The sequence below is a fragment of the Manacus candei genome, unplaced genomic scaffold (assembly GCF_025592945.1).
Source record: "Manacus candei isolate 608988 ecotype Guabito, Panama unplaced genomic scaffold, ASM2559294v1 h1tg000014l, whole genome shotgun sequence".
In the NCBI taxonomy this organism is placed as follows: domain Eukaryota; kingdom Metazoa; phylum Chordata; class Aves; order Passeriformes; family Pipridae; genus Manacus; species Manacus candei.
In genome coordinates this window covers 76,303,389-76,880,104 of record NW_026138062.1, presented here as the reverse complement: position 1 = coordinate 76,880,104, position 576,716 = coordinate 76,303,389, and the positions used below count along the sequence as shown (strand labels likewise).

General features: G+C 37.7%; 2 protein-coding genes across 7 annotated transcripts; both read left to right on the top strand.

The window, feature by feature from the left end:
- Nucleotides 1-99,862: 99,862 nt before the first annotated feature.
- EPHA6 (EPH receptor A6) lies at nt 99,863-551,821 on the top strand. Of its 4 annotated transcripts, XM_051779388.1 has the most exons (19): nt 99,863-100,098; nt 132,929-132,993; nt 208,112-208,775; nt 325,664-325,819; nt 333,909-334,244; nt 402,435-402,559; nt 422,129-422,176; nt 422,601-422,763; nt 430,992-431,100; nt 435,127-435,197; nt 438,270-438,395; nt 446,551-446,736; nt 466,934-467,056; nt 481,913-481,974; nt 493,242-493,451; nt 527,626-527,775; nt 536,093-536,286; nt 538,263-538,412; nt 541,366-551,821. In XM_051779388.1, the coding sequence occupies exons 1-19, from the start codon at nt 99,993-99,995 to the stop codon at nt 541,478-541,480; spliced, it is 3,159 nt and encodes a 1,052-aa protein (XP_051635348.1). In that variant the 5' UTR covers nt 99,863-99,992; the 3' UTR covers nt 541,481-551,821. The 4 variants fall into 4 exon arrangements, with proteins under 4 accessions (XP_051635348.1, XP_051635349.1, XP_051635350.1 ...); XM_051779389.1 differs by lacking the exon at nt 422,129-422,176; XM_051779390.1 differs by lacking the exons at nt 422,129-422,176; nt 466,934-467,056.
- A 2,373-nt stretch (nt 551,822-554,194) lies between these two features.
- On the top strand, nt 554,195-571,928 carry ARL6 (ADP ribosylation factor like GTPase 6). 3 transcript variants are annotated; one of them, XM_051779461.1, is made up of 9 exons: nt 554,195-554,237; nt 554,615-554,732; nt 556,564-556,714; nt 559,205-559,266; nt 560,759-560,827; nt 563,260-563,354; nt 566,853-566,982; nt 568,360-568,415; nt 570,903-571,928. In XM_051779461.1, the coding sequence occupies exons 3-9, from the start codon at nt 556,592-556,594 to the stop codon at nt 570,926-570,928; spliced, it is 561 nt and encodes a 186-aa protein (XP_051635421.1). In that variant the 5' UTR covers nt 554,195-554,237; nt 554,615-554,732; nt 556,564-556,591; the 3' UTR covers nt 570,929-571,928. The 3 variants fall into 3 exon arrangements, with proteins under 3 accessions (XP_051635421.1, XP_051635420.1, XP_051635422.1); XM_051779460.1 differs by lacking the exon at nt 554,195-554,237 and adding an exon at nt 554,278-554,397; XM_051779462.1 differs by lacking the exon at nt 554,195-554,237 and adding an exon at nt 554,467-554,488.
- The last annotated feature ends 4,788 nt before the right edge of the window (nt 571,929-576,716 follow it).

Below are 576,716 nucleotides of genomic sequence, written 5' to 3'. Positions count from 1 at the left end.
AACCTAAACTTTTATACCCTGGTGTCCTATTTGTAATCCAAAGTCAGAGACCGGACACACCTACAATAACAGAGGAGGCTGGTTTTGAGGGGCAGTTTACCAGGCTCCTTTATCTGAATGTTTAATATACTTGTTTTGAGTTGTCTTTTTTTTTCTCTCCTGCTTTCCTTTTTTAGAAGAGGAAGGTACAATCCTTTTAGCAAGTTTTTTAGCTGCAGTGAAACCAGATCACAACCACCACCACAGCTTAAGCTTTTAAATGAAATCGATTACTACAGGTTTTTCTATGTTCTATTTTTCTTCAAACACATATCAACTCCTCCAAATCCAAGCTTTCTATTTTCAGACCATTTAAATCTATTACATGTTTGAATCACCATACTGTCATTAGTGGCCCAGCTGCCAGTCACATATTGCTGTACCATCCTGTCTGAAAGGCATAAGATTTCTAGTTAGCTTTCTGAAACCACCATTTTTTTGTTTGAAGGAAGTTTCTCAAACAACTGTGTGTAGTTGCAGTGTAAAAATAAACACAAGGAACTGCTGGAAATAAATTGCTGCAAAATACTGACAGTGAACAGGGCCTTTTGAAAAGAAGAAAAGAAATCTGGATATGGTAGTTACTGTCAGCATTATCCTTCCTTTATCAGAGGAATTCAAAAGCAGCCATTGACACAGTTACACCATTTAGAGCAAAACCTACTAGTCCATGAAATCAGGAGCTGTAAGAAAGGAATGGTTTTTTATTGTACTAAACCAGCAGAGAATAGAGCTTGGCTCTTGCAGCTCCTAGAGAGACTCGAAGCCTTGATTGAACCATGGATCTGCTTAATAAGCAGCTCTAATTTTGTGGTAAGTACAAACAAGAAGGCAAAAAACCTCTTTGGTTTGGAATTTCTTGACAATGCAAGAGCCTGAGCAACCTCCACCTGTGGTAGCTGCAAGCAGCTTGCTTGGAACAGATTTAGGCCTGCCTCTGTTTTCAATCTTCTGCTAAACAGGAAAATCAACCTTCAGCAGGAATTAAATGAAGGAAAGTCTATGACATGTAGGAGAAAGTCACATGTACCTTTTAATTTCATCTGCTTTAATTTTTTATACTACACTTACTCTCACAGAATGAGAACAGGGAAATGATAGAACCAAGCCACAGGAAATTCAAATCTCTCTTCCCACCTATTACAAACTAAAAAACCACTGCACTGTATTTATTTTTAATCAAATGAATAACAAGCAAAACTTAGTGTAAGATCCAGTCTTTGGAGATTACAATTTGAGGCAGAAATAGAGGCCTTGCACCTTAGAAGGTTTGTTCAATATTTAGCTCCCATGAGGTTAAGTTTCTGAAGCGGGAAGAAACAAATAAGTTGTTCTGAAGTTAAAAGTGCTGTCAATATTTTCACAGGCTCTTGAACAAAAAATCTGTTTATATTTAGATATGGAACAATACTTTATCTCATCAATATTTGCCCAGTGACTGGGGAAGGACTACCTTCTTTTAAATTGAAGGCTATATGGAATCTGAGCTTTTTCATTTTTCTCATCCTTATGGAAATGAATTTTAACTAGACTGAAAAAAAAAAGGAAAAAAGAAAGGAAGCTAAAGACCATATTATTAAAGAACATGGTCAAGCTGCTTTTTAACACATAGTATTAAAAACTTGCATGCTAAGACTAGTTTAATAGGATTGTAAATGAACCACTGGTCTTTGCAAGCTGTATTGTTCCCAAATTTCACAAGAGCAAGCGCGGAATAGTAAAACAAGTGCTATTTGAAATGCTCTTACCCAATTTGAGATAGTGAATAGAATTACATGAAAAATACATAAGATGATCTATTGCAGCTGCTCTCAGCTATATTTACTGTATTCTGCCTCCTTTAGAAATAAATTCTGGCTCTATGGTAGAGAAGATACTCAGAACCTAAATTTGTTTGAGGTAGGAAGAAATACTTCTAATAATCACTGCCTGTCAAAAATAGACTTCAACCTCGCATACCTTTCTTTATATGAATACATTAGTAAACCACCCAAAGTGTGAAAAGTACACATTGTCACATGTCCTTCATTTGAGAGTTGACTGTTTTCATATAGCTTAAAGAAATACCAGGTTAGATACAGATTTCCCTGATGCAAGTCACCTGGAAGACTATTTACTGGTACTTCACAGGCTGCAAAAAACCTGTTGTCTGTATTTTATCACCTAATACTATTAAATATCTGCTTTTATCACCTAATGCAATTTTTTAATGCAAATACTTTTCAATAGCTTTATAAGACACAAGCATGAGCTATTTTAGAAAAAAAGAGAATGAAATAAAAGATTCGTTAGCAGTAGAGAGGCATATTCTTTTTAAAACAGTGCATGTTAAAAATTATTGTACAACAAGAGGCAAAATAAATATGTTTTACTCTTCTCGTTGTAAATGGTGAACACCAAAGAGGCCCAGAAATCTGTTATTACTCATTAAAAGCTCATTGCATTTTACCAACTCTGCTTTGGGCTGCTTCTGGAGCTCTGAGATCTGCATGAGACCCACATGAATAAATCTCAACTCACAAAAATAGTTTGAAGCAGGGAGAACACTCTTAAGGACTGAGAATGTTTATCAAATTTTGATGACATATCAGGACTCAGAAGATTCGTTTGTGATCCATTAAGCCTCACTTAGTTTACAGAGCATTTTACAGGAATATAGTTTGCATATTGAAAGCTTTCTGTAAATATAAGCATTTATAATCATTAAATTAATTACTATTTGTAAAAACAAATTTATAATGGGTGATCAAATGCCTGTTCACAGACAAGAAAAACCTGGGGACCTGTCTTTGAAATTGGAAGAATATCATATTTGCACCCTGCTATACAGAAACGTGCGTGGATGAAGTACTGAAATGCAGTAAGACTAGACAGCTCTTTTTTTCCTTATTCTATGTAAAAAAATTGCATATTTAGTACATATTTGAGTTTTCCAGACTTATTGTTTAAAAGTTTGTAATTTTAATAAGAACGCTTTGTATAACTTTCAAGTAGAAAAAAAACCCCCTATTGTCTGGTGGAAATACTCTGCATTGGGTTCTTTGTGTGTTTTCTGTCCTTCTAGAACTACAACCTAAAGTATTACTTCATACATCCATAGCCACAACAAAAATTATGTCTAAAAACACACAAAGACTTTGAAGAATATATTTTAGAGAACAATTATCATCATCTTGCCAGATGAGTTTGGCAAGAGTGGTTTATAGTATCTTAAAAGAACAGCTGTTAATCAAGGTGACCTTTTCTATAGGAACATTCTTTTTTTACCCCCTGAAGGTGGGATTGAAGACCAGGATGAGAAATACCCTGTTCATGACACAGCCACTCGAGAAAAAAACCCTTTTCTTGTCCCTTGGTTAAAACTCTTACCCCCTCAGCATAAACACAAGTGTGGGGGTTTGCCACTTTAATAACAGGGGAATTTTTAGATGTGCGTGCTGTGGGGTTTTTTGTTAGATTTATATGGGATGGCGTTAATTTTCTTCCCAGTAGCTGATACAGGTCTGGGTTTTGGATTTGTGCTGCAAAGAGTGTTGATAATTCAGGGCTGGTTTTGTTCCTGCAGAGTGGAGCTCCCACAGAGCCAAGGCCTCGTCTGCTTCTCACTGCACTCCCCAGGCTGTGGGGCACAAGGAGCTGGGAGGGGACACAACCAGGACAGATGATCCCAACTGGCTGTGAGATATTCCAGGCTATATGGAACTGTGCTCAGCATATAAGGCTGGGAGAAGAAGGAAGAAGCAGGAGGAGGATGCTCAGAGTGATGGTGTTTGTCTTCCCCAGTCCCAGTTACACGGGATGGATCCCTGCTCTCCTGTGGATGGAACACCTGTCTGCCCATGGGAAGTGGGGAATGAATTCCGTGTTTCATTTTGCTTTTGTTTTATCTCAACACACAAGTTTTCTCACTTGTACCCTTCCACTTTGTACCCATCCCACTGGGGGCAAAGGGATGAACAGCTCCATGGGGCTAAACCACAACGGTGTGTCAGCAAATGCAGCTCTGTTTTGGAGTGGTTTATAAAAATAAACAGTTACTTGTTTGAGACAGTAAGTAGATTTGCCATCTTGAACAGCTCCTTCCCCAGGCAGAGTTTGAACAAAGTTCTGCACCAAAGACTGGATTTTGCTCCCATTCTCCATTCTATCTCAAGGCATAGTCCCAGTCCCCCTGGAGCAACAGCTGTCTTTTAGGTCTGAAGATTCTGACTTAGGTGCAAAAACAAATTTAAATCTGACATTTACATAAATTACTGAACACACATCCTGGTGCATTCGACCTTCTCCCCAGAAACTCTGCCCTCACCACAGCAGCTGCTGCTACTCTGAGGTGATGCCTGGCACTTTTGGAAGAAGATACAGGAATCTCAGGAACAAAGGAGAGGAAAAAAACAAACAGGGGGAGTGACTTTTAACCTGCTAACATTTGCAAAAAAGAATTCCAGTTGATCTGAAGGTAAAACAGAAACAAAACCTTTAAGATGGATTTTTCAGCATATGGCATTTTATGTGCAGGAAACTGTAAGCCTTTTATGCTGACAGCAATTTGATTAAATGAGAAGTTGGATGGTTTTGCTATTAGGCTGATTACTGAGTTCTGTACAAACCAGTGATAAGGAATCAAGACATTTTGTTCCTTCTCAATTTAGTGAGACATTGACATTTTGATCCCCCAGGCATCTCCAAAAGTCTCTGTTTTAATGCTCAGGTCTAGCACACACTTCAGAAATGCATTTCAACCTCTGGACCTGCTTTGCACTACAGGCACAATGCTAAGTCACCAGAAAAATAAAAAAGCTACTAATGTATTTCTCTATAGAACTTACTGAGTCACAGGAAAGAAAAAAACAACAGATATTGGTCCAATCTAACATGAAAGGGTTTTACAGCACACTGGCAGATTGGGCAAAGGAAGACAGTGGGAATATAATTTATCTGGATTTTAGCAGTATCTTTATCCCAGAACCACATAGAAATCTCAGAAAAACTGGCAAGGAAAGAACATACTATAAATAAGGGTGAGATGGTGATGGAAAGCAACACCAATTACTACAAATGATGTCACATAAGAAGATGGAAAGGTATCCTATGAAACTATATTCTCCTTGCTACCTAGGCCAGTATTATTCAATACGCCAACACAAGACCTGGGGGAATATTTCATCTCAGTAGCATTTTCAAGGCAGCAGGAGAAAGCTATAAAGTTGAGTGTGGATTTATTTTCCTTATCTTGTGTTTTTACTGAGAATTTTGTGAAATGCTGTCTAATAAAAATGGGGGGGAAAATAAGGTATCAGTTCAGAGTAAAGAGAGGAATTCAAAGATGATCACCATATGTCACTGTCTTTAGCCATAGGACTTCTGGTATACTTTTAAATAAAGGAAACACAGTCTTAGTGGTTGGTTGTTCATGGTAAACAAGTATGAGGTGACTATGCAGTAGAAACAGACCTGTGGAAGAATCATTTCTATCCCTGTTTACTAACTTATTGCCAGGGATTTTGCTGGTGTGCATTTTTTGGTTGGGGCGACCTTGGAGACAAACTCAACCTCCAAATACCAGACAATCCATCTTAACCAAGAACTACCCATCAACGTGCTAATAGCAACCAGACCCAATATAATTGAGTAATGAACCTAGCTACCCCAGGGATAACAGCGCAATCTCCTTCAAGAGCCCACATCGACAAGGAGGTTTACGACCTCGATGTTGGATCAGGACATCCTAGTGGTGCAACCGCTACCAAGGGTTCGTTTGTTCAACGATTAACAGTCCTACGTGATCTGAGTTCAGACCGGAGTAATCCAGGTCGGTTTCTATCTATGTTATAACTCCTTCTAGTACGAAAGGACCGAAGAAGTAAGGCCTATACCACAAGCACGCCTTCGCACCCAGTAATGAACCCAACTAAATCATCACTTCTGGCCCTCACCACAGAGAAAAAAGAGCATTTTCCAAAAATTCTTTGCCACGTTGTTCCTGTCTAGAAAGAGTGTGAACATTTCTCTTCACCCCGCCCTACAGTTTTCACTGCTGCATTCAGACTTCTTGTCAGTGTACAGTGGCACTTTGATCATATGCAACAACAAGCAAGAGGATGGAATGGGAGTTGGCTGGAACAGAGCTGATGGAACAGGATTGCACAGTTCATCTGTCATTCTCATCCCCCATGGAGCCAGAGCAGCAGCCACAAGAAATAGGATCACAGAGCTGGAACAACTCCCCTGTGCAAACAGGCTGAGACAGTTGGGGTCATTCAGCCTGAAGAAGAGAAGGCTCTGGGGGGACCTTAGAGCAGCCTCCCAGGACCTAAAGGGGGCTACAAGAAAGGTGACTTTTTACAAGATCATGTAGTGACAGAACAAGGAGAAAATAGCCTCAAGCTGAAGGAGGGCAAGTTTAGATTAGATATTAGGAAGAAATTCTTTACTGAGGGTGTTGAGGCTCTTGAACTGGTTGTCCACAAAGATGTGGCTGCCCCATTCCTGGAAGTGTCCAAGGCCAGGCTGGATGGGGCTTTGAGCAACCTGGACTGGTGGAAGGTGTCCCTGCCCATGGCAGGGGGGTTGGAACAAGATGATTTTTAAGGTGCCTTCCAACCCAAGCCATTCAATAAAATACTAACTCAACAAGCAGCTTATTAGCTGATGTATTTAGTAACTTTTTGCCGACACACAGAGATCATTTAGAGTTTGCAGTCAGATCAGTTTTGTAGATAACAATCTTAGCCCTGACCTGCACTTCAGGAGAGCAGCGTGGTGCATGCACACACAGCTAAGTTAACTTCAGAGTTAACAGTCTCACCCACTGAAGTTAAAAAAAATAGTTAGATGTCTTTAGAAGAAATAAAAATAAACAAAACAAAAATTAAACTTATGAAGATAAATGCTGCATGAAAATCTTATTTCTCAAATGAGGTCTGAACATACACACAGATTTACATCAACAGTGAAAATAATATCAAGTGTGGAAGAGGAGGCAAAAAAGCACCAGATACTGACACCAAAAAAATAATGAAATTATACTTCCTCCTCCCCAATATTCATATATTCTCATTGTACTGTGATCTTCAATACTAGAGAGGTAGAGGGAAGCTTCTAAGTGCCCAGTAAGTATCCAGTGCTCAGTAAGTATCCAGCTGTAAGGCTCTTAATTTACCACTATTTTAAAAGGGATTTATTATTAAAAAAAAATATAAACTGAGGAAACAGATTTCTTTGTAAATCTATTTTCTTGGCAAGCACTGGATGAAAAAAAGATAGTGTGGATGAAGGCAGAGAGCAAGGTCAAAGCTCAGGCATCCACTCCTCAGTAGTACCCAGTAAAGAGTTTCTCATTCTCCAACAAGAGTTACTCATTGCAAATTAGATGAACCTATTTTTATTAAACATGTTTTAAATAAGTCACCTACAACAAATGAAAAACAGACCTTTTATGCTTCTCTGGTCTTTTTTTCCTTTGTCTACTGCTGCCTCATATTTTATCATATACAGAAGTATTTTTGGTCAGCCTATAACAGAGTCTGAGGAGCACGTACACTTTTGTTTTGGGAAGTGGTGCCTCAATGAACATGATCTAGAGAATACCATCATCTTATACTTTAAAAATACTTTATAATACTTACCTGCTCTGAGAGATGGTTCATTTTTAGGCCTTAATGCTTTAGCCTGTTTAAAGGCAATAAAAATCCAAGAGGAAAAAATGTCAATAGCAGCAATTTTTATAAGTACTGTTTTTCAGAGTTTGAAAAGTGGAAAAACATCTTAACTATTAGGAAAACTATTTTGACAATCAGATTTATTAATTCACAACTCCTGCAGAATTTTAGTCAAGACTTCATCGAAAAGTGGAGAGGAAAGAAAAAGATAATGGCGGGAGAGAAGCATATCATAATGCACATGATTTTACGTATTTCCAGCAGAACTTTATGTTCTTGAGACTTTCCCAAGCCTTATGGATAGGTTAAAAAACCCCCCCACAAACTAAAGTTATTTATTTTCAGAATTCTATTTAAGGTAAATTCCCTTTCTATTCTGTTTTTAAATATTATATTGCATATAGAAAATTTAGAATATGTGACTGAGTTTCACTGCAAATGTATATCTTCCATAAAATGTGAATCAGAGTCTGAACCATGAACTTATGCTTACATCACATTTCTTGGAATATAATGAAGAGTTATCAGATCTTGAAACATCAGATTGGTGCCAGCAAACTGACTGATATGTCAGCAGACACAAAGACAATATTACTAAAATACTTACCAAAAAACCTCTGAAGAAATTATAGAAAAACAATTAAACAGGATACAAAGTAACACATTAAAAAAAAAAAAAAGGCATTAAAAAGTATGACATCTCCAAGATATATGGCTGATTTGATTTAAGGATGCTATTTAAATGTAAAATGAAGTAAGTCAGTGTTTATTTACCCTGAAAAGTTTCAAAAGCTCTGCTAGCCACTGAGATCCCTCTCACGGGACCATGATTTGATAAACATAAAAAACCTTTAGGATCATCTAATCTGATGATTTGGCTTTTGCCCATGATCTAATTTAAAGTATAAGAAATAGGTTAGACTTATGCATGACTTTTTTTCTTGTTGATACTTTCAATATTCCAATGAAGACCTCATTCTTATAGCCTATACATGCAGTAAGTACTTTTGAGTTTAATTAAGGTCAGATGTAGGACACTTAATTTTAATTTCAAGGTTTAATAACATAAACTTAACCACTGCCCACTGAGGTTTCTTGTAATTCTGTGTGAAATAGCCAAATTTAACAACATTGCATTTCTTTTAAAGATAGGAAGCTCTTCAACGTGTTGAATAGAACACATGTCTGCAGACTCATTATGAAAAGCTCATATCCCAGCTCTTTAAATGCAATGTTAGTTTATTTTAGTAGCTTGCCTTTTTACACGGCCCGGTATTTTCCCCCTGCCCATTGATTGTTAGCTTTTTCCTTCAAGACCTAGGGTGGATTAACCTCAATACAGATTTGGTCAATAGTGCTCAAACTTCTTTCTCACTTCTTTACTGGAAGATAATTAGCGATCACAGAATCAATTAGGTTGGAAAAGACCTCTGAGGTCATCAAGTCCAACCCAACACCATCTCGCCTACTGGACCACGGCACTCGATGCCACATCCAGTCTCTCCTTAAACACCTCCAGGACGGTGACTCCAGCACTTCCTGGGCAGCCCATTCCAGTGTCTGCTCACTCTCTCTGTAAAGAACTTCTCCTTAATGTCCAACATAAACATCCCCTGGCACAGCTCAAGATCATGCCCTCTTGTCCTACTGCTGGTTCCTGGGAGAGGAGACCAATCCTCACCTGGCTCCCCCCTCCTGTCAGGGAGTTGTAGAGAGTGAGGAGGTCTCCCCTGAGCATCCTCCTCTCCAGGCTAAACTCTACCAGCTGCTCCTCATAGGACTGGTGCTCCAGACCCCTCATCAACCTCCTTGCCCTTCTCTGGACCTGCTCCAGCCCCTCCATGTCCTTCCTGAACTGAGGGGCCCAGAACTGGACACAGCACTCCAGGGGTGGCTTCACCAACATTCAGTGCAGGGGCAGAATCACTTCCCTGGTCCTGCTGCCACGCTGTTCCTGATCCAGGCCAGGATTCATTGGCCTTCTTGGCCACGTGGGCACACTCTGGCTCATGTTCAGCCTCCTTTCAATCCAAACTCCCAGGTCCCTTCCTGCCTGGCTGCTCTCCAGCCACTCTGTCCCCAGCCAGGAGCTGCAGGGGGTTGTTGTGGCCAAAGTACAGGACCCGGCACTTGGCCTGGTTGATGCTTCAAACTTTCTGATTCAGCCACACATCTGTACAGGCCACATTCTGTGTTCTGAAATGCCTTAATATTGCCTTGTGTAAGCTTATAATGTACTGAGTTATGGGTGACAAACCCTGGAATTATATCCTGCTGGATAAGTGATCTGACTCACCCATCTTCATTGACAGCAGTACCACTGGCTCAGAATTTTTCCTGAAGTGGCCTCAGAGCTCTGGCTGTTGACACCACATGATTTACACCTATTTTTGACACTCGTCAGTTTTAAAGCTTGCAATCCAGGTAGTGTTTATTTTGCTTATTCTGCATAACAAAAACATTTGTTAAAAACAAAATGCAGTTGGACTAATTCAGCTTTCTTGTTTCAGCTCTACTGCATCAATAGATGCCTTTTTATCAGCCACATCTCTGGTTTTAATCAAAACTAGGTGTGTGATGAGTCTAAAATTCCTCATATTGAACCAAGTGTAGCAACACTACCACCTCCTTCAGAGTTCCCTTTTTTCACAAATTATTATTATATTTAACCACAAATAGTGAAACACACTTTCGATCTTCACATCACAGGAAGGAAGGTAGAAGATTAACACATCCAAGAGAAAACGTAACAGTTTTCTAATCTTCTGACAGCTCAACTGTTATTTTGCAAAGTCTCAAAATTCTGATTTATTTTTTAAACCACTTACTCCCCTGGGATCTCTGAGAAAATTAAACGGAGTTCTTTCTAGCAATGACTTGTCCACACCATGATAAGGAAAAACTTGGGCAGAGCAAAAAAAATTCCATTTAAGGAGAGTTTAGGGTGTTTTTTTTCTCCTCTCTCCCATTGACTTCATATGGAAAATACCTGATTATTTCAGAGAATTATACAAGAATCGAATTCAACACTTATTTTAATTCTGCTCCAGGCTAACCCTGTCAAAATTGTAAGTGATTATACAATATGCTCAGAACCAAAAATTCTGCTTTCAGTCTACAAATTAGGGCTCTTTTCAGCACACACAGCAGTTTTTTAAAAACCAGGAACAGTCATGCAAGTGCTTTTGTGCTCTCCAGCATATGATTAGTGAAATGATGAAATGGGGACTTTCAATGAATATTGGTATGTTTATATGAACTCTGCTTCTTGATTTTCCCCAAAACACCTCTCAGCACATAGCATAAAATGAAAGAATGAGAGAAATACCCTTAGTTTTTGCTTTATCTTTGAATTTTTTTCCTGCAGGAATATATTTTTAAAGCTTGAACAGGAAGCCTGCACACAGTTTGCTCCCTTTTCACTTTTACAATGTGATTCCATACACACATAACTGACTCCCTAATACTGGGGTTACTTACTTCTTGCTAATGGTAATACAGAAAAAACAGTGCATAATACATTCCAAGAATTTAGGAGAGATATCCATAGTGTTTTATGCAATTTCCATAACCAAAATCTTAGAGAAGCCCAAAGGCAAACATTCAACAAAACCCATTGTGCAATCTGTATTTCTCTTTCTGGACTATTGATTGACTTACATTGAATAAGATCCAATCTTAAAACTTATATTAAAGTATTTTTTTCTAATTTTGGTTTGTTTTTAAAAGCATTTCCCTCCAATCCAAGGTACAATGGACACAACTATCTCTGGTTCTCCATTATTATGCAGGAATGCAGGCTGTAATCTGACCTCAAGCTAATGAAATTCTACAAAGGCAAAAAAAATATGTACCCATGTAGGTTTGGGGTACAGGGGTACAACTAATTAGGAGAACATCTGAAAACTCTTATACATCGTCTGTAAGCAGTAGAGATATATCTCAGTAAAGACTTGTATTTCACTTGTGGTGATCAGATCACACCTTAAAGCACAGAGTATCTGCATTTTACAGATAGGAAGATGGAAATAATAAGACAGAATAATTTGATCAAAACTACCAATCAGACAAATGACAAACCTCGGGAACCACTGCTCCTTCCATGAAGAAATCCATCCTTCATAGGGGGTTCTCCTTTGGTTCATTGCCACAGAGTTCCCCTGCAGCCGATAGGGCTTCCCAGAGCAAGGTGGGCTTACCAAAACTGCACCCCAAAACCACACCTTATCTGCCCTACAGCCAGAGCTCCAGGCACCACAGCTTTTAAACAACCTTAGCCTTTTGTTTTCTCCCCACTGACTATTAAGAGTGAGTTCAAAGGTGAGGACTATTCAGGAAGCATTTTAGGAGCATCTTCTATCTTTACACCATTAGAACTTCACCTTAAACCCCTACAGTGACCTCACTTGGGGCAGTAGTGCAAAGATAAGGTCATGGAGAGAGGACTGAAAATTGTTATTTCTTCAGGAGAATACATATAGAGAGGGAAGACTTTATATAATACATAATTATCAAGCCAAACTGTTGTTGGGTCTCAGCCTCCAAATACCCACTACACCACTTCTTCATGATCAAGGGTGCCATATCTTGCAGCTTCACTAAGCATCATGTGTTAACCTTCACTGTTAAAGTTTCCCCACTCAGAGCCATTCTAAAGTCAAAATCAGAATAGTATTTTCATTAAAAAAATTAAAGGGCTGAAATAAAAGCAGCTAATTATAGTTTAAAAAATAGTCATAGATAAAGATCCCAGTTTTATAGCCTTGTTACATTTAAGATTAATATTGAGGACTAGCAGTGCTGGAACAGATAAGAAGTAAATTTCGGATGGACTTCTGTGCAAAATGGTCTGTACTGTTTTTGATTGAGATGGCAGGAAGTTTTATTTGAGCTGAACTGGCAGAAACAGTGCTAAAAGTTATCCTCCAAACAGCCAGATGTTCCTGCAATTAACTAACAGGGATGGGTGGATTATTGGATGACCCATGTATCCACAATACTGAGCCTCATTGCCAGCAAATACAGGAGTCCAGGGAGGCAGCAGGGACACAAAAATTGCATGGAAGGGAGTGTGGAGTGGACAACATCTCTGCAGAGCAAAGCTATTTGCATTCTAGACGTCAGCAATATCTTTCATGGCATTTATCTGGCTGAAAAAAAGTAATATTTTAATCTGTATTGATGTGCCCAGAGCAAGCCTTGCTTTATCCTGAATCGATCCCAGCTCAGAGCAACATTATCATTTATCAAGCTATAGACAGATGAAAGCTGTTTATGGACCCAAAGCCTGCTCACAGGCAACAGAAGGACTTTTCCCCACTGGTTCAGCACTCAGTAAAATTCTTATGATCCAAGATTTGTTATAAACACACATAGAGGGAGATTTGATTTATAAAATAAGTCACTGTAAGGGAAGTCTGCAATAACTTCAGAATGTTATGTATACAAAACCTTACAAGTCACTTTCCATTTTTTATCCCTTGTACATAAAAACCAATGAAAATACATGTTTTCAGAGGAAAACAAAGTCCTTTCCTCTGTTTTTCTGTAAAAGAGGTAAAGAATGTCTTACTGCCACTTTGGTAACATTTTTCAACCAAGCTTCTCAAAGTCTTCTCTAGAACAGCAGACCATTAATGACTCCTCACAAATGGAGAAACTGAGCTTTCATGTGCTGGAGATCTGAGGACTCCAAGTACAATTTAGAACAGGTCAGACAGAAGTTTTCTTAGCTATGATCATAGTGAGAGAACATTTGAACAGCACTTCCCCCTCTCTTCTTCTGTTATCTGTCAAATGATTTCAAAGACTCAAGCTATATAGTGTTTCAGAAGGGAAAAACAAAACCAAAAAAACTCCACTCCTCATAAGTTGTGGTGAAAGGGAGACAGAGGCTTTTACTCTTTAACAAACAGGAACAGAAGAGATTGGAGGAAGAACAGGACAGGGTGGAAAGGCAGGAGGGAAATGCTGTTGGCTTGTCTGAAGCATTAAAACTTGCTAAGGATTAGTTGGAAAGACTAAGAAACTATGGGAACTTAAAGTTTTGTCACCTGTGTTTTCTGTCAGAAAAAGCTTGCTAAGCCATGTGAGAACATTCAATTTATTCACCCTGTAACTCTCAGAAGATCCAGAGAAGAACATTGGTACCAAAGTTTGGTACCAGTTAATACCTGACTCCAGCTACTTTTAGTGGAAATCAAGCCCTTAGCCAGGGGCTTGATTTATATCCAACTACTCCAACGAATAAAACTTTCCCAAGAAACAAATATTGGTCAGACTAAATTCTCTAAGCTGGCCTTCATCCCTGGATGTAGCCAGAGTGCCCAGCAAATCTAAACCAGTTTAAAGTTCCAGTTTCACTGCTAAGACACAGTTGGGCAGCCCCTGCAAACTTGGGTGAAACGTTTGTGGAGAGATCTGCCCACAGCAGGGGCAGCTAAAGGGAAAGGAGCCAGGATTTTGAGCAGAGGGCCTCTTCTGTGGAAATGGAACCTCACAGGGCTCTTTCATGGGGAAATGTGTTTAAGAGGGGGCGATAAAAGCACTGACTGATCAAAACCTCCACGGAGCAACTGTTGGTGCATCATTACTCAAACATTTCTCCCTTACAAATGAAGGAGAAGTTTCCCTCCTACTTGTCAGCTTATAAGTGAGGGAGAATTTTCCCTCCCACTTGTCAGCTTCAAGTGTTCCTTCCCACTTCCAGCAGTCACTTGGAGCAGTACACACCACACAACTCTTACAGCAAGCTCGTGTTTCAAAATTCTCAGCAAGAGCTAATGGAAATAAATGCATTTTTAACACAACTCTTCCCAGTTTCAGCTTAATTTTGTTGTCTACATGACACTTCCAGTAAGTAAATAATTTCAAATGGAAAATCTGGGATGGATTAGAGTAAATTTATTGCTTGTCAAGGTAATAATTCTGAGACACAGAAATCTGAGACCTCTTGACCAGAAAGGAAATAGAAAATACATCTTAGAGAAGCAGGCTGTTATGAAAAGATAATTTAGAGGCTTCAGGGCAGTAAAGACAAGTTTAAGAGCAGTTACAATCCATTTTTAGATTATATTACCTCTCAGTCCTTTTTCCTGAAATAACCTGCTTCTCCACCTCTCTCTACTGCAATCTTCCTTCTTTCCTTGCCTTTCTTCAGAGCAGCAAGAGAATGAACATTATGAATTATTGATGTGAGAAATACAGAAATCTCATCAGGAGACTTCTTTTTTCCCCGTGAAAGCTCAGGAGAAAGTTTGGACAGGAGTAGAAAACCTACTCAGCACAGGAAGGCATGTGCATAACCATCTGTAGCAGCTCTACACTTCCCACTGCCTTTCAAAAAAACCAGAGACAAGTAGCATAAGCAGTCTTCTAGAATAGACAAATTTCACCAGAAAAACAAACAAACAAACTCCATAAACCAAAAAAATACATTCCCTACGCTCCCCACCCCAAAAAAACCCCTCAAACAATGAGCCCCCCCCGCAACTCACCACCACATCCAGAATATTCCTCACAGGCATTTGACTGGATGTTACACTGATCAAGACTCTTTGGGACCCAGCTGAGAGTGGCAGTGAAACAATCTCCATTCTTTCAAGTTACATATCAGCATCAGAAATATTCTTACCAATCTTTCTTTGGAGTTTCATATTAGCAGGGGAATCTGCTCCTTGTATTCTTACAAGAGGAAAGAGTTTTTGTTCACCTTTCTTTCCTTCAGTGACCCAGCCTGCATCAAACACCCAAGGCTCAGTACCTCAAGGCTTTCACATTTCTTTTCTGCCTCACAAAGTGACAGCTACAAATGGCCATGTATGTGAGCTGAGGCCATGGTTGTATCCAAAAGGACCTTCAGAAGGCCAGGATACTCAAGGGTGCAATGTAGAAGAGCTTGTTACACTAATATATGTGCCTGTCAAATACCTACAAACCTCTACAGATAGAAATTGGTTACTGCTCTGCACTGGAAGACCCCAGATCCACACTTTTCCTTTGATACTTTTGGGCAAGTACCTGAAAACAGACTGAAACAGGTTTGCTGTTATCTCTATCCCAGAATTCCTGTGCAGAGAATAAGACAGCACAAAATTCACTTAATATTTGGAGGCATAGGGTCAAATGTGTTGTCTGAGTACTATGTTTACTCTTTTGAATATACATTTCTGGGACAGCATTTTGGGGATTATCAGAAAAATGAGTCTCTTCAGTCTTTCTTAACTTTCCCCTTGCTCCACTAAAGGATCAATCATGTCAAAGGTTCACTGCCAAAGCAGGCACCAATAACCTACTTCTCACTTCACATCTACCTTTTACAGAAAAGAAAAAAAAAGCAAAAGGGATCAACTGTGCAAATCAAAGCCTGCAGACTGACTGCTCAAACTGCTCAAGCTGATTTGTTGTTATGGTTCCAATACCACTCAGTTTTCCCTCTCACTGTTCCAGACATGTCTGCCTTCACCAAATGTCTTTGCTTCCTTTCCCTAAACTAGTGAAAAATGCATCCTCATTTCTTACTTTTCTCTCCCTATCTGCTACGTCTTCCACTGATGTTTTTACGTAAGTTTATGATGTCAGGCTTAGTCTCCTTATCCTCAACAGTTGTTTAATCTCAAATTCTACTTTCATAAACTATGGGTAGAAACCCCTGGCTCTTGTCTGGAAGATCCATGGGTGGTTTCAAACTTAATTTTTACATATTCTGCTCTTGATGGTTATTTCTTCTCCATAACCGCTCTCTCATCTCAACAAAAAAACCCCTCTTCTCACCATCTCCTGTTCTCCTTTACTATACTGTTTTCTATTCCAAGACAATGTCTGTGTTTTGTTCTTAATTTTCAGGGCTGTTTAAGGGTAACTCCTACTTTCTATTTGTGAAGTGCTATGTGACTTTACAGCCATATCAGTTATTTTTAATGCTAAAATCAATTATTAGGATGCTCCATTTTACAAGGCTATAAACTGGTTTCCACTTAAAATGGAAATGAGTAAAATCTTCAACATATATCAATAGAACTTGTTTGTAAAGTTTCATGCTCTAGTAAGTTCCATCTTTATTGAGGCTGGAGAAGTCAGTCCCATGTGTCACATTTAGAGAAACACTGGCAGAAATGGCCCCGAAGACATAATAACCCACTAGCCCAAATAATTTGCACTTTAAATGTAAATTTCTATCTTTCAAACTCCTGAAGTTTCATCTCCCAAAAATATCTCTACAGGTTTATCATCTGTATTCAAACATAGATATTTTCCATAACTATTCTATTTATATATTGTCATTGCTTTAATGACAAACTAACTTTTACTAACTGATTACTTGACTTTCCAGTCCTACAAAGTTACTGCAGGAGCTCAGGTGACGTTATTTTTATAAATCCTATATATTGTATATTTATATTTAAAAGAGAGTATTCTATATAGCCTGTAAAATTCTACATGTTAGAAATGCAAAGCAGTATTGCACATGCAGTTTAGAGTCAGACAGAGTAATAGAGAGATCATTTGCATAATTAAGCAAACTCCTGAAAACTGCTAGTCAAGTATATTAAAACATACCTTACAAAGATTTCATGATCTGGGAGCTGTGAAAGAATACTTTGTTTTAAATAAATCAAAGAAGATGAAGCTTACTGTATAAAAACCTATTTTTTTTAAACAACATAACAAGCAAGACAGACTATGCATAGTTCACAAATGTTGTCTCAACTCGGAACTAATCCTTCCCTCAATCTCAGACTAGATTTGCAGAGATATATGAAGTCATCAAGGCACCTCAAGAGAAATGTTGATCTACCCCATTTCTGCTTCACATTTTGTCAGCAGCATGATTTAATCATCCTTCTCACCTGTCATTCAAGAAGACAGCACTTGATTTTTGGATCAAAATCTACTTTTAATTAAAGATGTATTGTTGTAACTTACTCTATGCAAAGCACAGAACAAACTCACATGGTTGTAAATATACCAGTGGCTACTGGGATGCAAGAATCAAAAAGCATTCTCCTGATGAAAGGAGGTTAAAAACACTGCTTCCTGCTGGATCAGACGAAGGTGGAATTGTCTTTTAAACACCAAGTTGCTACTGAACTACAAATCATTTCAAGCAGTGATTATTTCACCTATGCCTACAGAGCAGATATCTAAATTATTCCAACCTTCTTCATCGCACCCTAACTCTGGAATTGAAGAAGAAAATCTGGATGTTGTTGATATTAAAGCCTGTGGGGCTGGAACTGTAACACAGAGAAACTTCCCGTTGTAAGTAGACCTGTGGAAACAGGAAAAAAACTCCCACAAGTCAGATGCTAAACAAGGAAGTCATGGACATTAAGGAAGTGCACAAAAGATGTTGAAAAGCAAATTGCATTGGGAGAGTTTGAAATTGTGAGTGAATTGAAACACTACAAATTTGCACAGCTTTGATTATTTGAAATATTTAACAACCCAACGAATGAGCAAATAAAATGATTGTCTATATATACACACAGTGTATATGTAGTTTTCAAATGAAAAACCTTTAGCCTGTTACATTCTGTTCTCCTACATACCTGCTATTAAAGTTAACGGAAAATTAATGAAATTTTCAATAAAAGATGATCTAGCACAAAGACATTAGGAGTCTGACTTAGAATGTGAAACTTCCTATTCTCCCATCTGCACAATTTTCCCACTTAATTTATGTAACAAGTGAATTCCACTCACAGATTAAAATATTTCAGGCTCTCTGCTCTGACTGTATTTGGTCATGAAGAATTATCTAGTGCACTTACATTTTAGGAAAATCAGGTTTTTGTACCTTTCATAGGCTATTTCCTTTCATAATGTTTTAAAGTAAGAAATATTAACAAAATAACTATATATGCTCACAATGACTCATGGTCTGGAACTCAGGATCTAGGACAGAATTTTAAATAAAAAATTTTAAAAAAGCTAACTATATACTTCTGTTAGCACGACATCTACAGTTTTATGTAACTTAAAATATTAAGGCAGGTGATATTTCCACAGAGTTGAGGTCTCATTATGCAAAATGCCCAAAGGAGGGTGTAATTAGTATCAAAAATAGCTCCACTGATACTCAGAGTAGCATCTGTCTGTTCCAGATTATGCAAAGAAATCAAATTTAAAGCACAATCCGAACACTGCTTTCAACCACACAAGGAGTGCCTAATGAGAGTTTAATTCAGAGCAGCTCTCCTTGCAAGCAGAGTACATCACAAATAAAGGAAACTGTCTGCTAAATACACGTAAGCAAGGCAGGCACCACTCAACACCTCCCTTGCCTTAATATTTGCTGTTCAGAATATTTGAGAAAGTGTCATTATGTTCAATCATTTCATATTTATAACGGAATAGGTGAATTGTGAGGAAAAAGTGATAAAATAGTCCCCAAGCTGTCATGTATCTACAGAAAAATGAATTGTGAGATTGTTTTTTAGTCATGTTCTCTGTCTTATTCCTTTAATACAGTATATGGATTATGAAATCCAATAAGGAAGGGAAAGGGAAGATGAAACTCTGAGAAATAAACTGAAGAAGTTCTTTCAAGGGCCAAGTTTTGGCAAAATCCTGTCCATGTTATGCAGCAATGCTGAGGGATGCAGCCAAAAAAGAAAAACACACCTGTTATCACCAGGGTTTTGAAAAAGAAGGGTAAAGGTTTTAGTCAGGTGGAATGACATTTGGATCCAACAATCTTGGATATTCAGTCAAGCCACTTCCTTGAAATAAAAAAAAAAAAAGAGTTTACACAAGGTGCTGTAGAAGAGCAACTGCTGGCATCCTGCTGCAGGGCTGGCATTACGGGGATTTGGGTTTGTTCCTCTCTACTGCATGGGGTTTTTGTTTTGTTTTTAAAGAAGAGTTCCAGAAAGACCTGTTTTTACCAAAAAAATAGATATGTAAAAGAGCTGGAGCCATGGAACAATAGAAAGAAAAGAAGTCTTTCAAAAAGAAAGGAAGTCTTGCTCTACTGAAACAAAGCAGGTGCTGGAAAAGCAATATAATGTACTAACCTAAGCTAATTTCCTGATGTAAAACAGCAAGAAAAAAGTGTAATAGCAGTTTTCTGGAATCTGAGCAAGTATTACAGCAACAGTTGTATTTCTAAAGCAAGCTGAACTAATAGAGCCAGACTACTAAAACTGAAAAGCATGCTCTGCTTCTGACATTATCTTTTTTAAGACTGTTTTTTTTCCTCTGCTCTGCTAAAGGCTTGGTCATTCTGCTTGCCATGGGGGTAAAATAAGCACACAGAAAAGAAGATGGTGTGGATCTATGTCATAGCAGGTGAATAACTCTTGTCTCATAACCAGTATTAAGTGTCTTCCAGATGAACCAAAAAAAAATTATCTGGAACTAAAGTTCCTAGTAGAGCCTTAGCCTGATTCCAGATCGAACAGGGTGTAACCAAGAAGTTATTTTTCTTGTAGGATCAGTCTAAACTAAGCACATTCCTAAACAAACTCGCAACTCTCTTTTCTTGGGATTATTTCACATTATTCCACAGGAGAAGCTTAACACAGTCCTTATTCAGGCCTCTCTGTATTGTTTTTATTGTCAACTACAGCCTGATCATGAGCCTTGAAGGGGTTTCATGAGCCACCATCAGCTCACAGGCTCTCCCATCAGCACTTGGAATTTTCAGATACATTAAATATTAAGAATATTAAGTACCTTTATCAGGCTTGCAGTTTCAATAAGAAAAAAAGCACCATCACCTTCAGAAAAATAACTTATTAAAACCTTTCGTCATAGCAGGGAAATGAAACAAAAGCACTAAAATAAGCTCTTAAGGAGTTATATTGGGACACATTTCCACAGAACAGGAAAAAAAATATAGACTGCCAGTATAAAAGGTTCAACAGCAAGGAAAACAATAAAAGAGTACTTAGGCACAGAAAGTAAGGAACAAGTAATTAACTAAAAAAAAATAGCTGCTTAAAAAGCATTAAGTCATAAATACAGAAATACAAAGTTTCTGCTGCATTTTTTCAAGTCTGTCTTTGTAGAGACTGTTGTTACAAGGGTTCTCCAACTGAATGGGTAAATTTACAGGGACATCTGTAAATACAGAAGGCTGCAATGACAGGCTTATGCCAGCATTTGTAACCAGATGCTCTTCTGAGGAGCTTAATTGTTATTTAACATCATTTTTAGTTCATTGTCTGAAAAGGAGATTCATTTGATGCTACCACACCAACAAGGTGAGGAAAAAATGTCTGTGTTCTCAGTTACAGGCCCTGATATTTCAAAACCAGGTCTTAAATTAGGTGAGAGCTACAATGAAGGTGAGAAACCTGGGAAGAAGTCAGAGAATAACACCGTGGTCTTTTGATTAGAGGGGTCCCACACAGTCCCTGCACTTTTGTGCTGCACAGTGCGGTTGGACAATGTGGCAGAAACAGCCTCTCCTCTCTTTTATCCCAGCAAGTGTCTGCTGGCCAAAGTACCTGAAGATCAGTCAGACAACAGATGTTGGGGTGGTTTTCACTCACAGACATTGCAAACCTAGGGAAGCATATGATAAAGCTTTCCAGCTTTGTATGTGTTACCAAAACCAGGCTGGAAAACACAGCACAAGTCACTGGGACACCCTCAGCCAACTTGGTATGTCATGGCACAAAAAGTAGTCAGCACTTACATATGGTTGCAAGGAACTTAGAACCTTGTTTATACTTCACCCAAAGTAAAAAGGTTACTCTAGGCCACAGTTACATTTCACAGAAAACATCCTGTCTGTTAATATTGAGAAAAAGTGAAAGCAAGTTTAAAATTCCAAGTTATCAGGAGGCTCACTGCAATCCAGAATCCATCTTGAGCCAATCTTGTTCTGTCAAAGCCCATTGCCATCAACAAAAAAAGCAAGAAAACTTTAAGTGGCTAATCTTTTTCTTTCTCTTTAGATTAACTGTATTGCATTTCCCTGAAAAGATGCAGATTTCATGGTCTGATCCCTGATTTTGAAAGGCAAGAGCTGACACTACTACTGAAATCCCAGGGTGGGTTGGTGGCAGAATTATGCACATTCTATTCCTCCTACAAGAAAGTGGACAAAAAGTTTTGGCATGCATGTTTATGGTGTATTAACAGCAAGGAAAAGAAAAATGGAGGGGAAGTACATCAAGTTTGATGTTTAGTGCTTCACATTTACATATTCCCAGGAGAAGTCAGAATTTGCAAGTGTCTACCCAGAAGATTTATGTTTTAATACCACACCCAGGTTTAAACCTGACATTCAAGCAATCAAAAATAAGTCAAACATTTGTATGGTAAGTTTGGTAAGCTAAATTGTCACATCGAGAAAACTCCAGAATATGTGCAGGTTTATCAAGCCCGTCAAGTGTCAGCCAACGGAAGCATTTTTAAGCATAGCAAGGAAAATGCACATTACATAAGCAAGGATTGCAATCAGAATGTTAGGGTGAAAAAAAAAAAAAGTACACAATTTCTACAAAAAATCAGCATCATCTTAACAGAGTTTAGCAACCAAATCAGTTGTGTGCTGCTCATGCATTGCTTTCCAAAATAGCTACCTGAAAATGAAAGCCATGCTGAGTTGAAATGCATTTTTCCACACTCTTATTTTAGGAAAACAGTCATCACTGAATCACCACAGAGATATTCCAGAATGAAAACATGACTGACCAGACATTTCCACAGTTTTGAGGTTCTATTGCAGAAGAATTATATTTGAAGAGGGGCAATTGTTGAATGGAACTCTTGCATTTATAATAATTTGTAGCATAAATATAGTAGAACGTGTCTTCAGTCATGTCATTAAGCTGCATTATTTGCTTATGATTTCAGGATAATGACTGAGGGAAATAATGGAAACCTCTGAAATTTTCTGTACATTCAGTGCTTCTTTCCACAATCCATATCCTTTCATTCAGAGAGCTGGTAATTTTAGCTTCTAGCCATATTGCTGCATCAAATCAGAATGAGGCAGCAAGTGCTGGAGATCATTTCACAGAAAAAAGAAAAAAACACTTTTAAATCAGAGCTCAGACTTTAAAAAAACATCGTTGTCTGGCAGACTTGGGATGGTAAGACTGCTTAGTTGAAGAAGTTTCCATGTGTGATCCTCCTAGTTAGTTTTAATAGTTTTAAGTCAAGAACATGACATTTAAAATAGGAGGTATACTGATATTCTCTAATTTATGTCAAATCTTTAATGTGTTTTGCATGGAAATGCTACTACATAATTACTTGGCTCAGTGCCCAAGGTAATAACACTCCTTATCCTGCTGCCTTGACTTGCTGCCAAAACTGGCAAAGTAGGCATTTCCCTCAGACAACGCTGCTAATGAAAACTGTCAAAGTCCTTTCAACACTCCTTATTTTGTTACACTTAAAGTTGTCATCTCAATTGTGTGGCTTGCTAGACTTCTGCTCTCAACAATGTGTTTCTCAGGAATATGCCTGTGCCTTAACGCTGGATTGTTTCTCCTTCGTCGAAAACAGAGCTCTGAATAAAAAGAAGCTTCCTCTCTTTGGTTTTGAAAAAAAAATCATATAGAAACAACAAACAAAACCCCAAAACTGAAACTTGCCACGAAGATAATAATGAAAAACAATTCTTTCATTAACCTCAGAAGATGCAGGCAGATGAAATATCATCTCTCACCCAGAAAAAAAACGGGCTGGGAAGGCCGTGCCAAGGGAGTTCTAACACTTTTGTTATCAGGGACCTGGTTAACATGACATGGCCAGTCTTCTTCAGCCAGCACAAGATGCAGCAGCAGATTAAAATATCCCCATTTTCATTGCCTTATCAGAAATGGAGAGGCACAAAGGGAAGGTAAAACAAAACAAAAAAAAAAACAAAAATCAAGCTCACCAGCACACAGGTGTATTTTGCTGAGGTATTGATGGAAGCATAAATACAGTGATGAAGCAGCACACCCTCCTCCAGCCCCGTAGGATTGGAGGAACAAAGGGATCTCTGACTAATGCTGTTTGTGGACTCTGCTTAATACATGACACAGCTCTCCCTTTCCAGGGAAGAAGGTAAATTTTTCAGGTAATAACTTCTACACGTGCCCCTCTTAAGAGTGTGAGCTGCAACAGGAGGCTCTGGCACAGAACCCCTGGAAACAAATCTGTGAGGTGATGATGAGAGATGGTCAGCAAACACGAGGGGACATAACTCAGAGGATCCAAAAACTTTTGCTTCATTCTCTGTAAATTCTTCAGTCCTGCCTCCCTTAGAAGCTCGAGTTTGCATTCCTCTCTGTGTGGTTGAAAATACCTCCCCTCAGGTGGGAGCATTTCCTGAGGACCCCACAACGTGAATGGTGTAAAAGTTGCTCTCGTTCAAGGAACTATCTACAGCTTTTCCATGACAAGCTAGCATTTGGCCTTAGTTTGATTGCAAGTATTTCTGAAATAGCTAAAAGGAATATCAGATGACATCCGTAGCCTCTGCTTCCCTGGAGGAATGAGATATGGTACAATTCCAGTGCACTGTGAGGAAGTCATCACTTCTCCTGACATCTGGATAAAAAGACAACTCTGTTTACTAGAGCAACCAAGTGCACCACTCATACAAAGAGTGTTTGTCAGATTGTCTTGTGGAGAAAAAGCATTGCTGTGCTCATATTCAATCAAATTGGAGGCATGAAAGCCACAGGAGGATGGTGGCTAGAGGCTGAGCATCTGTCTCACACATAATCTGAACACTGAGGAAAAAAAGGAAGGGGGAAAAGAGAAGAAAAGCAAAAGAAAAACATCCTTCTGACTTGAAAGCTGTGTCAGAAATGGAGCACTACAATAATTTCCTCCCAATCCATCCTGTCACTAGCAAACATTATCATTCTGCCTTTTTTTGTCTGCAGAAAGAATCAAGTGCAGCTATTTCGTGCCACTCTTTGGTGCCCAAGGTTTTTACAAGCTCACATCTGCTAATGGGCACCAAAAAGAGGGGCAAGCATGAATCTGAGACACAATACATGAGAGCCTCCCTTCCAACTGCCCAGAGTTCCTTGTCAATTTTCTGCCAGTTTTCCAGACAGGAACTTCTGCCTGCAGAAGTTGATTGTATTGATAAATCAAAAAAAATTTCATTTTTTTAAAATAATCTGACTGATTTCAGAGCTACCCACTACATGAAAGAGGCCATGGCTGCCAAGAGGTATTTTAACTAAAAAAACATTTGGAACAGAATGTTCGAAAATAATAGTAAAACTCCTGGAACACATTCAGATCATCATTGGATTAGATTCTGATTTACATTTCATGTAAAACAGCACAGGAAAAAATAAAAATTAAGCATGCTGATGAATGTTTATTCATCATTTCCTTCCTATGGCTACACAGACTCTCACTGGAACATGACTTGAGAACATTTTATGTGCTTAAACCACAGAAAGTGATAAAGAGTGAATTGGGATAAGTTAAGAATCACACAATCTGATTTTGGTTTTATCCCATTAGAAAAATCAATACAGAGCAGGAACAGGTAACATTAAGAACTCCCACAAATTTTAGAAAGGCGCTGCACACAGAACTAGATCACATCAAATTAATTTATACAGACTGCCCAGTGAAACATGAATTGTCCTCCAACCCTCATCATATACCAAGGGTATGTTTTCAGAAGAAGCCAGTTAACTCTTTTCTCTATAAAAATAAAGTTAACACTGGAAAAAAATCTTATTTTGTCACCAGTGAGTGAAAGAAAGCAAGATGATGTAACCAAGGCAATCATTTGCATGTTACAGTGCTGCAGGTGGTATCACCACCTCAACCTACTCACCACATTTCATCACTTCACTTCCAAGTCCATGGTCTCGAAAAGAAATAACTATTATACATCACTATTTCTGTTTTTACACCAGTGAAGAAACATCAAATTATGGATCAATTTTTCCAGTATTTTTGTCAGGGGTGTCAAGGTGCACTCAGTTTTCCTGTTAATTTATGCTTTTTCTGTTTCTCTCTTCAGATGCACCCTAACACTCTGTTTGGGTGCAGTTTGCCAGTCTAAAAGGGGTGTTTGCATAGCCTGACACTGCTGAAAGTCTTGGATTTCACACTGGAAGAAAGGAAAAGCTCTCCAAGCACCCCAGAGTTGAAAGAGAAAAGGAATTCTGAACTAGTCCCTTTACTGCTTTTATATTCTTTTCAAAACCAAAAGGAAAATAAGAGAAACACAGGCTGCAATTTCCTATCTCTCAGTTTATACATTCCTTTACTTGTTACCCTCTCTCTGAAGAAAGAAGACAATTAAACTAATCTGAAAAATAAACAGAAGTACTAAGAGAATATCTGTATGAAGGACATTCAAAGAAATTTAATCAAGCAAGTGCAATATCCCTCCTTCCTTTAAAAATATTCCACATGAAGAAAGAGGCAAGTCTGTAAAAATTAGTACTTAAGTGAGCTGAAAAGATAACTTAAGCAACCCAAGCAACTTGATAGTTGACAAATATCAACTATTTGTTAAGAACAAAGTGCTGGCACAGTATAAAAAGTTTAGGGATCTTAACATTAGACACTCAGCTTTGGAAACTGCTTTGTTTTAGTAGCAAAAGAACCCCAATGTAATTTGCTTCCCCATTTAAGCCTAATTCTATCAGGATCTTATCAAAATTACCTGCTTTCTCTGTGTTATGCTGGCAAGATATTTGAATATTAAGAGAACATATTCCTACTCTTGTTGGCAAGCTGGTTATTAGCATTCAGCCCTTGAGTAGTCCAAACCTACGTAACCAGGAACAGTTAACAATAGCATTTTTAAATACACTTTAAATTAAAGCATATTGTATCTGTAGTGCACACATTTACACTCCCAAATATTGGCATATGTAGTTTTCCAGAAAGAGAATGTGGAGAACCCTACATTCCCTTGGTTCACATTTAGAAGGCTCTTATTTTCAATTCCATAAGCTGAACTTCAAACTTGTACTTGAGAAAAACCACTGGGAAAAAAAAAAATGTAAAGAATATTCACCGTGCCATACAAAAATTCTTTTTCCTTTTTATGTCCTCACTTCATTTCTAACTTCCTTCATTGGGTATTTATATATTTTTTGAAAATTCTTTGTTTAAAACCATCTCTTATAAACACCTTCACCTCTAAACTCAGAGTTCTTTCTGCAGCTTTCTTGGATACAACTTTTGTCCCATCCCAGAGATCACATCCACCTGGGAAGTCAAAAGCTTCAGACAGCAGTCACCTGAGATGGGGAATGTTCTGGCAGTGTGCTTCCATGTGTCAGCAATCTCAGTTAATTATCTTGTTTGAGCAGTTATCCTGACTGTCCCGTATTTACCTCGGGCTCAAATGACTGTAGAGAGGGAGAAGTGCTGATTGCAATCCGCAATTGGAAGAACCTTTCTCTGGATGAATAAAGTAAATTCGTATTGCAAGCAAGTTTCCCCCTCTAGTGCTTGCTTTTACCCAGTGATGTCTAGTTATTTATTTGAGTATCTGCCTTGGTGAGGTGATTTACTGCCATAAAGCTTGGGGGTGTTTCATGCTCTAATAGAGACCAACTGCTTCTAATTGAGACCTTTTTTAGTCATGCAGGGTGTTACCATGCAATCTGTATTTTCTAAGGCAATAAGAAGATGAAAAGCCCTTTAATATCCCCCTCTTTTAGCATCATCCTGTGTATAGCACATGGTAAAAGACTGTTAGTGGAAGTAAGAGGGAAAAATAGGTTCTCCAAGTAGTTATTCCACTACCATATGCATGTACCTTTTCGTGGTAAAGTCAATTATATGTAGGAGAACTTCTTTGGAGATCAGACCTTCGTCATAAGCACCAGAGGGGAGGAAGTTTATAGGAGTTTTCTTTAATCAGTAGTAACATTTGTAGAGAAGTTTTGGATTTGGGATGTTCCAAGGCTGTTGTGTATCAAAATTTCCTATTGTAGAAAGAAATGGAGAGCTGTTCTACAGGATATGATGACATGTGTCAGTTTAACTGGAAAGTTTTCTCTTTTAAAAGACAGAACTTTTTAAATTAAAATACACTTTAAATGTTTTACAGCTGCTCTAAACCTATACTTGCTACTTTCTTCTGGGTAGGTAACCTAAGAAGAACTTATTGTAGCTTTACAATTAGGTTTACATTCATGAGGAAATCATACCCTATTTTCTTTCTTGAACAGCTTTCAGTGCCCAAGCCTACTCCCAGCTTTCTCAGGGATACAGAAATATTCCTGTAATACATAAAAAAACTTTAGATGCTTCTTTATAGAAACCAACTAGAAATAAGTTATGAAATACATAACTTTTAATTTTATACCTGAAAATGGAGAAAATCTAAGAAATGTTTTAACCAAGTTCACACAGTTTTCTGAGTGTCTCAGATCTCAAAAGATTTTGTGATTTATACACCAGGGCACTAAAGTGAATTTTGAAAATGGAGTCTGGGTTGATGAAAAAAAAAAACAAACACTAAAAATCTGTCACATGTTGTTCTGCTTGAATTGCATCATCACATGTACTATTATCCCAAGAAACATTAAAGAACTTCTAGAAACCTTCTTATGTATGTTCTTTGTAATTTTTTTTACTTAATTGCCACTTTTAGCTTATGCATCAATTTATGCTTGAACATCCCTGTATAAGAATGGGATATAGTTCCCACTTTTCAGGATGACTGCAGCAAATAGAGAAAGCTCATCTATTACATTTTATGGTTGGTCAAGTGACAGCAATGGTTATTTAGAAAAAAAGGAAGCTTTTATTCTGCTCTTAAGATAGAACTGCTTCTAGAATAGGAGTGAGATTTTTTTCTTTCATACTTCAGTAAAAGTTAACTATCAATAATTTAGGAATGTAAGGTGAATTGTTTAGGATAATGCACTTTTCAGTGTTTTTTGAGTGATGACCCCAGAAAACTTGCACTGTGGCTTGGATTGTATAATTTCTTCTGTTGGTACGTCTTCAGAAAAGAATAGGAAGAATTTCTAATAATAAATAACAATTTGAAATGAAAAGAATACTTTTACTTTTATAGGTGTCACTGAAATACCATGTAATGGCATGTAAAACAGGACTATTTAATAATTACTATAAATTAGTATCAGAGTTATCTCCTACTTCTTACAGAGCTACTCAGGAGCATAACCTGGTTTTTACTGTAAACTAGTAGATGAATACAAACTTCTTAAACAGCTTTTTCTAAGTCTATACTCAAAACTGCAGAATGTTTAATGAAGGGGAGAGGAGAGAGTTTTGATCTCCACAAACCTTACCCAACTCACGTTGTGTGCAACTCCTATTGATTTCCAAAAGCATCATTAGCTTGGGCTGTGGACTTCAGCTGCTTCACAGACGATTGTGTGCTCACTTGAACTTTATGGCAGCTGGGAATTGTGGAGCTTCTAGTTCTGACTGACACAAGTTAATAGGCCCCAAATAGATAGGTTATGGCATCATAGTCACAAGGCCATTTAGCCCTGGGCAGCACAGAGCAGGGCCAGGGGCAGGCAGGGTCTGCCAGAGCACAGGCAGAGCAGGATTGAGGCTGCCTGCTAAATATCATGGTGACGTGGAAGCTGAATGGGAAACCAGCAAATTGCCTGCAAAGCAGAGCACACCTCCATGTCCTTATGTTCAGTTCTGGAGGAGAAAGGATGGCAGGAGTTTAATCTCATGTTGTCACAGGTGAGAGTGGAAGGCTTAGGACAAAATTTATTAAAAAAGCCCTGTTGACTCCTGAGGTGCGGAAAGGACTTCCTTGCTTTCTAAACCTCTTCTCAGAGAAGAGTCTGGGCACAGCTGAATCCAATCTTAGCCTGGGATTATGTCAACGACTTAAATCTAAGGAATTACAGAGGTATGATTGAACCACTTTTGTCCCACGGGTTTTAATTGTTTGCAAAGTGAGAATATTTATATAAAATGAATTATTTATTATTACAAATGATCAGATAAAAGATCTTATTCAGAATTACCTACTATACAGTGTAAAAGCTAAAAATCTACTAGTAGGGTATTATATAAGAAAGTAATACAGTGCACTATAACAAAACAATTATATTAAAGCAATTGTATTAAAGCTGGCAAAGGAAACAATAGTTAAGTAGAGATTGATATAACTCACCATAAGGGATAGCAGGCAGATCTCTCTCTTTCCCTTAAGAGTAACCATGAAGAGGTATCACTACTTCACGGGACAAGCTACACTTCAAGGAAGTATGTGGGAGAATCTGCCATATGGAAGTGTGGACTTATATTGTGTCTGCACAGTATATTCTTGGCAGGAAAGCCTCAGATTTTAGAAAGTCTATTAACCACACCGATCAGTTTTATTAGTTTCAGATTGATTCTGTGGATGAGATTAGATTCCATGAGCAAGTATCTCTGTGAAAAAAACCAAACTTTGCTCCTAAGCAAGTTAAAGGAGGAGCTACAGGTCTTGTATCAATGGTGATGGACCTAAACCAGGAACGTTCAAAAAATAAATTAGGAGTTAACTTGGGAGCAGTGCAGTGACTACTCAGTGTTGGGTGTGGAGTGAGGGGGTACACACTAGTTGTTGTTTTGGGGGGTTTTATGACACTCTTTAATGCAAGTTTGATGTTCAGCTTGCAGAATTGAAAATACCAGCCTTCTAAATGCAACCAGAGTGAACACAAGGGTCTCTCCGGGGAGTTTAGAGCAGCAGTAGAAAAGGAAGATACGACTTGACCTCGTTGTTTAAGCTTAACAATGGCAAGACAGTGGGCTTCCATTGCACACCAAGGCATAGGAATCATGCCCCTAAATGGCTTCTGGTTTTAATGTTAACTTGTTAACTAACATTAGTGGAATTTGGGAACATTGTATTGCAAAGTGAACCATGGTGTGTTCTCCCAGACAGCACCACTGGTCCTTTCCTGCATAGTAACTTATACCAGTCAGCACATTTGACCCCTGCGTTCTGAGATTAATGCCTTCCCACCAAAAAGTGCACTCTGCTTTATTAAATAATCAAAGCAATAAGTTAAACTGAGCTTTTTGATGCTCTATCTCATTCAGAAGCAATTTACCCAAAAGAATGAATCACCAACACTTAACTGTTCCTCCCCATTACACTTTTTTTAAGTAACAAAATGATTAAACACTTGTACAAAGGCCACCAAACTCAACTTCCAGCATAATGGCACAGTTCAAAAGGTTCACAATAAAGGACTTTCACTTTCGGGTTCTGCAAACCATGCCAAAGGGTACTGAAATATATGTGTTCATTTTGGCTTTAGCTGTCTGTAATGTATTATTTTTAACAGCAAATGCATTGAAATGAAGTAAATGAATAGCCACTCTTAAAGATGAGCTAATGAATAAACTACCTTCCCTATTGAATTTACCCACAAACCCTGAAGAATGCAGAGGCAAAAAATACTAAACAGTGCAAATTCCTTAAGATGCATACTAGTATCAAGAAACATATAATGAAAAATAAGATAGTATAAGCCCTTTCTAACTTCAAATGAGCAACTACTAATTTGGGAATATCACCCAGTAGGAGAGAGGATGGGTTTTGGTTTTGGGAACACTTTTAGGCCAGAACAATCAAGACTAAAAATTTTATACAAACTTTATTTAGCTCTATTTATGTCTATTAGCTATACAGTAGAAGCGCAGGGTATTAACATCCTGGACATGAAAAGCTCTTAGCCCATTAGCAGTCATCTCAGTACTTTAAATTACTCAATATAATAGTAATTTAAAATTCTGACATGGTTAAAAACCTTAGAAAATTATTTAGGTAATTCAATGCTAGTTCACCAGACCTGTCTCAGGCTCATTTCAAACACAGAGAGGAGGAAAGGGCTTCCTTTGAATCAGTCACCATCCTTTAAATCAATGCACAAAGACAACTCTTGAAACAGCATATACAAATTTTAGGGATTATGACATTATATTTTCATAACTAACTATAAATCTGATAAAATATTACTTTTGAGCTATCTTAGTTTAATCCAGTCAGCACAAATATTCTTTCTCTCCTGCTTTAAGACTGTTCCCATAGTAGATTCCATCCTTCTTGCTTTTCCCTTGTTGGTTGAACTGTTTAAAAGGAAATATAAGAAATAGACAACATCACACAGCATCTTCTGTAGGATTCTTCACTAAAACAAATATGATGGCCCACCCTCTAGTACTCTCTATACTAAAATGCAATTAGGTAAGTCACTATATATAGCTCACAAGATCATGACCAAGATTTTGTAGTCCTGGCATCCAATTTACCAAAAAGTAGAATAGATTAATATTGAATAGACGCAAAAAGTCCAGGTATGGTATTTTTTGCATGGAACACAGGGATTAGCCCTACACATGCTTAGATCCTGAACATTTAGAATTTAAAAGGATTTTTTTTTTCAGAAACAGCCCTTCTACCTCTCCATCCACACTTTCCAAAAAAACTAAACACAAAGACTAAGCTCCTGAAAAAACTGAGATACCATATTTTTTATTTTTTTTTTTATCAAATAAAGGCACAAACCTCAAACTTCAGGAAAACAAAACAGATTTCCTAAGGAATCTAGGACCCAGTTTTCCAGTCAAACTTTTGTGTCCAAAATACAGAGAAATTTAAGATGACTAGCAGTGTTTGCAAAGAGAACAAAGGATGTTTCAGACTCTCAATGTCAACTCTGTGTGCCTTGTATCTACCCAGGTCTGTCCAAGCTCATTTTCTGCAGAAGACAGAAGCAAGGAATCTGTTTCCCAGCTCAGATCTGCCTCAAAGTGTTGTCTCACAATGCTGCTTTCAAAATGACTAAAAGTACACCTGTGACAATTGTAAATATGACAAGTTAAAGGTGTCAAAAGACACAGGATCACAAGTTCTCCTTCTTTATTTCCCAAATCAACCAATTATTTTAACAAATTAAATTCAGAACTCAGCATTTCAAAGCCCATCCTAGACAGAGGTACCACTGAATGATTAAAGGAAATACAAATAAAAAGGCTACAGAACAGTTTAGTCTATTAGAACTAAAGGTTTTTAACTTAATGAACTTCACCTTTTTGGAGGTCATATGAAGACAGTGCCTCATTCTCAGTCAGAAGGTTAAAGCTGCATATAAAAACCAGTCAGTGTGATACTGTTTGTAGATTCCTTCTTTTGATTGTTGTGGTTTGGCTAAAATTCCCAATCTATGTTTCAATGAAAGAGCAGGCAAGGCATTCCTCCCAGCTGAGGATTATCTACCAGTGTCTCTTCAGCTGGAGAAATCAACTGCAACAATTATTTTGGAACAGTTTTATTTTGGTTTTCGATTCAAGCTCACATGGCCTTTAACAAAAAAAAAATTCCTTAATTTCTTCTCTCTGTCATTTTAAAAGAGGCTGAAGTTTTCCACTGTATGTTCTGAGGGGAATGATGTTAATGTATGCCTGGAATACCAGGCTGCTCAGATAAAAGCAGGGTATGAGATGAGCCTCTGTTTTATGCTTACACAGTGTTCCAGTTCAACAGTTCTTGATGGAAAGAACACTTTGTGTTTTGAGAACTCCAGGCTTGCACTGGAAGAGTACAAGCTAGATATTCTTTCACATTTGTCTTCCAATGCATCACCCAAAAAGAAAAATGCTGAATAGATCAAGAACTTGGTACGTGGCACAAGTAATTATGTGGAAGACAAAAGGGCTCAAATCCAGGCTGTCAGTCCTACATCAAATTTTTCCACAAAGTTCTTGAAGGACTTTTCAGAATGTCATGAAAATAGAACAGTCCCAGGAAGGTGCCATTTGGTACCACAGAGCATTCTCCTTCTATTTGCAAAGAAATATCACAGGAACAGCCTGTTCTCATAGTGGGCTGGGAACTGAACCTCTCCATAACATTTTCAGTGCCAAGCAGCCAGTCCCCCATCTGTCTGCCAGCAGGAGAGACAGAAAACAAATGAAAAACGGAAAGGAGAAGCAACCAGAATTTGGGCATAGGAGAGAAACATCTGCTAACGGAACAGAAAAAAAGAGGTGAAGATAATCAGGCAAAGAATCATAAAAGCAGGTAACACAACAAACCCATGTTCCCAAAAAAGAGAAAGAGAAGGGGGGGAAAAAGGTGGTGGGCATAAAAATAAAGGGAGCTTTTGGGGAAACATAATGCCAGATGTGCTGTAGGTAATTACGTGTATTAATAACAAGAGATTTGATGAACAGAGTGACTGAATAACAATGAGTTTTGATTTCTCTCACATATGGGTTTATTCATTGGTTTTGATCTTAGTTTTTCACCTTTTGAAATCCATGCCATAAAAAAACCCACAAGTTAAAGATCATTGTATGAAAGTTATTTTCCACATTGTGAGAGAAAAAAGAATCAACCACTTAAATGCAAACTTCCCGAGTTTTCTGATTATTCCAATACAAGCAGATGGGCATTCCTGTGTGCCTGGGTGAGAAATGTGAGTAAAATTTAGGAAAAAAATAATAAAAAGAATGAAATGGAGTTAAGTACAAAATTTTTAATCTTATTGTAGATACACACAAGTAGCTGCCACAGATGGGATGACCCAGCAAGAAGACATAATGAGAGTGGTATGATGTCAGTCCTGAACAATTCAGAATCAGAAACTGGGCTTTTTAGAATTACGATATTCCCTTTAAAACAGTCAGACATTAAAAATGTAGAGAACATCTGATTTTTTTTTTTTTTGAGACAGCTGCACTTTGACCATCTAAATGTCACTCTTTGCAGCGTTGTCTCTAATTTTTAACTATTTTTTTAATGTAACAAATATAAGGCTTTTCTTCTGTATACAAAGTCAGTAGATGGAAGTTCCATAAAAATCCTATGTGTGGTAAGGTGGGAAATTACTGTAACACACAAATTTGGTAAACAGGAGAGCAAGGAAGCTCTTGGAGCTGTTGTATGTCTGAAACCTTGTCTTGTCTTCCCTTTCAAGTGCGACTGGCACAGGAAGCATGAGCTTTCACAAGCAGTTTGGAGCTGCACATTACAGAAACGGGGGCTTCACTGTTCCTTGTCCAAAGATTCATAGGAAAAATAGGGACAGTTATTGCCCTCAACAGTCAGGATGCTCTCATTTGTCACCCAAAAGACAAGGCAGCTCCCAGACAGGTTCAGGTGTCTGAAGATTTTAAACCATCTCTCAGCAATGAGAAAAATGACCAGGACAGCTGTCTGGACACACATGATTCAAGAGGAAGTTCATGTTTGAATGTAATGTCTTCCGTGTCACTGCTCTGTCTGCTGCCCTTCAGTGATGGTGTATGTACAGTCCATCACCTCTGCCAACCAGGAAAATGGGGGTTTGGAACAGCTTTGCTGGCAGTTAAACCACATCTTTTTTGACTTTCTATCTCAGTGTTACTAAAACCAAAGCAACACAGCATGCTACTTCATGGTTACTTCATGCCTGTTGTCACAAGAATGATAAACCTGATGCCCTCCCAAGGCCTTGCAAAGGAAAAGCATCATTCAGCTGCTCTAGGTTCTCATTACTGAGACACAAACCTAAAAGACAACAGTCAAGAAATTAGATTATCATGTGGTATATTCCTACTAATACTCCTTATTCTGGGTAACTAATTTGCTGACTGTGTAAGTCTCACTCCTGGGAAGTGCTTATCTACTACAGCATTATTTTTTTGTTTGTTTCTATATTATTGAAATCCTAAACTCTTAATAAAACCCTAAGATGCAAAGGCAGCTCCTAGTGCTCTTAGCAGCTCCTGGTACTTCTTAGCAATTTCTCACAGCTGTTCATTTTAATATTAAAAGTGCTCCCAACTTTTCATCAGTCTTGGACAAGCGTAAATGGATCAAATGTTTAGAAAAGGAGAAGGAAAAAAATTAGATACAGATTTCCTTCTACACCTTGATCTTTCATGTTTTGTTGTCTCATGCTAATTATTTTACCTCTCAGTGATGCTTTCCTGGGGGTTTATCAGAGATAATTCACAGAAGGAAAATATTCTTGTCTGAAAATATAGCAAGAGCATTTCAAAAAATATCTCTATACATGTATAGCCTTTGATGTTTATTAGTCTCACTGCATACTTAAAATTCAAATCAAGGGATCAGAAAACCCTTGAGACAAATGCATAATTCATATTTTCTATTTAGTACACTCATGGTATGTATTACTTTAATTTTTCTTTATTTCTGTTCATGAAATATTTGCCAAAATAATACAATTCTCAATATTATTATGTATTCTAACCTTTTATCTCATGAATTTCTTCAGAGCTGACCTCTAAAAAGATGACATTAACGTCATTATTTATTCACCTTAATTTGTGATATAGTAGTTATTTTACAGAATATTAGATTACATAGGATTATGGGACTTTTACAATCACACATCAAAATATTTGCCCAATTTTTAAGGATGTCTTTCCTACTTGTTGTAAGTAAAGCTGACAATTTTTTCTTACTGAACCACAGCATCACATATCAATAGGAGATGGGTTTTTACCATTCACTTCTGCTCTAAGAAAATTGTTTAATGAAGAGCCAGATGACTTTAGCAATTTTACTGTGTTTTGGTTCTCTTCCATTTACCCCATATTCCCTTTTTACTTCCCTCTCATATTTTTAGTATTTAGGGGTTTTAGGTGTTTGATTTTAATGCTTGAAATATAGGAAGCTATTGTTATTGTAGATTTGTGTGTATGTTTTGTTCTCCTGTCATTGTCACTATTTGGTGTGGCACTTTCCATTTAGATGTTTCTACAGCTGATGAAAAAAATATTTAGCAAGACAATACTGTCAGCATGACTGAATCAGATACTCTGCACCTCTAACAGATTATACTGCATGTAGAGAGTGTTATAGGAAAATCAAATTGCAGATGATTTGAAAGGAGTAAAAAAGTGGACTAAAAAGGGAAGTCACATTGCAGAAAATCACATTTCTAAAGGTCTTCTCAGGGAAAAAAAATAAATCCATGTACAAACCTAGAAATAAGAAAAAAACTTCAACCTGTATCCACAGGACATTGACAAAATCTCTTCTGTGGTTCAAAGCCAGCATGACAGAGCTCACTTGCATTAGACTTATGGAGCTTTGGACTATACACTATTATAATAATAAAATTTTACTAATTATTAAGTAACCTTTACTTAATCAGATGAATAAAAAACTTAATACAAAGGCACCATTTTAGGAAGGCTGATGGAATTAGAATTGGGGTGTCAACCAAAATCTTCCTGCTTTTCCACTGGAAAATACATGAGAATCTGTTTTCAGACAAAATTTGGAATCTTAATTTCTGAAATTAATACAAGATCACAGTTTGAGTTTCTTATGCCCCCAATCCACTTCTGCCCTTGATTTTTGAGGTATGGCAATGCATTTTCTATTCCTATAAGAATTAGAGATAATTGTGAGTCATAACTCTGGTCTGATGGAAGAACGTGGCCTGTAGGAAGAAAAGTGAGATACATGAGCTGAAGAATGTGGACTTTCAGCTGAGTCGCGTAAATTTAAAGAAAAAAATCTAAAGAAAATGAAAATCATCTAAGAATAGGACACTTCTCAACCATCCTAACTATTAAATATGGTTTAAGTTATGCTTAAGCCAGTGTTTGCTGAGAGAACATTAGTCCAGGCAGCAGCAGCTACTCCTTATCTCTTGGGTTATAAGGATATTACTGCTGACCAGTTCCCAATTTTTGGGTTGTAGAGCATCTAAAAACTTAGAAAACCCTGAAGCATAACTATTTCCTATCATGAAAATAACAAAAAACAGTCTTTTCTTTTTCATGGCAGTGTATCTATATATACCTTTATATGGAAGGGAGAGAGGTGGAGGGAAACAGACCCTGTATTTTCAATGTTTTGAACTTAAGGGAAAACAATTTTGCAATGAGTTAACTCACAAGTAGAATGTACAATATGAAAAAAAATGAAGATTATAGAATCTATTTTTCTGTGGTATAACTTGATAGAAGATACTAGGCCTACTGGATACAGGATTTAAACTTAGTTCAGTCATAACTTCTGGAGTTAAGATGAAATGGAAGATAAAATGTAGTAAGATTTTCATATGATTTCAGCAATTCACAATAAAACTCCCCAGTCTTCTGTCAAATCAGTTCTCAAAAATGGCCACTGCAAGAAAATTTTAAGGAGTATCTAAGGAAAAAACTTCTTTGAACTGCACTTTTATACATTTGACCTTATACATGTATACATTTTATACTTTGACCTTATAACATCTGTTCTTTTAAGATGCAACCACGTGTTAGAGCAATTGATGATTTTAGCATTTCATGTTTAGGGAAACAAATATCCAGTGAAGAGTGAAGTGCTGGAGTTCAGTTTACATTGCACACCAAAAAATCAAATGGGTTTTTCTACTTGGTCTCTGCAAAGCAGCTTAACTGGGATTGTTTTTGTAGCTGCACTTGTCCAAAACCAGCTCAACGGGTCCAGCTCCGAGATCCAGCAGGGCAAACTAAGAGTCTTTTTGATGGAAGTCTCTGCCATGGTAAAGAGGAACATCAGTAAAAATTTTGTGCAGTTATCTTTATAGACTCTGTTTGCTGAGAGGCATGAGGATGTTATTTCCCTCATAAAATTCCTTATTACTAATGGTTTACTTGTCTTCTGCAAGCCATTCCCATCAATTTCCATACAAGCAACTGCAGGATTTTAGAAGACTTTAATTATATAATCTTGCCAATTTTTAAACAAGAGTATTTTCAGTGGACATAGATAAAATGGTAGTGTCTGTATTGACATAAATTTAGTCAAAAAGAAAAAAAAAAGCTCGTTTCAAATCTTAGCCAGCTTATTTATCACACTCAAGCTGCCAAGAATTGCTGTGCAAAATCTGTCAGTTTTTAAATTCTGGTTGCTGCATATTCAAAGCCTCTTCAAAGGATATTTCCTTGAGTTACATCACATGCAACCACTCACAGCTGCCCACGTCCTGCCTACACGTTCAAATAATTCAGGTAGCAGGGTGACATAAGAACATTAACCTATCACATCTGAACAGTTATTTAGGGTTTTTTTTAAAATTATTTTTTAAAGACAAGATTAGAACAAAAGACCTTTTCCTTTTTCAACATTAGCTTTCCAAATATCTATCTACTCTCTTGGAGACTACTTCCACTAATAATGAGTGCTGGCTGACAGGGGCCCTTTAGGTAATGACTTCTGCAGGAAGTCTTGGGGAACAAAAATTTCACTGAAATAAGTTAACAATGTCACCCACCAAAACTCCATGTTGTGAATTTTTGTACAGCATAATTCCAGCAAGGATTTCATTCTGCCACTTCAGCTCCATACAGCAGTACTTGGCTCAAGAGGAACAGCTCCCTGTAGTTGAAGGGATTTAGTTTAGGCAGGGAAGGATTATCCACCCTGAGTCAGAACGGCAGATTTTGGGCAGAGGAACCAGGACAGCCTTTGCAATGTCGAGCCAACACATTATTTTAAAACAGCCAGGAAATGGGTATTTCCTGAAACAAAAAGGGCTATAAAGAAAGAACAAACACAGCCTTAATTCGAGCAGGGATGCTGTTTTTAATTCATCTAATTGTGTTAAACTGCTAATAGGCTCATTTGAAGAGCCCGGCACATTGAAGAGGCTGGTATTTAATTAACGAAATCACGCTTCACAGGATGCCAGACAAGGGGTCAGTCCTTTAGTGAGGAGTTCCCTTGAGGGGGAGCAGCACGATTAACGCTGCAGAAATTCCTTGTTCGTTCTTCTGTTGCCGTCTGCCATTGATTGGGAAGGAGGCTATTGTTTCCTCCTCACTCTGTTTGGCATAGCTTTCCCTCTTTTCCTGTGCCAGCTTGTCTCTTTATCTGACCCCTGCATCCCCCCTCTAGTTTTGGACCTGGAGCTGGCTTTGTGCACTTGTGGTTATATTTATAGACTGGAGTGGGGCTGGACTCTGACAGTGTTATCCATGCAGACTTTGCCATGGTGGAGGGAGTTGCACTGATGCCATTTTAGTGTCCCTTTAGAAGTTCCAGCTCTGGCTTCTTCTGACTTTAAAAGATTTTACTTGTTCTTAATAATGCTGGGAAAACCTCATGGGATTCATACAAATGCCTCAAAAATCAATCACTTTCCCAGTCAACCTGAGCTTCAGGATAGCCTTGTAAGAGTTAATACCTCAATTCAGTTCTACTTCAAGGGCTTGCCCGGAATGAATAAGGTACAGAATCCAGCCCCCATTAGGACCCAAAACTTTAGCAGTGAAAAGCTACAGAGAATACTGATGAACAAGGAGGATTATTTCAACAAAAGACATTTTCACAAGCAAAGAGAGACTACTTGGTGAACATATTCAAGACTCCTGGCAGGTGTGATTACATGGGTAGAATTCAAAGGAATTTTCAGTCAGGTGGGTTTCTTTCTTGCTCCTTAAAGGAGGGCAGTTAAAATCTGAGTTTACTGTTGCTCAATGGAGGAAAAATTCAAAATATCTATATCTATAAAGAGCTATGAGGATCTTTAAAGGTAGTTTTTGCAGTGGCAGGATGCTTTCACTCCTTGCAATTAGAAATCTACACCTGGGGCTGTATCAAGGACAAGAGCCTTTCCTCAACAGTCACACCTCACAATTAGCAACAAGAGTTGCTTCTGGCTCAGTACTTCCAATAACTAATATTGTGCTTGTTATCCTCGAGTATTTTAAGTTAAATACTTTTAATACATTTGTGACCTTCTTTTATTTACTACATGGCAGTCATTTGGTGTTGACAAAGGCTTCAAAGAGCAAGTTTGTTTAAATGTATGTGAACATACATTCATAAACTTTAGAAGAAAATTTACATTTATATTACATGCAAAGACTGCAGCCTTCTCTTTCTGGCATTTCTAGTTCTAGTTTCAGTCTATGGACAATGTTGATGAATTATAAAGTACAACACTTTTCTATTTTAAAGAAAATGGCACATTTCCACAGCATATGCGAAATATATGATTCCTCCCTGCAATTCAATCTGTACACAATACTTGAGCAAAAGATCAAGTAAAACATTTTTTGAAAGAAATATAGTTAAGAACCAACTGAAAAAAAAATAGTGGGAAGGCAAAGGTGAATGTGTGGGCAGGCTCTGTTAATAATCTAAGGAAAAGGCAAATTACACTTACATTCTCTCAGCAAACAGGTTGATAAAAGATATTCATTGAACACAATCTAATTCCTTTTAGGTTTCAGTGACAACTAGCAATATGTTCTTCTCACTTCACAACCAAAATAACTGCTTTCATTACTTCACAGGTCTGGAAACCACTCCCTTGAAAAATGTCACTTCTGTTCTCTTTTGCCCATTCTATGTGCAGGATTCACCAGGAATGCTCAGCAGTTTTAGGCATAGTCAGAACTTTGGTTGAAGTGGTACAATTATAGAAAAAGCAGTTTTATGCTATATGATGGGGGGGGGCATTTTATTATGAATACAGGCATGATTTACCTTAGATACATCTATGAACTAACTGTGAGAACTGTGAAAATTCTTTACCCTCGTTTGGGAATTGTTCTGTCAGAATCAACCAGTAGAAATCAAATTCATTATTATGAGAATAACTTCATGTGGAATTTTCAGTTAATCATTTTAGAATATTCACATGCTCCCAAAATAAATCTTTTACAATCCTGTACACCCTTAATATATTTAAATACAATAAAGATTTGAATCAGAAGATAAATTCTTTTCTATAGGTGAGCAAGACCAAAGATTATTTATTTGACATTTCATTTTAAACTAAAATGAAGCCTTCCACATCTGTTCCACCCTCTGACAGTCCTTAAAGTCCATATTTCTCTATAAGAAAAAAAAAAGAGTAATTACACAAGCAAATAAAATACATGTTTTACTTTATTCCCTGGAGGAATATAGTCTTTCAAAACTCTATTTAGGCATTTAAATTTAAAGGCCATCTCGATTTTGTTTTAAATTTTTTTTTTAATGATGGTGATCAGTGAGCTCCAAATTCAGAATAAATGCCTCATATTTAAGGTCTGAAAATTTAGAAGACAACAGGCACAGAGATTTAGCTCCCAGGTTTAGCCTGGGCTGTGCAGTCCCACAATTTACACTGGAATTACCAGTGCTCAGCACCTTCCAAACCTGCAACTCCTTGTTTCTGCAATGAAAACTCACTGAAACTTTACAGTCAACAGGTTCTATGTGGAAATATCTTGGACCTTTCAATATACTTCTTGCCCCAATTTATCTTATTTGTCTATCATCTTGTTTTCTATGTGTAGCTACACGTGCAAGAGCTTCCTAATAATCTTCAAGTCCTAAATGTGTTGCTGTTCTTACACTTTTGCAGCCAGTCAATGGTCTCTGTTAAGTAATTCAGACAAAAATTTCCTTAGAGAGCGTGCTTGTGGTTCCTAACAAACTCTGGACCAAGCAGTGGGTGAAAACCATGATCACAGAGCGGGAAAAAAGTTCTTTTTATGAATCAGATTGTAGAGATTTTTGTTTAAGATAAGACCTACTGAATAAAAACCCAGAACTAGTGAAAACTAAAGAAATTAAGAATCTAAACTCACATCTGCTTCATTTGGAAGCATTTCAGAAGAAAACTTAGTTGGAAAAGAGAGAGAATGGGGCAAACTGAGGATTAGTTCCATATTAGTTACATTAGTTACTTTAAAAACATAGTCTGAAGTGACTAATCAGAATACTGAAAGAATTTTATGCAGTGTTTCATAAATAGAGATTTTTATTTTTTTAATTTGAATGTCCAAGGAATGACCCTTAATCAAAAAGGGAGAGTTGGTTTTTTGTTGTTTTTTTTTTGTTTTTTTTGCAAATCTCCCTTCATCTCCTTTTCCCTCCTCATAGTTTATTGTGCCTTCCAGAACAAACACCCCAGGGCAATTTCTCAGTAGCTTTTTTGCTGTTACAAAACCACAACAGCGTTTTTGTAGCAATCCTTACCAAACTGCAGGACAGAAATCTTGACCAAAAACATTTTGACCATTTAACACTTTGAAACTGCTTCAAATACTACAGTAACAAAACCAGAAAAAAAATTTTAAGATGAGACCCAAGTCATCAAGAGATTTGAGATGGATTTGTCTTGGGGTTTTTGCTCATATGTTGTATTTTGTAAAGAGTGACAAGTCTTTTAAACTCAGCAGCCAAGTTTGACTAGTTGTCATGGTTTGAGAGCCCCAAAATCCAATTCCCTAGTACAAGCCCCCTCCCACATCTGAACTCAGTGTGAGATGGGTTTTCCAGACACCACACGAGACTCAGAATGGAGGAAAGGGAATATATTACAATGACTGTACAAAATAAATACTACAATACATTATATACAATCTTAGCTATTTCTACCATGACATAAAAGTATTTACAATGGATCAAACCTCTTCTCCCCTCCAAATAAAAGTCCAGGAGGGAAGAAGGAAAGATCCTTTCCACTTTCAGAGCAGCATTCTCTTCAGAGTAGCAGTCTCTCTCTCTCTTCCATGCAGCAGCTGTAGCTGGATCTCTGCCAGTACACACGAGGGGTATCCAAGCTCCTCGGCCACTCGTCTTCAAGTGAGGGTCTTCTCTTCCGTGGGCTGCGTTTCCCAGGACAAGGGCACTTCACCCTGTCATATCAACGAAGCGCAGGGGTCTTCGTGACGGTCCTTATCTTCAGGGGATTCAAGTTCCCCTACAGAGCTCTTGGGCTCTGATCTCAGGCTGTCAGCTTAGCTTAGCAGCAGCAGCGAGGGGGGGCCAAGGTCACCCTCTCCACATTCCTTTGGCCATCCCGGTCTAGCTTTCCAGGACACCTGAGCTTTTCAGTTCCTCTCTGCAGTGCTACTGCATTTCACTCTTCCCTTCTAGGAGGGGTCTCCAAGGAGTTTGGGGGTTTTTGATTCAGTTCTTACCCCAGAACTCTGTCTCTGTAGTTTAGTCTTGCTCTCTCTGCTGCTGGCTCTCTTTCTGTTTCTCTCTCTCCTTCCAGGAGTTCTCTCTGTGTTGCTGCATGCCTGTTGTTGCTGCTGGGTCTTATCTCTTCAGGCTCTCTGCCACTTTCTCCGTCCACTGCTGTTCTGCTTTTCAGTATCTCTTGCTGTGGCTCACAGTGGAGAAACATCCCCCGGCTCAGCTACAGATGCTTAGCCCAGTCTTACACTGTTCCAAGTCCCTGTAGCCCAGAGCCGGGGGCTTGGGGGGGACCAGAGCCCCCCAGGGGGGCTTCTGCCCCTTCTCCTTGTGGCCTCAGAACATGGCCACCTCTCCAACAACAACCCCTACAACTACCTTCTCTTCCAGTCTGCTTGTGATATGTTTATATTTTGCAGAAACGCTCATTGGGTAAAACTTCAAGGGTCACCATCCCCTGGGGTTTTACCATTTTATAACTTCAGGGAGAAAACTATTTTCCCCCACCACACTAGTCTACAAGCTTTTATTTTTTTACTGAGTAAATTAAACTTATGTCATAGAAGAAAAATAGCTGTGTGATAATCTGAAAGAGGCAGTTTATCATTGGCCAAATCTAAAAAGAAAGGCACAAAGCCTGAAGTACTCTGGTTTAAATGAGACAGAACATTTGGCAGAGTATCTCTGGGGCTAATTCTTTTATGTACATAGGATATTGCAAGGGCAGGAGGACCAAGAGCATCACAGTCTTCTAAAACTACAGAAGAACAATTCTTCTGTATGTATTTGTGCTAAAGTTGTTAGACAAAAATAAAGTTGAGAGGACTCACATGTAGGATGTGAAATAGAAACACACAATATAGTGGAGGCATAATTGACTTTCAGGATTACAGGCAATGGCCTGAAGTATTGAGATACTCTTTAAATTAATTTGGTCACTTATTTGTAAGTAAGATTTGGCTTGCAAAGTAAGGTGGTCCAGCCCAAACTGTAGTACAGAGTTCTCCTTGAGCCAGTAATTTCATTTTATATACAATATTATAATTTTCAGGACCTTCATTCCTTTGCTTCTCTTGCCACTGACCCCAGTTAAGAGGACTGAATGTCCCTTAGATCTCTTGATCAGGTGCCAGAGGAGTGCTTCTCACCTGCCATGGTACCTGATAATGAGGCTGACAGAGAACTTCAGCACTCCAGCTCAGTGCAGGGGAGCTACACTTGTTTTTCCAATCCAGTATCCTCATCCTGAGCCTGCTAATGACCAATTTCATGTTTTCCATGCCAGCCTGTGAGTATAATACAGCAACCTCCATTGGAGGCTCACTATTTTTTCTGTAAGGAAGAAAGAAGGAATATTTTTGTAAGCACTTTCATGGCAAAGTCCTGCATTTTCTTGTTACAAAAACCTAGTGCCAAAATCTACTGTAAAGCTTAACCCTACATTCTATAAATCTAGGAAAATAAATACATTGGTCATGTCAATAACCTGAAACACTTCTATTTCTTTAATTCAGAATGATAGCACCTCGTGAATAGAGTAACAAAATGCTCTCACTGTTATCATGCACCACTTCTTTAAGTGTGAATAGTTTGGAATACAATTGTACTTTTAAATCACTGTAAGTCTTCCATGAGATGTAGAAGTTATAGTGCATTTAACTGATTTATATGTATGTTTCCAAATCTTCGTTCACCAAGACTGGCCATGATGATGTATGTTTAATATCATCTGTTTTCACTATTTCATGTAAACCTACTATTAAAATGTCTACTTTATCCCAAACTGGCATTTTTGGGTCATAAATATATTTTGCCCATAGTTAGGAATAATTCTTTTCCTGTAGTCACAGCAGCCCTGGTGCACACCACTTGGAAGGTTATCTGAAAAGAGAAAAAAAAGATTCAGTGGATTTTTGTAAGAACCAGTGTTTTCCAAATTCTTGATGAAGTGTAAAATTGGGGATTGGAGTAATAAACAAGATTCCTTAATTCAGCCTGAAATGAATGTATCCTGCATCCCTGCATTACCTTGCTAGAATATGTATGAATAGCTGTCATCTCAAAGGCATAGTTTGTTCCAGTTCTGCAAATTCTGTATAGCACACACAAAAAAATTAGTTCCTTGATGCATGCCACAGAATTGCATTTTTACCTCTGATTTTTGATATGCTTCAGGGTTTTTTTTCTCTGTTCAACAGAACCAGAGGCATAAAAGAGGCAGGTTTACGCTTTAAAAAGATATTGTATATATTTAGTTTCCTAAAAGTCCTGATACACAATGTTAAAACTTATTATTTCACGTAATTTCACATGACTTTCATTTTATTCCTTCTTTAGATGTTAGAACATCCTAAGAAAAAAAAAAGAAAATAAATATAAATATCCATAAGGAGATATGCATATGTGGGCAAACACACAAGTGCTAATTTTCATATATTGTGATTTAATTCAAAGGGCCATTAAATGCTGAGAAATTTAACGATTCTCAGCAGAGAGTTACAATTCAGATTATTACAGAAGTAATAAAGTCACTGAACTCTGGGGCTGTACTTCACGACCATAAACTCTCACATGTCAATTAACTGGTTGGCCTATGGAAATTAGTGACAACAGACCCACACTCTCCCTTTGCTTTTCTTGCCCTACTTTATCTCCAAATTTCTATTGCTGCTGTCAACATTTAAATATTATTTAAATAAAAATCTTTAAATAAAAACAAAATTACACTGCAAACCATCAGTATTCTTGTAATATGTTCCATTGTTGTCTAAACCATCAATAGATCAACTCTAATTAAAAGTTCACCAAAAAAACCCCACCAAAATCAAAGCCAAACCAATATCAAAAAATAGACTGAAAGACCTTAAAAAACCCAAGACATGATATATCTGTTAAAAAGAGTTTGTATATTAATATAAAATTAGATATTTTATTCATACACAACCATCTTGTTTGTAAATATTTTCAGCATATTAAAGATTTTAGCTACTTCCTCACAAAGAAAAGTCTCGTATTACAAACATACCCTTAATATAAAGAAAGGAAACTCATGTTGAGAGCTTTTTCTGCTTTGGTAGATCAGCTGGAGGCAAAGTATTTCAGCCCAAAAGAAAGCAAAAGCTTGGCTTTTTAGAAAAACGTCTCCTTCTATGTCCGGGTCAGAGCCCATGGAGTGTTCTCACTCCTACTCTTTATATTAGCAACCACGGGAGACAGGGAATTTAAACTGTAGCACTTAAGTTGCTCAGAGAAACTCCTCCATTGCCCAAAGATATGAGAGTTTTAGATACTCTTTTTCAGAAATACTTTGAGATTGGGCCTCTCATATATATAGTTTACTTTATTGCCTCCTTAGACAAAAGCAGATATTAAAATCATGACATCTGTTAACTGATCAGGATTCAATGGAAAACATTGGATCTAGATGACAAGGGGAGACCTGGAGCTTAGGAGGGTGCCAGTGGGGTGCTTTAGTATTTATGAGATGCAGCCACAACAGGTACCCAAGTGACAGAACTAAAACACAAATCACTGGTGGCTGTCGAGTGAATATTCTTCTGGCTTCAACCAGATTCATTAGTCAAAAAATACTTTTTTCCTTCTCTTCATTTCCTGTTCATGTAAATCTACTGATATTCTAATGAGGGACACTGGACATTAACAAATGAGTTTAGCAGGTCACAGTTATTCAGTATCTACACTTCTCACATTACTCGGAGCAAATCATAGCATCAACACAGGCATCAGAAACAATGATTTACTACACACTCAGCCTTAGACATAATTTCCCAACATCATCCTTACAGGCTCGGCAGTGCTTCCTGTGTCTTTAATGCCATCACTACTGTATTTGGGTTGTTTAAGGCTGCCTTTCAATACCCTATCAGAATCATTTCAGATTTTCAGTTGCCATCACTGCAATGAATTGAGGGGGTTTTAATTATTAGGTTCTCCAAAGCAAGAGGAATTAGTGAGCTCAGCAAACTACATGGGTTAGTGTGCCAAGTTCCCAGAAATGCAGACAAAATATGTCATCTGCCTATAAAAAAATTGGAACACAATTTTATGGGAGAAAATACTTCTCAGCATGGTGTCTCTGACACTGCAGGTGGATGAAAGTTCAGCAAAAACTTAACAGATAATAAACTTGGTTACCTCCTGTTTTGATGTCCAGTCAGCAGCACCTCCCAGAGCTTTGCATCTTTGTGGGGAATGGTTCCCATGACAGGGGTCGACAGCTGTGACAAAAAGATTTCTATTTAGATGGACAAGACATTCTTTCCTTGCAAGCTAATTCCAAGGAATCATAACGTAGGCGATGGGCTGTCCTGAGCAAAGGAGCAGTAATATTCCTCAGAGAGCTACATCTACTAATGTCTGGAACAAAAAAGGGCCTTGAAGAAAGCCTATAGTCATGTGCAAGGCTAAAAACAGTGGTCTAACTCTTAGATTCTGCTTGAAGCCCAAATTTTTAAGAATTGTTCCAGCTCCCTATTTTAACCCCATAATGCTCAATATTTAGCTTAGGATATAGAGTATTCTAGCCAAGGCTGGCACAATAGGGAAACTGGACCCCATTTGTAAACATTGTTTTTATTCTAGCCTTTGGAACACACACTTTGCCATCTCTAAATGGCATCTTTACCTTCCCTCTGCCGAAGCACTCATGAAAATTTACTTCCTCTGTTAATCTTGGGTGTTTTGGGACTAACTAAAGATAATATGCTTATACAGAAACAGATAAAGGAATAGCCAGAATCTCACAGAAGCCTCCTGACCCTGCATTTCATTTCTAAATAAGACACTCGGGACACTCAGGCCAGGAGAACAATTGGCAAGACTGTTTTCCAACCGAAGCAGGATGACATTCTGTAGCTGCACATGAAATCCTCATTCTGCTCAATCGAGACAATTGGGATGCATGGAAGTTGTTAAAAACTGGATTCAAATTAGTTGCCTTTGAGGGCAAGAGGTGAAAAGAGACTTTTCATGCATGTATTTTTTCCTGAGAAACACTGGGTATTGTGATACAAATTTGTGCAGGGGGGAGAAACTTAGTGTCTTTTTAACTCTCTTTATCCAAGACAGAAAGTAGATTGAGAAAGCTGGATGAAACCAAGAAGGGCTGGAAGCTGGAACTCTGCTATCAAAGCTCTAGCTCTGAAAAAAATATGCTTTCTTGCCAAGAACAATGAGCTTTGTGAGTACATGTTCAAGCAGGAGCATTCCACAGAAAATAGTGTCACCCAGAGAAAATTAAATATCCTAATGCACCACCTAACCAGTGACAACGACCTTTTTTTCTTTTTACTCCTTTTGGATAAATCTTTCATTTTGTTGTTTTCTCCAAAACATTATCATTATTCATAGTTATTCAAGCAGAGAGAAAAGCCAGTGATCTTGAATATCCAACTTCAAGTCACTGACTTTTGGTCTGCATTCAGCAGGAACTCCATCACATACAATTTTTTTAATCCTGTAGATGGAGAGAAGAGTTTAGGATTACCAATTCACAGCTCTTAATGCCTTTCATGAGAAGTGATTTAATGGACTGACCTTTTATGAGACACTCACCACAAAGTGATGAGAAAGAAAACAGCTTAGAAATTTCTCTATGAACCCAAGTCTTCCACAAGGCTTGTGAAATACTGACATCATTGAAATTGGTTTAAATACCATAAATTAATTTGTTTTCACTCTTCCAAAAGTGAATATCACTAGGAAAATTGTATGCAAACCATGCAAACTACATATAAAGGACAAATCATAAAATATCCAAACAGGTGCTGACTCAGAGTTTTCCAGTTACGGTTAAAATAAATATTGACTAGTGCTGGTAGGACAGTGAATTAGAGCTCTTTTTTTTTCTTAACATGCAAAACAGCTTCATCACCTGTGTGCTGTAAAGAAAAAAAAACAAACCAGCAGAAGAGTTTTTCCTCATGATCAGGTTTACAAATCAGTAGTTGCTTGCAAGTCCCACACTGGGCAGAGGGAAAAAAGGCAGCTTTATTGCTGGCTGCAAATGTGGTTGCAAAGGGTATGCAGGTTTAGCACCCACAAGATGACTGTCTGTGGTTGCTTCTGATCAGGCCTGGAACACTCTCAAGCAGAATGAAAAATCTGTTCTTTAACAAGGCTTTACAGCTGTGTTCCCACCTGGGAAGCTCTTCAGAGAATCCCCAAATCACCTCTTCTCCCTTCAGATGTTTCTTTCTTAGAATCTTCCTTTATGCCTGATGAGTCCCAAGAAAAGAAATCCTAAATTCCTCCCCAAAGTTTTGTGAGTTTCTTCTCTTCCTTTCTGCAAGTTTCTTTTTTTACCTAAACTATATCACTGTTAGAGATATCAAATATCTTTTTGGATTATCAAAAATTACACTATCCTATTTGAATTGCATATAAATATACAATTACATCTATGCACACTGTGTACACTGCAGGACTGAAGCCAAAAAGCACAAGTCGACAATAGAGAGACATAAACACTTTTCTAAACAATATTTTTATTCTCAAGCCACTTTCCCTCCGTTTTAAAGTAATACATACAGGAGGAGCCAATATTGTACTAAAATCTTTGTGCTTTTTATTGCAGTGGGTTCTTAGAACTGTTATTTGAAAGTCAACTGCCAAAATCTGGTACTGAGAGCTGTCATCTGCTGCCTGCCTACAAGCTGCCAATAGATTTTCATTCCTATTACCATGGAAACACAGGTTGGCACGAGTCAAAGAAAAAGAGAAAAAAAAAAAAAGTGTTTTAAGCAGTCAGAGTTTTCATACTTTGACCCAAGATGGAATTTGCCTTTCTTAGCCATGAAGGTCACACTGAGAGAGCCAGGCAGGAACAGTGTGTGGCACTGCCCCTTGTTCCCATCTCCCAGCTGTCAAAGCTGTGAACCTGGCTGGATTATACCATGGACACCTTCCCACCAAGGCACCTGCCTTCCCAGGGCAATCAGGAGTGGGAAGTGAATATCTGAGATTTGTCTCCCCTGGCAGCAGCACAGAGCTGATGAACAGGCCACGTGTGGGAACCTGCACAGGACTTGACAAGCACCACAGTCACTTCAGGCCCTACCTAAACACTCACATATTGCATCCAGAAAATACATTAAACTGTGTGAGCTGCATTTCACATAAAGCATTTCTGAACTGTCAGATTAAGCTCTTTCAATGTCTGTTATATATCTTTACACAATACTTCCATTACAGTATTGTAACAAAAGAATCATAGAACAGGAGTCAAAACTTACCCAGCCTTAAGGTGGAACATTCCCCACCCCAGATTTAACAGCCACCTCCTAAGTCTGTCAGGTACTGAAACACTCAAGTAGCTGCTTTTACTATACCTGACAGTGACAGCCTAGAAATGTAGCTGCTATAAACATTTGCCAGCTTTCTTTCATCCAGTTTTTCTCTCTGATATTTTGACTTCATTTGTCACCAGGTTTGTCATTAACTGTGGAAGTTATCCCAACTTTTCCACTTCTTTTTGCAATTATCATTATGGTTGTGAGCAAGCATTTAACTTTTAAAATTAGCACAAGCAAAACTACACCTTAATTTATTTTAATTAATTAATTAAATTTGAATGCACTATTGATAGCAGTTTAGTTAGCTGGTATATTTATGGACACTTTAGTAGCAGAATTTAGTGGTGTCTTGCTAGTGAGTGCTTGGCCCCTCTGTCCATTATAGCTCCATGTGCAGTTTTTCGCAGTCTTATCTGGTGTACTTCGGTTTTTTCCATTTCTTTACCACATATGAGTTTTATTTCTTGCTTTTTACTTGAAGAACACTAAGAGGGACCTGGTGGTGTATCTCCTTGATCAGGGAAGTGTCCCCTGTGCCCCCCTGCTAAGCCAGACTCTGTAAGCTAGAGGCTTAAACACGTGGAAGCTTCTCCAACACTCCTTTTCTTCAGTTAGTACATCATCTCCTGGGATCCCACAGAGGAAACAGATTCTGTGTGCAGGGATTGTGCCTGCATCCTCAAAAGATCTTAAAAGTCTACTGCCCTAAGCACAGACTGTCAGATAAAGTGGAAAATGGACAACAAGCATATTCTTTCGTCTCTTTCACTGTCACCAAAAGACTTGCAGAAACTTGGTTCTAACCCACAGCATCTTGCATTGTGCTGCTGCAAGGTAGTTTTAATTTGAGTTAGGAAAAAGAAACACTGTCCAGATGCTTGTCATAGTTTATTTTGTTCTTAAAAAATGTTTAAAAGTTGAAAAAATATGGTAAAATAGAGCATTGTAAGGACAAAAAAGGTGAGAGTCTTGCACTTCCATGACACAGGTATCCCTACACACCTACCTGATTCCTGCTTTAAAGAATTCAAGGACTAAAATCACAGATATTATAGTTTAACATGTTGCTTCCAGATCAATATGGTGGAGCACTAGCAATCAGGGTAAGCAAAAGATCATCACAGCTATTATTTCAGGGTTTTAGCAGCAGCTTTTCATAATAGTGAACATTTTGCTATTTCCATACTATCTTTTATTTTATTTTATTTTTAAAAGAAGTTTACTCTAGCCTATATCACAGCTGGATGAAAAGTCATGGTACTTAAAAATAAGTCTGATCTTAATTTGGTGTTTGGTATTAGAAACCTTAGGATTGTATTTCCATTCTTCTAATTATACATGTAAATGGTAGCAATGGCTTTCTGGAAATGAATGACACCAAGAGGTCACATAATCATGTCATCACTTACACATGGGAAATGAAAAGCAAAACAGGAAACAACACGACTCACAGGGAAGGACAAAAGCTGACAGGTGACAGTGTCACTACTCTGCCAGCTCACAGGACTTGGGGAAGCAATTGGGGTCTGATGACCTGCAGACAGTTACTCTGTCTTTATACCTCCTTTCAAAGTGAGCCTAAGAAAAGTTCTTTGAGATGAAACAGCTCCATTCTGCTTTGACAGTGTTCCTGAGCACCTCCTGTGACCAGGAAAAGGATCTCAAGCGGATTCAGGGACTCTGAGAAGACAAGAAAATTAAGGAAGGGAGGTCAGGAATGATGAAGGTGGAGACAGCAAACAGAGGCAAAGGCAGAAGTGACATTCAGAGAATTAAGGGACAGAAAAAAGCATTCAGGGTAAACAGAGGTGAAGAAAGTCTTTTGCCCAGTGGAAGCAACTGTGTTTAAAAAAATGTCAAGATACTGCTAAAAAGTGGGAACGAGGATGTAAAAAGGAAGTTTAAGGAAAAGAATGGATTCATGAAGCTGCCACACAAACACCCTTCATAAATTATAGGCTAAAATTTTGTCTTTGCACAGCTACTGCAGTGACTGAGATCCAAAACCATTGGCCCTTGCACTTTCATTAGATTATTTACTTGCAGTGGTTGTCAGGGCATCCTAAAGCCTAAGCCTGTCTTCTCTCTCAAATATAGTAAGTCATGTTTAGGGCTATTTATTTCAAAGATTATAATCTCAGATTTCTTTGGCAGCACTGATGTCTCTTGAAATACTAAGCATTAGCCAGTTTTCACTTTCTCAAGTTATTAGTTTCTATACTTTTACAGTACCTCTGAAAGTTTAAGTCTTCTTAAAAAAAAAAAAGAAAAAGAAAAAAAAACTTTAATTCCTACTTTTTAATTATTATTATTATTTAATGGTTTGGTCAAATATCAAGGTACGGGGGTTTTTTATTACAGTTATATTGAATGGGTTTTGAGCTGGACTGACTAGAGCAGCAGAGAGGGGCATCATAAAGGCATCATGACTGACACAATATCAGACAGGACATACACACACAGAGCAGGAATGGAGTGAAGCGTCATTTGATGCTCCTGACTGATTCATTTCTCAAGACCAAAGGTTCCAAACTCAGAAACCTACTGAAAAAAAGTATAAGGACATATTGAAACCTCTGCCTGACATACCTAGGAAAGTCAAAGCCTCAATATTTTTCTGAGCATTTCTGAAGGCCTTTTCTGCAACTCTGGATTCCAGTTCTGGGGAGTTCTTGCTGGACTTGAGTCTGTAGCTGAAGAGAACTCAGAAACCAGGCACTGTGAAAATCCACTGTGGACTCAGTGCACAGGACTTCTGGACCTGTCTCCAAACAGAATAACTGTTGACTAAGCTTTGCAATTCAGTAAGATTTTTTGGGGTTTTTTTCAGTTATTTCAAGGCTTGTCAGAGCTACTGGAAAACCTGTGGCTTCTCAAAGGCCTGATAAGCCCAGAAGCATACATTAACCTCCCTTCTCTGAGTCAAGCACTTCAAAATAATTCTCCCACTATTCTGTCAGTCTCTTTTCCTCTGAGCTTGCAGAGCCAGTTATATGAAGTGACAATTAGAGGGAGGAGTCATCTTTGGCAAGGGTTCCTGGAGTCACTTTGGCATGTCACGTGCTGGCAGGGAGATCACTCCATGTGCAGTTGTCCTCCCAGAACCCGACAGTTATTTATATTCTGTGCTTCTGCACAAAATGTGTCTGATTTCGTTATTACAGGCACCACTTATCCCAGAGAATTTTATCCCTGACTAACACCACAGGCACAAAACTTCTCTCAAAGATTTTTCAGAAACTACTTTGGTGCCAGCATGGTCACACCATACTTTGTATTTAGAGGTTGCTGAAGCATGACTGATTTTTGCTCCTTGGAGAATTCCACACATGGAATTGCTGCTTGACAAAGCCCGATGCAGCAGCATCTGTTCTCTAGTGAGCATCTCTTGGAGTGCCAGTGACAGTTCTCTCATCAGTGCTTTGTCTCAAAAGAAACATGTAACTAAACTTGACACATGTTAGGGGTTTTTTTGCCATGGTGAAAAGTGGGACAGAATTCTCCATTTAAAAGGAAAGGCAATTATTTTCTCAAGAGTAGTTAATTAAAAGAAAGAGGAATATTTTGCTCTAGCAAAGAGTTCAAACTAAATGGACTTGAGGGGAGTGTCACTGGCAAGAAGTAAAGAACAACAAACATCCTTCCACAGTGGTGAGTTTTGCAGTAGTGGTAATGGAAGTCAAGGATGATCCCAAAGGTATTGTTGAAAGTAGTATTAAGGCTTCCTTTTTGTATATTTGCCTATTTATCATTGGTGGTCTGCAAAACCACCCTAATTCCAGTCATGCGTTTTTATAAGCTGGAGTTTATAAGCGAAAAGTTTCTGATGAAAGATTAATAATTTTTAAAATATTATGCAATCATTTCTGTGGAACATTTATCAGACTAAAGAATATTTTATCTTTTTATTACAAAATATATAAATCAGTGTTTTCAACATACTGAGGAAACCCGGTAAGGGAACATAAAACATTTCCGTTCTCCAAAATCTATAGGCAACCAGGCAAACAAATGTTAGAAAGATAAGTGCATTAGCACTTAAAGTGCCCAGAACAAGAGAAGTCAAGGCAAAAATCTATGATATTAGACAGAAAATATTATCTTGCCAATGCTTTTACACAGAATTTTAATTGGCTGCATAGTGAGTGCAAATTACCATTTGTGATTTGTTGCCACGACTACAATGTTTCATTACAGTAGCTTTTGAAAAATAACAGAACAGATCTGCTTCATTTTCTATGTCCTAGTGCAGAAGCTCCATGACAAATAGTAATTGCTGCATCAGAAAGGTCTGGTGAATTCTCAGTGTTCCACATTCACGCTGATAGGCCACACTAAAAAATCAGTAAAGCAATTGTTTTACAGTATTGCATTGAAAAATAACAGATAAAGACCTTATTCTGATTTCTCACTGGTAGAGACAGGAGAAGTCCTATAGACAGATGGTCTCTTTTCCAAAAGCCTTACTTCTCCAACTTTCACAAAGCCATGTGGTCAGCAGTCTGGGTTCTTGGTTACTCCGTAGCAAGTACCACCCTAATTCTTCCTTGGTATCAACAGCAGCAGCTTAGCAAGGGATTTGAAACACATCAGTTGCAGACTGAGAAGGGAAATGTTTTATATTCTCATACCATTTCTTCAGTATGTTGAAACCATTAATTTATATAAGCTCTAATAGAGCTTATATAAGATAGATAAAATACTTTACACTTTTTTGTAAAGTACAAAAATTAAGATAGATAAAATACTCTTTATTCTGATAAATTTTCCACAGAAATGATTGCATAATATTTTAAAAATTATTAATCTTTCATCAGAAACTTTTCACGGTTTTTAACTTGATTGGCAGTCCAGCTTATAAAACATACATGACTGGAATTAGGGTGGTTTTGCAGACCACCAATGATAAATAGGCAAATATACAAAAAGAAAGCCTTAATACTTCTTCAACAATACCTTTGGGATCATCCTTGACTTTCATTACCACTACTGCAAAACTCACCACTGTGGAAGGATGTTTGTTGTTCTTTACTTCTTGCCAGTGACACTCCCCTCAAGTCCATTTAGTTTGAACCCTTTGCTAGAGCAAAATATTCCTCTTTCCTTTAATTAACCTTTGAAGTTGTGTATGGTCTACGACAGTCTTTCTAACACTTATTTGCCTGTTTGCCAAAATCTACTGGCGACCAAAGGGTCAGAGAGCCACAGAGTCTGTCCCAGAGGGAGCTTAGTCTGACTGTGCAGATTGCTTTGCCACAGAACACAAATAATGGTTAACGTGTCCCAAAAGATTGGTTCACGGGATGAGAGAAAGATTCTTTCAGTACATCTAGAACATACACACCTAATGTATCATTGTATCCACTTAAATAGTCCATAGAAAAGAGTAAACAAAAATATATCATTGTCTTAAGAATGTTGAGCTTCCAAACTGAATGGTATTGAGGGAAACAATCTATCTGAAAACAAAACCTTTCTTTTTCTAGCAGGTAAAAAAACGCACTGAAGCTTGCCTGCTTTGCCTAAAGCACTTTCAAACATCCCTTTGTACAGCATTCATGTACTTGAACCTTGCTATCCCCTCACCTCCCCCTGTTCATCATCATCCACCATTAAGCTCTTTGGAATTCTAAAGGTTAATTACAACCTAATTGTTCTCTTTACCGTGACAGATACGTGGACATATCTGCTTTTCCCTTTTTAGTAACAAATAAATAAGTAACTAAATACATTGAATTCAACTATTCCTATTTAGGATCTGTTGAGAAAGAACATATTTGAATATTGATAAGCAATTACTTTGCCAATAAACCCCAACCAGTAACTATAACATTTACATAAAGCAGTGGGGTGCATTGAAAAATGGGTTGAAAGGAATTGTGGGGAGGAAGATAAACTTTGTTACTCACACAAGAACACTCAGCTTTAATCTTGAGTGGAGTTACCACTCTGCATATCAGTCAGATATGGAAAAGTGCAAAGAAATTATAACAGAAACAGAAAAACACCCCCTTATGCCTGTCTTCAGGATTCCAGACTTTGGGTTTTGTTCTCTGGCTTTAGGTTTACTTTTCTAGCACAACACATGACAGATTCATAAGATTTTAGTAGATCAGCATTACAAACACATAGACCACTTTTTGGAGACAGACTAACCTTTATGTTTATATATAGTTTAAAATGTTAATTATTTCATTATAATATTTAGCAATTTTTTTATATTTGTGCTTTATTTTCATTATACTATTATATTCAATATAATATAGTATATTTTCATTCTCACAAAGGACCAATTTGACTTTTAGTCTAAACAGAGCCTGTTTTCTGACAAAAATGAGTTTTCTTACTGAGACACTGCATAATATTTATTCTCATTGGGCAATGAATATCTAAGAAGAAATCATTTTGAATCAGGTAAGTTTAATTTCATAGCTTTATAGTTTGGTTTAATAACAAAGTCAACTCGATAAATGCCAAACCCAAATATTTCTAATCTCAAGCTGGTGAGCATAAACTTTGTTTAGAGTTGTATTCTTCACTTGGTGACTGCACTCTAAAGCAAGGATTGAATGAACATGAGGGAGGATAGAGGAAGGAGAAGAAATCATTAGAAAGGTAGGGAAGCTTAAAATTCAACAGAAGAGGGAAAAAAAAGAAAGAGAAACAAGGATCTTCTAAGGAATCAGAAAACATCTGAAACCAAAGCAAGGGCAAAAAGAGAGATAAATATACAATGTTCATGCACAGTACTAGAAAGGCCGTGTGATAGGAGACTTGAAGAGTCTGGTGGACAACATCCAGTAAGATCAGATGATTAACATGACGGGGAGCAGGACTCATGCTTTGTATAGCCCAATATATATTCTTGGTCTCTTAAAATCAAGTAATCATATTAAAACAGAGTTTGAGATTCAATGGCAATGTGAACATGTAGTCAAAATCCATTGGTGGGAAAAAAGTGATGAGTATATGAGGCAGTGAGAACAAAATAAGTGTCACTGGTAAGTTAGTGGGAGACAGTATAAAGAGCTCCTGTGTATTAATCTGAGGTACTCCAATCTGAGTAGTCACTAGAGAGGGAATCGTTAGTGACAAATGAGAAGAAAGTGTGAATAATAACCCCCATTTTAGAGAATTTATGTGTATTCCACATGCAACAAGGGAAAATCTGATGATGGGAGGCACAAGAGTTTGACAAAGCAACGGGAAAGAGACAGGTGAGGGGAAAATGGAAGGCAGGAATGTGAGACATAAATGTGTGTAGTAGGCTGGAAAGAGAAAGAAGTGAAGGTCACAATACAAAGAAGCTGAACAACTGCACGGAAAAGAGACATCACAATGCAGAGCGAGATTGTTGAGAAAGGGGGGGGTGAGCACAGTACAGATAATGGGTGTAAAACATGTTGCCCCAAAGAAAAGGAATAAAAGAGACATCTCTTAAAGAAGTGGAGAGGGAAAAGGAGGGAGAGGTTTTGAGGAAAAAACGTTTGTATTGTCAGCAAACATTTTCATATTTGGTAAGTCTGAATTAGCTTAGATTCATTGGAACCAATTTTGGGGAGTTAAATTTCCATTGGAGATTCAAAATCTATGAAAATCTGGGTTTAAATAAATGGCATTTCCAAATATTTCTGTCCTGAAATACAGATTGTAACATATATCTGATTGGACATTAAGCTGGAATATTGTAAGCGTAACTGAATATTGCAGAAAACAACAAACTCTAAAAGACTGCACAATCCAAGAGAAAAGATAATTCAATTAAAAAAAAAATCTAGAAAACTACTGCCTCTTTAAAAAATTTAAAGAAAACTTTCGATTCCAAAGGCAGGTTTTGTTTTTCAGTTAATTTCTAAAATATTAAAGGAAGTTGCTTGTCCTTGCAATTCCTGAGCTCAATTGATGGATGAAGTTCAAGCTGTGAGTGTTTAGATTCAAGTTCATGGCACAGGTCAGATTTGTGTGCCCACAGTACTTTTGGAAAGACGTTCAAAAGTCTCACTAATGTTACAAAAGATGCAGGAAAATACAGACGAAAGCAAAAATAAAAATCATTCAGTTACAGGAAAGAAAAGAAATCAGAACGTATTGTTCCCACTCTCTTTTGAAGAGCCTTCATCAGTGGTATAATCATTTTCTCATTCACCTCTCAAATAGGAACAACTTTTGAGCAGCCATTTCATGCCATATATTTTAAGATCTGATGAAAGTAATGCTCCATTTCTTGAGAAAGCTTATCTTCATCTCTCAAACTGTTTTCAAAATAAGCATAAAGTTTGCTTCTGCAAAAGTCAGGCAGAAGTGTTCTGTGTTACATTGCCAAATCCAGCATATTGTTTGATTTAATTAATAAACAAGTTATCTTATTGGCATAACACTCCCTCAGGAATTTTAATAAACAATTTTGTTGGGTGTCTATTAAATCTTCCGACTGTTTACAATTATTTTCTCTTATGGCAATGTGTGTCAAGCATCAAAAATAAAAATATTACCTGTTTATTTCCCACATCAGTCTGGCCAGATGTGGAAATTTTCGTTTTCTGTTTACCCTCCCCAAGAAGAAAATACAAAGTAAGAGTGGTAGAGAAATTTAATGCTAATTGGTAACAAAACCAGCATCATCATTTAAAGTCACACCATGTCGTTAAACTCTGTTATGTAAACTACTGGTTTCATTTAGCTTGTAAATCATGTAGACCTTTCACATTAGATGAAGAAATGACAAAGGTAGAGTTCATGCAATCAGGTAGTAATACATAAAATTAACTAGTCACCAGCTGCTCCACCATAATTAATGGCAATGTGGAATACAGATTTCTTCTTGAGCAAAATAAGATTATACACTTGGGAATATGTTTAATCTCCCTAGGACAAGGTGGTACAATTAAAATAATAAAGTGGAAAATCCAAAAGGTACTTATAGGCAAGCATGGACATACACAATTTTCAAAAACCTACATTTCTTCCATCACCATTAGCATGTTTTATAAGATTTTCCTACATTAATTGAGAAATTCTCCGGGTTTCTTGCTAGGGACTTCTCTTCACAAAGGAGGGATATGAAAATTCAGTTCAAATCCCTATTCAGTTACCAGCTGCAATCAAACTCCCTACAAGTCATCCCACTTAAGCTAGAAAAAAGAACACACAACTGAACTTTTGATGGCTGGTGACAGACCACACAATGAGAGCTCAGAAAACAATGGCTTGTTATAACTGGGCATATACAGTCACCTCAGAAAAAAACAATTATTCAAAATACACAATTCAATAAACCAGCAACTCCTACCAACATTTCACTCCTCCATTTCATCTGGAACAGTTCAATATGTGCAAAAGCCATGGTCTGCAGCATTTACTAATGTTTCATTAAGGTATCTATGCAAATGAACAGCTTTTTCAGAAACATTAACAAACAGGTACAGATGCTTCACTACAGCTTTCTCATTATAACAAATGATTTTGCAGGGCTTCCTTTAGCACTACACAGATGTCCCAGTCACTGTGAGAGGGAATAAACACTCTGGTTCTTAAATGCACCTGAAAGGAAGCCAGCCCAAGAAGACCAGGAGAGCAATCTTAGTGACCTCACTACTAGTGATACTCTCCAATGGGTCAAACAAAAAGACATTCTGTAATAATGTTGGCACAGTGAATTTAGTTCAGTGACCGTTTCACTGCTTTTAGCACAAGCACTTTGAGAGCTACTGTGGGATCTCAGAACCATAATTGACTGTAAATGTTGATAAAACCATCCTCAGGTTCTGAGAACTACTAATGATTTTACAAAAGCAAGCTGCTATTTTCAAAAAAAGATCTGTCAGAGAGTAGTTATGTCCCACGAGAGTCAACAATGAAGCTGAACTCCACATAACAATGTTCCAGGTGAACTAAGAGCTTGCTGCCAGAAGTGTCAGGGCCCTGTTGACACTGGTTGGCTTTAATCTCACTGAGCCTGATCCTGAGCCTGCCCCAGCACAGGCTCAGAGGTGCCCAGGGCTGGAGCTGTCCCTGCCTTGCTCCCTGGCTGGGGGCAGTGGGGCAGGCCCTGGTTCTCTCCATGAGGGCCCTCACACCACTCCTGGCCCACGTGGAGCTGCTGGGCTTCCCTGCACACCAATAAGGAGATAACGTCTTTTTCTCCAACTCTCCCCTCTTCTGCCTGCACACAGGGAACATTGAAGTTCTGTGGTATGCTTACTCCAGCTTGATTTCTTGTTGCTAAAAAGACTTATCTATCAGATCCTGCAATCAGTATAATCAACATTACACTTATCACTTTCTAAGCACGTCTTGCAGTTGCAATTGTTAGGATAACAAACAGAAAAAAGGGACAGTAAACCCCTCTCCTTGTTGTTTTCAGTATTTATCCATTTCACTGCAGTATTTTTAGCTTGCTGCTTACTATGATTCCTTTATTCCCTGTCAAAGCTTTCAAGAACTGTGGGTGAAAAATTACTTTCAAGACCGTCAGCTGGGTACAACGACAACTATGGCTCAGCCTTTCTCTTGCAAAACACCTCTCAGGACAAGCACAATGCATTTGTAACAATTCAAACTGTTCTGTGCCATGCAGTAACTTGTTTTATTATTGTATGAAACATCATTTTCTGTACCCTTCAAAAAGACCACAAAATACAATTCACTACAATAATATTATTCACAATGTATCCATTCTTCTTTTTCATTTACATTTGAAAGTCCTGCTCCTAGACTTCACTACAGAACAGTATTCATAAGATTAAGTACTTCTGTCCATTGAAAGGATACCTTTGAGAATGTGAAAACTTGGTTCTAATTGAAGAGAACTTAATTTCTTCAACATACCCTGTTATCCGCCTTTATAAACTCTTCCTGACTGCCCTGATTAGTTACCTTTTTTATCTAGATTTTCTTTATTGAGTGATTACAGGACAAGTCACTCAGGAGATACATCATGTAGGAAAAAACCCAAAACATTTAGGCTTGGGAATAAGCGTCACTGTACAACTGCAGAGTTCAAAAAGAATGACAAAACCACTACGTTTAGAGACAAAAGAATGATGTGTGGAAGTTGGCTAAATCAATAACTAAATGTAAAGTATGCAGCCAATCCTAGAGCTGATCCAATAATTGAAATCTACGCTGGTCACCTGAGTCCTGTTTAGCAGGGTCAGCTCATAATTCAGGTGACTTTTGCACTTCTCATTGATTTTATTTAGGAGCTGATTTGTGGTTCAGATAAGACTATTTGTTTCCCAGCACTGATTCAGACTCAATGAGAGCAATTACACCTGATTAAATATGCTCGTATTTAATCTTTAAAAACTTGCAAATAGAAATGTTTTTTTGACAAGAAACAAACCTTTGTGCACATAAAACCTGCTAGTTTTGGTTTTGTCTTTAAGCTCACAACATTCATTTAAATTGTATTACAATCATAGAATACTCTGAATTGGAATATCTTAGTTATCAGACAGTTGGAGCATTAGGAGATGCAGGTAAAAACAGAAAATCTTTACGAATTAGAGAAGTTGTTTCAATTACAAAAGAAAAATTACTATCAACTTGCCTTTTTTTTAATCGAAAACAATCCTGTGTTCCTATAAATCAGAGCAGGAAACTTTTTCACAGCAGTTATGAATCTTCAGATTCTCTAGTGTATTCTTGTTTCCCATGCAGTACAAAAAGCATGAGACAGCTGGAATAACCCTGTCATATCTGTGGCTCAACCACATTTGGTCAACAGGCCTAAGTCAAGCTATGTGTCGGCTTAAGATAAACCTCAACAAGATGTGATCTCTCGGGGTCAGCCTTTATAGGCAAGTGTAGTCCCAGAATCGTGCACACTAGCAAACCAAAACTGTTAGTTTTGAAGTTTGTCATGCTGTTTCCTCACTGCAAAGAAATATGTTTACTCTCCTTTTAGCAAATTTGACAACTCTATTTTGTATTACATGAACTGAAGGGACAAAATAATAAGGGAGATACTGTCTTCAGGAGTCATCCTCACTGAACAGCAGAGGGACAGTAAATCTCTGCAGTGCTTCACTGTGGCTGATACAGAGACTGCGGGGAAAATTATTAACAAGATTTACATGCACTTTTGTACAAAAAATATATTTCACTTTTTGTTCTTATGATAAGAATGTATTTCAGTCTTGACTCAAGTGAAATAGTTCAGTAGTGTCACCTGATGATCCCTTTCTCTGTCCCTATACTTTTCATTTCCACACCTTCAGCTATTAAAGCTTTATTTCCTTTCAATTTTGGTTTTTGTCTGTCTGCACACACATGGCTTAGTTTGCCTAGTATAGTGTTGGACTTGACTCCTGTTTATAGCTATGTATCCCAGGAAAGGACAATGTCATGCCTGGGAATTCAGATACCATTGTTCAGTTTTGCACAGGGGTTCATGACACAATCTCAATTGCTTTTGCCATTTGAGCCGACATGGGAAAATAAATTCAACTCAGAGAGATATTATGATTGGTGTGAGTCTGTGGAGTGTCAGGTCTGATCCTTTCCCTATGTCCACATTAGAATTACTGTGTTTCACAGCTCACTCAAGCAACATTTAGCACCTGTGTTGTATATTCTCAAAGAACTACCAGGTACTCAGTCATTAAGTGGGGATACAGGAAAAAGCAGAAGTTGATCCTTCAGATGTGCAGACAATGTGTCTTCCAGCACAGGCAGGTTCTTTCTGCCTTTTTTTTCCTGGAGTCATCCAGAAAGGAGCCAATATCAAAGGAGCTGAGTGTGGAAACACCTGCAACAGCCACTGGGAGGTGAGGAACCAGGATGCTGAGGCACAGACAGCAAAGATCAGAGAAAGAAACAAAAAACTGGGTTCCAACTCCTGGGCTGCCAGAACTTCTCCTTGGGAGTCCTGGCAGTCCCACACAAGAAATAAAAACCAAAGTGGCAATAAAGTTGTAGTCTGACACAGAACCAAGCCAATCACCAGGAGAGATTACAGCAACAGAAAACTTCAGGCACCTTTTAGCCCTGTGGCATGTGCTGTTCAGGCAAATGAAAATATTTGAACCAAGCGTGGTTGTTTTTTTTTTTACCCTGCTCTAAAAACCTGTATAAATGTTCTGCTAGTATTTTGCTAGCATTTGCTACAGGTATTTTTTTGGTTTACTCTCCTCTCCATTATTTCAGGCTGAAGGTTTCTGTGACACTCTGATGCAGTTCCTCATTCACCACATAGAATGTGCAACAGAGGGAAAAGGAGAGGAATATCTACTAGTCCTGCTTGTTATAGACTTGTAGAAGCTTGTGGTGCCATTGTAAGCATTGTGGGTGATGGGTAACTAAGCAAATGATACCAAATTTGTAAGATTTTTGGTTTAGAAGTAACACTAAGCTGTCTGTCATTCTAAACAGTTGTTTGGCAAATGCTGGTTTAACACCTTCACTATTTAATTTCTAGCATGAATTTGTAGAGTATTTGCAGGAAAATGGAAGTATTTTGAGCAATCCATATTTTTGAGAAGCACTAGGCCTGCTTGACATAATTGTGTGTTTATAATTGAAAGTTGTAGGAAAACTAGAGATAAAGGGACAGCTGGAAAATCTTGGAAAGCCCCTAAAGGTGGATGGATAGGAGGGACTTTGGGTGGCACAAATGTTCTCTGACTGTGTGGACAGAGTATCAGAACCAAAGAACTGAAGGCATGAGATGCGTGCACAGACCGAGCCACCCAATCACCTTGTTGTAATCACGTACCCGGAAAAAACTAAACTGTATAAAATTTAAATAATCAATTGAACATCGTCTGATCGTATTGATTGTCTGCGTGTGTTCCGGAACTCCTGCTGGCCACATGAATTCATAGCCAACCTGATAAACTCGATCAACTTTTTAAATAAAAACCCTCAAGTATCAGGCTCTCTGTGTGTACTAAAAATATCGGAAGGAACTGAGAAAAATTTTGTTTTACAGGAACATAGTCACAGTTTTCTTTACAAATTCAGCAATTTATTTATGAGGAGATGCTTAAAGTAATATTTAGCCATCCCAGTTCTCTCATGTAAGTCAAGAATACCTTATTAAACCTTTTTTTCAATATTCCTTCATTTCTGGGACAAGAACTGAGGGATTTAAAAGACATCTGCTCTTAACCAGGAGTAAGCTGCAAAATACAGACCACTTCTCCACCATCTATTCTTTTTTTTTTCCCTTGGTTTCGTTTTGCTTTGAAGTCTTGCTTCAATTCCTGTCCATCCCAAATAACTTGGACCTTCCTGCTATTTTCTTGTCTACTTCTAACACAGATGAGGATGGATATTTTTTCCAATTTTTAAGTGGTAGGAATTTAGACAATTTATACAGAAGCCTTCCCTTAAGTCAATTTTTAACTGAATTGGCCCCTTCTGTGAATGAATCTGGAATAAACAATACACTACAATAATCATATATTAGTATCTTGCTTATTCACCTGAGAAAGTTATCACAGACAACCTGTTGTAGAGAACTCCAAGAACAGCACCATTTGTATTCTGTCTCATTTGAACCAAACAGAAAATCCATCCCTAGGCCTAAAGAAAAGTAGCTTCCTAGCTAATACAGAGAGCAGATTATGAAACCTAGTCCTATGTCCTGACTAGAAGCTGTGGAACAGGGGAAAAAAAAAGCCCAGATCTTTAATTCTCAAGTAAGCAGAACATTAAAACTAAAATAAATCCTATTTCTGTTGCATATAGTAGTTCTAACACAATTTCTATTCACACCAGCTGGGAAGTGCCCTTTGACTCCTGCCTAACACACAGTACAAAATTGCACTGTAACAGGTAAATTCCAGAGAACAGTTCAGAATTATGCTGAGCTAAAAGAAAAAAATGAGATACAAAAAAAAAAAAGCTCAGCAAGCTTTAGCATATTGCAGGCCTGCTGCCAAACCTCTGAGCTCTGCAAATATGAGAGGTTCAAGGCATTACTGTAGGAGGCACAAATCTTCCCTCCAAATAATTTGCAGAAAGTGTTGCACCTATGTAATCATGGTTAAATATGCCACTTTCCATGAATGCAAGATCTTTATTAAACTACATTTTGAGCTAAACAAACTGGGTTAATACCCTAGAATTGCTTTGCTTCAGGACTTTTAGGTCGAAGTCTGTCACAGTAATTGGTGCTAATAATAAATGACATTACAGCTGCATCTGTACAAATAACTTTACTTACTCTAAACCCCCAATAGATGTTTCAGAGTGGTTTGTTCCCATGAAGGAAGGCTCTTAGTTCACATAAAACTTAATTTCAGTGCTTAGACATTAACACCCTCTGGGCTATCACACTATGGAGCTGTGAAAATACCCAGGTCTCAAATCCTGAGTTGGGGAGCCTTTAGACCATGCTTTTCTACACGAAAAATCAGTCATGTCACTTCTGCAGTGACCTCTGCTTCTTCAAAACAGTTATTTTAAATACTTTTAATTTTCACCTTCCCCAGTCTGTACCTGAGACATAATGGTGGCACTTTCACAGAGTACCATTTCACAAGTGAAAAATCCTCCCTGTTTTGAGTAGTGCTTCAGAATAACTCTTTTTTTCCTAAGGAGTGTTACTTTAAAATAATTTTTACATTTACAGTCTCCTCTACTTCTGAAAGCATTTGAAAAGACCAGTAAAAAGGCTTATCAGCAATTTACTCTGGAGATAGAAGGAGCAGAAAAAGGTGATTGTTAATTTAGAAAATCCCCTGACATCTGGGCTTGCTTGATGAAACCACAGATGCAAGGCTTGGATGCAGATCTGTTGTACTTGATTTCATGCTAAGGCAAGAGCTTAGACTTGGAATATCAGCTAATACCCTGGTAATATTTTCTATCTGTCAAAATACTGTACAGAATTAACCATTATATATATTTTAAGTAAAAAAAAAACACACCTGAGAATATTTAACTGTCAGGCATTCAAACTCACTCTGCACACTTATTCTAAGTAAATCCAGTGTATCTCTATCACCAAATTATACCCCGAGTTACATCTAAGACATCTGATGTTTGAAAATGGTCTGCAGGCAAAACATGTTGCTTCATCTGTACTGTTCTCTTAACAGTCATGTGTGGAGGAAGAATCAGCCATACTTTTGTTTTAGCTTATCTTCTTAAGGATAAAAATCCTAAAAACAGGGCATGAAGGAAAACCTCATGTGTTTCTAAAAGCTTAACAAAAAATCTCTTATGACCAGACAAAAAAATGCTATGGAATTGCATTTAAGAACACAACAAGACACTTTTCACATTGTTTTGTGCGACTGTAGTTCGGGTGCTTGAAATTATTATGCAACAATTTGATGCTTTTCATTGTTAATCATGAAGATCTGATATGGAAGTTTTAATTAATGTTTTCAAGACTCAAACTGCATATAGATGGCTTTCTGATTTACCTGCAAGTTCCTATCAGAGTCTACAGAATATATCAAATGATGGTTCTACATTAACTATTTTCTACTTATCAATGGAATTACTTTTTCAAACTCCCAGGCTGCAATATACTTTCCTTAATATATTAAGACCATCCAGGCTGTTTTCTCTTACTTTTGATTTCTAAAAGTACAAATGCTAAAACTTAAAACAGAGGAGAAATATGTAGAACTCCCCCAGCATTTCAGGCAGTTGAGATGGCCAAATAAGGAAAAGTATTGCAATTACTAATCCTGTGAATCACTGAAGAACAAATGAATGGAAATTTTCTGTTTGCCGCTTGGACCCATTTTTCTACCAGCTTTGAGAGATTTCCTTTATAGGGCTGTTTATATTGAGAGTGGGTTTGGAGAAGAGTGATATAATTAAAAACAAAGTGTTAGTTAAATTGTATTGCAAACATCTGCAGTTTTCACCACATAGTCTTCATTAGCACAGCAACAGTCTTGGAAATACAGCTTAAGCTAAAAGCTCTTCTAAATTTTCTGTGACCTTTGAGTCTTTTCCTGTCTTGCAGTCTAATAGCTCAGCCTCTAAAGCTCCCATAACTTAGTCCTAGAGATGCAACTGAGTACTGAGAAACACTGCTGATACTACAGTGAGGAAACAAAATAATCAAATATTGAAGGCAAAAAAAGATTTTATACAAATTAAAAGCTATTTGTTTCAATTCCCAGCTAAGAATAAAAGATAACGATGCGTTTAGGCACTGCTGTGTTAATACCCCTAGTTAAATGACAACTTTACATGCCTTGAGAAGTGATGAAAACAAGATGGCATGTGACTTTAAATTCACCTTAGATGCTTCATTTAACAGTTCTAATCAACTCCTATGCAAGACTTATCTACAGAAGAAAGCAGAGATATTTTAAAGGATATTTTAAGGAAAGTTTATTAAGATGTTAAAGCATTAATGCAGAGTTCAGAAAAAAGCTTTTAAATAATGTAGGCATGAAGCAGTCAGATAATTAAAAACTACATATGAAATGCAAGAGAAATAAAACAAATGTGTATGCAGTTACATAATGATAGCAGCATTTTATCTCATTGGTGAAAAAAATGAACGATAATTATTATTAATACAATGTTATTTTGACTGATACCCTAAGGTTACAAAAAAGAATCATCTTGGCTCACCTTTTAAAAAATCACCTTTTAAAAAAACAACAATCAGAAGTCATGCTGCCAGGCATGGAACACGTTAGATGTAAATCCATGACCCTATTTAAGAGATGGTGCACAAGGCCAAAGGTGATAATGTTTGTAATTTGGTACCCGTGAAGTAGGAGCTTTAAAAAATAATTAAATATATCATGCATCACCACAGAGTTGTTTGCTCGTTCTAAACAAAACGAATTCCTCTAATTATTTATGTATGTCAGTGTATCGCTGATTTGCAGCTTATCTAATTTCAACTGTGCTTGGCATTGTGCCCTGGACTTGCTTCAGCTCTCTATCATTTGTCTTTGCTGTGGAGTAATTGTTTCTTTGGCAAAAGATGTGACACTTTACTGTGAGATACTAAGTAGCCAAGCAGTTGTTTCTTTAAAGACAGTGGGAAAGTATGCTTTGAATAAAGAAGCTTTTAAACTAAATAGAGTAAGTGTCAGGGGTTTAAGATGTATATTCCATTTCACTGAGGGCTGATATTGCACCATTTGTTTTCTGTGAATATGAAGCAGTACAAGAAGTTGTTTTTTCCCCACAGTACAATAATGAATACTTGTTGGGATTTAATCTACTAGATGACAGCAGGTCTGACAAGGAGACTAAACAAAAGAAGAGGGAAGAAAGAGTCTTGAAAAAAACCGAAGCTTTTAAAATAAAGGCCAGTGGGACAGCTTAATTAGGGACATCATAGATGATTATCAGTTACTGGTATTCTGAATTCAAGGCTGGTTGCCGTTTCTGAGAATATTCTCTTCCTAAACCAGAAGTCTTGCTACACAGAAAACCCACTGGTCTTCCTCACTGGTAACTGGATGAAATTCTACAGCTCTGGTGGTAAACCATGTTTTCATCAAAGAAAAAGCAATCAGATTTGAATAACTGCATTATGTGAGATTTCTGCAGAGATGTCTAGGGCATGTAGTAATGTATATAACAGGAATGTATATAATGTAATGTATATTTTCAAGTGTTGCCTAAACACTATGCTAGCCCAGTTCTTTTAGATACTTTGCTCTGAACTACTAGAAGTTTGAGGTTGTTATAGCTGAGCTCTGTTCCATGCACTTTAGCTATTTTAATTTGTCCACAACAGCCTTTTTACCCATATCTACCAGCAAGGTATTCCATGAATTATGCTTTATCCATGTTAGAGACAAACCCTAGAACTGCTGTAAACAATGGAAAAAAAAAAAAAAATGGAGCTTGCTTTCTAGTGCAAGACTGGAGTTTAGAGGCAGGAATAAACACATGAGCACAGAAATGACAGGCCAAACCTCAGATATTGAAAGCTGTGGGGCCTGTCTAACTCTAGACAAACTGTTACAAGTAGAAGAACTGCTAACCAGTCAGTTAAAAAAAATAGCCAGCATATTGTGTAGTATGATGCTTATTTCCAATACCTATCAAAGGAGACTTCAGGGAGAGAGCTGTTTGTGAAGGAAAGAGCTTGGCCTTGTCTGTGGCCTTCTCCTAAGAATAATAAGAGAAAAAGGGTAATTATTTCTTTGATATTCATTATCATTTATAAGTTATTATGATAAAAACAGCCAGTAATAATTTAATAAATAATTTTAAAACCATTATGCTGCTGTTAACAACAAAATACCATCACATATTTAAATACTTATTTGTCTTTTTATCTCTTTTTTGCTCCTTCCCTGTGGTGGCCAGAGGTTCCCTGAGGCGGCACCTGATGAGGAGCAGCAGGGTGGGCACCCAGACAGGCAGGCACCAAGACAAGCACCCAGGGGTGGCCTTTCCCAGGGTTGGGGTTAGTCCAGGACCCCATGTCAGCCCCTGGGGACTGTCAGCCCCTGAGGACTGCCAACCCCTCTCCCAGCAATGCCACAGAAGGTCTCTGGGTGCCCACATCCCAGGCCCCGTGCCCAGGGCGGTGCCCAATGCCTGGGGCTGGGGCTGCCCTGGTGCCAAGGTGCCAGGATATTCAAGCCTGGGCTGTGGCATTCAAGCCATTTAGTCTCTGGGCTTTGTGTTAAAACAACCTTCTCTACCAGTGCTTGAAATTTTAGTCAGAATTTAGGAGGTGCTTCTGGCACACGATAACCCTCAAAACACACATGGAATGCTGACATCTCCAAATCTGGTGTTTGCCCCTCCTCAGAGCTAATGCTAAACAGAGCTAATGCCAAACCGACCTAATGCCTCAATGATTTCAGGATAATTGTTGCTTGTGTGAACTTTAAGTTCAGGAGAAGGTGGTTCACTCTGTTTGCAGGTTCCCTTCACCATCAACATATGCAGGGGCAAGGCAGGCATTTCCCACAGCCTTGCTGGAGAGCTGGAAACCTCTCAGGGTCCTTGGTTCCCACTCCTTGTGCTAGCCCTGAGTCAGCACACAGGCACCAGAGGAGCTCCCAGTGCTTGGAGCTATCCAGTTTTTTGTGTAGCTCCTGGATGAAGAAATACAACTCTTACTCCCCCCTCCTCCCCAAGTAATTTGCACGCATAGACTGAGTGTCAAGATGAAAAAAACGGCACTTTAAATCATGTCACAGCCACAGTGAGGAGAATGAAACTACAGCTTAGCATTTTTCTTCACCACTAATTAGTCACTGTAAATGTATTCCAGCAATTGTGCTTCAGTGTGTAGAGAGTAAATGACTTTTTTTCTCATGGGAGCCATAGAGCTATGGAACAATTTTGTAGTGTGAGATAAACCTCTGACACACCAGTCATAGAAGGGGTTTTGACATTTAAGCACTTCCCTGGCTTCTGGGTATCATGTTAAATAGAATACATTTGCTGTCTTGAAACAGGCCTGTAAGACAGAAACATGTTGCAGGTTGTATAAACAGGAAGGATTAAGTTTTTCATGTTTGGCTGCCTTGTAAGAAGGGAGACATGTGACTGCCCAGACTCCTGTGGCACAGGCTGGGAGAAAACATCCAGACATTTTACCTTTTCTTCTCTAACTACTTCATTCCTATTGGTACATTGCATCTCACAAATCTGATCTTTTAAAATCTTTTACTTCAAGTGATTATAACTGCTTCCTTTTCCACACAGTCCATGTGGATGAGCAGCATCCAGACCTATGACAAAATTAATACTTGTTAATATTTACTAATATTTCCCTTTTTTGGGGGTTACAGATCACTCTGTAGTTAGTAAATACATACAACACTGTCCAAGAAGCAAAGCAAGAGTTTTGGGGAACTGTACTAAGATACTTGTTGGTTCTTTTGAAGTTCAGAATAGTGGAAGCCTAGACAAAAATCTTCAAATTGATATTCATTTATAATTTGATTATTTGACACTCAGCCCTCCACATTGGTTGCTCATAGGCATATACTGAATGACAATACATTAGTGTTACAAAATAACAAGTCCAGTGAATTCAAACCAGTGTACTAGTTGGGATTAACTAGTCTTGAAACCATCACAAGAATTAACAGGAGTAAAAAACCAACACCTTTCTGTAGCTAGTTTCTGGTTACATGTAAGCTTTCTTAGCTGTATTTGACAAAAGATACAGCACACATTTGAGAAATGGCAAGTTTCTTACACGTTAAAAAACACTAATTTATTTTTTTTAAATTTTCCAAGATATTTGTTGTGATCTACTTACAGAAACTTATTTCTACCACATGAGGAAAAATAATATTCTTGCTGAGAAGATATTTGTATTTCAGTTCTTTAGATCATGGTTCTTGCTCAACTTTTTGCTCAGCTCAAGTCACTTGTAATAAAACAGCCCATCATTTAAGCTTTGGTAAAGTGATTCCTGATTTGGAGTATCACTGCTGTCAGTCTGCACTAGAGGTGACACATCCTGGGCGCTGCAACCACTGGCCTGGTTCCTGGTGGTACATCTTTGGTACTGTGTATACTTGAAAGACCAATTCTGATTACAGAAGGATAAAAAAAAACCCCTACACTAAAGCTTTGCTGCAGTAAAAACATCTATCTTCATAGAAGAATTTGGCTTTTTTTTTAATTTTTTATTACTGTCATAACCATAAAGCCCTTAAAATACAAACATCTGCCTTAAGTGACATAAAGTTACATAGAAAAAATCCTCTTCCTGGAGCATCTTCTTGTAATCCAAATGTCCATCACTATCCTTATTTACTCCTGACAGTAGATATTAACCACATTAATCTCATAGGACCTTCTTCCAGACGTACTAGTTCCCCCCAGACATACAGAAGCATCACTTTTGAAAAGATGTGCATTTTGAGTTTCTCAAGCTGTGAGCTCCAGATGACTTCTCTCCTGTGGTCCTACTGAGTTTTTTATCTTGTCTTTCTCAATCCTCTTCCAGTAGTCCTAACCTAGTGACTAGTTTAACCCTTGTATTGCTATGAGGAGCTTTAAACCTACTTATATTCTTGGAAATGGTGGGCTGTAGCTTGGCAAATATGGCATATTAGTTCCAACAGCAGTAAATTGGTGAAAACAAGCCCTCAGTACCAATTCTAACCACGAACTCTTCCAGCACTGCTGCAGTAGAAGCAAAGGAGAACCACAAGCTGTGAAAAGGTGTGTGAGTTTAATACCTGTAGGTGCTAAACCTTCTTTGGTTTCAAAGCTCCCAGCCAGTATCTCAGTTTGAGAACACTGTATGGCTTGTTCACTGGAGGTATCAGGCATTGCTTTTACCTTTATTCTTTTTGTAGTTTCACCAGATTTGGCTGTCTTGGTTGTCATGAAAAGCTGCAATACTTTGCCTTAGTGAAAAAAATCAACTGGCAGCATGCAGCTGCAGAAAAATGTCACTTTGTGAAAGTAACAAAACAGCAAAGGTTTCACATTTCAGCTCCCACTCAATTTAAGCAGAAAAAAATATCTTTTTAAATGAAGTTATTAAAACTGAGTATTGGTATAAGCAAATGCTGAAATAAACTACTTTTGTGACCTCGATAAAAAAAAAAAATTCTCCCAATTGAAACACCACTGAATCAATTCAGGTCAATACTTATTCTAGTAAAAACATTGAAATTTATATTACAGTAATTAAAAATAGCCGCAGTGGAAATTTTCTGATCTTTCTACTGCTACCTTTGGGATAGAATTTCTGTAGAGACCATGTTCTTGCAGAGTGTCTAGGGAGTGTCTGCCCAAAACATTATGGCAGGCCTAAAAACTTGAAGTATTGCATCAGGAATGAATCTGGAATTGTGGACTTCGCCAAAATTTATTTTTTCCCCAGATTCACTTCTTGAATCACTGTTTTTACTGTGCAACTGTGCAAGATGCAACCATGCTCAACATTCTGAGAAAGCCTTTGGAGGAGGTTGGGTGTTTTCAGAAGCCTCTGTGCTACCAGTGGTGGTGGAGTTCACTACGTTCTGTCTGAGGTCCAGTTCTGCTCATGGGTGGATGGTGATGTTCCATTACAATCCTTCAGAACTTTTCAGGCAAAACAATATTAGCTTATTGAGATGCTGAGTTAATATCCAGCCTGTGGATCCTGAAGTCCTTGAAGCAGTTCCTACAAACAGTTTTCCTGACTTCCCAATTTGCTCCACTTTCACTTCAGCTGACTGTTTATGCTTTGCAACTGAGAAAAAATTGAACATATATCAGAACAATTTTAATATAGTCCCTTTCAACCCCATTTCTTTTAAAAATATGGAACATAGGCTGTGGAACAAAGAGATTTCTCTTAGATGGGTTTTAAATGAATAATAAAGATGAACTACTCAGCACCAGTTAAAACTCTTAAACAATAATTATATATCTGTTACTCAAGAGTCAACTAGACTGCAAAAGCAGAGAGTATCATTATTCTTGTAACCAAAAAAATCTTTCCTCATAGAAACAAAAGAGAAAACAACTTTCATCATGCAACATATTTTATATTAAGACAGGCCTTTTTAGAGGGTTTTTTCCCACTGCTTTTGCCAATAATTGCCCTGCATGGCACAGATAACTCTTTAGAAGCCATTTTGTATAATAAATGTTACTTGTTTTGTTTTTCTTTATTCCACTTAATTAATGCTAATTCTATTTTTTCTCCTGTTTTCTGTCAGTCTAATGCTTGTTTGTGATTTTCTGGAAAAAAATTTATTTGAATACCAGAAGTCCAAATGTAAGTTAAATTCCATGAGGATCCATCTACATCTATGGGAAGCAGACAGAAGGAAGCTGCTTCTTTAAATTTGATTTGGTATTGTAGAAGCTAACAATGTCCATCCAGATGGAATTGAGATTCTCTAAGGTTTTGTGTTATGACTTTTCTAGTCAGTCCTTTCAGAGAGATATATTATTGTGTGGAGTGGCACAACTTGAAGCTGTAGAAGAAAAAAGGTGATAAACTACTGCTATAAACTCAAAAGGGGATAAATGTTCTTAAAAGTTCTGTATAAATAAAATTTATTCTATCAATTTGGTGGTAACATTTGCAGGCATGTAGGTCTTGCTTCATGTACTGTCTGAAAAACAATTAAACAAGTTCTTAATTTGTGTTTCAAAGATTAGACACATTTCTCCTGAGACTTTTAATCTCTGCACATCTCCATTTTACTGAGGGTTAACATTTATTTATTGAGGTTCCTTTGCATGAAATTTAAGAAAAGGAACAAGTTTGCAGTTGACTAAATATGCAACATAACCATTGTAAAGTAAAACATACTTTAGAACAAGAATATGCATTAAGCCTGAACCTGTAATGAATTTTGAGAGACTTTTCAGCTACCTGACACAGATGCAGATAGAAATCTTTTATATTTTTGGGGGAGCATAAAATTTCATTAGGTCTCTTTTTTAGGAGTGTTCATGTAGGAAACCTTGATTTTTTTTTAAGAAAAAAGAATCTACTTTCCTTAGGGCAGAGGTAGGAAGAAAATGGAACTCTGTATTGCAGCGTGAGTCTGCCACAACCACAAACTCTCTTTGGAAGGCACACTATAAGAATGAAATTAACTGCTTTCTAGAAAAGTTTTCTCTTTGTTATGCAAAAAGATAAAGTATTACCAAATTTAATGATCTGTTCTGGTTTTTATCTGCTTATTTTTTCAATTCTTTCCTATATTGGATGAAGTCTTCTTCACATCACAGCGCTTTTAGTCGCTTTAACTTTCTCACGCTCATTTCCATCTTTGATGGGAAGTTAGAAAATAACTTTCCAACTTTCATCAAAGTTTCAGATCCTCCTATCCTACCCTTAAGGTGAACAGATTTATTAAAATGCATTAAATGGTTCTGTAGAAACTCTCAGCCTTTTAAAGGACTGTTGACAGGATGGGTGACGTCATTTATGGGGTGGATATTCTAGATATAATATTAAAGAAGGCTGAGGAGCCAGGGTTAGTTCCTCTAAGGCATTGAACGTCCTCAGTTGCATAAAGAAACTCAGTAATCAATAACTTTTGGTGTGCAATTTATAATATCTAACAATAGAGGAGACTGGAAACTGTTGAAAATGTCAGCAATTACCTATATAAAGGTTGAATTCTCCAGGGATGAAGTTAGAAAACAAAAGAGTTTACAACAGGGCATTGTCTTTATGGATTCTGATCATATTTTCCTATAACATCAGTGATACATGAGTGCTCTTAAAAATTATGTAGCTCAAGGAATAAGAACAGAATACAGAGGAATATTAAAATATAGCCCTTCAGCTGAATTTTGTAAGATGGATAATAGAATGATCCAGACAAAGAAAAAATGCTTATGCTTTTACTACACTTGCTCTTTCAATCTGATCTAAAGGTTCACAATAGGGGACTGATATTTTGTGTGTGTGTGTCATATTCTGAACTCATAAATGAGTTATTCCCAAAACTACCCCGTGTACATTGAACATTAGATGGGGGGCAGACGTTAGTTTTGAACACAGTTCAAAAGGTGTGGAGCTCCTTGTGAGACAAGGCCTCAATTCTTATAGAGCAAAGACGTAAGAAAATGTAATCCATATTTTATACAGAAGGGGAAACATGTCATAGTTGAGAGAATTGTTCAAGGGCACATAAAAAATTTTATATTGAAATCAGGTGCAAAAGTCAATTCTCCTTTCAGCCCAGTTTTTTAGTCATTTCTTCTTTCCTGGCCTTAAAATTAAGAAAAAGCTTGTGTAGCTAACAAGGTTGAACTAATTGCCTTATACATTTTAACATCATCATTAGAAGAATGCTGCTTTAATAAAATACCCTTCTGGCAGAGCTGCACTGTAGTGTAAAGGAAATGTGTAGATCAGGTACCATGAGAAATATATTCAACTGTACTGTTGTATTTGATAGAATAACAATCAAATCCATACCATGAGATATTGCAATAGGTGGGAACCCCCTTGAATTTAAGGGTCTTCCCTGGGTTTAGACTTCAAAAACATCCTAAAAATAGTTGGTTCTTTCAGACTTTGATAATTTTCTCAGTAGATATCTTGCCACAAGTAGCAATGTAATTTTAACAACATATCTTGTTTGATGTATCAAATTATTTTCTAAACACATAGAAAAAAAAAGAGAAAATCTTTCTGATTTGATATTTCAGTACTAAGACAAAGATTTCACAGAACAACCCCTGTGAATAAGCAGCATCAGGGGCTGGCCAAAGCTTTTCACTTTTGTGGTGCAGTGCTTTGTGGTATAATATAACGTGGTGGTGAGGAGAGGTGTAAACACAGGAGAAATGCATTGAACAGATACCTTTATTGTCATAAATGTCTGGAAAAAAATGTCAGCATAGGTGGGGTGAGAGACAGTGTATGAGACAAAAAAACAGCACTTGTTTTGTAATGATTGGGGGAGTTAAATGGGCCTTATGATGTGAGAGAAAGGATTCATCCTTTCTCACAAAGACAGCAACTGAAAATCTTTTATCATGGAAAGAGTTCAGGGTAACTTGGGCTCAGGAAAGTTAAGGAAGTACTAGAATGTGTATGTGGATATCTACAATAAGACATAGTGTCAATTAATAGTATGCACATTGCTATACTTAAGTACTTTTTCATACTTCTATTTTAAGAGGTTTCCCTGAAATATCTTCCCATGGTTTACCTTTGAAGACTCCAAATGGAAATACTGCAAACCCAAACTTCTCAGTCATCCCTAGCATTTGGTGTACTGCTGATTGTCTCCTTCTCCCTCCAGACCAAAATTATAGTTGAAAAAATGATAGATAGAGACCATCAGACAAAATAGAGCTTTCCCGTCTTTCCTGTTAAGTAAAAACTCTTCTTTTGGTGTCTTAGAAAAGGAAGTTCATCTGATCAAGTGCTGAAATTATATTCTGATCTTTTAATTTGCATAAAAACATTTCACAAAATTAGTGAATTTAGTCAGGATAAGTTTATTTTGTGTCTGCAGTTTGGGGGCATGAATCAATATCTGGAGAATAAATCACAATAAATTGGCTAAACTTGCATGAAAATATCTTTACTCAGACCTTTGTAATGCCATTTGCTGTTTGCTCTTGTTATTGTTCTCATCAAGAGATGGTGAAACCTGAGGGGTGCAATTGGGAGAATAGTGTTGTACAGATAATTCAAAGACTTTTAAACTTTGCTCCTTTCCAACTCACCTTTTTTTTTTTTCCTGGATGTCTGTTCATGACAGGCAAAGCTTAGGTACAATGGAATGGAGGAGATGCAGTGCAGTGAATGCTGGAAACTTGAAAATTTGGGAGTAGCCTGGTAAAAGTGGAGTACAGTGACTGCTTTTGTGAAGTAATGCCTGTGAGGTGAACAGCAGAATGGGTACTTCTAAATGGTAAATTATCTTCTTTAGATTTCATGCTTTTCCTCAATATGTTTTGGAAGATATCTTACCTGGTTTACGTGGGGTTTTTTCCTACTTTCATAGGTACTAGTACAAAATGATTGTTGAATGGACTGTGTTTAATGGTGACTGTAGTATACCAAGAATATTTGAATTCCTGTAAGGAATTGCTATCTTTCACTTCCTTTTTCTTTTTGAGACATGAACTGGTTTTTTTGTATTCATGAAGAAGCTGCATTCCACCTTTAGAGGATGGAAAATCCTCTGCTGTAATAATTCCCTGAATGATTTTACAAACTAGAAATGGATTTTCTTCCAGTTTTGCTGTGTAACTCAAGTCCTGGTTTTGTATGTTTTTACTTACATGAAAGGGTAGTAGTAAACACAGCCTATCGTTGGAAAGTGAACAACAACTCAGATTTGTGTGCTATGATTGAAAATTACCAGATGAAACAGTAACACAGGCGGTAACACAGAATTTCTGGGGAGATACAGAGCTGGCTTTGGTTTGCATCTTTTTGTTGTCTGTAAAAATACAACCATGAATTACACACAGATTTCTCCAGATCAGCCTCTTGTGCATTCCTTCTGCCCATCACCAAAACTCCTAGATTAAAAATCTATAGCTCATTAAACAAGCAGGGAGGAGTATATCATCTTAGAAATATTACAGTCTGTCAGGACTGCCTCGTCCCAGAGCGGAGACTTATCTGTAAAACCTGCACGCAATTACTTTTTAATGATTTTATCCTGGCTCATTAGGAGAGCAGCTACCACTGAGACTTAAGAGTAATCATGCAGTTGTACCAGTGATACAGCTCCCATGCATCTTGGAGAGGCACATCAACATTTACTGGATTAGCTTTAAAACCTAGAAATTAGATAGAAAAGAGATAACACAAAGTTTGCAAATGTCCAGGATATTGCACATGGTAACAACACCCATTTCCCTGATGGAATTTGGTTGCCATTTGCTCTGTACAATTTATTGAAGAAACGTGTTGGAGGCTGGTTAGAACAGTACACTTTTAAAACGTTGGATTTGAAGTGTATTGTAAGCTTGTGCTTGCTTTAAAAAGGATCATAATGAGTTACAGCTTTGCTGAATGTACCTGGAGTTCCATCTTGCTTTCATTTTATCCCACTCAGAACAAAAGATACACTTTTCCAATCACCCATGAAAATTTGGTTTCACACAGCTGGCCTGACCAAAGAGAAAATTTTGAAATTTCTGGTGACATAAGGCAATTGCATATATATAATTTATAACTAGGGATTTAAATTAATTCTCCCTCTGGTGATTGAGGACAAGGAGATGTTTTCCATTACCTGCCCTGTAGCTGGCAGGTGGCTAAATCTTACTCGGCCTTGCAGGGTCTTGCCAGACCCATAATCATGCTCTGTTTGAAGAGTTGTTGCATTTTGAGGTACCTTGAATCATCTCTGGCTGCAACAGAAGGAAACTTGTTACAAATTTCACCTTCTTAGAGAAAGTTAATTTACTATGTGAACTGTGTTTTGCAGTTCACATCAGTACAAGCTTCTGTAGGGACGTGAAAAACTCACACACACAGAAAACATTGAGAGCAATTTCACAAATAGGGAGAAGTGGAATGAAGGATATTACCCCATATATTAAAAAATCAAAGCCCAAATCCTTGGAAAGAAATTAAAGCTTCAAAGTGATCTTTTTTCCCACGATGCTGCATTTGGAACCTTTACTTTTAGATTTTGCTTGTCACTGGGAGGAGCAGAAGCATCTTTAAAAAGACTTTATTAAGTATTTTTGGAAGGAAAAACACCAATAAAGAATAAAAAAAATGCAAGAATGAAAAGATATTAACTAGTTTAAAAAATTATCTTGTTACTTTCTTTCTATTTAAAAAGAAAACAGTCATAATTTTGCCCTTAAGTGACTCAAACTGCAAATCAAAATGTTTTGAGGAAACCAATGCAATTATACTTGAAACTTTTCCTAAGCACACAATTAATCTGGTTCTACAACGTGTTAACTACACACTGAAAGATGGGGAAGTTTGAGACTGCTTTATACACTAAACACTAAATACTTGTAATGAATATTTCTCTTTAAAAAAGATGTTACAGATTTAAAACTATTAATACCTAAACCCCAGATGTTATATAAGCAAGAATGATAATTTGTTTCTGCTGTAATGAGATTACCAGACTAATGGATGGGGGAGGCAAAGGAGTTTTCCCTACAAGCAATTCATGTCTGTTCCTAACAGGGGAAGGAATACACTTAATGACTTCAGCTTTAAGTTCAACATTTAATTTGGTTGTTGTCTCTAACTCTTAATATTCAGTGCAACAGGAATGTGCTGTAGATGCAGTAGAAGCATGTTAGATCCTTGCTGAAAATCATTTTACAGACAGTTTGTTTTCCTTCTGCAAGTAAACCTTTAGCAGCAACAAACTCTTTCCTGTGACTTGAATGCCTATGGATAAATTTGATCAACTGAATAAAGTCATTCTTCTTAGATTTCCTAAATATGACTTACATTTAGGGAGGTGGTTGGTGGTGAACAAATGCATTCACCTTACTCCCCTGTCCTTTCAATCAAGTAGCAATGAAACCTTATGTTTGTTTTATTGGTACTTTATATATATTTATACGTGGCATTTTAAACACCATATAATACTATACTGTACTGTATCAAATGTTACAGAATGCTTCATTCTTAGACTGCTATTAGTAATACATTCAATGCAGAGTTTACTATTTCTCTGCCAAATCTTTGTACTGCTCATAATGTTAAAGTGGAACACAAATTAAGACAACCATAGCACTTTCCTGTAATTTGGTCCCCCATTGTTCATGTTTTTGTATATAGCATTAAGATTTAACTCAGCAAGCGTTACATTTTGATTTGAAAACGTTTAAAGTAATATTGATTTGAAAACAGTATTTAAAATTTCTCTTCACTCAGAGAACTGCACTTTGGACAGTAGCAACTACTCAGAACAATAGTGGACAATATATCCTAAACTGAGAGGTTACTGAAAAAGTTGTATCTGTCTTTCCACTGAGAGTGGTTTCTCACTGGCACTGCACAGCTCTGCTGACTCCACAGGGCTCCAGAGAGTCAGGTTATCTGCCTGCAGATATATCACTGCCCTGGTGGCTTCAACACCTCTCCAGGGTAGAATATCAGTTGTACAGAAGGTTTCAGTCCTTTTTTTCCATCTTATCTGTTAAAGAAGATCTGTCAAAAAAGATAATATATTTAGATAAAAAGATAGTGTCTGGCAACTAAGATATTCTTGGGGCCTTTATCTCCCTGTCCTCACAGACACAGCTTTTCCTACAATGCAACCCAATCTGCTTCTGGATTCTTACTTATTTAAATTTATGTTGTGTTTTTGTTTCATGTATCTGATGGACATTTTTGGCAACCACATTATGGCTTTGAGAATCTGTGTGGACCCAAATGCTCCCTTCAAATAATTTGTCTACATTGACTAGATCAAAAGGTATGGACCAGACAGAAAGAGGTCCACAAAATTCCCAGGACAGGGATTGAGCTGAGGCAGAAATGGACATGCAAGATCCACCACAGCCATGGGACTGAAGGCTGTGAGAGGAGATGGCTTGGTGCCAACTCTGGTTCTTCCAGGAGGCACAAATGCAGCTTTCCCAGGCTAAGCATTCCAGAAAACAGCCTGACAGCACACGGGTGTTACCAGCTCTGGTCATCCCTGTGTGGGGAGGGATTGAGATGTGCAAAATGCAAACCCAACATTGTATAATAGGATCATAGAATCACAGAATGGTTTGGATTGGAATGGACCTTAAAGATCATCCAGTTCCAAACTCCCTGCCCAGGGCAGGGACACCTACCACTAGCCCAGGCTGAGCAATCTCAGGTTGGTATCAGGAGAGTACAGACAACTCTATCAAAGTATCTCTCTCAAGCTGAACCCAAGAATATACTTCAAATGTTACAAAACTTAGATTTGTCCTTACAAATTTATCAGTCAAATGATGTGTTGCTTTATTCAATGTGCCACACTGCTGTGAAGACAGATTTTAAGGCAAGAAATTCCAGCGCACAGATGAACAAATTTTAGGAAAAGACATGAAGGAAATATTTCCTTCTCCAAAACACCATGGGAAAAAGAATCCATTAGGATTAAAAAAATCCTAAAGAAATGTATTAAAATAAAGGTCTAACTAGTAATAATTGGAGGCAGATAGCATTATCAGAGAGGGTGGAGCAGCTCTGAGGGAGGTGATAATGGCTCAACACTGCTTTAGTTGGCAATGCTTCCATTTGTGCCAGCGCTGGGACCTGATATAAGATAATCAGCTGGGTTCCAAATAGGCTCTAGAGACACACCTCACAATATCATTGATTTTAAAAATAGTCATTCAGAACTGAGCCTCATAATATCCAGCCTATCTAAAAGCAACAAAGAGGAAGATCAATTAAAATCTCTGGAGGCTATAAACAGATACATTTTTTTCCCAAATATAACACACAATAACCCCCACAATGTGTTAAAAGTCACAGTGGTAGAATACAAAAGAAAAAAGAGATTAAAATTCCAGTGGGAAAATTGAGAGTTTATGTATCTTTTGAAGAAGAGGAAATTTGTTTTCCAGAGAAAAATAATAATGATAAAAAAGAAAACACAAGCAAAAAAAAAAAAAAAAAAAAAAAAAACCAACACAAAGGGAAGGATAGACACTCCTTTTTATAAAAAAATGGTAGTTTACTATTTTTTATCTGAAAATAAACATTGCCTTTCAAATTTCAGAGTTTTGAAGTACTTGACACCCTTATTCCAGTTGACCTTGGTACATTTAAGAGCTTAATATGATACCTGAAACTAAGGTGCAGATTGTGTATTCAAAGTTAGGGAGGAACTGAGTTAACAGAGGTTCATGTCAAAGGACAGTTTATCTTGTCTTCTGTTTACTGTGACCACCAACCTGAGAAAATCCTCATGTTATGTAGGATCATAATATAATGATAAAATATCATAATCTCAAGACTTTGTTTCTTTAATGTGTGGTGAAAGGCTTCAAGTTCAAACACACCTCATAGAATGGCCTGTTCAAGGCCATATATACTTGAAATAACAGCTCTGTGTTTGGAGTCAAACACTTTCTTCCATGGAAAAAGACACAGAAAAACCTTGCCCTCTAGTGGCTGGAAAACCTGGAAGCATAAATCCTATTTTCACTAGTTGGTATCCACTTCAGATTTGCCTGTAGATTAAATAGTTTGGCTGGTTTGAAAATTGAAATTTTCCTTAGTTTCAGATCTGCAAGAAGAAAGACAACAACTAAGTCACTTAGTATTTGAACTCATTTTTCACTGAAAAGAAGAAAGAAGTGTCCATACAGTACTTGAAAGTAAATGGAAATCGAGGTTTAGAACAAGCTGAAGCTGGTTGCACTTTGAATAATAGGAATATCTTGCTGTAATGTGCAGCAGCTTTACTTTCCAAATTTTTTATTCTGGAAAGGCAGGATGTAGACATAATTTCATAGACAGCATAATCCACTTGGTAATTATTGAGGAATATCTGACTCTACCTGGTGTAAATCTATTGTCTTCCGTTTCAAACTAAATTACTTATTAAATAAAACAAAGCAGCATTAAGAGATAACCATTTAAAGAGCACTAGCCCAGCATTTACAGAAATAATTCATCTTCTTGGTATCCAACCTGTGAATATCAGGGTAGGAATTGCGATGTTCATTCCTGCTCATTACACTCCTGTAATCCCTTGGCTTTCCAGGTGGTTATTCTGCCTTGGCCCGGTTTAAATGGAGAATCAGGGCATGTCAGACATCTCTCAAACAGGAGAATTAAGTATTGAACCAAATATAAGATTGGGAGCAGCACAGTTAAGTGCATTCTAAAAAGTATGTCACAAAAACTCTTGCCTGTAAATTGTCTCCTTATTGAAATGGTCCAATACAATATTGACTTCAGAGCAGTTAAATTTTGTGTCCAAGAGGGGGTTTATCTTTGTGAGAACAAGGTTTTCACTTTTTTCCCCCATGGAATGGGTTGTTATGCCAGAACACCATCCCTGGCTGATACTGAACAGCCCATATGGGTGAGCAGGAGTCCAAGTTTGGATTGTTCTGGTGAACAGTCTGTTGGTTTATTTTTCCAGAGAATGCAGAATTATTGTTTCATTGACCAAATCTTATTTGCCTTACCCAGAAAATTTTGTTTCATAAAGTTTAATGGAACTAACCTTAATAAAGGAATACTTTCCATGTTTGATTGGAAAGCATCCAAGTTTTGTTTGTCATGGTTTCACAAAGACTGAAAAAGTGAAGAAAGATTACTGTTATTTTTTGCAACAGATCTTGAAAAAGCAATCACACATTCTCATTTTGGAATAGAATTCTTTATTAGCTCATGCAAATTGTACACTGATTTTCACAGGAGAGCTAACCACTGCGGTCAGTTACTGCTATGTAAATAAAATAGTCAATTAAATGACAATTGGTTTAGACCATAATTAAAATTTCTGACACATTATGACAAATCAAATGGTAAATATGCGAAGTGTTCTGGTTTTGGAATGCCAACGATTTCATTGTCTCAATTAAAAACCTCTTAGACCTGTTAACTTCCTGACTTTTTGCTCACTCCAATCTTTTCCTTTCTTATATTATAGTAGAATTCCTTTAGATCTTCCTCCAAGTCACTGGGGAATCTCATGTAACCAATAATATCAACGTTCAATAAATTGGATTATTTTCCCTGGATTGTAGGAAATTTGACAGAATATTCCAATTTACAATTTCAGGGTAAATAAATAATTCAAGGTAGAATGTTCAACTGACTTAAATAATTTACAGTCTGAAAATGGTGTAATAGGAAATCTCTAATGGAAAAAATAAAATATTGCAGGATATCTTGAATACTAAATTGTGGTGTATTTAAGAAATCAAAGTCTGTTATCAAACTGTGCTCTTACACGTTATTGTTTCAGCAATTGATTTTGTTTTTTAAAAGGTAATAAAGTCTAATAAACCAAGTGACTACAGTTTATCTTGAGAGAATTCTGCTTCTCAGAAATTAGGAAGTATATTTATTACAGAAGGAAATGGCAACTTTTCAAGTTAACATTAAGTCCTATTTAAATCATATAAAGTCTGCATGTGAAATATAACACTGAGAATATATGGCTGTATATTTTCATTACCTTTGAACCTCACAGTAGTTTTTGGGAAATTTTGAAGATATTTTATAAATTAGTATAAGGTAGTAATGCTAATAAAATAATGCATAAATGTAATTGTCCACATTTAAAACAAATGTGTTTAAAATAGGTGTGTTAGGGGAAAAAAATGTCTATATGCATGGCAGATGATAGATATTGACATGAAATGAATTGAGTGGAGTTTTAAGAAGGAATAATTTTGACTGATATCATATATACCACGTGTGTCTGTGGAAAAGTACATTGAGTTCCGTTGTGAGAAGATGTAATTAAAATTGAAAATTCTCATTGCAGGAGTTAAGCAACCTGTTCTCAAAGAAATGAAGCTTAACATGGTCCATTTTTAAGACACGAAAACGTGGATTTTTTTTTCCCTAAAGACTCTTTCAAGGCTCTTTAGTTACAAGCAGAAGTTCAAGGAGTTTCATAATGTTAATAATTCTGTTCCCTTCAGTTATATTGGCTTTTCCCATTGCCACACATGAGATGTTCTGGTTTACATTTGCAAACTTGGGAAATTGAAGAAAAATCTCAGCATTTGACATAGTTCTTGCAGATCAAAAGATATTCTCCAGTGTATCAGCTGCAAATAAACCCGTATTTTTCTTCGTAGAATTTCGTGTGCAACTTCTTAAAGAGACAAAACCTGATGTGGATGGTGGGAACAGCTAAAAGAAGAGACAAAATATTCTCCATATACGCCACCCCCTCTTAGACTCGATCCATAGGAATCAGAATACAACACAAACATCCAGGAATGGAAATTCCTTATTTAGATCATCTGAAAAAAACCAAACTAACAAAAACCCCAAACCACAACAACCCCCCCATCAAACAAAAACAAACAAAAAAATCCAAAGAAAAACCCAAACCAAAATAAAAAAACACCTTATGTTTTATACCACCTTCTGTTTTACATCAGCAGAAAAAAACCCCTCCCAACTCAACAAAAATAAAATCAAGGAAAATATGTTCCTTGTTCATTACACAATAAAGAAACAATGGGAATTATTCAAGAGACAAGCAACCCTTAATTACAGGCATAGGGAGCAGTTTTCTTACTTGCAAAGCAAAACACAAACCTTGCCCTGCCTTCCAACCCACTCCACAGACCTGTGGCATCAAGATTCTTAAATTCTAGCTGAAAAAAATGGCATTTTAGAAGTTAAGAATTTCTGATCATTTCCTCTTACTTCCTCAGACATCTCCTGGTGTGTTGCTTGTTCTGAATTCCATTCTAAAGCCTGTCATTATTCCTATATGCATTGGAGAAAATAGAAGTGTGTAAATCAAGACTAAACTCCACTACAGGATCCAGTCTCTAAAAGTTTTATGCTCAAATAGCAAAGTCATAACTCAGTGCTCAAGCTTCTGGATGTATTTTATGCTCTGGAATAAAAATTGGCTTCAGGAGCCGGTATTAACAGCAAATCATGTCTGTGATGTCACAGAGGAAGCAAATGAGGTGTGTAAAAGAGACTCTCTGGGGGTCAAAGTTGAAATGCTGTTGTGCCCCAGAGTTGTGATCACTGGATGTTTCCTGGAACAGCAGCAGCTGAGCAACATTCCAGGCAAGTGGTCCCCTGTGGCTTGGAAGGCTGGAGTTGATGTCTCTGTGTATCCCATGGAGGATTAATGATGGTTCTGTGTCTCTGTCTGTCCCTCACTTGACGGAGAATGTCTTGATAAGAGTTGCTAGACATGCCTCAAGGCACAGGGAACTCAAAAGTGTGGGAGTTTCCACAAAGGAAAAGTATAATGGCAGGAGTTCTCTGTCAAAAATGGCAGGATTGAATAAGTAGCTTGAACACTAAGAGCCCTAAAAAATGACATTTGTAACGTAAATCAATAAATTTCCTATTTATTGTCTATAAAACTGATGCTTGAGACTTAGGTCAAAAGATGGGAAGACACTGGAAAACACCCAACAACAGAATATTGGAGTAAGTCTTGGCAACATGTGAAAGGTGAAGACAGTGCAAACACAGTTCCATGTGACCTTTTGATATGCACTGACACATTACAGCAAATCAAATGCCAAATATGCAGTTTTCTGGTTTTGAAATGCCAATGATTTCATTGTCTCAATTAAAAATCTCTTAGACCTGTTAACTTCCTGACTTTTTTGCTTTTTCTTTTCTTATACTACAGTAGAGTTCCTTTAGTGCACTTTAGTGCACTGTACTGTAAAAGGAAAGATCCTTTCAAACAAATGTTTCTTCCAGATTTCATGTGTTTTTGTAAGAAGGATGCTATTCCAGGAATGCTTAGAAATATCCAATTTAATTTAAAAATTTATTCCCTCAATGGATGCTTGGTTGCTTTTGTATAGTAAGAGAGCTTTCATATTAACAACTCAGGGTCAGAAAAGTACTCAAAGATCTCAAGCAAAACTAGAGCTAATAAAGAATATATTTGGAAAGAGAAGGACATTTTTCACGTGGAGAATTAGCAAAGTAAATTAAAGTTTACTAACAGTGGAATGGTCATGCCACAAAAGACTTCAGAAAAGAGAATTTTGTTCAGAAAAGAGAATTTAGATTATGTAAGAGTCCCCTTATATTATTAGGTCAAAAAATTTTTATATTTTCTTAGCTGAAATCTTTCAACAACACCTTCAGAAGCCCGTGCCATCTATAAAATGCTCTTGGCAGGATTAGAGTTAAAATCTAAGGTCAAATCCTTATGGGGGCAAGTCATTTGGAACACAAATTCTGGTTTTAGAAATATCACTAGTAAAATTCTGAATAACCTGATTAAAACAGTGTAAAACTAATTTCTTTGCATTTGATCTGCAATTTTAATACATAATTTTTATTTATGTCCAAATAACTCTTTTCTTTTCTTTTTTTCTTTTCTTTTTTCTTTTCTTTTCTTTTCTTTTTTCTTTTCTTTTCTTTTCTTTTCTTTTCTTTTCTTTTCTTTTCTTTTCTTTTCTTTTCTTTTCTTTTCTTTTCTTTTCTTTTCTTTTCTTTTCTTTTCTTTTCTTTTCTTTTCTTTTCTTTTCTTTTCTTTTCTTTTCTTTTCTTTTCTTTTCTTTCTTTTCTTTTCTTTTCTTTTCTTTTCTTTTCTTTTCTTTTCTTTTCTTTTCTTTTCTTTTCTTTTCTTTTCTTTTCTTTTCTTTTCTTTTCTTTTCTTTTCTTTTCTTTTCTTTTCTTTTCTTTTCTTTTCTTTTCTTTATCATTCCAGGAATTACTGCACTGAATAACAAAAGAGCCCTTTAAGTGGCTTGAAAAGGAGCTTTTTATAGGGTAAGTTTTCCGAGGTAGAAAAGGAAAGAGGGAAAAGTGGTACATGGGGACACACACCATGACAGATGAGAGCAGTCTGATCAGCAGAGATCTGTTTGCTCTTTGAACTGCTGTTTCCTGGAAGATGAGCATGAGTTTAATAAACATTATTTAAACAGTACAGCATTACACACTTCTAATGCTTGCAGAACTTGGCTGCAAGCTTTCCCAGCATGGTTTTGGAATTTACAGTGCACAGCTGCTGAACATTAGAGCCACTTGGAATTATGTGGAATCTGAACACTTTTTCCCTGCACAGGATGCGTATGCACAGTCACTGCTTCTGTCTGCACTCCAAAATGTGCAGTAGATATTTTAAAAACATTCATTCTCTTCAAAAGAAACTATTTTTAATAAGTGATTTTTTAATATAATATTTTAATACAGTCCAGATTTAGTTAAGAAGTGAGTTTCTACTGATAGTATTCTATGCCAGGGCTTCTTATTTGGTTCATCCTTATCTGGTCACTCTCAAATGTCAGGATTTAGTTAAGATATAAGTTTGTATTGATAATATTCTTATGCCTGGTGTTCTCATTTAGTTCATCCTTACCTGGTCACTCTCAAATGATTGGTTTCATACTCTTTTTTGATTCTTATCATTAGATCCAAAACCAGAAAGTGTAATAGCATGGAAACATTACAAGACATGGTTGGTTTAAGTAACTTTTCAGGAATTACATATATCCCTCCTGCCTTGGAATGTTGACAAATATATATATATATATATTTAGACCAGTCATTTAATCCTCTTTTAGTAAATCCAGCTATTAGTAGCTAGAACAAGACAATATACAGAAGAATATATGATGACAGAGTAGTAGTTCAGTACATGTAAGCTGCTACTACAGGCTGTAAAGGCAACTTATCTTTCCAGGCTGAGTGTATGTTACACACTCGGGAAGTACACGAGATGCAAGTAAAGGAGTATGATAACCAAAAGGTGAGGAGAAACCACCTGAGTTCCCAGTAGCCAACAAATATATGTTTTTGCACTCATATTAGGGTACACAGTCATATCTGATCACAATATATTCATTAAGATATTTGGGGGGTTGATTGTGTGCCATGCCTGCATTCCTCTGTCCTTTAACCAGTTTTAATTGAGAGATTCCCGTTTCTATTTAGGATTTTCCTGCGCTTTCATTGGTACATCCCACAACACCCACGTCTCTAAAACTGCCCTGCCAGGGAAATGGTAGGGTAGTTACTGATTATAAATGTCTGTCTTCTTTGAAGTTTGGTTTTATAATCTCTGCATTCAAGTAATCACCACAGCACAGAACTTGCCATGTTTTGTGCTTCAGCAGAGGTGACTGGAATCTCCTTGAGGGAAAGCTTTACTTGTGCTGTTGATGTAATCAAAATGTTCTACATTTAGTTTGACGGGATTTTCTTTTTCATTGTTTTTGTTTTCATCGAGTATGATAAAGTGAGTAATCTTCTTTAATGGTCCGCTGTCGAATTTGCAGTTCTCCTTACAAGAATTAACAGAAAAGCCACACACACACACAAAACGTTTGATCTGTTCTTATGTATTTCATGGGCAAAAGATAATTTAAATAAAAATGGGGTAAAAAATATGGGGGGAAGATATCAATATAAAATCAAACTTTTAGTCAAACTAAAAGTATTCTGAGTTCTCTTGATCCATTTTAAGCAGCACATCCTTCTTAAGCTAATAATGTTTCGTAGATTGATTCTAATGTTTTCTCTACTGTAATATTTCTCTCCCCCACTAATATGAAAAAATATATCAAGTTTTTACCATTTGATTCAACCTGAAAATAAGAACATGTTCTCTAAAGACATTAGATGGCATGCATTTCTGTGCAATACTTTCAAATTTGAGTTGGAAAGTTTTAAAGGTGTTTCTTTTTCTGCCAAAGATATTTTTCTAGATATAATAAACACAGCTTGCATTACTAGAGAGGTAATAGAAACAGATAATGGTCCTTTCTGCTTTCAATTATATCCAACAATTTCAGGAGCATGAAATTATCATTATCTTAAATGCCTCAACTCATTTGTGTCTGGAATTTCAGAACAGTGATTTTAAAGTGTTAAATTTTGTAAGATCTAAAACTACAGTCAAATTTCAATTGATTATATCCCTTCAGTGACAAAAGGAAACAGCCACACTTCATTTTCTGCTCACTAATATGAATTGTCTGGAATAAATATGAATCCAACTCCCAATGTATTTTAACCACACTTCAAGTTTTACAGCAGGCAATCACACAAATATCTTTTTGTGATAGTTTGGTTACATACTTTCCTGTCAATTTATTTCATACTTATAGCAACACAGTGTTTCTCTTCTTGGAGTAATGTTGTATATTTTTCTAACTGAGATAGATGTGTAGAAAAACTTGAAAGGACAAAAGTACCTTTTTACTGCAGTTCAAATGTTCATTTTATAAATGCAGGGTGGAAAATCCCTTGTCCCGTTTTAGCAGCACACTTATGTGTTTCATATGAAGTTTTCACTATGAAAACTTCTTCTAAAAATTCATTTGGAAATCCTTCAATCCCTTCACCTCCTGCAATATTTATTGTCTGTATATATGAGGTTTCTCCCTGGACTATGCACTGTTTTACATCACATCATTTGCACAGAAACAAATGAACTCTTCCAATTGCACTAACCGAAATTTTAACCAAGGGGAGTGAAAATAACTTTAAAGGTCCTTAAATCACACTCAGAAATCAAAACAGTCTATTTTTAGCTATGTGACATAGATAAAGATGTTTTTTAGGATATCGATATTGCAAACAAAAAAAACTTAGGATGCTTTCAAGAAAAGGCAGAGATTGAAAGGCAGAGTTCTTTTTTAGGTGTGATTAAAAATATATTAGTATAACCACTTTTTATTAATACTTCCATTTTTGCTAATAAATTATCTGCAATTCTTTCTGATGCCCATGCACGTTACTCCTGACTGTACAAGTCCCTCTAGTGGCACCACTTATGTAACAGATAGCCATAAAAACTTTGTTCTGTTCCTCATTCTTTATCTACAAAATACTTAAAATCTTTCAGTTGAACAATTAGAACAATGTTAAGCTTTCAACTCATTTGATGGTCCCAGTAACAGTTCAAATTGTGTTCATGTTATTCACACTATGCATCCTGATGATTAACTTGTTTTCCTGGAAAATTAGCATTGTTGATATCAGTGGCCTTTCAGCCTTGGAAAACAATGTTTGGAGTAAGATATGTCAGGTTGGTTGTTAGTTATGCAATATTAAGAATTTCTATGTTCTCACCTGTTCTGTGGCTTCTGACTATAAAATAATTTAAAATGCTTTTGTATTCTGCATTTGGAAAATACTCTTCCTTGTTTAAAATAGCTATAAATGATACAATTTTTAAAGTCAGAGGCACTATTTTATTTGATCTTTCTCATCTGCATGAGAACAACATTTACCTTAATACTCCCTAGGACAAAAACCACTAAATTCTGCCTACTGTTTACCTACCATATAACATCAAGTAATCATTTCAGAATTACCAGCAATCCACCTTGAAAGGATGTTTTAGAAATTTAGGCTTAGATATTAACAATATCTGCACCAGGATATTTCAAATTCCCTCTTGACTTATGAGTGACTGATTACCCCACAATCAGGGGTTCAAACGGATTTGTTCTCTTTCAAAGGCTCTTTTTTTCTTGGAAATAGGTCCATTTCTAAATTGAAATGTCTAGTTACATATTTATTTAATGGCTGTTTATTGCTTTTTATGTCCAGTGACTATATATGTCTTTCAAAATCTGGAATTAAGCACCACAGATCAAAAGATGAAATGATTCATAACGTATAATGTTAAATAATAATGTTAGATTCAGGCTACTAATTCAGTTGCTAGGTTTCCAGATATACCACCTACCCTTTATTATTGTAGTTTTCTCCTATTACATCAGCAGTTGGTGACTACAACAAATATATTTAGTTCTGTGTATTTACAGAAATATCTTATTCTTCCAAAAAGTGATGGTGGTCTTTTAAAGTTATTTTTGGAGGTCATCATAATTTATATTCAGTCTTACATTATCTAATAATTATTAACAAAGCTGACAAAGTGTTTAAGGGGATCAAAATGAAGAGATTTCATGAATCAAAGTGGAACCTTTTTTGGTTTAAATGAGGTTTTTTGAGGGGGTGTTAATCATCTTTTAAAAATGAAAAGTGTAGTCTTAACTGACAGACTGTGGGTTTCCACTAATTTCACTGGACAGGATGACCCCAATAGGAGTCTTGGGGATTGGAGATCAAATATATGGAATAAAGTGTTGGCATTAAAGCCTTTAAAGAACATTATTAGTTTACCCTCAGTCCCTCTAAGCCTGGATGGGATTTTTTTAAACAGCCAATGCACGGTGGTGGTTTTCATATAACTTACACAGCACCACAATTATACTGTGAATAAACCCTGCTGAATAGAACCAACCATGCATCTAGAACGTAGGTGTTCAAATCCTGTTCCACATTATTAGAAAACACTGCAAGGATTAGTAAAAGGCAGACAGACAAAGTTGTGGCAGGAAAGGATCTGAGCTGGCAAAGTCAGGTAGAAGTTCTAGAGAAATATTGAATCACAGCAAAGACAGAGCAGAGACAACCACTGCAAGCAGAGAAAGTTTTCAAGTTTGAAGTAAGCCCTCCAAGGGGTTTGCCAAGTTTAATTATCAGGTTGTCTCAGCATTCCAAGGTGTCTTTTTCATCTTTAAGGGCAAAGCAAAAGTTGCCTGAGAGATCCAAATTTACTGAAGTCACTGTGCTTGGTTACTTCTATATGTCAGTGTGAGTGTGGGCTGAGGACAGATGTTTTCAGGCCTAGAATAGCCTGTTTGATGCTAACACTTATTCAATATTAGTTACAGTTATATCTTGTGTAGAATTTAAGACTAAATTCAGCAGATTTTTACTCATCATTTCCAGGAGTAGTTCAGATTATATCACCTATGTCTCACACATGACATACTTATTACATCCTATTGCTGGTTTTACATGGGAACAATTGCTTCTTGTAGAGGTTAACTCAACCTGATGTGCAGAAATGGATACATCACATCACACCAACTGCTAAAATAATGCAAACATGTATAGGAGTTCCTGCTCAAACAGAACATTAATCTGTGGTAATGGTAAACACGTCTGCTCCAGTGCCTGGAGCAATTTCTGCATTACACTGTGGTTGTAAAAGGGCAAAATGATACGTCTTTATAATAAGTCTGGTTGTTTGCCTTTACTATTATTTGTACTGAGCCAACCTCAATGTTTTCTCATTTTCATCTACAAGGCAGCAGCACCAAAAGGGAAAAACAATCAAAAAGATTCAAATCTTTACGTAGATACTGTGCTAGTTCAAGTAAAATGGGATATACCCACAGGGTTTGATTTCAGAAGCAATATATGCTAAAGCATGTGAAAATGTTTCCATTTTTCTCAAGTATTATAAATCTCAAGTAGAGTATTTAGATACAGACAGCTCCAATTTGTCCATTTGAAAGCAAAACTCCAGTTTTATCAAAACCTGCAATAGGAATGAATAATTCTGAACTTACTTTTGGTTTCACCATTTATATGGGTACAGTGTAAGACTTAAGTTCTTGCCTCCTCATAAAAGGGTCTAAATTTTAAATTAAGTATCTTTTAAAGTTGTAAATATGGATTTTTTTAAAGTTTCAGCAATAACATTTCAATGGCAATTTGAATGTAGGTCATTAAAACTGGGCATGTAATCTTTTTAATGTAACCCAGAATGTTTATAGCATTGCCATTTTACATTGTTATGGTTATATTTACTATTGGTTCTAATTGCTAAAGAAATATCCTCCTGCAATCATAAATTGGTTCTACATATTCTCAGAAAAGAACCTAAGATGATTTATGTGCTATTAAGGGTGGAAGTCTTCTAACCTGCAGGAGATAAACAGTTTAGACACAGCCTTGATAAATGGTCCCACTTCATCCCTCACAGTTATACCACGAGGACTATTTGGGTACTGTGACCAGAATTTGGTTCACTCTCTAGCAACTACAAGGCTTTTGCCTCTTTTTTTCAAAGCATTTTGTTTGGGAATGAAATTATTTTATCATGTTAAGACTCAACTCAATTTGTAATTAATTCAGCTGGAATTATTTAATTTACTGAGATGGATAAAACCCTCATTTAAAAGCTTACTTGTCTTGGACTCCAAAGTTTGATTAGTGTGTAATTCTGCTCTCTCTTGCATTTTAATTCAGATACTCTCCTAAATCACATTCACACTCACCTCTCTGACAATACTATGAGGAAAAGTTTGGCTCCTTCATTGCCAGTGAGGCCACAATATTTATTTTTTTGTGGTCTAGATGTTCCATTCCTCTCCTCTAGGATCTGTGATTTAATTAATTTTGCTGTTTTTATCTGGAATCCCTTTGCTCCTCTGCAGCCAGACTACACTCACTAAATTTAAATATTGAGAATGTTCACTGCCAACCAATTTGTTATTCTTGAAAGATTTCCGGGACAATTCTATTACTATTAAACCTTCTTGCAAAACATAAACATCTTAGACTGTATCTTCTACTTTGCCTATTAATCCAACTAATTCAATTTATTTGAAGAAACTGCAAGTGAAAAAACACAGTAACTAACCTTCCAGTATCACCACTTCAAAATTTGGATATTTTATTTATTTTATAAATTAATATGGAAAGGCAAAAGAAAATACTGGAAATTAAGAAAGATTTGGCATATGGGCTCTTCTGTAAACTTGAAAAATACTAACATTTTAAAATCTTGTACATCATTATAATCTTCTAACCATGATTCTGTACTTTAGTGAAAAAATAAATTGAAGCAAAAAAGTTTTTGCGTGTAACAGGATGGGGATGAAACCCATCAGTAATTTCCCTAAAACATTGCTTAGGTTCATTTTTACTTAATTAACTTGCACCTTCTTTCATAGTGCAGAAGATTAGAATTAGCATGCTCAGTAATAGGTCGGAATAGGTCCCTACCATACACAACCCAGCTGAAAAGAAAAATATAATCTAGTGACAAAACTTTCATAAATAACAGTCAGGATTTGGCAAATGCCTTTCCTGGATCCTGAAAGTGTAGGAATCATGGTCTATACCAAAGTGGAATCATTGCCTGTAGCAAAGGGTTCTGCAGGACAGTGAATTCCTGACTGAAGTGTTGAAGTTAGTTCCATAATTCCAATAATATTTTTAATGTCAGAATTCAATTACCTATTGAGCCTGCTGTTAGTACTCTTGTCTTTCTAGAAGATTTGTTTGAATATGCAGTTTTCTTTATGATTATTATCTTTTGTTATCTTTTCCCTGTATTTATAATAGAAAAGGTGATAAACCTGAGACCTCATAAAAGTACTTCCCCTCCCCGCCCCCCCTTAATGTGTGTGGAGCAGTGGTGTTTTTAAACACAGAAAATTTTCAAAATCTGCAAATACTTAAAAAACTTCATGTGAATTGCTGTACATGCCATAAGCATGTTTGGGGACTATGGTAAGAAGAAGTATCAGTAGTGATCTAATGTCAGCCTGTCATTAAATACACTAAAAATTAAAGATGTTGGTAAACTAAAAGACCTGTTCATTAAAAAAAAAAAAAAGGTGTACAATTCTACAGAAACAAGAATATAATGTATAACAAAGTGGAACTAATTTTTGATTTTATGCGAAAGATGTAATTTATAACCCTGAATAAGAGAGATATTATTAGAAGGTTCATTTCTGGTTATACTGCCAAATCAGCAGTGTATTCTTTTCACTAAAAAAGCTATTGCCTCAGACTTTAGGAGATCAATAATACATTGTGGTTTTCTTAGTATACATGTTGTAGTTAAGGTCAGTATGTGAGTGTTACCCTCCTAAAAAATGCGGGTGTCTTGCTCCAAACATTACAGTATTTTTAAGATTTGTGAATCCTGAGTGCTGCAGGAAAAGGTGTTTTAAGTTTATTGCAAATCTATTCTTGGTCAGTGTCTTAATTAAAGTGTTTGCTTTGATCACATTAAACAACATACAGTAGTGAATGATGGTTCAAAAAGCTAACATGTTAATGAAAAAGTAATGGCTTTTCTTTTTCTTTTGAAGGAAGTCACAGTTTTACTATAATTAACACTATCATGATACATTAAAGATAAATCATGTATAGGTAACTACACAAAGAAGAAAGGACAACCTATTTTGTGTAATTCTATTTCTATGCTATATTTCCTTTCTTGTTTGTTTTTTATTAACAGAAAGATGATCCCTTTATTTAAGAAAACAACAATAAAAGCAGAATAGATGTTTTTCTGTTCACAGGGAGGATCACATTGTGATTTGTTTTAAGAATGGGAATAAAAAGAATTCCTTACTTCTCCAAAAACACTCTCTCTAGAAATCTGAGTATGAAGGTACTCAAACTGTGTCTCCTTTTCTTTATCTGACCTGGTGCAATTATCCCTTTCAAAATTTATTAATTCAGTTTTTACTATACTAAGTGGCTTTATATTTCGGGGGAGGGGGAAAAGTGAGTATACAAATAGGACTCTACTTTTTATATTTAATATTTTTACCATCCTGTATTATGTTGAGCATGTTTGCATAAATCTGAAAAATTTAAGCACGGTGGTTAAGATTTTATTTGGAGTTCACTGTAATACACAAGCTTACAAAAATTTAATCTGCGTGTAGATGAACGAGCACTGTTTTTTCAAAGTTGTTCCCCTGGAAATTCTGCAGCCAATTAAAAGCTGGTGAAGGGACACTTCAGGTGGAATGTCACCCATCCTTTTTAGCAGTTTGGTTCCCTCACAGTTTCCTGTGGGTCGTGGAGTCCAAGGAGAGCAGGAGGCAAAGCTGTACTTTGCATGTGGGAGGAAACACAGATTTTGTCTGTACTCCTGTCACATCTCTCACTGCCTCCTCTTTGTATTCAGCTCTAGTCTGACAGGACATGTAAAAGCAACAGAAGTGTTAAGTCAGACCTTCCAAGCTCCTTGAGGAAGGCATTGGGTTTTGTTAATGGTAACTAAGGATGTACAACGTGCAGTGTGGCCACTTGATGTGTCATCTTAACCTGTGGGACCTTTATCTATGATGTCCTGCACTAGTATTTCATGTCAGGCAGGTTAGGAAGCATCTCACTACTGAACCAAGAGTTGGAGAAGAATTCAAGTCTGAATTCTCACCCATTACCCCAAAAATCTAACCTTGCAATTAGCGCTTCTTTCTTTTTCACTGTGTTAATTCCAAAACAGAACAGTACTGAGACTCATGGAATCAGAGTAGTTTGGGTTCTCTTTTTGTCTCCCCTGGAACTTAAGGCAAGATACTACTCACTATTTCACTATTTTGAAACATACCCTGAAGCTTTTCCTTATGACCTTCTTTTTGGATCAGTTTTCCTTGTAAGATGCTAATACAGCCAAAAAAGGGAAATATTGCAATGTTATAGGCTCTCTGTAATCTGAAAAGATCCTTCTAAATACCCCCAAATACTTACTTCTGTGTTGGCTTTGCTCGTTGAACAACTCCTTTGGAAAAAATCCTTAAATTAATAATTTTTAAAACAGTCTTTATTCTCACATTACAAAGTAGGTGTTTTCATACAAAGCCTTTCTGAACATCCATTTAGGAACCTCAGCGGGAACTCTGGTGTTCTCTGGTTCGGAATCTTGTAGCTGCACTACCCATTGACTTCAATGGGATTTTTGAACCCTGAGAAGCCATGGCAATCAGCTTTTTTTTTTTTTTTTTTTTTTCTCCTACGTGTGGATTTAGACACCTGATTTGAGGAATTCACATTGAGAAATACTGATATGAGTATGGGGTTTTTCTCTCTGTCTTTTTAGAAATCAAAAAATTGAAATGTTCGATGGATTAAAGAAAAACAACAACAACAACAAAACCAAAGAGGGCCGTGGCTGGGGTGTGCTGTGAGCGCGGCACTTCCACAGGTGCGACACCTGGCAGGGGGTGGGGTGGCAGAGGGCGGCAGATGTTACCAGCTCACACACCACACCCACGCCCCCGAGGAGGCGGCTTCCCTATCCTTACCCACGCTCCCGGTATCTGGTGAAGGAATTAATAATTAAAAAAAAAAAAAAAAAAAGAGAGAAGAAAAAAGAGTAAATGTTGCGAGGATGCCAGGACCGCCTCACTCCTGCTTGTCTCTTGTATCCCCTTGGTGTAACTTCAAGAAGCGATGCCAGCGGCATCCCAGTGGCCACCGGGGCGGCCCCCCTCTCCTGCGAGACGGAGGAGACGCGTTTAAAGGCTCGCACCCCCCTTAAACCGCGGCCCTTCCCGATCGGAGCGCACCCCTCGGGATGCGATTTTTCCCTTGCCTTGTCGACTAACCCCCTCTAGCGCCGAGCCCGCCGCACTCGCCCCGCGGGCCGCCGGCACCGGGCGAGGCGAGGGGGCGCTTCCCTCGCCCGCCTCACGCCCCGCGCCCCGCGCTCCCCTCGGGCGAGCGAGGAGGGGCGACCACTCCTTCGCTCTCCATCCCTCCCTCCATCCCTCCATCCCTCCCTCTCCCGCTGCCCCAGCTGGCTGGCGGGGCTCGGTGCCGGAGCGCCCCCGGCGCGGGGCCGCGCTGGCTCCCGGCGGACTCGGTGGACCCGGCCCCCGCCGCGCTGGGCGCAGCGGGGCGGCCCCGCGGCCGCGCCGGAGGAGGAGAGGAGGGGAAGACGACGAGAGCGCTCTCGCGGGCGGCAGCGGAGCGGCGGCACCAAAAAACTGCGGCACGCAAATCAGGAGGGAGCAGCGAGCATCACACCAGAGCCGCCCGGTTTCTGATTGCTCCGCGGCAGGAGCGGGGAGAGACACACACTCACTGAGAGAGAGGGGCGAGTGGCGGAGACGGGGGGGACGGCGGCGGAGAAGGTTTCGGCAATGCCGCCCTGCAAGTTTTGCTTGATGCGTTCGGGAGAGTGAAGGAGGTTCGCCGGCACTTCTCGCCCTCCTGCCCCGGGAGCTCGGCGGGGCGGGGGCGAGACACTCCGAGCCTGAGAAGCTGAAGCCCCTCGGCGCTGCCTCCGGCCGGGGATGCGGGGCACCGTGCAGCGCGGCCGGGGGAGGAGGCTGCTCCCGCCGACGAGGCTGCTGAGGCTGCCAGGGGCGCTCCTGCGGGGCTGAAGGTGCCACCGGGCAGAACCGCGGGAGGGAGCGGGGCGCGACCCCCGTGTCCTCGCCGCCACCGCCTCGAAGTTGCCGGAGCTCTCCCGGTTCCCAGGGCGGCTGCCGTGCTCCGGGACCCCGCCGGTGGATGCTCCCGCCCCGGCCCGGGCAACCCCCGGTGGCATCGCGGGCAGTGCGGGCAGCGCATCCCGTGTCCCCCCCGCGCCGGCCTGAAGGAGGACGGGCAGCCCCCGCGGGCCGAGGGCGAGGGGAGCACCAGCCATGGGGTGTTGTGAGATGAAGGGATTATTGCTCTGGAGAGTCGGCCTCTTCCTCCCCCTGGTGACAGCGCGCCCCGCCGCCGCCGGGCACGTCGCCAGCAACCACGGTAAGTGAGGACGGCCGAGGGGAGAGTGCGGGTCCGGGATCCCCGCAACTTTGCGGCAGGGTGCGGGGATGGAGGGAGTGGATCCCCCTCTGCTCGGTGCCCATCCTCTCCCGGCCCCTGATGGGGGCACAGGGATGCGGGACACGGCGCCGCCCGGAGACCACCGCTCCCTGCCGCCTGTGCCCCGCACAAGTTGGGTGTTTGGGGACAGCGGGGCTCTGCTGCCCATCCCACCCCGCCCGGGCGAGGTGCTGTCCCCGCTAAGCGGGATAACGCCCCGGAGCTCCCCACAGTCTGCCCGGTCATCGCCGGCCGCCGTGCTTTGGGAGGAGCAGCACGTCACTCGAAGTTGCCTCCCGGTGTGACGGAGCGGTAGCATCCTTTCACTTGAAGTGTGGTTTTAAGGTTTACCTTAAAAAGGTTTACCCTAGAAAGGTTTACCTTAGAAAGCTTTACCTTGCCCAACGCAGAGCACCTCCAGCATGGGTTTGGGAGAGCTCACCGAGCGTTAAGGGAAATCACTGCTCTTCCGAGAACTGCCCAAAGGCGTCTGACTGTCCTTAACACCCAATTTGTGCGTGCTACGGTCTGATTGTCCGGAAAAAAATCTCTGTAAGAGATACGTGCTCATCAGGTCTTGCCGAAGACGGTGTTTTAATTCGTGTTGTAAGGTGTGCGTGTAAGAAAAATGCCTCCGAATTAAGAAGGGAATCATTCTGTTTGTAAAAATGAAAATGCATAGTACACCCAGAGGATATAAAACATGATTTGGAAGGACTGAAGAAGCCCAGACCTGATTGTGAAACATGTTACATATTATCAAACACCTGGTAGAACAGAGTATTTCCTTAACTGCTTGGGTTTTGTACATCTCTCTATTGAAGTTATAGAGGATACACCTATTCCTAAATTTTGAGAGTCTTATTTACTTTTAATATTATTTTTGTACAGTTTTACTTTTTTGAGGTTTTAGTGTGATACGACTGAAATGTGGGAATTGAAGAGTATTGAATGAAGCAACTGAATGTTGCTTCTGCCACAAATTATTTTAGCTGCTGTACTGAAAGGAGTACTGAAAATGGTTGTGGTGGAAATGATGGTGAGAGAAAACAAACTGGGCTTAGCCATGGAGTGCTATCAAATATACAGTTAATGTATTTTCACATTTTTGTTCTACAGTCTATTTTCAGGGTTCATTTTATCCACCTGAGTAACAGTGAAAACAGAGAATAAAATACCTAGAAAAGAGGAAAGTACAATAGTATGGCCACAAATACCCTGTGCCATCAGCATGAGTTATGGCAGGGACATTGCAAGTTACTATTATTCCTTTACGTCTTCTATGCTAACTGTGATGAATAATTCCAGTTTATAATAGTATAGGATAGAGTCATATCAATGCTATATTAGATTTTGCCCTTTCCCATGGCTTAGGAGACATCAGACTCTCACAGTAATACAACACAGTTTTCCTTTTATGTCACAGACATTAGTGCATTCCCATATCTGCTACATTACCACAAGGCCTGACAAGACACACGAATACAGTTTGAAAAATAATCTATTCAAGGCATATGCATCAAAGGCAAAGAATTTTTAGCAAGTTAGGCTAGGTTTTAAACTAGTATTTGATGTTCTAGGATTAAATTTTAATTAGTGTTTTAAAAGGAAAGCAAAAAATGGGGAAAATAGTTGCCAAAACAATTTAGCCCAGAGAAAAGTCTGCCAAGGATGAAGTGGGTTTTTGATGTTGACATAACTTTCCCCAACAAGTTCTGCATAGAGTACTGGGGAGTTACCTGACTTCTGAATAACTTCCCTTTCTTGCTTCAAAACTTCAAATAAAAGGAGCAACCTCTTATCTTTGGTATGGTCGTAGTACCATACAAGTCAAACAATAAGTTTAACTCAAAAAAACCCAGATAAACTGAAAACTGACTGAATTAATACAGGTGCTTTAATGTGCACCACCCCACCTGATTAATAAAATTCTAGCAAGAAGAGTCTCCTTTTAATGATGACTTTCTCTAAATCCAGGAATTGAATGAAAGAATACTACAATAAAAAAGTTGCCTCATTGTTGAAGCACTTCAATGTGCAAGTTTAAAATGCTATTTACTAACATTTGGAATCTTGTCTGTAGAGGATTTTTTTAAATCTTGTGAGGAAATATAATCTCTTCAATTTTCATAAGGTGGTATTTTCATCATGCACCTCTTGGAAATGTTTGCAATAATTGCTGTTGGGTTTTCACTAGTAATTATAATATTGATATATTAACTTGGTTTTACTATCTAGTATATTTGGTCTTCTATTTTGTATTTAGAAACATATCAGCATTGATAATAAATTACAAAGGAATGTTTTGTTTGGGTTTCTTGATTGTTTGTGGGGAAAGGATGGAAGGGCAATAGGTTTATTAATCTGACTTGATAAACAGACAGCCCTTCCACTTCACTCTTACTGGTTTATTTCCTGTGATTAAGGAGGGATTTTCAAAAAATTAATATAATCCCATTTTATCAATTGGTATTATAACTATGTTGGGATTAATCTTTCTATTTTCATCAAACAGAAGGAAATATATACTTTGTTTTGTATAGTTCCAAGGCTCTTAGGTTGCCTTTCTTCACCCAGTAAGTCAATGTGTGGTGTCTTACAGTATCTGTAACAAGGCAGACACAAACAATACTATTGACAGGAAAGCAAACTTACTCATTCATCTTAATGGAGTGGTAAGTTCAAAAACAAATTATGACCATGCCAAGGGCAAGTTTTTACTGGTAAGAAAAACCCTGCAGGTGTTCTGTGTAACAAAACTGCCTGAAATATAAGGCTCAATTAGTGGAGTTAGTTGAGTGCTTGCATGTCCGGGTTAAATTTCCAGGAGTTGTCCGTGACATCCAGTATGAACAAGTTGCATTACTAGGCAAGGTTTCTGCCTATGTTGTAGCTTTGCTGTTTGATTGAAGAACACAATGAATTGGGCAATTGCTCTAAAACCTAAATTTACAGATAATAGCCTCTGTAGACCCGTGCAGTTCTTTGTGCAGGACATGTAGGAGGTTTTCAGATAAAGGTCACGTCAGGTAACAGCTCGATGGTACTCTGTGCTGTCTGTGCACACTTATATGTTTCTACTTATACAAACCAGAAGGAATTTTTGCACCATGGCTTCTTTCAGGTCCTATCTGCCATTATGTAGCACCACACAATTAATTTCTGAAGTAAACTATAGAATTTGCAGTTTATAACACATTATGCCTGTCAATGAACTGTAAAAGGAAACTGTTGCTTTTTCATTTACCAGGTACTGTTACATCTTGTCAGGTTATGCAAGGTTGGTCTCTTTACACATACCTCTAAAAGGCATCTACATTCATTCTCATCTTCTTACAAAAATGTGGAAGTAAGAAATAATGTCATCAAGTGTCACTTCTCAAATTCACATAGCCTTCATTTTCACAATTACACTTGATGTAAATTGGACAGCTCAAAGTAAAGTTATTTGATTCTGGTATTAAAATATCAGACAGATTACTAATGACCTTAAGTCATTCAGCAGTTGAAAGGAGTTCGCTTATTTTTATTCACATATTTATTTCTTTAGAAGTGCAATCCCCCACAGATAAGTGCTCTTTCTGAATACAGCTCTCAGAATTTTTCTGTAGGAACAAGGAGACCAAGGACTAAGTGTTTGGAGTGACTGAACTTTTCTCTGAATGAAACTGATGCTTTTCTGCTAGAGGATATCTCTCATTTTGAGGACTTAAAGCACTGTAAAGAAGGCTGTGCTGCTGCCTGTATTGTGTTCATCTTGCTGTTCAGTTGTCTAGCTAATATTTTTTATAAACAACCTTGCAGAAAAATTAGCAAATTAAATAAACAAAGCTTTTAGATGTCCCACATCATTATAGACTTGAGTACTGGTGAAGACTTTGGAACCTCTGCAGTTGTAGACATGCATGAAGTGACCTGTCATCAAAAGCCTTGATTTGTGTGCCATTAGATGAATAGATTTAAGATTCGTGCTTCTTGATATATTCCTGGTGTTGTGCTTGGCAGTACTGAGTGCTGTTTGGGTATTTTGCTAATTGGACAAATGAGAATGCTTGGTATGGAAATATTAAATATTAAAAAAAATGCATAGCTTAAGCAGACATAATTTAAAACCAAATCAGTACAGTAGTTTTTCATGTAATTTGTGGGTGTGGAAACACCACAGAGGAACTGAAGGGTTTCCTAAAGTCTACAACTTGGCCTTGTTGAGAAACGAGGCAAGTAAAACTTTATGCTAAATATCTTAAGGTTTGATACAGAATGACCATTCTTATCCTTCTACAAATTTAACTCCTTGGTCAGATAGCACTTTTTTTTTTTTTTCAAATGGTTTACAAAGGAAAAAGAGGGAAGGAAAGAACATGTAGTAAATTCAGTTTTTCTTAGGAAAATCTCCTCTTTGTTTCCAGATATATGTTTTTAGATCTGAACTCTACTTAAGGGTTTGTTTAGGATATCTGAGGTTGGACTTTTCACTTGAGAATTTTAGAAAAGTCTAAAAGTTCAGTAAATTTTTTGTCAGTGAGACAAAGAGCAAGTCTATATCAATTTTTTGGCTATTTTTTTAAATTAAAAATGTAACAGCTTTAAAATCTCCTTTTAATGATTAGAGATAGTTAGAAAATTATAAATATATGCAATAGGAGAAGCATTTTATTGTTATTATCTCAAAATACAACATAGCTATGTTAGGATATATTCTTGTTCCAGCTGTGCATATTTCCATTAGGATCCCTGGATTTCTCTACCTTGGCATTGGCACAAAGAAGAGATTGACCTTTTGCTTGATAAGCCTGTTAACATCTGGCCTCTGTGACAGAGAGAATGGTAAATAGTATGGGAACAGATAAGTAGGTAAATAAATTATTTGGCCAAAATCTATCCTGACCTCTGGGAACCACATTATCATGCAGAAGAGGCCAACAAAAAACTATCTATTGCAAATAAATACATCTTCAGAAGCTGTTTTTGAACCTGCAAATGATATGTCAAGGTGCTGGAACTGAGAATTACTACTGAAAAGATTTCTCTTACCTGATAAAAACATGAAACTCTGTGCAGGATTTCTTTCTGGACCTTACAAAAGCAGGACAAATTTAAGTGACGTTATCTTTAGCTGATTCATTTCCATTCTAATCCCCCTAGTTAGTCTTCCAGGCTAACACTTATGCCAGCTCTCCTTATACAAGTTCCAGGGATGCTTCCATTATCAATCTTGCACCACCTTTTGTGTAGGTAGGCTATTGATCATTCCCACATCTAAGAACAAGTCTGTTCAAAATAGTCATTAAAGAGAAGTCACTTCAATTAATTTGGCAGCCATTTGTAATCTGAGTACTAATTTTACTCTGTTACAGCACAAAGCTTAGAGGCCAATCTTGGCTTTAAATCAACTGCCTGTTGTACATGGATGTCTGAAACCAGCTAATCCATTTTATCAAAAACACCCAAACCAAATCAAAACTGTCCCGACAAAATTAAAAACAAAACCCCTCAAGATTTTCCTAGTCTGTAGGAAAGTTTTGCTGATTCAATTGTCTCACCCACGCAACATAATATTTCTTTCTGTTAGCATTTCTATCACTTGTTGTCTTGGATATCTGTGTTTGGACTAAATCCTATCATCCTATAAAAAAAATAAAATGTGCTGAACGAATTGCTAATGGTGTTAATTATTAATTAGAGATGAATTTTAATAAATGAAGGTATTTTGATAATGTTGTAGATACTTTTATAGATAATAAACAACCACTGACCAAACAATGCATGGATGGTTTTCTCCCCTTCAGTTTATGATACTGTACAAGTAGTTCTCTGCTCTTTAAACAATTATTTCAACCTTTAAGCGAGCACTCTCTACTACTTTCTTTAATTAATCTATTCCCATTTTAAACATATAAAACTTCGACAATTATTTCACGCTTTTAAAGAAAGTAGGGGTATTTTGATCTTTAAAGTAAGACTAGATTAAAAAATTGCTCTAAGATTGTTGACTGACATCTCTTTTGAGAGCTCAGTAGCCTTAGTTTTTTTAAATTCAAAAACATTTATTGTATGAGGAGATTATATCTAGATTGAAAATAAAGTTTCCTTTCTGTATTATAATCTGAAGATTTAAAATCTGTTTTGTCTCTAGGTAGAAACAGAAGTTCTTGGTTTGTGTTTAGGTAGATTTCTAAGAAACTGATAGATTATTTTTTTCCTCTTGAAAGGTGGTTTTATTTGTTCTGAGTTGACTGAGTTCCAGACACTCTTTGAAGGTGTCTGGTGTTTGCTGACAGGTTCTCCAAAAGAACAGTATCCAGTTAAGTACCCAGTGTTTGAAGGTTAACTGCACAGAAGCTCCTGAGAGGTCAGTGGAGCTTTGTGGGACAGGACAAGCAATACCTGTGTGAGAAGCACTAACGTAAGCAAAGCAGAGTGAACATTTTAATATACATTTTAATATGTTAACTGCTTTGGTAATGCAGCATTCCTTCATGCCAATGTGGTTTTGAAATTACACAGATTTTAGCTTAGAATAAAGTCAGTACTGTGTCACTTCTGTACAAAAGGAAAGGTGGGCAGGAGGCACCATCCGTACCAAAGCACTGAGGAGGAATGCACAGAAGGAGGACACAGTTAAAAGGTGTATTTACTGGGAGCTCTCCTGTCTCAATCCATTTAATGGCTTCTGCACCTAGAACAAAAGGGGAAAAGTCACATAGAGCAAACAGCATCATTGATGCATGTAATGAGTGATTTGTTTTGGCTGGGGACCCTTGGTTAGAGAGCACTTGCTGCTGTAATTTGTATTCTCTGACTGCTGGTTGCTTCTTAGCTTAAAATAAAGGAATAAAAGAATGAGTTAGAAAGCATTCCATAAAAAAACACACTGGCATTTTAATCTTGCTACAAGTGATTATCTTTCTGAATTTCCCCAGGCTAGTTTTCTCTTTGGGTTCCAGCCGCTGATTTAAAATCAAATTCTATCAAAAAAAAATCTACTAAAATTTAGAATTGTTCAATTATATTTTGGACATCTTAAAAAAAAATAAATCAAGGGAGATCTTGCAATTTTTTCCCTTAGTGCTTCCAGTATTTGTGGCTCAAAATCGATTTCATCAAAAGCATTTGGATGAAGGATTCAAAATATGGTTTGAATCCAGCAATTTCTGCTAAACCAAATGGGGCCATATAAAAATGCAAAGTCCTTCACACTCTGTTATGTGTGGCCACTGAAGACATTTGAAAAGGAAGGTGAGGGAAATGTAAAACCTTTATCTCTGTTAGGTTGCCTTTATTTGTATTGCAGAGTTTGCTAAACACATGCCAGAATGATACAGTAGAAACACCCACTTAGAGGGTTATTTTAGATTTAATCATTTAGTTTAGTGGACTTTATTTCTTAGAGGGACATTTAATTTAGGTAAATATGAATACTGTTAGTATTTAGGAATGAAGAAATATGATGGGAGAGCTGTGGCAAACAGGAGCTTCTCAGCCAAACTCTCTTTCAGGTGCAATGGAAACCCAAACTCTGTTTCTGCTGAGACAACGGTAAGAATATTTACCCTCTGATTTTGGTATACGATAAAAAAGTCATAATATTGCATATTTCCAGACCCAGAATTTCAGAAAGAATTTCCATTAATGGTTCCTCTTGATGCAGCTGAATATAATGATATTATCATAAACTCCATTTCTCTATAGAATACCTAGAGGGCATCTCATCTAGTGCAGCGAATGGATGGTGGTGGTTGAAAGGAATCCAGCACTTCTTGGGGCTGTTGTTTAATACCTGGCTCTGTGCAAACATTAGACTGCACACACAGTTATTTTTTTTGCTGTTGAATCTCTTCAGAAGTACTATTTTGCTCAATATTCTTTTGAGTAAACCTTGTGTGTCTTTACAGCCACTGTTCTGAGGAGAAGAGTTAAAGGCCAGTGCTTTTGGTTTAGGTGGACAGGTTGTGGCACCCAGTACATGTCCAAGGAATTAGGTTTTTTGTGCTCAGAGGTGGGTGGCAGGGTTGATACAGCACCTTGGTTTTCAGTGTAGTCTTCAGTGAAACTTAGGGTTCTTTTTTTTTCCTGTGCATAACTATGTTGTTCTCTGCTAGGAACATTGTCTTCCTATTTTAAAAATTCATAATACATCAAAACTCAGTTTGTAAAAATGCTGACTGCAGATGAAGTGGATTTGTACCACACAAATGAAAGAACTAAAGCCTTTTTTGCCGTTTTGTGTACCTGGTCTCTAAACAGCCTTCCTGAAGCCAAAGCCTCAACCTCCCAGCAGAAACCTTGGCCAGCTGGTCCTGGGAGCTGTTTTATTCCCACTGCCATGAGAACCAGCTATCTTTGATGTAGCTTGTGAGCCATTGGGACTTCAGTTCTGGTAGTCCCTGACTTCTAAGTGTGGGATTTGCTAATCCCAACAGTGTGAAAATGTAGGTAATATGAACTTTCCTTTCCAACTGCAGATTTTATATTTTAAAAAGTTCATTTTTTTCTTTCCCTCTTCACATATCATTCACATAGGGTACTTTATTTAGATTCAGAGTGTAAACCTCCACTAAATCATCTGAATTCCTTAACACAGGAGAGATGCCATCTTCCATGGGGTAAGCATTAGATGGTAATGAAGGCATGCACCTTGCCAGGAGATTACGTTAAGCAGCAGTGGAATTTTGAAACTTGCATTTGAAATAGGCTCATTTTCAGGTAACACACCAGATTTGTCCTCTCTACCTTAACAGCCATAAGGATTGTGATCTCCCATTCTGTGTCTCTGTCACTTCATTTGGTCTTGCCTTTCTTTCCTCTTTTTACTTTTCTTAACCTTACTCTTCTACTAGCTGTTTTCTGCCCGTCAGTGCCCACAATTTCCTTTTTATTTCTGTTTTTCACAGCTCTGTTCCTCAGTTTGTTGCATTTGATTTTTGGATGTTTCTCTTCCTTGTCCTTTCACTCTCTGAGTGCTGAATGAGATGAGACAATGGAGATGGAAGCATTCTGTACTTGTTGACTTGGAAGGAACGAGACAAAATGAAAGGACTATCTTGTGCAAATTGATACACAGAGTCTGTTAAGGGTGGAATGCTCTAAGTTTTGGCAGTGCAAAAGTTTCCAATTGCTGTAGAGAACATGTTGTGCAGCTTGGGTAAATCTAAGCTTGTAGCAGAAGACATCAGCAAATGTCTGTCAAAATGCTTCAGATCACAGAAATGCTGGTCTTTAAGATGCAAAACACATTTTCCCTTCTCTCACTCTTGGAAATGTTTGAATTTTTTGTAGAAGTCCACTTCAAACATAGGGTTTGAAACAGAATATTTTAGTTTGAAAAATGTTGGAAAGGCAAAAAACTATGTTATAATTTCACAGTTAAGCAACAAGAGCCACAACCACAGAGGAGGTCACACAACCGTAATGGAGGTCACTTGTAGCTACTTGCCCATTTTATTCCTTTCTCATGGCATACCTGTTGTTGCCACAATACATTAGAAGTTCCACTAATGCTTAGCCTATTCACTTTACTACTAATAATTTTCCTTACGAATTTTGTATTAAGTAGTTTTGATTTTAAGTAATGTACTGAGGCCTTAGCATTAGCGGATTTCCACTATATTAGAGCAAATTAGGAAATTATTTTTAATAGCTATAGTCCAATAGACGTATTTTATACATGAGAGGTATGCCTCGAGAAATAAAAGCTGATGGATATTTGTGTCACACATGGATATTTTGCAAACAAAAAAGAAGATCAATAATAGATTAGGCTTGATTAGATGTTGACATTTAGAGCTGCACATGGCTTATGTTAAATCTAGTGACAACAGGCAGTCTTCTCCTGTTTTGCATTTGTACCTCCATTCGTGGTTCTGCTGGATCATGGAACATCCATTGCAAAGGTTAATGGACACATTACCATACAGCTTGTTGGATGGTTCAGGCTTCAGCCTGGAGGGCTGAATGTTTTATAATCCAGTTTGCCTTATGTGGAATATCAGTTGTTTAATTTTTTTTTGTATGAAATTCTGAATTGCTTGAGTGTTTAGATAAGTCCAGAATAATTTAAGGACTCATTTTACACCCTGCCTTCCACCATACACTTGTTTAACTCCACTGCAATTTAAGCATAGTTGCACCTGACTTGCATTCTTTTTAAGGGAGAAAAGAGTGAGAATTATGGTCTTTAGTTATTTCCTTTCCATTTAATAAATATATCAAAAAGTGATCCTAACAGAAAGTATTACTTCATCTTGGTATGTAGGTTTTCCCAAAAACATCTAGCTGTTTATTCTTATTTCATTTTTCCTCCTGGTCAGTTTTTAATGCACAGTTTTCCCTCCCTCAGCAGGATTACCAAATTGATCTTTTCACCCAATTGCCCTTTGCAAAAACATAAGCTTTTCCCAGTCCATAATTAAAAGCGACTGAAAAGTCCCAAGAGGTTTGTTAATGTTGTGTTTCTACCTTTCAATTCCAACCAATACTGTTTTCTTTTACAAACAGTAGTCTGATAGTTGGTGAGAGCTGCAGGACAAGCTCAGGGGGCAAGAGGCCCTGAACTGCTGATCCTTTGCATAAATCAAAGGGCACCTGTGGCATGACCAGGTGGGCACTGGGACTGTGAGGGGATAAAAGCCATGGGGCTCCCTGGTTCGGCTTCCTTGCTCTGAGGCACGACCTTGAGTTGTTACCGTGCTGTGAATAAATGGCTTTATGGAAGGAGACATCTGAGACTCTGCTAAGGGAAAACCAGGATCAAACTGGTGAGGAAACCTGGTCTGACTGTGATTGGGTCATGCAGGGAGTCAAACAGGACACTCGCCAGGTCACTGGAGCCACGGCTGGGAAGGACTTTGGTCCCAGTAGTGAAGGTCTCTGGCATTGGGAATATGAATGGTCAGTTTGGGAAGTTTCCTTAACATTCGTTAATAACACTACAGCTTTTGAGTTTTGAGAAAAATCACTAAATCACGGCGTGGTTACACTGGTATAGATCCTGCTCTGGTGTTTGCTTTCTCTCCCTGGCTGTCAGTCTTGTTTCCTTGTTATTTGAATAAAAGTACAATGTGACCCTTTGAGGAAAAAAGTAATTCTGAGAACTCTGCTGAGGTGTCTGGCCTGAGTATCTTCACTTGTACACATACCTCAGAACAGGAATTTTTAATGTGTTCTGTTACATTAGTGTTTTATAGCCTGTGCAGCTTTCCCTACCAATTCCCAGTGTCGTTAGTAACCATGTATGTCAGTATGGCTGGAATCAGATTATGTCATTTATGTAAAGCACTTGCCCTATGAAATTGGAAGGTTCCAGTAATTCACTTGACATTCCAGAAGTAGGAGTGAATTAAAAAATCCCCAAACAGCCAGATATTTTCACTGCACAAGGATAATGTACTGTATACCCATTTACAAACAAGGATGGCTGAAGTGAGTCATCTGGAACTGCACTCCGCTGTGTAAATAAAACTGAGGATACACTGTAATTTCAAGGTGCAGTGTTTGGTTTATATAAAAGGAATGGGTAGAATTGGAGTTGCTGCATCACAGAAGTCAGGTCCAAGCACCAGACATTTCCCAGGCCGTGCTGATGTTGTGGAGTGTGAACGATACCGGTGTCAACATGTGGCAAAGCTGGGAATGCAAGAGAAAAACAGCAGAGCAGAACTGTCTGTTTGGGTTTATTGCTGTTAAGCAGAAGCTTGTTCGTTCCTTTCCGCTTTCTACTGTAGAAATTTTACCTTGCCTTTGAAACAGTAAAATTTGGATAAAATGAATATTGGGGTTTGGTGAGGTGTTCTGATGTGTTGTGTAAGGAGAAACCTCTTTGCAGGTGACAGGTTTGTGTGTCTTGCTCAGATTCCTGGAGGAAAACCAATTACCACCATCTGGGCAGACAAGAATTTTCTGCCTCTCCAGGACAGATGAGACTGCAAAAAACACTTGTGGTTTGAGATTTTTTTCTTTGCTGTAGCATGTAATAAAATTACCAGGTTCATAAGGACTGTATCTTAAAAAAAGAAGTCCTGCTGTGGACAGGTTCTTCATAATACTCTTCACTTAAACATCTGCTTAGTTAATGGTCTTCTTTTTTGATAGTGTGTGTAGGAAAGTTAGTAAGCTGACGTTCAATCTGTGCCAAGAGTGATTGAAGAGCTGTTAAATCTGTTGCACTATGTATTTTATCTTTTAATTGTGATTATGGGTGCTTGAGTCTCTGACATAAGTGATTCTTTTCTGGTATCTGGTGTTCTTATGTCCAGATGAGATGGGATTGCACCACAGTGAATAAATGACCTGGTTATTTGAGCTGCCAAGTAGTAGCTCAGGTTGACTTCACAGTTATTCAGCATGCACACAAAAAATTACTTTGAATGTTTGGGGCATTTGTTGTATGAAAATGTGTTAAAAGATTTTTGATCTGCTTTAAACTAAGAGAAAACTAGGGAAAGAAATTAATAAATAGTCTTGATATGAAATTCTTTACGAATAAAAGAAAATTCTTGTTAGTGAGCTTCATGGAGGTAGTATTTTTGAGCAGACAAACATTTATGCAGCTGTAAGGAGCACCAGTATGACTTTCATTACAGTAAAGTGATAAAATTTATTACTAAAGCTCCTAAAATAGCACTGAGCTATCCTTTTTTTTCAGATATTGATGTGAAAAAGTAGGGTTTTGATAAGGAAAGGGAGAAGAAAATAGGAAGAAGGAAGAGAAAATAAAAAAATCTGGTTCTCCTGACTTTCTCACATGAATATTCTAATTTGCAAAATTTTGGGTTTAATCTGGTGCTAAAAAAGTATTTATTCAATAATATATCATCTCTAGCCATAAGCATAGAGATTTGTAGACTCCAAGCAGATTCTACTGCTTTTTTAAAAGTCCATAATTTAACAAATATAAAAAATAAATTCATTCCAACGTAGAGTGGGAAAGAAATGTTATCAGCTCGAGTCCATTGATTCTATTTTTATTGCTCCAAACTGCTACAGTTCATAAAATGCAGTTTTACAGGCTATTAGTCCATAATGTGGATTATGTCCTTTGGAGAGTTATGTTAAAGATAAATGCAGTAGTTCAGAGAGATCTATATTGAAATTCTGGGAAGAGGGTTAAGAATTATTTAAGTTCTTTTTACTATGATCCAAAAGCAAATGGGTTGGAGGGGAGAGGTCGCCACCAGCTTCCAAGATGGGAAATGAAATTAGCAGTGAAAGAGTCAGTTTATCATTCAGCAAGTGGCTTAATTTCCTTGGAGGTGAGGAAAATATGTTTCTGTAGTATTACTGGCATTGAAAGTGGTTTTTAATTGTTCTTGAGAGAAAGAATAGTGTCTGCATTTTAGTGGTACCTGCCAAGATTGTTTATGCTGCATTGAGGGGCTCTGCGGACTGTAACTGTAACATAGGATGGGGAAAGAGCCTTGTTACCACAGTCAAATGCCTATGATGCTGTATAAAAAGTGATTAATTTTTATCCTAAATCTAGTTAAGCCATATTCCCTCATTGGATGGTTGTTCTGAACTCCAGTGCTATGAAATTCAAATGCATTTATGGACTGCATTTATTAATGAATGTTGCTTACTCATTTATGCTTGTGCTGGTGTTGTCCCAAGGCTTAAGAACATGTTTCCATTCTCATTTTTTTCTTCATCTCACTATTGTAGGAGGAGTCATATCTCTTTTTTGGGGTTTTGTTGTGTGGTTTTCATCTTTCATTCAATAAATTCCTGATCAATGTGACAAGCCTTTGCTTGTCCTTCATCCTGTTTAATTCACTTTTTCTTGAACAAAGGTGGCCAGAACCATGTAGAGCTTTGCTGGTGAGATTTTACTGGTACTTTGTGCAACAGTAGTGCTTTTATTAGAAATACTGGCCACTTTCTGTGATGGCATTTGTCTCCTTCATTCCCATGTTGTTCCAATGATCCTTGGTGGGCTTACCATGAGTTAATACATGGACATCTTATCTTCTGTCTGCTGCCAGACTTCATAAAAGAAATTACTCTTGGCTTTCATTGGATTGTCTGATGTTTTATATTTAATGTCCTTCTTATTATCCCAGATATGAAGGGTCATTCCTTCTCTCCTCACAGCCCCCCACATACTGTTTCAACCTTTAGTTGAGATGGCAATGCCTCCCCACTTTTCCATGAAAAAAACTCTCATTAGGACAAGCCCATTTTGGCCAAGAACATTACTTAAATAATAAATAAGATAGTCTCATGACTCATCCTTGAGTTGCACAGTTAAACACTACCTGTCTCAAAAGCACACCTTTTATGAACTTGCTCACCTCTTTTGCTCCCTGTATAAAGTGGCTTAAAACTCTTTTACAACTTATTTTAGTTTCCTAACTCAGTTTTATTTCTGACATTTATACAATGAAATGTACATTATAAGCTAGAATGTTCACTACCAATACGGTATTGCCACACAAATAAGCATTTAATAATATCTTAATAAGAAAACACAAATAATATCTGTGGATTCAAAACACTTTTCTGTTTGTATCATTCTGAAATAAGGCTGAAAGAAGCACTGCTTTCTTGAAGTCAAATTGAATGAAATTATCCTCAAATTCAGCTGTAATTTTACCTTAATGCATTATTATTCAGATGTCAGCTTTTTCTTCCATAATTTGATTCTGCTTGGCTATTAGGACTGCTCAGTGCTTACTCTGTTTTATTGCTCTTAGATGAAATAAATTAAGCTGTATAGCAATATAAAAGATAATATTCATTGTTATAAATTTGGCATTTACATGAATGAAACATCCTAAATTCCCCCTTCATCTGTTTTAAATTAAGTATGAGATTTAAATCACTTGATCTGATTGAGAGCAAGCACTGGAAATGAAGAGACTGTGGACAATCAAAAAAGCACACTGAGATTCTGATCAAGGCATTCATTATTGTTGGTGGGAAACAGTGTTAAACAGTAATTGATTGCATTCTGGAGAGGGTAGAGAAACCTACCATGAGAGAGTATTATATTCATTGTCTGGGAATGATTTTGAACAGGTGGCAAAGTGTGAGTAGTAAGGAATTCAAATTGCTCAAGTATGGTGGTGTAGTAAACGAGGCTTTACATCAATGTGTTCAATTTTAGATACTATCTCCTTTTATAGTTGCTTTTTTAAGCAGGGAGGTACTTAATTTTAACCATAAAATGTTTCCTTTTAACATTGACTTTCTTTATCTCACTCCTTATTTAACTCTCATTATAACCTCATTAATCCTTTTTATAGGCAAAGGAAAAAAAGATGTGCAAGTAAAAAAAAAATGTTTGGCCTGAAACTCCTCATAGACTCAAAAGTCTTAATTTAATGTATGTTATCAAGGATATTGTTTACTGCAGAATAACTCTGTCATTAATGAAAATGAAACCTTACTTCTTGCAGACAGACTTCTATCATTCAGCCTGAAAGGAGAAGGGAAGACAGTTTCACTTGCTATAGTTTTAGTATGTCTTGTAAATGACTGCATTTTGAAAGACTGTGATTTGGAATTTTAGACAAATGAGTTACTGATGATATATTTTGGATTCTAGATACAATTGTGGTGACAAGTTGTTCTCATGGAAGCAAATATGTGCCAAACCTGTTAGCTGCCTTTGCTTTCTAACTTGTGCATCATTCCTGATGTACAAAGAGTAATAACGTTTCTTTTTCACAGAGTCAGTGTTCATGGTGTTCCTGTACAGCCCCTAAATACATTAGCATTTTCAGTACCTATCCTGACTGTGTAGTATTCTCCAATCCATGTTTTCCTGCAGCTCCAGTTCTGTCTTCTGTTGTGAATTTTTTGCTTTTCAACATAACATCTCTCTTCCTCTGTCTCTCCATCTGTCTTCCCCCTTTTCTTCCTCTCTCCTCTTTCTCTCTGTTGTGATGTTCCCACCCTAAGGGGAAGGGAGCACCCAAGATCCGTAAATCCTTATGGTCAAAAGAAACAGCAGGAGTCAGAGAGTACCCAAAAACTCAGTTTTATCAGTAAATTCAACACTTGGCATGGATATTGATATGTCAGTCTCTGACCTACTGCATAAGAACATGGCAGTAGGTTTTGGATAAGGGGTAAGGGGGAAAGGAAGACAGAAAGAAAGAAATGAATTAGAGGAAGGGAGGGAGGAAGGAAGGAAAAAATGAAGGAAAAAAGTTCTTTGACCTCTCTGAAGCTCTACTCCTATCTCCATAAGACTGTATTTCCTTTTAGCCTCATCAATTCACATTATACTCTTGAAAATTCATTGTCTGACTGCTCTGGTTCACCCACTGAATCCGTTCTCTGCTCTGCAGGCTCTGTCAGTCTGTTGGTCCTTCACCAAACTACTGTCCTTCCTTAAAGTGCTGTTCCCACAGCTTTCCACTTTCATTGGGTTTTCCTTTGACTGTCAAATGCACTCATTCAGTCTTCAGGTAAAAACCTCTCCTTAGCCAGATGAGCTTTGGGCTTAGGGCTTGTTGATCTCAGTGGCTCCTGGCCTTTCCACAGAATAACCGATTTGCTGCCCCTCCAGGGGGGTACTTCCTTCTTGCAAACAGCAAAGTAGCATCTTCTACAGGTAACACTGTGCTCTCTTTCTCCAGCTTTACTTCCAAATCCTTTATAGTCCCAACAAGACTCTATAGTCCCAAAAAGACTGAGTCTGCAGTTAGAGAACCTACCCCTTAAAATCAGAGAAGAACCATTTTTAGGCAAGGCAAAGCCATTGAATTATCTGCCATGTAAAACTTGCATGAGACCTGCAGTGAAGTAAATCTGGGAGTGGGTGATTAGCCAGCTCTTCTCCCATCTGTCTTGTTTGTGACATTTAGGGCAGCTGGTCCCATAGAGACACCTACTGACTCCAAGGGCTCCTGTTCCACAGGAGGAGTGGGGAGATGAGGAAGCTGGGTTAGGGCTCTACCCTTACCCATACAATAAGCAGGCATGTACCCATGCTATAGCAGACTCCTTTTAAATGAAACTAGAATAGAAAATCAAGTAGTTTTGGAAGGCTTCATTAGCAGAATTTAGGTCACTCTGCAACCCAGTTTTCTCTGTGCTTTAATTACATCTGGTAAAATGCTCAATGAAAGGTGAAAAGAAAAGATTTCTATGTAATTGTGTATGTTGGGGCTTTAAAAGGAGTCAGCTGTATGAACTACAGAATTTGCTAAAGGAGGAGCATAAAATGCCTTCTTCATATGCTTTTCAAAGTACTTGTGTATGACAGACTTTCTTGGCAACAAGTACAGGGGCAATAGTAATTTTTCAGATTTGATCCTTGTTGTGTTGGTAAAACATATTTCACACTAGATCATAGATGTATGTACTGAATACAGAGATATGTAGATAGATGTAAACCTCATGAAAGTCAACAAGGCCAAGTGCAAGGTCAGGGCAGTCCTCAACCTCAGTATAGACTGGGGGACAAGGGTAGATTTAGACTGAATATAAGGAAGAAATTCCTTAGCTTGAGGGTGCTGAGGCATGGGAAAAGGTTGCCCAGAGAAGATGTGGATGCCCCATCCCTGGAAGTGTTTATGGCCAGGTTGGATGGGACCCTGAGCAACCCAGTCTAGTGAAAGATGTCCCTGCCCATGGATTAGATAATCTATAGAGGACCCCTCTAATCTGAACTATTCTGTAATTCTGTGATATACTGGAAAGCCTTCCCACACAAATTGAGCATTTTCATTATGTTGTAGTCTTCAGATAGGAGGAAAGAATAATTTTTTTAATTACTGCCTATTTTTCCTTTAATAGAGTAATTAATCTCCACAGTCGTGGTGCTATTTGTCCCCTTCTTGTGTTTACTGTACTCAGAGGTTTCAGGCAGAAAAAAAGGTTTTGAAGAAAAATGGTATAAAGCACATTTTAATTCAAACATTTCCTTTGTGGCAGTCATTCAGATCTAAAGGTTCCTGTATCCTACAGTAACAGTGTGTATGGATTATTATATTGTCTATATTTGGCACTGCCTTCCAAGTCCCTGGGCAGCACTCCAAGGATCCTCAGTGACATTCCTCTTGCATCACTGGGTTGTGTAACAGGTACTTAGGTCGTAAGTAGCCCTTGGAAGTGGTGCTTTGAAGTAAGTCAGAGAGTGCTGCTGCCTTTCCAGGAGCTGTCTTTACTGATGCAGTGCTGTACCTGCCACATCAGTGTTCATTCAGGTCAGTTAAAGTCTCACAAATACCATGACAACCTCTTATTACCAAGAAGACTCTTTTCAGTCATATCAGGAGTGACTGTTTTTACTTTCCACAGTTTTAGCAGCAAGGTTTTTTTTGCTGTTTAATTATTTTAGAAAATGCTGTTAAGTTCCAAAGTTTTTCTTTCTTCTGTTGATGTTTAAAGAGCTGTGGACTAGGAAGAGAGGATATTCAAAAATGTTCCCTGCAGCATATCCAAGTCACCCCTTGCACTACACAAAATTTGAAAAAAATTCGAAAGTAATATGGAATAGTAGCCTTTTTAGTTTCACTTCTTAGTATGAAATCAGAAAAAATAGGTTTTCTCCAATTAGATTAGTATATAGTTCCAAAAGAAAGAAGAGGGTAACTGTGTGGTTTTGATTATGAGACCAGTAACTCAGCAGATCAGGCGTAATAGTTTACTGTGTCAATGATGGCATTCTCAGATCTATTTTATGATCTTCAATTATCTTTAAAATTTAAATCTTCCTGATTGTGTATTAGAAGTATACCATTCAGAGCTCAAACTCTGTGTATAGTAGAGGTGAGTACTCCATGCTGTCCAATATTTTTAAAGCAATTCGTTCTTTGGTTACATAGTCAAAACTTATCTCCAGACAAGTAAGTGACAAGATATTTATTTGTTGATAATGTTAAAATATTGCAAACCTGATTAATTAGTAAAAACAATTATCTTAATGTGGGTAAAAAGACCAAGGTTTTCAAAGCCACTTATTATTAGCATGTACTTTAGGTTGACAGCCTGACCTAGCACCTGTAAAATGTTCATGCTGTGAAAACTTGGTGCTTGACACCATAAATTATAAATGAAGAGCTAGTGGAAAAGTGACAGACAGACTCAGTGAAAGAGAGAATTACAAAGCTCAAAAATATTAAACTGACTGGCTGCATGGATATTTAATCAAAGGAGATAAGAAGCATTTTAGCACCATGAATATAAACCTTGCATGTCTCTGGGAATATTTGTCAGGAGTGTAACAACTCTGCCTTCTAATAAGTTGCATTTATTTTGGTATATTTTTGAGGTTCTGCATTAAAAAAAAAAAAAAAAAAGGAAGCATGCAATATAGCCAAATGTTAACCTCATGTTTTCTGAGTTGCCTTTGTGTTCCGTCCTGGAAGTTTTTTTTCATATGACTTCTGCTAAAGTCTTTTTCTGTACATCATGGGCACTTTCAGACTACAGCAGTAAGGCTGACTATATTAAATATTTTACTTCTCAGGCAGATAACTTATTAAGCAAATGAGATACCGTTTCAAGAACCAAAGGAGAAAAACTGATCAGTTTGCTTGAGAGCCTTGACACATTCGGAAATCACGACTGCTTCTGCTTTGATATGCCCACAGCCTGTGGCTCTACCGATGACTTGCCTTATCTGCTGACAGATGAAGTCATTACTAACCACATTACCTTTAACAAGCAGAAAAAATACAAATGTAGGCTTAATAGCCCTCCCCTGTCCTTTGTATCTCGCTTGTTTTCTTATGTGTCACTGTTTAACCCCAGGCAACAACCAAGTACCAGGCATCCCCTTGCTCACTCCCCCATCCCGTGGTGGGATGATAAAAAAATAAAAGCTTGTTGATTGATGTAAGGCCAGTTTAATAATTGAAACAGAGTAAAATGTAATAATAACAGGTGGAATGAAAAGGAGAGAGAGAAAAAGAAAAGGAGGTGATGCACAGCACAGTTGCTTACCACTCACTGACCAACGCCCAGCCCATTCCCGAGAAGGGATCAGCCCCTTCCAGCCAACACCCTCCAGGTTATACTCTGAACATGATGTTCTAGGGTACAGAATATATCTTTGGCCAGTTTGGACCAGTTGTCCTCCCACCCAGCTTCTGGTGCACCTGCTCACTGGCAGCACGAGACACTGCAGAGTCCTTGATTTGGGGTGAAGTACTGCCGAGCAACAACCAAACCGTCAGTGTGTTACCCATATTGCTCTCATACTAAATCCAAACCACAGCACTGCACCAACTACTAAGAAGAAAATGAACTCTATCCAGCCATACCCAGGGTATTAGGTCAGTGGGGAGATCAAGGAGCAAGTCCTTTTATTTGAGTATGAATTAATAACATCATCCCGCTTACATGGCGTTGGCATAGGTCTGTAATGGATAATAATAAATGTCCTGTCACTTCTGAAGGCTCATTTATATGTCATGTGAATAAATTCTGAGTGGAAGTTCAGGCTGCAGTTATGCAACATATGGGGATTGAACAGCTGTGCTTTTCCACCCTCTGTACCACTTCATACAGGCAAGGTTACATTACTGTTGGCTTGTGAGAACTGGATAAGCAAGATCTGCTATTGATGGGCTCTATGCACTCTTTGCTTTATGTATTTTAGCTTTTCTGCCTGCAGAACAGGAATGCACCTATTTCACTTTTATGATGTAAAGATATGGAATGAATGTAAGTAAATTCTTATTTATCTGCCTGGAGTTAAGAAGTTCAGCTGAACTGTGGAAGTGGTAGAAGACAGTGAGAGAGTAGTAAAGAATGCTTGGCTTCAGTGGATGGGTCTGTGATCTCCAGAAGTGCCTGCCTTTATGTTTTGTGTCTGGAACTTCCCAGACTGTTGTTCCCATGTCCCATTTGTCTGTATGTCAGAGTTTCAGCCTCCCAGTTCTTCCTCCCAGCCTGCCTGAAGCAGCTCTGCAGCTCTGGCTGCACCTGTGAGAACACCCCACCTTCAAAGGTTCTGCCAAAAATCCTGGACTGGTCCCTCGCCTCAGTTCATGAGCTGGGGATTCTCCAGCAGCTCTTCATGGGGCTGTGCTGCCACTCAAACACAAACTCTCTTTAGTTGCTTCAGCCTTTGTACCTCTCCTGACATCTGTATGTTCTGTCCCTTGGAGTCACCAAACTGCTAAATTTCATGATGGTTATTAAGTAACTACCTGAGGAAGCAGTGCCCACCTGCCTTCCCAGCCTCTGTTTGTCACGTTATCAGCTGCTCTCTTCAAAACTTCTTTGCTTAAAGGGTCTGCTGCGGAAAAGATCAGTATTGATTCTGATTCTCACTCCACTTGAAAAGAGACATGATCAGCTTGAATCTTCTGTATCAACCTCTTGAGTTATTCCTGGGGAAAAGGCAACAAACCTTTGCAGTGACATTTCATCCTTCCCTATTAGAGAGGCTGGGTATTTAGATCAGACCTGTGTAAGAAAAAATGGGTGCCTAGGGTGGGTTTGATTATGCCCATGAACTCCTAAGGGAAGTTTCTAACCCCCTTGAAGAGGAAATACTAAGAAAGGTGGAGTATAGGAGCAATAGCTATGAAGTTATTAACCTAGTAAGTAGTCTGGCTGGCAGTTATTAGGTGTTATTATACTTTTCCAAAAGCTTTTGTATGGCTTTTTCACTTATGGATGTTGTGGCATTAACTTTTTGTTAAATTTATCACCACTCAAAAAACTACTATAGTAAAAGACATAAAAGCAAATGCTTGTAAGAATGTAGAATAGAAAAGGTAAACAGGAAAGTGAAGAATATTAAATTTAGCATTGGTCCCAATCTACGAGAATTGGCTTCAACACACAAATCATTTGTAGTTTGCCAGTGCAAGGAATGATAAATCCATTTGTCAGAATTTCACTTGTTTCTAATTTCCCTAATAAAGATACACTCAGGTTAATAAACAGGGCTGACAAAACTGTCAGGTATATGCGTTCATTTAAAAAAAACTGTTCAATAATCTACTGTTGACATGAACATGATGGTGAATTGAATATCAATTAGTATATTCAAGGCTGAATGAAAATTATTACAGAGGGCAGCTGGGCTCCTCTCATCATTTTTTGACTCCTATTTTTATCAGGGTTAGCTTTTGAGCTCCTTGTATGCCACATGTGAAACCAAAAGCTTAGAAAAATAATAAAGCTATTATTATGTCACTATAACAGTGACATAAACCAGCTCTGGTGTTTTCTGGACCTGTGAACAGCGTTAATTTATCTCACTTCATTTCAGCAGCAATCTCTGCTGTAAAGGAGTATCTTAGAAATGAAAGCAGAGTCCATGGTTAAGAACACATTGTTTCCCTGTACCCAAAAGCCCTTTTTCCCCATCTCATTCTTTGTGAGGAGCCCCTTAAATAGAGCAATGTGCCTCCACCTGGCAGGACTTACTGCTCAGCTCTGTGCTCCCTGCCTGTCCTGCAGGGCTCACATTGCAATGCTCATTCCCTGCTGGTGCATTACAAAGGTAGGGATTCATCCCTTCTGGCTGAGCCGGGGGTTTCAGAACCTTCTCCTGCCTTCCCTTCCTTCTGGAAGTGCAACAATGATCAACAAAACCACTTTGAAATCTTTGACACTACTCTTGGGGGAAAAGCTCTGTTACAGGCTAGGAGAGGCAAGATATTAACTACTCATTCTCCATTCCACAATTACCTGAGGAAAACTTGGGGGCTCATCTGTTTCTGAGGTAAACTCATTTATTTTAGATGTGAATATGCTTTCTTTTTACCTCAGCAATTTTATTTGTTCTTGTGCTTATGAATGAAACTCACATTGGAGAATCAAGTGCCTATGTTAGACCTCAAAATACATAATATTTTCAGCTGTCTTAGAGCAAAACAACCTGCAAAGTGACAGAATAGGTAGTTAAGATCTAACGTGTACAATTTGAAATTGTAACTGCTATCCCAGAAAGATTTCAGTGCAGAAATTGTCATGTTTTCTGCACTGACAGGTACATTTTCTATATTCCTGGTTCATTTGGTGCCACTGAGTGTATCAAGTTGATTCCCAAGGCTCCACTTGGTATTCATAAAATGAAACATAGAACACACCTTACTGGGAAGGACTATCTTTTACTGACTTGTGTTACATGCCTTTGACTGATAAATTGTTTAATTTTCCCCCTTTCTTTGGTATATTTGTCTGTGTTTTACATATATATATATATATATATATATATATGTAAAACACAGATAAATATATATATATATAGGAATTAATGTTGTGTGCTAAGACAGCACTATGATATAGAAAAAAGGAAGTAAAAATGGATTTATGTTTTCTGAAAATAACTCTATCCTTCTTAGTTTTGGGGTTTTTTTATCTTACTATATCTTGAACTCCAACATTATAAAACAGATACTTAAATTTGTCCAGAATATCCAAATATTTCCTGATCCTAAAATGAAAAAGATGTAAATATCAATCACATAATTTAAAGTAGAAGTATGACAAGGTATGGGTGTGTTCAATGACTTGTGCACAGTTTATAAATTGCAAATTACAATAATTGTTTATCAGAGCATTTTGATAGATGTTTAAAGTATTGCAGTTGTTATTGAAATGACACAGAAGGAGTAGTGTCTACTGTCCCCTAAATATGAAAGCCAAAGGCTTTCTCCAGAAGGGCAGTTTTATGTTCATCTGTCAAAATTTGCAGTGTTAATGTCAACAGTCATTTCTAGAAAAAGAAAGTTAAGACATGAAGCACACAATTTACTAAGTCTTAGAAGATGTTAGTAAAAGACAAGTGCCTTAACTCCTTAGTTCTACAGAAGCCATAAAATTAATTAGACCTCCTTGTAGAGCTTTAGGTGTCATGTATTGCTGGGTTTAATTCAGATTTAACTTTATTCATAGAGACTTTGGAGTTGCTGAAATGCACATTAGATTATTTGTTTATAATGTAAGTTTTTTTCCATCCTACCATGACTTCATGCCTTGTCATTTGGAAAAAATTGAAAAATTGCATTTTTGTTCATGCAAATATAAGTTGATGTTCATATAAATGTGAGTGGGTGTTCATATAACTCCCTATTCCACATATATAATCATGTATGATGGCCTTGCCGTGTTCTTCCAAAGCAATGTGATGATACAATTACACAGCATGAATAATGAATACAAAAATCTGAAGTGGCTTGTGAAACAAGTGGCTTCTTTCTTCCTTCTACCTTCATAAATGCTGATTGCTGAAAAGCAAATGGAGTTGAAAACGTAAATATTTGGCAAATGAATTGCAAACAGAAAGAAACAAACTTGTAAAACTAATATGTAACATGAAGACCAAAACTTAGGTCTTCAATATGTCTTACCCACTCAATTGTTCAAATGAAATCCCATATCATTCGAAGGTTCCATGAGTTGTTACTTCCATTTCACTGCCTTAAGGGGTCTGACAGTATTTGGAATTATGGTACTGAAGATACAACTGAAATCAATTGCCTCTGCCTCTATCAGTTCTCTCAGTGGGTACAAGAATTACTCTTTCATTTTAAATAATTACATAAATTAGATCGCTCGGTGTGTTGTGTGATGAGTAGCAAGAATGAAGTAGGGAATTTGGTTTATTTATCTTGTTGACTTGCATGGCACAGCCACATAAAAATATGTATTTCATAATCCAAATTCAATATAGTCTTCCACAAAAACCTAAAACCAAACCAAACCAAAAAAAACCACAAGAAGCCTCATCTCCCTTTTTTATTTAACACTTAATCCAGTGAGGTTGCTCTGATGTGACTGAAGGGTCTGCAGTGGTTGGCTGATAATACAACATGAGAATAAGGGGATTCATGTTGATTTTTCAAGTGAGAGTGGAAGAAAGGCAGTGTGAAAAAAAGGATAATGTAAAACTGAAGCTTTGGGTATGGAAATGTTGGCTTCCATTCCAGGGAGAGATGGAGCAGTAGGATTACAGGAGCCTTCTACTCTAAGGAGAACATCCAGGTATGGAAAGGATAATTTATTGGCTCTGAAACAGCATTATGAAAGTGTGGGAAAGCATTAAATAATATACTAAATTTTAATTTCATTGAAAAAACTCATCTTGCTAAGAAACACATAATAAGGTGTTCTAGGAAAAAAAGGTTGAATATGAAAGGTGGGTGGTGGCATTTTTTTTGCAAAGAACCATTGTTTCTTTTAATCTTGTTATCTCAGAGCCACAGGATTTCAAATTATATCTATCCAGGAAGTAGTACAGAACAATAAGGCTGAACCAGAAAACTGATTCAAATGAGAAAATAGGGTTATTCCTTAAGCATCTGTATGGAAAGAAAAATGGTGCTGTGAGGGAATTAGTTTTAGAAGATGCTCACTGGAGACCCCGTGTAATGGAGTAAAGCACCAGCAAGATAAAAACAGGCATTTATCCAACATAACCCCATCTAATAACAGTGCAAACTTCTCAGGACTGAGAAGGTGGATGTATCAGGAATGGGATGTTGGGTTTTGTCCACAAAAAATTATTCTGACCAGTTCTCATTCATTTGAAGAGAATTCTAAATGTCTCTGTGTGTGTGTGCAAATGGGAAATAAAAAAGGTGAAAGTGGAAATTCCTTTCGCAAGTTCTCGATTAGGAAATCTTTGATCACTTAAAAAAAGACCAGTTTTGGATAACAGTTTAACCTACACTGGAAAGCAGAAAGTAGAAATATGAACATTTCTAATAGTTAATGGCAAAGAGAGGATACATGTGGAAATTAATAAATGTTAGAAGATAAGTAGTGTAGAAAAGTGAAGATGAAAAGGAAGTGTGTGAGGTAAAAGCCCAAGTCTCACAACACTCAGGATAATGGGAATTTCTCTATTGCATTATGAATAAAAATGTTTGTGTGAATAGTATTAAACTATTTTTAGAAAGAGGCAGAAAATAATGTGTTCAAAATTGGGAAAATTGGAAATCAGTGTTTTTTTCACATAATGTGAAGAATATGAAGTACTCCCCATCTGGTGTAAATAGTTCTTTCCAAGAGTCCTGAAAGAATTGGCTGAGGACATCTCTGGTCTACTGACGGTAAATTTAATGAGTCTGGGGACTCAGGGAATTCAGGAATATTGGAAAGCATAGGTGTTGGAGTCCTGGTTTGAAAAGAAAAGGAAAGCACCATTAACCAGGTAACTAGATTTTTATAAAACTCACGGCATTGGAGAGGATTCCAGAGGTCGTTTATCTCCCTCACTGCCCCAAGGCAATGGGAGATTATGTAGAAACCAGGTCTGACAGTGTTTGAGGTGTGTTAAAAGCCTCCTGCAGTGGAGATTCCCCAGCTTCCCAATTAGTCACAGCTATCCCTCTCCTTCACAACTGGAGAGTAGGAAGGATTTTCCTGAAGTCTAACATAAAGAAATGTTGAAGAGAGGAGAAGGATTACTCCATATATCTCGCTAGCTATAATCCTGCTTATCTCAGGCAAACAGCATTGTCAACACTTGGTTTACCATATGATTTGCTATGATTCCTAGATATTTTCCCAGCAGAATTTCCATCTAGACAGGTGCTCCTCATCCTTTGTTACTGCATCTCATTAATCTTGCCTAAACCAGAGAGCTGCTGCATGCAAAATAATGAAAATTATGGAAAAGGATTCCATTGATACGTGTATAATGAATGCCAGTTTATTTGTTTTATGGAAAACAGGCCTGGTCATAAAACTCAAGCATTTAAATAATTTTCCCCAGTTGATTACACATTAATTGCCAAAGGTACCTTGAATTTTGTAATCTCTTTCTTTGTGTCCTTCTCAGGCAGACAAGCCACAGAAGTAATATATTTAGATTTTTTCTATTAGAACAAAATCTCACAAAGACAGTGAAAATCTTACCTTTTTTTTCCTTATTAAACAGATTTTAGCAAACTAAGGTCTAAGAAACCTCAAAGTAGTTTCAGGGACTGTTAAGTCACAAAATTTGAGATATTCATTGTACACCATTCAAAATTCTAACTGGTCACATTTTTCATTAGTAACATGAAAATAAATATAAAAGTAATACTTGACAAAAAGCTAGTGAGTAAAAAAAGAAAGAGGATGTGCAGACAGGTAAGAGAATCAGAGAGAGAATATCACTTAGAAAAGGTCAGCCCTTGAAAATGAAACTTGTTTTAACATAAGCAAATGGATCTTTGTCCATTCAAGAGCAAAAATGTGACCCAAACTGAAAAATATAATGATGAAAAGAAGTGATTGTGTGAATGGCAGTGGTCTTGGTAGAGTCATAACTGAGTCATAAGTGAGTGCAATGCTGAAGCAAAAAATAGGCTAATGTGACCTTGGATATAGAAACAAATTATAAAATAGCCAGGGCTCTTAATATATATTGTTAGAAGGAATGATTTCAGAACACTGCATGTGATCCTCTTCCTAAACATGAAAAATACCATAAAACCTGAAAAAAAGGACAGACACTTCAGAAGAGAGCAACAACTCTCTTGAGGGCTGCAAGTGAGAGACTTCAAAAGCTCAGTGTGTTTGTCTTATAAATATAAACTGTTTGCAGTCAATAAGTAAGCTCTCAGGGATAAAAAAAAGGTGCCAGTTTTGCCTGTTTCTGGGTATCATGTGTAATGATTGCCTACCCTGCTGGAAGACACTGAAACTTTCCATTTTTTTATCTTTTTTTTGTGCAAAATATATTGGTCTACAAAGAACAAGAAATGAGGCAGGGTGATCCTACAGCCTGTTCTGATATCGGACTGTGATTCCATGAATCACAGTCAAAATCATTTATTAGTTTAAAACTGTTAGGTCAGACTGCCTGGAGATGTGTAAAGAAAATAGAAGAGAAAAGAAACTGGTGAAATGAAGGTTTAGAAAGCTTTTTCTTTGGCTGTACAGACACAATTGCAGAGTTCATCTTCAGAAGAGTATTTTGGAATCAGAATTAAAATTCCACACTGTCAGTCCTTGGGAGCTCTGCTCGTCATAATTTTAAATCAAACAGTTCCCTGGGGACCAGGCAAAACCTCTGAAAAGATTAATTTCAGTTGTAAAGTCTAATAATAGCAGTGTAAGATATGTTCCAAAAAAAAAAAAAAAAGAAACTGAAGCTCAATATGGCATAATGAGTTATAATAGTGTAATTTCTATTAAAGTATGTACTGGAAAACAAAGCTAAACACTTCTAAATGAATGGGGCACTTAACTAAAACAACAGGTTTACAGGTGTATGTTTGAATCTGTATATTATTGTTGGGCAAGTGGCAGTGTCCCTGGCTCAGTTATTGAAGGAAGGATATTCAAGTGCTAAATCTTTTTGTCCAAAGAGATTTTTTGAGGGATCTTTTGAGTTCATTTTGACTCTTTACATGTGTGGCAGTTTGAGCCACATTAGAAATCCAAAAATCCAATGTTCAGGCTCCCCCCACCCCTTCCTAACAATTTATCCTAACATCGTAGAGAAACCTTCAGACCAGAGGCTTCTGTAGGGGAAGGAGGAAGTATATACATTTATTTACACAAATAAATACTATACAAACTAAAGGCAACTATATATATATATTACATTTCTATCACTCAGTCATTTCAAGCCCCTCCTTTAATTTTAGTCCAGGAGCAGCTTTTCAAGGCTGATACGTATCACAGTCTTTTACTGTGGGAGTGTTCTGGGCTCCTGAACACTCCCACCTCACCAAGTTCCAGTTGTTTCTCTCCTCACCAACTCCAAGAAGACAGCTGGGAGTCCTTGCTGTCCTGCTGCTGGTGATCTCTCCCTCTCGGGCTCTCCCCTGGCTCCGTAGGCTGCTGCAGTGCAGCTTATCAAGGGTCCACGGCCTGGAATCTTCCTTCCCCCACAGCAGTTCTCGGCTGCCCCCGCTCAGCTTTGGCAGCTGCTCCCGAGCTCTGGGCTCGTCTCCCATTTCCCCTGGGACTCTTCCCTGAGCACCGGGCCGACTTCCACGGCCCAGTCTCTTGGCTCAGCTTCAATGGTGAGCCTCTCCTCCACTTACCGTGCAGGGAAAGGAAAAACCCCCCTCTACAGCTTCACTGTGGAAAAGGAGGGGGGAGAGAGGGCTTGGCTGCAGAGCCTGCCTCTCTCCTCTTACCTCAGGGGCTGTGAAATTCTTCTTTCACAGCACACACTCCAAATGCTAACTCTAACTCTAGCCAAAGGCTGAGTTGGGGGGTCGCAGGGCTCCCCTCTCCCCCCGGAGGGGAAGAGAGAGAGCCCAGCCATCCCCTGGCTTTCAACACCTACACGCAGCAGACACCAACAGCAAAACAACCAAGACAGAACTGCCAACAGCTTCCAGTGCTGTGATATAAGATTTTGAGCAGAAGTGAACAACATGAGTGGTGACTGGCTCTCCAGGGAACACTGCCCTAGCACCCAATCACCTCTGAGCCCCCCCCAGCCTCTCAGGGGGGCCAATTCCAAACTATGACACATGACTTTGTAATGGCAGACCTGCACTCTTTCACTCCTGTTCAGCTCTGCAGGTTTTACACTCCATGTCACCTCAGAAAAGTGGCTGCCCCACGTGGAGTGGGTGCAGAAATGTCAGTGCCATTGCTTAGTTGCAACTTAGAAGTCATCATCAATATTAACTGCAGTAGTTCCAGACACTTTTGTTTATGCTGGCTTGTCCAGAATGGCCACTTTTCATAGAGCCTCATTTAAGAGGAATGAGACTTTTTATGGTCTATAAATACAATTAGCTCAGTTGGTTAGAGAATGGTGCTAATAATGCCAAGGTTGTGGGGCCATTCCCCATATGGGCCATTCACTGAAGAGTTGGACTGGATGATCTTTGTGGCTTCCTTACAACTCAGCAAGGGTTGAATCCATTAGAATCCATTAAATAAAATAAAGGAGTATAAAGAAGGAAACAGAGGGACAAGGGTCAGTAAATGTGCCTTCCTGGTTCCGTTAACTTTTTAGGGATTTCCTTGTTTTGAGTATCATTCACTATTTCCTTTTAGTCTCTTTGCATGCAGATTTCCAGTTCTTCTGAAACTTCCGCTCTCCCGCAGTCAAAGGGGAAGCTCATCCCTGCCTGCAGTTCAGATGTATACATTCCTCTTAGTCTGGATCTCTTTGGCAGCCGGAATTTCCTGTGAGTTGGAAGCTTTTTGGCAGCGCAGCTTTGTCTGCCATCAGGTCTGTGCTGCTGGGGATAGAGTGCTTCTTAATTACCTCATTTCGAGAGAGCTTGGGTACCTCTGCCCCACACCGAAGTCTATCATTCAGACATCTCCAAATCACTCAAGTGTGTGAGGGTTTTATTACTCTATCCATGTCCTCATTTCTATGTCAGGCTCTGTTGATTTCACAGCTTTACTGGAGTTTGGATTTCTGTGGCATAAACATAATATTTACTTGATGTGCCAGTATTTACATGGTTTTGATTGAGAACTATTTACTGCCTTGTAAGACAGTCTCTTAAATTTTACAATATTCATTTTGAACTCTGAAGGTGATACCAGTTTAATCCTGGTTGAGAGTTGTTTGGTTATTTGAATTCTCCAGTTTGAGGTTTTTCAGAGTTATAAGTGAACTTATATGAGCATTCAGGAGGCTTGGTATGTAAAATGCATAAAAACCTGCATTTTAACAAAATTCAATTATTTGTTGGGGATCATTTATAAATGTGTATAAGAAATATTAGATCATAGTTCAACGAAATCTAAATTTAATATACTTTCAGTGATGAATTTACTCTAGTTCTTAATTTTTTTAATGTATAGCTCTGGGCTTTCAAGTAGTACTTGATTAATTCAGGCAAGGAATTAATTCAGGCTCCATTGAAGAAATGAATTAGTTTTCCTTCCTGTATTTTAGGGCTTGTTCCATGGAAGTATTACTTTTGAATACCTGGGTGATATTTATTAAACTTTGATCCTGCTACCACAAAAACTGTAAAACTGAAATGATACTTTAAACTCTGATGCTATTTGTAGAAAGAATTTGTTTCTTCCTTCAGATCCACAGGTTTGGCTGTAACATATAGTGTATTTAATTTGATTATTTATTTAATCCAGTATTAAAGAATTATCATCAGAATAGCACTTGATAAAGAGGAAGATATAACTTGAAACTCAGCTGAAAACAAAGCACATAACAAATAGTCTATGTTTTTTGGATGGAGAGAGAAGTGGAGGAGAGATGGAGAGAAATAAACAAACACATAAAATGAACTTAAATATTCCCACAAATCAGCTGAGCATTTGGTCTTCTCTATGGAAAGGAAATATCTAAACCCAGTAACTTAATTTTTTTGGAGTCAACAGATTCCCAGTACGTTACACAGTTTACACAGGAAACTGCTGCATCACGTGTCAAATGGGAAGATGCTTTTCTTGATTCTTTAACAAGAGTCTCCTGACACAAATATAAAATACTGTGAGTGCTGTAAATCAGCAGAAGCCAGCAAGAGTCTCAGTGGTAATGGCGATCCCATTTTTTTGGAAGTAGAACGGGGATTGCAAAAAAAATGGTTAATTTATCCTCAAATTATTCCCAAAGCTTCATAAAGTGATGACGTGGTGGAGGGCAGAATACTCCCCCTTTGTTGAATATCATTTTAAAATGTCATTAATTTCTTCAAATAAATCATTAAACTTTTATTTGGTTAATGCTGAGCTTCTTACTTGCTTATAAGTCTGCTGGTGAGACAGCAAACTTCTTCTTCAGGTTAAAAGTCAACATACATTGAAATGAAGAGGAACTTTAATTGTCACTGATACAAAAGACAAAGGAAGATGCTGGGTTGAGGTTCCTCTAATGAGCTGGAAAATTCTATGTCCTTGCCAGGGTGCCTTTTCCATAGGGCAAGAAAGCATGACCTGGCTGCTGCTGGTGCTGACCCATGTTATAGAAACACACTACAGGCAGCTGTACATTGATTATTTGGACAGATAAGAGGTGGAAGACAGTGCACAACAATATAAAACCAACAAATGTATGCACAGAGTAGCCATGTTCCAAACATACAGCTTCATTTTTTTCTCCATCATTTAACCAGTAGAACTGGAGTTTGTGGGCTGTGAGAAGGAAGTGAGTGTTCAAAACACACCAATGTGATAATTAAAGTAAATTGCCCTATGCAATACTTAATTTTATGTTTAAATTGTAATTTAGCTTTATGAAATTAGAGGGTTGGATGAAACAATTCCATTAGAGGGCAGTAGTACATGTGGGTAGAATGTCTCATGTGCTGCATATTTTGTTTATCATTAGCTTCATTTTTCTCCTCCATTCACTAATGTAATTTAACGTATTAAAATAATTCAGAAACATTTTTGGTATATAAATGTACATTGTTTTATGTCAAATAATAAATATTACAGAACTGACGCAAAATATTGTAGCAGCTTTCAAGACTCTGATATTCCAGCTAAAATAGAAACTGAAGTTGCTTGTCTCTCTGTATTCCAAGTTATACAATTTGTATATTGTATAACTTTACTTCTGTGAAGTTTATGGCTTTTAAAAAAAAGAACTCTTAATTTTGAAACTCTGTGTATCTTTATTTTATTAGCTTTAATGCTTAAGTCCATGTGCAGAACTTCTAGATTCCCAGGTGGGGGTTTGCAGAAATGAGCATGTTTATTCAGACACCTTTTAATGGTTAAATATCAGTAGTGTGTTGTGATTTGACAATGATTTCTGCTAAAGATTTAGGGTATGGGGTTTTTTTCCAGGTATATGTGTTAAGAAATTTAGTAGGTAATGAAATGTAATCTGTGAAAGCTGAAATGTACCTGGCTAATATGGCAAGTTCAGTCTATGGGGGTTTAATAATTTACTATGTCTAATAATTGTGTTTGTCTAATCCAAGCAATACCACAAACACACCATTTCTTTTTCCATTTTCAGTTGTGTTACTTGATACCACAGCTGCTCTTGGAGAACTGGGGTGGAAAACGTTCCCTTTGAATGGGGTAAGTCTCACCATTTTGGTTTTTTGGAGGCATTCTGACACTCTGGAAGTGAGTGGTTTCGATATCTGTGTGGATATTCTTGCAACACAGATTTGTCAGAAAGATTTAAGTTGTTCTCAGGGTTGTGAGTGTGAATATGCAAAAATGACATGAGTACACATTATTATGCCCTTCTCTTACTTTCCTAAGAATTTATCTTACTTTAAATCCAATTCTGACTCTTACATATCTTGAAGCTTCGCATCAAAAATTCCTGCGCTGGAGGAACGTGTTATGACTACATTTTCTGAAAACTAAAAGGAAAAAGAATTTTCAGTTTTATATTAAATTGGAGCAAAACTTTAATGATTTAGGTGATAATTAATATGAACTTCGGCATCTGCTAAAATGGTATCACATTAGCTAAATCAGAAAAAATTAGAAGTATGTTAATGTCATGAAGCCAGTTTAAACATCAAGAGAAAATATTTTAATTGGTTGTTTTTGGTTTTTTTTGCTGCACTGACCATTCTGGTTTAAAGTTTGCAATTCCAGTTTAATGGCTTACATTTCACTTTACTGCAGTAGAGTTTGCACTGCACATACTGTATATAGCTTATTTTTATATTAGTTTACATTATCTCTTGATTTTTGTATATGAGGCATATAATTATTTGCTTCTCTGACATGAGCTCAGAAAATACTGTTTTCTCTGAGTGAAACATCTTGTTTCATTTTCAGTCATTTTATTTTCTGTGATTTGTTCCAGAAGGAAGTAGAAATTGTCTGTCTTCAGCACCTTAATAATCCATTTTTATAAAATGCCTTCTGTGTCTGTCCCCTCAGGGATTTCAAGCAATGTGACATTTCTTAAGCTCAGCCTGTTTCCAACTTTATGGATTACCCTTTTTCAGGGTTCTCCAGTTCTTTGCCTTCTTGGACATTCTTTCTGTCTCTTACAGATACTTCTGTGTTTTACATTTTGTATGCAGACTCACACAGTCTGAGTTATAATTCTGAAGTTTTATTTCCTTCAAAAATCCCAGGAAAAGCAAATATTTTCATACACTACAACGACAAAATGCAGGGAGGAATTTTTGCTTTCAAAAATCAAATACTGTCACATACCGCAATGAGGAATTTTTGGGGGTTTAGAAAGGCTGGCATTTAGAAAGCATACAAGATATAATTTCAGTTATTCTGTAAATTTTTAAAAGCTTTAGGTACTTCAGTAGCAATAACCGTAGTACACAAGCACAAAAAAGTTGATTTAAAAGATAGCTATTACAACATATATTGGTTGGTCATACATACACTAAACATTAGTTTTTGTAGCATATTGAGGTTTTTGGGTGTGTTAGGACCTTTGCTGTGTTTTGAGAATTGGCAGCACTTACTAGAATACAAGGAGTTTACACTGGAATCAGAAGTTGGGATTCAATTATTAGAGAATTTCCCAAATATTCACGAAGTGGTTTTTAAAAAAACAAGCAGGTAAATATGGGGGAGAAGAGTGGTTTGTAGCATAGAGTCATAGAATCATTTAGGTTGGAAAAGACCTCTAAGATCATCAAGTCCAACCATAAACCCACCACTAAACCATGTCCCTAAGTGCCACATTTACACGTTTTAAACACCTCCAGGGGTGGTGACTCCACCACCTCCCTGGGCAGCCTGTTCCAATTCCTGACTATCCTTTTGGTAGAGAAATTTTGTCTAATATCCAACCTAAACCTCCCCTGGAACAGCTGGAGGCCATTTCCTCTCATCCTGTCACTTGTTCCCTGGGAGAAGAGCCTGACCCCCATCTGGCTCCCCCCTCCTACCAGGGAGTTGTAGAGAGTGAGGAGGTCTCCCCTGAGCCTCCTCTTCTCCAGGATAAACATCTCCAGCTCCCTCAGCTGCTCCTCATCAGACCTGGGCTCCAGTCCCTTCCCCAGCTTCATTGTCCTTCTATGAGCACACTCCAACACCTCAATGTCTTTCTTGGAGTGAGGAGCCAAAAATTAACACAGGATTTGAGGTGTGGTCTCATCAGTGCCAAGGGGGATGATCCCCAGGGCCCACCAACTGGATGTAACTCCATTCACCACCACTACCTGGGCTTTCCAACATGAGGAAAACATACTGAAAAAGGCTTCCTGGGATATAAAACAGGCAGAAGAGGTAAAAATGAAAACTATGAGAGAAAATGGATTAATTAAGTTTGGAGAGAGAGTTAAGAAAAGCATGTGTGAACTGTTAACTCGGGCAAAAAATATGTCCAAGCTGTTGATAAATTATTCTAGTCCATAAATGGGATAAAGATTCATGTGCACCTCAACAGTGAAGTTTTTGAACAAACTTTTTGGGAAGTTGTAGAGATGAGAATACATGACTTGGAGAAGAACAATTCACTTAAGAAGCTGTAAGACATTGTCACAAGCAGCAGAAGGTGACTGGATATGCAGACAAACAAGGTCCTTGATTTCTTACAGTGGAATGAAAGTCAGCATTCCAGGACAGGCTGCTGTGAGCCACAGGACCTGGTGGAAATGGTGCCTAAAAGAGTGAAAAAGCTAAAAAAACCCCAAAATAAATAGTGGAGTCAATTATGAAATTAGTTATTTCTTTTGCTCACTGAGAATTATGTAGAACTGCTGGTTAAAATCTGTGTTTGCTGATTTTTCAGATTTAGCATAATTCTGACAAACTTCATTAAAATATACCAAAGGTACATTTTGGTGTAGATATTTGAACATATTGAAATGCACAAAGCTATTAAAACACAAAACTTTACATTAATTACTTTATCTAATAAAATATTAAAGATACTAAAGTTAAAAATTACATTGTAATGTATTTCTAAACTGTTTGTATTTATTTTAGGATCCTGTACATTCCACAAAAGTAAGAAGAAAATTGAGTTTACAAGTGCTCATGTAATGAACAGAATATGACATTTGTGTGCTTCTTCATGTTTCTTAAATGTACTCTCTGAACAAAAGACTAGTGTTCATGTTAATTGATTCTTTTTAAAATGGAAGGTAAAACAGTGCTTTTGGGGTAGGTTAATAACTCCTGCTAGACTTACTGATTTAGTAATAAACAGTAAAACTCTTACCTTTCTAAATCTTGCACAACCACCAGAGATGCTGTTTTATGGCCACAGTGCTTTCTAGTCTGAGCTACTAATCTGCCCTAATATAACTCAGATTATGGTAGAACTATTGGTGTGATTGAAATTAGCACTGCAGAAATAAGAACCTGTTTTGTTCCACGATGGGCACATCAGCATTTTCTTGTTTCCTGGAGGAGAGTGACAGATTTTGAATGGTTTGTGGTTTTGATGGAGATTTTTGTTCAGATACTATACAAAACTTATTACTTTAATCAAGCTTGGGGTTTTTGTAAGTGCATGTGTAGTGTTTATGTGGGTAAGAAAAATGTCCTTAACATACAGTTACGGCTCTGATGAATATTTTTGAGTTAGGAGGATGGGATGAAAGATTTTCTTGAGATTTTGACACTAACAAAAGTCTTTAATTTGCTGCCATACTCAGTCACCAAGAATGTTTCCATTAAATTAAAGAGTAATTGAAATAATAATACTTGGGATTTGGGTAATATTGAGTAAACCTCAGAGATTTTAAACTTACAGGCTGGGGAGAAGTAGGAGGAAAAATCAGGAGGTATTCTTTTGGAACTTACAGAACTTTAACCTTCACCTCCCAAGTTTTTATTTATAGTAGATTTATAACATAATTTTTGTAAGCTTTCAGCAGTTTTGGTAACCTCTAGAGGCAGCTACTCAAGGAATTAAAGATACAACATAGTAGTTCTGTGTGTGGCATTTGTATGCAAATCATTTAGCTGCAAAGATAAGTCAGGCACAACAGTGTTATCCATTTCTTGGTAACATAATATGTGATTTTGTTTTTTAATTTTCTTCAAATTATTTGTGCTACCTTCCTGAAGCATGAGAATACAATAGTTTTTCTTACAACTGTGTTTTCTTTATTTGCCTGTCAGATTTTTTTTCGCCTGCATTTTGAGCAGGTAATAAATGTAGTGCTTAGAGCTACAAAAATGCAGCATAAAACATTAATATCTTTGAGGTCAATAGCATCAACTTTTGTTGATTGAGTTCCAATTTAGCTTCTCAGTGATGGGATGTCTAAAATTTCTACTTTAATAATGGACACATTTGATACTTCCTCTGTTCTTTGGGCTATGGTTCAAAATGACTGATTGATTTATGAGAAGCATGCACTATGGAATGAAAGGAGATCTTTACTCAACAAACTGTCACTCTATAACCTTGAAAATGCAGAGCAGGCATTTTTTTAATTGGTACAAAAAATGGGAAAGCACAACTTCATGTGTTTCACAAGAGGATGTGAATATGAGTCCAGTGAAGTGCATGTGAACTATTATCCAAATTCCAACCAAAGTCAATTTGCTGACCTTGGGGACACAGTTATTTTTTTTTTCAGCCTGTGCTTCTTTAACTGCTAGAAGGGCAGGTTTTTTTCTAAAGGGATTAAGCACAGTTTATGTGGTTAACAAGGTTTTGAAAATTAGGGAAGAAAGGAAAAAACCCTGAAATGTAGTGGTCCACAACCTCCATTAGCAGTAACACTAATAAAATTACATACCTTGGACAACTCCAGTTTTTGAGATTTTTTTTTCCTTCTGTCTTCAATCTAACTCTTTAAAAAATTATGATTTATTTCCCATTGCATTAAGCAATTGAATATAGTTTTATGAGCAAAGTTGGCTCATAAACTGTGATTTGGAGACTATTGTCATAAGGGCCTCTCTAGTCCTGACAAATTATAGATTGGTTTGGGTTGGAACAAAGCTCAGAGATTGTTTAGTTCCAGCCCCCCTGCCATGGCCTGGGATGTCACTATCCCAGGTTGCTCAAAGCCTTATTCAACCTGGCCTTGAGCTCTTCCAGGGATGGGGCAGCCACAGCTTCTCTGGGCAACCTGTGCCAGGGCCTCCCCACCCCACAAGGTGAGGGATATCTAATCTAAACCTACTCTCTTTCAGTTTAAAGCCATTACCCCTCATCCTATTACTCTCCAGCTTCCCTGTAGATATTGGAAGGTGCATCACATTTCCCTTAATGATTGGGGTGTGGTATTTTGGGGGGGAAACAATCGAGAAGGAACATTGCAAGAACAGGCTATCATGAGGAGAAGAGGTTTTCCACCTTCCATCCTGAAACCTTCAAACATAGTTTTTCAAAAATACCCTATCCTAGGATATCTTATATCCTAGGATATATATTTTATATATATATAGCCTATTCTAGTTGAAGTTAGAGCACCTATTTTCAGGTCCATAAAGGTACACACAGGTAGGACATTGACCTGTTGGAACAAGTCCAGAGGAGGCCTTCAAGTGGATTAAGGGACTGGAGCACCTCTGCTGTGAGGAAAGGCTGAGAATTGGGTGGGGGAGAGGGTGGATAGATGAGGAACATCAAGTTCTTCCCAAATCTCTCTGTAGCACAGCTCCAGTTTAACCTTTCCTTGCATTTTTGCTGGAAAATCAAGCCCTGTGATCATCTTCCTGGCCTCCCCTGACCTTGCTTCAACAGGTCCATGTCCTTTTTATGTTGGGGACCCCAGGGCTGGATGCAGCACTCCAGGTGTGATGTCAGGAGAGGAACCAGAGGAGGATAATCCCCTCTTCTCCCTGCAGAAAAAAAATTCATCATGAAAAATATTCTGCCTCTAATGTTAATCTAAATTTAACCTGTGTGTAGCCACTTCGCAAACTCGAAAAATCAGTATAGAAGAAGGGCAAGGTGACTCATAAGTTAAAGCTGTGAGAAATTTAAATGTGGAAGAGACTTGTACAAGCTACCTTGACTTGTCATAGTGGGCAAAATGTACAGCCTGAGCAGTAAAGAACCTACTAGAAGTTCTCTAAATTATTTGACAGCTGTGTGAGTGATGAAACTACTTTAATCTTAGTTCCTTCAGTTATTTGAACAGTTTCCTTGTCAATTGGTAATTTTCCTGTTGATTTATCCATGGGAGTGATCCTGGTTTAAATATCTTTTGCTTTGGGGGATCTTTTAAATTCTTTTAATAACTGTCACTAATATACAGTGTTATGATTCCTTTCCTGTTATGAATTTTTTGACTGATCTTGTCAAAGTACTGATTTTTTTTCCCCTGCCAGACTGATTATTTTACCCTTTCTGTTAAAATAATGGTTTTACAGTAAATGCATCAGTCAACAATTTTTTTAGCTGCTTCTTAGCTGATTAGAAGACATTCCTATAGTTTATGGTAACACAGTTTTGAATGGCTTGGTGCTGTTGGGCACAGGTGATACCGAGGTTTTCCTGCAAACGTTTCTTTCAGTGTAGCTGAATCCATCTTCACCTTCATCTTTTAAGTTATATCTCAGAAGGTGTCTTTATAAATATAACTTAAAGTCACAATTTGTGGGGTGAATAAGATACTCGAGGGTATTTAAAACCAGAATTAAGAAGTCTAATTGCATTTCTCAGTTCCTGGGCTGCTCTTTGGCTCAGTGACCAAGGCATCGTGGTACAAAGACATCCTCTGCCTCTTAACATGGCATCACGTGGAGGGTTGGCCTCAGCCACTGCCCGGGCACTTGCTACTCCCACCCCAGGGAATGGGGAGAAAATCAGAAGGGTAAAAGCCTGTGGGGCAAGATAAAGACAGTCTTAGTAAGGAGGGGTGTGTAAAAGACTCAAAGCCACTTCCTCACCACTCCCCACCTCGAGCCATGCAGTCTCCAAGCTGGGGCTACTTTGGAAGAACTACCATGTCCACTGTTCCCAGCCTGATTGCTGAGCATGAAATTATATGGGGTGGAATATCCCTTTGGTCACTCTGTCCCCCCTCCCATCCCCTGCCCACTCCTGACCTACTCCTAGAGAGGCCAAAGTGAGAAACAGAGAAGGCCTTGATGCTGTGCCAGCACCATCACCATGCTGTGTTTTCAGCACTGGTTTTGGTCACCAGTATAAATAGGGAACCATATGGGCAGATTAACTCTATCCCAGACAGACACAGTAAACAGAATTGAAATTAAAGTTGTGTGAAAGTCAACAGGAAAAAATGGCAACACAAGAAAAACACTTCTGTCTGGCAGGATTTCACTTTTCTTCCAAATAAATTATGGTATCAATTTGATTGGAAAAGACCTTTCACATCACTGAGTCCAAACACAAACCTAACACTGCCAAGTCTACCCCAAGCCTCGTCCCATATCTCCAGGGCTGGAGACTCAACTACATCCCTGGACAGCCTGTTCCAATGTTTGATAACCTTTTCTGTGGAAAAAGAAAAAAAAATTAATCCTAATACCAAATCTAGATCTCCCCAGGCACATCTTTAGGCTATTTTCTGTCATCCTGTCACTTTTTTCCTGGGAGAAATACCCAGAAGCAACGTTCTAAGAACTGGGGTCATTTCTCGAGGAAAAAAAGCATCCAGAAGTCTTAAGTTCTTTCCTCTATTACAGCAGTTCAGCTGTAATAAAAATATGTACTTACATCCATGAAAGCTCACCAGCAGTATTTCAGAGGTGTCACAGAGGCTGTGGTTTTATTAACGAGTTTAATAGGAAGGAGGGATTTATCTGTCAGAATATTTAACAGGGATGAAGGAACAGGAAGGGAGCTAATCAGATTTTCACACAATATGGGGAATTTACAGAGATGACATGAAGAAAAATATTGGAAGTCACATATTTGAGCTGTTATTTGGGTATAATCTGCATCCTCTGCAATGCCATATTTAAAATCCTTTTTGACAGTCAAGGTGTTATTTCAGGAAAAAGGTAAGTTGAGGCGTAGGATTTTTTGAGATTAATTTCCATCTTCAGGGATTAAACAATTAGACATATCCAAGATCTTGTTAAATGTCTAGGAAAGCTTTTTTAGATGAGTTGCTGCTGCTAATATGAGATGACTTGCCTGTGGGAATTGAGTGTCCATGTTTCTTTTCAGAGCATCTCTTAGAATATAAAAGTTTTCTTGAAAACTCTATACCCCAGTAACTGTCAATGTCTAGGTAAATTGGTGCATGCCTGAAATTTTCTTTTTGGTCTGTATTTCCTGGTAGAAGAGCAAAAATCTTAATTTGCAACCTGAAAAGCCTGGAGCCACAGAATTAGTTGTGGCTGTGCTGGGAATTTGAAAATCTACTGGATGGGCACAGAGTTATGGGAGAATGATCCATCAGAAATAGTTAAAAACCCAAAATGTGCAAGGCACTGTGAAGTAGAGATAGTATTTATCACCCTCATTCTTTTTGTACATACATTTGGGCAGTATCCTAATTATATTTGTGTGAAACACCTAATTACAGATTCCACAGAGGATTGTTAGTGGCAAAATACACTGTCGTGTTCTTATTTGGATATTGCAAATTTATTTGGGCCCATTTGTGCTCTCCACTGTGCATTCACAGATCTAAACCATTCATGGTCTAAACAATGACAGATAATTTTCTGTAAATTAAAAACAACACCAAAAAAAAAGCCCTCCACAAACCACTTGCAGAAAGGCAGGTATAATGAAGGAGGATCATAAATATATTTTCATGGTTCGGTACAGAACAGCTCTAGACTTACACAGTAATCTGTAACAGGAAGGCATTAAAAGTAGTCTATAAACTGCTGAACTAAATGCAATTCGTTGGTTTTAGTGTATTAAGTGGTAAATCTGAACTTTGTGTTAGAAATGTTACATACACTTTTGGCATTCTGTTTCCATTCCTGTTTAATTTAAATGGTATTGTATACATATGTATTTCTAGTAAAGGCAAAATTTCTTCTATGTAACTGGAACTATCTCTGAAGCAGAAGCATTTTTTCCCTGGGTTTGTAGTAGGATGACCTCTCACTAGGTTGTTGAGCTGGGAACTCCCTGGTTATTCAAATATTTAACTTAAAACATACCAATGGGGATAAAATCCATGTTGAAGCCACATTGATGAAATTCAAGTGTATCAACTTAATTATATGACTCTTAATGAGTCGGGCTTTTTCTTGGCCAAGGTCAACTTCCCTGATTCCCTCCTCACACCAGATACTCTTTACTTCCTTATGAAGAGAAGCAATATTTAAAATACCAACTTTCTTTTTCCTTAGAAAAGTTGGTTTGGTTAAAGCAGCTCATGCCCAGAAACTACTCAAAAGCAAATTTAAAACTATTTACTTAATTTTCTTTGTATTCTGATTTTAATGTATCTTGTGTATTACATAGCCCTTAATTATAATGCACACAGAAAATCGATTATTTTTCAATGTATGTTGTATATCATGTAGCAGAGAGTAGCAGTGTTTATATTTTCTTTGTTTCTCATTTTAGGTGTGAGAAATATTATAACTAGTGGAGCAGAGTAAACATTTAACTTTTTTAGTTGTGCAGTCCAACAAAATGCTAAGTTCTGTATTGTTTTTTCAGGAACACACTGGTTAGAAATTAAAATAAGTAAGAGTACCATCCATGAGGTGTGCACCTATGTACTCAGTGTACAAAAAACAGCTTTCATGTCCTCTTAGTTGCACAGTCGCTGTTTGTATTCAGAAGTTTACAATATCTTGGCTTACCAAAAAGGGCAGTAAGAAAAAAAGGAAAAAGAAAGTATAATTTAGTGAAACTTAACACATTCTTGCCTTTTTTTATGTAGAAAAAGAATTGTATTTTGAGAAGGAAGATATACTGGGTTAAAGAAGGATTCAAATTCTGTGGGGTGTATTCTCAGCAGTGTAGTATTATAGAATTTTTATGTCAGCATGTAAATACTCTGATATCAAAAAAACTCACTCATACACATTCCCAATTAAATCTAATATTTTCTGATATAATTCAGCCTTCCTTTTGCACACACATGGACCCAGAAGGAATGCCAAATTGAGTGTTGCCTTCAGTACAAATAGAAGGAAAAGAAAGGACAAAAGCAAAGTGGAAGGAAAGCAATATTTATGGAAATACCAGGTGCATACTGAGCATTTCTTTATCTGAACCACTGTATTTTCAGAGAATTAAGAACTGCTATATTGTACTTCTGGGAAATACCCCTTGAAATTCCTGTCTGCTTAGGAAATGGTCTCATAAATGCTAAAGCAGACGATAAATATCTAGGTATTCTGAAAAGAAACCTCTTTAGATTGTTCAAAAGCCATAATTTTATTTTTTTTCCAAGAGAAAAAGGTAAAAGTGGCAGCACCAAAAGATGCTTCACTATCTCACGACCAGTTACTGCTTTTTATTCATATACTGTGTTCAGTAATTGAGGGAAACTCTACCAAACTTCTACTTTCTTTTTATCATTTTTAGTTACAGGAATAATTTCTTTTCTAAAAGTAGATCTCTTATGTATGATGAAAAATGAAAGAATAAACAGGTTCTTAAGGATTTGCAGTAGCCTGACCTTATATTGGAAGCCTTTACTTAGACTTAATAGAATGGAAAGCTAGAAAACCTAAAACAAAACCACCCCAACTTTACTTTTGAGCCTTTTACAGATATTTAAATACATTGAATGAATTTTTAAAGTAGCCCAGACCCCTTTGCAAATTGCAGCAAATCATTTATGTTCTGATGGTGCTTTAAATGATGGGATTATAGGATGTATGTGGGTACCAAGAGTTTGAACAGCTGCAAGGATGAAAAGACAGTATACCAGTAGTTTTTCTGCTCCACTGGAATTCTCACCCAGTAGATCTTAAAAAAGCAATCAGGAACAGTTTGGGGCAGAATTAAATCCTGCTCTATTGCTCAGAATTTTATCCTTTGTGGTGCTGAGACAGACCTTTCCATTTCTTTTTGAGAAAGAATGGAACAAGGATTTTATCTGTACCATTTAGTAAACATTGTCTGCAACCATCATATTTGTTGCAGTCTTCAAGGACTTAATACTTTTGGTTTTCTTCCTCGTAGGCAGAGACAGAGGTTTTGCCCTGCTTTTACTTTCTCCATTTGTTTGTATTTCATCTTCTGTGGAAAGGTCCCTGTTTTACCAGCTTCCTCAGTGACCTATCCTTCCTTGTCCATGGGTTCCTGCTGGAAACTCAGGTAGACATACAGGGTATGACTCTTGCAATAGATGGCCAGGGAGGAGGAGTAGAGTAGTGTTGGATTGTGCAGCCTCCTCCTTCTTGCTGTTTTGCAGTGATCCTACTTGAGCCTTCCATCAACTCAGGGCTGAGATGAGATCCTGACCCTCATATGTATGTTGGAGTATAAAATTAAGCCTGAAACTATTAAAAAAGCAACTCTCCAGCTGGACTGAAAGTGTGGTGTTGAAGAAACTCTTCTCTGCTTTTCCCTCTCTACCAGTACAGATCTGTCTCCAAACCTGCAGTACAAGGTTTGAGCTTGAAAACTCTTCTCTGAAGAACAGTTAACATTTAAAGTGTGCAGCACTTGCTACTCCAAACTATAGAGAATTGTAAACTTCAGATTTAAGATGAGACACTTCACACATTCGTTTTCACAGGTGATTTATTGTGCTTTCCCTGCAAAGGGATCCAAGTCAGTACAGAGGCTTTTATCACATGGAAAAAATACATGAATATGTTTTTGTGTAAGCAATCATAGCAGAATTGGATACTCTTCATATAATCATAATAATCTACTTCAAAAAGCAGAAAATAGATAGTTTGTATGTATGTTTATTGGCTGCTGCTAAGGAAACAGAATTATTTTTAATATTCACAATTCTGGGGAGAACAAAATAAAACAAAATCCAGGTATTTATGAATAATAATTTATAACTGTATTTCAGATTGAAGAGGATAATCCTCTGCTCTCATATTTAATCAAAAGAATCCTCTCCTAGGACTTTCAAACATAATACATGACTTGCAGAAATAAATTGAAAGATCACAAGTGTTGTTGAGATGTAGAACCACATTTGAAGAATGCAGGTGTTGTAGCTGACTTTTTGTTTTTCTGGTAAAAAAAGACTATAGTTTTACAATTAACAGAAATGGATGATCTCACTTGTCAATATGAGATTTCAGTTAGTGTTTCTGGAGGCTTGATGATCCTGTGGGATTTTTTAGAGACAACCAAGTTTTCTAGTGGAAACAGTGAGACAAGGTACCTCTGGATATTTCAATGTTGGGGAAGGGTCCTGCAGACTACATCTGTTTAGAAAATAAAACCAATGAAGTCTGCCACTAAATGGAACAAATATGTATGAATTCAACTAGTAACAGTTCTTTTAAGAAGTCTATTAATGTTTCTTGTAGATTCTCTAGTAGTGTTAAAAACTGGGCATATTTTAGAGCAAGTAATATAAAATAAAAGAAAGTTTAATTTAACAAACATGGCAGCTAAATAATGTGATGATATGCTCAACATGACCTTGTTCAGTGATTTCTCTACATTTCTATTAGTACTTGTCATCAGCTTTCCATACTGGAATATAGGGAATACTCCTGATTTTGTTTTTCCTCTCAACTAATGGATTCATAGATACTCTTGCACTGTGCTTACAACTAGTAGGACATGTAATGAGCTTTAGGCATGTAATTTATGCCATAAAATTTGGGTAGTAATGCTCAGCTTACTGTACCACAGATTTTACTGCATACTCATGTTGGGTCAGAAGAATGCTGCTAATAATTTTATATCAAAAGAGTTTAAAAGATTGATCGAGTTCATTATTAACACCAGCATAACTAAGGAGATTGCTTTGGTTCCCTTTTGCATGTAGGTTACTAAAGGGATTGGCTTTAGCTCCCTGATTCTTGCCATGATGATTAAGGGGATTTGTTTAAACACCCCATTTTATGTGGTACAGCTACTGTAAAAGGATTAGTTTTGGATTCCATTTTCACATGGGAAAGCTAAGGGGATTAGTTTTAGCTTTTCATTCCATGACAAAATAACTAAGGGCAATTGCTTTCGCTGCCCATGTGGTTGCATCAATATTTTTCTTGCTTTTTCTGTTCTTGTTTCAGTTTCTTTTCCTCTGTTTTTACTGCCCAAAGTCATTTTACTTCAAGCCTTCTGCCCTGTATATAGAAGGCCCATGGCCCATACTAAACTTTTTATCCATTAAGGAAAATGAATGAAAAGGAATGAAATTCCAAGTGTTTTATTCTCTCCCTCACTGAAATTCAAACACTAGAATTTCTTCGGGTAAAATCATGGGTGGGAATTACTAAATCCACACCAACAGGCACTCTGTAAGGGTGGACTTTGTTAGCTAGGGATCAAAAACCTAGACTTGAGAGCTATCAGAAACTCTCCTTCTGTTCCTGCACAGCGTTGCTTCTGTGAATATACAAGTCCCAGAAGAGAAAGCTCTGAGGTCTCTGTAACAAATTGCACTGTGCAGCGAGAACAAATTAATATTTTCAAACCACTTAAAAGCAAATGAGATGTCTACATGTAAATTCCAAACAGGTACTTCATGCACAGCTAATGAATTTATGTCTGTGCTATTAAATAAAGCAGGATCTGTGCCCTGGCTTTGAAGATGGGTGTCTCCACAAAACCATTTGAAATACTTGCTCTAATCTGAGTGTTTGTCTAGGGAATGAACAGGTTTCAGCCTATAAATCCAGAAACTAACGAGATTCGTTCTTTGACACCCTATTATTATGTCTCTTAATCGTTATTTGTGTAATAGAAATGCTTGAAAATTTAGCTCTTTACTTACAAAACTACTTTAACATGTCAATCTTTGTATTTCTTTTGGTGTGCTTAATATTAAAAATGGTGTTAAATTCTGTGAAGAATTGGTCTGGTATATCCATTTTGTGTCAGAACACGTATACAAGCAATCAGAAAAACCTCCAGATGTTGGCTTTGAGTTTAATAACCATTAGCTCACTACAGGCCTCATCTATGCTGGAAGCACTTCCTGCCTGATGTGCTCAATCCTGCTGCCCAAGCCCATCCACTTTATTATTCCAGACACAGCCTTAGGGACAGTATTCCTAAGAGAATACTTGCAAAAACACATGCTGTTTTCCACTTTCAGTCCTCCCCAATAGCAGAAGTATTTTAGCAGCTGCTGTTATGAGCTGTCAGCTCAAGAGTTGGTTATTTCTACTGTGTGTGCAGCCATTTGAGTCTTATATATGGAGTCAGGAGTGTGTATGAACATGTGAGAGGTGCACTTAGAGACACTCCTCTAGGATTGCACGTGCTTAGATCTGGCCCACTGAGTTGTACAATTACCTATTTTGAGCTCATAGCACATTCTGAAATATACTTCACCCTTTGTACAGCTCAGTAGAACTCGGTGTTTGAATTTGTCCCTTCAGTGCCCTAACTCAGCTTTAAATTTCCTGGGTTTTTTTGCCATGACATTTTTTTCCCTTTTCCTTTAAAAATAAAATGCAACAAAGCAATTAGAAAAGAAATCTGATTTTATGTGAAATTTTACAGATTTCTCGAAGGGAAAAAAAAAAGCAATATAGTAAGTCAAGACAAAAATGCAGCAAACCACCTCAGGTAAAAAAATGTAATTCTCTGTAATGTATTTGAGGTAGCAGTGCTGTGAGAAATTTGACTTTCACTCTAGTGCAGCTGATTTACCCACAGTATACCATCAGCATCTGATGGAGAAGAAAACAACTTAATCAAACTTTTTTTTTCCATTTGGGTCAGCACAGGAAATTTCCTGAGGGAAAATGTTTTGTTCTTCATAATTATTTTGGTTTATATACTGAAGATTGTTTATAGGGTTGAAGGACTTCCTTCTTTACTGCTACAGAAGAGCCAGGATAACAGGGTAAGAGTTACTGCAATGGCTTTAATCTGAATATTCCTTCCTCATGGGAATCATCATGAATCTACAACCTGGTTGCCTGAGCTAGAGATCATTTATAATCTCTGATTATTAAATTTTATATTTCTAGACTCCCTTGGAGTAATGTTGCTTCCTGCATGTATTTTAAAATTATGAATATACAATAAAATATGGTACTAGGAGATCAAATTAATCACAAGCAATGAAAAAAACTTTGTGTAAGAGTAAAGCTTGAATCTTTATAGAGTGTTGAGATGGGTTTTTTACTGCTATCATATTTATGTCTTTTAGCACTTGTATATAGTACTAAAATTTTCATCACATACGTTTTTTGTCCACAGAGTTCAGGTTAGCCACAAAAAAAAGAAAAAAACTTCAGTGAAGACAAATTTAGACACAGGAACATTTAACCAGAGTAATGAATTGTAGGCTTTTTAACAAAATGTCAAAAATAGGATAATAGCTGTAACTGTAACACATGGGGTTATCTCTCTATATATACACACTGTACTATGTTACACAGAGAAGGAAGCCTATAAAGCTTATTTGGCCTTCAGCCCCACAAAAATATTCACTTGCCCATTGAAAAGAAGGTTTTTTTCTTTTCAACATTCCTCTTTTTATTTTCTCTTTACAAAGTAAATCAAATATTAGTGATATGTTGCCAGTAAGCAAAAAACCCAACCTTATTGTGCTCACCATTGCTCACTTGCCACCCACTGATGCAAAGTTTCTCAACAGAAATTTAAACTGAGATGATATTTTTTGAGAGAAGCACAAGAATTATTTAATATTAATAATATTAACATTAATAATTGTAGTCCAAAATTTCCTAGAATTTGAAAGTTCTGTGAACTGAAACTTTTTCATTGTGGGCAACCTTTAACCTTTTACACAGGTTTAAAATATTTAATTATATATACTGGCTAAACAGGATTTTTAAAATTTGTGTTCTTGTAATATTATGAAAAAATATATTATTAAGATTTCATGTTAAAACTCGAGTAGGAAATGCTTTTGAAAAGCTTCTAAATTTTAGCTAAAAGAAATGGTTGCATTTGAAGTTACATTTCTGGTTCCTTTTTTAGAGTTCTAATTTTAAATAGGACTGTTTTAGGTGTTATGTAGAATTGAATTTTTGTCAAAGCAAAGTGCAGTAAAGTGTTAAACCACTTTTTAAGATGTATTATACTTTCTGTGATTTTACTGAAGATGAAACGGATTAGCTACTAAATTGTGGTTTAAGAATAAGGTCAAGGATATCAAACTCACCAAAAAAAATTTCTGAATATTAGTGAAAAATTGTTTCTAGGCAATTCTGTAGTTTTATTCAGTTTCCAGTTACTTTGGGTAGATTTTTTTTTTTACTTTTTCCCCTTATGTTTTGACTTCTGCAAATTTCACTTCATTGCAAGAGTTAAATGTTCATTCCTAATTTTGGATTTGCTTAATTTGCACTGATACATCAAAGCTGGTTTGTATAAATTTTAGGAATGCTGATAAATAACTCCAGTAGTTTCTTGGCACAGGACATGTAAAAAACATTGGGCAGTGTCATAAAAGAAGTTCTGCATTGAATACATCCCACCTGGATTCCTTGGAAGTGGAATTAAAAAATTTTTAGATAGTGTGTGGCTCATGTTGAAAAGGAAACACAGCCCTGTAAAACTCATAATCTTTTGTGATTTGTGATTACTTTCATTACCCTTGGGAGTGTGGCACTAGAAGAATTATACTTTTATTCAAAACCTTAGTTTGTCTAAAATAATGCCACAGCTAATGCTGACTGACATGATATTTGAGACAGCAACCTTCTTTAACATAAGGATTTTTAAAAATCCTTTTAAAGAGTAAAGTACATTTTGAGACCTTAAATTAAAGGCAAATATAAAGTTCTTACCATTCATGGATTTCCTGGTTCTTTTTTCACTTATGAAAGAAAACAGGGCACTGAATTTTACCACTTGCAGGTGAATGAAGAAGGAAGTGGGAGCCTGGCCACCATCTGAAAGTGGAGTATTTTCATATCTACACTCTGATACAAGTGCAGATGGCATCTGGTACACCTGATGGAACTCCTTGATTAAAAATGCATAGGTTAACAGCTACATATCTTTTGTACCTGTTAAAGTCACAGACCTGGGTGATAGGAACACTGTGTGGCTCAAAAATGAGTGAAACCCTAAGAACCCTGCAATAGCAAAAATCTCCAAAGCACTGGTGTATAGAAGAGGTTTACATTAGATGCATTAATTACCTGAACATGAGCCAGCAGTGTGCCCAGGTGGCCAAGAAGGCCAATGGATCCTGGCCTGGACCAGGAACAGTGTGGCAGCAGGACCAGGGCAGTGATTCTGCCCCTGGACTCAGCACTGGTGAGGCCACACCCGGAGTGCTGTGTCCAGTTCTGGGCCCCTCAGCTCAGGAAGGATATTGAGGGGCTGGAGCAGGTCCAGAGAAGGGCAATGGAGCTGGGGAAGAGTCCGGAGCACAAGTCCTATGAGGAGAGGCTGAGGGAGCTGGGGCTGTTCAACCTGGAGAGGAGGAGGCTCAGGGGAGACCTCCTCAGTCTCTACAACTCCCTGACAGGAGGGGGGAGCCAGGTGGGTGTCAGGCTCTTCTCTCACATAACAAGCAGTAGGACAAGAGACCACTGTCTTAAGCTCTGCCAGGGGAGGTTTAGGTTGGACATTAGGAAGAAGTTCTTTACAGAGAGAGTGATCAGACATTGGAATGGGCTGCCCAGGGAGGTGGTGGAGTCACCGTCCTGGAGGTGTTTAAGAAGAGACTGGATGTGGTATCAGTGCCATGGTCTGGTGACAAGGTGGTGTTGGGTCACAGGTTGGACTCGATGATCTCAGAGGTTTTTTCCAACCCAGCTGATTCTGTGATTCTGTACAATGAGAGTGAAGGCAGGACAACGATTACAAAAGCAAATATTACAGTGAACTGCCTCTGGAATTGGAGTGCAAATATTTGGGCTTGTGTTTATGGACTAAATATCCTCTCACCTGAGACCACACTCAGCATTTGGCCTTGTCTGTAGGTTTGCACAAGGGACTTGCTGATTTTCAGTCAGTGATGGAAGCACACCATAACAGGGGTTTTATGCAGATTAAAAAAATCAGTGTCTTTAACTTCTCATGTCTCTTCTAGTGCAGTCTACATCCATGGATCTGACTTTCCATTTACCTTGGATGGGACCTGCACACAGGACACTTTATCATAAATTTATATCGTTGCCCAACAGTTATACAAGTGTTGCTCAGAGTACAACTGGGAGGATGAACATTTTGAGGACAAGGAAATTCAATAAAAGTTGTAGCTGAAAATTAATTTCCATGTCTGTAAAATTTTAAAATAAAATTAAATACTAAGGATTTTCCTCTTAAGTGAATTGATGGATTAACATATCTTATGAAAAGGAAGCTCAATCTAATTTAAAAGACCCTAAAGACAGCTCACATAATAACATCTTCTTTTCTTGGAATCTGATTCTAACTTGCGAATTATGAAGGGAGTCTTCTTGTCTCTCGTAGAAATATTGTGCATTCTTTTCTATCCAAATGACTGGGAAATTAATCTTCAATCTATGTGACAATATATTTTACATATCTGGTATCATACCTTGTTGTTGAATAGTTTAGACTTCAGCGAGCTAAGAGAAAAAATAACACCACACTAAGGTACTAAAGGAACTTCGCTGTGTGAATCCTGGGATTAGGGAAGAACAAAGGAGTGATGAACATATGCCACATTTTTACTCTGATTTTCTTTGTAGACAGATGATGAAATACATTTTCCAGCAGAAAATTCACAGTATTTTAGGTAACTCTGACTATTCTCAGTTTAAATTAATTAAAATTCTGTATTAAGTGCAGAGCTGTAGATCATCCTCTGTGATCATGTCTTGGGCTGTGTTGCATTTTAGAAATGACTATTCCATCCCAATTGTTGTAAGCCTGGCTTTTTTCCACCCTGCTGTCTCATGAGTTTTCTGGCTGCATTCGTCAGTTCATTTGCTTCCTTCTCTTCCTTCCCAGTCTGTCAGCAGGCTTGCAACATTTTCATTTCTGGTAGCTGCATTTCTTAGATTCCCCTCAGTGTTCAATCTGTTCTGCATCCATTTTGCCATGTTCTGTGCCGAATTTGTAATTGTGTCTACAAATAGTAACCGACAGTTGGTCAGTTGGAAAACAGGACAACAAAGAAATTATGATGACATCAGTTTAATGTACTTTAAACAAAAGAGACAAGTGATATCTAGCATAATTTAATATTAAAGTGTTTCATTTATTACCAGAGTATTGAATTTTCTGAGTAAATTGTGAAAATTTGATTTTTGTAAAATATTGATAACTTGCAATTCAAATTGCAATCTCTGTCTTTAAACTTGTGCCAGCATCTGTAAAATATCCTCAACTACATCCAACCTGAGATATCATGACCCGAGTTATCTGAGTGTGGGTTTGCTCCAGTCTCCCATGTCCACATCATCAAAATGAGGCTTTTTTATTGCCAGTGTATGTTTGTATTGCTCTATCAGTTGAAGATGGTTTGGGACTTGCATGTCAGCTCAGCATATCCTGTCATCAGTGTGTTATCTTAGTGCAGGATTGAAGTATCATGCTACTCTGAGCACTGGAGTTCTTTTTGTGATGCTCATATTCATAATATCAAAATTTTAAACTTGTACAGTATGTAACAGTTCATATCTTCACAGCATTTTAGACACTTTAAAAAGAAAATAATTTCTGCTTTCACAACAATACCAATTTTGTATTTCAAAACAATACCAAGATGACCAACCCCCCTGAAACAGAACTTCTTGGCCTTCCTCTGTGCAAGTACATACTGAAAATAAATCTGCTCTTTTCCAAACAGCAACAATTTGGAAAGAGAGATGTTTGTCTGTTTAGCACAGTGACACTGTAGGATGGCATCTACTTTTGCAATCTGAAGTGCTTTTTATTACAACTCTGCATTTGTGTTAAGAATTTGCCAGCAAATTAATACTGAAGTGTTCCCTTGGAAATTTTATTAAAAAAAAAAGAAAAAAAGAAAAGGATATGCTCAGATTGTTAGTTAGGAAGACTTTTTGCATGAAAGCTGGAAATGTTCATTAGAGCAACCACTTTAAGAAATAGGACTTAGTAAGAGTGAATCCCTTTTTTAGGTCATGTTAACCAGGTCATATTACATGTGTCAGTCAGGAGTCATTAGGAACAACTAGTTTTGGACAGAGGATGAAGAACTGAAAATAACTACAGATGTTGGCAACTAGTCTGGCACTGCTCTAGTTTAAAGATGAAATCTGCACTGAAGGGGACAGTACAGGGATTTTGAAAATGCCATCATTTGAGGAGAAAAAGGGATTCTTTTCAACAGATAATAAATGATTTCTTTAAAGTTTGTGAATGATGAGGTCATCTCATCTTGGTGTATATTGCTGTTACTTTTTTATCTTATCTATGACTTCACTGCCAAATATAGTCATGCATCGGGATTCTAGTTTTTATTCTGATGGCTAAAGCAGATAAAACACATCATGCAAAATGTTTCTCAGATGTCCCTAGTACTTCAGAAGAACTGCATCTATAATATAGCTAAATTGTCAGAAAAACCATTAAAGATAATCACTGTAAGTGATACAAAAGTGCATGGAAGTCACATAGGACAATTGGTAAAATTGATGCAATATAGATTAGACTGTTATTAGTCATAGTATTTTAGCTTACAGTGGAATATACTGGTATGAAAAGTACACAAGGGTGTTTTGCTGCAATATTAATTTCAACAAAGCTTAGTAGCTGAGTATATTTTCAATATAAATTTGATAGACCAGCTGTTATTTGGGACACAGTTTGCATAGAAAAATCAATAAAGAATGATGGTAAAGGTTTAGCATAGTATTGTTTCAGATAGAGTAGGTGATAAAATACACAATAGAAATCTTTCAGATCAGTAAAATGGATCATATGATAGGAAACTCCAGTTGATTTTGGCACAGTGCAGTTAGTTATAAGTTTGGAAGTTTGGTCCACTGATAAATTTAAGAGATTATGAAATTATTAGAACAAATGTTAGAAATGCAAATGCGGGTCCTTTCTCCTAACATAAAAAACCATCCAAATATTCCCATGCTGAGGGATATGATAAAAAAGACTATCAATTTTGCATGAGGTAAGTTGCAGGTACCTTGAAAGGCAGGATCTTGACAAACAGCCTTTTTCTGTCACAAAACATTCCTGTTGTTGAGATAAAAAGTTGAATCAATGGATGGACCTGAGAATGATGAAACTTTACATTTATTCTGCTCATTGATAGCACAGGAAGGAAAGGGAAGAGAATGAGGGCAATTTTTGGAAGCAATCTTCATCTGTTAGACAGAAAACTATCTTAATATATTATTTATAAAAGTTTTCCCTTTATAAGGAGATGTGGGGTTATGGTCAGTTAAACTGTGTAGTTAGGTCAAAAAGTATGGCAAGAAACTATCTACTTTTAAGTAGTAGATGTATGTTCAGGTGCATAGTTTGCATACATGAACAAAAGCAGTCACTTTGCTGATATAAATTGTGCCTCACTACTGGCTTTGCAAATGTAACTCTGTCAGTAGAGTTTTACCAATAAAGCCTTCAAATGACAGCTCTTCAAACTACAGTTGTGATGTTTAGTATTGTGTATGTATATATATATATATCTCCTTGAAATGTATAAATTCTGTAATAGAATGCTTATATTTTGCAGGTGGTTTGTTTAAGTTGCAATCTCTCCCTGACCCACAGAAAATGAATTGTTTACACTGAGCCTGCAAATAATTCTGATGCTGCTATGAAAAGAAGCAAGACAATGAGAAATGGGATACAATCACTGCATACCCCATTTAATTTAAAAGCCAGTAGAAGTTCCCAGTGTTCACATTAGCTCTACTTTCACCTTCAGAAAATTTACTCTCGCTGCTTCACCACCTTTACCTACAACAGATGAAATACAGCAGAATTTTTAATAGGGTTTTACCATATGTGTTTTATGGAGTTCAGGAAGAGCTATTAAATAATAAAATGAGTGGACACTTACTGTAAAGAAACAAAACCACCACGTTTGTTTTTGTTGCAGCATGGAATTGTACCAGCTGTATGTTTGTTGAGACAGGAAAACAAGAAATCTACCATGGAAAAAGTGTGCATAAAGGCCACAATTGATTTAATAGAAGTAAAGGGAAAGGACATTTATAATTAGTTCCTGCAGTGAAAGGCAGCTCCAGTGGCCAAATCCAGAAGATTGACATTAATAGAAACATGACCAGAAAGGTCATATACGTGTGTGATCTCTTTCATTGGTGTGGATTACACAACTAAGGAAACCTTTAAAGAACATATTAGTAATTTCAATATCTTATAACTGTAAAAAGTTCTGATATAGTGATGGTTGGTCTTTGTTGGAGTACTAGAATTTGTTTCTGTTCAAGTTTCCCACTTGCTTTTAGATGTCTCCTACAGGAAAGTTAATTCTCCGTGCTGAAGAGATGTAAGTGAACTAAGCTGCAACAAAGATTTTATTTGGTTTCACAGATTACAGTTAACCCACTTTTCCTGTTGTCCTTCCAGCTATCATTTGTCACCTTATAAGTGAAATGGCAAAAATGAGTTATGAGAAATGATTTAAGTGCTAGATAACCTAAATATTTGTGGAGACATACAACAGTAGACACACTAATAGGGAAAGATGTGCAGAGTTCTGATATGATTTAAACAAAGAAATAATAATAAAAAAAGATGTTTAGATAGCAATGACATGATCAGAACAAGAGGCAGTTAATTACAAAAGGCTTTAAACAGTCATTTTGCATAGTGTCATAAGTTTACATGTTGTAAAAACCAAGTGGGGGATTTTTCTTTCCCCTGCATTGCTGTAAAAGAAAGATGTTGAACGAGGGAGGGGGAGGGTGGTTGGCTAGGGTGGTTGACACACACTAAAGAAGTAGCAGCCTTACAGTCCGAGCTAATGGGCCTCAGAAGACTGAGGAGGGGGGTTGGGGGGTGAGATATTTTCTCTCCTCAGGAAATGGCAGGGACTTCACTTTTGCCCTGACTCAGAGGGGGGGGGTGTGTGGAGGGGTTCTGAGGTTCATTTTGGTTTTCGCCTGGTCACCTGGCTGCTTCTGGCCTCGGTTTGCCACCGTTTTCCTGTGCCCTGTTCTGCCCCCAGCCCGGACTGGCTTGGACTCCATTGGAGAGGTTTGATCCACTGCAGAGGAACCTTGGAGGGAAGAGGCCTCCCCTTCCCTCCTCCACTCCCGTGTGGCAGCAGCTTGTGTCCATCAGCGAAAGGGGGGAAATCCCGGCCACAGCCAGCTGCAGACAGCGTGAGTCCATAGGAAGAGCCCCTTTTTCCCCTTTTCCCTTCCCCCTCTGGGTGGGGGTGAATCCCCATTTTTGGCTCTCCCATCACCGAGGCCCCACACGCCAGAGCCCGACAGCGCCCCCTGCTGGCCAACGCCGAGCACAGCGCCCCCTGCTGGCCGTGGTTAGAACTGCGCCAAAAGGCAGAAAGTACCAAACTGGGTTTTTTTGGAGGGAACTTTGGGTGCAGGATTATTGTTAAGTTGTTTTTGGTTCTTTTGTTGTTCTGCCAATGCACATATATACTTTAATAAAGGGCTGTTATCTTTTCTTTCTCCATACTTCCTCAGCTGGAGCCTCTTAATTTGGAATTTACCATTGCTTGGAGAGTCTTCCTCATGACTCATCCTCCTTAGCAAAACACTTCAGTCTCATTAAACTGAGACAACAGACTGAAATGGGCTGGTAGAACTGAGTCCCTAGAACTGAGACTCCTAAGAGACGAGTTCCAAAAGTCAGGAGAGAAAGGATCATGTCCATGATCTTTAGGGAAGAGATCAACATTTGAGTATGGTCAGATGATTCCTGAGTGACAGATCCTTTCACTGTTGAGAGGAAATGGCATATTCTGTTTTGACAATGCTAAGATTTGTGAAGGCAGTGCCAGTAGGTCAAACAAGAAAACTCACAAAATCATAAAAACATAGAATAATTTAGGTTAGAAGGGAGTTTTGGGAGTCCAACCTCTTGCTCAAGCAAAGCTGTTTTTAAAGGTAGACCAGATAACTCTGGATTTTTTCCCAGGAAAATTTGGAAGATATTTTCAAGGAAGGAGATTCCTCGGTCTCTGGGCAGCCCAGCTCTGCACTTGACTCTCTTTGTTGTGAACTTTTTTGTTTCCTTTACACGTGACCAGAGTTTTCATTGCTTCAAGCTGAAGAAGTTTGCTTGTGTCCTTTCATTGTGTTCACAGCAGTCTAGCTGTGACTTTTCTGTGACCAGATTAGCTGCAAACATCATGGGAGGTACCCCCCTGAAGTGTTCTTTTGTCAGGCTGAACTCAGCTTTTCCTTACACCTTATGTGCTCCATTCCCTTCACCATCTCACTGAATCCCTGTTAGAATTACCCCAGTAAGTCAATATTGCTTTTCACTGGCAAGTCACATTCAACCTGTTGTCCACCAAGACTCCCCATCCTTTCTGAAGGCAGTTTCCCGGCCAGTCAAGCCCCAGTTTTTACCACCACATGGTCATGCAAGATTTGACTCTTACCTTTGTTGAACTTGCAGAAGTTTCTGTTGGTCCATTTCTCAAAATCTCTCTGAATTAGAGCTCTGTGCTCCATATTATCATCCTATCCCTCTAAATGAGTGTCATATGCAAAATAGCCAAGGGTTTATCCTAATCTATCCATAGATACGGTGGCAAACCATGACAAAATCCTCAATAAAGTCAAGGTAAACCGTGACCACTGCTCTCCCATCGATCAGGTGAAATTTGCCCTTGGTAGATCTGTGTTCTCAGTCACATACTTCTCCTTCACGAATCTTCTTCTGAGAAATCAGAAGACCTGCCCCAAAATTTCACTCAGGGCAGTGAACAAAAAATGCCAAAACCTACCACAATTATATTTCCAAGCACTATAAGGCTCATGAGGTCTTTAAAATCCTAATATCCTAAACAAGTGAAAGAGACTTTCAGTGTTATTATTGTTGCTAATAGTATTATACATGTGAATAGAAAACCAAATATTTATGGAAATTAATATATTGTGGTTAATACAAAGATATAAATATGGATATTGCTATGATGGCAACATTTCTGGAGAAAACCTTGGCAATCTTAATGAGCATAGTCCAACATGCTTTCAACTGTGGAGTCTTTGAGGATATGGGATTTTAATAACCTCTGTTACGATAAAATTTATTTCTTTTAAAATATTGGAATTTTAGGGGGATTGATAGGTTTTATTTTATTAGATTTTTTGATATTTGTGATTTTAGTTATGTTAATTTATAGAAGACAAAATTATTCTGCTTTGTATTACTATTACAAAATACATGGGTTAAATAAATTGTATAAATGCAATGGATTTTGTAGTTATTTTGTAGGGCAAGCATAACAAAAATCATATGATGAGTATCTTTTTTTCATTCTACCCGTGATTATGCCACAAGTCAAAAGCTATTTTGACATACTTTTCATTTCATATCCTTCTGTTCTTTGTGTTTAATGAGAGTCTTGCATGTTATTCCCTGCATGTGAATTCTGAAAGATGAAAGGATCAATGCATTCCGCATCAGTGGGTAACTGAACCTACTCAGGAAATCAAAATAGAATTATTTTTATCTATGAAACACTTGTCCTCTGTATTATGATTCAGGTTTACTCATGTGGTTTGCTCCTCAGTCATTAGAAGCCATGAAATGATTAGTGGCATTTATCAAACCAGTCACACTCCACTGGAAACACCAGTGTGCCTGGAGGGAACAAGGAGCCTCTCTGCGAATTATTCTGTGAGGCACTGCAAAAACAAAAAGGGAATCCACAAATGAAACATCACCTGAGACCTTCGGTATGAAAAAAAGTAATTCCCGGGTGCACTAAAAACGTGGCCTTGAGAAAAAACAGCAAGTTCTTTTTTGGATGAATGCTGATTAGCTGGGTGCTTCAGAAGAAAGACAGTATCTTTTGTTTCCTGATTATATCCTCATCCAAAGAAACTCTCCTTTGAAAAGTGACTTCCTTAAAGAAGTAATCAACTTCTGTATTAACTATATGCTTTCTACCAGGAAATGGAATTTTGGTCAGTTCACTCTGTTAGGAAAACAAATGCTGACATTAAGAACTGTTCATACAGTTAAATATTTCCCACTTGAATTTTATGATCAAGGAATAAAAGTAATCTAACTAAAATTACTATTTTGAGGATATGGATATTGAAACTTCATTTTACTAAAAATGCATTGGGACACTTGGAGATGCTGGGGGTTTTTTTCCGGTAAAGGAGTAAGTTATATGTAAAATATGACATATATGTTGTTGTCATTAACATACAAATAAGACCTGAAAACTAGAATACTCAATTTCAGTTAATCTGAAGGTTTTTCCATGGCCAATGTCAGGACATTGACGTGACCTATTCAGTCCCCTCTCCCTGCTATTTTCAATTCTTTGGTGTCTAGTGAGACACTGGCATATGGATTTCTGAAACAAATAAAAAGACATTTTAGTTCAGCGTTAATGTGTATTCCTGCAGGCATAAACAATTTTACTGTGGAAGATTTAGGGAATGAGATAGAAATAAAGACCTTATAGATCTATAAGGTCTTAAGACCTATAGATCTTATAAACCTTTTAAGATCTAATAAAGATCCAACTGGAAGTTGGATGTAAGGCTGTTGTACAAAATGCTGAAGCTCTAGATTATGTAAACCAAAACTAAAATGTGGGGTCATTGTGGTCATTAATCCCTTTCTCCTACCTGAAGTATTTTTTGTACTTGATGAGCAGTTTCCAAATAAAAGTTCATTGAGCCATAATGTTAAATGAATCTGTGTAAGCTCTTGTAAAATTTATGCGTTTCATAGTCAACACTGAGTAAGTACATGATTTGAACTGTAGTACCTAGAGGAATTTTAAATTTAGGTAGACGTTTGTGACTTCCTACGTGGAGATCGAAGTGAGGTTTAAACTGCGATGTGAGTTACTTCACAGCCTGTCCAATTGCTGTGAGAGAAAACAAAATAGGTATTGATGAATTTGAAGTTCTGGTAGCATTTCAGAAAAGAAGAGTTGGATTTTTTTAGTTTCTCTATGTTGGTTTTGGTATCCCCACTGTGGTTCTGCATCCATCTTGGGATATTATAGTCTAGATGACTTGTTGGCCTCAGAGGACTCTACGTAACAAACCCCAGAGCTGTATGTTTTGAATGCACCGTTGTCCTGCTTTGAGCTAAACCTGGGACTAGATCACTTCCCAAAGTCTCTTCCACCTTGGATAATTCTTTAGTTCATATATTAGAGACAAAAATACTTCTACCTGCACTAATCATTTTGATTTAAGGCCATGTCATTAAATTAATGCCATGACATGTAGTGTTCAAAGTTTTGCAGATACCTGAATGAATACATAAAATAATTGAAATATATTTTGACCCAGGGGTTTAACAGCATTCAGGAACAAACAGCTCATTTAAAAAATATGATATATGACAAGTTGCTTATTTTTTCTATCTTTGTAAAACATTTTCTAGTTAACAAACCTGTTTGGGCTTTTTCTTATCAAAATGTCTTAATATAAAGCTTGTATTCATTATCTTTCATAAAAAGGAATGCAAAGTTGAAGCATTAAAAAAGGCAAAACCTGACACTTAAGGGTTTTTTCTGCACTAAAAATCCACATTACTGAAGCAAAACTGTAATGTAAGTTGCTGCCTTGATCAACTTAAGATGCTTTTGGCATTTTGATTGTAAATAGCGTCATAAAATGGAATTCCTGAGAAGAATGAATCTCAGATGAAGTGAATTTTTCTCTATTCTCTATAACCTCACAAGACTGATTTTTTTTTTTTTCTGCAATATAATCTCAAGTTTGAGGCTGTGATACATCTCCTGTGAGCTTTGACTGTGTATTAGAGCATCAGTTAAGAAGATTTGCTGAGGTTTTATTATTACCTTTATTAAGTTACTAAATTTCTCAGCCGGTTCTCTAGAGGAGAATCTTAGTGCACCTACAGCAGCATAGCTCGTTGTCTTGGGAGATACATTCCCCTCCTGCCTTCCATGGATTTCTCCTCTGTGACTCCAAAGGGTTCAGCACACCTGATATTTCCTTAAAGCAAAAAGGGTTTAACCTTTCAGGCTTCCTGAGGTGAAGATAGTGCTGGTGATATAATACCAAATTCTTCCCATGAAAAAGATCAAGTCTTAGTCCTGAAATGCAATAAAAAAGAAGTGGCTTATCTCACTCAAGCTACCTCAGGGTCAGCCAGTAGCAGACCCATATTTGGAATTAAGAAGCTCTTAAATCTTGGCAAAGCTTTTTCTTTCTCTTCCTCTCACACCATTACACTGTGTACAACGATCTGCCTTTCTACAAGTGTATTTTCTGATATCATGCTCAGGTTTCTAACATGGCATTTTAAAAACAATATTTATTATAGTGATAATTTATGTGGGAAAGCTTTATGGCAAACCTGGTTTCACTGCAAGAGGTTAGTAAATGTAATAAAAATATCTGATCTATCACAATAGAGGCTTTTCTCCGTAACTTAAACCTTTCGAGCAGTGGCACATGGAAAGTTCTCTATTTCGCAGGATCACACAAGTTATTTTTTTCCCCCTACTTCAACCTTACCTTCAAGTCCAAAGTGCTGTTTCAGACAGCAATCAGCAACACTTTGTTTCGTCCGTGGCCAAAGGAAGATCTGCAATAGATGCCAAGTGTGACCACAGGCATTCTGGGGAAGGTGCAAAAAGCCCAGCACTTGTAGCTCGGAACTGTGGCATTCAGATAAAGACTTTTAGGAATATGGTGTCAAGAATGAAACATTCATCTCACAGCTTTAAATTGCAGCAGCTGCTTTCAGATTTTCTTCAGCCACAGCAAATAGTCACATCTTTACTTGCAGGGACTCATTGGCAGTGAAAGTTGTTGAATAAATTTGAATTCTGCTAAGTAAAGATTTCCCCTCTTCATCTGATTTGAGATGCACTTGCAAGTCCAAACATATTTAATACGAGCACAAGAGGAAAATGTGATTGTTTTCCAGTGGGTCTCTTCAAAACAAATGTTTCACATTAATATTTCTGACAGAAAGAAAATGTGAAAATAATTTGGCCCACATAGAAAAATCGAGATTTCAACTTACTTCCCAAAATTATAATAAAAATGTTAAAATTTATGAGAAATAGTGCTCCAGCATGCCTATGTAACAATTTTTTTAGCAGATTTAATGCTTTTTGGTGGAATAGATAGATTAGAAATGTAATATGTGTTGCTATATTCTAATATTTTCATTTTATTTCCATTTTTTATTTTCAGATATTATAAGGAATGAAAAGTGAGATATACATGTAAGTGGGAAAAAGGCTTTATTAAAAGCTTATTATTCTGCAAAGAACAGTGTGTTTAAAACTTTTGCTTTTTTTATAGATGATGACCCAGATCTTCCCAAGTTATGCTTCCTAGTGAGTTGTGTGAGTTCAGTAAAGGACAAAACTTCCTAAGAGGCTGAATATTATTGAAGATCTATGAAAATTTAAATTGTGTTTAAGCAGAGCTTCTCTGCTGCCTTTGATGTTGCTGTTTCCTGGCCCACTGAAGGGAGGGTTAGCACCGGGTTTGTTCACTTACATAATGAGTGGTTTTTGTACTGAGAAAACCATTGGCATTGCAGGTAAAATAATGAACATTTTTTTTTCACTGTGATTTAATGTATCATGTCCTTAACAATGTAATTTACACAAATCTTAACAAGTGGAGCACTCAAAAAACCTCATTCATTCAAAATACAGAGTTCACTGAAAAGCTCCCAACTGCACAGGCCTTAGTGGGGCTGTTTCTGCTTTCAGATATCACCTCTAATCATGTTATTTTGCTCTCAGATTTTGGGATTATAGAATGTCTATTGAGGGAATGTTGTAGGAAAAACTGCTGCTAAGAGAAGCATTATCACTCCATATAAGTGAACAAGTATAATTCTGTTATTAAGGTGATGGTGCTTGTGGACATAAATAAGACAAAGTTTATAGGTGGAGGGGATGTAATTCATTAAACTACTTCAGCACACAATCTTTCATGCACAAAAGCTTTCCTTCTGCTCTGCTTGAGATAGACTAGAAAATTTATCTGCTTTTTCCATTAATTAATTAGTAAAAGCTATAACCTCCACTCCACAAATGTTTTGTTGCCCATGGAATAAGTTTGGTCCAACATGTAAAATTGTAATCATCTAAACACAATCTAAACAGCATGAAAAATTTTGATTCTTTAAAATCAAACCACAAGTATTGCAAATCCTTAAAATACAATAACTAATGAAATGGTTTTTGTCTATGAGAATTAGTTAAGCACTGCATGATTAAGAGCACATTAGGAATATTGTTTCTGATAGTATTTTTATTCAGAATTTAATACAATCTTTCAAATTTGCATACTTTGGTGGGAGCAAACAAAAATACAAATTTCAACATATGCAATTGAATGCATAAAATGCACATTTATAATAAAAAATCCAGAGCTCTGTGGGAACAACTAGGCCTGCATTGTAGATAATTGAATCTTTAGCCTAAGTTCATTTAAATATGTGAAGGATTTATAGAAATAACTACACTTAAGAGATTCCTGTAAACAAGTTTTAGTAAATAACTGGTTGTGATATGAAGGATTAAAAAAGATTATATGTTTCTAGAGAAACTGAGTTGGACTCTGAATATTCTGTATAGATTAGGGCAGTGTGAGATCAAAAACTGTTTTATATTTCCACTCAATTCAGTGAAAACTGAGCCCGTGAAATTGTGGAAACATCAGGACCATATATAAAAAGTTTTGAGCAACTATCCTCTTATTTCCTATTCTTTTAAGAATGCCTGGGAGAAAATGATATAGTTTAACAGATGTGTATTGGACCCAATGAAATCATTGATATAGGCCCTAAGCAGACATAGAAAAAGAATCAAGGAAGGAGACGAAGATATTTTTGAAAAGTATGTGGACAGCCCTTAATAAAGAGCAGAGTTTCGTTCAAATTTCTATGCTGCTTCTACCAGTATTTCTGTGATGTTTTACTAATACTACTCATATTTCAATGCAAGGGATGGTCATTAGGCCTCTCAGTGATAATAAATGAATATTATGTGTCTCTGATGTATAGGCTGAGTATAATGCTTCAACCTGTAAAGTAAAATATGTGAAGCTATTCTGTAACACAGCAATTTTATGAAAATGCAGGAACCTTGGACATCTCCAGTAATAGTGCTCGTCTTCAGGTGCTTTCTTTACATAGTAGTTTAGTCCGTGTTTTCTTATAAATGCAGACTTCTGTGGCTCAGTTTTGTAAATGGAAATGTCTCTGACCATCATAGCAAAGACTGCAGCAGTTCTGATTCTGATTTCTGATGGAAGTCAGTAGGAAGAGATGAAAAAAATCTCTTTCTATGCTCTCTAATTACAGCCTTGGTACCCAGGCTGTAATTATTAAGAAGGAAATTTATATTCGGAATAGCACAGGTGTTTAGTCTCTATTTCTAAAATTAATGATAGTTCATTAAAAAAAAAAAGCTACAGTATATAGTCAGCTTAGTGCAATTAGTTTGAGAAAAGTGCACCCACAGCCACAGCTTTTCTTCAAAACTTGCTCCCAAAAAGGAAAAGTGAAAATCCTGACAGCAACCTTCAATCGAATGTCTAAATGTAGCTGGAACACCACTCCAGGGAAGTGCCCAGCAGTGGAACTCCAAAGCTGGCTCTGAGTTTTCTTCACGTCAGTGTTACCTTTGTGTCATGTCACACGCAAAATCAGGAGTAAATGCCTTTAATGACACTGTTTTCTTTTCCACATAAGGAAAATATCTTTCTTATCTGTCCTTGGAACACTCCATGGTACAAAGAAATTGCTTCCTTAATGCCATTCCAGTTTACTGATAAAATGAGGCCATGTAATCAACTATACTTTGGAAAAAATGAAAACACATAAGGCATCTCAATAGACTGTCTTGTAAGCTGTTCTACTTAGCTGTGATGACAAATATCTTTTGCCACAACAGTGTATTGTTAATCTCTCATATCAATGCTTCCTATGCAGTAAAGCTTCCATCAGAGATCTAATCCTGCTCCTATTTAAGTCAGAAAGAAAAATAGAATAGGTTTGAGGCCAGAATATGCAGAGAACTATGTAATCTCTGTAAATAAGCAGGCATTCTACTTGTAATCAATCACAGGGCAAGGAGCAGCAAATATTAGGAAAAAACATATAGATCATTTTCTTCTATTACTATATTAAGCCTCTGATTTTACTGGTTTAAGTCTTTTAGTATATAATAGGAGATAATGCTGAAGTAAATACTGTAAGGACAGGAAATTGATTATTTTATTTTGCAATGCTGCATGTCCCTGAAAAACAGAATGTGGTAGGAAACCCCCCTAGGGTTTGTGTTCAATCCAATACCCAGCCAGTAACTACACACTATTAATTTGTTTCTCTGATAACTTGGAATATCTATTCTGTTTTGACTCCTAAAAAGTTGAAAATATTTTGAAGCATTTTCTTTCTCATCAGTAGCACCTCAAGGAAGATGGAGTGGTTTGGACTTTGTTTTTCCCCCAGAGGCTAAGAAAAGTGGTAGACCCCAAGGGGTGGAAACCCCTGGAAGTTTTGAAGTTCTGCCCAATGGGCGCTCCTGCAAAAATGTCAACATCCCACAAGCTCACCGGAAGAGATGAGTTGTAGTTTGGTTGTTGCAGGAGAGGTGGCCATGTTGTAGAGCCACGAGGAGGGGGCTCTGAGCCCCTTGGGCCCTCTGGGGCCCTCCCAGCCCCTGGCTGGGGGGCTGCGGGGACCTGGAACAGCATAAAGCTGGGCTAGGTGCCTGTAGTTATGCCGGGAGATGTTTTCTCCATGGGCACAGAGCAGCAGCCGGCGCTGACCAGAGAAACGGTGGCAGAGAGCCAGAGATAAGAACCTGAACTGGAGGAGCAGCAGAAGCAACATGCAGCACCAGAGAAAGGACTCCTGGAAGGAGAGTCAGGAGAAAGAGAGCCAGCAGCCTGAGAGACAGAGTTCTGGGGGTAAGACTGTACCAGCCCCCCAAAACTCCTTTGAGATCCCTCTGAGGAAAGAGGGAGATGGACTCCTATTAAGGAGAAGAGTTTTAGACATGCAGCACCAGAGAGAGAGAGGAGCTGAGAAGCTCAGAGCGTCCCGGAGCTGGACGGGGACAGCCAGATGGAATGCGGGGGGAGTTGACCTTGGCTCCCCCCCCTTGCACTGCTACCACGGTGGCAGCCTGAGAGCAGGGCACAGAGGCCCTGCAAGGAGCTGAGTCTCCTGGAGATACCAGACTGTCACGAAGACCCCCCTGTGTCTTCGTGATATGACGTGGTGAAACGACCTTTCTGGGGTTACGAAGCCCATGGAAGACCCCTCGGTTGTGAGGCGATGGGGCCGAGAGAGGTTGGATACCTCCCTCGTGAGTGCTGGTAGAAAGCCAGCTATCAGCTGCTGCATGCATGTGAAGAAGACAGACTGCTGCCTCAGAAGATGCTGCTGCTTAAGGACTGGAAGGGATCTGTCCTTCTTTCCCTCCTGGACTTTTATTTGGAGGGGAGAAGAGATCTGATCCACTGTAAATACTTTATGTCATGGTAGAGATAGTTTGTGATCGTGTGTATAATGTGATATGGTATTTATTTGTACAGTCATTGTAATATATTTCCCTTTCCCCCACTTTGAGTCTGGTGTGTTTTGTCTGGAAAAACTCATCTCACATTAGGTTGAGATGTGGGAGGGGGAATGGAGCTAGGGAATTGGATTTTGCGGCTATCTCAAACCATGACATAAAACAAGAACATAATAGTGAATTCACATTGCTGTGGCTCAAATCTCATTTTGGCTGTTTGTGATCCTGTCCTGGTATTCAGAATATTAAGCCTGGTTTTAAAATATTAGTGTATTGCAAATGGTTAAATCTGCTGATAGAGTGTCAAGAGACTTGTGGTAAATGGCACCTTAACTGACACGTGTTGGTGTTGTGTGGCACAAAACATGCCACTTCCCAGGGAAGATGGACACTTTGTCACTACAGAGGCATCATGTTTCTGAGGCAGGTGGCTTGTAACTGCTGTTGATACTGTCTTTTTGCAGACTGAGTAAATGTCACAAGAGATACAGTGTGGTTGTGTTTACCCTTGGCATGAGTGGAAATGACAGATTGCAGGTGGACTGAGAGGACATTGCCAGGGACGTTCCCATCAGCTGTTCCCAGGGAAATAGGTTGGGATGGATTGCTGCTCACACGTTACTTAATTTTCCTGGTTTTGTGCCTTTAATACAGAGGGTGATCCTTTCCTGCCTCAAAAAGATATTTTGAAGATGAAAAGCCCTGGAAAGCACAAGGTGGTGGGAAAAGACTGACTGAGTGTGAGCTGTTATAGCAGCTCAGCCTCATACATGAAAACATTTTTATAGCACTGAAACCATTTCTAACTGACTTAGAAACTCAAGTGAGGGTTTCCAATGTGGTAGCCAGAATTTGGTGTTGACTGGGAGGGGTTAGTTGGGTTTTTGGGAAAAAAAGGTAGTCTATACAGGTCTGTGTGCATAAGATCATTTCAGTAAGAGAGCTTAAATTACAGGTATAAATAGTTCTTCAGAAAAGCTAATGAGTTAGAAAGTTAAAGGGATTTTTTTTCTCAGCAATTTACTGACTTCCCTTTCATGTATTTTTATGGGTTTTTAACATTAAGTGTGAAAAATAAAGTGTGAGGTCATGTCTTGGTACACAGTTCTTTGACAACACTCTGTAATTTCATCATTCAAAGGCACAGATGGGATATTTATAAACCACAACAAAACTACTTAACAAAGGTACTTTTTTTACAGAACTGGATTCTAGAGAAATATTGAAGTATGTAATGATGAATATGCATTTATTTCCAAAATGAGGAAGAATGTGTTAATTCTGTGCACAGCAATAAGCTCTCTGGTTTTTGCTTTCTCTTAGATGCCAAGATTCTGGGCCAAACATTTAGAGGAATAGTCCCCAGCACAAACTGGTTAGAATGCACATTCTTTCAAGAGCACAGATGTGTAAAAGTGATATTTACATCTTGCCTTCCTGCAAACAGGGGGAAAAAAGTTGTGTAAGAAGATATAAAGCACAATTTACAGGATAAGTAGCTCAAGCTTTGGGTGCTTCTCATTGTGTCCTCAGCACTTTGAGAAATGTGGTATATTAGTGGAGAATTTGAGTATGCATTCTAATGTAGAGCATTCTATGTAGTGTATTAAATTCAGCCCTTTTTTAAATATACCATCAAATACATTACATACCAAAAGGAAGACAGGAACACAGTAATAGGAAAAGGTTAGCTTGTTTAATGTGAGTTGATCTATGAGACACATTAACAGCAAACCCAACTTGCCTGTAAATCTGTGTCTTACAACTCCATTTCATCCCACTTCCTGTGAACCTGCAGCACAAGAGCTTGGTGCTGGAATTACCCACAGCCCAGGCAAGAAAAAACCTGTGCTGTCACTGGTTCCAGTCACATCCAGTTCTCTGCCAGCCAGCATTCAGAAGAGACCAAACAGCAGAGGTGCTCTCTTGATCTTTCCTTCATTTGGGTCACTCTTTTCATGCTCTGATTCTCACAAAAAAATCAGAGTTGGTGTAGCAAGGAGATTTTCTGTGAGCTTAGCTAAGCACTGGTTATTAATGGAAGGAATTACAGGCAGGCAGCAGTCACAGAAACCTCATTTCTTCAGGAGGTCAGCTGTCTCCTTTCATGTATTAGTCGCCTTCAAGTCTTTTTCCTTCTTTAAAGTCTCACATTCCTTTTTTTTTTCTCAGTAAAAGGCAAATGAGACTCTGCCTTTAAAATCCTATTGCAGAAGCTGAGTCAAAGTAATTTCAATGCCTGTGAAATGCTGATGTGAGGTGGCAGAGCCATCAATAAAGTCACTTGCACACAGTTTAATGGAGCAAAGGTACTGAGTCCCAAAGGTGGCCTTGGACAGGAAGGAATAAAAAAAATGATGAAAGTACTAGAAGAAGAAAAAAAGGGCCAAGTGATAGTGTAACACAAGTGGGAGTGGGAGTAAATTTTGAGCCCTCGGATGTTTAGCTGAAATATAGGATTTTTTTTCATATATTTTCTGTGATTTCTGTGAATCATGCCTGTAAAGAATAAAACATGCATGAAAGTATAAAACAATAAATGTATACTTAAACATTTTAATATATAGTGGACTTTCATCTCTCTCTTTCTAGACAGATGAATTTTTTGCTTCATCTACAGTAATTGATATCCAACCCAGAATGTCTGTTCAGCTCTCAGAATATGATGATTAATTTATTCTTTAGTACAATTTCATATTGATGATCCTTTGTACCCTCAACAAGTTATTTTAGACTATTCGACATCAGTTTATCCTCAGACTGTTCTATTTCTTCTACCAGTAATTACACAGAATGTATCAGTTCAGAGAAGCCAGTATTAGTTTCTTTCACATCTTCTTTAACAAATCAAATGGATTTGTTACATATTGGCAATTTATCTTCAAATACGTACTTTAAAGAAGGTTAGACAAATGGTTCTCTGTTTGTAAATGCTGCAATTAGAAATAACAATCACATCATCTTTTTTAAACAGCAATTGCTTCAGTAGTTTGCCATATGTAAATTACTAAGAATTTCTTTGACATCTTGAAGACTCTTTTCTTCTGTGACCTTAACATCTGTGACAAGTCTAATGAAATTAAAAATACAGCTTGATGGAAGAGAACGTTTAGGAGACTCTTTTCACTCTGTGATGCCTCACAGAGGGATTGTCATAGAATCTTTCATAAACTACTTATTACAAGTAAAACAATCAATAAGATTGATTAGATCAATTAATTAGGTCTAGAGAATAGATTGGTTTATAGTTTGTATTTAATATGTACAAAGATGTATTTTCTGTCAAATGAATCTTAGGAGTACTATATTTAATTTAGCTCTTCCAAAAGGTGTTCTGACATGTTGTCCTTACAGTCATAATAAAAAACCCTCCTACAAGATAAGCAGTGTAGGTGATACCCAGCACAGCATTTCAAGTAAAATACTGAACCTCCACAGCATTCCAAGGTCTGCACCAGGATTGTATTGGAAGGTAATCTGATAAATCCTATTGGAAAACCTGAGTGGGGAAGAAGTTGTTTCAGGAATTTTCTCCTCACAGTAAAAAAATACTCATATTACAGTGTGTATGGTGGTAGGAAGTGCCATGGTGGTGGATTATATTAAGTAATGGAGATAAGATTTATGTGCCATACTTAAATAAATAATAATAAAATAGCAGTCCCTCCTATTTTAAATTCACACAGATGTATAGGCTATAGTTACTGTTGTTGTGTTGAGGCAATACCTTCCTTTTAAGCAGTTAAATGCTTTTTCTACATGGATTCAAGTTCAGATTCAGATAAAATACCTTGAAAAGTATTTATCTTCAATATCCAAGCTGAACAGCACAACTACAACCTTTTATTTTAATAACAGACATAAGCAAAAAAACTGGAAGAACACTTGTTGTATTTAGTCTGGATTAAGCCTGAATAACGTCCCAGATAAAAACGCTGCTAACTTGCTGTTGATGTTACTCTGAAATATATCTTCATAGGGATTTTATTTTCCTGCATCAACTGCATCAATATTTCCCAAGAAATGCCATGTCTGTGTAATATGTAGGTCTTTGTAGCTTGCTATCTTTCTAGTATTCTTTAGTAAATGTAGTGAGAAACAGCCCTTGCTCATGAAACATTTAATTTGAATTTATTCAGGAGATAGCGCTGCTCAGTCTCAGCACTCCTCTACCCATGTTTAGCAGCATTTCAGCATCTGAAGCTGCACCTGTCCTTCTGTAAGTCATGGGGTATTTGATGGCTTATCCCACAGGGATGGCTGATCCATCCCACCCCCTTCCCAGCTCTGTACTCTTCCATCTTTTATGATGAACCACCCTCATGACTGACCTCCCCATTGTATCAATCCATGTGTTATCAAACACATTTGATGAAAACATCTAATTAGAATCACAGAATCACAGAATATGCTGAGTTGGAAGGGACCCACAAGAATCATCGAGTCCAACCCTCAGCCCTGCACAGGACCATCCCCAAGAGTCACACCATGTGCCCCAGAGGATCATCCAAATGCTCCTTGAGCTCTGTCAACCTTGGTGCTGTGCCCACTGCCCTGGGGAGCCTGGTCAGTGCCCAACTACCCTCTGGGGGAAGAACCTTCTCCTAATATCCAACCTAACCCTGCCCTGACACAACTTCAGGCCATTCCCTGAGGTCCTGTTCCTGGTCCCCACAGAGCAGAGCTCAGTCCCTGCCCCTCCTCTGCCCCTCCCCAGGAATCTGGAACTGCAGTGAGGTCTCCCCTCAGTCTCCTCTGCTCCAGCTGAACATACCAAGTGCCCTCAGTGCCCTCAATGTCCTCCCACAGCTTCAAATCAAGGCCCTTCCCCATCTTCGTTGCCCTCCTTTGGACACTCTCTAATGGCTTCATATCTTCCTTATATTGTGGTGACCAAAACCACCACAATGTACAAGGTGAGGCCTCACCAGTGCCCTGAGATGAGCTCAGTTGGTCAGACCATGGTGCTGGTAACACCAAGGTCATGGCTTTGATTCCTGTACAGGCCATTCACTTAAGAGTTGGACTCCATGTGGTCCCTTCCAGCTCAGAATATTCTATGAAATCTGTAATTAGGGCAAGTATAAGTCTTTTCAATGAGATCATATATAGTGACAGGCAACTACTTAAAGCAACAATGTAGCTGGGGTTAAAAATCCCCGAAATTTCTCCTTTGCAATGACAATAAAGCAGTTTTAAAAGCTGGTTGTTTGAAGAAATCTGTTGCTTTGGGGGAACATGCTGTTTCAGGTAACAAAGCAAGACCTTTTCTCATATCCTTTCATGGTCAATGTGGGCAGAGTCCTCATTACAGAAATTCCAATGTTCCCTTACACAAACAGAAACACAGCGATAAAATACGTTTTCTACTCCCTAACATCTGTTCTTATCCTGCCAGCATTCACATGAGATATAAATAAAGGGAAAATATGCATTAAAGTGCATTACAGTGTTGATTTATAGTGGCTGGTAGTTCTCATTCTATAAGCTGTCATCCTGCTTGACGCAAAATGGATGCAGGCTTTTTTCTCTTCTTTTTCAAATTCTATAACTTAGATGAAAGCTACTGGATGTATTTTTAATTCAGAAAGTGCTTTTTTGAAGTCCTGTCTGTGTTTCTCTTTAATCTCTTTTTATATGATTTTGTCTGATTTTTCTATTTAAAATGTAAGTAAAAGTGAGGCAATGTAGCTCTTCTGTACTCTTACATGTTTCCAGCCCCTTCCGTCACAGCTGTCTTTTCTGCTACATTGATCAGGAATTTTTTTCTTTATCTATCCACATTTCTGCTCTTTTTTAATCCTTGGATGTGCCAGGATAACTCTTTTTTATCTTCAAATATTCTGCTCTTGCCCTAATGCCAGCAAGTAGGGCTCCTCTCAGTGTCTTGCTTGTTCTTTAACTAGTTCATTTCAAAATTTCTGTTCCAGTTTGATTCCTCACAGTTTTTAGCCTAAATAATCTATCACATAGAACTTTTAATGAAAACTTATCTACAAATGATGTGAACTGTGCTCTGTATACAGATGTTACATATTTCAGTGGTTAGCCCTTCAGTAATAGAGGACAAAAACTTCTGCTGACCAGATCTGCCTGCGTGATCTACATTTCAAACTGGGGCTGCTGTAGTTCACATAAGTTTTTTGTCCTTTCTTCCACAAAATAACTTTAGCTTTGAATTTTTTTCATACCATCTGTACAAATTTTTCCTTTTGGCTTAGTAGTCAAGATAAAATGTACAGTATGGCTTAACTTTTTTATGCTTCTTAAATATCCAAAATGTGACTGCCCTAAATAAAAAATAATAATAAAAAAAATTCATAATGCAATCATATTTAAATCAGTGTCTTTGCTTCAGCAACCTTGAACTTGGCTTGAGTAGTTATCACTGCCAATGGGCAATGTTGTACTGCCATTATTAAATGAAAAAGTAATTTATTTAATAGGAAATGGTTCAGCACAAATACCCAGTGGGTTCAACTCTATTCCTGTGCAGTAAAAAGTTACTCTTGAAAATGTGGAGGGCATCTGAGCACCAAAGTGTATGCAGCTTCCTTCAATTTTACAGGAATTTTACAATTGTGCAGGCCTTCCATTGACACTAAACATTAAAAGTAAATATGTATAAATATATATAAATATACAGCTCCTTTTTTATTTTTAAGTAGGCAGTTATAAACAGAACATTTTAATTTTTCATATCTTGTGTATAAGATTGTGCACTAATTTAATTCACTAAAACCTAGAATCACCACACTTATTAACACCCCAGTTGATGCTTGATTTGGTTAATGTAGAACTGTGAAATACCAACTGAATATGCCAATTTATTACAGAGAGGAGGGTGTGGGGATAGTTTACTATCAGTCAGAGGAGATTGGTGTCTGCCTGGGAGAGTTCTTGGTGGGAACATTTGCAAGAAAAAAGCCAATTTAATAACTATCTTCCTCCCTTGTCAAAAAATACTATGTTCAAGTTTGGGTAACTGTGTACCTCTTATGAACCTTACATTTCGTGACATTTTTAACAGATGCATTATCCCTGGATATGAGTAGAGGGAGAATTTAAAGAGTAAAGAATCATAGAATTGTAGAAGCATTTGGGTAGAAAGGGACATTTAAAGGTCATCTTGTTCAACCCCTCTGCAACACACAGGGACATCTTCAACCAGGTTGCTCAGAGCTCCATCCAGCCCCATCCAACCTTGAATGTTTCCGGGGATGGGGCACCAACAACCTCTCCGGGTAACTTCCTCCAGGGTTTTAACACCCTCATTGTCAAAAATTTCTTCCTCAGATTGAGTCTATATCTACCTTATTTTAGTTTAAAACCATTACCCCTTTGTCCTTTCTAAACAGGCCCTACTGAAAAGTCTGTCCATATCTTTCTTATAAGCCCTTTTTTAGTATTGAAAGTATTTTCTGGCCAAAAATAAATAAATAAATAAATAAATAAATGTCTCCATTCAATTCTAAGAAGCTACAGCTTCTTTTTTCTTTGTTGACAGTGACTTGTGAGATGATGCCTCCCTTGTGACTGACTAAAAAAATGAGGCAGCTTCTCAATGAAAAGCCAAAAATGAAGATACAAAGTGGTTTAAAATAAATGGTAACAATCAAGATATAATGCACAGTCTGACCAGTGGCTTCGCTCAAAGAAAACCAGATAATTTTAAAATACAGCTAAAAAAATTAACAAATGAGTGAATGAATTGAGTATTCAAGTAAACAAAATTGAATGAATTTGAGTATTCAAAAAACAAAAGCTGTCTTATTGCCCAGTTCTAAGTGATGCAGATACCTGGGAGTAGGGATGTCTTCTCTGTCTTGTGTTGGATTTTTTTCTTGGTTCCTTGGAGTAGGGAGCTCTGTCCATATGATGGATATTTTAATGCTTGTTCTCCTGTTCCTTTCTCTTTGGATTGCCCTTGGATTTAAGGTGGTTAAAATAAATGCCCCTGTTTTGCCAACAACTTTGGCAGAACAAGTAGGGAATGTTTTGTCCATCTTAATAAACAAAGGACACATTAGGTTTGTAAAGTACAGGCAAATTGCCAGTGTCTGGAAGTTCCCCCTCAATTGCCCTCTTGCAGATTAGGCTCTATGAAAAATTTCAGAGGCTGAAATGATTTATTTATGAAAATGATGTCAAATGGATTGTTTGGGCAGATACAACAGTGATTTAAAAACAAAATGTGGCCCGTCAGCATAATCAGTTTATAAGAGAAGGTGCAGTAAAAATGTCTGTTTCCTCCTCCCACATTTACCTTGTTTGACTTGCTAATTTAATCACTAGCACTGAGGATATAGCTCAAATTGTCAGTGGAAGAGGTGAGTGTTTCCCAGTGATGATAGTTAAAATTTCTGTCTGATTTGAATGAAAATTATGAAAAAAAAAAAAAGCAACAACCAAACAGAAATGGTCGGGGGCACTCGGGGCAGGGAAGGTGTTAACACATGTATGAATTTAATGAAGAGCTGCTGCAAAAGGAGCCCCTGAAACAAAGTTCTGGTTTTCACTGACTAAACAGGAGTGTTTTACCAGTAATTCATGCATGATTTTATAACTTGCACAATTATCTCAACACAAAACCACTGTGGTATCCTTCACACTTGCCTTATGGTCAACCGTCTTCAATTTGACTTGCAGGAAAATTGATTTGTCTTGTATTCCCTCCGTGTTTACTCCAGAATAAAATTATTTTGAAGAGTGAAAACAAGGTGTTGGATGACTGTAGGCAGCAGACACTGTTGAACAGCACTGTCTGAACTGATATCCACATTAAATATTTTCTTGCTTGTTCTGTTGCCAATTCAGAGATGAAAAACATGTATCACTTGGCTGGAGTTATTTGCTAATAAACATAATAAAGCCTTGAAGAAGTTCTGAATTCATAGCACAAACCAGCATTAATTTTGTTATTCATCAGTGTAGGAAGCAGTATTGAAATAACTGGCATGGACTGCACATATGAATGTGATTTTGGTTAGTAAAGGGAGGTATGTAGATGATGGGAAGTGAATTACTTCCATGCAGAGAAATCATATTTTGCCTTGAACTAAGAGAATCAACAACCCACCATCCTCCTACGCTGTTCAGAAGCACAAAGCTTATTGTTAGTCACTGAATTATTTTATCTTTAGAACTTCTATTTGATTCTAGTGTTTTCTCAGGACTCAGAAAGATGTCATTTGTTAAACATATTGGTCAGGATTTCTTGTAAAGTCAGATATGCAAAGTATATTAAAGTTTTAAGGAGCTGGCATAGAAAAAGGAGCCTGTGATCTGTCAACATTGTTCATTCCAGGTCTTCTCAAAATACTCTCTTGGGAATCTCTATGGACTTTTCTTTTTCAGAATTGAAATGTGAAAACTCTATATATTTGAAATATTTGATTGGCTATATTGACCCTGCCTACTATGCAAATACGGTGAACCTCCATATACCTAATTTCTTAGTGCTTTTTTCCAAGGATTAACAGATATGCAATGAAGCTTCCTAATGTATAATTTAGGCCATTTAGCATACCATATGTATGACATAATGAATGGACTTTTCTTAGTCATACTGTGAATGATATACATTTCCCTGGTGTTCACAGTGGCACTAATTCCAAAATTTCATGCTAGGAAATGAATTTTAATTATACAATAACTCTTAAGATGGCAGTCTTGTTACTACTGTCCCAGCTTTTCTTTCTCTCTTCTCTTCTCTCTCTGTATTAAAAAAAAAAAAGAGAGAGAGAAAATTATATAAGACAATATAGTTTATATACTTCTATGATGTCTAGGCATTTATATTTATATGATGTTTATAGCATTATTATATATACATTTATATGATGTTTAGGCAAAACTTTCAATTCTATTTCTCTTCTTAATTATTCCATCTATTCAAGTTATTAGTAAAATATTAAATAATACATCTTGCTGATCAGCTTTGCCACATGTTGGCTTCATTGTTTCACTATTATTCCTGCAGATTTTTATTTCAAATCATTATGAAAACTGTTTAACAAGGGTGAATCTTGTCCTGTTCTAGTAGCTAAGTGGTATTCTTCAGGTAAAATATCATAGCTCCTGCAAGCTTTAAAGGTAAAACCAAGACCAAATAGTGTTTGGTTATATTTTTATATCATCATCATCATCATCATCATGGCTAGGCTTCGCAAACGAAGATTTAGGAAGGCTCTATCCACGTTTGTTACAAAATATTTTTATATATGCATATAGATAACCAAAAGAAATATCTCAAATTAGCCACAAACCAGCAGGGTCTTCAGCTCCCTCCAGCACACATTCACCAATGAGATGGTACCATCACGAGTGTTGGCTGCATTGCAAACTGAGATATCACCAGAACAATATGCTCCAGTTTTCTATGGGAATGTAGAATTTGGTGGTTGCCACATTTGATTTGCCTTTGGGGTCAAGAAGGAAAAGGAACCATGGGAGAGGGGCCTCAGCCTTGAGCTGCAGACCCCAGGGATTACAGTCTTCCTGGGAGAGAGTGTCCAAGTGCTTCCATTTAACAAATGCCGTGGCCTTGTGAATCCTGGGTGACCCCCCTCCAAAAATCTGGGAGTCACTGCTTTAGAGGCAAATTGCTGCCACAAATATATATTATCAGAGTTTGCAGAACAAGATCCACCAGCAATGCTTTGAGCTGTCAGGCTCGAGGAGGCCAGAATTAGCTCCAGGATTGCTCTTTGTTGCATCAGAAGCTTTGCCTTTCTGGTGCCTTTGCTAACAAAGTGTTTAGTTGTCGTTCCACTGCCCTCCCACTGCCTGTGTCTCTCTTTGCCTTCCCAGTAAGGAAACAGGAGTTGCCCATCAACATAAAACATCCTTCTCACACAGCTTCAGTACTTTTGCTTTAACCTGTGCCAATGGTTCTTACTGTCTTATGAGACATTTTTCATTTCTGCCTGAAAATCTGACAGTTTTCCAAGAGGTCCCCAAAATGTAATAACCAAAGCAATCAGAATGAAGTTCTGTGTCACCCTGGCTTTTTTTGGTAACCCAGAATCAGTACAATTTATTCATATTTCTATTGATAGAGTAATACTATGCTTTAAAGCTTCACAGAGCAGGGAGAAAGGAGCAGTCTTCTAATTCTCAGTGTATACCTCTTGCAGCTAAAGAGTGAGATAAGCTGATGGATTTGTTTGCAAAACTTCTTGATTTTGTTTTTTCACCTTCACTAGCTCTCTCCATTTTTATTTTTACTCTCTTCATTTTTCTTTCAGCTCTCTTCACTTTGCTGCTTCAAGCAGCAATATTCGTTTTCATTCATTTGGACACTATAATCTGGATACTACTACCAGTGAGCCCTAAAAATTCCTTATTTTCTAAGACAACATTAGAAATACAACAGCTCTGACTGCCTCACTCCCTAAGCACCTGAGCTTTGCTTACTGTTACAAGTCAAACATGCAGTTTTCCTGCCTGCCCAGCTTGGACTTCATACACCTGCTCATGAATCTTCCAGGCTTTTCTAGAGCTGGGGGTTTATGAACACAGAGAAAAAATGTTGGTTTACATTCTTAGTTTGCATTATTTGGAAGGTCCATGTCAAAAGGGAAAAAAAAGCCTCAAAGATCTGCAGTTCCTGTGCATCTCCTAAAAACTGAAGCTTGCAGAGGAGTGAGAAATGCAGGTTTTTAGCAGCAGGGGCACAGCTGCAGTTGCACCTCCCTAGTTTGCAGGTGTGACTTGTTGCCCCATCAGGATCCTCCCTTTCAGCTGGCTATGCTGGAAGGGCAGAAATGAAGGAACAAAGGAGAGTGAGGAAGCATGTTTAATTCAGGGAGAAGCGTTGATGTAGCTAGGGGTGGATTCAGAATATAATTTTTATAAGAAGCAAGGCTGAATTGTTCTTGGAGACTTTCTTAAATCTAGGTAAGTCCAATTGGTGTTATAAAGAAAATGTTTTTGCAGGTGTTTTTCTCATAGGTAAGGCTCTGTGCTTTAGGTTTTCTGAGTGAGTAGCTTCCCATTCTCTGTTTTTCGAGATGTTTATATGAATTTTAATCTCAGTTTAACTACATGACCCATTTGTGAGTCATTTGAACACTTTGCTGATAAGTCTGGCTGAAGGTCAGCTGCCTTCAGGATTTATATGTTTTTATGTTCTGTGAAGATATATTAGCACTATTATAAATCCTTCCTGTCCTACTGTTGTTTTTATTAAGATTGTAGTAGTGGCTCTACACTGCAGTTCAGTAGATAAGAGTCTGGATTCATCCTAAATAAGCTCCTAGTAAGGTTCAGTCCTTGCTTTATAGAGTTTATGGTCTACTTCTGGCATAATACTACTATCCACAGAGAAAATCTTTTCTCACCCCCTTAATGACTGGGAGTTGACCTTTTTTGATGTGAAAAGCTGAATTCCTGAAGCTTGGCTTTGCTTTGAAGTCCTTGCTTTGCCTGGTAGGCCGTGTGGAGTTCAGGTAGGAACAATTGATCTACTTGTGTGAGTACAAGCAGGCAATACCTCTGCTGCTGAAGTTCCTGAAATGATATTAATACCCCTCTTTAATTGGTGCCCTCTGACAGTTTTGCCTGTGTAACTTGCTTTTCCTAGCTAGGCTCTTTCCCTTGGCTATTGTCAAACAGCTTTTAGCTGGAGTCAAAACTTCAGCAAAATCATTCCAGCTCTCTTTATACTATTTATATTGGCTCTGCTCCCTTCAGCACAGATGGCAATGTTCAGTTCCTACACTCTATACTCCACCTAATGCTACCTTTTTATTTTGTAAAGCAAAGTATATTTTGATATTTAAACTGTACTGCACTATCTAGTTCTTCCTGCAGTGTATGGGTGCAACTTATCAACTCCCTTCTGACCAAACAACCCCAGCAGATTTTAATAGACAAAAAAAGCTTTGTAAGTACCTCTGTACACATCTCTTGCCCCTCAAAAAAACTTCCTCCAGAAGCCCATTTCTCTCTTAAGAATGAGTACATTATAACAAGTCTATTACTAAAATATCCTCTGTACAGTGTAACCAAGGTAAGGGGGTTGCCTTTTTTGAGAGAAGGAGTAGAAATGCTAAGGTTTTTTGTGTGTAAGAGATGTGTTGGACTGCCTTGAAGGCTCATCTGAAGCATCTGTTCAAAGCATGAGAAGTTCCCATTTAACTGCTCAACAAAAATTCTCAGCGCTGTGATGTGCAGACAGGACAATAAATGTAGGGCAGTTTCTTTCAGTGAGCTTACAGCTGTGCTGTGAGTTCTCATGGAATACATGGATGTGTTCTACTAAGGTGAAAATGCAGACTGAAAATGTTAATTTATGGAATTGGGGCCTATGCAGCCTGGAAGATGTGGAACAAGACCACGTTTCTGCCTTCTCCAATCTCTCCAGAGATCTCTGGGTCTCTTCTTTCATCCAAAAGGCAGGGCTGAGGTGCTTATTGGAGTTAGGTGGTATACAGTATTTACTAACTAAGAGAAATCTTTCACATCAGAATAAAATATCATGGCTTTAGTTATTTCCATGTGAAGAAAAGCACTAATGAAATTGGATTCATCAGAACATTTCATGCAGGTTCTGTTGTTTTCTGAAAACTGCCTGAACTTTAGAATATTTGTAAAATTTTGACTTGCCAGAGTAGTAAATATTTTGGTTTTTAAAATCCCATCACCAGCTGTTCCCCCACCCCCCTGAAGAAGCCCAGATGGGGAAATTGGAAAAATCAGCCCTGTTTTGTGAAACCTGTTTCAACAAGCTGATTCTTTGGGAAGAAGTAATGAATTGCCAGAGCAATGATATCTGCTGAGTGTTTTCCCTCTTTACAAAGACCTTTGTGATTTACTGATTAAAAAGTTCTAACAGGGGTGAAGATACAGTTATTTGTCATGGTGGCAACTGAAAAATAATGCATTTAATTAATGTAAAACTTTTTAATGTCTCGTTATAACACTTGGATAGCTCAAGTGAATAAGGAATAGCTGGATAATTGACAGAAAATGATGCAAGTAATCTAAATCTCACTCTAGTCTTGAAGTCTGCCTGTAGAGATGTTTAAAAAGTAGAATTCATGACCTGTGGGAAATTCAAATAGTTGAGCTACCGAGCATATTAAAATTCTACAAAGGATTAAAAGACTAAGCAATGAATATTTTCACATAATGAAAAGTTTCCAGAAATGTGTAGCAAAAAACTCTTTGCATTTATGTGTTTTAAATATTTAAGTCATTCTGCATATTAACATAACTGCATTTTCAAGTAACTTTATTTTGGCTAGGAATTTTAATTTTCTTCTTTCTATCCTTATTTTAACACATACAGTCCCAAGAGTTCCTTCAGGTAATGTCCTGGTAATTATAACATATGTTTCTGTGTGAAACTTGAAGACACTAAAAAAAACCCAAAAAACAAACCACTTCTCCTTACACAATTGTAGGGTAAAATCATATCAGAGTTATCTGTCTTTGCCTGTCTCAAAAATTGATTTTTGTTGTTGTTTTTAGATTTAAATATGCATGTAAAGGCATAAAGAAGTTGGGTGGGGCACAAAACCTTCAAAATTCTGTAAGCTTTGAAGGCTTTTAAGATTCAAGGGGACTCTATATTGAATAATGAGAAATATTTACTCTTCAATACTGTTAGATTTCCAGTAGTACTATTAATAAATATCCTTTCTGCAAAACTACTCTTATTTCTTCTTGTCAAATGTCACATGAGACGTATGGAACAATCCAAGCATATAGCATTTAAAAGGGCTCTAAATTCCAAAAAATGAAGGGAAGAATAGGAAGGGCTGTTTTAATTCACCATTCATTTCACAGTGAATGGAATATTCTTGTGTCACTTGACAAAATCTGTGTGTGTATATTTTTTTTTAATTATTTTATTTGTTAACAAACAGAAACAGTCTTATTTTACTTCAATTGTCTTCCTCATGTGGTCACTAAATGACAGAATAATTACTTGGCTCTGTGCTGCCATAATAATCAGAGATGACTGCTTTTGTTGGTAAAATAGGCAACAGTTTATGAATATCTTGAAGAAATTACCCAAAAGCTTCACAGATTTGCTGGTCCAGAGTTTCACATTTGGTCCATTTTAAGCAGGTCTATACAAAAACTTAAATCCAATCTGAAAAGCACATTTCAGGGCAAATTTTTGTGCTGTGGAAGTTATGAGAAAGTTTGCATTTATTTTGTTGGTTTGAGGATGTGCTATTTCGTCTAGAATTTTGGAGATCTTATTACAGAAGCATGATAACTTGTGTTTCAAATAAACTTCAACAGATGGATTTAATATCAGACTAATAAGAAAATAAATAATTTCCTAGATGTTTCTGACAGTGAAAATTGGCTTAGCATTCAGTCTTTCCAGTCAGGAGTTTACATTTTTTACCCTCAGTGTTGGTCCTGCGACTGTATCCCCTTGCAGTAGAAAGAGATCAGTACTTTATTTGGCATTTAGCACATCCCAGGAGTTAAACTCCTGTCCTGTCCATCAATTACCTCATCTTTGTATATCAATTACTACACAGTAAACTCCTTGGTAGTGTGAAAAAGCATGAGGGGCGGTGAAGATGTGGTGCCGTTCTTTCTGCCCAAAGTTGTTAAGGCCACCAAATTGTCCCCGTAAAAATATATTTGATACAGATTTCCTGTGGTTTTCCACACCCACTCCCAACACTGCACAAAAGAGGGGGGAAAAGGGGACCTTGAGAAGAATGTCCACATCCACCCCTGCTCCTACTGATGCTCTTCCAGTGGAGTCAGCTTTGATACCTCGCCAAGAAGTGGACAATGTGGTGCTTTGGGTTGTTACTTGTGTTGAGGTTTTTATGTTAGTTTTATTTTCCACCCGAATATGCTGCCTGGGATACTTTTCCATAGTGTTTTACTACTATTTTACTACAGAATTACACCAGTGGTGTGTCCAAATATTATCAATTTATTCCACATCAGACTTCAATATTGTTTAGACATACTGAATAGGAAAACTAATTTAGAATTGGATCCCAAAAGGCAATTAGTTCTAAAATTGACTTGTTGCATTCCTATATTTGCATTTGAGTGAATTGGGAGAGCTAAACCTTCTCTGTCCAGGAGCTAAATGACAATGGCACTTGTTTGTCAGCTGCAGCGGTTCAACAGGGGATGTAAATGTTTCTGATGTGCAGTTTGGTGGTCTCTTACTACCTCTTGAAGAACTTTTGTGCTATGTATTTGTCAGCAGCTCCAGCCACTGTGTCTAACAACCAGGATTTCACCTCTCTGTTGGTTAATGGCTAGGAGGAGGATTTCTGTAGCAGCTGGCAGGCATTAGGCACCAATCTTTCTTACATTTCAATGAGGCTTCCATGCTCTCCTGGCTGTGACTTCCTTTAAGTCCAGCCTCTGTTGCCAAGATTACCAGAGGAGGAGACAAAACTGGTGGCAGCAGCAGCAGCATCATCTGCTGTTCATCACTGGGACAACACTACCTGCGAGAATAGACCTGGATGAAAGAAGGCATCCTTATTACATGTTTTATTATGCTCTGAGCTGCTGCTCAGGTTTATCTGGGTTGCTGGACACCTGTTGTAATTGGAGGGGGTGAGAGGTAAATTGATTTGCAACACAGATGATTTGATGTTCTGGTTTGGTCCTTTTCTGATGTTGCAACCTGTCCATTGTACCCTTTGGGTCCGTCTAGGGAGCAAAGTGATCAGTGACCAGTCGCTGCCTCGACAGGAAACAATACGTAATTTCATCTTTACCCCGTATCCTGGAGACCTTAATTCTGCTGGGAGGACTTTGTTCTCTCTGTGTGCAGCACATTCATCTTTGGATCAGGAGCCCAGTGAGAACCTTGAGTCTCTGTTGGGTTGTACCTCTGCTTGCTGTGGCCTGACCATCTCCCTTGGGCTCCGAGCTACGGTTTCGTTTCGGGTCCTTTCACTGCAGCACATCCCACTGCCGCTAGAGCACCACGTCCGTTCCCCTAAAGCTTTTGATTGTATTAAAAAATTTAAACATGGAGAACTTGTGCTGCCATTTATGGATGAGCCATTTAGAGCTTATTGAATTTAAGTAATAAAGGATTCATAGCTTAATAAATTTCCATTTGCCTTACACTTCACGGTATGACATAAAGACAAGCTCAGAAGATGTACTGAACTCCTCAAATCAATGGGGATTAAATGTAACAGAGTGATTCATCGATTCACAATGTCAGTTCCTTGCCACCCAATAAACTTTAATTTGCTTTTCTGTTGTTTTGTCTGCAAATGGTCAATATTTAGAATATCAACGCAACCGTGCAGCTTAGAAGATACGTGTTTCCTTAAGGGATTCAAACTTTTTGTGTAGTTTTTTTGTCATATTGTTCATTAACCACTTGATTTGGTCTGTCTATTTAATGCCTGTAATTATCAGTTAAATATGGATAATGATTTCTAAAGATACCTGAAGAACTGTTAAGCTCCTCTGGGAGACTGCTGTGGAAAAGAAGCAATAAACTAGAGAAAAGGGGCCCAAAACATCAATCCCTTGCTCCCAGCAAGCAAATATCAAAGCATTCTTTATGTTCTAGGGCTGTTTATGAAATATGTTTTTCAATTTCTTTTAAATATATCTCTTTGCTTTATCTTTTAGGATAATATTTGTGGTTTAAGTTTCTGGTTGTCTTTAAAATATGAAATTAGCTTTTTGTGTTGTCGTGTTCTATTAAAACTTTTTCTCCCAAATGAGCTAACATATACTTCTAAATTCCTTGGCTTTTTTGTTATGGCAAAGTATTTGAATAATTATGTCAATTAATATTCAGAAGAGCTTAAAAAAATCTATTAGTAGGAAGATAGCGAACTGTATCATAAAAGAATGATTTTGAAGGACTTTTTTTAAACACTAACAATAACCTTCCTTGTGACTTATTTGACTATAAACTTTTATTTTAAATATTTTTCTGTAAAATAATTAAAATGAAAATAGACCTTTAGGGGAGAGTACTTACTGTTAATTATTTCTTAGATGTTTTGATTCTAAATGTGCAAGTATTTCAGTAAAATGAAAATTCTATAGAAAGAATTGGAATGTAAAGAAACAAAATCTTGTATGAGTGTATTGTTGCTGGACTAATTGCACTTTAATTAGTAGTAATATTACACATGTTTCAGGAAAAAAATTTTAAAATAAAAGTGCATCTTAATCACAAATAAAATATTTACGTCAGATTTTTCATTCCTTTACAGTTACTACACCACTGAATATTATTTTCTTCCTCTTAAATTTGTGGCCTATAAGGAAGGGTTTTCAATGTCAGATACTTTAATGTGAACAATTTAACTGTAGTTGATTGGTAAAATAACGTTAAAAAGTTACCTCTTTAGCTAGAGACTAGTTACAGTCTAGTCTCAGGTAAAGAGTTTATTTTTATTATCAGTTTCCAAGTAACTGGAAACAAAATTGATTTATTGCTAATAGAACTCATAGTAGGTATTAAGGAGGAGGAAGTACCACCTAAAATTTCTCTTGGATATACTTTTAATTACTCTTCATTTGTGTCCTGGTATTTGCATTTTTAAGTTTCTCATGATGAAACTTCAAAAAGAGAAGGGATCCTCCAACACACAGAACTTGAGAATAGTCTTTTAAACCAGGATCTCCTGTTAATTGTGTTTTCTTTGTGCACTTACTATTCATGCCATGTACTTACCACAGCTCTTATTAGAGTCTTATTCCTCCCTCTTGTTTAGTTTGCAAAACCACTAGAGAAAGAGAGATTGCAGCAAAAGATAGGGTTTTGTTATTCCTGCCTGATGTATTGAGGAGCAGCAGTTCTGCAGGGAAGCACATTCCCTGGTGGATATGGCAAAGGGCAAAAGTGATGCTGAGTTACTCTTAGCAGGATTGTCTGCTCTTCCCTGGTGCAATTTAACTGGATACAGAGACAGGTTGTTGTGGATGTTGCACAACTGATGAGAGAAAAGGAGTATCTTTATTCTTGGTTATCACAAAACATCAGCTATGAATGTGTGTTTAATATTTACCAGAGACACAAGCACGGGCTTTGGTGAAGTCCCTCAGAGATAATGGAAGCATAGGAGACATCAGTATCAGTAAATTAAACATTCTTGGGGATGTTGATTGGAATAACTTGCAGCTATTTTGGAGCCTCTCAGCCTCCAGAAGAGGGTCACAGTGTGCAAGCTGCATATTAAAAAGGGCCTGTGGAAAGACTTGATTTTTAATTCTGAAAACTGTGCCTAGAGAATTGTTCAGACACAGAATCATAGAATATCCTGAGTTGGAAGAGACCCACAGGGATCATGGAAGTCCAGCTCCTGGCCATGCACAGGACACCCCAAGAATCCCACCCTGTGCCTCAGAGCATTGTTCAAACACTTCTTGAACTCTGGCAGGCTTGTGCAAAATGTGCAAGGGACCATTCCCTTACTATATAATAGTGCAATATAGTATTGTCTAATAGAAACCAGTAATAGAAAATAATAATTAATCATGTGCCAGTGCCTGGCCATTTTCCTCTACACCTCATTTACTACTTTAGTAGCTTTCTTAGATACTGGAATGATGAACTACCTTTTAAGTTTTTTTTTGAAGATGATGATTCTATTTATGGATTGATAAGGGGAATGTTTGCTTTACTGGAAATTCCATGTTACAGACAACTATCAGTCCAGCTGAAAGGCACCAAGAAAAGGGGTTGAAGTGTATGATATGTAAGGAGCTGCTGGGGAGTGGAGTGGGGTTTGTTCAGCTGCCCTTCCTGGAGAGGAGAAGGCTCAGGGGACCCATCTGCAGCAGGAAAGTGGCAATGGTCCCAGCCCATGAGAGTGTGACTTTAATTGGACAACAGTTTTTCACTGTCGAACTCTAAAGCAGGTGCCAAGGGGAGGGAGTTCATCCCCAGGGATGAGCTGAGAGAGGCCCCAGACACCATCTTTTATATTTGTTGTATATTTGCTTCTATATCTGCTGGGAAGACAAGATAGGAGTAGGTGACCTCTAGATGTCCCTTCTTTTTTATTTTCCCTTTTCCTCCACAGAGCCATCCACTGCTTTTGTGTAGCATGGGGAACTTTCTAAGAAACGGTGGGAAAACTATTACTCCCTATACTGCTGGTAGGTTGTAGAGGGGGGATAACTATTATATTAAAAAGTACTGTGTGAAGTGATAAATAACCTGCTTGAGACTTGCTGAACTCATGCTTAGTAAGGCCTTTTAAGCAAGCAAAAGCAGCATTTAGTTTGTATAATGTGTAAAACTAGTTAGTGTTGTACACACTCCATGCTAGACTGCAGACTTATATATGTGTGCAAAGCTGGATCCCAGTGCATTACACTGAAAATGTCAGTGAGGGAAAGATATTTTACGACCTTTTTGTTTTGAAGCACTAATTCTGGATTGCGAGTAACAAGGTGATGGCACCAGAATCTGAGAATGAGGGAAAGGTCTTTCTGTAGCTTTGATTAAAGTACTTTGCTTAATCAGCTGTTTGCTTGGGGTTACTGTTATTTAATGCAAAGAAAATAATCATAAGGCAATGCTAATTGCTCTTTTTTAATTCCATTACATTTATAAAGCGCATCTTGAAATAACTTCTGTAAGTAATACCAAAATAATTCAATCAAATTCATATCTGTAAAGTATATTGGGCATGTTTCTTTAGGGAAGTGCCTTTAGTCAAGTATCTGCCCAATCAGTTCCTCAGTGTCTAACAAGCAGAAGAGATTTGGTTTTTATTTTCACTTGTGTCAGTATGCTTTCAAACCATAAACTTCAGCCGCCTCTTTTATCACAGATGTTTACTTTTAAGATGTTACCAGAATAAACCATCATTTAGTTCTGAACTATATTTCATACTGAGGGATACATAACTCCTTTGTAAATACCACACACTTCTAAAAAAGCACTTCTGGTTTGTTTTGGGGGGTGGGGGTTTGTTTGGTTTGTGTTTGGATTTTTTTGGTGGGGGGGATATCCACATGCTTCCAGCAAGGTGTGACATAGCAAATATTTGGATTAAAAGTATATTTCACACATCCATTGCTATCCTGGGTTACTTCCACTATTAACTCCTATTAAGGCTTTTTCACTTTTGCAGTATTTCTGTTTGGTATTATTCTTTCTACACTGATGAATAACTATTCACTTGTAAAAGGACTGAAAACTCTTTAAGTAAGATTTAAATAACTGAGAGGAAATGATTCTAGATTTACTTCCCAAGGGCCTCCCTTGTACTGTGGATTTGCCTATACTGGGGAATAAGAAATGCGAATTATAGATTTTTTTTAACCATTTTACAATTTGACTGGCATTGCTAAAGACATATTTTGTTTTTCATTATTTGTAATATTTCTATTATCAGAGGAAGTTAGTCCAGAATCAGTAGCTCTCTGTCAGCAGCAGTATCTGAAGGTGATTCCTGGGAAGTGCAGACATGTGAAAAGGTGCAGGGAAATTCAAACAGCCATTGAGGAATCCTAGCTGTGGCTCATTTTGTCTTCCAGATTCTTTTCAGGAACATTTATTTTAAATACCGAAGTGGTACAAATATTTTGCCATTTTTCAGGGCCGTGGTTTATGCCTTGCTTTGTAATATAAAGCCTGTATTAAATGGACCTTGGAGGTGCTATTTGCATTTCACCACTGAAAGGTACTGTTTGAATGAACTAAAAATAAAAAAGTAGCTGACACCTGAAATTGTATGTCTGGTTAAAATGAACTATATGCACTTTTACTAGAAAAAATAGACTTACTCCTAATACTTCTAGCAGTGATATGGGAGGGAAGAGACAGGCTCTGATCAGCAAGTGAAATAAAATCTTTATTTTTGAAGAGCAAGGCACTGTTGTGAACTGTACCTCTGCAAAAGTTGAAAAGTATCCCTTTAAAAAAAACCCAAAAAAATCAACAAGGACAATTGTTTTTAAGGGTTGTAATCTTTGTCCTGACTGCATGTGAGGATTGAATCTGGAAACTGAGCATGAGTTGGCAACGCTGCTTTTTGTTAACACAGTAACAAAACTAATAGAAGAGTAGTTTTTAACCAAGGCAGGAATATATGTGCTGTATACTACTGAAGACAGAATTCTGGGACAAGTGCGACTTGGATGAACACTAGGAAACTATCGCTCCATGAAAAAATTCTGTTTTGTTATTTTGTTGTTCTTTTTTTTTTTTCCACTTGAGTGGTAGAAAAATCAATGGGCCCATTTGGTTTTTATCCACTTGGTATGTTACAGCAGCTTCAAAGCTACTTTGAATATCAGTTTTCTTTCTAATTCAGAGCAAAACCTACAGAATATTGAAAAATGAGGTTTTGTCTCATACTATCAAAGCAGCAAGAGTTGGGTTTGCAGAGGGACTCGAAACCTCTTTGCTTGAGCAAATTCCTCTCAATTTTTGACTTGAGCTTCATGGCCCTTTTGAGACCTTCACGTGGACTCTTCTGAAAACTTCTCCACAAGTATGAATAGGAGCCCATTATAATATAAGAATTTAGTATGCTGATGTTATCATGTGCATTTTAGTAGTTTTGTGCTCAAATGTATAGTTTGAGTATGCCCTCAAAAATAATGGTTTATTTAAACCACATGCTGGACTTTTTCCTGCTAACTTCTGTCCCAGCAGTTCCATCAGCATCTCATCAATTCTGTTCTCATTTTCTAACCAAATACCCCAGTTTCTGGGGGCAGAATGTACTAAACTACATCTGCTTCTCTTACCCAGTTCATTTAGCCTGTAGATGTGAAGAATTTAATTATAAAACTAAACTAGACTATGAGGAAAAAAAATTGATAATATTATCAAATTTTAATAATAATATTAAATTTACAATACCTTAACATAAATATTTGATCATCTATGTTGCATAACTTGCTGCATTAAGGAAGTCATTAGTGTCAGGTTGTGAATGCAGATGAAACGCCCAATTCTGTAAAGGGCTTTATTAATCAGTAAGACACATTCCAAATTAATTGAATTGTTATATCATAGCATATTAACCAGCTCTACAAAGCAGCTTTATCTTTGTGGTTGTGAGAAATGCAGAATATTCTTCACTAAGGCTAATAACACAGGGTCCAGAATCTGAATAGGAAATAAATTAACATAAGGCAAAGTCTAATGAATCTTTCCTTTCTTCAGAAAATAAAGGGAGAATAGACTTTCAGAAATGAAAAGCAAACTAAGGTGGTGTTGGCTTTGAGGTGTCTTTATTTGGAGGGACTTGTGCACACTATTAGAAGAGGACAGAGACCAAAGAACTGTAGGTACAGAAGGACAGGTTTATCTGTAGTGATTAAGTGCAGGTCCTGAATTCAGAACAATTCTTACCCTCACATTATCTGATTTGTTGTTTGGTTTTGTACTATGTTTAAGAAAAATTAAACCTACTATATTAGATATCCATAAGTCTGAAATGCCTAGATATACCAAGATTTCTTGGAAAAACTCCACACATCATTGCTTGGTTTTTTCCTTGCTCTCCTGTTACTATTCTACTTGTCACTGACTATCTGATGGTTTAGATTTACGGTCTTAATGGTACATCTCTGTACTTGCAGACTGACGACCTGAAACATTTAGTTAAGGGAGAACTAGAGCACAAAGAGGTTAAATATATTGCCCAGTTGTTGCAGAGAAATTTGGCAGCACAAGTGGCACTATCTGTATTTCCTAAACAGCAGCTGAGCTCTTCAATCCCAAATGATTCTTCTGGCTTTCAACAGGTATTGTTGTCCTCTTGCCACATCCCTTAGATAAAGAATGAGAGCCCATGGCACAAATCTGTCTTTTAGGAAGGTGGTTTGGGATTTCTATTACTTAAAACCCTCATGTCTGAAGACTCCATGTTTCTCTCCCAGTTTTAGAAAACTTGAGCAAGGGCATTTTATTTTCTTTAAGTACTGAAAAGGTTTACATTGTAAGAATGGTATGAGAATTAACATTAATTTCCATGTTTTAGTATGAATTTTAAACGTTTCTTACAATTGCTAATTATAATCTTTGTATTGCTGCGATGTGGAGTACAACATAATTTTGAATGGGGGCAAAAATGTAGATGGAAATTCAGGTAGATTTCTATGGGTGTTGAATTTTAAAGAAAGTTTCTGTGTATTCAGTTTTGAGAGACATATTTCTTACAGTGATCAGGGTAGCTGTAGGTATGCACTGACAGCCCCTTCCCCAGGCAAATCCATGACAAACAAGAGTGGTAAATACTCATTTTTAACAGTGAGATGATTTTTTTTGTTTCTCAGTACGTTTAACAAATGAATAAACGAGAATTTTCACTAAATGAAAAGACTGAACTGAAAAGTATAACTTTTCTGCAGTCTAAAGCAGAATATTGATGCCTCAGTTTAATTTCATTATGCAGAATATCAATTGCAGTTTTCTTACACTGTCAGAATTTAAATTACCAGAGGTCTGCAAGATTAGTCCTGCCTGGTGTGCTGAAGTTAAGCATGCTCTATTTAGATGGTCTGCCTTAAATTTACATTTTTATATGCATGCTTTTGTTATGGAGAGTAAATAATGTTAATTTCTAAGAAAAAAAATAAAAAAGGTGTAATCTTGTAATAAAACCTGTGATCCAGCTTGTGGAGCTGAGGGTTGAATGACACACAACCACAAAACAGAGCTGCAATCCCCTCCGAGCTCACCTTCCTGATCACCTTCACAGATGGAGCTCAGCAAGTTAAACCCCCAAAACTTTATTACCCGTGCCCAGCAGACTAAAGGTTGTTTTTCTTTCTCTGGCACTACTAATGACTTTCAGCTGACTGCATTTTAATTAAAAACCCCAGGTAGCCTCTTGGCTGAGCACAGGGGAAGGCTGGTGTTGGGAATGCTGGTGTTACCTGTGCATCCACGAGAGGTCCTTTGTGCACGGAAGCACTTCCTTCTCCTTGCTTTTTAGGGGGGGAGGATGGGAGGGTGATGTCAGAAACCACAGGGAGGCTGTCATGGGCATAAATTCCTGAGCTTTTTAAAACCTGAAGGCAGCAAACAAGCAAGTATTTATTGCTGAAACAAGCGCTACCTTCTAGTCCGTGCAAGTTGAAAATTCTCGTCCACGTGTTTTCTCACACAAATCCCACTTCTGTGTACAAATGCTTCTGGTTTTCACCCTCATCAAGAGCGAAATACCACAGAAAAATACCATTCATCATTTGATGTAGCTATTCTAAGAAACTTAAAGCTGTTAGTCAAGAAACTTAATGTGAAAAGTTCTCTGTAACACACAAGCAGAATGTTAAGGTAAAGCTGTGTGGTTGCAAAATATGTTACAGAAAGGGAAGACAAAAGCAGCAGTTACGCTATTCTGAAAATGTTTATTAGTTCTGCACAATTTATGTGCTGTTTCAGCCACATCTAGCCAGGAACTTGCAAATGAGAATATTTTAAGACAAAAATAAGATAGAGCATGGTTTGTTTTGCTCAGAAGACAGAATGGATCAAACTTGCTTTTACTTCCCACTATGCCTGGGAAACAGCTCTGAATTAGAACATCCATTTTGGTTGCATTTGCTGTTTTATAACACTGGAAACTATGCCATGAAAGTGGAGTTGGAAAGTGGTTATCTGTAAGCAGCTGCTGTCATGCTGAAGTCATACGGCAGATCATCAGTTCCTCTTTTTATTTCCCAAATATCAGGGTGACACTTGGGAGTGTTTACTCAGAAAAGTCGGCCTCAGTAATTGTTCAGATTTTGAGTAATTACACTCTAGAATGCATATAACACTTTGTTTCCTGTGTTCACAGGTTCTTTTCTCCTCCAGAATATTTTAGTTAACATAGGGTGGTTTAAAATCCAATGCAAAATCTCCCAAACTATTTTTTCTTGCAAAAGATTTTTGTATCTCTGTCAGGATTTGTCGGGTTTGTGATCTATAGTATCATAAACTGTTGGGTTCCTGCTGGGATGAGGAATGTACTCATAATGAGACCTTGTGTTATAAGCCATATTTTGACAATAAGTGGTATTCATTTGCTTCAAGTTTTTAATCTTAGTTCTTGTGGACGTCAAGCTTCTATTAAATGTTCCCATATAAAGTGATATTAAGATGAAAATATTAGATTAAAAAACCGTCTAAGATTAAAATACTGTTGTGTAATACACTTTATATTTGGAGTAAAAAAATATTAAATGGCATAAGCATACTTATGAAAAAGGTTAAAAATGCAAGGGCTGCCTAGAATTGTCTTTTTATTGCTCCTGTGTATTTCTTAAGACTTTATTGGGGGTGAAGTCTGTGTTATCAGTATTATCAAAGATTATTGGAGCACTTTGTTTCTTTTAAGCATAATATCCATTTCAAAACATGTTTCAAGTAAGCAAAAACTGACTTTATAAAATAAAAGAGCAGACTTCTGGATCTTAGTTTGTATTAAATATTGCATGCAGGGCTATAGACTTGTGACACTTTACAGCATAATTGTTGGTATTCTGGCAGAGCATTTCAGCAGAACAGCAATTTTAAAGGCCAAATATTCAGTGGGAAGATATATTGCTGGAAAAAGCAAGAACCTATGCAGTTTCCAACATAACTTTATTTGAAAGCACTATTTAAAATAGCATACCATTACAAAGGTACATCATTTGGTTCTAAGGACCTACTAATTTCAACAAGGAAGGTCCTACCAACAGAACAAGCCCACAAAAAGTTTCCGTGCAGCAGAACTCCGAAGATCACTTTCTTTGGGACCTGCTAAAATCTAAATGATGTTTCGTAAATGTGGTGGGAGACAAAAAAGTTTTTAATATCAAAGATGCCCAAAGTCCTAATTAAATGGGTGCTTTTTTTCTCGCTTTTTTAGGTGTATGTTTTTTTTAAGCTTCCAGTGAGAGCCTCTGAATCATTTGAGCTGATTTATCAGGAAACAATGGGGTTTTTTTAATTATTTTTCCACAATCATAAGCTCTGTATGTATCTTTATAGTGTATATATTTATACTATCACTCCGTGATTTCTTGACAACTTTGCAGCAAAATGGTGGAAAAATCTTTGAGTAGGGCAAATAGTTCTCCCCTATCACTGAAAAGCTGCTTAAAGTGACTTTCATCTGAAATTTTTAGTAATTTTTTTTTTCTTTTCCCTTCTAATGCTGGCTTTGAGTGTCTCTCTTGAATATACAAAGTTAATGCAGGAATATTCATGCAGGGTAAAGAATTAGGAAATACGTGAAGTTATGGTGCAGCTTTGCATCAATTTTAAGTAAATATTTTCTATGGAAAGTTGGATATAGAAATTCCAATTCATGGGAAAAATATTATTTTTTTTTCAGCTATGAAGAGAACAAAAATATTAGACCCTACACTTGAGAAGTTTTTAATCCTTTCATGCTTGTTTATGATTTTGTCAGCTTGAGGCTGTACTATCATTTTCTTTTTTCTGTTTCTATACCACAAATGCTACATCAAACCTGAAAGTTCATTCTGTGTCTGTCTTTTCTTTTGGTTAATCATCTCCTTACTTTTGTATTTACAAGGCTAAGATCAAGTATTTCTAGCTGTGGCCAGACCAACAAGCAATGCAATAAGTCATAAAAGAAAGTGAATATTGACAACCTTGTTACTCTTTCCCATCAAAATCCCATGTTACCCCCAAAATTTTATCTGATGTTTTTAATCTGCAGCAACTGTACCTGAAGTATGTGACTAACCAGCTAATTGGCCTTTCTGAAAAGTAACCTGGTTATTTTCAGAAACCTTTACTTAATAGTGGAACTGAAATAAAAGCTTAGATTGTTATTAAGTGCTGTTACTTGCTCTGTTATAGGCATTTTATTGCTTTCCTGTTGGTAGTGGCAAAGATTAATGAAACTTTTATAAAGTTGGATAGAAACAAGGAGGGAAGTATATTAAAGTACCCCAGCTTGCTGCACACTAATTATTGTGTCAGATCTCATTAGAAAACAGATGCACACACAAGACTGTGCTTGCTTATTTTAACACATCTGCTTTGGGAAAGGATTGTGCAAATGTGAGAAGAGATTGCAGGTGAATATTCTACATAAATCAATTCACCAAAAACATTACTCCTTTTTACTGTCCTCCATCTCATTTTTCAGCAGAGGTGCAGAATAAGAAGAATTAGGGAAAACTGTACTGTGTTTGGGTCAGTGGTGGGAGGGAAAGGACTCCAGTTCAGCACATTGTGCTCAAAGAAAGTTCTTATTTTCATGGGCATGTAATTTTAACAAAAGTGACTACGTGTCTAGGATTAGCAGATGATATAATTTCATGGGGTTTTTTAAGTTACACTTCATATGCAGGACTCTCAAATCTGATAAAAGACAGAAATCTTGAGATGGGTGTTCTCTTTGTATTGGAAGTGGTGTATGTAAGAAGAATGTGCATTTTGTGGCTGTATATAACAACAGCACTGCAGCAAAAATAATATCTTTTTACATGATGTTGATAGAAAGAGTTTATTTCAATTAATCATACATAACTATTGTCTGTCTACTACCATCTACATGATTGTGACTGATGAAGGGGACAAAAATGTGCTGTGAAGGAATGACAGGTTGGTCCCTGATGTTTGTGGGTTATATGGTTCCTTTCTGCCTCCTCTGGGTTCTGGGGACTTCCTGGGCAGTCTCAGGCCCTTGCTCCTTTATATGAGAAGACTTATCTTCTGTGGCTCCTTTGTTTCTTAGAGGCTCTGTAATAATCAGGGTTTGTAGGAAGATGGTGTGTTCTGAGGTCTCATCCCAAATACAGAAGTGTGAAAGAGTTGGGAAGTTTTGAAGGTTATAAGGTCATGTCTTTAAAAAGGGAAAAATGTTGCTTATTGTTACTTTTACATTCAGATTTCTGAATAGGCTAGTAAGGACATTGTTTTTACTCTTTGTTATTGCAGAACATTAACCACGTTAACAAAAAATGTATAAACGTTAGAAAACTACTAACCAATTATCTTATGTTCAATCATTTGATGCCAAGAGTTTGAGTGCAATAGGTATTTTTCCTATAAAAAATGACAATTTTATATAGTCAAATGTCTTTCTTTAATAATGATTAGTTTACATTCTGAAATGCTCTATTTAAAAATGCCGTTAAGAGCCAGACTTTTGTAAAGCTCCTGAAGAGCCTCTCGGGCTGTCACAGACTGCAGTGCAGGTGTAGTCACTGCTGTGGTCCCTAGGACAGTTCCTGGAGTGAGAGAGGAACAAGAATTAAAAAACTGAATAGGAAGTTGTCTCTTCCTCCCTCTCCCCTGGAGTTCTGGTTCTTGTGGAACCTAAACAGGAGGGACTTTTTGTAACTCTAAAAGCTGAATTGTCCTGCTTTCTTCCCCCAGCCCTGTGTACATTCTAGAAAACTGGAAGAACGGTTAAAAGCATAATCTTAATAACAAACATCCCTAAAGAATAGTTGTTTCATAGCAAAAACATAGCTCAGTCTACAAAGAAGTTAAAGGTTTTTAATGATGTGCTGTAACTACTGCCTGCTTTTGGTGTGCATTCTTTCAGTGGTATTAATCTAACTCTTATGGAAGCTTTTCTCAGTGTTTCTGAATTAGACAGTCATGGAGCTATTTTAAATAAATGATATGTGAAGACCTTCACTGATGTAGCATGGTTTAGATTTTTTTTTAAAAAACAAACCTTCTAATGTCCTTCATGAAAAACAATACCCCGTGAAGACATGCAAAAAAAAATCTATTCCTTCTTTTGGCTGCTCAGAAATGACATCCATGAACAGGTTTTACTTTAAAAGGACCTCATGCTGGCAGGCAATATATGAAGTAGGGACACTGGACTAACATCTCAACCATTGTGTTCAGCTATAACTGAATAAAGCTTTGCTTTCTTAGGGCAAAGTTGATTGTGAAAACAGAAAGTTCTCAAAGAAAAATGTGCAAAATATAATCCTTCTTTCTGTAAATTATAAAAGGACCTTCCATCTAATTTGACCTCTAGTTGACATTCCATGACCCCCCTCCCTCCTGTAGTGATTTTTTTTTTGTTTTTTTATGAGCTTGGAGCTGCTCAATGGATCTGCAAACCAAGTTATCGACAGCAGGTTCAAAATACAGCTTTAAGTTTCAGTTAAGTGAAAAAAAGTCTTATTGTGTTTAAATACTAAAGTCAATTGCTACCCTTGCAATTGCAGTGTCTGGAAAATTTAAGGATAATTATTATCAACTCTAAAAGGTAGGGAAAAAATTAAGCAATAAATTAAGCTAAAAATTATCAGCATATGTTTAGGTATCTCCTAGAGTTAAAGGCAAATGAAAAAATGTCATGCTTAAATATCTTTGCCCTAAATTGTGTGCTTTTAAAATGAAAATTGCAGCTCAACCTTATTATCCTCTGTCAGATAAGGAGTTGCTCTTGAACTCAAGCCCTCAGAATTTCACTGAATTGCCTAAGTATTGTAGTAATTTTTTGGAGGTTTTTAAGAGCCTGTTATTGGTACATGGTTGTTTTTTTTTATTTACAATCTTCTCTTTGACTTGCAATTTTCAGCCTTGTAAATTCCTTTGTGAATATTGTACCAGACAAACCCACGACCCAGCCATACGGTGCTCACAGAAAGGTCAGGAAACACCCTGTGGGGGGAACTGCAAGGTGGTCAAAAGTTGCTGACTTTGCTTGTCAACACTAACACTGGACAACTGGAAATACTTCAGCTCAGGTTCTAGTTTTATCATGGTGTAGAACACAAACTGAAACAGATATTTACCAGTTGAAGGTTGGGACATTTGATGTTATTTTAGCTAGGAAGGGATCATTTCTGCAGGACAATAAGTCTCTGGAGAAGCTTCAAAATCTCTGCCACAAGAGTAAGAGCACAGCAAAGGCATCACATGAGGTGTCACATTCAGTGGAGGTAAATCATCTGTTACACTGCAACATTTCTACCTTTTATTGTCAGTTCTGTGCTCAACCCATCCCTTCAAAAGGATAAAAGATGGAGACATAAACATCCTTTATCCATCACTGAGGAATGGTTTCCTGGAAACTGTAGCTGACCTGATCAGGACATGCTGCTATCACAGAGTGCCCACATGGGGAATGTTGCCTCATGTCATGAAGAGGGTCCCTCTGGAAAGCTAGAGCTTGTTCTACATATCCGGAGGGGGAAAGGGGGAATTATGTATCATTCTAAGAAAACTGAGAATTAAAATTAGAGCAAGTAAATGGATAAATCTCTCCACAACTCCATAGTTGGTTTTTTTTTTCCTTCAGAAATCAGAATGATAGACCTGTGGAAAAATGTATTTACTGAAGCTCTCCATTTTTTTTGTCATAAGAAGTTCTTTGTTAAGAACTTTTAGCTGTTTTCTAATTTGGATGAACCTAAAGAGATTGCAAACCTACCTAAGATAAACTGGCCTTCTCTGCCAAATCTGTAGACATGAACAAAACAGGGCTTAATATATACCCATGTAACTCCAAGTTGTGCATACAACACAAAGAAGAGAGATATGGAGATACAACATTACACAGAGCGAGTTGAGCTATACAAAATGGTATTCTGTCTACCAAAGTAAACTGAAATATAGTAAAATGAAATTTCCTCCTTTTCTCTCATTAGCCTTGCCAGAAGTTGATTTACAAAGTACTTTTTTTTAATGTAATTGAAAATATGGGTAATGAGATAGGGGAGGCTGAAAGAGCACAGGAGTTATTCAGATATGTCTGAAGAATGCAGGATAGTGTAGAAAAGAGATGTCTGAGAGGTTGCTCTGATGATACTTTCCTCAACTGTATTACATGGAGTGTTTTCAATGCCAGCTTATTTATAGTACAGAATAATTAAGGGATTGATGCTTCCCCCATTTGTACACTCAGAAATGGGATGAGAGGAAGGAGCACTGGGGAAGGGGAGCAAGTTGTTTTTTTCTGGTACATTTTAACAAGCAGGATTGAGCGTGGGCTCCCTGAGGAGACAGTGCTGTTTTACAAATTCTCAGTAACTAAGTAATTACATAGGAAGTATGAACAAACTGATTTGCTGGAAAACACTGGCAATTGTTTTCTTTTCCTTTCTCTTCCCTTTTTGTTTTCCTCTGTTTCTACCTTGGAGCTCACAGACTATATGTAGAGGGTTCATATGGATAGCATTTTTTTTTTCTTTTAAAAATGCTGCAGACTTCTGAATTTTATGTATTTGTTTCTCCACATATATTTGGACACTTTGTTAAAGATGTTTGCAATATGTAAGGAAACTTATTCTGTAGAATTTTTATGCACCACTCTGCTTCAACCTAGAAAATGAGTAAAGTTATCATGCAGGTAGCTGGAATACACAAATAAAATTAGGAATTTACATGCAAATAAACTGCTACTTATGTTCTTCAGCTTGTTCCACTTCTAATAATTGGTTCTTCTGTTCACATCTTGGATTTTATTTCCAGAAGTTTTGAGGTCAATTAAATGGCAGGATGTGATAGCATTACTTCTGGCTTTCACTTGAATATATCAATATCATCCCTTTCAAGCCAGTAAATACAAGCTTTACCTGTAATTATTCACGTAGCTCGAGTCTTGGTTCTCCTCCCTTCTGATCCTCTGCCTAGAAGGGATAAGTAGCTTGCAAATAAAATGAAGTGATGAATCATGTTATTTGTAGCTGGCGATAACACTTGTTAGGATGATGGTGGAAGGCCTGAGGTGATTCGTGAGAGATGCAAGTCTTCAGTTCTCCACCAGCAGTGTGGTAACAGGTATGTCAACCAGATGTGCAGCAGGAATGGGCTCTGTTCCACCTGGTGGCACAGCAGCTGGAGAGGAATGAAGGGTGGTTGTGAAGGAGCCCATCAGTAACATCCTTAGAGGAATTCTGTTGTGCCCTGGGGAGTTCTGCAATGTCATCACCCCTGTTCATGTGTGTGGTGTCACATGAAGGCACCCACACTGATGCTGTTCCTGTAACATACAGGGAGTGCTGGCAAAAATCACTGATCTGTCATTTAACCTTCCTCTCATTACCTTTAGTTTGGCTTCTTTGTTTTTATGTCTCAGTTTGAATTAATGTGTTAGTGTTTGTAAAGTGCTCTGAAGATGAAAAAGCCTTACATAGGTGCTTTGTAGAATTATTGGTTTTAATTGTTTCTGTTTGGTATAGCTTCAATTAAAAACACTGACTAGTACTACTTCAATAACAAATAGAAAAGGCAGGTTTTTTGTTTTTTGGTTTTTTTGGTTTTTTTTTTTTAGAAAAAGTAGACTTTAGGAAAGAATTGGGCAGAGATAGAAAGAAGGAATGGATAGATATTCTTCTGGCTTTCACTTCATTCATATTAACCTCATTGACTGCTTGCTAAATGCAGTAATTTAAATATGCCAATGCCCACATAAAAATAGACTCTGAGATCCACTGCTTTTCAGAGGGAAAACCTGGAGCTTGAAAAGTTATTTATACAATTTCTACTGTCAGTGGTACTGAAATCCTTTTTGTGAATGATTAGTCAGGAAATGAAAATGGGAAAGTCTGAGTCACAGCCCCCTTTCTGGGGGTGCATAGCCAGGACTGCTGTTTTCCCCTGATTCCGTGGTATTTGCTTAAAGCTTGGAGTGGTAAAGGCAAAAAAGTCTTCCTGCTGCTGAAGGGTAATTTCAAATATCAGAATGGTAGATTCAAAAGCAAGTAAAAGGGCACTAATATTTGGAAATTTGTGCATTTAAGGCAGGTTTGTGACATGATGCAATGCAGAGTTTTTGAAGGCCTTAACTGGTAAAAGCAGTCATTTGCCCCAGTACATGCATTAAATCATAGGGCAGACAAGGTCAGCTTTCAAACTGAGGGCTGAGAAAACCTTCTACCAAGTCTCTCTCCCTGCCCGGATGTTATTCTGCCTTCTCAGCAGGCCAAACCAAATTGCAGGGTTGAAGTGCAGGTATTGGCAGCAGGGGAGTCTAAAAGGCAGCTCTGATATCACAGAGCCTGTTGACTCTGAGCCAGTGCGGCACTGACACCACTGCACAGAACAGTTTACAAAGAGCTGAACAGATTAATGGATGACCTCTGAATTTGTAGACATTTCTAAACTAGAAATGTAGAGATTGCTCATGGTTTGTTGTTTGGAGTTCGGGTTTTTTTCAAAGCTTCCTCCAGAATGTTTTTCTGTGTTTCTAATTATCTGAGGGCACACAAACATTTACTGTAACATTGTCTGTGCTATTTTGGAGATCTAGCAAGGTCCCCTAGGCCACAAAACTGATGCAGACAGCTATTGTGCAGCATTGCCAAAGCACCCAGCACATTGGCTTCACTGAGCAGTGTTGTAACATTCTGCTCTAGTTACTGATTTTACTAGGTGGGAAGGGCAGAGTCAGGATTGCTCCAGCTCCCCACACTCAGGAAATGAAGAAACACAAAAGCAAATAAGTATTCTAGTATTAAACAGCTCACACCTGTTAGAGCCTGACTGAACTATTCCTACAGTGTAATTTAGTTATTTTTTTAGTTTCAATTTATTTCTCAGTCCATGTTTGTTCTGTTCCAATTATAAGGAAGTATAAGCAATTACACTTATGTGTTTTAAGTCATGATATATCTCACTTACTAATGATATTTACTAATTTACTACTATATTTCACAAGATAGTGATAGGATAAGGGGAACTGACTTTAAACCGAAAGAGAGTAGGTTTAGATTAGTTATTAGGAGGAAATTCTTCCCTGTGAGGGTGGTGAGGTATGGGAACAGGTTGCCCAGAGAACCTGTGGATGCCCCAACCCTGAAGTGTTCAAGGCCAGATTGGATGGGGCTCTGAGCAACCTGGTCTAGTGGAAGGTGTCCCTGCCTATGACAAGGGTTTTGCAACTAGAGGATCTTTAAGATCCCTTCCAACCCAAGCTATTCTATGATTCTAATGAGTGACAAAATTTGCTTCTTACACACGTCTGTTATTCTACAACAGACCCATGTATTTCAACACACATGTATTGATGTTCAGAGCTCTCACATCCTGCAGTTATTCTTAGTTAATCACATAAATCTCATTCAGCCAAGTGAGGATTTCTAACCTCTTATTCTCCATACCCTGCCATCATTATTCTGTGTTTTGTAATAGCAGGGGGACTCTAGAGCCTAGCATACAACTATTATGATTAGCTAGATCAAACTCTATTCTAGTAGCAGATAGCTATAAACCACAGATTTATGTATCTGGTTTTCAGTATTATTATTTCTTTCATAAAACAGAGGTCAGCAAGCTCTGGTGCAGGTCTCAGGGACAGTGCATAGGGAGATTTTGAAGAGTACACAGCAGGGTTAAGTGTTCTGAGCTATAGTACCTTGAAAAGGTGTAGACTTTCTGCTCTCAGCATTACAAAGGGATAAGATGCCCATGGAAAGGTGATCAGCAGCAATTTTCACCACTGCATTGTGACATCTGTCACCACCTGCTGAGGCTTTACTAGCATGTCTCTTTCTTTTTAGAAGAAAATTACAGTATGGCACACAAGTCATTGAGTCTTTTATAGACTATGCACACTCAGGGAAACAATGGCTTTGTTCCAGAGTGCTGGACAGAATTTTATACGGTAGTGCTTGGTTTCAGTTGTATTTCACTTTATAATAAATACCCTTCATATGTATGCATATATGTGTGAATTCTCTTTGTTTTTCTTCTTGAACGTACTCAGCTTTTTCACAATCTAGAATAGAAGCAAAGATGTGTTATTTTCTCTGCCTTCTGTTTTATACTTTCTCTGCCATGTCCAAACATCATTCCATGGGTAACTTTTTCACTGGTGCATTATCATACTCCTATCTAGACTCTGATCAGTCAAATAAATTGATTGCCTCACAGATTATATATTTCTAGATTTAAATGTTTCTGTCATCCTGATCTTTTCTATTATATACGTAAAGGTCCATGTTCAAGACCTCCGCCCTTCTGAAACAATTCACTTTACAAAGCTAGAGCAGGACTGTCTCTTTTTGATCCCAAAGTCCTGTGCTGGCTAATCCCCAAGTGAGAGTCAATTGTTTCTTATATCTGAAGCTGGTCTTGCTTGAATTCCAGGGTTCATCCCCCAGATCTCACCAAATCCTAGTCTTGCTTGCCTGTAGAAAACATTCATACGAACAGGAGCAGTTTTCAGGGCAGAGTGAAGTTCGGTCGCCTGGCACAGCTCATCTCACAGTTGTTCACCATTCAGTGCTTCATGTAAATAACAGAAAAGGGATTCACTGGTTTGGATTTTAAATGTTGAGGGCATTAACAACTTTCTGAATCATCCTGGCCACTTCAGAGGTGGGGTAGCTGTTCCATAGCCTGAACCTTATTAACACTTGCCTTTGGAGAACACAGAATAATCTGCCACTTTATTTTCTGTATTCTCTGTTTACGTTGCCCTAATTATTCATTCTTTATTTATTTAATTATGATTTTTTTCTGTTTCCTTTTAAATACATTTACTTCTGCAGACTTTAGGATGGGTTTGCCCTCAACTGCCGTAGTCTGTGCCTGTGTGCTGCTGCCTGTGCGAAAAACAGTTGTCTCATTTTCTCTAAACTTGTGTTGCCATTGTCATTATAATTCCACAGAGCTAATAAAAGATGTGCTGCTTATTTCTATGCATTCCCTAAACAATTTTTAATCATGAATGTAAAACACAAGTAGTTTAATTGCTGTTTTTATTTTGCTGGCTATGTCAGGTTGTACTTGCTGGGACATACACGAATACCTGGGGAATTTTGTCTGCTTTTGTTTTTCTTTTTTTAAGTAGACGCATTACATGAGTTCAGTCTTATCAATTCTCTTACTGGGCTTCAGAGGGCTGAGCATTTTCACATTCAGAATTGTGGATCTTGGGAAAAGGGAAGAAAAATGAGTTAGAGGGAATGAAGGAAAATATTAACTCGATGCCTTTAATTTACAGCAATTCTGTAGTTCTTTTAAATGTTCCTTAGTCTTGCTGGTTTTGATGCCATTTTAAATGCCAACTGTGCCTTAAATTTGTTCACTTTCTAAGCATGTTAATGTGAAGGAAGTTTGTTTTTTTTTCCTGCAGTTGTGTTATGTAGTATGGCTGGTTCTGCTTGAATGTCATTACAGCAGTGAGATGTTTCAATTTCAGGTGGCAGCCAGCAGCTGTGCATGCCAAGTGCAGGTCCTTCTCTATTGTTTCCTGGCTTAGATCTTTCTGATATCATTTCTATGGAGATCATCTCACTGGAGAGAGTAAAAGGGAATTTATAAAACTTTTAAAACTCTCTTTATTTTTACCATTCAACTTGTTTCCATGGCAATGGGATCTATAAGATTGTCAGTAGCAAAGAGCTGAAAGTGAGAATTCACTTGTAGATTTTATTAGGTGACTCCCAGCTGAGATCTGCAAATACTGGAGAGCAAAATAAGGAATAAAGCATTTAGGACGAGAAAAAAGGACAAACTAAGATATTGGAAAAAATACTGTCTGCTTTGTTTTTATCCTCATTGGATGTGATAAATAAGGAAATGCTTATTTAACTGTTCTTGGGCGTGTGAGTTGTGTGGACACACTTGCAATTTTCTTCAGACTGTTTTTTAGGATAGCAGCAATTCTGTATAAAAAATACAGTCCATCCCTTTTATAGGATGGGCTTTTTGGCAGAGACCTGACCATTTCAATGGATGTCTGTGTGCAGTGAGGGATATGTATCAGCAAATTGCATTGCTGCAGTTCAGGTTCAGTGTATTTTCAAATGTTAGCTTATGTTTTTTGTGTAAGAAGTAGTTGACAACTCCATTTCTGAAATTACCTACCTTGCTGAAAGGAACTGGTTTGCTAACCAGTAAACCAGATCTGTGTGGCATGAATCTTACATGTTTTGTTGCTCACTTTAGAATGGAAATCTTTCTTCTGTTGACAGATAAGAAATAAGACTCCTCACCACTGAGGATTTGCCTTAACAGATGTGTCCTCTTAGCAGGCAGTAAAATGCGGGATAGCTGAAGTCAACAGATTTTGCTCCCCAATCTCATATCCCATGTTCTTTCTTTCAGTTCTCTGCATGGAAATCCAGTCTTTATCCCTTTGTGTTTTACTCAACAACAAACTATTTGTGTAGAATATTTTACCCAGGGGTCCCATGGTGTGCTTGATATCCAAATGTGTTGATGTTAAGTCTGCCACAACCTTTTCTTACTCGAGTGAGCTAAGATCCAGTGGCTAGGTGGAGTAAGTGCATAACCCTTCAGTTTTAGACAATTATGCCTTGAGCAAAAAGGCAAGCAGAAAACAGGGAGGGAAATTTCTAGCTTAGGATAAAAATGCAGCAAAATTTTTAAGAGCAGATGGTCTCTTCCCTAAACTGCTGAGTGAGGGCCTGGGCCTAAGTAACCAGTGTGTCAGTCCTTTGTGTTCTGCTAAATCCTGTGTTGCATGTGGCAAATACTGAGCAAATTATGCCAATTGTGAATTTACCATCTCTCTTCTTCAAACAGCACAATATGACCTCAAAAAGGGATCACTTAAGAGAGCGAGCAAAGTTTAGAGATAAGTCAAGGTTCAGGATTTGTTGAAATAACTGGTGTCTTCAGGGAAATTATGACAGTTTTCGTCAAACTGAAAGTGGCCCATTGTATGTTCTTTACTGTAGCATGGTGTCACCAAGATGTTTTCTCATCAGTCAGTGATGTGTTTAAAAAAACCCATGAAATACATTAATCTCTTCTTATGGTGTTTATAATGCTCTTGGTGATACAACCTACTGGATTTTAATAACTAGCTCATTCTGATTTTGTAAATCTGCAGGGTTTTGGTTTAAAATAACAAAGTGGGGAACATTGAAAGAAAATTTCAGTGTTATATAGCCAGTACAAGATTTAAATTAGATAATTAACTCTTTATAATGGTCTCTGTACAGCTGTTAGATATTAGTGAAGTCCAAAAATGGAACAAAGAGGTTGTAAAGTAGCTCGTAGAGATATGAAAACAGCTGAGACTTTATCTAACTAAAATCTCAGTGTGATTTGTAGCCTAATCTCATATTCTGTGCTTGGATGTGACAAGTAATCTTGGAATCTTCTTTCTACCAGTCTTCAAGTTGTATGTTCTTCTATTTAAAAGACTCCTCCTTTACGATACATGTAAAATGTAACCTCTTATTCACACTGTTGTTGATTACAGTATTAAACCAGTATTTTTAAGTCTTTCCTCCGAAACATGTTTTGGGCATTTCTTCTTCATAAGTTCAGGAACTCCAGATGTAAGCATCTCCAATGAGATGCTTCTGTTCATTTGGTTTTGAGGTTTCAGGGAATAGTAGTTTCTTACAAGTAAAATGTTTATAAATGCTTATAATTTTATTAACTAGGAGTTTTAATATGAAACACACCCTAAAGAAAACTGCAGTGTATTTGATAAATTGTTTGGCTTTTTGTTGTCTACACTGAATTTAACTATTGCTTTTCCTGACTGTTTTTACCAGAAGAGAAATGCAACACTTAGGTAAACTTAAAAGCAGATTGTATTTCACACAGGAACAATGTGCCCTTGTCAGAGACTGTCACAGACTGAGTTCTGTCACAGACTTTTCTGTGGCACTAAAATGGCATTTTGGGATGGTGGAGTTCTCCTTGTTTGCACTCAATATCTGACACCAGTAATAAAGAGCATAAGCCAACAGACTCAGCTGTATTTACAACCATGTCCCCGTGCAATGGCTGCACAGAAATATTCCATGGCAACCCTTTTGGAAATATTTTATAGGTATGATGTTTAGGCTACTGTTTCTATTAAATAAAATGTTTGTCTTGCCCAGTGGATGAATTCCTATAAATTGGGCTATCTGGGAGTAAAATGGAAAGGCACAGGCATGAAACATGTGAGCTCTGCTTTGAACCAACTAAAGCACCATCCATGTTTGATCAATCCATCTTGTTTTAGTCTTTGAAACCAATTACTGAAGCCCTGAGCCTTTACTTTCCTACAGAATTAGTAGATTTGTATTATTAAGCACACAGCTAAGAGCTAACTTTAGGGCTTTAATTTCTATGTTCAGATTGAGATATTGATTCAGAGTGAATATATAAATATTTCTTATGAGAATCTCATGGCAAGGGTAGGATCTGTTGGATATGTTTTCCTTAATGTATTTAAGAGACAGTAGTATGTCGAGGCTCTTTTGTTTTAAGCTAGTTTGGACCAGTTCTGAAGACTGTTCTTTATTTTAAAAATTACATTGTTTTTAAACCACACACTTACTTTTTTAATTCTGGGCTTGTTGCAGTGGGGTATTGTTTGGGTGATTTGGTGTTTGGTTTTTTTTTTGGTATTTGGTTGTTTGGGGAATTTTTGTTCTTTTTGAGACCTCTTTGGAGCACATAACATATCTTACTCTTAATATGACTTGATACACAAATAAATGTAGAAAACCTTTTGTGCTTCTGTTTGTTTATTCTCTCAATTTACATTGTGGCTACATTTGTGTATAACACTTATTTGTATAATAATGATTAAATGTAACGAGGAATCATCAAAAGTGAGGGCCCTTATTTTTCTGCATAGGTCCCAGCTGGGTACTGCAGTGACCAGGAATTCCAATCCTATGATTGCAAGTGGCAGCACTTGGAATTATTTTTTCAATGTGAATTCCAACAACTGTTTGAGTTCAGAGTTTTCAGACTAATGAAGCCACAGGTTCCACAGGTTGGAGTGGTAGTTTTTTTGTTGTTTGTGGGATTTGTTTTGTTGTTGTTTTATTTTTTTCTGCTGCTTCTACCGTGATGGATCAGCACATTTAAAAGATGCACTAAAACTTCTGGTGGGGCACAACATTTTTGGATACAGAACTATAACTAGTCCTGTGTTTTGATATGAAAACATCTCTCTATCTAGTGCTGCATTGATATTCTGTGTGCCTAGTGAAAAGTTGACTATATTGAAGCTATTTTGGGGATGTTTGTAATCTTTTGGAGTAGCTGATTATGTAATAAATTAGGCATTTGATATGAAACACATGGATAATTTTTTTTTTTTTTTTTTTGAGAACCTCTATGCAGGAATTTCCACCAGAATTTGAGAATGTTTGGTGAAGCTGATGTAAGGAAAACCTGGAGGGGGGATAGGGAGGAGAAAAAGGCTCCTCCACCTTTGAACTCCAAGAGAATTCGTAGAGGCAACAACAGAACAATGCCTGTGACAGTTGGGTTTTGGTTTGTTTTTTTGGTTGGTTGCTTTTTGTTTGGGGGAAATAAGTGTAATACAGGTCCTATGGAGCTAGAAATGAAACATCTCTATATACAGTTAAATGTTTTTAGGGTAATTGTGTAAACCAGTGAGTGCCATGGGCCTGAGCTGTGGAAGTTGCTTTGAAGACTGCTGGAGAGCCAGCCCCCTGGCACACCAACCAGGAATGGTCTAGAAGACTTTATCTGCATAGGCGACTGTGTGACATACCCAGGAATCTTCTCAGTCTTAATAAATTTGCTAATATAATCATGGCCAGTATTTCTTTCTTTGCTGAGCCCTGGTAATTTTTTAATGTTTCTATTAATTGAAATTTCTGAAGTAGCTCATGTTCTGTTCTATAGTTGGATCTGCTTTTAACTACTGTCTTTCCATCAAACTTGAAGTAAATAATTACTCTTAGTTTAGCCACAGGTGCATATACATGGGGCATGTGTATGTGTATGTGTATGTATGAATGGGCTCTCTGGGTATGCATATGCACAATAAATATTTTCCTTTTCTTTTCAGTGGGATGCCATAACTGAGATGGATGAACACAACCGTCCCATTCACACTTACCAGGTGTGCAACGTCATGGAACCAAACCAAAACAACTGGCTTCAAACCAACTGGATCTCCCGGGATGCTGCACAGAAAATCTACGTGGAGATGAAGTTCACCCTGAGGGACTGCAACAGCATTCCTTGGGTACTGGGGACCTGCAAGGAAACTTTCAATCTCTACTACATGGAGTCAGATGAGTCTCATGGAGTAAAATTCAAGCCAAACCAGTACAGTAAGATTGACACTATTGCAGCTGACGAGAGCTTTACCCAGATGGATTTGGGCGACCGCATCCTTAAACTCAACACAGAAGTCCGTGAGGTTGGGCCAATAAACAAGAAAGGGTTTTATCTTGCTTTTCAGGACATTGGAGCCTGCATTGCTTTGGTTTCAGTCCGTGTTTATTACAAGAAGTGCCCTTTCACGGTCAGGAATTTGGCCATGTTTCCTGACACCATTCCAAGGGTGGATTCTTCCTCTCTGGTGGAGGTTCGGGGCTCCTGCGTGAAGAGTGCTGAGGAACGGGACACCCCAAAGTTGTACTGTGGGGCAGATGGGGATTGGCTCGTGCCTCTGGGACGGTGCATCTGCACTGTGGGATATGAAGAACTGGAGGGCTCCTGCCATGGTAGGAAAACACTGGTGGATTTTTATTTTCTTTTTTGTTTTTAATTTAAAAAAGTAGTCCTATAATGTCATATGTACCTTGCATGTTCTCTTCTGCTGCTCAGAATAATTTCACAATGACTTGAGGATAAGATACTCTCTTCTGTAGTAATAATTGTAAAGAAAGCCTCAGAAACCACTGAGATGTGAGTCTACTGTGATTTACATTTGCTTTTTAGCAAAAAGGGAGAGAAAGAGTCCATATTCATAAGTTACATAAATGACTGCTGTTTTGCTGCAGAGTTTCTCAGATTCAATGGTATTAGGCAAGGAACAGAGCAACCTTAGATAATGCAGAGCATTAAAAGCACTGTGCATTGTAATCAGAAAATGAAAGTCACTTTGTTGTCTGGTCTTGCTGGCATTAATTATCAAAACATACTCATTGCAAAGATGCAATGTTGACAATACCATTACTGGAAGCAAGCATCATTTTCTACATGAGGTCAAAAGGTTTTTCTCTTAATGGGATAAGGATTTTCTTTGAGACTTTAATGCTGAATGAATTTCTGTCCATTATGGGAGTGAGTCATACTCTGGATCTCTACATGAGCAGTACAGCCAGCAGAGTTCACCAAAAATGTTTTCTGCTGTACATTGACTCCTCTGGTTTGTTCAATTTGTCCAGTTTGCTGCTGAACAGGTACCTTCTAAATGAAATAGAGTTCCCAAAACCACAAATGTTTGCATATTCTTATCTATTTGCCCCAAGAGTAACAAATTACTATTTTAGAAAATTATAATCTAATAGAACTGCCATATCTTTTGAAATCATTTTCACTGGTATCTGATGTTGTCCATTCGCTCTTCTTCAGTGTATTTCAATATTAGTGCTACTTTTTTCTGACAGCTTTCCAAGCTATATTATTTTTGCATTGCTTCATGAACATCTTGCCTAAGGCAAACCCAAATGCAGAAGAGGCTTTATTAACTAAAGAGCAATGATTAATTTTTCACTGGTGCCCACTCTGCAGTGTCTAAGGGCGGGCATATTTCTCTTTGTGCCAAAGCTGGTGGTGGAGATGCCACTTGGACAACTGGAAATGCGTTTTTACACTATGACTGTTGTGAACTGAAGTGAGATTGAGAGCAACCTTTCAAATAGCCAGAATGTCTTATTTTGACACTTTCCTTCTTGACTCAGGCGTGAATCAAAAATTTAGTTTAAAAGACCTGTTGTGTCAATGAGACCTTAACTAACTCTTTAATACCCATCAAATCATGAAATACCTGAATGGGACTAACTCTCCAAGGGAAAATTTGAAATATTTACATTCAACTTATTTTCATAGAAGCGGGGTTGTGGGGACTAGGTGGGGGAAGAGTAGAAACCATTATAGTCTGATAAGAAGATCTGAGATATATTTACACAATTTTCATGTCTTCTAGGTCCTTTCTGCAAATCCCAACCCCAAACCCTTTGTCTTTCCCATTCCCTCGCTGGAGTTACGAATTTGAGTCTTGAAAGTATTTTACATCGTTGTGTTGGTACTTCTTCGTAGTCATGCTCTGTGAAATATTCAAAAGAGAGAATTATTTCTTTCCTCTACATGCAAATAATAGCCAAAATAATAATTTTGCATTTTGAAATCTGTTCTGACAACTAATTGGGTGGTGGGCAATACTTGCTAATAGTTGAATGTTTTCTCCTACTTGTAAATGTTGTCAAACTGATTATACACCGTCATGTGGCTCAGTGGAGGAGTAAGCACTTTGAGGTATATAGGGCTTATCTGTCATAGAATTTAAAAAATAAATTTCTATTTTGATATTTTTGGAGACAAGCAGTCTCTGTTCAGGAAGTATTAAGTGGCAAAAGGAAAGACATTCTGCCTTTGTCATTGCACATAGTTTTACAAAGCAGTAAGAATGGGAATAAAAACAGTCTTTGATCAGTTTTACTACTGCTATTAAAATCATAGGTCATTTTTAACTGCCAAAATCTAGTTTATTTGCTTCCCTGACTGGCAACATTTCAGTTATTTCAATATATGTGGGTTTTATGTGTATCTCTCTTTGTCTGTGAATCCATCAGTATTCCCTATCCATCCTATTTCCTTTTAAAAGCACAAAAGTGTGTGAGAAGAATTCCCAACCAGTTTAAAATATCCATACTTATTAAATGTATACCCCAATGTGTCTAGTCAGTTCAGAGGCAGATTGATGGGGAGTTTTTCATTAATTTGGAAATGTCTTCCTTTTCTGAGGTCAGTGGGGAAAAGTCTCATTGATTGCAAGATGTTCACAGGTATTTGTGTGTTATGTACATTTCTTAAGGGGATAACCTGAAAAAATACCATCTTCTCTAAACTTACTGTGTAAACAATCTATCATCTTTGGTTTCAATCTACTTTCTAGATTGTCCCCTCAAAATCCTGAAATAACAGCAACATTCACATGTTCTTCTGTTTCTGTAGGCATTAATGAATAAATTAATACCAATAATTTGGTGATATTAATCATAAATGGCTCTAATTGAACTGCTTTGCTAAACCATTGATGCCAGCCCCATTAACAAGTTAGAGCTTAAAAAGGATTCTAATAAACATCACTTAAAAGTAGCGAGTTCAATGTCATATATTTCCTGAATGTCAGCCCGAGACAAGAGTTGTACTAAATTTAACAAATGTATAATATATAAAGGTCATATCAGGACTTTGTTTATGGTTTATTTTATGGTTTATTTATATTTTATTTTATGGTGTTTGTGGTTTATTTTACACAGGAACAAACAATCATGATAAGGAACATTATAAACTCAATTGTAATAGCTCTGTTTGGGCATGATACAGAAATAATTGGATTATTGTTAACTGAAGTCTAATTCTGTAATGATTTACCAAAAATTATCTGAATTATCAAGGTTAGCAATTAATGGCAGATAAAAAATTAATTTTATATAGGAATTAATAGTTATTATAGTAATTTCAGAATATATTTTATTCTTAACAAATCAAACACAATGCAGAAATGTATTTTACCGACCATAAAAACTGATTCTTCTTGAGGAACATTCTCAGGAACTCAGCACCCCCAAAGGATGTTATGAGGTATAGTTGAAGAAGCTTTAAAAATGTAAACCAACAGGCTTTGACAGACTCACCTGGTTTATTTTAATTACAACAAATACAGTAAAAGTGGGAATGCAACATTCAAATTCTTTGACCTTGAGTTGACTGAACAATGCTTCCTAGGGATATTAATGCCTGAACGCATTGAGTTTTTAGTGGAACAAACACTTCTTTTCCTTATTCATTACTTGAATTTGTGGAATATTTCAATGTTAGGACCTTGGCTTTTTCTTCTTAAGCCATTTCATCTGATTCAATTAAAAAAAACTTTTCATTTTGCAAATATGAACTAATACCCTCCTCATACATGTACCTGTAGTATGTCTTTGTTTTTGGGAAAGCAAGTAGTTAATGTTAGTCATACTTTAGTTACCTGTATGTTGGCAGCAAAACAGGAAAAATGGGGGGGAAATGTAAATTGGAACTGCAAGTTTAATACTTACAGATAGAGGACTGTAAAGTTCCTTTTGATTTTTCTTCCATATGTTTATTTACTCATGAGATCTAATCTTCACCAGGCACTGAAGGAAGATCGGTAAAGGAAAAGCAGAGTAAGATTTAAACTACCAAAAAAAAAAAAAAGAGAGAGGAAAAATAAAATTAAATTTAAAATTTTGGAAGACTTCAACTTATCTTTTTAAGACAAAACTCTACCACCATGGAAAACCCCTCCTGCAGCAGAGCTGGGACCTTTCCCTTGTTCCCCAAGATACAGAGAGTAAAATTTCAAATTTCTATTTCCTGCCAACACTTTTTGGATAGCCAAAGATAGGAATTTGTCAAAGAGGATGAACAATTGGAGACTAGGATGATCCACTGACTATTTTTTCTCTGTCACAGAATATGACATGTACAGAAGGTCTCCTGGGACTACCTGCAGCTCCTGGCTGTATTAGCTGATATGTTCTGTCTCCTAGACCACTGCAGGCCTCTTAAATACCTTTTTCCTTTCAAAATAGAAGGCAGTCAAGTAGGAAGATTGATCACACAAATTCTCTATTTTATATAAAATAAGTCTAATTGAAGCCTCATTTCCCCTGGAAATCGAAGTCTTTCAATTTTCTTCTTCTGCTTTCAATTTCCTCCTTTCAACTGAAGCCTCAAGTGAAAGCCCACAGGGATCTTCCCTCAAGGATCATCACTGTCAGAAAGGAGTCACTTTGAGAAGGGTCAGAAGGGGACAGAGGTGAGGGCACGTGTAGAACAACATCAGAGGTGGCCTGAAGAATGGCAGGAGTGGTTGGAGATGGTTATTTACCCATCAGGCTCAACTCTGTGGTTGTTCTCCACTATTCTTTGTTCCTATGCACTATTCCATGGTGGTTTTTGTTTAGGAAGAACCCCCGACAGTGCTCCAGAGAGCAGGGAGGATGGGGAGCCTGCAAAATTTACCAAAATCTTCCTCCCTTCTTGAGTGTCAGGGAGAGCAGTTGTATATAACAATCTTCTCTGCACTGATCTCTTAGGGGTACAATTAAAATAGTTGGTTTTTAATTAGTTGAGGGTTTTTTAATAATGAAATCATTGAATAGTTGCACTATTTTTTGCAAATAGTCATATAATTTACTGACATTTATAACAGCTTCTTAAATGTGTGACTGCTCTGAAAGAGGTTCACCTTTTTTTCCTGTGCTTAAGCAATGACAGTTTATTTTACATAATTTATGTGAGTCTGAAGAGCTTTAGAATTCGCTATTTCAATGGCAGTGCTCAAGACCTTTCTGATTATTGGTGATATCTGTTTTTCACTGAAAAACCTACTCTTTAGCCTATGTAAGGCTGCAGGACACCTGTGAACACTCAACACGTATTATAACTTAGAATTCTGAATATGGGTAAGATGGAATCATGATTTTGCAATTCCAAATTCGGTTTTTAGGTCAAACTGCTAAATAGATGTTTTTAGCAGGATCCAAGAACGTGCATTGGAAAAATAGGAGTTGTGGGTAATAGGTCTGTAGGTAACAGTACAGAAAAGCAAATGATAATGACCTAATCAAAGCACCTGAATATATTCAACCACATATAACATACAGAAAAAAATCTGACCTCAGGAACTGTGTACGTTAGAAAAAAGCCTGTGTTTACAGTAGATGAAAATTTAAATTACTATCTGTTGTGAAGGGACACTGCAGATGCTACTGGCAGCACTTTCATGTTCGTATATACTGGTTTTAACTTCTAAATGGCAGGTCATGTGCCAAGCTGTTTTACACTGTATCTCTCTTTCATTTCTACTTTTTCCACTTGCTCAGAGAGAACCATTTTTCCTTAAGGCTTTTAATTAGTGTGAATTAAAAATAACATTGTTGCTTAGCTGAAGTAGGAGGAAAATGCTGTATGGTGGACTGGGTGAAATGCAGGGGATATTAGTTACTCAGAAAGATGAATTTTTAGTGAGTTGTACCAATTTGAAGAGGTCTGACTTGCCTATATTAATTCACTTTGCCTTTTTCTCAACAATTTTAGGTTCATTTGATGGCTTCTATGTGTCTTTAAAGTTACATGTTTCTGCCTTGTCTTTTCAGTGTCTTAAAACTGTAGATGTTTAAGTTTATTACTGATTTTTTTTTGTTTGATTGCTTGCTTGTGGTTTTGTTAGGGTTTTTTTACTGTAACAAAGGGTTAGGAATTAAATAAGTCCCTAAGGGCACTTGTCATCAGTGACTGCCTGATTTAGCAGCCAGAAAAATCTCAATACTTCATAAATTCCCACTGTAGCTCACACCCAGTCCTTTTTATTTAATCTACAGCCATCTGCAGATTTGGATAAATTGTAACACAAAAAATCTGATAAAACAACTGGAAAGGAGTGCTGCTTCAGAAGTGAGGATTTAAAGAAGAAATAAAAAACTTCTTATTTGATTTTATGTAGTAAGGAAACTACAGTGATACTAAATGAAGTTGTTCACACACTTGTCATGTCATACGTACTTGCATTATTTTGAGCAAATAAAGAACCTTACAATAGGCACTGCAGCTTGGTTTCCAAAATTCAAATTAAAGCCTTGATTTTTCTGAATAAATTATGCACAAATAGAAAACTTAATGGTTGCAAACCGAATTAATTCTTGGAAATTACTGGTTTTCACTTTGATACTGAAATGTGCATTGAATGGAAACCTACTTTGAGGGTGGAACAAGGAAGCCAGCTCAGGTTAAATAGTGAGTTTCAAACTGAAAAACTTCAATATTCTCTGTTTTTACACAAAGACATGAAACTTAGAAACCAAAGCATTGCTGTTAACTCAGATATGACTTGCCTCAGGTTTTGTGTTGATGTGTACAGTTGGATATTGATCCTACCAGCTATCCCTAATAAACAGTAAACAAAAATTGTCCAAGGGACAGCAGGGATTGATTTCTGTTGTGGTTGTGTATGACTTGGTACCACAGCTGCATGATTTGACATCAGCAACAGCTCCTAGCAAATTTATTTATTTGTTCTTGTTATGCTGAAGGAAGTAACTGCAGTGATGGCCACATGCTAAACTTGTAGTACTGATGGAAATAAATAGTTTAACTTCTGTGAAGTGCTCATATAATACAAATACATTTGTTTATCTAATCAAGTGTGCATAAATACACATATTTGTATATCCAGTCAACTGTGCATCTATTCAACTGGGCATAAGTACATTGTAAAACTGTTGTTTGATTTGTTATTGTCATTTTGTAACGTGCTGAGCAGACTTGTCAGCTCCATTGATTTCTCCCCCATTCAGCTCACTTGTGTCCTGTCTCCTCACCGTAGGATGGGTGGTGAGGCCATGGCCTAGGATTGCAACAGGGGATAAAAACAGTTTGGCTGCCCAGACTCCGGTGCTGTAGGTGTGGAGGGACTGTCACAAATAGCCTGGGAACGGGGGCTCATGTGCTGTGTTCTGTGTGTGAGGTGCCAGAGGGCAAACAAGGACAGTCTTTAGGTCTCATTCTCAAATCTATTGTTAATAGATTGTGTGCAGCTGGACTTCCCTATATATGATGAGATGCTGTCTTTGAATGATAGCAGCCTAGTCACCATTTAATTCTTGGTTGAGCCTTATACTTTGTTTGCCTTCCCAAAACAGACTTTAAATGAAATCTGGTATTAAATTCGAAGACATTTATTTGTCAGAAATAAACAGCTGCGTCCAACACACAAATGGTAAAAATGTGTGTAAGACTGATAGGTTGTATCCTACAGTATGACAGGAAGGGAATGCTCTAATTCTGCATTATTGTCCTGTGCTCCTTACTGTCTCAGGATTTGTCCTCGTGTGTCACATCCCAGAGAGACTTAACAGAAACAGTGCCTCCCCATTCTTAGGTAATGCAGCTTTTTCTTGCTTGCCACATCATTTTTGTTCTTGTTCTGGCGGTCAGGAGCTAAAAGCTTGAGCTCAAACATTTCAGATTAATTTGACTTGGGAAATGTTCACTGCATTTTACACATGATCAACCTGAACTGTTTCAGCAGTCAAATATATTGAATGTGGGCGAGTTTTGTTTGAGTGAAACTCTTGGCCCGCTGCATTTAATGAATGTAACATTTCAGCATCGGTTGTTTTTATCTCTTAACAGCTGTAGGAGGCTTTTCTCCAGCTGGAGGAGAAGTGGGATGGGGTTTCCTTGTGGATGAGTATATTCTCCTCAGTAAGCAGGTTTCTTCAGTGTGCTGAAAATGGACATCTTTAGGAGTTCAGAAGAGGTCTCTTGTGACAAGCACATGGAAGAGAGTAAAACCACAATGGTTCAAGACTTAATAGCACTTGTTGAATACAAAATGCCTTGTGATACTCATGGAACTCATTGAAAGTTGTGAAAGGGAAATGCTTTGTGAGAAAGCTGTGAGACACAACTGGCCACCAGCCGGACAAAGGAACACATTGTTTGTGTGGCACAACTATGGAAAAATCATGTTTTAAGGACTTCCAGAGCCATGTGTTGCAATAAGGTAACAGTTCTGACATAATATTTACCTTTGAAAAGACCTTTGAAAATTCAGTTGCTAGGATGTTTGTTATTCATTGACTTTTTGTCATGGAGCCCTGAAAAGCAAAAATACATAATAGCTCAGAAAAAATTTTAGTCATGGTGCTCAGTGAAAATTTTCCAAGTTTTTACACTACAGTAGACTGTGGATTGTTTTTTCAATAATGATAAGAAATCTGACTTAAATCTTAAAACTGTTTATGTAAGAATGTATAGTGTTCAGAGATTGTAATATATTTATAATATAATGGCTCAGAAATTGTCAGAATTAGATTTTCCTTTTTTAAAGGTGACTTTTTTTTTTAGGCTGCTGCTGAGCACAAGGACTTAAATTTATGCCTTGAAGTAATTGAAAGCTTTTCGAATGTTGTTATTATTTCAATATAGATTATGTCTCCTTTGAGGACTCAACATAAAGTTGAGCTCCAGAATCTGAAGATAATCACCAGTACTTCCTCCAAGGCAGGTTATTAATCTGTAACACATTCACAAATAAACCATAAAACACATTCTGTAATAAAACTGTTCCCATAGAGGCTTCCAATCATTTCATTCAGTCAATTATTAAAGCATTATTCAGTCAATTATTAAAGCATTTATGCTGAGAAATGTAATTTCAAAAGCGATCAATAAAGGGTTTCCTCTTGAATAGTGTGGCCGAAGAATCACAAGCACAAAGAGATTTTTGAGAAGGTTTGTCTTGAAAACAAGAAAATATGTACAGTTATTTAAAAACATGAACTACATTTGCCTTTTGTAGCTCTTAGTAATAATGCAAGTAAGACAATTTTTGCTTTAGCCAACAGATATATCCTTTTCTTCCTCAAACTTAGGGTGGAAAGAGTGTCAAAAGCAGTTGTTTCACACAGGAAAACTAATGTAGACTATAAAATTCTGTGTCGTGAGCTAACGTAGACTGTGAGGGCAATGGTGTTCATGAGATTCTCAGAAATCACACCAACCAAACTTTGTGTCATGTCAGAGACACTGTTTGAGCATTATTTTGGAGGGTACTCATGAGCTTAAGCTCTTGTCAGCTGAAAGAAAAAAACTACCAAAAATAATTGGATGGTAAATGCAATATTATTAATGGTAAGGTTCTCTGGGATTTTTTTTTGTTGTTTGGATTAGCTTCCACCCCACCTAATTTTACTTTTCAGAGTCCCATCAAATCCCAGAGGAAGAATCTTGAGTTCCTGAGAGGTGGCAGACCTGGAGATGGTGGCCTTTTGAACAGTGAATCTTCCCATCCTGCAAAGTAAATATCTCAGCAAAGGAAGCGCTCCTTGGGAACCAACCTGCTCGTGCTGTTCTAGGGATATGTCTGCTAATGGTAGAATAAATTATGTAAAATAGGTCTTCTACCTACCAGTGAAACATCTCCCAGAGTCAAGGACTGCACTTGAAATGTCTCTCTTTAAAGAAGCCTTGCTTCAAAGGGAGACTGATCAAAGCATGAATAAATTCCCAAAGGCCATGAAAATGTATGCACAGAAAGATTATACTCCAAATGCTAACAATGAATGTTTAGTTATTTGGTATCTGGCTATTATATAATAATAGTTATGTATGTGAAATGTCTTAATTTTGCTGTGACAGCTTGATGGTATTCCCAGATGTTAAATATTTCAAAGCTTATCTTACATATATTCATAAACAAGATGAAAGTGTTAATTCTAATTAAAATGATGCACGGTTCAGTAGCAGCCCTAATAAAGTCCCTGCAGAGCAGTAAATTTAATAGCAGCCTATCTTTTATGCAGAGTCAAAATGTAGATTTCAATTTTAGTGTGAACTAATCTTCAAGGGAAAAACTGAGTAGTCAAGATAGAAGAAATGAAAAATCATATTCAAAAGTTATTTTAAGATGTACAGTATTTTATATACCAGTATCTGTCTGAGACAGATGAGAAACTGGGGCGGGGCTTGGGCAGACAACAACCCCCATCCCAAATTCAATGAATATTCCAGTGTTCTGAAGTATTTATTTCACTTGGTGAATACAATCTTATAGGCTGTGTGTGCTGGAATATTTCTCATCATATTTGCCTGTTGTAATTTTTATTGGACTTTTTTTAAAGCAATATTTGAAAACCAATATTTTAATGCAGTTTAACAGGAAACTATTTTGTTCTGGAGAAGTCTCATACATGTTTATGTTCAAGATGCCTTCATAAGGACAGTAAGAATTAAACGTTGAATTGTTGGGATATCAGAGATTGGAATAACAGTTAAAGATGTAAAAGTATTTTTCATTTGTTACTCAGAATAAATTTCCCACCATATTTATATGAAAAAAAAACAAGAATCTACAGAGTCATGTTGAGTCAGGAGATGGTAAAGACCTTGAGGAGAAAATTAGGAATGTGCCTGAAGACATGGTTTGTTTGTAGCATTTAGGATGCCAGGAAAGGCAAACCCCAGAATAGGAGGATAGGAACATTTTTCTTTTCAAAAATCAGAATAGGGATTCTGTGACTAATAATGAATAATGCATTTGATTATTTCTGCATGTATTTCTCTTTGTAAACTATGAATTGGTATAATTTTGCCTATTTATCTCAGTTGTTGCAAATTACACACCCAATTACTGTAATTAACAGGTCATGGCAAACCATGTCAGTAAGAAATGGTGTGTTTGGATGAAATTGATTTTGCAAAAAAGTCTTTTTGAATTCTCATTAAAGACTTCGATTCTTCTCAAAAACAAGTTCTGGGAGAAAATTTAGATTGATTAAAAGATTTACTTTTTTTCCTTCTATATTCTTAAGAAACATGAAGTATTGATATTGTAAAACATGAAAAAAATTATAGATTGTTAGTGGAGTATAGAGAATTCAAAACTCACTTTTAAATGGCCTTTGGATATCTTGATGTTGTTGGATTTTTAAATTTTTTAACTATATCCAAACCATGCAAGAGATTTAAATCATATTCTAATCTCAAGTGGTTACTAATTGGTTTTTGATGTGTTTCTTTTTTTTCTTTGACTGTTTTACTTATATTGATTTGGATTGTGGGAGTTATTTGATTTTTGTAACTTGCTCGGGTGACTGAAATTTTGAACTAAAATTTCATGTTTGAGAGTTTTTAGTATTTGCTGAAAATCCAAATATTTAGTGAAAAATCCCTAAATAAACTGCAGTGTTTAGCTGAAAACAGCTAAACTAGTCTAGCAGAAGGGAATAAGGTCTGTAGACACCATTAATATCCCAAAGGAAATGGCCACCACACTGACAAAGTCCCATTACAGGGATTTTTTTGAACTGGTAGAGGTTTCTGGATGGCACTTGGTCTGTCTGTGGGACACTGGCTGTGCTTCTCCTGTTGAATTTCCTTAGGCTTTCCCTATGAATGGCTCAGATTAGCTGGGAAAAGTCATTTTCACCCTTCTCCTCTATGCAACTGCTGTGTCAGTGATTTATTAGCTCTTTGTCCCAGTCTGTTCACTGCTACCACTGAAATTTGCAATCGTGGCTCAGTTGCTATTAACAATTTTAGAATAAAAAATTCACAAAGAGGGAAGAAATTATGCAAAGTTGTGATTGTTTTGGATGAGCCTGATACTCAGAGAACTCCCCAAAATATTCCTCCTCAGTAAAGAGTTTTCACTCGAGCCTGAATGAGGTGGAGCTGCCCTGCCTGGGAAAACATCCCCAGTTATTTACTTTCAGAAGTTTGGAATTGAGACAAAATTTGCTAAAAAAAATTCTGCAAAGCTGCAACTCTCGCTATGGACAGCAGAGAACACTAAAACAGCTACAAGAATGCAAACTTCTCTCCTAGATAGACACGACTATTGATCACACCAGAGCATAACAGAGTAGGGGCAACAGCGGTGGTAAATGGTGGAATGGAATAATGAGAGAAGGTAAAACTCATGCTGGTTGTTTGCAGCTGAAAATGATCCAAGAAATACTTTGTTGAAAGGTGGTTTTTGAGCAGGGAAAATGCTTTTTCTCCTCCCTGTTTTGTGTGGTGCTGGTTGGCAAACACAGGACTTTTAGAGCTTTCCACAGCAAATAATTCCAGTACAAACGTTGTTTATTGATGAATGGGGTCTGAGAGCTCAGCTTTACCCTGAGAAGCAGGAGTGAGGTGGTTTAGAGCAATGTGAAGCAAACTGTGCTTTTCTTTCAAGTTAGATGTGTCAGACTTGCAAATAGTTACTCAAATACACTTATTCCAGTCAGCGGATTTTTAAGAGGTGGTTTAGAAATTTTAGTGATAAATTGAAAACAAAGCCAATCCATCTTCCAGAGTTTCTCCAAAATGTTTCTTTTGAACAATGGTCATGAGCTGGGGACTGTTCCATACATGGGAAACCTACAACATCCAATATGAATGAAGCTGGAATTAGAAGGAACTATACATTGTCATGTTTGCTGGACATCTCAACACACATACAGTCAAGAACAAACACAGATAACAATGTTCAAACCCCCTTTAATAAGTGCTTGGGGGGGGGGGGGGGTTGTTGGCAAGAATGTGTCCTGTCCAATTCTCTCTAAACAGGCTGGCAGAGACCTTGTTCTGTTGTATCCTGTTCTTGTAATTGTTTTTCTAATACAATAATTACGGTTAACCCAAGGATAAACTGACATCACTTAGCTAGGGGTCCTTTATATTCAAACTTCTAAAACACCTTGCTTGTTCTCTACCATTTGTGTCAGAGTTCAGGACTCTGTTTTGGGTCCTACAGTGCTGATTTGTGCTCGTGAAAATACTACACACTAAAGTCAGAATTTTCAATATCAGGTTGTTTAATCACTAACAGCTCTGGGTTATGATACTGATGAGATTTTTTTGGTTATTTTGGAGATGGGGTGATGACAACATTTAGGGAGGGTGAATGAAAGCTTTGTAATTTCCAAAGGAAAATAGTGACTAATTTCTATTAAAGTCATGCAAATCAGAATGAAGTCAGAGGTTGACTAGATAATTGTTAATACATGTGTGAAAACAATCAGGAACAAAAATCTAGTCATCAACTTTATAGTTATTAAGCACTTTTATAGACTTGGATAGATGGAGGACAGCACTTACAGGGATCAGCAGGCACAACCACCTTCATTCTTCCCCATTATGATTTCATACTTCTGCAGCAGCTCTCCAGACACTTTGTTGGCTGTTTTGATTTGATTTTTTTAAGTATAAATGTGCAATAGATGAAGCAAAGTTGTAGGAGAAAATCTATCCTACAAATTCAGGGTTTTTTATGCTTGTGATCTTACACTTACACACAGATGTAGTATCATGACATTTTAAAACTTAGAAATAACTTTGTGGTGTGTTTAGATCTAAAAATACCACGACATGAACTCCTGTGAATAGAAAAACCTTGCTTAAACTGAATTCTTCCTCTAAAGGAGGAGGTGGCCTTACTAAATGAGAATAAATTTTAAAACAACTTGTGTTCCAAGTAACTGTAACAAAAGAAATAATGACAATATAAATTAAAATAACTTGCAAATAATTGTGAGATTGCTCTCAGTGGCTGTATTTTATTAGTTTAAAAATATGGGTCATGCTGCTCACCAGAGCCTACTAACAGTAAGAGAGAAGTAATCTTTTTTTTTTTTTTTTTTTTTAAACTGTAAATGTAAAAATGTATGCAAGGTGTCTACTGATGAAATGGTATGCCTTCATAATATACATTGCCTGGTCTAATGATCCAAAACTAACCACATCATTTTAAAAGGCAGCATTGAGATTGATCTGATCCCAGGAGTGTTGAATTGGAATAAATTTCCCTGTGGCAGGAAAAGATCCAAAGATGAAATACTCTTACCCATCATACCACACTTGTACCGGTGCCTGGATGGTATTAGTTTTGTTACTTCTCTGTATCTAAAAAGTACTGCATTGTAAATATATTGTGAAAGCTGCAATTTCCTGATCAGAAAGAAGCATTTTATCCACAGCATGAAAGTTCTCATTTACAATGTTCAAAGGTTTTTTTGATTCCTTGTGGGTTCTGTGTTTTTTGGGTTTTGTTTTTGGTTTTTTTTCCCCTGAAATAGTGTCCAGTCTTATTAGCAATAAAAATAGTATAATTTGTAAGAAATAACAAGCAGTGGTGGAATCTACTGGACAGTTACATTTACAGGGAGCAGAAAAAGAATTGCATAATATAAAAAGGATTTTCTTTCAGGAGAAACCTGTAAAACTGTTACCTTTGTTTCTGATTTATGGACTTTCCCACTCTTCAGGAATAAATTAGGTAAACCTGAAAGAAATGAAGGCACAGTAGCTGTAAAACAACCTATTGATTTTTGACTAAATCTCTGTCTTCAGTAATATTTGTGGTTGCCTGCATCCAAAAAAAACCCACAGTGTAGCTACTATGGAGGAAATTTAAGTAATTGATGTTTGATTGGTTCTTTATCCCCGTACCTTATCCCTCTTTACCTAATTGCTAATGAGCACAGCAATTTAACCTGAAAATCAAGGACTGGAACACAGTGAAACTCTACTATTACTTTAGAAATGAGTAGTAGTAATAGTAAAGATATCCATGTGGTGTTTATTTGTTGCTTTAACTTCCAGAATATCAGTACTTTTACTTTTCACATATATTCTCTTGAGTCTTTCTGCAGCTGCTTTTTTTTTCCATTTCTGAAGGGAGTGAAATTGCACTTTCTTATTGGCTTTTGTGGGTTTTTTTGTTTGTTTGGGATTTTATTTTTTTTCAATAGGTCTACGGAGATATAGAACAATTCTATATCTGAGGAATGATCAAATGGTGGCAATATCTGTAGTTCCTGAGAAAATTCCATGATAAAACTACTAAAATAATAATATGTAGCTCTTTTTCTCAGAAAGGACTTGTAACTGAGAGAAATGCATGATCTCAATTCTGCTGTGAGCAATTAGCTGTGGTAAGTATCTTGAAAAAGGCATAACTTGAAAAAAACTTCGGTATTTTTCCTCTGCTTTAGACTTTTGTGCTAATGACAGTTGGAAAAGGGAATAAATCCTTAAAAAATATAAAAAATCAGTACACTGTGCAGTTTGAGTATATTGAGTATAATGGAGGTTAGTGGTGTTGTTTGAGCTTTATCATTTTAGTGATCTTGCTTAATGTCCTGTTAAAACCATCAGCTTAAAATAATTTAACCCTTTCTACATTTCTTAAAGTAATTTTTATTGGCTCTGAAGTGTTACTACCCTGCTGTACTCTGACCTTCTTGGAACATTCATACTGCATTCAAACTGTAATGGGGTGGAAAAGAGAAAATCCTGGTTTTTCACTTGTGGAAAAGAGGTTGAGTGCATTTTAAAACTGTTCCAGCTTCAGTGCAGAATTACAGCAGCACTTTCATATTTGAGGCTACTTGTGAGATTTAAAAAAAAAAGGCACAAATGAGTGAATGGATTTTGTTTATTATGAGATACACTCTTTTACTCTTTAAATTTAAACATAGTCGAGTTGTTACATTTCAAAACAGAATTCACTTGGGGAAAGTGTTGGGGCAGAACTTGCCATAGTCAGTGTTCATAATGCATCTGCCAAGGGGTGTTTATTCTCTTCTCCATCAGGCTGTGATGCTCTTCTGCTGAGGGGATGTCTGTCTGCTGGTCAGTGTATTTATCATTCTTTCAGAACAATCATTTGCATATCAAAGGCCTGATATGAGTAAACACACTTGATACTTCCATCTGTCACTCTCTTCCCATTGAGACACAAAATAAGAACGGTGTGGCAAGCAAGAAGTTTATTTTTTTCTCTTTAGTTCTGTACCCTTTTGCTTTGAGTTATGAAGGATTCCTAGATAGAGTTTTCTCTAGCAGTTTTTCTTTCCATTAAGGTCTCCTGACTGAAGCTATCCTAAAAATAAAACCAGTACTCTTTGAAGAGGGGAGACAAAAAATAATACCTTCGTTCTTCATTTCTTAACTCTATGTTTCCTAATATTTGAAAAGGAACAAAAAAAAGTCATTTCAGAATGTCCTGTCTTTCTTTTTTAATAAAACTTGAGCTCTACATGTCTTTATCTTCTTGCAAATTAAATTTTCTTAATACTGTTTTCTAAAGCAAACATAATTCCTTGATATGTACAGAAAATGAGAACAGGTTTTATTTCTGTTTCTCACTTCTCTTGAACTAGTTCTCAATAGAATTTTTTTTTGTAATTTCAAGGAATGAGTTTACTCAAAAACTGATGTTAAGACTGTGTTAGAGATTGCCAGCAAATATCAAATTGCCATTATTCTCAGTGTGTGCATTCCAGTTTATTTTGAAGACTGAACTCATTTATTTAGGCAGAATTTAGGGGAGCATCCAGCTCCCATCTCCATCCAGCATCAACCAGTCAGGGGCCAGCAGGGTGTCACTGCTCTGAGCAACAGCTTCACAAGGATCCAAAGGGAACAGCAGTTCCTCTGGTTGCTATTTCCATGATGGTCTCCACAGGCTCAGCAAGGAAAATACTTGTGGTCCTGTACTCTCTCCCATCTCCACGTGTTTCCACTGAAGCAACCTTCCCCCCCTTCAGACTGCATCACAGGATTTACAGGGTCAAAAATCCAGATTCACTGCAGAGTTTCTGGTCCCTCTTCCCTTTTTATTATTTCTGAAACTCTGCTGTTTGTAACTTGGTGGGAGTTCATTGGGAGACCAAACAGAAGATCAGCTGAAGTTTCTTTTTATTTCAGTTTGAAGCCAAATCTGGATTTACTGCCAGAGAGTCAAATTATCTTTCACAGAGAGGATGAGTTCACAAACTCTTTGGAGCTTGGATCTCATATTTTCACTTACACTTGTATGGTACTGAGCCCAGTAAGGTCACAAGCTCAACTGGGGTCTGTGAGCAGTATATTAAAGCTATGAGCTTCTAACACATTTACTCAGCAGTTGAGAATGCTGGAGGCAGTCAAAGGCCTCCCTCTCTGTTGTCTTTAGAAGCCTTCTTTTTGATAAAGGTTAGTGCAGAAGAAAAAGGTTCAACTAAATGTCATCAATCAACTCGTGTGTCCAGTCTACCAAAAAAAAAAAAACCAACAAAATAAAAGCTGCTGAGATAGATGTGTGAATGAAGCTGGAAGTTTTCCTTTTCCCCTTGATTAAGATTTCATAGGATAAATTAAGTTGGCAAGAACCACTGTGCAACTGCATAGGCTTAGTAGCTATGCAGTAACTAAATTATCTTTTGTCATGTGGGGATGCAAACCAGCAAGCTTATTTTTTGGCAAATATGTCAAAGATATCTCTAATATGCCAGAATTCACACAAGGAGCACCTGCATATCTTAGAACATTTTACAGGTTTCCTTCATCATTTTGCTTATGCTTCTCATTCCCCAGCAGCAGCAGCATTGAAATGATTAGATGAATATGTCCAATTTCTGGCATTTCTTTTCTTAGGCTTTCCCTCAGAAGAAAGGTCCCTTTCTTCTGAGGGACCTGTTCACGGCAGGAGTTTGAAATCGAGTTTTTTGTAAGGGGATGATTGTTAAAAAAGTAGATGCCTGTATTTCTTAAGGAAAGAAACTTACTTCATAACTGGGCTTTTTGGTCTTGAAAACCATAAGTTGAACTTTGTCCTCTGTGTTGCTCAAAGGGGACCCAACATGAAGATTGCTTCACTTAAATTGCTGAGTAAATTAGGACAGTGATGTAAAGTGGCATCCATACAAGAACTTAATAGAGGATATGAAGCACAGGACTGATATTGTCAGCATAACCTCAAGCATGAAGAAAAGGGAGGTAGAAACACTCCCTACTAACTACAGCATAGACATTATAAAGTTGTATTAATATTCAGACATTGTGAATTTCAGTGACCCGTGCTGGAGGCTGACGACATATTGGGTGATTTTATGTCCTACTTTTCATCTGGAAAGGTTTCCTAAGAGCAGGAGATAAAATAAGACCACTTGAAAAACTCATTATTATTCAAATAGAGTTAAAAAAAGATAAAAATACTTCAACAAGTCCCTGAATTTTTATCACGACAAAGAGTCTAGTAGACTTTTCATAAGAGAGACAGAAAGCTTGGTTAGCTCATCAAGGGTGTTGTCCCTTTCAGTGATAATTTGCTTATATGTAGCTTTTCCTTTATTTCAGCTGGTTTATTTTCACTTTGGAAGCCACAAATTATGGTGAAACAAAAACATGTCCAATCTTACTTTCTGGTTGATGCTACGAAGAATGAGTGAAAACTACCCTGATGCTTGGACCTTCTGGTTTTTCTTTGTAGTGGTCATGACTCTTTTTCAAATGGCACTTCAGATATAAAGCCCCTTAGCATTATAAAGGTTTTTACCTGCAACTTCCCAGTTAAAAAGACATATATCATTGACACTTTTCAGAAGTAAATATTTGGCAGTTGGACTAGGTGGTCGTTGTAGGTCCCATCCAACTGAACTGTTCTAATTAGCAATGTTTGAATAGGCCATTCAGATAAGCATTCATTTTTAATTCTGAACTGCATGTTTAAAGATAGTGGTGGCAAGTTTATATTTGATATTTTTAAAAAAGAGAACAAAATCCACCACACACAAAAGCCCCCAAGAAAGAAACAAAGCAAAAGAAATCTCAAGACTACCTTAAAAGAAACTTAAGCACTTCATTCATAAAACTCCTTGCCATTCTATTTATTAGTAGTGTTTAGAAATATCAAAAGGGAAATGATGCTTTGCAAAGTCTAAGTATGTAGGTACACATGTTTCAGTTCCACGTGATTTCAAGTCTTTTTTTGACCTAGTGAAATAAATGTGCATGTCAGCCTCCTGACACATTCTTTTTCCTTTTATTTTCCTTCACAAAACATTTTAAGATTTTGGAAGGTCTGGATTAGTTTAGAAATCACCCATTTCTATTAGTTTCGGGTAATGATGCAAATTAGGACCGAAATAGTTAAACTGGGCTTTCATTCTCTGTTTTGCTGCAGGTGGCAGCAAAACCAGGAAACATTATGCAAACAGACACATGGTCTGTGTATCAGTACTCTTCATTTGTTCCTACTCCTGCTAAACTGGTATTAAACACTATATCACTAATATTTCTTCCAGTCTCTGCAAGAAAACAACTTCAGAACTGATTCCAATAAACTATAATGCCATATAAATAGTTTCCAAAGTGATTGGTAAGTTAAACAAACTACTCTGAGGCAGAAAAATGGGTATTTTTTTGTATATTTGCTAAACTTTAGGTGGATTTTATCAAACATCTTGTTGATAATGGAAAAGTTTTGTTTTGGTTTTTTTTCTTTTCAATTTCACCTGGATTGGATTAAAATGCAGTGTTGCCAATTTTACGTTGTAAGGTAAGATTTGGCAAAAATATTTCTGTACATACCTCTATATATCAGCAGGGTAGCCCACAGAGTCTCTGGGAAGACTAGAACCCTAATTAAAGGAGTTCCATATTTTACATTAAAAAATCTTTAGTAGTCATAGCTTCTTCAAAAACATTAAAATGGTATTGTAGCAATAAGTAAAAAGGATCTGCCTGAATTATTCAAACAATGAAACAGTTCAAAGTGATCTTATCCATTGTGGCTGAATTTATCTTAAGAGAAATTGTTAGCTCAGAGGTTATTGAGGAAAGATCATAGGATAGCCCCAGGAATCTCAAGCTTTGCAAGGTCAACAGTGTTATGGAACTGGGTTCAGCAAGAAGGAATCTAAACTGGCTTAAGCTGCCTGCATTTGTTTGGCCAGTTGCAGGGTTGAAAGTGAGAAGTGCATCTATTAGAGTATTGATTCAACCAGCAGCTGAAGGCAAAAAAAGGATTGAAAATTTCAAATTTAACAGGAGGTTTCTTCGAGAAGGCACTCAAATAATACAAACTGATGACTGTTGGTGGAATGATGGCTTGTGTGTTTGCTTGGTGGAGTAATCATATCAAAAGTGAGAAGCTTTGGGTCAGGAAAAGAAGTTATATTCTTTAGAGAGAGATCAATACTAAAAAAAAACATATTTTGTCATTGTGCTACTGTTATTAACCAAGTGCTGTAGTGTTGGAACAGAAACCTGCTTATCTAAGTGCTGTTTAAAAGTTGCCACAAGAACTTCCCTAAAAATACAGTTCCAGCCTGTTTTTCTCCCCTAAGGGAACTGCAGAGTCAGTGAGTTGTCACACGTCTACAGTCTGAGCTGAGAATTAGCTTTTTTAATGCTGATGGAAAGTGAGGGAGCTTTCCTGCAGGAATTATGAAATTATTCTCCAGGTATTTATGAAGCAGGGAAGCACAGACAGGCCCAGCTGGGAAGGTGACAGGGGGGAGGTGAGGATTGGTGTCTGAAGCCAACTAGAGATGGTGGAGTTGGTTGGATGCTGAGATAAGTGGCCACAAGCAGCTTTCATGAAGACGAGGTGCTTATATTTGATACAGTAAAGAGGGGAGAAGGAGGGAAAAGATGGAATGCAAAGACATGTGAGAGCAAAATGTGTTATCAGGGCAAGAGACAGGGAGTTACAATAATTCAATCTTAATTGAATTAATTTGAATGTCTTGGGGATGTAATAAAGGAGCACAGCCAACATCTGTCTCAGTGGAGGAGAAAGGAGGAATCAGATCGTGGTCCAGTCACTTAATCTACCACATAAGTGTCCAGGAACAATATTTATAAAGCTTTACTTGAATTAAACTGACCTAAGTCCATTTGGAAAGAAACACTTAATAGCCTTTGGCTTATTTATCAATAAATGCTTCCTTAGAACTTCCGAAAAATGGTGATTGTTTACCCTTAATTAACAGGAGTAAGTGGCAAACAGAACATTTTTAATATCTTGAATAATTTATGTAAAAACATGAGTTTCCATAAAGAGGGACTTACAACCTTAGAAACATTGTGTATAATTGAAGTAATATATTTGAAGTTCTCTAAATATCACTCCAAAGAAAGATGAATTTTATGCTTTGCTGGTTTACCTTATTATTTATTACCTTTACCTTATTATTGATTTTACAACATACTATAGAAACCCATGACTATACATCATTGTTTAATATTTTCCTTTATACAGACACATATTTGTGGGTATTTTGATCCTCTGAAAGTACAGTAAAAATACATTCCCCATAGATAAACACACACTCTTTCTCACATACTGAACCTATTCCTTATTTTTTCTGGAATTACTTTTCTGGGATGCAGTTGCAGATGGACCATTCATGTTCTTCCAGTATCTGAGAATAATTATCACAGCAATTAGATAAAGAGATTGAGTTCCTTTTCTCAGGGGATACTGTATGATTTAGATTGATCAAGTAAGAACTGGCATGTTTTTGAACCTGGCCCTTGGGTTTTGGGGCCTTTTTTTGCATAATTATATTTTCAAATATTTGTGGAATCTCTGCCAAAGCATTCTCACTGTTTAATGCTCTCAGAACATATGCTTGTAGTCCCCAGTGCTTTCCAAATAACTCCAGCGTTGTCATTTTGTCTTAAGTCCAGGCTGTTCATTTGGACAAATGTCCTGTAAATTTTGGAGAATATTAAACATTGTTGTAGTCCCAATTATTTTAACTTATTTCAGTTGAACCTGTGGCTTTTTGTGTGTGTAAAATTTGTGTTTACTTTCATAAGGCTTCGAATTAAGGTAAAAAAGGAAATATTTTCAATTACTCTACTAGAAATTATTTTATTTTAAAATATTGTATTTAATATGCATTTTGATTATTCTTTATTAGGATTCTACATATGTTTTTACCCAGGAGGAATAATTTCCTGCCAAAATAATAGGTTTTTTATCTGTTTTGCAGGATGAGGTAGAGCCATTGTTGTACACAAACGTTGTTTGGATTGAGAGCTCAATGCTCATGAATATGACTTAAAAACAAAGACCTAACAGCAAAAAAAAAAATACTATTTCCCATTTTCATTTTACTATATAGGACTTGACCTTTTATTTGAGATTGTATGTTTTTCTAGGAATAAGCTGAATGCTTTCAGGGATCCAAATTCATTTTGTCTTCTTCTATCCACATCTCCAAAAACATCTTGTTATTTGCTGGATTTAAATCTCAGTGTGAGGCTTGTTCCTGGAATGCTCTGCTCTGTGGTGGAGTTCCCTTTTTTGACTAAGGCATTAATTTTTCACCTTGTCTGTGTGCAGCAATGATGTGTGCTGTAGTGAAATTCCCTGGGTGTATTCCGAGGCTGGATCACCCTGCTGGGATGTTTTATGGGGGTGTGGTCTATGTCCTGCTGATATGAAATGAAGCTTTGCTCTCACATCACTAGTGATGATATTGGGACCTAAAAATGCACACATGGGGTCTCTTTTAACAGAGGGTTTCTACATGCTGCCCTTTGTTTTTCTCAGGGCCATCTGTAAATACAAAAACTTAATCCCTTGAGGGAACATTGGTGGACCACAAAAGAGAGTTTGTACAGTGTTATTTACCCTGAGTCCAGCTGTAAGTGGTGAATGTAGACTATTCTAGTCACTAGCATTTATTTTATAATCAGAAGTCATTGGTTTTGGCAAAAATGCAAAAAAAGCTTTTTTTAAAAACTACTTTTTAAAAGATCAGCATGTGTGGGTGGTGACTGATGCCATACATACCCCTTCTCTCTACTGCTTGAAGTTATGTCTGTGTCTTAGTGTTTTGTACTGTTACTAAACATCTGGTATCTCAACACCTTCCATTTTTAACTCATTACACAGGGACATTCCTGATGATCCTCATGGAAATGGAATTTGGCTGCTTAATTTGGAAAGCTTTGATTTTAAGCACAATCTTCAGCAGAATTACCTGTTGCCAGTCAAGTGTGAAGGGGAGAGCAGATCTCATACAGCCTTGTCTTGGTTTTAGGACAATACTTAACCAAATTGCAAACTTTGGTCCTCCCAAGCTTACCCAAACTAGTGCTGTTATTAATGCCAATCCAAAGGACTTGGACATATAAATACTGGCACCAAGCTGCTGGAACCTCCTCAACTTTTTCTACTGACTGTCAAAGTTAATCCAGTGCATCATACAAGGGAAGCATTTTCCAGTATCCTCAGAGGCAGGAACAGCTGCTGCTGTGCTTTTTGTTTCTTCAATGTGGCCTGGAAAAGTCTAATTTGAGTCTGCCAGAGTTTTGCTTTGGTACTTGGCTTCCTCTTGGGTCCATTCATCCAGTCCATAACACAGCTATAAATATACAAGCTCCCAAAGCAGTATCCAGGACACTTTTACTCTCTGTTCTTACCTCTTTTTTTTTTCCCTATTTTTTTTTCCCCTGTGTGGTTCTGTTTCTGTTCACTCAACTCCTCTGTTTAGCCTGATCAGAGCTAATCATGTCATCTCCTCCATCCCACTCAGCCTATGGGTGAGCAGGGCTGGCCACGGTTATAAAACTATAAACTTACTTGCTTTACCTTCTCCAGGTTTTTCATATTGTCCACTTATAAACAAGTACTTGAGATCCAAAACAAAACAGAAAATCAAAGCAGTGACATCCTTAAGTTAGTGCTGTGAACTAAATTATTTAAAGTACCCTCAGTGTCCCCAAAAAACCCTGTACACTTGAATCTTGACTGAAGGTGTTTGCTCTCAAAATGTCTCACATCATTAAACCCTTTAATACTTGGAAGCTTTAAGTGACGTGTTCTGGGGAACTGTATCCCACATATCTTGTACTCCAAACACTGCAGAAACACTGAGATTGCCTTTACCAAAAGTTGCCTTTCTGCACCTGGTGTGAAGTGAAGGAGGGAAGCTACATGCTGGATACAGCCTAAGAATATTTGTGTTGTCCTTTTGAAATATTTTACGGGATAAATCACCTGGAGGTGATTAGGGGATCACCAGGAACAGGGAAGAGAGAGGAAAGGAAGGGGACAATGAGGTGAGAGACCTCTTTGTCAGAAGGCTGATGTGACTTGTTCTCACAGGACTTCTGGGAAAGCAGTGTGTGTTTGCAGAAACAGCATTTCCATGTTTTCCCTGGGATAATCTGACTCAGAACTCCCCCCAGTATAGAGTAAGGTGTAAGGAATACCTTTAAGGGTTTCTTCCAAAACCATCAAATGTCGGATGAATGGAGCTTACTGCAAAGCACCAGCTGGAATGGTAATAATATTTCAAACTAAGCACAAAATCTATAACTAATTTGAACCCTAATTTGAGTAACACTTGTGAAAAATAGTCATCTGTATATGCATTAATTGAAGCATCACGTGGACCATCCTGATCAGTCCATAATTGGACACATAACAGTCAATACAAGGAAATCAAAGAGTAAACTAATGAGGTACTTAGTGGTTTGAATTCCTAGGATCAGATGGGTTAGACAGAATATTCTTGGTATTGGAACTTGTACATACTGCAGTCTTCTTCTTTGCTAATTTTGAAAATTATATTATCCCTGATCGATTCTAATTGATTTTAACCAATTTGTAGTGATCCAGATACACACAGTTTCTTCTGTTGGGCTGTCACTGGAGTGAGAATGATTTAATCCTAATTGTATTTGTCAGATCCTGCAGTGGCAATATCATAATTTGTCACCTAATACTAGAAGAATGAGGTAATTCTTTACCATGAAGAACAAGAAATTGTAATTGAATTAACTGCTGCTGAACATCTTGTAAATGTTTTATTTTCCACGGGTGTTATACTTCCCAGCATTGCTGTCTGTATTCTATCAGGCTAAAATGAGAGATGCTGATGGTTAAAATATGGGAAACTACAAATAAAACTTGTGCTAACCAGACACACTCAGATTTAAGACGTACTGTGCTCTTCTGATTCTGTTTTAATTCTACTTTATACAGAGCTAAGAAAATGTGTTCATACCATTTTGATGATGGCCTCACCTCATCCACCTGGTTCCTAATTCTTTAAGTGTTGAACTAGTCACATACACTCTACTAGGTTTCAGTCATTAAACAGCTTTACTTGTTAAAATTTTATCGGCTGACATGGCTTTTATTCCTACATTGCCAGTGTGACATGAAGGAACATAAAATGCATATAGCTTTACATATACACTCTGTGTCACTAAGGTTGACTTCCTTTAACTTGGGTTTTTAGCAGCAAAAAGGGATATTGTGGTTCAAGAATGAAGACCTGTTGGCCTCGTTTCTGCCCCAGCTTCTCCTCCAAAATAGCTGTGATACAGACTCACTAGTGATTATAAATAAAGTACTGTGTTTATTAATGTCCTTAAGTGGCTTAGCATCCCTTTGATGACAGAGAGCAGCTGTGAACTCCACTTGCTGTTATTGTACTGTGGTTACTGTCTGTGAGTACTCAGGATGCCTCTAAATTATTTCCCAAATTTTTTGTTACTCTTTTCGAGTTTTGTAGTGCTCCTATGTAAATGAATTAGTTGTTAGAAAGTAATTAAAAAATATACACTAAAAACTATATTAAAAAGAGAGTTAAAAGCATAGACTAGTGTTTTAGTGGAGAAATGCAAAAATACTATTATTAAAGCAATCAAAACTGCTCAGAGAACATTTAGAGTTATGATCATGCCTGAAGATTGTAAAGGACATTAGAGAAACTTCATATTTGCAGTGTCTTGAACTACTTCCCTAACACCAAAGATTTTAATTTTGTACTTACCACTTCCACATGTATCCTGTGGGAAGGAATCTGTAACAACCAGGGCATTGTGTATTTAGGGCTACACAACGATCTTGACTCATGAACTTCAAGGAATTGCTGAGACAACAGTGTGTGATCATCGTTATAAGTATGTGCATAGTTTAGTACATAATGATGTGCCAAAGTTTTTCCATTAGTTCTCATTTATTTATGATGATTTCATTACTTATTTTCAAAATGGACTTTCTAAATATGGGTGAAATTAATCTTCATAATTAAGAATACCAGTGTGTATTTAAATGCTTGTCTATGTGTGTCTGTGTCTATATAAACATATATAAACATGCATTTTGTGTGTACACTCACACTTGCATTGCTCCTGTGTTCTCAAGAAGAAATATTTAATACAACCAGAGAGCAATTTAAAAGATTTATACTTCATAGAATAATCATTATCTCTGTTCTAGGCTCGAAGTTTTTTTATTATATTGGAACCAAAAATTTTACATCAGTGGGATTTTATCAGATGTATTCCAGAGGTTTTATTAATCTCAAATTTTATGATACATGCAGTGATATATTTTTTATCATTACTTCTACTGATTTGATTTTCTTCTGACTGTTAATATTGTTCTCTTTAAAGCAAGGGAAGGATGCTTTTGATAGTGTTGCTTATTATTTACTTATTTTTGTGAACTTCATCAACTAAAAGGCTTTATTTCATTATAATATATATTTGTCATAAGAGAAGTCTTACTAGCTTTCTGTAGCATTAGGATAATATTATTGTACTTCATAGAATCATAGAATGGTTTGGGTTGGAAGGGACCTTAAAGATCATAAAGTTCCACCCCCTGCCATGGGCAGGGACACCTTTCACTAACCCAGGTTGCTCCAAGCCCCATCCAACCTGGCCTTGGACACTTCCAGGGATGGGACATTCACAGCATCTCTGGGCAACCTTTTCCAGGGCCTCATCATCCTTATAGAAAAGATTTCCTTTATAATATTCAATTTAAAGCAACCTTATCTCAGTTTAAAGCCATTACCCCTTGTCCTATTACTACATGCCCTTGTAAAAAAATCCCTCTACATTTTTCTTGTGGTATAGATTGGAACAGATTTTCAAAACCATGCCAAAATGTAAAAGAAAAAAAAAAAAGATTTTTCATCTTTGTTCACTTTTTCATGTATACTGAACACAACCTACTGCTGCATGTTTCAAATCCATAGTTCATTGAATGGTTGCAAATTACCCATGTAAAAATATCTCATTAAAATATTCATAAAAATATTATGAAGTTAAATGCTGCTTTAGCTTGCTAAATACAAAAGGGTTTGATATCTAAAGGAAAGGAATTTTTTAGCTTAAAAAAAAGGGAGAAAAAGAAAAGAAATCTTGATTTAATTTTGCTGTTTCACAAACATAAATGAGGTGATCGTGTCACTTGACTTCCCACTGTATTCCGGAAAAATCTCCCCTTTGCTGTGCAACATCCAAACAAAATATTCCCCTTCTCAGCTCTTTGTAGGTGTTTTCAACAATGTCTTATGGCTGTTGAAAACAAACTATTTTGCTGTAGCACTTAAGCTCTTGTCACTGTGTTATACCGGTAAAGGTTTATCAGATTGTGTGTCCAATTTTCATCTCCCACGGAATTCATGAAAAATTTGTTCAACATCAAAATTGCTTTAATTCCAAATGGTTCTGTGTGGCTCAAAACAATAGGAACATGGAGGGAGCTTACACCCTGACCACATATAGTACTGAACCATTAATTTGTTCTGTGGCTTAGTTTTGGACCTGAACAAGCTCAGTCCAAAATAAATCCTGTGTAATATATGCATGATAAAGCCAGGAAGAGCCATCAGGTATTAGAACTGCTTTTCCTCAGCAGAATGTAGCCAAGGAGACTAGAGGAGTAGGCTGCTCCCAGTTTAGATGCAGTTTTTTGAGTTGTCCAGTTCCATGTTTTATTCTCTGTAGGAATGAACTAAAAGGTGAATTCAGGAAATGGAACACATCTCATTTAAAGCAGAAAACAACATATCATGAGAGGGCATATGGGAGCAAAAAAAAGAGCATCTTTATTAATAACATGCATTAATGCTTCACAAGATATAGAAGAGATATCATAACTTTGTTAGAATGTCTTCCTAGCGAAGAAATTAAGAAAGGATCTCTGGAATAAAACAGATTCTGATTTTTCTGTGCTTTCTGTGCTTTCTCAGCTTTTGAATTACCAGATTATAGAAAATAAAGGGGAACATACTTAAGAGCATCAAGCCCTCCACGTCAAAATTGAGTTTCCTTTCAAAAAATCTGAAATGTCTGTCTGAAACTTCAATTCTCTGACAACATTAATTAATTATCAAGCATATTCTTTGAGAGTGGGTAGAAAAATGAGAGTATGTTTTTATCAAAATCTTGTTAGAAGGATGATTCAGTGAACATTTAAGTAGAAACCTGCTGCCCTAGATATAGAAAAATTACCATTAGGGTTGCATTGATTATTCACCACTTTGCTTCAGTTCCAATTCCTATTTGAGAGTTAAACTACAGCAGGAGAGAGCATAGATTTTTATTATATCTTTTAATTTTTATATTGCCCAAGACTAACAGTGTTATAAGCCTTCTGGGGAACAAGTTTTAAAATCTTATTACTTTGTAACAGTGGGAAAGATGTAAAAGTCTCTTGTGACATTGAGAGTTGTGTATAATTTTTATCAGAGAGACACTTTTATTTCATAGGAACTATTTATGTTAAATTGCCTTCCTGTGGCTATATAATAACTAAAAAAGCAAACAAATAAAATGCAGATAATGCTGGGTACCTGTTGCTATCATAAAGATTGTCATTTTATAACTTTGCCAAACTTAGTCTGTTTTCTGTACAAATTCAGTGCTGCCTCTCAACAGGGAATGACAGGGAGGCAGACATGGGTGTTTGCTAAATCCATCTTCTGCCTCAAATTAAAATATCTACTTTATAACATTTCTCAATAAATTAAACCCAGCATTACTAGTTCTCCCAAACCAGTACTTAGGTACTATTTTATTTTTTTTCCTTCTTGCATATTTATATCATTGTTATTCTCTTCATTGTGGTCCAAGTCCATCTTTATCTTGGACTTTTCTCATCCTCCTGCCATAGGTAAGTCTTAGATAGTCTCTTGATCTGAAAAGTCTGTGAGGAAGTCAATTCTGTCCTTAGGGATAAGTAACTCCCTCTTCCAGCTGTCTTCCAAAGTCACTGCAACTCATTTATTGCATCTTTGGACAACAGAAGCTTCTCTGCTGAGAGACACCCTGATGCTGCAAAGCCAAGACCTGTGGCCCAGTATTTGGCCATATTGTCATTGCAGTGTTGTTGTGTCTTATGCATCTTAAAATAAAAACAAACCCCCCCAAAACTGCTTTCACCTATGAAGATCTTCAGGTTCCGTCTGCACTGCACTTGTGCTCTCTTGTGCCATGGAAGGGTGGCTTTGCATGTCCCATAATGCCAGCTCTCCTTGTCACATTTTCGACTCGATGTCTGGGGTTTTCCCTCTTTCCAACTCTGTCTACAGCCCAGCCTGCCTGTGCACACATATATATATTTTTTCCATGATGTTTTGGAGGGAACATCTAAGGTCACGTGTCTTGTTTTTTGGTGCATTTTGGCCAGAAGCTGGGACACCTGGGCACTGCTACAGTACAGCTTGTAATGGTAATAACAGAGAAGATAAGCTCTGAATAGACAGGCTGCCTCAACAAAGTAAGCACCTATAGGAGAAGAACTGAAAAGGAAAAAAAGATAAGTTCTTTGAGATGAAATCTACTGTGAGCTCAATGAATTCAGGGTTGGAGAAGTATTATCTCTCTAATTGGGTTATGCAGTCTTATCTAAAAGTGAAAGATTATCTTTTTGTTCTCTTTGTATAACCAGTGCTCTGTGAGCACTTTGGAATTTAAAAATACCAGAATCAGTCAGTAGGATTTGTAGTTCCCAAAACTTCCATTTGTTCTGTACAACTGCTGGAAGAAGCTACTGAAATTCTCCCCTGACCCAAAGCTTGACTGTTCTCTAACATTCCTGTAAAATTAATCTCTCTCAACTTATAGTAGGAATTTCCTTCTGTGACTTGCACAGAAGTAGCAATGAAAGAAGAGTAGATGCTATTATTTGTACGGTTGAACCTACTGACTTAGTTCTAATGCACATTTTTTTAATTCTCTCTAACTTCCAAGGAATAAACATCAGCTTTTATATCTACTTCAAAAAATATAGCTAGGCTGAGAAGCTTTTTTTTTCTAGTTTTTTTAGGAATTCCCTGCTACAGCTAATGCAGAAGACCTCAGAGATACATCAACAATTGGTGATTTTGCAGTAGATGCACAGATGTTGCCTTTAGAAACAGCTAATGCATTTGAATTTGATAGTTAGATATCAATTAATATCCACAAGCTCAAGTATCTTGTTTATAGAAAGACTTTTTCATTGGGTCACTCAGTTTTAGAAAGATTTGTAATCTTCCAGGAATCTGATTCCACTATTAAGTCACTGGGGGACTCCTCACCTCTACTTGAATATACCTGAATTATGATGGCGGGAAGTAAAGATGAGATAATTGCATTTTTGGCTCAAGTACTGAGGCAGATATTACTTGGGGGTTTCTACTCTCAACAATTGAAGCATCCCCCAAAAGTTTTCCATAAGAAATAATTATTTTGAAACTGTTTTCTCCTTTGGGAATGTGAAAGTAATCTTTTCACAGTTGCCTAAGTAACTCCAAGTTATGCTTCTCTTAGCCCTACACTTGGTGCTCTTTATCAAGAATTAGAAGCTCAATATATAATGTAATAATGTAATGTTCTTGTAAGAGCTTTCTGAACTTGTGAATACACACAGTCCTAGAAAATTATTCCAATTATCCTACTTTTAGGTACAATAATTCCTGTTTCAAAGTGGGAAAAAAGCTAAAATTAAACTGCATGAAGGAATTGGTTAGAAATGTCTTTGATAAGCTTCCAGCTGCCTTATGAGCCAGGCTGTGCAGGCAGGGGGAGATACACTAAGATTTGTGTTTTCTTCTCTAAGAGAGAGCTCTCCCCATGTAAAATAAGTCTTTGGAGGCTCTTGTTTTAAAGATCTTTTAATCTTCACAATTCAACATTTTAGTTAAGTAAGTTAAAAAGTTGAATTAAATTAAGTAAACCTACACCTATTTCTTTTGCCTTCTGTGCTTTTAAGAATTAAATAATAGTGTTCTAATGTGATGAGAGATTTTCTTCCTGAAGTAGGTCAGACCTAAGACATGATATCTGTTTAACCTTCTGTAAATTGGATTGTCTTTACTATAAATTGCAATATTGGCACCCTGCTAGTGTGGAACCAATTTCAAAATTAAAATTTTAATATCAGTTCAACACTTGAAAACAGTTTACTTTTGCAATAAAATGTTTGAGTCGTTTGGTTTAAAAAGGAGGGAGACCCTTTGTTCTGAAATTTCTTAGCAGTTTTTGCAATGAAAAAAAGAATATTTGACGTTTTTAAATTTGTCAAAGCAACAGTTCTGATTCTTATGATCTTATGGGTTTTGGATAACAGTAACCCAGATTATGAGGCTGCAGAACTTGCAAATGAAGAACAGGTCTGCTGCTTTCTAAAATGGCTAAAAGAGCTCAGGGCTTCCCCTGTTAAAAGGACTTCAAAGGTAACCCCCCCATTAGTGGAGCAAGAAGAGCTCCTCTGGAGACTGGCTCATCAGGCACAGAAAAGTAGTAAGAGCCATCACTTATAAACAGGTAAAGGCTGTAAAATGCAAAGCTAAATGTGTCCAAGTGTGGTCGGATTGACTGCATGAAGTAACTGCTTTTATTTATTATTTTTTTCTTTAAATCACATTGCAGAAAAGTTACAGCAAATGGCCCGATGTAAAACTCACCACATCAGTGTCCCAAATGTTTACTGGGTGCATTTGACACTGCACTGGACAAAATGATGAAAACTTAATAATAGAGAAAACGTAGAAGATTTGGAGCTGGGTTCTGCATTTTGGCCTCTCAGTGGTCCTTCCAGGGAGCCCAGTGCTCTCTGGGCTGAGTTATTTCAAGATCATTCCAGGCTCAAATGCAAAGTGATTCACAGGGAAAAAATAGCAGAACTTCCACTAGCAAATACTACTGATCTGGAGTTTGTCACATAGTGACTGCAATCAGAGAATAAGTTTTAAAATCGGTGCCCCAAGCATCCCTGTGCTGTGTGAGGCACACAGGATGACAAAATGTGAGATTCTTTTCTTGTTATTTTTGCTGGGCAGGCAACAAACTTTTCTGGTGGTGAATAGAATGTTCTTCAATAGAGAGATAATTCATTTTTTTCTGATAAAGGATGCACAGAACAAGTTAGAAAATATATTAAAATGCTTCATATTAGTAACTTTGTTAGTGTGAATGGACTTGTAGATGTAGTTGTTTTTACTGGCTATGTTTTTTTTATACTACATGAATGCTGTGAATGACAAAAGACCATATAAAAATTTTATTACAGTGCAGTAAATGTGTACAATGACTAAGGAACTAAACCACTGGCAGGCATTTGTATAGACAATTTTGAACAAACCTTCTGGTCGACAACAACAACAAAAAAATCTGCTTTTTAAAGATAATTTCTGGCTCAGTTAGTGTCATGGTTTGAGAGCCCCAAAAATCTAATTCCCTAGTCCAAACCCCCTCCCACATCTCAACCCAGTGTGAGATGGTTTCCAGACACCACACAAGACTCAAAATGGAGGAAAGGGAATATATATTACAATGACTGTACAAATAAATACTACAATACATTATATACAATCTTAGCTATCTCTACCATGACATAAAAGTATTTACAAAGGAGTTCATGCTCAGTTCCCTGTGTTCCTCTTTTACTAACAAAATGAGAAAGCTTACCAGCAGTTCTGCACTCCGGCAAGTGTGTTTTAGTAGCTACAGTAGCTTTCGTAAATCGCTGTATAATTAAACCTAACCAAAACACCTCCTTAATAAATAGATAATTTGAGGTCATTTGAAGATGTCACTTTTATAATGGTCACCTCTTTCCTAATAACATGCTTCAACACAGTGATGTCTCAGGCACAGGAAAGTTGAAAATTTTGGTGGAATCTTGTGAATTCAAATAGTTTGGTTTAGAAGAAAAATATGATGGATAACTTTTGTAGGATTTAATTCTGTGGAAAGCTTTGCATTATTACAGAGTAGTAGTAAATGGTGTGTCTGATAATTTTTTTAAGGTTTACATCCATTTAGTCAAATCCTAAACAAGAAAGTCACTGCTACTATTACTTGATTTAGTTGAAAGGAATGATCCTAGAGGAAATAGTGTCAGCTGGGAAAAAAGAGGTGTAGGAAGGCAAACAGCTGTTTCTCTTTTCCATATTTTCCTCTTTTATGCACTGTCATCATTTCAAAAAAAAAAATCAGTAGAAAATTCTACATAGAACCGTTAAGGGAAGAGAGATGGAAAACAGAAGGATGACATTTCTGTAGAATCAGTATTTTCCAGATTTCTAGGAAAAAAACAATGAAAAAACCAAACCAACCAACCAACAAACAAACAACAAACACCACTCTCCCAACAAAACACTGCCCAGGTTTTACATAGACCTTGGGGGGGAAAATGCAAGTGCAAAAAAAAATAAAAGAAGGTCATAAAATACTGCAAGGAAAATTAAAAATAAAGTCATGCATATTGTCCTGTTGTTGGAAAAGAAACAAGGAAAAAGCACACACAGAATAAAGATATAATATATCTGTATATTCACACTAGGAGCAGATCTACTGCTGACAATGCACTGAGAGCAGCATCAGGTCCCAGACAAGTGGAAAGAAAACTTTAGTGTAAAACTTTCTTGCACTTTAAGAGGAGTCAGATCCGTACTCCAGGTTCACTCAGACCTGATATAAACCTCAAGGCCTTAATCTGAGCCTATTGTACAAATTGCCTGGGATTTGATTTTGGTGGCTTCAATTTAAATTGTCTTTAGCAATTCATCTCACACTTTTAAGTTAAGTGCTTTTACCTCATTAAAATCTTCTGTAGCTTTTTTTACTTACTGTGACACTGTAGGTTTGTGCAATCACAGAGAACAAAAGAATAAATAAAAGCTGATGTCACTTGGAGCACTCAATTAGACTGCAAAGGAGCCTAAAATTAGACCAACCTCAGAGTAACACATTTAAACTATTGAGTCAAAAAGTTATATCACTTAGAGAACTCCTTATGCACTCATTGAGGGCTGGATCTTAACAATAGAAATGTTGGAATTTTATACATTTGCAGTGTCTTGTCTCCATTCTATTATTAACTTGTAAAGTTTCTACACAACTAAAAGCTAGAATAGAAAAAGTGTTTTGTTAAAATAAATTCCATCTACTGCTAGAATTTGGGAATTAATCCCATCAGAAATAAATTTTTGTTGCTCTACTAGTACTCTACACTAAATCTAAATTGTGACACTGTTTAATATATTGCATAGCCAGTGCTTGCCAAATTAAGTAACGCCAGATTTTCCAAAAAACTTGAACTGAAGATTTCATGGAATATGTGGTGACTGTACTGTGTTTGCTAGTTTCCTCTTTTGTCAGTGGTAATGGACTTAAACTGAATATTCTTGTGGTTTGGAGGTAGTGGATTTGTTCTGGATTGCTGGATGTAGTTCCTTTAAGAAAGCAATTATTTAAAAGAAATTATTAAAAAAACCCACCATAATTCTTTTTTCATTGCTAAATTTAAAATCAAATGGAACAATCCTAAAGAAATGCTTTAAATAAATAGATGTGATTAGTGATAAAGTGTGATGAAAAGGTCTGATTTTGGATTGCAGCTGGGTATCTTACACTTGAAATTTGCTGACAGCTGCAGAGGTTTTGTGTTTTCTCTGACATATTTTCTCATCACTCCTTCATTCTGAAGTACTAAACACCAACAGGGGATCTTATAAACTGCAGCCTCAGTGGCATATTCAATGCCACAACCACCAAATTACCCCAAAATCAGGACAGTCCAACAGTGCACTGCCAGAAACTGTGTGAAGCAAACGCCAACTCATTCCCAAGCATTGTTTTATGTAAAATGAGGATGCAAACCCAAACCCAGCCTACTTCCACTCTCCAGAAGTGGTGCCTGAAGTCCTTTCCCTGGTTTATGCAACGTTAGGTTTTATAGCAGAGCAATCTGCTGGAGCAGATTGGCAGAGCAGGGACTGGGCTGGGAAACGACCGCGGGAGCGGAGGAGTCGTAAAGTTCAGCGGGTGTTTAGATGATGTTCAGAAGATGTTAGCAGATGTTTTTTGAGCAGTTTAGCAAATTCTTGCAGAAAGGCTGTTTAATTCTGAGAAAATAGAGCTAAATCTGGCTCAGAAGCCTTAGGAGGTAATCCTAGCCAGAAAGGAAGTATTAATTTTTTACAAACCATTTTCATTCCTTCATTTTCAGAAGCGTTTTGTTATAACACAGTTCCAAAAGGATCTGAACTACTTTTGCAGGATCATGCCTTGGTATTAATAACTTTAGTTATCAAATTTCAAAACCCCTTCCAATAAGGGGAAGAAAAGTTTAGTTGAGTGTATTTGTGTGTTTTGCTTCCCAAGTGTTAGAGATTATTTACACAGTGGTAGCTGTAAGTAGAATATGTCAGTGTCTGAGAGAATCATGCTGTGTCTGTGTAATCCCTACCCCATCCTTTCTCCTTAGATGTATCAGCAAGAGAACAGTAGCTTTGACACTTCTGAAAAGTGGAACTACTAACTAATCTTGTAAAAGAAATATGAAGTGATATTTTGATAAGCATAGCCTTGTCCTGAACTCTTGGCAGGTTTCTGAAGGAAAGTTTGAGTGCCTGGAAGCCCTTAGAGGAGAGCAGTGGTTCACTCCTCTCCTGTTTCTTCAGCCCTGCAACATATAGTGTCTCATCCTCCCAGTCCTTGGCACTATTGGGAGTGAAGCATCTCTATCTCGTGCCATTCAGTCACTGGCATTTTAGGAGCTGTCCCTGGCTGTGTTGGCATTACACACCATCCCCTTCCAGAGGTACTTCACTGGACATGACTAGTGAGGCCTGAGATACCTGGAGTGGGACACATTTTGCCAGTGTTTCCTCTTTTTGGGGCACGGATCTTCCACACCTGTTTCACAGCAAAATTTGTCTTTCCTTTTTACAGCCGAATTTTATAAAAGAAGGGACCTCAATTATTGTAGAGGTGCTACTTTGCTACCTTCTCCCCTCACACATGAGGTATTACATGTATAATGTAACAAAATAGTTTCAAATATGCAAGGCACTCTCATAATAAAATTTTACAAAAGCATAAAGCATGCATAAAACATGTAATATTTCTCACACATCTGTTGTCTTTGATGGAGAAGTAGGAAGGTGAGGCTGAGCTGATATGGATTTGTGAGGTTTCTGGGTTTTGGGTGGTTTGTTTTTTAAGTATCAGTATGGCATCAGAAACTAGTATTGATTATTTAAACTGTGCACTGTCCAGGTGATGTTTGTCCTTCCAGGTATGTCAGGCTGTATGATTAAAATTACAGGTTTTAAAAAGAAACCCTTAGCACCAGCTATAGGATGTTCTGTGTCTTTCCTGCTACTTTGGTCTTTGGATTCCATTTTGTATCCTAGCTTGTATTTCAACATATTTATTCATCAATGCCATGTGTTGCAAGAACTGATGACATTGAAGGAGTAGCTGAGTTAGAACATTACAATGTTTTGCTGTGAAGTACCACACTTGCATACTGCTGAATGTACAAAACAGATCACTGGAAAAATAGCTTGTAAAACAAATCTGTAATGAACTGTAACTCTTATTAATCATCCATAATTGTGCTCAGAAGGGAAAAAGGGCAGTGGTTAATACTGATACTGCAAATGGCAGAATCTTGATTAAATATGAATATGCACGGAAATGAATCAGCAGAGCAGTATCAGGCAAAAGATATTTTGAGTCTGCTGCTACTTGTCTTGTTCATGAAGTGGAAAGAAAATAGCTCAATAAGGACAGGCATCTTTGAAGAAGAGGGGAGAAGAGCGAACAGAGTAGCTGAACTACATTTTTCAAAATTGCTTACGTATAACTGTGTTTTCATTTAAAAGTTTGTCTGGGATGGGTTCATAACATAGAGAAAAGTATCTATGTTATATAAACACAGTTTAGTAAAAGTGACTCTGTGATACCATTGTTTCTCTAACAAGAGAAATTAACTTGAACCACCTGAAATTTGTGGTCACTGAGTCAAGGATGAAAGAGGTTTAAGTGTTTTTTCTGGGAACTTTTTGTTGTTTAAAAATAACCATATTTAAATAACAGATCTTGAGTGTTTCCTGAATTTTAATTGCTACACATGTATCAAATAGTTTATTATTACCTAGTAAGATGGAGCTTACAACATTTTTAGCATTTTTGGCACTGCTTCTCCTGTAATGAAGTTCTTTATTGTTTCAAAGGCACGTTTGTGTGCATCCAGGTGTTCATTCCAGTAGGTCACTTCTGTGACATCTTTTACTCAGTTTTCTTTTATTTGGTCTCTGTTTAAATGGCTGAACACTTGCACACAAAGAGGAAAACCTGCTTCACAAGAAGAATGTCTTTATGGAATTCATTACTGCCTCAGAACAGCACTCACAGCTTTCTGCTTTAAATTTGTCTTTTCTGGCTATAAATTTTATTTTAAATAAGCTAGATCTAAGGACAAGTGGTCATGCATTCAGGATCTGTAAAGTAAAATCCTTCACCCAGATATATGGTCTTTTATCTCTGTTCTCTGATGTTTAGTACATCATCAGTACCATTTGAGGTTTTTTATGCTGTGTCAAAAGCTCTATCACATCCTTTTAATTTTATTTAACATCTCCTAGCAGGTTCTTCAGGGTAGCTGGTCACATGGACCTTAAAATACATCAGAAGTTCACCCAGAAAGAGAGGTTTTGTACCTGTTCTGGGCTTACAGGCTTGAAGTGCTTCCAACCCTTCTTCATCTTGCAGGTGTCTGGAGTGTTCCACAGAGTGTTCTGCAGTACAGCAGATAGTTTCTACCAAATGATAGATCCTTTATTTTCCCCTGCTGTGTTACAGACAAACAGCTCCCTTCCCCCTGTGCTGTTGGTGATGCTCTTGTGCACAGGGCTGGGCTTAAGGAAAATGTGGTGCCCTGAGTTAGGCCTAAATATCCTCTGGCTGCCAGTGATGTAAAGATTTAGATGTAGTGAGAAATTAATATCCAAGGTTGTAAATACAGAAGCATAAATGAGCTAAAAGATACATGAAAAAGCTTTCGGAACAGTCTAATATTTTTTTGACTTGTTATAAAGTGTAGGGTAAACTTTCTTTCCAATTCTGTATCGAATTTGTCAGCCTATTTACTGATTTTGGCACTAATACACTGGGACAAACAGCCTGAGAATGTAGGTATAAATGTATTTATATTCTCCTCCCCTCTGGCAGAGAGAACTGGAAAAGCAGTGCTGGGACAACACCAGAAATGATTCATGTTTCTCCAACAGCTGACTTGTGAAATGATGTGGCAGAAAGGATGCACGCTTGTCATTTAACGTTATTTCAAAGTGGAGCTGCTGTGATGCACTGCTTTTTAGATGTGACTTAACTTTGAGAAGTGACTTCCAAAAGAAGGTCACTGAGTGCTCTGTGCACGCTGCTCCAGAGAATTGTCAGCTAAACCAGCTGGAGGGCTCCATCCTTTGGAGACAAACCACACCAAAACAACAGCGAGGACCCTTCGGTCTTCCTGCTGCATGCAGGCTTTGCTTCCTTCTGTCAAACAGCAGCTTGACTGATAGGGCTGAAAATATTTGACAGAGTGCCCAAGCAATTATAACCTTCTGGGTCATAAAATTTACATCAGACTTGGAGTAATGCTGCTATAAATGTAAAGTGACACACCACATTGCTAACGCTCCTGCAGGAAGATTCTCTAATGGAATGACTGAGTCTGACCTTCCTTTAGGCAAGCTGCTTGGGAGGGAGGGCTGAAAAATACTGTGTGGCTCTTGTGATACATGGCTTGTGTTAGAGGAACGTGATGCTGGCCTGTCAGCAGCTTAGACTGCAAAAATCCAGAGGTTAAAGTTTTACCTCGTGAGATAAAAATTAAAAACGGAGAGAGGAATTCTGGATGCTTCCAAAAGGAAAATAGCCAGAGTGAGGTAATACTTTGTAAACATAGCATAAAAATATTTAATCTATGTTGATATTGACATGCTATTGATGCAGTATTTTATAACACAAATAGGTGATATAGCACTGACTCAACAGGGTGATATGAACTCAGCCGTGCCTGTGGTGTGTGTGTAATGCTTATTTTGTCTGGCAGGCACTTCCTTTTCTATTAGTTCACATATGTTTGTGTGAAACTTGGAAGTGTGAACACAGCCCTAAAGATCCTTTGGATATCTCTGTATGGCCATATGTGCATGTTGCTGTATACACACCATGTTTATATGCAGAAAGACGTCAGACCTACTTATTCTCCCTTCTGCTCACAAAAACACATTTTGAAGAGGGCAGAGTGCTGGATATCTGAGAAGATGCTGCTGTACTCCTGACAGTGATGCTTTTAAACATAAAATAGGTGGTGATACTCTTGTCTGTGTTTTGTTTTAAGGATTATCTGCTCATCTGTCCATAAAAATAACTTTTATCTGTTTAAAAGGGAACAAGTACATGGATTTATTTACCAGGCAAAATACAGGTCAAACTTTAACATTTATTTAGATCAGTTCCTACTTGTCTTAGAGCAGCTTCTGCAGTGAATGGAAACTGCATATGCCAAGAAGTTCCACAGTTGGTGCTTCATAATACAGAATTAATTTTAATGACTTAGAAAACTATTACCAAAACAACTTTTAAGTTTTGAAATCACATTTATAGACAAGTTTAAAAAGGAAATTTTTTTCCTTTCAAATGAAGATTAAGTGCTACCATTTGTTTTCCTTAGCAAATTTTCCCCATGCCTAATATTTTCCTAGAATAATATTTTCCCAATAACTGACCTACATTCCCACTGATGCAGGTTCAGCCTACTTCTATTTTTCTCCTAAAAACCCTAATGCAAATAAAATGCTCTCCTCCCTACAGAAAGCCTGTTATGTATTTTTAGGTGTTTAAGTTGTTGTTCTTCTTTCTTTTTCTTGTCTGACCATATCTCATTCACATAATTTTTCTTCACTATAGTTCCCTTACCTCATTCTTGAATTGCCAGTGGTGATCTTATTCATTAATTTATTCAAAAAACCCACATCAAACCGAACACAACCTCAAAACCAGCCACATTCAAAAAGCTTTTTATGGTTATGTCTGCTAGTTTGCTCTGGTTTACATTAGTGAAGCATCTCATTTTCCTTACTGTAACCTTCATGACAACTTTTTCAGTAGAGACTTCTCAAGTTGTATAATCTGAGCTAGGTAAAGCTGCTTTTTGCTTTGGGAATTTTATGTGGGAAAAGATTTTGGGATAGCTTTATCTTTTGTAAAACCTGTGTAGGAACAGTAAAAGCTGAGCTTTTCCAAATTGACTTCTGGGGGTGTTGTTGTTTTGTTTGTTTTAACTTTCTGTGTCGGTTTTTCTTTGGTCTTCATACAGTTCTATTAACATGATTCCTCTGTCCAGGAGACATAAAATGAAGAGCAAAACTAATTCTGTTCATATGTGTCTTTTAAAAGTACAATGTGTGTGCTTGGTAATATATAGAAAAGCACCACAGATTTAGAGGACTGTAAATAAACTCTGGAAGTCATTCAGATCATGTCCCTGACACAATTGGGTTACTGATATCTGTAGCCTTCCTAATAGCTATTTATGTGGATGATTCAGTGATGGATACATAAAATAAATCCTCATTCTTCACTCTCTTTTCTATTAAATGTCCTTTCAACCTCATGTCTTCCTTGTTCTACTTGCTATAGATATAAAGTACAGGTCATCCTATAATCATTAAAGTGGCCTTCTGACACAGCTGAAAACTCTTATCATGACTTCACTCTTCATTTCATGCAGTTAAATAAATCCATGATATTGAAGCTTTCTATAAAATCATGTTTCCTACATTCTGTAAGCTCACTGCTCTCTTCTTGATTTTCGTGAGCTGGTTCAGATCCTTCCTGAAAGTGGCACCTTGGAGTGGCCAAAAGAAAGTGGAGAAAACCTGATGCCTTTCCAAAGCTCAATGGAAGGACAGCCTCCTTTTTCCCTCTCCTTTTTTTTTTTCCCTTTTACATCAGCATGATATTTTTGTGGTGACCCACTTAGCAATCCCAGATCACCTGATTGTTTTCTGCAGTCCCATAAGGATCATCCAGACCTTCTCCCTGTTCCTTGTTGGACTACCTAAAAAACTATATGACTCAGAATGTCATCCAGAATGTTGGACCTTGCTCTTTCTCACACTGGAATACATATTTTTTATTTCTTTCACTTTTGAATTTTTAAAGAATCCTTTGAAATTTACTCTTGTCCTCACATATTCATCATTCCCTTTTTGCTGTCATTTAATAAACAGAGTTCATACTCATCACAGATTTTTTTTTGTTTGTTTGTGAAAGATTCTTAAAATGGTGTTGACACTTAACTGTTGGCTGTTACCAATAGCAGAAAACCTTATGGATTTTTCTCCTAGATATATAGTCACTTTAATTCAAATGTCATATCTAAATATGCCCATGTGCACTGTCGGGTTGCAAGAATGGCAATAATATGCAGTTGTTTAGGATGAAAGAGTATCTTCTCTGAACAAGACAATGTTTGGAAACTATGTCTTGGTTAACACTGTTTCTAGTTTATTTTTTAGATTATTAATAAATATAGTGTTGACAAGGCTTGCTGCTATCCAAGTTTTAATAAAAAAGGCAATAAACAGTCCTGGGCTATGAGACCTGCAGCTTTCTTTCATTTCAGTGTAAGTGGGATGATTTCATTTTTATTTTAGTGAGGACAAATTCAGCTGAATTAATCATGTCCCGGAGTAAGAGTGTTTTAAGTGCCCTTATTTATTCTGTACCTTTCAAACAATAAGTTTCAGAAGTAAGCAAGTTTAGTTTATATTCAACTGCACAAACACTCCAGCTCTACAAGATGAAACTTGCCCTGCCTTCCCTTCTCTTTGCAGAGCTGTTTCTCAAAGGCTCTTTCTGGCTCTAGCTACCACTGTAATCTTTTCAGTCTCCTTTATCTGCACTAAATGGGCCTTCTGCATCAATTCTTTTTTCCTGACTGAAAAAACCAGACATTATAATCACTCCTTGTAACAAATGTGCGACAGAACTATCGATTGCTGAACGAGAAGCTATTACTGCTTGTGCATAAAGGAGGTTTGGTAAATATATGCAACTGTGCATGAAAACTATGCTCATTCAGCAGCACAGGCTGATAAATTCCTGATTGACTGTGCATGTCCTGTAGCCATCTCAGGCTGGAGGGCCCCAAGTAAAGCTTATTTTATATTTCTTCACATTGGAAGGACAGCACCACAATGAAATTCTGCAAATCCAGTGTCAGATAGTACCACTGATGATATCACAATTCAGTCTGTGTTACTTGGATGCAACTGTAGGTTACAGAGTTAACACTTCCGTGGCTACTTTTTTTTCAATTTTCCACTCTCTACAAGAACATTATAGGTGTTGGCTGTGACCTAAATCCAAGATTTACCTTTTTTCCTGCCCTGCAGGGAATGTTGTAACTGGAACATGAAGTGGGATTAATAACATATTCTGATGTGTTACCTGCAGTGATCATAGAGCTGATGGAAATGTGAGGCGAGGAGGGACCTCCAGAGGTTATTTAATTCAACTGCTGGCAATGATGCAGGATGGGCTGTGCTTTGTGCCAGCCCTGAAAGGCATTGTGTCTAAGGTGTTGAAAAATTTCACTGAAGGAGGCAACCAACTTCCTATTGTTGCCTTTTATCACCATAAGGTTGGGAGAGCTTTCTCTGTTCTTTACCTTAATTCCCTTTGTTGCAGCTTAAGCTGCTTTTTGTTTTGTGCATCATCATCTGTTGGAGAGCACCGTCTTTATTATGACATAGAAGATGGGGATTTTATCCCTCTTCAGTCTCTCTCTTTTTTCTGTCATTCTAAACCCATTCCTTCAATTCCACATTATATTTATTGAATTTTATCTCATTCTTCTTACCTCCTTTCCGGTTGTTTTTTGTGGTTTTTTTTAACATACTTTTAGAAATGTAGATTTATATATTCTGTCTTCTTTTGAATTTAGTTCAATCACCTTATGTTTTATTCTAGTTCCTGCACAGGCAAATAAAGAAGTTGAGTTAAAAATGTGCAATGAATGCTGTTGTCAAATAATATTACCCCAACAATAACATTCTAGAGATATGTTCCCTTTCTTTTTCTTTTTTTTTAATTTTAATGAACTTGAATTTGAAAGATACCCACATACATAAGATATTAAAGTTAGGTTTATTAATGGTTTATTTTATTTTGGATATATATATATATACATAAAGGATTTGTTTAATGGCACAGCCTTCAACTATATAATTCGTGAGTAACTGTAGACATGTACCACATAAAAATATGTCTTGGTAAGCTAATGGTATCTGGTTGACTTTATTGTTTATTTTAAGAGTATTTGTGTTTAGATATTGTGTGTGCATACATGTATGTATAAAATTATTTAAATTCTATCCACGTGTTGCAATCTAGAATGAGTTGTACATCCTCCTGAAAGAAGTTATTGCACAGCTGACCTAGTTTAAGGGACTAGATTTGTTTAAAAAAAGTAAGGTTTGGTCAAGAATATTTTTTTTTTTTCAGTTTTTCATATAATCATATAATCCTGAGCTGGAAGGGATCCATGAGGATCATCAAAGTTCAGCTCCTGGCCCTGCACAGAACAGCCCCAGTAATCACACAATGTGCCTGAGAGCATCGTCCAAACACCTCTTGAGCTCTGTCAGCCTTGGTGCTGTTCCCTGGGGAGCCTGTTCAGTGCCCAGCCACCCTCTGGGTGAAAAACCTTTTCATTTGAAAGCCTGAACTAATTAAATATTTATAACAAAAAATTTCAAAAGTAGTAGTGGTTTGACCTGAGTTAAAGCTTTGTCACTACAGTGAAAAATCATGATCTTTTCTGATCAGCTTAAGATCAGATGGTTGTATCTGGCCAGTTAGCCAAAGCCACATTCTCCCAGCTCATTTCAGGTTACCAAGTGCAAAATTGCATTTTGTAAAATTTTACATTTTGTGAGACTCGAACAAACTCCAGCGATGCTCTGTCTCCCTTGCTCCTCTCTCTCTCTTCCTACCCTGTTATACTCACAGGGTCCCAGTTCCCCACAAGATTTATTCTTTTGACCCGTTACCTCTAGGATTTTTCAGAGGGAGGACAGTGATGCTATCCCCTGTCTGTGCCCTTATTATGCCAATCAACCAGAATTCCCTTGGAGGCCTCTAAAGGCTGTGGTGGTAGAAGGCAGAAGTTGAATGTGATACATAGAAGAAACAACAGATAAAAGTTTAATATTCCTTAAAATGCCTTTAAGTGCTGCAACCCTTAAAAGCACAGGTCTGCAAGTACTGCATTAGAAATGGAGTAGGAGCTGTAAATCAGCTTGAAACAGCCATGTGGTTAGTGCTGCTGTAATCTTTAAAGAAGGCCAGTGTGACCAGCTCGTGGTTTGGCCTCAGAAGGTCTTTCTTAAGTGGAAGGTGGCTGCCACGTATGGCAATGGTTATTTTTATGACACAAGCTTATGAATAAAGCAGGTGTTTAGCCATTATTTAAATAGCTGATTTTCTTAACACAGATAAACATTGGGTTCCTATTTGCCTCACTAGATCAGCAAATATTTACTCTATTAATCATTAATGAGCAGATTTGAAATGACTTGTGGAATTCACAATGCTGGTGGTAAACACCTGGTCAGAGACCCCTTCCAGAGGTAGGTATTGATCATGTTTATAAGTATGGTCCCTCTTGTCAAACCAAGGTGGGGCCATAGTGTACTGGGAGCCACACAAATCTGGGTACAGGTAAATATTTGGTGCCCTGCAGTGCTTGTCACCTGAATGCAGACAGAGGATGGGAGAGGGACTGGCTTAAACCTTGCACTGTGGTGTTCAGGCCAGGGGCTATCAAAAAGTAAATCTGTAACAGTAAATATGTCAGCTTGGTTCAGAGCTGCCTCTTCCTTAGTTCCTTTGGGTAGAACTTTATTTACCTTTTTGTGTGCTTATGGGTTTACACTGTCAGGTAAATTTGCCATTTTATGCAGCCTCTTGTGTTCATGCAGGTGATGTACATTAGGTGGTGGTAGAACTACTTCCCTTATTTCTGGATTTCTGTCAGTGCAGCCATTCTCAGGGATGATGGTTGAAGGTTTTTTCCCCAGATTGCTTTCAGTTTATTCTCTTCAAGAGGTCTCTCGTCACTCCCAGCTCTGAGCACTTCCAGCCACACTCATTGCTCAGAGATTCTCTCTCAGGAAGACCTCATGTTCTGCATCATCTGTCGGTACAGTTTCATATATCAATAAAGATAATGTTGTTTGGTTTGGGTTTGTACCAAATAGCTGGATTTTATAAATGCTAAAGTGTATTTTCCTGTTATAGATGTACAAACAGCCCAACTAAATTCTCCCTGGATACTGCATGCTGAAGTATTTCTAATGCTCAAGTCAATCAGTAATAAAGCCTAGTCAAAATTTGTTTACTCAGTTTGATTCTATCAGCCATTTTAATTGTGTTAAATATCTTTAATGATGAGAGATCATTAAAGCCATAAAGTTAGGTGGCAGATATCTTTTGTTCACGGTCTCATAAGTATATGCATTAAAATAAGTTACTTGAGTCTTTTGGGAAGAAGTCCAAATTGTAATGTTTTAGCATTTATGTCACCTCCGGTAGTACTTATTCTACTTAGATGATGATAGTGCCCATTAAAATGAGAGCACAGCACACAGGAAAAGAAAATATTCTCTACCATTTACTGTTTTGAATGAAGAGGAGAGTAATAAAAATTATACTGAAATTTGGCCTGGTTTTAATTGCCGTGGAGTGCACAGCAATTGATAGCTAAAGTGCTAATTATTTTTAATGTAATTACATTTAATTTTCATAATTGCTACTCATATCTCCTGTCCTAATAGAGAGATGTTAAGGGCCTTATTCACAGGACTGTTATGTTCCCATCGTGCAGGGGAAAAATGAATAGGGAATGAACTGCGGATTTTGAGACAAACTGTTCTAGTGATTGCTCCTTTCGGGGACTGCAATTTGCAATGGATGCCCATCACAGTGTGACACTGAGAGGCAGCTTTTCAGAGCTCTGCCCGTGGCTTTTCCTCTTGGCTTGCACAAATGAAAATCCAAAAACTGGGAGCAGACACCAGATATTCCTGTTTCTGGTCTCAAATTTTATCTGAAAAAGTAATCCCTCCCCCCCAAGACCTTCAGAAAAGAATCAGCAATTACACTCCTGATTGCAATTACAGCAGTGATTACACACGAACTGTGCTGATTGACTTGTAACATTCACAAAGATTTTTGCGAAATCAGTGTCAGGGATCTTGCAGTTAAGAAATACTGTTCAGTATTTCTGATGTTAGAGCAGATGTTCTGCATTTTGTCATGAAACCTATCAAACTGAGATGTATATCAACGATGATCATGCTCCATGTTGCAAATACTATATACGGAACTTTGTTTTCTTTTTGAAAAGCACTAACAACTCAATATGCAGAAGTAGTCGCTGGATTTTTGCTTGCTTTTAGGCATAAATAAATTTTTTCCTCTCATAAACTTAAAACTAATGGAAGGTCATGTTGCTTGTTGTGCCTGAAATTCAGCACTGGATCATTATTCACAGTCTTTTGGACTTTGATCTTCCTGATAGCTAAATAATAGGTACAGTATTCTTCAGAAGGGAACAAAATCTTTTAGGGATAGACTGAAAACTATAAAATCAAGTGGATAATGACATATAACATTAAAAATTCAAAAAGCTTTAAAATAAATCCAATTAAAAAAAAGGATTGTGCATAGCTGAGTGACAGATAGAAATAAGCTGTGCAACAGCAAGACAGCACATACACAGCTGCCTTTTGTTGTGGACAGAAGTGGTGCTTGTGCTCCACTGTGCTTCTGATCTATCTGAAATGTAAGAAAGTGTGCAAGTATGTTAATCTCCTTTTCAACTCTTTCTTCCATTAAGTGAACCAACTGACTCCCTGCTTTGCTGTTAGTACTTCATCAGTAACTAGAACGGGTGAGATTTATTTCATTTGCTCAGCCCTCATATTGACTAAACTATTGTGGACTTAAGAAACATCAAAAAAGAACAGTTGTGTTTTAAACCCAGAGCACCAAATCTGTGCAAGGGGAACATGACCAGTGTGCAATGAGGGAACTGGCCACCACTGATACAGAAAGTGGCCTTTTGTATTTGTTGGCTTATTGGTGAGATGTATAGCAGTGTGATGCTAGATGTTGTTTCTGGATTTATAATTGTGCTTGAAATATTTTACTGAACTTCCAAACTGTTCAAACTGAGTTTATGTGCAGCACCAAAATCTAATTTATGTTTGCGTGCATAAAATTGTGTATATCACTCAATAGTAACTTACATTCTTCAATTCAGGCACTGTGAGATTATGCTTCTTTGTAAGGCATAATTGCTACATATTGCATACCTGTAGCTATAATTGCTCTCTATGGTTTTATGTTTATCTGTCATTGTTATACAGTGTAATTCCTGAAGCGTTCAAGCCAGGGTATTTTAGGAACCTAATTTTATTTTAGTAGGATTCATTTTTTGTGACAAAGTGCTTAAAGGCTGACAAGGTATTTCTTGCATAGTCTTGAGATCCTTAAAAGGGAAAGAACTGAGGAAAAGATTGAGAATGGGAGCAGAATATAATGTGAAAATGGGTGACATGACTGTGAACAAAAGTAAAAGGGTTGCAGGACACACTGTGTTTTCAAGGAAGGGAATTTTGAGATGCAGGACTCCCAAAAGGTAGTACACAAGCTGCAGAAATGCTTATGAGGGTTTTAATTCTATTTATTTAGGTGTTATACCAGTATTATAAAAATTGATACTTAATTTCTTCTTGGTGTTCTCTTTATTACAAACTGGAAGGTGCACAAGCTCTGAGTTTCTGATTATAACATCACAGGGAACTGTGATTGTGTAACTCAGTAAGTTACACAAACACAGGTATCAAATTATGTTTTACCAAAGGTTTTCATTTTATCCTGAAGCTTTTATTCACCAATCTTTTATTATTTTTCCTTCATTTTCCAGTAGGCAGCCTTTGGCTGGGCAAGGAGAGACTGTTCAGTCTTGGGCTGTGTTTGAGGTTTCTGCCACCAAAACAGACTCTTGAGACTCACTGTGAACTTTCAACTGACTGCATGTTCATCCCCTGTACTCCTTGTATGATTTTTTAAGTACCTTTTCTGTTCAGCAGTGTCTCTACCAGTTCAAATTACTGGCAATTCAGTTAAATTTCTTTTTCCTGATTCTACAAGAGACCTGAGAGTTTCTGGTGGTACAAGAGAAATCAAAGTTGGGTTTAACCCTTTTGAAACACCTGTGGATTTTTCTAATTTCTTGTTTATTTTCTAACCTTTGGGTAGAACTATCTACACATTCTCATCATGGAGTTCCCTACATTATAGATATGTCTGTAATTGTCCTCAGCACAGTGTACTCTCATGGCTGGTTAATCTTCCAATAGGTCTTCCAGCCCATCTTACCTCCATTCCTGTGTTCTTAGGTAGAATAAAATCTGCACTGATACCTAGGACTTGCAGTCCTGCCAAGGAGAGAAGTTGCTCAGACTTGTATTTTAGCAGTTACAGATGTTCCATCTCATGAAATTCGAGTGTAGGGTTGTTTGTAGGTTATATTTCAGCTGTGATTCTGCAAAGGTGTTTCTGCCAAAGGGAAATCTGTAACATGGAAGAGACAAAATAATTGGAACCTGAGAAGGTGGGGAACAGTTTTCTGAGCACTAGAGGTTTTACTTTCTGGGCATTCAGTAGTTATTGGCAGTGAGTATGTGTCTGAGATTGAAAATGTGATTCTGAAAGTTCTTAGGCTGAAATTGGAAATATTTTCCTTTTTCTAATCAGAGTTAATTCTGCATGTTTTCCTGTACAAGTACAGATCAAGATTAAGCTGGGAGAGGGCAATATTTAGTAGGCAAGGTTGCAATACTTGGAGCAGTGCTGATGCCTGGGCCAACTTGCCATAAATGCTGCAGCTGCAGCAGTGCAGGACTGTGCCAGGAATCTGCATCCTCTCCACCCACTGGGTTGCACTGAGAAATATAAGTGTGGTATAAACATGTTGATAGAGGACAGGCTGCTCTACCAGCACATCCAACAAAGTCTGGTCTGTCCTTTTCTGGCAGTACCATCACAAAATATTATTACATCTGAAATAAGGCAAGTTAGTGCATGTTTTTAGTATTCCTTGTATTTCACTGTTGTATTTCACTTCATTTTAATTAAATTCTCACTGAAATGAGTTTTCCAAATTCTAATGAGCACTCCCTAATTCACACTTTTTCTTTTTTTTTTTTTTTTTTTTTTTTAAGTGGCAGATTTAACATTTGGTCAAAAAACCCCCTCATAGATAAAAAGATAAAAGGCTAAAGTTTTAGCAGAGATTAGATTTCTCTAAGTCTCTGGGAATAATTAGAGATCTAGTTGACCTATGAATATTTATAAATGTGTTAATTAAGGGATATGTGAGTGAATCCATCTTACTGAGTCACATAATCATTAATCCTGGCAACTCCCATATGTTCACTGTATCGGTGTTAAGACAACCCACAATCCAGCTGTATTTTACCAGGTTGAGGAGGTCTTCCCAAGGTGTTTAAACCTTTGGGTTACCAAAGTTTGTAGCACAGGCTCAAGAAATCTGCAGTGCCAAAGTACCATGTCTGTGGCTTCAGTGTTTTCACCAATGTAGCTGTAGGGGTGATGACATGATGTTGACAATGCCTTGAAGAAACAGAGGGCTTTTCAAAATTGTATTTCTCAGTTATTTTATTTAGTGGACTTGATTCTGTAACTTTATGCTTATTTTTAAAAAATATCCAACTAGTGATAAATGAGTGTAAATAACGGAGAGGTGTACTGTGTCTGTTTCTCAATATTAATTAAAAAACAACCCGAAATTTTGTGCATTATTGTTCTGAAATTGCTCTATTAGTACCTTCTAAGTATCTTAATGATCTAAGACATTTTTTCACAATGTAGCTCTTGGTACACCGAACCACTCCTTTGTGGGCAGACTGGGCTGTAGCATCCTTGTTTAGTCGTACATTTACAAAAGGGGCACATTACCAAGAAAGGGAAATTAAGTCATTTCAGAAAATTTAAATATTGTTTCTTACTCTTCATCAATTTTTGAAAGAGTTTTTTCCCCTCTTTCTGGAGGAAGGACATTAGCTGCTGTATCTTCTCAAGAAAGCCAGAGCTAAAGGCATCCTCTGAACACTGACCAGTTCAGTCTGGTGCTCTCCACAACATTTCATGGTACAGAGTTTGCCCTATGTAAAGCCAAGTCATGGGTGTTTGATTAAAGTATATGTTGTGTTTGGCTGACACAAGTCTCCTTGAACTGCATCCAATCTGTACCAGGGAGATATTGGGGGTTAAGAAACCCTCTCTGGTTTGTCTTGGTGGTTAATATACTGTTAAATGCACATTTAACACTGTTAAACGCCCCTCAGACTGGGCTGAATACATCTAGCTTTTTCTGGCACAAGTTCTGTTTTTACTTTTGCTTTTTTGTTTTTGTGTGCTGCCCTTACTTCCTCCAAAACATCAAAAAGCTTTTTAATATCTGTAATTTCTTCCCTTTGAAAGTCATGTATTTTGTAATTAAGTCACTATTAACTCCTGTGTGTGATAGATAAATAAATCAATAGATTCAGCTCATTAAGAGGCTGACCACGGGATGCTTTCTCCAGACTTTAGGTGGTTTTCTGGCTTTTTTTTCTCCACTCTTCCTAGCTTTTCAGCCACCTTTCACAATGTGATTCTCAAGTCAGGATAGAGAGTTAGTAGTAAGACTCCCTCACCAAGGGTTGCATTAGCTTTTCTTATTCTGGCTCCTCAATACTGTTAACTGTGACCTTGGATCTATTTTAGGGTCAGTGATTTGTATGACGTGTGTCCCACTCTTCTGCCAAAGGACACATTGGGAGATATTTGCTGGGGAAAAGGAGAGTGGGGGAAGGAAGGGTTTTCAAAAACTGGTCCTGACATTTTTATTTTTTTTCTGTACCAAGGCATAACACTGATTGTGTTATTTTTTTTTGGCATTAATTGCAGTTTTAGTCTGATCTTAGAAGACAGCTGTGGCAACGGTAAAGGTGATAACTGTTTTCTATTATTTAATAAAAGTTAGTAAAGTATATGTGAGTCTTCCCCATTGCACAACAATTCTGAATTAAAAGAAACTAACATTAGAATATAGCAATTTTTTCAATTTTTTTTGTTGTTTTTCACATTAGATTCATTTTAAGAAAAATTTTAACTGTAAAAGTATTCAGGACATCTTAGATCAGTGGTAATCTAGCCTCAGGCTATGTGGAAATAATGGACAGCAGAGGTTAAATAAGTCCTCTAATTACACCATCTTGCATATCATCAGTGGAAAGTTGCTTTCTGTGTGTGCAAATTCTGGATCTAAATTAGTTTAAACAGCACATGGCTGACTTCTGAGATGCCAGTATGAAAAAATAACATTGAATGTTGCCTCTCCAGACCTGGGACTTTGGCTCCAGTGTAATGGCAGATGTGCTGACTCCGAATGAGGGGGTGTCCCAGCTGCTGCAGGTCAGGTTACAGCACCTGCCTTTCCTGCCAGATGCTCAACAGGGCTTTCAGAGGTTCCTCCAAACACCTGTGGCCTTTGCAGAGCAGCTGGACAGGGTTAATGAAGACACTGTGTTTATTTGAGCAACCTGCACTGTGTCTTGCCAGATTTGTGGGGTGCTCAGGTGGCTCCCAGGGGAAGGAGAGTGGTGGGAATCCCAGAGGTTGAGGGCTGTGCTGGAGGGTTGTTGCTGTTGGTTGTTAGTCCTTACAAGGATTTTCTCTTTTCTTCCTGGACTGCAGCATTTCCCCCCCCTCCATCTTTTCCAAGTCTCTCCAAAGAGCAGGGCCATCCATGGCCTGTTGTCCACAGGCTCCTCACAGGAGAAGGGGGTGCAGCAGGGCAGCTGGGGGGAGTGTAGGATCCTTCCACAGCTCTGGTGGAGCTGGCTGGGAGGGGGGAATGCTGCAGTAAGGCTGAGACCCTCTGAACGAGGGCCTGGATGGGGGAGCTAAAACAAGCAGTCAGTGGTTTGTGTGTCTTTTAGAGAACAGACCACACGACCCTTCCAGTAAAGTACCACTTATTTCCCTCGAGTATTTTCCTGAAACAACGTATTTCTCAATTTTTGGCGTTTTCTTCCTTTACATTTGGCATTCCATAAATTGTACCAACTTGAAATGAGGAGATTTATTTAAATTGAAGTTCCTTGATTAAACTACCCTTCATTCAATGCTCACTGACATAGCATTACCCCACCAGATTCCTGTTTTCCTGAGAAGATTTAGCTGAAGATAGATTTAAAGCAATAAAGACTTGCTCTGTCAAAGGAAAAAGATCTACTAGTACTTAAATTTTATTAGGTTTTATCAAAATTAGGTACAGCTGGACTTGTTTTGGTGACTTACCTATGTATTGGCAATCTAGGACTTTCCATAGGCTACACAGATTGCTGGTTGCTGAGTTCTTGATGTGTTAATGTACAGAAATTATTCCAGTGAATTGAAAGCCAAAGTCATCATGTATGATCATTAATTCAGAATAAACTTCAATATTGTTAATATTTGTTGAGATATAACACCACCATACTGCCTTCTCATTTGCCAGAATAACATATTTAATTTTGGGAATGTTTCTTAGAATAAACTTTATTCTACTAACCCTAAATTTAGAACTTTCAGGTGAAGGCAATTTTCTGAACAGGTCTTTTTAAAGCATTTTGCACTAACAGTAGGAATAGTGGTATTAAATTTGTTTTTGTAGAAGGTTGTGCTTATATTTCAGTTAGTGTAATGGGCAACTGAAAATAGTTTAGAATATTTTAAAATTACTGTAAACATACAATATGTTTATTCCTTTATAAACTCCTCTCCTTTGTAATTCTGTTGCACAGCTGATGAAATAACATCTTTTCCCACATCAATGTCCTATATGTTTGTTTATGACTAGTTTTTATTCAGCTTCGTTGTTAATGAGTTGTCATTAAGGAATCCAAAGGCAAGGCTGTGCCTTTAGCTCAGATTTAATTCAAATGTACCTGTGAGAAACTGCAGCAAATGTATTTTCTCATTAGAATGAAGCTCTTTATGTTAGAGGTGTACAGGCTGAATTGTCATTTACACTTACTAATAAAATTGCATTTACCAATAAATTTAATGATCACAGGCAGTTGAGAAGCTGAAGTATTAAAATGATTTCCAAAATTCAGTCTATCTAAAATATGATATAAATATGTCTATATCTATATATTTAGATAGATATAAAATATTATGTAAAATATTGTTCTGATTCTCTTAAATTTAGCCAGGATATTATTTCTCTAGGTTAAACCTAGTCTGATGGCCAAGCTTGTATCTGATTTTTTAAATGCACATTATTCTTAAGCATGGGATGGTAAATTTCTTCTGAACTCTAAATTTAGCCTTTCTTAGCCTATCATAGCTATTAGATTCATTTTTTTTTCTTTTAATTTGCTTTTGACATAAGCAGCAAGAGGTGAGTAGAATGAGGGAGATCACCCACTTTCAGCATTTCTCATCACCTTGTAACAACATGGACTTCTCCTCTGGCTGCAAGCTGAGCTGCAGCTTGATTTAATAAACAGAGAAATGAAACCACTACAATTACTAAATTACTGACATGAAAAGAGTCACTCTGGTGACTCACAGAGGGCACTCACAGTGCCCTGCCAGCCAAATGAACCCCACAGTTCATTCCCAGCCTGGTTTTGTGCCACCTGCTCCCAGCCCTGCCCTTCCATTGCCCCACACAGGGTGTCCGTGCTGATGGGGTTGCAGATCCCTCAGCCTCCTGCTGGAGAGTGTGTAGGACTTGGAAAATAACAGCTTTGCCAGCATCTGCACTATTTTTCTCTTAAAAAAAAATAGTTTCTCAGGGAAAATATTTGAAATGCAAAGCTCAAGGTTGCATCGGACTGCACCAGCTGCTCCTTTTGTGTCACTTAGTAGCTTCTAAGCAGGACTGCAGCAGCTGTAATTGGTGAACTTGAAGCTCCTGCAGTTTTAAATCAAGAACCTGAACTATTTCTTATCTTCTCTAGAGAGTAATAAAGTGGCTTTAAAATTCTGTAGGTCGTTGGGATTTTCCCCTGAAGATTGCATCTCCTTTAGTGAAAAAGGAGCATTATATTACACCTGGGTAACTAATGTTATCTTAATTATAAATACAAAAAACACACCAAACTTGTGTAAGTTGTACAAAACTTGATTTTTCAAGCTCAGTATTTTATTTTAGAGGGTAGGAGGTTTTTTCATTTAACAAAAAGGCATTTTCAGGAAATATACCCATTTCTGTTAGTGAGATATGCAAAAGATTAGTCTCTCAGTGGCAACTATAGTAGACAAACATTTAATTGTTTATTTATTAGATGAAACTCTTAGAGTATTAAAACTTTCCCCTTGAGTATCCCTGTTTCCTGTTTTAGCTGTGAGGGGGGAAAAGTGGTTTAGGAGTCATTAAAAATTTCAAACTCCCTCGTTTTATTCACATAACTATTTTTAATTTAATGTAAGAAGTAAGACCCTCAGGGGCAGAAATCAACAGCTCTCCCTTCATGGGTAGATGTAAAATCAGTCTTTCCCGCCTTTTCACTTCTCTGAGTCAGACAAATCTTCCAACAATTTCTCAACCTATAGGCCATAAGATAGTAGTCAATGAAAGTACTGGAAAGAATGAAAAAAAATAAAGTGGCAATTAAAATTAAAATTTAGCCATTGGTTCTTCTGCAAGTAAGGAAATGGTAACAGTTATAAACAAAGTTTAGCTCTATATCTGCTTTAGGTTGTTTCTGACAATTTTAATGCCTTAAAGTTTTTCTTAGCTATAATTGTTAATATTTAGGTGATCTGCTAAATTGGCTGCAAAACAATGTTCTTCCTTAGCAGATGCATAAAGTCACCAACTTACAGATCCTTACCACTCAGATCCTACATAACCTGGAATCATTTGCTGTAGGCTACATCCATTGTGTTTAATGTGACGTGTTTTTTCCTGGGAACAAGGAGAGGATTGGAGGAGCAGCATGGGGGAAGATTTCTGCATTCTGGAGTTCCTGGAGAAGAGGTTTTCATCCGTTTTGTGCATCTGGCAGCCTGCTGGGATAAAAAGACAGATGGAGAGTATCCTGCACAGTATTCATGCACATAAATCAAAACGCTGCTGTACTTTCTTCCTGTTTCTATTGCCTTTTAATGGGAACTAAATGTCTGAGAAAAACTTGTGCTATAAAAGCAGAGATCAGAAAATATGAAGGTTTCTTTATTCAAGGAATTGCAGTTCTTGAGTCCCAGCTTTGTCTCTGTCTCCTGGGGACTGCCTTCGGAATGGGACTTCACGTGTCTCCTGTAGCATATTAGTGACCACTCCATGGCTCTGCTTCCTGCAACAGCTCTATCACTGTCACGTATTTTAAGATAACTCAGCTTTTTAAAGAATTATATGGAGTTATAACCTGTTTGTTAAATCCCTCTGCAGATTCTCTTGGGTGGAGTTTGTATGATGTTCAATACAAATCCATGTGTTGGGATGGCAGTGACTTCATAACTTTCCTCATGCTGCTCCCATTCCTCTGGTGCTGAGGGGAGGGTTTGTTTCCTAAAATAAAACAGCAAACTGATTGCTGAGAGGACCTTAAATTCAAAATCTGAAAGGTAGGGAACAGATTGCATATCAAACAATGTTTTCTCTGTCAGTGAAAAATAGTAACAGAAGGATTTTCAGTTGGAGAAAATCATATGAGTAATATAAGTAGGATCTAAAATTGCCTGCTATTTAAAACAGAAAGAAAATTGCAAGTGCAGTTGGCAGAGCCCTCTCTGGCAGCACTATTTCAGTAGAAAGGCCCAAAGAGGCAGATGTATAATGGTATATATATATCATTATATATCAGCTGCAAAAGAGACCACTTTTTTTCGCTCTGCTTCTCTACATTTAAATTTCAGAAAAATCTTTATCATTAAAAACTCGTTCAAAAATATTCAGCAAATGGGCCAGCATTCCCCATATAAATAATTTGTTCATTAAGAAAAGGTTTTAGATTTTGAAATTCTTGAAATGGAAAATACTGACATAACATGATTAGTAACTTGACTCATTCTAACTAATCCTTTTTGAAGGACAGTTTCCCTTTTTTCTTTTTTGAGTGAATGATTTAGGGACTATTTTTTACCTACTTCTACAATTTAAAAGAGTAGCAACTTTATTATATACAGTATATTTTACTAGGGAAATCTATGATTCTGCTGTGCTCAGGAGACTTCTCAGTACCCAACCAGTGATCTAAAAAGTCAGTTTTCCATGGCTACCTTTGTGAATTACAGCATTTAACACATACAAATTAATACCAACAAACCAAGATGGGACTCATTGGAATAAGCCTTTTTCTGTGACTGTTTTCAGAAGTTTGATCTGTTCCCACAAACTCTCAAAGTACCAGGCCCTTGCTGCAAATTTATAATCCAGAAGAATCTGCAGTTGCTATCAAAGGGCTACCTTCGTATCTCTAGAATTAGATGATGTTGAGAGTAACAAAGCATCCTGACAGCACATAATTTCTGTTCCTGTGGACAACCTCCCTGAAGAGAAGTTGCTCCTGCTGGCAACCTCTCACATGGGTGTCCCTGCTGTTCTAGTTTTCGGGCTGCTTCACTTCTCAGGGAATTACTCGTGGAACAAACACGGTGTTGGTTGTCGTGGATCCACCTTCCATTAAAGCAGCTCAAAGCTGGGAGAGATGCTGGCCGGGACATCCTTTCCAACATCCTGGTGTCTTTGGCTGGTGCCAGGCTCTGTGTGGGGGAAGGATCGTGTGTATGAACATCCTGAGGGGCCATCAGGGGAATATAACAGGGAATATAATTGATTTGGAGACTGTGAGGACCCCCTGGGTTTTGATGGTGCCCAGCTGGTGATTCACAGCAGTTTGGAAAATCGGGACTCACACGCTCTCAGATCCCATTAATTCAATAGGACTGAGGTTCTGATTAAAAATGCAATTATTCCAGTTTCTGAAGCTAAAATCATTTTCAGTCTCTGTGTGCTATGCCATGTATGTGCAACTGAGCCACAAATTATAAGGATAGGTATCCAAAAAAATCAAGGGAATTTACTATGACTTCAGCTTTTAGCCTAATAAACATCGTGTGCTATCAAAGTATCAATTTTTACGCCAAATAGATGGTGACAGGAAGGAAGCAGCACACCAGGCATGTTATCATTTACTGATAAATTGCAAGGTGGAAAGATGGACAGGCAGCTTTTGGGCATCTGGGTCTCTGTAATATTAATATTATTGTAATATTAGGTATTTAAAACATTTTCCCCAGGAAGAAAAATATTTTTCCCTTATATGACTTTAAATATTAACGTTATTTTTGTCTAATACTGTAATATTTACATCATAGGGCTTTATTTAAGAAATCAGTCATTTTGTTGCTGTTAGTGAAGCATCATATTGGCAGAAAGTCAGTATGTGTGTTAAAAGGATTAAAAAAAGACTGACCTCTTACAAAGCTGAAGACTTTTCTGTCCAAATGATGCCTTTTCTGTCCTACTGTGCCTTAAAGTACCCCTAGTAATTTTGATTTATTAGATTAGGAGTTGTTAACTGGAGATGTATTCATGCAAGGACAAAAATTCAGCTTGTGTTCCTTTTCTCTCACTATTTCCCTATACATTTTATTTGTTCATATTGCTCATTATAAGAGGTCTCTTACTTTAGTAGCCCTTCAGTGCATGAGCTTATGTAGCGGAAATAAAAGTAAATTTAATTGGAATATATGTTTGTTCAGTGAAATGTAATAAAACACTCCTGAAATTTCATTACTGTCTAGGAATGAGTATCACTTTAAATTCTGTCCTACTTCTTAAATATTAAAAAAAAAAAGACTGACAATGTTACCAATAATATTTTGAAACATTTACTGAAGTGCCCTGAGATGTGGAGCCGACATCTCTCCTGCACTCAGATCTTGTCACAGATACCCCTGGTGACAATAGCAACAGCTGTCCTGCTCAACAAGAAAAGCTCTGTTGTTTTACAGCCCTGCCAGTTGAAAAAGAAATTCTTCTACTCTTTCAGTGACAGGTGTCTCGTCCTGCACTGCAGTTTCAGATCACTGAGATCCTCCTCCACTCACTCGGTGCAGCTGGGCTCTGGCAGCAGTCACACAGTTACCCTTAGTTAAGTGTCACTTAGTGCCAAGTGACACTCATCGGGCCATGGGGAGCAGCCAGTACATTCCCTGGAGTGATTTTTCACCCCTAGTAGAAAAATTCCATCCATTAGAAATCAAACTTTGTTTTATTGAGAAAGCAAGTACACAAAAATAAAATAGACAATTAATTCAGTTATATCTCTGCTTATGAAGCACTTTCCTTATGACTGGCTGAGATTGAAGTTTTTTAGGCAAAGCTCGCATTTTCCGTTGCCATTAAGGGCAGCTTAAGACTGGCTCTCATCATCTAGACCACTTTTTTGATTTTAGGTAAAAGGAAAATTGTTTAGGCTTAGAAAACCTCAAGTTACCCAGCAGATAGAAATTTTTAAGTAAGCTTCAATCCCTGGCAAGTCACCAGGAATGGAGGGTGATGGAGATCTGCATTTCCAGTCACACAACTTCTGAATCACAAGTGAGGCACTCAGGGAAGGCATATCCTAAAAGCTCACTGTCAGCCCTGTCCTTTTGGGAGTTCTCAGCATGATCACATGTACAAATGTGGTCTTGCACTGTTTACTCCCTTGGATCAATGTTCTTAGAGGTTCCCTCCTTCCTGATGAAAGCCTGGATCTGCTACTTCTTCAGAACTCAGGGTTAAAACAGAGTCTGCTCAAAGAGTGGGCGGATGGCTGGAAGGGCATCCCGCAGGGATCTGCACCTCACTTACTCTGTCTGTGGCTGAGGAGACATGTCTTGGCTCTTTCCCCACCCCAAAAAAGGCTTCCCTGCTCTCTGCAGAAGATACAGAGGAGGAAACTCCTGGTCCAGGTCACAGCACCTCCATGCAGAAAGACCTGTTCTCAGATGCTTCTCTTTGTCTTCCTGTGATCCTTCCTCCTCACCACCAGTCCTTCCCACTGGTCCAGAAAGTCACCTCCCTCATCCATCTTTGCTGCTTCTCCAAAGTCCCCAGAGGCTCCAGCTGAGGAGCAGGAGGTGTGGGAGCCCTGGGAGGAGGACAGCAGCAGAGCCCTGCCAGGTATCCAGGAGGAAAGACAGTAGATCCCCCTGTCCCTGCCAACTCTTATAGTGCTTAAATCTCTGGAAAACCCCACCTCTCAGCCAAGAGGGCTGATTCATTTACAGCAGCTGTATAGGCAAGGCAGTGTGGGAGACCAGTTATTCCACAGTTGTGTGGCTGGATGGAAAAGTGGAAAATGGAAGAAAGTAGCTGTAGAGAGAAATTGGAACTGAACGTTGAGGCAGAAACAAATAACATTATGAGCTAATTGCCTGTAAAACTTCATCTTTTAAATATTATGTCAGTGTTTTGTTTAAACATGTATATGAAATTTTAAATATGCATACATAGCTAAAAGCCATAATATTCAAAACAATAAAGGAAAAAATAAATGATGTCTTTTTTTCTCTTATGCTGAATTTCAGCCCTGAGAGGATTTCACTATGAAATTATAAATCATTGGTACATTACTGTTATAAAATAAATATGAGTCATAATTTGAAATGCAGCTCCTGAAGGAAGTGGATGATCTTGGATTATTAAAATATTTTTGTGTTCACAAACAGAACAAACAGAACAATCTGTTATGGTATTGGCCAACTAATTTTTCAGGACTTAGCTTTTCCTATTTGTTTTAGCAGTAGCTTTGATGCAAACAATTTGGCTTCCATCTCCTAAAGAGAGTGTTGTCTGATGGGCATGCATTATTGTCAAATGGGTTTTGAATACCTTTGTTTTCAAGAATAGATTTTCAATGCAACTGTTGTTTGCTGTTGTATACCTTGAGCAGAGAAACTTTCATTTAGGTTCAGGATCCTATACTGTCTTCTAAGTACAAAATAAAGATTCTGCCCATTACTCTCAGTAATCAAAATATGACCAGTAAGCTGATGACTTAGTAAACTTGGTGATTAAAAACATCCTTAAGTATATGTGGACAGGGTGGTCAAACCTGCCCTGACAGCTTTCCAGCCTCACCTGTGTAAGGCAGCCAGGGGACATCTAAACCTGTGGCCTAAGTTTTTTTTTATTTTCCCTGACTCCCAGCAGTTGTTTTTGAAAAAATTGTTTTGGATCCTTGAAAGCCAGGCCCTCAGAAGCTAAATTGTGTTTTAAGGGGAGATATCCACAAAAGCAAACGTTTTGTCGGTGTTGATGGGTGTGAGTCCAAAAGAAGTGACCAACAAATACTAAAAATCAGAAGGATTCTAACAAAAACAGCCAAAGGAGAACTAGTACATCATTGGAGTGAAATTGAAGTTTTAAATGTTAGCTGACACAGCGTGAATTCAGCACACTGCACCTCAATGACACTGGGCAGATTGCAAAATTTTATACAAACGGCCCTTAAAAGTCAGTGTTTCCCCCAAAGAGAGAGAGCTATCCCTTTACTTCTCCCACAGAGGCAGTTTACAGAGTCTTTTTTCTCTATTCTCAAGGACCAGTCTCCTCACATCACACTGTTAGATGTTAAGCCCCCTTGAAAAATCAACTAACAATGCAGAAACCTGACATCAAAAAACTATTTCTTAAGGGGGGGACAAATTGTATTTGAAATCTGAATGTTTCTATTTAATTTGTGTAAGCATATCTAAATAAAATATTTTATAAATATGAATTTATAACTGTATATATTTACAGCAAATTTGATTTAATTTCTCTTTACCTGCTGTGCAAAAATAACCCACCTTAACTGAGTGTAGGTTACTTCTTTTTATGGTAAATACATATAATTTCTTCCAGAATATGTGTACCACACCAAGCTGCTGTAAAGCATTTTAAATTTACAAATGGACCAAGACGAAGAACTTCTTGCAAAGAATAAACATGAAGAGAATATATAATTACAAAAATATTTTTACAGAGGATGAGAAAATTCTTTGTCATTAAAAATAGCTGTTTTTTTCCTATTAGATACAATTACCATTTTCATTTAGGATATTATCTGCAAAAGCAACAGACTGGTTCTTATACAGTAAGGTGAGTTACTTTATCCAAATATTTGTAATACATTGTGCCTTGACATATGAATATATATTTAGTGTTATTCCAGAACACTCAATCATGGTTCAGGTGTCAGGACAAATTCTTCTCAAGCAGTTTTTGATCTTGCAATATGATTGTGTGTGTATGTCCACATAACACAGAACAGAAACAGGAATCTTTGGAAAGCAGGAATCCTGTCCTGCTGATTGTTCCGAGTCAGTCAGGCCAGGCAGTGAATGTGCTGATACAGAAAGTGAGGGAATTGTTACTATATACCAGAATACTTCCCAAAAGTGTAAAACTCAACCTATTAGCAATAAAATTATAAAATCTTCTCAGGATACAAGGCTGAATATGTCTACATAAAAAAAACAACAACAAAACCAAAACCCACCTTTGGTCAATAACTTTGACTGTAACTTTTATTCCCACTCCCTCTCCTTTTTTGGTTTCTTTTTAATACAAAATAGGAGCAATTAATGGGCTTTAGAATCACTCCTCAGTAATGGATGATTAAGGAAAATTTCGTTAATGCTAGCAGTATATTCTAACTAAAGTCTGCAAGTGAGCCTAGTGTCAGGTTGGTTTTCTTCTGTAGTTGCAAGAGCATGCTAAACAACTGCATCAGATAAAAAACCCCAAAAGAATCTACAGTAGCAATCTGTGGTATTTGCAGGTGCCCCTTTGCTGTGTCCTCTTTCCATGCTCAGCGTTTAAAAAGTGAACACTGAAGGACAACGAAATGATTGCCAAAGAAAGAATACAAACCATTTTGAAATAATAACCTTTTAAATATTAATTAATTTCACTGCTGCATTTATATACTTATTGCCAGTGAGCCATCAAAAGTACCTTCACACTTCTAGTGAGCTTTATAGCGCTTGTTGTCATTGGTGTCAGGAATTAGCCAAAGTATTGGTCTGTATTGCACAGACCTCCAGTTTTCCTTCACCCTTAGGCCAACTGCCACAGCAGATCAGCAGTTTGAAACATCCATTTAATGTCTTTATTTGTGACTAGTAAATATATGTATATATATTTATATGTATATATATTTATATGTATATGTATTTATCTGTTTATAAAAGAAATAAGATATGTATGAGCTCGTGTGTGGAGGGACTATGAACACACAATTGCAGTTGGTGTCTTATGCCAGTAGGGCTGGATGAACCTTCCTGCCTTCTTCTCCTGTGTCCTGTCCAGGATGGTTATTTTTTTAAACCTATCAAATCCATGTCAGAAACAGAGGGGTATTGCTTTGGTGGAGAGGACCAACATCATTTTAGGTTTGACCAGACACAGTAGCCAAGGGGAGGACAGCCACCAGTAGTGGTGGGTAGTAAGAGTGGGTTTGGCTGGGGTACAGGAGGATAAATTTAAAAAATGGACAGAATGAGTATTAGAGAAGCCACAGCTCACAGGAAGTGGTCTGAGGAAAGAAAATGTGAAAGTCCCAAGAAGAAGTTTTGATTTTGGAGTGTGAAGCCTCTAAGCACCCACGCCTTCAAGGAGAAGGCACTTCTAGGAAAAGGGAGGGTGGAGAAACCTTGGGGTAGAAAATTTTTATGAAATGCAAACTTGGGGCTAGTGAAAAAATACTAGGGAACTCAGTGGCAGAAAATGCTCTAGGATTTCAGCTGTGAGGTGAGGGACTGGAGAGTCAGTGGAGACAGCCCAGACCTGGCACGTCTGACCTGGCTTTCAGACAAGAACTCAGACAATACCACTGATACCTGGCACCTCTTAGAAAACAACAACAACAAGCAACATAAATGCTGTAGCCTTACCTAATGTGTCCTTATTTTGACAGAAGGTTACCATGTTTTTTCTGTTTTATATATGACTCATGCTTTTGGGGCATTTTCAGCTATGTGGAGGTCAGAAGGGAAGTGGGGATGTGGTGGGAACACTGTGCTAACTTTCCCCAGCTTGCAATGTGCTATTTTCAAATAGCACAGTGTGCAAGAACGGGAGGTGGTGCTACTGTGGGATGAGCGTGCAGATAAAGTTAAAACTTCCTACTAAAAGTTTTCTCATTCAGCAGAGTTGTCTTTGTAGCAACATATGTGGAGGAGAGGAGGGCAGGCAATTTGGTTTTCCTTGTTGATGCTTGTAAAGTTCTAACCACAAAATCGTCCTTGTTTCCCTTCTGGTTCCTTTTTAAGTTCTTATTTAAATCTTTACTCTGTTCAGTTCCTTTTATGTTGTAAAATTCTTCACAAAGATGAGTCTTCTCTTCCCTGCATCATGTTCCCTTCCTCTCTTCCATAGTCTCTTCCAGGCTTCATTAATTCAGAGTTTCACCCATACAGTTGGCAAATTTGGCTCCATAGATCTTGCCATGGAGTTTTCATTATCTTATTTTTTGCATCTTTTCTATACTTTCCTTCACAACTGGTTCATCTCTTCCTTTCGATAAGTAAGCACCACTTTTCTCTTTTTTTTTTAAGGTGTTGTTAGCTCTTTCCTGCTTCTCACATCCACAGGCTTCACAATGTCCTTCAACTTGATTTGCTATCTTACTCAGTTATCAGGTTTCTTGTTGCCATATAGCACTAAACAATTGGTTTCCTTGTGCTTTCACCTCTCTCAAATTAAATTCCTTTCACCTCAAATTAAATTCTCTGTATCTACTCATATTTTATTACTTATTTTGCAATAGCCATTATAAGGTTAGTAAGCAACTAAATTTCTGGCCATAAAAAGATAAAACTCAAACTTTCTCCATTTAAATAATTGTAATGGATTTTTTTTTTCCATTATGCTTTACAGTTTATCAGAACATGAAGATATTTATTGGTTCTAACTGGGTAGCATCTTTCTAGTTCCTAAAACAGAACTCTAAACCTGAAGCATTGCAGTTGTTTAATGGGTGCTCTATTGCTCAAAAAGCTGTGCAAGAATGGGAATTCTTTATAATTACCATTACAAGCCACTGCAATGTGGTTTTCTAAAATAATAATGAATGATAACAAAATCCTACATTTTTATTTGCATAAATATTCCAAAGACTCATCGGTGTTTTTCATCCCTGCTTCATTAAATTGTCAAAATAGCAACATATTTCTTTTACAACCTACAAAGCAATACTTTCAAAGCTTCAAGATGTTATTTTTCAAGATGCAGAAAATAAACCCCTCAAGTTGTCATTGACTAAATAACTTGAATCACAAAAATAGTGACAGCCTGGTTTTCACACTGATATGCAATTGTAACCTGCCATTTGTATTTGTAAATTTAAAAACAGAAAGCAAGACTCAACTCAGATATTTAGTCAGAACTCTTTGCAGCCTTGTTTTAAAAAAGAAGTTGTTCAGTATATACTTCAATGATAAATAACATTTTCAGTGTTATCAACTGTAAGAAGAATATAAAATATCTGAAGCCAACTGACTGAAGCATTCCAGTCATTTTAGGATGCTGAGCTGTGTAAACTGCATCCAATGAAGTGCAGACCAAGAAGTGAAAATTAATTAAGCTGAAAGATCCCTATTTGAATGGAAGTTTTATATTAGTCTGTTTATCAAGATGCAGAAATGAAATTAATTTGACCTTAAGAATAAAATAAATAGCCTGCATGAGATCTATTTAGGCCTCTTAGAATACGATAAGACAGCTATGTTGGGTTGTGAAGTTGGATCCACTGGGGCAGTACAGCCTTAACCTACTTAGTCTACTTTATTTCATTGCCTTTATTTTCTCAATTTTGTTGCATTTTCTTCTGTGTTAATACTTAGCTGAAAAATAATGTTCATGACCCACAGAATGTTTTTCGTAAAATGGTGTTGACTAATAAGTGCCAATTCCAGATAATGATTTAATCCTGATTCTGGACAGTGTCATTTCATGAATAATCATCACCTTCTGCAGCACCAGTTCATCCTGGAATTGCTCTTGCATTGAGTATTAATTATATTTAAAAATAATAATAAATAGGAAGTAACTTGAGTTTCAATTTATTTACTAGAATACATTTTGACTTTTTCTCAAGTTTGAACTGAATAACCAATGAATTCACTCTCAGTTTTCCCTCTTATTTTTATTCGTTTTTCTATAAGCTTAATTTCAGTATTTTTATAAAACATAAAAAGTAAATATGAATGTAAAGAATCTTTTAGAGATATGTGATGTACCATTCAAGATATTTTCTTTTAGGATGACAGACAGAAAGGCAGTGCACATGCAACTAGATCATGAAGTTGATTCTGATGGTCATTTAGATCCAGGTCTTCACTGAGCACAAATCAGACTTCCTACTAAATATATGAGACTACTCCAATTGTTCTGCATATTTGTCCATGATATTTGACTTTCTTATGAATATATTCACTCCTTCCAGTAAGGAATTCATAAATATATTACAATGTTACAACTGACAGTTTAGTAGAATAAAGTTTGAACATTTCTTCCCAATAATTATACCAGGGTTTGAATCCAAAATGGAATTCATGAATAAAAACATGCAAATGGGAAACCATCTGTGTCTGTTAACTGCTGAACACTTTGATTCACTTGGAGATTGATTGCTACCTCACTAAAATAGTCACATATTTCATTTCTCAAACTATTGGGTGACATGATACAAAGTTTAGCAAATGACTTTCAGTCTGCATTTTCTTTTATCCTTTCACACAGTGGAAGCTCACTGCAGTCTCTGTAGGTGCTGCCACAAGAATATGAACTTTTCTTTTACAGTGGTCCTTTCCACAGCTATTGTGGCCCAGCAAGTGCAGCAGTTCCTGAACAGCAGCCACTGCTTTGGGGTTCTCACAGCCCTTTCTGTCATTTCTGCCTCCCTCTGCCCTCAGGTTTAAATCCCTGAACTCTGCTACCCTCAGCTGTGCATCCAACTTCTACTGGCTTTGGAAGACTCTTTGAGTTGAGTCATGTAAGGGTTGTTTAGACCCCTGCTAACTAGTATAAAAACACAACTGTTTCACCCTGTCTGAGTCCATCTCCTGGAAAATTCTCATTTATTATTGGATTCTGCCATCCAGGAGACAAAGGTTTAAGTCACTCCAGGTGAAGGAGTGTGTCTTAGGTGAATGAAACTTCAATAACATCAATGGATTCTTGAGCTTCCTGTCTAACGGCTGTTTTCCTTTTTTTGCTTTTTTCTTTCTCACTTTTTTGAAGATTTGACGCATCTTCTTTGGATTGCTCTCTGTTTGCCAGCCTCCCACCCCATGCTGACTGAATAAAAGGAAGAGTAGAAAAACAGTTTATATAGTTTGAAACTATACAGGTCCTCAAGGTAGGAATTATTTTGAATTAACACTGAAGAAGGAGATCATTCCTCAGAAACTTAATTGTATGGAATAAGAACGGGAACCCCAAAGACGATTGGAAACAAGAACATGTCGACTGCTTGTGAAAGGGAAAACTGAGCTTTATCACTAATCAAATTCTGCTCTGGTTGCACAGCCTTCAACCAAAATAAACTAAGAGCAAACAAGAAAGTTCCCATCTACTTCTTGGGCTGTTCTCCAGCAGTTGAAAGAAACTTTAAGATGATGTTACTATAATGAAAGGCAACGGGAAATAATGTGGAATTGTGTTTATTGGTAAACAGGTACCTCCTGAGCTATTACATTTGAATACTGAACAGATGCACCACGTTGTAACTCTGCAGTAAATCTTCTCTTAGGGACACTGTGGAAGTTTTCTAAAGGACAGGATGTTTTCTTAATTATGTGAAGTATGAAATCAACTATCCCCTGTATTAACCAAGGTACAGTATAACACTACTGTAAAATGGAATATTAGATTTTAAAAAAATAATTATTATAGTTCTTCAAGATTTTGAAGTTACAGATGAATATGAAGCATTGAAATGCTTAAATTTCAAATTCTGTGTTTCTTCTGACATCAGTGTTCAGCACTGCTTTGTTTCATTTTTTTATCATCAAGAAATTAAAGTTTAGTTAGTAACATCTGCATTACAGTATTATTAGAATAAGATTAAAAATTCTATACCCTTGCATACATTCTTTTTCTCACAGGTTTTCTTTCAGGTGTATCAATTTTCAACAGCTTAAAACGTGCAGTGTCATTTGAATTTCATCATATTTTAAAATAAAAGGCCTCCCAGTCAAAAATTAAATAAGTGAAAATCCCAAACCTCGTTTATAACCTACAGACTAACTTTTTGATTAAAGTCAGATGATCTTGTAGTCAGGTTGTAAAACATTTTACTGCTCTTTGTAATTTATGTGACTGAAACTTTCCATATTAGTAGCAGCATATTTGTTTTGTGCTGAAGATTTCTGAGGGTTTTTTTAGTGCTTTATTGCTTTTCATGTTAAGCAGATTATATCCATTATATTCATCATTCATTTTCTACTTGCATAGCAAGGATTAAACTTCATTTTTTACGTGCAGGTAATAATTTATCTGACTTCTGAGTGTTCATAGTTCCTCTTTCCTCCTACTGAGGTAAATGTGTGATGCCTGAGTATCATTTATTTTCTCTTCTGATGGGTTGGCAACCTGGAACTCAGCTAAAATGCTTCAACAGTCAGACACAATGCAGTAAACGCATCCATCTGCATTTTAAGGGCTGTTACTAAATGAAATTGTTATTTAAAAAAAATCAAGTGCAATACTGATTTCTGGCATACTCTGCTTTGCACAGCATATGGAATGTAAAGAAAACAGTACGTACCACCATGAGGACTGAAGGCAAGAGAGTTCATCTTCAGAAGCAAAAACATATTGTGATTATTTATGGTCTTTCTTGACTTAACAGGCTCTTTTTCCTGTGCTATCAAGAATTAATTAGAGTTGATAATCCATAAGTGATACTGTGTTTTACAGAGAGGACAATGCTCCTGAGCACAGAGCTCACATTTTACCACAGGGGAAGAATCCATTTAGACCTCAGGGCTTTTCAAAAGAGTAGAAAACTTCTTGCCTTTCCCACAGACTCTTAACAGGTGGATCCCCTCCTGATACTCAGCTGAGAGCTTCCCTTCCACATTCACCTTTGAGTAGTTTTTTGGAAATCCAGAGCTGTGTGTCTGGTTGCAGTGAGTTCAGTGCTTCCCTATCAAGTGGGTTAAAAGTTTTTCTAAAAACTGCCCATCTTTAACAAACAGATGGAACAAAGAGTAACTTTAATAGTTGAGGGCCTCATCAAACTAAATGCTGAGGCTGTGAAATGTGAGGAGTGCATTATGCTTTCAGCACTGCAATATCCTTAATAGACTTCAGTAAATTACCCTTATTCAGTCTCCACAAGCCCTGATGACGTTCCTGTTCGCTGTTCCAGGCAGATCAGGATAAAATCTATGGATTTTTTTTTATTTTTCTTTTTTTAATATGCAAATTAATAACTAAGAGGAGATATTTTGTATCTTGAGCCATTCTGTGAGGAACTGGGAAGGGTAACCTTTTTTTTTTTTTGAAATCCAAAGGAATAAAAACCATCTGGTATCATTCGCATTGTGAAAATCAATACTGTGAAGTTTGAGAGAGAGGGGGGAAAGTTCTTTGTACAGTAAATGTTACAATTAGTGTTTTTTCAGACTACAAATGACTAATAAAAAGATGTCAGGAATAAAAACTAAATACTTGGAAGGGTCTGTTAACGAAAAAAAAACAATTTTTTTTGCAGGAGGAAATCTAAGCCTTACATTTCTTCCAATTTTTCCAGTGGATGACTGTCTTAGCTTTCATGTAAATGTACCAGTGACAGTTCTCAGTTTTTTTCGTGAGAAATTGAAATCTTTAGTATACATTCATTGATTTTAGAAACACCTGTGTATTTTAGTGAAAAACTGTCTTTAGCTATAATAAGATTTAACTTATTTGATTTTTATATCACAGGGCATGTCTTCTCTTAGTAGCTGTGTCACAAAATTTCATTGAATAGGAAAATAGAAGTTGCCATGCTGGTTCTGACAACTTCCAGCTGCTCCAACCTCTTTTTCTTTAATAAAGCCAATATCAAACACTTCAGAGGCAAGTTGAAGATCTCCACAGATGTGGTATCAACAGCCATATGGGTGTCTAAAAATTGAATTGCTGTAAACTTATGAGCGTGAAATTATATATCTCAACATTTTTGTTATCAGTTATTCTGGAAATTCTAGGTATAAAAATATTTTCTTCGAAATATCACTAAATTCTCAATTTTGGATCTCACAACAGTGAGCATCACCTACCTACCACGTGATGTTTGGAAAAAATATATCTCAACTTTTATATTCAATTTGTGTCCAATATTCATTGACTGTGACTAGTTTACACAATAGGAACAAACTAAATTTCCAAAATCTCTTGCCTCTTAGTGTTCCTTACCTCATTCATTTTTATCATATCTTTACTATGGTCTTCTGCATTTGACTTGAATACTGCACCAAATTTTGATTAAGGAACTGGAGCAATCCTGTGAGAGATATATATATATGTATGTATAGGCTCTCAGGGAACAAAGACTGACTTTGATAAGCTAATGCTGTGATATTAGTGAAGATTTCTTTTGATTCCAGTTTAAATCCAAGTTCAGTATATAACTTCTAATTAATCCAAGATATAAAGCATTTGATTTTTGCACTTTTGACACACCTCATTGTATATTTTTATAAGGAATAACAATAAATCCCATTGTTATTTTGTATCTACATATGTATAGCACTTTAGTGCCCTGTGGATGTAAAACCTATAGCTGTGGTTAACTGTGAAAAGCCAAATACAGATCAACAGGTTGTTACATTTTAGAAGTTAACCAGTTTGAATGAAAGACCCCTTAGCATTTGGAATTTATATTTTTAATATAAAATAACTTACAAAAATATTATTGCTGGATTTGCAATTTCACAGCACATATCATGAAAAGTTACTGTATGTATCATTCAGAGAGAAAAATAACAAATCTGTATGAACCAGGTAGTTGGCATAGGGAGCAGATTATGGAATTTCTGGGGTGTAAAAATTGGCATCAGAGTAAAATCGACAAAAGCACATCAGTTTAATTTTTAAAAGCTGATTTGATGTGCATAAATATGTTTCTGAAAACCTTCAGGAAGTAGTTATTGAGTAACCAGATTTTCAGAGGTACAAATTGATACTTAACACAATTTCCAGAAGCACCAGGAGAAGCTGAACTTTCTGTGAAAACCTGCAGGTTTATATTTTCAGCACATGCAGCTGGTCCATTTGCCATGCTCAGAATTTTCAAGGCTAATTATTACAGCAACCTGTTCCTTCTTCCCATCTGTGTGTTTACCTCCGAGCACCTGAAAAGATCAAGACTGTGCAGGCACGCTCCTGGGCAGATTATTTACAAAAAAACCCCATGTGCCTGTTACAGGTAGCAAATCCCATTATTGAGATAATTACAAGATGTTTATGAAGCACTTTGGAGATGTTGCAGTTGAGATGACAAGGTCATTTGGCTGAAGCCACCTGCAGAAAGGAGACTCTGAAGCCAGTTGCCCTGGAGCTCAGCATTAGACATAATGGCCAGAGCAGGTTTTCCAGTATTTTATAGCAAGAGGCAAGTTACAGAAAAGTATTTTTCCTCATAAAATGCTTTAAGAATGCACACACACAAATTAAGGTTCGAGTGCTTAATAAATTAGTGTGAACAAACGTCGCATGAACCTGAGCATTTTTAATCAAGACTCAAATTCAGAGGGAAAAGAAGGCTTCAGAAAAATCTCTTCTGAACACATCTTTGATATCACCAGGCTTCTCTGCAGTTTTGTACACCATGGGTTGTTATGGTAGAATTTGCAGCTGTACAAATTAATCAACACAGAGCCTGTATTGGCATGAATTTTAAGTCTCAGCCTTATGGATTTGGGAATAATGAAAAAAAAAGCCAGTTGTAAATATCTTCTCTTATTCCTTGATCTTCTTCAGCATTAATTTCATTAACTCCTGCAAACAGCTGAAAAGGTACAGGGTTTATTATAGTTACAGTATCATCACAACTAGTCTTTTAAATGAGTAAAAGTGAGGAAATGGTTTTCCAAAAAATTAAGATCTCTATCTTAAGCATTCTCTTGCATCTAAAACTTATACTAAACCCAAAATCTTCTATGTAAAGTTTAAATCTAACACCTTTTCATGCTCCCTGCTTCTTTTGTCTGGCTTGCCCAGCCAGTGGGTTCACTTAGGGGCTAAGCCAAAATCAGTTGAAGGACTCCCTTTGACTTCAGTAGGCTTTCCATCAGTCTGAGGTGTGCTGTGTTATAAACCCAATGCTTATAGACCAGAGGACTAATTTTGGAAAGGTTTTATAGCTGAAGAGAGGTAATTCCTGCACTGCACACATCCGACTGTGGGTATTCCTGCTGCTCCATGGGCTGCACCAGGGATGGTTCCAGGGGCCCTGCAGAGCAAACATCCCTGTGGCTTGCTGGATTCTTTGGGTGTCTGAAGATGTTGCTGGCTGTAAATGGTTCAAGCAGCTGGCAAAGGTCTGGTGATCTTTTTTCCCATTACTTTCTGGATGTGTTTGGGTGTTGTCACAGGTGGGAGTGGAAAGCTTAGAAAAATTTATTAGAAAAAGCCCTGCCGTTGATTCACAAGATGCAGAAAGGACTCCCTGGCTTTCTAAACCCCTTCTCAGAGAGGAGTCTGGGTGCAGCTGAATCCAGTCTTAGCCTGGGATTATGTCAATGGTTTAAATTTAAGGAATTACAGAGGTGTGATTGAACCACTTTTGTCCTGTAGGTTTTAATGATTGGCAAAATGAGAATATTTATATAAAACGAATCATTTATTATTACAAATGATCAGACAAAAGATCTTAATCAGAATTGTTTACTATACAATATAAAGGCTAAAACTGCTAGTACTATAAACCATCTTTGAGATCTGGAGCACTTCTGCTCCTTTTCAAAGTACAGCATGGCAGCCACTCCTTCCTCTGGCCTTACAAACATCAACTCTGGTAGAAGAATGAGCATATTGGAAAACTAACCTGCTGACTGTGAAAAGCAAGGTGGATATAATGAACTGCACTGCTTCCTGCTGCTCAGAAACAGAATTAGGAATGATCCCTGCTATAGTTTCCGGCATGTCATAAGAAGATATATTAACCTAGCATTTGCAGGGTTTTAATTCTCATAGCCACTTATACTCTAGTATAAGACAGGATAGTGCACTATATCGAAGAAATTATTAAAGTAATTATATTAAAGCTAGAGGCCAGCAATCAAATCCTGCTTCAAAAAGCAGGATGTGTATTTGAAGTCTGGAGAGTGTAAGGGGTACAGCATATTTCCCCCTTTAATATGCACAGAGGAGACAAATAAACCCATTTGATGTGCTGTTAGGTTTGTGTAACTAGAAACGTTATGTGTACAAAGTGTTCTGGATCCTTAGCTTTCTTACTTTGGCAGTCACAGTTTGCTTGATGATATTTCAGACAGTATTTAAAATAAAAGCAAAACCTCCCATTTATGTTGGCTTTCCTATTGACGAGCATAGCTTGTTAAAAGTATTTTTGTCTGGCTGGCTGTGGAATTTGATTTCATCTGACTAAATGAGAGAAAATTTGGCTACATTTATACAAGAAAATTTGATGTTTTTTCTGCTTCCTGATTTTCTAATCTTTAGTTATATGTATTTTTATCATAATGCAGAGTCATATTAATAGATAATGCCTATTTATTCTTCAATTTAAATTTCTATCAATATATGGGAGAAAAACTTTTATATTTAAAAATAAAGTAAACTAATTAATGGAAGTTTAGATTACATAAGAAAAATATCACTGTGAAGCTCATTATCTAACCTTACAGGTACATAGAAGGCACAATAAGCAGTCAGATTGTCTTACCATTAATAGTCAGTTGTTCTTGTAATCAGAAATACAAGCAGAATAAATAATTTTATATATTTATTCATTCTGTTAATTCCCAGTGAATCTCACCAGATTATAGTCCTATTGCTATTTTAAGTTTATTCCTTATTGATTTCTATGTACACCCTGGAGGAGGCTGATTTTAGGGGAAAGCAAAATTCACATGAGCAAAATGCCCGTCTGGCTGCTGGAGTTTCTGATGTCACCAAGACCTGGTGTCACCTTCTGTCTCAGCTCTTCTCCATTCTCTCTCCACCTCCCCTTTGAGTGAGGGAGAGCAGTAGGGGTTGCCTTTCTCTGCTGGATATTCTGCTGAAATGAAAGCGAGCAACTCGGTGATTTCCACCAGTTAAAACAGCAGGCTTTGGATTTCTAAATGGCATCACAATGTTTGTGGATAAGTAGGTGCACATTCCTTATTCCCTCTCCACTTCCTCTGCTGGCTTGATCTGCCACCATCCTGCTCTTGCAGCTGGGGCCTTGCTGCAGTCCTTGTCTCCCTTCCTTCCCAAACCCAGTCTCCATGTATCAACTCCCAGGGTCTGTCTCCCATCTCAGGTTGCACTGTTTGGTCCACATGCACCTTCACACACTCCAGCAGCCTCCTCCTCTGCCTCCCTTCAGAGCTCCTTTCCTTGCACATAAGCCCTACATGCTTTGTTGCTGCATTCCTTTCTCACTGCTTCCCAGCCATAGGCACTTTTCCCAATATTGTTATTCGGCCACATTCTCCCCCATTTCCCTGTCGGGTTTTTTTTTTCTTTGTGTTTTTCCTTTGAGTCCTAAGTGTGCCCTCTCTACTTCAGCCTCACATTGGATCCCAGTTCCACAAATAACCTGGAAAGGATTTCCGAACTGCTTGCTCTTATTTCAGATATTTGTCACAAACATAGCCAGGTGCAGCCAGTACAAGCAGGGTCTGGCTTCAGGGTTGTACCCCAGGTCTTAATCATGTTGATGTGTTCTCTGGGGATGATACCTGTGATGCCTCGTGCACAGGAGCTGTGAATTCAAAAAAAATTCAAGGTGCACTTCCCAGTGCCCTTGTGCCAGTCCAGCTGTGTGCCTGTCCAAAGCCATGGCCTGTGTCATCAGCCACATGCTCCTGTCCCAGCTTCCCAACCATCTGTACTAGGAATTTGGCAATCACACAGTGAACAAGATCAGCTCTGTCATGTGCTGACACAAAATGAACCTGTCAAACCCCCCAGTTTTCTCTTAACTCTTCTAATCCAACTCACTGTGTACTGATAAGATGAATTGAATCTTCTACAAATCTGCTCAAAGTGGCCAAGTTGAGAGGGGGAAAGAAGAAAAACATAGGATATCTGGTTTTGGGAGCAGTCTACTTTGCATATCCACTCTGCAAGCACTTGGAGTGGCTGAAAATGCCATCAGCCTTGCATATGATTGCTCTATATCCATATGCAACGTCTTTTTCTTCCTGAAAATCCAGAATCTTCTAGCACTTTACTTGTGCCATTAGAATAACTTGGCAAAACAAAACAAAAACAAACCAAACCAAACAAACAAACAGTCCCCCCAAAATACTCCAGTTTGTATTTTCAAGTCAGTTTTTTCCTTTTCCATTTTCAAGTGTTTTAGAAATAATTATTTGTTTTCTCATCAAACTGAACAATCCTTTCTCTGTCCTTTTCCAGTAGCCTAGGAAGAGCCATGATACTTTGTTCAAGGCATCTTGCAACACATGCTTTTAACTCTGTTTCTTCTCCACTTTCCCTTTTTTTTTTCCTTTTTTCTTCATAATCAATTAAGTCAGCAACAGAGGTTCTTGCAATTTTTTATTCTATGAACTTTTTTTTTCATTTATTAGTTCAGTACCTTGGGTATGGAGATGGTACTCAGAAGAAAACAAATGATCTTTTCCATAATTGCTTTGCACACACACACAGAAAATGCTGAAGGGTCTTAGGGGAAGGATTTTTATCTAGGTAATCATAACCTGAAATTGAAGCCATAACACGGAAAAGAGACAGATAAGTAGGAATGAAATTAGTACTTATTCAGGGTAGCTCATCCTTATCATCATTCTGCACACTTCATTATGAGCTATAGATCTGAAAAATGCTTTTCAAACTACATTTTCTAATGTACTAAAACACACTTTATCATCAGCTCCTCTTCTGACTTGTAAATAAGGATAAATGAAACAAGTAGTTCTGCCACCTTTTTTACCATGGGGATGAGAAAAAAATATACACTTCTCAATCCAGACTTACTGATGAATGGAGCACAGTCCTCTCAGCTCTGCAGTTTTCCAGCTGTGTAATGGATAGCACTGAGCATCAAAGAACATATATTTATTTAAGGAGGTTTGCAAGGATGAGCAAAGAACCAAGTTTGGCTGCTGACGGGTTTCCTGCTGCAGGGTGTCAGCTTTGCAGACACACAGAGCACTGTGGGGTCTACCTGTATTATGATGGAATTTGAAAATAGAGTGCTACTGTGAGAGAAATCAGACACATTGTTCTCTCACTGTAAGTAGTAGAGACACTGCAGTAAATTATTCTGGCCCTTAAACAATAGACATGTCCTTATAGTCACTAATTATTTGGATTATGAGTGATATCTATGATTCTGTAATAGTCATTTGTCAGTGGGGTGAATAGAATGACTGGTTGGTCTTTATAATCTAGCAGGATGAGAGTCATCATACCTGACTTTAGAGGTCCACATATGAAGCAGCAGATTTTCGAAGCTTTATTTCTAGTCAGTAGAAGAAAATCAGTGATTTTAGTGCAAGGTCAACATGTTGTATTTTAGAGATTTTCTTTATGGTTATATGTATATATTAATATTAATATATATGTGTGTGTTTATATTTATAATTATATTTATTAAGATTTTTATATATGTATATATATAAAAAGAAAATATCTTTAGTGTGTTTTCCTGGTATAGAACATGAATATGGGAAAGCTTTTATGATGGACATACCGATATACAACCCTTTACTAACAATGATGATCATACAAAAAGGTGCAGTTCTGTTGGTCTGAATTTTCTACTGTATGTAGAGAGAGGAAACCAAGTGATCTCCTGGCTTTCTATACAGAAGTAATACTTAAAATGTGGAATCATACCTGCAAAAATTTCGAACTTTTGAAATTCTTCAGAAGATTTAACCTATAAGAGAAGTTGTGCTGTTTGACATGTGTCTAATAGGTTCTGTTAGCTGTGAAGGATCTAAAGAGCCTTATTATTTGTCAAATTGTTAATCTCCTTAAAAAAAGAAAAAAAAAACAAAACAGAAAAACAAAAACCACATAAAAATTATTCAGCTCTGGATATCAATTATGTCCTTAGGTATAAAAGTGTTGGATGTCACTGATTTTCAAAAAGCTCTCTTAGCCTTCCTTTTTTTCTGTGTCATTTGGCTGGCTTAGCTTAATTGCTACAGACTAGGCAGAGCAGACATTTTCCTGTAGCTTGCTTTGTTTTGCTAATCCTTTATAAGGACTAAAGTCATTAGTTTTATTGGAAAACAAAGCAAAAGTTACCAACATGTCCTGAAAGGACTTCCCAATGTGGGCTGCTGCCAGGTCTCCAGCCTGTGCTCCCTCACTCACTGAGAACAGAATTTAAACTCTTGAGGTATCCTCAGGTGTCAAGTCAGGTGTCAAGACTTAGTCTTGCTAAGCCTTAGATTTAATTAAGTGAAAGTTCTTATCAGTTTCTCTGAAAAGCAAACAAACAAGCAAAGAGATTGAAAAGCAAATACAAAGAAAAGAAGGGTATTCTGGGTTGGGTGGTTTGGGGTTTTCCTTTCTTTTTCCCCAGTAAGTTTTTATTCTCACTAAGGAATTTAGATGGGAGGTGTGAAATTTTTCATTAAGAAGTCTGGGCTGGGGAGGTCTTTTGAGAGCTTTTTAGAGCTAGAATTTGCCACCTTTGCTTTTCCAATGCAGATACTCCTAACTAGTTTTTCAGTTCTGAATGCTTCCAAAGGCAGTTTCAGGACTAAGCTGAGAATACTTTCTCCATTGTGCTCTAGATTTAGTTGTTCCACTGAGATACAATTTAACAATTCTTTTTTCTTTATTCTGTAGTGATATTTAACGAGGTTGTATGTAGCTAGAAGTAATTCTGTTTTCTTTTCAGCAGACCTCTTGGCTTTTTCGCCCTCCACTCAACGTTGTGTACAGCACTGATGAAAGCCTTCAAATTTAAGAAGGGATTTGGTTGGGGAACTCTCAGTAACTGCAAAGGGAAAGTATATAATTTCTTGGTAGGGAAAATTCTGTAAGTTCTTCAGTTTGTAGGTGGCTGCCAATATGTTTGTACTGTCATGACTTGAGACCTGCTCTTGTGTGATTCTGCACTGTCCTTTCCATCGAGATGGAATAGTTTCTATTTTCCAGAATAGTTTCACCTTGCTTTTCTTTCTGAAGCAGAACAAAAGCAACTATTGCCCAGCTATGCAACTTTCTTCTGCAATACTTTCATTTATTAGAAAAATACAAGCTTTGGAAAAGTTTATGTTTAAATATTCCAGACCATGAGTCTTCTACATTCTTCTCACCAAATAAAACATAGCAAAGCTAAATAAAACTGTTTCTGTGATAAGACCCTAAGAAAATAAAAAGTGGAAGGGGAACAGAATGTCAGCCTGTAATAAACCTTTGTACTTTATCAGCTTTAACATATTGTGCTGAACACAAGTCAGTAGTTTTTTTCACTGGGATTAATATACTAAAGGAACTTTTCTCTCAGCAATAAACATTCATAATTCTGTTTATTAATGATAGGGAATTGTGTATAGAGACTTTTAGACTAGAAGTATGAAGTAAGTATGAGGAGAGAAGTTGCTACAACCCAAAGCCATGCAGAGAAAATGACAAATCCTATCAACTGCATTGATCCTAAGGGCTAAGGGCTTTTCTTATGGCTGTAATTTCAGTCTGTTAAGTAAAGAAAGTGGTAGCAAAGGTACTGAAAATGTTTCTTGTCAACAGATTTACTGGAGACAGCAATGATTATTTGGAAAAACAAAGGAAAATATGTACTGTCAGTCATTCTAAATTGCTCATGGTGAGAAATTTCCTTTGATTCATTTTCTTGTGTTTTAGGATTTCAAGACTGAGATTTGCTGTCATGAAATAGGGAGATGATTTTTCTTTGATCTGGGTCAGGAACATGTTTTTGCTGCTGCAGGGTTTGTGTTTTTCTCAACAGGAAAAGAACTCACAGCAGTTAATAGCACCTCCTTCAAAATCTGTAACCACAAGCTCAGTCCCATTTACGGAAAGTTGAATGACAACTAAAAATATTCTATAGTGAAGGTGATCAAGACCACCTAAAATCTAATTCCTTCTCAGTATCTAGACTTTAATTTGTTAACTTTAGTGATCTACAAATCAGTTTTGTTCCTACTTCCAGTGGAAACATGTATGTGATTAATATTGCAGGCAAGAGATCAGAGTAGTTATTTTCTAAGCACTTACCTAATGTGAAAACCCTCCAATATCAAGGCAAAAAAAAAAAAAGAACTTGGTATACCAAAAAAGCTGTGCTGGAATAAAACCCTCACTTATGGATTAGCTGAAAAACTTATCTGATGCTAACTTGGAAGGCATAAGCACCTCATTTCTTGGACTAAATCTATCCCTGATGTTGCTATTTTAATGACACTATGCAGTAATATACATTTATAAGCTCATGAGAAGCCTTTAGGGGCATAAAAAATCCAGTTTCCCTGGTTTTCCCCCTTGGAAGAGGAAAGCATAAGGCTGTTTCCTCCAGTATTAACATTTTGCCTCAGGGCAAGTGGCAACATAATCCCTATCATTTTTACCTCCTGTTGCTCCACTGGGAAAACAAAATGCAACCAGGCATGCGTTTGTGGCTCTACCTTTCATTTGTGTTTCCTGTTTTGCCTGTGCTAAAACAGGACAGCAGCAGGTGCCATAAATAAAAGAGAAACGTGGCAGAAAACTATAGGCAGCCTCTGAGACTTCCAATTTAACCATGCTTTGGAGTGCCATCATCTCTAGGAGAAAAGAACAGTTGTTTTTTGTCTGAACTCTGCTTTCAGTGCAGCAAGAATCGACTCCCCACCCTTCATCAGGAAGCAAACATAAAAGTAATGTTTTTACTGCTCCTGAGAACATCATTTCATGATCAAATGGTGTTTGTGACTGTGTTTTCCACTGCTGTCAAGCTTTGAAACTGCTTTAAAATGAAATTCAAACTCACTATGAGTGAATGGGAAAGGAAGGACTTCTCCACTATCTCTGTATTTGAAATACTGTTCTTCCACTTGTTACCCATGGAAAGGCTTCACTGGTTCCCACAAGAGAAGAGAATGATTTTAGCTTCAGGTTTTATGGTAGTTGATTAAAATAGATTCCTATTAAGGAAAGAGAATTCCTTTTATCATCAAACCAGAGGAACTGAAGATGCACCATGCCCAACAACCTGATAAAATGTACATTTTCTGTGTCAGAGAATAGTTTGGCATTGCTTTTCTTTCCATTGCAGAACAAAAGCATTTATTGTCCAGCTATCCTAGGAGAGCTGCAAAACATTAATTTAAGAGGAAAATAAAAATAAAAGTTTGATCTTTTTTTTCTTTTATGGATACATATTAAATTTGTGACATTTCATGACTGCATACTAACAGGGAAAAAATGTATTATAATCAAATTACTTGTAATTTTATGGAACACTTTAAATAATTTTAAATTATCTCTCATTTTAGCTTACCTCATACTTGTCTTTTATACTTAGTTGATTTTCTGACTTAGAGTTTTTCATGCCTTGTTAACTCTGATGTTTTATTTAGAACATCTCATGTATCATAACAGAATATATTTCAATACATAGGTCAACAATTTAGACACAAGATTTCAATTTGTTTTGAAAAATGTGGCTTAAAGCATCTAGGGTTTTTCTAGAGCTTTCATTGCCAACAGTATTGCTTCCCATGTTTATTTATAACTCTAAAAGGTACTGATATAAATTTTAATTGCATCCCTGAATTTCCTTTGCAGTGTAAATAAAGAGGAGTTTTCAGGACAGTGAATCTGTCTTTGGGTGGCAACTGGTTACCTGTGCTTTACCAGTGGTAATAATTTGACTGGAAAATTGTAGGAATAAGTGTAAAATTTGGTGAAAAAAGTGAAGCCACTGAAATTAAATGTAAATAAGTGACAAAAAAAGAAAAAAATACGTTGCAACCACAAATGCACCCACATAAATCTCAAGTGTATTGAGTGCTTCAGTTACTTCAGTAAGTTGATAACAGAAGACAATATATAACACTTAGAGGAGTAAAATTGAAGTGACAGCTATTGCTCTGACAAAATATGGCCACAAATAATTACAGTGAAGAATGAAGCTGTTGTAGTCTCTTGAAACTTCATGGGCATTAGGAAAACTGGGTAATAAAAAATTTTCTGCTTTGTGTCCTACAGAAGATTGCTCTTGTTCAATGAGCAGAGAATTAGTCACTTAAATGTGGAGCGTAAACAGACTGATGTTGATGATTTTCAGCAAGATTAGACAAAGAAACTCAACCATAGAAAATCATATGTTCCTTAACTCAATGTACAGAGCAGAAAATTAACAGATTGGATAAGGAGATTTCTCTTTTGCTCAGAGTGAAAGAAATTATTGAAAAACTTCACTCTGAGATTCTTCAACTTGGTATGTGTGATATACTTCACAGTACTTACAAATAATGCCACGTATCAAGGTGTTTCTGAGCATCCAAACAGATGAGGAGAGAGGTTTTGAACTGCTTCTGTTGCCAGGACAAATGGTAGGATGGGACCAAAATATTCATAGTCAAAACTACTTCAAAAAGTACAAGTTTTCAAGAAAACAAAGAAACTGATTTCTGTTAGTCTGTGTTTTGCAGTGTTTGTTTAGGTAACAAATTATACACGTGATAATGTGTCACTTCAAACGATGGAAGAGACTGACTTTTTACCATTCAGAGTGAATGGGAAAGGTGTGAAAAAAGTGCAGCAGTGATAAACCATTGAAGGTACCTGGGGAGCGTTAGTATAAGTCAGAGGGACATCTGGAAGTCAGATGGACTAGGAAGTTGAAAACATAATTATAACATAAAGATGAAAAAGAATAATGCTAGGGTTTTATTTTGCTGGTCTTAAGTGACAAGATTTACTCTTTAGACTCCAAAGTCTCTGAGCATCAATGGCAATGAAGCATCATCCATAGTATTGGAAAATGGAGCCTGGGAGCACTAGATATAGACATAGACTAGCCCATGGGAGCAGAGGGGATGCACTCAAAGGTGCTGAGGGAGCTGGGCAATGTCCTTGTGAAGCTGCTGACACCTTTAAAGGTCATAGTCCTCCGTGGAGGTTCCTGACAACTGGAAGAAAGGAAATGGCATCAAAGGAGGCAAGATCAAGAGGATTCACTCCAATGTCGCTTCAATCACCATGAAGATTGTGGAGCAAATCCTCCTGGAAACCATATCTAGATACATGAGGACGAGAAGCTGATTGGTACAACCATCATCAATTTATTGGGGCAGATTGCACCTGACCTACTTGGTTGATAGGTGTCTACAAAGATATGTGATGCTGAGCAGGCAAGTTGGAGAGCAGGGGATGCTCTTTGACTTCAGCAAGGCCTTTTCTGTGGTCTGCCCTGTGATGGTACCCCTACACACTAGATGGGTGGAAAATTGCCTTGGCTGCTGGGCATAGAGATCAGCAATTCCAAGTCCTGAGTTGGTTCTCAGTGACTCACCTCAACTGTTGATACTAAAACCAAGACCATTCAGGATTTGTATTAACCATGGAAATTTGTATTAACCCATGGCAGATGGGGTGAAGTGTGCTTTCAGAACCTTGGGACCAGAAGAGGCAACAGGCTCAAGTTTCAACATGGGAAATTTGTTCAGAAATAGATAAATTGTTTCCCTGATTGCTTTGAGAGGGGTGAAGTTCTGCAGCAGGTGCCTGGAAGGGTTGAGGAATCTCCATGACTGCAGATATTTAAAATTTGTCCAAAGGATCCATGGGCAACTAATCTGCCTAAGAATTGCTTGGGAGTAGGACAGAGGCTCTACAGATTCCTTTCAATTTGAATTATTTTGGGATTCTATGAGTTAAGAATATTTTTTTTATTATTATTATTTCAAGTATTGACAGATAATAATGAATTGAATCCTCCTCCTCAAATGACAAAATTAAAAATATATTGTTAAAGCTGAACAAACTTAGACTCTTCATGATAATATAAAAGGGCAGAGAGCAAGAGAGATTCTTATGCTCCTTTGACAATTTTGATATATCAAATTTTATTTCAGATAATGAGTTTCTGGAGAATGTGGAACTAATAAAGTTTTAACAGTGTTCAGCTCTGGAGCTGGGATGTCTGAGCTTAAGTTCTTCTTCTCGTCTGTCCACATAACTAATCATCTTTGAGATCTGGGGCACATCTGCTCCTTTTCAAAGTACAGCAGAGCAACCACTCTCTCCTCTGGCCTTACAAACATCAACTCTGATAGAAGAATGAGCATATTGGAAAACTAACCTGCTGACTGTGAAAAACAGGGTGGATATAATGAACTGCACTGCTTCCTGCTGTTCAGAAACAGAATTAGGAATGATTCCTGCTATGATTTCTGGCATATAATAAGAAGGTATATTGACTTAGTGTTTGGGGATTTTTAATTCTCATAGTAAAAAAAAAAATATAATTTACAGACTTTTCTCAGTATCTAATACAACTCCTGTGTTGTATTTGCTAATGCTGTGCACACACTTGCACACAGGAAAACAATTCCCAAGGGAGCAGCACCAAGCAGGTTTATCTTATCAGATGGATCAGTTAATGTGACTGTGTTGCTTGACTTCCTTCAAGGCCACTGTCCTGCACAGGTGTTATAAGATAGTGGAGTTTTGTTTCTTGGTTGTGGCCTTTCCCAGTTTCTGATGCTGTCCCTCCTTCCAACCAGGGTGTCTGAAGGAAGCCAGAAGGAAAACCACTGTGTGTAGATCCAAAAGCCTCAGTCATCTTTCTCCAAAGTTGCTTCTTTTCTTCTTGCTGCTGCTTGCTGGTTGTCACCACTGAGGGTCCGCCAGACCCCTTATTTAATTTCTGAGCCCTAATAATCCAATTGTGCTTGAATCCACCAAGAGGATTGCTCTGCCCCCATCTGCCACCTTCCTTAGCACCACTCTGTAGGAGTGGTATCTCTTTTTCTATACGTGGTGCTGTGTGTAAACACGAGTCTCATTCCTCAGTCTTGGAGAAAATGGATGAGTATTATGTCAGTCAGGGCAAATAAAACTCTACTTCCTTTGTCTCTGATTTTTGTATTTGTCAGACTTGTGCATTAGCTTTTCATTTGCATCTCTATACATCCTTGACTTTTTTTTTTGGTTGTACAAACTCATTTATTATTTCATGTATAATAGTGTCCAATAAGAAGTTTCTTCTTCTCTTGTGTATATCTTAATCACAATAAGTATATCTCCCTCCTACTAGACACAAATCCATGTTAGGAATTAAAACTATCTTAGATAGTTCTACTATGTTAGATATTAAAACTATCATCTGCTATACTTTCATAGAAGGTGTCAGTAAGAGGACAAGGATTTTCAAATGTTGCTTTATTTTTATTTTAAAAACCTACTATTCCATATGCATTAATTATATAACTTTAAATTACAAAGCAGCCATAATTTTTATTATACAAAATGTTTGTTTATCCTCAACATTGTGCTTGCTTCTTTGGGAAGTGACATTTTCACTCTAGCTGGGGCAGAATTCCACAAATTCCCTGAATCAGTCAGGGTTTCTGTGAGAAGGTGGAGAACTATAAGAGGAGTTTGTCTGTGTACAAGAGAGGGAGATTGTACAAGGTAATTTGTTTCTTTGGAATACTCCATTACATATCCCTGCACAGAAGAGATTAGTAGGGTTTTCCCTGGTTCTCCAGGGTGGAACTGATCATTGCATTTTCTTCAAGGGGAAAATCACATTAACCAGTCCATCTTATTTTGGTTTATACTCTTTTTTACTCTTCTTTCCCCCATCACCTTAAACATCATAATTTCTTCAACAATTAAATATCTTTAAATGGAAAGCCTAAAAAAACTCCATTGTTTTGTTCTGTGTAAGGCAGGTTCTGGGCTTGAGAACAGGTGATTATCTGTAGACTTCCTTAGGTATGTGGGCATTTGCATATTTGTATAGAAAGGTTGGACTTATTGCAGTTATTTTTTTGTTCTAGAGAAGATTTACTACTTATGACAGCACTTGAGAGTGTGAAGTATCTGCCTACTTTATTTTAAAAATTTAATCGTGTTGAAGTGGTTGGAAATCAATTTAAAAGTGTGGGTTGAAAATGAGGAATGTTCCTTCAATATTTTCGTGATAAGTAGGGAATAATTCAATTCAGCACAATCACACTTGAAATATAAACCCATTCAAAACCTATTATTGTAATTGCATCAACTAATTCAACAGAACTAGTCAGATTGATTCTGAAGAGTATATACTGAAGTTGCTAATTTCTGCTGGAAGAAAATTTGTTGACCACTTCTACTGCAAACCGTGTATTAAATTTAAATATCTGAAGTTTTAATTCTTTGTTATGCTTCAGCTTTTGTTTCTAGACTTTTTTTTCATGATACTGAGATTATAACAGGTGAAGGAATCATCCTATTTTAATCCTCTAGGATAATAGGAGGACTCAATTTTTGCATTGGGATGAAAATTAAAAGATATAACATTATTTTGAAGGAAAGATAATGTTATATCTTTGTCAAACACAAAATGTAGCAGTGATAAATGGCTTTTTTGAACAACTAAGGGAGTCTTGTTGTGTTCTCATATTAATAACCTGTGCTGAGTCAGGTTTAGTGTTCAAAGAGGCACAGAAGTTTATATCAATACAGCACCTACTATTTAATTTCCCGATTACAGCGTTTACCTTCTTGTTGATGGCTCTGGGATTCACCAAGTTTGAAGGCAACTAAATAAAACACAGCTTGTGTCTGATATAACCACATCAGTGGAATTTGCTGAATGTTTCATGGTTCACTGTTGGAGTGCTGATACCACTCTGCATTGCTGTGGCAGACGTACAAAGGGCTCAGTCTTGCATCAAGTTTGTGTCATTCAAGATCCTTTAGAAATATCCAGAAAGAACAGCTCCTGCACTTCAGAGCTTGAGATGTAAATCTCTGGGCTTGGAAATATTTAGAATTTGTCCTGACCATCAATTTTAACTGTCTTCGCATTAAGGTAGATTTTCACTCAAAAGGACAATATATTTTGAATTGAATCCAGATTGGGAAGGGAATTGACTTTAAACCCAGTTGAAAGATGCTTCAAATGTGTCACATTTCCAACCTGTAGCTGTCCTAATAAAAGAAAAAAAAAACAAACCAACAAATAAATGGAGGTAGAAAAATAACAGATAGCTCTTAAATATTTTTAATTAGTTCAAAATAATTTCAGGTATTTTACCAACCTTCTTATCACTACTGATCCTATGAGTAAGCTATCTACTTTTTGTTTTACTTCTCCTTATTTTACTTGATTCATGCAGATTTATTTGTGTGTGCACCTCTAGAAGAAATACTGTAACAGCAAGAGCTGCACTTTCTATAGTTCTGGCAATCAGTATCTGAGCTGGCTGTCTGTGAAGAATAGACTCATCACTCTCTTCCTGGATGTGCTGATAACCAGTTCCATAGTGTAACCAAACACATTTCTAGTTTCATAGAATGAAGGATATTTACATTTTTATTGCACGGGCTGTATACCATTCATAGCTTTGACCTTGGGTTATTTCTGTTGAGACTGAAACTTCATGGCCAGTGAATATCTGTACGTATTTCCTCAAGACTCACATTAATACTTACCTAGATTTTCTGGGCTTTGTCATTTTCCATAATTTCACATGTCATGTATCTCTACAAACATATTAAGTTTTCCTTGAATTTGACTTGTCTAGTGTGCTCTTTACCCATGTTCATGTTTTCAGTAATAGACTAAACCTTTATGGAATGGAAAATATGAAAAGTTCACTTATCAAGGTGCTCTTGTCTCAATAGCAATGTATTAATTCTTTGTTGCTCTGTGTTTTCATTAAATAGTGTTCTCAGCTGCTGGCATGGCATGAGAATATTTTACCTTAAACTGTTCACTTGGCCACCCAAGAGACTGCCCTTTGAACTTTGGCACTATTAGCATGCCACTCATGTGGCATGAGAAGATATTAACTTTTTAAAATATCTTATAGACCTTGTATAACAATACTGCACAGTTATTATATATTATATGGAGAGTATGAACATTAGATATAATAAGAACGAACCAAGTCCTAAAGCTGTAGTTGGACCATGAGTAAAGCAAACAACTTTTTGTGGATGGAAGATGTCTAGGGTCTGATCCCTGATCTAGGGACTCTTTATCAGTAATTAAAAAACATAAACTATTTGTATGTATTAAATTCTCTGCTCATATGGCTGGAATGGTGGATGTCTGGAATATGCTTTTCAGCTACTGCAGCTACAGATTTTTGGGGAATACTTTGAGCAGCCAAAGCCTGGCAGTGTCGAGGCTTCTGTTCACCTTTTCCTCAGGAAGCCCATGACAAAGCTTGAGTCCATCACATGTTGCTGGATTTTCCTCCTTTTCTCATTCTGTTTTGTCGAGGTTTACTAATGCCACTATGCTTTTGTTTTCAAGTGTTGATGCAGCTTACAGACAACATCTCTCAGTGTTGCAGAAGGCTAAACTGAGCAATCACTAATGTTGTAGATGACTGATGTTCAATTTTCCAAATGGGAGACTTCTTCCCTCAACAGTAATATTGACTTTTTCCCATATACTTTGCTTACTTTAATTTTATGCTGGCAATATGGAACCTCAGTCTGGTGCAGTCCACACAGCAAATTCAAACTCTCCAACTGCTCTAAGTTGTGATAAGGTACCTCTGTCCTCAGTTACCCTGTGGGGGCTGAAGTTATTGAAAACCTGGGATCCCCAAGTTTTTCAGGACAGCTTGTAGGAAAACAGGCAGGTTGTTACAGATTTGTTACAACTTCTTTTCTTTTTCTTGTTTTTTTTCTTGGCTGAGAGCAAAAGCTGGGAGCTGCACAGTGAAGGACTGTTGTGGCATGGAGGTATCTCAGGGAGAAACTAATCCTTAGCTAGAACTTGTCCTAATTTTCTTTGTAATAAGAGTAGAAGCTATTCTCCTAATTTTACTCTTCAGAGTAAATAGGAGATTAAATACAGAATGGCTTTAAGCACTAGTATTAGTAGATGGAAGACAAAGGGAGTAGATCTGTTATTTTAAGGCTATACATTTTTAAATATGAGACCTTTTTTCGAACAGGTCACATTTCTGTTTAGAGTCATGTTTTAACCAATCTGCCACATTGGAAATCCTGAATATTTTAAATCATGTGTGATTTTCTCATTTGACAGTGTTACCAGCTTAGTCTTGCAGCACAGCTTATCAAAATCCTGTCTCCTCAGCACTGTGAATGTGTTCACATTCTAAAACTTCATTTTTTATTAAATTACCAAATCAATAGCTAAAAGGATCAATGGATTTGGTAGCAGCTGGCTTAATCTCAGCAGAAATGGATTGCTGCCAACCTCCATGTTGCTGTTTAAATTGATGCAGCCAAACATCTTTTACTCAAAAAGTCAATTGTGGTGAAAGAAATGCATTTTGTTTAAAAATTGTGTATAAAATTGGTGGTCTTTTGTGCTTGTGTGCACATGAACACGCACCCACCCCTCCTTTTTTTAAGAGGCGCTAGGAAAGAGAAATTGCTTTACTGAAGACACCATCTTGTGGGTCATTTTTTCAAAGTTGGCACTGCTGTTTGTAAAGATGAAAATGCTCTTTTTTCCCATTTATGTGTAGTTGGTTTTCTGCTCTGCATCTCTAAGCATTTGATATTGCTTTGTATTTTCTCAGTCATTCAGTGTATACATACAATACAGATGATTTTCTTCTTTTGTAGCTGAATGTCAACTGAAAGATAGCTCAGTACATAGCAGGTATTTTCCAATCCTTATCACACACCATTAGACACTAATGTACTATAATAATGATCTTGATAATTGCTCTCTCACCTCACAGCACACCTGCAACTCAGTTCATACATTTTAGACGTTTCTCTTTTATATAAATCAAATGTCCTTATCAGTATTACATAAAGGAAATTCTGTCAATGGTGAATGGTGAGTATGTAAAGTACCATAGGCCAAACTGTGATTTAAATGGGTATGAAACATTAAAAATTCCATCTGTTTCTCCACTGTCCAGGTATTTTGATCATTTCCTTGATTTCAAATCCAATATTGGGATCTCTTCACAAAGGCTTCTATATCTTGCTGAGCATTATAAGGCAAACTGGTAGCTTGACCTCAACTCAGATAACTATAGAGAATAAAACACAGCTGTTGAGCTAACCCTGGAAGCACAACAGGCAGCTGCCTGGCACAAAGCTAGTTCCTCAAGGGTTACCCGAAGGCTGTTGGATTTCTCCCTGCCCAGACCTGGATTTCTTTTCCTGTTCTTCCTCATGCTCTCTAATTTTGGCAGTATGAAGTTAAACAAGCTCAGAGCTTGGACTGTGCCAGAGTCAGGCCCCTGAGAGGAGAGTAAGACATTATGCTCTTTATTTTTGCTGCTGCTGTGGATCAGCAGTTACCACACTTTTACCTGAGAAGCACATCTACCTCCTCAAATCCTCTTCCTTTGAAGAGCTGAGGCATTAAGTGGACTTCATTTTGATTTGAAGGGTGACATTTTGAACCTCGCTTCAGAACACCCTTGCTTGAAGATTCATCTCACAGCTCACACAGAGCAGCATGAGCACAGAAAACCTCTGTTCCACCTGGTGACAAACCAGCAGGTGTCAGAGACTTACTGTGGAGCAAGTCAGCTCGATGGAGGATAGGCAGGCTTCTTATGAAAATATCCTGAAACCCCTGGAAATCTCCCAGTCTCATGAAAGACTACCTTTCTGTGACAGTCTTAGGACTTTTTGTGGTAGATCTAGGAGATCTCAAAAGTATCACTAACAGCTCCACTGCTCTGAGAGTTTTGACTCACTTCTAATCATCTCCCTTCGTGACAGTGTGCTGTACAACAAAGGTTCCCTTCTCTTTTCTGTTTCACCTCGACACCTTCAATTTTTTTGGACAAGTTGTCATGGTAGCATACTACCTGAGGCCAGGCTGGATCATGGCCACTGATTTTACAGGAAAGCCTGACTCAATTTATACCTACACTACCAGCCTAGCCCCTCTTCCCATCCCTTTTCAGCCACCACTCTCCAGAAAAGCTCTGCTCTTATGACTTTAGATGTTTTCATTAAGTTTGGGGGGGGGGTATCAAATGAAAGAGATCTTACTATAATTACTCCCTAAGGAATGGGAATGCAGGATTGACACTTGTTTTCAGAGAGCTGAATGTGCAGGTTTAAGATAGTAATTGCAATGCTATCGTTTCAGAAGTGGCCCAGTTTGCACGTAGTCACATTATGATTCCAGCTTTTTCATAGGAAGAGTTCAAATATGTTTTAGTCTATTAACATTTTCAGAACATATTCCCACACCTTTCACCAAGACTTTTGTAGATGAAATGGGCTAGATCTCTTCCCATGCATTGACTGCTAACTAGCTTCCATGCAGCTCCATGGAAAGCATGTAGGGCTCCATTTAATCTGCTTTCACTCTCCAATTCCCTCTTAGTATTTTGATCTTAGAATACAGACCTGAAAATTGAACAGAATTTGGGGTAGGGATGCCCGCAGCATGAATGTACATATGAGCAACACATCCTGAGGTGCCTGCAGTGACTAATGGGTTGTATTCCCTTCACTATAAGCCAGCTGTGTTCTGGGGACAGGCAGGGCATGGTGTGTTTCCTTCACCTCCTTGTTGGAATTGTCATTACTAGCACCTAGCAATTCCTTTCTGTCACTCCAATCCATCACAATATTTCAGTGGGATGGAGAGTGGCAGGCAATAAAATGTCTCCTGGAATATAAATCAGCTCCTAATTTGTTTTTCTCTAAGCCATTATTTCTTGTGCTAGGTCTTCTCCCGGGTGTTTTAGGCCTGTCAATCAGTTGTTGCAGACACTTGTTTTGCTTTTCCAGGTTGTGCTATCTCTGGACCTGGCAGTAACAAAGTGAAACACCCAGCAGCTGTAATGCCATGTCAAACCCAAGCAAAATGCAAAGCTTGTCACAACCAAAATCCACACACAAACTTCATTACCAGAAGGACAAAATGTTCCACACCAGGATCTAGTTCAGTTCCCTGGATGTTGATGAAAGAGTGGTCTGAGCTTCCCGATCACGGGTGGAAAATTAGTTACTGTGAGACACTGACTGATGGAATAAGAATGTCTGTGCTCTCCATGGCGTAGCAGACTGTTTTGGGACAGTAACAAGCACTTCCAGTGCTCTCTGTGTCTGCATTACAGACATTTGCCTCATAGATGTGCTTTCTGGGCTCCTTTTGCTGGGAGTTACATTTACTATTTGCTCATGTCCTGAAGGCTGACAGAACAAACTCCCTGGCTGATTGATTTCCAGGTAATCAGCTTGTCCAAGAGGGATGGATTAGTTCTGCCTCGTTTGTGAGTGGGTCTCAGAAGATACTTTTCTTAACAACATGAGAGCACTCAGCAAGCCACCAATGCCCATACACTGAATTCAGTCATAGGGAATTCTGTGATACCACTGGTTGTCTAATTATCAAATTGAATTGGACAGAACTGGAATGTAGCACTTAAAAAAAAAAGAGTAAAAAAAGAAAAACCCTACTGACTTGCATAATAATAAATAAAATAAAAATACTGGTATCTGATATACAGTGAAGAAAAATTACCTAGTTGCTAATTTACCATACTAAATTTAAGTTGGCGGTTTTCCTAGCAGTGCCCAGTTAATACTCTGTGGAATTGCTTACAGGAAATGTCCAGGTCTCTGTCTGTACTGACAATACCAAATCATCTCTCTCCTTCTACTGCTTCCACTGTCCTTTGTTACAGAAGGCTCCATCAACTGGACCCTCCTTTCTGACCATGAATGCCTTAACCACTGGATGCATCTTCTGCAAGTTCAAAATAAATTAACAATCATTAACTAGAATAGTGAAAACAGATTCTACTCATTGTTAGCAGGTTTCAAACTGGTTGCAAAACTAAGGTTTAGGGTTTGTTAAGGGTTAGGGTGAATGTATTATTATATATTTATTATTATTTATACTTACTGTTTGATATATAGTGCATCACCATCTGAACAGGCCTCGAGCAGTTCCACAGCTGGGCATTCTAATGTCCATAGAGTGGTCCTATAAATTGTCTCATACAAAGGAAATGCGGGCAGTGTCCAGGTGTTTTTTCTCCAGTTAGAGGTATTAACAGATTCCATTTCTTTCTATTCTGGGTAAAGTTAGTCTGCAGTCAGTTAAAGGCTGCATTTTTCCTGTAACACCTTCTTGCCTTTGAAGCCCAAGAGAAACCGCCAGTCATGTGTTCAGGTCAGTTCTATTTTTGTGTGCTTTGCTTGAACTTCATGTGGCAAAGTAGCAGAGAGAAAAAAAACTCCATGTCCTTTGGATTATTTTAGTGGACTGGGATGAGTGAAGGTAAGCCACGGCACATTAAACCTGATGAAATAATGTTCAATATTTTATAGCATATTAAATCCTGACCACTGCACTACTAACATTGAAACTGAGGGTACCCATGCCAGATTTGCCCTGCCACTAGGAGGAGGGTATTATCTGCTGGCAGCATTGGTTTCATTCCATGTTTCTGGTTAGTGCATAAAAGGCCTGCCCAGTAGAATGGCAATTTGGCAGTTTAGCTAAAATCACTTGCTTTGGCAGTGAGTTGTTGGGTATTAAGTAATAGAGGATATATTGCATAAAATACAATACTTAATAAAACAAAACCCATCCCTAGCTTATCAAAAAATTAGTCCAAATAATAATTAGAAAGCAACAGCCCACTCCTTTGATCATTAGCTCTCCATCATTGCTTTGAATGTGTGGGCACCATATTTTTTATTTAAACAACGTGCCAACAGCAGACTGTGCTAAAATGCATAACTGGCAGTTGCAACAGCTTGTCTGGCAGGTTATGCATAAATCTCAGTAATTCCAGCTGCTTTCTTACTCCACTGTGTATCAAACACCTCACCTTTGCTTCTGTATGTTTTATACAAAAGATGAGAGACAGATGATAGATACTGTTAGTAGTTGTTGAAAGATGACAAACAGACAGCCCTGCCTCGGGGATTGTCTTGTGGGGATTGCTCTTGCTAGAATCTTACATTATCTGTGTGGAGATTTAAACCCCCAAAAAAACCCCCAAAAAAGTATCTCCATTTTTTTACAGTTTAGGGCTGTTTTTAGAATTCTGGGCAAACTGGAATATGTAGACTCAAGGAGACCTAAAGGGATTAGCGTTGTTAATTTTGTGAAGAGAGTTCCTTCTTTTTGTCTGTTTTTGAAAAGTCAAGTTATCTTTTTAATTCTAGCACTTTGTTACTGGTTACAAGAATGGATAATCCAAGAATCTCGAGGATTTCCCATGTTTGCCTCAGCAGTGGTGTGGTGTTTCCCCAGCTTCCTCCTGGGCTCCTTGACAGTTATTGAAGTGGGTGGGAAAGGCATCTTTTCATGTCTGTCACCTCTCTCAGGTGTATTATTAGCTGGCTAAGTCACATTGGACTGAACAGTGCCCTCATCTTCATGGCCACAGTACTGTACCACATCAAAGTGAGCTCTTAGAAATTCAGATGAGGTCTCTTCCATCTTTCTGGAGATGAGTTGTGACTGCTATTCATCAGGATTCAGGGACAATATGTGTGCCTTTCCCCAATGTCCTGAAGTGTCCATGCACCTGATGAGCATCAGCATCAAGGATGGGGATGTTGCTGCAGCTCTAGTGCAATGTCAGCACAGCCTTAAACTCCAGTTTTTCACTGCCAACAGAGGAGTCTTTCCCCTGCCTTGCTGCAACACTGTTAGAGAACTGTTAGAAAATCTCTTCTGAAAGCTCCTGCAGAAAGATTTTCTTTCTGAATTAAGAATTGAGTTTAAATTTCCTCCTGGCTTTGACTTTGACCAGATGAGTTTGGAGTGGTTTTGATCACTGAGCTCTTGTGGGCTTCTCGTGAAAACATACAACTCCCATTTTCAACTAAGCCCTTGGGAAAATACAGCTCTGGCTTCAGCCTGCAGGGCTGGGATGCTGGAAGCAGTGCCAGCAACACAAGTGAGAGCACAAGAGAGAACACAAATGTTGCTGAGGTGGCTTTCCTAGTGTGACCAGGATGAACTTTTGGTATTTACATTAATGTTTACAATTAATTTTTGCTTAACCTCCTGCTCAGCCCTTCAGTGGAAATGCTGACGTTGCAATCTGGAAGCTGATATGGCAAGGTTTGATTAGATTATAGGGAAAGGAAATTTTTCATCTTCCCACACCTCTTGCCAATTAAGATTAAGGGTCTCATAGTTGATTCAAATCTCATTATTCCACAGACTTTGTTAAGATTGCATGTACTTTAGTTTTACAGTAAAAAGGAGCCTATAAAGGAGCAGCTGTAACATTATGAATTAAATTTTAAAGGCTTAATTGTGATAATGAAGGAAATACTAGAAGTATAAGAAGGTTGATGCTTTATGTACCACTGAACAGAGGTTGCTTCCAGTTTTATATTTCAGCAATATTATAACGTATATAACTCATGGACATCGCCTTTCTGTTGAATTTTCCTCTTCTTATGCTTTTTAATTGCAGTCTTGAGTCCTTTTTCTGTTAAAAGAAAAAGAGGGTCTGAGATCATTGTTTTTTCCAAGTATTAACAAGTGACTGGGAATATAACTGAGAGGCCTCTTTGTGTGATGTTTGTATGCCTTGAATGCTTTGCTGTTCTGTATGAAAGAGACTTATGAGGATCCATTCTGCAAGTACAGTATTTATAATATAGGATGGAAAAAAAGGGGGAGGAGGATAGAAAGCTTGTAATTAATTATAAATTATAGATCTGTAGCCTGAGCTGTTATTAAGCATAACATGAGAGATGATGTATATGTTTTCCTAGACCAATACTACCTCTAAATGAAATTATCTGTAACTCCAGTCCTGTGCCTTGTTTAATTGGACTGCCAGTCAAGCTCTTCTTTATCAGCTGTGATAGATTTGAAATGTATACATGAAAATTTATAACTGAGATGAGACATACTAATTTCATATCTTTTTCCATTTTTGACCTAAATTGCTTCCTCCGTTGAACCCTAAAACATTTATCATTGTAAGAATTACAAATTTAAAAGATTGTTATTTACAGTCCTTAGGTAATACAAGATAATGTTTTCAGTTTAAATAATGTTTACATTTCGTAACAAAACAAGGTCTTGATCCACATAAATGGCATTAAGCATCATCTCCCTTTTGTCCTTTGCTTTCCCTGAGTTATCAAATTAAACTTATTTCAGAAAATGTATCCAAATTGTGAGGAGCAGAAACAGTCCCTGTCTGTAGTATGTGTGGCATGATGAAGATTCCAATCTCTACCAGGGCATCAGATACTGCAAAATGCAAATTCAGCCTGTGATGCAGTGGGATCAAAATATGTTCTATTTTATACTTCCCAGGAAACAAAGCACTATCCTCTTTTGACTCCCCTATCACCATACTGAGATGCTCATGTTTTCACTGAATAATCACATAACTTACTTCTTTTTCTTTTTTTTTTTTTTTTTAATAAAAATATAGAGAACAGCTGGTGTTTTATGGGACCTTTTCAAATTGGGAACTCAGGGTCCTAGACTTAAACAGCACTGATAATAATTCATAGTACATAGAATACTGCTACAAGACAGGCAGAAAATGTACAAGGTGATAGTTTGAAACAAAGCAATGGGAGAACATAGTCAAAGAATCATTAAGGCTGGAAAAGACCTCCAAGACCTTCAGCTCTGACCTTTGGCTGAGCACCACCATGTCAACTAAACCATAGCACTAAGTGCCACATCCAGTTAATTTTTGAACACTTCCAGGGAATGTGACTCTGGCACTTCCCTGGGCAGCCCATTCCAATGATTAACCACCTTTTTGGTGAAGAAATTGTACCTGATGTCCAATCTGAAGAGAGCTTCCAAAGGAGGGCAACGAGGATGGGGAAGGGCCTTGATTTGAAACCGTGTGAGGACACTGAGGGCACTGAGGGCACTTGGTGAGCTCAGCTGGAGGAGACTGAGGGGAGACCTCACTGCTGTTCAACTTCCTGGGGAGGGGCAGAGAAGGGGCAGGGAAGCTCTGCTCTGGGGGGACCAGGGACAGGACCCAGGGAATGGCCTGAAGCTGTGTCAGGGGAGGTTTAGGTTGGATATTAAAGTTTCTTCCCCTAGGGGGTGGTTGGGCACTGACCAGGCTCCCCAGGGCAGTGGGCACAGCACCAAGGCTGCCAGAGCTCCAGGAGCATTTGGATGATCCCCTGGGGGACATGGTGTGACTCTTGGGGATGAGCCTGTACAGGGCTGAGGGTTGGACTCGATGATTCTCATGGGTCCCTTCCAACTTGGCATATTCCGTGATTCTGAACCTCCCCTGGCACAGCTTGAGGCCATTTCCTCTCATCCTGTCACTTGTTACCTGGGAGAAGAAAGCAAACCCCACCTGGCTGCAACCTCCTTTCAGGTAGTTGTAAAGAGTGATAAGATCACCTCAAGCCTCCTTTTCTCCAGGCTAAACAACTCCAGCTCCCTGAGCTGCTTATGACTATACGACTTACTCTCTAGATAAATTCCCAAATACAATTAATGTATTTTTGTGCATTCATTACAAAATTTCAGTACAGAATATGTGTGGGATATTATGCCCCAATACTCATAAAAACAGAATGAGTAGATAAGAAAAGCAGATTCTGGAATATCTGCAGAAGGAAAGGCCAGGAAAACCAGCTTGGGAGGTGAGTAAGATCATGATGGTAGAGAAGAAAAATTTCCAATTCTTAGGATGAAACCAGTAAGGAAGCACATAAACCAAATGATCCATGCGTCACTCTGATATATATGATATTTGAAATAGATCTGGAAATTGTTAAGCAAAACTAAAAAAATCTATTATGCAGGAAAACAGATGATCATAATGATAGTTACCAATGACTGTACAGTGAAATTAAAATAACTAAGTTATAACTAAAATACTCTCTAAATGCTCTGCCAAGAGGGTGACAAATACTTATCTATTTTTCTAAAACTAAACATGCAGATGTGAGATTTTATATTGTAGGGGGAAAGTAGATGACAAGTATAGTTATGTTATTGTAGATGATTTTAACAGGGCTGGCTATTTGTCTCTCCAACTTTCTATTAAAAATTATTCTATAAAGTAAGAAGTGTATAGTGTAAAAAAATATATGCCCAATGGTACAGTCCATTGTTATTATTTTGATAAATGCAGATTACTGAGTTTTACAGTTCAAAATACTGAAAGGTGGCAGCAGTGTCTCATTTGCTGTCAGAATTATAGACCCTGACCTTTGTCTCTAGTCATTTTGTTCACAGTATGATAAACATGAATGTAAGTGGAAAAAAAAGGTGAAAATTGACCATATACAAGCAATCTGCCACCCCCAGTTGTGAAATAAACTGCTGTAAGACTAAGACACAACCAGAGTCCACAGTTCAGTGAGTGACTCTCTTGCTTTCTGTCATGTGGCTACACAGATATTTATGAACTCAAACCCCAGCTGTTCTGCATGCTTCTTAATTAGTGTCTAAAAGCTGAAATGGAGTTAAACTTTACTAGAATTGAATTCACAATCTGTTGAGAAATGGGGATGCAGCATCAGTAGTGGTCGTTTTTGTAGACTATGTAATCCTAACTTTGAATATATTTTTCTGTTGGGCATTATTACACGTCTGATCACCTGTTAAATATTTAAAGTTATATATATAAAATTTGTTGCATTTTTAGAAATGTCTGGTTACCCTGAAATGTTACCAACAACACATACACCTATTAAAAAATTTAAATAATCATTTAAATAGGTACAGCCCTACCTGGCCTATGACTTGTGAAGGCCTTGCACTAGGATAATCAGCTGTGTGACCTTGTCTCTGCTAGAAGATCTTGAATAAGTCCCATTTACCTCCCTAAGTTTAAGGTTTTGGCTTGGCTTTTTTGAGGATGGAGATAATGATATTTTCTTCCTTTAGAAAGTACTTAATGCTGTAGCGTGCATCAAGTATAGCTGAAAACTAGGAATAAGCCTCTCTGATATTTCTTCAGCAAACCTAGGAAGCACTCAGACTTTATGCAGAATTTATATGTTTTTATAATAGTACTTACCTGTGTTCTTAACCTCAAATTTCTCTATCAATACCAGAAGTCTTATTGGAAAGAACATTTTTCATATCAACTTGGTTATTTGAGAATTCATATTAAATTCATGGTTCATCTCTGTGAGATTCCTATTAAATATCAGTGTGTTCAGTAGAAATACTTAACTCTGATACTTGTCATCAATCATGTGAAACATTCCAGACACGAGGATTGAAGATATATCCCACAGAACAGCTTTGGTGAAACCCAAATTAGAAACCCTCTTCTGCTAAAGGGTACCTTCATGATTTCTGCTTTATTAAAATGGGGTTGCATTTGCATCATCAAAGGATTTATTCCTGTCTTATAATAGAGGAATATTTGAGACAGTATTCAGAGCTTTCCTTTGGTCCACCAAGGCATTGCCTATATATTGAAATTCACATAAATCCAAATGCTGCAGTGGGGATGGATTTGGAGAAGTTGGCAGTATTTGGTTATGAAACAATAAAAAATTCAAGAATGCTTTGGTCAAGACTACTGAGCAATTTTTCTGCTGACTTCCATTTAATTTTATATATGTGTGTGTATATATACATATACATATATATATGAAAATAAAGCAGAAATACATGCATCTCCTGTACAGATCATTCTACTACAAATGAGCAACTTTTCTACTGACTTTCCTCCATTTAATTTTTTATACATATATATATAAAACAGGAATAACAAGGCAGAAACCTGTGCACCCCCTGTACAGACCATTCCAGTGTGTCATTGAGCTGACAAAGATTGATGGAACAAAAGTTGATATTCATTTTATTGTTGCTATTCATCTGTCTACACTGTCTGCACTACACTCTGCCATTGCATATAATACTACTATTAATTTCAAAATTTAATTTATGATTTATACAAACATAAAGTATTAAAGCATGGTAGTTTTGGGGGTTTATTAAATTACTATTTCTAACAAAACAGTTTTGTGTTGTTTTCTTACCAGTCATTCATTGATAGGATAAGTCATTGGTTGTAATTAAGGAATAATGTTCTGAAAGATGGACAGTAATATTTGATAACACAAAAATAAAAACCTTTTGTGTTGAAATCACTGGCAGCCTGAGCAGTGAAGTTTCTGAGACCAGAATCTATCTATAAAAATATGTATTTTACAGGCAGAGACCACAACCTACAGTTCTTTTAGTCTAAAATATCATCTGCTTGTACTAGATATGGCCATAAAATGGATATTTGAATGGATGGAGAAATTATAGTAGTATTATAATAATATATGCTTTATTATTTATATTATAATTAAATATATAAATTAAATATATAAATATAAATATATAAATTAAAATAGTGTCATAGAGGAACTGCAAAATGGTGAGCTTTATTTAAATCATGTGATGTATTAACAACCACTTTGTGATCAGTATTTGAATGCTGAGCATGTTGCTGAGGTGAATCAGAGAATCACAGAATCATCAAGGTTGAATTTGACTTTATTGAGAAATACCACATTGTGTTACTCTGTGTCTTACAATAATGGTAGAACAGAATAAAATTATATAGTATTTAGCACAGTAATGTAGAAATACAAAGATGGGTTTGAAACAATTTTTAACAGTCAAGAAGATTATTTTCCTTTAAGCTTGGGAACATAATACAAAAGAAAATAGTGTTTGGTTCTCACAGAAGAGTGAGAACTTCATTTTCCTTGTTACTGAATAGGGTAAATCAGAACTAGGTTTAGTCTGGGAGTCACTAGTCATGTTTGGTGTGTTTGAAAATCAGGCTTGTGAGTTTTTCTACAAACACATCTAAAAGCATTCTGTTTCAAAGGCCAAATGCCTGATTTTGTGAGAACATTTCAGTATTTTTTGCCCCAGGAATTTCGCACCTATACAATTACCTATCTGGTTTGGGGCATTTATATGTTCCCCATAATTACAGTAATTTTGTCTGTGTGCCCAAATTCCTGACTTGTATATGAAAGTAAATAATTAACTAAATAAATAATACATACAACTCTATAGTTGAATGTGCAATCTTGGGAATCATAATGAAAAATGTAAGCATAATTCTAATCTTCTCTTTTTAAATATTGGATTATTTAAAGTATTTATTAAAGTGGGTAATATTGTATTCTCCTTGTTATTATTTCTTGCTAATTATAATAGTGTAAGAGAGACAGTTACCCAGAGAAGAAAAATAAACAGAATTGTAAAGCTTTAGCTGATCTGTTATAAAAGCAGTTGGTCTTGTGAAAGCAGTGAACCTAAAAAATCTTAGATTGAGATCTTTAATCATTAAAAACTACAGGGTTATAGTGAGGCCAAAACGAGAAACTATATCCTTGTAAATAGTAACTGCACTTTTCTTCAGATTTTTATTGTTAATAACTGCCTGTAAGAATATTACATTCCTTCAAGATGTGCCTTCTCTGGAAAGCTGCTCTGCACTTCTGTAATAAAGTAGTAAGTCATGTCAGAGGGAGCTTTAGTAGGCTTTCAGTATACACCTCGAGTGTGTTTGGAAGCATGAAGACAAGTGCCATTAATTATTTGGGAATTGTTCTGGTAACTTCCTATTCTTATACAGAAAATCAGTCTGACATAATGCCAGCCAAAAAAAAAAATGTCATTGCAACAACCAGCAGGCTGGGAGCTTTGGCCTTTTTCAAAAATTAAAAATCTGACAGCTTCAGAAAAACTGCTCCCAAAAAACCCCACCTGTGAAACAAATGAAATAATTGCTCTCATAGGAATTAATCAACTCAGGCTAGCAGGTTAATTTGTTATGGATAGAGAGAAGTGCATCTGCAGATTCAAATGGTCTGTTCTTCTACATGAAAAAGAGAAATCTTTAATTATCTGCTTAACTACTTACGGAGTTGAAAACAGAAAGGTTTCACATACTGGGAGGGGCAAGATGGAAGGAAAAATTGGGAGAGGGATAAGACAGAAACATAAGTTTATGGCATCAGTAGAAGGGACAGAGAGGAAGAATCACAGGTGTGTAATAACATTTGATAAAGTATATAATATGATTGACAAACTGCTCTCTATAGATCAGCAATTTTTGTACATATATCTGGTAAGAAAGCACTTTATATATTGTACATATATCTGGTAGGAGGCACTTTGAATCTTTCTAATAGTAGGAGACAATATTCTAGCATTCAGTTATTATGTTCAGACCAAGAGATGATGATTTCATAACTGTTATCACTACTCTAAGAGAGCTCTTTTTTAACATTCCAGTAGAAAAAAAAATCTTTTTGGAAATCAGCACTATTTTGGCCACTACCTGTATGTATTTATGATACTGGGGAAAAACCTTACAAACACTATAACAGATACTTACTTCAACTAGACAACAAAGCTAACCATGCAATTCTGAAATGGGAGATCCATAATTTTACAATTATTATCATAAAAGGTGGAAAAAAGGAAGAAAAAGAGGAGGCCATATCTTGAATGGCCTTGACCATTTATTCAGTCCCTGTGGCAGCTCCAGTATGGCAGAGCAATCATCTACTCATGACAGAGAGAAAAGGCACCTCCTTATAGAAATACAGAAATGCTGATTTCACATTGATGTTTTAGAGTAAGGTGATGTGCAACAGGAATTAGCCATAAAGTGGATGCAGGATATTTTTTCCTCTTGCAGAAAGAAATATTTGGTGTGGTCTAATGCCTGTTCACAGTGCCTTCTGATGAGTTAATCTTCAATTATACAGGAGCATATATATTATATATATATGTATGTATATATGTGTACTTATATATATAAGAGCATAAATGATTCTGTAAAAAGAGAAACCTTCATGACCTTTCAAGTTGGACACTAATTCCTCTTGAAATGATAGAGGGAAATTGCAGCAAACACAGGTTCCTTCTGCAGTTATAATAAATTATATTTCTTATTGTTGTGTTCACTACAGTGTTGAGAAACTTATCACTCTCCTGCCTTATCCCTTCCCCAAAAAAACTCCTTCCAGCTACAGCTGTAGCCTAATCACTATTTCAACTTTCCTTTATGGAAATAATTTGATATGCTGAATAGCCCCCAGCAATGTTAACTAAGCTACTCCCTATGTGTGTTGTGATATGATGTCCTTGGTGTAGCAGCTTTTCTTGATTCCCACATTGCTTTAGTCTGAGGGCTACAGCAGCAAGTTTCCTTCTTTAACCTCTGGAAAAGTAAAGAACCATACAGAGCAATTTCAGAATTGCAAGGAGGGATGTGCCTCCGCAGCCTGTAGCAGGTAGAGTAGACAGGGCGCACATTCTTCCCTTTGGCCTTGCCCTGTGCATTGACAGTGAACTAAACATGTTAAATAGAACTTTAATGAAAGTTTGCCTGGAGTTTCAAGCTTTCTCTCCACTACTCTGAGGTGTGCCAGTAAGCTTTCCTGACTAGTGCTGGCTACTGAAGTGTGCTCCTCCTTTTTTGGTCCTTTGTGTTGCCAGTTCCCAAACAAGAAAGGACATCTGAGCAGAGAAATACTTCAACCACCCTAGAGATACCCTGCAGGGGAGATGCTGAGGTGTTGACTACTGCAGCTGATTATCTAGTATTCCAGTTTTCAGGATTTGCACAGGAGCAGAATGTTCCTTGGCATTGCCCTTGTCCCAGGTTACCTTTTAGTGGACAGTGCTGAAGGAATTAAGAAAGCATTTTCTTAAAAATAAAGCTTTACAATAACGAAACAATAATTAAAAAAAAAAAAGAAAGAAAAAGAAAATAAAAAGCATTATTAATATTTTAAAATAAAGTGTAATATTAATGTCCAGCTACTGGGGACAGATTTTGGGACTAAAGCAGTAACTTCTTCTGCTTATTCCAGCGCTGCATTGTCCTGAAGTGTTCCCAGGGTTACATTTCTCCTTTTCCAGTTAAAGGTGATTACTGAAGATGCTGGAGATGGTAGCTTGGAGCTGCCATGATCTTTTCTTTCCATTAATTTCCTACAGACCTTCCTGATCCCAGGAGTATGCACTAGTATATTGCAGGAAATTACTTCTCCTCTTTTTCACTGCTGTCACATTCCTTGATTACCATTTCTATTGTGTGCCTTAATTAGCCTGGCTCATTTCTTTTGTTCACTATCTTCCTTTAAAAATTAGGCAGTGTAGAAAATACTGTTTATATCATCTCCTTTATAGATTTATGAAATCTCTCCAATTGTGGATTTTCTATGGGGTCTGTCCATAAAATATCAACAGAAATAAAGACTAATTTGGCTGTGGAGCAGTGCATTTGATTATGTCCACCTCAAACAATTTATTAGATTTCAGAGATCCCCACAACACTGTCAGCAGCACAAGTCAGTGAAAAACAGTTGCTTGCCTCTCCCAGGAGGTGCATCCTGTTGCTTTTTGTCTCTCTTCTTCCATCACTAACAAAGTACCCATTTTCTGTCGATTTTATGAGATGTTTTGACTTCTTGTTCTTCCTGATTCTACAAATATAATGTAGTGTATTTTTCATCATAGTAACAGCTGCCTATTTTTGGCATCATTGGTGCTTTGCACATCACAGACACCAAGACAGTGCGCCAGGTGAGGACCTTCCAGCATCAGTGCCCCTGCCAGAAGTTGCCAACAGGTATCAGCAGCAGCTACAGAAATTGGGGGCTGGATTCTGCCTTTACCCCCTTTACCAATTAACAAGAGGTCTTTAGGGCCATGTACAGGAAATACTTTTCTATTTAGGGACACGGTTTTTATTTCATGGAGCAAATAGTGAAATTTGGTGGCCCAGCTTGAAAATGTTGAGCCAAAGTTTGCAAATGTCACCTGTGGGGTTTTTAATGGTGATCCCTTTTGATGATGCCAGGAATGAAGGGCAGCAGTGGTGTGGTAGTGCAGTCTCTGTGCAGTTAAAAACTGGAATTTTGCCATTCTGTTAGCATCCGGTTTTTACCTAGGCAGCCTTTTTATTGACACAGATGCCAAAAACAAGTATGATCCTCTTTGCTGTGTTTAACCACATTAAATCATGTGTTAAATCACTGACACACCTTTACTCATCAGAAGATAATAACTAATTTCTCCCAGACTTATCTAAGTGACACAAAAGCTGCTTTTATTTTCATTTTAGCCTGGGTTGTTTTTTCACTGGCATATATGAAAGGACCTAACAAAATGAAACTGTACAACCTTCTCTAAAAAAAAATAACTCTTTTGACTCATCAGTACAGTTTATGAAACATGTTTAAGGACTAATTTTAAAAGGTTGCAGATGCTTTGTGTACAGCACTGTAGTCTGTGTGGTGAATAGCTTTTTTTTTTTAATACAGTCTTCATCTGTAGTTTCAGTTCTTGATATTTCCAATCAAATGAACCTATTTTTTCCTGCTTTTAATTTTGCTAATTTTGTATTCATTCGTGCTGGAACATTCTTACCTGCCATCTACCTGTCGTAGAAGTAAATTTAATTTACTATGTTAGTTTGGGGAAAAAATAATTCAGCCCGAAAAAAATTTCATCTAGTTCTAAGAATTAAGTACAAACAATTTTATCAGTATTGAAAACATTTTCCATCTCTTTCTTTTAGTAGTACCTATGCATTTCGAATCATATTTTTGAATTCTAGTCAACATATGGAAGTATTTAGGATGGGGTTTTATGTTGGTTTATTGGGGGGGGGGGGTTGAGTCCTTAGTCAAGGTAGTTTTAAAAAGAAGTTAATAATATAGAATATAAACCTACAGGAAAAATCCATAAATAGGGGACAAATACAATGGGTACAACCTGTGAAAGTGATTAACAAAAGAAAGGAGCATAAGTTACTTGTATTATTCCTGTACTGTCACTTGGCTCTGTCTTGCTTGTAGATTAAGGGGAAACCAGAATACAGATTACCAATCTTCCTCCTAGATCTTTGAGAATCCTTCTATTACTGGGCTTTGAAAGTCTCCAGCAGCAATATGAAAAGCTACTTGAGTCATTGAGTAATTATTACTCTGTATGGGAAAAGGACACTTTAATTAGATGTATATTTTCACACCACAAAAGCTATTTGAGTCACCTCGGTGGCAAACAAGGTGTTTCCCTTTGTTGTTATCAGAAGCCTTTAGTTGCCAATTTAAAAGCTGTTGAGAAGCAGCTGACAAAGCACCTTTAGAAGTGCAGAACAGTGTTCATCTGTGCTGTGTGGGACAGACCCAACTCTTTGATGTGCTATTGAGTTGTAACCAGTGTGACAGGCAGTGGTAAAATTAATATCATTGACTGTCTGTCTTGTCTGTATGTATTTTTTTGGATAAACCTCATATTCTTTAAAAACATGCTGTGTGACCTGAACAGTTGCTCGATAATTGCATTGAAACTAGTGTTTTATACAAAAAAATGCAGAGATGTGAACTGAAAATACTATTTGATATATGCCAATTATCTCCATTGTCATTTCTTCTAATTGTTTTCATAAACAACCTCAATAGAATATTGAAATACGGGAATGACAGAAAATAAGTCACTGGGGGGGGAAAGGAATTAACACAAAGAGGAAGAACATTTAATTTCATTTACCCCTCTTCATTATGTAGTTATATTTGAAGAAGCAGCCTTATACCTTACCCTTTTTATCTGCACACCCTTGTTCCTCTCCAAAGTCAAGGGTATGAGTAATGCTTCTATCTGTTCTCCAGATCAAAGAACAGGAATATTAAAGAGCAGAGATACTGGTAAGAGAAGAGATTGACTGGAGCATACAAACACAGTTGCATTTAAGTGCATATCAAAACACCCAGAAATAAAATCCATCAAATTTTTAACAAACAGAAAAGGAAAATCAGTCCATTGTCCTCCAAAAGTGGGATCATTCTGTCACTGTTTCCTAGGGGTGTCACTTGTCCCCTCCTCACCATCTGTAGGAACAATGTCAAGCAAGAGCCTTGCTTTCTTGATACAGGATGTCTTTTATTATTGTGGTTTCAACAAACCATTGTTAACACTATGTCTAATCTGTGGTGGCTGGGGTTCTTCATGATGCCTCATGTTTCTGGTAGTTCATCCTACATAGTCTCACTATAGGTTTGAACATGACCCAAAGCGAATCCCCTCTTACCTTCCATTCATGACCTGAATAAAACAAGAATCATGTGGGAAAGAAGAGACCTGAGATTATTTATCCAGATAGTACTCACAATAAAAGGTTGTTTTCTTACCTTTATTGTCCTAATTCTGTAATATCCTAATCTTGATTTGAGATTGTATTCTGCCTTTTGTAATATACAATGTGCATATTTTGTTATATTTTGTTACATTCTGTTCTCTTGTTCTTTTCTAGATATTTCTTTGTTCTTTTCTAGACACTTTTACTCAAATATAAATTGGTTTAAGTAGTATCATAGTTCCTTGTTTCTGCACAGTGGTAGAAGACAACAGGCCTTATTAGATTGTCCTTTCTATATGCTGATCAGATATCAGAGGGGTGAGAGAACTTTAAAATTAAAATCATTATATATTGTCAGAATATAGCAAATATGAAAGATATCAGTCTCATAGTGCATTGGTGAAATTCAGTAAGCAATTTTCAAAGAATATATGAGGTGGAAAAGCATAACAAATTACGCAATTCAGGTGGATTAAAATACCTCTCCCACAGCTACTGATGGTTGCCATTCATTGTAAATGACAACAGAGTCTTCTCTGTTTTAATTTGATTGATGAGTTCTCAGCAAGCTATAAAAAATCCATTTTCATGAGAAATGTCTTCCCACACACAGACCAACAGTGTCAGACACACCTAAAATTACTCCTGGATTTCCTTTGGACTCCCTCCACTTCAACTGACTCTGTAGTGGTCAATTTGGATGTGAAACAGCTGAAAACTGGAATCAGCTTCTTTCTTTCACAATGAAATGCTCCCACAGAGCAGTGAAAATGCTACTTTTTTTTCTTTTTTTTTAAATAACAAGGTTTATGACCACGAAGATGATTTGCATTTTCTGGATTTTGTGTCTCTACATTGTACACCCCCAAGGTTTGGGAAGAACTTAGTGGCTGTAACAGCCTCAAGCAGTAAAGACTCTTCTACAAGAGAGGTCAGGGCGGCATTTTGTAGCAATCAACTTATTTACTGGACTGGGCACTTCGAAATATCCTTGAAAATGAACAAACAAAACTCAATGCCATATATTCAACTTTAAATAAGGAAAATTAATTACAAAAGTTCTACAGTTTGAAAACCTCGTAGTCGAATCCTGACAAAGCTGCAGCAAAGCATGTTCACGGACGTGTTATCTTTTATGAAGCCAATTAAATTATCAGTGCTTCTCTGCATGATCTCTTGTATGTCATTGGAGAAAACTTTAGTGTCTTCCAATTGTTCACTCAGATACCCTGCTAATTACTTAGCCATTAAGACAATATATTATCTTCCCCCAGGCTTTACAAAAGTCAAATTTCATACTGTTCCTATAATTAGTAGCTCACAAAGTCACTTCTGTTAGATAACATTAGGGGAAATAAGATGCCAGGCAGTGATTTGGAAGGTAGGAAAAAATACTGTGTGGTAACACAGATAAAAACAAACTTTAGGGTTTTTTGAGCAGTCATCATTAGAAACTTTTTCAGATGATGGCTTTTCATAGTTTAAATTTTAGTTTACATTAAGATATGCACAAAGAATTTGTGAAAATGACAGATGAAAAACTATTTGCTAAGTGAAGAAAATGTTATGAGAAATGCTTTGAAAATACTGATTCATCAACCCATGCAAAACTAAACTTTCTGCACACAAAAACACGTGGAACAAACTTTTAACTGGCAACACATTTACATAGGAAAAAATTTTACATGGAAAAGATGGTTATTTTTCCTTCTTTAAATACAAAAATGCAACCCGTTTATAACTAAAAGGTTTTGACTTTTTCCTTTGCCCATGAGGCAGTTTGTGCACTAAATAACTTTGTGTTGCTGAAACTGCCACAGAAGAATAAACAATGGAAATACGAGGAAGGTGGGCAAAGTCAGAGGAACTTGGTTATCAGGTATGTAAGTAAACCTGTTGATAATCCCTTTATAGAGCCATATCTGAATCCTTATTGTGACTTTAGGACTCTGAAGTTGAATACATCTAGTGCTTGTGTATGGTTTGATATCACAGCCTGCAGTCACACACATTGTGATGCAGTAATGCAATCTCGTAGCAGAACGTGTACAAACATGTACAAAATGTCACGAATAAATGAGAAATTACAATGCTTGTACCACTCTTTATGCAATTTTCCTGTTCTGATTGGAATTGCTGTAAGATACAGTTGGCTTACAGTGGTTTTATACAGCCTTAAGTTCCACAAAGACACATAAAGGCTGAGGGAACAGAGAAAGTCTTTTTCTTTTCTTCAGAGGGACTTGTATTTCAGTTAAGGCATTTGCTAAATGAGTTTTTGAAAACCTGTGTAGCAGCTCTGGTCCCTGCAAACTTTCTATGGAAAATGGTAAATTTAGCAATTATTTTGGTTAACTGTGCCAGTGAAACAGAATAATTGTTATCAGAGTCTAAGCTTAGGTATGCACAGCAGCTGAAGTGCTGTATGTCAGAATTTTGCTGCATATTCATTGATTTTGACCGAGTAACAGTTTATTTTCTTTCACTGAGTTATCCAGAGAGGTGAGTTATCCCAAGGTTGTGATCATTTGGGGGCTTTCATCTTGTCTTATTGTATCTTTTTTATGAAGGGCTGGTTTTTATTTGCAGGTACCCAATAATCCTGATTGTGTGATTCTACCTTTGAATGGGGAGTGGGTTGCCAATAGCTTTGAAAACATCTGTTGAAAAGCTCCTCTGATATCTCCCCCTGCCACAGAATTTGTAGTACATACTTGGCTTAAAGCATAAGTGTACTTGAGTTGACTTCAAAAGAAATAAAATTGTCTATTTTTTAATCCACTATTTTCCCCCCACCTTCTCTATGTGTATATATGTGCTTTCTTTGAAGAGACTTACCATGTCAAAATCATAATTGCTTTAAATACAATAGAGAATACCATTTCAGAATAAAACATTTGCTTTTTTAAATTGGAATTGAGTCTTATCCTTGAGTTTTATTTTGTAATAGGGAATGGTTTGAAATATAGACAAAATACTGCCCTTGAAAAAGAATGCTGTTTCTTTTGATCCAAAGTGACATGTCATTTGGGGGACAGAAAGGAAGAAAGATTTCAGAATGGGAAGATGTGAATTTTAGAAGTAATAAGGATTTTAAAGAGCACTCATTTTGCTTTGACTGCAACTGTAGCCTGGAATTGCCAACTCTTTAGTCACAAACTTCTTTGTATTGTACATCATGTCTGAAAGGTAGTTATTAAGAGCAAGAATTTAATATTCACCAGGGCAGATTTGGGTATGAGAAAATAGGAAGGGAGCAAGAACAAGCCTAACATTATTCCTTTTATTCTGCTTTACCTCCTCCCTTTCTTCCACCAAAACTGAAGAGGAATCAGTGCCTACAGCCTGTGTCTGTGGTGCTGCCTCCTTCCATGCACCAAACCTGCTGTCTTTCCAATCAGTGGAAAATTACCACTCACTATAATCACAGTTGTATCAGACCAGTAGCCTACTTTCAAGGGGAAAATCCCTGCCGTTCTCACCCCTCTTATCTTTAACACCAGAAATACTTCCTTTTTTTTTTTCTTTTTTTTTTAAGTCAGTGACAGCAGGGCAGGATTCCTCCCTAATGTCTATTCAGCAAAGTCAGAACAACACACTGGGAGAACTGCTGAAATTGTTGGGTCAAAATTAAGCTCTTAAAATGGCATTTCAAAAATTGACTCTTGGGTTCTGAGAGGAAATCAAGAGCTATCTTCTTTAGTGTCATCTCACCTCAATCAGCTATGAGGGAAACTGCTTTTATTAAAGAGAGGCCTTTGGAATCGGAAGAAAAACTAATCAGTGTATATGTAATCTATGAGTTAATACTTTTTAACTACTCCATTAATATGAACTGATGTTGCATCCATCAAATGCATATTTTGGGGCACTTACTAAAAACATCTAATTTTAAATATTTTCTGTGTCTTATTACAAAAGAAGGAAATACTGCCTCGTTCCTCTAGAGATGCAAAGAAAATAGCCTTGAATATGTTAAACTGATGTCCTAGTTAGGACAGCTGAGATCAGTTCATCATGGTGGGTGTAACCCAAAACTGTATTCTATAGCCTTCCATGTCATTTCCCAGAAACTAGACTATTGTTGTCAATAGACTATTCACACCCTCTGCCCATAGAGCCTGACTCCTCAGGCTATAAACTAGGTGTTAAGAGGCCTGTGAGATAGGAGGATGTTTCTGTCCTCACACCCTTTGTGGAACTCCCCGCCCTGAGGGGAGCACTGAACATTCCTGCCTGAACTGGAGGATATATAATCTTGGAGTTTTGGAACATTTTTCAACCCACTCGTGGGATCCAGAGGACGGCTGCATCTCATCGCTCTCAACCAGACTTAGACCACCACTGGAATGCGATCACCAGTTCTGGCCAGACTGCAGCAGCTCTCCCACCAGCAGGTTCTTCCCCTCTCCCTTTACTTTGGACTCAAACAGGGCCCAAGGAACACCACTTTGTTCAGGCCCCAGGGTACTGGGTTATACATTTGGGTTTTTGTGGGTTGAGACCAATTGTTTGTTTGTATTATTGTACTTACTGTATTATTTTAATAAATTGTCATTCTGACTTATAATCTCTCCTTTGAGTTGGGTTCATTCCCCCTGCTGGTTAACTTTTAAACCAGCACATTTTGGCGCCCAAACGTCGGGCAGAGAGAGAGAAGTCAGAATCACAATTTCATTTGAAGCATTTGTCTATTTGAATATAGAAACTCCCTGATCACCATGTTGTTTGATGCACTCACATGGATGTTGTATTTGAGCCTGTTCATATTTCCACAGATGGGGTATTATTTGCCTGTTTTGATGCTCTCTTTAAGACCAGGGAGAGGGATCCAAATTGCTTTATTAGTATATTATGTTTATGTCATTCTAACATCAGAAGCAATGAGTTTCATTATAAATGTGTATTCAGTCCTGTTTGCCTGTCCTGGTTTGGGTTGCTACCTCTGGGGCCTCATTAAAAATCGTACCCAGCTTTTTGGGGGAACAGGGGTGGATGGTTTCCAGCCTCCCACCTCCTTCTTCCCCTTCAGACCTGCTACAACAGTTTTTGAAAATATTGAGTTCCCTTTTGATGTTAAGGACAGCATAATGTTATTGTTAGTGTTGCTCTGTCTGCTCTGTACTATGTACACCATGTTTAGGGTCAGAAAAGTGCCTTTTAGGGAGGTTGTTTGGACACCTGCCCTGGGAGCAGATAATGCTGAGTGGCACGGGAAGTGGGAGGACATCAGCCAGTATTTGGAAAAGTTTTCTCCTCCAATGATCTGGAAATTCACCCCTGAACAACTGCAGGATCCTGTTAGCATGATAAGACTGGTGAAGGAAAAATGCTCTGGCAGCTCCAGAGATGGCCAGCTCACAGCAACCTGCTGGGCCCTGGCCACTGCCTACCGGGCACTGCTTGACATGGTACAGCACTGTCAGGGCGAGGAGAGAAGGAGCAAATCCGCAGACACCACGTCCACCCAAACCACAGCTGAGTCAGAGGGAGAAAGAAATAAACCAACCGGCACCGTGTCCACACAAACCATCGAGGAGCCAGAAGAACAAACAAAACCAATAGCAGTCGCCCCTGTCCAGAAAAGGAAATCAAAGACTAAATCAGTTCGCATAGCAAATGATGACGAAGAGGCGGGACCTTCACATCCACCGGAGGAGACAGAGCCAGAAATAATCACTCGGTCCCTATCCCTGGGTGAGCTACGTGAGCTCCGGAGAGAGTTCACACGACAGGCAAATGAGTCCATTCTGACCTGGCTGCTCCGAATCTGGGATGCCGCAGCTAACGATACGATCCTAGATGGGAGTGAAGCCAGACAGCTGGGATCCCTGTCTCGAGATGTAGTCATTGATCAGGGGATTGGAAGGAGGCAGGAAACTCTCAGCCTCTGGCGGCGACTGTTGTCCAGTGTGAGGGAGAGATACCTTTGCAAGGAGGACCTTCACGTACAGCAAGGACAGTGGAACACGATGGAACAAGGTATCCGGTGCTTAAGGGAGTTAGCTGTACTGGAGATAATCTTTTCAGAGGATGAAAGATTCCCTAAGAGTCCAGATGCCGTACAGTGCACCTCCCAAATGTGGTTAAAGTTTGCACGACTCGGGCCAGAAATGTATTCCCGCTACTTAGCAACGCTGCAATGGAGGGAGGGAGAGGACAAGGTGGGAGCATTGGTTAGCAAACTCAGGATTTATGAAGACACTGTCACCGCCCCATTACGAGCCCACGTCTCATCTGTGGAAACCAAACTGGCTGAACACGTCCGAAGCCTGGAAGAGAAAATTGAAGAGGGACACCAGAAGCTAAGAGAAGAGATTAAGGAAGGGATTTTCCATATCTCGCCAGGACAAACAAGAGTCTCTGCTATCAGGAGCCAGCACCCCCCAGCTAAGGAGAGAAGGTACACTCCACGTAGCGATCTATGGTTTTACCTCCGTGAGCATGGAGAAGATATGAGGAAGTGGGATGGGAAACCCACCTCTTCCTTAGCAGCCCGGGTACGTGAACTGAAAAGAGGAACAAATACCATAAAGAACTCTTCAAGGGTAAACGTTGCTCCAGTCTCTCGTGGGCAAGACTCCAGACGGTACAGGAATGATGATACGTCTGATCCTCTTGAAGGGACCTCCAGGTCATACCCACAAGAAGAGCACAATGAGTACCATGACCAGGACTAGGGGTGCCCTGCCTCTAGCCAGGTAGAGGAGAGGGACAATCGAGTCTATTGGACTGTGTGGATTCGGTGGCCTGGCACATCAGAGCCACAAAGATATAAGGCTTTAGTGGACACTGGCGCACAATGTACATTAATGCCATCAAGATACGTAGGGGCAGAATCCATCTCCATTTCTGGGGTGACAGGGGGATCCCAACAGCTGACTGTACTGGAAGCTGAAGTGAGCCTGACTGGGAAGGAATGGCACAGACACCCCATCGTGACTGGTCCAGAGGCCCCGTGCATCCTTGGCATAGATTACCTGAGGAGTGGGTATTTCAAAGACCCAAAAGGACTTCGTTGGGCTTTTGGCATAGCTGCTGTGGAGACGGAGGAAATTAGACAGTTGAACACCTTGCCTGGTCTCTCAGAGGACCCCTCTGCTGTGGGACTGCTGAAGGTTGAAGAACAATTGGTACCGATAGCCACAGCAACAGTGCACCGTCGGCAATACCGCACCGACCGAGACTCTGTGACCCCTATACATAAGATGATCCGTGAACTGGAGACCCAGGGGGTGGTCAGCAAGACTCACTCACCCTTTAATAGCCCTATATGGCCAGTGCGTAAGTCCAGCGGAGAGTGAAGGCTGACGGTGGATTACCGTGGACTCAATGAAGTCACACCACCCCTAAGTGCTGCTGTGCCGGACATGTTGGAGCTCCAGTACGAGCTGGAGTCCAAGGAAACCAAGTGGTATGCCACCATTGACATAGCCAATGCTTTTTTCTCCATTCCTTTGGCAGCGGAGTGCAGGCCACAATTTGCTTTCACTTGGAGAGGTGTGCAGTACGCCTGGAATCGACTGCCTCAGGGGTGGAAACACAGTCCCAGCATTTGCCATGGACTGATCCAGACTGCACTGGAAAAGGGTGAGGCTCCAGAGCACCTACAGTACATTGATGACATCATTGTATGGGGGAACACAGCGGGCGAAGTCTTCGAGAAAGGAGAGAAGATAATCCAGATTCTCCTAAGAGCCGGTTTTGCCATTAAACGGAGTAAGGTCAAGGGACCTGCTCAGGAAATTCAGTTCCTAGGAGTGAAGTGGCAAGATGGACGCCGCCTAATTCCAATGGAGGTGATTAACAAAATAGCAGCCATGTCCCCACCAACCAACAAGAAGGAAACACAGGCTTTCCTAGGCGCTGTGGGCTTTTGGAGGATGCATATCCCCGAGTATAGTCAGATTGTAAGCCCTCTCTACCTTGTGACACGGAAGAAAAATGATTTCCAGTGGGGCCCCGAACAACAACAAGCCTTTGAACAAATTAAACAGGAGATTGCCCATGCGGTAGCCCTTGGGCCAGTAAGGACAGGACAGGACGTGAAGAACGTGCTCTACACCGCAGCCGGGGAGAATGGCCCTTCTTGGAGCCTCTGGCAGAAAGTGCCTGGGGAGACCCGAGGACGACCGCTGGGATTCTGGAGTCGGGGATACAAAGGATCTGAAGCCAGCTATACACCAACTGAGAAAGAGATCCTGGCTGCCTATGAAGGAGTTCGAGCTGCCTCAGAAGTAATCGGCACCGAAGCGCAGCTCCTCCTGGCACCCCGACTACCAGTGCTGGGCTGGATGTTCAAGGGAAGAGTTCCTTCCACACATCATGCCACCGATGCCACGTGGAGTAAGTGGATCGCTCTGATCACGCAGCGAACCCGGATAGGGAATCCTAATCGCCCTGGGATTCTGGAAATTATCACCAATTGGCCCGAAGGTGAGAGTTTTGGACTATCCTCTGAAGAAGAGGAGGAGAAGGTGACACGAGCTGAGGAGGCCCCACCATATGACAAGCTACCCGCAGATGAAAGGCGATATGTGCTCTTCACGGATGGCTCCTGCCGCATTGTAGGGACAAACCGAAAATGGAAGGCAGCTGTATGGAGTCCCACACGGCGAGTTGCAGAAGTGACCGAAGGACAAGGTGGGTCAAGTCAGTTTGCAGAGCTTAAAGCCGTTCAGTTGGCTTTGGATATAGCTGAACGAGAGAAGTGGCCAAGACTCTATCTCTACACTGACTCATGGATGGTGGCCAATGCTCTGTGGGGATGGCTGGAGCGATGGAAAAAGGCCAACTGGCAGCGCCAAGGGAAACCCATCTGGGCGGCGGAGATGTGGCAGGACATCGCTGGCCGGGTAGAGAAGCCGAGTGTGAAGGTCCGTCACGTAGACGCTCATGTAGGCAAGAAACGGGCTAATGAGGAGCATCGTAACAACGAGCAGGCGGACCGAGCTGCCAGGATTAAAGTCTCTCAGGTAGATCTGGATTGGCAGCACAAAGGAGAATTATTTCTGGCTCAATGGGCCCATGACGCCTCCGGTCACCAGGGGAGAGATGCAACATACAGATGGGCTCGTGACCGAGGGGTGGACTTAACCAAGGACATTGTCTCACAGGTCATCCATGACTGTGAGACATGTGCTGCCATCAAGCAGGCCAAGCGGGTGAAGCCTCTATGGTATGGTGGACGGTGGTCGAAGTACAGGTATGGGGAAGCCTGGCAAGTTGACTACATCACGCTCCCCAAAACCCGCCAAGGCAAGCACTACGTACTGACCATGGTAGAAGGAAGCACTGGATGGTTGGAGACATACCCCGTGCCTCGTGCCACTGCCCGGAATACCATCCTGGGCCTTGAAAAACAAGTCCTGTGGCGACACGGCACCCCGGAGAGAATTGAGTCTGATAATGGGACCCATTTCAAGAATGGCCTCGTAGACACCTGGGCCAAAGAGCACGGCATTGAGTGGGTGTATCATATCCCCTACCATGCACCAGCCGCTGGAAAAGTTGAGCGGTGCAACGGACTGCTGAAAACCACCCTGAAGGCACTGTGTGGGGAGACTCTCAAACACTGGGAGCTGCATTTAGCAAAGGCCACCTGGTTGGTCAACACCCGAGGTTCCATCAATCGAGCTGGCCCTGCCCAATCAGAACTTTTGCATACTGTAGATGGAGATAAAGTCCCCGTGGTACATATGAGAGGAATGTTAGGGAAGACTGTTTGGATTAATCCCACCTCAAGCAAAGGCAAACCCATCCGAGGGATTGTTTTTGCTCAGGGACCTGGTTCCACCTGGTGGGTAATGCAAAAAGATGGGGAGACACGTTGGGTACCACAAGGGGACCTAATTTTGAGTGAGAATGGTCTGTAATGTTTCATCGTATATATATATAGATAGATAGATAGATGTATATAGTTTTAAAGGGATATAGTTTTTAAAGGGGGTTAATTTGGGCATGACATGGATGGCATAGAATAAGGGGTGGATAATGTCCTAGTTAGGACAGCTGAGATCAGTTCATCATGGTGGGTGTAACCCAAAACTGTATTCTATAGCCTTCCATGTCATTTCCCAGAAACTAGACTATTGTTGTCAATAGACTATTCACACCCTCTGCCCATAGAGCCTGACTCCTCAGGCTATAAACTAGGTGTTAAGAGGCCTGTGAGATAGGAGGATGTTTCTGTCCTCACACCCTTTGTGGAACTCCCCGCCCTGAGGGGAGCACTGAACATTCCTGCCTGAACTGGAGGATATATAATCTTGGAGTTTTGGAACATTTTTCAACCCACTCGTGGGATCCAGAGGACGGCTGCATCTCATCGCTCTCAACCAGACTTAGACCACCACTGGAATGCGATCACCAGTTCTGGCCAGACTGCAGCAGCTCTCCCACCAGCAGGTTCTTCCCCTCTCCCTTTACTTTGGACTCAAACAGGGCCCAAGGAACACCACTTTGTTCAGGCCCCAGGGTACTGGGTTATACATTTGGGTTTTTGTGGGTTGAGACCAATTGTTTGTTTGTATTATTGTACTTACTGTATTATTTTAATAAATTGTCATTCTGACTTATAATCTCTCCTTTGAGTTGGGTTCATTCCCCCTGCTGGTTAACTTTTAAACCAGCACAACTGAGAAAAAACCATATGGATCTTTGAAATTGTATTTACAGCAATGGTTTCCATTGTACTGCTGGAGGAGTCAGAAGGAATAGGAGTCTGTGCAATCTGTACATGTTGGAGTTGCTTTTTCATTTGTTCTGTTCTCACATCGGAAAGCCACAAGACAGTAACTGCAATACATGCTGGCAGTGTGTAGATGTGGGAGCTGGCAGGAGAAAGAAAGAAATCTCTGTTTAAATGTGTGTGATGAAGTCTGAGGATGGTTTTAAAACAATATTTCAAAAGGCACACCTGGTAGGTTTGTGGTAAGATTTATTTGAATGACTCATTTCTGTTTTAAAGGCCAGCAATGAAGGGACATGAGGTTCTGCTCTCCCTATGTAGGGGTGTCATCCTTGTCCCCTCAAGGTGTTGTGAGGGTAAATATACAAAGTGTTGCAAGTGTCTTTTACTTGAATAAGGAAGGCATAGAAATTGTTCTGTCAGATAAGAAGTTATCTCACTCTTCCTTGTTACCACATGGAACCTACATAAAACGTAGGTAATGCTCTTTTGTTAAGTGATATTAGTGAAGTTGTCTGGGTACAATTTCAAGCAACAGTGAGGACTGTCTGTAAATTGTGAATCAGTCTCTTTTAATGATTCCCCATTATATACCAAGAACAGATTTAATTTTTTAAGTCAATACACCAAAATAAAAACCATGAAGAATTGTATGAACAAAATAACATATATATGGAAACTGGCAAGGAAGGAAGGAGCTTTATAATTGCATGGAGCAGATTTTACTAATGACCAAAACTTGCTTCTATTAATGAAATTTATTTTCTTATTTTGTAGCTTGCAGGCCTGGATTCTATAAAGCTTTTGCTGGAAATGTGAAGTGTTCCAAATGTCCTCCACATAGTTTGACCCATGTAGAAGCAACTTCTGTCTGTCAGTGTGAAAAAGGTTATTTCAGAGCTGAAAAGGACCCACCGACCATGGCATGTACCAGTAAGTCTGATCAGTACCAGTGTCTGCAATTCTCTTCTCCCATTGCCTCATTTATTTCATTTTTTATTTTAAAAAAACAACAAGTTTGTACATTTTGTGAAGAATTCCTTTCAAGTTAACCAAAAGAGATTTTTTTTTTTTTAATCAAAATTCAAACAACATTTTTCTGTTTAGTCTAGAGAACCTTTAAAATAGCCACGTTTCTTAGTTTGATGACTTTTTTACTGGTGACTCTGAGATATAAAACAAAGAGGGTAATTGCTGTCATATAGATAATAATGTGGTGTTTTAACTACCAATAGGTATCTTAAATGCTTGAAAATATGCTGGTACAAAAGCTTTCAAAAAACTGGAGTCATGTAAAGAAAAAAACTGCTATGACATGCTCTGCTGTCTCAGATTTAAATGAAGAGTATAAGAACAATATTGATATTTTATTCAACACAATTGAGTAAAAACTAAACTTTCTAGAAAAGACAAGAAGATTTTTTTTTTAAAGAAAAAAGATATATCTAATCAGAAGGTATATAATTAAAACTGTTGCATATCATCTTTTTTTAATCTTCTTATGCAACTGTGATAATGAAAATTTTTGATAAATATTCAAATACATAATTTTGTGTTTCTTGACTAACCTGTCATAAAACTGTCATCAAGATAAAACTACTGCCTAGCAATCTACGGGCAGAAATCCTGAGAAGAGATTTTTATTACTTTGATCAGTGTTCTCACATCTAGAAACAAAAAGCACAAGTTTTCTTTTTACTTAATAAAATATTTCTCATAGGTTTCCATTCATGGTTCATTACTCACTGGCATTCATTTATTGGTCATTAGCAACTATATCTGTTTAATCTCAAAACTGAGAAAAAACAGCAGCATTTAAAAATCTGTGGGTGAAATACTATATTTACATGTAATAGGCAATTAAAATTGCTGTTTAGCAAAGGAATTTTAAGATTGCAAAATTCCCTAAGACACCCCATTTTCTGTATAGCACTTTGCCAGCTCTTTCAGTGGAGGATTTGATCTCAGTACATTTTGTGCCATGGTTAAGAAAATTCTAAGAAAAAAAATAACATGTTAAATGAATGAAGTATTTCAACAGAATTTTAAGTACAAAAAGTTTAAGATGAAAAACCACCAAAAAAAAAGTGTTGTTGCAAGAACCATCAGTGTGTAGCCATAACTTTACTATGTTTACACTGAGTGAAAAAATAACTGAGCTGACAGAATTGTACCCTGTGCTCAGGATGGTCTTTCTAAAGGACACTGTACTGGGCAAGTTGGGAAGATACCAGGTAATTTGGATCTGATATACAAAGTCAGAGGCATTCTGCAATCCTGAGGTCATTACACAGACCAAGACATTGTCCAGCCACTAAATGGGGGATGGTCATTAAAACTGCATTTCTCAGACTGAAGGCACTAAGCAGAAAATTGTCTTATCCAACAGTAGGGTTTTTAGAGGGGAAAGGTAAATCCCACATTCCACCTAAGGGATTTAGGGCTCAGACAGACACCCCAATCACCTTCACAGAACCTGCTCTCAGCTCAGTCTGGAACAAGGAACACAGGCCTACAATTTTGCATAAAATATGTGAGGGAATAAACAATGTTTTCCAGACTTCTCCCAGGAAAAATGGTGATTACAAATAATCCCACTCAAATCAATGCCTCAAGAACAGGCCATTAGAAACTTACTCACAGAACTAATACATCCCAGGCATTCTTGACAGTCTCATGCTTAGAAAGACAGTTTCACTCATCCATTATGCAGATGAAGTTCCATATTATTTATAAATCATTGGTTTTTCATCTCTGAAAGACAGTTCTTTGAAAAAATTACTCATACATAGTATTAGGATTCCATAATTATCTTTCAGAGCACAATTTTAAGCCCTGATACCCACCAGTATTGATAAGGTTGGGAGGAGCACGAGAGCCCTGTGGCATCAGGGAGCAGGTTCTACAACACCCTGGTGCTTTCTCAACAAAAGTTGAGTTCAGAGAGATGTTTTGGCTGGAAACTCTCAGGGAAAACTTGCTAGCCCTCTCCAAATATCAGCCAAAGCAGCTGAGAGTGTGGAGGCAGAGATGAACCACAGCAGAGGTTGAGCAGTGCCCCATCTCACCTCAGCTTGGGAGATAGAAGAAATAAAGGAGACAGTGAACCACACTCTAATTTCTGCCTTGCTCTTGCTTTAGTGCCACCAGGCATTGTCTCCCACTCGGCCCAGACTCCAAGGTGTCAGTTCTCCACTGGCTGTCACAGCAGATGTATTTGTCTTATACCTACAACGATGATTATTTCACTAATTGTCAGCTGAGCAAATGACACTGGCAGACTGTGTTCTTGTCTTCTTGCTCATCATCAGTAATGAAGAGTCTGCAGGCCAAATTATTCCCTAAGTGATAGCTTTAGCCCCACTGCTTTCAAATTATGCTCTCAGTTATTAAAATTATGTTTCTGTCATAAGCACAACCTCACTGCTTTTGGTGGATCTGTGCAGATGTGGCTAATCTAAATTTAATAAACAAAGGTACAGGTATGAGTGAAATTTAGAGTGTTCCTTCCAAACTGCCATGCTTCGCTGTAATAAAAGTTAGAAAAAAAATGAAGATATTTGACTACATAGAGAGAAAAGGCTGTGTAGTAAGAAAAGGCTCTTTCTGCATAGCCCCTTTTGGGGCAGATCTGCATTTTTGGTATTCGTTTTCAAATTGGTATCTTCACATATGAGATGTGGCATAAGAAATGGACATTTTTCTTGGGACTTTTAAAATGAGAGTTATTTTTAAGTTAAACACAGAGTGAATAGTCGATTCCACTCACAAATGTCTTTATATTCGAACATTTTGACTGACTCTATTGATGCCTATTTTATTTACTTCCCCATGTCCTGCAAAGCAATATGCCTAAGATAGGTAGATACTTTGTTCTCTCTCTCTTTTCATTCCAGTATAGGGTTGGGCACTATTCCTTACTCCAGAACTTTTCCTCAGTAATGGAAAACTTGCATATGCAGCATTATGGGAAAACAAACAAACAAACAAACAACAACAAAAAAAACCACAAACACAAAAAAAACAAACAAACAAAAAAAACACAAACACAAAAAAAAACCAAAAAAAACCAACCAAACAAAAAAAAAACCAAAAAAACCCAAAAAAAACCAAAAAAAAACCCCCCAAAAAAACCCAAAAACAAAACAAAACAAAAAAAAAACAAAAAAAAAAACCAAAAAAAAAAACACAGAAACAAACCTTGATTTCAGAGACTATGAAGTTAAGAGTTTAGCTTCCAGCATCCACTTTTTACAAGATGAGCTTCAAACCCACTTGGATTAATTCTGTGAAAGTGCATAGTGTCTGCTTTTCCAAAATTGTACAGTTCCCATTTTTACTTCCTGTAGCTGCATTTTGTGAAAGAAGAGTGTGCACTTTGCAAAAAACAGTAATACAAATCTATTTTCAATAAGAGAAATGAAAATTACATTAGAATATATTGTTAATCCCTTTCTCTGAGGCTCTTTTCATTTGATTGACATTTCTTTATCAATCTCTTGCTGCTACTCTTTCTTCTTATTGTATTTCTTTGCCATATGCAAGTACTCTATCAGTGATCTCTCTGCACACACAGTGAGCAACAAATAGCATCATATCTAATCCCCTGTCTGATTACTCTGTACATAAAGTCTAACATTTCCCACCATAAAGTAATTGGATGAATTGATCTGTCTTTCCAAGGTCAGGCAGGCTTATATTGGTTGTCTGAGTCTGAATGCATCTCTTTTCATGTTATGCTTAAACAACCTGAACCCAACAAACTTGTGCTCTGTTCAATAACCTCTGCCACGAACTGTATCCTCTACTTTTAAGAGTCAACACGGTATTTCAGCAGCAAAATCAAGCAACATACTTGAAGTCTTTGACTCTACTGCCTCTACTGTTATATATATAGATATTATATATATGTTTATACATTTGTTTGCAATCCATCATTATACTCAGACTTGGAGTGTTGTTTTGCAGCCACTGGCTTCCTTTTCTTGCTGGTCTCACAGGAAAAGTATAAGTGATTCTGGAAAAGGAAAAATGTAGTTCTACATCAAGTGACACAACTCATTTATACCACATGTGTATGTCAAAAAGCAATTATGAAGGGGCACAGCTAGGTGCTGATTCCAAGTATACTCTAAGGCAATGCTTAATTTTTGCTCTTCTGCTGTAAATTCAGTTGTCAAAAAACACGAACTTCTAAGAGTCCAATAATGGACAGTTTTCACTTAAAATGCAACAGGTTTTTTCCAGACACTCGTCACTCATTAGTGTATAACATAATGCATTGCCCTCACTAGACTTCTGCAGAGTTGGGTTTGCTCCTCTTTCATTCCCAAACCAGCAAAATTCACTTTGCCTTCGCAGAGGAAGAGAATAAACTCTGCCCTGTTGCTTTCAGAGCAGGCCTGGTTCTCTCTAAGACATTGATGTCGGTCTCCTCCACAGAGAGAGTAGAAATACTTCCTACATTGTCATTTGTAAATGAAGCAAAAGACATTGCTCACACTCTGGCTGAGTTCCATCTTAGCAGAAGAGCTGCATGTTTTTTTAATGCTCATCCATCTGAACTGTATTTTATTCTTTTGCATAAAATCCAGAGTCATGAATTCTGCTGTGAGAAAAGGCTCCCTTGTTTTCACCAATATACTCGTTTTCCTTAAAAATCAATATGAGGAAATCCCTGAGTGCTTTGCACACAGATGTCTGCAGAAGGGTTATTGCTGCCAGGTTTTTCCAATGTGTCAAATAATCTTTGTATAATTTATAAATGATAACAAAGCAATCAGGCCACATTCATAAAAGCCCAGTGACACATAATTTAGTTGAATCTGAGGATTAGAATGAATTGTCTCTCTTTGTTCCGAGTTCTAAATCTTAGTAAATGATTCACTGCATGTCATTACAGCTTAATATTTGCATGAAATCACAGTTTAACTGGCATAATTTAACAGCAATTAAAAAGCTATTTAATCGTCATGCAAATTGGCATGAGGGGCCTTGAGTAGGAAGTGTGTTTGAGGCTTTTTTCTGCATTTGCAAGCAGACAGTCACGTACTTTCAGACACCTCTAACATAATTGATGGTGGTTTTCCTTTTCACTGAAATGTGAATGTACAATAGTATGTGTTTTCTCTTACAATTGAGGATTAAGTCCCAAGTCATGACTCTAAACACTTTCACTCTCTAGTACAAATAAAAATATTTTTTTAAAATGTATTTTATTTACTGTATTGGTCCATCTACAGATGTCATCTACATACAGTGCAACAAAAATCTGATAGGAAATGAAAATTCAAAAAGACAGACAAAACTTGGCTGTTGCCCAGATTCACATTAACTCCTGTTTTGGCGTGCCAAAATTGATGAAATAATGTAAAAAAACCCACTGAGCTGTGATGACCCATTGTCATATCTATAGTTATGTAAGAGATAGGTAAGTTATGTATCTATAGTATGTAAGATTAAATCTAAGCTTGTTTTAAAACCTTGACTCCAATCCTTCAAGCAATTACACACATGCTTAGTTTTAAGTGCTTGAGTATTACCAATTATTTCAAGGGGATTACTGATCCACTCAAAGTTATGCAGATATGTAAGCGTGATTAAGGCTCATCCTCCATATTCCTAAAACTCCTCATTGGTTTTAACAGTGGGAATTTGTTAAGACCAGTCATCTTTTAATTCTCACAGCATGGCTTTAGAGGAAACATAATTATTCTGAAAAATTAGTCATCTGAACATAAATAATAAGAACTGAAGCTGAAGTCATCTGTGCTGGTTTTAGCTTGTTCCAGTCTCAGGACTCTTTTCCAGAGTAGCCAGAACCATCAGCCTCGCAGTGGTTTTATGGGAGTTTAGTAATTTCTAAATCTGAGACACTCTAAGCTTGTAGGAGCTTTTGAACCACAGCAGCCTTTTCAAGGCTATCTCTTACCTCTGTTTTCCACACCACTAGATAATGAATTATCAATATAATGAGCCTTTGTTAACAAGTTGCATTTACAAGTACTTACCTATTAAAGTATTTCAAATGCTTCAGTTTACACTTATCACAAGATCACAAAGACCAGGAAGGAAAAAATAAAGGAGGAGCATTGATATTTTTGTTTTCCTCCCTAAAGCAAAGGTTTGACCATCTTTTAGGCACAAGGTCTTGTCTTCATGCTACAAGTTGTAGAGCTGGAATTTACAAAAGTGTTGATTAATATTTTTGGTTTGTTTGTTTAGAAAGCATATTATATTTTAATCGTCTGACTCTCTCATCTTTACTGTGCCACTCAATTTGTTGAGTGAAATTCACGTGTGTAAGAATTAGCTGATGTCATTTGCAAATGTTTCTTGTACTCTTTCAGTCTGCTTAAGAGACCCTGAAGTAATGAAGAGCTCACTCAAAGTTTGACCAGTGTCTCAGTCAAAACTTTATGTTTAAGTCCTGTTAGTATAAATGATTAAAAACTGCAAAGAAACCTGGAACTTTCCAAAGCTCAGTTAAGCCAAGCAATGCATGTGTCCTGTGATTTTGTTGAGAGCTGGGAATATATGTTTATTCAACTCATTCAGCTCAAAAACCCCTGAGGCTGGCAGTCGAGTTTTCCACAGTCCTTTCACACATATCAAAATCTAGAGTATAAGGCCTTGCGTTTTTCCAAATCTGTGTTTCTTACATAATTTTTATGGGTACATTTTGGGATTATCTCTCTGTGAAGAAATTCTTTCTGGTGTCCAACCCAAACCTCTCTTGGCACAGCTTGAGGCCATTTCCTCTCATCCTGTCACTTGTTACCTGGGAGAAGAGGCCAAACCCCACCTGGCTACAACCTCCTTTCAGGGAGTTGCAGAGGGCAATAAGATCACCCCCAAGCCTCCTCTTCTGCGGGATAAACACCCCCAGCTCGCTCAGTCTCTTCTCATCAACCTTGTGCTCCAGACCCTTCCTTAGCTCCATCCTTCTCTGGACATGCTCCAGCACCTCAATGTCTTTCCTGGAGTGAGGGGCCAGAACTGGACGCAGCACTTGAGATGTGGCCTCACCAGTGCCGAGTACAGGGGGACAATCACTATTTAAATATGTAAAGCCCCTGGTACTTTTTATGTGATCCTACACAGTAAGTTAGCAAACAGCTTAAAACTTGTTGGACGTACCTGGACTGTTGTGGAATCCATGGGAAATGGGTCACTTGTGGTTCATCTGACAGTACACAGGCAGCTTTACCACCTACTTGTTAGATGAGAGATTTCCTGTACTCTGCCTGCTGCAACTAGTTTTGTATTTCTCCCCACAGTCTTCAAAAATTACTTTTTCTCCTGCTTTTTGGTCAAGCTTTCAGACCTTTAACCTGCAAGGTTGATGTCTTCACTGTTATACTGGTGCTGACGAGGTACCAGGTGGGAAGGAAAAAAAACTTGTAAACTGTCTCTTGTGCCTACTAGCCTTGGCCTGTTGCCACCTAACTCTTGATAATGAACAGCAGCAAAGAAATCCCTGGGGATAAGCAGTGAAGGGTAAAAAAAAAAATCTGGCACTGCAGAACTAATACAAACAGTTTTACCTCTTGTAGTTATTCCAAAGCGGTTATTTATTTATTTTTTAATTTGTCTCTTATAAAACATCAAATATTTTAAGTCTCAGAAAAGCCTACATTACTAGATATAAAATAAGGATATAAATTTTGTGGTTAAAGCTCTAGCCTAGTATACCACATCATCAAGAGATATTTAATGCAAATTTGTGTTATCAAGTGTAGTTTTGACATTCCCAATTCATTTTTGCATTGCCTTAAATTATTTCTGAATTAATTCTAATTTACTTAGATTATTCAGCTTCTTGTGATCTCACCCATTTATTATGTCTGCTTAATTTTCAAGGATTGTATTCAGATAACTCTTATTTTTTTACTTTGTATTAGTTATAGAAGCATAACTCTTATGTCTTTTATTTGCAAATAATTGCCTGAAAATGATTTTTTTTTTTGTTTAACTTTTTTCTCCAAAGAGGCCTAACAAGTTTTCCCCTCTTTCTCTGCAGGGCCACCTTCTGCCCCGAGGAATGTGGTTTTTAATATTAACGAAACAGCTCTGATGTTGGAGTGGAGCCCCCCGAGCGATACTGGAGGGAGAAAGGATCTCACTTACAGTGTCATCTGTAAGAAATGTGGCTCGGACGCCAACCAGTGTGAGATCTGTGGGGGAGGCATCCGCTTCATCCCCAGGCACACGGGGCTCATCAACTCCTCGGTGACGGTGCTCGACTTCGTGGCGCACGTCAACTACACCTTCGAAATCGAAGCCACCAACGGGGTCTCGGAGCTGAGCTTCTCTCCCAAGCAGTTCACAGCCATCACGGTGACCACAGACCAAGATGGTAAGTCCCAGCGTGTCTGTTCCTGTGCCCCTGACACCTACGGAGATGCTTTTGTTTCTTAGAAGTCTGGCTCAGCAAGTTAGGATGTTTTGCAGGTTGCTAAATGTTTTTACGTGCTTTCTGTGAGGACTTTCAGCCCCTGCTGATGAGGGCATTAAATGCTTTTGGCAGTTGGCCCTTGACCCCATTACACAGGACACAAAACCATAGCTTTCTGTTTAAGTACAATCTTTAGCTACCTGAGAGTAACTGTATCTATCAGTGGTTCATCAGAGCTGGAGTCTGGTGCTTTTGAGATTTCAGTTTTGCAAGAGTAAAACACCAGAGGTTATCCATCACAATTGCACAATTCAAAGGAAAAGTGGAAGTGAACTCACTACCTTTAGTATCTGTGTTTCACAGTACTAATACAGCATTTCTCACTGTAAAGGTATTTCAACATCTGTATGAGCCATTTCCTACTAGATTTTTTTTGATCCTTTAATTTTAAACTTTCCATTATTGTTTTGAGTTTTTTCTTCCCTCTATTTCAGTTTGAATTTATGTCCAAGGTGAACCTTCACCAGAAACATGGGAAACTAGAAGAGCTCTCTGTTTTTGTTTATTTCTGCAACTTTTTCTTGTTCCGTCTTTAGAAGTGCTTACTGTGCCAGGAAATGGCATCACAGGTTACCAACAATGTAAACTATAAAGCAGTGTCCTCTTCTGGCTTTTGTCACTGTAGACAAGACAAGAAGGTTATTTCAAAATTATCCCTTGCTGACATTTGTTCCAGAAATGTTTTTCACCTACTGTGCAGTGACATTGCGACTGCAGCTGACGTGTTTAATGTAGAGCAGGAACTGAACTGGCAAAACCACTGCTTTGAGCAAAAAACACATGATAATCTGATTCTATTTAGTAAAAGTGCTAATGTTCTGGAGGATCCTGTTATGTTCCACTTGTAGGAAGGCTTGAGGTTTTTTCACTGATCAGCCTAGCAAAAATCTGCTTACCTGTGTATCTGGGACTAGTAGTTTTGTTGATGAGTAGGTAATGACTTGTTTGCCTTTGGGCATACAAAAAATTAACAGCTTGCTGTGATCATGATGATGATGATGACAATGGTGGTAATATCAATAATATTCATGAAAATGGATTCGAAAAAGCACAAAAACTACTCACCGTTCAGGTGATGATGGTAACAGCAGAGCTAATCATTTAAGATGCCTAATGATATATGGGCCTTGCAGTGAGAATTTCCCTAAGCACTTAAGCTGTGTATCACCTTCATATCCCTTTTCCTTTCTCAGTAAAGCAAAAATGGTGTTAGAAAGTACCCCTAAGTGTACTTACTTTTGGATATTTTGCTAAATGGCATTAAATGCAAGTCACCAAGCATGCACAGGTGGAGGTCACCAGAGATATGGTTTATTTTTAAGCTGGGTAACAGCTGTGTGAACACAGCTCGTGATGTGCATTTAACTGGTGGCCTTTTAAAAAATAGTATCTTCTGCTTTAAGGACAGAGATTTTCACTGCAGTTTACTCAAAACAGGGAAAATGTTCTCATAATTTGTGACACACTGGTAGTAAACTCTGGAGTATAGAGTGCTTGTATTCCCTATAATAATTCTTACATTACTAAAATTGCTATGCAAGGGCTTCGGAGAATTTAAGACCAGATTTTCAGAATTCTTTGTCAGTTTATTTGGATACAAAAAGACAGCATAGCAGGAGTCATCTATAAAATGTAGTTATAAAGATAAAAGCATTTTTGTAGGATTACCAGCTGTTCAGTTGTATAAAACCATAAGCATGGTAACTATATATTTAGAGGTAAAAGAAAAAAATATAATGTTGGATGAAGTGTGGAAGAAAGTTAATGGAGTTTTTGTTGATGGAAATTAATCAACATTTTTTGTGAGTTACTTTTAGTCATAAATAAGAAGTGATATGGAGAAAGCTGTGGTATCTCACCTCAGAAATGTAACCTGTAGAATTACAGCTTCAGAACATTGCAGAGATTTTTCTTATAAACTCACTGTTACAATCTTCCCTTATAATCTTAATTATACTGAAATGGATAGTACTTATTGCACAGTGCTGCAGGTTTGTGCATACATTCATAGAAAGCAAAGATCCAAGATTAAGCATATCACATGACAACAAATCAAAAATGTATAAATTTGTACAAGGACTGGATCACTAGAATTGGTTTAAAACAATTTTTTTTTACTTTTGATGTGTCTAATATCTAGATCTATAATTAATCATTCCTACACAACATATTTATGCCATGTTCAACTACCTTTTTATATGTAATCTTTTCATACATACACTTTTAATGTTTTTGGTATATGCTTTGCATGAAGTGCTAAACCTCCTTATAAATATATAAATTGTTTTCTTCCACTGTCATACCTTTATTAAGAATATAGAACCATGTCTGCAGCTGTTGTAAATCCAGACCATTCTGTTAGCTGCAGTAATTTACAGTGGCTGAAGACTTAGCATTTTATTTTCTTTGAGCATATTGGATTTACTTCCCTCTAGTGGCCTTTTCTTTTTGACAGTTTATGTGAAATTAGCAGATTCTTCTTTAAACATGCAAAATTATTAGCTTGTTCTTCAGGGGGGTTTCTCTCTTATTGGATTCAGCACTTAGCTGAATAAATAACTCAGTGAAGAGTACTGTGGACATCCATAGAAAGTGAGGAATTGTATCCTGTCACATAAGTGAACAGAGTAGTCTGAGAGCATCAAAGAGGGAAGAATATATGCTGACAGGAGAAGTGAAATAATTCAAAAGTGATTAAAGCTCATCTTTATGCAAAGAGTTCTACCACAACTAATATTAAAATCTTAACTGCCTCTTCATGTAATCACAAGTATCAACAAAATTAAATACACTGCTCAGCTTTAACAGTGACAAGAAGCAGACTAAAGGAAAGTAACACTTAAAAAGGCTGTGCAAACTGCAGCTCAAACCTCTCTGCAATTTGGTGAATAAAGCATTATCAGACCTGATCAAATACTGAAAAAAAATTACTCATAATAATGTGAGTAAGTCAGGTAAAATGAACTTGGCAATCCTCATGACTTTTTTCTTTAATTTTATACAAGTACTCACAAATTGGATATCCGTGATTTTGGATTTTTCCCCTTGGCTTCATAAGGAAACAGAATTTCTGTGGTCACATTATCTGTCAGACACCAGAAAGAACTGTGAACCCAGGAGCCAACATGGGTTTGATAACAGTGAAAAAGAGTCAACAGAACTGTGAAAACTGATCACTTGGAGTCACCAAGGTGTTGGTTGGGTCTGCAAGTTGAAAAGAATCGTGAAGCTTCCTTTCTGGACTAGAGACCCCAACTAACTGACCACTTGGCCTGTCTGCTGACTAGTCAGCGAAGAAAGAATATATTTCAGTCTTTACAATCACAGTATGTGTTGTGTCCTCTCCAGCAAGCAAGGATGGTGTAGGGGGGTGTGTTAGGGAGTGTAGATGTTGCAGATGGGGAGATGAGGGAAGTGTGGCTTTTTTTCAAAATGATTTGAGATACCAAAATAATCCCTACTTTAAAGGCAGATAAATGGACAGATAAGTATACAAGAGATCCTTCTCAGAAAAGCACTTAAGCAAAGTTCCTGTTCAAGGAAGAACATTAGCACATATTAAGCGCTTTCCCAAATCACTGCTAAAGTAGTTTGTAAACAACTGAAAGATAAAACATGTTTTCACAAAAAGCCTCCTCAAAAAAATGTTTCACATACTATTGTTCAGAGAAGTGCCTGGATGCCTTTTCTTTATGGGAGAGAGAAAGTTTTATGCAGCAGTAAATATGCTGAGTACAAAGTAATTGTACTCAATCGACTTTAAATCATTGTGTGAAGAAGCAGAGAATTACATGCTGAATTGTAATTTATGTTTCTCTTATGACTAATGGAAGGAAGAGACACCTCACTATATAACTTTCTGAGCATGCCACAGAGTCTGCATTGCCTAAAGAAAATTCAGAGGTACTTGAGTTTTTTCATACATAATTAAAGTAGTAAATAATGAATAATTAAGCAAACAGAACTTAAAAAGTAGTTCCTATTTCCAAATAACAGTCCATATTCACATTTACTCAACGTGCACTCACATGTTCTATTCCTTGAGAACAGGGAGGAAAAGAATACACTATAGAAATACTCCTGCCTTTGCATCCTGGAAAACTCTTCTCCTGTCTCAGTTCTGCAGTTTGTAGGTGACTCTGGTCTCTGTGACACGAAAGACCTGCTACCAGTCGACAAAATCTGAGGCACAAGAGAGCACAATCTGTGGGCACACACCCTGGCACTATATTAAAGCCCTGGCTCATTTTTTCTGTCTGTCTAGTGCTGGCAACGGAGATTTTCAGGCAGACTCTGAAACTGCAATTCTATCAGGATTCCTTTGTCTAATACCTCTTCTTTTACATGAGCCATTGGCAGATACATCCAAGGTGATGTTTCCTAATCCAATGGTAAAATCTTGCCAGTGTTTGAAAGGGATTGCCTTTCATCTAATTCCTTTTCCCAAATAAGTTATTCCTGGTGCAGGTGGCTCCTCAGACATATTTGTAGTCCAGTGCAGATGGTCTCTAGAAAGAGCAACCATTTGTCACTCTCTTAGAGCTGTGTGAACAGAGGAATTCATGGCAGGGTTTCAGTGTCTCTTCCAGGAATAAACGTGACCATATCACCATGACTTAATGGCATATAGCATTATAATCACAATGCAGATGGGAGAAGTGGTTAAGAGGTTCCTCTGACTGTCATTCTGACTCTTGGTTGCACCACCAGGACAGTTTATCAGGATTACTCCTTCTGATTGATGACAGGATAGTTTCAGGATCCTCGCTGGGGTGACAGGGGATTTACCTGTTTACTCATCCTAAGTTGCTTCCCATAGCAGCATCTCGCTTTCACCCTAACCAAAAGTCAACTTTCCTTTTTTTCCCCATCTCACTTTCACCCTAATCAAAAGTCAACTTTCCTTTTCTTCCCTGAGTCTCAAATCTCTACAGACGTGATTGTCCTCTGTAACTTTAGAGAAGTCTTCTCTTTTCGTAATGACATGATGAAGCCCTTTGAACCATCTTTTAAATTGTTTATGTTAAGATATTTCTAATCACTGATTATTGGAATAGCAGATTGCATAAAAGCCTGTTATGAAACAGTCACAAAACAACCTCCATCAAACATTGCCAGAGCTCAAGCCACATGAAAGAAAGAACATGAAATTTTCATAGATGACAATAAATAAGACATTTATGGCATTTGTTTACTTCACAACTACAGCTGAATTGAAGTTCTACCAGACACTCTACTGTTATCAGCACTGCTGGTTCTATTTGTGTGAAAAATTTGAAGAGAAATATCAACCTGTTGTTAACTGGCTAAGGACAGTCTGTAAATGTCTATAACTGAATGTGATGTGAAGACAGGAAAGAGGGATTACTATTTTTAAAAAAAGTTTGAGATGTACACTCTCTAAGTCACTTCTGAACAACACATTTAAACAATGCATTTTAAAAGGGAATTCAGCGTTATGCAGTTATTCACAGATTTTTCATATGCTGGTCTCCTCTTCACACTTACACAACTTTTTATGGATGTTTCTTTATAATACACCTGATTACTAGGCAGTAATAATAGGCGGGAAATTACTTTTAAATCAATTTTTAGTTATATCCTGAAGGTTTTTTTTAATGCTTGTAAATTTTTTTAGCAAATATGGGGGTTTTTTCTGCTGGAAAATATTGATGGTCAGCCATTTCTTTAATGCAGCAAAAGTCAACCTCGTTCCATTTACTTTCGTCTCCCATACCACAGTATTAGCCATAAGCGAGTCAGGTATGTAAGATAAGTTTCTCTAAGTTACACAATATGAGTAGGAGAAAATTAAATTCTGAGAAGAGGTTAATGAATACTGTATTTTCCCCACAATTTACTTACCAATGTGGTCTTTCAGTTTTTGGAATATTTTCTTTCCTTGCAGAGCACACTATTGATCATAGCCATTGGCAGTTTGTCTGTGACGTGTTTTCAGCCACTTTCTGATTTAAGTTGTAGCCATTAAAATGCAATGTCCAAGTGCTGTGACAATTTTATATTTAATAATAATAGTTTGTTTCAATTTATGGAGAAACTTGTAAAATAATCATTACAAATAAATTGGTAGGCACACAACACTGTGATAAGAAATATGTCTTTATTTTGTTGAATCCTGTTGTAGTCAGTAGCTGCGAGGGGCATTCAACACATGATAAAAACACTAAGAATGAGATGTGTATTCATGGACTCTGCTGCTCAGTTGTCTGGGACCTCTTACAGTGAATGATAGATAGTGAGAAGAATCACTGTTGAATATTCCAGTCAGGGTAGAGTACAAGATAATTCAGATATAATCTGGTGAATTAGAAACTTCTGCCACAAATGTTAATCGACCAACTTGGGACAATCTTCAGTCTTACGTTAAGAACCTTCTCCTTTTCAAAGTTTACTTAAACATTTTTGAAAGATATTTCATTTTAAAAAACCCCCAAATTCAACCAAATCAAGCAAAGAACATTGACAACAACAAACCTCTGGCATTGCCATTATGTGACAAGGGAAATGAAGACTTCTGTTGCATTCTTGGCAAAAGAAGTGATTTTGGTCAAGGGTAGTAAAGAAAGACATTGATCACAACTAGTTAATCTGGAACAAATTGTGGGTTTAGATGTCATGGCTTTCAAGCGAATCTTTATGAGAGTGTGTTCAGAATAAAGGACATGAGAAATTACAAACCAATTCTGATAATGTTTGCTGTGGGGTCTTTAAAGCAATTATCTTGGTAGCAGGTTGCTCTGATTCATTTGCTTCTTAAAAGTAGTTTCTTTGTTACACTCAACAACTCCTTCCACTTCTGTGACTCTTCCACATGTGTTTGCCTTGGGCTCACAGTTTGGAATTAGCTTTAATTTATCTGCAATAGTGGCATTAAGTTGCTCACACTGGAATAAGGTTGAGAGCAGACTCAAATTTACATAGTTTCCTAAGCTTAAGAAGTTTATTTATTTTACATCTCTGTTGGCTTCAAGTTATTATTTCTAATAACCTGCTTTTACCTTTTTCTTCCCAAACAATGGGAGGTGTCTGTTTACTGTCTTCAATCTGTGTTACCTATTTATATGTTTCCCTACTGCGTTAAAATTTATACTGTCTCCTGTGAACAAAAAATAAAGATTGCTCCTCTGAAAAGATTATAGTAGCCAGGATATGCACAGTTAATATTAGTGAGACTTCATATTTGAGCCTGAATCCAAGTCTGATAGGGATGAGACAGGGGGTGTCAAACAGTGTCAAGACTGGGTGGTGCAAAGAAGGAAAAAAAGACACTCTTAATATGCTAAGTCTTATTTCCATTTAGCATGCAATCTCTGGTTTTCATTGAGGAGTGATTTTTGCATATTAAATATACATAGTTTTCTTTATTTATCTTCTTTTAAGATTTCCCTTAAAACCTTCAGTTAAGCAGGAATATTATCAGATATTCAGGACGTGGCTACAGGTTCTAAAGTGGACTTTTTCAATAAAATCATTTGAAATCAGTTTTGTTTTGTGACCCTCTGGAGCAAGTGCAACTAATTCTGTGAAGGATCAGCTGTTCAGAGGATTTTGCCTCTGTTGTTTGCACTTGCTAAAGTGACATACATTGATCAGATACAAGTGTTTTATTTTGCTGTCTACATGTAGAGTCCTGATAGGCAAAAGGAGAAGGAAGATGACACAGAGAACCTGTCCCAAGGCAAATCAGAGTGATGAAAGTCATTTGAATAAAGTGATTTCTAATATAGAAAAATAAACTAAAACAAAAATTGATAAATTTCTAAAACACATGAATTCAGCAAATTAAACTTATTTCATCATCATATTTTCTCCTTGAAATAACAATAACATCTTGTACGTTAAACCACACAGTATTTTAAAAGTGAAGTCTTAAAGCAAATATTTACAAAGAATCTCTAATCACAAATTGTATCTAATGTCCCAAAGCTGTTTCCCTACTAGTCAGTGAGAGATGTCCCACAGGACAAAAATACAAGGTAGGCCCAGGTAAGCTTATTTTTCCTGAAAATTCCTATTGTCTCCTCTACTTTTGCCTTCATCCACAGTACTTAAAAATCTAGTCACAACTTTTATGCTGAAGTCAATGGCAAACCCTACTAATTGCAAATGTTAATTAAATCTCATTCTTCTTTGAATTAACTCACATTTGCAAGAATTTTATTTCTTTTTCTTTCTGAATATGAAGTTATATTTATAAAATTGTGTTTTCCAGATTATTTTAAATACCCTCTGCAACAGCTTCTAAAACATATCTTTATCTATAATTGTGTTGAAGTGTTTAGAGATTAATGAGCAATATCTGACTTATAAATTCTAACTTGTTATACACCTCAAACAGCTGATGTATGTTCCTGTAAACTACTGACAAGTTGTTCATCCAGTTTCCAATACTGCCTTTTACAGTTTAGAAATAAATTATCATTACATTATATTAACTCAAATTTGTCTGGAAAACAAATTGTCTGATTCCAGTGACTGGTTCATATTTACGTAATATTAAACTCCAGGTTCCATTTTTCTCCTGAATTAGATTGTTCTCCTAATATTATCTAACAATTCTTTCTTTTATCCTGTAATTCAAGATCAATGAGGAATAAAAAAATTCACAGGGTAATGGAGTAATGGGATTCAGGAAATTCAGTTTATAATTCAAGGATGATGGGCTATAGTCTATCAACAATAGAGAAAATACACATTTGTCTTTTTCCTCAACTCATACCTTTTTCTGTCAAGCTAGAAATATCATTTACTAATTAGACATGAGGTGAATTTTTGGTATCTCATTGCCATATATTCATAGACATGATTCATTCTAAAGGGAAAAATATTTTAACTGATATTTAGCATCCCTCTTTGCCATTTTACAGAAAGTATTGATTTCAGTTTATAAATAATGCAACACTGACTAGAATATGAAATCTTCAGAGAGAGGAAATGGAGAAAATCACATTTTTTTAGTGTGGTGTTAAATACTATTTATCTTTTAAAATGCTTGCTCATAATTGGAAGTGAATTTTATGTGGTCAAAGAAGCAAATTGACCGCATGGAAGTTTAAAACCTGCACCAAACACACCATTGAGGCATTAACATGGACTATGATGTTTTTATGTCACATTCCAAAGTAGGTGTCCGTGTAATTCTCTACAGATTTGAGGACACATTGCAGGGTATCTTTATCTGGTTTGCATGTTCTCTAATATCACATTTACTTCAGTATCTTCTCCTTTTATAATTTTTGCTTTTCTGTTGACACAGTTCGTTCCTAAAGATGCCTTGACATTTCTAAGTAAGAGTCAGAGATTTCAGCAGCAAGAGTAGTGAACAATTCCAAAAGGCATGAAAAATCAGCTCAGATGTTATTTTTCCCTATTCATATCTCTAACATCATTCTGGATAAACTTGCTAGATAACGTTTACATTCTCATAAACATAACAACTCTAAGCTCTTCTAAGCAGCACTGTGAATAATTTTTTTTCATTCTAGGATGATGGTTATGTTGTCAAGCCTTAAAAATGTTGCTTTCTCGTGCAGTTTTAGGGAGAATAAGGCTAATATCTTCAAAAATAATTCCAGTGGGTGGAATATGTGTCAGTTTTTATGAGCAAGTCACTATTACTGTCTCAGTTGATGGAGGATTAACATTAATTAAAATATCAATCTGGAATTCCTTGTATAATTAAAGATACTTAAAGGATAAAAAATGCGTAGTATTTACTATATATATGTACATATGTAGCATACATTATAAAAAATCTTTCAATATATATAATATTAAATGTTATTAAAATAATAATGATTTGCCATTGATTTTCTAGTCTAACTAATACTAAATACAAGTTAATGTGCTAACATCTTTCTATTTGCTATAAGAAAATACCATTTTACTTTATTGAAATATTTTGATAATTTTTTAATACCTTCATATTTGCCAGATTTCTACATGAGCTACATTTCTATGTAACACTAAAATTACATTTTTACTGCAACTATCTGAGACTTTAAAAAAAGTTCATAGATGAGATGCACTCCATTCCTTACTCTCTATATTAGTTTATATTTAAACTGTCTTTAAATACTGAAACTTTCTGGGTCAGCATTTGCAGTGACAGGTGGGCATTTTAAGTACCTGATATAGGTACAACCTATTATTTAAACACAGGGAGATACACGAGCACTTCTCACTCCTAAGGATGAAACACCTGAAACTATGAGCTTTATACTTTTAACCCTATTATTAAATGGCCACTGTGTTGATAATTTTTTCCCCTAAATCTTAAAAAAATCAGCTTATAAATACTGGGTTTGGGGGTATTTTTGGTTCTTTTTTTCTACTTAGAAATTCCTGCTTTTCTATTGAGTTTGTTTAGATACCTTTATGATAATTAAAGATTAAAGATGCAATAAGGGTGAATGTATATACAGTATACTGTTTGGACTTAAAAGCATTACAAATTCCATACTTCTGAGTTACAGTAATACATGATAATCCTTGTAAAAATTGCTATATTTGCAAGGGGAAACAAGAATAGCACAGATTTGTTTGCAGCAATACAAATAGTCCAGATTTTAATAATAGCCATTATTTTATTTCTGGTGAATTTCACAGCCATTCCTATGCAAAACAGTGTATTCATTTCTTTGAGAAACTGTTTTTATGTAGCTATAAAACATCAAATGTTAAATTCATACACTGAAATTGCTACCAAAATCTTCTTTAGAAAAAATAAGGTTCCAAATTAAATCACTGGGAAGTTTTTTCAAGAAACCTTAATTCAGACTCCTGTTTTATGTTTTTACTATCCAGTCTAATGCCCTAAACATTTTTGTTCAAGTCCCCATGATAACAGGAAAATGTTATTCCACATTATCCTCATCTGTCAGTGTAGATTATCCATTTAGCCCTTGTTTAACCTGATTTCTCAAAGCCATATTTTATATTTCTGCTATTTATATTTCTGCTGCATTCATATGCTGTAGTATTTGGTTGCTTTTGCAAGCATTAAGTTAGTGATCCTTGAAGGCTAGTAGGTAGAGTTACTCACATTTCAGATGGTAAGAATAAGTCTATGCATGTAAAACTATGTAGGGCATAACATCCATGAGGGCTCCCTCAGGATGCAGGTATCCTGCTTTTCAGACTTGGGAAAATTCAGAGCACTCTATAGATTCCACTGGCAGTGAAATCATCATTTACACACGCACAAAAAATGAAAAACCCAAGAAGAAAAATGTCCACTAGTAGCTCGATAATTTAGTGGGTTTATCTTGAAAATTCGTATTTTCTTTTTACCAGGAAAAATGTAAATGACCAATCCTCTAATTAGCAATGCTTTGCTACATAGGGTTTTTATCTTAAAGCTTAATTCCTCTGTGGGAGGTTTCCTTACAAAGTGCAGCAGCTCCTTTTGGCTGCTTCACTGAATGATGAATTGGGAAGGCAACAAACTCAGAGTAGTAAGGTAGGGGTAGATAATCCTGTCAATTCAAGGAGCTAAAGAGAGACTCATGAGAAAATCCTGAAATCATCTTTGGCTATTTTACAGCTAAAATGTGGCAAAAGCTTCAGTGTTTGAATTACACTAATGATCTCAAATCCAAAAATATTGATTCACCAGAAGATTATTAATGATTTAAAGAATTGTAACAGAGTCTTTCAAGATGGAAAATTGTGGACAAGGAAAAGCTAGTTAGAAAATTAAACAAAACAAAAAATTCCCCCCAAATATCCAAATTAACTCTTTTTTTAACATTTTAAAATTGTTTCCTGGAACAAGATTGATACTTTGTTACTTATTCTGTAATATAGAGTAATATGGAATAATATGTGGACTTTGGTTTCTCTCCTTCACTCTATTTTTCTGACGTGGGTGGGTGAGTGTTTTTATGACACCACTCTACACAGGCATATGTGGATGTCTCTATTCAGTCTTTATTTCTGAAAACAATTATTTATTTTAGTGCATCTGTTAGCATGTAATAATAGCATAAAAATATGTACCTATCTATTTAACTTTTTAAAGGGACGCAAAAGATTTCCAATTCAAATTAACTGCTTACTGTGATATATAGGACCAAATGATCATTTTCAAAGAGATTCAGAAACATAACTGACCTTTATTTTCACAGTAAATTTATATGAAGTGTATTCTCTTTTATTAATTTCTCTTAAGCCTTTGCTATTAACTTCTAACAGTGAAATGTCATAGTATCAGTTGTCTTAGCAGAGAAAATATACACAATCAACAATGGAACAGTCCAGGGACAGACATTTGGATAATAGTGCATATTTCTTTAGGTTGATGCACTCACTTCACTTACTTTGAATTATTTCCTGAGAACACAACAGCAATAGTCCACTTCTGTCCAGCAAGCAGTGGCTTACTGCTGCAATAAAAAGTTGTTCTGAGTGTTTAAGTGGCAAAGGAACTGTTTGAAACATTAAATTCTTTCTGTCAGGCAGCTGGGACTTAGCTGGAGCACATTCAGTTATAAAACAGGCTTTCATTGATCTGAGCGGTTGAATTCTTAACTGCAGTTTATTTTCCCTTTGATTTCGAAATCCATAGATGCCAGTCATAGCTTTAAGAAGGAAAATCATTGGCATGGGAGTTTAAATTAAAAGTGATAAATTGAGGCTGCAAGTGACCACTGCCTCAGCCAGACACAAACACCCTGACTGTAGCTCTAAACATCGCTGCATGCTTCATTTTAAATTAAGTGTGACAAATAAGGCAGGAATTTAATTGCTAGCTTGGAATAAAAACGATGATGCTGATTGGAAAAGTCATCATAAAACAATTTTTTTTGGCTTTGCAGCCATCCCATCTGACATACCAAAAGCAAATAAATACTAACAAAAATTAGTCTGATTGTGAAAATGGGCATTTGCTGTGGACATATCCGTGGCAGTAGCTGCGCGTATGTGAAGGTGACTTTCCTTTGAGAACACATTTGCCAACTTAAAAATGTAAGAGCAAATTGAAAGATGCATGAGACATTCTTCTACCTCGGTTGTAGGTTGTTGGGGGTTAGATCCATATATCTCTATCACTACTGACTAGATATTAGAGTTGCTATCAACTGTTCTAGTAGCAGCAAGTGCCAGGATGAACAATTACTTATTAAGAGCCTGTGACCTTAAAAACTGAGCATAGTTGTAAATCTTAAGTAGTGTCTCATTTGTTTTACTCCACATCCGCTATGCACAGATATAAAAGCAGACACAATATTCAGGGATTCACTGGACAACAGTTTCCCTTTTCTACAGTTCCAGATTTAATCCTAGTTTCAGTATCAGTGGGACTATTTCCCAAGTAATCAGTTTTTTGTTCTTCCTAGCAATGCATTATCTCCTTATTAGTACCATGAAAAGGATAGTACATAAATCAGTGAAATATTTATCTGTTTGCCTCAGGTGAAAAAACATTTTAAAGAAAAACTACAAATGCCGTATCATTGCAAACCAATCTACCTCCTAAACCAAAGACATAAGTATTTGAAGTTGAAAATTTAAGAGCAAGAGTTAAAATTTAGTAAACTGTTAAAATAATTGCATTAGGCTGGTACCATGACAAGAGAGGTCTTATTAGTTTGGAAACCTTTTCTTGCACAACTAAAACTCTCCTCGCACCAGAACAAATGTTGCAAGATACTAAACAGTGAAAACAGAAAAATTGATACGCAAGAAATGAATGCTTAAAAGAGACAGAGTACTGAAAGATGAAAAAACACAGCCCTGAATATGAGTCACATAGAAAGCTACAACTTCTGACTGGATTTTGGAGGGACAGCTTTCTGCTCTGTTTAAACTCTGATGTTTTGTAATAGCTGCCTATATACTGTAGGTACTTTCTGAACCCCAATTCTAGGGCTGGAACAAGGGAGGTTCAGACTTTGAAATGCAGTTTGCAACCCTCATGCAGCTCACAGAAACTCACCCAGCTGTGGAGGAGCTCACCAGAGACATACCTGGAATTATTGGTGCCAGTTTGTTGTCTCGTTCATCTGGCAACTATTTGATATTTTCACTGTTGAGACTGAAGATAGACTTTGTGCTTTGTCACTAATAATGTAAAATGTTTAATGCTTATTACAGCATTTCTGTTTAGAAGAAGCCTGGCTAGATATGGTTAGCACGATCTTAAATTCAATATCACTTTTTTGAAATATATTTTTAGTAGAGATATTAAAGTTTTATAACTTTATTACTGAGATAAAATCTGCTAATAACTCATTATGTATTTTGGGAACAGTGGAAACTGTGTGTTCCCCATGGTGGCAGCATCTACTGACTACGGGCATACGCCTGACTAGAGATTTACAATTACCTGAAAAAGAGCCTGGTCTAGTGAGTGTCTGAGTATAAAACAGAAAATATTGTGTTCAACAGTAGAAAATATTCTCACAAGCTCACTCAGCTGAACGAGCTCAGTGTGCAGCCTCTCAGTCCCTTGGCAGTACAGCGGGTGGAAGGGCCCTGGTTTGATCTGCAGAGGAGTCACTGATGCATCACATGGACACCATCAGGAGTCTGGCACTGTAAAACCTCCTGTCCTGCACTTATCTCAGTCAACAATTAATTTACTTTAATCCCTTTAACTCACATTTGACAATGTGAAAAGGGCAGTTTGTAGTCAGTATATATTGCAGTTCAAAAGTGTTTAATTGACGTTTAAAACAGTTGGTTTCAGGCATTTGCTGCTTGTATTGCTTCTCCTGATATGCCTGAGTAGTTTTATATAAATCATTTAGTTTTGGAAGAAATATGTTTAGGAATAGATTATTTTGACATACTCTGAAGTTAGCACAGATTCTGCTGTGGCTTTTTCAGTGAAGTTCTGTATGTAACTATTTATTGGCTTGCTTTTTAACAAAGAGATTTAACTACTCTGAATTCATTTAGAAATGAGGCATCAGCTTCATGTCATGTCTTTTTAAGATATAATACTGATGTCAAAATCACAATATTCTCTTTTTTGTTTGGTTTTTTTGTTTGTTTTTTTTTTTCCTGGTAACTGGGGTCTCCTCTCAGTTTTAAAAACCATGAGGTTTCTTAATAAAATTGGTTCTACTTAATTTATCTCTGGAAATTTTAATCATCTTTGTACCATCTCTTCATAAATAAAGGCATTTAATTTGAACTTTGTTATTTTAATAAGTTCTACTTTTCTTTTGTAGAATGTTTAAAAAACTACATTTTCTCATATCTGGTGATATCACTGTCCGAATATAGGAAAGAGATAAAACTTGTATAAAGCCTTTATTCAAAGTCATACTTTGCTAATTTTTGCCTTTCACTTCTTAATAGATGAAATCTCTATGTTTTTTATAAAAATACTCTCTTTAAAGACATTTGTAGTATAAGTAGCAGGACTGGTATAATTTCATTTCCTTCAAATTTGTGCTTAGAACAATTTCCTATATTTCCTACTGGTTTGACTGGAATATTGACAGTAATTGCTGCAACTAGTTTGCAGTTAAACATTTATTTTTTTACCTGTCTTCATGCAGATATTGATTGTCACGAAAGTTATAGAAATAGATCTTTTGGACTTCTCTAAGTTTGTTTGAAATTTGCCAGTTTGCTTCAAAATTGTTTGTGAAGAACTAGCGAAGAGATGGGCAGGAGGCAAATTTTGTTTCATTTTAAAAAGCAACATTTCATTTTACTTTCTTTTTTGTTTTGTTTGATTAAGACAGGCATTGACAAAGTCAGAATAAATTCATTACAGTTTTTCACTCTTGTCAGGCCTGCATTTTGCTCTGCACAAACACACATATGGACATATGTATAAATATATATGCATGCCTGTATGCATATTTATGCAGGGATAGAGAGGAAGAACGAAGTTAAAAATAACTTTGACACATTTCAACTCATTTTGAATGCTATTACAGGCAACACTTGGCCAGTACCAGCTTTGTTCTCTGAACTGTGCCTTAGTGCTGTTCCACATCTCTTCGCTGCACCTTGGCTATTTTTAAAGTCAAGCGTAGGAAATAGAGACATTTCTTTGGAGAATAAGCTCTTTGCTGTAGTACATTGCATCTCATCATGACAAACTCAGAACAGCAGTATCACAAAATAAGCAGTGAGCCATGTTCTCCCCGAGCTGTCCAACAGAGCCACAGCAAGACAATAAGAGCAGGAGTTTGAGCCTCAAACTGGGTGAAGGGGCCGAGCTCCACCTTTTGTTGCAACTCTGCATTGGGGTGCATGGACAGCTGGCTGGGGTGGCTGCTGGGGCTTGCTGCCAGCTGATGCTTTTCTGTGCATCCTCAGAAGCATCCCTGATGCCACCTCTCACTCCTTCCTGGGACAGAACATCTTCTGACATAGATTTCTGTCTCATGTTTGATGGGTACGGAGGAATCGTGAAAGCTTTTACGAATCAAGTTTTGCTTTTCAATCACTATTAAATCAGCATCACAGTGAACCTACTGTCATGCCTCACAGTCCTGTAGGTGACAGAGCTGTCATGTTATGTCAAACCTCAGGGAAAATGGGAAGGGAGAGACCCTCCCTCGCACAGTCACTGTTCTGCAAAGGGTTGTGTATTGATCTGGAATCCAAGATTTCTGCATACCCTCTGACCATTATCAGTCAAAGCCTTATACTAATGTACTCTGGGCAGCAACCTTTATTTTATTCCAAAGTCACCTGGAAAAATGGACAAGGTCATTTCTGGAATAGCTGGATCTTCAGTATAACCTTCGTTCTGCCAAAATTAAGTTTCGTCTGATACTCATTCATGGCTTAATGTGTAAATTAACTTGGCTTGCACTAACTTAAGTTAGGGCTTAGTTAATTAGGAATTGGTTAAAATGCAGTTGAAATAAGTCATTTGTAATCTAAAAAAACCCCAAAAATTTCATTTTATTTGCTATCCTTTCAGAAAACTCTATTTAAAAGGTGATTTATGCTAAACCAAGAGTACATTTCTCTTCCAGCGAGGATCTCAGTTTCTGCTCTCACAAACAAATACTTTCCTATGCTTGTCACCAGTTGAAAAACAAGGTAAAATCCCACAACTACATAGGTCCTGAACACAGTGAGTCCCCATGACTGGGCTAATGCTTGAGAACATACTAATGCAAAGAGGGAAATCTTACCTTCTGTTCAACTGCAGATACACAGACAACCTCATGAAGCAGAGCTGGCAAGGCAGTCTTTCGTAGTCCCACTATGAAATTCAGGCCTTTGTTAAGTTATGAAGCTTTCTGCATATGCAAATTATGTGTGATTATACTGATTAAATTATTAGAGCCAAAATCTATCAGCTTCAAAATTATCAGAGCCCATTTTCTGTACTCTTTAATTACACAGGAGTCACTCGGTTGGGCACCTTGAAGCTCTGGAAACAATGCTGTGAGCATGGATGCAGCCAGAGAAGACAATAAATAACATCTTTATATTCCTAAACACAGAACAGAAATAGAAATACCCCAAACAGCAAAGAGCTTCATATATTTTGGTTTTTGCATATGTTACACAGTGGAGATTGTGACAGTTCTGACAGTCCTGACATTTTCCTGTTGATTTCTAGACCCATAATGTTCAGATCACTTGTGAGTAAGCTCTCCAATTTATGGTCCAATAGCAAAAACCTCAGGAATCAGAATGCACCACATCAGTTCCTATTTTGTTAATTATCTCTACTTCTACTACAAGTAATACTGTTATTTTCAGTATTATCATCCCTCCTATGGTCCTTATCAACAGTCAGGTGCCCACTTGTTAAAGGATAGAGAGGAATTCTTAGCTGGGTTATATCTTTTCCCATCAGGCTGCAATGCATCAATCTTATTTTTTATGGAATTCTTCAGTTTAGGTCAGGAATTCAACTTCCACTTCAAATCAAGGTTTAAAAAGAACATTTTTATTGTAGTAGCTAAATTCTAGTTTGGGAATGTGTCATATAGGCATTTATTTAGCTTTGCTGAGCTAATTACTTCTATCAGCGTATATACTTTAGAAGGATTACAGGGTATTTCACTTCAGAAAGAGACCTTTGCTTGCCTGGAAGACACAATTCTGGTTGCTAGAACAGATTGTTACCATTTTCATATGTTCTGCATTAATGCTCACTAGCACTCGTTCAACTTTTATTTAAAATTTTAATTGCCAATGAAAGGGTAAAAAAAGCAATTGGGGATAAGAAAACTAATCCTGGACAAATTGCTGCCTCTATAGTTCTTCAGAAGTACTTTGTTTTGTTTGGGCACAACATGCTCAATATATCCTAAATGTAAGACATATTTCTTGCTGCAAGAATCTTGTAAGAAGCAGCTTTTCCTGTTGGTTTTACTGTTCCAGCTGCTGTATACTGTATATAAATTTACACAGCAGTTTACTAGTTTCTGCTGAGCAAACTGAAAATGTATTATTATCTGAAAATCTGCTATATTTTTTTACTAGTAAATTTGTCTGCAGCAGTTCTCTTCCGAAGTCCCAGTCATGACTTTCGTACATAAGACAAACTCCATTCACTAAGTGGCAGCTCTTTGGTGGGAGGTGGTTGTGTGTGTGCCTTCTGAAGGATGCCTTCAAAGCTCTGGGATGAAATGAGGTGCTGGACAAACAATGGAATCTGCTGGTGCTGCTGGTGTCCACGCAAGGAGATGGAGGTTTTATCTCCCTTCTGCTCCCTCAAAACTGGCGAGAGCCTCCTCACCAGTCACCCTCTCACCAGTGTCTTCGTGGTTTTTGGTTTGCAGGGATGGTGAGAAGTCCTTCCTTCAGGTCACAAAGCAGCAGCTCTGGGGCTCTCCTGCAGACAGTGTTCCTGTCCCTTTGCCACTGTGTTTGGAAGTGGGGCAAACAATATTTGGGTGTCATTTTTCGAATGAACACTTTCTAGACCATTGAATGAGCTGTTCAGGCTACCCTTAAATGCAATAGTGTTGCCTTAAGTGCTTCTGTCTGTGACCTGAGCATGTACAAAAATCACAGAATGACAGAATGGTTTGGGTTGGAAAGGACCTTCAAGATCATCCAATCTCAACACCCCTGCCATGGACAGGGACACCTTCCACTAGACCATGTTGTTCAGAGCCCCATCCAACCTGGCCTTGGACACTTACAGGGTTGGGGCATCCACAGCTTCCCTGGGCAACCTGTTCCTGTGCCTCACCACCCTCAAAGTGAATAATTTCTTCCTAATGGCTCATCTGTTGCATGCTAGTGCAACATAAAATCCCCAGTGACAGGCTGTTATGTAACTGCTCTCTGCTTGGACCTCAGCAGTGTTTGAGTGATGCTGGGATATTGGGAATGCAATTTAGCCACAGTGTTTAGACTTTGTGTTCACATCTGCAATGAGATATTTCAAAGATGTATTTGCTTCCAAGCTTAAATAATTCTAGAGATATTTGAAAAAATGTCAGATATTTAAAACATTTCCTGTCCTAAGAAATGTCTTTTCTGTTTTCAGTAAAATATGATATTCAAGCCTGGAGTTCAATTACACAGTTTGCTGTTGAGTGTTTCTTGCAATTGGAGACCATATAAAAAATATGAAGATAACACATCTTTATTGTAAATTTTAAATTATCAGCTCTCTGGCTAATAAAGCACTGTGATTGTTTGGGCTTCATCACTTCCAGTGGAGTGTATTTAGTTAAGGTCCTGTGTGCCTAAAGGGGAAAGCACTGAAGTTTGAGAGATGGAATGTATGACTGGAGACATGTACTTCTATTGACATTTGCAACATAACTGGTCAGAAATGAGCTCTGAAACATGATTGATTCAGACAAATGTGCTGGTAGAGGAAATTTTAGGTACAAGCTTTCTCCCTCTTATATACCAGCTCGGGTTTTCCATAAAGTAATGGAGGACACAATTGATTTCCTTTAGGCTTTTTATGCTTACATATTGTTTTCTAAAGGGCTATAACAGATCCACGTTGCACACTTTGGAAAATCATCATAGAATCAGAGAATGGCTTGGGTTGGAAGGGGCCTTAAAGATCCTCTAGTTCCAAACCCCCTGCCATGGGCAGGGACAAAAAGCAGGGAGCTATGAGCTGAGAAAAGCAGCAAACTTCAACAGTGAACTGTTTGAACCACAGGAGATTTTAGAAGTGTGTAGTTATAGGAAATAGGATATAGAAATCAGAAAATAGTCAAACTTTAAATAATAAACAATAAAACCCATCATTTTGAGAGGATATGCAAGTTCAGAATAGGTCTCAGCCCAAGTAAATATGGAAAGCCTTCAAAGTTTCTACCTGTGGAAACTACAATATTTTCATGGTTTTTCATGATTTTCCAGCTCATCACAGCTTAAGTTTCCTGAGCAAAGCCGTGTGACTAATTGAATTTTCATCTCACTGGCCATAATGAATATTGAAAAAAATTGTACTAATTGAGTATTAAATAAAATTCTAAACCATAGATTTAACTTAAGCATGCATGTAGGAGACAAAGCTTTATTTTTTCTCCAAATGCAGTTACTTTTTGAACTTTTTAACTTCACCATAATTCATACTAGTCGTTTATCTTTCTTGCCTGGCAAAACCACTTAGACAAGATAATTAGGTGTTAGAATATGATGGAGGGTCTGTTTAAAATTGCAGTTCTTTAAAATGGCAGGTCTGAGAAGCTGTGTGTTCTGTAGCCATGATTCTGTCAAATGTCAATACCAGGGACTCAGAATTCAGTTTGATAAATAAATTACTAGATGTATTTTCTGTTAAAATAAACTAATGCAACATTAGCCAAAGGTATAGCCTGTCATGGTGCTTTGTTTACAGAGATTTTGCATCATTCCCTAATAAAGGGTTCACATTTTTACCAATTATGAAATCTTTTAGTGTCAGTCATTAACTAAGCAAAAGATGCAACAAGATTGATTGATTCTCAAAGACTAAATTTGGAAATGGTTTTGGAAATACAGAAAAGAAAAACATAACTAAGAACATACAATGAAACTTTATGGTTCCAGTCACCGCTGAAGTCAGAGAGGTTTTTGCCTTTTGCTTGCCTTGAAGTTGGGTCACAGAATTTCTGGGGTTTTTACAGTTTTCTGTGGCTTTAGGTCATGTTTATACTGAGAAATGAAGAAACCTTTATTTCATTCTGGAAATTTCTCCTGATAAATGTACTGTGTATATAGGATTTAAAAAAGCAAATATCTCATGACAGTAAATATGCTGTACAAAGATAGTTGCATTTATAATCGTGCCTCTTCTGAAAGTTCCAAACTTCTTGACTTCAAGGGCCTTCCTGATTGACAGTGGAGATAACTGGCTATGATGATAATAATCATGGTAACAGTACAATAAAACAACAATGTAAAAACTACAATGTAAAAACTACAACTATAATAATAGTTGTAGCAATAATGATTATAATTTTTACCTTTTTTTCAATGTGGTGTGGAAAATGTGCTATACCAGATCAAATCAATTATCCCCTTAATCCAGTAATTCATTTTTTTCTGAAAATTATCAATATCATAGAATTCAGAATAAAATTCAAGAACTCTTTGCTAGTTACAAGATCATCACCTGAAGTGATATGTCATGTATTTCATAGTATTTGTTAGATTTTATCCCTTTCAAATTATTTATTTGCTTTAAAAATCTTCTTCTTGTTTCTATATCCAGCCTGTTTGAGATGTCGTCGGTTAAGCATTTACCCTTAGCAAGTGACAATTTATGAGAGATGGAATTCAATTGCTATTATTTCATATGGCCACATAAAACTGTTAAAAGTAAAAAAAAAAAAGAAATCCAACTCGTCATTAACTTGATAATTATATGGAGGATTTTCACTGTCTCATGGATTAAGTTCTGCAACTTGCTGCAGGAATATTTAGGAAGAAAGCAGCAACCAGTTACTCCTGTCTGTAGTAATTTCAGAGGGGTTTTAGATCCATTTGGAAGTTCATGGCAGCTGTGTGGACACATAGCTGTTGTTAGAAAACACTACAAAATCCTCACTGCCCCAGAAACAAAACTTTAGACTTTCATTCTAGAAAGATAAATATTCCTTTGTTCTATAAAGATCTTTGTGTTGCCCTTTATTATTTACAGTAAACCTTAAAAAAACAAGCATCATAACATTTATGATTCTCAGAGGTTTAGCCAGGAATCTGCTCACTGTCATAAAAATTCCATATAAAGCTTTAGGCCTTTGGAGACTGAAGGTGTTTGTGACTTCCAGAGCTGGAGACAGTTTGTTGGGAATGTCTTGCCTTTGTCTGGAAGAATTTGAACCTGGACAATTAAAGGGGTGTCTGCACATGTAATGGAAACTACTGCAGGGTGATACAGTGAAACACAAAATTCTCCATAAAGCTGTAAGACCATTTTGCCCAGCCTTTTGCCTAAACAGCAGGGCTGTGCTTTTTGGTTGTTTTCTTGCTTATTTAAGCATTTTTTATTTCCACTTTTCTAACTCCTTCACCACCTCTTTACCTACGATGCCTTATTCCTCTTCCTTTGATTATTTCTTTTTAATTTTGAACTTTTTAATTCTATTCTGTTGGGACATATCTACATGATCTGCTGAAAAGGCTAGTTTTTTCTTGGTACTTTTTTAAATTTGTTTTGATGGTTCTTCTCTTTTTTTTTTTTTTTGAGTGCTGATACACACCGTAAAAGGAACACTGGCCTGAGATGCCAGTTCCTCACAGCGGAATAGAAACAGCCCATGGTGGTAGGGTACTGTCATGGGTTAAGATTGGCCCCCCTGAGAGTTTGAGGGGCTCAGAGGTGATTAGGTGCCAGGGCAGTGTTCCCTGGAGAGGCAATCACTGTCCATGTTGTTCGCTTCTGCTCAAAAATCATATATCACAGCACTGGAAGCTGTTGGTAGTCTTAGTGTTTTGCTGCTGGTGTCTGCTGCGTGTAGGTGTTGAAGGCCAGGGGGTGGCTGGGCAACTTCTCCCCGCCGGGGGGAGAGGGGAGCCCTGCAGCCCCACCAGCTCTGCCTAGGTCAGAGTAAAGAGGCAGCATTTGGAGTGTGTGCTGTGAAGGAAGAGATTCACAGCACCTGAGGTAAGAGGAAGGAGGCTAGACCCTCTTCTCCTCCCCTGTAGCTGCAGGACGCTTGGACAGTGTTTAACTGGATCGAACTCTGCCTGTGGCCAAGGCCTGGGGGCTTTTCCCCCCCACACTGCATTGAGGCTGCTGGGGGTGGATTTTAGGGCTCAGCATTAAAGCAGAGCCAAGTGGACGGGCTGATAACAAATCAGCTCGGTGCTTGGGAAAGGAATCCCAGGTGAAATCGGAGATGGACCGAAGAGAAAAGGCCCAGAGGATGTCTCAGCCGTGACCTAAACGGAGGACAGCCAAAAACCCGGAGGAGGAATCAACATTCCAGGACGTGTACGTTGATAAGCTACACTGCAGCAGCCTACGAACCGAGGTATGGGAATGAGAAAGAGAGATCATATAGCAGAAATGACACAGACCGAGAAGAAAGGACTCAAAGCTATCTTCTTGGACTACGTGAGGAGGAAAAACTTCCACAAGCAGCTGGAGCTTGGTGAGGGGGGAGCGTTGGGGCCCAGAACACTCCCACGAGAGAGAGACTGGTTACCCAGCAGCCTTGAAAAGCTCTTCCTGGACTAAAGTTAAAGGGAGGGACTCAAAAGGACTGACAGAAATGTAAAAATATATATATATATATATAGTTGCTTTTAGTTTGTACAGTATATTTATTTGTGTAAATAAATGTATATACTTCCCCCTTCCTCTATAGAAGCCTCTGGCCTGAAAGTTTCTCTCCGGTGTTGGGATAAATTGTGGGAAGGGGTGGGGGGAAGCCTGGAAATTGGATTTTGGATTTCTAATGTGGCTCAAACTGCCACAGGTACTTTGTAGTGACAAGAAAAAGAGTGGAAAATCTCAAAATTACTTTATTTTATAAGTGATTTGTCAAGTCATAAGACAAGTAGTCTATCACTATTTGATTTTTCTGTAAATTGTTTCCAGAATAAGAAATTCTTCCCTTGCATAAGAATAATGCAAACATTTTTACTTCATCCTGTGATTTTAACTATTTAAATATATTCCGTACTGTTTTCTGCATTTTCATCTGTACTGTTTGCAGTTAGGAATTTTCTGATGATACTATACCAAGACAATTTAAATGTCAACCTGATAAATGTGGCAATAATAGATTCACCAAGTGTTTTATACCATAGTTGTGAATATCTACTCTTACTCTTAGCATCCAGCGGCTCAGAATGAGAATAAAAGTTCCTACACATGAGGCACAACAGCAGTTAATGAAGAGAGTCCTTGGTAAATAGCAGGTTCCACCATTTAGAGTCTGAAAGATGAGACAAGCAAGTAATTAAAGAATTATAAAAAGGGGAAAGGGAAAGCCAACAAATGAATTTGTATGAGCCACTAAGGCTGTTACCAACCCACCATTTACCCTGACTTTATTTTTGGGGCATTTCATTGTGGAAAGATGGTGGGTAAGGTCTGTATTTCTTAGCTCAAAAGGACAAATGATGGAGAAGAACAGCAGAATAATTTAATCTAATTGACAATCTAACTATTTTAGCTTTGCTTTGTGTCCTTTGAGTAAAAAAATGAAAATGAAATAGAAACAACATCCTTGGGATAAAGAACTTAAAAAGATTGGTTAGTTAATCATACTGTTTGTACAACTGTAAAATAATGACATCATTACATCAACATATTTTTTGGAAAATATTTGGTATTGTACCTTCCTGACAGAAAGACTTCTTATAGGAGACTTTATAAGTATGGAAAGAGCTAGAGGTCACAAAAAAAGGTGCAATTTCTAAGATGGAATTAAATCCACAAAAGTTCAATTGAAATGCCTTAATGAAATTGAAGCTTTAAAATTAATTTCAGCTATGTAAAACAAAAAGTGTTGATAAGTGAGGTAACACTATCAGGAACTCTGTAGAAGAAACCTAAATTCACACATCAAAATAATTTCTAAACATCAGCGAAACTGGCAGCATTAATGCCTCAATAGTAAGTTGATAATTATTAATACCTGGCTTGTTATTGCCACCCAGTAAACAAATTACAGGAATTTAACAGGGAATATAACAGCTTAATGCAAAAATAAACCATAATTAGAATATAACCAAATTCAGAAGAGTAAGAAAAGATGTGAGGGAAGTCAGGAAAATGAAAAAGACTAGCTGAAGTTTTCTCTACATTATTTATTTATGAGGGCTCAAGGGAGCCCTGTCTGCCCGTGCAAAACTCCTTTGCCTGCCAGGGCCCTGAGCCTGCTCAGGCAGCATCCTATGGACAATATCAACCTGAGAAAGGAGAAACTTCATGTTGGGCAGAAAATGAGACTGGTTTTCAGCAATCTGAGATGTCTTGGGCCAAACATAATTTCCCAGGACTTCTTGTGCTTCCCTGGCGTAGACTCTGTGCTGTGGGGGGAAGGTGCCTTGGTGTGAGGAGCACTGTAATCCATCCCAAAGGCAATAACTCTGATGAGGAAGAACAAAGAGGTTCTGACAGTTTTGTTGCTCTTATTTTAAATGCTCTGTCCTGTAGTGTTTTCTGGGTAACTGTCACTGCAGAGATATTATCCCAAATGTGGACAGAAAAGGATATGCTGACACATGATTTAAAACTTTTGAGTGCTAATTAGGAAGTAGGTGCTTCACTCCATGTATTACTGTTTTAACATGGAAGTTATCCCTCTCTTATATAGGTAGTTGGCTTCCTTTATGCCACAGGAACCTCACTCATGATTTATTGGTGTTTCCTTGCAGGTTCCATATGTACAAACCATTAGCTGGCTTTTATTTTTGCACTTTGTTGGAATGTGAAGAATGTATTCCTCAACAAAGCCCGTTTTGCTGGCCTTTACTCTTCTTTATAAAGAAAAAATCATAAAGAATCATATTGATTATCCAATTTGTATGCACATTGAGCAGAAGCAAAAAAAGTAATGGCAGCAGCGAGGCAGATAAAAAAGAACTCAAAGGAGAAAAACCGATCTCTGGAAAACGAAGTTTCCTGTTCCAACAGAACAAAAACACTCATTAACTATAAAATATCTGTAAGAATAAATGTGTTACATTTCAGCATTCCTTATTTTATTTGTACTACCTTAGAGCATCCCTTATGTTATTTAATGGCTTTTTTTATGGCAAATTTCATTCCTGACGTTGGATTTTCTTTTTTTCCATTGTTTTTTTAAACTTCGTGCTGTGAAGATCCTTGTTTAGTGAAACTCCAAAGGGTTTATTTGACAGGTTGAGGTTTCTCTGTGGTGCTGCCTTTAGCACTACACTGGAGTGAAAATGTCACTAGATGGTTTCCTTCTTGTGACCAAACTGTTCTTGCAGTCGCCACCTCACCTTAATTCCTCAGTGAGCCTCCCAGGGACGTGGCACAGAAAGAGGACGAGTGACAACGGCAAGGCTTTTGTCATCATTTCTGTCTCCATATGAGGTAAATACCAGAGTAAATGGAAAATATAGAAAATATAGAAAACTCAGCTCCAGCAGGCCAGAGTGATTGTTGGGCTGCAGTTGACTATTCTTGATGTCAATCATTGTGTTATCAGGGCTGGCAGTGGTTTATCCCATGGATATCAGTGTTAGGTGTCCTGTGGCTGACAGCAGATGAGAGGAAAAGTTGCTGTTAAACATCAAACTGACAAACTCTCCCGCACAGAAGCTCCCAAGACGAGTATCTGTAACACTGACAAGGGCTACAAAAGACTCTCAGAGGTTCTGCCACAGAAATCCTGATATTGAAGAATGCATGCTAAAAGTGCTTGATTTTTATTCTTTATTTAATTTTGAAATAGTATTTCAAAGCTCATGCACAACTTTTTAAGTATCATAAATATCAATATATTTCTTCTCCATGTATGCTTACAGGTGATTACAAGAAAGAAAGAAGTAGACTGTTTTGTTCTCTCTATAAACAACTACCTATTCTATAAATGCCTAAATATTATGCTTCAACTGCTGTATTTGTTGTGAAACAAAAAATAGCTCTTTAAAGGGGATCAGTATATAAACATCAGTGAGTAAAGACAGAGAAATACAGAATCAATAACTACAATTCATAGCAGAAGTAATATTTTTCCCAATCCAGAATTAGATGATAGAATTATATGTAAAAAAATAATGGGTAAAAGACAAGATAGGTCTATCTATGGAAATATTTGAATTGGTTTTAGTGCACTGTCCATCAGATTTACGGGGACAAGATTGTTAGGTAGAAAGAATTAAAAAAGGAAATCATAAATTCAGAAGAATGTATTTACTCAGCTGTATTACAGGAAAAAAGTGTCAATCCCCTTGTCTCCTTTGACATTAAAGTTAGAAAATTGACATATGAATATGAAAATCACAGTAGGTAAAACCACCCAAACTGAAAATATATGAGAAATGCAATGCAAGCTTGAAATGCTGATTTCTAAATAATTTTCTCTCCAGGCAAATTAAATCATTTTGACTATCACTTTCTAGGGAAGACTCAATTTTCTGCTACTTATGAAAATATGCAGCTTTTCTTAGTGCACATTTTCTGAGTCCTGTACTCCTTTTAAATCTGATATGTCAGACTCAGACTCTGTGGTTCTGTCCTTGTGCATGATTTGGACACGCACAGCTACTGGGACCTGTTCCATGCTCTACCTGCAGGAATTTCTGTGAGAAAATATCTTGTGAGGTGGTGTAGGAATTGGAGGGAGAGAGTTTGGCTGTCTCATGAATAAGAATCTCTTTTTCCAGAATAACTTCCCTAATATTCTTCTCATGGCTTCATACCATAAGAAAATAAGTAGGCAGGTAGTAGGAAGGACAGCATGGACTTAGCAGAGATGCTTTTGCTCTCCTTGTTTAGGGATGAGGGTTCTGTAAGAAAGAGGACATTTGGCTCAGGGTAAGAGGTAAATTAAAATGTGCTCAGTAATCTGTGGCAAAATTAAGATAAATTTGTAGCAACTGAGAGCTCTGCTAGAGCAGAAATTCATAATCTGCTTCACAGTTGCTCAGTGTAGCACGGTGGAAAAGCACCAACAACATTTTATATGCTATTTTTATCTGTTTGGATACCAAGCTACTGTGTTCTTACCATATTTTCTTTGCTAGTTAACATCCTACAGTATGAAAGGCTTAGAGGAAAATATTGCTTTCTTGCTTTTTCTTAAGCATTATTCTGTGTAAAGTAGCAAATACTATTTGCATTTTCTTTCCGTTTATAAGGAAGTCTCTTGGTAACAAATGGAACCTTCAATACAATAAAATTTACATGAAACAAGCTGTCATTGGAGAGCTACGTGGTTGGAATGATGCCAGTCAATAATAGATTGCACATCTCTGGTTAATTTATTAGCCACCTGTTCCAGAATCCATTACAAGAGCACATTAAGATGCTATCAGGTTGTGGTAGTGTTAGGAGCTCCAGGCCTTTGAGGATGTTTTTCATGTAAAAAGTTATGCTAGTAGAAAACTGAAATGAGCAGTAGTACATAATCCCCTCCATAGAGGAAAAAGGGGAATATTCCATAAGTTGCAATTTCTGCTTCCATCCTCTTTGAGAAATAGCAGGGTTTTATGGAAACTTTTTCTCAATTAAAATGGAAGCTAAGAAAGAAAACTTAATAATGCAGACAGAGATTGCAAATGTTTGTGCAGCTGACACGAGGGAATACCACAAAATTATGAGGTATTGTGGGCTAATTTGTTTACTGCCTTTCAGGAGAGAGAAAGAGCCATTTTCCATATTCATAATTCAGTAATTCAGAGCTTAATTTTTCATAACCTGGCTCCTCAGAGTGTATCAATGTCACATGCACAGTTATAAAGTAGAGTTACAAAATCAGAAGCTAAGAAAGTAGTAAAATGGAGAAGTACATTGGGAGATTGCCAGAGGAACAGTGATTTTAAAGAATATGCATGAATAGAAAAAGATGTGTCCCTTCTGTGTGCTCATTCAGCACCACCATGTACTGTCCATACACAAATGAGACAACCAGAAAACACAGGTTTGCTCTCAATACTGAGAAGTAATACTATTATACTTAGCAATGGGGATCTCATGAGAAAGATCCTAAAGCAAATCAAAGTTAATGCAGCAAGGCCCTGGTAGGAACTATCCCATACTATTTTCAGAAAATAAAGGAGATAGAGAACAGCAGCAGTGAGAATAACATACATTCTCAAATTAAATGCATTTTGAATAATACTAACAAAATATTTATGTGAACTGAGCAGCTCTCAGTGATCAGAAGCTTGGATATGTACCTCAGTTGTAAGAAACAACACATAGTTACTGTAGCATTGATTCAGCACTGATTAGAGTAGTAACTACTGAGCAATCAGAAAGACATTTCTTCACTATCTGAATTTGTTATACAGGTATCTTATTCGGATTCTTACTGCCCTCATATGACAAGATAATAGCCAGAGGGGTATTGCCGTAGAGAGAAGAGAAAAGCTGATGGTAAAAAACCCTAATTCAGCATCTTATCAAAAGGATTTTCAGAAAAAAACCCCACGTGTGACTGATGTGGTATAGCACAATTATCAGAATTACCACAATTGATTGCTTAATCTTCGATGAGACAGCAAAAGTTTCCATGACCTGTCAGCCTTCTAAGTGGTAGCCACAATTAAGAAGTTTTTAACTGTATGAATTAAGAAGTTTTTAACTTAGTGTTGAAGGAAGAACACAAATTTAAGACAGGAATATGTATTCTTGAAACAACCTTACTGCTACCACTTATTTCTGAGTATAAGATGGAGTTGCTAAAAATGTCATTTTGGGTAGTTTAATCCATCTCTAATGTTGTTGCTGGATATTCTCAATTGATGGGGAGTGATTCAGGGTCTGTACTTACGGCTATGCTTGGTTTCAGCCAGAAGGAAAAGTAGCAATAAAACACATGGAAATTAGGGTGTGATCCTTTGCTACTTTTTATCTTCTGTAGACGTGTATGGTTTTGAAAAGAGAAAGGAAAATACTGTTATTCTGAGCTGATATCTTTTAGCTCTCACACTGCATGAATGAAAGTACTTACAGAAGATACATTGCAATACTGAATAAGACTCAATATCTCCTCAAGGAACAGCCTCACTAATATGCCATTCTTAAAAATAAATATTACAGATACCTGATAAAAGGTCTGTGAAGTCCCACATATTTCTCCAAGCCGTGCATGCTTCCATTCAAACAAACTAATGCTGAGAAGTGCAAAGTAAATAGATTTTTTTAGGAGTGGCAGCATGGAGCAGGATCCTGGGTGGATCATGGTGTTATAGTTCAGAGCATCCTCAGCTCGTGTAACCAAAGCAGAATGTTTGTTAGCAACAAACTTTTATTAAGGCCCTCAGAAGTGACATCTTGGTTGACTTTGTTGTAGGGTTCATAACTTGAATGACCAACACAGGTGGCACCTCTCTGTCAGATATAAATATTGTCTGGCTGATTACTCTCATTCCTTTTCTCCCTTTTGTTGCAGTATGGTGGAAACAGAACAACTCCTCTGGGAATCTCCTTTTTATTAAGGTGCTTCCTCCTGGAAGCCCTGTGACCACGCTGTTCCCTGGCTGGACAGACACACTGAGCAGGCACAGGGGATTTGAGCCTGAACAGCTTCTGTGGTTGCTTTGAGCCACACTGGAGACCAAACATCCCAACCCCAGACTGCCTCAGTGTCATTAAGCCCACCTTTTCCTTCTAATGTTTGACTTAGGGAGGAGAAAAAATTCACTAAGACCAAGCAATTTTAAAAATTGCTCAAAATTCAATGTGTGTATTTTCATGTTCTTTGCAATTTTCGTGCTATTTTATTCCATAATTTTAAGCCATTATTAAAGTGGCACCTGTCTTGCAAATGATTGTTCATTTTTGACATAGTAAGTACTTACATTGAACATGTAAGTACTAAAAGCAGAACAAAAGATTAAAAGATCACTACTGAGTTATTTTTATGAAAACATCCCATAATTTCTACTGGATTCAAAATTAAACTAAGTTAATTTTAAAGTGGTGATACTGCACTGTTCCTTCTGCTGAACTCTCACTAAAATCAGTGGAGAAAAGCCTAGTTTGAAAAAAATCATGTTCCTATCAGATCAAAAAAATTGTATTTCAGATTCTGAAAAGAATTAAGTTCTATCTCACTGATCATTATAAAATGTGCTACTGTCATGACCATCAAACAATATGTAGACCTGGACAAATATAAGCCTGGACAAATTCAGGGGGTTTTGAAAAATTATATCTGACCTTAATATCTGTGAGCATTGGATAGAAAGGGAATAATTTGAAGTTGGCTTATGGGAAAAGTGCATTTTATGACTTTTAAAAAGCAGTTATAAGTAGAAGGCTTTTTAAGCAAGTCCTATCCTTTAAGGTGGATGGACTCTTAAACTGTAAAATTTCCACCATAGCTGTTAGGAAGAGTAACTTTCTCATTGAGAACAGAAAAAATTGTAATTTTTGTGTCTCTTCAACAGACAGGTCTGCTCTGAACAATTATTCAAAATTGTTTGAGGCTAGAAAGTGGCAAATGAAAATATAGTTACTAAGAAACTTTCTAGTAGTGAGAACCTTGGGGAAGTCTGGCATAGAAAAGGCAGCTAGAAGAGACATTTAAAATGAAGAAAAGGTTGAATAGCAAAGAAACCTCTGTTTAGAGGGAGGATGAAGAACTGCATCAACAGGACATTTTGCTGAAGACTTCCAGTGCACTGGACCAGGCAGACTTTGATAAGAAAGGTAAAGCCTTTCACAGAACTGTAGATTGTTGGTAAGTGTCTGGTGCCTCTAGTCAGATTTGATAGGAATAGTTTTTCGTATTCCATTTAAATTGCATAGGAATTAACTCTACCTGTGAAAAAATATTCTGATTACTTCCGTGAAGACAAGCTTCCCCCTCCCACTGTTCCTGGTCAGGAGTACATTTCCTCTGAGGACAGTGGTTGTTAGTCCAGCCTCATGAGCAAGTTTGCATTTCAGCTGTGTGTCCAAAGAGGTGAGAGGAGGTTTGAAGAGAAGTGAAACACTCGGAATTCACTCAGTGGATAAAAATCTCACTGCAGAATAGGAAGTACCGGTGTTCACCACCCAGAGTGGAGCCTCAGTTCTAGAGATACCAGTTTGTTAAGTGCCTTTATGGACATCACATAAAATGGGTGAAAATACTACTGAATAGCACTGAAATACAGCAGCAGTGTAACAGAGTTAACAGAGTACAGTCTAGTGACTAAAAATGAAGGCTATCACCGCAAGCCTGACTTTTTTCTGGGACCACAAGGCTCCTCAGAGCTCCTCTGACTCAGCAGCTGAAGGGCAATGAGGGATCATCACCACACTGACATCTCATTGCAGAGTAAACTCAGGAGACAGTAGTTTCAGAGTGCTTGGATAGATCTCATCTTGCTCTCCTTTCCCTTTCTCTCCGTGTAGCTGGTGATCATTGCATCCCTTCAAAAACATAGGAAAAACGGATTCTAAGAGACTGTGAGATCCACAGAAAAATATTGACAATTGGCACAGGATGTAGAATTAGACCTGTGAAACCCTTCTCTTGCTGTTCAGGACATCACAGGACAAGCTCTATTTCCCAGGGGAATCTATGAGCACACAGGAAGTTGCTGTGCTTCCCAGGCCTTGTGCTGGCTGAAGAAATCCAAAATATAATCTAGGCTGACGTTATCTTCTCAGAGCAATCTTTAGCCAGTAGGTTTTCTTCTCCACCTCTGAAATTTTTGTAATGTTATCATTATGCAAGATGAATGCGTGTGTATCATGAATGGAACATGACAGATTGATGTGTGTTGGGAGAAAAATGAAAATTTTGTGGAGGTGTAAATGGTGAAAAAGAAGGAGGAAGATGAGGGGAGATGGTAAGGGACTTACTGTAGGCTGAGAATAATGAGGAAGAAGGGGGATGCATTTTGTTGGTGAGAGGTTTCATGTGCACTTTGCATTAGCCAGTAGGCTTAGGTCTGTCATTACAGCCACCACTGGGAAAACCTCTTGCATTTGATTTTCCAGTATTATGAAGATGTGCCTGAAACATGTAAATTTTACAAAACTGCTGAGGGAAGATATATAAACTTATCCATATTTATAATTTTATTTTAGTTGCTTTTATATGAATGCATTTCCTACTTGAAGTTTTGCTAGAGTAATCTTTTAATTATATGAATTAAAAGCCACACACAGCGGGATGCTGATAATATTATATAATCATTAGTCCAGAAGTCAGAACTCTTTGAATATTAAATGTTATATTTCCTTTAAATTTCATACACATGTTCATTTAGACTCAGCTCAAGGAAATCTGTGATTCAAAACAATTGTTACTTTAAATGCTTACTATGGCCCTGTGTTTATGTGTTACAAATTTCCATGGTCCTCTTTACCAAGTAAGTGCAGAGGCTCTACTCCTGTAATAGAAAAATAACAGTAATAACCTGTACCTTTATAAGTACTGAAAGCAGCATGCTCTCTCCTTCTATTTAGGCTCAAATTATCCTACATTTCAGGTCTGACTGTTTATAATCTTTGCAGAAAAGCTAAGGCTGGGAAAATTTCCCTTTGTTTGCCAAGACCCCAGCTGGTGTCTCTCCTGTGCTGAAATCCTTTTGATGTATCATCTGGCCAACTAAATAATCAGCGCTGGGCAACAGCTCCTGTTTGTTCCCAAATCTGGTGAAGTGTCAGGGCATGATCAGAGTTAAGGGGATGCATGCTGTCTTTTGAGCTGGCAAAGCAATGAGAAGTGCAGAACATTTGAAAGAATCTGCCAGTTAATGTGCAGTAAACAAGCTCTTGCAAAACGCTGCCACGGATAATGATGTACTTCAGAGAGCTCAGAGAGTTGGCATTGCAAGAAACTCTTCAAGTTGACAAATCCTTCTCAGGTGAAGCAACAAATGAGCAGTTCAGAGGAAGGAAAGAAGTGACAGGACAAAAAGCAACTCCTTGCAAGGCTCAAGGAGCAGCTTCCTTCCTCTCCTCCCTCACAAGATGCAAGTTACATAAATATTCAAAATAAACATCTGCCTTGAAGGTTGTACCCAACACTGACTATAATTTAAAAATAATTAAAAAAAAAAGAGAACACAGCTAGTAGGGAGTAAAGGGCCCACACAACACAGTTGGTACCTTTTACTTAAAACTAGTAAATGTTTGCCTTCTTGAAGTATCCTTTTCCCTAAGCTTTGCTTTTGACCTCTGTGAAAGCAGCAGGTTACAAAGCCCCTGAAAGCAAATGGTGCAGGGAGATCCATGGCATTTATTCCATCCCTGGCTATGGGGGTTATTCAGTTACAAGCTTCTTCAGATTTCCTTGTGAGTGACTCAGGAAGGTTCGGGAGACAAGCAAGATGTGTCCTCATACTCCTGAAGGGAAGAACATGTAATAGCTTTTCTGCATCTGGAAATTATCTAAATGGGTATTGCACAAGAAATTATTCCACAGTAGTTGTCTTTATACACACATTATTGTGAAACATTTTCTGACTAATTTTTCAAAGAAAAGGTAATTTTTCTGAGATAGAACAACCCCACAGGGAGTTAAACAGCTAATTCTTTAATAATTCCTCTTGGGAGGTGACTTAGGTAGACAGCTTCTTATCAATATTACAAGTGAAGAAAAACGTTTCACTTTTAACACTAGTTGTGAAAAGGACACACTAAGTTATACTGACCCAGTAAAGGGCAGTATTAGTATTCATAACCACTTAGTGATCCCACACAGCATGAGATTTAATTTCTGTAACAATCCAAGGAAATAAATATGTTTTGTGATCAGTGTCACCGAGTTACTCAGAATAAAATATAAATGAAAGCCGCACATGTGAACTATTTGTGGATGTTCAGTGAACAGATCATAGGCATCCTATTTGATTATGTAATTAATTCTGTCTTTTCCTTCCCAGCGCCAGTTTCTGGATGGGAGGAAAGAAAGGCAGTGGTACCTTGTTTCACAATTGCACACCAGCCAGTTTTGTTCTGTTTTACGTGGGCAATACTGATGGAATTAATTGAGCTGCAGCTTGTAATGGAGATAGAATTTTCCTCTCCCTGTGTTTACTTTCCAGTTAACCTATACTTCTCATTTATTAGTATTTTAGTTCAAAATCCATGTCCCTGCTTCTTTTCTATTCATATTAATGAAATAGATTTCTTGCAAGCAAAATTCTTTCAAGTTTAATCGTGTTGCCGTTTGAACTTATTTCTCTTTTGTGAACTAAAATGTGAGGCTTTAAAAACACATTTGGGAAATGAGTGGGGGCCAAATGAGTCATCAGAACTCATTCTGGCTCTCATTTAGTACTCTGTTCTCCTCGGGATGCAGTATAATGATGCTTAAATTATTATCTGCGTTTGCTAAGTTAAGATAGGCTGTTCTGTAGGATGAAAAATAAATGCAGATTTAAAATACCTGAAGGGAGGATGCAAAGAAGACTGAGCCAGGTTCTTTTCAGTGGTGCCCAGGGACAGGACAAGAGTTGATGGGCACACACTGAAACACAGGAGGTGCTGCCTGAACATTACAGAGCCCTTTGGTCCCTGTGAGTCTGACCAAGGTCTGGCACAGGTTGCCCAGACAAGTAGAATCTCTACCCTTGGAGATACAAGCAGGGAGCCAGCTGAGGATGCAGAGGGTTTCTCTGGGCATCTGAGCTCCCTGCTGACAAGATGTTTGGCTTGCAGGAATAATTCCTAATATGCGGCAGGTGTGAAGTTTATTTATTAGTTTTCATAAGGCAGCAGCTTGCCATGTAACCAGAGTTTGCTTTTCTCACTGTCGCTGGTTAATTTTCACCCTCTGTAGCAGGAGCTGATTTGCAGTGTCCCTTTGAGCCTTAAAAGTCAGCCCTATCATCAGACCCAGGCAAAGTCAGGAAATTGTTGAACAGAAGCTCCTCCCCAGGAGAGAAAAAATGTAAATCCACAGTTTGAAAGTACTTGGAATCTCCTCCAGAACAAATCTTCTGTTTTCATAGGCTCAGGTTTTTTTATCAGGTGAAACTGTACCATGTAAATACAAAAACATATTTACGATAGGAAAAAAAGTAGACTTTTTGGATTTTCCTCCTTGTCATATCAATTTATGGTCTCTATCTGCTTCAAGGATGTAAAGGAGCATAAATTCTGATAGGATTTAGTCTGATTTGATATTCTACCTTTCCCCTTTCATTTTCAGTTCATATGTAAACAGATTTGTTTCCTGTAATCCTTTACAAGGAAGTATTCAAGTTGAATTAAGATTAAATTCCAACTAAAAGAGCCTTGTCCTTGCACTAACTTTGATGGAGAGTATTCTTTTAGGCAATGAAAAAGTGATGCTGCTCTCATTGGAAAAAAAAAATATGAATTACCATTTCATGTTTCTTCAGCATAGTAGCTGAATAATTGCTGATATCTCTATTCAGATTAAAACTGGGTTAGCTGGTGATGCCAGGAGAAAAAAAGTAATTTAATTCATACTTGACTGTTTGACCCAGCTCAGTGTGCCTATATCTGCCATAAAAGATATCTACCATAAAAAACAGCTAATGATCTTTGAAAATTTGGACATATTCACAGTGCTGCAGCAACTAAAGTGAGCAGTGTTTCATCTATATGCTCCAGTAGGAATGCAGAGTGGCACAACAAGCAAAGGCCAGGCCAGTCCACAAGGAAAGATTTGTGTGGTGCCAATCCCAGAGCGTGTCTGATACCATTAAAAGTTATTACTTTGTGTGAAGTTATTCATGCCATTTTAAAAGGTGCTGTGGGTTATGGACCAGCCTGTGTGAAGATAAAAATTTTCTGCTTTATAAAAGATGAGGACTACTGGGCTGCAGCTTTAGTGTGTCACGAGCAGATGAGCAATTCTACGTTACTTGACCTTGAATAATATGTTTTTATAGGCAAGAGACAGAACTGGGGCTGACATGAGCTTCTGTTTTTGCAGTCTGCATGAAAATCTGCCCATATTTAACCTGCATAAATATACAGGTACCTCTGAGTGCCCCAGCACTTACAAAAAGCTGTTTATTTAGGGGACAGCATGAGCTACGAAGAAAAAAAAAAAAACCTGTAAACCACACTTTGAGACACAGACTTCAATTATTTAGTTTTAAAATTATCAGAGTCTGTTTCTAGACCTGTGGATCCAAAAAGAAGATTTTGTACCGTGTTTTCTCCCCAGCTCCCCAGAGAAGGCACACGCAGCGAGGGCGGCGTGGTTGGTACGGCCCCTGTTATCCACTGATTAGTCTTCATTCACTTCCGAATTTTTGTGTTGCAAACTGTGCTTGTCTCAGGTTTAAAGATAATAGAAAAGCCAAGGCACAGAGGCATGAGACAAGTGAGATTTCACTTGCAGTGACACCACAAACCTCAAGAAACCTGTTTAAAATCTGACCCTGCAACAGGCTCCCTTCCCCCTCTCCACCAACTAAGGCTGCACTGAAAGCTTTTAGTGTAGCAGGTAATATTAAGACTCTATAACGTACATGTTAAAAAGTATTTAAAACAGTTAACAACTAACGAGTCTGAATATTTTCTATAATACATATGCATTTTAGGACTCCAGTAATAAAAAAACTAAAATAAAAAAAAAGCCCACTTTGCATTAACCTAGGAACAGAGAACAGAAAGTAGTCACATATATGTGTGCAACATGGATTGAACTGCTACTTTAGTGTTGCCTTAAAGAAATAAAACCTGATAAATAAGGCTGCAATAACACCCATATTTCTTTTTACTTGAGTAATAAAGTGGACGAAGATATCAGATTAACCACAGGAAGGAACTTCTGTAAAGGAATTTTACTGTGAAAGGCTCTGGCCAAACCCACTATTCCTGTTCAGGATTTTTATTCTACTGAACAAATTTATTCCTGACAAACTCCAATACTGATGTCAGTGGGTAGCCTGACAAAGCAAAAGCATTGGTGTACTTTGAAAGGCTTATGACATTCATTATAATGTGGCTTGTTTATTTTTTCCTCTGTCACGGACAACACAAATAAGGCAAATAGGGTGGATTTTGCTGGTGATGAATGGCCCTTACTTTTATAAACATTTCAGTGCTGTTTTAGTAATCAGTAGCAGAGGCAACTTATTGTTTTATATATTGCTTCACTGTTAAAGCTGTTCCCAAGACAATTTCTCAAGTAGTTCTGATTAAGCAAAAGTCAAAATACTCTTTGCTGCCATGCCCACAGAATGACACTTACTGAAGGCACAGAGCAAAAATAATGAGCAAAATGGCAAGAGCTAAATTGCCTAAGACAGAAGTCTAAACTGATAGAGTTTTTATGCTATGCCTCAACCACTTGAACAGAATTTCTAGTTTATGCCTTTAAATGCTTCAGGAGGTAGATATGGGGGCTTTTTTTGGTTATTTAAGTGCAGGATGATTGTCTTCAAGCATTACCTCGACTTTCAGATGTTTATTTTGATATGCTGTTAGTCAATACTGCAATCATGACATTTTATACTGGAAGCTGGTATGTCAATAAGCCCCTTATTCTCTACAGGCAGTGCAGTGGCATTTGCTAACATTTTGTGTAAGATTTTCATTGAGCTGTTGCAGAGTGAATGTCACTAACTGAAGCAAATTTTAAATTAAAAAAAAGAAAGGAAAATCCCCATGTTTTTACTACCATGATGTGTAATTTGAGATATCTCTGATTTCTGTGGACCATTTTCTTGATGCAATCTTCTCTTTCAAAAGGTGCTCTTAATTAAATGCATATCAAATGCCATGCAAAGGTGAGATACATGTAGGGCCATATCCTCTTTGACTTGCAAACCATTTTCTTCTATCTCTGGGACTTGTACTATCTGAAGAATACGTTTTGCTATCTTGAATTATGCAGTCTTAATCTTTGTTTAATACTTGAAGCAAAAGAAATGTTTAAGTGCTTTTTTAATCTAGGTCCTATTCTGACATGCCATCAAAATAGCAGGGTTTATCCTTTTCATTCTGTAGTTTTCAACTGATAAAAAAACTTCTATCTTCAGATGCCTTCAAACCTCTTTTTTCAAACCAACCAGTGCACCTTCTCCACACTCTCCCCCTCAGCTGGACCCACTGCTGTGTGCTTTCTCTGCTTGTTGTCTTCTGCTAATTTTCTCTTTGTCTGGAGTTTCCCCGCTTTTCCTCTTTCATCTCAGCATGTGGTGTGTCAGCATTTCATGCTTTTTAGCCCAAAAGCTCCTTTCACACACAGTAGCTAAATCATCAGAGAATAATACGTGCCGTGGCTGAATTTCTGTTTGGACGTCTTTTATTAGATCAGTGCTTCTGAATGCTGTGTCTGTGTCTGTGTCTGTTTTAACAAAGGAAGGGGGTTATTAAGGCGTGCAAGTGAGTATGTAAAAGCAGGGTATTCTGTTGTAATTCCCAATATCCACTGTTCCTAGTTTAAGTCCACCAGTTTTGTCAAGAATGAATTAAGGCACGAAATAAGGCTCTGGTGTTGAGCTGGCATTTTCAGAAGCTAAGAAGAATGAGTGATATGTGGTTTAGTATGGCATAAACTCATGGGTTATGATTTTTTTTTCTGCTGCACTGTGCAATGGACACTTACAGTGCACTCTACCACAATCTAGATTTTACTATGCCAAGGGCATAGTGAAAAAACATACACACGTTTCAAATAATGTGAGTTTTAAGTCATTGCCTTTTTTTTTTTTTTTTTTTGTTAAATGTAGAAATTAAGACTAATTCACCTCACAAAGAGAATTTCGACACTATATTATGGTATTACATTTACAGGTTCCTGTAGTGGGAACATGGCTTTTTAGAGCCACAGTAAACATGATCTGGGACCATGTTGGTTCAAGATAAGAAATCGAATTTTTCCCCATCCTCTGAATATGATTTGTCCCATTCAGTAACTGAGGTGGTGGAATTATGGATTCATGTAGGTAATTAGGAATGGTATCATGATTTAAATGCATAGCCTTTAATTGGTTGATGGCCAGCCATAATTTTAAACTGTTCTAAATTTTGAATGCTTTACTCTGCAATCTCACCTTTGAAACATAATTTAATGTGTGATTACCCATGATAGCAATACATGTATAACATTACCAATGTTTTATGTTTTATCATAACTCTTAAAATAATATAATAATAGAATAATTTAGGTCAGATTAGGTATCTATGGATCATGTGATTCAAGCCCAAATCAAAACATGTCTAATAAGGTCAGGCTGCTCAGGTTGTTTTACATTTGAGTTTTGAGTATGTCCAAGAATTCTCCACATTCTCTCTGGACAACCCATTGCACTATTTGACCATTTAAATGATGGAAAAAATATTTCTTTATATCTAGTGAAAATGGAATGTGCTGCAACCATCATTTCTTGTTCATTCACTGTTCACCTCCAAGAAGAATCTGGCTTCATCTCTAAACCATCCTATTTGGTACTTACAGTCAGCAATAACATCTCTCCTGAGCCATCCCAGTGTTCAGGAGCTCTTTCCCCTCCAGTGTATCAAGCACTCCCACAGATTTGGTACTGACCACAAATTTTCTGAGAGTTTATTCCATCCATTGTCTAAATTGTTAATGAAGACATCAAGTCAAATTGTCCCCAGTCAGGTGGCATCTTAGGTGTGTTAGCTATCTTTTTTTCTTTTTTCTTTTCTTTTCCCCTGTTTTTTTTCCCCCTTCTTTTTTAATTAAAGCCTCTAGAACTGGTTTTACTCAGCTCCAGATTTTGCTTTCCATTGAAGATGGTAACTGATGATTACTGAGTTGCTCATAGCCAGCACATTTGGAGATAAAAGTTAGTGCAAAAAACTTACCTTTATCAGTGACCACAGATTACACCAAAGGCCAGCAGTGCTGCATAAAAGATTTGCATTTGTTTTTTACAGAACTGCAGGATCCTTAGTCAGCCTCTTTTTCCAGCCTCTTGTGATTTCTTGACTGAGAGGTTTAGCAGGGCTTAATTCACTTATTCAACTGGGCTGTCGTGCACCTGGCAAATTTTAAGACTGAATTAAACATGGTTGAATGGAAGCTCTGAAGAGAAATGGGCCTTTAGATCAGTTAATTTTCTTACTAAGATTTCTGATAATCCAAATTGTTTAAATACTTTTCTTTCCACTGAGAAATAGAATAAATGAGTCATGGTCAAAGAGCCCAGCTCCAGATCACATGGAAGGACTACACCTCATAGTTTGAATTGCTTAGCTGTTGTGAAACTTGTTTTCTGTGTGTACAGTGATGGAAAACTTTGGCTCATTAAACATGAGTCTGTAGTTTAATTTCATTCACAATCAATTAATCATTTACCTGTGCATTTATTAGATTAACATAATTTAGCATGCACCTTAAAGGGATGCTTTCATGTTGATGTATTATTATTATAACTGGCTATGATGTAGATTTTAGAAAGTTTTTTCAGGTTTTTGTGTGGTTTGGTCCTGCAGCAGAACCTCTAGTTCTGAAAACTTCCTTTAACACCAGCTTGGAGAACGTATACTGTGTTCTTTATAGCATTCTTATCAGGATTTGGTGGATAAAGAGGGTTTCCTGTCTTTGACAGGAAAAAAAATCATGCAAGCAAGCATAAGGTGATTTTAAGGGATTCTTCTGAGCTCTCTGGAAGAAAGCAACATTCCCTCTCCTTGGTCACTTTGTGATTTCTAGGCATCAGTTAATTTTCAAGACTGAATGCCCTCTAAACAATAAAGAGCATGGACCTAAATTATGTATTTTCTTCTGCATTGCACTGTCTTCATAGGTTTTTATCATATGGATGTCATAGATCACAGTCACATTACTGAATTTAAGCTTTTTTGAATAAAGCAACTCATATTTGCTTTTCTGTATATGGACTAATGGCAGAAAGAGAAACAGGGGGGTTTCTCCAGCTTCTTCAAAGGCATGTTTTTGAAGGTATTGCCTTGGCAGAAGATGAGACTTTGAAAAACCTATGTAACGATCAGTTAAAAAAAAACCAGGTATTATCCTATTTGCCTTTATTGACCACATTCAGTTGAGTAAGATTGCTACTAGATTTGGAGAAACAACAATCATCAGTCATACTCTGAAATGCTCTTGTCCATTTAGTAATTACAGAGAGAACTGACACAGGCTGGTGTAGTTCAACACCACAATTGCATTAGTTCTACAGTGGGTGGTTGAGTGAAAAATCTCATTTCAAAGGCTAGCTGATTCTTTTTTCTAGCTGTAAAAAAATCTTAAAATGAAAAACTGCTTTTTACATAATGTACTCATATCCTTCAAAGTAAGGCTTTCCCCTCACTTTCTCTTTAAACAGCAGTAGAAGATAGTAAATATTGTAGGAAATATTATAGGAAAACTTAAAAGGAATGCTTCACAGACAGCTTTCTTTTACTAGCACTAACTGTATTTTATAGATTGAGTCTCCATTTTTTTTCTCCATCTTAAAGCTCTAAAACAGCTCAGGCTGTAAAAAATATGATTTTATACAGTCCTAGAAGGACTAGAGAGGTTTAGACGTGGTATTATGAATTAATGCCATTAATCTTTAGAGACTAGTCTCTAAGATCACTCATTATAAATCTAGTTTCTAATATCAACTCAACCCTCTTTGCTCTGAAATGTCTTTTTTTCTCTCTGTATAACTAAACATTCTTCCCCACTGATAGGACAAAAAAATTTTAGAAAAGAAACAAAATCTTCTCTCTTCTCAGTCGCCTCTTAAAGAATCACCCAGGAGCAATCCAGTTTCACCATACTTTTGTTTTGCCTTGATGTGCAAGTAGTGCTGCATTAAAAACAGTTCTGCTGATATTCGATGTCTAGGCTATATTTTAGCTAAGAAGCTTTTAAACCTAAATAAAACCAGTGATTATAGGTAATAGAAAAATCATTATATTCCCTAGAACAACAAGGGGTTTCCCACTTGATGATTTTCCTTCATTGCTTATTATTCATTACCTATCAGTATTCAGCAAGTTCCTGTGGCCGGTCCGTGGGCAATCCCAGCTTCTGAGCCCTCTTCCCCAGTGTGTTGGCAATCACATCATCCCCCTGGTTGTATTTGGACCTATAAAACTGCACTAGGGTGGGGTGAAAGCTGCCTCTGTGCATGCAGAGCACCAAATGTAAAAGGCACGAGCTCATGTCACCTCACTATAAATATGGCTGAGACCCAAACTAGTCAAAAATAATGAAAAGTTCCATTTTAGAAATGAATTCAGAAAAAAAAATAGCGTTTAATATATGAAGGAAAGTTAAATGCCCTAGATCTACTTCTAAACCATGCACACTGAAATACAATATGGGGAATATTCATAGTGTCTGCTTTTGGGCATCTCTATTATGACAACCAGCTTCAGTGCCCACCTTCAGCTACCCACACACTCTGGGAATGAGGGGTATGCACTTCTTCAGAACATGCCAAGGTTAGGTAGTGGGAGAGCCCCTGTAGTACTGCCCAGTATTCTTATGCCACAACTATGGGTTTCATGAGAAAATACTAGGATTTGTCAAAAAAGGCTTGGCAACTGGGTCAGGACATGTTTCAAAAGCAATGATGATTTCTAAGCCTTTTTTTCCTCCCCTGATTAAAGATTTCAGTTACCTAGTAGGAAAAATATACCAAATTCAAAGGAAAATTCATGTAACGTGAAATGCTGAGGATAATGTTGGTGAACTAATCTCGAGAATGCAGAAGAAACCTTTTTGGAAATGTACCATTTTATTATGCCTCTGCTCCAGTCTCTAAAAACAAGATGTGTAATAATTTTGTTGCTCAGAAGGAGTTCAGCCTTGAAAATTAACCTCCAGTGTCTTTCAGGTATTGTACACTTCGAAAATACTGCAATTAAAAAGACATGGGTGGCCTGGCATTGGCAGTGCAGTATGACTGACCTCACACTGCTTCATCTGCACAGCTATTGATTTTTCCTTTTCTCTTCATTTTGACATTTCACATGATTCAATCCAAGATTCATCATTTTGGAAATGTCAAGTTTAAGGTAGGGGGGTTTTTTATTGTTTGAAAAGAGTAATCTTTGAAAGAGTTTGCTACTTATCTTTTTTCAGACAGTCAGCCAAGCACTTCAGCACTGAATCAACTCAGAATTGAGTGTATTTTTTTTATTTCATAGTGTATTCCAATGTGCCTTTTTACTGAGCAGCTAATTGTATCAAAGTCAAAGACAGCAGCAGTGTTTTGGATAGATTTCCAGCATCTCAGCACATTTCATGAGAAAAAGCTCTCTGGGGATAAAAACCTTTATGCAACATCACACTCTGTGATAGGAAAGCAATAAAAAGCAATCATGGAACATACTGATGCAGGATATATTACAGAAATAACAGATAGCATTTCTTGACATTTATTCAGCACCTAATAATTAGAGTTGCATGGGGCACAAGAGCAGTGGGAATCTGAATGGAAAGTGACTGTGTGAGCTGCACAGACAAATGTAAGCAGCACCAGGAACTTGGACTTGATGATACATAGCTGGTGCAACTCCTGGTTCCGCTTCACTCCTGTTTGCTCCCCAGATACAACACTTGACTGAAAGCCAAAGGGTTTCCAAAACACAGTGCAGCCTTGAATGTCCTTCTAATGGGCGTGCATCACACATTTGAAGTGCTGAATGGCTGCTGAAAATAAAACTTATATTTGTTCACTGCCTCAGAGTCCCATCAAACCCTCAGAGCTGCACACCAAACTGTGTGACTGACCAGGGCAGGTCGTGTGCCAGACAGCAGGGAGGAGCTGGACCACCAGGAGATCACAGAGGGTCTCTCCAGGTTTAGGATTTCATTCTGATGCAGGACTGGAATCAGAAGATGTTTGGTTCCCAGGACAACCCAAGGGAACTGCCTGTTGCTCTCACACTTTCTCCCACTGGTGTGGGTCCATGTGGTCGCCCTGCTCCACTGTCAGGCAGAAGACCATGTGGTACCTGCTTTCTTGCCTTCTGAAAAGGCCTCAGAGCTCAGGGCTGATCATTTCTCTGGAAACCCATTTGTGCCTTGGTGCTGCTCCAGTTGCAGCAGGCCCTGGCTAATCTCTGGCCCATGGAAATTTTCTCTCTCTACAGATCTGATCCGAAAAGTGCTTTTCATTTCCAGACCATGCCACTCACTTTCTGATCTCTTTTCTCCATCTGTCAGAATTAATTTGTTTAATCTGCTCTCTCCTTACATCACAGTTCCCTGTAGTACACACCACGTGTTTGTCCTACCCTACCTGGAGATGAGACTGGCTACTGTGTGTTACCTTCAGCCTTTACTGAAATTCTCATCTTTCACTGTCCTTCTCAGTGTGTTACTCCCTAATGGGAGACATTATCTTGACAGTACTTGAAAACTTTCCCTTCAGGGTTTGTGAGGGAGGAGAGATATGTCTCACACAGAGCAATCCTGAGTTTTAAATGTCTTGGTGGAATGTATGTAGGCAATATGATAAACAGGGTATGGGAAAGGTCTTTTGCAACAGTGTGGTTTCCTTGTGCTGTGGGGTTGTTGAAATTAAGGTGATGATTTTTGCAAGCAGAAGCTGTCGAAAGAACCAAGATAAAACATTTTGAAAGGAGGTAATATCTCAGTGGAATGAAGGTTGATTAATTAATTTTTGAAAAGCTTCTCTGTTCTTTGTCTGTTATGTATTTAGCATTACCTAGGCATGGGAGTAGCTGCATAAAGCTTTATCCTATTCCTATGTCCTCACCATGTTATTATTCAATTCACTTGCTAGGATCCAATCTTCTTCAGTGCTGGTAATTCAAAATTTCTTCTATTAACTCCTACTAACATTCTTATGACATTATAGAGATGCCCCTAAGCAAATAAGAATTCAATATTCTGTAAAAGAAGTTAATCTAAATTTGAAATACAAGACTTTATGAACTGCTGGTTCCAGTAGACCTAACATTCAACCCTTTGCTGAGATTATTCCATTTCTGACCTTGAGGTTTCACCAGTGTAGAGAGTGATGTGTTTCTCCAGTCTTTGTAAAAAGACCTTTCATTATACTCAGAGTTGCATCAGGTTTTGTTAAGCTGCATAGATGTTTATTTGATGATTATCCATATAGAAATACCAGTGCTAATGTTCCATTAATTGATGGCATCCTCTAACTTCTAAGTACTCTGTGGGTTAAAGTGGAAAAAGTGGCTGGCTGAATAACCTGCATACAACTTCAAAGCAAAAAAAATATGAACAATTCAGTAGCTGGTGGTACCATTGTGTTAGTAAAGGTTTTTCGGTAAAAACCCAGAAAATCCTTTCCCATCCCACTCCTATAACTAGATGGCAGGTAAGTCCATTCAAAGTTAGACCCAGAACACGATTTATTTTTTCATAAACTATTGATGTATTCACGAGGTGGAACTGACACAGCAAAGTGGAGATTTGAGAGCATTATGAAAACTAATCAGTAACCAGCAAAAATAATATCTCATTTATTCACTGTGGTAGAGTTTTCCCTTTATAAAAATTTTGTGGATCTATTTCTTTTGTAAGACTACAGGTAGCAGAATTTGAGGCTGAACTCATAGTAAGGTGGAAAACCAGGGCAGTACAAGAGCCAGTACTTCTAGTTCTGACTGATCAATCAGCAGAGTTTGACTCCAATGCCAGTGGACCATTTCAAAAAGTGTTTTGCCTTCATCCATAACATTCCACCTAATCTAGTGGAACATGTCCCTGGGTAGGAAATAGATACCTTTAAAGGTCCCCCAACCCAAACCATTCTGTGGTTCTATGATTTATGGCAGAACTGCTACTTTACTAGTAGCACTTAGGGTGTCTGTCTATTAAAATTAAATTAGATTACAGTACTGATATCTAACATACTTTTTGTGAAGTACATGGAGAGTACTCTCTGAAAAACAAAACAAAACAAAGCAGAAGTTTTTATGTCTTACTAAACGATTTTAAGTCTTCCATGGACAGGAACCCTAACAATGCTCATATATTCCAAATATTTCTCATTCAAATGCTTTCTTCTTGCAGTTATTTACTTCACTACTATTTCTAGCCACTTCTTGAGCAGAGTGCTTCTTACAAGCCAAAAGACATAGTGGTGCTTTGAGAGACACAGGAATGGACGTTTTTCAAATGGTAGATAGGTTGGGGAGGGGGAAAGGAAGCACTTTGGCACTCTGAAATTAGTATTTTTCAGAAAAGCATTACTATTAGAAATTGTATTTGTCAGCTACAAAAACTAGGTGTTGCAAGTCAGAGATAAACAATGACAAAGAATGTGGGTAGAAAAACAAAACAAGGCTGAATTTGTCCGGCACTGAGGAGCTCTTATCAATTTTGGCAGCCACTCGGTCCATGCATTGTGTGACATTTTAAAAAACAATAAAACCCCCAGTGAGTGTATCTGCTGACTGATTGATACCCCTAAAGGGTACTCATGGCACTTGAATTTAGTAAAGGTGGGTCAGCCCAGTGATGTACACAGCACACCAAAAAAAATCGTTTGTTAAATCAACATGTTATCTCAGCACTTTAGATTGTAGGAGATTTATAGGTGTTCACTCATAAATAAATGTATTTTATGCCAAATCTTGAAGAAACAGGAAGACAAGAAAATGAGCAAGAGACATTTACTCTGTTCTGCGTAATTACTGCAACCATTCAGTATAAGTGTTATCAGTTACATTATTAAATGTACCCAGTAAATCATTTTCTTACACGTTCTCTTTTGCATTTTTAGGTAAAAAAACTTGTATTTTTTCAAATTTTCCAGGACAATTAATGACCATGTTTGTAAGCTATGTGAAGATATTTCAAAGTAGAGCTACCTGAATCAATTATCTTGAATTATCCCTGACAAAATGGTTGATATTTTCTGCTGATAGTTTGGAAACAGCAACATTGCACTGATCTCCAGTTCAACTTTATCTTTTTCATTCCATGGCATTTAGTAGATTATCAGTTTTGAGGCTGTACATGGAAGTTGATGTGAATAGGAGTCGTAGTTTTTCTATATGTAAATATGGTATTTATTCTGTTCCTTTATCAGCATCTTTACACCCAATTCTAGCACAAAAATACACAATGAAGGGCCATAATGTACCTATTTTCTGAGATTTTTCTAGACCAGTACAGTTAAATATAGCTAATATTTTTATTAAACATATTTGTATTTAGAGTTCATTAAATATTAATAACTATTTCAAATTATAAAAATTAATGTTTAGTTAAAATGTATTCATTATTAAATGAGTTAAATGTATTACTAAATATAAATCTTAACTCAAGTCTTGGAATTTCAGATTTCGGTGGGTTTTTTTCCTTTCACATTTCCTGGGATTTTTACATTTGTCTTCTTTAACTCTTTTCAGATTTACTGTTCAACATGATGTTCACTCTTCTTCAGAGAAATAGGAAAAACTTTTTCACATTCTTGTTTGAAGAATTGTTTCTATGGCTGTGAGCAGTTAAAATATTTCTTGCTGTTGTCTTGTACCCCATCACAGCACCCATTTGTTAAACAAAAAACTCTTGCTGTGCAGAGGAGAATTGTCTGAAATGCCTCTGAGAGGCTTTGCTTTACAAGTTTTCCCCAGAAGGAGGCCCCGGATTTGGAAAGGGAGCATGAGGCTGTCAGGAAAACATCCTCTGAAGGGATGGACAGGACATGGAACCCCTTCCTCCCTGTAGGAATTCCATGAGCAGGCTGCCATGGGTGCAAGGCAGCCCTGCAGAGCCTGCAATTCCTCATTGTTGGCATTTTCTTCTGCTTGAGGCAGATATTCCTTCCATAGGAATTCTGACTTGCCATTAAATGAAATTTGGAAGCAGTCTTGGAGTGAGCATTTCTTAATGAATGCCTGGTGAACTCCATCTCACCCAAACATACATCTCTCCTATGTAAGGAGGGCAATGCTTCCCTTCCAGCTCGCTGGGAAATCACCTGAGAGGTGTAAAGGTTGTGGTGGTGGCTCTCTGAGAGGCAGCAGTCAATAAAGGAAAGATCAGGAACTATCTCCAATAAAATATTGCTGATTCCAAGAAGAATTAACAAAGTTGTGCTCCAGTTAACTGCCTTCATCTCATACTTACCTCTGTTTGAATGCCAGGACAGACAAATAATAAGAAGAAAATTCCAGCGCTGCCAAACCCTATAAACTGTTGAGCACATGATGGGGTTTTTTGACAAATTTTGTCAGATTGTAATTCAACGAGGAGCAATGCAAGCAAAAGATAAATGAAAATGGAACGCAAATGTGATTTAAAACTAAACAAGGCATCTGTCTTTCATCACTCTGACAAATGGGGCAGAAACAGAGATCTGGGAACATGCAAATACATTGTGTGCAATTTCTAGCAATCACCTTTCCTGCAATGAGTGGAAGCAGCAGTAACATACTGCCCATATTCCATTAGATGTGGCAATTGAGTCATCATAACTTAAGGCAGCAGGTTCTAATTGGGAAATATTATTGGTAAGGAAAACAAAGATGGCCTTTGGGATGAACCTGAAAGATGAGGTGTCACAGAAAGAGCTCCATCCTGGCATATACTGCAGTTTCTCCTCAAGGGTGGTAATTTGAAGTAATGAGTAGTCCTTGCAGAATGACCTTGTACATCTGCTGTACAGCCTATTCAATCTGTAACTCGCTTTCCATCAACTGCACTTTTAGTAAAATTAAATGTGCCATCGTAAAGCCCTAAAAACGAACAGCACAGTCTCTGCATATGTTCACAGCTATTTAGCTTGGGACTGGGAGGGTGGCAGGAGTCCATCTTAAGCCTTTTGTTCACGCCAAAGTGCAATTTGTTGATTGACAGATGCTTAGGTGACGGAGCTGGAGGAGAATGGCAGGGCTTGTTTAGCATGCACATGAGCACACACAAAACCATTCGAGATTGGAATGGCTGCTTGAGCCAACTTGCTGCTAAGAGGCCACCTGGATGGTGGCATGAAGAACAAACTGTCCTTTCCCTCCCCACCACCCCATCCTAAGCAATTTAAAGTCCTTTACAAAACATGAACAAACATACACTGCCATTTTGACAACAGGGACGTGCCTATTTTGTCAGAATAATGATAGTAAAGTAAGAATATTGTCAACAGTGGTTAGGTTTTTGCCTCCCAAAAATCCCATTAATCCCAATTTCCCTCTGAACAATCCCCATTTGCCTTCTCAAATCCCAAATTTCCCTCTCAGAAAATCCCATTTTTTTTCCCTACCTCCCCGTTTTCCTCCCCAGATCCCCCATTTCCCTCCCAGAAAACCTCATTTCCCCCCAAAAAATGCCCCATTTCCCCCCAAAGTCCCCATTTTCCTTCCAAAAACCCAATCCTCTCCCCCCAAAAATCTCCATTTCCCCTCTGGAAAAACCCATTTTTTTCTCTAGCCCCCCATTCCACCTAAAACTGTAACTGAGTAACTGAGAATTTCTGCTCACCGCAGTGTACAGTGAAGAACTGTATTAAAACAATTCCTTTAAAATATCTTGCCCTTTGCCATGTTTTAATGTAGTTTGATAAACTTGAAACTGTTAATTTACAGGATGGATTTTTGTCGTTGTTGTTCTTGTTCTTGATATTTGCTCGCAGCATAAAACCAAAATTTTTGTGTCCATATAATTTTCTTCATCGTGGTGGGAGAACAGGAAGATTTTAAGTACTAAAAAAAGGATCTGTTACAAACCATCTTCCAGAAGTATAGTCCCAATTCATCCTACTGAAAGGCAGTTTCACTGCAGTGTGCAGAGGGCCAATATCCAGCTGATCCTGGTGACAGCAATGTTTCTGAAACTGAGTTAGTTTCTAAAATTATTCCAACAGTTACCAGCACTGCTTATGCATTATTTAGGATACAGATGGTCTCAGATAATTTCAAGTAATTTTATTAATTTTGTTGCATATTCCAAACACTGGGATAGCCTGCTAGAAGTGACAGGGAAACACAATTTATGTCCTCACTTAGAAAATCACCTCTTACTTTCCCTTCTGTTTTTCATCCTTCATCTCTGATGTTCAAGCCTTTGAGAAAGGGACCTTTTCCTCCTACCTGTACTTTTCTTGCTAGATCATAAATAATGTATCATAATAGAACACTTTGAAGTACTTTTATTGGCTGCTGGTGTCATCTTCAGTATTTATCTTGTCTATGCTTTACTCTGGTGTTTCCAAATGCAGTAAATCTAAGTCTTGGGCCTCATAAGACCTTAATCTTTATAATTTCATTGACTAAGAATTCAGGTGTACAATCCCACTTTTTCCTTCTCTCATATCTTAAGAGCTTTTACCATGTTGTAAGTTGTGCGAGACTACATTTGTTCTGCCTCCTTATTTTAGTTTCACTTTGAAAATTCCCCTCACTCCTCAAAGGTCTCATTTGCACTGCCTGTGGTGAAACCAACCCATGGAGTTGTGGGATTGATTTGCATTCAGCAGCCTGGCTGACCTCAACCAGCCCTGACCGCTGTGGGGTGTGGATTCTGTACAATTTGGTACATCATTTGGATTGGAGGGTTTTTTAATTATTTCGAAAATGCACTCTGCCTGTGTCTCAAATATATACTCCCAAAAGGCCTGTGTGCTCCAGAATGAACCTATGTGTTCACTAGCATCCAAATCTTTTGTCATTTCGACAGTTAAATATGTAAGTGAGAAAACTTACAGATGTAAATACAGTCCAACTGGTTAAAGTTTTTCCTTTGAAATTATCATTTTAACGATGCAAAGTACATTTGCATTGGAAAGTGCTTTCAGAAACAGAAAGGGGGTTTTTTTATCTTTCTTTTTTTTAAATTCATCATTTATTCAGGAAAAAATGTTTCAAGGGGTAATGGGTATGAATTTCCACAAGTGTTAGGGATAGATATGCTTATAATAAAAAATTAACTTCTGTAAATGAAAGAAAAAGCTGAAAAAGAAAGTACTATGGTGCTACAAAGAGAAGTAAAAATATATTCTTAACATGAACCACAAGAATGGTCTCTCTAAAAACCTGGAGAGGTTTATTTTTTTTTGTGAAAAAACTGTTTTTCATCTTGTGTTATTTTCTTATATCACTGTGGTTGCTTCACATCTCCTAAGTAATGCATACAGACTTTCACTAGAATGCAGTGTGCTTCAACTTCAAAATATGCATGTTCTCTGTCTAAAAACTTTTCAGTAGATCATAAAACTTGACTGAAGCCATCTGGCATATCTCTGTTTTCACACCGGTGTAAAACACAGTTTAAACTTCCAAAGAAGTTCGTGTTTTTCTCTATTTTATCTTGCATGATAGTAATGGAATCATGAATAGAAAATGTGGGAGCAGAAGGGATGTTTTGATTTGGTTTTTTTACATGCTGAGGCATCTCTCCTTTCTAAAACCAGTCTGCAATAAATGCACATGTGGATGTGATGACAAAAAAAGGTGATGCAGCCACCCAGGAGCTGCCTGGGTTTGTGCATATTTAAGTCCACATGCCAGGCCGACTTAAAAACAAACCCTGTAGAGTTTTGTGGGCAGTTTAGACAAAAAGTCAGTTCCTAAGAGGGTGATCCACTGGAGCTGTGTGGGCACAGCATATAAATGGCTGTGGGCAGTGACAGCTATCATCATGAGTGACAGCCTGACGGGACACCCTTGTCCCTCAGCCTGAGGATGCTTTTCCACCTGCAGCTAAAGACACTGTGGGTGGCCTGCAGTGCACAGGCAGGGCAGGACTCAAGCTCATGGCTCTGATTCAGATGCCACACACCTCAGCCCCTTTGCTGCCAGGACACAGATGAGGCAGCTTCAATCTCTACATATTTTCACTTTGATCAGTAGCCAAAATTCACTTGTTTCTTGACCTGCAGAAGGGGACTAGATATTCCCTCTTTTATGTACTGCAGGATACAGACAATGAACATCCAAGGTTTTGTGAATTACATCCAGAAGAAATGTGCTATGCAAACTTTATTAAGTAATAAATCTTTGCACGTGAGTTTTTTCATCCAGTCCCATTTTTACTGAATTAAATGGTTACTGTTTTGATAGCGATGACACTTAGAGCTGAGTTTTTAAACCAAGAGATTCATGTTCAGGAGTATAGCTCATGCTTTAAAGAAATTAATATATCAACCACTCTGAGGCTTATGAAAAAAGATCAATCTGGTGGCGTATGAATTTCAGCACCTACTTTGCATGATTATAAAAATGCACAGGCAATGCAGATGTCTCTTGGATAACCCACTCACGGATGGGCTGGTGTTTCAGCTTACCCCTTTTTTGGTACAACTAACTCCCTGTAGACATTACATTGCAGTGCTTCCCTCCGTAGGATCTTTTCCTTCTTTGCTGCTGCAGTAGTCTTTATGTCTTGAAGTCTCTTTGTTCCTACATTTCCCTTTACTCAGTGCACATCCTGCAGCCTTCACTCATCCTCTATCCCAAAACACTGGTAACAAATAATTGAAAGTGTGCTACATTTTAGGTTGACTTCTGTATTTCACTCCTGTGACTTCATGCATGGTCAGCACTTTGCCAGTTTATGATAAACTGTCTCCCTCCTTACAAAACAGTTGCTGAATATGTGCAGGTGGACTCGATGATGAATGAATCTCATGCATCTGAGATACACCAGTGGTGGCACAGACTGTGCAGATCCTCTATAAAGAAAAAGGACTACTAAGGAGCTGCTAAGTACAAAAACATGCAGCAACCCTTCTCTCCTCGTACATTCATTTTCTGTTCCTATTGATTATAGAAAAGAGCAGCTGTATTGGATCACACCATTGATTCATCTGGCTTCATCTACTCTCTCTGTCTATAGCCAAAAACTGAAGATTAGAGCTGAGTCAGAACAGAAGTTTATAAGATGCATTTCCTGAGTACTCACCCAGTTTCTGGGTTGTACTTTTGGGATACCCTTGCCCAGTGGTAGTTCAACAATTTATTATTAAATACATGTTTAAAAAGGAATCTATGGCATCCCTTGGCAAGGAATTCAGCAGCTTAATTTCACTTTTTGTTAAGAGTCACATCCTTTTGACTTCACTCAGTATGTCCAGATTTTATGCTGCAAGAAGCAACAATCACTCCTTACATTCCTCATATTCATGCTTCAATCTTCCATTGCATTCTCCTTTTCAGCTTGGAAAGCCCACATCTTTTCTGGAGTTACCCGTGTGTAAACCATCCCACAACTCTGATGAATCACCTGCTGTAGCTGTTTCCTGTTCTGACAGACAATTTTTGAGGCGAGAGGACCGAATTTACACACAGTATTCAAAATGTGTTTGAAATGTGGACATATGCCATGGCATTATGAAGATCTGTACGGTTCTCTTTTCCTTTGTAATCCCTAACTTTTCATCTAATCTTTTTTATTACAGTTGAGCACAGAGCTGGCATTTTCATAGATTTATTTATTAGAACTCAAAAACCTTGCTCCTGGGTGGGAATGGTCAGGTCAGAGCTCATTTTGCTTATGAACTTAGGGTTTCTTTTTCCATGTGCATCACTCTCTTCTGAATTTCATCTGCCATTTTATTATCCAGTCAGTTGATCTCATGAAGTCCTTCCACAGTTCCTCACAGTTAGTTCTCCTTTTTTCCTCGCCTGATAAGCTTACAAAACTTATCATGCACTCAGTGTCAACTGTGACTAAAGCACTGCAGCCTTGCCAGGCTGCCCATCAGCAGAGGTGGTGGCATGGGAGACTGCAGGACTTGGTAGGTCTTTACATGGAAATATGTGTTATTCAGAGAGAAAAATTATTGCATTCACTCTTTAACTAACGAGAGAACAAGTTTATAAAGCTTTAAATTTGTGAATTGATTATTTGCAATGTGGACATTTCAGACACTGAGAACAGTCTGTATGTGACCCTTGAAACAGAATTATGAAAGCCGAATATTTCAGTTATGTATTTATCATAACAACAATTGTGTTTTACAAATTATTATTCTGAATTATAAACTGTCAAGAAATCATTCTTAAAGAGATAAAATTTCCTTAATTATTTCATCAACGTGTTTAAACACTGAAATATGCCAGCTATTGTCTTCCTTGCGAGTTCCAATTACTTGAGAGTGCTAATAAATGTCTCCTATCAGCTGTTTTGCATGACTTTTGTATTCAGGATTGTGAGCTTAGAAAAACATCATGGAATAGTGATTATTGTTATCTTGGAATCTGAAGTACCATACTAGTATTTCTACCTATTTTAAAAGGAAGTAAGCAACATCTTTGAACTTTGCATATAAGTGTGGTAACAAGATTATACCTGAATACCTGATGGGAGGTTCTGATGCAGATTGCATTATGAAGTGTTTAATGAATTGTTTTAAATATATTATACTAAGGTTTATAGGATACAGTAGGCTTACAGTGATTGTTTCCTTAAAAAAAACCAGTAAGGTGGTTTGTGAGCGTAGATTAAAGGTGAGACATTTTCACTGGCTGAGGAAAGAGAACTCAGTGTTTTATGGGCTTTTCCATCTTTGTATAATTTTATGAGCAAAATTCATTAGCTTTTATGTCAGTGCAGTTATTTGTATGTAGATATACTTGTGTGGGAGACATAGCTTAAAGATAAAATGCATGCATGAATATAGACATAGAGAGTATATTTTAAATATACAATTGCACACATCATAACTACATTCCTTTCCCTGTTCTATTGTGCAGCTCCACTGACCACAGTGCTTGAGGGACAAATTAGGACCACACAGTACAGGAGATGCTTCCAGCTGAAGAGGTGCATTAGCAGAGATTCAGGGTATGTTTGAGAAAGCACTCTGCGATTAACAGGCCCAAGCTGGGGGCAGAAGAACATTTGTCTTGCTCGTTCCTATCTCTGCAAAAAAAACCCAAGATGAACCTTGTGCCTCAGCTCTGTCTTTCCAGTCTAGGCACTGAGAAGAAATGCAGAGCGTGGACCAGACAGGCTGAGGTCATAACACTTTTAAGACGTGCCATTTTATAAGCTTTAGAAGAAATGTAATTGCTACATTTCCTCTGTGAAATGGGCTTTTGTTGTTTTATCTAAGGTCTTGTTTCACTGCTTGAAAAGTCAATGTTGCAGGATTTTTTAGTTTTTTTTTTGAGGACAGGAAATTCAGCTGTCTCTGGGCGAGCAGCACTGAAAGACAAAATCCCACAGCCCCTGGGGAATGTTTGTGAGCCTGAGTTACTTGTGGAACACCAAAGAAGGTGTAGGGTGGTCAGTAACTTTAGACACCCAAGCTGTGTGCTCTTCATCTCCATCTGGATGCCCTCTCTGTTCACACTACTTATACACAGTCCTAATACTCCTAATTTTAGGTGTTCCCGTGGAATTAGATGACTAAAGTAACTGAGAGTAGATGAATACCCTGGTGTAAATATAATGGGAATTGACCAGCAAGTGAGGATTGATAATAAACACTGACAAACTCAAAGTTATAGCAGTTAGAGGAGTTCATTCTCAGAGCAGCTCAATCCTCTCTTGTCAGCCAGAACCAATGAATTAATTCTCAAAATTTCCTGTGTTCCTCAAGATTTTATGCATTCAGTCAAAGTGAAATTTTTTGGAAGGGCATTTCAGGGGAAGATCAACTTGAATAACGTAAGCAGTTGTAAACCTGATCACAATATATCTTACCAACCATGTCATGACTAACTAAGTCAATACTACAACTAATTTGTGATCGTGATCATTAATGAAACATAGAAAATTCTGGTTTATTGCAAGGCTAGCTTGATGGCTCAGCAAATCAATGTCATGGATGTGGGAACCTTTAAAATGATAACAAGTATATTTTAGGACAAAAAATTGCAGTACAAAAATAGTCCATTTTTTCATTAATTATTTTCCATTTGTTTATTGGCACAGAATTATTCTGTGCAAACAGAATAATATTTTCTAGAAAAATACTATAAAGTTAATCTGTATTATTTTATTTTGTTAAAATTTTTAAACTTTTCTTTTGATCACATTTTAATAACCCTCATTTTCTGAACAGTATATAATATATATATATATATATTACTCTCTGAATAACACATGTATTACATATTACATAACAATATGTAAAGAAGTAGAAGATCTACTGAATTTCAATTTGTCAGGACCCTTTTGTAGCCATGCTAGATTAGTATCCTCCAGGTGGCATTCAAGCAATCCCTACATGCGTGGAGGAGATTTCTTTTCCTATATCAAAGCTTTCCTTAGTAGTTGCTGTGTTTTCATGGGGGTTTTTTTGCCCAGGTTTCACCATATTTTGTACTGTTTGAGTACAGAGGGACTTGGGGTGATTTCCTGTTGTAGAAATTGTAAGGTGAAGGTGACAGAAACAGAGATCATTGCCAATTACTGAGACATGGGTCTAAATTAAGGGGTCTTACTGTTTTGTTTTGTTTATTTGTATGCCAAAGAACTTTAAATATGCTGTGTGTACACACTGGTTTTCTTTCCAGACTCACAACTGAATCACAAAACAAAGTGTGATATTGGGCAGAGATGATTATTTTAAATATTTTAAAAAGGATTCAAAAAAGGAAGATATGAGACTGGATGTGGCACTTAGTGCCATGGTCTAGTAACTATGGTGGTAGTGGATCAAGGGTTGGACTTGATGATCTCAGAGGTCCCTTCAACCCAGCTGATTCCATGATTCTATGATTTACCTAATGATAAAAGAGGCTGAACAATATTTTGCTCATGAGATCGTTATTTCGTGCTTTATTCCAATGTAACAATATTGTTTGTAAGCAATAGTGTAATACTAGTGTCTGACCCTGGTGTTTAACATGAGCTGCCAAAGTGAAAGTTGTCTACATTCTCAAGTTCTGCTTTTGTGCATGCTCTGGATCTCCTCTGCTTTTGACAGTGTTAAAGGGGATTGGGTACAGAGCATAATTTATCTCTAAATGTCATTCTGAGGATCAGGCACTTCAAAGTGAGACCCCAAAGCACTCAGCTCCACATCCCTAATGTTCTGTGTGGACAGGAGCCATCAGTCCTTACAAGCACCTACTGAAGCTGTATAGCTGGGTATTTTCTCTCTGTAAAATTTCTGCAGTGCAAGAGACTCTTTAGGGATAGATAAAAGCTTATCCCAGAATCAAGCTGTATGTATTCAGTAGCATGTTAGTTAATAAGGCATGTTTTCTCTGTTTCTTGCACCAATGTCTGTCAACTTCCTAAGTTTTTGGAGGCCACAGAATTTTGATGGTCTTCTTTAGAAAATGACCAGTGCAAAGTCTGCACGTGTCAGCAGGTTACCTAGACTTTGTTCCTTGGACAAGAAGAGCTTGTGAAGGACAGCAGTGCTCAGCTTTCCTCCTCAAACCTTCCTGCTTTTTTTTTTCTTCCTGTAGGAAACACCTTTGTTGTGTCGCTTTGGCATAGAGATAGGAGATGAGGAACAGACTTGGAAAAGAGCTAGAAGGGCAAAGTTCAGCACACAGAATGCTGAAGAACACAAAAACTGAGTAAGGCAGTGTCAAGGAAAAAAACTGAAACACCTAAGTGGCATAATGGAAGAGTTCTGAGAATTCAGAGGCTCTTACTAGGAGGGCAGTCATAGGATAATTAATTTCTTGGAAATAAAAGACAGGATCCTTAAGCTAAGAGATGCATTGACCTGGAAGTGTGAATGTTCAGGTTTCTTTCTCACATAAATCTCTGTCAGAAGGTTGCCTGCCCATGAGGATGGATATGCCTAGTAACTATTAAACCACAAGCTTCAGGGCATGACCTAACTAGTAGCAAATAGTTGAAGAAGCTTCCCTTTTGAAAGGTTATTCCATAATTGCCCAGGCTTCCACAAACCTTCCTTTGAAACATATTTTACTGCCTATAATCCAATCAATTTCTAGACTGCCTTTCTTTCTAGGTGTTTTAATTTTTATACAAGTCAGAAAGGTGAAAACTCTTTAGATCCCAGTGGTTTTTCAACTCTACAGTTTTGTGTTTGTGAATTAAAGCAACTCAATCTTCTTGAAAGAAGAAAACACAAAAAAGACATTTATCTTTCAAATGCATTTAATATTAGTGTGATATGTTTTCAGAATATGTGTACAGTAGTCCGGAAAGAGCCACTGACCTCTTCTGAACCTCAGGTCCTAGACATAACAGAAATTAGAAGCTGGTGGCTCTTTGCTTTTAGGGTTGATTTTCCCCGATGCCTCCAAGTGTCATTGCTTCTATCTATCACCTTGAGATCCTGTCCTCAGTCACAGACCTGTGCAAACGTCCCCATGATCTAAGTAAAAGAAGACATAAATGATCATTGACTTCAGAGCCTGTACCTCTGTATTTTGTCTACGGTTTCCTGATGACTTGACCGTGCTACTTCTGTTCATAAATTCTCTCCTTCTGCCATTCACAGAAAGCAGGAGGTAATTACTTCAACTTACCTTTAGACTGCTATTATTTGCACATAAGCAGAGTGCACCATCTTTCCTTGATCTCACCTCGGGAGTGTCCTATTAACTGTTCTTTTCCAGTTCTTTATATCTTTCCTTTGTATTTCCAGTACACTCAGAACTTCTCCAAAAAGTTAATGGGGTTGAGCCAATGCAGTTGTATCAGTTTCAGTACTCCAGCTAACTGGCTAATCCAGATATGTCCCTGTGACACTGTGTTGGATCATATAGATATACCCAACTGAAAAAAAAAAAAAAAAAGCAACAAAACAACAAACCACTATATTTAGGATGTTGACATCTCTAAAATTGCTCTTGCCTTGCTCTAGAAAAAGAAGCTCCAGAGCTGATTTTATAACAAGTTTCTGAGCTAATGGCAGTGAAACATGTATTGAATGTTGTGGCTAAAACTAGGGGATACATTTGATTAATTGGCACAAGTTCAGCATCAAATCTTCCAGCTACAGAGGGATTTGAAACCACTTGCCAAAATTAAGTTTTTTAATTATTTGATTCAAGTTAAATTCTACCCTACTGGAGTAGAAATTAAGCACCTAATATACATTTCACAGCAGCAGTGCTTTTCAGTGATTCATGTGCAGCAAGTACAAACCATTGACTTACTGGCCTTCTAGAAGTGTTTCTTGTCTGTATGCCAGAGTTTTAAAGGGTGTGCTTTTCTGTACATCTACATATTAAAGATTTAAAAGATACTTGACCCTATGTAAAACAGAGATAGACTAAACCTTCTGAGTCTTTTTAGCATTTAGGTAGTATATAACATATTACGTCATTTTGTTTGCATCATCACTGGAGGAATTAATTTATGAAGGTACATTTATTTAGCATCACTAGGATTTATAAAATGCTTTGTCAAAATCAACATTTGTGTGGAAATTGTTCGAGGATGTACATTTTAAGTCAGAGTCCAGTGTTTTTCCATCCACTTACACATATTCAGTCAAAATGTTGAAGTACAGTAGCTCTGACATTCTCTGCACATGCCAACAAACGCAGCTTTTACAGAAGGGTCACAGAAGATGTTCAAATAAAATATTCATAATTTTCTTGGTTAAAGGAAAACCCCTTTCAGACCTGTAAAGTACTGTTTGACAAAAAATTACTTACAATCTGATCTAGTCTCATATTTTGGTATAAACATGAGCAGGAAAGATTTGCTGAAATGCGTGTACATTTTATGTTTGTCTTTGTTACATCACAGGACAAGTAGCAATTAATGGACTGAAAAGATTGCAGATTTCCTAGTGCTTTTTAACCTGCTTATTTCACTTTCAAGCTCCTGAATCAATTTAGCAGCAGGAAGTTCTGCAGAGCAATTTGGTTCCAGTTGACCCTGAAGGGGTTGTTGCTGAATGAGGCTTAGTTACAGCTCTGTTTCCATAATGACACCTTGCTGCAATAAATGACACCTTCTTAACCTCAAGTTGTATTTCAAATAAATTCGTAGCAATTCTCAAGCTACATCAGGAGGCTGAAAACAAAGTTCTCCGGAGAAATGTATCCCCACAGGTTGTCCCCATATCACAGGGCACCTACCAATGCTGGCATGGTATTTTTAACTTATGTTGGCTGGAACACATCTTTCTTCAAGCTGATTAACATCGTTATAGTAGCAATCTGAGTCTGCTGAGAAACTAATTTCTCCCTCCTCCTTCTCTTTTAGCATAGATTTCCTAAAAAAGGAAACCTTGTAAGCCACTCTGCCTTCTTTCCTAGAGGAATCCTGCATGTCAGGAACAGTACCCCAGGAGGGCACACACAGCAACAGTCGGTGACTTGCCCAATGTCTGAGCCAGGAGGAACAGTGAACAGCACAACACGTAACATGTGAGCTCGTGAAAGCAGCAAATCTGATGTTTAAGGACATAGTGTTCTGTTGCTCCCACTCTAGGTGCCACATCAGGGTTTATAACTGTCATAAGAGGTCGTAGGAAGGGGAGTGACTTGCCTCTTACACCCTCCCCTGTGCCAGCAAACAGCCTGTTACTTGATCCAGAAAAAAATTCCTGACAGAAGCAAATGAAGTGAAGGGTTTTTTTTCCCCCAGTTACTGTGTTCTTGCTGTGCCATTCAGCCCCATAGGTTATTGAAACCTGGTGTAGGATGATAATACCAATCCCACACAACCTTAGTGGTGTCTTTTGCCAAACAAGGAGAGAGAAGCTCTGGTTTTGGGAGAACTGTTCCCTCAGGAATCTCAGTGACCTGTTAGATCTTTAAGCCACTCATTGTCTCCTGCTGCTCCAGCCATAAAAGGCAATGTAATGGAGCCAAGAATCTGCTTAGGCTGATCAAAATCCCGTTGGTTGTCAGAGGCTGTTGATTTGACATTATTTCCATTTATGTGACAGGCAACTCATTTTATTTTTGCCCACTATGATTTTTTGAACTGAATTTATTCTTCTTCCTTCAGCAATACAGAGCATATGAAGTAACTCCTTAAAACATACATTTATGTAAAGCATTTATGTGTTTTTTAAAGTGCTATTATTTGAAGAAACCTTGTTATTAAAATATTTTGAATTGTTCACTATGTAATAAATTATGTCAAGTATCTCACATTACTTTTTACCTCTGAGGGTTTTGCACTTCAGAGAGAGCAAAACATTCACACAGACTGAGTGGCAGCTGATATTTTACACAATTATTTTAAATATCTTCTACTAAAATCCACTTTGAAGAATCAGAAACTGAGTAGGTCCTGTAAGAAGTAAAGATCTAGGAGTGCTTCTGTCTCAATCTTGCAAAATGAAGAATGGCAGCACATTCTGTAAGTAAAAGAAAATCTGTAGTATTGCAAAATAGTGTGGATGAATAACTAGTCTTCTTACATAGGATCAACAATAGATGAAAGAGAAATTAGGTAGCAAGGAAGAGAGAATTGCATTATGGAACATAGTAAGAAAAAGGTTATGTTGATGAATCTACATTTACCGTGGAGGAAATTTGGGGGTTGCATCTGTCATGACCTTTAGCCCACAGCGCTGTAGCAGAATCCATTTTTTGACAAGGTTATTGGGGTCAGTTGGCTTCCTTCCACCATTTCTGAGCAAGCAAAGAAAATCTGCAAGGGGAGAGAATTTAGGATGGAGGGAGACATGATAATTATAACTTGCTGGAGGCCTATTTTCAGTAGAGGAAGTGCTTCAAAAGAAGCACTACTATGCTGTCTTTTGAAAGCAAACCTTTAGGGAACTAGTGTAAGAAAATGAAATTAAAACCATTTTTTTTTCACTCTAAACTTGTTAATTTGCTGACTCTAATGCCTTGTCAGGGAAACACCATGCTCAGCTTTGAACTCCAAGGTTAGTGCCACTAATAGTCTCCCCTCCAAGCATTGTAACTGTGAGTTACCACTGAAATGATTAAACAGATAAGAGACTCTGCTATGTGAAGAATCAAATATCTTATCTGGTCATTGTGCTAATTGAAAGCAACCTTGTATGGTAAGAAAACAAATTCTTACTGAATTCAGCATAAACCCAAAGATGTTTCATCCATGTGGACACCTTTAATATACAGAAAGATGGGTTATTAACTGGGGTATTTTATAAAAGTTTAATTTCTGTTCATATTTCTGTGATTTTTCCACGTAAACTTGTGCTTAGTTTTTAGTCTTTTATATTCTCAAGCCCACACTTCTAACAAGACAGTGCCCATGTATTGCAAATAATGGAAGTTACTGACATTCACATTGTATGTTAGGGTAGCTCGGTCAAAAGATTAAAGAAAATCTCTAGAGCACAAACAGAAAATAATATAAACATGGGCCTCCTGGATCCCTATCACACTGCCTGCTCATTAAAGAGTCTGTCTTCCCTTATCCTACAAAGATAGCAACAGAAAGATGAACAAACAAACACAAAAGAAAGAAAGGATGGACTGATCTCTGCTGGTGGACTAATAATCGTTTAATGGGAACAAAGAGTGCTCTGGATGATGGGCAGCACAACCACACCCTTGCCAGCTGACCCATCAAATGTGTCAGGGGTGGCATTAGGAACAATCACTGATCAGGAAATGTTGCTTCATTACTTCCAGTTCTGTTACTGGAGTAAAATGCCTCCTCTGAGAAAGCATCTTTTTACTGCTTATTGCCTTCCTAATAGACTTTCTAGAATCAGAAGTAAAATCAATATTTTTCTTGCTGTGCCCTGAAATAACATCCTTTTTCAAGTGTGGGATCGTTAATAAAATCTCAGTCTTCTTTTTATTTCTATGTATAATATAAAATCATACTCAGGATCCAATAGTATGGGAATTCTAATATAGTTACAGAACTTAGGCTGGTGAAACACTGTATAAATACAACAGCATTTTCTGGTATAGAAAAATTGCAAAGAGAGTTTTTACCATCCAGAAAAACACTTGAAAATCGGACCTTGGTACATCTCTATTCTGTTTCATTAACCTCCTAACATTTTTGTTCAATGGGTGTAGGATTATTAGATAACCATAACTTCTACAGTGTTAAGCAGAGTTTACTGTGTGGTTTAATTTGTGCCATTAACCTGTGATATAAGCTTGAAAAAGTCCTTTCCTCCTAATGAACAAGAAAACAAGCTTTCTCTTGTTTTCTGACTAACAAATACAAACATGAAACCCAACTCAACAAGTAAATTAATCCTTACAGCATTAATATCTCTTCCACTCTCAACTGTCAGAAAACATGTGGTAAACCCCTAAATTTTGGTGAGTATGGTCTTTCCTGAACCTTGAAGCAGGTAGAGGTCTGAAGGAAAGAATACCCTGTAATTATGCAATTCACATTATTATTGGTAATGGTAGAGGTATAGAAACATCTTTGGTTTCTTTTCACCAAAGAAATAAGATTTGAAATGAGGTAACAAGGGGGGGAGTATTCCATGCACAGACAGATGTCAGGTGAGCTTTGGTTGTCACCTGCTATTGAGTCTGAAGCTTCTTCATTGTGAATGGGCATCACATAAAAATTGTTCAGTCCTAGAAAAGGGAGACAAATGCTGGCAGTTCTTTGCCTACTTTAACCAGTATGAAAAAAGAAAAAAGACAGTTAGAAAATGCTCTAAAGAAAAAAAGCTTCAGAAGCCCTACAGATCATCTATTTTGAAATCAGACACTTAGAGATAATGGAAGTCGTCTTTAGAAAAAGAGAAAAGACTCTGTAATCCAGCCATCATTTAAAATACACATTTTCTGTCCTGTATATAGCATATGAGAAAAAAAGAATTGTGATAGAGAGAAGGCAAATACATTTAGAATAAAATACAATAAAGTAGGAATAAAATAAAATAATAAAATAATAAAATAATAAAATAATAAAATAATAAAATAATAAAATAATAAAATAATAAAATAATAAAATAATAAAATAATAAAATAAGGAATGAACTTTCATTATTCAATAAAAATTTGAAAAGATCGAGAAACTTTTCAGACTGATTTAAATGAGGAGCTCACCTCATTGAAGATGACTCGTTGTAATTCAATAAATTTATAACAGTATAGAAGAAAACAGAGAGCAGATGGTGCAAAGAATCCTCAGTGCAAAACACAGATCAGGGCTGAGCTCAGAAACCACCCTTCAGCCTAGGACCAATAGCAAGAAAATGCTACCATTAAAGTGATTAAAAGCCATGCTGAGTTTCTAAGCATTTATTTTTTTTCAAATGGTTTCATTGGGAACCAAATTAGAGTTCTCCTGTAGCTACTGGATTTGAAACAACTAATTAAAAGAACGTCCCATTGATTCATCATAGGAACATTAGTGTAGTCTTTAGAAATGGGAAAATAGGATTTACCTATCTTACAATTGTCTGGCTAAAAAGAGCTTTAGCAATAAATGGATAGGATCTTTAGGGTCTAATTGACTTCTGCTCTAGTGAGCAACAGTTAGAAGAGGCTGAAATTTCTCCATAGAAAGCAGTGCCTTTAGTAGCACTTCACAACAAAAGAAATAGAAACTGAGCTGGCTGCAGCTTTTAATTACTTGGTTTTATTCATCTCTTTCTTCCTACAATAAATTTCTGGCTGGAATCCTGTATGACAAATGCAGGAGCATCCTTCTGCACGGCTAAGAAATGGTCAGTGGTGGTTCTTTTGTGTCTTTTTGTTAAAAAATACACTTTTTTTTTTTTTTAGCAGTACCCTAATACAAATACAAATGCTTCTCATAGTCATAGCCCTATCTACACACCTCTGCATTTTGGTTCAGAGGATTCAGTGCTGGCACAGTGCTACAGGTGTGATGCGAGTCTTCCTGGGGGGGGGGGGGGTTCGGTTTCAAGTGTAGGTCAAGCCCAGCTGGTTTAGGAGAGATCTAAAATAATTTACTTACCTTAATTTGCTACTGAGTTGTTTCCCAGAAAGCAGACTTGGGTTCTTTCTTATACTGAACTTTTGAGAGGACCTTCTGATGTGCCAGGACTGTGCTTTGACATGCAGTTCCTCAAATGGAAGAGTTACTGCCGTGAGCTCAGGCTGAAAGCATGCAGAAATTGCTGAATATATTTGGAAGTCAGAACACAAAGAAAAATCCCCATCTTGAGTACATATGAAAAGCTTATAGAGGTTGGGTCATAATCTGAAGACACGTTATGTCAGCGATCTGTACTTTAAAAGCCTAGGAGGGCCAAGAATACCCTTTTATCTACAGCTTAACCTGATGTTTTCTGTAATCCATCTTAATCACTTCACAAGGTTTGGGTTGTCCAACCAGGGAACCCCCAAATGCAGTGAGATGAAGCCACAATGTGCTGGGAAGGTGTTCCTGCTGAGATCCATCACCCAGGAGCAGGCACACAGGGTGCACCAGCTGTATCTGGAAGGTTGCTACAGCTCCCTCAGCCCCACCTGTAAATCACAGCTCAATACCGGTGAATGACTCAAAATAACAAGAAGTAAACAAATTTAAGAGAGCAATGCCCTCCTAGGGCCTTGATCAGTGTTTGGCAAATACAAATCCATGTTTACTACCTCCTGATTTCCTTTAAACAGATCTTTCTTTGTATCTTGCTTGGAGTAGCTGATTTTGCCCCACAGAAATACTACAAGAGCTCAGCTTCACCCTCAGTTTCAAGAGTAAAAATTTCATGTCAGCTGAGGGAGTAGCTATACATACCCAGGGATCACATTGTGGTCCAAATCCTATGAATTCTTTTCATTTATTTGTTTGTATTGTATTCTGTTCAGTTATTTACATTATGCTTTTTAAGGACTTCCTGAAAACTGGGTTAATCTTTTATTCAGCATGGCAGGAAATCTTCTTTTTTTCTCTGATACCCTCACATCAGACCTGTGGTTAAAATGGCATTAAGTACAAGGGTAGAACGATTTCCTGTATAAGCTCTGTGTAGTCCACTTAGCACTTTGGTAGTTTTTTTTCATTTGGTATTACATGTTGAGTTGAGGTTTTTTTCACATCAGAGAGGACCTGACTATTATCCCACAGAATAGTTATCCAAAGGGAGGAGAGACGGTGGATGGAAGTTTGTTTTCTCTCTCAGATAGTGTATTATCACAGAGAAAGATGTGCATGTCTGTGTGTAGAGTTTCCCTTTTTTCGAAGCCAAACAACCAGTTTTGTTTTCTTCAGCGTTTGTTTGCATTCTAGAATGTATTTATTGTTTTCATTTCTTAAACTTCCTGAAATATTTACAGGAAAGAAAACTGAAGCGTGAAATTTTGTGCTTAGAAGCAGATTCTTATTTCTAGGGAGACTCTTTCATTCAAAAGATAAAACCAGAAGTCATAAAAATGTGTTATTTTTAGGAGAATGCTCCATGGAAATTTAGAAGACGTTAAGTAAGATTCATAACAGAGAGGAATGGGGGAGGGGGTGTAATAAACTGATATTTTTTAGTGGAAAGACAGATAGTGAAAGCTGTGAACCAGTTATGGTAATGGGTTTGTTCAGCTTACTCAGCTGTGTTTAAGACCGTTGAACAACATGACTGGTTTTCCTGCAATATTTGGGAAAGCTGCATGTCAATACTGTCAAAACAACATCAGCATCTGGAGATTATTAGACCTCCTTTGACATGCCTGACCAGATTAATAAAATAAGCAAAGATTGTTTTCTAGAATGCGATTTTTCACCATTTTGAAGTTACTGCATAGATAACTCTGTATCTTCAGTCCTAAAAGGGCAGAAAAACTATTTCTTAAAATTGGTTAAACCTGTAGTGAGATAATTTGGCTCTTGGGTGCATCCATTCCATGTGTGTTGGATCCCAGAAGCGGCAGGTGGGTTTGGGGGCACCTTTGCCCCCACAGTTTGCCCACAGCTCAGTCCCTGACAAGCTGGCTCTTCCATGCACACAGACACCTCACCAAAGGGCTGAATTCCCTGCTGCTGCCAGCCCAACTCGCAGAAATACCCCAAAGAGTAAATTTGAATGTACATTGTGCACATTGGAATTATACCATTAAATGAAGATTAACCTGAATGTAGAATTTACTGTCTCTGAAATGTGGTTCTGCTCTGGACAAGATGCCCTCGGAACCAGCAGTGCCACCTGGTTGTGCCCAGCCAGTTGTAGGGACCAGCACAGGCATTTCTTTCTGTATTTTTGCTTACAGACATTTTTCAGGAGCTACTCTGCACTTCAACAAAGGAGTTACTAGTGTGTGCTTGAGACATTAATTCCAGGTTATATGGTTTCCCTGAGAATTGCCATCTGTCATGCTTTGCTGTCTGGAGGTCACTCAAAGTCACCTCGGGTTGGTGTCCTCAGACTGTAGGTTGAAAGGATAAACCGTGTGCTTCGTCTTTAACCCTTAGTTATCCTTTTCCCTTTCAGCACCCACCTTGATAGGTATGGTAAGGAAGGACTGGGCTTCCCAAAACAGCATTGCCCTCTCCTGGCAAGAGCCGGACTTTCCCCATGGAGCAATTCTGGACTACGAGATCAAGTACTATGAGAAAGTAGGTCTCACTTACAGCATCACCCAAACTCAGATCCTAAAGATCAATGTGTTTTATATTTTTAATAGTATTTTTTAAAAACACTTTAAACTTTTCACTTGATCCCACACGCAATGCTATGTATGCTAAAGTAGACGTTTTATTTTGTACTGGATTTTTTTGTTGTTTACTTCTAACTTGTTAATGACTGTCTTGTTTCACATCAGAATAAAGTAGAACAGCAAGCAGACCGTACATATACTTGTCAAACGGTAGCCACATTTACAAACGTGGGTAAATGGATCATATACTTGAACATATTTTGATTTATGGACTCTAAAAACGTCACATTAGAATGACACTGAAGCAGCAGAATTAAGGCGAATGGGAACATGATTTCATTTGCTAAATAAAGCAATAATCTGTGCTTAAAGGACAGAAATACAGTCATGAAAGAAAGATTTGGGGATGTTAGGCTCTGTAAGTAACTGAGGATTTTCTTCCTTGACTGCACTTCTCTATTGCTGCAGCTTTAATGATGCAGAAAAAAAGGGTAAAATGGGAAAGAAATCCAAACAATTTCGATAGCAGTGTTAGAGGGAGAAGACAGATTGCTTAGAATATTTGGTAGCCAAAGCAAGGAAACCCTACTTTCCTACACTAGAGGAAGTCCTTCAGGTTTTAATCCATTACCATAGTAAACCACAGCATGACTTGAAGTTCCTTTGTTTCATTTTTTGATATTGAACATGAGAAATTGTGAGATTTTATTCAGCTGAAGAGGAACAGTTCCAAAGACCCATAACCATTCATATGGATGGTAAATTATAAAGCTTCTCTATATATTTATTAAAATCCTTTATCAATAGATTATCTGCCAATACCTGCCACGGCTGAGTGACAAGGCAAACAGCTTTCCTTAGAGATCTAGATATTACTTAGCCTTGATCTTTGTGCAGCAAGACTGCATACACAGGCTTTGTGGCCCTTTGTTATATACAGTTTAAACAACTCCTGTCTGTTTTTACAAAGCATTTTCTGTTTCCACCTTTTTAAAATATAGAAGGAGTATGTTCTAACTACTTCTCTTCCCTCTTAGGTGTGGGGAGATAAAATGCACTACTGGCATCTTCCAGTTCTTCTTCACCTTGGAGCTCTGTGTGTTAAATAGCATAGTTTGTGTCTTGTCAGGGGTAGACATAGCAAGTGAAGCTGTAATCTCTCAGGCTTCCCAGTAACCCTCAAAGAGGGGAATATTGGCATTCATGTTTTCAGCAGAAGTGACAAAATAGGGATGTTGTTGCACACCCACAAGAAATATGATGAAAGTGAAATAATTGTCTGCTGGATTTAGTATGAATTTGCCACAAAGGCATCCCTGTAGTAGAGAGTAAAAAATGCTGCTAAAGTTGAAGAACATGTTAAATATGAAAAGGTCAGAAATTTTGTTACTGTCTTAGGGAGGTAAGAAAAACGCAGAAACCAGTAGCCTTAGATACTAATAAACACACTAGGCAGAAAAATGGAACAACTTTTGCAGTCCTGTTTTTATCCCTTTTTACCTGTCATTTGTGTTTAATAAAGAAAAGAGGGTTTGTTCTGATATACAACGTAAGAAATTGAACGTCTCCAGCAAATACAAACACTCAATCCCCCAAATTCATCTGATTGTGAAACTTTGAAGAATTATGCAGGATTCTAAAGTTTTACAAGTATTTACTGCTATTTCTTTTAAGATACGTTGTTGACATTTGAAAAATTGTCAATATATCACTGGGCAGTACATTAAGGGACCGTGTCTGCTTTTAATTATAACCAGTAGGAATTTTGTGGGTCATAAATGGAAGTCATATCTTGCCATGGGCTCCTGGAGTTTCCTGAAAGATATGTAAACTTCAGAAATCAAATAGCTGTCAAATAAACTGTAAGCAGTCCCCAAAATGGGGCAGTTTCCAACAATGTCATAAGACAAATTAGAGATGGAGAATGCAGAACACAGAGATGCATCTTTCCATGCATATCCAGAACAATATTCAGTGAATTACTGTAGAACATTTAGGATCATAACCAAATATTGTTTGGTTTTCTGTCTGCCTGTAGAATGAAAAGTCTGTGACTAACAAAATTCCATTGTGAGCTAGTTCTGTATGGACTGTACAGGTTTTTAGTTTCTTGTTTATGAATACACTGGTACATTTTTATGTTGTTGTGTGACAAGAGGTCAGCTCATTCTGCAGCTTTTGGGTCACAAATGTGGTGAACATAAATTAGCCTAGGACATAATTAGAGAGCTGATTTGACCTGTGAGGAGAACAAAAATTCCTAGACATTCAGCCCAAGGTGCTATGAGTTCTGTCACAGTAATAATAATAATAATTCTGAAACCTATACAGTTGGCAACATTTGTCACCTTAAATGATGAGTGAACCTTTACAGTTACACACAGAGACTCAGTTAAATGTTTGCCCTTTGAGATCTAAGATGTACTTATAAAAGCATTTCTTCATAGACCTTCTTTTGACTCTTCAGATAGTAAACATTGCAAATTATCTCTGTTGATACGGGATGTCTGCCCCATTCTGCACCCTGTTGTCTATACATTATACTTTATAATCCCTTGATATCATCCACAAACTGCCCACAATTTCTAAAAGAAAAAAATCTCTCATGGGCAGTATTGTCTTTCCCATTAAAAATCAAACTCCATGCAACAATATAATCTCAGTTTCATTGCTAACAGTAGTAAACTTTTATGCTTCAAAACTGTCACTCAGACAGTGACCAAAGCTTGTACTCTTTGCAAGATTCCAGGGCATCATAATCTCTTTACCTCTCATCAAAAACGTTGCATGTGTGAGACAGATGAAGGAGTGGGATAAGATATGGCCTTGTTAGAGGCTTGTAATGACACTGAGTCCTTCTGTAGGAATTCCCTCCTGGGAAAGGAAACACAGAACACAGTGGATATAAACCATACCAGCTGCACTTCAGGTTGTGCAGCTGAACTGGAAAATGCTTATTCCTCCCCTTTTCCCCCCAGCCCCGTGAAGTTAATCATCAAAAATTAATGCTCCCTGAGAGCTGTATCAAGCATACCAAGCTGTATAGGTATCAGCAACTGTATTGTTTGTTCTCTCATATGACCCAAATACACCAGCTGGATTATACTTTCTATTACACACAAGATAATATATAATTAGCTAAGGGAGTCTGTCTATAGAGAAGAGATTTTAATGGAATGTACCCTAGCAATATCCAAGTCATTGTAATATCTCTAAATAGAGAAAGTAGAGAATATCTTTTGAATCAAGATGTTGGGGGAGGTGGGGATGGCTGATATTTCTTTGCTTCCTTGTCTTTTGATTAAATTTACACTAAAGCCAAATCCCTTTGGCAAAATACTTCATTTTGTTGGGAGACTCAATTTGCAGCTCATAGACTATTTTCACATGAAAGATTTAACCCACCTCCATAGGACAATGAGTGGACAGGATATGTGGGATGTCAGATATTACTTTTTGTCCATTCCAGTATTATTTAGAGTTGAATTAATAAATAAAAATGAGAAAATAACCATGCAGTGGAGGCAAGGGGGAAATTAGTTTTCCAATGAGATTTGAAAAAGAGATGAAGAGCTGATGAGGCAGAGAGATAGAGCAAAGTACCAGATTTAAAGAATTAGAAAGCAGTATGACCTTGTTAATTTTTCTATCAGTCTACAGCTGTATTTACTTAACTTACATGAGAAATGATGCTCCTTCTTAAAATCTAATATTAAAACAAAAAACCCTATTTCTTTGAATAATCATTAATGTGGATTAAAATGAGCCCTCCTGAATTTGAGTAACTGAATTTAAGGTACATGACATGATGGGAGTAATGTAAAGATTTAAGACTATCAACGCATAATGTTTTGACTGGCGGAAATATTTTTACAAAAATTAATAAGGAATATTATAAACAAGAAAGTAATTTTGTCTTTTAGAGCTGTTTGCCTGTAGTATCCTGTAGTCTAAAGCAAATCTACCTGTTCTAGAAATATGTACACAATATTATTTCAAAGCCTTAGGAGTGTAGATATATAATAGATTACACACTGCACTTTGAAGGCAAAAAGATGTACAGAGCTATGAACTGATATTCTTGTCACTTTTTTTCCTTTATTTTTTGAGGAACAGATAATCTTGTGCTGTGCTCAGTCCTGAGAACACACCAGGCTCACTGTCACACCAGTGTCCAAGCTGTTTTATTCTATCTTTTATTCCCATGTGACCTGGCAGTGTAAGGTGTGTGACTCATCCTGGTTTAGGACAGCAGATGTTCCTCTGTGTCTTCTCCAGCTAAAGAGATATTTCATTATGATCCTCTCAGGTTAATTAACCTAATCCTGCATGAACACTGTCTGGAATCCAACCTCAGTGAAGCGGAACCACACGTGTTCTTATTAGACAAGATATGGATATTTCTTTTAAGAAGCCACTTCCTGTAGATAAGACAATACTCTGAATTTCTGTGTGACATTTTGGAAACGAGAAGTAAAATTAGTCATTTCTTCTCTGTGCCTTTCTATGAGGTCTATGTGACACATTTGAGGTTCATTGACTCTCAGCCTCCTACTACTTAAATAGCCAAACCTCTCCAATCTTCCAGCTCTTTAATTACAATCTTGCATAATGTTTAAATGAGTCAGAAGAAACATGGCTTTTTTCAGCCACAACTATGTTACAACTTACCTATTTCCTTGAAGTACCTGTTATTACATTCTTGGTTCAGATTTTGCTTTTATGTTAGGTTTTTAAATCATGAAGAATAATATATGCCCTAGATCCAGTTGTCACGAGGCTGAAGGGGGCCTGCAGGCTGTGTGACATAACTCATGGGCAGATGTAGTTCATTTGGTGCTGTTGTGGCTGCATTGTTAGGATGTACTAGTTCTTCCTCCAGGCATGTTCTTTTATTGCTTGATAACCTTTCAAGCTTCCTGACTAAATTTGAAAGTCAACATCAGTGAAAAGATTGGGGAACAGTATCCCTTCCAACAGTATCCCTTCCAACAGTAGGGATAAGCATAGGAGCACTTCATGTGCCTAGCCAGTCAGTGAGTATATTCAGGATAAAAGGCTGAATGATTAGCTGGGTAATTTCTAGCTAATAATTATTTTTTTTTAATGAACACTTTCCCGTTGTAGTATTTTTCAAATTATTCAAGTTGTTTGAGGCTTACATAACAATTTGCTCCCTACGAGTTTCTGGAATCAAGAAACACGGGATTCATGCAATGATACATTTTCATTACACTTTCAACACATTCTCATCAAAACAAGAGTATTGCATATTTGGGATACATAAGAGCTTTTGCATAGTAGTATTAAGCAGATCTTAGTATTTGTTCATAGCTGCAGGAACAGCTCAGCATGTCACAGTGGGGCTCCAGGGCTCCAAGGAGTGCCTCTGGCATTCTTGGCTGTTCAGAGCTCCTGGGAAATGAGCCATGTCTGGTGAATGTTTTTAAAAAATAATCACTACAAATGTGCTTTGTGATATAATCATTAAAATGAAAATCTCCGAGCTTATTTTAGCATAGTAAGTGATGTTAAACAAGCCTCTCAGTTTTCCTGTTCTGCTGTTATTAACCTAGTTTCCCAGGAGAAAAACTGTAAAAGCCTTGGATTCTAAAAAAAGAAAAAAGTAGGTCTCAGAACCATTGAAAATGAGGGTGAACAATTACAAGATTCTCTGACAAGATATAATTTTTGCCTGCAGGAAAGAAGCTAAGGACCTTGCAGCAGCCATTATTAATGACACCGATATAATTACTATTAGGAGAAAAAGAAATCTGGCATCTAAATATCAATTCCATGCAGCAAAGGGTTTATCATAGAAGTTCTGAGCTAGGCCTGGTTTGGCTTTGTCTCCTAATCATTGTCATCAGTTATCTGGAGATAGCTTCTAAATTCTTGTATTTAATATTAAAGCAACCTAAAGGGCTATGACTGTTGTTGTTGCTGCTGAACCAAAAATTCTCAATGAGAAATATAATGCTGTTTTAGCAAGCCTTGTAGATTTGATTAAAAAAACCCCAGCCAACCAAATTTAAGTCTCTGCTGCTCTTGTGTTCTTGTCTGTACCTAATACTATTTTCTCCAAGGAAAATTACATGTACAATTCTTATTCCAGTAACTGCTAGAAGAGCTGCACAAATGTATTAAAAGTGTATTAATGGTTTTGGGTAAATGATTTTCAAATATTTTTAAGGGTGTAGGAAAAGCATAGGAGGTATGCAAACTGTCAGAAGACAACAAACACAGCTAGTTCCATACCTCAAATATAGCAAAGAAAGCTAAATTCACTGATAGCGGGGGCTAGTTACTAATAAAAAGAATTATTAAACACTTTGCTAGACTATCAGCATTTGAACCTCAGGAAAAAATGTTTTAAAAATTGTTTACTGACACAGCAATAATAATAATAATAATGTTAACTGCAGGAATCAGATGTTAATCATAAGCATGTGTTTAGGTGGGGTCAAAAATCAGAAGCAGCTATTTTATAGTGCAGTGAGTTTCAGCTCTCTCCTGAGGACAAGCTTTAGATGGTTTTGATGCACATGTTGTGAAAAAGAAATATTGTCTCTTCAGAGAGGATTGCATAAAAGGAAGTGGTATGGAGTTTAGCATGTTTAATCCTAACTTAACAAAATAATATCCTCACAAAGTATTTTATTATTGTTGTTTCTACCAACCAGTTGCAGTGTGCTTACCTCTGAGTTTAGTTCCAGTAAGTTTTAGTTCAGTATGAGAATAGAGTTGAAGTTCCCTCAGGTACCTTAACACAAACTCAGGAGTCCAACTTTGGGTTTGACAGTTTGACAAATTTTTACAAAAAAGAATGGTCAGTTTGTGAGCAATGACCTGAATATAACTAGTGTCCCTGTCAAAAGATGGCCATCTAAGTGAAAGTGGTTTCCTTATTTATAAATTAAATACAGTATCTAGGTCTCAGTTTCTCTAAAACCTGATAGAATGTTTCCTTTAGACCCTCTTAAAAAGAAGAACTAGATTTAAATTTCTCTAAAAAATCTTCACCTATGAGCCTAAACTATTTTAAAAACTGAAGCTTGCACAGCGTTTTCATAATACACAAATGACTTACTGTTCATAAATTGTTGTTTTGCAACCATAAAGGTGTATTCACAGATTAAATTAAGACGTACCTTGAGAGACATGGGTTTATATCTTTGTCTAAATGAAGGAATGTTCCAATATGAGATATCTTTTAATTTAAAGTTTCTTCCTGCAATCCTTGATGCATTCAAGAGATAATTGGGTAGATAAAGATAAAAAGACATGTATAATTTTGGAGGGTAAAACCAGAGAAAGTTCCTTTTTTCCAAGACTGCATTGCAACTGTACCCTAATCATAGAAAAGGACAGATTATTAGTTTTCCACTTTAAACATTTTTTTTCACTTTAAATGAAGATGAAACTGCTGACTGCATAATATCAGCAACCTCTTTCTTATAAAGCACCAACGTCCCCAAAGCAGTCATTCTGGGAGAAGGGAATAAAATCCAGAGGGAAAGAGGAAGCTCATTTAAGGAGAGCCATTCAATTTTAATGCATTAAAACATACTACTTTCATGTTTAATATTAGTATATATTTTACTGTGTATTAAATAAAAGCTGTGGGTTTGGTGTGGGGACATGGTGAAAATCAAATGAAAAACGCACGTTAGAGGAGCTTTTCATTCCAAGTAGCAACTCTGTTAACCAATTTGAATTCAGAGAAAGGGTATCTCATCCAGTACTTCCCATGCAGTTTTGTTAGTTTTGTACCCTAATAAAATCACAAATGTTTATTTTAATGATTCAAAGAGACATAGTGTTAAAATTCTCCCTTTGTCTTTTACAGTGTTGTAATGTATTAGTATTAATAGTTTCAAAGTGCCCTTTCTTGATGTGCTTGGGATGGCTGAGTTAACAACCCATTATTATGTACTCCTTACCGAGCTGTTAATGGCTTTAGAGTCTTTTGCAGGAATTCACCTGCTGCTCATAAACACATTTATGTTGCTGTAGGAACTTCCCCAGGTTGATGCAGCTTGTATTTGCAGTGACCTTGTACAAACTATCTGTTTTTCTTGCATATACTGCAAGTACTCATATTATACTCACATAATTCTTTAGAGACTGAGGGAGCTCTTTTTAAAAATGTATTGACACCAATCTGTAAATTTCATTAACATCTTTTCAGACTTGTTATTGTTGTTGTTGTTTTTACCACCGCCAAAAATAATATTTCTGCTAAGTTAGCTCCACTAGAAATGGACTCTTCCCAAAAAACTTGAAGAAATCTTGCTTTGTCAGTGTAAAATCAGCATTTTAATTTGCTCATTAGATTGTTTACTTTGCCCTTGAAATTCATGTTAAACTAATTGGAAAAAAAAAATTCTGTTTTTGCTTTACATTCCATTAGCTCACTGAGGTGTTTGAAGAAAACATAAATTTAAATAAGATGCTGTATTTATTGTTGATGTAATGCCAGGTTCTGCAATATAAGTCATGACACCACAGGTGAATTCAGCCCTTTTGAGTTAACATTACAAGATAGATGTTTGCTGTCTGCCTGCACTGAGACACAAAAAGATGCACACACACAGTCACAAATACACAAAAAATGTGATATTTCACTGACTTTTCAATAGTTCTTCTATATTTATATCTGAATGGCCTTGCATAATGAAAAACACTGTGCAATCTCTATATAGAGATCAGCAGCTTCCATCTTGCCTCTGATTTATTATTGGCATTGGAGTGATTAAAGTCAAACATTAGTGTCAGACTTTCTTTTTCAGAGCCAAAATACTTCCTTCAAAACTGACTTTTTGTTGGGTGGTTAAAATCTATATTAATATTGTCAACATTATTCTATACTTTTAAATCCTGATTTTCTTTGAAAAGGAAAATGTTTGTCCCAAAGAACTGTATACACAGTTAGCATATGAAAGACTTGTTATCATGTAACATTCATGTAGTCTGAAATGAATCCTAACGACTGCAGTCATTTCTTTATTCCAGAACCAGAATAGCAATCTGAATCAATTCAGTCTATGAGAGTAGATATTTTGCTTAGGTAAATAAAAGAGATAGTTTTATTAATACCACTGTAATAGCTCTCATGTGTATCTATGAGCCAAGTAAACAACTATGGGCAGTTTTGCTCTAAGTATGCCTTGTTTTCAAGCTGCTGTATATCAATAAGGATCTTTTCAGTGTTTGGCAGGTAGAAAATATTCTGTAGCAAATGAAAACCTTCCTCTGCTCTTCTAATATTAAAAAGTATTTATGCAGAAGATTCAAACTAGTCTTAAACTAATTTTAAAATAAGCCTGGTCACTCTACCTGTCCTGACATCCTAAAAGGCTGAAACGTATTTTAGAAAAGCCTTGGAAAGGGTGTTTCCACAAGAGGTTCTTCATACAGTGTGTAGTTTTCACAAGAGTGTTTTCAAAGCTGCATATATCACACATAGCAGTTAAAATTTTCCAACAAGGTGTTACAAACCTGACAAAACCTCCAGTATTGAAAAGGAACCCTAGTCAAAATCCTGGCATTTTTGGATTGGTAGAATCACTTGATTTTTGCAGCTTTGAAAATATGTTGTGCTTTTTTGGGGGGAGGGGGAGGCAGGGGAGGGAGGGTTTTTGTTTCAGGGTTTTTGGGGGTTTTTTTGGAAGGGTTTTTTGGGGGGAGGGGAGGTGTTTTATTTTTGTCAAAAACTGGCCACTCTGTACTGTAGCAAGTCACCATCACTGTAGAAGTCTTGTGAAGAATTGGACGATTGCTCTTGCACTGAAGTTCCACTTCAATTGTAAGATGCTTCTTTCCATCAAAAATGTCTTCATACTTCAGTATGAAGTAGGGTCACCACAATTTTGAGTTCTGCCAGGAAGGAATACAGCAGTTTGGTGTGTACAGCTGTGATGTTACTCATGCTGATCACGTCAAGCGAGAAGGTTGCCTGCCATATGTCTCAGCAACTTTAGAGACCTTCAGGTGTTTGGACTGTGAGTTTTACACTGCAGGTTTTTTACATCAAATGAGTTGTCCCTTTTTGTTATCTTTCCTCCAGGGTCTGGCATTTTCAATTTAAAAACTTCATTATCCAGTGACCTACTTCCCATCTGTAGCTAGAAGTACTGTTCCTACGGTATACACAGATATTTTGGAATTGACTGAACATATCACTGATATTCATGATTATTCACTATTTCTCATAGACAAGAAACTAGAGTATATTCAATAAAATCATCAGGAAGCAGATTTTTTTTAACAATCCCCACAGTATTTTTAAACACAGTTTGTAATTAAACTTGTTACCTAGGGATGTTTTGGAAGCCACAAGCAAAATTTGGTTCAAAGAATAATTAAGCAAATTCATGGACGAAAAGTCCATGAGCTGTAAAACATAATGAAGCAAATTCAGTTAATTTAGAAACCCACTAATCTACAGATTGCTGGACTCTGGGGGAGTGTTAAAGGTGAGCTTGGGGACAAGGAACTTGTACTGCCTGTGTTGATCTCCAGTCTGCAGTGGCATCAGGATCTCCTTCAGAAATTTGAACTATGAATATCATACACCAAATGAGTGACTTGGGAATCAGCCCACTGGCTGTGTATACAGACTTCCCTGGGCTTGTTTCACGGCAAAGAGAGTCACAGAAGGCTTCCAGTCCTCAAATTTTCAGGACTGCTCCTGTTTTCTGTTGCGCTCTGTTTGCCAGCAGGTTTATTATATCATTATGAAGTAAACCTTCATGTTAGGCATCTCAGAAGAAGCTGTGCTTTACTGTCCAAGGGTGACAGCAAAGCTTTTGAATAATACTTGAGTTGATTTTTACCATTAGTAATCTAGTTCATGCTTGCAGTAGCTTCCTGCTACTTTCCAAGTGGAAAAGACAGTGCAGGGGAAAAGAAAATTGAAATGAGAACAAAACTAAGAATAATCTTTGAGGCATCTGGAAAGGCTGGCATATATGCTCAGTTTGGAAAGACTCCTGGAGGTCCTGGTGCAGAAGTTTACACTGGTAAATATTTTTTAATTAGGAAACAAGCGTTATCAGAGCAGCTCATAACTGACAGAAAAATGGAATTTAATATCTGCGCTTATCTGCCAATTCAAGCTGTGTTTGCCAGCTCCCTTTATTATATGCTGAATGGCACCCTGTTCCATCACTAGCTTAAGGCATAGACTTGTGTTTATTCTTTTCAATTTAATCTCTTTGTCAGTACAATAAGCAGTGTCCTACCTGATGCCTTCACACCTGGCAGTCCCATTTAGCCCACTACGTTAATCACAGTTCTTGCTCTGCCCACCCCTCACCTCCTTGTGCTGCTGAGAATTTTAGCACTGTTTTAGAATCTCCCTGCCCTCATCTCTCCTCATTTAATTTTCTGCTTTTCATGGTTCACCTCACATCAACTCATTTCTGCCTTTCCGAGTGTATAATCCAATTAAAATGAAGTTTGTCTGGGTTTTGACCTTTCTATATTTTCTTTATGATTGGTTGTCTTATTATTGGTTCTGGTCCTCTGCTTGTCAACAGCTTCGCTTCATATTGGGAGAAAGTGATGAGCTGACTGACAGGCAATCAAAACATAAAATATTGAATGGCCAAACAGGTAAAGCACACTTTAGTATTTCAGCTTCCCAAACTGTTACGTCTCAGATTAATCACAAGGGAGGTCAAGATGGGAAGGGAGAAGATTACAGCCTGAAGTGGTTGATACCTTTAAGTGCTGCAGGTTTCTTCTCTGAAGCAAATACTAGAGCCATTGGTAATTTTCTCTGTGGTTCTATTTTTTCATGTCAGAGTTTTCAACTTAGTTCAGGCCACTCTTCAGATCTTTGTACTCACTTTTCTAAATTTACTTGAAATTTTTTGTTCAGCTGGCAACCAAAGGTACAAGGTTTTTAGGAAGCAGGTTTATTTAAAAAATATGAATGGTACCTTTTACTATTAGTTCCATTATTGTAATTTTTCTTATCACTCTATATTACAATCAGAATGTATCTAATACTGCTGATCAGATTGTAACCAGATAGTAATTAATGTTAGAAGCACTTTTTTGAACATATGAGTCTTTTCTCTAATATTTTTCAAATATTACCACCAGAATTCCTGTTAATTTGACTGCAAGTCAAAATACTCCTCAAAGAGAAAATCAAGCACAAAATTAATGAATATAAAGAAGCTCTCAAAGATGGACTTTGGATTAATAAAATTAACTATAGGTGTAGTTAATTTTGATGATTTGAGTGTAATTACTCCTCATCTACTACAGTCTATGTAAGAGAAACAAGTGTGATGAGGTAACAGGAATTCAGAATGCATATTATGAAAATATTTTATTGCAAAGAAAGAAAATACTTTTTGAGAATTAATTGAGACAGGAATACAGGCAGTATAAATAAGAGGCAATATCCATAAATTAGAGATGGGGGGGCTCTCTTTTTATGGAGATCATAGACAGTTGGTACAAACTCCACAGTTAGCTTTTATTTGTCTTTACTAGATTCTATTTGAACTGATCAATCACATATTTACTATACCTAGGAAATAACTACTGTTTTATTCTAATGTGTATCACAGCATTAAAGTTCAAGCAACTATGGAGTGCCATCATAGCTGATTCCATGGGAAAAGTAAGGAAGAACTTAAAGATTTCATTTCACAATGGACTAGAGCTTTGATTAAAAATTGCTATCTTCAGAATTGTGGTCATTCCTTTAAAAGAATGAACCTTCTTCTGTAGGTCACATTGTGTATATCCTTCAAACTGCTGTATCTAAGAAAGAGGGAAGATGTGACCAAATGGTCTCATAAAAAAATAATTATTATTGGTGCTTTTATTTAAACTTTTATAGTGTGAGAATCATGAAACTCCAAATCTTCTTTACTTTAATGTGGTACTTATTCAGCTTTGACATTGTGCTATAGTGTACAGGATAAAGACCTCGTCCCTTGGTATATAGATTTAATCTCTATTAGTATTTCTTTCTGTTAAATAATAATGCTCTGAAGAGGCCAAGTAGGAGGATCATATGGCTTAAGTATAGAATTTTCATGTTGGAGGACAATAGATATAAACTGAAAAATTACCTCAGTGCCTGGCAAGGTTATGGAGCAGATCATCCTAAGTGCAGTCCCACAGCATCTGTAGGATGGACAAGGGATCAGACCCAGCCAGCACAGGTTTAGGAAGGGCAGGTCCTGTCTGACCAACCTGATCTCCTTTTATGATCAGGTGACCCGCCTGGTGGATGAGGGGAAGGCTGTGGATGTGTCTACCTGGACTTCAGTAAAAAACCTTTGACACCATCTCCCACAGCATTCTCCTGAAAAAGCTGCAGCCCATGGCTTGGACAGGGGCACCCTGTGCTGGGTTAGGAACTGGCTGGAGGGCCGGGCCCAGAGAGTGATGGTGAACGGTGCTGCATCCAGTTGGGATCCGGTCACCAGTGGTGTCCCCCAGGAATCAGTGTCAGGCCTAGTCCTGTTTAATGTCTTTATTGATGATCTGGATGAGGGGATTGAGTCCAATATTAGTAAATTTGCAGATGATATCAAGCTGGGGGGAGTGTTGATCAGCTGGAAGGCGAGAGGGCTCTGCAGAGGGACCTGGACAGGCTGGAGAGTTGGGCTGGTTCCAACAGGATGAGGTTCAACCAGGCCAAGTGCCGGGTCCTGCACTTTGGCCACAACAACCCCCTGCAGCGCTACAGGCTGGGGACAGAGTGGCTGGAGAGCAGCCAGGCAGGAAGGGACCTGGGAGTTTGGATTGACAGGAGGCTGAACATGAGCCAGAGTGTGCCCAGGTGGCCAAGAAGGCCAATGGATCCTGGCCTGGATCAGGAACAGTGTGGCAGCAGGACCAGGGAAGTGATTCTGCCCCTGGACTCAGTGCTGGTGAGGCCACACCTCAAGTGCTGTGTCCAGTTCTGGGTCCCTCAGTTCAGGAAGGATATTGAGGGGCTGGAGCAGGTGCAGAGAAGGGCAATGAGGCTGGGGAAGGGAATGGAGCACAAGTGCTGTGAGGAGAGGCTGAGGGAGCTGGGGCTGTTCAGCCTGGAGAAGAGGAGGCTCAGGGGAGACCTCATCGCTCTCTACAACTACCTGAGAGGAGGTTGTAGGCAGGTGGGTGTTGGTCTCTTCTCCCAGGCAACCAGCAGTAGGACAAGAGGGCTTGGTCCTAAGCTCTTCCAGGGGAGGTTTAGGTTGGGTATTGGGAAGAAATTCTTTACAGAGAGGGTGATCAGAAGCTGGAATGGGCTTCCCAGGAAAGTGGTGGATTCTCCATCCCTGGAGGTTTCTAACATGAGACTGGATGTGGTATCAGTGCCATGATCTGGGAACCATGGTGGTAGTGGACCAAGGGTTGGACTTGATGATCTCAGAGGTCCTTTCCAACCCGACTGATTATATGATTCTATTCTATGATTCTATGTATTTGCAAGCAGTTGATAGTAGGCACAGTCTCCCTAGATTCTTTCTGCACACATACATTTGGAAGTTGTAGGTACACACTAAACCTGTTTTCAGCTGGCGGAACCCTTTGGAGACTCTTTCCCTAGTGTCAGTTTAAGACTTTTCAGTTACTCAATGAACCAAATACCTTGATTGTCATTCAGAAAATTAGCCAGACTTGGAGTGCATTGCAAGAGAATGGCAATTCCTGGAGCTCCCATTATATATTCTAAAGGACAGAAAATTTGGGTTTCTTTTTCAGCTGCTAAAGTAAGGATTGATAGTGTTTTGATAAAAGCCATGTTTCTCTTTTCCACTCAAATATTAACAAATCTTGTACACCTGAAAGTACCTGAATTTTCTATCAGTGCTTTACTGGTAAGGTCAATCTTCTTAAGGTTATTTGAGCACTATAAGCAAAATTCTGCATTTCAGCTTTTATTTCTATTATTTTTTTTGCACTAGAGATTTCAGTTATATATACTTTTTCTCATCTATAACATCAGAGTGTAATCTCTTTTCTTGTCATGTGAGTCTCAAGTGATAAAACGTCATCACGTTTTGTTTAGTCTTTATCAATATTTTACGTATGCACAAAGTCTTCATTTCTGTGCTTTTTCCCACTGTAGTAAGGGGGGGGAAGGTTCAACATTTTCACACAGGTATGGCATGTGAAAATGTATCTGTTTGTTTGCAAAGGCTAATGTTATCAGAGGGAAACCCCTTTCTTTGGAGTACATGAGAAAAATGGTGAGAATAATCACAATAATAGAACATCTGGGTATTGAATGAATATGACACTAATAAAGTAGCTACTTTCACTGAGTGAAGAACTACAGTTTAATCTCGTGGTGTTATAGAGTGGAAACATTTCATCACAGCGTATGTTGATGGGACAGATCCAGCTACTCTGGTGCATTGCAAAAGCAGAAAGCTTTTCATTAACTTTTATCCTCTGTTCCTGGTACTCAATTAAATTAGGTTGTCTAGTCTTAGTCCACTGGCACCATTGTAACTTCCATTCACTCAGTCTGTTCCTTGAGATATGAAAAAAATACCTTGACTATAAAACCAAGTATAAAATTAAGAGAGATCCAGATTCAGATACTCACACAGAGGTGGCTGCAGGAAAGAGTTTCATTCTGAAAGGTGTTCCTGTTCATGACAGATCAACACCGTCTCTTATAACCAAAACTGAATCCATTGACAAGAAGAATCACCCAAACAATAAGAAAAATACAATTTCCTTAGAAATAGAGATAACATTTTCAAAGTTCATACTATAATCCTGTTGAACTTGGATATCTAGTCACAGACTCAGTATTACATTGTGTGATAACATTGGTATCACTTGCATTTGGATTATGTTTTAATTACAGATTTTCACCAAGATAAATTTGCAGTAGGCCATGGAAGAGATCTAATGAATTTCCTCATATCAGATTCTGTCTGGTAGTTCTATGAGTATATTATATTTAACTTCAACTTATGTTTAACCCCTCGGCCACTGTGTTCTCAGAACTGCTCCTTGTGAGTCCTGTGCCATCTTAAGATCACAAATGCTGCTCTGATACTACTGTAAAGGGTCAGAGCATTTCTTGTACCCTCTCTTTTATATGAACACTGAGCCATATATAGTGGCCAACAGTTCTCTTACTCCTTATGTGTCATGGGAAATACAGCCATATCAGTGAAACTTTTATTTTATTTTGCAGATTTTTAGTAGTCCTCTGTAGTTTTCAAGAAATACTGAATAAATATAGTCCCACTGATCCTGGTCCTGTCACTGTTCAGGTCAGAGATCTATCATAGACCATAGTGTGGCTCCTTCTAGCACTCAAAGCTTCCTTTTGATGGAAAATAGGGTGTATAGTAATTGGGTTGATATATATCTACATTTTGCCACAACATAAAAGCGAGGTCTGGGAGAAGCAGGCACTAACATCCAGGAAGTACATCTAAGTCCTTCAGTTTAAAATTCACTTTTTGAACCCAGAATCCCTGCTAAAGTAGGGCACGTGATCTGTAGCAAGAATAAAACAAAGCATCCCACATTTCTCTGCAGACTAGAACTGTATTTTTTTTAGTCTGAGATTGTCTTTAGCCTTCCTGCAAAAGAACACAGCAGAAGGAGTGGCCAACCTTGAGAGCCACCCCCATCAACCTCAAATTGTATCTCTCTGCGGAAAGCTTTGGCTTTCCAGGTGGGCTGCAGATCTTGTCATTGTCAAGAGAATAGAATAATGGCAAAGCATCCACTCTTTGGAGAATTGTCTCGTGTATGAATCCAGTCCAGATATTCTTTGTACAAAACATTCCAGCCATATGAAATCTCCAGCTATGAATCATTTTGTCTTAAATATGAGAAACTTGCTCCTCAGGTACACACTCCTGAAGCTTGTTCTTCTCAAACACCCCAAGGTGACAGGTTCTCTTGCTGCTGTTTCACATGGAATACCAAATCCTACCCCCTTTCCCATATGATAGCACTATTACTTTTAAGATTGTGTACTCCTAGACATTGTTTTCCTGTGGGATGGATGGCATAAGAGGCTGCAGAAAGGAGAAAGGGCATGAAGAAGGGACCCTTCAGGGCCTCCTGCTGGCACCCCCAGGGATATGGTGAGGCAGAAACAAGCCAGACAACCCTCAGAGGTAACTAAAATACCTTCCACTGCCCAGAAGGGACAGGCAGAGGTGGCTGCCCCTCAGGAGGTTGCTGTTAGTCACAGAGACCCATTTTGTTGATTAAATATTACCATCATGCCCTTGTCACACTAATTGGCTTTTACTAACAACAAATAATGAATTATACTTGATGACTGTCTGTCCACACCCCTGATTACAGAGCCCCTGTATCCCAAATGCTGTGTTTTACACAAGCAGTAATTAGCCTGTAATAACATACAACAGATATAGCTCAGATTGGTTTTTTTCAGAAGTCATTCTCAGTTCTTTGCTGCCACTGGCCTTGTTCTAACAGACTTCAAGGAGAAAATCTTGTCCTTGTATCTTGGGGAATCACCACCAATTTTTTGACAAAATTTCCATTTCCATCCTCCTCTTAAGGACCCTTTGTCTTTTTACAGTTCCACGAAATTTTTTCTGCAATCTCTTCAGCAGGTCAGAAAAAACAGTACGTTGTTAAATGCTTAGAACTTGATTTCCGGAAGTAAGATAGTCTGGGGGGGGGAAAGCAACTATTACATGGTACAGTGAAATCCCTTAGCTGCTGGTCTGTTCTGTAGCTTACAGTCTAACTAAAAATTTCCAGAGCATTCCAGAGTGTAAAGTCTCTGCACATCTGTGGGCCATGACAGGTCATTTTTTTTGTCTAATTCTTAGATTAACTTTGAGCTGGTAGATAACTTGTCTTAAAAGACTTAGTCTCTTTGGGCAGGAATGTACACACTATGGTCAGCAGCTTCACTACTAAATAAGCTCAAACCTTGTGTTCTCCAAGTTTGCATACCCTTGCCGAGTTCCATGTTATATGTCCCCTCTATACATGGAAGTCCCTGGAATTTGCACATATAACCAGGCTGTGGAATAGAAATTAGTTGCTCATGACACACCGAATGTTAGTGAAATGTCCATGAATTAGTATGGAAATTCCTCTCTATTTCCTTACAAATCTGAGTATTAACCTATTACACCTTTTTTTTGCTCACATACGTGATATTTTTCAAGTTGAAATAGGCTTAATCACACACACAAAAAAAAAAATCTATCACTCTAACAAGTAGGCTTTCTGTCAGAAGAAAATAGATATTTTCTGAAATGCCTAAAAAAAGTATGTCTAAAATCCACTAATTTTTTCAAAGTGAACTTATAGGATTTCAAGGAATTGGGAGAAATCTGATAATCAAAGAAGTAGTTAATTATAGTCAATAGTATCTTAATTATAGTCTCTATCCATAAGATTACACGTACACTTACCTTATTATTTCAATTTAAATACATGTTCCTCACAGCTTCAAAATTTGGTAAGAGCCTGTCGAAAAAATCAACACTTCCTCTTACTACAGTTTTTCAAATTATTTCCAGTGCTTGAACATTGAATGCAATTATTTTATATATTGGTCATTGTTGCCTTCCTTCTGCTCCTTCACTTAACAGAATCATTAAGTTGCTTTTGTGTGTTTGTTTTTTTAATCTGGTTTTTCCAGCCATCTCCCTGTAGGCCTAGTGGGGGAATAGGGATATACCTTCTGCCCTGTGCTAATGTGACTTTCTTACACGACTGAAGTCAACTCAGCATGTTTTATATAGAACTGTTTGTTTTATATACAAAGTTTGTATGTGAAAGTTTCTCACAAGAGGTTAAGAGTCCAACAGAATCCAACTGTAACCTATTCTTCTCCTGGTTATATCTCTTCTGTGAACCAGATTGTTTCCTTCTTAGTGGGTTGGAATTACCCTTTGAATAACTTATACATACTCTAATACTGCTGCATGGTATAATAAATGTATATGGTGCCCTATGGGTGTCACAGCTGGATTATTAAGCATATGCCAAGGACATTTCTGCTCGTTTGTCAGTTTGGAGACAAATCCTGCTCCACTGAAGTAAAGCTGGCCTTAAGGCAGCACATAAAATATTACAAATTACTGATTTATCAAGTGACAGTAACTAATGACAGGGAACAAATGTTCTCCTTCCAAGTCAGTCAGTCTTCCCTCGTATATAAACATCGTCAGCGACCTGTCTAACAAAGCAGCTCTTAGTTTTTGCCCAGCAATCGATGTGGCTGGTCTCTCTGTACTGCAGCAGCTGGTCTGCACTGGTAATTCCCAAGGATCTCTGCACACCATAATTCTCAGTGGTCTCTGTGAGAGTCAGGAATTCTCAGCAGCTGCCCAGGATCAACTGCTAGGAGATTAACGGGGGACTTCGGAGAGAGTGTTCCTCCTTACAGAGCTTGAAAGTGAATTTCATGTCCAACTACACTACAGCTACCTGGAAAGAGAAATTTAGTTCAGCAGCAGTGAAGCAGTTGAGCTGTGCTAGAACTTTACAGGCTTTAAAGAAAAAGTTAATTTTTATTTTCTTTTACCCACAGGTCTACCCACGGATAGCGCCGGCATTTTGGCACTACCTGCGGGTAGAAGTGAGTAGCGGGTATTTGAATACTCCCACGTCTTTACTTTACAGCTTACTAGTATTTCCTGACCTCCTAGTTTTGTCCATTGTGCAGAAATAATTAGCTGCCATTCTAGTTGCCATTTTTTCTGTGAATGTAGTCTTGTACTAATTCCATATTGGTTTGACTACGGTGTAATTACTAACCCAAGTCACAGAGATGTGTCAATATGCAGGATTAAAGAAAAAAACCTGAAATGTGAAAGTCAAGGCCATATCATGCATTATGACTATAGCACAGAATCAAAGTATGCAAATACATACCTGCACCTCCTTTTATAGACACATTTTACACTCATGAGAAGAATATGGAGCTTCAGTTCTGTTATATCATTTTTGCAAAGTTTGTTCAACTCAACTTGATATCATTTCTTCCCTCTTTTGTCCCTCAGGAGCATGAGCAGCTCAGCTATTCCTCCACAAGGTCCAAGGCTCCAAGTGTTATCATCACAGGTCTCAAGCCAGCCACCAAGTATATATTTCATATCAGAGTCAGGACGGCAGCAGGATACAGCGGCTATAGCCAGAAGTTTGAATTTGAAACTGGAGATGAAAGTAAGTTTCACTGAAGGGAAAAAAAAAATACAATAGAAGTAGCATCTCATTCTAAAACAGTGAGACATTGGGAGTTTGAACGGCTGAACCCACACCATTTGCTTATCACAAAATGACCACTGCTGTGTGACAAAAAACAAGTAGGCCTCAGACTCACACTTCTGGATTTATAAGAAAAAACAGAAATTTTAGCCCAACACTGCAGCTGAAGGAATGTTCTCTTCCATAAAATTTCCTTATGGGTCCCTTCAACCTGAGGTATTCTAGGATTCTGTGATCATTTCTTTCCTTATAGCAGGCCTTCCTTTTGACGTCTAGAAATACCCTTAGTCAGGCTTTACTAAATCCAGCAGCCTCATGCAAGATCGCACAACAGTGATGGACTCTTTCCTCTGCAGTTTTTACTGCTCTCAGACTCAACAAATAAAAAAAAAAATGAAAATTTTTATATGCATTTCCATCAACCAGTAATTTGCCAGTAAGAAGCAAGAAGCCTACATGTTCCTTCAGAATTTGCAAAAAGGCTTGATGTGTGATGTTCGTGCGCTAGATTATTTTATATTTAAGTCATTTATCGTCCTGCATATTCAAAGAAATCAAAAACAAGGTATTTACATGCATTTGAGGTAAAATTAGCGTAGTAGATACAACACTAAAACACTCATTAATTAAATTACTTTAATTAACCAATTATGTATACCATGTTTTTCATTAGTGTTTTGGAATTCAAGTTGCTTAAGCTAAAATACAGATTCAAAACTAAATAAGTGCTTCCAAGAGCACCCAGGGATTTGTGTTCCAATTTCACTTCTTAATTTCTGTTTCAAAAATCAATCTGGGATAGATTTCCAAGTGCTTAATGCCTAATTGCACTTCTTAAAATTTTTTGGGTACTTAAGCCAATTGGTTTGAAAAGGAGTTGAGCACTTGTGTGCTTTCAAGAATTTCAGTAGATCTTGATGCAACAAATATCTGGTGTTGGGCACCCAGGGATATAATTGATATAAAAATTAAACAATATTTAAACTTCTATGAGTCTAGTTGTGTTTGTGAAAATGTCACTTGCTCATCTGAACCAGGAAGACTGTGGTTCCAGTGGCGTTTCTCTCCTTGGTACTGCTGATAGAAATATCTCCTGGGAGTGGGAATCCACTCACTCTATCCCAGCCCCATCTCTCCTTCTCAATTCACTAGTACAACCGGGTCTTGGGCTCAGCTGAAAGTTTTGTGATTTTTTAATATACATTCTTCTCAATTATTCTGAAAGATACCAAATAATATTAGACCAGAGCGGACTACTGCAGCTCCCTCAATCTCTACCAATTAGGAACAACTTACTTGGTTAAAATTAGAAACAAGGTACTTTTGCAATTAATTTTTGTGGACTTTCGGTTAGCCAGATTTTAATTAATTTAAAGCTAATATTTTCATTAAAAGACTGGAAAAATAGAATCTTTTAAAAGTCTGTGCTGTTGACAGAAAATTTATCAACCAACAATCTCATAAAAAAATCATTCTCAATTGGCATTAGCTTGTAACATCCTTCAGCTCTCTGCTAATTGTACATGTTACAGAAGAGAAGAATTCCGGGACGAGTTGTAGGTAAACATTTACCCTGTTTGAATATTGACATAATTTGTGGATAGATAATGAGAAAGAGAGCAATTCAAAATGAGCATTTAAGAAAACTTAAAATTAACAGACTAGTTATACAAAATTATTGGCTCATCAGCTATGAGATGTGTATATCAATGTCCTAAAACATTCTGTCCTTGGCAGGACAGTGCTGTCGTGCCTTCTCCCATTTACTGGGTGAAACACTATCTGTACCAGTTCAGTTATATAGGATAAAATTAGATACATCATTAGTGGGAAAACTAAGACATTTTGGTGTGATTATTAATGGTGATGCATGAGGGAGAAAGAAGACCAACTCTGCAGCAGTAATGACAAAAGTTAGTTAATAATGCTGATGTGTTTTTTTGGGGAAACACCCTGGCTTATTGACCCCCAGGCTGAGACAGCCACTGCTTGGGGAGCATGTTGTTGTTGAGCTCTTCTCTTTGATGCAAAGACAAATAAATGAAGCTTTCCAAAGAGTAAAATTTGTACTTTCTTTGTGATCGGAGATGCAGTTACCTAGAATAGTCAGAAAAATTCTCTTCAAGGAAGCAGGGATGCATGAGTGGATGCTGTCAGGCATTTCTGCCCCTGTTTAAAGCTAAGAGGCTGCTGGGATATTTAATACCTTTACAGAGCATAGTAACTACTGCTTTTGACCATTTTATTAGTCCCTCTGTTTCAACACCTTATGGGTAAAACACTTGTAGTAAAGGTGGCAGGGTTTAATACACTCCAGACACACACAGTTACCACTGCTGTGGCTGTAAGTTGAGGTATAACCTCACTTTTATCTATTGGAAGTACCAACTATCTGAATCACCACAAAAAAAGCTCTGGTCCTTCCTAACATAGAAGAAAATTCATTTTGAGAATAAAACCCCATTTGTCCTAGGGCAAATATGCTTTTATCTGTAACTGTAGTCCTCTGGTTTTTTTTCTCTCTCTCTTCTAACTTGCTCTTTATGGAAGACTTTGTTGCTGTTGCTGGTGTTGGTTTTGTTGGATTTTTTTTAAAATAAATGGTTCAATGCTTTTTTTTTTTATTTATTTTCTAGAGAGGTAGTTTTTACTGTAGTACCTCCGTGCCTAGAGAAATTTGTAAAATATTGAATAATTTACAGCTGTTAGGCAGTGAAGTGTTTTCATACTGTAGCTCTCCTGTGCAGGGCTTGTTCTAAAACCAAGCATATTTTCCATGTCAGCCTTTCCATCACTGGGAGAAAATAATCTGAAAGCAAAATGGTTGGCTTGTTCCAGAAGGGACCTAAGGGACAAACTAGCATTTTGCAATGAGGACTAGTACTTGGGCTGAACACAGTGATAACTGTAAACACATGATGATATTTAATCCAAAAGCAAGGTAGATTTGCATATGCTTTAAACCAGTCATATTAACAATAAAGAAATAAACATTTCAGAAATGTTATGGGAATACCTGATTAGGTATTTTATAAAATTGAAGACTATGAAAAAACAATTGGCCTGAAAACCTGATCTTGATGAAACTTTAACTTCCTTACCATAAGCACAGATGGTGACTTTCTTTTATTTCTAGATTCCCACGTTCTTCCCCCTTTTCTCACATCCAAAAAATCTACCTTTAGCTTTTCAACCTCAAAACATGCTGTTTTGGATTTGCCATTGGATTTGATTGAGAACCTTGAGCTCCATTCTTTCCAGAACTCCAAAGATCAAGAGAAGGGTCCAGAATCATTGATTCCAGTAAAGGTCCAATACTGGTTTAAGCACATGCTTTGATTCATGACTTGATAGAGAAGCCATCCCTAGGATTTTTAGAAATACATTGAATTACCAATGCAAAATGGAGATTATGCTTTTGCTTTTTAGAATGCTTGATGTTTTGACAGTAATGAATTTAATTTCTTGTTGGAACAAACAAATCGGCTGGCACATATGTCGTATTTAGAAACTGTCTTGTTGAATCTCTCTCCATGTCTGCTTAGTCCTACTGTTCAATATCAGTCAGCACTGGATGTCTCATTTTAATCTTGGAGTATTTCCTTACTATGTTTTATATTTTCAGTTATTCTTCACATTTGGGTTTGGTCTATCTGATTGCTCTACTATAGGTATCCAGAAGCCCCAGAGACCTCACTTTTCTTTTCCTCTGCATTTCCTAAACAAGAGAGACATCCTTGTTCGGATCTCAAACTGCTTGCACAGGCTCTCCATTATTCCACTGGTCAGGAAGTGAATGCTGGGGGAAACACCTGAAAGAAAGCTTTTCAAGTGAACATGTACCAAAAAGTTTTACATCCTTATGCTAGTGACAGCACTGTCTTTTCATCCTAAACATCCTTTTTAAGATCACCTTTCCTTTGCCTTCTCCCTTTCCCACATTCCCCCTTTGACTGGAGCCAATCAGCTCATTGTAAATGTAAAGGTTACCCTAATGAGACACCGTGTTTTACTTATCTGTTGTTCTTAAGCACTGTTGTTTACAATGCCTTGTAGAGCCATCTGACAGACAGTTCCTGTCTATTAGAGCTCCAGTTCTCACCATCCACACTTATCTATCTTACAACTGCTCACTATTATCTGTCTAGCTGTCTTTCTTGTCACTTTTTTATCTTTAAGTCTACTGGAAGGTCTGCTGCCTGATAGATGTCAAGTTGAAATATCTAAGGGATGTAGCTAGGAGAGAGGAGTGAGCTGTCATTAGGCCTTCCAGGTCTTTTATACCAAATACACAAACTTTTAAAATATTGTGGAGAAATTTGCTCAAAGAAAAGAGCAGAGCTGAAAGATTCTCTCTGTCTGTCACCCTCTTGTACCATGACTAAAACGTCTGCACCATTTCTTCCAGTCTGCCCAGTGAGGAAATGGAGAAGCTTTAGGATATTTCCCTTCAGCCCAGTGAGGAGGGAAAGTGCAGCTTCTCCTCCACACATTGGGATGAAGAACCCAGAGAGGAGCAGAGACAGGGTGTGGATGTCAAGAGTAGCTTGTAGGCACAGAACTGACACCAGACCGGATACAGGAGGGATATCTGGGCATGCTGTCAAGCAAGGAAGCTGGAACCATGCAATTAGACACTTTAAATGTCATTTCAGGCATTTAACCCGAGTTGAGCATGAGGATTAAGGGAAGTGAAGAGTTTATCTGGTTAATAATGTGTTATATACATGCTGCAGTTTTAAAATGAAGTCATCACTTTGACTAATCACATTAGTTGCAGGTACAATGTGTTTGAAGTATTTTGACACCTAAACATTACAGAATACTATTGAATCATCTGCTGGGATAAGTAACAAATTCTCCCTTTTCCTTGTCTTAGGCTACTAATTTTTTAAAGTATGTTTTCTGTCAAAATGAATTTACTGGCTTATGTATTCCTGTTGCACCAGTGCTTCCTCACCCCCTTGTCTATCAACTTCAACAAATGGAGTATGGCCCCATACATGGTATGGCCACATTCATCCCTGTGCTTACAGAGCTACTGATCATCCAGCACTGGATGGATTTGGATGGTGCAGAGTTGGCAGATATGAGACTGCACTGGACAGCATAGAGACAACAAAATATTGATTTTAGCTGTATGAGTACAGACAGTGTTGTCTAAAAATGAGATTCTGGGAGAAAAAAATGCTGTGTGCTTCTGTGATTAAATGCAGTAGTCTAATATGTACACACAAAGACATGAAATAAGGTTGCAGGAACTTGCTTGACTTTGCAACCTATCATAATTGTTTTTTAAACTGAGTTTTTCTGTCTTGAATAATCAAACTGGTTCTGAGGAGAAACATATACCAATGGGAATATGAGGGTCATATACCAATATGCACAGGAAAAATAAGGAAGAAAAAACAGGAAATTACAAAAAAGATTCAAGAACATGGAGACCAGAAGCAATTAAAGCTCTTAGTATTTACAACTTGAACTTCACCTTAAGAGAAGGCTGGAGAAATGAGAAAAGAACAGAGAGATTGAGAGACACACTGAATTTAATCTAGAATGGAAAAATGCTGTAAGAAAAAAAAATGTTGAGCGTCCCTGATTACTGTCTTCTCACTGCATAAATAGTGTTTTATGGAACCTTTTACCTGCGTGTGATAAGTCTGTGTATGTGCATACACATGTGCTTGTATGTGTGATGTTCACTGCACTGTGCCTTTATTGATTTTATTGAAAGATCACTTCAAGCAAAAATAAGTATTTCCATCATTTTACCTTACCTGCCTCTCTGTCAGTTTTTAAGAAATCCACATTTTCCAATTATACTTGTCTGTCATTTGACTTTTTTATCTGACAAGTAAATTAAGGTCATCTGGAAGTTTCAGGTTTGAAAGCTCCTTATAGTTATTTGGCTACTTGAGAAAAACAAATCCTAATGTATTGGACTCTGACATCTCTGCCAACACAGTAAAATACAAACAAAACAACCAGAATGGTCACTTGTTAAGTACTTAAGTCTCAGCTAAAATTCATACTGCTTAGAGGTGGAAAGAACTAAAGCCAGGCTAGAATTTCTCCCCTTCATTACTGTGACTTTGGTTCCTGATAGAAAATATGTATTATTAAATGGATAGATTGGATTCTGTTTTAGCTAGAACTCCAGGAAATAGCATCTCCATCCAGGAGAAATGATCCAGGGCACACGACTTTCTCCATCTCCATAGCTGCAGGGTGCTGCTTCCGACCACAGAGTCGGTTCCTACATTTGCACCAAGAAAGGCCCTGAGTTGTTACCTTGGCAATGAATGTCTGTTGAAGGAAACTGCAGCCAATTTATCTTAGCTCATGGTTTGCTTTTCCTCTGCTGAATTCACTGTTTTTTCACCCATCTTTCTCCTATTAAAAACAAAAAAAGAGAGCTGCAGGCTGTTCCTTCACTTCCATTTTAGAGATGGGCAAGAAAGACTCCTCTGAAACCTTCTCCACTCACAACTGCCAACCGTGCCTGGCTGTAACAATCTTTGCAACATTTAGCACGACTCCCACTAGTCTGAAAATATTCAGCTTTTTGTTTGGAGAGCCTGTTTTTATTTGCCTTGTTACTTGTGGGGCATGATATTTGTTATGTTGTATTTTTCCAACTAAATCTGACTCTGTGGAACATAATACAGCACACTGTAACTCCCATAACATCACTAGATATCATTTTGGAGATTAGCTATTTAGTGAGTATTTGCTACATCATTTATTGGAAAATGTGTATATTTAACTTGTCTACAGAAAGCTTATGACCACAGATACTGAGCGCCTTGTAATTTACTGCCTGTGCATGATTCCATAAAATTATATGGAGAGAAACCTAATGGCAGAAATTTAACAAGTTGCTTTTTTGCTGAAAATTTTACATAAACTACTGTTGTTTTTATTTGCTTTACCACTATTACAAAGCCAGTTTACACTGCTAGTTTCTAAACTCACACAAATATTATTTAGAAGCCAAATGTTTTTCTTGGAAACAGCATTTTACGGGGCTTTGGATGCAATGTGTGCGTTGTATTGGGCTTCATCAACTGCAAAGTGAGAGAATATAGCCTGTTGAGATTTCTAGGCAGCAGCCTTGGTGACTTCCCTAAGCTGTAATCAACTGGTGCCAAAAGAAAGCTGAAGATTTTGCTTATTGAACAGTTTGCAAGTTTAAAATATCAAAGTTGCTTTCCTGACAAAAGTAAAAATTATTTTCTTTTCTTTTTTACTACTCTTGTCAGAGGTCATTGAATAGAATTATTTATTCTCCTTTCAAAACAATGTTTTATTTCCCATGGAAATAGAAAGTAAGAATTGGGTAAATGTCATGTGGTGAAAATGTTCAAGTGTAACTGAGTTCAACAAATAAAACTCTGAAGTCACAAGGCAGGAGATAGAGAAAAAAACAAGCCTAATTCTTTTTCTACTCATGTAGTACTTGGACAGTGAGGACCAATCTCACTGTAAGTACGTACTTTGTCAATGTAAAAAGTTAATATTATGCACAATTTATTAATATTAATTAAAAAAGCAAGTGTCTGGAGACCAGGTGATCTTTTTTAACTCCTAAACATCCTACAAAAAGCAGAGAGAAAAACACGAGGCATAAGAAAATTAATTTTATTTTTTTTCAGCTACAGTGTTGACAATCCCCAAAGCATATTGTGGGAAAACTCTATGCGTTTTGTGTCAATAAAAATAAACACCAGACATTCTGAAGTGTCTGTGAAGCTCCACATTTTTCTTTTTCTGCTTTGCTTCCTCCTGAAGCTGGTTTAGTATCTCTTACATACACAGCTCTGCTGATGACTTCATGGGCCAGGTGGATGGAGAGAAGTTCTGAATTAGATGCAGGATTAAGATAAATAAAGCTATAGATGAAAATGCAGTTTTGTGTCCAAAATCCTGTCATATTCAAACTTAAGTCAACTACAAGTTTCTGATAATGCCAACTCCTCTTTTTAAAAGCCTGTAAACACCTTCTCCCTTCCTCCTGCTTGTGACATGGATTATGGTTTCTCACTTCACAGACATTCTCATCTGATGACCTTGCTAAGCAAGGGGAAACTATTATAAACGATTTGACCACTGAAATGTTTTCACCCATCCCTCAAAACCCCTGGGTGGTGGAGCATTAACCTCCTTTCTTTGTGCTTCTCTTTCAGCTTCTGATATGGCTGCGGAGCAGGGGCAGATTCTTGTCATTGCCACTGCTGCTGTTGGTGGATTCACTCTCCTGGTCATCCTCACTTTGTTCTTCCTGATCACTGGGAGGTAATTAAAGCTACAGCGTTCTCATTTAGGCAGGGTCGGAACCATCTAAAACTAAGAATTTAAGAATAATAGTTAAATCATTAAACCACATTTTCAGTGCTGAAATGAAGATTAAACAGTGGGGTGAACACCTTCTTTGGGTCGTACTCACAGTTCTCTCATGAGTGCTGTTTCCCATAACGACTCAGTTTGGGCAGACAAGCAACTATGTGAAATCAGGAAATAGCTTGGATATTTTAAAAATAAGTTTCTGGACCTCTTACCTCCAGAGTGAAAATTTAAAAACACATTGTACCTGCTGCACCTTCAAGGCTCTGACATTACAAGAAAAAAAAAAAAAGAAAGAAAAAATTCCTACAATATATTTTATAAAATCTCATAACTGTAAATTGCAAAGCTTTGGAGGGTGCAACCCTAGGATTTTTGATGTCTTGGAATTGGCAATGTAGCTTGCTAAATACACTTGAATGGACCATTTTTTATTACTTTCCCTATATTAAATTTGTAGGACAAACCATACAAAATTATGCACCTATTTTATATGCACATTTCTGCATCTCTTAAGATAAAAAGTAGGAATTATATTAGAAATTAAACTAAGGAATACTATACTCTGAAACACTAGAATGATTCTTCTGCTTGTGGTATCACTGGCAAACAGAAAATAGTTTCCTAAAGGTCCTGTTTTATTGCTTTCTGGCTTTTTTTTTTAAAGATTGAAGATATCCCAATTAAATCTGTGTTGCAGCAGTACTGCTGCACTGGCAGGGGAATTCACCAGTCTGGACAATGTGGGTTTTTTTATAACTAGCCAACTCTTGTGCTTACAATTCTTTCAATGCAGTGCCCTTTGTCCGCCTTTCTTCAGTCGATGTGTTGATTAGGATCAAATAATGACATTATGCAAATTGGATGAGGAAGCATTTTGGTTTGAGTGGCCAGATGCCGAGCTGAATTGCACAGTGAAGGTTTTAAGGGAACTCACAAATTCTAACTGGACATGCTAAAAAAGACATGTGTAGGTAGGAACACCAGTCCTTGCTGGAGCTCAGATTCCCACAGGCACAACTCCTTCCAGGGTGCCTTTTTTCCTTTTTCACTAAGCCTGGGGTGTTTCCTGCATGATTTCGGGACTTCACCTGCTTCCACCTGGAAGCAAAACAAAATTTAAAAGGACAAAGAGATTATGATCCCATCTCCTCTGTGAGACCTGGGAGTTTGTGTGGGCTCTGACTCCTCTCTGTCCTTTTTCCCTTTCACTCCTTCAGACACACAAAAAAAGATGCTGGAAGAGCCTCCATGTGAGTAGGATTCTCCATGGAGTTTCCTTCTTACCTGGCTTGGGGACAGAAAAAATCCAGAGTTAGGAAAAGATTCTGCACTCCCACTGTCCTGGTTTAGGGTCTATGTTTACACTGCCAGAAAAGATGTTACACTTCAATCTTCTGAATGTGATAATGGTCATCAGAGACAGGGCTGATATTAATGGACTGTGTGGCACTTTTAAATTTGTAATTATATTTCTGTTTTGTTGGTATAGCATTACCTCTAACTTGAAAAGAAAGTGAAGTTCTATCAGTGTAGGCCAGAGGTTTTATTTGCAATACCTCAGCAAGCACAGTAGCTGTCATTATGTGAATTAATGTTCTTTCTGCTAAATAATAAAACCAATTAAGTCTAACTTTCTGTTGAACTTGATGAGAGCAGTTAACCTTGGAACATACTGTGACCTTAAATAATCTTAGAAGCTAAGTAAATATTCCTGCCATTACTACAGAAGCTGACAAACAGCAAGGTCTTTCAGAAGACAGAGGAATTATTTAGACAAACTTCCGGAAAAAATAACCGTGTGGAATCCTATTGTGAAATCCTGAAGCATAACTCAAACACTTCCTCTAGAAAAAAAACATCACTAAACTCAGGAATGAAAAAAAAAATATGGAAATGGGTTTCTTTTGGTTTATTCCTCCTGTTTGCCAGCATTAAGGATATCGGAGATTCTCTTAGCTTTCTAATGCCTTACTCAAAGGGACCATTTCAATTATGTAAGATACGAATTCATTTTGAAGTGCTGCTTAAATGCAGTGATAAGAGTGTATTCCACAGAAGACAGAGCAAGAAAATTTTGAATAAATACTCAATTTACTCTAGGACTGGAGGCAAATTTCAGCATGAAAAATGCGACTGGTACCCTACAGATGTGCTCTGCTCCAGTGTTTAGAATTAACAATTTGATGAGCTGTCGAGTCTCCGGGCTGCTGATGAGTCTATTCATAGTAGAGAGGCTGGGTTAAATGAGCACCTGGCTCTGCACTTTGCTGAGTGATTACCCACCCAGAGCAAGCAGGAAGCACGACTGTCAGTCCTAGAGAGAAAAATGAAAGCAGCAGAGACTTGGAGGCACAGGACAGGGGATCTTGGCTTAATTCCAGGAAATGTGATGTTAAAGCTCAGTATGATTCAGTCTTATCATTGCAGAAATTATTCCTCTCCGACTGTTCTGTAGCCAACACGAGCAGAGAATGAGGAGACTCCTCTGCTGGTGATCAATCACTGGCCACTGTAGTCACACTTTGGGGCCACACTTGGGAGGACTGGACAGGGTTAAAGTCTTTCTGTTTGACTGTTCCCTTGGGCAGACACTTGAAGTATAAGAACTCCTATTTAGTGTTCCTGGCACTTGGCCCCCTACAGACCAGTTGTTCAGGTCCTAAAAATGGCTCTGTCATCCTTAGTGGTCACAGCGACTGGTTTCCAATCTCTAGGCTTACACAGAATCTGAGAATCCACTGGTTTGCATTTCCCTCCACGAGGGTACAGAATTTTCTGCCCATTCATCATTACCTGTGTAGCAGTGAATGAATTTGTGAGTGTTCTTATTGTGTTCCAGCAGTTTAAACTAACCATTGAAATGAGGTGGGGGTGTTCACCTGTTTCTCATATCATCATTGTTTGTGTAGATATATTGCCTTTAATTAATGTTTATTTAATTTTATAAGACTGGTAATGTACATAGAGAGGACAGTCATTTTTTTCCAAGCTAGTTTTGGGACTGTATGTCTGTACACTAAATAACATGTCCCCGGGCACTGCTCTTCTCCGCTGGGTTCAGTGCCTCAACAGCCCTTAGACCAAAAGGTTTCCCTCTAAATAATAATTCTTAGGCTGTTCAGAGGGTGAGAGCGAGCTTCAAGACCAAGATCAAATATTTTGTTTTTTTCTTGACTGAGACAGTTGCTGCTACCATGTGACCCTCTAAATCAGCATTAACAGGTTGGCAGCATTCAGGCTGGGGGAGATTTCATTACCAGGAACCCAAAAACTTGCCATGTGGCAGTTTTCTCCAACATATACCCTTGCGTTGTCAGATATGGTTGCTGACAATTCACGAACTTCCACTGAGTTTTGGGTTGTTTGCCAAGGATTTGCAATTTTATAGTAATCATAGAGGCATATGCTAAAACCTAATGTTTATCCTGTATGATATTTGCTATCTTAGAAGAAATAATAAATGAGTGCCTGGCTCACACTGCACAGAACCACTCAGCAAAAAGAAAGAAAAAAAGTGATCCTGATGTGAAGAAAAATATTTCTTTTTTCATGAAATGTAGTGAAGTCATTATTATTCAATTAGGAAGAAAATGTGAGCTTTTTCCACCCACTGTATATGAAAGTTAATAGGATAAAGTTTAATTACCACCAACTTACATATGCAAACAGGAATGCAGGGAAGTGATAATTTATTAAAGTATCAGAATTCTTTGAAGGAGTCAAACCTGAAATAAAATTTTGAATGAAATTTAAACTCAAGTAGTCACTTTCATGCTAATAATTCAACTCTGATCTGTTTTTCTTTGTATGTAATCTATTTGTAGTTCTTCATATTTCCCTCTTTAGATTCATAACTAAATGTGTATTCCAAATGCAAAGATTCTGGTTTTCATAACAGGGCAGATAAAACTTAATGTACATTTATTTTATCCATGGCAAGTATTTTATTTAAAACCTCACTTGTTTTCTTGAAAGATGCCAGTGGTACATAAAGGCCAAAATGAAATCTGAGGAGAAAAGAAGGGCTCATTTGCAAAATGGACATTGTAAGTAGTTCAACACTGTGTTACATAATATCTATATCACGTTTTAAATGAAGAATGTTCATTGTTTCCTGGATAGCTTTTTCCCCTGCTATTTTAATCTGGTCATTTGAGTAGTTCCTTACTGTCTGCATCATCAAAGATGGGGGGGGTTATGTCCTCTTGAACAATTTCACTAAATTCACTCTAGTTATTATGGGGTTTTTTTCATTCAATTATTAATATTTAATCAGTTTTTCATGCATATTTCTGTGATGTCTCAGTTGTTCTTGACATTAAATTTCTGCCTCAAAGTTCCTCTCTTGGTGACTATGTGACTTATTTGTATCTAGTTCTCTTTGGATTTAGGGATCTACACTTCCAACCACCCAAGAAATAAGAAGTGGAACGGGTTGTCTTTCCTCATGTTCCTGCTCACTGATCAGTACAGTGAAAGAAAATCCTGCCAGTCTCTCACGGGCAGTACATCAGTTCATATAGTTTAGTTTAGCTACCTAGTTTAAATTAGTTGCCTTACTAGTTTGTTTTTTTATTCCAAGGGTATTATACAAAGGGTACAAAATTTTATTTTTTCGTCATTTTGATAGCACCCCTGGAAATACCGTGATCAACACAGAAGTTAAGTCACCAGAAGTAAAATCTTTTTACAGGTGACACCACTATATCTAGCCAAGTGCCTCTTTCTGTCAAGGAAAAGGGCACATTTACCCATAAAGTATACTTCCTAGAAATATTTGTTTGCCATTTGTTTCCAAGCATGGTCAGAAATGAAAGAGGACAAAAGCCTTCCAGCAGGAGAGTTTGATTTATGCCTCTGAGTCTGTGACTGAATTTAAAAGAAAGCCTCACTCAGTGTCTTTCAGGCTGGGGTAAATGGTACCTGTATTTCATGTTGACACAAAGCTTCATCTCAGAGGCTTCTCGGTCATTTCAAGTTATCTCAGCATCACACTGGAGGGGGCAAATGTCTGCTCGTGTATGTGCTCCACAGAACCAAGGATAAAGCGCAATTATTGTGATTTACCCCAGCAGCCAAGCCTGTACTGCCAACAATATTCCCTCCTTTACACTAAATAGCACCTGCATAAATACATCCTTCATGCAACAACCTTTGCCTGGCTGCAGGCTGCCTATGGATTTGGGATCCACCATCTCAACCTGAAACAACACCTGGGACTGTGCAATCGCTCCCAGGACCAGCATAAGGGTGACCACTCCCAGACTGGCTGAAGCTCATCACATAATGAACTGCTTTAGACTCAGCTATTAAGTGATAAGAGGAATGACTGAGAAATGCTGAATTCTTTTTAAAGGGATTCTCTGGACCCAGCTACAGTAGCCTCCTTTTATCCCGATAAGTGGATGCATTATTTACATCAACTTCTGTTAATGGATTGAAAGTTTTCCAGAACTTAATCATCACATGGCAGCAGCCTGAAAAGGATTTCCATCCAGACAGTCCAAGAGAAACAATGATAAGTTCTTGAACATGCCATACTCAGGAACATAAGGGATGTCAGGAGTGCCAGCAAATGATGGCTTACCCGAGCCTTCCAAAGCCATCTGGCACCATCCCACTCTTGCCACGGCCATCTCCAAGGAAACAGACAGGAATTATCAAAGCCTTGGAAATGGATTTGGATATTTTTGTTCTCATCTTGCACCTGGCTCTCTGGTTGTTCCAGCTGACCAGTGGAGGACAAAGCAGCACAGTCCTCCAGGACTCATCCTTAGAGGAAAGGATCTCAAAAATTTGACCTGTTTGGTAAAAGGAATGTTCAGCCACCCACTGCTAAATGAAAGGAGTGAATTAGGAACCCGTGTTTTCAAAGTAAAGGAGAGGTTGCCTAAATTGCCCAAGGAGCAGTGAAGGGGAATATAAGCTGCCTTGGCTGCTAGTCTTGAGGCTCTTCCCCATATCACTGAACCCTCACTTGGTGTCACTTTAGACAGCCTTTCAAGTGACCAGCTCATATTTTCTCATGACTTGCTGCATTTTCCAAATTTACCAGCTGTACTTGAAGCATTCTTTAAGGATATAAGCTAAGTACTGAGGCTCCAAGGAGCCTCTTCAGACTAAAATATTAAATAGAATTCAGAAAGGAAATGCTTACAATTTAAAAAAAAAAAAAAAAAAAAAAAAAGAAAAGAAAAGAAAAGAAGAAGAAGAATGTAATTTAACATACCCAAAATCAAAATTGCATTTTCCTTACAATTTAACTAGGGCTGATATTTTGTCCTAGGAAGAATTTTCCAAAAACTTTATTGTCCTCTTAATTTTCCTGCCTGAAATGCTGTTTCTCAGGAGATGCTTGTTTTCATCTGGGACAGAGACAAAACAGCATAAGAATTCAGCACTCTCTTATCAAGTTAAATACCAAAGACTGAGTTTTATTAAGGCCTTTGAAATTTTCTTCCCATGGGACAGAATAAACTCTGGGACTCATGTAACTGGCAAACTTGACAGTAACTAGAGGTATAAATAACCTTCAGAGAAACTAATACTGGTATTTTCTCCATTCCATATGATAACACTGATTATCAGTCATCATTGCAAGCTGGAAGGATGTTTGTTGTAACAATGCACCAATCCTGAAGAAGTATCCGTGCTTTCAGTCACCCAGAACACCTCAGAAGGTTTGAGCAGGGCCCAGCAGGACCTTTTTACGCTTTCAGTCAGTACTTTGGAATGCTTTTGCTAGTGTTGGGTTGTCAGAGAATCGTTCTCTGTCTATGGAGTTGTAAGAACCAGCTCATTAGTGTCTTAGAAGCCTCACCTAAATAAACCACTTGAAAGATAAGAGGAAATGTTTAAGCCTGTGCTCAATCTTTGATGGCCCAAATGGGGACAACTCATGCATTTTGCAGTTGGCTCTGCGAAATCAGTAGCAAGCATTAGTAATTTGGGGTCATTATCCTCTTCTGTTGGGTTCTGGAACTTTAAACGTGGAAGATTTAATAATTTATTTCCAATCCTTTCAGTTGTCTAGTTTAAAAATAAATAAATAAATAAATCTTGTTGCAGTGCACAATGTCAAAGTTCTTGATTCCTGTTATTCTCTGGTTTTTTTGCAGTGCGTTTCCCAGGACTCAAAACATACATCGATCCAGACACGTATGAAGACCCATCTCTTGCTGTCCATGAGTTTGCAAAGGAGATAGATCCTTCAAGAATTCGTATTGAAAGAGTTATTGGGGCAGGTAAAACTATACCCACTTAAAAAAGAAACGTCCAGGCCTGGCGAGGCTACTTTTCTTGAGTCACCAGGATAACACAAGTGGTCAAGTATAGCAGAAAATTGTGGGTGTGTTTCTCTGACAGTCCTCTCTAAAGTGTGGTGTATCTGAGGTGTTGTATCCAGCTAGTGCTCCAAATATTTTCATATTTAAGTCCGGAGTTCTCTAAAGGGAGATTCTCCAACACAATATTTTATCCTAAATGTTTTTTAGGGCTTTATAATTTTTCTGGGTAGGGTTGGTTTTTTGCCTTGTTTGTTAGGGGTTTGGTTTTTTTTCCAGATGCACTCAAACCCTTGTGTCACTCAGCATTTGCCATAGTTATTGTCATGTGTTCTCAGTCACTGAGCGTGAAATTAGATCAGAATTTCTTTCTGTGGGGAGATAAGTTCAGAATGTAAAAGACTGAGAAAAAGTTATCCTCAAATAAAAAACAGGGGGAGGATGAGGGGAGGGAAAGGAAAGGCTGGCTTGGGACAGGCTTTCCTGTGTGGAGAAGGATCATTAGCAGAGGGGAAAAAGGAAATTCTGTTAAGGAGGTGGAGACAGTATGAAAGGTGATGGGGACTTGAAAAGCAGGATGAATGGAAAAATAGCTTCATGATCTCCTCCTATATCCCTATTAGTTCAAGTGTGTGGTGGAGACAGAAAGGAATTACATCTGATCAATTGTTTTAGACTGTTCTCAGGTATGGAGCATTTACCTTCAGTTGAGAACATCTCACTGGGGTTATAGGCCACTTCACAGCTGTTTGATAATGTTTCAGAAGTTCATTCATCCTGTATGTACATTGTTCTTTTTTCCCTAGGGGAGATAACGTGCCCCTTGTGTTTTCAGGGATCCTACTTTTGTTGATGTGCAATGTCTACTCCGTGCATTAAGTGTTATCCTCTTGTCTGAGGTTTGGTTTAATTGTCAGGTTTTACTGCTCAGGAAAATGATGTACAAGTATTCCCACACATTCACTTCTGGAAAGTCTTTGTGGAGTTAAAGGCTCATGGTTGCCTTCTAGAGTTCACTAGAGGTCCTGATGGTATTGTCACCAGCTCAATGGTGACAGAAAACACACCTTTGAGGTTAACACAACAAAAGTGAAATACTTGTAAAAAACAGTCTTGTAAAACCATTTCTTGTGTTCTGACTATGTGGGGCAGAAAACATTTCATTGTTGTCCAGGGCCTGAGATTGTTTGCTGTGTTTTACTCAGTTCATGGTTTATTGAGGACTTAGAGAGACAAGGCCAGAAAAGGGCCTTACAAACTTACCTAACTAGTGGATCTCAATGCACAGCTTATGACCAACATGCCATTCAGAAGGACCACCAACGTTTCTTACAGTTATAGCAAATTAAAACAAAAAACAGACTGACAAGGAGAGTCTGGAGTTCCTGTGGTACTTTACATTTTCTGTGTTGTTACCCTATAATGGCTGAGGAGAATTAATCATTTCTCAACCCCAACAGAAGGGGAAGGTGGGAGAGCTGAGAGTCTGTGTCAGAAATTTTGATGAATGTAGGAACAGAATCCAGCTCTGAAATATAATTTCTTCCTGCAAAGGAGATTAACACTCCCTGTCTTCATATTACACAGTATGGATATTTCTCTGTGTCCTCAAGATATTAAAAGTGACTAAATTTTGTAAATTGTTGTGTTAAAGGTGCTTACAGTACTGACTGCACAGATGTTCACCTCAATGTAAATTTATTTAGTGTGTTCCATGCTCCAGTGCCCATCTTTGAGCTACCGGGCTTTCTTTAACAATACTGTTTTATTACTTACTTACTTTTACCTTATTTACTTTCTTAAGCTTTAATGCCATGAAGAAAAAAAATGAAATCATTCACAATACAACAGACTTAAAAAATCAGTTACATCTTGTAAAAGGGGTTCAGTGGAAAGAAAACCTCGTTTTAATTTGCTCATAGTGAACCCACCAAAGAACTCATGTTGGAGAGTATTGCCAGGAAAATTACTGTCAGAAGACATAATGCACTGTGATCCTTTTTTTTATCTCTATTTCATATATCTTAGTCACTCTAGAAAGGAGAAGTATTTTTCCCTTAAGATCCCTCATTTAATGATACGTTACTACAATGACAAGAGCAGAAATAGCTTCAGTGTTGCTCAAAAGTGCTTTATGCACTAGAAAAGGTGATGTAAATAATATAACAGAAATGAAACCATGTCTGTTAACAAACAGGGGAGAAAAGTATTGGCCTGAAAGTAAGAGGGACAGTTCTGTTTCCCAGTGCAGTCCATATCTCTGGAGTACTTCAGTCCACCTGATTGCTTAAGCCACAAAATATGTAGTTCTGTGCAGCTTTGAAATTATGAGCTTGAGAGAGCCCCCAGAGGGCTGATTTCTGCAGAAAACCTTCTATCTGATTTCTTTTATTTCTTCCTTTTCTTCAGACATACTATAGATATTGATATCTTGGATTATAAAGCATTTTGAACTACATTAACACAACACTAATGTAACTACTGATTTCCAAGCAGTTGAATACCATAGGCAAGGATTGGGTTTATTGATTTTAGTTCAGATTAAAATTGTGTCCTTACTCTCAATTAATTCATGAAAATTCTTTGCTCAGCTTCTTTCCCCCTTTTCTTTTATGTGGGGGAGTGTATACTTTGACATTTTATTTTTATGTTTTTTATTTTTCTAAAATTACTTGGGCAATTTGCCATCTTCAAAAATATTCACCTACTAGGACTTGCAAACTGCTTGAAATGAAATTTAAACCTATTTCTATGCAGGCAAGATACAGGTTAAATACCATGGCTGAGGCACAGAGACTACAAATTCTTACACAGTTCTTTAATAGCTACCAAGGGACATAACATATCAGCATAATTCACAACAGTCCTAAAACTTTCTCTATGAATTCTCTCTAATTCTATATTAAACATTTCAACTGGATATAAAATGCATTTCTTATCACAGGAGAATTACTTATAAAGATACTTAAATTTTCACCTAAGCGAAACCAAAAATCAATATCTTTTACAAAATGAAACATCAATATCTTTTAAGAAGATATTGATGCATTTCTTAAATTTGTTCTGTTTTAGCAATTTATTTTGGTCAATGATTTTCGGTTTTAATTTCTGTAACTTTAATTTTTCAGACAACAATTATTTGCATTCAAGAACTAAAAGTTTTCATTTTCAGTTTTTAAAAACTGATCCTATTAACCATGTTACACAGACAATTGGGTCTGATCCTTCAGTGTCAAGTCCTAGTAACATAAAGGTAGTATTATATGATATTAAAAAAAGAGGAAAATGTCTAAAATTGTTGCTTACACACTGACTGCTCCAAATAACGATGATTTTCCATCAGATATTAAAAAAAGGTTCAGAGAAGGTGGCAAGAAATGGTCAAATTGAAAAAGCAGCAAAAACTTCTAGCAGAAACAGCAGATTGGAAAATAGCCTTTAGTAGTAACAAAGATCAAGATGACACTTGGCCAGCAACAGTCAAAGATTTCATAGCCAAAATAAAAAGGTAATGTCTCTACATTTATTTGTAGATTAAATTAACGCTACTATTGCAAATTCATCTCATTAGGCAGGTAAGAATAAGAAAAGCAAAGCAGCAACAGTTTAAGAATAGACACTGAGTTTGTGAGATTACTTCAAGAAGAAAATGGTGCAACCTCTGTTAAAATCCTTTTCCAGGTCCTCCTGGTTGACTTTTACTGAGCTGATGTTTTTGAAGGCAACCACAATGTTCTGTGGAGACAGTTAATTGAAAGTTTGATCTCAGCTCTCCCAGTCTCCCCTCTGACACGCTTTTGGCATTCCAGCACATCTCCAAACACTCTGAATTACTGTCCTTTTTTCTGATGCCTTGGACAAAACAAGGCAAAGTGAACTACATAACTTGCAAAGTCCTCTCTAAATTATTCAGGCTTTACCTACTCCAGGTGTAGACACAAAATATCACCATTAAAGTAACAATATCTGCCCATAAATATAGATTCAAGATGGATGCACAGACAGATTTCTGCCCCTGAGCAGCTTCCCATCATCTCCTGTCTTACATCTAGTTCATCTGAGTCAAAAAAACTAGTTTTATAGACCTTTTGACTGAATGAAAAATTATCCAAGTTAATAGCTGTTAATGGTCTTTTTTGTTATTCTTCTAATATCTTCTCACTCTGTCCTCCTGTCTCAAACAGGAAGGTAAATGCAGTAGGGGAAACAGTTTACAACCAAAATGGAATTTGCAGTTTGATAAAAAATTCGTAATAACAAGCAGATTACAATCCAAAAAGCAAAACAGGACCTATTTGTGTTACCTGCTTAGCTTGTGATAACACCAACCAAATAAACATGTATTAATGAAGCTCACTTTCTAGCAATAGTTACAATGATAATTGTTTAAATGGTGCAATTCCCTTTTATTTTATCTGCTCTTTATGACAAAGTTTTAGTATTGTTTAATATTGTATTGCATATTCTTGGATTCAAAACTCTTGGCTGATTTTTTTTAATCACTAATATCAAATATTCCATCAGATCTCATATTGGTTTATTCCAAAGATCACCATGTGCCTTTTTGCCAGTTCCCAAAATTTGCCATCAATTCATTACCGTAGATTTTCTTCAGATGGTCCCTTTCAGCAACTCTCATATTGAGCTTGCTGCACCTACTGACATTTTATCATATTATTTGTTTTTATCTTGCCCATGACACTTTTTTCTGCCCCCTCACTTCTTGCTGTTTGGTTTAAGGCTTCAGCACCTCTTCAAAGAAGGAATTCCCAGAGGTACTTTGTCAAGTCTGTTTTAACAGGTAAAATTAGCCTCTTATTTCCTTTGTTAGAATATTGAAACTCAAGGAAGAGACCAACTCCTCAATTTTTCACAGAGAGTAGACTATAGTCTTTTTATAATCTCAATCTCCTGCTAGTTCTCCTACAGGTGTAATGACTGAAATGGGAAAATGAGCCAAGCTGCATTTGGTGCTGTGACCTTTCAGTTGTATCAACAGCAACTATCTGTGCTGCAAGACATTTGTTTTGATCCCATGTAGTAATACCAGACTGCATATCTCTCTTTTAAGGGGCTGACTATTCCTATTTCACTGTAAATAACACATATGCTCTGACTGAGTGAGAAAAGGGATGTGTGGTTTGCACAGGGTAAGTTTCTAGATTGCTCAATCAGCTTCTTTGTGTGTAACACACAGTAAGATGTATGAGGTTTAGATCATTAAACCAGGGATTATTTAAATTTTATTAAAACTAAACAGACATTGAACTCTATTTTTTCCTCTAGTTATCATCAGCCTTTTCCCTGGAGCAAGGAAAGCCGTCGACTTCATTGACATCTGGCTCTCAGGTTCCACTTAGTACACATGCAGTCGTGAACCTTTACTGCTGCAGGGTCAACATTTATCTTGTTTATCATCAAACCTGAGCAATGAGACTTAGATTCTTAGATTTAAAAAATCCCTTTTGTTGAGCACATTCCCCCTTGACTTTGAAAACATTGAAAATGCTTTATCTGAAGAAAAGAGTAGAAAAGTTACTGTGGGATGAAATCTTGTCAAACTCTCCATGTAAATAACACAATGCTTTAAATTGTATCATTGATTTCCACCTAGTCTAAAACAGAATTAGAAGTTATTACACACACTTTAGGTTTCTAAATGTAGGAACTGTGTGTTCTGGGAGCTGATGATCACTTACTGTCTGTTTGACATCATGTCACAAAAAACCTGCTGTTAGTCTTTATGTTCAGCAGTTTATCAATCCTAATATCCAAGGGCAGCGAAATTCTTTTCCAACTTTACAAATCATGCATCCAAAAAAGGTAAAAGGAACAGGTCAGGGCGAAGACACAATATTCCTTCTCCAGCTTTAGATGTTGAGATAATAAATCTTGGGATTGTAAGCCCTTCTCCTGCCCCTTTCAGTTTAATTTATTTAAAAACACTTGGTGAACAGCCTTTTACAGTCCCTGAGGGATGAAATTCTGAAGTTGTAGTACTCTTGTATAATCTTGTGTTAACAAAACCATTTATTCTATAACGTATGCTTTCCAAATTATTCTCAAAAATGAGATTTTGCAGTTCTGCAGATTTATTGATCACAAAATTTCTTTAAAAATCTGGATATTAAGGCTCCATTATTTTTACTTTTCACTGTTTCATCAAGAGAAAGAAATTGGAAATTTTTCTCATTTTAGGCATTTAATTTGGAAAGAAACAGTAAGGTGAAATAAGATCGTGGCTTTGGAGATGTGTTTTGGCTCTGCTGGACATATCATAGAAAATTAATACACCATGTTTCCTTCAAAGCATTCAGGTTTCATGACTTTCTTTTATGGTAGGACTTTACAGGTCCAAATTAGCCACTACTTTTTCAGTAGTCAGGCAAGCAAACTTTTAGGGAAAGCCTTCTAAAGGGGAAAAATTATATAGGAAAATCCTTCTACAACTTCCACTTTTGTCAAAAGATTCCCAGAACATTAGTCTAGTGACACGTGGTGTGACTCTTGGGGATGGTCTTGTGCAGGGCTAAGAGTTGGACTCCATGATCTTTGTGGGTCCCTTCCAGCTCAGCAGATTCTGTGATTCTGTGACATGTATTTTCACACATCTTCAGGGAAGCAAATGCTTTAATTTGTTTTTGAAAATTAAGTAGAAATAAAACAAATTGGGGGAAGGGGAGGAGAGGGGAGATTTGTGCAAAGAAGACCTGGGAAATTTTATTTTTTTTTATCTGTTTCAGAAGCTGATAATTTATTCAGAGATTATGCTCAGCATCTGTTAATTGTACTCTTGCACTTGTTGATACCTCTGCCTTTGAAGTGAAAGACTAGCTATGAAACTGTTCTTTTAATCCCTCCACTCTTCCTGGATCTTATTGACTAATAAAACTTCGTTTTCTTTTAGTGGAAATGACAGAACCTAATAAAATAAAAACTGTATGACAATATCCATTCTAATCCTGCAACATCAGATTTTCTGAAGTGAAGCTTCTGCCTTTAAGGTCTCTCTCTTCTAGACTTGGTTAATATCTGAAGGCACACTATTACATGATGGAGCTTTCCTATTTTCTTTTCTTTTCTTCTGTCCTTAAAGTTTAAGGAAAACTAATTCAGACAACACTTGATGGAGGGGGTAACAATTTATTTCCTCCGGTTGGACATATATATCTGTTCATTATTCATTTTTTGGTTTTTTGCAGTTCTGATTCCCAAATGACTGAGGTAGAAAATTTGGTTTGCTATGGAAGTTCCCTGCACTGCGTAGTGCTTTGAAATATTTTTGTGAACGTTGCTTTTCATTTACTGAATTATGACCGATTGAAAAGTGACCTGCAGGCATGCAGAGTATGTTTGGTAGAGGCTTTAAATAGCTTCTGAGTGACTTCAAGATCAGAGGAAAGTTGTGATTTCCATACAAATTCGATTAGTAAATGTGTGAAGGGAATGCAGGGACATGTGTTCCTCACAGGCCATAATGTACACAGGAGAACATCGGGGGGAAAAAGCTCTGACATTCCTCTCGTTATGCAACTCAGTCCAGATTTGCTGAAACTCTTGGCCTTTGGGTGTCTGAACAGGGAAATGCATAATTAATTTCAAGTAGGTGTGTGAGTCTATTTAAATAAATCATGTGCAAGTGCTTTTCTGGGACATCATAGCACAAAGTACTTTTTAAATACTTCCTACAGTTTGAGGATAGCCAAGTATTCTGATGGTCTCAGGGTTTTTCTTATCATATAGGTCTCAGTGCATTTCACCCCTAGAGATAAATAGTGCTATAAATAGATATTTTAGATAGATATTTTGTCATCACTGGAATAAAAATCTCAAGTGTCCTTACATTCCTTCCTTGTGGCATTCTCAGTTATATATCACACACATATTGATATCAAAATTCAGTCTCAAAATCTGAGAGTGATACAAGTCCCCATGATCTCGCAGTGTGGTACAAAGGAAAGGTGATTATTTGTTGTGAAGCACTGTTGAATATTTTGGGTTTCGGGGATGTGATGAAATTCAGGAACTTGCCCACTTCTAAGAGTTGTGCGGGTTTCTTGAATATTTTTGTGTACATGCACTATGAGTGATCTAACCTATATTTTATCTATTTAAGGTGAGTTTGGAGAAGTGTGCAGTGGACGTCTGAAGACACCAGGAAAAAGAGAGATCCCTGTTGCAATTAAAACTCTAAAAGGTGGCTATATGGACAGGCAGAGGAGAGATTTCCTGAGGGAGGCCAGTATCATGGGACAATTTGATCACCCAAATATAATTCGCCTCGAAGGAGTTGTTACAAAAAGTAAGTCACTAACATCTTTAGTTAAGACTTTGATGGTGGTTTTCCTATTCTATGTCACTTAGTATCAAAATTAAGCATCTATGTTCACATTCAATATGCATTACAGTTCTCAGAAATCTTCCAAATCGTGAAGTGACAGTTGATACTGCAAAGTTCGGGACCAGAGTAGGAAATGCAAAGCCTATCTGTTTTCAATTAGAAATGTTTTAGTTTTTAACAACAATCATCCTTATTTGAGTGATGTCTTTACAGGTTCTTATGAAATAGACTGGAGAGGTTGCCTGTAGGCAAGTGGAGAAAACCATAAAAGTAACTGAGTTGACAATGAAGTCAAATTGTCTTGAAAAGTATCAGTTATACTCTTCTTTTTGCAGAAGTATTTATTATATATTTGGTGGAGACTTGCTGGTTTCGGTACCAGAAGAGATAAATTTCCTGTTTTAAAGAAATAAAATGTAAACACTTTGTAACTTATTGTTCACTTTACTAAAATTCCAGAATAATCTACAAAATGTCTTACTGTACGTAACAGTTGCGGCTGCCAAGAATATCCCTTGCCTCTGAAATCCAGCGTTTTTAGTGGTGTTCTGGACTTTTCTGAAATGCTGAAATATCTAGTGCTCACTTAAGTATTAAGTAAAAAGACAATAACATACATGTCATTTCTTTAATGCCATCTTTTTTCCAGTAATGAATTAAAAAACTGGAATTAAAAAAACTATTTTCTTTTCAAAATTGATTCATCTCAACTAAGCCATGTTGCTTGCTAATTTGCAGTACTTATATTTTTCTTTTAAAGGGAAGTGTTGTGTGTGTAAAACAATAATGTCCTCTTACCTTCACAGTAAATACAGTAAATATGTTATGAATATTTCCTGTTTTCACCTTGTTACAACATCAGAAGCTGTGTTTGGAAAACACAAAGTACTAGAACAAAGAGGGAAGTATAGCTCCTGAACTCGTGCTGTTGGAATGGAATTGCAACAGGTTTATGGAATGACCCGCCCATGTGCAAATCTGTCTCCCTGTGGTTCTAAATTAAGAAGAAGAGGACCTTTTTCTTTCTTCACACAGTATTGCAAGGGTAAATTTATTATTATTTAGGTATGTTTGGTTACTAGACTAACAAAATCCATGGCCTTGCAGAAAAGATGCAGCTTTAGTCTCGCCATTGCTCTGCTCTGCTGACAGCAAACAAGAACACAACTTAACCCAGGCTGAGCAGCTCTGGGGACCTTTGTCAAGAGATGTAAATATGTAGGAACTTAATTGAATTTAGCTCCTTGCTTCATACTGAACTAGCATAGCAGCAATTAAATTCCACCAGTCTTCCCCAGTACCACAGGTATGACCAGGATCCACGTGGTGGATCTAGGAGGGTGTTTCTCGCTCCTGAAAAATGCAAATGGCTGTGATTTATGAACAATGTTTGAATCCAATTAAATGGCACACACAGAATACAGTATAATGTACTTGGCCATGGCATGATTGTTTAATCTTTGCCCCATTTATAAATTTTCTTTCCATAATGACTTTTCATGAGCCTAGAGAGAAATCAAGATTGCATTCAGAGAGCAGAATCAAACAGATAAATCAGTGCTCCAGCATTTGTTAATGTTCTACAGGAAAGGTGATTATAGACACCTGTAAGCCAAAAAGTCATCATTAGCAGCTCTGCTTTTCCCTAAGCTGTCAACAAACTTTATTATTGTTTTGTAATGTTTGTTTAAAGGTAATATAAAAATAGTAGGTACTACTGTTATAGTTACACTGTCCTAAAAAATTATGCATTTCTCAGATATAAAATAGTACTGAAAGTTTGAAAGAAAATATTTTTGGGTCAGGTAGGTTTATAACAAACAAACAAACAAACAATTATAAAACCGCAGTTATAGAATGAAAAAAGACTACATGAATTATCAGCAAATTTCACCCCAAGGCATATAAAGTCCAAGTTATATAAAGTGTGAAGGACAAGGTTGTGCAGCTGTGCTCTGCTGCAGGAAGAAGCCAGAAGGAAGGCTGAGCAATGGACACATCCACCCTGCTCTGCTTCCCTCCTTCCAGTTTATCCTTAGGATGGTGCCTTGCATTTACACAGCTCCAACTGTGCTATTTAGAGAACAACATGACTTTAGCTGGGAGAAGAACAGTTGTCTTGCACTTCACTAAATCCTAAGTGTAGAACTGCAGAATCCACCACGGGACAGAAATTTCCTGTAACTAAAACATGTACTATAAAAGTCAGACAGAACTTTGTCCTAGTAGAGTTATTTATGTAATGATAGCATGATTAAAAGGTGTTCTGTGCTGAAACTAAGATTAATAACAGCAAAAACTATTTATCTGATGTACATTACAATTCCACTAACCTATAAAGGCACATCAGATGCAGTAAATTTGATTAATAGATGTGTTATGCTGTTCTTAGCACATGCTTTCCTCTTTGTCATTAACTTCTAGCTGTTGCTGGTATATATTGCACCAGTTTATAAGCAGTACCTTCCATTCCAGTGTCATTGACTATTGAACAAAAAAGAAAAAGGGTTTGGTTGTAATAAGCAGAAGTGCTCTACCAAGTCAATAGGTATCGACTGGGGCAATAACAAATTCTCCTGTTCATTACAAATGAGAGCTTTTATCTGGTGCTACCAGCTAAGCAGATGTTAACTTTTAAATTATGCTGTTTTCAAAATTGCTGTGTAATATGTACTGTACAGGATGAAAAAATGTGAAACTAAGCCTGCTCAAAAGTAGGTCTGAAACAGAGGTTTAATTCCTTTTCCTTATTGCTTCATTTCTCATTTGTCCTAACCACAGACCCCAATCACAGAGAGCAGTAGGCAGAACAGTTGCTGTAGCACAAGCTCTCTGTTAGCAGAGAGTTCATTTCAAGGGCAATTTGCTGGGCCAAGGCAGATACACCATAGCACAGAATCTGAATCTGATCCCTCACTTGTATTGCTGATCAGAAGTCACAGGGAAAACTTTATTCCTGTTAGGTTTCTTTTAGCAACACCATTCCTTACATGGTTTGCCATAAAAGGGCTGCTCATTGCCTTGCAAATTTATCATAGGTGCTTAGGCACTTTATGTAAACATTCATAAATGTTAGTGTTTATGGATTTAATACAGTGATAATTTTTGGATCTCTTCTTGGGTGTTTCAGGGCATGCTCTGATCAGTTTTATGTCCCTGGCCAAGCTGCTGCTATTTCAATAACAAGTATAGGAAAAATAACTTCTTTCTCCAGTACAAACATATATGACCATCATTGAAAGCTGGGCTATGCAGAAAATGTCTTCCACTTCTACATCCTGTCGAAACCTGTGTTGCAGATTTCCTATTAAAAGTCTGTAAAATAAATTAAAGTAAACATCTGACAGCATAACTATGTCTACAAAAGACATGAAAAATGGTCTCTGACTATTGTAACTGTACTAGAGGAAATCCAGCCTGGAATCTGTAGTTAGTTTAGCTTGATGGTATCTTACACAGCAGTTTAAAGCACAGTCTAATCAGTGCTATGTAATGCTGTGTCAATATGAAATAACAGGGTATGAGAGGGCTTTATTATATTTATAACCTGTTTGTTACCCTTCCCCTCAAGCTTTACCCTAAATAACTTTCAGTTGTTAAAAATGATTTATGAGGAATTGTTTCTGTTTCCAAATTTTGACTACTGGAGGATTTGCACCTGTCACACATACAACAGTAATCTTTTTAAGGCGTTCATTTTCTTTACCCCCAATATGGATATTGATATTCTCCAGAAGAATTTTCAGAAAAGTCCCAAAATGAAGCTAAATGAAGACAGCACCTAGGCTTTTGGTTCTGTGTAAACTCACATCCTCAAACACTGAGCCTGGGTTTGGAATGACACTTCCAACTCCCTTATTGTCTCCTCACTGTTTTGATTTAGTGGTTTTCAAATTGTGAATGCAATTCCAGCTCTGAAATCTTTAGTCAGTCATCTAGCAGATTGAATTCAAAGCTTTAATCATTAATTTTCTTTTCAAATAATTGTATATAACCTGTTCAGTGCAACAAAAGCCTTAAAATCAGTGCACCTTACCTTGTCCACAAGGAAGGCAAAGCAGCATCATGATCCTTTTTCACTACAATTTACTGTATGTAACTCTTCATATCTGACTCCTTTTTCATTTTTCAAAAATGCAGGACATAATGAATTCATTTTTTTCAGCCAAGACATTGTGCTCTGGGCCTTTGAGCCCTTAGTGTAATGAATCTAATGTTACCCTTTTCTGCAACCTGTTAACAGGTTGCAACTATTAAGTGGAGTTCAGAATTCCTTTGAGAAGGCGAAATATTTTCCAGAACGTGTGTTTGTTATACACATAATTTGGGGTTTATACAAAAGGATTGAGGAAAATTTGTGGCAGTATTTGAAATATCCTTGCCTTGGTCATGGTTGTTGAAATTGTACTCCCAGGAAGTGTGATTCTGCAAAGTTTAAATGCTGACCTTTTAAGAGCCAAGTTGTGACTATTTGACATAGGCCGGACCATGATAGCTTAGAAAATATGATTATGATTATACACAAAAATACAGGACCTATATTACAGTATTTATCATGCAATTCTGAAAAGCAAAACCTTTTGGACCAGCAGAAAACATATGATGTTAATAAATTCCATGTTAGCATTATAGGTTACACAACACAGTGTAACCTATTTCAAATCTTACATTTTCATCTGTCAGTAGTCTCAGTACACCACTGAAACACCAAGAGCATTTCCAGGCACAGATGTGCTTGCTGGAGGCCAAAATGTCTTCAAATCCACCCCTTGAACCCATGTCAGGCATTTGCACCTGCCTTATGCAACACAGGAGGGTATGAAGATATTATTCATCCATGGATATCTCGCATTCTGATTGTGGACAATCCACTGTGACACAAAACAAGGGTGACACTATGTGTGTGTCATATTAACCAGAGGGCTTTACATAAAGCTGAATTTGTCTGATGAACCATATTGTAGTTATGCACATAATTATAGATAAAACAGCAGGATTTCAGTTGTATCACAAATTTTTCAGTAAGTGGAGCTGTAATTTTGAATTTGGCTCACTCCCTTTATTTTCCTTTGTGTCCTATTTCATGGATAAATATCACAACACATTACTGAATTCAATGTTGCTGTGGTGAGCAAATTAACACAAAACCTACATTGTTAGCCAAGTTTAGGAGATCAATTTATTAGAATATCATCCAAAACACAGAGCTGAAAGTTAGAGCTCTGCACATGATTGCTGTTAACACAGACAAAACTCGGTATCTGTAGCCTTCTTGCCAAATAGGTTACTCTTCATGACTGGTACTCGAAGAACATAATTAATGTTGATAGTACTGAGCTATTTTTACACACACATGCATGCGTGTGAACATTTCAAATAGCACTGGCAAACTACCATGCATCCATTTGTTGAAGGTTGCTGGCAAAAATTAAGAATACACAATACTTGTTCTCCTGAATGACACATGCTTAGAAGAAATTGGCTTTTAAACCTCAGGAAAAATTAAATATGTCTTTCATGCATTGCATTCTGAGAAACTTTTTTCACAAAAATCAAAGAGCCATTACAGTTTCCTGCAGTTCAGATCAGTCACATTTCTGTGTTCTGCTTTTCTCTTTTGCAGTTAGGAAGCTATACATTATACCTACCAATTCTGCTGTAACATCTTTCACAGGATGATAAGCAGTGAAGAACAAGCATATTGTCAGACAGTAAAACAAGCATCTTGTTAGCAGCAGCTTAATCTGCCCATGATACACTATCTAATATGCTGAACTTCTATAATTCTGCTTTTATAGGTTACATCTGAGAAACAGGATTTCACTGTCTTCAGGATCCTTTGCCTATAGATGTTCTGTACTTAGACATGCAGGACCTGGCTTTCAAAGATATTTAGATGCTTTGATGGGAGATGTGGTTCTAGTAGAAAAACAGATGACAAAAATCGTTCCTACTAACAGCCATAAAAAGATAAAGCCCTGTAGATGAGATATGTCCAGACTATTTTTTCTTTTCTTTTGAAGGAAATGCACAGTCATGAATTTCCATAATTAGCATCATTATTAACCACAAATTATTGCATTTCCATACATCTACTGAATAAAATATGCAGTTTCTTCCTCCACCACGAAAGTAGAGAAGAATATGGTACAAAAAGTTAAAGGGCAAGAGTGTGTAGGAGACATTTGAAGGGTTGGGGCTTTTTTAAACAACTGCAACCAGAAGATTCAGCGAATAACAGGGGGAGACAAGATTGCACTCTGCTGACAGATTTGCTGCATACCATGGCTGATCTGTTGCCTGTGAAAGAAAACCATATAAGCAATGATGAGAGAAATTATAAATGACAATGGCAATTGCAGCTGACAGTTAAAGGAGTGAGGGGGTTAAAGAGTGTATATAAAGCAACCAATAAATCCCAATTCACAAGTTGTACTTGGTTGATTTATTTTGATAACTGTACATTTATTTCTTCTTCTGTATAGAGGCAAAAACAGGCTAGTAAATATACATGTAATTGAGCACTGGTAAAGACCTGTTGCAACTTTATTTTTGCTAAATCTTTGCTGGGAATGAGGTGTTCTCACTGAATTGATACCAAGACATGCTGAGTTTGAGAGTAATTGCTAATGATGGCTAAGAAGGGTTCTGCTGTATTTTAGAGCCCAGCAAAGTCAGATTATATCAGAAGCATTATTTGGTAAACTTCAGTCTAATTGTTAAATATTACAGTATACTCAAAATTGAAGCATGGTTGTGTTCTTTTAAAAGGCAAATTAAATAAACTTTGCACCATTTTTCAACAATAAATCATTCTCTTGTAATTCACGGAATATTCAACATTGAGCTGTGAAGGATACTGAGAGGTCACCTGGTCCATCTTCCTGCCCCAAGGTGCAATCAATTACATTTAAACTAGTCTGGATAGACTTGCCTATCCTATTCTCTGAAACCTTTCCTGGTGAAGATTCCATAGCCTCCCTGGGCAAAGTTGAGTGTTTAACTGTTCTCATACTTAACCTTCCTAGTGTTAAATTGAATTATTTTTCTTACTGCACCTTAAAGCCATTAACTCTTTTCCTGTTTGTGGTGGAACAGCTTGTGCCTTTCCTCTTTGCAGCAATATTTTACGTTTGTAGACCATTATAATGTCTTTACTGTCTTCAGTAAGTCAACCAGATTCTGTCAGGTTTTTCTTCATGGTGTATGTTTGCGTGACCTTTGGTCATTCTTAATGCTTTCCTTTGGATTCTTTCCAGTCAATTAATATCTTGTCTGAAGTATGGGTAAAGCATGGCTTTCAAGAGTGGATTCAGTTGATGCTGAACCTTACCTTCCACTAACAAGCAGGAAATAACTGTTTTAAATGTAAACTTTGTTACTCATCTCTAAATACATGTGGTTTTCAATAGCAACCATAATTGGGTTTTATTTTGATTTATTATTACCCGTGGATCCTCCTCTGTGAAACAGCTGCCTGGATGTATTTGTGTGGTTCTTTTCTGCCATCTCAACTGACCTGCTTTGTCTTCCAGAATTTTGTTCTGTGTTTTCTCACACATTTCCTTGGCATACCAAGGAATTTTGCTGTCTTTGTCAAACTTAAAAACATACTCTTATTTCCAGCACTGCAGTCATTAAGGAGAAATCAGCCCAATGCCCAAAGTTCTGGTCCATACTATTTGTATCCTTCCAGGCTGATGGGGAACCACTGAAGGCAGTTTCCCAGCTGTTATTACCCTGACTGTGCTGCAGTTTCATCAGAAATTTCCTGGGGAAATCTGAGAAAAGTACTAAGGAAAAAGAATTAAATCACAGAGTGCAATTTACAATATGAAAAATTATGTGATGTAATATAGTCAGGACTGAAATCTCATTGCCTCAGACTAATTTACTTACTACATTTCTTTCTTTTGTGCTGCCATTAGTCTCTTAGTTTCTGGTTGTACTTCTTGTACTAAAAAGAATGAAAGAGTGGCAATAAAGGTACTGTAGGCTGCAGTGATATGAGTTAAAACAATGTACCAGGAAGGCTATCACAGGTAGGGGAATGTATATCTATATTTTTGTGGGTTACAGTTGATTCTTAAAAAGAAGTTGAGATGTGTCTTGGTTAGGATAGAAGCCTTGTCATACCAAGTTTTACCTGTTTCATGATCATTTGAGTTAATATGTTATACTCAGACTGCATTTGTATGGGATAAATCCAGATTAGAGATTAGATATCAAAATATTAGAGACAATTCCGTGTTTTTGTCCCATGGCAGATGCTGGGTGTAGGTCCATGTGTGATACCAAGGAACACAGATTTCCCTTGAGGTGACAAGATGAAAGATGGAGACATAATCATGGTGACTAAGTCCCCATTGTTTCTTTTTTTTAGGAGAAACTGCTGTCATTTTTACCAGCTTAACTAAATTCAAACTTACATGAGTGTATCAAAATAATAATGTATCCCTGATGCTTTTGATTTGATGCAGTTATTCTCAGTGTATTATCTTAATGCTGCCTAAAGTTTGCTTGTGCATGAAGAGTTCTTTTTCTCCCTCACAGTGTTGTTTGTATTTGTCTGATGCTTTGGATAAGCCTTACATGTGTGAACAGGGGTTATTGTGGGGATTTACATGTTTATCATAGAATCACAGAATCATTTAGGTTGGAAAAGACCTTTCAGATCATAAATTCCAAACGTATTTATGAAGTGTTTAGAAACGCAGGAGGCAAAATGCTATTGAACCCATAATCATTACAACTGAAGAATTTAATAATGCTGAAATCTAATTACAGAAGAGTTGTCAAATATAGTGAGTGTTATAAATAATATTAATCATCTCTAGTCCATTGGATTTGAGGCTTCTGAGAATGGAAGTATGTATCTTGGTACTTCTGCAAAATCCAGAAATGCATGTTTTGTTAAAGTAAACAGGTACAAAATAGCAATTAGATTTTTATTGATAAGTTAAGATCCTTAACTTTTAAAAACTAATGTAAAAGTCTGTGCCAATCCTGAAAATAGAGCACAATTATCTGTTGTTTCTCATATAGGATATTCTGACAAACTTTATGGACCAACACTATTGGTGTTAGCACTTTCAACCACGTAATGATTCCAGGTTCTAGTTACCAGCTCTCTGAGTTACAGCCTTCACAAAATAAATAAGAGAATACAATGTGTAAACATACCTCAATTCACCTAATATGCAAGGTTAAATAGACCAGCTTTTATGCTTGAAATTTAATTAACTGGATGAATGTTCAAGTCATAAAAACTGTTCCAGAAAAGCTGTGCCCCTTCTCTGGTTCACATTTCTTTAAATTTTACATTTGTTTGCAAGTATGTGAATTAAGAGATGAAATGAGTAGGTTTTTCTTGCTCTATGTTGTTTAAGGCTACCAGTTCACTTTGCCAAATTTGTGATGGAACATTCCAGACCAACACCAGTAATTAGCTGAAAGGGCAGTGCTTGCAGTGCTCTGCAAGTTAATATGTGAGGACAAGTTATGGTCCATGTATTTACCTAAATGAGAGCAAAATGATCAATGTGATCAATCTCCTGTCACTCCAAAATAGAGAGGCCACCAGTCCCAGGAAAATGCAAGTTCCTCAGATAATTATGGGAGTGATTGCCCAGATGTGGCACATGGTCTGTCATATAAACCTCTGCCTCAAAAGTTTGTATTGTGATATTTACTACAACTTAAGGGCTCACACCTCAATTTCTAATGGAAGGCAGCAAGCCTGACATATCTTTATTCATATGAAGAAGAAGAATTGAAATACAGATTGATAATTTTCTCATATACATTATCTGATGTTGTATTTTATAGAAACAGGAGAGTTAGATGTGAGAAAAATAAACCCCTTTGGTCATTTGCAACATCATAATCTTTCTAGTGCAAGGACTGCTATAAACAACTGTAGCTGTGATGCTTTGGATGGGACAGAAAGAGAGTAGAAACTTCTCTTCATCTCAAACCTGACACATTCTCCTCACACAGGGAACAAAGCACTTGGATGGAATATTGTTAGCTGGGACATAATTCCCACATGCAGATTCATCTTCCAGCATACAGATGTAAAAACTGATGAAAGTAACCATTTTCAGTGATTAGCCAGAAATCTTTGAAATTTGGAAGTGGAACAGTCATATTATGCAGTGGAAATCTGTTCAGACTTGTTTGAGTCATGGTCTGTTGAAAAGTGATGTGTGTTTTCTGTGCTGTGCTCTGGAGAACAAGTGGGAACTTTAATGACATAGATTTGTACCTGCCCACTTTGCTTCCTGATCTCACCCAGCATTGCAGCTCCAGCCAAGGCAGATAAATTATTTCTGCTCCCACCATTCTTCCATCACTGTCACCAACATCCACACAAAATAATGCCATCATTTAAACAGTTTTCATCTCTTAAATTGTTTATTCAGAATATATTAACTGAACCCATCACTATCTTCTTCTCCAAATATCTTTTTTTACTTCCTCTCTTGCTGTATCCATTTTGATTGACTATAATTATCTTTCTGATTCTTAATACATACATAGTTCAGGTTCCAGATGAGTAAATGACTTGGATGCAAACTGCTTGGGATCCTTTCCAGAGTCCTGAAGTTTTGGTTGGAAAATCAGTTTGTAAAAAGTACTGCTCCTTAAATCCTTCATTTCTTCACAGATAAACATAGTGCTTATAAATCAGGAGTAGATGATCAAGCTGTTAAGGGAGACACAATTGAAAGAGAGAAGTAATATGGAAAAAAAAGTATATTTTTTTAAACACCTTAATAGATGGTGTATTCAGTTTAAATATGTTCTTAATATAAGCACAAAACACTAACGACAATCCTGCAAACACATTTTAAGAGGCAAATATATTCAGTCAGACATTCCAGAATAGATTCATGACTATATGAATTGGTAAATATTGTCATTTTTTCTACTAAACTTTAACAAGGTAATTTCTACTGAATAAAATTTCAAAGTAAATAAGTTTAGCTGATGATGACTTTATTTCAATATTTCATCTAGAGAAGCATAGTACAGAATTTTCATAATAGTAGAAATCTGAAAGAAACTATTGTACTGCTGATAGAATTCACATAATTTATTTCCTTTCTTCCTGAAACAACAGAAACTTGTTAATATCTCCCTAGAATGACAATAATTTAGCCACTTTGGAAATTAGTCTCCCCTCTTTCCCTTTTCTGCTTTTTTCCTCTCAGCTGTAGTTGAGTACATTCTTCAGCATACAAATGCTGTTTTGGTGGTTTAGATAAGATTGGCAATTTACTTCTAATTTTCAATGAATGCCTTTATAAGCATTGAAAAATGTGACTTCATGGCCTTTCTAAACAATTACTGCCCAGCATCCATTTTGCCAGAATGGCTGTTGCCAAAACTACCACAGGGAAGATGAGAGAGGTTTTACCACGTGGCATCCCCACTGAACACCAAGTGGTCTTTGAGCTTGAGAGAAAATCCTCTGAATACACTGATACCAACAAGGAGGTGATTAACAAGCACAGCTAATTGTCTTTGGTCAGTAGCATTTTCCAAAAAAAAGAGAGCAGAATTCCTCTCCATGTTCCTTAGCCCATCAGAGAGATGCAGGAGCTGCCTACAGCCTGGCTTCTAACCTGGTTCAGCAGGTGTGGTCTGGGACACCCTCATTAGCAAAGAAGGGTTTTTGTGTGACACGTAGATTTGTAAGTGTAAACCAGTATGTTCATCCAGGGTCACAATTGTGGTCATGACAACAATCTTTCCACCTCTAACCTTGGCATCGTTTGAGGGAGTCATTTGGTGTTTGTAACCAAAAAGAAAATCAAAGCTGTGTGCTTAATTTCACTGATATTGCTGAACTGTGAATTGTGAATGGTCGATATGTGAATAGAAAGAAATCCTCACCCAGGATTTCGATTTTTTTAACAAAAAAACCGCTTTTTGTCAGTTGACTCTCTAGAACCTTAGCCCCAGGTGTTTTTCTTTACTGAAAACTGAAAACTCTTTTTCAGTGATACTAATTGCTGTCTAGAAGTGGAGAGCTTTTATCTCCTACCCCTTGTTCATACTGTTACAGAATAGCAAGGCTAAAAGAGTAGATAATCAGAGCTTTCATTGCAGAACTCAGGCTGCATGAATACATTCTTCTTCACGTCACCCATGAAAAGCTCTTTCACTCATTAAATTAAAAGTTAAGGCAATTTTTAAACATGGAGTACAAAATTAAAACTCAGTCTCTTTTTATGGAAATGCCATGAAAATAGATACCTGAAAATTGAAAAGCCCCTGGAACTTCTTAACCACCCCATCTGTAAGACCCCATCAACATTTTACATAGGAGGTTTCTGTCTTAAAGGATGAAGAATTCCATATGATAACAATACTTAGACTTTACTCCGCATTTTTCCTTCCAAAATCACAAAAAATGGGTGATCGAAAGGCGACTGAAATGGAATTCATAATGTTAATTATTAATGGATTAATAATTCCCTAAAATCATGATGAATACAAAATGAATCACAAAGATTTTGGCCAATATTGCAGGCTTTGTTGTTCATGTATTCTATAATTAAAACTGTAATTTTAAAGTATTTTTTTCCCAGCTAGCTTGATAATCCATGCATGACGAAGAAATCCAAAGGTACCTCATACAATGCTTGTAGCAGGGTTCTGGGTATCATACAAAACTATAAATACATAAAGATTTCAGAGTTCTTGTTTAGCATTGTGCTAAAGCTATTTTTGGTCTAGCACTGACTGAAAAACACTTATTTAGTAGACAGCTTAAGCATACTGTGGTTGTTTTATCCCACAGAAACACAGTATTTCCAATTACTATTCCATTAAGACTACAAAGATGATTCAACACAGGAGTTGTTATTGCTGTTAAAAGCCTTAATCATATTAATGTTGTCACACCAATCTTCTCAGCAAACCAGGACTTCAGTGTGCATTGACATTTAACACATCCCAAAATAAATGGCTATAATGTTTGGAGAACTCTTTTCAAGCAACTCCCTCATTTTTTTCCCCTCAAATCTCCTGTTTGTATAGAAGTAGTGAGGGAAATTAAATTAGATGTTAATATTCTCCCCAGATATTCTGGAACTTACATCAGTTCCTCCTCAGGAATTGCAAGCTTCTCTCAGCATTTGCTTTTTGTCCCAGAGAAGTCGTAAGTAAAGCCAAAACTTTTTATAATTGAGGGTTTCTAAAATAGTCTCATTCTGTGTAAATATTCCTAACTCTGGATTTATTACCATCTGCCAGTCAAGGAATGAGAGAACTCCTGCACTTCAGGTTTGTAGGAAAGCACTGTCTTTCACAAGGATCTCAAGGTTAAACTCACCAGGATTGGAGACCTGAACAGCAGCTTTGCCCTGCTTATCTGTGCTCTGTTTATCTTCTCCATGTTCCCAGATAGACCCCATAAATTTAACTCTGGAGCAGAGATTAGGGGACCTGACACAGAAAAGCAGGCCTTTCAAAATGTTTTCACCAAGAACTAGGTTATAATGGTCTGCTCCTCCGAAATGAGGCCAAAACACATGAATTATTTATTATTTCCAAACCAATACAATGAAGGAAATTCAGAGTTAAAATCAAGCTAAAGAGTAAACCCCAAAAGCATGAAAATAAATAATCCAGACACCTAAATTACTTACTGTGGTGTCATGCAAAACATTGCTCAGCCAAAGGCAGTCGAACACCTGTGAGTTCTCCAAAGTTCTTTGAGGAATGACAGAACTATTTGTGACTGCACAGGTATGATGTCATCTACTCTGGTGGAATCTGGGGAAACCAAACTTGACTACCCTTTGAAAATTCCCTGCTGAACATGAGAGTATAAATTTCCTTCTGCACAGCATGATGTATTACATCCAGGTTTGGTTTTACCAGCTTAAGAAGCCCAGAGCAGAATGGAGCCTTCAGAATGTTCATTGTGCTGTTTGCAAGGTAATGTGGATATTTTCACATGATTCAGTTGGACTGGAGTCACTCCAGAGGTCCTTTCCAACATCAACAATTCTGTGTTCTGGGACTGCAATAGCACAGTCCCAGGCTGTAAGCACAGTCATTTTTGTTAATTGTTATTATATTCTAATATTTTATGATGTATATTGCAAAAATTGTTTGGTGATCTTCAAAATCAGATTTTCCAAAACCATATAAGTTATGTGGGTAAAAATTTAGGCACACTAATCTGTCACCTTTGCTTGCATGTGTCAAAAAGCTCAAAAATAAAATAAAAACATATTCTAAATGTCCAGATTAATTCATTCAAAATGGTTAAAATTAACTGTATAGATTCGTGTTTCTTGAATGTACTGAAAACATGATCCAACAAATTCATAAGGGATAATTTTTAGCCCTGCTTCTGATCTTCTTTTTTTTCCATTTCAAAACAAGCTTTTTGAATGCTTTAGAAATTGTATTCTGACTTCATAATTTCAAGGTTTTATAAAGCCATTCCTTGTAAAAACCTTTCATATGTTCCCCCTCCTTATAAAAACCCTCCATATGTTCCCCCATAAAAGATTATGAACTAATGTTCAATTCCTGGTGGTCTAGGAAGGATAAATCAATAAAATCATGTGAGAGGAAAGTTGACTGGTTTTCAGCAGTTTCCATAAAGGATATATTACAAATAATTTTAGAAAAAAATGCTCTAACCCTTCTTCTGGCTTCCCTGAGGAAACACGAGCAACAAAAGAACCCAGGCTTTATTTTAGAATGGAAGGTGCCTGTAACAGAAGTCAGCCTTCTCCCAGACATTAAATGATAGAATTGGATAATTCCTCTATGCAGAAGCAGGAAAACTCTTTGTGCATTCTGTCCTCTGGTATTTCATTACTAAAGGTTCAGTCTCACCTGCCCGAGAATGCAATGTAGGAGTGAAAACAGACAGTTACTTCCTGCCAAACAATGTAAAAGCTCATTATAGCCCATTTACTCACTTCCCCAAAGCCTTCATCTGCAAAGTTTCTAAGAATTTTTTTAGTTGGGTTTTACAATCTCTGCATGAAAAGCATCAAGATAACTGACTACATAGAAAAAAAAAACCAGTGCATTTTTTACATCGAATACACTATCTATTTTTATTCTTTTTCCCAACTCTAAACAAAAGAATGAGAAAAGAATGAAAGACTAAAGTTTTCTTTTCATGGTACTAGTAAAATGAAATAACTGACAGTAATTTTGACCTCTCTAGAACTTCTCATTTCAGTTTATTAATTTAAGCAGCCAAAAGAGCTACTTTTGAATTTGGAGCTGTCAGATGCTGAAAAGTCCACAGCAGCTGAAATGGTCAGTTCCACCTGCAGAAAGTGTTGAATCAGTTCCAAGTGTAATAGATAAGAAAAAACAGCAATTACAAAGAACAGGGCTGAAGGGCAGTCTGCATCTTCAGTATGTTTTCTGATAACCTACTGTAGCCATGTCATTAGACATAATGCAGAGATTCTAGAAACATTCTCCTTTTTAAAAGCAAATCTTCACAAGCTGCACTAAGATCCCATGGTACAATTTGCTATAGTGGGAAAAAAAAAAAAAAAAGATTAGTTTGCTCCCAGGGAAGCTCAAGGACTGTGGTACAAACAGAACAAACTGATGGCCCAACCTGTCTGTACCTGCACAACTTAGCAGCTTCAGATGCCATCCCAGTTAGTCCTGTGGGCCCAGAGACTGCCATCCAGTCAAGTTCTGCTGATGGTAGAGGGACAAAGAAGCCAGCAGCTGGTGAGGAGGACAGGGTGGCACGTGGCCTCTGAGAACAGCCAGTGCTGTGCTGGCACTATATGGGTGCAAAACTCATGGGAATTGGTGAGAAAGTTCCTCAGCAGCAAAAATAATGGGTCAGTTTAAGATTTCTTTGCTTACTCAGTCCCTGAGAGTTTTAAAGCGCGAGTTGGTTGCTTTTAAATGCTTTTACTGTAGCCCACAAGGGCCTCTCCACCCCCTGTTCAAACATTCACTCTAGTCCCCTGTGTTCCCACAAGTGTTGCACCAGGGGTGTTTGGTGCCGTTCTCTCCATCCATCCATCCATCCATCCACCCACCTATCCATCCATCCATCTGTCCAAAGGCAGAACTCCCCTCCACTGTAGATCCAGGACTCTCCAGCACAGCTCTGTCACTGGCCCAAGGCTGTGATGTGCCTGTGGTGTGAGGGGACATGACTGTTTCTCCTGGCTGGCCACGCTGTCACCACGCCGTGCTAATAAATGGGTGTGAATTAATGGATGTGCTCTGGAGCTGAACTAAGCATATGGATTTCCTTTACCCAGCCATCTCTACTCCTGCCCTTCTGCTCAGTGTGATAATATGCTACTAAAACCATGCCTGTTCAGGATGCTGTACCAGTGATTTCCCTATCAAATTCTAACAATTTGTGGGATGATATTCCCCTTGGAACAACAGCTGAAGGTGGAAGGCAGGCTAATTGATTCAGGACTCCCCCACTGCCTCTGAGCACAAGCACTTAGCTGTAATTATTGTGAAACAGAAGAATTTACACTGAGTTATAAATTGGTGTCACAGGACTCAGTAAATGGTGTACACTTCACAAAGTGTCAGCTATTCAGAATATTGTTACGTATTTTTACAGTTTCAGTGCACTTTTCAAACTAATATCTGTAACTAATGCAGTTTCCCATGTTAAGGTGGCATTATGTTCATGCATAGTGTGTAACTATGGAGCAGGTTGGGGTTTTATCCTCAGTATGTCCATGGCTGCTAAATTGGACCAGGGAAGTGATTCTTGCCCTGGACTCAGCACTGGTAAGGCCACCCCTGGAGTGCTGTGTCCAGTTCTGGGCCCCTCAGTTCAGGAAGGACATTGAGGGGCTGGAGCAGGTCCAGAGAAGGGCAACGAGGCTGGGGAAGGGAATGGAGCACAAGTCCTATGAGGAAAGGCTGAGGGAGCTGGGGTTGTTTAGCCTGGAGAAGAGGAGGTTCAGGGGAGACCTCCTCACTCTCTACAACTCCCTGACAGGAGGGGGGAGCCAGGGGGGGGTTGGTCTCTTCTCCCAGGAACCAGCAGTGGGAAAAGAGGGCTCGGTCTTAAGCTGTACCAGGAGAGGTTTAGGTTGGATATTGGGAAGAAATTCTTTACAGAGAGGGTGATCAGACATTGGAATGGGCTGCCCAGGGAAGTGGTGGATTCTCCATCCCTGGAGGTGTTGAAGGTGAGACTGGATGTGGCATCAGTGCCATGGTCTGGGAACCACGGTGGGGTTGGATCAAGGGTTGAACTCCATGATCTCGGAGATCTTTTCCAACCCGGTTGTTTCTATGATTCTGTGAAATAACAACTGTATTTCAGGGCACTGAGGAATCATGGCTTAATATTCATTTCTCCTTTTCTCACTTTGGAACCGGTAAGACCTCACACTGAAAGGTCTTCTCATTAGTGTAAGAGCACCCACTGCAAAAATGAGTGTCAATTTTTACACAGAACAACAGAATGGGTGTAAAGCACTAATCTGTGTGTGATGTGCACTGACAGAATGGCATTTCTCAAGAAAGATGGTTAACTAGGTGACCTCCAGTAGTCCCTTCCACCTGTAACCATTCTGTGATTCTTTCAAAAATTTCATGAATGTTTATGCAAACAAGTAAAAATTTGAGTAAGCTTTGAAACTACCATAAATGCCCAAATCTCTTATCAAGCCTCTGCCTTTCTGGTGGGGATTGATGTGGCTTAAAAAGAATTAATTTTCTTCACCTGCAGTGGTAATCAACTTCCACATATAAAGTCATGTAATTGAGTGTCAAACCCTACCCACATTATCCAGGTGATAAAACCAAAAGCATCCATCTGTCCATTCTGGGGCATTCAATGTATTTTAATTTAGGACCATACACGCTTTCAGATGAATGAACTTTCAACCTCTCATTTTTCTGCAGTTTTTTGTTGGTGGATACTGATCAGGGCTGAATGTTATCAACCTTGTCCTTTTCCCAAGCTGTTTGTGGACTTCTGGGAGAGACCAAATGAGGTCTTGTTCTTCTAACTCTGTGTTCTACTTAATCAGAGACATTTCTGAAGTAACAGGAGACTGTTTGGGTGGGATTCAGTTGCCTAAAATGACCCTAAGTGCCTAGTCTTAGATACCCAACTGCTGCTTTGCCTCTCACTGCCACTTTCAAAGAGTGTAAATCATGTAAAGTCACATTAACTGTGAATGTCTCAGATTTTCTAGAGAATCTCAAATGGCACAAAGCATTTACACCTAAGCAACTGAATCCTAACTTAAAAGTGTGAAAAACATTATTTATATGTATTCCTTTAGTTATTTGCTGATTATAAAACCTCAATAATTTTAGCCCTCTAACTCTAGTATTAACAGATTTAATTGCTTTAAATTTGTTGTTCCTTGGTTTTATTTCCGAATATTTATAATAAGTGAAATACACTTGGGGTTATCTTCATTATTTCCTATAACAAAGTTACTTATTGTAAGACTGCTAGGAAGCTTGAGTTACTTGCAATTTAACAGCATTTAAATAAAGGAAAATGTCAATTCTGAAGCTCAAGCTGTTTGGGTTTTCTGAAGGTCTGTACATATGGCATGTGACTCGCAGTGGTTGTACTTTATGGTTGGTGTAATTTATATTTTGAAACAGTGAAGCTGTTCTATATGGGAAGTCTTCGTATGTTCATTTTTTAGACTTTATGTTTTAAGATGCTGTTTAGTACCAAACATCTTGGAGTTAATGGAACAATTTTCCATTTTAAAATGGGATTTCTGTGTATTGCATTCTGTACTGTCTATCCATGATCACTTCTGCAAATATTTTAAAATTAAAGTAATGGAATTTAGAAACACTTTACAAGAATGCCAAAGACTTTTCTGGAGTAGCCAGAGGGAAAACTTTTATGCCTTATCTTTAGCCACCAGACATAGAAGTACTTCATCTAGAACACTAATTAAATGAATTCTTTTTCCACAGACTGCAGCAAGTCTAATTAACAAAGTTAAAGGAAAAGTATATTGAGGAGAAACAATAGAACTCTAACTTGAAAATAAAAGTAAAAAATTCAAAGCTCTCAGGCTACTCTGAGTTCAGCAAATGCACGTGTGTTTTGAGGGTAAATTTTCCTCACTCTTACTAGTTAAAAAAAAAATCCCAATGGTTGAGGGCCACTTATTTTTCTCATTGTGTATAAAGATCAAGATGTTTTGAGTCTCTTAGAAGAACAACTCTGAAATACCCACAAGATGATGAGATCAAACTTGCCCTTGCCTAAACTTTTGGATGGGTGCTTACAAGACGCACTTGCAAAAATACACAGGTTATTCTGACTGTCAATTTAAATTTATTGCCAAGTGGGAAAATCTTGACTCTCTACCTTTAACTAAGATGTAGATCTCTCATTTCAGATCCACCCTCAATGCTCATTCACTGAGCACTAATGTGAACCAGTTGAAATGATGTTTCCAGATCACTGTATTTGTCCTGGAAGCTGGATCAAATGCTAAAGAGTCTTTGTGCTTTTAGGCAATGAGAAGAATACACAGCTAATTATACTGAAAACATAAAATGTGTTAATCTTCCAGCGAGAGCAAAGCAGAAAGGGACCATGTCTGTACTCCTGGTTTTTGCCTGTATCAATATATTGACAGGTGTTGGGAGATGTGACAGAAGCTCTGACTGATGTAGCTGCCCTGACACAAGGCAGCTGCAAATTCTGTTTCCCTTTTCCCCTTGTTTGACATGACTTTTGTCAAGTGGTGGCTTTAGAATACTAGTATAACTAACACAATAGCTTTGCTGGTATAACTTCACCTCTACTGGTCTGCCTTTGATTTGTGCACACAACTGTCAAATGCCTCCATGGTAGAGTCATTCGGAATGCATTATGAATATCCCATAGGTGTAATTTGCTGTTGAAATACCAAATTTTTCTGCTCCTCACAGAAGTGCTGGAATTCTCCATTTTCACAGTATGCAGAAAACCTTATTCTGGTTAAAGCCATGTATTGTATGACTTGGTTAAAAAGCAAACAAAGACTTTTAACTGCTTTTTATGAAATCTGTTCCAGTGAAACCACTGTTAACTGCAGAGTTTTGATTGTTCTTTCTTTAAACAGTCAACTTCTTTTGTCAGCCAAAGAACAAGTCATTTAATTAATGATCATTTTTATCTCTTTGAAAGGATCCTTTCCGACCATTGGGGTGAAGTCTCTTTCGAGATTCCTGAGGGCGGGATTTTTAAATAGCATCCTGGCCTCACATCCAGTGTCAGGAGGTGGATCTTTACCCCCCAGCATTTCCTCTGGTAGGTATTCCAGCCTATTCCCCCACATCGATTTTTTTCTTTCACCTTCTGCCCCATCTCTCCACACATCGTAGGGAAATAAAATTTGCTATTGGTCAAACAGGGAGATTAAATGTTCCTTCCAATAAAAAGCTGGACCAAAAGGAAATGGAAAAAATTATTATTTTTTGGGAACTAGTCATTTTCCTGAATCAATGTGAAGGAGAAATTGTGAGGGAAACTAATCTGTAGTGAAGTGGCCAACCTAAATATTGGAAGAGCAGGCCTGGTACGCTCCAATCATACATTTCATGAAGCATGTCCATATGCACCAAAGAAAGATAACTTTAAAAATGCCACTGTAAAATCTCAGCATTTATGTGACTCTGTGACTCTTGCCTAAAAATTTACATTCCCTTGCTAAAACAGGGAAGCAAAACAAATTTGGAGAGGGATAACTCAATTGTGTGTTAATACAGCTTTTGAAACCTCTGTAGGCTTTTGTAGTTTCAACTTCTATCTCAAACCACCTCATGATGGCACGAGGGAGCTCAAATGGTTGGCATAAGGTTGAGTGTAGGCCAGGAATGATAACCTCATTCCAGGTAAACAGGCTGCTGTCAGACACTGGCCTGAAACAGGATAGAAGGGCAGATTAGAGGCATCCATCCCAAGAAAGGATGTGTTATCCATTCTCTTCTGGAACCATTAAACACCATCTTCCATCAAAAGAATAAATACATGTATCTCAATTATAGCTATAACTGGATCAGAGTTCAGTTCTGTTCCTTTCCAAACTATATGTTTCTATGTAAAATGAATCTGTACATGGGCTAAATGTCACACTTGTATCTTTCCAGGACATCTCACCTCTAATGTTACTTAAAGTTTTTCTTAAAGAAGAAAAATATGGTAAAAGCAGGGAGAAAATTGAAAAACTGTTATTGACTTGCTATACAAAAGAAACAATTTTACTTCTCTATACCCCATTTTATCTATTGTAATATTTTAGGCCTCACTAATACAAGATGACTATTTTCTTTTTTTTTTCAATTGGTATTATTTCTTTTTTTAATTTCTTTCTTTGAATAGAAGCTTCTCAGCAGTTTTGATGTCTTTTCTAATGACCGTTTGGGTTTCTTTTGTTGACAGTTTTCAAAACCCTTTCCATATTTGTTTCTCCATGGGATATCTCTGAGTGTTTAATGGCCCTTAGCTATTTTGCAGGTATCTGTAACCATACATCAGTGTCAAAGAGGAAATACTGGATGCCCCATAAAATTCTCTGTTTTGAGCATAGTGTTGTGTAGAGCATCCCACTGATTCTGTTAAATTAGAAATGGCCTAACTGCACTCATGAACTGGCTTCTTAACTACGTACCTACCAACAAGTTTATTTTGTAAGGCCCTCAGGACTGTTGTTTTCTGAGTGCTTGCAAAGCTTTTTATCACATTTATTGGACTTAAATCAAAACTCTTAAATGTGGTTTGTTTAGTAAAACTCATTCATAAGGCCTTGCTGTTCAATGTCTTTTACTAATAATTTTGATTCAGTCTGATGAAACACTGAAAACAGGAAAAAATGGAAATGCTACTACAGGATGTGTAACCTGTATCTAGCAAGCCAATGGAAATAAATGTTATTGTTTGATCATAACAACAACAAAAAAAGAAAACAAAAAAAAACCCGAGCCAAGCAGCAACCCCATAGAAAGGGAGAGACTCCCACCTTCTGGAAAGTGAGGACTGTCACATAGTTGAAAGCCAGTAAAGAATTGGGATAAATCCAATGGATGAGACGTGTTCTTGTGCATGGTGGGGGATTAGGTGGCATCAAACTCTGCAGTGCAAGTCAGAAATTGTTCTTAACAGGTATATCTTACCTGTAGTGTTGCTGTTTAACTCTTCTTTTTTACTTCATCATACTTGTATCTACATTAAGCACAATCTTAATTCTGAATTGCCTCTCTTGTATCAGAGATGACCAGAGGAAGACATTGCCATTTTGTGATAACTCTCTAGACTGCTAAAACCAGCTTTGCTTCACCTGTGGGCAAAAAACATTCACTGCATTTTCTGAAAACAAAACCAAAAGCCCAAACAAACAAACGAACAAAAACCCACACCAAAAACAAACAAACAAAGAAAAAACCCCAAACCAACTCAAGTCTGCACAAGGGGGTACTGATGTGGGATGCAAGAGAGTCAGAATTGAATCTCTTACTGTGCATGATTCAGTGGAAAATATGTGTTCATCACTGAATCCTTAATCACTTAAGTACAGAGAAGGAAAGGATGTATTCTTTGTTCCTTTGTATTGAAAAACACTGCACTGAACACCTGACCTCTTCTCTGGAACAGAGACATCCAGAGCAACAGTGCTCCAAGAAGGGATTTAAGCAGTGATATCTCTGTTCACATGGATGAGAGAGATAGTTAAGGATCTCTCTCTAGGCCTTAGAGAGCCAAAGGGTTTGGCTCTTAAAACAGCAGCAGGCAGGCAAAATCAGCTGCCCATCGCAGTGCTGATGCTGTCTCAGGGTGTCCCTCTCTCATTAAAAGTGAGAGGACTGTTTGTGTGTCAGGTCTGGAGGGCAGCACACCCCACTGCTGCCTTTGATGGCGCAGTGACCCCACCCCCATTATCTGAGATGAGGGGCTCATGTTGGACCGTAGGTTTCAGAGCCTAACAGGAGTACTTAACGTTTAACAACTGCTGCATTAGAACCTAATGGCATCAATGTGTAAGATTTCAGTTAATTTAACTACATGGGAGACTTAAAATGCTGCATTATTCTGCTATTAGGGTCGTTGGGAACAAAGATAATGAGATGCTTTTTATTTACCAAAACTTTTAAGTCAAGCTAAGTGGCACATTGCCTTCCAAATACTCAGAAAACTTATTTCTTACTAAAGACAAAATGCTTTTACATCTTTTTTTCTGCAAAATTCACCACAGAGGTTTCAGTGAAACACAGAACTACACTGGAAAGCTGATATAATTGAGTATCTGGAAAACAGTTTGGCAGGGCAATGCAGCTGTTGGTTTCATTTTTTCCCTTTCTCCTTCTCACTCAGTAGTTGAGGGGAGTGTATCTCTTTTACCATTGCACTGACAGCTCATGCTCAGTTTTATGTGATTTGGTGTCTACAGAGGTTCTCTTATGCAAAAAGAGAACTTAAAGATTAGCCAATTTAAGGATTAATTTATGCTGCTGGGATGGGGCATTACATCTTTCTGCATAAATAGATTACCTTAAATGGAGGGTTTTTTAAGCCTAGGCATAACTGCTAAAGCAACAGTGCTTCTATTTGATAGTTACATTGAAAGTCTGTCACTGCTATACAGCTGTTTCACTAGAAGCAAAGCTTTCAGCAGGCCTCCAAAATACATCCTGGATTTTTACAAAAACAAGCCCATTTCCAGACAATAGCTTCCTTTTGATTTACCCATCATTTCTGTTACAAATTACTTAGTTTCTAGTTATTCCACCTGTTAGCAGTACAAATTCACATGACTTAGCTGATGCAGGACTACAATGACAGACGGATAATAAGTACTCTTTTGTCAAGTGATAACCTTGAATATATTAAATATATTAAATAGAATTCTTAAACCACTTAGCAGGTTACACTCATCATCATAAATACACTGGCATAAATACACTGGCATATGGAAGCTTAGCCCTTCCTGTTGCACACACACACACGAACATATGTTGTGAAAACCTAAATGATAAATTGCAATTGCTGCATCTATTTCCTCAAGTTCCAGCTCAGCACAGTGTTCTCTGCTCCATTTTGAGGAAATTCTTAGGTTACTACTCTTGCTGTGTACTCCTGCAGCTCCTGATTAAAGTGATGTGGAACGGGTTTGTTGTGTAAATGCCTGCCCACGTTGCCTGGCAGAAGTTACAGACAGAAAACTTCACGGTGTGCTGATGTCTTTGAAGAGCCAGACAGGTTGTTAAGCTTGCTGAGCTGGAAAGAAAGGAAGGGACAGCAAATACTTCTCTTACTGTTCCTTTCAAGCTAAACTCCTTTCCTGAGGTTTTTTTTTTATTGACAAGAACCAGAGATGAGTGTCAGGCTCATAGTTAAAAACTATGGAAAAGTTCCTGTTAAGCAAACCTCCCAGATCCCTTCATGCTGTTCAGCATTCAAACTGCATTGGCAGGAAAGGGGGAAAAAACATCAAAATTATTCTTGCCATATTCATGACCATCATTGCTTGCTCTGATCTCCCCATGGTCAGCAGCTGGACCCTTGTTCCCTGTTTCATTCACAGTGCACCTCTCTGAATCTTCTGTGAAAGTATCCTGAAGTCACCTTTTTAATGAAGTATGAGCATCAGTTATTTCCTACCACTTAATTTGCAATGGTTAATTATCCAGGAAAAATGGAAGCAAAAAAAAAATTAGGCTTGATAAAACAATACACCCTTGTGAACCTTAAAAAATATATTGCATGCAAGAAATGAGGATGCACTTACTTTCCAGAAACGTAGAATTGATACAGAACAGTTTACTCACTCCTGTCTTGGACTAGATAATAACAGGACTTCTCATAAAGTACATTATACAGAGAATATTCCTTTCTCAGTACTTTACTGCCTGGTTATTTGTGGCTTGTTGAATAACATAGATTGTAATGTTTGCATTTATTCCAGGGAGCTCCTCAAAAAACTCAGAGATAACTGTAGAGTACTAAACCAGATGATTATGAGTTTTGTCCAAAATTAATGTTTTATTACAATTTCCAGGTGCACCTGAGTGAGCCCATTATTCTTGATATTGTATAAACTGACATTTGAAAGAATTGTATTGACAGACTCTTATTGAATGAAATTACTCAACAAGAACCATCAAGGAGCAATTGTATGTGGTGAAATTCAACTATAATTATGATACTCCAATAATGAGAAAAGAAACTTTTTTTCCAGTTAATGCATTTTTCCCCTACTCTGAATTCCAGCACCTACACTGCTGTATTTGTCATTAAATGAAAATTGCTAATTCTTTCTCAGTGACTAACAAATGGATTCTTCTATTGCATATGCATTTTCTAGGATATCTGAACCAAATGGCTCTTTCAGTTTATTCTTCTATCCTCCCTGCTATTTCACTGGCATGTCCAGCCTATAAACCCTACAGCTAATGCATAATGGCATATATTTTCTGAGAATAGAAGTCCAAATGTACATGGACTTTTCCATTAGGCAGGCAGGAAGTACTTCAGAACCAAAGTATGGATGAGCAGTAAGTAGAAACATTTTTTGTGTTGATCAATTAGGGTTTGGCTTGAACTGGAGAACTGGGATTAAGCTCTAGTGCAGGACGTGATAAGAGGAGGTTTTTCATTCTCCACCCTTCCTAAATAGCTCATTTCATGTTCAGATGGTCATCCCAACAATGCCAAGCATTTAAGTCCTAGAAGTTCAGAAAAAATCGTTTGCATATGTGGACATTTTTACATAATCTATACTACTGTCACATGTTTTTAAAAGTCCAGCAACAGAAAATGTGGCAATTTATTGTAGGAAGCACATGAATTGAACCAAGTGGCTGTTCATTACTAACAGGACCAGAAAGATTTGAAGAGGAGAGCAGGAGGAGCAGGATGGATACACAGAGAAATGTATTTGTAAATAAGCTACACACAGTTATTCTTTGTTTCAAAATGAAAGAAAAAAAATATGTACTCCCTTTTTAGTCCAGTGGTAAAGCATTGGATGTAAAAACAGAATCAGAATTGGTTTAGTCTTTGTGAAGTGGGAGACAGGAGTTATGGGAGTTAAGCTATGGGAGATGAATGCTTTTAGTTTCATTCCTCATGTGTCAGTGAGTTTCCATATTTTTCTTATTTCTTCAGAATGTGTATGCTTGTCTAAAAACCTCTCCATCTAAAATTTGCTGCTTGACCTATCTTCATTGTAACTCTTGACTTTTGTTGATGGTCAAAATCAGAGTTTGAAGGGAGAAGCTTGAGAATGTGTGCCTTCACGTCCTGAAGGTACAAACCCTCAAAGAGGGAAGAAAAAACAACCCCTGAGATCACAAAAATATCCAAACATTAGGTCCAGTGCATTATGTTATTTGTTGGAGTCCTGACTCATGATGGTTTCTTTTCTTAATTTTGGATTTAGCACTCCACACATTATTACAACCAAAGCTTCCTTTGTGGGTTTCAGAAACTTCAGGGGTGTGGATATGTGGCTTCCACTACTCCTGGAAATGAGAAATGATGCTTTTCTCATGAAGGAAGAGTGGTGGATCATCAGTTTTGTACAGCTCAGAAGGATCTTGCAAGTTTAATCATCACGTAGACCAAAGGGAAATAGGACAAGACACGTGTGCTGAAATATTAAATGGAAAAAATACTCAAAGGATATCCTAAAGTGCAAGACATGTCAGAATCTTATAAAGTTCATAAACAGGCACAGCATCGAATAAACAAAAAACCAACACCTAAGAATAGGATTAAAGTAATACTATTAAAACACAAAAGCACTGTAACATTATGTATGCTTTTTTAAAATTCTGCTCATTTTCAAATTTATGTTGTAGCTTATAACTTCTAAATACAACACACTTATGACAATATGAAAATTCCTAATAGAGATTAAGATTGGTTTCTTATACTCTCTAAGTATCTGTTATGTATCATGAAGTGCAGAAGCTCCCAATACACAGACTTCACATTGTTTGAATTACTTTACATGCTCTGGGGTCAACAGGGCAAGTAATCATTGATGCAGTCACACTCTGTGTTTAATTTTGACCCAAAGAACATCCCTTCCTCTTTCCACAAGAGGACGTAGATTGGTATGAACACTGAGTAACTTAAGGGTGAAATGTCATTAGATTAAGTGAAATATGCTGAAATTCAATAATAAAAATAGTGAGGTTAATCCAATCTTTCTTAGACTGCACCTGAAAAGAATTTATTATTTATTATTAATTTTTTTTCTTATTCTCTGCCTCAGTGCTAAAGCAAAAGCGCCAGAATTTTTTGAGTTCTAAGTAAAATTTCAAGCAATATAAAGATTATGACAGAATCAGTGCTATTAAAAAGTTGGGTGTTTTCTTCCTCCAGAGTATAATTAATTTAAAACTGAGTGGCCAAATTTTTTTGTGGCTGGTCATAAACAAACTGCCTGTTCTTGTAAAGAAACTAATCCATCTCCTCCCTCCTGCTTATCCAGTGATAAATGCTGCCTTTAGTGTTGTGATTTCTTCATTTAAAACATGATGAAATAACCGAGGATTTGAGATGGGATGGTCAAAAATGCAATGCTTGAGCGCTGTTCATTCTTCTGACTTGTGATTTTGTCCTCCCTTAAGACCTCTTTCAAGTCAGTGCAGAGTGGTCTCTCTGAGGTGTGGAGATGACTGGCTGGTTCCAGGGTACCAGAGTACCACCACCAAGATTTTGAAGCAAACATCACCTGCTGTAACGATCTGTGGAAGTTGTTGGGCAACTGTCATAATTCAGTTTATATTTTAAAGTACATCAGTTTATCCCGAGGCCCAGGCTGGCACAGTGCCCTCAAAGGATCAGAGGGGCCTGGAGGTAATGCCAAGGCCTCTTTGTGCACCCTGTTTGCAGACATGGTGGTTCCCACAGCTTTTCTTTGCAGCCTGAGGACTTGTGTTTTGTGATACCTCAGCCAAGTCACTTCATCTTCTCTTTTCACCATACATAGCATGGATTTTTCTGTTTATAGGTTATTTGTTTATTTATTTGTTTATATTCAGTTAGCTATTTTTCTGGTTTTTTATTGAAAAATAGTGTAAGGCTCTCAAAAGAGGTGCATTAGATGCACTTGCAATAGTTAATGTGGCAGCTTTTAAAACTGGGCTGCAACACATCAGCTCTTGTTCTCCTCTATCTGTACTGCTGAATTCTGAAAAGACACCTCACCCTGATGATTAAGGTGCAATTTTTTTTATTTCTGCTTATAGTATTCACAAGCAGCAGGAATAAAATGGAACTTTCTTCATCCATATTGTTTGTATATTTATTAATAAGCAGAAAGAGATAACACAGATAAACAACCCAACAAATGGAAACTCGGAGTAATCAACTTTTTTTTTCGAAGATATATGTTTGTAAACTATAAATTCAGGGGGAAAAATTGTGCCAGTTTTTGTTTTCTATAATATAATATATATTTCTATAACATAATTTTAGCCATTATTTCTCTCTCATGTACCCAACCTCTGGCTAGTGACAAAAACTCTTTCTTCTGGTTTTACCCTCTACTGCATTCCATTTGCTTCTCTCAGGGAAAGACAAGAATCAGAAAATAAATCATGGGAACAACACAACTGCTTTCTCCTTGCAGTTCTACTTTTCTTTCCTCAAAATTATCCAGAATATCTTTTGCAAGCCCACTGGAGAATTTATGTGAATTAGAGGTTGCAGGAACAACACGACAGAGGCTGCTAAAAATTCTGTTGTCCAAAGCACATTCTTCTTTTGTCATGTGAGAAACCAGGAGAACCACTCACAGTGTTGGTTGCAGCAGGAGGGGAGGGCTAGAACATTTGAGAAAGTATTTTATAAGTATACACACAGACTTTTCCTGGATTCCAAAACACACCAACAGGCATAAATTCTTACCAGTGGGTTAAAGGGAAAAGTATTTAATATATAATTACAGAAAACAATAAAAAATATATAATAAATAATCTATAATAAACAGTAATATATCATTAAAAAAACAGAGAACAAGATTTTCAACAATATTGTGTTGATAGAATGCATTCTCTTCAGTTGGCAGTGACAGCTGTATGGCCATACTTTACTGAAAACTAGACAATACCTTATGATCATTCATGTATTTTGTGTTATTTATTGATTTTGCAAAAGTATCTTCCCTTTACTGAACTAACTTTAATGATAAGTGGTGTATAGACACAGGAAAATAGAAGGAGCACTGACAGCAAGATAAGGAAACTTTATCTATGTGATTTCCCAGAGCAGCAGGATGTATGTATGTTAGTGCTATCCTTTTTACTCTTCTGGCTCCTGAAGTCTCAAGAAGGAGGTTGGAACTGCAATTTTTATTTTCTGAGGCTGCTTAGTCAGGGACCTTTTGTGATGTAAGTCTGTAATGTAAGTGGGATGGCTTACAACAAAAGTCCCATTGGCTTCACGTGTCTTAATGTGGACTAACAATGTAAAACCCAGCAGAATTTTTTTTTCAACTGCTTTTTGCATAGTCTTTAGTTTTCTTTCTTTCTTTTTTCCTCCATCAATTTTGTATTATGGGATTTATTTTTTTTTTAATTCACTGAAATTAATTCTCCTCTGGTGCATATCAGTGCATTAGTAGTAGTAACAGCAGGAGAGAAGAAGCTGCAGTGCCATGGCAGGTGGTTCTCTTATTTGAAGAGATATGCAGTGAACAAAAACAGTGGGAGATCCGGGAATGTCTTCCAAGCCCTGGGCATTCCAGTGGGGGACAGAGTTCCCCTGTGGGTGCTCTGTCTGCTGTCCAGGTGCTGAAAGGCACAGGACTAAGGGTGTGCCCCTGTGTTTGAATCTGTCTTATCTCTCCAGCTTTAGCAGGAGATAAGTTAGTGGGGAACCAGAAGCAGAACATGGCTTTGGAATGAAAAGATGCCTGATAAGGAGGTGATTTTTCTGAGACACATGAATTCTGATCTGCAGAAATGATGGAGCAGGATTTTCTTATAGGAACTAGAAAACAGTTCTTATCTGTTTCAAGTGGAAGAATAAATATCCTCTGTTTATGTTAACAGGCCTACTCCCATAATTGGCATTAAAGATTTCATTATAAGACTACAGAAAAGAAACATGTGCTAACTATTCTTTTTGGAGGATTAATCTTACATTAAAAATTCATTAAAGGAGGCTCTGCTGCATTATTTAAAATGACAACAGGAGACAACAAGCTGAATATTTTGTCATTGATATGACACTTCAAATTCTCCTCCTTATTCATCAGTCTAGCACTCAATTAAATTACATGCTATCAAAATTTTTTGTTGTGAGAAAAAATGCATAAATAAAAAATATGATGTGAGTTTTAGATATTATCAGTATTTTACATTATTCTGCAATGTACGACTTTCTTTTTTTTTTCTTTTTTGCATTCCTGCTTATTAAAAAAATGTCAAGCAGATTGATGAATGGAAAATACAAGACTGAAACATTCTGTTGATTGAAACATCAATACAGATTGTTTGTCATTTACACTGGCTTTATTCAAATGGCATTGCTGGGCCGGAGGATTCCAGTGAAGAACTTTCTGAGGCAAAGTTGTCAAAACCAGTCAGCCTCTTGTAACAAGGTAATAGTTGCATCAAAACAATGAATAACCCCTGCACCTTCTACAAATTCAGCTAAGTTCTGAGAAATTTAATTCATGTCTTTCCCTGCATCATTCCAGGCACTGATATTGCTCTTGCGTGTTCAGTCTGACTTTCTGAGATAGCAGGACTCAAATGGATTTGCCAGAGCCAAAGTCACTCCCTGGGCAAGGAGGGGAAGCTGCTTTAGACAGTATCACACATGTCTGGGGTGGGAATATTTATAGTTTCACAAAAAAATATGAAAGCAGTGAATGTGGCTGTGGTGTCAGTGTGTGCCATGATTATAATTTCATATTGTTGAGTCTGTAGCAAAATGATAAATCTGTTACAGTAATGTGCTGCAAATTGTGAATGTGATATACATAGTATGTAAAATCCATATTTGGGGTTAAGACCTATTGCCTCAGAACACTTTGTAATTCCTCTGCTTTATAACTGGTTTTTCTCACAATACTCCCTGTCAGGTATCTAAAACTGCTGCAGGACTGGTTTGTTTGACTGACTTGACTGTTGAATCCACCTTCAAATATTTTTTATTTTGTCCTCCCCCAATTCAAACAAGAAGTTCTGCACCCTCCTCCAGCAATATCTGCAGTTTTTAGCTCCTTGATTCCAAGTCCTCAGCTGACACTTTTCTCAGAGTCCTCTTTCCACACCTCCTCTTATGTGGATCTTGACACTGATGTTCTTCCTATTGTTGTCCCAACTCCCATCTGCATCCCAGTGCTGTTTGTTCTTAAACCTGTTTAACTTATCTTTGTTTTGTGTGTGTAAGCAATCCTAGGATAATAATTCAATGCCTTCCAACATTGCATTAGCCTACCCCTGGATAAAATAATCAAAGATTGCTTCTCTGTCTCAGAGACTTCTCTGACCTCCTCTCATTTATTCATTCCTGTTCTCATTTTGAGGATGAGGAATTCATCTTTCTCAGTACCCTTAGAACAACATGAATTTTTATAATCTAAGTAATAGTCCTTTTGTCTTTTCTCTTTGTTTCAAAGAAGACTACAAAATTGACTTTGAAAAATAATACTGGGAGATTTCTGAACTACTGTAATGTTTGTCTCTAGACAAAAGCAGTATTTTGTGTTTGCAGGGAGCTTTACCACAGACAAGTTTTTCTGGACTCAAATTGTACCTTGGTATAAAGGATGATATCTGCTCTTTGCAGTTAGAATGAAAGTAACATCAGCCAATGTCATCCAAAGCCTACTATTTCTTCAAGCAACCATAACAACAGCTGAGACATTTTTGATGTTCAGGTCCTCCAAAGACAAACACTGGGCTGACTGAAAGTCTCACTGTATAGACTGTCACAATCCAGCTTGTAATACACAAACAGCTTCAGTGATACATTAAACTTGCAGTCAAAATAGGGTGGCTTTTATCAAGTGCTGTCACACTAAAAGAAGATTATTTGAGAAGTCAGTGTTCAGATCCAGATTTAAGACTTTTGCTTGAGCTAATCAAGTGATGGAGCCGGTTTCATTTTTGAAATTTAGGAAGGGTGTTGAGTGATACAGACTGAGTCAGTGGGGAGCTATCAGCCTAAGAGACTAAATTTATTGATGATATGATATGTCTTCTGATATACAGCAGCCTGTTTGAAGAAAAATGCTACTTTTTCTGGTGTATTGAGTGAATCCTGCCATTCCTGTGCTACCATGTGGAAGAGCTGGTTTTGTGTTAAGGCACATCAAGTCATTCAAGGACCACACTGAGTAGTTTAAAAACTCATAAGCATTATCCAGTGAAAAATACTGAAATCTCTTTATTTAAATCCACAGGTAAATGCATATGCATACATTTCACAGTTACTTTAACCTAGAAGTTTATAGGAGCATAGGGTGTGAGGAAAAAGGAAATACAGTAGGAATTTTTTTGGAGGGCAAATATGTTGTGAGAAAATGTAGGAGAATTAATAGTTGCATTTAAAAATAAGTGTGAAAATAAGTTGTGTTGAAGGATATGAATCTAAGGAGCATTAAAGCCATAATGAGAGACCATGAATCTCTAGAGATCCTTACAGAAGAGCTTCTGGAAAGTCTGGAGTGCCAAAGGATTACCCACAGGGTACTGTTTTGAAGCTCAGTAGCTCCATTTGTTATTCCCTTCAAATGTAAGTTTTCCATAAAAGTGTTCTAGTTGTTGATTTATCCAGAAAGAGAAATTTCTGGCTAACTTATACCTGGCCAAATATGCCATCTGAAAGACAGCTTTACCTCCCTATTTATTGAAAAATGCCATTGTCTGCAACAATTTAGAAACTACTAATTGCTTGAGAGAGTTCTGCATATAGTAAGATCCTGTAACATCAGGCTGCCCTTGGTTTACTTCTCTAGATTATAGGATATTCCTTCCATGTGGAGGTGTCAGCCCCTTGACAATAAGAAAATGATAAAGGTAAGGGAATCTAGGTCATTCATGTGCTTGAAACTAAAGAGAATGGGCTATCCAGCTAGTCATCATTAGCAAGCTGAAGAAAAGAAAATATAAATTTTTAAAATGCTGTGATCTCTGAGAGCTTAAAAGTGTTGTATCATGTAAACTTATAATGCAAAACCAGGGTATAACCAATGGATGCAGATGAATATAATTGATTTGGTGTCAGGTGCTCATCTGCAGCTGAGACTAAACATTCAGTTAAAATAAAAAGAAGCTGAAAGGCTATCCAAAAAGACTGCTAAGGCACCTGGAAATTTTCACACGGAAAAAATATATGCCAACACTATGAAGCACTGGTCTATTCATTGAGGACCTAAACATGAGGCCTAACACAGAAATAATCACAAATTTTAGTAGAGGAAATGAGAAAATATTGTGAAGAACTACAGAAAGACTAGACTGAAGTATGTGAATGAGCATCACTGGGGTTCCTGGAACTCCAAGCCAACCTACTGGGATGAACACAGAAATGAATTGTTCCCTTTTATAAATTGAAAGTTAGCTGTAACACCTCAGGAGAAATATCTGGCTGTGGCTTATTGTATATATTGTGGAGAGTTTATTAAACACTTTCACTATTAAACAAACTGAACAACAACGGACAGCTGGGCTGGAACAATCAAAATGCCCTTCTATGCTTTATCAGCCTGAACACTGTGTTTGTTTCTCATCCCCTCATCCAAATAAAACACAAACATAATTTGAGAGGCAGAGGAAAAAAAAGCGATTAAAGAGTCTTCCTTTGGATTTGAAAATTATTGGCACAGCTAGTGTTGAATGGAGGAAGTGAAATGGCAGACTCACAGTGTCACCCCTGGTTTCCCACAAGCCCCAAAGAGACGGGCATTCTCAGGGAAAGAAAAATTTGCCATCTTAAGATTTTTAACTTGAAGACCTTTTATCTCCTTCCCAATCTGACTTACATACTTCTTCATTACATTAGTTTTTTGTGTATTAGAATGGCTCCTTTGTATTCATTCTAAAAAACTTGTTGCTCTGCAGCCTCGTTGGCAGGGTGATTGGCCCTTTACTGTCAAACAGTTCTAGAGTGGTAGTTTATTCAAGGGCAACAGTGAAATGCTATTTAGTTCAGTACCCAGCTTAGAACTTTATTTTCAGGTTTCAGTACAATTTAGGAAATAAATGTAAGGTGCTATTCTACTTCAATTTGGAAATGGTGCCACCCTGGAACCGTAGGATTGCTTAGGGTCTGAGCAAAAGGAAATACAGGTGAGATTTTTTTGGAGGGGGAAATATTTTGTGAGAGAATGTAGGAGAATTATTAGTTGCATTTAAAATCCAAGTTGTTGGATACAAATAAGTTGAAGGATATGAACCTAAGGAGCATAAAAGCTGTAATGAGATCCTCTGGACCTCTTGAGAACCTTACAGAAGATTTTCTGGAAAGCTTGGAGTGCCAAAGGATTACCCACAGGAAAGCAGGGGCACTGTTTTGAAGCTCAGTAGCTCCATTTGTTATTCCCTTGAAATGTAAATTTTCATTCATAAATGTTCACAGGAAAACTGGGCTAGTTGAGCAAAATCTTGATTTGAGTAACATTCTGTATATTTTGTGTATTTACAAACAGATGAATTCAGAGTTTTGCTGGGTTATACACACCCAATACACACACCCAATCTAGGAGAGATTCTTTTGTGACATCCCCTTCTATCTGTCATCTTTGTCTTAAGTCAGTGAGATATTTTAATTTGAGAGGAAAATTATGACACTGAGTTTGTAATCACTTCGACATGGGTTATGTATATCTGGGTTTTGCCTTAAATATATTCCAAAAATATTTGTTATTTGGAGGGAGCAGGCTGTTCTTTGATCCTTTTTAAGGGAGAATACACTGGAGTGAATGATGAACATTCAGCTAATCCAGCACCAAAAAAAAACCCCAAAAAGATAGGAAATAATTCTTAGAGAGTAAGGGAATTGTGTTATTGTGTTTGTGGTATAAATGGGTATTTTGAAAATACATAACATATTTAACTACTGTGAATAATCTGCACATAAGAAATGGAATTATAAAAGCTCCATAATATGTTCATAATCTTAATGTGTTTCTTTGCTGTTTTGCAGGCAGACCAGTAATGATTGTAGTTGAATACATGGAGAATGGATCCCTTGACTCCTTTCTGCGGGTGAGGTGCCATTTTCTGATGACATTTGAATAAGACACCATTCTAGGTTAAGATTTAAATCATTTATCACAAATTAATTTCTACATAATGTTATTCATGGATTTTTAGTGAAGAATAGAAGCTTTCTCCCCAGGGTACATTTCTGAGGTACAGTGATATATTAGAGCATGGCTGGGAAAGAAGAAGATTTAAACTTAGGAATATAATTGATTTCTTCTACAAAAGTAGTTCCTGACTTTAGCAACATGTATTTCAAAAAGTGTTTTTGTGAAAGAAAAGATAAATTGAAGGATAAATGCCTGGTCTTATGGAGGTGGTTCATTTTTCTCAATCACCTTCAAAAATACTCTGTTATGATTTTTTTGGTTGGTGCAGTGTAGAATACACTCAGTAATTGATTTATAATTTTTCATGGTTACTTGCATTTAACAAATTGAATTAAAAAACAGTTCATGGGTTAAATGTCCTCGTATTAATTAGCCCCCAAAGGTCACTAATAAACATTAAAGAAGGGCTCCAGAAAATGTGAGTAATATGTTGGCACAATTATATTTAATTTTTCCTAGAAAAATAGAAGGAAAGGATGACCTCCCCTTTAAGCTAAACTTATCCTAAAGTGGTCTCTTTTTTTAACAGAACCCTTGGAAATGCTCCAGAGACCCACTGTCATAAGACCTTGTGGGAATAATTTTAAAGTCAAGTATTTCAAACTTGTCATAAAAAGTAAACACCAGCCCTCACTTGCCCGCTGCCCTGCCATTGCCATCCTGCAGAATGGTAAATTTGGGGTTGTGGGCAAGCTCAGGGCAGGGGATCAGGGGCCTGTGGGTCTGTGAACTTGTTTGAAAGGGTCTTCCAAAGGAGAGACCTTAAACAAGGAGCTGTGGAAACACCTGCGTGAAAATCTAAGTGGTGGTGATAGAAGGATGATTTGGGAGCAGGAAGAAGGAACTGGTAAGAGAAAAGAGTGAATAAGCAGGAGGGGAAAACAGCCAACATTTTATGAAGACACACCAGAGAGAGGAAGTCATACAGAAAGTACTTGTTGACAACTGGTTGAGAAAAGGGGTAGCAACAAGAGAAGAGCATCTGGAACAGAGGACACCACCCTAAAAGTACATCAGAGCCATTATTTCTAGACTCTGGTTCTCCCTTCCTTTTTGTTTTGATTATTGCATAGCGTTTTTTCTCTTACATTTCTTGTCCTCTTCACTGGCTCTCCCAAACAGTTTTTTATTTTTCATTATCAAGACACACAACAGATATCTGTTATGATGTCAGAGACATGCCAGCACCACAGTTTTTGGTGACAATTTGCTGATTTCTCAAAATCAAGTTATTTTTATGGAGTATTTGATCTCATCCATGTCTTACAAAAGGGGTAGTCTTTAAAAATCAGCCCCCTTGCCATTCTAGCTCATCTCTCTATCCATCTGCAGCAGACAGACTGCCACTGATTTGAGTACCTGCAGCTTCCATGGTCTCTAATTTTTCAGCAGTGCCCCAGAAAGACTTGTCTGGGCCTGAAATATTGCCCCGTGCATTTGTGTGTGTGTGTGCGTGCAGAATTTCACAAGGTGAATTAAACCAAGTACTGAAATAATTCATGAAGGAGAATTACCTTTCTCTGAACTGCTCTGGTGTGATATCTATATCCCAGTTTTTCTTCACATGCATCCATTTATCAGAATAGTTACCACTTACTAGGATACTTTAATAGAAACTGAGATCAGCAAAATGATGATGTTATTGTGAAGCTATATTTCTCACGTCGCATGGGATATACTTGGAAGCAAATCTGCTGGGGGGAAATGTGAGCTAATAATTTCTGCAGCTGTTTTCCATGTATATTATTTTACAGTTTCAATTCACAATTCAGATACGGGTTATTCTTCTAAAATACTTTTAAAATGTACTTTAGATAGTATTCAACATCCCAAAGCACTGTAGATATGTCAGCATTTCTGTTAGTAATTAGCAGAGCAAATGGCTGCAAAGTAACCTATTTAAAAAGAAATCCAGCTGCTTCATTAATAATAGTTGTGTCCTGCAGATATAAGTACACAGTTTTAAAAGCTTTTGTGAAGATACAAAGAAACAGAAAGCCTTTATCTTTAGCAATCCTAATGAAAAGCATTCAGTGAATATAACAAATGTTGTGAGATTTGGAAGGGCTTATCAGATAGTCTATCTTTCTTATTATTTAAAGGATCACTTGTAACAGTGCAGTGTTTTTACACAGAGGGTGAAAAACAATCCATTTCTTACCAGAAGAAATATTTCCCCACATACCACAACCTGCAAAAATTCACTGGCACATCCCTCTGCCTTCCTCCAAAAGCCTGCAAAAATGGATCAGTCTTACAAATTCAGAGTGAGATTCTGCAATGAACCATGTGAGGATGTTCCACAAGAACTCCATTTGCCATCCCCCTCCTCACAGCCTTGGTGGGATATTTGCTTTCATGACAGTCCAGGTTGCACCATGAATCACAAGCTTCAAGTAAAACCTCCCTCCCCACCTTGATCCCTAACTGCTAAAACTTTAATAGCTTTTAATTCCCTGTTTTACAGATAGCAGTGCCTACTTTCTGCTATTAGTATGAATTTAACAGCAAGCTCAGCTAAATTATGTCTTCCCCGCCTCACAAAATATCTGTAGGCTGGCTGCTAACTTTCAGCTTTTGGGTGAAAAAAAATTGGCATGGATTTGCAATATGAAGATGCTTCAGATATATTCTTAGTGGAAAGGCATCAGTTACTTAGAACCAATTCTGTAAGATGATGGCAATTAATTACAGTGATTGTGCATCATCAGACATCCTAAATTGCTGAAGACACTTGACACCGAATTTTCCTCAGAAATACTGCCTTATTTTTACAATTATATAAAACTCATTTCCAAAAGAGGAAACTCAGTTATCTTTTCCTTTTTTTTTCTCCTAAAAATATAAGATTGAGGCTTGTGAGTTAATCATCCCACAAAAGTACACCTGAAATTTTCTATCAATAAAATGGTTCTTTGACCAGAAATAAGGTTCATGTGGGTTCATTTCTGGTAACACTCAGAGAGATTTCTCTGAAAAAGGATGTGGGCTTCCAGTTTAGTATTTCCTCAGGGGCTAGAACCTCACTCCTCTTTCAATATTACTCCAACAGCTGCCAGATAGAAGTAATCTGTGCTTGGAAAGAAAGTGGCTAATACTGGGAAATTGAGGAGATCCAGGTACAATTTCTTGTTACCAGTTTCACACACAGACTTTGGATGGGACACATTTTATTCACCTGCCTGTGTCATGGAGATTTTAGCAATCATTTACTCTGCAAGCACATGAGGAGAGTAATAAAGACAAGGAGGGTTGAAAGGGCAGCTATCTGTATTGATAGAAAGATGTGGTTAGTAATTAGGATAGGAGTAGTCAGATATGTTTGCTCAGGTTTGTTGATGCAGACTATAGAAGATACAACAAGAAAGACAACCAAGAGAGATGCATAATAACAAAAACTAACCAAACAAATAACAACCACACAGAAAATTAGACATTGAAAACAAACAAAGAAAAAAAACCCACCACAAAACCTTTATAGTGAGTATTTTGGCAGTTTGCCAGTGCTGTTTGTTGGAGTTGTCTGTCCTCTGAGCATGACCATGACGTGGTAAATCACACGGGGTTTGAACCACTGCTTGGTGATCTTGCAGTCTTCATACATGACACAAATGCAGCCTCTTTTTGTGGAGGAGAAATGGTGATGAGTGCTACGTTGGACTGAAACCTATGCAGCACTTCAGAGGGTGATCCAGTAATAGAACCCAGGTCCAAATCCCAGTTTCACTCCCTCTCTGTTTGTGCTGGAACCACAACATTTTCCTCAGCCTTGCTCTGTCAGATGATTGCAATAATTCCTACAAAAGCCCTTTCCCTAAGGTTTTTCTTTTCACCCTGACATATCATCCCCCACTTAGCCCACTCTCTAAATCTATGGCTCACAGATTTATAGAGTTTACTCTATTATGAGTTAAATATCATCTGCTGTTTTCACAGCTCTATTTAAAGGGCCATTCTTGGCTAAAATAATTGGATTTAGCCACTCATGGACAAGAACAGGGTGATTAGGAGGCCAGGTGGCTTGTGTGCCTGAGGAGGCTACTGCTTGTTGGGTTCAGTTGCCAAGAATGACACTTGGAGAGCTTTATGTTGCCTCTGGTCTGCACTCACCCTCCTTGTGCATCACCAAGTGTGGGCACAGATTTAAACCACAGAAAAGGAACACATCTAGAAAGTGCCTTTTGGGGATGTTTGTGGCTGGCTACATAGCATCACGTAAAATGGACAAAAAAACCCCTATCACCAGGGTACTGAACTTCTTTCAGTATTTTTCTGCAGCTGAAGACCACCAGAAACTGTCAGTGCTTTGTTGCTGCTCAGTGTCCAAGCTGCGCTGACGATAGTCGTGCAGTGAGGTGAGAACCAGGGCCACAGCAATATTAATCAGATGAGAACTCGTGGTATTGCAGCAGGTTCTGTGGCAGCCGGACATTAAAATAATCCATCAGGCCTATCCACTGCACTGTACTTGCTCACCTTCTTCATAAGGAAGGGAATTCACTCTCCAGGGATCAGTGTGGGAAAGAAAGCTCCTCAGGTTCTGCAGCATTTTCACTGAATAGACAGATGTTTAGGTTTGAAAGATGCTCCAATCTGGCCCAGTTTTGGGAATCTCAGAGCTGGAGGAGAAAGGTGTAATTTACCTGGTGTAATCACAGGGTTGTCCTGCCTTCTTCATTGTTACTATTTGCCACCGTAATGCTCCTTTTCCCGCCTGAAAACTTGTGACTGACACATTTCCATTCACTTCAGAGAACTAAAATACTTGTTAAAAAAAAGTTAGACTTATTTACAGGCGTGCATAGTAGGCGAAAATCATGTATTTTGTTCTTTCAAAGAGTTTATAAGAAATGTGCTTAGTTCCCTGAGAGCACTAACTGCAGCAGAGTGTACAGCAAATGAAAACCTGGGATCCAGCCCAAAATTTTAATTCCTCGAGGCAGGTCTAGCAGAGGCTAAGATAAGTGTTACTAGATGGAGAAAATATTATGATATATTGCTGTTTCTTGCAGTAATCATTATGAAGTTATTCTCAGAGTGGTTTTGCTATCAGGCTCACCCTTTTTTTCAACTACAGTTTAGCTGCTACAGCAGATATTTCCATTTAGCAAGTTTGGGGGAAAGGAAGAAAAGAGAAAAATTAAGACTTTTAGCAAGTTCCACAAAACGATGCTGTAAAGTGCATGTTGTATATCCATCTAAAATGGCCTCACTAGACAGAGTCAGCTTTGGGGAAAAGAAGCCAGATGGCTTTCCCTAACTTTAATGGTTCCTGTTATTATTTATCTGCATTCAGAGAGGCAGCAACATTAGAGCTCATAACTAATATTCCTTCTTCTGCCTTCACACTCAGCATTCGTGTGCACTTTTATTTATTGGAGGCTCATTCCTTCCTGGCAGGAAAAAGAGGGCACTTTGCTTTCAAAAGTGACTCTGTAAAGAAGAAAACCTGCACTGGAAACTGCTGATATAATTCTTTTTTTCCCTGAACCAAAATCAGATTGAACAATTAGAAAGTAAATTTGAAATAATGCATTACCTTAACAGTGACATTGTAAGCAACATGTGATCTAAGATTACCCTGAGAAGCTGTTGCTGATGCTACAGAGCCAATATTTGTTCTCAAGCAATGTTTTATCCTGCTAAAGGGAGGTAGAAAACAGTATTTCTGATACTGCTGTGAGAATTTAATTCATAAATACCTATTTTAAATATGTAGATATTTTTACTTAGGCATTAAATATTGTAGATATTCTTACTACCAAGCAACAAGAAGTTTATTAAAAACTGTTTTGTATTTGAAGGTAAAAATAATTTTATAGGTAATGTGAACTCTTTCAGTGTGATCCTTGTGAATTTGCCAAGAATACATAAGAAAGCAGAGGATCAGAACAGAGCCAGTGTCATTAATGTCTTTTAAAAGAAGGGAAAAGAGAAGCCAAGAAATTACAGGCCAGTCAGCTTAATGTCAGCTGCTGAAAGATTTTTGGAACAAATTATCAGAAAAGTATTTATAAGCACCTTAGAGATAACAGGGAGATAAGTATGAGCCAACATGGATTTGTCAAGAACTAATTCCGTCAAACAGTCTGGTTTCCTTTTGTAACAGGGTGCAGGCTTTGTGAGGGTGGGAGAGACAGCTGATCTCCTAAACCTTGACTTCAGTAAGGCTGGAAAACTCTCCCATGAGATCCTGATGAGAAGCTGGAGAAATATGGTCTTCATGAAACTTCTGCTGGTGGACACTGTATTGGCAACATTCTGTATGGAGGGAATGGAATTTGGATGGAAAGAAATATGGGGTGGAGCTGTTCTGCAGTCTGTGTTTTCCCATATTTTTATTACACTTCTAGATCCTGAGACTGCAACTAAACTTTGAAATTTTCAGGCAATACAAAGCTGAGTAGGAACTCAGGCAGACAATAGGATAGAGCTAGAATTTAAAACCACCACAACAATTTTAAGATATAATTTAGTAACTAATTAGCTTAAAACCTAACTAGAAATAAGTAAGGACAATGGCACAATACTCCACTGTGGCTGGAATAATCAGCTCTAGAGTAGAGAACAGAGAATAAGTGTTCAGACAGAAGTCTGCTGAAAGAAATTACTCTGGAATTTGCAGCAGGTCAGGGGCATTTGCACTGCTGTGACAAATGCAAATGGCACCCTGGAAACTAGAAAGAAGAGTATCCCCTGCAAGATCTGTGAAGTAAATTTTTCTCTCCCTTTACATTGGTGAGGGCTCAGAGTACTCTCTTGTTTGGACCTTAATTCTTCAGGAAATGTATGGAGGAGGTGAACAAAGAGTCCACAACAAAATCAAAAAGAATAGTTACCAAGAAGATGAGATGTGTGGACTGACCCAGTGTGAAGCCCAAAGGAAAGGGCAAGAGAGATATTTAGTCTTCATGGGCATATGAAAGAGTTGCAAAGAGGAATTGCAATCTGTGCCAGTCACAGCCCCTGCTCGAGGGAGGCATCTTATTCAAGATATGGTATAGGATAAGAACTAATGGCCCTGATAGTCTTTAAGTGCAGGTTAGAAAAGCATGTCAGGAATGACACAGAGTGAAGAGATGATTTATTCCCTGTTCAAAGTCCCTTCCACCTCTGTGACTCTGTGTCAGCTGTATTCCTGTGCACCAGTGTGGGCAGAGACACTTGATTATTCCAGGACATCCCCTCCTTGTTGCTGTAGCTGAGTGAGGAAAGCAGGACCCCAAGGCTACTACTGCTGTGCTGTCCAGAATAGAGGGCAGTTTTTGCATCTCATAATAAACCTTGGAAGGGGTTCATCGTGCAAATATTTTGAATAATATAAAGATTTCCCATATTTTTAATGGTTGAAGAGTCAATTAAGATCACTCATTAGCAAATAAAAAGAACTAGAGTAATTATATTTAATTGAATTAATAAAGCCTATTAATAATAATTAATTAAATCTGCATGGAACTCTGTTAACTGTTGACTAAAGAAGAAATTGTCAGTTGACCTCATTCCATGCCAATAATATAAACCTGACTGTGTTATACGTGATAGTATGAAACATGGGTTATACTGCCTAGCAATACCAAGTTGCAAGTTGAATTTTGGAAGATTTAAGCTGATAAAATCTTACCATTTTCTTTGCATGGTAGAACAGAAATGCATACAAAAACTACATCTTTCACATAGTGACCAGTAGGATCTGACACTGGTGAGTATAATCTAAGTTAGTCACAGACACATCATTTTCAATGCTATTCTCCATGTAAAATAAGATGTAAATAATCTGCAGTAAAATATTTAGACCTATAGCAAATCCTGCACATTTCTTAGAGCATAAGGGCATAAAAGTGCTCTGAATTATATGTCAAATAAAAAAGTGGACTTTAGAATAGATGGAAGTCTAGAAACAATACAGAAAAATCCAGTGACCAAGCCTTCAAAAGGTTACTGAAGAGTAAAATAGAAAAAAAAAACCTTCTCTAGAAGAAAATTTCCATGGGCTTGTAGAAAAGCACTGAACTAGTGCACGCTGGAGCTGGAAACTAGACAGTAAAAAGAAATGAGAGAAACTTTGGATATCATCCTTCCTCCCCTGCAGGAACTGACCAGCCCATTATATGTCAGTGCTCTTGAAAGGTCTGTAACAGGAGGAGAATATTTCACTTACATAAGGTTTTCAGAAGCCAACTGTAGCTGAATGAAAATGCTTTTTTTCAGGGCATTTGCACCGCTGCATAAATGCAGTGGCAACTACTCAGACATTGCATCTATACTCAGCTGTTGAGAAAAGTTTATTTAGTAAAGCCATTAAAGCCTGATTAAAATTTAATGGAATGATAGGATAAATGTGGTGAGTCCACTGACTTCTGAATGGCTGCCAGTATTGATTAACGCCCTTAAGAGCCCAGTGGGAATCCTATCAGAAGCATATTTCAAATCTAAGCTATGGGAATCAGAATAAAGCCCTGGGTAAAAACCACCCTATCGTTCAGATGAGTGTTTTATGTCCCTAAACAACAAGCAAATGAAACAAGATAATGGAAAGTTGCCAAAGGATTGCACCTGGGGATTTACACATGCTGAAGATACAGGGCCAGATTCATATCTGCAATAACTTTATCAAACTAGTTGAATTTTCCAAGGGTTAGGTATGGCCACAGTCTGTATCCAGATCAGATATTTGGATATATTGAAGGTTAACAGTTTATAGATTGTGCGGGAACACAATTGGCACAGAAACAGATGCAGAAGTGATTAAAAAGAGACTTGAGAGAGAAGACTGTTTTGCTGGTGGGAAAAAATGTAGTTGTTCCGACAGCAAGGCTGGTAGTGAAACAATATAAAACCAAGCATGAGGAAAACAGATGCAGCAGAGGATTTGGAGAAATATGCAGAGGGAGAAGGAGGACAGAATAAAATTGCAAGTCGTATGTTAGCAGGTCTGTCATTTCTTCAAAGGTGAAGATAATAAGTTTGAACTTTTTTTGTCAAGGTAGAAACCGAAAGAAATTTGAAAGGAGGGAGAGAATGGCAAAAGCATGAGATTGTTTTAAACTCAAGCATTACTGCTATACTGGTAAGGCAAATACTGAGAATTGGAAAGAGCAGAAAAAGGTTATGTTTTATGAAAAATTAATCAAGCATGGTCTAGGTTTGAAAGAGCAGAAATTAAAAAAGGAAGGAAGGAATGCTTGTGATGTGAGAGGACAAAAGGTTAAGAGAGGTGTTGCAGATGAATCCGAGGTTTGTTGAAAGAATGGAGCTGTTAAGGAAGATAAGCAGGAGGTGAAATCTAGAGGTTTGGGGGCTGGTTTTGTTTGGTGTTTTGTTGTGGAGGTGGGAGAGACCTGATTCATCATTTTGCAAAAGTCAGGTGCTGGCACTTTGTTCCAAATCCTAATTCTACAGTTAGATAAAAAAGAGTTATCCATACATGGTGTGAAGAGTATTAACTGTTGGCAGCCAGCTTCATAATTTTTAAATCAATTGAACATTTAGAAGTATTAAATGAAAAGCAAAACCCAAATCCTGTGTGGCCTCATTACATAAAGCATTGGATAAAGTCCATTTCCTTCCTTTATCGAAGAGGCTTAAAGTATTTAAGAATATTATCTTAATTGCTAGATGGAATGTTTTTATTTAAAATATCTGTCACTGGTATATTTTGGACTCTGAAATAACCCTTATTCTTGTGGTAGGGTCCTGTGATAATGAATGTCATAGGCTCATAAGAGGGGATGACCTTCTGTAAAATGTCTGGTTATCACAGTTGTGTCTTGAGGCTGTGAGGTCTTCTAGCTGACAAAATGTGTTGGTATTTTCCTTTTACCATTTTCTTTCTGGATTTCTTTTATTTATTCTTTAAATATTTATATCCTGATGAGCTGAATACAGGCCCCAAACCATTGAGTCATTATGGAAATGCTGAAATACTTTGCTGACCAGGGATAAAGTTAAGCATATCTATACAGTTCAGCCCGTTGCTTTGGTGAATCTAATTAATTTACTGAACTTACTGTAAGCCTCTCCCCTACAAAAAACCATCTTGCTTAAATGTACCAGCTAAGCAGTAGAAGTGTCCTGAATGCTGATCAGAACATTGCTACTTCTCTGTTGCCCAATGCTAAAGGTGCTGGAGGAGAAAATTAAAAGTTAACTTGCTTGCAGGAGAGAGTTGTTTGTTTTTGTTTGGCTGTTCCTCCTAACATAAAAGCCTGGCTCACTGAATAATCCATGAGAAGCTAAATGTCTGCCAGCTGAGGTCACAAAAATAATCCTGTAAGCAGTCTGCTGTAAATGGTAGACAGGGCAGACCTAAAAAAGGCAAAGAGCCCATAATCACATTTCTGTACATGTACTCACTTGGTTCCCACTGCTACATAATTCATGAGCTGTCTGACGTAGGACATAAAGAAATGTTAACTCTAATGCTGGAGGTGGGGAAACTGAGGCCCAGAAAGACTGACCAGCTGGACAAGTGTGGTTAATGACACAACTCTTATTTACATGTTCAACACCAATAGGAGTTAAGCAGCTTACTGCATTCATGGGGCTGTGCTTAAGGGCTTTCTTCCAGGAAGACTTCGGAAAAGCTTTGGAATAACCCCTGAATTTCAGCCCAAATCTCCTTTTTAATCTAGTATTCAGAGATTATATGCTGTTAGGTGCAGAACAAACATGAGATAAAGCTCCAGACTTTTTCTGGGCTGTTCTGGCATTTTTTTTTTTAAACAAAGAAACCTTCCCCAGAAAAAGCAAAAAAAGTGAGGTAGCAGCAGTACCTCAATGCAGACAATCAAGGCTGAGATAATAAAAAGAGGGTTCTTTGTTTCCTGAGGCCAGAGAGTAAAAGATGAAGAGAAGATTTTTGTGTGCTTTCTCATTCTTGTACTAAAAAACAGTGTTTGGGGAAGGTGTTCTTAGTAACCTATTATAAAAGATATAAAATTTTGTCAGCAGGAAGACTGTGGAATGTGTGAAAATATGGAAGAAAATGGGGATAAACTGCACAATGGGAGATGAGATGGCATGCACTGCAGACCAAGTCAAATACTTGACAAAACAAGCATGTTGGCTGGCTGGGTTACAAATGTGCTTTAAATAAGAGCTGTAGTTAACATTGCTAGAATGAAATGAACGTGTTCTTTGAACTTGCACCTTTCCTTGCAGAAGCACGATGGCCACTTCACAGTCATCCAGCTGGTCGGAATGCTGAGGGGGATTGCCTCTGGCATGAAGTACCTCTCAGACATGGGGTACGTGCACCGGGACCTGGCAGCACGGAACATCCTGGTCAACAGCAACCTCATGTGCAAAGTCTCCGATTTTGGTCTGTCACGAGTGCTGGAGGATGACCCTGAAGCTGCTTACACGACAAGTGTGAGTTGGCCTTATCTCATTTGAACAGCTGAGTGCCTCGTGCCCCTTTTATTCCAGTTTCAGGTTTGTTTATGCCACAGGAACAGCAGTTTGAGGTGGCTTGGCTCCGTTCCCAGTCATGTGATTCAATAAACACGTTGGCAGTGCTGAGGGGAATTTGTTTTGATTTTTGGCTCATAAACTTCGGCAAACATTTATTTTAAGCAAATGTGTAAGTATAAGAGGGGGACCTTTTTCCTTCTTCTTGGGTTTGGTTTTGTTGGCTGTGGAGGGTTTTTTCCCCCACATTGGTACCTCTTCTGTTAGTTTGTGTTCATTTACAAAGAGATGTTTCTAAAAGAGAGGGATGGAGGAGGAGACAGTCTCACCAGTTTCACTGTTGGAAGCTTGGTGTTAAGCCTTGCATTCATAAATGAAAATTTTCATTTTATTTCACTTCAGCTTACCTTCTAGCAAGACCTTTCTTGGATGGTTTGACTCTCAGTTCATTAATACTTAAATTCCTTGTGTGGTGCAATTAAATTGTTATAATGGAAAATGGGGTTTGGGTGGGATTTTTTTAGGGGAAAGTTTTTTCTGTTTGTGTCCACTGAAGTAAAAAATTCTTGAAGAAGCTTGTTCAGTTTTGACTTAGATAAAACCCCAAAATTGTACCTGCAGTATGAAGAAAGTAAGGAAAGGAGTGTGTTGGTTGTTGCCAGTAAAATGACAAGCTCTGATGCATCATTTTTTTGCCATATCAAAACGTTTAGTTACAATCCTGTTACAGTTATTATCACAACATTAACAATTTTGGCTAATTATAAGCTGATTTCAAGTAACTTTCATATCTATCACTGAAACTAAAACTATTTCGGAGTCAGAGTACTCTGAAATAGTACTCTCATTAGTACTCTCACAAAATGCACAGAATTTGTATGTTCCCATAGTAGGGCACAATGACAGAATTCTAATAAGAGATGATAAATGAGTATTAAATAATGTATTTCACCCTTTTTTTTCTATTTCACTTTAAAAAGTGATGTATGACCAAAATAAGGAACTCATCTAATTTAACTGTATTGGAATAAGTACTCTGGTGTATCTACTGAATTCAACATAGATATTGTAAGGGGATTATAGATCCTATATATTTATATATGCATAGTATATATTTATTTCTAGTTTAGGCCTAAGATAGAAGTGTTCTGATAATTTTACTGTAACTTCCACTTCTTAGAAGTTCTATACAGAGCTGCAAGCTGACTAGTCTTCACTCACAAACCTCTTTGCAAGGTTTTCTATCAGGATCCATATGCAAGCTGGGGGGTGGGGGGGGGAAAGCTCCTGGTTTTTACTTTACAGCACAGATTTCCTTCATTTATTTCTCAAAACCTCTTTTGCTTCACACTGCTGCTTAGTGTGAGGCTTGAAAGGAAAAATAAACATTACTGCAGCTTAACAAGTTATCACATGTTGGCTGAGCCTTGCTAATTGCCCGTGTGAGTGTGCTCAGCTGGCAGCAAGTGCCTCCAGTGACAGGCAAGGGAAGTTACACTGATCCTGGGCTAATCAGCCCAGCTGGTGGAAGGCCCTGGAAGTGGCCAAGCAGCCTCTCTCCCAGCTAGGTTCAGAAAAAATACCAAATGACAACGGGAGGCTTTCAGCTATTTTTTATCCTGTATTTTTCTGCTGGATACCAATACAGAACAATTAGTTTTTCAGATTAGTTAGAGCCTGCCTTGTTCATCATAGCTGGAGCTGCTTTTAATCAGGAAATGTTTTGTTGGGGAAAAAAAAAAAAGAAAAAGGAATATTTCATGGCAATGTATCTGTGTTGAAGGACTTCCTTGAAACACAGGGCAGGCTTTGATGAAGTGCTCACCCTGTGTCAGACATTTAAGGTGAATCTGTTTCGACCTTGAATTCCTCAAAGATAAACAAGCTTTGAAAATAAGGTGGGAAAATGCTCTGTGTCATTCTGATATGGATAAAAATCTTTGTAAATATGAAGAATTCAAAGCAATGCAGTCAGATATAATAGAAATTAACAGCATTTTAAATCACTCATTCCTTCAACTCCAGCTTCCCCTGCCCTCACAAGTGGGTCTTCACACCCAGACTGTTTCAGTCACTGTGGCTGAGTCTGCCCAATTCTATTCTGTCACCTCTGTTCCTTGGGAAATGTCCTCCCCTATTCCTCGGGGCAGACTGACTGCTGCATTCCCTGTTCCATGTTACACTCATCCTGGATGAGCTGGGCATAGCCAAGTTTGCTGTGGGATGCTCTCACCTCCCATATGCTCCATCCCCTGGCTCTTGCCCCCCTTGAGCAAGCCCAATAGATGTTCTCTGTAGGAATGTTCAGCAGGAAGTCAAACAGCAAAACTATGACCAAAATGGGGTGGGGACAGAAATATTTGTCACAGTGGCTGTGGAGGACTCAGTGAAGTCTTTCCCCTTTAAGCAGCCTTTCATGGTGACAGAATGGAATGAACCCCACACTGGCTGTCCTGTCCTCTTGCAGCTCTCACTGCCCATAGCTGTGCCATTGACCTTTCTGCTCATCATGAACATCTCCCCAGCAGCAGGCCCTGTGTATTGCTAGAGGGTTTTATAGCACCTCTTTAGTTCCACACTGTGCTTTTGCCATGTGAAGGTTAAACCCTCTGTGTTCTCTCAAAGATTCTGGTGCTTTTAGAATTCATCTTTCCTGTCCTCAGAGATTTTTATTGATAACAGCCCAGTACCTGTAGCTGCAAGAAATCCATGGAGTGGGTCTGCATATTGAATAGTGGTATTTTTAGGCTCACATCTCCCAGTACAGCACTGTCAGTGCTCAGAGGAAACTCCGATTATTTTTTATTCCCATTTCTGTCTTTGTCCTGCTGTCAGAAATTGAATGGTACAATTGGATGTTTTCTTTGGAAATAAACTACAAGACAGTCTAAGCCAAAAAATAGAATTTTGTATCTGTGATGCAGTGGTCAATATTTTGTCAATATTTGCATTTGCAGACATAAAAATGTAAATAGTTGCAAAAGGCAAACTGTGGCAAAACAGGAAAGGCCCTTGTACCTTGTGAATTTACCACACCTGAGCAGGCACTGCCTTGAAGTCAGAGATCTCAGAAAACAGCTGACTTCCATGAAGGCTCTTTCTTTTTTTTTTTGTCTTCCAGTCTCCTGAGACAAAGGATGTAAATATATTTTTGTAAAGAGTATTGTTTTGGTAAGAGTATTGATTTCTGTTTGCTATTAGGAATCACAACATTTACAGCAAGATACAATTTTACAACAGGAAGGAGGAAATAAGGGCTAGGAACATTTGACTGCAAATATTTATGTTTCAGATTGATTAGGAAAATATAAACTTTGGGGCAACTAAATAGTACATGGGGTTTTTTCTATAGAGACAAAGCTTTCATGTTTAGTAGTAGTTTCCAAGGTGACAGTTACTTATAAACAGACATTTCTAGTATATAAACAAGTATTTCTCAATACAGAGGATATCCAGGCTCTTGGATCCCTGCTTTTAGACACACTATGTTATATGTTGTAGTCAGGGTTTGCATGTATTTCAAAAAGAAACACATGCCTTCAGAGTACCTCTTTACATGTAGCAAAATATATATAATCAGAACCAAATCTGGGGCACTACTGTAAAAAGGACTAAAGTGGTATTTCTGTTAAAGGTAACACCTTAATAGTCTGCATTAAATCTGATTTTTAGTGAGTCAAAAAGCTGCTACAAAGTGAATTATATGAGACATAGAAGTATTCTAGATTTCTTTTGTCAGCTGTGTTTCTGAATTCAGCATTAATATATCAAATATTTGCTTATTTCCCTAATAGTAGTTAGAGAATTGATTCATTGTATTGCATTTCCTGAATCACTTCGTAAACTTTATGAGTGTGACTCTTCTCAAGCCATTTGGATGAAACATTCCATCCAGGAAAATTTCAGGCTTATTAGATTCATTAGAGGAGCAAAGAAGATTGATGCCAGTAATCTATATAAATACTATGAAGCAGCAAAATTTTGGGGGGGATCAGCATGAAGACTTTGTGATTTTTTACTTCATTACATAATTTCCACATTGCAAGACATTTTCAGTTTTCTCTTGCTTTTACACAAACGGGTTTGGAGAGAGAAGGTTTAATTTGCTAGAAAGTAAAACAAGATGCAAATGATTTTCCAGTTAATTTGGGATGTTAACCAATAGTTTCTGAACAACCCCAGTGCTGTGACAAACATAATTTCCCGACAGTTACTTTAAGATTCAAATTAATCATAGATCATCGAGTAAATTGGTTATTGGCAACCATTCAGAAAAGGAAGCTGTCTATACTGTAAAGCTCTGCATTAACCTGTGTGCTTGAAAACTAATTGGTGACATAAGGTTGAGCACAACTGTTGTCAGCTGGTTAACTCAGAGTGTAACATGACAGGAAGGGGCTGGTGCACAAGTCTGAGGAGGAGTGGAGGAGGGAGCTGGGAGTGTTTAGTCTGGAGAAAAAGAGGTTCAGGGGTGACCTTATTGCTCCCTACAACTGCCTGAAAGGAGGTTGTACCAGGTGGGATTTGGTCTCTTCTCCCAGGTAACAAGCAACAGGATGAGAGGAAACAACCTCAAGCTGTGCCAGGGGAAGTTTGGGTTGGATATTAGAAAAAATATCCTTCCAGGGCCACTACGTGAGATTGTAATATTGTCAGCCAGACTAGAGATGTAGCCCTCAATCAGATCTCAGAGGGGTTGTTGCATAAGTCAATTGGTGTCATTTTGCCTCATAAGGATTATTGTGCCCCTTTGCAGGAATCCAGCTGCTGGCAGGCACTCTCAATGTCCAGACACTGCCTGTCCCTGCTCTTAGCTGGGCTCCAGCCTGCTGAGTGCCATGGGATGCTTTTAACTGCAGTATAACAGCAGGAATGACTCTAGTGGGACACTGCTACTAACATAAAGTAAATACTTTAAAGAAGTTAGTATCTCAGAATGTGGGCAAGAAGTCAAGGAGCGAGTTAATAAGAGTTGTGTTAATGTGCTCAGCCTGCACCAGAGTGTGAGAGGTGCAGTAGTTAGTTTTAAAGTATATCAGGGGATTTGTGTCAAGTGGTGGTGAGAGAAACCCCCTTCCCATGACTTGCCAGCTTCAGCTGGATCCATTCCCTGCTTGGGGTTGCAGACCCTGCATGTGCCCTCTTCAAGCCTCTGTCATCTGTTGTGTTGACCTGGACAAACATAGAACATGCTCAGGTTGTGCTCAAGGACAAACAGCCAACTGGTAAAGGAGAAGCCAAAGGAAGGAGTGCCTTGGAAAAAAGACTTGTTGCCTTTGGGGCTCTAACAATGTGAGGTGTGATGGCTTTTAATAACTAATTGTATGTTTAAAAGGAACAGAAGTCCCAAACTTACTCGTTCAAGGTAGGGAAGGTGCTTGTTATTTATTTGAGCTGTTTATAGCAGACGCTGAAGAAGGAAATACGTGCCTTTGACAAAATTTAAATATTTTAATACATTCAGTGTCTTAAATATTCTCCTCTGCTTTTACCCAACTTTGATCCCAAGTTATTTAAGAGGTTTTCTGATTTAACCCTCCTTAAAATTAGTAATAGAAATGTTAAGAGGATATAACACAGATCACAGCAAAAGCAGACCCTTAGGAGGAAGGTCCAAGGACAGGAATGAGACATAAAGTTAAACTCTCTCTCCATATTTTCCCAGACTTTCTAGTTCTATGAGCACTCTCTTTCCCCAATGTAACAGTTGTCATTTGGGTTCTGAGAACATATGGAAAAAAGCATGAAAATCTGCATTTAGTTACACAGAATCAAAATGAACTTAATGGTTGAATTTAATTGTAAAACTATATATTACATTATTAGCTCTCTCATCCCTGCTTTTGCTCTCCCCACAACACCCCCCTAGGCAGGAACTCCAAATACAGATTTGGCACAGAAACACAGTTGGAAATTTGCATTTCACTTTTTCATTCTCAAAATCATTATGTAGATGAATTCAACGCAAGAATAAGCTGTGGTGTAATCATAAAGATTTGCCTTTTTTTTAGCTTGGATTTCAGCTTTTTGTTTCTCTGACTCCTCCCAGTTTCATATTAATAAGTTTGAGTATTGAACTCCACACGTATGTTCTTCTGCTCTTTCTCAGATTGGTTCTCTGGTCACCTCTAAGTGTGTTTATGAAAAACAGAGGCATGCATTTACAAATGACTTGTAGGGTAGGATTGAGAATTATCTACTTATAGATCTAAAGTGTCAGTGCTGTTGAAGATCTTTGTATTTAAGAGATAACTGATGAATCTGTTTGTGACATTTAATACTGATAGTGATTGCATTTATTACTTTTCAGTACAGTGTTGTCCAGGAACAGTAAAACAGATTTTGGTGCAGTGGTTGTCAACTGTTCTCCATGCATGGATTCCTGAAGTTTATCCAGTGGAAATGCAAACTTTGTCAGAAACTTCCCATTTGTGGGCTTTTGTACAGCACTTTGCTCTGTGGTATCTTCCACAAATCTCTTCAAAGTATTCCTCAGGCTCTCAGGGGTTGAACTCATGGTAGCAAGAAAAGACACAGGGATTAGGGTTATGAGAGGTATCCCAAGACTCAGAAAGGATCTGTCTAATGGCATTCACAGTCAGAGCTGAAACCAGCCACTAAGAGGATTGACAGGAAAACATAGACCCTACTTCAGAGATGTGAAGAGTAATGCAGAAAATTCACAGCAGTGAGTCTCTTACCCAGACCAAAAATTTGGCTCAAATGATCACTGGAAAAATCACTGTGTTGAATAATGACTGGTCTAGATCAGGAGTGCGCACTCCTGCTTCATAAAGTACAAAAATAAGGGTTCATTCATTTAGGTTAAGTGATGGAAAATTCAAAACTATTTTAAAGATTGCAAATAGTTTTATAGCACAGTGTGTAATTAGCACAGGACTGCTTGCTACAGAAACCCACTTGGGCCAAGATTTCAACAAGCTGATGTTTGTTTGGTGTAAGAAGGGCTCAATATTACTAGGGAGAAATAATATTCTAGTGCTACAGTCAATAACAATTTTAAAGAGAGATGAAATCTCATATTTCAGCCTGGAGAAGGAAAGAGGGAGGACAGGAAGAAAAGAAATGTGAAATAAGTAACAAAGTGTGGATTATTTTCAAGCTTTCACGCCTTCCTCTGAAACATCCAATATGGTTACTGCTGCAGAATTTGAATTTGTGTTGGAAACAGTGTTGATAATACTGGGATGTTTTCCTTACTGCTGAGCAGCACTTGCACAGCATCAAGGAATTTTGTGCCTTTGACCCCAACTCACCAGTGAGGAGGCTGAGGGGGGGCACAAGAAGCTGGGAGGGGACACAGCCAGGACAGCTGACCCCAACACACAATTAGCCATAGGAACTCCTTTAGGTAAAATGACTGGAGCAAAAACTTCCTCGTTTAGAATAAAAAAAAGTAAGAAAATGACACTGGAGTCACAGAACAGGTTAAATAACAGAAGGTTGTGGAATTGAGGAGAAAACTAGCCTACGAAAACACACCTGCCGTTTCACTCTAGTTTGACTATAATTAAAAGTAAGCAGTAACAGAGCAAATGAAAAATGCCAAGCCAAGAGTTTTTCTGAGCCAACATACAAAATATTTCATATGTTCTTCAGCTAGATCTTAGCTATTAGGATGCTGATCTGAAAAAGTATTTTAATTTAATTAGTTCGTGTTTTGCTACGTGACTTCAGTGACACGATTCACCTTTTCAAATAAAATTCATCTCTAGTTCACTTTCTAAAGCAAAAACCCACTATTTTTCATTTTTATATTTTTCTGCAGTGTTGAGTTTCTGATTTCACTTTGTAGCTGTCACACTACATTAGGGGATAACTATCTGGCTTTTTTTTTTAATTCATATATGAAAAAACATTAAACAAAATAAGCATCGTCAAAGACTAGATGAGGGTTTATGGGACCATTGTATTTTATTTTATTCTTCTTTATTGTTAGGATCCGGAGAGAATTGTAGAAAACTATCAGTATAACTTTGTGTGTCCTGTAAAAGAAATAAAATAAAAATCTACTTTCTAATTTGTAGTTTAATCACAATTTTAATCTGTTTAAATCTGCAATTGCCCCTGCTTTGGGAAATTAAAGTTTCATTACCAGAAGATACGGGTTGGTTCAATGGGTTTGAAGTGTACCTGTTTTTTGGAGAGTACATGGCCAGCCAAAGACATGAAGCAGCTACACCTGTGTTTTGGTTTTCTCCAGACAACTTATATTTTGAAATGTTTGCATGTAACATATTGTCTTTATTTTCAGAACTGTAATTGCCATTGCTTCTGGGGAGCTAATGATCCGATTAGTACATTGGAAAAGGCAGAGACAGGGTCAGTTTTCCCTGCAGGGCTTAAGTAATACCTTTCATTGCCTAAGAAAAAAAACCTATAAATATGTTTTTCTTCTACTATAGCCTAGAATGAAGGATTATACATCAAATGTGTCAAAGCACTGACTGATTTTAACATCACCAGAGTTGGTGTTATATAATTAACTGGTAGAATATCTAAAAACTTATTTGGGGGGAAAATGATCTTTCTTGACTTGTGGTCATACAGCTAGTTGGAAAAAAAGGGTTCTCTTTTCCCCCCTCACAGACAGTGTTACCTCACAGTCACAAGTGTGAAGTCTACCTTTGGTGTAAGATTCAAAACCTGCCAGTATTCAATCCATAAAAATAGGCAATGTTACATCTCTGAGCAAATCTTAAGTAGTTATGCAAGGACAGAGGAGGGGGAAAAAGGCAATGTACTTGCAAGTAATTTCTGAAATAATAGTTAAATGAGGACTATGAATCTCAGAAAGCTACAGGTGATGTTTTCAGAAACATTACAGATTTACCAAGGCACCAAAGTTATTGACCTCTCAGCTGGACATGGGAATCTTGGAAAATTCTCTCTGTGCACACTATTCACCTTGGAAACCAAGTCCAATAAAGTTAAGCATATATGTGTATATATGCACTGTATACTATAAACAGTCAATGTATTTTATTGTTAGTTCTTCATACTGCTAATAGATTTTTTTAAAGTTAGCAGTTATCAGAATATTAGTCTAATTTTAAACACAGTTGGGGTTTTAGTCCCAATTAAATATGGATTTAATTGCTTGCATTTATAATTTTAAATCAGAATTGCCACTTTCAAACTATAATTGAAGAAGATATTGTAAACATGCAGAACATGCTTATACATTTTTAGTGATACCTTTTTCACTCAGAGCAATACCATGCACACTTAAGCTTAAAAATGGAGGTGTACTGACACAAAATCCAAGTTGTTGCTTTGTTGTTAGTACTGTGAATGAATGTAATCCTGAATGCCTCTTTTGTTAGACTAACTAATAATGGACCACAGTTCACTTAGTATTTTAATATTCAATGTATTGACCAAGGTGCAGTGTATCATAAAATATCTTTACTGTGTTGGAACATGCCTGCAGTCTCATTAAAGGCTATTGGTACCTTGCAAAGATGGATTAAGAAAACTAAATTCGTTTACTGTGCTGTTGAAGCTAGAAGAGTTAAGCAATAAATTGGGAAAAGAACCATTCAGCTCCAGTGATCCAAACAGCTCAGCTCTAACTGTATCATTTAGCTAAAGATCTGAGATATGGGTGCACCTGTTTTTTTATGGGGTGGAAGTTTTTTTTGCCTGGTTCCTGAGGAATTGTCCCGTGTTATATTTGCGTGTGACTGGCTAGACCTGTGTTTCGTAAGGAATTTCATCAGTTTGAAATTAATCAAATTAGAAAGAGGCATTAAAATTTCAGAGACACTATTTTACTTTTTTTTCATGAAAACAAATGGTGACATAGAAAACAAATTCTGTTAATTTAGCAAGGGTTTAACCTAATTGATTTTAGCCTGGAATTCTGATATCCAGTCTTCAAAACACAAATCTGGGGAAAACTGAGATTCCTTGTTTGTTTTTTTTTACTTACTTGAGGACTTTTTGGGTGTTTAGCCTGTTTGTGGTTTGGTTTTGGTTTGGGTTTTTTTAAATGAGGATCAATATTAATATATACAGTCACCAAAAGGAGGCAATAAAAGAGGAGGGAGCAGAGCATTTGCAGGAATACCAAGGAGGAAAGCCTGACACTTCTGAAAGTAAGGAGAGTCAGTATTGTTTTGATTTTGTTACAATCTTGCTTAAGATAATCATTCACAAAGGAGGAGGGGGGGAATATCAGTGTTATGGAGAAGCTGAAGTCCAGTCTATGCAACTTTATGAAAATGGATGAGACAAATAAGTTTGGATGCAGAACCCTTTGGAACACTGTGGAAAATCTGAGGCTCTTCTCCCAGGGAACAAGCAACAGAACAAGAGGAAATGGCCTCAAATTGCACCAAGGGAGCTTTAGAATGGGTGTTAGGAAAAAATTCTTCACAGAAATGGTTATCAAGCATTGGAACAGTCTGCCCAGGGAAATGGTTGAGTTGCCATCCCTGGGTGTTTAAAAGACGTGTAGTTGTGGTGCTTTGGGACATGGTTTAGTGATGAACACAGTAGTGATGGGTCAATGGGTGGACTCAATGATTTTAGAGGTCTTTTCCAACCTAAATGATTCTGTGATTCCATTTTCTTCTCTGGGTAATACTGCACATTAGGAAGGTCTAGGATACATTAATGACAGAAGAGTTTGCAGATAAAAAAGGAGTATATTTTCATAGTCTTTAACTACTCTGTATAGAAAGAATTTTGCAAAAGGTAGACCCAGATAAATGTGAAAGGGTGGAGTTTTTGCTTGGTATGATTTTTACTTTTGTGTTTAGATGTGCAATACTCATGTTTCATCATCTCTCCTTTGCCCTTAAGGGGGAAACTATGGTCTGACTGCTGTTGTTTTGATATTCACTTCACCCAGAAGAAGGAAGTCAAAACCACGCACGTCTCTCATGCTTATGAATTTTTCTGCTCACTTTGATACTAATTCTAATCTTTCTCCTGTACATGATATCAAAGTTTTTGTAAATGGGACTCTATAATTACAGAAGGTAGTTTCTGAAGCAAGATAGGCACATATGTTAAACTTAATCTACTTTCATATCTCTGTAACTGAAATGTTAACTTCCAAATGAGACTGACCTAGTTTTTCATCTAAATTAATCCCTGGTGAAATCAGCTACAGGAATTTTCACTGACCAGGTAGGAATTGTGATTTGCCCTAGATCAGAAGGATAACTACAGAAAGAAATTATTATTCTTGTTTTCTTACAAGAATGAAATCCAAACTATTTTCAGTCATACACAAGCTCTTGGGGATCTCACTTGTGCACTTTTCTGTGTTTATCAGATTACCAAAGCCTTGCAGTGGTAAACTTTTAGTCTCCTGGATTCTTTCTAATCTTGCTCTTTGGTAGACTTTCAAGTTATCAGCTCCTTGCCCAGCTGAGAGTTCTTCCCTCCACTATATTCATGGGGAGGGATGATTCATGATTATATACACGGGGGATGATCCACAGTTTACTGTTACTGTGTTTTCCTTTAAACAGAATGTCACAGGAATATTGTGGCACAGTGGTTGTCTGGCTCAAAAACGTGTTAGATTTGTGTGACTGATAAATCTAGGTCAAACATCATAGTCAGTGCTCACTACTTATTCAGGCAAAACTCCTGTTGAGGCCAATGGGAGTTTTGCCTGACTAAACACTGTGGGAATTTGCCCTTAATGTCTAAAATATTTGGTCTGTTCCTTGCGCTCTGGAGGTAAATCTTATGTCTTGTCCTTGACTGCCCCACTGTGGCTGCAGCAGCAGCAGCTCGAAAGGTGGCAGAATCTCGTGCCTCCTGACATAAAGCACATCTTCATTGACAGGATAGTAAAAAAGCCACATGTGCACAACTTGGTATTTTTTATATTTAAAGTAATTCCAAAAATCTACGTGCAGTAACTGTGTGTGCATTACTGCATGAAAAGGAAATGAGTTATTCATATTCCAGATTCCTCGTTCCCCTTTTTTCTACTGTAGAGCTTCAGCTTTTTGGTTTCAGTTGTAGGGGCTTTTAGGAAAAAAAAAAAGAAGTCTCATGTCTTTTTGTTCTCTCCTACAAACTGTTTCACGTGTTCAAATTACTGCCTATTCCATAGAAGGCTTTTGGTTCACAGTTCAAATGTCAGGAACTCATTCAATGAGGGTTAGGGCCAGTTTTGCAGAATAATAGGTGAGGCAAATTGAGTCATCAATCAACTCAAATTTCACTGCTATCTTAAAATAATTGTCCTTGCAAGTGAGGCATTAGATGAACCCGCTTCCTTGATCTCACAAAGAAATGTGTGGTATTGGGAAATAAAGGCATGTGGAGACTTGAAATGATGTGGGGAAACTAGTTTTCTTCTTAGTAATGTGGCCATGCTTACTGCTTTGATTTTACATCATTTTTGTAAAATTAGTTCAAGTGCATTTTGAGATGAGACTTGTCACCCTCTGCTGTAACACCACATCACTTACTGAGCTTTCATTTCTGCCCTAATTTCTATCTGCTTCTGTCTTCACTCTCAGTGCATTACCTGTTACTGCTTCCTCTATTTTCTCTTTTCACTGCAACTTGTATTATATCAAACCCTCTGACTGGAACTATCACTTTTATTTTTCCATCAAGCACTCTGCTTTTCATTTAAATTTCCTCTTGAAGATCCACATCTGAGGTTTTTAATGCAAACTCTTTCGAATAAAAATGCAGTCAACTTACTCCTTATTTAAAAAAAAAAAAAGCTCTAGGTAAATCTCATAATAAATGTGTTGCACATCTCCTTAAAAGCCTGCTTATCCTCACTCAGGCTGAATAACTCCCAAATCTTCAGAGCTTCCAGTGAAATAAATACTCCTAGATGTGGATAAGCTGTTATTCAACATGAACAATTACCTGGAGAGTGTTGGCTCTTTCTCCCACTGTAGCTCTCCTGGCCAGTACAGAACACTTGGTACACAGCCAGTGGTAGTCTAAGAAAAATGTTTCTCCAAAATAAGGAAACTGGTAACAATTATGAAATATTTACCCCTCTTTACTCAGACTCTCTTTAAATTTATTCTGATAACACACACAGCAAACTCCAAGGATGTATTAGTTTTATGCCCAAATCCTGCAAGTCAGCCATGACATTTAGCCATTCTTCTTGTTTCAGACTCTTTAGCAATGTCATGATTATGATTAATTTATTGTATTTTTGAACACAGGAAGGCTTTTCAGTGCAGATACACTCCCAAAATTACAGGAGTAGTACTATGGATTCGACATGTAGGCAGATATTCTTTTGTCCATAGCCATTTCTTCCTGAAGAAGCCTGGAATATCCAGCAATATCCTGGTTTCATTCTGCATCAATGACTAAACATTATACAATCATTGTAATGTCATTTTTTTGTTATTTGTACTTATTTAAAACATATTTCTCTGAATTGATCATTGAATTTTCAGCAAATTATTAATTAAATCATTAGCTTCATTGAGTATCTAGTGTGACTCTCTTCAGCCTTTTCTCTAAGAAGTAAGAATAATTAATTCAAGTTGCTAAATAATTATATGTAACAACATCTTTAAGTAAATGTTATCGATATAAAGTTTAATTTGGTCTTTGTTCTCTTGGTTCAATTTTTGGTATAATTTTCTCAGAAACATCTCCCTGGCTAATCTGTTCCTTATAACTTTAGTATAGTTCATTACAGGAATTTAAGTAATTCAAATGTGTTTTAAAAGTAAACAGCTCTTGTGCTGGGGCTGTGGTTTATTCAGGATACTTTTCCAATGTGCAGATGTTGATTATGGATGGAAACATATTCCCAGAAGTTGAGAGAGACTGTGTGTAACTGCCTTGAGTAACAAGTGCCTTAGCAGTACTGTTCTAAATTAAAAGAATATATCATATACTGCTCGACCTTTACTAAGTTACTTATTTCTAAACATTTGGAGTTGCAAAAAGGTGGGACATGAAAAGTCTATCCTACAGCATCCAGGCATGTCACAGAAGCCTATTACAGCATTTTTTATTAACACTGTGTAACTGCATTTAATTCTATCCTTTATTAATTTTCCACTGCTCAGCTGTGTAGCTTTAAAATTTTGTTTTACAGTACTTCCTTCTCAAGAGCTCGTCTCTGCACTGTGTTCCTTTGTGCTGGAGACATGCTGGGCTAAAATAGGAAGGCTTTATCCCATACAAATTAATTATTTGTTATAAGCAACACATTTCCTGGACTAGTTGTTTGGGGTTTTTTATCAAAAAGATTGAAAAAGTTTCTGGGATTCCTTCAGTCTCTTGATCAAATAGCCTGTTTTTTCATGGTACAGCAATGTTACAGTAAGAAGAGGTACAGGAAAAAGAGAGCAAATGGAAAGATACACCCAACAGCTGTGACTAACAAAAGGACTATATTTCATTGCATAGTATTGCTTGTGAAATTTGCTCAGTTCATAGAATAAAGGAGGGAAAAAAACACACGACACAATACACTGTAAATTATTCAATGAAATGAATGCCCACTGTGTGTGCAGACTTTCTTTTCAAAGTCTTTTCTAAACAGGAGCTGCAAAAATTTCGTGAAACTGTCATGCTCATAAATTGTTTAGCAGATCTGCCACACTCTTCTTGAAAGGAATACACTGAAATCCGTAACTTTAGTAGTAATTTGTCAAGTTTTTAATATGTTTGCTTCTCTCAGATTGCATGTAGAACATTTGGCCTCCACCAGAAATAAAACCATAAGTAACATCTGCTTTTTAATTAGGAAAGGATGATGAAAGGAGTTGTATATATTTTTAGCATTAACTATCCCCCACAGAATAGTAATATCATATTGCTATGTGGAGGTGACAGAACAATGTACAGAGTAATTTCACATGCAAGGATACCACCTTTCCATGGTTAAATATTCTAATGTCAGCAGGCATCCTTCCAGAATTCCCCTCTCTCTGAGCTTTAAGTCCCTATTGGAAACTGAGAAGAAAAGGTTTGTGACAGGACCCTGAGTCAGCCAGAATTTTGGGCAAACATGCAGATCTTACTTGCAGGTCAGGCTTAGTCAGTGCCTTTATGAATTATATCAACTCCTTCTCATCTCTGGGAACTTCCTCTTTTCCTCCCTGAGGTTTGGCTGCCTGCTCCTCAGGACACATCTTCCCACGCCAGCAGGAACTTCTCAAGCTCTCTTGCCTGCCATATCTTACCTTCTCCCAACATGTCTTTCCCTGAGCAGAGTCAGCAGCACGCCAAGCAAGGGAGCCTCCATCAGAAGTAAAATCATAGGTACCACACCACCTTGCCCCAGGGCTTTCACCTTTAGCACAAGAAAAAATTGTGAAAAAAACAAACAAACAAAAACAACACCAAAAAAAAACCAAACAAGAGAAACAAAACAAAAGAAAAACCAAAAACAACAACAATGAAAAAAACCTCACACACACACAGAAAAAAGGAAAACCGAAAATATCCATCTTACAGGTTTGCTGCCTTTTTCCTCTTCTAAGAAGACCTATCATTGCTCTGACTCCTGACTGAAGGGCTAGAAAAATGCCTAAGAGAGCACAACAGGGAAGCTATAGATCTTTCTTCAAGCATGCTTTTTTTTCAAGTTATACCTGAAGGCAGAGCCAAGTTCTTATTAAAAGTATATTGTAGGTGCAGCTGTGGGAACTTACTCATTTTAATACACATTTTATTATGATTGAGATAGCAAAATTATATAAGAAATTGCTTACTGGCTTCTTTGAGAAGTTTTTTCATGTGTGGGAAGGTTTGCCACAGTGCAGGTCTCAGAGAAGACAGCAGAAGCCTGTTTGAATCTCTGTGGTGTTCATACCTTTTTTGAGTCTGCTATTCCAACCATCTTCCATTAACATATTTTTTCCCTTGCCCTACATACCCAGTCACATTAGAAATCCTGTTTCACTGCTGCAGATGTTATGTTGTGGGAAAATGTACTTTCTCTCCTCCCCAGATAAGGTACACAATGAGAATGTTTGATGCATGGACAGCTCCTACTTAAAGTCCTCAGTTTCTTCCAGTTTCCCAGTTCTAAGAGGGTAGGGACTGTTTTTTGTTTGTAATCATTTTTGTCCTTTTGCATGTGATTTTTTCGCTTTGTTTCCTTTTTATTTGGTATCCCTATCAGTGCCAGTGTGATACCCCAAGGTAAAGGCAGCAAGCTCTAGATGCTTCTTGCCAGCACAACTAGATAAGGTTCCTTTAACTGCTTCCTCTGGAATACTCTCTCCATTACAACACAGCTGTACTGTGTTTGATGCCTTTTTTTTTTTTTAATAAATCCAGGCAACTGTCAGTTCAGCCCTGCCTTGTGAGCAGGTGTTCTGAAATAAAGGGATATGATTGAATCCCTGATCTCCTCAGTTGTGGATATTGTAATTTTTTTAATATGGACTTGAGTTTTCCTTTTAGGTTTCCTCCTGTGGTGTGGTGTATTGTCCTGGGCTTTTTGCACAGGCTGATTTATACCCAATAGTAAAGGGTATTTGTATTAACTATATATCAAGTGATATTCTTTGCTAATCTACGCAGTAAAAAAGAAATGTATAAAGCACATACAAAATTACAAGTAAAGATTGATGTGACACACCAAAGACTCATCAAAATAAAGATGAGTACCTCAGGCTTTGAAAGTTCTGTTCAGAAGATCTACTCTATTAAGAGAAATAGCAACATTGCACACTTCAATTTGTGTGCAAATTTAATTACAGCAGATGCACAGGCTGGGCTCCACAAACTGCTGCCATCTCACTCACCAGTACGTCTGATATTTCTCTGAGTTGTCTTTCTTTGAGAAGAATCAGCTCCTGGAATAATCATGGGATTTGAATAATCATGGGATTTAAATAATCGTGCATTTCTTTTTTTCTTTTTCCCCTGGTTCTTGTAAAGTGAAAAACCTTAAAAACTTGTGTCCTAAAAGGTCTAAAAGTACTAAAAGTACTTGTTAAATTAGAGTGAACTTTTGCCATTTGGGTCATAATTTCTTCATGGAAGATAAGGCTGGGACAAGTATTTATGTTGAACCTACCTCTCTACGCCCAAGATCCTATCCTATTATTAGAAAGATGTGTGTTTTGACAATTTTCTGTGGGAAATATAGTTAATATATGCACACAGCTCTTCCTGGTGGCTGTGTAACACCAGTTTTATAGTCCATGTGAACAGCACCTTGAAGCTGTTAAGTGTTCCTCTAGGTTCCGTTAGCGTCCCACATTTGTATTTGCAGTGGCTGTGTTGGTAACATCTCCAAGGGCCTGGCTGTTTATTGCTCATGAACAATTGCTTCATGTATGCACACGTGTTGTTTTCTTTATGTCAGAGTGCTTCCAAATACCAAATCCCAATTTTCTGTCCTATTAAGTTTTTATAGGCCAATATCTTGCAGTAACATAACAGAAGTTGATAAGACCTCGTGAGGATTCTGGAAGGGTTGTTCCCACACTTATGAGCCATCGCAATCATCTCATTTCCACCCAGCTACTAAATATAATTTCACAGTTTCTTCTGCTTCTGAGCATAAATATTTCTACCTACCTCATTGTTTGTAAGAAAATATTGAAAGGGGCCACATCATGGTAGTCCCAATCTTGCATGAGACGTGAAAATCACACGGATTTTTCCCTTTTCCCTAACTTTGGCTTTTTCACTTTTGCTTCCTGCTTTGTGTCAGGTTTTAAAAAGTATTGACAGAGCAGGCGAGGGCACTTAACTGATCTTACTGCTTACTTATACAGGGCTGTGACATTGTGGATTAAGTAAACTATGATGTTTATTTTAGAAATGGGCCAAATGCTGCATGTTCATTGGAACATCTGTGAATTTGGCTTGGTGACAATTCCCAGAGCAACACAGTAAAACCAACATTTTGCTCCTACAGCTTAGTAGTGCTGATGTGCATTTAATCAAATTAATGGTAAGAGAAACGAGATTTAATAGAAAATAAATAAATAAAAAACCACAAATGCAAGCCTAAAATATGGCACTGAATTTTCATTATGAAAGTTAGTGTACAAGTTAAATAGCAGAAAAGAGAAGTTATTATTAGCTTGCTTTCTAATCTTTTGAGCTAAACTGAGTAAAGAAAATGGAACAGATTGTGTGTTCTTAGAGGTTAAATATCTGCTGGTGTTTGTGTTTACAAAATCAGAGATAGGAGATCAACATCATTCAGTTCTGGGAGATGTGTCCCAGTGTTGCACTGAGGGAAAGGCTTGATTTAGTAAAGTGAACATAATTCATCATTAACAGTCTAGAGATTTATATATGTTACCGTGGCTTAATAACTTTAGCAACATTTCTCAATTGTATGTGGAATATCATAAGGACTGGTAGGTATTATAAAGATTCCTCCAAGGTGGAATTCTTAAAGTTTGCATCACATAGCTTATCCTTTCCTGGTGAGGTACATACTGAGAGTAATTTTGATTTTTCTGTACCACATTAGAACTGGTTCTGTTTTGCTTATTAATATTTCATTCTTTAAAATCTGTATTTTTTTTACTTAAGTGAACACACTGTGAAGGCGAAAGGTGTCCACATAAACATTCATTGGAGTTGACCATTAATTTGTTCTTTTATTTTTATGAGTACAAAATCCATCATAAAGCTCTCTCCACTGTGAGATGGAGGTACAGCCCAGGAAACCAGAAACTGCATAAGCTGGACCTTTATTTCAGAGGTTCTTGCTCTTCTACCTTGCACTTTTACCCATATAAATCATTTACAGCCCATTTTCAGTAACAATGAGCATCTAGAAATCCAGTTACTGCCCGTGGCAGTTACAGGTATTCCATGTATTTGATGGTCCTCAGTCTCTGTTTTTCCTACTGTTAAATGGAGACAGGAGATTCTTCAGAGGGTTGCCATGAGAGTAAATAGTTTTGAGCTGTAAAACTGAAGAGCAGAATGGTTAAGTAGTTCTATTGCACCCTTTCCATGTTTAACAAATTTCAGTAAAATCACCTCTTGTTTTTGGAAATACTTATATAGAGTACAAAGTGTGAAAATCAACTTTCCTTAATTTGGTTACAGTGCTTGGAAAAATCATTATTGGCCAGCGTACCTCAAATAAATGCTTTATCATCTTTTATGGAATTATGAAGATGATTGGGCAACAACAAAAACCAAAATTGTTTTTCTGTCCCCAGATTTTTGTATGGTGCATTTGCTGTGATTATCATGTATCTAAAGAAGGCAGTTTCAACACTGAGCTTTTTCAACCCTCAGATGCCAAAATAAACAGAACTATTTAAGCATGCTCATGCTTATTTTTGTTATAGATTTTTAATGAAGTGGCAATCGCCCATGTCCCGTTGCTGAAAATCTCAAACAACTGAAAGATTTTGAAGCACTTAAAAAAGACCTAATGTGCCATAAAATACCATGGTATTAGTCCATGGACACACTGTGTATATTGCAAAAAAGCAATGCACATAAACACTGATCAGTTCACTGCTTCCATTGACTCTACAGAGCTGGGAGAAGTTGAAGACTCATATTTCCCCTGTTCTTGGGGTTTGTTTGTTTGTTTGTTTATTTGAGTTCCAAACTGTTAATGGAAAGGGGAGGGAGGGTTTGAAAGACTAAGAGAATGCTGTCAACAACTTCATTTAGACAATTAAGACCCTGATCACTTCAGCATCCCAAAGGGAACCTGAAGTGGAAAACATGAGCTTCAGAAAAAGAGAGTTTAGGTAAAACAAGGGAACATCTATTCATGTGGGGATGACTAGGAAGCCACCTGCAATTGCATTTTCTCTGTAAACAGAGAAAGGGAAAAGAAGTGAGTGAGATACTGCCACTAAGAATAATGCCTAAAACCACGGAACAATCCAACAAAGATGTTGGATTGAATCCTATGACCCCAGACAGAGTAAGACTGGAGTTCTACTTTCTTTTTTTCAGCCGAGATAAATCAGCAGAAACAATAGTGGACACATTTAAAAGTTCTGTAGCATCCACTTGCATTCTAGAAACAACAGAAGTTGCCTAATTAATGATCACTTGCAGCCCATCATGGCAAAACCGAGGCTTCGTTGTGAAGAGAAAAACACTTAAATGAAGCACTAAAATATGAGGGCCCAATGAACAAGACTCTACAAGACTCAACTGAATAAAACTGTGCATTTGTTGGTCTGATTTTTCCTTTTATTTGGGGACGGCTGTTATGTTATAGATGATTGTGTGATTGGGGATGGAGGGCATGACTTTTTTTTTTTTTAAGTTAGACTGAGTTATGCCAAAAGTGCAGCCTAATCTCCCTTTCATTACTTAAAAGAATACATGCTGCAGAGATATTGATGCTCTAGTCATGGGGAAAAGTTTCAGAGCATGCCAGAAGATGTGGGAATTTGTTAAGGAGGATAGATGGCTCATCTAGATCAATTTGCCAGAGCACATTCTTAGGGTTGTAATTAGTCAGCTCTCTTGTACCTGGAATAAATCAAGCAGTTCTGGAAATTGCTGATAAGGGATGGTGGCTTCTTTTGATTGTTGTTTTTGGTGGTGTTAAATCACTGAACACAGAGTTTACCTGACAAGTTTTTCATCTTTGCAAGTGTGATACCCAGCCTTTGAAGGATTTGAGTTCTTTCACTGGAATTAAAGAGACCCTGTGGGTTGTTGGGAATTACTGAGAATGATCACCAGGCTGCTCTAGGAATTTTCCAGTCTACACCAGAACAAGCAATGGAGGAATGCACGTGTTATAAAATAAACCCTACTTTGCTGTGAATCAGAAAGTAGGTGGCTTTGATTAGCAGTCTGGCTCTTGAAGTGATATGAATTTCTGGGTTTGAAGATAAGCTTGAACTTTAGCACTTTACACAAAAGACCTCAAAAATAAGGAATCAAAAGTATACATTAGTATTTCATGACTTCATATTTTGTTGATATCAAAGCCGGTTGGTTTTAATTTCCTTAAGTATAGGTCATAATCCAGAAATCAAAGGGAAGGAAGGGAGTAAATTGGTATCTATCTATAGACAAAGGAGAAAAATGCTTTTTCCTAAAATGTCACTAAGTTCTGCTGAATATTTTTGATTTATTCTGTCCTCCCCAGTGCTATTATCTGAAAGAATTTACCTTCAGATGCTGCAGTTCCAGCTGTGCTGGAGCTGCCTGTTGGAATGAATATCACTTTGTTTGTCCACCAGAGATTTGGAAATCCATTTCCTATCTATATATGAATATATGCATATATTCATTTTTGAGTACATAAATGTAACTTAGATGATTGAAAAAAAAATAAAATGTCAGTGCATATGATTTTTATAGCACAAAAAAAACACTTCCTGCAGGAGTTGCATCCATATATTTTGCAAGCTTGCCATGTAAGCACATGACTGCCATGCACCTGTGCCTGAAGGCAGGAGTTTAACCAGCTTTGGTATAAATGAATGCTAAAAGTTATTTAAATGACTATCTCTCAATGAATTTGTGGTTTAAGTGGCTTTGTTATTTGATGACCTACCTCTGATAAATTAACATTTCTCAATAAAATAAAAAATAAAAATTAAAAAAAAGAAAAACAACAATTAAAAACAAACAAACAAAAAAAAACAAACAAAAAAACCCCAAAACAAAACAAAAAAAAAAACCAATGAAAACTCCCTGTTTTCCAGAATTCTGAACTAGGTAGATTTTGGTTGTTGGTTTTGGGGTTTTTTTTGTGAAATAAACACACTGGGGGTGTTTTTTTATCTAAAAGGTCAAAACAGTTTTCAGGTACTTTGATGAAGTTTTTGGTGAACTTATGAGGGTCATGCAAAAGTTACCACTTTAAAAAGTTACCACTGCTTAGAAGGTGCACAGAAATTCATGGAAATTACCATTCCAAGATAAACCACAGCTGGTCTAGCACCAGTGGCAAGTCAGATGTCAGAGAACAGTCATGGAATCACTGAATGTTTGGGGTTGGAAGGGGCCTTAGAGATCACATGGTTCCAACTCTCCTGCTGTGGACAGGGACACCTTCCACTATCCCAGGTTGCTCAGAGCCCCATCCAGCCTGGTCTTGGACACCTCCAGGGATGGGGCAGCCACAGCTTCTCTGGGCAACCTGTGCCAGGGCCTCACCACCCTCACAGGAAAGAATTTCTTCAGTATATCTGATCTAAATCTCCCATCTTTAATTCAAAAGGGTTTTCCCTTGTACTATCACTATCTAGAAGTGCAAAAAGTCCCACTCCCTCTTTTTTTATAAGCCTCCTTCAAGTCCTGGAAGGCCTCAATGAGGTCTCCCTGGAGCTGAAGAAATTTTTCCAATATTCAAGTATCCAAGTATAAAATCTGCAGTATCCAAGTAATTTCTACAATATCCATGTGCTACTTCATCAAAATGTTTCCTTCTGATGATGTCTTACTGTAATATGTCATGGAAGTGACAACTAATATATTACATGATAAAGTAAAATACCCCCTGAGCAAGGTACAGAGATGATAAATTATGTTAATATGTTATTCCCATTTTATTATCATCAGTCAGATGACGATTTAGTGTGATGCATCATCAGAAAAACATAATCTAGTAGGGTATTACTCAAAGTGTTTTGCCATCTGGGGATTACAAGGAGCAAATTTAACTGACTTAGAGGACAAAAGGTATCCCAGTGCTGCGATTCACGAACATCCTAAGGTAAAATATATCAAGGTATAGGAAAGAAGTACAAAAGTCTGGGAAATGTTGCTATTGTAAAGGTCAGAAGCAGATTCTCCATGTCTGTAAACCAATATTACGCTCGTATAAACACTATATATTAAATTGGCCTTGCCATTAGTGTGACTGGAGCTGCATCAGTTATTACTTTGTTCTGCTAAGTCGCTGATGATGGGGAGGTAGAAACTACCTCGATGTTCAGTACCCTTTATTCAAACAGTTGCCAGCTGTTGATATAGCTGAATGTGGATATCCACAGGAAGGCTCCACCACATTTCTGTGCCAAAGTACTCATCATCAAACAGTTGGTCATCCTATCATTCAACAATTTGCATGCTGCCATGCTGCAGTGATCTATGGACAATACCAGCACGTCACTAAACCAAATAGAAATCTCAGAGAAACTCCGTGGTAAAACAGCCCTAACTTGGACTGAGAACCACTCTTGTGTGTCCATTGCTCTGAAATGTTTTGGTGATATGCTTCATCTGTGTTTGTGTCACAGTATGATAACGCTGAGTTGTATCTTCTGCTGCAACTGGATGCGTTCTGTGGTAAGACAATAAGGAAAAATTTATTTCACCAGAAGCTAATTAATTACACCCTCTCTCCTAGGGCTCCATTACAGACATCAACTGCATTTTCATGCTACAGTTATTCTAGTTCTCAGGCTGTCTTCTGCAACCCCAACAGTGTAACTTCTGGTCTTCTCAGAATCTTCCCACGGCACCTTCACAGTACCTCCAGCTTCTTGCTATGCTCTACCAGTTCCTCTTCCTTGGTAAAGTTTTGGTCCCTTCCATGTCCCTGTGGCCTCATACAATATCAAACCACTTATAAGTCTTCAACATCCATATACTTGTCTCCCTAGCAGTCCAAATGTTGGCCAGCTGGGCAACTTGTGTTGTGCCTGCAATTGTGCAACCTGATCGGCCCCAGAGCTGCTGCCTGGCCCAGAAGTGTGGTAGCATATTGAGCTCTTCCATCAGGAGAAACACTGTGATCTCTGCTTTGCTTTGGTTATGGCTCTCATTAAACATGTGGTAAATACATGAGGCATCAGCTGCCCATGTGTAGAGGTCCAATTCTCTCTGGAATACCACGAGCAAACAGATCTCTGCAGAGAACTGGCAGACACAACACAGGGGGAACCTGCATTTTCCTCAAGTGCCAGCTAGTGAGCAAGTGACAGTGCCTGAAGAGACACCAGACCCATGTTTAGGTGATTTGATCTAGCCTTTGATGTCTTTCCTGTCTCTGCCTTTCCACCATCCATGTCTCGTGAAACTGCCCTTGGTTCAGAGGTGCCAGCCTGGGGGTTGGCTGGCACACGGACGTGCTGGGGGTGCAGCTGTGGCCTGTACACCTCATTTCCTTGGAAAACCAGCAGGGTGGCACTGGGAGCATTTTGGCTTATTGTGGGAGAAAGAGCTGGTTACCATCCTCTTCTCTGATGAGCCTCAATGCCCATCCTGAGCTTGGCAAGCCATCGCTCATCTTTGTCTCTCTCCATCCCCAGATGGGAGGACAGGACGGTGTCCAGTATTTGACAGGTCCCTGGCCCCTGTCATGCTTCTTGATCCATGGCCCTGGACTCAGCTGCTTCACCTTCATCAGCATCTGTTCTCATCTCCCCTACGATATATAAACCATATTTTTGTGCAGTATGGGCTCACTTAGAGACATGAAACCTGCATGCTTTCCAACAGTCTGGGAGTGCTTTTATTCCTTTTTTTTCTCTTTTTTTCCAAATTGAAATTATTTATTGCTGATGAAAGATATGATACCCAAATCTTTACAAGACATTGTCACGTCTTTATGGAGTATACATAAGACTTCCACATGCTCAACCAGTAGTCAGCCCCCAGTATCTCAGGGCAATACTTTTACTGATTTTTCTCCTTAGTACCTGGTAGAGGTAAACAGTAGAACTGTTTATTTTCTTTTATCAAAGGATTTGGTCACAAAGGATATCCATAAACATGGATAGAGACATAGAAATGTAGAGAGAGAATCAACAACAAAAAACAGATGTCTTGTGATCTTTCAGAGAGCCATCTGCAATCACACTGTTTCACATCAAAGAACACCTCGGTTTGGGTGACTTCCTTTAAAATTAACTTTTTAATGTTTTTAAACTTCCTTTTCCCCAAAATGTTGTTATGTGCATCACCCACTTTTTTTCCAGTTGCACTGTTAACCATGTGTTTATATTTTAACTGCAAGTGAACAGAAATCATAGGAAGAGAATAACAGCCTGACAGACAGCCAGAACGCTGGTGAGCTGCGAAGCTTGTCTCCAAAAGGCAAACAAGTAGTAGATACCAAGCAGGACCATAATAAGAGAGTGCACATGCTGTGCACGTGATGCATTCTTAGTTTGGGTTATCGAGCTTTTAGTGGTCTGTGGCTCAAAGACTTCTTTAAATCAGAGGGAGGTCTTCATGTGTAATATCTGTCATGAACATTTCTTCTGTAAGTTTACTGAGTTGCTTTTGGAGATGTTTGTATTTTTAGAGTCCATGACATCCCACAGCAATGTTTCTTTTAAAAAAATGGTTTTGTTAATGTTTTTAACCTGCTACTTGCCATTTATGTTTGATGTACCTTGGTTCTCTGCTCTCCATCTATTATCTGATCCATTTATTCAGGATTGTATGGACCATTTTTACTTTTTTTTTATTCTGTACTTTTTATCACCCATCCTGTCTTTTTCTACAGATCTGTCAGTATGCCTTGTGAGAGGAAGAGGAGGGGCAGGCACTGATCTCTTCTCTGTGGTGACCAGTGACAAGACCTAAGGGAATGGCCTGAAGTTGTGTCAGTGGAGGTTTAGGTTGGATATTAGGAAAAGGTTCTTCACTTGGAGGATGGTTGGGCACTGAACAGGCTCCCCAGGGCAGTGGGCACAGCACCAAGCCTGACAGAGTTCTAAAAGCATTTGGACACCACTCTCAGGCACATGGTGTGACTCTTGGGGATGATCCTGTGCAGGGATAAGGGTTGGACTCCATGATTCTTGAGGGTCCCTTCCACATTCTGTGATTCAATGTATCCTTGTGGGATCAGTAAGTAGTATGCAGGAATATCCAAAAAAGCCATGCTTTTTTCTTTTCCTCATTATTTTTATAATTCCATTCCATTTTTTCCCTTTAGTCTGCTTTTGAGAAGGGAATTGATAGTGTTAAAGGGCCACCTCTCTGTGTTATAACCACAAGATCTACCTTGAACAGTGATAGCTCAGTACGGAGCCATGTTACCTGTTATGTAAAGTTAGGAGCATTTTATTATGTGTGCATCACTATGACACTGAATTTTGTGGCATTTTATCAGTTTTCAACTCAGTACCCTAGGATTCTTTGGCCAGTTTTTGTGGTTAATCATCATCATCTTTACTACCATGGATGCCTCTGGATTGCCAGCACAATCTTATGTGTTCACAGTCCTGCCTGTATTATGAATTCTATGTACATTGCCAGCAGGACATGAGCATCAATCTCTGGGGGATGCCACTCTAAAAACTGACCTTTTCTTTCTGCCTGTTTGTTTCCTATCTTTTGACCAGCTACTTATCCATGAATTGACTGAAACTTAAATAACCAGCAAACTCCTTCAGGATGAAATGAAAAGTGACCTAACAAAAATGTGAGCAGAAAACTTAATCCATCAGTTACTAAGATATTAATTCTCCTCTGCACTTCCTGAAGCAGCTGGGGTGAAAACTAAAGCAGTGATACCTGCAGAGTAGCTCAGCCTCGTAATAATTCTGATCATCATCTTTGTGTGGCACTGTAACTCTTAGAAGAAAAGCCTAATTTTTGTGGTGTTTCCAACCTGTTTCTAGCATAAATTTTGAAGAAGCCTTAGATAAATAAAATCTCATGTACTCCAGAACAATCTGCATATGAATTCAGTATATACATTCCTGCATTCTCTCTAGTACAGCATCCCAAAGAATGGGCCATGAAAATGTTTACTGGAGACAATACTACAGCCTATATGGTGTCAATTTTACATTTAAATACATTTCTCTGTGGCCTCAATTTTTCAAGTTTCCATATGCTTCTGAGTTTTTATTGGCCACTTCAAATCGTATGGTGTGAAAGGAATTATGGCAAGGGGGTCTGGGGGCAAGGCAGCAGAGTATGAAAGATCTGGGCGTTATGGCAGCACAGAGGGAGGCCACTTGATTCTTGAAGCATGGGAACTGTTTGCTGTGCATGTCAGCTGGATGTGAGTGTGGGAATCACTAGCTGTGAAATCGTTAATGACAGATAATGACATGAAGTGTTCAAGCAGAGCATGGTAACATCTTATTTCTGATCCAATAATAAACACTTGGTGAAGCTTTGGGCAAGTTGGGGGCATAATTTCGGAGGCAAGTCTTCCATGGTGCTTTTAAGGAAGGACAGTGCCCAGTAACATCTTTTTTTTTTTTCTCAACTTAAACTACTTGGGTGCAGAGAAATATTTGTGTTTGCTAACTCAGTTCTGCTGGAAGAATGGACCTTGTAGCAAATTCCTTTGTTACAGAGTTGTGCAACATAAGGCAACCTTCAAATAAGCATCTCAGAACAAATCCTTTTCACCTTTTCCATTGACTTGGATAGCAGCACTACTTGTGTAAGCAAAGTGGATGGGGCTGGATGTGCAGATTGAAGGACTCTGTAGCAGTAACTTGGAAGAAATTGGTTCCGGCTGTAATGTGAGCTGTGCTGACACAGCTGGCAGATAGCTTGGAATTGATGCTCTTGAAAAGAGAGAGATCTGTGCCAGAAATATTAGTCTCAAGAAAAATGACATTTTTTTTCCTATCATTGCTGTCAAATAGTGCTATTGTTTCTAAAGTGGATTTGGTAGAGATGCATGTTTCTGATATTTAATTTCAGAGAAGTAAAGGGTTTCTCAGTGACGGGGGGCCCAGCACACAATACTGGAAAATTCACTGGTGCATTCTTAATCCTAAAGAAATGTAAAGTCCCACTCTCTAAAACATTATGAAACTCCTTGGCCCCACCTGTCTCACCATTACCTTTCAAAAGACCAATCTCAAAGAGGTTTTGCAAATATTTGTGTTTATCTGTCTTTGTACACTTGTCTAGTCCTTACCAGGGCTCTGAGGACATCACCAGTCCTTACTGGCCTGCCTGGCCTTCACTAGGAATTCCCCCCACAGGCACAGGACCCTGTTCCACACCAGCCTGGAGCCATCAATCCCTGCTCCAGACCTGTTGGATTGAAGCTGTTTGGATTTGTTGGATTCACCTTGGCTTTGGTCTGATTTCTGGAACAAATTACTTTGTTTGTTTAAAAACCGAACCAATATTTTAAAACTTATATTTCTGGCAAAAATCAATCTGTTTTCAATGAGCCCCATGTAGATAAAGGCATCATGTCTGACAAGAAAAGGTGTGCACAGTCCAGTTAGTTACCACTTGTATTTGCCGTACCTTTGTCATTCTATAGAGTTTTTTAAATTGTGCTGTCAAGAAAATACAAATGCAGGACAGGTGTAAGTGGTCAGAAACATTCACTACCATTTCACTTATGTGGATTTTGAGGGTCAAAGCTATGCATTTTTATCAGCCTTCTTATGATCTCTCAGCCCAAGTGAAGATCAATGCCTCAGAACAGGCAAGGGAGTGCATGCTGAAGTGTGTTGTTTCAAAGGAAATGGATGCTGCTGCTACTGCTAATGAGAATCTCTGCTGGTTTAGAGGGTGTTCTTGATTTCATAATTCTTTGATTTTTAGCAAAGAAATTTAATATTTTAATTCTTTAGTTTTTTATCTAAAATATTATAGGATAGGGTATATCTTGTCTTTCTGGAGGTTTGCATGTGTGTACCCCACTACTCAATTCATCCATCTGATGGCCTTTAGGGACACAAAATGACAGGTTGAGGTGGAGTATTTTGGAGAAGCATCCTGATTCACCTCTGATATTAATGCTGGTCAATGTGAAGTGTTTCTGATGATCTGTGGATAGACATTTTATCTTGTCTGTTTGACTTCTGCCAATATCTCAGGTGCTGATGCTTTCCACCCATCAACAGCTTTCCCTCTTTTGGAGGACACAAATAGATGTGCAGTATAGGAGTTGATATTCACTAAAATTGATGTATTCTCAAAATCAAAAATAACTTGCTCTGAAAATTCAGATAGCTAACTTAGGAGGAAAAAATCAAGTTCCACGTATTTAACATCTGCATTGTTAATCAAGATGTTTGAAAGAAAACTAATATTTTCCAAGAAATTAAAAGCAAATCCAGTCTTTTTGAAAATCAGGGAATTTTATTCATTTCAATTCCAAGGGAAATGAAAGACTGGTAGAACTGACCAGAATTGGGCATAACGAGCACAAATTCTGAAATGCCTTTTCAGAGTAGTTTTGTTATCTTGCCATGTAGTTTCTCTGATATTTCAATAGACACTAGAGAAGACTGTCAATAATTCTGAATACTTCTAAATTATGATTTGAGGATGTTAAATTCTGACTATTTGCAGCTTTGCACATGAAAAAATTGAGCATCAAATAAAAGCATTGCTCCAGTAAAGTGGCAGAAGGTTTTTGTACAGAATGATGAATTATGTCCAATATTTAAAACTAATTTCTTTCATTACATTTGTCTCTCTTCACTTTGAAGCTCTTTTTTTTTTTCCTCCATGTTTCTGTCATTTTGAGGTAGAGAAAAAGACAGATACTATACTTGTGTCATGGAAAATTATTACATGATTCAGTAACACCATACATAAAGGAACAGTAACTGACAGATGCATAGGAATTTCTGTGCCAGATCAGACTAATGGTGCACATAGTTCAGTACCTTTTCTCCTGGGATTAGACAGTTCTAGATGTCTGTGCATGGGGAACTGATGGGTTTGGTCCTCAGCATTTAGGAAACCTGCTGCCAGCTCTGTGACAGTCGCTCTGCAGTGTCTGTCATTCAAGGAAAACACAGAACAGGCTTTTCAACAGAAACAGGCATTTATTTCACATTGCTGCTGGTTCTGGGACATGATGAGCCTGACGCACTCACTCTGCTCCTGAGTGCTCCTGTGTACATGGAGCAGCAGCTCACCCACCTTACCTTCAGCTTTGTAAGGTTCTCAGGGGCATCACTCCTCAATTTAATTAGCTAGCAGGGCATGCCAAAAGTTCTGAGCATCTAAAAGGCTTCTTTCTTTGCTTCTGTGCCCTCTCTGTAATTCTTCACATCAGGCATTTTGAGTTTGCTGATATATCCCAACCTTTGTTGGGGAGGATAATGGGCCACAGCTGCCAGGCACACTGTTCTGCTGGAGCTTTGAAATATGTTTAGATTTTTAATTAAAGGAACTGTTAATACCTCCTGTTTTCAGAAAGATGTCTAACATGTAAAATAAGAAAAAAAATCAAATGAGACGTGGCAAAAATGCAGTTATGGCCTGTGGGACTCAGTGTCAGTTGTCTTCCTGTAGTTTTTCCACATAACAGATGACAGGCACTTTTTAGTGTTGTCAGCTCAGAGAAGAGATGGCATTTTGTGAAGGTTGCCATTCTTTCATGCATAGTTTGAGGTAAAGAATGAGGTGTTTTGCAACATGTAGTTCCAATTCTGCCTTTAAATGTGTGCCAAACTATGCTGTTGTCAATTCTGTAGAGAAAGTGAGCATGTGTAGGTGTGGGTGAGGGGGCAAATTTCATTTCAAGGGCTGGTCTCTGAGCAGTTCTCCAAGCTAAGCAATGTGAGCCTAATATTCTAATTCCAAGGGGACACTTGATACTGCACGGTAAAATTGCTTATTAAATTACAATCAAGAAAAAAAATCAGGAGATAGACACTGTTCAGCAGGCAGCATGGAGGGAAAAAAAAGGCTGAATTCTAATTATTTGAATAGCAGAGTTAGTGCTATTTCACTACGTGGAAATAAAATTAGGTTGTCACTGATACCATTATTAATGTATGAGAAGATGCAGAAAAACAATTTGGTTCCTAACACCCCTTCTGCCCCTCCTACCCACCCCCAAAAAGAGAGAGAATAAAATAAAAGCAAAATGGACTTGCATAAGGGCTTTCTAATATGGGCAGCTGTGACAGATTTCATTGCTGTAGTAGTGTAATGCAGATGATTTATAAATTACCTTAATTTGAAGGTGAGGCGTTGTGTAAACAGTATTGCATTTATTATTTTCCCAGTTAGATCAAAATGTAAAAAGGCATATCCAATATCAGTAGCACTGTTTATTACTCTAATCAGAAACAGAAAATATATTTTCAGCTACTCTAAACCTTATGTGTTCTTTTATTATGCATGAGCAGCTATTACTGCTGTTCAGTCATATACATCTCTTAAGGTAGTCACATTGCAAGCTCTGCCTTTTGAATGGCTTTCCAACAAATAAAACAACCTTTTTGCATAAAAAGGTATTCTGCAAACATAATTAAGTACTGAAATCTACATTTTTATGAACATAACATCTTCATACACAAGATGAATCCATTGGAAAAATTTTAGAGGTTTTGCTTCACTTTGTCATTGGAGCCAGCACAAAAGGATTTTATTTTACATTACAACACTGAACACATCTTGTGCCCTTGAATGTGAACTGCCTTGAATTTGGTTAAGATTCTGTTCTCCAGTCTCATTTTCACACTCAATGAGCCACTACTGTTTCAGCCCAAAAGGGATCAGTCAGTAAAGCTGCATCATGAAACTGGTTGTAGAGTCTGATCAGATTCTTTAAAACTCATTTATATTTAGCCAGTAGTCACAAAGCTAGCTTCAAATGCTGCTCAAGATATGCCTTCCCTTTTGAGTATAATTTGGGAATAAAACATCAGATTTATGAAAAGGATACAGTTTAAAGACAGTTTTCCTCTTATGTTATTCATACTATGTTATAAACATTAAGAGTAAAATCTATAAATATCCAAATGACTCTTTTTTTTCATTTATAGATTTGTATTTTCCATACAAGTAGATATTTAATTATTAACATAAGAATTTTCATGAAAATTAAAAAAATAATGAATTATTAATAAAACTCTCCAGATTAGGAATCTGGCAAATAGAAAATTTGTTGATTTATTAGTTTGTCTTGATAAACAAAGTCTTACAGTAACTTAACCACCTAAGCTGGTAGACATTTTTTTAACCTGTCATCCTCTGAGATCTGATAAGATCTGAGACAAGGAAAGAAAGTGTGGAAATTTTTTCTTCTGTATCCTCCCTCAAATACTGGTGCTACACTCCAGAAAGTGTCTTGAATGGGGATAAAGCAAGAGAGACCAAGGGGGATTGCTTGGTAAGACAAGGTTCAGATGGTGAACTCCTGTGTTGGAACAAGTGCTGCTGCTGAGGGAGAGTGTTTAGGATTGTCAGGGCAGTGTCTTTTGTGATGTGGATCACCATGATTTTTGTTTAACTCTTAAAAACTGCATGTATCCAGGTCCAAAGGAGGAGTTAAAATGCCTACCATGACCATGTGGCAGGCCAGGAAACTAATGTCCCCAAAAACCTGCAGAAGCCGGGAAACTAAGGATAGAATTATGTAAGTTAGAAATAAAGGACTAAACCCAAGCCAGTGAAAAGGATAAGGCCCATAACTTTGTGTTATGAGGAGATCCTTTGAACTATACTCTGCAGTTAGACCCTAAAACTGGCTGTTTCTGAGAGGACACATCCTTTTGGTTGGACATTTCAGTGTAAGGTGTACATTTGGGGCATTGAATAGCTAATTTATCCACTCCCTCAGGAAGCCTGGACTTGCATATCCAACCAAACACCACTGCAACCAGACCACGAGATCAAACATCAAGTGCTCTTACCCAATTTCTTTAGAAGATATAAGCATTTCCTGGGGAAGAAACAAGAAATTAGCCTCGTCCTTCCTTGAGGAATGTCTTACCACAGCTCTCCTTTGTCACCCTGTTTCTTCATGCTGGTACTCAAAAAGCATTTGTAATTGCTTCCCAAGTAGAACAGCTGCACCAGGAAGGGACAAAGAGCATCACACACAGCAGGGGGGACATAAAGCCTTTTGCACCTCTGACCTGCCAGAGGAGTGATCTGACCACTAGGTTAATGGATTAGGAAAAGGTGGGTAGTGGAGGTACTCGGGAAAAAAATACAGAATTACACTTACCTTCCTACTGCTAAAGTCAGTTTACCACAAGTGAGGAAGCAGAGCCTTTAAAAAAGCAGCTGCAAAATATGTAACATGGTACAAAGGACATCTTGGCTACTGTGATACAACATAAATGTTAACCATGCATTTTTTGTCAGCAAGTGAGAGTCAAAGAGGAGCAGTTGGCTTAGTGACACATCACCACAGACACAGAGCTTGGCCTTTGAACAATTTATTGGTACAACAAACAGCTTCTCAGTCAGCCAGAGCGAGGCCTTAACAATTCAAGGACAATTTTTTATATATTCAAAGCAAATGAACAGAGATTTACATACTTGTTTTTAACTTTGGCTTCTCTTCAATTGCCAGACGGATGTTCTAGTTCGTTTCTTCTTTTGTTTCTGTCAGAAATACAATTATAACGCTGAGCAGAATCTGTTACTGCTTGTTGAAAGCAACTGCTGCCGAGTGAGCTCAGCTCTGCTGACTGCCTCCTTCTACCATCTAGTGGCACTTTCAGCACACTGCTCTCACCCTCTACTTGTTTTAAAGAGTTCTATGAGAATGATATTAAACATATACGTTTGAAAAGGGTAATGTTTCTGGAGAGGAAATACCTTTCTCTGAAATGGGAATGTAGTTTTCATACATAAATTATTACAAGAGAATACAAGAGATTCAATGGTCTAAAGAATTAATGTCAGAGAAAAGGTGATTGATTTCTAGTCTGGTGTTTTTTGGTTTTGTTTTTTTTTTTTTGAGGTAGCACTTGGATTTTTAGTTGAAAGCTGCAAAATGAAACCATTGAATATTCTAAAGAAATGCCTATTAGAAACCCAGTTGGTTTGCTATTTAGCTGGATGTTTAAAGGGCACAGCAAGAATTAGAAGACATTACCAAATGTAAAGCTTAATAGAAAGCCTATATTTTCCTTTCTGATTACATAATAGTATTAAGAGCTCTCAGTTCCATTTTGCAGCAGATGCTTCTGTTTCATATAAGGTAAAATTTTAAATGTCAATGAACTAGGAATTTCAGGCTTGGGATGTTTTCAATCAAAGAGTGAGTTCTGACTAATTATATGACTAAACACATGAATTATCTCAAATGCATTCTATTCTTTGAACTGAGGTTTGGTTTCTTTCACAAAATGCTGGTTTGGGTGAATTAGACTACAAATGAAACTAAATTTTTATCCGATTCTCAAAGAAGTTTATTTCTTCCTTTCCACTTGCAGCAAACTGACAAGGCAAACTGATAGAAGTCAGAACGTAGAATCTCAGCATCCAGGATACTATTTTTTTTTCTTTTTTTTTTAAACATGTGCCATTCCCTATTCTGGTCATATTGACAAGCCTTCAACATGTTTTCCAGGGTGGGAAGATCCCCATAAGGTGGACTGCTCCTGAAGCCATAGCTTACCGCAAGTTCTCTTCGGCGAGCGACGCGTGGAGCTACGGGATAGTCATGTGGGAGGTGATGTCCTACGGTGAGAGACCGTACTGGGAGATGTCCAACCAGGATGTAAGTAATGCTCAGAATCAATCTGCAAGTTGTTGAGATGTTCCTTGAAAGTTTTGTCGCTCCCTGAGCTGCTTTGCCACCTCGTTCCCTTTCTGGGCTGGAATCTCAGCTTATTTAAGTCACCATAATTCTGTCAGCTTCAATGAGACAGTTCATTTATGCAGCCTGAAGACTTGGCCCTCTCTAACTAAAAGCTTGCCTAGCTTCCTACCATGGATTAAAGACAGATTACGAAGAGTCATAGCCAGCTTGCCAGGCTCTAATGCTGGTTATGTGTGGCTTTCCTCCAAATCCCTGGGAATCTACATCAGACAGGCAGGTTGATGTAGTTCTCAGGTAAGCTGTAAATCAACACTTATGGGAATACTGGAACTATTCTGATGATGATGGCCCATTATGACCAGTACAGTCTGACAGTATCCTTCAATGGGCATACATAGTTAAATTCTAAAAGAATTAAGCTACCATGAGAAATGTATTTGCCAATTCTCCTTTCTAAGAATTCCGTACATTCTTTTCACCTTAAGTCTACATATAGGCTTAACCACAGTGCAGGACAACAGTCCTACTTCATATCTAAGTTATGTTTTCCTCTGACTTTTTTTTTCCAAAAGTGGTGGCCAAATAAGCCTTCGCAATTAAAAAAATATATATATTTATTTCTAGTAAAATAGAAGGCTTGTTCTAGAAAAAGAAGCATGAAATGGTGGGGGGGTTTCTCTACCACAATTTAAATTTTCACAGGTTCTCTTTTGTGATGGATCCCCATGACAGCTCAAACTGGTATACTCAGTCTTCACACCAGCCATCAATCTCTATGTCAAAATGAGGAATATCAGCCAGCTCACCTTAACCTCTCTTACATATATGCCTGGAATACCTCTGCATTGGTTCTGAAGAATTGACAAGACTTTTCCCAGATGGCTGTTTTTATAATTCTTGCTAAGTTATTCAGCTCTGCAAGTCTGGTTGCTTGTTAAGGCTGATCAGTCATTTGGGGATAAGGATCTGAGAGAGACTTTCGTTTAAAAAAATAAAGTCAGAGTGTTTCAGGAACAAAAGAAAAGAAACCCAACCGAAACCATCCAAAACAGAAAAAAACTAGCAGCCATGCAATAGCAGAGGGTGTTATTCCTGAGATAATCTTCCATCAGAAACAAAGCTGAACACAGCCATGGAAATATCAGCCTGTTCATCATTAGTGTGCTGCTGCAAAACCTGATTACCCTGCATTGCATGGAGTGCACGTTGTGTCAAAATGCACACACAGCCTCAAACTTTGTGCCTTCCCAAACTAAGAGATGCAATGTTTCACTGGGAGCCTTCTTTTAATGGAAGACTGAACAAGAAAAGAAGCTGGAAAAAGGAACTAGCAAATCACACAATAGCTGAGGTTGAGGGGCCCTTTGAGATTGCCAAGTCCAGCCCCTCTGCTCAAACAGGGTCAGCTGAAGCAGTTTGCTCAGGGCTGTCTGTGACCAGATTTTGAGTATCTCCAGGGAAGAAGCCCATGAAACCAGAGATATTTCTGAGCAAAGTTGGCCCTTCCATAGTGCCTGGGTTCTGTGCAATGCCAGTGCTTCCGAACTGCAAGGTCACCTCTCCCTAACTCTGCCAGTTTGTTTTCCCAGCCACAGGTGATGGGCAGCTGGCAGTGGCTGCAGCTTGAGGAGGAGGTAGGGAAGAAGATGCTTTGGTTTGAGTGGCCTGGTTTTGGTAGTGGGTTGGCTTCTCTGAGAAGCTGACAGAAGAATCCCCCATCTCCAATGGAGTCAATGCCAGCTGGCTGCAAGGCAATCCACTGCTGGCCAAGGCTGAGCCCATCAGCGATGGTGGTAACACCCCTGGGATAACATATTTAAGAAGGGGATAAAGAAAACTGTGCTACTGCAGCCGAAGAGAGGAGTGAGAATATGAGAGAGGAACAGCTCTGCAATCACCAAGGTCAGTGCAGAAAGAGGGTCTGGAGCAGAGATTCCCTTGCAGCCCATGATGGACACCACATTGAGGGAGCCTGTGGAGGCTCACCGTGCAGCATAGATCCATCTGCAGCCTGTGCAGGACCCCATGCCAGACCAGGTGGATGACCCAAGGAGGCTGTGACCTTGTAGGAAGCCCTCCCTAGAGCAGGCTTCTGGCAGGACCTGTGGCCCTTTGGAGAGATAAGCTCATGTTGGAGCAATTTTGCTGTCAGGACCTGTGACCCCATGGGGGACCCAGACTGCAGCAGGGGAAGAGCATGAGGAGTCCTCCCTCTGTGGAGGGACAAAACCCCCATCTCCCTGTCCCCCAGTGCCACTGGGGAGGAGGAGGCAGAGAAAATCAGGAGTAAATTTAAATCAGGGAAGAAGGGAGTGGTAGGGAGACGATGTTTTGAAGACATGGTTTTATTTCTCCTTACCCTACTCTGATTTGATTGGCAACTACAAATTAAATCAGTTTTTCCCCAAGTTAAGTTTGGTTTGCCCATAAAGGTGGCTGCTGAGTGATCCCTCCCTGCCCTCATCTTGATCCACGAGGCTTTCCTTGTATTTTCTCTTCCTTGTCCAGCTGAGGAGGGCGAGGGACAAAGCTGCTTTGTGGGCACATGGCATCCAGCAGGGTCAACCCACTACAGGCATTGTGTCCTACTGATCTTGTGCTGTAAACAGGGAATTTCAGTCTCTATTCCAGTTGTGAGTGATTTAATCTGGTGTTGGGTCAACTCTCAGTGAGGAACCCAACTGCCATCACCTCTTTTATTTCTTTGTAATGGTAATCCTTCTCCTCACACCAGGTCCATTCCCAGTACACCTCTTGGCTGTTACCACTAACTAGGAATGGGGGCAGAGGGAGACTTTCTGTCAAGTCTGTTCATCCCCACTATTCACCTGCTGAGAAGAGGGTTGGAATGACTGGTAGGACCCTCACATAAAGTCCAAGTCACCAGGGATGAGTAGTGCATAACACTGACCTTCATTCCAGCTGCCTCTCCCTTTCTTGGAAGCTGGCTTCAGCCTGTCTTCTTCCCCTTTATCAAACCCTATGATGTATTCAAGGCCACGCCAGCAGTGAGAATTCATAAAGTAAACTCTCAATTTAGAATATATTAAATAATCAGCTACAGCGTGAAGATAGCAACATTTAATTACTCCTACATCCAAAATAGAAGTATCTGCTAAAGCAGAATAATGCTGCAGGCCCTGTGGATGCAGCTCATGCTAATGATGCCGACTCCTGGGGGCTTTCCCTGCAGTTCAGCAATTCCCAGCACAAAGGACTCCTTTCCACCAGAGCCCTACCCACAGGCTTTTCGTGCCAGAATGTTAACAGTGGGCACCTGTGACCTTCTACATACATTTAGTGACTTAAAGTGTCACTGGGAAATTTCAAGTTATTAGACATACTGTAAAGCTTATTTTGCTGGATACTGGGACATTTCTTTTAGCACAATAAATTATCCTGAATTCACAGGAGCTTGTTTTGCAGAAATAATAGGACTTTCAAAGGTCAGTGATACTGTACAGATGGCAGGGAAAGTAACAGAGAGGGGCAAGCACTAAATGGATTCATAAAAGGCACAGTATGCAAACAGCAGTCAATAAGGTCTTGCATGAGTATAGTTCTGCTACCACAAAATGTCTGGTAACATTAACATTACAACACCTAGTGAGACTTGATCATAATAAAATTCTTACTTAGATAGCAGTAAAATATTGATTGAATTGTATTGATTGAATTGGGTGGGTTTTTGTAAATTAACAAAAGTTTTCCAAGTATAAACTCTGCAGAGCTGGGTCTGGTTTTCTGGGGGATTATTTTTCACGTTCCATCTTACAAATTGCTGACCCTTCAGTCACAGCAATAAAATCAGGGGAGCCACCCAAGCAGCACAGAGCTCGAGCTGATATGAGGAGTGTTAAACTGATACCTGCCACCTAAATAAACCCAGTCTGATGCTCTGAGACTGCAGTTGCTCACAGGTGTCCACTGGGTCCGTGCCAGCCAGAGTGACTCCACACCCTTGCAAATCCAGTGTTCTCCATTTACATTCCTCAGCAAGGATTCGGAAGCCAAACTTAAGGAAACTGAGCTGGAAAATGCCGCTCATAAAATTTTTAGTACTTCACACGGTGTAATGCAGAGGCTTAAAAATGTTACTAAGCTTGAGAAATGTTCTCGTGTAAGTAAATAACCATTTTATTATTGTGGTAAGTCAGTTCCGACCAGTGTTGGTGCTGATTAATGCACTTCTTAGATGTGTGGCAGGCACCAGAGGTGTCCATTAATTAGGGCTGCTGCACAGTCTGTCGTGTCTTATTGCTTAATTAATAAACATTAGCCAAGATATTGAACTTTCCAGTGAAACTAGTGTACTGATGAACAGATTGTGCTAAGAGCCTGGCTTGCTAATGCTCATGTGAGGGAAGGAAGATTTATATTCCATGCATTTGGTTTGTAGAACAGCTGTGAGTGAAGTCTCCTGGGACACCTGTTAGAGCCACTCTATAAATCAGTGCAAGTTGCAGAGCTACAAGATTCGAAAAGAAAAGGAAAAAAAAAAGAATATTTAATGGATTGCAATTGGTATGCAAGAAAACTACTGTAGCAAGAAGAATAAAACTCCTTACACTCCTGAAAGTTTCTTGTAATAGTAAAAAAAAAAAACCCTTACCCTAATATAATTCTTTCAACTTAGAGATATCAGAACACTTGGCAGGTGCCTGGGATTGGCTCTGTACCATGAGGCAGGAGCAGCTGCCTCTCCCTTCTGGTAGATTTTTCAGATGTCAGAGGACACAGGGACAATGTCCCTATGGATTCTCTTCTGTCTCAGTCTCATTAAAAAATCTGTCAGTTAACTTTTGAAAGCAAGACTCTATGTTACTGTTAATAATGAAACTATCAGGAAGATTACAGCTTTATTTTCAGGTGCCATTTTTGCCAATTTCCAATTATTTCAAAATTAAACATGCATAAATTTTATGTAGCAGTCCATAAAATATTGTTCAAACTATTTTGGTTTTATACTGTATTTTTATATTGTTCAGACAATCATAATTAACATTAAATATTAACTCTGTGGTCAAGCTTTACAACAATGTCTAACATAAAAAAAAATGATAAGAGATATTGAACAGGCTCCAGTGTTTAATATCATCTGTATACAAAGATATTAAAAAAATGGTCCCCTTTATAGAAACAAAAACCTAAGTATGAAAAAGCATGGAAATAATTAGCTACGTTAACCATAAAAAATATTCCCTTTCCATTTGATACCCATCAAGTGTTTGCCACAAAACCAGAACCAGAGAGCAGTGATGAGCCTTTTTGTTGTCAGAAACCATGCTCATGTTCCTGTTCTTCCATGTTGAAATAGGTGGGGCACTGATTTGCCATTGTGGAAAGGGTCACACCCATTGCTAAAGCTGCTGCTGTGTCCTCCTTGTAGATGCAGTTGTTTAGACCATCTCATGATTAATGTGGTGTTTCATCAATTTTAAATAGGCAAGGAAAAAACTCATTTCAAAAGAGTGAACATGTATTATCTTTAGATTTACATAATATATAATGCTATATTACTGAGAAAAATTTAGTATTTCTTCCCTTTTAGGTATCTAATTCTTCTGTTCAGAAAGATAGGTGCAGAGCAGGAGCTAAAATAAATATATAAAAACACAAATAAGGAAATAAAAAAAATCTTCCTTTGAGACTTGATTCCCATTGCAGTACTATACAGGTATCACATCTTTACTCTGGCTTCTTAGACTCTAAAAATAATACTTGCCTCACAAGAGATACTAATGAGGCAATATTTGCAGTTTATTTTTTAAATGTGCTGCTATCAATGAGAAATTATAATTATCCCAGAACCAGCTGGTATTTCTCTTCATACTGAAATGTTCCTTTAGAACAAGAGAGGAAACAAAATGCACTGTAACTTCATTTTCAAAGATATGTTATAACAGAGTGTGTCAGAGAAAATATGCCTGGAAAATTATAGTTGGGTTTGGGTTTTTCCTGAATAAATTATTTCAGAAAAAAAACACTCATCAGCCCTCTATTGTTGTTTCCAGTAAATGCAATATGTCTCATAAAAGTAGAGCAGGTTTCCTGTTGCCTTAAAAACAACATACATTTCATAAATTCATCATTTGCAACAGGCACAGTTAAATGTAAAGGTTATGATATCTGCATTTCTGGGCTGCTAAAGATTACCTCTTTAGTGAGTGTCAGCTCGGCTGTATCCCTCACTGTCATGAGTACCCGTGTTTTATGAGGCCACTGCTTGAGATACACTAATAATAAATGTAAAAATAAATGTGAATAAAATTTCACGTACATGGGGTTGAATTTCACCCACCCCGGGTCTACGAGAGCATATCTGTTATTGGCAGGCAAGGTTTTGAGGCAAATATTTCCCTGGCAATCCAGTGGCACTTTTTCCTGTGGCAGCTATTCCAGCAAACGGATTTTGGACAGTTGAAATAAATCCCAACAAGTAGCCAAAATGTCAGAGGGAAGGATCAGTGTATTGACACACCATTTACTGCTTGGTGTCACCTCTGGGGTGCAAAGCCAGTCCTGCCTGCACGTATGTGACCTGTCAACACCCACAGGTGAAGCAAATTCAGAGATCCCTACAGCAAGGAATGCTGCCTTTGGAGTAGCCCAGACTTCCCAGTGGGTCTAAAACTCACCCTGTGCAAATCCATGTTGCAAACACTTGTTTTTCATGCATAGGTGTTTTACCAGGATACGAGACGGCCAAACCCTACATAGGACCAAGTCCCCTAATTTTATAAAAGTCAAACAGCCAGCTGTGCACAGCCACAAAAGCCTTGTTCCATTTTCTGCCATGCCATGGAGGGGAGCTAAGGTCCTAACATAGCCTCATTACTCTTATTTTATTTGCATAAGGCTTGCAGCATAAGCATTAGGCATTGCTAAGCAGAGCCAACGGCATTAATTCAGAATTCAAACAGAGAACGAGGAAAATAAGATTGAATATATTGAAGCCAGAGCTAGTGCTGTAAAACATTGATTTGCTGTAAACAGTTTAATGTACCCCCTTCCAGCTGCATTAATATGTCTGCAGCATGTACATACATCTGTGTGGAAATGATGGATGTCTCCTTACAGCAGAGTGGGTATAAATGCTGTAGGTCTGCTTCTCCTAAGTGCAGTGCCTTATTAGAAATATTTTGTACAATCATTTGTACATTAGAAAACATTTAGCGTGGGTTGGATTTTTATGTGGAAGGGTTATGAATTGGTCTTATTCCTAGCTCTGTTTTTGGTCAACCACTTAGTAGCTTCCCATTCTTTTTTTATGCAAAAAATCCTGACTATGTAATTTGTATCATCATCCCCACTGCTACCACCACTCATTGCAGAATCTAGGGACCTTTTCTCCTGGTTTTTAAATCTTACATGGAATGAATCCATGTGAGCTTTTATGAATCCATTAATTTTTCCATGGATCTTACCTACTTTTGCTACTTCCTGTCAGGCAGGGCTGCTACTCTTCTTTTCAGACAATGTGTTTTTCTACTTTAGTGTTCAGTGTTTAGTGTTACTAAAAACGAGCCTTCCTTCAACTCTGATCAATTGCAATTTTTCATACATGTGATTTATCTGTGACATTGGACCTTTTTCTTTCCAAATCCTGACCAAACATGTTTCCTACATCTGCTGAATCTGAATACCTTAAGGTGTGCAGTAATACCACAATTTTAGTAACTTTTGTTGAGTCATAAACACCTTGCACAACCCAGGTTTCTGAGGGAAGCTGTGTGAAATAATGTCACTGTTAACTCAGTGTGCGGGACATTGCCTGAATTAATCAGACTTTAAGGGTCAGCAGAAACATGTCATCACCAAGTAAATTTGTCAGGTGTTTTAGTGCTTGGCTGTATTGTGACATTGCCACACACCAGCATTTTGTCAGGATGCAAATATTAGAGCATGATGGTAGCAGTGGTCACACCAGGTTAGTTTGTGGCCCTGTGACTCCCTTCAGTACAAAGTCAACCTGAAGTGGATGAAAATTACCTATTTGTTAGTTCTTTATTCTCCTCCTCCTTTTTTAGCTGTTTGAAGAGGGTGCCCAGAGAGCCTAAAAAAGTGCCTACTGTGTTTCATACACCTACAAAACATTTCATGTCTACTCTGGTTACACGTTCCTGCCAGTCCTGATTCCCCGAGTGAGGCCCCAGCAATGCACAAAGTGAGGGGGGCTGTGCCATTAATTATCATCACTGGTTTCTAATTGTCAGCTTCCCACTGTCCTTTCAGTATTTAATACCCAGTAATCACATGCACTGTATTTCTTTAGGTTATCCTGTCTATTGAAGAGGGCTACAGGCTTCCAGCTCCCATGGGCTGCCCAGCTTCTCTTCACCAACTAATGCTTCACTGCTGGCAAAAGGAGAGGAACCACCGTCCAAAATTCAGTGACATTGTCAGCTTCCTGGACAAACTGATCCGCAATCCAAGCACCCTTCACACCCTAGTGGAGGATGTACTTGTGTAAGACACTTTTGGGTACTTTTTATATATATATATATATATATATACCACAAGTGGCTATCATTATGTGTTTTAGGTGGGTGAAAGCCACAAAACCCTGGCTTCACGAAGTTATAACTTTAAGTGTCTTTTAATGTTTGCATTATTGTTAATACACTGTAAAGGGACTTTTTTTCTCAAGTCATGCAGATTGTATTAGGTTTTGGGGTTTTTTATCTCTGTTTGTACACTGTCTATATCCATAATCTTTGTGAATCTCTTTGTTCCTGGGGTTTTTTTCTTTTTTTTTTGGTGTTTCTCCTATGTGCTTGCTTCCTCTTTGTAATTTTTTTTCTCTTGTCAACAACCCGTCTCTCCACCTAACAGTGCTCAAGCAATTTCTGAACTGCCTTGGAGCAATATCCTGCAGAAAGTAGTTGTGTCTTAGCTTGCTAAATCTTTATCTGCAAAAGAATGGCAACAGTGACCAAATAAGAAATTGTGCTATTACTATTCCACAACAAATTTTTGATAGGGACTTGTTGGATTTAATGTCCATCCACTAGAGTTAGTGGCCTCTATGTGTATGTGCATATACATATATATAGATATAGATATGCCTTGCTACCTGTACCTGGGCCACTTTATTTAGCATCAGAGTAATGTATTTTTATGTCTTTTTATTTTACAACATTACTCAAGATCTAAAAAACTTATGCCTTATTGAACTATTATTGCTTGGGAAATCAAGGTTTTCTCCAATAATTTGAGAATGCTTGATGCAGTCAATCTGAATGATTACTGTGTTATGGGTAAATTAGGAGGTCAGCAGTTATTCTACAGAATTATACATATAGTAATTCAGATTGGAAGGGATCCTGGTAGGTCTTTAATTGCAGTTTGTACCTAACAGTGTTCTCCTGTCCTTCAGTTTCTCCCTCTATCATTTTGATAGTGCAAATGACAATCAGTGTACTTAATGTATTTGGATATGTGTGAGTGAAACTTGGGATGTTAAGACATTAGGCTCTGCTGCTTCCTACATTGCACATAAGTCCTCTTCCACAGTTAATGTTGGCTGGCTTTTGCTGTCTAAAATTTCATTTTAAATAAATGCTATCTTTCTCCTAAAGGCTCACATGAAGCTTTTATAAACAGCAGTGTGCCTGTTTTCTGCATTATGTTCATACAGCTTCTCTACACAAAATGTAGGAAGTCAATTGAAGTTTCGAGTCCTCCCAAGTGTGGCACACAACAGAAGAATAGAAATAAATGCCCCAAAACTGTAATCCTTATTTTTTCCCCCACCTTTCTGTTTCTGTTTATTGCAGATAAATATATCCCAGATATATGGAAAATATTAGGGGAAAGAACTCCAACAGAAATGTGACTAAATTAGTTCCTTCATTTTTTACTTGCTACTCTATATAATTCTATGTAAAAGCAAGATATAACATTTTGTTCTTTTTGCTGCTTTTAGGGTGAGTTTGAGCTTTTGAATGCTGTAATCAAAGTGTTCCTGTAGCATAATGGTATCACACTAAGGAGCCATTTGGGGGCAGGGGGGGGTTGTAGATAAATGTAAAAATCATCTCATGGTGTTCTAATTTTTTAAATTGCACCTCATGTTAAATTCTCTTTGTCCTCTACTTTGACTACTGCATTAACAAATTACTATAATCCTGAACACAATGATGTGTAAAGAAACATTCTGTGGGAACAAAAATAAGAGCAGTGGGAGAGGCCTTTTCCTCAGCCTGTTACTGAGCTGCAGGTCTTTAACAAAATGTTCTGTTTAAGTAGTGTAACTTGGCAGACTGACATGATTTATAAGCTTTAGACAACAGGTTAAAGAAATCTTCAGTTTATATCTGACCTTTACAGCTCAGACTCCTCTCTCATTCCTTCTGCCTTTCAGTAAAAACAATGTCTACCAGAGTAAATTGGGTGTCATATTTTGTACTACTTTGGTAACCTTTGCGTTTTGTTTTTTACAGAATGCCAGATTCACCTGGTGAAGTTCCAGAATATCCTTTGTTTGTGTCAGTCAGTGACTGGCTGGACTCCATAAAAATGGGTCAGTATAAAAATAACTTCATGGCAGCAGGTTTCACAACTTTGGATATGGTCTCAAGAATGAATATTGAGTAAGTATGTAATCTATTATCCCTACAGTGACTAATCAATCTGAATTTGTTTGGATGCTGCAGTGACATAATTATTGTGAAGTATGGAGCAGGGCTTTCATTTCATTTCCTACGTCAACTAACAAAAGACAAATACAGATTTTTACCACAACAACACAAGAGAAATATATGATGAAGAGACCCAGAACCAATAATTTCATTCTGTGACAACACCAAATATATCCAAGGTCAGGCAGTGAGTGTGTTTCTTGGGGAATCAGTTTTGATCTAGACCACTGAAGTCAATGGCAAAAATAATTTCTTACTTGGTTATGGTCATCATCAAGTCCACATCAGTCCTCATGAGGAAGTTGTTCCACACCTTGAGGCCCTTTTTCAACCATGTCTGATACCACTCAATTGTTTCTTTAATGAAAACCCTGCACCCACCATATAAGTGTTTGGGCAAACTATGGATTAATATGGTAGCATGCTGATAGGATCTATTTTACTTCCTATTCTCTTCCCATTAATTCCTAATCTTTTATTTGATGCTGGGACACTGTATTAATAATGGGGTCAGTTAAGATTCACCAGTTGTCCATGGGAGGTAAGGACTGGTTTTCTCCAGCGTGTGTCACTTCACATTCACCTACAGTGAATTTCAGCTGCTGCTTTATGGCACAGTCATTGTCTTCTAAGATCCTTCTAAAACTCTTCACAGGCAGTCCTTTCCCTTCCTACCCTGAACAATTCAGTCTCACCAGATGACTTTTCCACCTCTGTGCTCACCTGTTTTTCCAGACCATTTACTGATTTGTTGATCAATAATGTTCAACATTATCCCAGCATAGGTGCCTGCAGATTTCTATCAATAACAACATTGTAACACCTGACAATTTACTCCTAACTTCCTGTCTTTAAACCTGTAATTTAGTCACACAAAGACTACCTTATACTACGTATTTTGCTACACCTTGGGTTGCATAATAATTGCCCCTTATTTTCATTATAAAGCTTTTATGAGGAATCTTCTCTAAAGCTTTTGGAAAGCCAAGTGAGGTGTATCAAATGAATCACCTTCATCCATACATATGCTCCACTGGAAACAGGTAATTTTCTAAAACAGAACTCTTCTTTGCAAATGCCGTGGTGAGTCGGGTAGATCATTTATCCAAGCATCCAATAATTCCATGCTTTACTGTAGTTTCTGTTATGCCCTGTCATTGCAGACTCACAGGTCTGTGGCTCCACAGATCTTCCCTGGAAACACTTTGTCTGGCACCACACTCCATGTCTCAGGCACCAAGAAATTTTTAAGCATGTGGAACACAGCTGATAAACTCCTGCTCTCACATCCCTGTTAGTGATTCCACTATTTCATCCTTGTTCCACTGTTCCATCTTTTAGAACTCTTGGCTAAATATTGTCTCGTTTTGGAGGTGGGTTTTTGCTTGTTTTTCAGTTTGTCCTATAACCTCCCCTCAACTTCAGACAGATACTTCACAAGTCCCCCAGAAAGGATCTGGTAGAGGAGTCACTTCAATTTTTTCTGCAGTGAATTCCAACACAAACAAATGGTTTAGTCTTCCAACAGTGGCCAGTCTTTCAGAGCTCTTTTATACTCAAATCATCACTAGATTCTACAAACTTTCTGGCAGGTTTCTGGTACCCAGTGAGTCTGCAAAAATATTTATTATGATTTTTATTTTTGGTATTACTTCATTTGTTGGGGGTTTTTTCTGTTTGTTCACGAAGTTCTCTTTTAGCCTGCCTTACTGTGCTTTTACAGATAATCTAAGGTTATCATCCTTTCTACTTTCTTTCTTTAGATACTACTTCAATCTTTTGAAAGATCCCTTCTTTCTTCAAATAACCTCCATTACCCAAGACCTGCTGGCTTCTTTCTGTGCTTTATCAGGCCTTCCTTGATAAGTGCTAAGCACTGGTCTTGCATTTCTAATACTACTCTCCACCACAAAGCTTTATTCTTTTAGCTGACTGCTTTTAGCTTCTCAGATTCTCAGTATTTTTGCCCAGCCCCTGCTGACCTCAAGTGTTGTGTATCATCCCCCGCGTGGACATTAAGCCTAAGTACATAATAGTCGCCAGTTATCCATTGGGTCTTCATCTGGAGGATACAGAGGCAGGTATCTTGAACTGAAAATCTGAAGCTCATAAAGGTCATGCCTCACCCCATGAACTCCTTTAGCAGCTGCATCCTCAAACATTTAGGATATCTAAACAAGCACTGTCTATGTATGTCACAGTGTGGGATTTGCACAATTGACAAGGCGTAGCTGAAGTTTCCTGCCCTCATCACCTCTGTGGTCTTTTCTCAGCATCTTGCAGCTGGGGATGTTTACAGAACAACTAAACTAGTGGATTGTGGTGAACTCTGAGGGTTCTTGACTTCATTCCTGCCAAAGCTCTGTGGGTGAGCTCCCTGCTCTGGGGCACAGGTCTAGATGAGATGAAGGGAAACTGGGAGGGAAATCTGGGTCAGGCTGGAAGATTCACTGCTGGTTTGACTTTAGAACATCTCTCACTACCATTCCCCAGATCATCAGAAGCACAACCTCTGTCTGTTTTTTCTGTCTCAGGACTGCAGTAGTGAGTGTATCAGCCCCAATGTTTTGCAAATATGAGTAGGAAACATTTGCTACTACAACATTACTAAAAATGTGAAGAGTTTTAGAACCCACCTTCCAGATTATTCCTCAAGACTTGGAAAAATTACTTGACGGTTACTATCACAAAAGCCCCAGTGTTCTAACTGCATATTTTTTATTAGATTCTTTTTCTTAAATTACTGTCTTTAAAAAGTTGAAGTTGGCAGGTCAAGAAAACTTGAACATTTACAGCTTCCCAGTCAGGAAGGTAAAAAAAGAACAGTTCATCATAAATTTATATTCTTTTGTGTACAACAGGCTTTACTATACTTGCATCCAAGATGAAACTTTCTATCTTGCAGTGACATTAGAAGAATTGGAGTTGTACTCATTGGACACCAGAGACGAATAGTCAGCAGTTTACAGACTTTGCGGTTACACATGATGCACATACAGGAGAAAGGATTTCATGTATGAAAGTACTAGAACCAACTGTGTTTTGTGCCTCAGCATTTCTAAAATGGAAAAATATTCTCATTCTTTCCTTCTGCTCTTCCCAACTTCGAGGACTGAAGTCTCCTGTTCAGACTTTAAAAGTACTTCAATGATAATGCTTCCAAACCGGAGTTTTTAATCACACTGCACAGCTCCTCCACCAGTTATCTGCCGATAAAATCCTGGCCTACTGCAAGACTCTTGCTACACATTGATGAATAACTCAGCATGGATGTGTAACTTTGTATAACAGTATTTGGGAAACTTTCATGAACTTACTTGAAAGTAGTAATCTATTTGGCCTGGTGTGGCTTCTTTATCGATGTATTTAGAGTTTGCTGGTAGATCAAAAAAGTATTTGACTTATTTCATGTTCTGTGACCATGTAACTTCCAATACCAAATGTGCAATCAAAAAGAAGTTTAACATAAATATTTATTTTATCTCTTAATTAAATCCAAATGTATGGGTCCTATCATTATATTACTTTACAATAGTTTGAAAGCTGGTAAGATGGTGTCTCAAAATATTACTATTGTTTGCAGAAACGACTGATGATTTTATGTAGCGAGTTTTCATTGTGTGAATAATTGGAAGGCTAATGAGAGTAATCTGTTTGAAATCTTAAGGAAGGTCCTTGATTTTTAATTACTTCAGCACTCGACACTTTTTATGCTTTAAATTTTTATGATTAGGTTGGAAAACATGTTCATCCCTGGGATTCCTCACCATCCTTCATTGTTATTTTTTTTTAATGTAATACTCAGCATTTGCTTCTACTACATGGCAAATATTCACCGGAAAACTGATTGTAACGTTTCCATGACCACATGTAAAACAGTTGTCAGCTGTATTGTGGCCACACAGACTTTAGAAAGCTTTCTGTTCCAGAAATGCAGGTCTCTGCTGCTTGTACTTGGGCATAATTCCCAGCAGCAGTAGCAGACCTTAGAGGGCCAGCCATCAGTGGGGTGATGTGGTTATTCCCGTGGGAGCAGGCCAGCCGTGTCCTCCTCCAGCTGAGGGCAGCGCTACAACCACCCGCTGATGCTGGAAGTTACACGCTGCAGGAGTCAGCTATCTTGTACATGGGCAGGAAAGGAGATGTAGGACAGCAGTGTGGCAACATGTTGCCTTGACTCTGCTTCTGACTGCTTTTAGAAGTGAAAAAGCAGATTCTGCTGAAATGGAGCTCTGGTCACTACAGGCTGGATCTTCATTTAGTACAAATATCTAAAGGACATCCATGATAATTACCTTTAGAACCCTTCAATAGCCATATTTACATGCAAGAAAACGTCTGCAAAGGCCTGACATAATATTTGTACCTCTCTTAAGACTTACAGCTTTCATGTTTTATTCAGACAACTCACATGGACATGCTGGGCTACACTTCCAAATTTTTGCATGGGATACGCACTACTGGGAACAAGGGAGCGACTGCATGTCTGTGTGCTGTGAAACCACACACAGATCTACAATGCATGTCACATGTAACCTGGCTGCAGATGCTTTTTGTTGACTTATACGTGGTTTGGAGGATATTTTTGAGTTATGTGGCATTCCAGTATACTCGAGCCTTACAACTCTTCTGTTGAAACGTGCATCTTGGGTAATTAGTATAGTATGTGTGTATATCAAAATGAGCTGACTACTTTATGTAATCATAACGATATTTACCGCTTAATTTGCAGCTTGTAAATGTATTTCCTAACTCTTGGAAAAGGCTGCCATTGCGTATCAGTGGCAAAGAACAAAAATCAGAAAGTAACTCAAAAAAGATAATGCTTCCAACCAGATCACAGAGTAAGACACGCTAGGCCTGATTCGCTGTTGTCACTTTATGTTGGAATAACTGCATTAATTTAGAAGAGATAACAACAGTGCACTAAGTAAACTTTCCTTTCTTTCCTTTAAAAAAAAATTAAAAGGCAGATTTAACTGAGGAGCAAGTTTCATAAAGATCAAGATTCACCGGGGTGTTCCACAATGCCAATTGGATGAGCTTGTTTAAAGCAGAGCAGCTCCAGTCCTGTTCTAGCTACAAAGGTAATTTTGCCAGCATGAGTAGGAGCAAGTTTCACAAAGATCAAGATTCACTAGGGTGTTCCACAAGGCCAATTGGATGAGCTTGTTTAAAGCAGGGCTTGTTTAAACAAGTTCCAGTCCTGTTCTAGCTACAAAGGTAATTTTGCCAGCATGAGCAGTCCCCCCTTAACTCAGTAGGACTGCACAAGCACGTGTGTTTTGCAGGATCGCAGGCCTTTAGTGGGGGGAAAAAAAGCATCTGTTCTTTCCTGTGACTGTCACTTGAAAAATTCCACCCCGATTCCACATCTGAATAATTTTTTGGTAAAAGTTCTCTTATGGAAAGAAAATCATACCGACCTGAAGCCCAGAGTAATTTGAAAGCTGATTTTCCTTTATCATTTAATTATCCATTTTGCTTGCCATTGCTTCCATGGGCCAACAATGGGACATGTGTGGAAGAAGCCTCTCCCACAATTAAATACATTACTGATGAGGTATGAGTCTGCTATTTGTTAATGGGGTTTCAAAACCATCCAGAACTGATCCAAACCATGTATGTGCACTTTCAGATTGTCTTTTGCAAGATTTTTCATTTCTGGTATTGAGGATTGGCAGAATGACATTGTTACATGCACACAACCTGGATATATTTCATGAAAATATATTTCTAAATTTATCACACTACTGAAAATATATTTTCAATAGAAAAAAATATAACAATATTAAAACATTTATTAATCAGATATATTTTTTATATAACCAGTGTTTGAGTAAAAAGAAAGGAAAGAACAAGGGATTCTTTGAGTGAGGACATTTATTAATAACATTGTAAATCCAGGATTTTGTGAGTTTATACAGTTTGTTTTTCTGTTGTTGTTGTGGTGCAGTATGACACTTCTATAATAGTTATCTTGATCAAATTTACATTTTCCTCATTTTGGAAACATTTTATTTGCTCTTGTGCTGAGTCCAAGTCTACTCTTGGTTTGGGGTTTCTTTCCCATTTTATCATTTAAAAACAAACACATAACAGGTGTTATTTTTCAAATGTGATCTTAATTCTGTGCAGGCCACAAATGTATATGTGAAACTAGACTAGCTTTCTTTGTTACAGTGGATACTTTCTTCAGGTGAAAATTAGCTCTAATTATCCTGCATATTGCAGTATGCAGTTGGAGTTTAAATTTCACAAATTTAAGCAAATTTAGTAGGCTGTTTCTGAGAATCTGGCCCACATTACTGAGTGCTTCATGACTAAAAGCAGTCACTGACAGTTCACAAAATAAAGCGTGTGTGATATGCAAGCAACAACAACAAAAAAGGTATTAAAATGTGGGCATCATAAAGACATCATTCTAAGTTATTTATAAGTAATATTCATGTGTAGATTTTTCTCACAGCTCTGATTTCATTGATCTAGAATAAAATCATCTATGGGCACTATTACCACCCAGTGATACTTGTGTATCACTTAAGCCTCCAAGACAGCTTAAGTGAGGGCCTTGACTGCTGAGCAGGACCAGGGCAGTGTCTCTTGGCTGGTACGTGCATCCCACCCCTTTCCATCGTGTGGCCAATCCCAGTCCTTCCAAAGCTGACTGACAACCAACCTGGACATGCAGCCAAGTGGGGTGGTCATCTAACCTAGAAACCATACCAGTCATCCTTACTACCCCCACTTGTCAGTCAGAGACCTGAGACCTGCTGGGAGGAATCCTTCTGACCTAATTTTGGAGGTCTGCATTTGAGCTGGTCACCCGAGGCTCCCTTTTAATCAGCAAAGTGGGCTCCTGTAAGATGTGAGTCATCTGAAAATTCTATCTATCTATCTATCTATCTATCTATAAATAAAACTATCTACTTCTGGGTTAGATGAATTGTGCTAAAGAAACACCTGTTTCTCTGCATTCAGTGATAGCTCATATCCAGCCACCTGTGCTCAGTCAGATGAATCTCATGCCATAATTGTATCCAGTTCTCATGCTGAACCTGTGAAAAAGAGAGGATCTTGTTCATAATGCTGATGTTAAAATTGAAAAAATCATAGCAGAAGGTTTAGTAGATTTTAGTCATGAGGTGTTTCCACACTGGAATTACTGAGAAGCAATAGGATGCCATGAGGTGAAAGGAAGAGAATTGGGTGATGTAAATCAAATTTTTTTTTTAAACAAAAGTTATCCTTTTTGTTTCCCAGGGACATAAATCCAGTGTCTGTCCAATAAAAGCTTAGACACATGCTATGCTTTAGGACATCAGCCAGGACTTTTCAGCATAAGGCAATCCTTTAATTTCAATCAGTGCACTCAACAACTAATTCAAATAAATTAATTGCTCTAGACAAACATTCTTCTCCAAAATTGTGCTAGGTGTTAGTTGGATTATTCTGGCACAGAACTCTCAGACTGCAGTACTTTGATTTTTACATAATTTAAGACTGACTATCTATTTGCCATTTCTTAACATAATGAGCCTAACATGGGCTTCAATAATTTCTTTTTCAGTTCATATTCCTATAGGATCCAAAGGTGGGTCATAAGTAACATACAGATGCCCTTTATCCAGGTGTAGTTGAGATTTACCATGTGCAGTAGCTGGGATTGTGAAGGTGCCCACTGAGACTCTACTAATCTCAGCAATTTCCATGTCAGAATGACCCCATGGGACTGGATCAGCACGGACAACTCACTTCTAATCCAGTCCAACATATCTTTAGTTATGGCCATAATAAAAAGTCTGTCTCCCATTGCATCTTCTAGGGAAAGTACTACAAATAGAAATACTTATGGCATTTGCACATGGTTGAAGAGCACTGTATTCTGTTAAATAGTTTTCTTCCAGAATACCCTTGTTTACCAGTTGTAATTGATCTTTCTTGAATAAATGGCAAGGATAATTTTTTTCTTTTTTTATAATGATACTCTTTTTTTTTTTGAGAATAAAGGAAAGACATATTGGGCTGGGCTAACTCTTAGTAGGACAATGATCTTGCAATCTTCTGGGGAGACAAATGAATCAGTACCGAAAAGGAAAAAAGAATCCCTAAAGCCTACAATAAAGTAAAAAGGGAAGAGCTGTCCATGTCGTGCCAAGGAGCTCTAACAAAACCACAAAAGAGTTGTGTAAGAGAGTTGCAGGTACTCACAGCTCACACACATCTTCTACCATCAAATACTGTATTTAGTGGTGCACACTGCTCATCCCTGAGTGCTATGGTTGTATATAGTTCCTCAGATTATGAACCTGGATAAGGCAAACACATTAGGGTTATAAAACATTTGTCTATATGTACATAAAGAACTGTAAATATAACGTATATCATCATGTCTGAGGTTTTTCAAACCTACAAATTAATTAGCTATTACCAATAACAATAATGGGATTGATCTGCTCCATTGGCTTTTAAAATGTTTAATGGCATGCACTGTATGTGTGTTGCTCTTCCCAAACTTCCTTGGCTTGTTATCTGGAAAGGGACAGCCTCTCTTTTCCTTCACTGGCAGAAAAAAAACATTTTCAAACTGGCTTACAGAAAGTTGATTACCCTTCTACTGCCACCTCACCCAACCCCTTCCTACTGGTTCCCTTCCAGAGAACAACTAATTACTGTAGAAATCAGTGATCACATAGGGGAGGCATTATTATAATAATAATTATTATTATAATAAGATGTAGTCCATGCTATAAAAAGTTTGGGCTCCTCTGCTGAAGTCACCAAAGATGTTTAAGCAGTAAATAAATTATTTTCTTTTAAGTAGCCATTTTTAGACACTTTGGAGGTTAAAATGAGGGAAACTTTAAAGGGAGTATGAGTAAGGATATGCCAGCATATAGTAGAAAAAGATGTACTGCATTTTAGAAAGGAAAACTAACAAAAATGATGAAAAACATAAGGTTGAAAAATGGATGAGTTAAAATATATTTCCATATTTTATATGTGAAATAATGTAATGTCAGTTCAGTGAAATCTATTTGTGTGTATGTTCCTTTAAATATGCCACATGAGTATCTCTTACCTTTATTTCCTGGAAGAGATTTCCCAAGTACCTCTCTCTTCCACAAAAGTTTAGCATATTATCTGACTTTTCATACCTGTGTAATTAAACTGGAATAAAAAAAAAATGCAAGTTCTGACACTGAAGACAGAGGGGAAAAAAAAAATATATTAAAAAGATCAGTCTCAAAGTAATTTGAGGTTTTCACACGTGTTCTTCTCTCTTCCCATCCAAAATTTTGACCTATATCAAACTATCTGAGCTCTTTGAATAGTAGTTGATTGATGTATCAGTAATAATCTAAGTGCTGTGCCATGCTCAGAAACTCCTGAATCTGTAAACACTTATGTATTTCCGCAGCTTATTTCATATAAGAAGGATGACTTGAAATGGGACCATATACATGAGCAGGACTTGCAAATCAAAATTCCTACAAAATATTTTTAAAGCAGCATGAGATAACATATTTTGTCATTCTTTCAAACTTCAGTACCATATATAGTTTCCTTGAGGAGTCCAGTATATTCACTGACCCCATCACAAAATCTCTTGCACGTATTCTTGATATATGAGTAGATATGGTTAAAATTTGAGAATAAACCATAATATTATACTGGTACCTCTTCATTACTGAAAATTCAATGAAGAACCGTTAAGCAGCAGCATGTGTGTTGAGCATGGTAGGCAAGCCAAACCCCTGGGACTTAAAACTCACAAATCAAAGAGAAATCTAGCTCTCTGTGTTCTGAACTATGTGACAACTGGGGCCTTGACTGTGTAGAATTGACCCTGTATCTGGAATCTGAAAAATAAGATTTTGGACAAATCTGCTTTGGAATCTAAATATTCATTTCTGGTTGTGGATGATAAAAAAGTTCCCGCTGAAACAGTCTGGGGAGTATTTTCACAATATCATCACTGCATAACGCTCTGAGTGATAGGAAAAAAAATCTACTTGTTGATTTTCCAGGATCCAGTCTACAACAAAAAAAAACCAGGTACAGTTGTCATTATTTAGATTAGAACATCCAGCAGACACAGTTCTGTAACCCATGAGTACTTGTCCTTATTGTTGCATACTGACTTTTTTGAGAGGAACCTAAATAAACAGTGAAGAATAGAACTATCCAGTTAAGAGTGGCTTACAAACTGAGTTTCAGGCTGAGCTTGACTTGAAAATGATTAAGAAGCAAAAAGGAAAAGCATAATAGGATTCTTTTTTTCTTTAGGAAGTTGAATGCTCTGAGCTGTAAAACTTACCATCACAGTCTCTATGTAAAATAGATCAGCTGAAAAAGACAAAGGGCAGCCAGTGTTCCAAATCTGTTGATTATTTCAGTTACTAAATGTCAAACTCACAAGTTCCATTTTTGTCTTGGGAAGGTTCTGCTCTAAAACACCCTGTATTTCCAAATCCTGCTGAGTGATTTTAATAACCTTTTTGATAGGGTAATTCCTAGGACAATGATCTAACTGTGAGGAACTAAATGTTTCTGTGTCAACAGGCAATATGCTTGCTGTGATCAAAATCCATGGGAGTTTGCTACTGACTTCTGTGGCAGTGGGGTGAAGCCCTATGTCATACATAGTGTGTAAGCTTCAGCTCTCCAAACAGACTCTCCTTCACCCTGCTACTGTCAAGGCTGATTTGCTGTTGGTGAACCAGCTCTTATTAGGACATGTGCTGTCTTGTCACTCAAATGGATTGCCAGAACTTTTTGCTAGTTTCAATTTCTCTGTTGAAGTGTTTTAGGTTCTTCAGGGCATGACCCAAAGTCAGTTATATCCATAAGATGATGTCAATAGACTGAAACAGGTTTTAAATCAAAGGTTTTTACAGATTTGTGTGGAATGGATGGCCTCATTTAATGGGGGAGAAGAGAGTGAACTGAGCCTAAAAGACAAGGCCACTGCCTCAGGGATGTGATCAAATAGGCCATGGTTGCCTTCAACACGGCAAAGATAAACTGCAAGGTGCAAAAGGTGGTTGCTTCACTGTTGTTTCACCTGGAATGGTCAACTCTGACTTTGGAATAAGTAATTAAAATTATCTCCACACCTAATAGAGTATCTAACATGAATGGTTTGGGTTTGTAGGTTTTTTTCCCCCAGATAATTCCCAAGACTTCAGGATTTAAATTCAGGATAAAATAACCACCCCCACCAAACAAACAGAAGCTAGAAAACAAATAGGATTTGTCTATCTTTCTTCTTTCCTAATCTTAAACCGTTATGCAATATGATCTCCCTCTCACAATGGAAGTCCTAGCTGAGCATGTGCCTCTTTGAACAAGCTGCTTCATACTCCTAGTGCATTGCAGGAGTTTTGAGATTTTCCAGTTAATGAAAGGCACAGTAGCTAATAAAATAACTAATGCCCTCTTAGTGGATCTGTTGATTGGATTCTTTCATTAATTCTCTATCTCAAGAAAACCATCCTACTCCAAGATTCCCAGCAAGTAAACCTATAGGCATTTTAAAGCTTATGGCCATGATATCCTATCTGCCTGTCCCCAAGAAACAGTTAATTTGAATTGGCAGTGTAGCATTTTTATCAGCATTTCTTCCGCAGCAATTTCATCTCCCAACTTTTCTAAGTAAGGTTTATTTTGTATTAAAAGTGGGAAAAGGTGTTTCTTTGTTAACTGTGGTGAAGGGACTGGATTCAGAGTATGTTGCTCTCACCTAGAGCCTCCCATCTGGCTTCTGTTAAGGCCAATGTCAAAATTCTCTGCTGGTATCAGTTACATCATGCACAGCAATGTGTGACTGAAAACCCAGAGACTCACAAAAAGGGCTTGTTCTTTGGTGCAGTATAACTCCTATTGACTTCAGTAACTTCTCTGTACTTCTCAGGATTGCACCTGTAGTTTAGCAAGGAAAAAAAAATAAATCTTTAAAGGATCATGTGAAACCCTGTTTACTGAAAGGCAAAAGTTTATTTTGTAGAAAAGCAGCATTCATTGATCGAGTTAGAATTAACTGTTTTCATTTTGTCATCACTTTTTTTAGAAAAAACAGACCACTCTGACTCATAGAAAAAAAAATACAAGAAAAATATTTTACTACCTTCCAAAAATGAGCTTTGATTTACTCTTGGAAGATAACGTGGTTGGTATGCTTTCTCAGGATAGCCTCTATCTATTTCTGTGTGTTGGTTTTAAACGTATCTGAATTAAAAGGGGTTTTAATCTCTGTCTCTTCTGTGAAATTAGATTGTACACAACTAAATATGACTGCTCTTCATAGTTTGCTGTTCTAGCATAGCCATAAAATGTATCAATGTATGTGTAAATATGAATAAATATTTGATGACAGACACTTTAGATTATATATTTAAGCAGCCATGTCAAAACTTTAAAGGTAGATGGCTTCAAAAGCAATGGTATAATCATAATACTCGCAAACTATTTTACAAACAAACCGTGGCCTCAGCACTGATCTCATATCCTTACCAGTAGTCTGAAACTCACTTTTTCTTTAAAGACCCATTGTTTTGCCACTGCTTCTTTTCCTCTTACCGAGGCTTGTTTGAATAATGACAGCTCCCTGTGGCTCAGTCTTCACCACTCATCTCACAGCCAAGCAGCCTTGGTACTGCAGTACCGGGGGTTCTGCACCTCTGAGCTGCATCTCCACCAGTTCTGAACTCGTGTAGCCTTGCACAACACAGACAGGATCTGCTCGTTCTGGGAGACTGAACATTTCACAGCCGGTGTCGTTGGTTTCCCCCTGGGACTACCTCCCTCCTCACAATTACTTTCCTTCTCTTATATATCTCCCATACACGTTCCCACTGCATTTTCTTTCTGCCTTTTTGCCTGTTTATAACAGTACTGTAGGAATCTGTGAAATAAAAAACTCACTGTACTGATTTGCAGTCCCAAGGGGAATTTACATTAGAAGTGAAGTTGTTATTATTTACTGAAAAGTTGGTGTTATCTTCTTTTTTTTTTAATTATTATTCTATTCCTACAATAATATGATGTTCCATGTAAATTTTCATGTGCTGGCATGCCTACAAGTTAATAGTGTAATAGAATGCTCAGCTCTCAACATTAGAGTGTTTTTAAGGTGAATTGCATTACATATGCCATCTCTTTACAGCAAGAATATGGGGTTTGGCAAAACTACCTGCTGAGCAACATAATGAGATTTTTGTACAAAGTACAAGTTATTGATTATTATTGTATTTTATTTTTCTATGATTTCCTAAGAGGCATTATCAGGTCTTACAGATGGGGTAAGCCTGTTTATTAAGATATTTATTAGCAAATAAAAGTTACAGTACTGGTGGTTATTTTTGAGTTAATGGTGTTTGTTTTCCTTAAGTTACTAATATAATGATACACGGTGAAGCCTGTCATACATGATCATGCAACAAACAACCCAGCTGCTTAAATAGGGTGGTGTACTAATAAAGATGGACCAGCAATATGTTCTAACACTTGAGATGCTTCAGGGTGATGGTGGTTTTTTTCAGCTAAGGAATGCTTAATCATAGAGGCCTCTTTTGTGCTTACCACTGAACATTTATGCCCTGATAAGCGTCTTGTCAAAATGCACACATGGCTCACAGATATCAGGACAAGACTGTACACATTAAAAGTTCCAAAAACCAGCGCTCTCTCCTTGGGAAACACTGTGAATGAATTTTAAAGGGGTTTTAATTCGCTATTAAGATTCTGCAGTACTGGTTCACCCTCCTTATGGTGATTCACAGAGCCATGCAACTCCTTCTCTAGTGGTTTTCAAAGCTTTCACCGACAGAAGCGGCTTTAAAACTGATGGTATTATGTAAATAATACCAGGGCAATACACAGCAATTCACAAAGATGTGAATGCCATATACAATAACCAGACCCTACATCAAAAAGTTCAAAGTTATAATTACCCTTTCACTGCAAATCAGCACAGGCATGCCATGCAAAACTGAACAGCAGTACGCGTGGATTAATAGGAAATGAATGTCAGATGCCCACAGTCCATTAAGTTCTGCATATTTTACATGGGAAGAGCTTTCTCACTAAGGACTGTCAGGTTTAACACAGTGTATATAATGAAGAATGAATATTTTATTTTCAATACGGTTACAGAAATGCCTTTACCATTCTGTGTTCTCCATTGAATTCAGAATTACTTCTTAGGTATGGACTGATTTCAAAAGAGAGGATACCCTCCTCTACCACACAGATACCCCACAACCTGATTAGCTTTTAGAAAGTGTTTCCTCCCATAATTTCACTCTGGGATTTATTCTACTGTCTTTGCCTTTAATGGCTCATAATGCCACTACGAGGGAATCTTACCTTTTGGTCAGAACCTTCCTATCATAGGGAAATCATGAAATCATGACTGTCATTTACCTCAAACCTTTACTAATGATGAAAGCAACAATAAGAATTAGAAAGCCAAACAACAGGCAAAATATTTGCAGTATTTTTGAGCTTTGCAAGTCAGTGGGAGCTTCTGACAAGATTTTTAGCAAAAAGGACTGTTCACTATCAAACAGTTGTTTCCTCTGCTCTCCCTCCTCTCTTCAGGGCAGAAGTTGAGACTGTAGTTGGAAAGTTGCATTCAGCATACATGAAACTTGAATAAATTCGAGTTTTTCAAAATGAAGGGGCAGAGCTCGGTGAAGGAAAGTTGCTTCTTCCCGTCAAGGAGCAGTACAGACTTCTGGGAAGTGAAGGCAGAACCATGCACTCCACCCCTCGCTCATTGCTTATCTTTGTTCAGAAGTGAAGGACAAACACAAGAATACACTTAAAATGTGGAATTCCAGAAATACCAGACTGCGGCGAGGCAGATCGTAAGGGATGAGTTATCCCAGCTGGCTCGCACTGCCAGGCCGTGCGGGATGAGCATCCCGGGAGCCCCTCAGCACAGGTGGGAAGGCGGGAGAAACTCCTGCCGCTGTTCCAGCTAAAAACCGGAGTCTTTTCGTCAGCATTTGGTCGGTGCAGCAGTGGCACGGGACATCATAGCACACTCTTTTACAGAACCGAGGACGATTTCGGCAGCAAAATACAATAAGTACGTGGTAGAAAAGAGACTGGGATTTCGTTCGCACGTGCTCCCCTTCGGAGCTCATTGTGATTTATTTTTTTTTTTTTTTTGCATTTTACATTTTAAATTTTTTATTTTTGCCTCTGTGGAGCACACCTAGAACCAGTCTGAGGGGATAATGGTACGCGGCGACAGAAGAATTTCGAAGTGTATTTGTAGGCTCTGTGCCCGGCCTGGACAAGCTGCTTTTCTTCCCAAAGCTCAAGTGACAGGTGGATTTGAGATTTTCCGTACTCCGCCAAACCGAACGAGAGGCGCTGCGGCCACCAGGGGTGATGCGGTTCTTATTAGGTGTGTCTTCCTATGCTAATGGCGATTCCCAAGGGTAGTGAATTTTTAATTTTATTTATTTATTCATGTGGGCACTATTGCCGCAGCTGTGCAAGAAAGAGGAAGCAGTGGATGAGAAAAAAACAAAATTCCACAGGCACTGGACACGAAGGACTAACTTTACACCGCTCGATCCCCGCACTCCCCTCAGAGCCCCCCGTCAGCGTGGGGGCGTGGCTTTGGCAGCGCCGGCCCCCGCGATTGGCCGGAAAGGGCGGGCCGGGCCGAGAGGCGGGCCGGGATTGGCGGGGGCGGTGGCGGGCTGCGGTTTCCTTGGCAACGGCGCGCGCGGGCCCGGCCGGCGGTCCCGGGCCCAGGTCGGTGCTGCGGGAGCGGGGCAGGCGGAGCGGGGCAGGCGGAGCGGGGGGTCCCGGCCCGCTCCCACCCCTGGCCCTGCCGTCCCCGGGCCGAGCTTCTGCCGCCCTGCGATAGGGGGCTGGCGGCCGCTGCCGGCTGCCGGGGCGGCTCGGGGCCTTGGTGAGGGAGCGCGGCGCTGCTGGGGAGAGGGATACTTGAGGGAGGGAGGGATGCTGCAGGGAGGGAAGCTCGGTCCTGGCAGCTGCTGATGGTACCGACCATCCCCCCTGGTGTTGTCCCGAAATAGGTTCTCTCGCCCGGTGTGCAAGAGGCCAATCCTCACGCGCAGAGTGGAGGTATTTGGCTTATTTACGGTTTATTTACGGTTTATTTACAGTTTATTTACAGTTCTGCGCAGAAAGGGGCGCTGGGCGGCAAATCCACGGCTACCACCAAAGCTTTTCGCTCTTTATACGTTTTAGCAAACGAAGGCGTTGATGTTCTTCGGCTGCAAGGTACTCAGTTCTCTTACTAATTAGTATTCTATCTCTTAGTTCATGATTAGTCTTTCTCTTCTTTTGGGTTGTTTTAGGTTTGGGAGTTGGTGGTTGTGATCTCCCCCTGCCAGAATTACCTTTTATCCAGTTGGAGCTCATTTCAGCACAGTTGCTGAGTTGTCTTCATTAGTTTCTTCTCTTTATTAGTTTCTTCTTGGGGGTTCTGCCAAAGGCCCTTGCACCCAGTAAACTCTGCATTCTTTGTGCCCGCTATCAGTGGTACATCCTTCTCCCCCTGGGTCTGAGGTCAGTGAAATATGTTGGGTCTTAAACCTGAACAAGGCAATTCTAATAAGTACATTTTTTTTCTAACACCTGGACACCACTTAGAGCTTGTTTGTTAGCTGCTTCAGGTTAAATCTCCTTTCTTGTTGGTTAGGCTTGAAAGTGTATAAAGCTCAAACATCAAAGAACATCCTTTCTTCAGAAAATTTTTAGGTATTCCACGTTTTGCAACCCAGGATGTTCCCAGCTCTGGCCTGCAGCCGTGCAGGGCCCTTACCCTGCATGTGGAGGGTTGTCTTGAAAACAAACAAAAACGAGTGGGACGTAAAGGGAGTTAGGCTGAGGGAATTGCTGTAACTAATGTTGGGCTTGTTTAACCTGGTGGCAACTCTATATAGTTGTAATACAGAAAGCCACTCTATAGATCACTGCCAGTCTTGAATCAAAATGCAAAGCTCTGAAAAGGATCTGTATTTAAAAAGTTCCTGTGACTTTACTAAATGCAAAGTTTTAAAATTATTTCTATTAAAAAGTGGTTGATCATCATTTTATAATTAGCTAGTGAAGAAGTGAGACTTGTTATTGATGTTGGTTTTTTCCTTTTCCCCCTCCTGCTATGATTTTCTGGGGTAATTAAGCTCGCAACCTGAGTCATCCAGTGCTGCCTGTTTATTTTTTATTAAGAGAAAAACCAGCCTTCACCATTCCAGAAAATTCCTCTGGCATTAATTAAATGCTTTATTACTGAAGGCATCTCAAATATTTCAGTTGTCTGACTGCTGAAATTATTTCTGGTGGAATTCTTTCAGGGTAGACAAGGGTTATCCCCTTTGCCAAGTGTGCTCAGCCAGGTGTTGCAAGGGCACACGTGGTGGAAGCTCCTTTGCCAGGTAGCTGCAGACAGTGCCTGGGCAGCAGCAGGAGTTTGGCACCTACCAGATGTGTAGGTGAATTTTATGGGCTATGGCTTCATGTCTGTTGGATCTATTTCAATCAGCTTCTATTTGTAGTGAATGAGGACTCCCTAATTTGTACACGTCAATATTGGCTAAACCTGTCAGAATTAGAGTTTGAATTGAATTAACAGAGGGTATTTTATTTACTTTTTTTTTTTTACTTAATGTACCAAACCCTGAAGTAAATAATGTAGCAGGTGCTAGAGAAGGGTGTTCCCTTCTCCACAGTAAAAATGCTGTTTTACTTTGTTGTATGGATTATGGACTACTGACAATTTGAGGTGAAGTGCAATAGTCCTCCTTTTTTTTGTTGTTCAGCGTGGCGGAAGGGCAGGAGGCGGTGGTGGTGCTCCTGTTGGGGCTGCCCAGCAAATCAAGGGCATTGTGTGACATGGACAGGCTATAAACAGCCAGTCTACTTTGGAATCGAGGCCTCTTGGCAGTAATCAGCTTACCCTGCCCGTGCTTAGTGTTCCACAGTGTTTGTGTATTCGCTTCCTCACATCGGCCTTTGGAAGGTGTCAGGGCTGCTCAGAACATGCCCACCTGCCCTGTGCCTGCAGAGCTTTGCCAACAGCCATTTCCTGCTCTGATTCCCTGAACAACAGGTGATCCTTGTGTATCCGAGCCACAGCCATGGGACTGTTTGACAAGCTGGCGGGATGGCTTGGGCTGAAGAAGAAGGAGGTTCATGTTCTGTGCCTTGGCCTGGACAACAGCGGCAAAACGACCATCATAAATAAACTGAAACCCTCAAATGTGAGTAACCTCCTCAGCTCACTGCTGATGAGTGTTTAAAACTGGGCTTGCATGCTGTTAGACCGTGGAAAAGAAAATTAAAAATCACTTTTTGGTTCGGTATGGTGGAAAAAATACATTTTAAGAGTTTCCAACTAAAGCTAAGGGTAAACATCCACATGGACATTGTGGAAACTTTTCCCAAAAAAGTCACTGATAATGTGGCACATTTTTTTTTTAATAAGGAAGGGTTTATGATGACTGAAGTCAGGATCTGAAATAATTTTCTCTAAGTCACTTAATTACTACAGGATTGCAGTGATGTCAAACATTTGCAATACATTAGAAGTGATGTCAAACGTTTACAATTAATACAATTAATAATAACTTGTCTACCTTTATCACGCTTTAGTCTCTACCTGAAAAATAGTAAGTGCATAATAAATACTAAAACAAGAAATAATAAAATAGGAAATAATGCACATTTAAGGAAAACTTCACTAATTTTAAAGCAAAATTATTTTCAAAATAAGAAGCATTAATTCTTGCAATTCATTCATCCAGTGAAAAGTGTTTCAGGCCCCTAGGATGGCATAGTGTTCTGAGCAAAAATGAAAGTAGGGGGACCTTGTTTCCATGTAAGTTTATGGAATATAAATAGATGAATTTTCATAGGCATGTTCAAAGCCAAATGCTTGTGCATCTTGGTTTCTTTTCACTTATTATTTTATGTGCATCTGGGAAACTGTGATTTTGCTGTTTACATAAGAACACAGATTCTTTTTTTTTTTTTTTAATTTTTGTTTAACTTTTCTTGAAGAGAAGCACTGGACATTGTTTAGAAAAACATGACATGGTGAAGAGTCTGCTACTCTTCCATTCCTGTCAATTATTCTTCCACTGAAAATTGAATAGATTTATAAACAAAAATTATAAACTACTTGCTATCTGCTGCTATCTGTTTTGGGGAAATGCTGCAATTTATACTGGGCAAATTGCATATTTATGTAATGTTTGAGACCGTTATCATAGTGGGGTTTTATGTCATGCCTTCAGCAGTAATGGGTTCCTAACTAGAGTTGAACACAGACTTCAAGATTGATCCCAATAATAGGCATTAGAGAAGGTCTAATTATGCCAGGGAATTATGCAAGTAGAATAAATACAATTTGTTTACTTTACTGTAAATAGAATAACAAGAATTTACTTCTAAATGTTTTAATTTAACGTGTTGCTTTGGGAGGGTGGCTTTGCATGCAACCTGTATGAGTCCTGCCTTTGCAAGACATGGCAGAACCTTTAGCGTGCAACAAATGCCATTAGATCAGACTTGATAAAATTCTTTATATTTAGTAAGTTCTATGGTAGATGATTCCAAGCTCTGGATCAACCCAGCCTTCTTAAGAACTGCTGCTTTTCCCCAGGAGCAATGTATTATGTGTCTGACAAATACAAGTGTTTCTCCATTTGTTTCCAGTGATTTCTTCTGGTCCAGATAAATACATTTGAAACAAATGTTGAAGAAATAACACCCACGCTGCACATATTTTCCCCTGGTGACAGGAGCTGTTGACTGCACTATTTATGGTGGTGGGGTTGCCATTTTCCCAGGGAAGCTGCAGGTGGATAAGCCGAGCGAAGGAATGCAAGGGGTCAACTGCTTATAGCCAGTGGTTTTAATGAGGGGCTCTAGAAGGTCTATAAAAGGATTGCATCTCACTTTCTCAGACAGCTCTGTGATCTAAGGGATGTGACCTTTGTTCCTGCTCAATATCGATGCTTCTTAAAGGAGCTGTTCTTTTCTCCCAACTTAGCTGAGAGGTTCCTTGGCCAGCTCAGTAGTAAACCTGTTTATCAGATGTATCTATTAATAATGCGTTAGGTCACTGCCCATCCTTCTGGGGTAAATCCTGATTTCTTCCAGTGGCATTGTGATTTGGATAGAACCATGATCAGGCCAGTGAGTAATGTCTGCTGTGTCATTCCCAAGGTCAGATAGACTCCTCCAGCATTGAGAAGCTCTCAATCTGGCCAACCTAATATCTTGATAGGCATGTACCCTCCTTTAGCTAATAGGCTTGGGATATTGTGCAGACTTGTTTGGGTTCACATTGTGATTTCCAAAGTTCACAAACTCTGACCTGAGTCATAACCTCCAAGCTGTTGTCTCCACCTTAACCTCTCTCCTATTTATTTCCTAGGTAATAGCCACACATACATGTACAGGTAGACTAATGTAAAGGGTGGAATCTCACCCTCAAGGCTAAAATGTCTTCAGTGCTGTTGTCCAGTAGTGTTCACTGTATTTCCTAGAAAATACAAAGTCTTGGTTTTGAATTACTTTATTTTTCTGAGAACTTTTTAAATATAAAGTATCTGGATTTGTAGAAATTTTTTTCTATTGTACAGTTTGGGTAAAAATAGATCTGTAATGTATTCATGTTTCAAATACATTTCAATATTTACATTTTCTAACTTGCCTGTAAAATTTGGACTTTCTTTCCTTTAAAGGCTCAAACTCAGGACATCGTCCCAACAATAGGATTCAGTATAGAGAAATTCAAGACTTCAAGGTAGTACTTTCTTTCCTTTCCCTCCACTTAGCAGTAGTGATTATTATACAACAGTTGGACTTAATTAGCTCTTTTAGTGGGCTATAACTTGATTAGAACATGCTGAAATGTTGTAGTACCCATGAATCTTAATCATGATCTAGGACTGAGTGTGTTAGAATATATTGTGTGTTTTGTGCTGCTATAAAACTAGGTGTATGTATAAATATTTTTAAATGGAAGAAGTTTTTAGTTTTTTGCAATAGTGTGTATAAGCATTCTGTTAAGAATTCCCAAATAGGGCACAAGTTCCAGACTTGAGGAGAGACAGTAGCTTAGGGGGTGGTCTGTATTCCACTCTCAATCTGATAACCTGTGTTAAGGACTCTCACTGGAATTACTCTGAACAGAGTGCAGTGTAATCCCATTAAATGGAAAATTAAATGATGGCTACAGCATTAGCCATGTAAAGATGGCAGGAGCAAAGGCCAGGGAACAGAGGAAGAAGTCATTAGTTAAATGAAGACTAAGATAAGGAATGTCATGACACAAAGATATTTCAAGGATGGAACATAATTTTGTTCTCGTGTAGCCTTCTCTGAATATTTTCAATGTGTGCAGTTAGTCTTCAAACCAGGCAGCCTCACTGGGTGAGAGATATGCAAGAAAATTGTTTGTTCCTTGAGCTCAAGTGTGGGAGCCATAGGTTTCACATTTCTGTAGGAGCCTCAGCAACTGTGTTCTGTCTCAGCAAAACACATAACACAGGTTTGGGATTTGGCTGTTTGAGAATAAATTGATTTAAATTGCTTCCCTTTATTCTGATCCTGTGGTGGGAGAGATGATGACCTGCAAGCACACTGTGTAGAATGATACTTTATTTAAAAAAAACCAAAACAAACCTAAAAAAAACCCCTAAACCCCTGACAAACCCACAGCTCTAGAATCAGCTGATGCCTGGACATAGAGCTGAAATGATGTGTCAGACTTGCAAAGACTGCTCTTCGTATCTTGGTCCTCTGAGCTCACCTGTTATTACCAGAATGTGGTTTTGTTGGTTTTTTTTCTGAAGGTGGATGGGGTTTTTTTAATCCTTTTATTTTGCATACATTTGTGCCTCTCTAGGGACACAATTTGAGACAGGCTGTGGATTTTAAGTCGTGGTTCATCTGAATTTCATTTATTCACTATAAACAATATTTGATATGATAGAAACAGAGACTGAAGGGGAGCTTATTTTGTGCTTGATGCATCTTTAAATAATTGGCTCAGTTCTTTTATCAGATAATAAAGAAACACATTTTCCATTGTGAAATATTTCTGTAATAAGACTTCAAAACTGAATAGGATCATTTGGAGGCAGAGAGCTTAAGCAGACTTCCTTTGGGAATTTTTCTCAGTTGATTAGGATTCAAGTTGATTTGCATTTTTTCTGTCAGGGTAGCAAAGAAAATAGTTTGGGTGTGGGTTTTGTTCTTTATTTCTGTGCCTCATGCACTTCTTTCCTTTGCAGTTTGTCTTTCACAGTGTTTGATATGTCAGGTCAAGGGAAATACAGAGACCTCTGGGAACATTACTACAAGTAAGCCCATCATTTCTTTTAAAGCATTACTGTTCATAGTAACTGTTGTGTATGTTATTTAAACAGAACTATGACCATATCTAGTGCTTAGAAATGATTCAGAGGAGACTTATACCTGGTGTTTGACAGAAGGTCATTCTGGATAAATACAACTCTTCTTTCTGTTCTTAAGACATAACAGTTTTTCTCTGCTGTTATTCAGTATGCTTTTGGGAACATCTTGTTGGCTTCAAGACTGGGGGAACGTACCAGAGGTGGGATTTAAATGTTGAAACCTGAAAACCAATCCTGTTAGAAAACTCAAGATGAGTTAGGTTTCCAACTTTTCAGTTTTCCTGTAGGTAGGTGACTTAAAACCTAAAAGATATTGGCTGATGGGTGAGATTTTTAGAAGTGAGGGAAATTAACCTCAGAGAATAAGGCACATGTACCTCAGAACCTGAACAAACATTCGTACATGTTATTTATTGAGCAGGATGTTCACTGTACCATATAACACTGTGGTATTGCCTTACTGGTAATAGAAACAGAAAATGATATATTATCTGTTTTTCTAGCTTCTCATGAAACTTGAATCTTTACTTATGTTATCTCACTGCTATTACTTGATCCTAATCTAAACAAGGTGAACAGTAGTAAACCACATAGAAGTAGCTTGGAGAAAAATAGAATGGAGAAATTCTGAAGATTATAATATTACTTAAATATTAATATTTAATGTGATAGAGCTTAAAGTATTTTTTAATTGCCTCTTCCTCCTGTGCAAAATATGTTAGCAATTTGAAAACGTGTGGCTAGGAGATCTTCATTGTTCAGGAGTGTGAGATGTATGTCTCCCAAATCTTTTGCATTTCAGTAACTGGTGCCTTTAGGCTACTCTCAAAATGCAAGCAGAGTGCTTCATAAGCAAATAATTTCTGTGATTGCTGTATTTAATGCAGTAACTTATCCCTTGTGTGGCAAAAATGGCTTTTTCATCTCAACAGTAAGGGAGTTTTTTAGGTTATGCTGACAGTGAAACGTGCACTTGTATCCACCTCTATTCCTGATCCAGTGCAGTAGGCACATATTTGAGATTATCTTCTAAGAATAATATTAAAATATTTTTTTAAAATTTTATTAATAAAATAATAATAATATAATTATGTGCTGTTTAGTTTGTGAAGTTAAGCAAGATTTAATTTTCTAAGAATTGCAAAATGGAAATCAAAGCTGATTAAGTGTCAAAGTAATTGCCTTGGGGTACTTGAGGTTTGCACTTCTCTTTGGCTTGAAACTGTACTCTGGGACATCCCCTAAGTACACTTGTCTTAAATATACGTACAGTCATGTTGTATCCTTATTACTTTGTGAAATTATTTTTTGGCAGTAAATACGTTCTACTTCTCCTGATTCCTTTAGAAAAAGTACTCTATGGTCATAAACATTATTTAGGCATTTTCAGCTAGAATAGGAAAGCTTTATTTACTTTTAAGGTTCTTCTCTACACCAGAAAAGAATAGGCCTTTTCATGCAGTCTTAGGCTGGTCAAATTGTTTCTGCTTTTCAGTAGGTCTGGGGCTGTTTCTTATCAAAATACGAAGATAGGTGGTGCTGGAGGGTAAAGAATGTACAATGATGGCCTCTCAGAGACGTGTAAAATGAAGCAGGAGTGAATATTACATTAAAATTTTAAATAAATGTATTTTTGTGAGTGTTTTTAACTGATCTGGTGAATTATGAGTTGGTGAGGCTTTATTTGGTTTTCAAAATAAGTTTCAATAAGTGGAACATCAATATCATAAATATCAGTAATATCCTGAAATAATGAGTTGAATAGGTGTATACAGTTGTCACTGTGGTCATACTGCCAGCAAAATGTTTTAATAGTTTGAAATAGGTGAGAGTTTTTTACATGTTATTCAAAACAAAAGCAAGATCCTGTTTATGCAGACTTCAGTAAAAGTTAAAATGACCTGCATATGCCCAATTGTTAAACAGCTGCGAACACAGGTTTTTTTCTAAAGAGGTAATTGACCTTTATCTAAATTAACTTTAGTGTAGGAAATAAAGCATTTCTGTAAAAATCTGTCTTTGTCTGTTTTCTTTGTCTGCCTGACCATACTGTTAAAATAGCAGTTGATTACATTTTCACAGCTCATTTTTCAGCCTCAGGAGTAAAATCAAGCTTTTCTAAAAGGTCTTTGTAGACTGAACCTTGTATGAGTCACTCAGATAACAACCTCATGTCTCAAAAAATGATGCATGTTACCAAAAGATTGAATTTCAGAAATAAGGCTCCATTCAAATGTTAATGGTAAATAACAATGACAAAAATTTAGAGGAAAAATCAGTTTGTTTGAACTTTTTCTGGTGTTTCTTCTGAAGCCTTTTCTTATTCACAGTTTGAGAGAACCTATAATTTGCCTCTTTGCTCTTTTTATGTTATGCAGAGAAGGCCAAGCCATTATTTTTGTCATTGATAGCAGTGACAAATTAAGAATGGTTGTGGCCAAAGAAGAACTTGACACCCTTCTGAATCATCCAGGTGAGGAGGCTTTTTTCCCCTTCTGTGTCCATATTTGTTGTTGTCTTAAGAAAACCCCGCATCTGACACATTTTTTGTATTCTGAGTACTTTGCAAATATTTTAGCCATTCATGAATACTAGAACAATAATAGCCTTCAATAACTTTGGGGGGGTTTTTTACCTGTTCACATTTACAAATTGATCATGCTTTTGTTGTCTACACTGAGTTGGATTAGTCTCTTTTTAATCAGTATTGATCAAAAGTTGCATTGTTTTGAGGAAGAATGGGACCTGTTGGAAGCTGGAGAGCCTTTGTGTGATGACCAACACATACAAAAATATCTCCCTGTCTGTTTTTTCCATGAAGACAGCCAATTCCTTTAATGTAACGCTTCTTTTTTCATCTTCACTGTATTTTTTTATGCTTTAGACAGAAATAAGAAGGGATAATTGTATCAATCAATTACTTATAAAAGGATACATGGGATGGAAGAGGATATGAGATGATAGATGATGAGGAGCTTGGTTTTAAGAGTTTGGTTTGGTTTTTTACATGAGACTACATCTTATTAAGTTCTCAGATTGGCCAATTCTTCACCTTTCCACATAGCCAACATTACTCCAATGTTTTTGTAAGCAATATGCAGTTTTTGCTTCCAGCACTTTAGGTAGTTGCTTTGCCTAACCAGATCATAAAACTACATGTAGGAATTTTAAATGTCAAATAATCCTGGAATTCCTGATTTGTAGAGCCTTAACTTGTGGGGTTACCATGCTGAAAGTAAGAAAGGAGAAGCTGACTTGAATTTCTAACTAAGAGAAGTAGTATTTGATAGGGACAATTACGTTACCATGACTTTATTTTCCATGAATACAATACACTAGTTCATCAGCAAAGATGCTGGAGTTGACTGGGCCTCCTTAATTTCACATTCAAGGGTATGGGCTCCTTCAAATGCAGGCACTAAGACAGTGTTGCAAAAGTCAAAGGGGAGGATGAGATGAACCAAACACTCCAGATGTCCCAAAGCAGGAATTACCCCTGGCAGTAAAGGTTATTCTGTGGGTGAAATGGAACTGCATAGGACCAAGGGTGAGAGGTAAAGGGTTACTGGTTTACTAGAGGGCAAAAGAGGGCAAATGGCATTAATAGGTCATTAATGCTGACATAGCAGGTCAGTCCTGTTCAGTTGTTTATGGGTTTGTGTCTCTAGTTACAAAATACCATGGCTGTGGCCATCTGGGATGTTCCCTAGAACCAGGAAAGGACAGTTGTGTTTTTCTGCCTTGGAGTATCTCAGCTCAAGTACAGCAACAGTGTTGCTGCCTGATCAGATTTTGATAAATCACATCTAAAAGAATCAAGGAACTTGGAGTTCCTCTAGTAGTAATGTTTAATAAAAGTAGCTGTTAGCTGAATCAATATATAAGTGGTTCACTCTAGCAATATTTGTATTTGTATTGTTGTTCTGCCTTTCTTCCTGCATACCCTACTTTCTCCCCATCGATGCTTCTGTCTTTATGATCTTCCTGGAGTGGTTTAAATGTATGTGTTTCCTTAAGTTTTAAATGGAATTGAGTCAACTCCTGTCTCTGAAAATCTTAGCAATCCCTCAGGAAAGCAGTTCTCTGTCTTTTTGCCAGACTTTTCCTGAGGTTGTCAGGTGAAAGGGAATGTGTGCTGTGAAGCATTAATGGGGTTAGGAGTTGTACATATTATTCTTCAGCACTTTGAAAGGTGGTAGTCTGTATTACTTGTTTTAGATACTGACTCTTGGGTCACTTGACCTCCAGCACATGCTTCTAAAATAAGCTGAAATTCTTGTAAATTTGAAATTCTTTGTATGAAATTACACATCAGTGTCTGGCATATTTTTTAATGTGTCAATTCACAACTACTTGCAACTAGACCATGTTAGCTTTCCATTAGTAACTGTGAAAAGTGTGTGAGGAAAATACTGCACATTAGGAAATAATGTAAATTGCTGTGACCACCACTTTATTTAGCAAATATCTTTGATTCTACATTTGTGAGTGTGTGGGCAGGTTGTGCCCCTTTTTAATTGCTTTTAGAAAAACAGTGAAAATTCCTTGTTTAACTTGTCTCTTTGCATATGTGATGTCAGGTAATTTCTGTGGTTTTAATTTACCCATAACCTGCAGCCTGTGGGTAACAGGATTCATTTACTTATACTGTAAATTAATCTCAGAATTTCAGTTGGGAGACACAAAAGCTGTTCAACTATGGAGTCAAAACAGATTTAATGATACTTTGGGCTTGTATTTTGAGGCCTTTGATTTGTGTTAACAGATACCAGAGGTAAAAAAGAGCTCCAGGGAGGGTAAATAGTTTGTGAAAATCATCAGCATTTTGATCAGCATTTACAATCTCTGAATGAATGTGGGTAGGCAGTGTTATCTCCACTGATTCTGTGGAAAGGTTTAGTAGGGAATTTGAAAAGAACATAATTAGGAAGGTTCAAACCACCTCAGCCCCCACAGTTTGTTGGGCTTTTGGGTTTTTTTATCATCCCCCTCCCCATCAGCAGGTGCAGGAGGCTTACGTTTGAAGTTTTAAAATAAATCGTTGGCTTGTTTCCTGTGTGAAATACCTTTTTTTTTACTATTTAAAAAAAGCCTATGTAGCAGTTTTCTTCAGTAGGGAGATGGTGATGATGTGTGTTTTAAGTTCTTTTCCTGTCAAGGGTTGACAGACTCAAATGTAGATTTTTTTTTTCTAATCCTGTAAATCATATTCTGTATAAATAATACAAAAAAACCCTTAGAGTTAGTCTTGGTGCTGGTAATTTTTTGGCAGTTTTACATCTCTAAGTTTGAAGACAGTATATTTTGTTTCCTTCCAGTGACTCTAGTCTTTTGGGGTGATCAGTGAGGTTTAAGCTTGTCTGTGTGTAAGTATCCCAGAAAATGCCAGTGTGTGTGGTTTGGTCTGTAGTTCTCACTGCTAGCTGAGAGGAGCTTCTGGAAAAAAAGCCCTTCAAGGGAAGGTAGGATAAAGGATGTCCAGACATGTGGATTTTTTTCCAATTGTATAAATTCTGTGAAGTCATGGATGCACTCCAGGATACTAAAGGATACTTCAGACTACCCTTATGCAACTATCGTTGTGATGTTATGGATGAACACGAATCATTTTCCTGTCATTTTATACATCCAGTCCTCACTAAGCAGAGATGTGCAGTATTTGTAGGCAGTTGTTTCATCTCATGTTCCTCAGCTTCACCAGCAGTTCATACCCACAGCTTTAAGTGTGGGCATAAGGTAGGGGGAGAGGGGGTGCAAGATTCCAAAGCCTGCCAGAGAGTTTGTGAGCATTCTGGAAGCATGCACCAGAGGCCTTGTGACCCAACAGTGTGCTCCTGGGTAGGATACAGCCTTCAGAGAATTGCACTTGCAGGTGAGCAGAATACCTTGCTGTATTGTCTGTAGCTTATCACATGTAGAGATTAATAAGTGTTTCACAATGTCATGATAGTTTATTTCTGCTCATGCCCAGATATCAAGCACCGTCGACTGCCTATTCTCTTCTTTGCTAACAAGATGGACCTCAGGGATGCAGTGTCATCTGTGAAAGTATCTCAGTTACTGTCACTAGAAAACATCAAAGACAAGCCCTGGCATATCTGGTAAATCCTTCTTTTTCTACCCTTTTATTGGTATTACTTTGTGCATTCATATTTTAGCTCTGTCATGACACTCATTACTATAAATTAAATCAAGCAGGTAAAAGACTGTGCCTTAAATCATGTAGATTATAGGTAAAATCATGTAGACTGTTCCTTAAAAGTTTTCACAGTAGAACTGTTACCCAAATAATGAAATGGAGGACTTCTGGTGAAATCAGAAAGCAGTGTTCTTATCAGAAGAATAGCTGCCATTATTTTTTGCTGGGAAATTGAGCAGAATTTTTATCAGAATGCTGCTGCTAGTTTGTCTTGCAGCTTTCAGAATATCAACAGTAAAACATCTGGAGTTTTTTTGCACTCTGCAGATGCTTTAGTAAACTACTGTTGAAAGGCCATTTAATAAACTGTTCTCATCTGAATTCAGAGGGACACTGTACTTTTTGTACTCTGTAATGTTTAAGGAGATTTTTAGTTGTAGGAGATAGTGTCTTTTCTTTCTGAAGGATGTAAGCTTTCATATAAATAGGACTTTGTGCTAGTCTTCACAAGGAAAAAGCTCTCCTTTTATCATAAGTGTTTTATAGAAGTTAGGTTTTTGCCTTATTGCAGTACCCAGATATTATAAATAAAAGTGAAATCAGCAGCTAAATGCTGCTGAAAAGTACAATTCTCATTTTAGGCCCTTTATTATTTAACTCGATTACCTGGACATTGTTTTGGGGTCAGTGCTTTTTGGCTCAGAAATCACACTGATGAATTCCCCAGCTTCTTGGAAGAACAGTAACAGTCCAGATTCCCTACTCTGCTGGTTTTCATGAGCTGCAGGATGAGGGCCATTTAAAGAGTTATCTCCCAGTGATTCAAAAGGTAGATTTAGACTGTTCTCAGTGTAGTTTAATAGTTTTATATATTAACAGACACTCCAAGGGTTGCTGTTACAATGAAGTGTGTACACTCTATTCTCCCTCCCTCCAGTACTCCAGCATTCTCACTGTGTGATGGAACTGTGTGGGAGGACAGTTGGATTTGATCATCCTAAAGGTCTTTTCCAACTTAAATGATTCTGTGATTCAGCATTGCTGTTGTAGGTAGTAAACATCTTTTTTATAACATCACCTGAGGCAGGAGTTATCTCAGTAGAGGTGTTCTAGGAATTATTCCTCCACCTTGAAACGGGAATTAAAATAAATCGCATCATGAAAAGGTGTTTCCATGTGGGGAAGGTGCCTATATCATTTAAGAAGCAGTCTTCTCCATGTGAACTTAAGTAAACAGTACTTGATGCTACTTTGCAATTCTGTAAATTATAAGTATAGGGATGACTCAAGTAAAACTGTGTTTTTACAATGCTTTCATTATTTGATTTGTTTCTTTCAGTGCCAGTGATGCTCTTAAAGGAGAAGGATTACAAGAAGGTGTGGATTGGCTCCAAGGTATATCATATATAATTCTCTTGCTCTATTTTCATTCTGTTAAACTTTTTCATTTTGTAAGGTTTTTTTCTTTATTATTTCCTTTGTTTTCTTTCTGTCCAATTCTGCTGTCAGATCAAATTACACAGTGAGTACTAATGCTCTATCTCATATTTGCCTTTCATTTACCTCCTTAATGTACACAAAAGATCATGTCTGCTTCCCTGACAAAAGTGTGTATTATGAAATATTAATGCACACTCCTGCAAACAGTCTAACACTTTAATTTAAACAATACAAGCTCCCACACTTCAATTTATTATTGTGGTAGTTGAGTTTGTTCTTTAATTTATTCTTACTGTCCTGTCCTGGTTTTACATAACTTAATGTTATGTATCAGGAAATGGTGAATAAGCAGACTAGAAAAATAAGCCAAGTACACAAACAAATACACTAGTTTTGCTTATTCAACTTCAGTTCTTTAATCTAGAGCCAAAGTAAGAACAGCTTACACTATAACCCTCATAGCACATTCAGACACTCATAACTGCATGGAAAATATGAGATCCAGCTTAGATGATGTGTTACATACAGCTTCTTTAATTACATTATGGATGATGTATATCCTTCTGTTGTATGCTGGTCAGGATCTGGTCTCTTTTGTCCTCCTGTGTACTGTTGAATGTATAGATTAGCCGAGTGTGGCCTTGTTTGGGTAGACTCCTCCTAATTTTAGCTCCGCGGTTTGCGTTGTCTGTGCTGGGAGTGCGTTGGGATGCCCTGAACCTGCCGTGCCGGGTGTGCTGTGCTGCAGCGGCCACGGGGTGTCAGCGCTGTTCCAGGGACAAAGCCATTCCACCCCCTCCAAATCCAGCTGGATAGTAGCCTTGTCCCCGGTTTAATTTATCCTCTTTGCTCTGTGAACACCAGATTGTCCTTTCTACTCAGAATCCTCACCGCTGAATAGAGAGAGATGGTTTATTTTGCTGTGCTGTTAGAGACTACAAAAACATTTGGTCATGTTTTCAGAGGGAGGGATCCTCGCCAAAAATAGTCTTTGCAAAGAGATTTACTGCCCCATGGGAGAGCAGTGATGTGTCCTCCACCAGCTAAAAGAATTCTGTGGTGGGGAGCCAGGACCTTAACACTGAGCTTCCTTCACTGCTTTGTGCATTTATCATAGAGGCAGATTCCAAGTCATGTACTTTTTCCTAATTTCAGGCATAGTTCTGATTTAGTAATGTCTTCCTGTGATTTTTCAGAGTCTCTGCTTATCTCTGAGGAACCTTTTTAAGTTTCAATCCAAATTTTGAGTTGATGGTTTTGTACATAGCTTCAAGCTACTTAAACGGATCTCAAATGCTTGTCTTAATATTTTTCTGACAAAATATTTGTGTATGTAGATTTTTAAGCACATCAAGCAGATGTTTCTGCTGTCACTCACATAGCTCTTCATAGCTATTCACTTCTCATGGATTGTTAAACTTCTTAATTTTGTGAGCTGAAATTCTTCATGGATTTATCTAAAAATTTCCTTTAACTCACTGGTTCATTGTCCCCAGAAGCTTAAGAGGGGTTGGGTTTAAACAGTACTGGTACCTAAGCACGTGCAGTTTGCAAGTCATACTTTTAATGGGTGAAGGCTTTGATATTTCAAGAACAAATTTTTACTCTGATTCTCCTCATTGCTAGAGCACTAGATGGGAATATTTGAAACTACTCTTTAGTTAGAGCAGTCCCTAAATCACAGCCATAAAATTCAGTGGAGGAAATGACAGCTGGTGAATGAATGCAGAGTTCTCCTCGTCAGCAGCAGTGCTTTCCTTAGGTACCCTTTGCAGTCCCATTACAGGGAGCTCAGAGTTGGGGTGACAGGGGCAGGAAGTTTTGCCCTTTTTTTTTTTTTTTCCTAATGAGGGCTGAGTTTGCTATTTCCCTGTTTTGTAACAACCCATCAGCAGTAGGGTAAAACAAACCTGTTTCACAGCAGTCTAAACCCAGGTCCCATTCCCTCTCAGTGGGGGAAATTGTGCTGAGTTCCTACATTTTGCAGTGGGCATACAGAACATTTATGCTAACTAAGGAGACATTTGAAGTGAGATATTTGCTGAGAGCAAAGAAGTTTTCATGTGAGTTATTCAAAAGCAAACTTTAAATATTTTGCTGTTCACGTTCAGTTATGTGGACACTGATGTGTGTACACAGAATTGAAATGCATGCTTCATAAAATAAACTTCCAGGCCTTATTCTTGTCAAAGTTACCTTATAAGCCCGAAGAAGATAAAAATTGAATTAGATGAAAGAGTCTTCCTGTTTAATTAGCAACATTTGGGGAAAACAACTTGGCTGTGCAGGAATTTCAGAAGTGGATGAGAGAGCATGTTGAAAAGAACTCTGTCTCTCATTCTTGTAACTACACCAAAATATCTACTGGTTATGTTTTCAAGAAAACAAAATACAGCAAGAGTTTATCTTGTGTTAAGACTGGCTGTTTCTTTTTATTAACAGATCAGATGCAAGCAATGAAGACATGAGAGATAAATAAAAGATGTGTGGCGTTCTTTTGCACCCTTTTTCAGTAGGTGTACAAGTCCCTTGAAAAGGAAGAACGATTTAAAGAAGATTAACAGATCAGCTAAAAGATACTGTATTGGCTCATTTCAATTTAGTACCTCTTCCAGGAAAACTGAATGTAGGCAATATAGCACCTCAGGTATGCACACTAATGAATTAAATTGAATCTTGTGACTGGAGAGTGTATTTATAAGAAAAAAAGATTTGTGTTAACAATAAACATCTGCATTCATTTGAGTTTTAGGGGATAATTAGCCATCAGTAAATGCCCCTCTGTTTTTTGGGGGGATACCTTCTGAGGAAATGGGAATATTTATTTTCTTGAGAAAGAATAATCAGCACTTCCTGAAATAAAGCAGCATGAGATACTTACTGATTTATGTGCCCATTTTTAGGTATTTCTGCAAACTTTTTTAATTTAAAGTTTGACATTAGCTTTTTAGTAACCATCTATAATAGGCTTCTAGAAGAATATTTTGATTAAAGATACAAATATCCAGTGTATTTGTTACAGATGATTGCAGATGTTTTTAAGGAATAGCTTTTAATGAAGTGTTATGATTGTTTTTGTGATATGCCATGATTTGTATTTGCATTCTCATCAATAAAACTTCAAACATACAACATGACACGGTTGGGTTTCTTAACCTAAATATGCTCTTGGATGGTCTTTATGTCTTAAGGCATGTTGGTTTTTCTGTTACTTTCATTTGGAATTTGTTTATCCATTTTCCAGTGGATATAGCATTGTATACTGTAATAAAATGGTATCTCTGTTGCCAAGCTTTTTTAATTAATTGCATGTATTTTTTACGCTTCCTAATAACCTGGGCTGCTCTTCCAGATATTTAAGGAGCATATGATTCATGGAATCACAGAATGGGTCAGGCTGGGAGGGACCACAGTGAGTTCTCTGGTCCAGCCTCCCTGCTCAAGCAGGGTCATCCCAGAGCACATGGCACAGGATTGTGTCCACAAGGTTCTGGAATATGTCCAGGGAGGGAGACTCCACACTCCCTCTGGACAGTCTCTCCCAGGGTGTGATCACCCACACAGTAAAGAAATTCTTCCTCATGTTCAGGTGGAACTTCCTGTGCATCAGTTTCCTAAAAATTGTATTTTGAAAACAGTGAAGGGACAGTTCACTGGTTTATTAGGTCATTAATGTGAAATGTGTTATATACTTCTGTTGGGTGTTAAAAATGCTTCACTTTAGAAAATAATAAACTTTCTGACTTCAAGTACGTACTATAGGTAGCAAATTAGGGCAATAAGAACTGTATTTTCACAATATCTCCTCTTCCCCTTTAACCCCTCCTCCCTTGTTCAGGGACCAGGCAGGAGGAACACTGAAGGCTGTATTTAACTGGGTGATGACCTGATTCCTCTGGGAGATTTAATATGGAGCTCTTGCAAAAACTTCCTCCCCACACCCATTAACATATAAAACACACACATGTTATGTCAGCATGCCTTTTAGGGCTCACTTAATAGAGGAATATTTGGAGAAATGGTAGACCAGTTTCATGTATTTTCAGTTATTAAATAATTAAAATTAACTCCCGTGCTTTGCTAGGGAGACCTAAGTCTTATTGTAAGAAAAATCTTTCTTACAGGATGCTGTAGTTCTGACAGTTGGGTTTTTCATTGAAAGTATTTACCTTTCATGTCTCTTTTTGTGACACCTTTGGCCTTTTGTTAACTCTGAATCTAAATATCTGTAGTAGGCCCTTATTGAAAACAGCAGTTAATTATTTCTTTTGATTATTATTTGCCTTCTTGGTTTTTTGGTGTTTTTTTTTTTTCTGCAGCAGCTCTTCCTGTTCCTCTCCTACCAGGACACTGGTCTGAATGAAGGCCTGTTGGAAGGAGTGGGAATGGGGACAGTCCCATTTGTGAAGTGCTTGATTTTTTATTTTTTTTCCCCTATTACTGCATCAGCTATTAGTTGTCTCTTGCTTACAGAATATTTTTGATCATTCTGTGAACATCAAACCTGCTGCATGTTCACCTCTCCTTCCCACCTTGGTGCACAGGCACAGGTCCCTCACACACACAGTTGCTACAGCTGAGTTGCTCTAAAAACATTGAATTTGGTATCATATATTGCACAAAATACTGATGCATCTGTGCAAAAAGGCTTCTCTGGAGTTGTTTTCTCAGGACCTAGTGGCTGTCAGCCTTCAATCCTGTTCTCCCATTACATTTAGAATGTTAAAATAATTAATGAGTTCTACCTAGCTGCTCCAAGACAAGTTCATTGTGCCTTAGGAACAAAGCAGAGAAGTTCCTTTGGAGGTTTAAATGAGATTTGTGGAGTATTCCCTTTTTTTTTTTTGCTCCATGTTGGTCTGTGCATTAAGTGGTGCCTTGAAAGGCAATAGAGTGACTGAAAGAGACCCAGAGAATTTGGTTTTTACACACCACCCAATGTTATGTGCTGTTGCTTCGGTGCACACTGACCTCCTACATATATATTAATTTCTCTTCAGTATGCCTGGTAATGCTCAAGACTATAGCATTTTCAGCTGAAATGTGATGAGTTGTTCTCACTCTCCTGATTTTTTCTAGCACTCAGGACATAAATCCATGGGAACCTTGAGTTTAAGCTGTAGCTGCTCCTTGCAGCTGTGCTGAGAACCTGCATGGCCTGGAGGCTCCTGGGTCGTTTCGTGCTGAGCAAGTGCAGTTGTAAGTGTTTGTATGGAAATGTAATGGATCCTTCCTGTAATCTCAACCCTTTAACTGTAATATGCTTGGGGGTTTTTTATTTACTTATAAGAAGGATAAGCTGCTGTAAAAGACTAGACATAACAGCTCAGTTGTCTACAGGCAGGCTTCTGATATAATATGTGGAATGGTAACGTTGCATTTCAGTGCTTCTGTAAAACAAAACAGCTGTGCAACAGCTCATCTCTTAGAAGCTCTAACTAGGAAATATCATGTTGTTAGTAACAAGAAATAAAACTGACGTTGATCCAAAATGCTCGTCCTTAAAAGCAAACGTTTCTTAAGCCAAGAAATACAGTTTAATCTCAAAAGGGGTGGTGTGGGGGGGGTGGAGAGTTTTCATTCGTTTGTTTGGTTTGGGGGGTTTGCATGTGTTTGCTCTAAGTTTTACTTGTTTGGAAAATCACTCTTCTTATGAGTAATTTCTGTCATCCATTTATTTAGTTCTTTCTGGCCTGCCTTGTTTCTGGTTCACAGAAATCCTTACAAGTCTTGTTCCTGTATTTTCTGGTCTGCTTCTTTTAACTTTTGCTGAGTATTCTACGAGTGAAACTTTGCAGCTCCCTCCCCTGTTGTTTTGGGTTTGGGTGATTTTTTTTTTTTTTAGAATCAAAATAGATAATGAGAGAAGGTCACAGAAGACAGGACTAAAAAAGGCAAAAAAGGGGACTACTGAGAGAGTCTTCAACCCTCCTCTTTCAGAAAGGTCAGGAAAGTTTGCTTTGAAATGTTAACTTGATATGCATTGACCCATTTTTATTATTGTTCACAGCCCATACGTGACTGCTTAAATTTAAAAATGCACTGTTACTATGCAAAGCTAATATTATGTGTACTAGCTAATAGGAATTCAAAACTTAAAACACTCTCTTATAACAAATGCCAAGTGTTTTTAGTAATATTTTGTAACCATACTTTAGTTCAAGGCTCTGTAGCTCCTGTCACACTGAGGACATCATGAAAGCATCTGTGTTGGTGTGAACCAGCACTTTGCAATTAATTTACCACTGTTCAGTCAGTTGGATTACTGCTTAATTGGTAGAATTTTTCTTGCCACATGAAATTCTTGCTCTCAGAAGTACAGCATGTACATGACAATGTGCTGTTCTGTGTCAGTGGATGTCAGGATCTCAGCCCTGCTTACTTTTTCCAGTCTCCTAATGATGGCATGAAACCCACTCCCACTACTCTTTTTTCAAAATCAATCCTTGAAATGAAAGCTAGGCTGTTAATGTCTCCTGTCTGCCATTAAATGATATTATGCTTTCCAAATTGTTTATCAGAAGATGAACTTCATGGTATTGCAATCATTGTTACTCAGGCACCAACTCGCAAGGAGATGTGTGTAATTCCTCTGGGATTCAGGGGGCACCTTTGAAGATCAGGTTAACTTTTACTGCAAAAGAAGTTTAAATTTAGAAACTTCATGTTGGGCAGTCTTTCTACAAGCAACTTCATCTTTGAAGACCAGTAAGTAGATTTTAGGCCTAGCAAAATAGTTACTGAACCAAATCACTTTGCTGAAGAGTTGCCCAACAGTTGTAAGTAAAAGGAAGAAAAGACAGTAAGGAAAGGATTTAAAAATCAAGGAAATTGGGATGTGTGGAGGAAGTTTCTTTGGGCTGAAGTAGAGTCATGCTAATGAATATTAAAGAAACCTAAGCTTCTTGAGGCTCAGTGAAGTAACCAGGATAAATGATTGAAGTGGATGCAATGCAGGCTCCCTCCTGAGGAGAGCAGCCTCGTCAAACTGCTTTTGCAGAGCAAGAGAGTTGGTGCTGAGAACCTGATGTCCCTCCCAGGCTGTGTGGCTTGTGTTTGTTTCCTCCAGCCTGCTCCTTTCTGAGTGCCTCTTACTCACTGGAGCACGTTGAGTACTCTCTCAGCTTTCCAGTGCAGTTTCATCCAAAAAGAATTCAGTTTGTGTGCTCCCAGCCTATTTTCTGATGTAAAGAAAAGCACGGTTAGTGAGGATTAGCTTTGAAATACCCTTGTGATCTGAACAAATGCACTAGTGTAGGCATGCCTGTACAAAGTTAAGAAGGAAACAATCCCTAAGTTTTAAAACCATGGAGCTGAAACTTGGTAAAAGAGCAGCAGAGCTTGGCAAGAGGTCTGCAGACGCCCAGGTTCCCCAGGAATGATTCCAGTGAAATATTTAGTAAAAATACAGGTTTTTAGTATGGTCCAGTGGGAACTGGGAAAGTTTATTCCCCTAATAAAGGATATAACCTTTGGACAGAGACTAAGTAGTAACGCTTCCAGTTTGGAGGAAATGGCAATGATAATAATATGCCAAGGATTTTTTTCATCATTTCTTACATCGTCAATGGATTACATGAAAGCAACGTGGTCCCAGTTTAACATTTTTGTCTATGATGTTGTTGGCCAGTCATTACATTCTTGCTTTAGAGGAGTAAGGATTGTTGAAGGGTTTCTTTTCAAGGCTTGAATGTTTTTGCTGGGAAAGGTGATGCTTTTCTCTTGGAATACTTGTTTTTATTTCGCTGCCCTCCTTTTGTTAGGTATTCTTTTACATTCTTAAGGTAGTTTTCAACAGGAAAGTGTGACTCTGTTTTGAGGTGCCTAGAACCCATGGATAATTGTCCAAGTCCTCTAGTGAAGTTTAAATTAAGAACAAGTTAGTGCTCTAACATTTTTTTGGCAGCAGTTTTAAAGCAGGCTGAATTGATCTATAAACTAATTCAATCCAGTAGCTAGAAAGCATTGCTGCATTTTGCAGTTAAGGGTTGAGCCTTACTATTTCTTTAATTGGTACCATTATAAAACAAGATCAGTCACTATTATCTTAGAAAACAATTCTAGCATAGCCACTTCAGTGCTGACTTACCACTATTATCATATTTACAGATCTGTCATGTTGTAGCTTTTCAGTTTCTGGAAATTAAAAGGCATATATGCAAAATCAAGTTGTTTAGGTTGTAGGAATATTTTTGAGTGCCAAATTTCCTTTTCACCCATTTCATAACTGTTAAACTACTATTTAGTTCTCTGTCT

Excerpts from the sequence above, each read along its gene's own strand:
- EPHA6 (XM_051779388.1), top strand. The coding sequence starts at position 99,993 with ATGGGGTGTTGTGAGATGAAGGGATTATTGCTCTGGAGAGTCGGCCTC. Across the intron at positions 208,776-325,663 it reads ACTGGAGGGCTCCTGCCATG|CTTGCAGGCCTGGATTCTAT; the intron begins GTAGGAAAACAC and ends CTTATTTTGTAG. Across the intron at positions 431,101-435,126 it reads TTCTTCCTGATCACTGGGAG|ATGCCAGTGGTACATAAAGG; the intron begins GTAATTAAAGCT and ends TTTTCTTGAAAG.
- ARL6 (XM_051779461.1), top strand. The coding sequence starts at position 556,592 with ATGGGACTGTTTGACAAGCTGGCGGGATGGCTTGGGCTGAAGAAGAAG. Across the intron at positions 560,828-563,259 it reads CTCTGGGAACATTACTACAA|AGAAGGCCAAGCCATTATTT; the intron begins GTAAGCCCATCA and ends TATGTTATGCAG. Across the intron at positions 563,355-566,852 it reads CACCCTTCTGAATCATCCAG|ATATCAAGCACCGTCGACTG; the intron begins GTGAGGAGGCTT and ends GCTCATGCCCAG.